Source organism: Mustela lutreola, chromosome 7, assembly GCF_030435805.1.
Source record: "Mustela lutreola isolate mMusLut2 chromosome 7, mMusLut2.pri, whole genome shotgun sequence".
NCBI classification, from domain to species: domain Eukaryota; kingdom Metazoa; phylum Chordata; class Mammalia; order Carnivora; family Mustelidae; genus Mustela; species Mustela lutreola.
The window spans coordinates 139,752,983-140,243,036 of NC_081296.1; the positions used below are offsets into that span (position 1 = coordinate 139,752,983).

At 45.6% G+C, this 490,054-nt stretch overlaps 4 protein-coding genes across 21 annotated transcripts; 2 read left to right on the plus strand and 2 right to left on the minus strand.

Moving 5' to 3' along the window:
- Positions 1–6,160: 6,160 nt before the first annotated feature.
- On the minus strand, positions 6,161–63,349 carry RBM25 (RNA binding motif protein 25). The gene is made up of 19 exons (XM_059182901.1): positions 63,160–63,349; positions 55,060–55,180; positions 50,091–50,140; positions 47,030–47,197; positions 39,880–39,937; positions 35,259–35,419; positions 29,134–29,319; positions 27,088–27,141; positions 26,781–26,864; positions 22,999–23,285; positions 21,511–21,733; positions 20,891–20,980; positions 18,269–18,342; positions 16,874–17,024; positions 14,132–14,456; positions 13,482–13,756; positions 13,052–13,150; positions 11,944–11,991; positions 6,161–7,767 (listed from the first exon to the last, which is right to left on the minus strand). Exons 2-19 carry the CDS (start codon positions 55,163–55,165, stop codon positions 7,675–7,677), a joined length of 2,532 nt encoding a protein of 843 aa, XP_059038884.1. The 5' UTR covers positions 55,166–55,180; positions 63,160–63,349; the 3' UTR covers positions 6,161–7,674.
- Positions 63,350–89,967: 26,618 nt separating this feature from the next.
- Positions 89,968–150,498, plus strand: ZFYVE1 (zinc finger FYVE-type containing 1). Of its 5 annotated transcripts, XM_059182903.1 has the most exons (13): positions 89,968–90,218; positions 90,425–90,509; positions 91,607–92,531; positions 120,714–121,218; positions 125,852–126,066; positions 141,540–141,646; positions 143,626–143,734; positions 144,266–144,363; positions 144,460–144,577; positions 146,766–146,936; positions 147,689–147,869; positions 148,402–148,515; positions 150,261–150,498. In XM_059182903.1, exons 3-13 carry the CDS (start codon positions 92,019–92,021, stop codon positions 150,491–150,493), a joined length of 2,364 nt encoding a protein of 787 aa, XP_059038886.1. In that variant the 5' UTR covers positions 89,968–90,218; positions 90,425–90,509; positions 91,607–92,018; the 3' UTR covers positions 150,494–150,498. The 5 variants fall into 5 exon arrangements, with proteins under 5 accessions (XP_059038886.1, XP_059038885.1, XP_059038888.1 ...); XM_059182902.1 differs by lacking the exon at positions 90,425–90,509; XM_059182905.1 differs by lacking the exon at positions 90,425–90,509 and having other exon boundaries at positions 91,933–92,531.
- A 6,637-nt stretch (positions 150,499–157,135) lies between these two features.
- DCAF4 (DDB1 and CUL4 associated factor 4) lies at positions 157,136–186,676 on the minus strand. 7 transcript variants are annotated; one of them, XM_059182909.1, is made up of 17 exons: positions 186,531–186,657; positions 185,979–186,210; positions 175,685–175,799; positions 174,845–175,036; positions 174,487–174,583; positions 172,265–172,368; positions 171,681–171,838; positions 170,885–170,967; positions 169,723–169,825; positions 167,294–167,437; positions 166,324–166,373; positions 162,557–162,636; positions 161,042–161,137; positions 160,836–160,933; positions 160,146–160,319; positions 159,625–159,739; positions 157,136–158,215 (listed from the first exon to the last, which is right to left on the minus strand). In XM_059182909.1, exons 5-17 carry the CDS (start codon positions 174,573–174,575, stop codon positions 158,022–158,024), a joined length of 1,488 nt encoding a protein of 495 aa, XP_059038892.1. In that variant the 5' UTR covers positions 174,576–174,583; positions 174,845–175,036; positions 175,685–175,799; positions 185,979–186,210; positions 186,531–186,657; the 3' UTR covers positions 157,136–158,021. The 7 variants fall into 7 exon arrangements, with proteins under 7 accessions (XP_059038892.1, XP_059038891.1, XP_059038893.1 ...); XM_059182908.1 differs by lacking the exon at positions 185,979–186,210 and having other exon boundaries at positions 186,531–186,675; XM_059182910.1 differs by lacking the exon at positions 185,979–186,210 and having other exon boundaries at positions 175,685–175,823; positions 186,531–186,654.
- Positions 185,909–484,002, plus strand: DPF3 (double PHD fingers 3). 8 transcript variants are annotated; one of them, XM_059182919.1, is made up of 11 exons: positions 185,909–186,024; positions 323,121–323,281; positions 347,147–347,254; positions 365,943–366,070; positions 374,124–374,219; positions 382,277–382,355; positions 401,671–401,808; positions 419,211–419,339; positions 466,345–466,457; positions 473,645–473,726; positions 474,267–484,002. In XM_059182919.1, exons 2-11 carry the CDS (start codon positions 323,257–323,259, stop codon positions 474,335–474,337), a joined length of 969 nt encoding a protein of 322 aa, XP_059038902.1. In that variant the 5' UTR covers positions 185,909–186,024; positions 323,121–323,256; the 3' UTR covers positions 474,338–484,002. The 8 variants fall into 8 exon arrangements, 6 of the variants coding, with proteins under 6 accessions (XP_059038902.1, XP_059038899.1, XP_059038904.1 ...); XM_059182916.1 differs by lacking the exon at positions 185,909–186,024 and adding an exon at positions 221,504–221,545; XM_059182918.1 differs by lacking the exon at positions 185,909–186,024 and adding an exon at positions 309,777–309,851.
- The last annotated feature ends 6,052 nt before the right edge of the window (positions 484,003–490,054 follow it).

The following is a 490,054-nucleotide window of genomic DNA, read 5'->3' on the forward strand; positions in this document are numbered from 1 at the left end:
AGACCAGGACAAAAGTAATATCCTAGACACCAAACAGCAAATGTCCATGGTGGACCCTTAAGGCTAGGGTTGAACCTCTCACAAGGTCACAGCGTCTACTTTAGGCCCTCACCAGTCATCAGTGGAATGGTCATACAAACATTTGAGACTAGAGGCATTTGGAAGGCACATGTAACTATAAGCTACTCGTTGTGGAATCTCAATAAAGTAGTGGAAAGCAGATAGGATCCAAGGCTGTTTTTGTGTTCTTTAGTCCCGACTGAAGAATGAAGATAAGAAAATACTTGAGCAAGGATCAAGAAACTGAAAGTTAGAAACCAGAGCCAGTGGAATGGGGAGGTCTTCTGGATAGGATGGATGGAGTTAGCTATCATTAACTATAGAAAGCAAAGTTTTAAGAGGCATGTCACCATAAAGTGGAAAGCTAGAACTGGAGAGTATGCCTAATGACATTATTTTTTTCTTTTTTAAAAGAATTTATCCATTTGTCAGAAAGAAAGCATGAATAGGTGGAGGAGCAGAGGGAAAAAGCAGGCCCCCCAAGCAAGGAGCCTGATGTGGGACCCGATTCCAGGACCCAAGTGGAAGGCAGACACCCAACCTACTGAGCCACCCAGGCATTTCACCTAATGACATTTTTAAAGTTAAGGTTGTTAAACTTGAGACTTACTTGCTGGGGGTAGGGAGAATCAAAGGACTTTTACTCATTCAGTGAATATTTTTTCTACAACCACTATATAGCTCTGGAGGTTCAAAGATAAAAGCTAGAATGTGTGGAAAGGAGCTGGGGTTCAGTAAAAGAATGCAAAGTACACCACTCAAGAACAGCACTCAAGGTCCAAAATACGTGTAGTGGTACATTTTTATCTTCCCAAAAGTGTTTGGGACTTGGGAGCAGGAATGGAGAAACAAAACAAAATAAATGGTGGCAGAAGCCAATACTAAGTGGTGATAAATGAAGCAGATGTGAAATCCAGAGTGCCAGACCTGTTAGAACCACTTGGTGGGGGGAGAGAGGCTGTCAGAGACTAAGGCTAGCTCAGTCACTAGTCACTAGTATGTGAAGTTGAGACCTGGTCAATCAGAGAACCAAGGCCAGTTATTTACACTTAATTCCAAATCAGTGCAACTCAACACTTCCCACGTAAAAGCAGTCTACCTTCTTTTAAACTCTGCTACCTTCGGGCTTGAACTCACAACCCTGAGACCAAGAGTCACAAGCTCTACCAACCGATACCCCTGCCTTTATTTATACATGATGTCACTGCCCTGTTTCTTACAGGAATAAAGAATTGAACGATGACAATAAATACTGTCATCAGAGTTTGGTGCTTGGCCACTATCTTATCATTTTTCACTTCATTCTTATTCTTTGCAAGGATTCTCTTAGACTTGGACTTAAGGGTTAGCTATCTTATATTTTTAGCTTTCAGTTCTGCTTGTCAGTGTTTTATTAAATTCTAATTTCCTCCTTAACCAAGAACTTGTGCCCTCCTTTCTAAAAAAAAGTGCCTCAATAAAATACTTGAAAATGAAACTTTTATAGCTTTCTATAGTAACAATTAGTAACAATGCAATCTCTACAGTAACAGTCCAATCTATTTGGTACAGTATACTTCCTAGTATGACAGTAAAGAAATGAACCTTCGGTTTTTGGATTCTACAATGTAAAGTGTTCACTGGTTTTTCTTTTTGTTATTAAAAAAAAAAAAACAGGAAAAATAGTTGTTTAGCACTATTTTTAAATTCACACCTAATAATTTTTGCTTCAATGAAGATTTACTAAAAGTGCTTCCCATGAGATTTTATAAACAAGCACTTCCTCTCCCCTTGGGTTGATATCAACATCTAGACCAGACCTGTCCAATAACAGCTTTCTGAAACCATAATAATTTTTTCTTAAGATTTTTAAGTAATCTCTATACCCAATGTGAGATTTGAACTCACGACCCTTAAGTAGATGAAGAGTCACATGCTCTACCAACTGTGCCAGCCAGGCGCCCCAAACACAATTATGTTCTATAATTTGCAATGTCCATATAGTATTGCTAGGCACTGGCTATATTTGGCTATAGAGCACCTCAACTTTATTGCAATAAAAAAAAAAAAAAAAACTGGATTTTCTTAGTCACATGACATCTAAACATTTGAAATATGCTTATGTGTGTTTGAAGAACTGAATTTCAAAATTATTTAACAAACTTAAAACCTTGAGGAGCACAGAGCTAGACCATGAATTAGAATCCAATGTATGTATAGGCCTCCAGACACCCACCTGTCAAGAACACTATAGTAGTGTTGCTTTGGGTAGATAAATGTGACCTCTAAGTTCCCTTCTAGGTATTACTGCCTCTGCTGAGAATCTTCCTACTGTCCCTTCCTGCTTGACTATCAAATTAACACAATCAAGTTTGACAGTTGGTACAGTACTTTATGTCTATTAGTATTCCTATCATGATTCCTCCACCATTATTAGACTATCAGAGCTATTAGAGAAATCTTGTCTTATGTCTATCCCTCTACCTAGCATTTAAGATGAATGCCGCATATGAAGTGCTTCAATGGCTAAAAAAAAATTACACAAAAAAACAGAGGGGCCCTGTTAACAATTCAGCTGTCACCCTGGGCATGAGAAGCTAGATCATAAATCCAACTCCTATGGGAAGGGGCACAGCAGGCATACTTGGGAGTGTCATTTAATGAAAACAACATGGCTTGCAAAGAACTTTTACTTACTTTTTTTTTTTTTTTAAAGATTTTATTTATTTATTTGACAGAGAGAAATCACAAGTAGATGGAGAGGCAGGCAGAGAGAGAGAGAGAGAGGGAAGCAGGCTCTCAGCAGAGAGCCCGATGTGGGACTCGATCCCAGGACTCTGAGATCATGACCTGAGCCGAAGGCAGCGGCTTAACCCACTGAGCCACCCAGGCGCCCCTACTTACTTTTGCTTATAGAAATTTTTCATTCCTGGGGATTTTAGATTGTTATTCCTAATTTGGCCTTCATACAAGACAAGTGGTAAAACCAAAGGCAAAAATCCTATCAAATAAAGATGAAAATGTAAGCACTCGTGCAAACAAATCATTTCAATAATTCAACATAATCAGGGGTGCCTGGGTATAGCTCAGTCATTAAGTGTCTGCCTTCGGCTCAGGTCATGATCCCAGGGTCGATCAAACCCCGCATCGGGCTCCCTGCTCAGTGGGAAGCCGTCTTCTTGCTCTCCCATTGACCTTGCTTGCATTCCCTCTCTTGCTGTCTCTGTGTCAAGTAAATAAATAAAACCTAAAAAATAAAATAATTCAACATAATCACAGTTCAAAAGAATCTACCATTTATCAAAAAATTATAAGCTTACTTTGGTCTATAGTATAAATGCTATAGTAATAGTTCCTGGGTTTGAAATATATGAATTTCCCAGTTTTCTTCCTGACACCCAGACTAAGTGTTCCTTTGCCTATTCAGGATTCTTTCTCATAGCCTTATATCCGGGACATTCAGACATCAATTTCATCATCTTTTGCTGAGCAATATAGGACTTCTTAATATTGGACTGTTAAAAGGCAGCTGAAATATGTCCTGAAAATATCTGTAACCATTTTGACATAAAACCTTTCAGCACTTTTTGCGTTAAAAGTGGAAACATTTATAGAGCTCATCAGAAAAAGGGTAAATAAGCCTCATATACATACTACTTATTAACAATATCACTTCTTTACTTCATATATAAGAAAATGTGCTTAGTTCAATTTGACTTCCAAGCAGTTTCTCCACTTGTCCACTGTATCTAGCATTTGTGCCTGATTAGTACCTGAAACAGCACTCCACAAAATCATCACTTGCCTCCACCTCATAGAGAAGTGCTATGGTAAGATCCAGAATAAGTAAAAACAGAGTTCTCTAAGGAGAAAATGGCTCTGGTACTGGCTGGGAATAAAGCCTAGAACATTAAGAGTTGTTCTTAAGCACCTTTTTTCAAAGACTGCCGTATATTCCTGAACATACATATTATGCATCTATTTGTCTCAAAAAGTGCTCTCTTTGGGACGCCTGGGTGGCTCAGTTGATTAAGCAGCTGCCTTCGGCTCAGGTCATGATCCCAGTGTCCTGGGATCAAGTCCCACATCGGGCTCCTTGCTCGGCAGGGAACCTGCTTCTCCCTCTGTCTCTGCCTGCCACTCTGTCTGCCTGTGCTCGCTCTCGCTCCTTCTCTCTCTCTGACAAATAAATAAAATCTTTAAAAAAAAAAATGCTCTCTTTATAATCTACCTAAAAAGAAAACTGAGCCGCATTTGTGTAGTATGTTAGGATAAAATACTAATATGGGATCCCCTGGCTTTTCAGAAGTCAAGTTACTTCACTTTTATGAAAAACCTACAGTAGCACCTGGTTTTGCTAACCAAAAGAAAATCTGAAGAGGAATTTCACTTTTACGAAAAGGAAAGGAAAATATAGCGAAAACGACTTGTCTTGCAGCAAGCCCTTATAAAAGCAGCACACAGCCCATGCATGCATCTAGGGGTGCCAGCAAGTCCCTTCCCGGGGACTGTATTCAGCATCAAGCAACCACAGCTTTGAACTAGGTCTGTGAGCATCTGTGCTTTATCTCGATTTATTTTGTGCATCTGTTAGCAAGATGTATTCTAAGGTACCAGGTAAACCTGGGAGAGATTATTTTTTGGTGAGGGAGAACTCAAACAAAATTCCCATATAAATTAATGGTTATTGTTGCTTTGCTTTATGCCATTTCAGCTTTCAAAACGTTTCACAGGGACACTCAACTTTTGGGATAGCAGAGGAAACCTGTACTGGGTACATACGTTCAACTGCTAATCAAAGTGTAGTCAGTGCTTGGATCAGCTAGCAACTGGCTTCGCCTGGAAGCTGGTGAGCAATGCAAAACGTCCAGCCCCACTGTATTTACCCCTCCCGCATCAGTCTACATTTAAGGAGATCCCCAGGTGATTCAGGTGTATGAGGTTTGAAAGGAACTTCAACTTATCCTTCTTCCTGTCAACAAATGTACATATTTAAAATTATAAGGTGAAATGAGGAAAAGGTGTATTCATTTTCTAACTGCCAGATCAAGGATGATTCTCAAGGGCCACCTGACTGGCTCAGTCGGTTAACTGGGCTCATGTCCTGATCTCAGCGTCCTGAGATCAAGTCCCATGCTCAGCAGGGTATCTGCTTCTCCCTCTTCAACCCCTCCCTCTGCTCCTGCGCTCAAATAAATAAAACCTTAGGGGGGGGGGGAAGGCAATGATTCTCAAGACTTGCATACAGTTTTTTAACAATTGAAATGGGCAATATAGATGAAGATTTCCAAACTGAAATTAATCTATGGGCAAACAGTAAGGACAACCCAGAAAGCTCAAGCCATTTATTGTAAATTTCTTATGTGTATTATCCCAGACGTTAGAATATGCCAGTTCATTATATGCAAATCTGAAAACAAGAAAGTTGAAAACTTTAGAACTTTAAGCTTGGTAGCAAAACGGGTCTTGAGCAGATGTGAAACTACTATAAATGGTCTTTAACCCAAGAGCTCTGAGAATTCCTGTTCTGATGCAGAAATGTTAAGGCAGGAGTTTGGGATCTAGACACAAATCTCACTGGAGGTGTGATGCCCTATATGTTATGTGCCCTCAAGACTTCCAGATAAGGGTCCCTTAAAATACATTCAGGAAAGAGCTGGAGAAGACGAAACCAAGTACCTGAGTAAATCTTCATGCTAATGTTGGTTAAAAAAACAAAAACAAAAAACCCAATATGATGCCTTAGAAGCAGTAATATAGTTAGATGGGAGTAATAAATTGCCTGAACTTGAATTGTGAAGCTCAGTGGGGGGAGGAGGTGTCAATTTGTGAAAAGGCTAGTAAATGAATTTACAGATGGCAAGGAGCATGAGGTTTCTGAAATTTTCCCAGACCAGAACTTAAAAATGATAGAATACTAAAAGAGGGTATTCTCCACAAATGTATGATCAACCCGAAGTAAGGTAAATGGCCCGTTTTGACCTTCGTTACTAATAATCATAAATATCAACTCCATCAAAAATTAAGCCCACATCTTCAAGTTATGTTTCTAGTATGCACTGCACAATTACAACATGTTGCCATTTATTTAACAAGACTCTGAAAGAATGGGTCCCCAAGATCAAATATATACAGTTTTAATATTGGATATATTTACATAATGGAACCACCTCATGGTCCAATGTTAAGAACAGTGTTTCAAATTCCTTTTAAAGATGTAAAAAAAAATCTGGTAACTCAAGCTCAATTATGTTTTTTAACAATTCCACTCCCCGTCCCCAATTTTGTCTTTCTTTTAAATAAATACTCAGACCTGGGCACAACTGCACCTAATTTATGTTAAGAACTGCTTTTTGGGTAATTTTGCTCCCTGGTGAAGTCCTGTTCTACAATAAAGAAAGCCCTATGTATGTCTCTAAGACATTTTTAAACATTGATGAGCAGAGGTAAAAGGTTGTGTGCGTGCATTTATATCACTTACACTCATGAGATATAAACCCTTTATAAACAAAAAATTACTGGTAACTGCCTTAAATGATTTACTTTATCCTTAAAAATAAGATGTAAACTTTGCAAATTGCCATTCTGAATTCCTACTGTATTTTTTCATACTTTCCTGGTCTGTACTGCCTAACTTTACCTTTTGTTTTTTAAAAATGAGTTTTTTCATTTATGCTTTTCAGATTAGGGTGGGGGTTTTTTTGTTTTTGTTTTTAAACAAAGGAGTACACCAAAATAAAGCTAAGGACCAATTAGTGCAAAAATGCATCTAATAAGGCTCTCCAGAATCTAAGGATCTGCCTCATTTCTGAACAATGAAATTAAGGGGAAAATCATTATGATTCACATTCCCTTAAAAAAGAGAGGCTGAAGCAGCCAGCTATCAACAGGAAAGCTTCGTTCCATTCACCACACTATTGCTTGCCACAAGAGAATACCATGCTCTGGGAGATTAATAACCTAATTATCCCAGACATTTGGGTTGGCACAACACCACGTTTCCTTTACGATTCTACTCTTCAATAAGGAAATGTTAAAAGGAGCCCTCCAAAGAAAACTAGGGAAAAGACATTTATACATACATTCACACGAACACATTCATACAGAGATACAGTGGGAATGGATTGTCTGCTAAGCTTAGCATTCTAATTTTAAATTCCATGCCTTCAAGGAGGGCTTGCCATTTTTGATCAAGGGATGGGAAGGGTAATATGTTATGATCGATATTCTTTCAATTAAAATTATTCATATAGGTTCCTATACAGTACAGTTCAACATTAAGTGCAATTCTGCAAAAGAATTGGGGAGTCATTTTAATATTTACAAGAAATAAATCAGCAGAACAAGATTATATCAGATAGGCTGTGTACAGTAGCTGCGGCTTATAAAACATACCAGTAATTTGTACCTGGTGAGTATAAAGAAAACCAAGGCAGGATTCAGATGTCTTTACAACCAAGGGAGTACACAGGGCATCAACAAATTAGAGGACAAAAAAATTCACATTTTCTACATTAAAAAAAAAAAAATTACAGATCTCACAAATGTCTTTGAAGACAAAGAAAAAGCCAAAGTCCTCTGAAGGGTGGGAAAGAAGAAGAAATCTGAAACGGAACTCTAAATGTAAAAAGAGTTTTACTTCACAAGACCAATTTTCTTGGCTTCTGTTTCATATATCAATAATCTCCACATTTTGACTATAAAAACTTCTGCTTCTTCATCAAGTACCTAGAAAAGAAAAAGAAAAAACTCAAAAAACCAGTAACACATGTAAGATAAGCAATCATCAGCATCTCCCAATAGTGGCTGGTATTTTATCACTTTGTCGTTGTTCAAGATTTTATTTATTTGTCAGAGACAGAGACCGAACCCAAGCAAGGGGAGTGGCAGGCAGAGGGAGAAGCAGGCTCCCCACTGAATGAGCACTGATGCAGGAGGATCATGACCTGAGCCAAAGGTCACGCTTAACCCACTGCGTCACCCCGACATCTTGTAACTGGTATTTTAAAAGGCTTTATACATTGACAATCATTTACTTTCAATAAAATGACATGAAAGAAATCGGTCTAGTGTGAAAAATGTTATTTAGTAAATAAAAATTACAAAAAAGGATTGTGGGATGGGGGAGAATGCATTCAGCCAAATTCCATGGCTTACTAAATACTGACACCAAAGTATTTTATACAACTTTCATTCTTTCAATTTTACAAATACATATATACATATATAGAAAAACTATTTCCTAAAGAAAGCATTTTTTTAAAGATTTTATTTATTTATTTATTTGACAGAATGGAGATCACAAGCAGGCAGAGAGGCAGGCAGAGAGACAGAGAGAGAAGCAGGCTCCCTGCTGAGCAGAGAGCCTGATGCGGGACTCGATCCCAGGACCCTGGGATCATGACCTGAGCCGAAAGCAGAGGCCTTAACCCACTGAGCCACCCAGGCGCCCAAGAAAGCACATGTTATAAAAAAACATACTAATTTAGGCAGAAGTAGTTATACAACTGCATAATTATTTAAGAGTACCTTATCTACCCCCAAAACAGCCTTAAAATTGTGACTTATTAAGTCCTTATTACGTACATGACACTGAATTAAATATTAAGTGAGAATATATGTAAAGCATTTAACATTGCTTCTGGGATACAGTAAAAAACAGTATGTGAATACTATCATCACCAAAAAAAACATGAGGCTACTGAATAAATATATGGTCTTCTCCCCTTGGGAAATTGCTAAATCATCTTCCTATCTATTTATGAGGTAGGGGAATTGTATTGTCCCCTACTCCTGCCCTCACACAACATGCAGATTTGGGCCTCTATACCAGAGTTACACTGAGGTAAAATGAACAGCATGTTTCTTTCTACAGGTGGCAGCTACGACTGAGCTCCAGGGTATCGCTGCTATGATGAAATGTGGCCTAGTGTTGCCAGGTCTCTGGAGCAGCAGATTAAGTTAGCAGGTAAGCAAATGGGGGGGCTGCCTGGGTGGCTCAATCAGTTGGTTAAGCATCTGCCTTGGGCTCAGGTCATGATCCCAGGGTCCTGGGATTGAGCTCTGCATCAGGTTTGCTGTTCAGCAGGGAGCCTGATTCTTCCTCTTCCTCTGCTGCACCCCCCCCCCCACTTGTGCTCCCTCTCTCTCAAATGAATAAATAAAATCTTAAAAAAAAAAAAAAAAAGTTAAGCAAACCAGATCTTGGGTTCAAATGGCACTTCTACCTCTTATTAGATATGTGTCCTTGGCTAAGTCACTTAGCCACAATGAACCTCAGTTCTCTCACCTGTAGAATTGAGCAAACATTATCTACATGATATTGTCCTACTGTGGGAGTTAAGAGTTAATAGGTACAAAGTGTTTTGGAGAGTTGTACCTAAGTGATCAGAAAGTACCTAAAAGAAGCCAGAAATATTTTTTTTTGTTTTGTTTTTTGAAAAATTTCCCCAAATTTCTAAACAATGACAAGTAATTAAAGAACTTTAACTCAGAATTCTATGAGCCAGACTTGAGCAGCAATTTGAGAGAACTACACTGCAACCTTGGAAATAATACAGACCTAGGCACAAAAAATCACCAGCTAATAAAATGAGCAAATGTACAGTTTGAAAAAATCAGACTTTTTTTTAGAAGAAAAAGTCAGATTTTTAACAAGAGCAAAGTACTACTTGAACTAAATTTATCCAAATAAAGAAATATCTAGAAGGTGAGCTTTTGTCAGAACTGGTTGACAAAACTAGCCAACTGTCTGGTTTCTTCCCACTCTGATCAACAATGAGCCAGAAAATTAAAACAATGTAAGTAATTAATCAGTAAAGAATCTAATTATACTCCAAATATCATAATATTTCCACAGATCAAAATGGATTAACAATAACAAGTGACATCTTCACTGACAGAAACTGCAACTCAGCCAAAGCCAAATACTAGAACACTGAGGGTTTCTTTCTTTTTTGTTTTAAATTCCTTAACTCAAGCCCAACTATAAAACACTCTCTTGACCCAGGGATACTTTCCTAAAAAGAGATGGGAAGGCCAGGGAAGTGCAAATTCTACCCCCAAGGACCAGGATCTATTCATGTTTCTCCTTTCATCTGAGGCTCAGCAGTATGAAGTCAACAAACTTTTCACAAATTATCAGAAATTCTAAAAAAAAAAGAGCTGCATCAGCCCGGCTGAGCAGCAGAAAACTAATGTTACCTGGCTTTAGACATCATATAGTGCCTGGACACATCATATAGTGCCTTGACCTTGGAGCTCCCTTTGGTTAGGCCCCCGCACTACACCCCTCCCTGACAGGTCTGCAGTGGAGAATGCAAGCTCTCGCAGGCACCTGTCATCTTATGACATGCTTGCTGTTTCTTCTGACTCATCTGCCCTCTGCTGCCTTCCCACTCTGCCCTCCATTACTTTTTTTTTTTTTTTTTTAAAGATTTTACTTATTTGACAGACAGAGATCACAAGTAGGCAGAGAGGCAGGCAGAGAGAGGCCAGCGCGGTGGGGGGTGGGGGGGAGAGCAGGTTCCCCGCTGAGCGGAGAACCTGACGCAGGGCTCCATCCCAGCACCCTGGGATCATGACCTGAGCCGAAAGTAGCAGCTTTATCCCACTGAGCCACCCAGGCGCCCCTCTCCATTACTCTTTCCACTAACCACCCTCAACTTCTTTAATCATTTTTTTCATCTATTTACCTGGAAACTTGCTGTGTCCCTGAAAGACCCTGAGACACTGCAGCCTACTCAGGAAGTTCCATACTTTCAAAGCCTTCATCTCACAGGAGAGGGGAAACTGCTGGATCCTTCCTATTTCTGTGAACCGTATCTTCATCAAGATTCATGAGATCTCATGACACTCCCTTTCCACTCCAACAGCAGCTATCTAGCAAATACCTAGTCTTTCACCCACAACAGATGAGCACATTGGCTGTTGGTTCCCGTATTTCTCTTCAATCCCTGTCCCAACACACAGAAGTTTCCATTTCTATGTGCATGACCCAGGCAGAAAGTTTATTATAGTCTTATTGACATCAGCTCTATCCCAGAAACTTTCTCCCATGGCCAAAGATGCATCCCACCTTCGTCAGGACGAATCCACCACTTGTTCTTAAACATTCTTCTCACTATATCCACTCTTTCCAACACACCTCCCACAGCGTCACTGGAACCACCACCCCGATTCACGTAACCGCTGGCTCTATGCTGACCTTACTGCCTTCTTTTCCTAACTTGGAGCTCATGGTACATTCAACCACTCTCACCTCTACAGTCAATTCTCTTCCTTCTTCCTTTCCTCACAAAGTCACATTAGATAAATGCAACCACTGACACAACTCTAATATACAAATTAAATGCAAGTGGGGATTTGATGTTTACTCAATGGATACCTGTCCAACTGACAAAAGTTACACAAGTCTCTTCAAGTCTCAGTTTAGATGGTAATTCCTGTGATGCTTTTCCTAACTGCCCTCCCTACCATCAGATACTCCATCTCCTCTGCCTTCTACATTTTTTTACATTTACATATGACTGCAAATATATTACAATACCAGTATTAGTGTATCTGCCTCCCTCCTACTTCTTTAAGAGCAGATGTTCCACCTTTTCATGCTTCTAGCACATTGTTCAACCCAATAAGCACTTAATTAATGTTTTCTAAATGTATGAGTAGATCCAGGATTTGTATTTATACATACAAACACGAAAGGCAGAATGAGAGTGTTAATGTAGTCTAAGGACATCCTAATGTGAGTGGTTTTAAACTCTTTTAGTGCAGATTCATATCTTAATTGGGGCTTCTAAAAAGAAAAGATTCTGGAACCAACATGGGTAAAAAAATTAACCAAATACAGATTAGTTTGTTTACAGATATTAGAATATTAGTAACAGTAAATTTCTGACTTACCATGGCAACATCATCTAAAATGCTCTGAGGTGAACTATGAGCCATAACCTAAAAGAAACAAGTTAACTGTCATTTTCAAAATTAAAAAAAAAATTAGCAATATAGCCAAGAAAGTTTAATGTACCCTCATACTAATATGGGAACTTCTTGTGGCTGAAAAAACCTTCTGTAAATTTCTTAATCTTCAGAATCCTACTCTCTTCAATGGAAGTTTAGACAACCTGGGATCTTAATCACTATACTATGTGCTCTAATTCAAATACAGAGTTACAAATTTCAATGCTACAATGATTACAAGTAGAAAGGGCAGACCAGATTTGCTATTCCTAATATTAAAAGAGCAGTAGTGGTGGAAAAATAAGCATTTCCTTAAAATGCAATTCGTTATTCCTTTACAGATATACAGTGCTTCTACTATTCTGTCTCTAAGTCTTATCTGAAAGATAAGACTTTGCCTTCAGAAGACAATGGAAGGATGTGGTATACCTCAGTGATTAAGAGCACAGACTTAGCTCTTACTTATTATAGGACTATGGTCGAGACCTAACCTCCCCCTAGGCCGCAATTACTACATGTGTAAATGGGGATAATAATAGTAATTTACACTTGCTATGGTTGTTGGGAGGTTTAAAGGACATAAGATTCTATAAAATGCTTAACACAGGACCTCCCAAGAAGAGAGTCTGGGTCACAGCAAATTAACCAATAAAAATGACTGTTATTATGCTGTGAAGGAAACTATTCTGCTCCTCTTCCAAAGGATAGATGACTGAGAAATTCATGGGACAGGCTATCAGCTGTCTCCACAAAAACCCCTTCAACTGTATTTCAGCAGCATTCTAACCATTAAGACATGGGGTGGCAATGCATTCTCTGAGGCAGGGAGAGAGCAAAATTGGCAGCAGGGAGCAAATCTGTCCTCCTTGACCCTCTGAAATGAAAGCATGTGGCGCAGGGGTCTTAAAGTGGAGGAGTTAAGTAGCCATGAAATCTCTTAAAAAGTGAGAGTAAACCATCATAGACTTGGCTTTGCAAGATCTTTTAGAGAGTGTCTAATATTTTAAAAATATAAAACAAATGTTGGAAATGAAGGGAGATCAAGACTAACCTTAGAACAAACAAAATCAACTAATGTAGCTTCTTCTTCACCTATGTATTCTATAATTTTCTTATTAATCCACGGTCTAATCCGTCGTTCCATCAATATCTGCAAAGTAATGCATGGTTATTAAATTAAGGAATTTTTATTATATTTACTACTACGTCTATAGCCTCATGATTTTTCTTAAAACTAAAATACACCATGTTCTCATTCACGAGTTCAACTAACACAGGTATGTATCAAGATACAATCACTTGCTTCTAACTGATGAAGACTTCAAAGTACCACCAAGAATTTCCTCAATCATCGACCTAAATTCCCTGGCAGGCTAAGACCCCAGCCACATTAGCATCTCTACTAACAGAATCAGCAGACTTTATATGCTATGTTCAAAACCACTTCCAATAAAAATGATGAAATACAATTTGCTACTCACAGAATCCACAATAGACCAATCCAGGGGATAAGCAAAGAGCTCAGGTTTGGCTGTAGGAATTTTCTCAATGAGACTCTTAATGTGTTTACGCTTTTCTTCAGTGTTTACAGTGCCTTTGGCAGCATTTTTATCATCTTCACCATAATCCAAGGGAACCAGTTTCCTTTTTCGGGGTACATCATCACTGTCTTCGTCCTCAAATTTGTTAAAGACACTATCTACGGGGAGTTTCTTTCTCTTCACAGAATTAGGCTGACCAGGACTATTGGAAGCACCTATAGTAAAAATATCATATTAGCATGATGACTTAATTTTCAAATGTTAATTACGTTTTACAACCCACCATCCCTCAAGAACAGTGCATAATATACTTTCACAAATCTCAGAGAAAGATCCCAACTGTAAAAAATGACTCACTACTCACAAGTGCTAGAAAATTTAACTTTTCACTTCTTCTCAGAACTTGAAGCAGCTGCAGATATAGGAGCACTAGTAGAACTACGAAAACAATCATGAGCTAGAAAGGCATTTTTGAGTATTTTTCTATCTACCTACCAAGCAGCACGTATTTATTTTTTTCCTTAAGGCAAAATTTAAGCATATGTAGGGGATTAAAATAAAAGAAAGAAGGAAGAAAAATGCTAACGTACCCAGTTTAAGACTTAGTCCTATTTTTGGCCTATGTTCCTCAGGCTGTTGTTGATCTGGTGAATTTTCGTGAGGAATAATAATACCACATGGAGACTCATCCCCAGGAGTGTTGGGGGTTGCATTGCCACTGGCAGAGGAAACGGATGGGGCAGAACTGATGGGCCTCAGAGTTGGCTTGAGACAGGGCTTTTGCTCCGGCTCTTCTTCCTCTTCCATGGGCTCCTCTCGTTTTTCTTCTTTTTCTTGCTTTTCTTCTTCTTCTTCCTCTGATTCAGGTTCTTGCTTTATTTGTGGCTGTCTGCGCCTTTCAGCCTCTTGTTCCATCTAAAATAGAAAAATAACATGACTAACAGACCACAACCATACTCCACTCAACCAGCTTTCTGTTTTCCATTATCTGTCATAAAACCTTTACTTTTCATTAGGAATAATGAAATACTTCTTGCTTCTATCATCAGAAAGCTGAGCAGGCCTATACAGTATCTTAGGTACTCTGCAAAATGTTTTCTTATACTTTTAACATTTAAATATAAAATGCATTAAGCTCTTCAGCTATAACAAAGGCAAATACATAATAACAGTAGCTAATTTAAAAGGAAAAGGTATGTTTTTATATTTTTATTGAAATTTTATCCCAAAGTTTCAATTTATCTTTAAAGATTGTATTTATTTGAGAGAGAAGGAAGGGGAAAGGGAGTGTGAGCGGTAGGGGAGTGGGGGTAAGGGCAGAGAAAAAGGGAGAAGCAGGCTCCCCATACAGCTGCAGGGCTCAATCCCAGAACTCCGTAATCATGGCCTCAGCTGAAGGCAGATGATTAACTGACTGAGCCACCCAGGAGCCCCCCGAAATTTTATTTTAGAACAGATAGACAACCACAAAAGAGGCAACTCAAATCCTCAGCTTGGTCATCAACAATAATTTGTTCTATAGTAGCTGGCTCGCTCAGCCAGGCGAGCATGCAACCCTCAATCTCAGGGCTGTGAATTTCAGCCCAATGTGAGTGCAGCAATTACTTAAAAATAAAATCTTTAAAATGAAATTATTTGGTCTTTCTAGGTCTCGCCTAAGGATGGTAGTCACTTTTGTATTCATGAACAGGAAGAAAGAACTAGGAGGGAAACAATTTTCGGAGTCAAAAGCCTATACCAAAATGAACACTCTCCCTGAAATCATGAAAGATTAAAAAACAACAACAAAATGACCAAAAAGAGCATTATAAAAACTTGAGTAAATTCATCAATAACTTTTCTGAGCATGAAACAAAGAATGGAACAAAAAAACCCCAGGGATGCCTGGTTGGCTCAGTCGGTTACACGTCTGACTTAGGCTTGGGTCCTGACCTCAGGATCCTGGGACTGAGTCCATTCTCAGTAGGGAGTCTGCTTCTCCCTCTCCCTCTGCCTCTGCCCCTCCATCCTGCTCATGCTCGCTCTCTCAAAGAAATAAAATGTTAAAAAAAAAAATCCAGAACTATGTACCAATTAAAAATTGGTGCATGACATGACTTAACCCCATCTACAAACTCACAAAGCAGTACAATCTGTGAGGCCTTCAAACCAACTAGTAGAGAATTAAAACAAAAACACACCCAACCTAAATGTTACAATGGTAAGGATTTAAAAGACCAACCATATACCATGATAGTCAAGGAATGAAAAAAGACATAAAGCTATAAACTGGCCATATTCTGAGTGAAAGATTATACCCAAGTTAAAAGCACATCAGAAAAGAGTGTGTAAATTATAATCCCACTTACAAAATTCATGTGAGGGTATACATATGCCTGTGTGATGAGATTTTAAAAATCACAAATCTCTAATGATTGTACCAGGCTGAAAAGAAAACAGATAGTTTTTAATTTCTTCACTATTGTGCTACATATTGTCTGACTCTTCTATTTTCTCATGTAAGTACTTTATCAGAAGGAAAAAGAACACAACTTCATTTTGAAAAATAAAAGGGGCATATAAGAAAACATGGCTTCTGTTGACAAATAGGATATAACAGATTTTTTCAGGTTGATATATAAGAACTTACAATATTATTAGATTCACGATATTTTTTTTTATTAAAAAAAATTTTTTTTTTAATTTATTTATCAGAGAGAGAGAGGGGGAGAGAGCGAGCACAAGCAGACAGAATGGCAGGCAGAGGCAGAGGGAGAAGCAGGCTCCCTGCTGAGCAAGTAGCCCGATGTGGGACTCGATCCCAGGACGCTGGGATCATGACCTGAGCCGAAGGCAGCTGCTTAACCAACTGAGCCACCCAGGCGTCCCAGATTCACGATATTTTAAGAACTAAAAACTTTTCTCAAATGACACACTACTCTTTTTTGATAGGCTCTTAAAAAAAGAATGGAGTATGCTATGTCCTATGCCAAAGTCCTTCCCTTTTTTAAAATGGCATGTTGCTCATGAAAACACCTTTATTTAGGAAATAAAAAAAGTTTAAGGTGGCCCCAAAAGTCCTGAAATGTCAGAACACCTTATAGGAAGAACAGGTTTCTAGGTAAGTTTTATTAGATGACATTCATTTAACATAGGTAGTATTTCACAGAAATAAAGGAATAAGACACAGAAGGATGTTTAGAATAATTAAAGCTGTAAATCAAATAACACTGACGATCTGTATAATAAAATAAAGAAAAACCACTAATATCCTCCCCCAAAACCGCAAGATCCATGGAGCATAAACTGCATTTCCCTTATGAGAGCACTGTTGTGGACTTGGGGTAACTCACCCTCTGGAGCTCTGCATCTGGATCCGGATGCCCTTCAGCCAGAAGGCGCTGCCTGATTTCCTCTAGCTCTTCCTTCTCTCTCTTCCTATCCCTTTCATCTGCTTCCATTTCCTTTTCCCTATCACGCAACCTTTTCTGAAGAGCGCTTCCTCTGAAAAAGTAAATCGTAACAGGCTTTGATACTCAAGGCAACTATTACAACAGCTAGTATCTCCAAAAGTACCTTCTTTCAAAACTGAAAGCTGCACATTGAGGGAAATAAAAATGTCTTACTGTTCTGTATCTGAGAACACCCAAGACAGTGTGCTCTCTACACACACATGTTTAATAAGGAAGCAAGGTCTTGTCATTTACCACCATGCCTCATTCTCAAGTCATTCTGTAAGTATCTAACACAAGGAGAAAACCATTTTCTGAAGAAAGCAAGCTCTCATTCCACAGGGAAAGCCCAACACACACACTGTGTTTTCTTGAATGTCAAGTTGTGAAAAACTACTACAAGAAGTAATAATACCACTAAGAACAGTTCTCTATCTTCAATTCAAAGCAATTCTTTCCCTTATGGAAAAAATCCTTGAAAGAAGTAGTGTATTATCAACAGAAAGCAGAGCTGCTCTCTAGCCAGCAGTACATCTCAGAATGCTGAAATTATATACTACTACTGATTTTATGATTCAGTAATTTTACTTTTTTTTTTCATTTTCTACAAACCCAAAGCGTTGGTATGCTTTCGAAGTGGCTAATTCCGATGTTTTGATTATGTGGGAGTACAGTGTATTAAAATTATATACTAAATTCCTTCACTACATGCCCTGGATCATGTCAGATACATAAGGTTAAAAAGAAAAATCAAAATATTGTCCATATCCTTCCAAAAATTAGTTTGGAATGGAGGAAGCAGAACAGAGCCAACAATTTTACCAGACTGCCAAGGTGCTAGAATAAGAGTAGCTTAGAAATGCCATGGGAACAAAGACATGAGGGAAGGCAGGCTTCACAACTCTTACTTTACAATAATATATCAGTAGGGCAGGAGATGAGATGGCAAGGAGTTTGCTTTGCAACATTCTTGAATGCAAAAAATTTTAGACCACCTTGAATAGTTACCAACACTAGTTATAACTTGCTATAAAAATTGGACCTCTAGAAAACACATGAAAAAAGTTAATTTGTTTTTATATTATTATATGGACCACCACCCCACCAAAGATAGAATTGTTGATCCCTTTCCAACAGTTCTCCCCCACACTCCCAAAACAACATATCAAATATGGAGGTAATTACAAGGTAGAATATTAAGATTTTCTTCCTTACTCCAAACTTGCACCCTCTGGTAGAGAAAATACACCTAGTAAAACACTCAAAGTATGAGCTCATGAAGCAAGGGTTCTTTACCTGTAATATTTGGGATCATCTCGATCGTCATCATAATCTTCTAAGAATTCTTTCAGTCTTTTAGCTTCTTTTGCCTTTCAGAAAATAAAAGACAAAGTGTGCAAAATTAACATGAAAATCATACAGACTACCCTCTCCTTCTTGGAGATAGATGTTTCTTACCCATACTACTGGAATTTTATAATTCTCATGTGCATTGAATATTAAATAGCATTAGAGATATTTTATCTTTTAGTCATAAATAACAAGCCAGATTTAGAACTTATCTCTGCAAAAAACAAAAAAATGCATATAGTATTTCCTCTCTGGATATAATCTTCAAAGTACAGTAATGAAAACAGAGCATACCAAGAAACAAAACTGAAAGTTATTTTACTGAATCTATTATTAACTCAACAAAAATATTTTACATTGGTTGATAGATAATGCTAGAGAAAGTTTTTACAAAACGCAGGACTGAAAAGTCAAGTCACAATCATTCTAACTTTGAGTACACAAAACATGAAAGTATAGGACTCTCTCTTATTTTCGGAATTTCAAATAACTCTTGTACTTAATACCACTTATAGCTAACAATTACATACAAATATGCAATACATAAAAATATTATACTCTATATCCTTATCTATTCTACCAACTATTCTAGCTATTATACCTATATATAAAAGGAGATAAGTTTCTGAATATAGTAAAAATTTAGACTACAGTAAGATTTTAATATATTGCAAAGTTCAAATATTACCTCTTTGTAGAGACTCCCCTAATCTAACCATCTATCCATCACCAATTCCCATCCCCAGAGCTTTCTCTGCACTCCCAAAATACTGTGAACAGACCTTTTCATATCTTAAAACACTCATACATAGTAACTACCTACCTCTCTGACAATACCACCCATTTGTTTCAAAGTTAGCAGCATTTAGTTACTCCTGTATACCCAGTACCTAGCACAAGCACCAAGGCTAGGATATAACTTACACTCAAAATGCGTCAAATTAACAAGCGCAGATTTGTTAAGTAGGAATGACAAGACTTACAAATATTTAAATAAAACACTGGAAGGTCCATGAGATACATACTAAAATATAAACATAAATTACCTTTACTTTTTACATCATTTACTTCTGTTACTTGAGTAGTTTTATAAAATAAGCAAGTTTAACTTCTTCGGTAATGTATTTTAAAGCTCTCAAACACAAAATAATAGGAAAATTCAGATTTGCATGTAAAAAGCAGCATCACTTCAAATCTATCCCACTATGCTGTTCACGGCAAACAACTCTTCAAATAATCATTTCTCATCATATTATTCTCTTCCTATTTTCTAACCTAGGGATAAAAAAAAGAAATTCTACAATGGGGGCGCCTGGGTGGCTCAGTGGTCTTCGGCTGGGGTCAGGATCCTGGAGTTCCAGGCCCGAGTCCCACATCGGGCTCCCTGCTCAGCTGGAAGTCTTCTTCTCCCACTGACCTCTCTCCTCTCATTCTCTCTCTCAAGTAAAGGAATAAAATCTTCAAAAAGAAGAAGAAAATGGGAGCTACAATTCAGGGGAGTTGAAATTACTGTCAATAATTCTGTGGCATTATAGATCTACTATACAGAAAACCCATACTATCTATCCAGCTGCTGCATGCACCCTCTTTTGGCTACTTAAAAAACTCCCACTACGTCTTACGTTCAAAAGCTATATGAAGATTTCCAACATCAGTGAATGTTTAGGAAGAATAACCTCCAAACTGGAGATAAAGAAACTTTCATGAAATTCTGGCAAAGAGAGAACACATAGAACATACTACTCAAGCAAACACTATGCTAAAATCTTTCTGTCATTCTTGTTAGTAACAACCTGTGCCAACGTTTCACTATTATTACAGTTTATCAAACAATGTAAACGCACAATACAAGTTTCATTTTTATGACCATCATGTAGCTAACAGGTAGCATAAGGAAAAACTATAATTCATAAATGTTATATACAAGACAAGAACTGTCATTTATGAAAACAGTTCTTTACACGGTTATGTGGATTTAAATAAAAACATGAAAAACAAGAGGTCTTCTCATGACACTATTCCCATCATCCCCATGTGCCACACTAGTACAGAACAGAATCTATTCATGCTTTCTCAAATTCAAAATGCTACAGACTCTTAATCAAAGAACGTTTTATAAATTCTCATTTTATATATGACTCTAGGGCAGACCTAATTTAACTTCAATGGTACGCCAAGAGATAATTTTGTTTATAGCCAGCAAAAATGTGAAAATTAAGCGTAAAAAAAAAGAGTCTGGTGTACTGGAATTGTCTGAAGATTACTTGAAATATATAAAAATTAAATTATGTAGGGCTGCCTGGGTGGCTTAGCCAGCCAGGCGTCCAGACGCTTGATTTCAACTCGAGTGGCAATCTCCAGATCATGAAATGCAGCCTTACTGGGTGTGGAGCCTGCATGGGATTTCTCTCTCTACCCCTGCCTTTGTCCCTCTGCCAACAAATTAAATTGTCTTGAGAACTTACACATTTTAATGACACCTCTAATCTAGTTAATGGTCAAGAATTTGACCTGATTTTTATCTTAAAAAAAAAAAAAAAATCACTGATTCATAATCTAGACTATTACCATTTCTCTTCTTCTTTCTTCTTCTCTTTCAGCCTCTTTCTCATATTCCCGAGTTTTCTTCCGTTCTCTGATTTCCCAATTCTTAAGGCGCTAAAAAAGAAATTATCAAATTTAATAATACAAATGTATGCAAAGAGCTCCGAAATTTTTGACTAACCTACTGAGTAGCAAGTTTTAATAAAAGCATTTCCTAGGGCATCTGGGTAGCTCACTTGCCCAGCTTAGTTAAGTGCACAGCTCTTGGTTTTGGCTCAAGTCATGATCTCAGAGTTGTGAGATGGAGCCTGATGTGCTCCATGACCAGTGGGAGTCTGCTGGAAATTCTCTCCCTCACCCTCTCCCTCTGCACATATGGCTGCATGCTTTCTCAAATAAATAAAATCTTAAAAAAAAAAAAAAAAAAAAATAGGGGTGCCTGGATAGCTCAGCTGGTTAGGTGATTGCCTCCAGCTCAGGTGATGATCCCGGAGTCCCAGGATCAAATCCCACATCGGGTCCCCTACCCAGCAAGAATTCTGCTTCTCTGACGCTCCCCTCTCTGATGCTCTCTCTCTTATTCTCTCAAAGAAATAAAATCTTTAAAAATAATAATAAAGAATAAAAGCATTTCCTCAATTTACCTCTTGGTAAGCAGCTTCTTTCTCTCGGAGTTTTCTTTCAAGTTTTCTTCGTTCATAAGCATCTTCCTCATCCTCTTCTCGGTCACGCTTCTTGTCTTTCTCTCTCTCTCGTTCCCGTTCTCTTTCTCGTTCTCGCTCTCGCTCTCGTTCTCTCTCTCGCTCCCGTTCTCTCTCTCTCTCTCTTTCTCGCTCCCGTTCCCTTTCACGATCTCTGCTCTTTTCTCTATATAAACCAAAGATTTTAAAAATCTGTCAGTCTTTCAGTTTTCCTTTATAAACCAAGGGAAAGGAAGGCAACATATATTACAAAATAATACAGAAACTCATAGGCCAGAATTTAGCACCTGATTTCTGCAGAACTGTAAACTTCTCTGTATTTATCAGGATGATACACTGTAACTCTAATCTCAAATTCTGAATTGCATTTTAAATTCCATGTTAATGCTTATCAGTATCTCAGAAAACAAACACAGCTGGACATAAGAAATATAAAGGGCTGACAAACATGTTAAAAGACAGCCTTCGTCATTAGTGATCAAGGAATAAAGGTGTTGGCAAAGGTGTGGAGAAAGAGCATTTTGGCATATTGCATGGATAAATTAGATCTATACTACTGGCAACGAAAAGTTTTCAAATATTTGAGAGTGGTAAAACCAAACTGCAGAATATACATAGTATGATGACATGGATCTAATTAAATTTAATACAGTGTTTATGGATTCACATCCATGGTAAAAGTATGTATACACTGATTGTATATATGTCAAATTCTTGATAATGGTTACTCAAGAGGACAACAGCTATTCCAGAAGAGGAAGAAAGGGAAGGATTTTAAAGCCCAATAAAGATTAAGGACACCGGATTTCTAGTTCCAGCAACTGATGGGACTGCCTAAAAGTGGACTTCCTTTCAGCTACAAACAGGTAAAAATCTGCAACACAGAAACATATTATCTGAAAACCAGCCTGGGAGAAAAAGGTGAGCTTTTCTTCTTTCCCCACTTTCTTCCTTTGTTCATTTCTGCTTTACTCCTTCCTGAGGAATTTGAGGTGATTCATCCAACAAAGTCAATTTAAGAAAGAAAAAAACTTAAAAGCAATGTAAAATTACAAGGAGTCCTAAACTGAGAGCTAGGGGAGTTGTGGCCATATGGGCTATAGGACCAAGGAAAGACAACTGGCTCAACGCAGGGGTGCTAGTGATCATCTCCCAGGACGCAGGACCTCAATGAAATGGTAAACAGAAAAGATGCCCCAACAACCCAGGGAGAAAAGAGGGACTCATGTCTGCGCACAACACTGGATGGACAGTGGCTGTGCTCTGGGTCTGTGTATAAACTAGCTTCAGCTAGAAATTAACCCTGAAGTTGAACACTATTACTCGCCTGGGCTGAGGAAGTCCTCCCCCGGCGAATATAAACCGTGTAGAGACTGCCCACCCACAGTTCTACTAAAGCATCAGTGAACGGTAACTTCCACCAAGCCTTACCTCGATCGACTCCGATCCTTGTTCCGATCCGAGCTCCGTTCCCGATCGCGGTCTCGGTCTCTCTCACGGTCCCGGTCCCGGTCTCTCTCTTTTGTCCGGTCACGATCCCTATCTCGTTCTCGTTCCCGCTCCCGTTCCTTCTCTTTTTCTCGTTCACGTTCTCTTTCCCTTTCTCGTTCCCGTTCTCGCCTTTCTCGTTCCCTTTCACGCTCCCTCTCTCTTTCTCTCCGTTCTTTCTCAATTTCCTGTCTTTCTTTCTCCTTTTTGCCTTTCTCTTCTTCCAGTTTCTAGAAACCAATAAAAGTACTTTTAGAGTTAACTCTGTAGCTCCAGTATTCAGATATTTCCCGGCGCAATGCCCAACATAAGGAACAAAAACAACCAAACCACTGGCACTTTAATATTAAGTACTTGTGGTTTTACTGGACAAATTAAGCTGAAGCAATCACAACACTAAATAGATTGCGTGCAAACCCATATACTCTACACAGACCAGGAATCTCCAATCTTGGATGCTGGGAGATTGTGTCAAGTGTGGTTGGCCACTCAATGATTATTTACTAACTAAATGACCATGAGGAATGTGTTGATTGGTAGTAATTTCTAGAAATATAATCCCTTAGCTAAAATGTAATTCCCCTCATTATGAAATTTTCTGTAAATCAGTGTGACTACTGATTTACTATTGATACTAAATATAACCCCAGACTTCCCATTACCTACAGGTTACTACTTAAAGATTTCCAAGGGGAGGTGGGGGAGGAAGAGTCAGGTTGCTGTAATACAACTAATCTTCTACCCACTGGTTTGCCCACCCTCCAAAAGATAAGCTGAATTCAGCCAATAGTTGCCCTATTATCTAAATGGAAACGTTTACTCCCACCATTACAAGATGGATAGCCCACCAAATACAAAAAGTCTGAAAATCACTCACTTCAAGCAAAAATGTACATAACTGTAATATTCTCATTTCATTTAATTTTAAAAGCAACATATTTATGCCCATTATGCCTATAAGACAATAAAATATATCAACAGTGATAAATCCATCCTTGGAAGGAACGATTGCATATGAACTTACAGATGCTGTGCTAGGACATGGATCGCCAACACTGGATTAACCTTGCCTACAAGCTATGTTTCTGGGAGGAAGAGCAAGTACATGGTTCACAAATAAACCAAATAACAAAGTCAGACCAAGTTTGTACCCTGACAAGATTACCAGTGTACCACACGGTTTCTACACAAACTCAGGAAAAAAAAAAAACAAAAACAAAAACAAACAAAACAAAACCAAAAAAAAACCCAAACAGGAAAAACAAAACAAAAACAAAATACATTTATCCCTTTGGTTCCATGTTTAGTGTCACCGAAATGAAATTTAAACTGCAACAATAAAATGTGCATTCTTTTGTCTTTTCTCAGTCATGTAAAGCATTTAAAACAACTTTAAAAAGTAATCTTACCTGTTATACTTTTTCTCTTGTTCATGGCTCAGAGAACTGATAGAGGATTATGAGAGAAAAACTAATGCATGAGAAATCAATATATTCAGCTGCTGTGCCAGTCTATATCAAAGGAGAATGTAGGCAAAGCCAATACTGAATACACTGAAGTTACAAAGAGAAGAGAAAAGAAATGACAGGAAGAGGACAGAAACTGAAAGCTATTTAAAGGGGCGAATTCTAATTTCTGAAACAGTTCTAAAGAACTATAAAAATTTATATTATAAAATGAGGCTAACTACGTAAAACTTACCTCAGTGTCATACACTTATAAAGAAATATTTATTTCTGAGATAATACTTACAGATTTATTTTAGCTGTTCCAATAATAATTGGCTTTATAGAATTTAATTTTTACTTTTGCTTATTCACTGTATTACTTATTTCTTAGTAGTGTATACTTCCACTTATGTAAATAATAATTTGTTTCAGAACTCATTTCTAAAGTTTTGTTCTAAGTAAATGAACAAGTGAGTGAATCTGGACCACACTGAATGCATTTCTAAAAAAGACTATGTATGCGGTTAAGTAGATGCACACATACGTACGTATATATATTTTAAGACAAAGACTAAAGAAAGAGAAAATAAAAGTGAGTCTAAAAAGATGTAAGGAAGTAATGAAATCATGAAGAGGAAAGGAGAGAAAAAAAAATCATAAATCTTACCTTATTCTCTCTTCAGACTCGTCCGTGCTGTAAATGGACGCCCCCTGCCACGCTGATACCCTGACAGTCCGTGGTTATTTAATAAACTCATACCAAAACATGCAAAGGTTCACTGAGCTCATTTTTTGTTACTGGAGTTTCAAATGTTCCCTTTAACCATACCACCCAACAAGAAGAACTGTTTTTCATTTTCATCTTTTTTTTAAAGTACATTTTGGAAAAAACATCCTCCCCGCCCCCATAGTGAAGTAAGTCTAAGGCAGTCAAATGCCTGGCAGCTTCTCAAACTCTGAAGCAATCATCTTTTGAATTATATTCTTAAAAACACAATTTTCTCATATACTGTACCAATGACATGACAGGGTTTAACAAATAACAACAAGGGGGTAAACCACACACACAACTGTATACCATTTTCAAGCTTACTCAGACCCTGAATTTGAGTACTGGAACCTAACCAAAAGTATTCCTCGAAAATTACTTCCCACGGACTACCTTTTAAACTCAAAATTAATTTGGGAAAATTTTATTTGTGCTTTTAGACATACTTAATTCCTGAAAAAGCACTGTGTATGTGAGCTAGGGCTGGGCATCGGGATAATAAGTGTTCAGCAGCACTGATTCAATGACACTGTCAACATGGGATTTTGAAAGCAGTAAGAAAAAGTTTAAGGTTAAATAAAGAAAAGATGAACACTTAACATTTCACTGAGTTAAAGATCACTCAGTCTTTAGAGTAAAAACCAGTAACATCTTATTATCTCTAACAACAAAATACATTACATGCCGTGTTTGCATTTTACCGTTCATAAGCATCACCTTCAACACCAGCGAACATTCACAGATGCACTGTCATTGAGAGAAGCTTTCAATAGGCAAAACTCGTGAGTGGGATTTACTATGCACAAATACCCATTTCCAAGCCAGTTACCCCTTTGCATATTTTTCTGAGGGGGCATCCATAAATATAATAAAAAACAGAAGCTCATACTTACATCCTATTCCTTGTTACTTTCCAAGCTGAGAGTTTCATCTTGCATTAGTCACCATATGATCTCTATCATAATGGTGGGGGTCAATGAATAGATTAGCTTTATGGGAATTTACAGTTCTTCCATGCATCTAAAATTTGGTAAGTCTGGTAACCACTGACCTACTTTTTAAAATCTCCCCCTCTCAACTTAAATCTACACAAATATATATCTTAAATTTTAATCTCAGCTCTAAAGAAAAGATTTTCCTAAGATTAAGTTAAATAACTGCCCCAGAAATAAACTACAGTGTAGGTTATCCTGCTGCCCCACTGAATCTAATGTAAATCTGACCTTGATGTTTATGTTAAAATCTAAAAATAAAATTAACTTTTATTATTATTAAAGTGAGATGACTGCAGAGTAGTCAGTAACTGAAAAAACTAAGTACAATATGTCCAGGACCACTTTAATATGGTATTGTTCTTCTGTTTCTTTGTCTCTAAATATTAATTAACCTATAAAAAGCACTTAAATTATATTCTAATGTAAGGTTGATTTTTTTTTCTTTTTGTCTGTTTGCTTTGGGTTCTGTAAAAAGTCTAGATTGGTATCAAGTAAAAAAACCAAGAATACTACCTTGTGTGTGTCTCTGAATTTGCTGATCTCTCTGGATATCAGGTCTCTTTTGTCTTCTTCCATTTCTATAGCATTTATATCCTCCTAAAAAAGACAGAAGGGATAGGAGAGAATACATTAAAGATTAATCCACATCAAAACAGATACTAAAAGATATTTTGTACCATCTTACAAAAAAGACAATAATTTATATAGTATAAAAAACTAGTGATCTAAGTCAAATAGTGAGAAATCAGATGAAAAAGAATCACAAGTCTGGCCAATAGCAATAAACATTTATTGTCAGTGTCTTGTAATGTAAACGAACCTTAGTGATGAGTGGGTAGGGGATCAGTGGGGCCACTGGAAATCTGCGGAAAATCTGCGGAAAAATCCACAAAGATTTAAAAAAAGAGCAAGAGTTTTCATTATTCTGCACAACAATTCACTGTATGTTTATAATGTAAGCAAAGTAAGATTTCTGTGACATTTCTTGATTTCAAATTACTTAATAAAGAAGATTTCACTTACTCTCTTTAACACCTCTTGTCACCTACCTCCTCACCCTCCAACCACCTCAGGCAAGGGAATAAGGAAAGTCTCACACTAGCTAGACTTTTTCCTTCATCCTCTGGAAATAATCATACCAACAAAATTTACCCATAATTCCTGCCATTGAGCAGGAGCTCTTTGAGCCTCTCCTCCAAACACCTATCAAACAAATACTCTAGCTACTTTCTCCTTTCTTGGTAATGCCGGGGAGGAAGAACGAGCTCTACAAACCTCAATTACTCTATACCTAATGGACTACCAATTCCCATTCCCAATGACTGGCATTTTACTAGACAGGTTTTTATTACCACATGAGGAAAAACAAGCCAAGTAATAAAAATATATTTGGCCACAAAGCAAACTGAAGATAACCTAATAAGGGACTCAAATTCAAAATAAAATGAACCATAACCACCCAATACTAAAAACCATACTATATGATTCATGGTACTTTTCATGGCACATAAAATCCATGCACACAACACACTCCCAATATTTTTAAAGAATACTCCCCACAATTTCTCTAAATTTACCCAAAAGAAATGAATGTTAAAAACAAAACAAAACAAACAAACAAACAAAAACATTTTTGGGGTACCTGGGTAGCACAGTCAGTTAAGGTTCAACTCATGGTTTCAGCTTAGGCAAGCCCTGCTTGGGGCTCCAAGCTAGGGACGGAATCTGCTTGAAATTCTCCCTCTGCCTGTGCCCCTCCCCCTCAAGCTCGCTCACACTCTCTCTCAAACAAATAAATCTTTTTTTTTTAAGATTTTACTTATTTATTTGACAGAGATCACAAGTAGGCAGAGAGGCAGGCAGAGAGAGAGAGGAAGAAAAGCAGGCTCCCTACCGAGCAGAGATCCCCATGTGGGGCTCCATCCCAGACCCCTGGGATCATGACCTGAGGCAGAGGCTTTAACCCACTGAGCCACCCAAGTGCCCCTCAAACAAATAAATCTTTAAAAAATTTTTTTTTCCTTTAACCTTGACTCCCTACTATTCAATTAGCTTAGGCTGGCAAAAAGTAATAAAATATAATACACTGGGGAGGAGTGTTTCATCTTACCCTACTCTTCAACTGCCCTCCAATTAGAAGTTCAACTGCAGGGGTGCCTAGGTGGCTCAGTGGGTTAAAGCCTCTGCCTTTGGCTCAGGTCATGATCCTGGGGTCCTGGGATCGAGCCCCGCATCGGGCTCTCTGCTCTGCAAGGAGCGTGTTTCCTCTTCTCTCTCTGCTTACCTCTCTGCCTACTTGTGATCTCTCTGTCAAATAAATAAAATCTTAAAAAAGAAGAAGAAGAAGAAGAAAAAGTTGTTGTTCAACCGCAGTACTGTCCATAGAGGGAATGCGATGTGGTTTAGAACAAAAGATGGCAAGATTTAAAGAATGGGTAAAAATCTTCAGTGAAGGGTATCTGGTGTGTTGCTTGAAGCAGAGATAGAACAATATCCAGGAGTAAGGCAAAACAAAGCCAGCCCCTTACAGCCAAAAAAACAAAACAAAACTGAACAAAACAAAACTTCCTTTGTCCCTTAATATCAGCATCTACTTCGTGAGTCAAGGGCTTTTTCCTTATGTAATTTGAATCCACAGATAAACATAAGCATCCATGCCAGTATATTTCAAACATATAAAACACAAACATGTTGGTGAAAAGAGTGAGTTACTTGATAAAACATGGTCAAATTAGGTTTAACAGTATATTGTGTTAAATCTTAAGTCATTTTCTCCTTGAAAGTTGCAACGCATTGAAAGCACAAGCGTGACACCACAGAAAGTAAACCACAGAAAGGACTATTGCCAGAAATCTGTAACACATACGTCCTCCTTCTTCTCCTTCTTCTTCTTCCTGGGGTGAGAGTCAGATTCCTGGGAGGGGGCATTGAGCTCACTGGAGTATTCTCGAATTAAAACTTCAATGGCCCCTTTGATCATCTGATCTCTTCTCTTTGTTTCTTCATCTAGGGCTTCTTCATCATCATTCGTGACAGTTTCTGGCCTCGCAGTCTTTAAACAAAAACAAAAAAACAAAGCAAGTTCAGGGGAGTGAAGAGGAAAAAGAAATCCAAAAAAAAAAAAATAAAAAAAGAAAGAAAAAATAAAATCATTCTAAAATAAGTCAGTACACAAAGCAAACATTTTTTCTCTAAAACATCTGTGTCGTCCTATTAAATGCAGACTTGGCTCTGTTCTTAACTTCAAAAAACTACATTTCATTTACTGATTTTTCTTAGATACTGATACTTCATCATTTTCTTTTCCTTTTTTCCTTTAATAGCTAATATTCTATCCTCTGACCAGTTACAGGGAGATCAAACCACAATACAAACACACTACACAACATACCTGCCAAGCTTTCAGTTTTTCAGATTCTTTCTCAAATACTTCCACAAACTAATGACGGTTACTAAATTAACCAAAATACAGTTGAAAATTTCATTATGTGAAAAAAGCAGAAATACAGTTCTATGTACACTGTAACAGCCACCATTTAAAATTTTTAAAATGTATGTGTAGGTTAACAAATGTAAAATACCAGGCAGCTATATACAACAAAACGCAAGCATCAAAAAAACACAAACAAAAAGGCGAGCATCTGACCTGCCAAGGGCTGAACAATGTCATCTTTTCCTGCTCTGTGGGAATGTGGGTATACCACTTACAAAAACCATATACTTATATACTTAGAAGAAACCAACTCTAAATACTGCCCAAGTATTTCTCCCATGACCTGCACATGTAATGTTATAAAAAATAACACGAAATTCATGTGGTAATGCTTCTCACAAGTAAGTGACTATTTGTAGGACTTTGTTTTTTTAAAAGACTAACGTAACTGTATTGCTGTGAAAAAAAAATTACTGACTTCCGACATACTATACGATTCTCCTTCCTTTTATCTTAGATTTAAGGCCCCTGGTTAAGGAATTAATTCAGTTCAAACTACACAACTTAGAGAATAACCTCAAAACTCTGGATAATTTCATTACTCTCAACCAGTCTTTTTTTAAAATTAGGAAAGATGGGCAAGTATTACAAGCAACAAGATAAAGACATGTACAAAACTTTTTGTAATTTTAAACTATACACATATACATCTTACGGTACTTATCAGTTTAGTTGGTAAACATATGCCATGTGCATTTTCAGATACAAATAAGACAATGCTCTTCTGCATAAATACTGGCTCTTGCATGGCACAATGTATGCAGCTATATGAGATAGTTGCATGCATTGTGGCTCCTGAATACAACTTAGCAGTGATTTCATAATTTCATAAGTCTGAAAGCTATCTCTAACAGATACTAATTCAATAGGTATTTATTTCTTGATTTGCTGAACAAAATTTTTTTATTTAAAAATATTTTCTTGGGGCGCCTGGATGGCTCAGTGGGTTAAAGCCTCTGCCTTCAGCTCAGGGTCATGATCCCAGGGTCCTAGGATTGAGCCCCACATCAGGCTCTCTGCTCAGCAGGGACCCTGCTTATTACCCCTCTCTCTGTCTGCCTCTCTGCCTACTTGTGATCTCTCTCTCTGTCAAATAAATGAATAAAATCTTTAAAAATATCTTCTTGAGTTGCCTTGGTGGCTCAATCAGTTAAGTGTCTGCCTTCAGCTCAGGTCATAATCTCAGGGTCCTGGGACTGAGCCCAGCATCTGGCTTCCTGCTCAGCGGGGAGTCTGTTCTCCCTCTCCCTCTGCTCCACTTCTACACTCTCTCTGTCAAATAAGTAAGTAAAAGTAATTGCTACACCCAGCATGGGGCTCAAACTTACAACCCTGAGATCAAGAGCTTCATGTTCTACTGAGCCAGCCATGCACCCCTGGTTCAACAAATTCTTAAGAGCCTACTGTGTGTGCAAGATACTATGCTAGAAGCCAAAAATAATTCGATATTGGAAAAAGAAATCACCTTGCCCCGAAGCATTTAGCAAATATAAGCAGTTAACTTCAAGTCAAGTCATAATGTGCAGTATTTTAAAACTACTCTGAGTTCCTTACTCTTCATCTAATCTTTCTTTTTTTAAAGTTAGCTCCACGCTGGGCATGGAGCCCACAGAGGTGAACTTATATCCCTGAAAACAAGAGTCGGACACTTAACCAACTGACCCATCCAGGCACCCCTTTATCCAATCTTCTTCTGCCAACTTACTACTTGGTATGTTGGATAAAAATGAGCAGCTTCACCCAAGGATTGTAAATATCTGTTAAAATTATTTACCAAAAACATTGTAAACTATAATTGTGGTGATAAGTTTTTATTTTAAACCAATAATATATCCCAAGAAGGTCTTTATGCAGCTTTTACAAAAATCCCCTCAATAATACTATGCTTCTCCACAGGTTTTAAATGAAAAAATTAACCCAACACTAACTTGCACTGAAACTTAGGTCCTAAGACACACATGGGCCAATTCAACCCAAACCCTCAGCTACTGATACCTAAATTCTTTATTATGGAAATATACTGTATGAGAGAGCATCAAGTCTGTCATCAGCATTTTCCCCACATGCTAAATTCCTATCCATGAACCCTCAACATCTCCATGCTTCTCAAAGCATAAAGGCAGAAACCGGGTGGGGTGCCTGGGTGGTTCAGTCAGTTAAGTGCCTGCCTTCAGCTCAAGTCATGATTCCAGGGTCCTGGGATGGAGTCCCAGCCTTGCATTCCTGCTCAGCGGGGAGTCGGCCTCTCCTTCTGCCCCTCCCCCAGCACTTGTGCATACACATGCTCTCTCAAATAAATAGAACTGTTAAAAACAAAGAAAAAGATAAAAGTGGGATTATATGAATCTGAAGGCCTAGTCATTTAAAAATACTCATAAGCCCCCAAATTCCCCACCACCACCATCTTAAATCAAATATAAGTATCAGTACAGCTAGTCTTACCTAAATTAGAAATAAAGCAGTTGGAATGAAGGAATTCACATCACCTTCTGAATAACTACTGCTCCTTGATCCATAGGGGAAATGTACATTTTTAGAAGGAGAGCTTATTAGCTGAAGTCTCTTACCCAATTGTTAATGTAAGAAAACCAAAAATAATCAGATATATCACAGAAGGAAAAGTTTGTGTTTCTTTTTTAGTCCAAGAGAACTACACAACTACTTGTGTTCTGTGTTCTGACTGACAGGAAAATGCCTGACTCAAGCACCACCACACAAGCCCCTCGAGGTCTCTGCTCACATCATCCATCTTAGGTCACTGTTTTCCAGACTTCTCCCAACAATCAACAATCAAGAAGAAAGAACAATACCCTCTCATATTTTATCTTGAAAAATCATGACAAATTTGTCATCTAGTTCCACAACAGTTATACATGCTTAAGTTATTTGAAAACAAATTTTTATCTGACACAACAGCTAAACTTTTTCTTTTTACCAATATCGTTAAGTTAAATGGACATACCAGCAGATTACATCATGTCTGCTTGTGGCTTCAAGTATCTCTGGGCACCATGCCATGCACACCCAGAAGTCATGTCTGTTAATGTTTTAAATTTCATCTGTTTTGAAATAATTGTTCTATTTTTACTGGAGGTAGCTCCAATTCCATTTTTCCCTCATGCCATTTTTGAAGATATAAACAGATTTAAATCATGGTTCCTCTCACTAATAGTGATTACAAATTAAAGTTACACAATTGTGCATTTCCTTATTTACATATACAGTGAAAGTCATTTACTTCATGTTCAGAGTACATTATTTGCAATGTTACAAATCAAACCACCTCACCAGTTGATGATTAAACAACAGAGGGGGAAAAAAAGACCCTCAGGGAATTACATAAAAACTGTGAAGACATTAATTTCATTTAATTCCACCCTTTATTTTAAATAATTCGGCTACCACTACAAGGAAAATCTGGAAAAGTCTTATTTCAGACAGTTGTTTTTTTGATGTGACAGGCTACACTGCTCATCTGCGATCTAATTGATATTATACAGAAACTGCATATTATTATTTCTTTGTAAAGCTAGATAAAGACAGAATGATCATCAGGTGAACAATGTAACTGCAACTGATACTCAATGAAGGATCATTCCATTCTTACTACGGGCAAGACACTGTCTTAGGTTCTGTGCAAGTTCAAGAGGAAGACACACAGTCTGTGAACTTACTTGCCGTTTCTATCTTATAATCAGATATGGAAATAAAGCAGGATATAAGGGGTGTGAGAGACAGAGATACCAACAAGGTATGTTATAAAGTACTGACCTAACAGCAGTAAAAACCTGGGAACAAAGTGGGAAGAGGAATTAATTCTGCCTGAGAGAAATCGAAGGTAGGACTGACGCCGGCTATCCGAATTAAATAGCATTGTAATTAGAACTATATAGACAGAATTGCAACGGGGAGCTTGAATGGGCACCAAGGACATGAGATGTCAGCAAAGAACCAAAGAAGTTTGTAGGGATACATGACGGACACATGCAGAATGACTAATAAGAAAAAGCAGAACGGAAGACTGAATAAGCCTTGAATGCCATACTAAGAATATGGACTTTATACTCTAAGAAATTCAAAATCATTAAGGATGCATGAAAAGCGGGTTGATATAATTAGTTTTAGAAATAAAGGCAGTGGGGCGCCTGGGTGGCTTAGTTGTTAAGCATCTGCCTTCAGCTCAGGTCATGATCCCAGAGTCCTGGGATCGAGCCTTGTATCAGGATTCCTGCTTGGGCTTCCAACTAGGCGGGAAGCCTGCTTCCCTGCTTCCCGCCTAGTTGGAAGCCTGCTTCCCTCTCTCCACCTCCCCTCTCTGTGTTCCCTCTCTCTGTGTCTCTGTCAAATTAATAAGTAAAACCTAAAAAAGAAATGTAAGCAATGCTTTAATAGATGAGAGAAAACAAAATGCAGAGAATCAGTTAAAATATTATTAGAAGTACAAAAAAAGATACAATTTAAAAAAGCTAATTATAGAATACTTAGAACTCAATCCTGTATTAATAAAAGAAAAACAAATTCATATATTCCAATTAAAAACTATATTCATACACAGAAAAAACTCTGGAAGAATATGCAACAAAAATGTCTGCAGTGGTTCCTAATGGTGATGGGATTACAGTGGTACCTAATTCCTTCTTTATAGCTTGCTTTATGAATTTTTTACAAAGAATATACAATGTTATTTGGAAAGGAGGGAGGGTTAATACCAAGAAAGCTGTTTCTATTTCCAATGAGAATGAAAACCTTAAAACAGCAAAAAGGATTTTTTGGTTTTTTGTAGAAACAATAAAGTAACAATAAACCTACTTTAAATCCATCACGATTGAAATTCCAAAAGGTAATAGGAAATACACCAGGTTTTTGTTATTTTTTGTTTTGTTGAAAAACAGTAATGATATATACAACACAACATGTGAAAATTTCTTTTACTTTATCTTCGTTTAATATGGCCGCCAATCTGAGGTAAGTAAAAAGACTTATTTTCATTTATTTTAGAACTTTTTTTTTCAAGGCTCCACGCCCAGCACTGAGCCCAACACAGAGCTTGAACTCATGACCCTGAGCTCAAGACCTAACCTGAGATCAAGAGTCAGATGTGTTAACTTGTGTACTTCTAAAACAGAAGGCAACTAATTAAAATTAATGTGTAGGTTGAAATATATTTTGTTGTACTTACTTACAAAGCTGCCTTAATGAATTAGCTCTGTTTGGAATAGTCTGTACCAGTGTGTTCTCTGGCAAGTTAACCTTGTCCAGCCTCCCTCACTACCTTCATACCAACCTGGAACAAGCAAACCAACAGTCATCCACCCATTATGGGTAGATAAAAAGTTGAAAGTAACTATAAGCTATAAAAATACCCTCCTGCATTTTAGCCACAAGGACATATTATGATGAGGATGATCCTGGGAAGCCCCATAGCAGATTCACTTATAAGAAGTATTTACACTGGAAGAACACAGTTGGCCTAGAAAGATAACACTGTAGAAACATACCCCATTAGAAGCTTTCTTCTTTGCTTTCCATTCATCTAGTTGTGCCTTTGTCTTTGCATCAACTTTAACAAGGAGCTTCTTTTCTCCAATCTGCAGGTCATGCAATAACCTGAGCGCGCGGAGGGTAGACTCGGGTTCCTTATACTCACAGAAGCCAAAGGCTAAAAACGGATGTAAAGAATTACTGAAATATCAATACAGTTGTGAAAACAAAATATTTATGGACAATTAAAATCATCAGAGACCAAATGTTCTACTAGCAGAATTACTCATGTTGTCACTCCTCCCTTTCCTTCAATTACCCTTGATCATTTTATCTTTAGCACCCTCAAATCATGACAAGAAAAAAAGAAAACAAAAACAGGGGAAAGAAAGAAAAATTCTAATCAAGCAAACTGCTACCTATTAGAAGTGCTAATATTTACCAGAACAACAGATTTCATAACTGAGTCTTTTATTTCCTGAATCCATTCCATCAGATCTCCTGAGCTAGTGACAACAGCCTCCTTAAACCTATCATAAGAACTTCCTTTTTTTTAAATAGGATACTTCTGTTTTTTAAGATTTATCTACTTATTTTAGAGACAGTGTGGGAGAATGGTGCACGCCTGTGAGCACAGGAGGAGGGGAAGAGGAAAAGAGGAAAGAATCTCAGGCAAACCACCCCCCACCCCCCCACCCCTGCCGTGAGGAGGCAGACACAGATGGAAGCCTTACCAACTGAGCCACCAAGGCACCCCACAAGCACTTTTCAATTCTGAGAAGTTAAACTACAAATGTACTGACCTTTCATCCTCACAGTAAGTTTAATCTTTCTCTTTTTTAATTTTAGTAACTAGTCTCACCATTATTACCATGCCTTTAAACCAGAGATATTAGAACAAACACTTTAAAGGAGTAATCTAGGGGCACCTGGATGACTCAGTGGGTTGAGCCTCTGCCTTCGGCTCAGGTCATGATCTCAGGATCCTGGGATTGAGCCCCGCATTGGGCTCTCTGCTCAGTGGGGAGCTTGCATTCCCCTTTCTCTCTGCCTGCCTCTCTGCCTACTTGTGATCTCTCACTCTCTGTTAAATAAAATTTTTAAAAAATTTTTAAATTAAAAAAAAAAAAAGAGTAACCTAAAAATTGAAAATAAAACAAACGAATCAAAATATGTAGAGTTAAGGACGCAAACACACAGAGATGAACTATTCAGAGTGATTTTAAAACAACAAATTTGACCACAGGTTTTTTTGAGTGATGTATCTTAAGACAAAAGACTTGCCAATTAAAAAGAAAATTTCTATAATCATATTGTTGATGATTAACAGTCTTAAACCTTTGTACATGAAATATGAGATGAAGCAAACCCATAATTAATTTAATAGTCTATCATCCCAATGTCCTTGAAACTAAGGATTTTCAGTATGGCGGGGGGGAGAAGATACATTACAGAAAAGGTTAAATAAAAACCTTTAAGTCCTGAATGTAAGCTAATGTGCACTGGAAAAACATAAAGGCAAAGACTAAACAAGTGTTTGTTTGTTTTTTAATATTTAAGTACTTGCTAAACCACCGTGAGGCTCGAACTCATAGCCCCAAGATCAAGAGTTTCACTGCCCAAGATCAAGAGCTACACGCTCCTTAACTGAGCCAGCGTGGCTCGCCAAGACTGAACAAGTCTTATGAGGATACCTAATTTTAGTTGGTGGTTTTTTAAAGCATTTCCCAGTAAACAGAACCAGAGTTCCTTAAAGAAATGGCTAATCCTAAGCATGGGACAGAAAAACTTCTATGGGTGCCTGAGTGGCTCAGTCCTCATGGTTCTGCCTTCAGCACAGGTCATGATTCTAGTCTTCTGGGATCAAGCCCCGAATCAGGCTCCCTGTCCTATGGGAGGCCTGCTTCTCCCTCTCCCATTACTTTTGTTCCCTCTCTAGCTGTCTCTCTTTCAAATAAATAAATAAATAAAATCTTCAATAAAAAGAAAACAGGGAAAGAAAAAACTTCTAGATGACTTTATAGAGCTAACTTAAAACAATTTAAGCTTCACTAGCGAGAATGACAATTCTTATTAAATGTAAGAAACTGAATATGCTTCAATCCTTAAGTTCAAATGCTTCTTAAAAAATGTCATTGCTGGGCACCTAGGTGGCTCAGAGGGTTAAAGCCTCTGCCTTCGGCTCGGGTCATGATCTCAGGGCTCTGGGATTGAGGCCCGCATCGGGCTCCCTGCTCAGCAAGGAGCCTGCTTCCCCCACTCTCTCTATCTGCCTCTCTGCCTACTTGTGATTTCTGTCTATCAAATAAATAAATAAATGATCTTTAAAAAGAAAAAAAAAAGTCATTGCTGGGGTGCCCGGGTGGCTCAGTGGGTTAAGCCTCTGCCTTTGGCTCAGGTCATGATTTCAGGGTCCTGGGATCTAGTTCTGCATCAGGCACTCTGCTTAGCAAGAAGCCTGCTTCCTCCTCTCTCTCCACCTGCTGCTCTGCCTACTTGTGATCTCTCTATATCCGATAAATATAATCTTTTAAAAAAAAAAAGTCACTGCTGAGGCACCTGGGTGGCACAGTCGGTGGAACATCTGACTCTTGATCTCAGCTCAGTCTTGATTTCAGAGTCATGAATTCATGCCCTGCACTGGGTTCCACACTGGGCGCGGAGCCTACTTTAAAAAAATAAGTCACTGCTTGGGGTGCCTGGGTGGCTCAGAGGGTTAAAGCCTCTGCCTTTGGCTCAGGTCATGATCCCAAGGTCCTGGGATCGAGCCTCGCATCGGGCTCTCTGCTCAGCAGGAAGCCTGCGTCCCCCTCTCTCTCTGCTTGCCTCTTTGCCTACTTGTGATCTCAGTCTGTCAAATAAATAAATAATATCTTAAAAATAAAAAAAAAAAAAAGTCACTGCTAAATGATGCTAAGGACATCAATTCATTCTTTTGAAAAATGAAAGAACCACAGCATTTACCCTGTTTTCCTTATATAAATTAATTCTGATAAGGAAGATTTGTACTTCAATGAAGGAAGTATTCTTCAAAATAGACTAGTTCATTTTGCAGCCCTCCAATGAATGAACCAATCCAGGAATAGACAACAGCTGCTACAACAAAAATTTTAAAAAATTAAAAAAACAGTGTCTCATGATGAAGAACATTGCCCTTAAAATATTCTTACAAATGAAAAACAAAAACACATGCAAACTCAAATCTGATGGAGTCTCAAGATACAAGCAGTTTACATAAAATAAAGAGGACAGAAAAGCACTGGCACATTATTCTATTAGACCTGCAATCAGCAAATCCACACTCCAGAAATGCTACTGAGCAAATGAACCACTTTCTTCCACAAAGATTTCCAAACGAAGAGAGAACTTAAAATATTAAGAGAGACTCAAAAACATGCCAACCAATTGCAATGTGCGGACTATATATGGATCCTCTATCAACTATTAAAAAAGACTTGATATTTCCAACAACTGGACATCAGAAAACGGACTCAGGATATTAAGAAAAAAAGTTAGTTTTTGAAAGTCTTATAATAGCATTTTTTAATGCTATTGTTTAATGCTATTGCTAATGTTTTTAAAAAACTCTTATGTCTTAGGCACACATGCCAAGATACTTATAGGCATAATGATGAACGCTTGGGATTTCTTAAAAAGAATATAAGGAGGAAAGGACAGAGTACAGATTAAGCACAACTGGGCATCAGTTGATAAATGTTAAAGCCAGGTGATAAGTATATAGAAATTTATTGTGTTTTAATTTTATATATGAATTTTCCCATAATAAATACTGTTTAAAGAATGCACTGTTTAAAGAATACTGAGCACCTGGGGCTCCTGGGTGGCTCAGTGGGTTAAAGCCTCTGCCTTCCGCTCAGGTCATGATCCCGGGGTACTGGGATCGAGCCCCACATCGGTCTCTCTGCTCAGCGGGGAGCCTGCTTCCCCGTTGTCTCTCTCTGCCTGCCTCTCTGCCTACACATGGTCTCTGTCAAATAAATAAATAAAATCTTAAAAAAAAAAAAAAAGAATACTGAACACCTGGGTAGCTCAGTGGGTTAAGTCTCTGCCTTCAGCTCAGATCATGATCTCAGGGTCCTGGGATCGAGCCCCGAGTCGGACTCTCTGCTCAGCAGGGAGTCTGCTTCCCCCCCACCCCGCTGCCTCTCTGCCTGCTTGTGATCTCGCTCTCTGTGTCAAATAAATAAATAAAATCTTTAAAAAAAACAAAAAAAGAAAGCACATCAAACAGGTGCTTTTATGAACAAGTATAAAAAGAACAATTTGCATCTAAGACTAACAGGTCATCTCACCACCTGTTCTGCTTTCTTCCTAAGTCGTAATTGTTGAATGTTGATCATATACTCCTGCTCTGAGAAAAAGGACTTTTCAAAATAACATTGTAAAAAAACAGTCTGAGTAATTTTTCCTCTCCTACCTCTTTCCTGTTAATACATTTCCACTTTCTAATCTCAATTCAGCTAAATCTTCCAAATGCCTTTAATCCTATTCCAGTAAGGAGGAAGACAAGAAGTGCTGACAGAATACTCCCATGGTTAAGGGCAATGAGAGCAAAACATGCAACAAGTGACTTAAGCACACAAGTTAAAATGATCTCAGTAAGAAAAAATTACCTACCTTGAAGTTTTCCAGATGCACCTTGTACTCTCTTCCAGCTCAAAACCAAGCCACATTTCTTAAAGAGAAAAATAAAACAAAAAATGATCATCACCATTTGACAAATCAACTAATCATTAATGAATGTAAGAACACAGCTGGTATTTCCACCAGGAGAAAAATACAAGCAAAAATTTGAAAAAATCGTAACACCTATTAATTTTTTAAAAATTCCCTCAATTCCGGGACGCCTGGGTGGCTCAGTTGGTTAAGCAGCTGCCTTTGGCTCAGGTCATGATCCCAGCGTCCTGGGATCGAGTCCCACATCGGGATCCTTGCTCAGCAGGGAGCCTGCTTCTCCCTCTGCCTCTGCCTGCCATTCTATCTGCCTGTGCTCGCTCTCATCCCCTCTCTCTCTCTGACAAATAAATAAAAAAAAAAATTCCCTCAATTCCCACATATCTATTATATGAAAGAAATATATAATACATCATTTAAAAGAAAAATACAAATTCTTATCTGCAGAAAATTGACTACCTTTTAGATTTTATTTATTTTGGGGGTGGGGAGAGAGTGAAAAAGAATGGGAAGAAGAGCAGAGAGGAAGGGGTAGGGAGAGAATCCCAAGCTGACTCCGAGATGGGCGAGGAGTCCGACTCCGAGATGGGCGAGGAGTCCGACTCCGAGATGGGCGAGGACTCCAACTTGGGGATCCATCTCACTGAGATTACAACTTAAGCAGAAAACAAGAGTCAGAAACTCAACCAACTTAACTATCCAGGCACCCCTTGACTACCTTTTAATAAATTAGAAATTTTACAGCATTATTTATCCTACCCAAAATGTATACATTAAAAAACCAAAATTACCAGTATTATAATATTTACTAAAAAACTACAGTCAATTCAAGTAAATACTGAGTCCCTAAAGATTATGTTTCAAAACATACATCTGTATTATAAAGAACTTTTCAAAAATATTTTTTCTTTTTTTGGGGCACCTGGGTGGCTGGCTCAGTGGGTTCAGCCTCTGCCTTTGGCTCAGGTCATGATCTCAGGGTCCTGGGATCGAGCCCTGCGGGCTCTCTGCTCAGCAGGGGGTCTGCTTCCCTTCCCTCCCCCATCTCTCTGCCTACTTGTGATCTCTCTGTCAAATAAATAAATAAAATCTTTTTTAAGAACAGATTTTAAGATCTTATTTATTTGAGAGTGAGAGAGAGAGAGACAGAGCAAGCATGAACAGGGGGAATGGCAGGAAGGGGAGAAGCAGGCTCCACACTGAGCAAGGAGCCCGATGTGAAGCTCCATCCCAGGACCCTGGCATCATAACGCAAGCCAAAGGCAGCCGCTTAACCGACTAAGCCACCCAGGTACCCCTAAAGATCTTTAAGTTTTCATTTATTTATTTGAGAGAGAAAGATTACAAGTAGGCCGGGGGGGGGGGGTAGTGTGGCTCCCTGTTGAGCACAGAGCTGGATACGGGTCCAATCCCAGGACCCTATCCCAGGACCCTGAGATCATGACCCGAGCCAGAGGCTTAACCCACTGAGCCACGTAGGTGTCCCACCCCTAAAGATTTATTTTGCCCCTAAAGATTTTTTTTTTTTTTTAAGATTTTATTCATTTGTCAGAGAGAGAGAGGGAGCGAGAGCAAGCACAGGCAGACAGAATGGCAGGCAGAGACAGAGGGAGAAGCAGGCTCCCTGCTGAGCAAGGAGCCCGATGTGGGACTCGAACCCAGGACGCCAGGATCATGACCCGAGCCGAAGGCAGCTGCTTAACCAACTGAGCCATCCAGGCGTCCCAGCCTAAAGATTTTTTTTTAAAGTAATCTCTATACCCAACGTGGGGCTCAGACTCACAACTCTGAGATCAGGAGTCGCATGTTCTACTGACTGAGCCAGCCAGGCGCCCCTTTAAACATGGAAAATTGCTTGACATGGGATGCAAAAATAACATGGGACACAGAATTCCAGACAATATAGTAAGACTTTATGTAAAGAAAAAAATTTCCATAAATCAGAAATATTAATAGGGCAGGTTGTCTGAAGAGTAAAACATTACATTTTGTTTACTTTCGAAGTTTTTAAACAATATTTCTTTGTTTTACTGAAGATATATTTATTTGAGAGAGAATGCACAAGCAGGGAGGGGGGACGAGGGAGAGGGAAAGAATCTCAAGCAGACTCCTCTGAACAGGGAGACCAACACAGGGCTTGATCCTAGAACCCGGAGATCATGACCTAGGCTGAAACCAAGAGTTGGACACTCAACCGACTACACCACCGAGGCGCCCCAAACATTATTTCTAATTATTAAAGTAAAAACTAGAAGGTTAGGGAAAAAAGTTATTTGTGGGAAATGGTAACTGAAGATTGCCTGTCAAAGCTTAGAGAATGTATGAATTTTTCACATTTCCCTTCAGAGAAACCAATAAAATGATGATTATCTAGGAATATAAAAGATAAAAATCCGTGAGGTCAAACATAAAATGGATAAACCGCAGCAGCAGTCAACAAAATTTTGAAAAGAAAAAACACAAATGCAAGGATGGGAACTCATTCAGTAGAGCAAAGAAGGCTAGAACTCCCAAGTACCTACAGATGAAGGTACTCATAAGAATTAGGCTAACTGATTCCACAACCCCAAGACATCTGGACTGGAGGTAAAATGTACACACAGCAGAGAATGGGGCTGAAGCACGAGGCTGAAAAAAAACAGGTGCTTGTGGGGTGCCTGGGAGGCTCAGTCAGTTCAGTGTCTGCCCTTGGCTCAGGTCATGGTCTCAGGGTCTGGGGATCAAGAGATCCCCAGGTTTTCTGCCCAGTGGGGAGTCTGCTTTTCCCTCTACCCCCATCCCTTGTGCTCTCTTTCCCAAATAAAATCTTAAAAACAAACAAACAAAACCAGGCGATTGCCTGACAATATGAATATAGAATAATCAAAGCCTCGAGTTCTTTTCAAGCCAACAACTTTACTCCTCACCCCTTGAGAAGACAGCCTGCAGGCTTTACAGGCAACTTAATCTCCATCCTTAGGGAAGACAGAATGAAGTTGTGTGAAGAAAGTGAAAAGAACAGGCTTCGGATCCAGAGCAGCAGATAGCTATTAAAGATCAGGATGGGACACAGAACAGGTAACGAAGAAAGTAAAAGTAGACGATACACTTCAATGCAGCCCATATAGGCAGCCAATCATATACTCACTAGGCAAGAAACTGGAAGTTTTCTAGAGAAACCAATCAGCCCTCGGGAAAAGAACTCCGTATACTAACATTCAAAACCTCTAGCTGCTGGCTAGATTACCCTACAATGATGCTCAGTATTTTAAAAACCCACCTTATACATACAAAACCTTTTCTTTTAAATTTTAATAAATCTCTACACCCAAAATGGGTCTCAAACTCAACCCCAAATCAAGAGACGTGCGCTCCACTCACTGAGCCAGCCAAGTACCCCCCAAAAACTTCAATTCCTAACTCAAATCTGAAGACAATCCTTGATCAGACATTCAAGGAATGCCTTAAATGAGAAATGAAGGGAAGCGATAAATTCAGGAATAAAGCTGAAAAACAAAACACACTGTGCTGCAGATATGTCAGGAACAGGTTTAAAAAGCGGCTCTGCAGCACCTGGCTGGCTCAGCTGGTTAAGGGTCTGGTTCTTGAGTTCAGCTCAGGTCGTTATCACAGGGTTGTGTGTTCAGGCCCAGCTGGGCATGGACCCTACTTAAAACAAACAAACAAAAAAAAAGAAAACAAAAAAAAGGGGGGGGGACAGAGAGGTTTCAACTAGGAAATATAAATGTATATATATCTCCTCCACACACCTGCACACAAATATTCGTGATACCCAAGAAGTGGAAACAACTCAATTATCCATCAACTGATGAATGGATAAATAAAACGTGGTATATCCATTAGAGAGACTATTTGGTCATAAAAAAGGAATGAGATACTGATATATGCTACAATATAGATGAAGCCTGAAAACAATATATTAAATGAAAAAAGACAAAACACGAAAAACTATATATTCTGTGATTTTGTTTATACCAGATGCCCAGAATAGGCAAATCTACACCAACAGAAAGAGTGGTTGCCATATGCAATGGGAAATGACTTATAGAATACAGGGTTTCTACTTGGGGCGATGAAAATGTTCTGGAATTTAATACAGGGTGAAGTTTGTACAAGTTTCTGAATATACTAAAACCCACTGAATTATACATTATAAAAGGATGAATCTAAAGGTCTATGAATTACATCACATAAAGATGGGTTTTTTAAAAATAATTTATTTCTTCATGAGAGACAGCGAAAGAGAGGCAAAGGGAGAAGCAGGCTCTCCGCTGAGAAGGGAGCCTGATGTAGGACTCCATCCCAGGAACCTGGGATCATGGCTGAGTTGAAAGCAGGTGCTAAACCATCTGAGCTACCCAGGTGCCCCACAATAAAGATGGTTTTTTAAAAATGTCCTCCCAGTGTTTCACCTCAGGAAATAATTGGCATAATCTTGTGAAATTGAAGAAAACATGCCCTAAGACTCAGAAATTCCACTTCGAAAAGAATACATAATAGAATTTTTTTTATGTGACTGAGGAAGACAATCACCAATAATAACACAACAAAACATAGTATCAAGATATAGAAACAGTCCATATAACCATCATTGGAAAACTGACAACCAAAGGTAAATTTCTACAATGCAACGTTATACAGCAGGAATAAATAAGTGGAGTTATATATATGTTAGGTGAAAAAAGCAATTGTGGAGTACAGAATAAAAACCTGTGAATTGTAGATTTTTATGAATACATAAATATGTAATTAAAGTAAAAAAACCGGGCCACCTGGGTGTAAGCATCCACCTTCAGCTCACGTATTGATCCCAGGGTCCTAGCATCAAGCCCCGTGTCAGGCTCCCTGCTCAGCGGAGAGCTTGTTTCTCCCTCTGCCTCTGCTGCTCCCCCTGCTGGTGCTCTCTCACTCACTCTCTCTCAAGTAAATAAAATCTTTAAAAAAATAAAAATAAAGTAAAAAATACACAAAGGAATGATAAACACCAAATTTAGGATAGTGGATGACCCTGATGATTACCTCTGTGGAAGAAAGAAGTAGGCCTGAGGGCCAACTGTAATGATTTATTTCTTTGGGAAAAACATCTGAAGCTAGTATCACAATACTGAATGCGACAAAGCTAGGTTTTGTGGTGTTTATTTTCTAAACTTTTTTTTTTTAAAGATTTTATTTACTTGAGAGAGAGAGAATGAGAGAGAGAGAATGAGAAGGGGGAAGGTTCGAGGAAGAAGGAGATTCCCTGCCAAGCAGGGGAGGGGGCCCAATGTGGAACTCAATTCTGGGACTCCAGGATCATGACCTGAGCCACCCAGGCGCGCCTAAACATGTTTTAACACAAGGTTCATACAGCTTACAAACAGAAACAGCAAGAAAATCAAGAAGGAAAAGATTTAAAAATAACTTCTCTAAAAAATAGTGGAGGGCGCCTGGGTGACTCAGCGGGTTAAGCCTCTGCCTTCGGCTCAGGTCATGATCCCGGTATACTGGGATCGGGCCCCACATCGGGTTCTCTGCTCTGCAGGGAGCCCGCTTCCCCCTCTCTCTCCACCTGCCTCTCTGCCTATGTGTGATCTCTGTCTGTCAAGTAAATAAATAAATAAAATCTTAAAAAAAAAAATAGTGGAGATTATGGAACGGAGAGGGAGTACCAGTACTCGTTTTTCATTATAAAATCATTCAGTGTTATTTCAGTTAATGCTCATTTGTCACCAAGGTAACAATTTTTCAATGAAGACAAAAAGGAAAACCACTGACTTCATGAACACAAAAGAACTTACTGTTTATCCTCAGAATAAAAACCTTAAAATTAATTAAAAGTAATTAATTCCCCACTAAATGCCAAAATCATTGTTTTAAACGCTGCCAGGGAGAGACCTGCAACAGGACACAACTCAAATGATCTCAAAACATTAACCCAGAGGTTACTTATTAATGACAAAAGGAAACAAGGTAACCTCACAACAGAGAGATGGGACCACCATGTATCTAAACTGAGCATTACCAAACGCAGGACCAAGAGACACCATATACCACTAATTATGCTGCACTGAGGACATCACCCATGAACCATTCGTACAAAAAATGCTTACTCTGAATCTATGAGCAAATAGTCAAATTCAAATCAGGACACACTGCAAAAGATCTGGACTCTTCAAAAAATGTTAATGTCATGAAAGTCATAAACAAAAAAAGCAAAAAAAAAAAAGACAGGGAGCACCTGGCTGGCTCAGTCATTAAGCCTCTGCCTTTGGCTCATGTCATGATCCTGGGGTCCTGGGCTTGAGCTCCACATCAGGCTCCCTATTCTGCTAGAAGTCTGCTTCTCCCTCTCTCACTCACCCCGCTTGTGTTCCCTCTCTTGCTATTTCTCTGTCAAATAAATAAATAAAACATTAAAAAAAAAAAAAGACAAAGGTATTCTGTATTACAGAAGTTGTCTAAAGAGGTATGACAATTCAACGCAATGTATGATTCTTGAATGAATCATAGAAAATAGGTATATTTAGTTAACAATACTATATTGGGGGAAAAAGAGCAATACTGTATCGGCCTTAAATTTAAATGTGATGATGGTTTTATGATCATATAGGAGAATGTCCTTGGTCTTAGGAGACACGAGAAGTACTTAGAGATGGAAATGTCATGTCACAACTTACTATCCAATTACTGAGGAAAAAAAGTTTGTGTGTGTGCGTGCGTGCGTGTGTGTGTGTGGGTATGTGTGTGTAGAAAGCATGTGGCAAAAATGTGTTATAAGAATGTTCATTTTAGGGGCGCCTGGGTGGCTCAGTGGATTAAATCCTCTGCCTTCGGCTTGGGTCATGATCCTAGGGTCCTGGGATCGAGCCCCACATCGGGCTCTCTGCTCAGCAGCAAGCCCGCTTCCCCCCTCTCATCTGCCTGCCTATTTGTGATCTCTCTCTCTGTCAAATAAATAAATAAATCTTAAAAAAAAAAATTCATTTTATTATTCATTCAACTTTTTTGCATAACTGAATTTTTTCAAAATAAATATCAGAATCCTCTTCCTGCTTTTCCATAAATTTGAAATCTGTAACAATAAAATTTAAAAGTGAGAAACCGTTTAACTTACAGCAAGGAGCTGTCTTATAAGCATGTCTGAGGCTTTCTCAGAAATGTTGCCAACAAAAACTGTAGTAGTGGGACCACAATTTTCATCATTTTCTTTAGCCTTTAAGCCTGGGTGATCCTTTCTTGCTCCCAAATGCTTTCCGACCATGGACACAGTGGGTACTAAAACCTAGAATGAAAAAAAGCAATAAAATTGGAACTGGCATTAAATTTCCTATCATGTTTAAAGTAACATGTTTTTAGTCTAAAAACAATTTTAAAGTACTAAATATATAGCACATTATTAAAAGTTCTACATATTTAATCTAAAGCTTCTATCATTTTTCATTAATGCAAATTTATTCATGACAAGTTTCACTATTAGATTACCTTTTTTTCTTTTTCTTTCTTTCTTTTTTTTTTTGCAACAAGATTTGAGAGCACACACACACAAGAGGGGGAGTGACAAACAGAGAGGGAGAGAGAATCTCAAACAGACTCCCTCTGGAGCCCCAATGTGGAGCTAGCGACCCGTGAGATCCAACAACACTGAGATCATGATCTGAGTCAAAATCAAGTCAAATAAATAAATAAAATATTAAAAAAAAAAAGATCAATATATCCAGGAGCTTCTTCACAACTTTACTCTGTACTAATATAAAAGCAAATTTCCAGGGTACCTGGCTGGCTCAGTCAGTTAAGTGTCTTTTTTTTTTCCTTATTTATTTATTTGACAGACAGAGATCACAAGTAGGCAGAGAGGCAGGCAGAGAGAGAGGAGGAAGCAGGCTCCCTGCTGAGCAGAGAGCCCAATGAGGGGCTCGATCCCAGGAATCTGGGGTCATGACCTGAGCCGAAGGCAGAGGCTTAACCCACTGAGCCACCCAGGCGCCCCATAAGTGTCTGACTTTGATTTCAGCTCAGGTCGTGACTTCAGGGTCCTGGGATACAGCCCGCATCAGGCTCCGCGATGAGCAGTCAGTCTACTTCTCCCCGCCCCCATCTCCTTCTGCCCCTCCCCCACTTGTGCTTGCTCTAAAATAAATAAACCTCCCCAAATTTTTTTAAGTAAGCACAAATTTTAATTATCCCCACTAATCCTCTGACAGAGCATCTGAATACTCATAGTACTCTCCAACACTTAAATTTATTTTTATCCGTTAATTATATTTTTATTTTCCCTTTATAACTTTCAACTTCCCAGAGGAAGGAATAATCCTACTCTTTTTTTTTTTTTATATTTTATTTATGTATTTGACAGACAGAGATCACAAGTAGGCAGAAAGAGAGGGAGAAGCAGGCTCCCTGCCGAGCAGAGAGCCTGATGCGGGCTCGATCTCAGGACCCTTGAGATCATGACCTGAGCAAAAGGCAGAGGCTTAACCCACTGAGCCACCCAGGCGCCCCAATCCTACTCATTTTTGTATCTGGAACTGAATTTAGCAAAACATGAACAGTAGGCACTGAATAAATAACGGTTAACTGAGGGAGCTCTTCCAAACCCCAAGTTCCACCTTTTCCTATACTGAAATGCAAGAGAGTAAGAGTACCTGCCATGTAGAGGTTTTCCAAAATGGCCAAATAGTGGGTATCCAATGCAAGAAAAATTGGACTTCCCCTTGGTCTGCAGAACCATATCTACTCAGTGGTCTGCCTCACAGCAGATTCCTGTTTGCCAGTGTTACCATCTCCTTTTTAAAAGTAACACTCCCTTTCCTCCCTTTTCAAAACCCACTGATAGAAAAACAATTAAAGTAATGAAATCCACAGGCCGCCCCCCCATGGTGGAATTCCAGAAGTTTGATACTCTACCACTTAACTCAAAGAAAAATCCTGGTTAAACAACAGTCAAGAGGGTTATTATTCATTCATGTGTTACAGCTTAAAGTATACAAAAGCTTTGATGAATGTAAAGAATTAAGACTTAAGAAGACTGAATAATAGGGACACCTGGGTGGCTCAATTAGGAAGCTGCACATCGGGCTCCTTGCTCATCACAGAGCCTACTTCTCCCTCTGCCTGCTTTCCCCCACCCCATTAAAATCTTAAAAAAAAAAAAAAAAAAAGAGAGAGACTGAATAATAAAACACTTCAGCAGAGTAAAGACTTCAAGAAAACTTTACAAAGCTTAAAGATATCATACCAGAGGACAGAAAAAAAATAGTTTGGAAGGGGCTAAAAATTTAGGTAGACGAGAGAAAAGAATGGAATACATTCAACACAAATTTCACTTCAAAATTTAAGTTTCTATAAGGATCATTTCTAGTTTTTTCTTTTTTTTATTTATGAGATTAAACGTGCCTTGATCATTCTATCTCCTAGGACCAAGACAAGAATAGGGAATGATAAAAGACCCAATGAACTAAATCTAATATAACAAGTATAAGAAGAGTCTAGAGAATCTAAGGTAAATCATAAACTGTTTAGGGACCTTATTTTATTTTTTTTAAGGACCCTATTTTAAAGGCAATTGTATAATATGCATAGCTGAGTGAAAATGATACTCAAGTAGTACGATATACATGCTCTCCCTATTATTCTTCTAAATACTAAAAATAATGTATTAGGTTTTTGTTTTGTTTTGTTTTTTGTTTTGTTTTTAAAGCTTTAAATGCACTAAACATGCGGCACATGGGTGGCTTAAGCCTTAAGCATCTGCCTTCAGCTCAGGTCATGATCCCAGGGTCCTGGGACTGGACCCCACATCAGGCTCCTTGCTTGGCGGGAAGCCCGCTCCTCCCTCTCCCACTCCCCCTGCTTCTGTTCCCTCTCTTGCTGTGTCTCTGTCAAATAAATAAATAAAGGGCGCCTGGGTGGCTCAGTGGGTTAAGCCGCTGCCTTCGGCTCAGGTCATGATCTCAGGGTCCTGGGATTGAGTCCCACATGGGCCTCTCTGCTCACCAGGGAGCCTGCTTCCCTCTCTCTCTCTCTGCCTGCCTCCCCATCTACTTGTGATTTCTCTCTGTCAAGTAAATAAATAAAATCTTTATAATAAATAAATAAATAAAATCTTTGAATAAATAAATAAATAAATAAATGTAGTAGCGCTACGGTATCTCCTTCTTCCTTATAATTATACTTACAGTTGGAGCAGGAGCCATAATGCTCATTGGTACAGGAATCATTGGGGTCCCTAAGAAAAAAGCACATTAAATCTTATGAATATAAGTAAATATGACTATATTCTATATTACATGGTACATAAATAGGTATCCTCACTCACAGTTAATTTAAGTAGAAACATATGACTAATGAAAATTAGATTATTGATGAATGCCCTATTTTCAAAAGCAATGTGGTACAGGCTGGTCTATGTAAACTTACACAACAAAAAACTATTCTAAAAGCAAGAAGACTACCACTACAGCATACTTCTGTCTCAGGAGTTTAAAAATCTGGACAGATACTGATTCCTGTTCATCTGATTCAGTACATCCTGAAAACCAGTAATTTATGCAAATACAGATTCACTAATGAGAAAACACTGTATTAATGAATCCTTTAAAAGTTAAAAAAAGGGACGCCTGGGTGGCTCGGTTGGTTAAGCAGCTGCCTTCGGCTCAGGTCATGATCCCAGCGTCCTGGGATCGAGTCCCACATCGGGCTCCTTGCTCAGCAGGGAGCCTGCTTCTCCCTCTGCCTCTGCCTGCCATTCTGTCTGCCTGTGTTTGCTCTCTCCCCCTCTCTCTCTCTCTGATAAATAAATAAAATCTTTAAAAAAAAAAAAAGTTAAAAAAAAAAGTATCCAATGAGAAATTAATCTAGAAACCTTAAAAGAATCTTGTTATTGCTGTTTCTTTAATAAAAACAAAAATCAGGGTGCCTGGGTGACTCAGCTGGTTAAGCAATTGCCTTCAGCTCAAGTTATGATCCTGGACTCCTGGGATCAAGTCCCTCATCAGGGTCCCTGCTCAGCATGGGATCTGCTTCTCCCTCTGACACTCTTCCCTCTCATGCTCTCGCTCTCAAATAAATAAAATCTTTTTTAAAAAATTTTAAAATTTGGGACGCCTGGGTGGCTCAGTTGGTTAAGCAGCTGCCTTCGGCTCGGGTCATGATCCTAGCGTCCTGGGATTGAGTCCCACGTCGGGCTCCTTGCTTGGCGGGGAGCCTGCCTCTCCCTCTGCCTCTGCCTGCCATTCTGTCTGCCTGTGCTCGCTCTCCCCCCACCATGATAAATAAATAAAATCTTTAATAAAAAAAAATTTTTAAATTCAAAAAAAATTTTTTTAAATGCAAAAAATATGACCAGTAATCTCAGTGTCAAAGAAAATCTGTAAGACAATCATCTGTTGGATGCACTGAGGGTTTTAAGAGGTGTCAATGGGGGACACCTGGGTGACTCAATCGGTAAATGGCTGCCTTCAGCTCAGGTCGTGGTCCTGGAATCCAGCCCCACATCGGGATCCTTGCTCATCGAGGAGCCTGCTTCTCTCTGCTTCTGCCTGCCACTCTACCTGCTTCTGCTCTCTCTCCGACAAAGAAATAAATATTTAAAATAAAACAAAAATAGAGGGGTCAATGGGTTAGTAATATCTACATTTTTGTTTTCAACTACACTGTTTACCAACCAGGGTCCACTGTATTGAGTGTTCTTGTGTATATAACTAACAAAATCATCTTGCCATCTGAGCACTAAGAAGAACGCAATAAGGGCAAAAATCAGTGAAAGATTTGCCTAACTTTTCTAATATAAATTTTAAAATGCTTTCTTAAAAGTATATCTCAAGAAGTTCTGAAATTTCTCTTCAGTTCAAATTTAACATCAATTTAAGAGAATTCTCCAGCTAAGACTGATAATAAATTCTTAAACATTTAACATTATCCATTTATTTTCCAATAAAACTTTAATTAACTTGGGCGCCTGGGTGGCTCAGTGGGTTAAAGCCTCTGCCTTCCACTCAGGTCATGATCTCAGGCTCAGGGTCCAGGGATCCTGCCCCGCATCGGGCTCTCTGCTTCCCTTCCTCTCTCTCTGCCTGCCTGCCTGCCTATTTGTGATCTCTGTCTGTCAAATAAAGAAAATCTTATAAAAACACAAATTCAAAAGCCTTCAAAATCTTTTCTATAAAACCAACCAATCAGGAAGGAACTTAAGGCACTGCTTTTTCACGGTCACCTTTCCTGATTCTGAATAAGTGATTAAGTTCATTCCCAATCCCTTAAATTTCTTCACAAAGAAATAAAAAGTAAACTATTCTTCCCTATGAAACCATAACATAAGGGTTCTGTTTAAAAAAAAAAAAAAAAAGTATCATGGTTACCAGCTAAGGGCCCATAGATCTTCTTACGAGACTAAAAATCTATGAACAAAATCAGGGTATATGAACCGCCCCAAAATTGTTGCCTAAATGAAAATGGCTCTGGACACTATTGTTCCTATGTTACTAATCTGTTAGATGGTTGACAGCTTTATTCAGTTTCTTGTTAACATTATTCTCTCAATCACCCTATTCACCAGAAATTCCTTTATATAGTACATTACAGTAAAGCTAAATTACGACTAAAATTCAGCAACTGGTCCATGAAATACGAAACTGGTTTTAATTTAAAATTTTATCTTTTATTTTATTTAAATTTAAATACATATTTCAACCTATACTCCTGGTAGCAGGTGGAAACAAATACACATCCATAATTACCAAAGATATACAACGAGTTGCTACAAGCATAAATGTCTTAAAAATTTGTACAAATATTGCATTCTATTCCATATATATGCGTAAGTATTTGTTCCAACTTTTAAAAGTATGATTTACCCCCGAATTCCTGAAGTGTTAAATAATACTCCAGAAACACTGCCATGTTTATCTTGTGGCTTTTCGCACCTACTCCAACACTGCCATACACTTGACCTAGGAGTAGGAGGGCCCCAAAGCTGAGCCTCTAGAATATATGTGTTATGAATTAATAATCCATCTTAAGAGTCAACTTCAAAGTACTGTTGATTTCTCAAGAATCAAGCTCTTTAGAAAAACACTGTAATTTCAAATAGATCATCCAAAGGTTAAAAATAAATCTCTGATGTACAGCTTTCCCCAAAGTATTTCTGGATGATTTACAGGAGCATTAACTGATTTCAGCCTGAATTACACAGGTTCTACATGGGGGAGGAGCTTAACATACAAATTAAGAACAGCTCTTAAATGTGGTCTTTTGGAAGGGAAATTGATTTTGTATCAAATGTTTTCAGTCCCACTAAAATATAAAAATATCTAACTACCACCCATAAACCTAAGGAAAAACCCTTGTTCTCCTAAGCCAAGCAATGTTAATTATGTACCTTAAGATAATGGTTCTCAAATGTGGGTCCTCTGAGCTATGCTTAAATAGATCTTTAGGAATCCCCTGTTAAAAACTGTTAACTTCTAAAAATAAAAATTCCTGGGATGCCTGGGTGGCTCAGTCGGTTAAGCTAATGCCTTTGGTTCAGGTCATGATCCCAGCGTCCTGGGATGGGCTCCTTGCTCAGCAGGGAGTCTGCTTCTCTCTCTACCCCTCCCCAACGCTCATGATCTCTCTCTCTCTCCCACCTAAATTAAATAAAATCTTAAAAAAAAAAAAAAATTCCTGGGCTCCAATATCTGAGGATCTGAATCTGTGAATGGGAGTGGAACCTAAATTTTTTTTTTCCTGAGAGTTCGGGAGAGAGGAATTTTTTATATGGTAATTTGGAAAACTCTCCAAGATGTATTGTCAAGCATAAAAAAGCAAGAGGCAGGGCACCTGGGTGGCTCAGTCAGTTAAGTGTCTAGCTTCAGCTCTGGTCATGATCCCAGGGTCCTGGGATTGAGCCCCACATCGAGCTCCCTGCTCAGTGGGAAGTCTGCTTCTCTCTCTACCCCTCCCCACTGCTCATGATCTCTCTCCCACATAAATTAAATAAAATCTTAAAAAAAAAAAAAAAAAAAAAAGCAAGAAGCAAATAGTGTGTGTGTGTAACGTGTGTGTATAGATAGATAAATAAATGGATAGATATATACACATAGATAGATGCTGCTATACATCTGCATTAAAAGAAAATTGGGGGTTCCTGGGTAGCACAGTCCTTAAGCATCTGCCTTCAGCTCAGGTCATGATCCCAGAGTCCCGGACTTGAGCCTCACATTGGGCTCCCTACTCTGCCGGACGTCTGCTTCTCCCTCCCCACTCCCCCTTTCTCGCTGTATCGTCAAATAAATAAACTTTTTTTTTTTTTAATATTTTCTTTATTTATTTGACAGAGATCACAAGTAGGCAGAGAGGCAAGCAGAGAGAGAGGAAGGGAAGCAGGCTCCCTGCTGAGCAGATAGGCAGATGTGGGGCTCGATCCCAGGACCCTGGGATCATGACCTGAGCCGAAGGTAGAGGTTTTAACCTACTGAGCCACCCAGGCGCCCCTAAATAAATAAAATCTTGGAAAGAAAAAAAGTAAAACAGTGGATGAAAGTGTACTTAGGGGCAGCCTGGGTGGCTCAGTAAGTTAAGCATCCAACTCTTAATTTCAGCTCAGGTTGTGATCTGAGGGTCATATAATCAAGCGCTGTGTGAGATTCTGCACTGGGTGTGGAACCTACTTAGGATTCTCTCTCCCTCTGCCCCTCCCTCCCGGCTCACCTGCTCACATTCGTGCATGCTCTCCATCTTTCTTTATGAGGGAGACAAAAAACACACACACACATACTTACAGCAGCTTGTAATGTACATTAAAAACTATCTGAAAGGTTTTGTTTCCCTCCTTTGTAAGGGAATAGTAACAATGGTTATGTGGAAATATGAGCAAAATCTTTCACTGTATGTATACCTTTTTAACTACTGAATCATACAAATTAGTATGTATTTATTGGAATACGCATTTCCTTTTTAAATAAAGGTCTTTTTGAAAAATCTTCACAGATGAATTTGATACTCAGCCAGATATGAAAAGTACTGTCACAGGAAAATAAGGTATCACATTTACAGAAGTGTGCCAACATCTTTACTCTAAAACACAGTCACGTACATACCATTTTCCTAAAGTTACCAGTATAATGACAAAAGTACAGTTAAAAATAACAGTATCCACAAACTTACCTGGAGGTACAGGTGGAGGAAAACCAGGAAACTGTGGGGGTGGGATCCCTGGTGGAAGCGCTGGGATTCCCATAGGAGGGCGATTCAAATGAGGGGGGAAAGACATTCTTACTGCAGCGGTCTAAAGAAAAAAATCATGACAAATCATTTTATTTGAAAACTTTGCAATTTGATATGCCTGGTTTGTTGGCCTTCATTTTTAGAGTATCTGCAAAATTCTAAAGTTTTCTTACCCAGAGGAGTTGGCAAAGACCCTCTTTTCTCTGTCTGTCCATTGAGAATTTTTTAAAACTTAGATCTTTTCTAAAATAAGTTCCCAAAATGTACACGATCTAAATTCAGGATAGACTCCTACAATCATATGGGAATACATATAAAGGAAGAAAAAAATTTTGAGGTTCAGTTAATATCCAAAAACTAAATACCAAACATCAATGATTTTTTTTTTTTTTAAACCAAACTCAGAATCCAGGAAAATTATCTAACAGTTTTTTGCTTTAAATGTTCTGAGGCATTCATTTTTGTTACATACATCAGCACCTTGAAAATTAAATGTACAAAGTTACACAGTATCTGTTGATTCAGTGTTGGCCAGTTCCTCAAGGACAAATGAATGTCTCAGTGAACTATAAACCTGAGAGAGAAGAAACCTCCTGAAAGAAGGTCACATACTAATCTGTACTAACCACTCAGATATAGAGAGAACATACAAATTGTGACAGTAAGAAAAATGTCCTAGTTTGTGGTAAACTTAAAAGCAAACCTCTTAACCATTCTTGAATGATATTCAATGAATGAATGGAATTCAAGAATCAGAAGCTAACTTTCTTTTTTAGAAGCTAATTTTTTTTAATACACGAATACAGTGAACTGTTTTATTTGGTTTGTGATATTACTACTCAAAATAAATTTAATTTTGTCCTTTAAACAAATATTTTAAGACTCCCTTACCACCAAATTTTATAGTTTCATCAACATACCTGAGTGTCCAAAACTATTAGAAAAAGTAAAAAAAAAACTACATTAGGATGTCCTGGGAAGATTCCATGCACCAACTTTAAAAAGGAGCCAAAATAAGTGATCTCATACCAGTGATGGCACTAAATAGCAGTGATTTGATCAACAGGAGATATATCTGTCAGACACTAGGAAAAACTCCCCCCATACTCTTTGTAACTGAAGGAGTCTAGAGTTGTTTGAAGCTTTTAAAGAACATCTGTCTCTACTATTTTTTGTGTTTCATACATTGATTTACTCACCCTTCAGAAGAGAGAAGATAAAAAGTGCATGTCTTCCACTTCCTCGCCCCCTAATCCCAACAGTTTGGTATATATCGTTGTATTCTTCTAAATACCTTTCTATACACAAACTAATATATAATTATTTGTGTTTTTCTGCAAACAATATAATCATACTATATTGTTAGGTGCATTTCTCCCTCAATTATCATTAACATCTCTTCGTATCAGTTCATTAACTTCTATTCCAATCTTTATAATGCAGTAAATTACTATAATACAGGCATACGATAATTATTTATTCAGTATGGATGGTTGATTCAACATTTTGCCTCTTATAATGCTAAACATTCTTGGACATATAAATCTATGCACTGTGCAAGAAATTCTATTGTACAGATTAGTACTACATGTATCTACACTTTACCTCCAAGTCGTCCTCCAAAGCTAGTGTACAAATCTGTATCCCCACCACCAATGTATGGGAATGCCCTTTGCTCAGATCCCCACCATTGCCAGAATCAATCAGTGTTTAAATTATAACAACCTAACAGGTTAAAAAAAAAAAAAAAATGCTCACGTCGATGAACATTTCCTTAATCACTACGGAGATTGAGTATCTTTTTACCTGTTTATTAGACATTTCTTTAAAATGGTCTTAGAAAAGCATGTCCTTCAGACTCAGAGCTGTTCTTCCTCAGTGTTCTTTTGACTTAATTAGTTAGGATAATACAATAGTCTGTAAAATCTAAACTTCAATTTCAGAAAACACAGTACACTTAAAATACAAAGAAAGCTTTACAAATAAAATAAATTCCTAGGATTTCATACACTTAGAAAATAAGCTATTGCAAATACTTTAAAATATTAAGTATCAGCATAAATTAAAAAGGAAAAATGCATAAATTAAAAAGGAAAAATGCAAATAATTAATGACTGTAGAAGTGTTGAATTTTTAAATAATCTTTTTATAAAACTTTTTGCCCAAAAACAAAAACAAATATTCTATATAAAAGGGGCAGGAGTGTATCTCCTTTTAACAGAGGGCTACTGTCCTACTTACAGAAACTCTTCTATTATCATTATAATACTCTATCTCAGCACTTTCTTAGGAGGGCAGTTGATATTAATACCTGTTGAATAAATAAATGAATGAATGAATCAGTAAACCGATTTATTAAGAAGCTCCCATGTGCCAATACTATGCTAGCAATGACCCAGTGCCTAGCCTCAAAATGTTTACAAAGATTGGAGCATGAATTCATCTCCAGAATCATTTATTGTCAAATATTAGCTGTAAGTATTATTTTTTAAGACATATACTCTTGGTGTTTAAATTCTATTTCATGACTTTTAAATGTATAATTCATTCTGTACAAATTAACCAGATTATGTCTTAGTTTATGCCAATGTATCCATTCCACTCACTTCTAATTTTTGTGTTCTATGGCCCTTTCATTTAGCACCATTCACAACTTGCTTATTCACAGGCGAGCTTCAAAAAGTGAAGGTATTCTTAGTAAGATAATGGTCCCTCCAGTAGCCAGAAAACTACAATTCTGGTGATCACTGATAAATATTAATGTTCATTTTAAGCATCCTAAAATGAGAGTATCAATACTTTTTACAAAATGAACTTCTGTTTTCACATGTGAAAATGAGAATAAACTTTTATAACCAAAAGCAAAGTTTATCAGTTTTTATCTACGGTTGATAAACGATAATACTCTCACTACAAATTATACAGAGATTCAAAGTTGGTAAGTACTTTGCAGAATAAAGTAGGGAAAAGACTAGGAACTACTACAATATGGTGGTCAGGCCTCACCAAGACAGTAGGCAAATTGAACAAAAAAGACTCCAAAGGGGCCTAGGCAGAAGCAAAGTGAACAGCAAATACAAAGAGCCTGAGGTGGGCATGGAGTGTTTATGGGAGGAAAGCAAGGCCAAGAGCTGGAACAGAGTACTTCTGAGGAACGTCAAAGATAAATGCCAACCAAGGATTACTTGGGGGAGGGGATTCAGAGACTACAGTACTTTGTAGGCCACTGTAAAGGTTTTGATTTTTACTATGAATGAGATGGAAAACATCTGAAAGACTTCTGACCTGACTCAGTTTAACAGTGTCACTGGCCACTGTGTTAAGACTGGAAAACAAGGGTAGAAGCAGGAGACCACTGCCAGTAACACAGTCCAGAGAGGGTGGCCTGAAATAGGTGGAAGTGGCTAAAGTGTTAGATCCTGGATGCAGTACTTTGAAGGTAGCCAACTGCTGCGGAGGGGTCATGTGTGAGGTTTAAGAAAAGAAATGCAAAGGTTATTCTATTAGCACTGAAATGACTTAAATAACTTTAAAAATACTTGTATTTTTTCACTTTGGAGTTGATTTCACTTTTAGAACGCTCAAAGCATTTTTACCCAGTAGGCATGAAACCTTTTGGCCCAAAGTAACAAAAACAAGCACCTATGATGCAAGTGCTCCTTATCTCTAGCGTGGCAGTGGTCATACAGGTTTATTATGCATTTGTCAAAATTAACTGAAATTACAATGGTTAAAATGGGTTCATTATATTGCATGCAAATTTTATCTCAATAAATCTAGTCTCCTCCATCTAAAAAAACTTAAAAAAAAAAACCTTGCAAATAAGATTTATCTTTATCACTCAAAATATGCATGCATTCTGCATTTCTTCTTTTTTTTTCTTCTTTACACTTTTAAAATCACTCTTTTTTTCCTACACTGCTTACTGCTTACAACCATTCCTCCATTGCAAATTTATCCCAACAGAAAACAAATTATTTCACCAGGAATAGATACAGTGGCTAACCCCATCACAACACTGTGCCAAATTTCAAATGGTAAGAGGTAAATGAACCAACAGATTCTCCTTAGTAAATGAGTATGCAACTCATTCACTCACTCAACAAATATCTATCTCCAATTTTATGTCAGGTTCTATGTATTGGTTTTATTAGCTCTGAAAGAGCAAATTTAGGATATTATATAGTTACACAGCCAGCCAGCTCAGTGGCTCTACACTGAATATAAATGATCATGACTATAGAATGCATTGTACACTTGTTTACAGCCTGCAGGGTACAATGGCCTCACATACCTGCCCCAGCCTAAGCAAAACAAACCCTTCAAAACATCATTTCTCAAACTGAATTTCTACAGAAGTCAAGTCTTCAGGAAGTATTCCTAAGAAAAAGTGTTCCATGTCTCAAGAATGGAAAATGCTTGATCAACAAAAAATTTCTTCTGCAGGAAAACTTTTCAGAGATATGAAAATGAGTCAAGTCTCCAAAAAGGGAACTGATCTTTTTCTGAGATTTGCACTTAGCTGTTTTACCAATTTCAATGATTAAAAAGCAATACTACCTACAGAGAAAAATTAGTGATAGACTGGAGCTGAGGTGGGAACAAGGAGTGGCATGCAACAAGGAAGAGAGGAATCCTTTTTGGGGTAACAGATGCACAACTCGAAACATTTACCAAAAAAAATCATCAAATTACATGTTACAAAGAGTGTATTTTGTGTGTTAACTACACCTTAATAAAGTTGCTTTAAAAAGGGGGGGGGGGGGCGCACCTGGGTGGCTCAGTGGATTAAGCCTCTGCCTTCAGCTCAGGTCATGATCTCAGGGTCCTGGCATCAGCTCCCTGCTCAGCAGGGAGCCTGCTTCCCCACCCCACCTCTCTGCCTGCCTCTCCAGCCTACGTGTGATCTCTGTCAAACAAATAAATAAAATCATTTAAAAAAAAGAAAAGAAAAGCAATACCAACTCAGGGCAATTTCAGGCTAAATCCAATTAAGACTTGTAGATCAGACAATATTGAATCAGTATTAATTTCCTAATTTTGTTCACTCTACTGTTGTTAAAAATGAAAATGTCTTTATTCTAGGAAATATACCTGAAGTGTTTAAGGACTAAGGGACACCTCATCTGCAGCTTACTGGTAAAACACTTCAGAAGAAAACTATGAAGAAAAAGGAGAGGATAAAGCAAATCTGTGAAATGTTATCATTTGGGGAATCTGGGTAAAAGGTATTTGAGAATTCTTTCTACTGTTCTTGAAACTTTTTTGAAGTCTGAAATCATACTAGGTTTTAAAAAGTAGTATCAACAATTCTGGTGGTGAAAATACTGTTCTTTTCTGGAGTTTTAAAACTCAAAAAAAGGGTCAGAAAAAAGCTATTCAAAAACGTTAAGGGGGACTCAATCGAAACTTTTAGGAATGGCAGTGGTAGTTGTCAGAAAAGACTATCAAAATTAAAATACACAGAATGTTTTTGTAAGATACTAAATGACTCAATGACTACTTTTGCTTCCAAAGCTACAAAATAGTCAATATAATTTTTCTTTAAACCATACGTAAATGAGAGAACTATATAGCTAATCTGTGATCCAAAAAGTTACTTGAAAATTCTAAACTTGTAATCGGTCTGAAATTGTTACCAATGTTAGAATGAACTCATCCTATTTTAAAAACATATTTAAGGGGCACCTGGGTGGCTCAGTGGGTTAAAGCCTCTGCCTTCCGCTCAGGTCATGATCCCAGGATCCTGGGATCACGCTCCACATCCGGCTCTCTGCTCAGCAGGGAACCTACTTCCCTTCCTCTCTTTCTGCCTGCCTCTCTGCCTACTTGTGATCTGTCTGTCAAACAAATAAATAAAATCTTTAAAATATATATATATATATACACACACATATATATTTAAAAGCCTTACCACAGTGGAATAAAAAGATACTAAACCATAAAATAAAAACACTTAACTCAAACTATTATTAATATAAAGTGCCTCTTTTTTAACATTGGAAAAATAAAAACACTTTCTTCCTAGAAGTAGTTTGGAACCATACCTAAATAAATAAATAAGGGGAAAACTACTCTGGGAATCCCAAATGGAAATCTGGTAACCCCGAGGAGATGATTTTTTTTAAAGTAGGCTCCACCAAGGGTGGAAAACAAGTTGAACTCACAACCCTGTGATCAAGACCTGAGCTGAGATCAAGAACTGGATGGCTCAGGGAACCTGAGTGGCTCAGTCGGATAAGCATCTGGCTTTTGATTTGGCTCAGGTCCTGATCTCAGGTCTTGAGACTCGGCCCGAGGCGGGTTCCCTGCTCAGCAGAAGTCTCCCCAAGGAGTCTGCTTGAGAGTTTCTCTCTCTCATAAATAAATAAATCTTTAAAAAAAATAAAAAAAGAGTTGGGACACAACTGACTGAGCCACCCAGGTGCCCCAAAAAGAGCAATTATTTAATGAAAATATTACCTAACATTTCAATTTATTTGTTTACAAAAGCCTTCGACATATGTTATCCCACGGAATCTCCCAAATTACTTGGCACAGATACATTATTCATTTACAGATGAAGATGCTACCCTGCCCAACGGAAAACAGTAAGTGGCCGGGGACTCCAAAGTCCCCACTATCCTGAAATTACCCATCCAAAGGCTGTTTTCACTGTATCACAATGCCTCTCTCCAGTAACAACATACCAAGAAGAAACTTCTCATTAAGGGTTAACTTTGATTTTATTTATAAAAACTTATTCAGAATACAGCAGAAGAAATGTTAAGAGTCCCCGCTTAGGCTCTTAAATAACAGTATCAGTTAACTTGGACTGAACACTATGTTACTTAGCCATTGCTCTAAGGATTTGGGGTATGTTTTTCTCAGTCCCCAAACACAATAACCGATGAAGCGGATGCTACGCTAATCCTCAATTTACAGATGAAGAAAACCAAGACTTTAAGAAAAGTTAAGTTAATTAGAACTGCATACTATCTGTTTGAATCATGAGGAAGCAATGACCAACTGGATGCCTTTCAAGGCCTCTGAAGGTTTTTGGATATCCTCTAAAAATCAGAGTCCCCGAAACAACAAAAAAATTGTCTACTGCCAACTACCTAATTCAGGATACTTCATACTACAGCAGTCCGCGACTAGATTAGTCCAATCTCTACCCTCCTGTCGGTCGGCTCCACTCTGCCCGGTACCAAAATGGCTCTTCCATGGCCAAACAAATCCACATTACATAACTTCCAAAATAATCTTCATATTCCGAGATCTACTTCGAAAAACGTATTTAAAAAGTACGGAAGACCACAGAAGAGTAAGAAACAAGGAACACCTTTTAATGTGGCACTTGGTCACAGCCTAGAATGAATGGGGAATATAGTTCACTATATTAAAGCTGGAGGAGGAAGGGGGCAGGACCACCATCCTCATGACAATCTCGAGAGAGCCGGGGGGCTGCTAAAAAAGGTGGGCATTAGGGGAATTCGGGTTGGGGGAGTGAGGGAATCCACTCGGTGGCGGGCTCTGGATGACGGAAGAGGAGAGGAAAGGAATCCGTTGGTGACCCGGCACCTCGCTAAAAAGGGTGGGTGCTCGAGGGCTCGTAAGCAGAGCCTGGGGCAAGAGTGTCCTAGGCCCGGAAAATCTACAGGAGGGCTCCGCAAGCTCGGGTTAGAAAGGGGCCTCAGAGAAGGGCTCCGAAGGGGCCGACGGATCATTTTGTGGCAAACGTGGAGCCCCGAATGGGCCAAGGCGATTCACTCTGGGGCGGACCGTGGAGGGGAAAAGGAAACGTGGGCGACAATGCAAGGAGGAAAGCTCTGGCAGTAGGTCCGGCCTCCACGGGCTCCAGATGGGCCCACTGGTTTTCCAGGCCTTAGAGAAGTGAAGAAACCCAAGCCTCGTGCCCGTCCCCTCCCCCACCCCAACCCCCCCTTTACCCCCCAAATCCCACCCCGGCCCTTTCGCAGCCTCCCCGGCTTCCCCTCCTCCCGCAACCGAGGTACCCGGTTTCCCGGTTCCCACACGCGTCCAGAGGCGTGAACTCACCCGCCGCTGAGGAAACGGTGCGGTCTTCGCGGTGTTCCGGGCTCCAGGTTACCAGCGGGCTCCACCGGTTCGAGGTCTCTGCGCGCCGCTCGCCGGGAGTCTGGTTCCGAAGCGCCTACTCGCACAGGCCGCAAACACAGCCGCGCTGCGCGGGGAGCTTCTGGAGGTCTTCCTCTTGCCCGGCGTGCACTGCGGCCGGGGAGAGTGAAGAGGCGGATCATAGAGAAGAACGCGTATAGATAGTCCTCTCTTTTGGCTCTGAATCACCACGCAGCGGCGCATAACCATAGAGAAGGAGCGCCTCGTGGGGACTAGAAAGGCTCGAGCTGTAAATTACGACCCACCCTGCCATTTTTGATTGGAGCTGATTAAATCTTATGACTACGAGACGCCATCTTGAGGTCAAGGTTCTGCTGCGCACGGCGCAAAGGCTGTTAGAAATGTCTTACCTTTTGTAGTGTGGGTCTCGGGGTTTACAGCCTTCCTCTGTGGCTCGTTGAGGGTCGGCGTCCTGCAGACCCGGCCTTACCCAACACCGCAGCGGAAACGGCGAGTGCTGACCTTTCCCTGGAAAACAGCTACCCTTAATACCAAGAACTAACCGGCAAAGGGCGTGGTAGTTTCCAGTGCACGCGCCCACCCCTTGTGCGCGCTGGTAGGGCCCAAGAGGTGGCTGAGGATGCTTGAAATACCTAAAACGGCCTTAAAAACGTCTCATACGGGCGCCTGGGTGGCTCAGTGGGTTAAGCCGCTGCCTTCGGCTCGGGTCATGATCTCAGGGTCCTGGGATCGAGTCCCGCATCGGGCTCTCTGCTCAGCGGGGAGCCTGCTTCCCTCTCTCTCTCTCTGCCTGCCTCTCCATCTACTTGTGATTTCTGTCAAATAAATAAATAAATAAAATCTTTAAAAAAAAAAAAAGTCTCATATAACTTTCATTCTGTAATGTAAAGGTGCCGAAAAGGTCACTTACTAGATGAACAGAAATAAAACGAGATTAATGGAAGTAAACTAATCACAAATGGTTCTTCAATTTATGGACATTTAGGGGCATTATCTTTTCCCAGGCCTTTGTTTCCCAACTCTCGCTTCTTGAAAGGCTTATCACTTTTTCAATATAAATGTGTTGTTTCCCGGTGCCTGGGTGGCTCAGTGGGTTGAAGCTTCTGCCTTCGGCTCAGGTCACCATTTCCGAGTCCTGAGATCGAGCCCCGCATCGGGCTCTCTGCTCAGCCAGGATCCTGCTTCCCTTCCCCTCTGCCTGCCTCTCTGCCTACTTGTGATCTCTGTCTGTCAAATAAATAAAATCATTTTTTAAAAAATAATAAAAATAAAATACTGTTTCCCTGAGTGCCTGGTGCTGAGCTAAGTGCTGGGAGTATGAAGGTAAATGCAAGTGAGATTTTACTGTTGTTTGGGAAGAGCTGCAAACAACGCGGAGCAGATGACAAACACACCATCGTGTATAAAATTGAAACATACACCCTTTCCTTATCTGCTTTTCCTACCGAATTTTACTCTATAGCACTTATCACTACTTACTGTACTATGTACTTTTTTTTATTTTTTAAAAGATTTTATTTATTTATTTGACAGAGATCACAAGTAGGCAGAGAAGCAGGCAGAGAGAGGAAGAGAAGCAGGCTCCCTGCTGAGCAAAAAAGCCCTATGCAGCACTTGATCTCAGGACCCTGAGATCATGACCTGAGCAGAAGGAAGAGGCTTTAACCGCTGAGCCACCCAGGCACCCCTTATGTATTTTTCTTATTCTATGGTTTGTCTTTCCCTACTCCACTAGAATGTAAATTTTTAGGGATTGTCGTTCTTGTTCACTGCCGTATGGTAGTGCCTAGGACAAGGCCTGGTACATAGCAAATGCTCAATAAATAATTGTTGAATTAAAGAAATCATTATATGTGAGTACCAACAGAACACAAAATGCTGTGGGAGAATAATGGGAAAGGCTCTAACATTACTATCATTTGTAAAATTTACATCTACCTGTATTTCTTATTAGGTTTCCTTACCATTAAGTAGGGCTAATAATAGCTATTCCCAAGAGCTATTGCAAGAATTAAATTAACTGGGTGCCTGGGTGGCTCAGTTGGTTAAGCGACTGCCTTCAGCTCAGGTCATGATCCCAGAGTCCTGGGATCGAGTCCCAGATCAAGTCCTGCATCATGTCCCACATTGAGTCCCACATCGGGCTCCATGCTGCATGGGGAGTCTGCTCCCTCTGACCCTTTCCCCTCTCATGCTCTCTCTTACTGTCTCTCTCTCAAATAAATAAATAAATATCTTTAAAAAAAAGATGTGATATATTAAAAAAATGAATTAACTAATGCATGTGAAAGTACTTTGTTCTGTAAAGTGCTAGTCAAATGCTAGTTACATTTTTCAAATCACCAATTATGAGGGCATCTGGATGGCTCAGTTGGTTATGCAGCTGCCTTCTGTTCAGGTCATGATCCCAGGGTCCTAGGGTTGAGCCCCCCCATTGGACTCCCTGCTCAGTGGGGAGCCTGGTTCTCCCTCTGCCTCTGCCACTCCCCCTGCTTGTGTTCTCTCTCTTGCTCTCTGTCAAATAAATAAAATCTTTAGGGAAAAAAAACAGATTGTGCCTATTTTTTACAACTACCAACATGAACACAGAAATCTTTTCAAATTACTCTGTATCCCTTTCCTTTTTAGAAACATTGTATAGAAATTCATGTATTACTTTTATAAAAACAACAACAACAACAAAAAGAGTTGTCTTAAGTTTGCTAGCTTTTTTTAGTAGGCATTTGTTGCTTACATTGACCCTGCATCCATTCCCCTGCCTTTAGTAATGGTACTCCAAATTTCCTGAATGATCCTTCCACTACTCTAGATCTTTGTAGTTTGGGTGTAAACTCCTAACCCTAGCCAGACCCTTTAGAACACAGGGATAAAATTAGAATCTAATCAGAGCCTGGTAATTGAGTATTTATGTTGTACCAGGTACTATTTTAAGTATCTTATAAATATCAGCAACTTTTTTTTTTTTTTTTTTTTTTTTAATCTGACAGACAGAGATCACAAGTAGGCGGAGAGGCAGAGAGAAAGGAGGAAGCAGGCTCCCTGCTGAGCAGAGAGCCCAATGTGGGGCTCCATCCCAGGACCCTGGGATCATGACCTGAGCTGAAGGCAGAGGCTTTAACCCACCGAGCCACCCAGGCGCCCCAAATATCAGTAACTTTAAACCTCACAGCAACCAAAGTAGGAACAGTTGTGGTTTAGAAACTAAGGCTTAGAAAGGTTAAATAAGGGACACCTGGGTGGCTCAGTTGGTTAAGCATCTGCTTTCCTGCATCTGGGCTTACAGCTAGCGAGGAGTTCCCTCTGCCATTCCCCCTGCTTGTGCTCTCTCCCTGTGTCCAACAAATAAATAAAAATCTTAAATTAAAAAAAGAAGAAGAAGGGGTGCCTGGGTGGCTCAGTGGGTTGAGCCTCTGCCTTCGGCTCAGGTCATGATCTCAGGGTCCTGGGATCGAGCCCCGCGTCGGGCTCTCTGCTCGTCGGGGAGCCTGCTTCCTCCTCTCTCTCTGCCTGCCTCTCTGACTGCCTCTCTGCCTGCTTGTCATCTCTGTCTGTCAAATAAATAAATAAAAATTAAAAAAAAAAAAAAGAAGAAGAAGAAGAAGAAGGTTGGATAAGTTGCCCAAAGTTATAAGAACAGTAAGTGTTGGAGCCAATCTAGTTCCTAATTCCATGGTCTCAACCATTACACTCTGCTGCTGCATCTAGCAAGAATAATGCTAAAAGAGGTTGAGGGAGGGGACTCTTATTCACTTAACTTAAAAATGGAAGGATTTAAACTTAGTAGTAGGGATAAGAATGAAACAATCACAGAAGAAACCTGAGCTAAGAGAAGGTGAGAGATTTTTGACAATATCATTTGAGAACAGATTCAGCCATTCCTACTTATTTATTTATTTATTTATTTATTTTTAAGATTTACAGGGGTGTCTGGGTGGCTCAGATGGTTAGACATCAGCTTTCAGCTCAGGTCCTGATTCCAGGACCCCGGGATGGAGCCCCTCATTGAGGGGCTCCCAGCTTGGTAGGAAGCCTACTTCTCCTTCTTGCTCTACACTGTTTCCCCTGCTTATACTCGCTCTCTGTCACATAAATAAATAACATCTTTTAAAAAGAAATAAATAAAAATAAAATGAAATAATAAAAAATAATAAAGGAAGATTTACAGAGAGAGCACAAGTGCCTGTCGGATGACCAGTGGGGGAGGGGCTGAGGGACAGAATCTCCCAGCAGATGACCCCCTGCTGAGTGCATAGCCCAAATCCACCCCCCCACCCCCCCACCCCCACCCCTGGGAACTACCTAAGCCAAAACCAAGAGTTGGAGGCTTAACCAACTGAGCCACCCAGGCACCCTAAAATTTGGCCATTCTTTTTCTTTTTTCTTAAGATTTTATTTATTTATTTGACAGACACAGCGAGAGAGGGAACACAAACAGAGGAAGTGAAGGAGCTTCCTGCCAAGCCGGGAGCCGGATGCAGGGCTCAATTCCAGGACCCTGGGACCACACCCTGAGCCAAAGGCAGACACCCAATGACTGAGCCACCCAGGCCCCCCAATTTGCCATTCTTGAAGCCATCATGTTTCTAGACTTCTCAGGATGTAAGCAAATATATTCTTTTTCCTAAATCAGTATGAATTGAGTTTTCTATCCCTTCAACAGAAAGAGTTCTGAACGATACACCTGTATGTTACTTGTAGAGATAGGTTAAGCCATTCCCCTGCAGTAACAGGCATCCCCCTTCTTAGGAGTTTTTCCTCACAGGCCCTTACTGAGGAAAGCAACTGTTGATAATGAATTTTGAAACTGGTGACCACATTATGTGGATTCTGACCCTATTCCTATGGCCAAATCTGGTCAGCAACATAGCATGTGACCTGTGTGAAAAACATTGGTCAGTTGACCCATGAAGATCCTGTCAAGAACTTAAACCAGAGATGTAGAGGATTCAGTTAATAGACAGCAAAAGAGAAACGCAGTGATGGGGGATAATGTGGGTGAGTCATCTGAAAAACAGAAGGTCGCTAGAATAGGCACCTTTGTTCCCTAGATCGGGAGGAGGAAATTGTTGGAATTCTTATCAAGCACCTGAGCTGTCATCAGAACTGCTGGATTTAAGGCAAAATCCTGATGAATATCTAGTCTACCTGAGACCCAGCCATGTAGCCTCGGTTCCTGCTTCATCATTCCAGGACATATGCCACTGTATGATAGTCTTTTTCTCACATAGTCTCCCTACTAGACATTGAGTTTTATTCCAAGGAAGGGAGCACGTGTTTACTCATCTTTATTTTTATTTCTTTAATTCACCTTTATTTATTTATTTATTTATTTATTTTGACAGAGAGAGAGAGAGAGTGAGCGCACAAGCAAGAGGAGTAGCAGAAGGAGAGGGAGAAGCAGGCTCCCCACTGGGCAGAGACCCAGATGCGGGGCTAGATCCCAAGACCTTGGGATCATGATGTGAGCCGAAGGCAGACCCTTAACCAATTGAGTCACCCAGGTGACCCCTTAATTCACCTTTAAATGCGCAAATTTGTGAACACATAGTGTTCACAGTGTTTGGTTGTGTTTTTTTTTTTAAATCACAGCATATCTTTAAAATGTAGCAAAATAATTTTAAACAGCCAGATATGAATCAGCTTTTCTCTACGTCACTGCCTAAAGCTCCAAAGTAGGCTACTTTGTTATGAAGATTCATGCTTTATGTGAATTAAAAGGGCTGCCACTTGGCATTATTAAAATATTTGTGTAGGGACGCCTGGTGGTTCATTCAGTTGAGCATCCAATTCTTGGTTTCGACTCAGGTCAATATCTTACGGTCGTGAGATGGAGCCTTGCATCAGGCTCCGTGCTCACTGGGGAGCCTGCTTGAGAGTCTCTCCCTCCGCCCCTCACTCTGCTCATGCTGTCACTCTCTCTCTAAAATAAATAAATAAAATTTTTTTTTAATTTTTATTTATTTATCAGAGAGAGAGAGGGGGAGAGAGCGAGCACAGGCAGACAGAATGGCAGGCAGAGGCAGAGGGAGAAGCAGGCTCCCTGCTGAGCTAGGAGCCCGATGTGGGACTCCATCCCAGGACGCTGGGATCATGACCTGAGCCGAAGGCAGCTGCTTAACCAACTGAGCCACCCAGGCGTCCCAATAAATAAAATATTTTTAAAAAGCATTTGTGTCGTTACAGAACACAGATACATTGTGTTAGACCTTCTAAAGTTACCAGAAAACAAGTAATAATATCAGGTCAAAAAAGAGATGGGTGTAAAGGGCAATTTTCCATGGACTCTGCTTTGGCCTGTAAAGAAGAGATCCTCATATATCCTTGAAAAATGAGGGCTTGTTAAAATGTTATGGTAGGGGCGCTGGGGTGGCTCAATCGTTTGAAGCCTCTGCCTTCAGCTCAGGTTATGATCCCTGGGATCGAGCCCTGCCATCGGGCTCTCTACTCAGCAGGGAGCCTGTTTCCCCCTTTCTCTCTGCCTGCCTCTCTGCCTCCTTGTGATCTCTGTCTGTCAAATAAATAAATAAAATATTTATACAAAAATGTTTAAAAGGGGCACCTGGGTGGCTCAGTGGGTTAAGCCGCTGCCTTCGGCTCAGGTCATGATCTCAGGGTCCTGGGATCGAGTCCCGCATCGGGCTCTCTGCTCAGCGGGGAGCCTGCTTCCTCCTCTCTCTCTCTGCCTGCCTCTCAATGTACTTGTAATTTCTCTCTGTCAAATAAATAAATAAAATCTTTAAAAAAAAATGTTTAAAAAATAAAAAAAATTATAAAAAATAAAATGTTATGATAGGAATTTGCAAAGTATCAGCAGCAGCACTTTCTGTAGCCAGCAGATCAAAAATCAGGAGAAAGTATTATTCTTAGCCATGTTTTAACCAGTCCTGTAAAGGGAGGACAAATGATGAAGAAGATATGAAAAATACTCCCCTTTATTAGTAATCACAGAAATGCTAATACCATAGTGAGATAATCACTTTAAAGTTCTTTCATTTGGGGGCACCTGGATCGCTCAGCTGGTTAGGCAACTGCCTCCGGCTGGGGTATAATCCCGGGATCCCAAGGAGTGAGTTCCATATCAGGCTCCCTGCTCAGTGGGGAGTCTGCTTCTCCCTCTGACCCTCTCCCATCTTATGCTCTCTCACTCTCTCTCTATGTCAAATAAATAAATAAAATCTTTAAAAAATAAAATAAAATTTAAGAAGTCTGGTAATACAAGGATGTAGAATAAGAGGAACATGTAGGAATTTCTGGTAGAAGTGTGTATTGGCACAACTACTTTGGCATAACCTAGAAAAATAAAGCATGTGTTTTCCCTATGACCCAGCAGCCCACTCCTACTATTGTTTGAGAACTCTTGCATGCCTTCACCAGGACTATCCTCAAGAATGTTTATAAGGGGCGCTTGGGCGCCTCAGTGGATTAAGCCTCTGCCTTGGGCTCAGGTCACGATCTCAGGATCCTGGGATCGAGCCCCCACATCGGGCTCTCTGCACAGCGGGGAGCCTGCCACCCCCGCCCCGGCCCGCTGGCTGCCTCTCTGCCTACTTGTGATCTCTTGTCTGTCAAATAAATAAATAAATTCTTAAAAAATAAAAAGAATGTTTATAACACTGTGGTTCATAAAAGAAAAAAAATATTGGAAATTACTCAAAGTCTGGCAAGATGATAAACATATTTTCAATGAGTCACATAATGAGCATTATATAAAAATACAATGAATAATTCAATTTTACAATTACACACATGAGATGCTGAACAACAGCAAAAAGAAACAGGCCAGAAGTCTATATTGTATGACATCATTGTTGTAAAGATTAAAAATTGCCATAAACTAAAAAAAATTTAAAAACTGGCATAAGTGATAATCCATTGTATAAAGAAATAAATGTGTGGTAGGCTCAGTGGCTTAAAGCCCCTGCCTTTGGCTCAGGTCATGATTCTAGGGTCAGGAGATTGAGACCCGCATCAGGCTCTCTGCTCAGCAGGGAGCCTGCTTCCTCCTCTCTCTCTCTCTGCCTCTCTGCCTACTTGTGAGCTCTGTCTGTCAAGTAAATAAAATCTTTAAAAAACAAAAAACAAAGGAATTGAGGAGCCTGGTGGCTCAGTCAGTTAAGCATCTGCCTCTTGTTTTCCACGCAGGTCATGATCTCAGGATCCTGGGATCGACCCTCTCACATCAGGTTCCCTGCTCAGCAGTGAGACCGCTTGTGGATCTCTCCTTCTCCCTCTGCTCCTCCCCCACTCCCATGCCAGCACTCTCTCTGTCTCTTCCTAAAAAATAAATTAATTAATTTAAAAAAAAGGAATTATCAATTGAAAATTCGGGGTAGCAAGTTACACCCGAGAGTTATCACACCCCTTTGGAGGGAGGAATGGTGATGAGAAACAACATACATGTAGCCTCAGTCATTTTGGTAATGTTCTGGTAAACAAACACAGTGGTGGGTTTACTAGTTTTCATGTTATTGTGTTTCACAATTTTTTTAAAGGATTTTATTTATTCATTTGAGAAAGAGAGCATAAGCAGGGGAGAGGCAGAGGGAGAGAGAGAAACAGATTCTCTGCTGATTTGGGAGCCAAGGGGCTAGATCCCAGGACCAGGAGGTCATGACCTGAGCAGAAAGCAGATGCCCAACCATCTGAGCCACCCAGGCGCCCCTATGCTTCATAATTTACATATGCATTACATATATTTTCAATGCAGTAAATATTACAAAATTTTAAATTAAAAATAAATTATGCAATGACATCTGTATATACTTACAGAACCATTTTAATTTGCTTTTTAGAACTTTATGTAAATGGAATCATAGTTATTCAATTTTCTTTTTCTTTTTTAAGATTTATTTTTTTTTAGAACATGATTCCTTTTTTTTTTTTAAGATTTTTTGAAATTTATTTATTTGTCAGAGAGAGAGAAGAGCCCAAGCGGGCCAAGCGACAGACAGACAGGGAGGGAGAAGTAGGTTCCCCACTGAGAGGGAGCCTGATGTGGGACTTGATCTCAGGACCCCAGGATCATGACCTGAGCTAAAGGCAGACTCTCAGCAGACTGAGCCACCTAGGCGTCCCATCTTTTTTTTTTTAAGATTTATTTTTTTATTTGGGGGAGAAAGGATGAAGGAGAAGGAGAGGGAGAGAGAGAATCTCCAGCAGACTCCCAGCTGAGCAAGGAGCCTGACAGGGCTTGACCCCACGATTTGGAGACTATACCTGAGCCACAATCAAGAGTTGACATTCAACTGACTGATTCACTCAGATGCCCCTAGAGTTATTCAATTTTCTTTCCTTTTTTTTTTTTTTTAAAGATTTTATTTCTTGGGCGCCTGGGTGGCTCAGTTGGTTAAGCGACTGCCTTCAGCTCAGGTCATGATCTCGGAGTCCTGGGATCAAGTCCTGCATTGGGCTCTGGGCTCCATGGGAAGTCTGCTTCTCCCTCTGACCTTCTCCCCTCTCTCTCTCTCAAATAAATAAATAAAATATATTTTAAAAAATCCTTTAAAAAGAGAAGATTTTATTTCTTTATTTGAGAGAGAGCACAAGCCGGGGGAGGGTCAGAGGGAGAGGGAGAAGCAGACTGCCCACTGAGCGGGGACCCTGATGCAACACTTGACCCCAGGATCCCGAGATCATGATCTGAACCCAAAGCAGATGCTTAACCGACTGAGCCACCCAGGCGCTCCAGAGTTATTCAATTTTCACTTATGAATAAGGCGAGGGTAGTTTTGTTTTTTTTTTTTTTTTTACATTAAAGAAGTATGTAGAAATGTACTTAATTTTAAAGACTGAGCTACCTCATTTTTTTAAAGTTTTTTTTTCAGTCATCTCTATACCCAACAGGGGGCTCAAACTCACAACCGGCGAGCCAGCCAGGTGTCCCCGAGCTACCTCATTTTTTAAATTGCTACATTGTATTTCATAATATGGTTGTGTCATAGTGTATGGGACCAGAAAGTTTTCAGAAGCAGGTAACAGAGCACCCAACTCAAACTGGCTTAAACACTCAGGGAATGTTTTGGGAGACTACATAGGATGTTCTTCAGGGCTGGGTGATCTAGAAGCTCGGTAATTTTATCAAGAACAAGGTTCCTCCTGAGGCACCTGGGTGGCTCAGTGCTTGAGTGTGGGACTTCGACTCAGTGTCCTGGGATTGGCAGGGAGCCCCATGCAGGGCCTGCACTCAGGCAAGAGTTGGTTTCTGCTTCTCCCTCTCCCTCTCCCTCTGACCCTCCCCCTGCTCATATGCACTCTCCTTCTCTCTCTCTCTCACACACACATAAATAAATAAAATCCTAAAAAAAGAAGAAGAAGAAGAAGAAGAGGCGGGGGGGGGGGGCGGGGGCGGCTAAGTGGCTCATTCAGTTAAGCATCTGCCTTTGGCTTGAGTCATGGTCCCAGGGTCCTGGGATCCAGCCCCATATCTGGCTCCCTGCGTAGCAGAAGACCTGCTTCTCCCTCTCCCTCTGACTGTCACTTTCTCTGCTTATGCTCTTGCCCTCTCTGTCAAATAAAATAAAATAAAATAAAGTAAAATAAATGAAAAGAAAAGAACAAGGTTCTTCCTTGATTTTTCCCTCTTTGCTCTACCATCTACAATATGGGCCTTCTTTTTCTTTTTTTTAAAGATTTTATTTATTTATTTGACAGAGATCACAAGTAGGCAGAGAGGCAGGCGGGGGTGGGGGTGGCCTTGGGGGAAGCGGGCTCCCTGCTGAGCAGAGAGTCTGATGTGGGGCTCCATCCCAGGACCGCGGGATCATGACCTGAGCTGAAGGCAGAGGCTTTAACCCTCTGAGCCACCAGGCGCCCCAATATGGACTTTCTTCGTTTATTTTTTCCTCTTTATTTTCTTTTAGTAATTTCTACACCCAATGTGGGGCTCAAACCCACGACCCCAAGATCAAGAGTCATACACTCTTCTAACTGATCCAGTTAGACACCCCAATGTGGGCCTCATTCTAAGGCCAGCTCCCCTCGTGGTCATAGGGTGGGTACATTGAGCCCACATGCTTTTTGATTCAGGAGAAAGACTGAGTGGATTTCAGAAGCTCTCCCAGAAGATCAAGGAAGAATTTCCCACAAGCTCCAGGAATCTGAATTAAATCACATCCTAAACTGAGTTTCCTGCTCTTGCCTGAAACAATCTTTGGTAAGATAGATGCAATTACCCTTGGAAAATCAGGCTTTTCCCTTGAGTTGAGAGTCATGTCAGCTTTCTCTGAAACCCAAGGTCTTGTGCTGGGTAAAGGTGAAACAAAATTATAATTCTGTTAGAAAAAAAGAAAAGGGAAACAGATACGGAGAAGGCAACCATCGTCCACTGTACAGTTTATTTATGAATTTCCTTATTTAAATTTTATTTATTTATTTATTTTAAGTAGGTGAGCCCAGGGTGGAGCTGTGTGGGGCTCGAACTCAGGACCCTGAGATCAGGACCTGAGCTGAGATCAAAAGTCCAATGCCTAGGGGCACCTGGGGTGGCTCAGTGGGTTAAAGCCTTTGCCTTGAGCTCAGGTCATGATCCCGGGGTCCTGGGATCGAGCCCCACATCGGGCTCTCTGCTCAGCAGGGAGCCTGCTTCCTCCTCTCTCTCCCTCTCCTCTCTGCCTACTTGTGATCTCTGTCAAATAAATAAATAAATAAAATTCTGGAATCTTCAAGCAATACCTACTCGTAGTAGCAAATCAGGAGAACAGAGTAAAGTACAAAGCAGAACACGGATGTTTAAAAAAAAAAAAAAGTCCAATGCTTAACCAACTGAGCCACCCAGGCACCACTTGATTTTATATACGTTTAAACAATTATTTTAAAAGATTTAAAAAAAAATTATTTTACAGAGAGAAACACAGCAAGAGAGTAACATAAGCAGGGGGAGTGGGAGAGGGAGAAGCAGGCTCCCCACCAAGCAGGAAGCCCCATGCAGGGCTTGATCACAGGACCCTGGGATCATGACCTGAGCTGAAGGCAGATGCTTAGCAGCTAAGCCACCCAGGAGCTTCACATTTAAACAATTTTACAGTCACCATCTTCATACATGTTTTCTTCAAAATACATGAAATATGTGTCTGTAATTCTCTAGAACTAGTATCAAGGCAAGGTAGAAGGCTATGCTAATTTCTAAAATTGAACAGGTGCTACCAAACAGTTCTTCAAAAAGGCTATACAAATTACATTTCTACAAATAACTTAAACTCAATAAATAGATGTATATGTATATAACATTCTGATGGGAGATATTCTAATATCATTCTAATGATATTTAACTTAGTTTAACTATCATTTCTCTTCCTTGTTTTAGTAAAAGCATCTTTTTCTACAACTGTTACCTGAAGCTGGTTTCCACCAATCCAATGAAACTATGTCTATCTTTTTTTTTTTTTTTTTAAGGATTTATTTATTGGGATGCCTGGGTGGCTCAGTCAGTTAGGCATCTGCCTAACTGATCCCAGTGTTGGGCTCCCTGGTCATCAAGGAGTCTGCTTCTCTGTCTGTCTGCTCCTCCCCCTGCTTGAGCTCACTCCCTTTCTCTCTCTCTGTGGCAAATAAATAAAATAAAATCTCTCTCTCCCTTTATAAAAATATTTTATTTATTTATTTGACAGACAGAGATCACAAGTAGGCAGAGAGGCAGGCAGAGAGAGAGAGGAAGGGAAGCAGGCTCCCCGATGAGCAGAGAGCCCAAGGCGGGGCTTGATCCCAGGACTCTGGGATCATGACCTGAGCTGAAGGCAGAGGCTTTAACCCACTGAGCCACCCAGGCACCCCAAAATAAAATCTTTTTAAAAAAATATTTATTTATTCATTTGAGGGAGAGAGAGAGAGCATGAGTGAGGGTGGGAGGGGGAGCAGAGGAAGAGGGAGAGAAGTGGGCTCCCCACTGAGTCCAGAGCCCTGACACGGGCCTTGATATTATGACCCTGAGATTATGACCTGAGCCAAATCCAAGAGTGGGCTGCTCAACTGACTGAGCACAAGGCGCCCCACTACATCTACTGTTTTGCTAAGTCCACTAGACATTTCTTAGCCTTTATTTTATTTTAGTCTTCTAGCATTTAATGCTTCTGAGCTCTGCACTTTGACAAATCTTTCCTTGGCTTGTGTGTCCCATAGTCTTCCTCCTACTACTCTGCTTCCTCTTGTTTAATCTCCTTAGGAGGGTCCTTTTCTTACACTTATGTTTTAAAATGTTGGTTTTCCACAGACCTTCTTCTCCTTACTCTAAGTGATTCCACAGCTGGCTCATCTACACTTAGGGCTTCAACAATCATCTATTCCCAGATCTACACCTGTAGCCTAGACCACCTTAGTTCTCTTCCATTATTGGCCAGTTTCCCACAAAGTACCTGCACTGGGATATTCCCTTGGCACTTCTTCTTCTTCTTCTTCTTCTTTTTTAAAGATTTTATTTATTTATTTGACAGAGAGACAGTGACAGAAGGAACACAAGCAGGGGGAGCGGGAAAGGGAGAAGCAGGCTTCCCCGTCAAGCCAGGCGCCCGATGCGGAACTCAATCTCAGGACCCGGGGATCATGACCTGAGTTGAAGGCAGACGCTTAACAACTGAGCCACACATGTGCCCCCTCCCTGGCCACTTCAAATCCAACATGGACAAAACTACACTTATTACTGTCAACCATTTTTTATTTGTTTAAGTAAAAGTCACATAGAAGTCACCATTTTAAATATAAAAGTGTACAGTTTGGTGGCTCTCAGTATATGAACAGTGTTGTGCAACAATCGCCACCATTCAGGACATTTTCACCATCCCAGATGGAAATTTCATACATATTGGGCGGTCACCCTTATGACCCACTGGCAACCACAAAATAGCTTTCTGTCTCGATAGATTTGCTTTTTCAGGGCACTTCTTATACATGGAATCACAGAATATGTGGTCATTGGTGTCTGGTTCTTTTGTTTAGCATATTTTCAAGATTCATCCATTTGATATCACATAACAGTACTTCATTCCTTTTTAAGCTGAATAAAATGCTGTTGTATGAATATGCTACATTTTCTTGATCCATTCATCAATGGATGGACATTTGGGTTGTGTCCACAATGATTAGTGGTACTACATACATGTGTATGTAAGATTTTCTTTTTTTTTTAAGATTTTATTTATTTATTCGACAGACAGAGATCACAAGTAGGCAGAGAGGCAGGCAGAGAGAGAGAGAGGAGGAAGCAGGCTCCCTCCCAAGCAGAGAGCCCGATGTGGGGCTCGATCCCAGGACCCCGGGATCATGACCTGAGCCAAAGGCAGAGGCTTTAACCCACTGAGCCACCCAGGTGCCCCTGTATAAGGTTTTCTTTTAGAGTTTATTTATTAATTGGGGAGAGAGAGAGAGAGAGCATGCTTGAGAGAGACCATGAGCCAGGGGAGGGGAGAGGACCAGAGGGAGGGGGAGAAGCAGGCGCCCTGGGGTCATGACCTGAGCTGAAGGCAGTCGCTTAGCCATCTGAGCCACCCAGGCGCCCCCATGTACAAGTTTTTGTTCGAACGTGTTCTCAATTCTCTTGCCTATATCACTAGAAATAGAACTGTGGGATCATATGGTAGTTCTATGTTTAACTTTTTAAGGAAATGCCAAACTGTTTTCCATAGCAGCTGCACCATTTTACATTCCCACCAGCAAAGTCTAAGGATTCTACTTGTGCATATCATTGCCAACACTTGTTATTCTTTGGGGTTTTTTGCTAATTATACCTTTCTGAGTGGGTGTGAAGTGATATCTCATTAGGGTTTTGATTAATATTTCTCTAATGACTATTGATTTTGAGCATCTTTTCATGTGTTTGCTGGCCATTTGTAAATCCCCTTTGGAGAAATATTTATTCAAATTCCTGTTTTTAATTGGATTATTTGATTTTCATTATTGTGCTTTAAGAATATTTTATATATTCTGAATATTACCTCTGATCAGATATATGTTTTATAAATTTTTTTTTCCATCCTGTGGGTTGCTTTTTCCCTCTTTTTATAGTGTCTTGATTCACAGAAGTTCTTAATTTTGATGAAGTCCAATCTACCTACTTTTTTAATTTGCTTGTGATTTTGATGTCATATTTAAGAAACTGTAAAAAGCAAACCAAAACAACTGTTGCCTAATTTAAGGTATCTTTGTCCGTTCAAACAGTATGGAGTTTCTCCCTAAAATTAAAAATAGAACTACTGGCGGGCCTGGGTGGCTCAGTCAGTTAAATGTCTGATTCTTGATTTTGGGTCAGGTCATGATCTCAGGGTCATGAGATCCAGCCCCGTGTAGGGCTCCATGCTCGGCACAGAGTCGGCTTGAAATTCCCTCTGCCTGTCCCTCTGCCTGTCCCCTGGCTCATGTTCTTTCTCTAAATAAATAAGTAAAGAAATGAATGCATGAATAAATAAATCATAGCATAGAACTCTCATACAATACAAAATTCTACTTCTGGATATTTATCTGAAGAAAATGAAAAAAACTAACTTGAAAAGATATATGTACCCCTATGTTCACTGTAACATTATTTATAATAGCCAAGATACGGAAATAACCTACATAACATTAATAGATGAATGGATAAAGAAAGGGTGGCATATACACACAATGAAGTATTATTCACCCATTAAACAGAATGAAATTTTCCCATTACCACAACGTGGATGGACCTTGAGGGCATTATGCTTAGTGATATAAAAAAATACTGTGGGGCGCCTGGGTGGCTCAGTGGATTAAGCCGCTGCCTTTGGCTCAGGTCATGATCTCAGGGTTCTGGGATCGAGTCCCGCATCGGGCTCTCTGCTCAGCAGGGAGCCTGCTTCCTCCTCTCTCTCTCTCTCTGCCTCTCTGCCTACTTGTGATCTCTCTCTGTCAAATAAATAAATAAAATCTTAAAAAAAAAAAGCATTAAAAAAAAATACTGTGTATTCTCACTTCTATGTGGAACCAAAAAAACCCCTGCAAAACTGATAGATACAGAGAAGAGACTGGTGGTTGCCTGAGATGAAAGGGGGGCCATGTAAAATGGGTGAAGGAAAGAAAAAAGTACAAATTTCTAGTTATAAATTTATATTTATTTATCTTGATACTTATCAAGAGGATGTAATGTACTATATAATGACTATAGTTAATAATACTGTATTAAACATTTGAAAGTTTCTAAGAGAGTAAATCTTAGAAGTTTTCATCGTAAGAAAGAAAGTTTTGTATCTATGTATGGTGATGAATGGATGTTAATTAGACATACTATAGCAATCATTTCATGATGTGTCTGGATACCTAACATAGATATAATGCCACATGCCAATTATGCCTCAATAAAATAAGGTAAGTTGGAAAGTGTTCCTTCCTCTTCTGTTTCTGGAAGAATTTGTGTAGAATTGTATTACTTTTTTTTTCAATAAATGTTTAGTAGAATTCACCATCAAAGTCATCTGGGCTTGGAATTGTCTTTCTAGGAAGGTTTTATTATTTTTTAAAATTTTCTTTTCTAGGAAGGATTTATTTTATTTTAATTTATTTTTAAAGACTTTATTTAAGAGAGAGAGAGAGAGAACGAGCAGGGAAAGGGGCAGAAGGAGAGGAAGAAGCACACTCCCCACTGGGCAGGGAGCCCAATGTGGGTCTCCATCCCAGGACCCCCCAGGATCATGACCTGAGCTGAAGGCAGACACTTAACCAACAGAGCCACCCAGGCACCCCAATACATGTATATTTGTGTAGTTTATTCAACATCTGAGTATTCTGCTCACATAAGCCTTTTTAGAATATCAAGTCGGGGGTGCCTGGGTGGCTCAGTGGGTTAAAGCCTCTGCCTTCAGCTCAGGTCATGATCCCAGGGTCCTGGGATCCAGCCCCACATTGGGCTCTTTGCTCAGTGGGGAGCCTGCTTCCCTCTCTTTCTCTCTCTCTGCCCGCCTAAATGCCTACTTGTGATCTCTGTCAAATAAACAAATACAATCTTAAAAAAAAAAAAAAGAATATGAAGTCAGGCATAATCTTTTTTTTTTTTTTTTTTTTTTTTTTTAAAGATTTTATTTATTTATTTGTCAGAGAGAGTGAGCGAGAGCTAGCATAGGCAGACAGAGTGGAAGGCAGAGTCAGAGGGAGAAGCAGGCTCCCTGCGGAGGGAAAGGAGCCGGATGTGGGACTCGATCCCAGGACGCTGGGATCATGACCTGAGCTGAAGGCAGCTGCTTAACCAACTGAGCCACCCAGGCATCCCGAAGTCAGGCATAATCTTAAATGGAAGTCTCATTCTGAATTCCAAACTGTTCCTTTTATTTATTTATTTTTTGCCATTGCTCTGGACTCATGGTCCTAGGTCAGTCCACTGGACAAAGGCTTCATCGACACTTACACCACAGGTCTATCTCTCAACATAGGAAAGAGATTACGTATACAGCACAGTCTTTTTTAAAATTTTATTTTATTTTATTTATTTATTTGGCAGATCACAAGTAGGCAGAGAGGCAGGCAGAGAGAGAAAGGAGGAAACAGGTTCCCCACTGAGCAGAGAGCCTGATGCGGGGCTCGATCCCAGGAAGCTGGGATCATGAGCTGAGCCAAAGACAGAGGCTTTAACCCACTGAGCCACCCAGGTGCCCCACAGCACAGTCTTAGTAACAAATGTCTGCTCTATTCATTGTTTTTGGGTGTCAGTTCCATGTTCCCCCGACAGAGCATCTGACCTGCACAGCCGGGGATCAGGCTGGTAGAACACCAGTGGGATCCGTCAGTGCCCGCCTCTGAGGATTGATGCGGCCGTTTTCAGAGAAAAAGAAAGTAATTATTCACTAAGAAGATACTTTAGAAGGTGTCTATTTTGTCTTCTCTACCTACCATAGAGCTTCAAAGAGTTAATCATTCCAAATGACATAACTGTTTTAGCCTTAGGAGTAAAAATAATGGGTATAATGGGTGCTGTTTGAATGCTGCCTGAATTCCTATTTTTTTTTAAATTTAAAACAATTTATTAAAAAGATTTTATTTATTCATTTGACAGAGAGAGAGGGAAGAGAAGTAGGGGGAGTGGGAGAGGGAGAAGCAGGCTTCCCGCTGATCAGGGAGCCCTGTGTTGGGGCTCGATCCCAGGACCTCAGGATCATGACCCGAGCCGAAGGCAGATGCCTAACGACTGAGCCACCCAGGTAACCCATGAATTCCCATATTGAATACAACTCTGGGCCCTGATTTTGGTTTCTTTTCTCAACTCTTGGTGTGGTTACCATGGGCCTTTTCACAGAGGAAAAGCTTTCATTTGATGAAGTCTCTTTCTTCCTTCCTTTTTTCCTTCCTTCATTTCTTTCTCCCTTTCTTTTTCTCCCTTTCTTCCTTTCTTTCAAGATTTTATTTATTTAATTATTTGAGAGAGAGAGAGAGCGCACCAGCAGTCAGAGAGGCAGAGGAAGAAGCAGGCTCCCTGCCAAGCAGGGAGCCTAATGTGGGCTCGATTCAGGACTCCAGGACTTCAGAATCATGACCTGAGCCAAAGCAGATGCTCAATCGACTAAATCACCCAGGCACCCTCTATGAGGTCTTTCTCTTTTAGACTGATTTTGTCTTTTATGAATTGTGTTTTTGGTATCTTATCTAAGAATTCTTCACTCAGCCTAGATCTTGGATTTTCTCATGTTTTCTTCTGAAAGCAGTTTTACTTCTTGCATTTAGATCTATAATCAGGGGCCTCTGGGTGGCTCTGTCAGTTAAGCCTCTGCCTTCAGCTCATGTCATGATCCCAGGGTCCTGAGATTGAGCCCCACATCTGGCTCTCTGCTCCCCAGGAAGCCTGCTTCTCCCTCTGCCTCTGCCTCTCTCTCCCTCAATCTCTGTCTCTCATGAATAAATAAATAAAATCTTTTAAAAAATCTATGATCAGTTTTGAATTAATTTTTTTCCTGAAGCTTTTATTTTTAAATAATTTCTGTACCCAGTGTGAAGCATGGACTTACGACCCTGAGATCAAGAGTCACATACTCTGCCCACGGAGCCAGCCAGGTGCCCCCAGTTTTTAACTAATATTTCTGTAATTATATATGAGTTTCAGGTTCAGCTTAATTTTTTGGTCTATTTTTTGTTCAATTGCTCCAGCACCATCCTTCCTCCAGGAAAGAGGGACGGGTATCCTACCTGTTTTAAATTGCTTTTGCGCCTTTGTGAAAAATTGTTTGGGTGCATGTCCAAAGCTGAGAACTAAAGAGGGAAATGGGGTCCTGAGCATGTTATCTGAGTCCTAGACTGTGCTTTGGCTGAAACTGTAATTGGCCAGATTGTTCAGTTATGTGAGCCAGTACATTTCTTTTAATGGTTAAGGCAGTTTGATTTGTGGTTTCTGCCTTAACTCATGGAAGAAAGATACAGCTCATGTATTGGCAGGACTTAAATATAACCTGATGAAATACGTTATCATATTTAAAGAAAAACCAGAAGTGGAGTTAGGTCAGCCATTTAAATATAGATAAAGATAAAGCAAGGTGCTCTTGGCAAAACCCAGGATTGCCTCTAATTTGTTATTTTGTGGTCCAACATCCAATGTCCCTTTCGATCTGTGGGTAATCCCTCACCAAGGCATGCCTCCCATTCTGGAGCTCAAGAGAAAAGATCCTCCTTCTTTCCACTTTGCCTATATCCAGGCTATTGGGTATGTGATGTGTGTGAGACATTGGATTCTCCTGCCCAGGATTTTGAATCTTGAGAGACAAATATAAAAATGCAGAAGAGTTTAGAAATTACTCATAGCAGTACTGCTGTGTTAGTTTTCTGTTGCTGCCATAACAAATCACCACACATTTAATGGGTTAAAACAACATAGATTTATTATCTTATATGTATAATTTTAAAGGTATTCTCATCAAAGCAAGGTCCTGTCCCTGGGCAGGAAGAATTGCCCTTCTAGTTTTATATGTCAGAAGTTGGATTCAAGTTCACTGGAGTAAAATCAAGGTGTTGGCAAGACTGTGTTCCTTCCTGAGTCTGCAGGGGATAATTTGTTTCCTTGAGTTTTTCCAGCTTCTAGCTGCTCCCTCCCCCTCCCCCATCCCTGGTTTCCTTGGCTCTTGGTTCCTTTTCTCCATCTCTAAAGCCAGCAATTTTGACTCTTTCTGTCATCATATCTATCTATGACTATGGCTGAGAAAGACTGTCTGCTCTGTGATTAGATCAGGCCCACTTGCATAACCCAAGAAACTCTTCCCATCTCAAGATCCTTAACTATAGTCACATGGGCAAAGTCCCTTTCACCATGTAGGTAACATATCTACAGTTTCTGAGAACTGGGGTGTGGGATGTCTTTAGGGACCATTATTCTGCTTATCACCCTTGCTGTCATTGAGAGTACAGTAGTGGCAGGACCTTAGAGGGGGCATTGTCTCATTGGAGACAATGCTAATGATGGCATCCTGCCCTCACCTCCCATGGTAAGAGTTTGATTGTGATTTCTGCGAACTTCCTCCCTTGTACCTGACAAGTTTTTGAGCCTGACGGTCCAAACTTCTCAACAAGTCTAAGATACCTAATAGTTTGTCCAATCAGTTAACTTTCTTTTTAAATACAGATTGACTCCTGAGTTCTGTCTTCATGGGTAGCCACATCATTTCAAAGAGAAACATAACTTTAGAATTTAATGATTCTGGTTCCCTGGGCAAAGACCATCTAGGTCTACGTATGTTAGTCTTTTACCCTAAATATTCAATTGCTCTGATTACCTTTTTCTTGTTCTGATTCTATACTCACCAAGTAACCTTATTCTAAAAAATTTTTTTACATATTTGACAGAGAGAGACACAGCAAGAGAGGAAATATCAGCAGGGGAGTAGAGGGAAAGCAGGCTTCCTGCCAAGCAGGTATCCTGATGTGGGGCTCAATCCCAGGACTCTGGGATTGTGACTTGGGCTGAAGGCAGTTACTTAATGACTGAGCCACCCAGGCACTCTGCACCAAGTACCTTTTCAACAGGCTTCTTCATAGGACTATGGTCATGCGAACTATTATTATGGGAACCAGTGTGTTAACTGTTAATTTTGATCATTCCCGTCTAGGTAACAGTAACATTTCATTGTGAACTATTGGATTGGCATCCCCAATCCGGTAAGATTGCTTAGAGAGAGAAAGATCCACTCTAGGTGGGTGATAAAATCAAAACTGTACGTGTAAGCCTGAAGGTTGGATTCTGGGCTCTGGCAAATTTAACAAGGAAATGAATATCATCTCCTAGCACCATTTGGGAAATGGATTTATCTTAATCCATACTGGATACCCAGATGTAGCCACTTAGAAATGTTTATTTTAAGGACACTTTATTTTAGGCTCAGTATGGGAAGTATCCAACTCTTGGTTTCGGCTCAGTTCATGATCTCAGAGCCATGAGATAGAGCCCTGCATCAGGCTCTGCACTAAGTAGAGAGTCTGCTTGAGATTTTCTCTCTCCCTCTCCCTCTGCCCCTGTCCCCCTCTCTCAAATAATAAATAAATAAATCTTAAAAAAATAAAAGAAATGTGTGTTTTAGTAGATGAAGACCAATTGTGTGTGTCTGTTTACCTTAAGGACTCCCTTTAAAGGGAAAGTTGAAGGGCACAAGCTTGCAAACCTGTCTTCTACTTGTTTTATTTTCCCGTAGTGGCTAAATATTGTTAAGCTCTTTTTCTTCTTTCTCTTCTTCTTTTTTTAATATAATGTCTACCCTCAGTGTAGGACTCAAACTCACAACCCTGAGATCAAGAGTCACATGTTCCACCAAGGGAGCCAGCCAGGGGCCCTTGTTAGTATCTTTGTAATGTTATGTTGAACAGCTTAAGGAAACGATTCTATTAAGTCCAAGGCCTTGGTTTGCTTTACCTTGTAGAATTTACTTTTTTTTTTTTTTTAAGATTTTATTTATTTTTTTGACACAGAGAGACAGAGCCAGAGAGGGAATACAAGCAGGGGGAATGGGAGAGGGAGAAACAGACTTCCCACTGAGCAGGGGGCCCAACGTGGTGGGGCTCAATTCCAGGACCCCGGGACCATGACCTGAGCAGAAGGCAGATGCTTAATGACTGAGCCACCCAGGTGCCCCTAGAATTTACTTTTATTTTAACTTTTACTTTACTAACTTTTTTCCTAATCAAAATTTAAAAATTTTATCTCTTACGGTGAAATATAGAAATGGAAGAGTAGAAAAGACATATACATTGTCTAAAGCAAAATTATCAAGTGAGTATTAGCGCAACCATCGCGGAGGTTAAGGGTTGAACACTGCCAACTGTCCAGAATCTGAACATGTGCCCTGATCATCAGTTCCTTCTCTGAGCGAACCACTAGCTTGATTGTTCCTTTTTTGTTATATGACTCAGTATATGGAAAACAGTTCATCCTGCTGAAAACAACAAAAAGGTTGGTAAGATACTGAAGAGTCAACAAGAAGATATGTAATTATCAGACTAAAATCTAGGTGAAGGCAGGATTTAGAGGGTAAGTGGAGCAATGTTGTCACTTTTATCTTGGGGCATGTTCCCTGATTGGCAACTTACGCTTGGTTTTTCTAGGCCTTATGGGACTGAAGACAAAGCCCTGGGCTTGGAGGGAGTGGAAAGTCTAAAGCTGGGACCGCAAAGGGCTACAGTTTCAGTGTAACGCTAAATTCAGTGTAATTCTGTGTAATTCAGTGTAACGCTAAATTATCAACAAATAGACCATTCAGCAGACTGGAAAGAACATTGTCTTGGAAGAAAGAGGCTGGGGAGAACGGCAGAGGGGGCACCGGACCCGTAAGACAGCCCTCCCAGGGATATGTAACCCAATACACATCTCCTGGTGATTAAAAAAAATCCAGATAGTGAATATACCCTAACGTGGCCCCTTCTGGCAGAAGGAAAAGCAAATTCTCTCTGGAGCAATCCAGAGAGATTTTAATTTATCCAAGGCCTCAAATAATTTTCCAAGTAAGATGTAGCTCATAGTAAAAAATATGCACATGAAGAATGAAAATGAATAAAAACAAGCAACAACAAAAACGGGTCTCATAATTTCAATTATCTATTAAATAAAAAGAAGTTTTTTTTATTATTATTGACATAACTGCACTTACATAGTAAAAAACTTCAAGAGTACAAATTTGTTTTGGGGCACCTGGACGGCTCAGTCTATGGAGTGTGTGACTCTTGATCTAGGGGTTGTGGGTTCCAGTCCCACATTGGGTATAGAGATTACTTAAAAATAAAATAAAAGAAAAAGTACAGGGGTGCTTGGGTGGTTCAGTTGATTGAACGACTGACTCTTGGTTTTGGCTCATGTCACAATCTCAGAGTTGTAGGGTCATGGGATCGAGCCCTGCATCAGGTTTCATGATCAGTGTAGAAGTCTGCTAGAGGAGACTCTCTCTCTCCCGCTCCCTCTGTTCCTTCTCCTTTCCCCCTGCTCTTTCTCTCTTTCTCAAAAAAATCTTTAAAAAATAAAAAAGTACAGATGGGGTGCCTGGGTGGCTCAGTTAGTTAAGCATCTGCCTTTGGCTCAGGTCATGATCCTGGGGTCCCGGGATTGAGCCTCATATCGGGCTCGCTGCTCCATGGGGAGCCTGCTTCTGCCTATCCTTCTGCCCCTCTGCCTGCTTGTGCTGTCTGTCAAATAAATAAATAAAATCTTTAAAAAAGAAGTACAAATGGATTTACTTTTTTAAAAGATTTTTTTATTTATATATTTAAGAGAGAGAGAGAATGAAGAAGGGAGAGAGAGAGAGCACCAGCCAGCAGGACTTGATCCCAGGACTCCATCCTAGGACTCTGGGATCATGACCTGAGCCAAAGGCAGATGCTTAACCAACTGAGCCACCCAGGCAGCCCTTACAAGTGGATTTAAATAAAGTCCCTTTTCTTCCTCACCTTATATTCCTTGGAGATAATAATTTCCCATGGCTTTAGGGTGCTTATTACAACTTTAAAAATTTTATTATATTTTAGAGAGATAATGTGAGCAGGGGGAGGGGCAGAGGGAGAGGGAGAAGGATCTCAAGTTGACTTTGTGCTGAGCACAGAGCCTTTCGTGGGGCTCCATCTCAAGACCCCAAGTTCATGACCTGAGCTGCTCAACTGAGAGCCACCCAGGCACCCCCTCTAGGGAATTTTTAAAAGATTTTATCTTTTTTTTTTTTTTTAAAGATTTTATTTATTTACTTGAGAGAGAGACAGTGAGAGAGAGCATGAACGAGGAGAAGGTCAGAGAGAGAAGCAGACTCCCCATGGAGCTGGGAGTCCGATGCGGGACTCGATCCCGGGACTCCAGGATCATGACCTGAGCCGAAGGCAGTCGTCCAACCAACTGAGCCACCCAGGCGTCCCAAAGATTTTATCTTTTAATTTTTTTTTTTTAAGATTTTTTAAAGATGTCGGTCTCGATCCTAGGACCCTGAGACCATCAGCTGAGCTGAATGCAGAGGCTTAACCCACTGAGCCAACCGGGTGCCTCCTCTAGGGAATTTTTAAGAGCCTAGCTCTAGATCTATTCTCTTGACTTACTAAAAATCCCTTCCCCCCTTTTAAAAAAAAGATTTTATTTTTACTTTTAAATATTTTATTTATTTATTTGACAGAGATACAGTGAGAGAGGGAACTTCACAAGCAGGGGGAGAGGGAGAGGGAAAAGCAGGCTTCCCACCTGAGCTAGGAGCTGGATGCAGGGCTCGATGCTGGGCCCGTTGCGGGGCTCCATGCAGGTCTCAATCCCAGAACCCTGGGATCATGACCTGAGCGGAAGGCAGATGCTTAACGACTGAGCCACCCAGGTGCCCCATAAAAAGGATTTTATTTTATTTATTTATTTTTAAAGGATGAATAGATTCTTTTTTTTTTTTTTTTTTAAGATTTTATTTATTTACTTGACAGAGAGAAATCACAAGTAGATGGAGAGGCAGGCAGAGAGAGAGAGAGGGAAGCAGGCTCCCTGCTGAGCAGAGAGCCCGATTCGGGCCTCGATCCCAGGACCCTGAGATCATGACCTGAGCTGAAGGCAGCAGCTTAACCCACTGAGCCACCCAGGCGCCCAAGGATTTTATTTTTAAGACGCAGCACAGGGCCCAAGCTCACAACCCTGATATCAAGATTTTTACTCTCTGCTGTCTAAGCCAGCTATGTGCCCCTAAAACTCCTCTAAAAAACCAATGGGGCACCGGGGTGGCTCAGTTGTTAAGCAGCTGCCTTCAGCTCAGGTCAGCATCCCAGGGTTCCGGGATGGAGCCCTGTGGTGGTTCCCTGCTCAATGTGGAGTCTGTTTCTCCCTCTCCCTCTCCCACTGCTTCTTTCCCCAGCTGTGTTCTCTCTCTCAAATTAATAAATAAAATCTTAAAAAGAAAAGAAAATCTCTTTTCCTTTCCTACTTTGAAACTCTGAATTTTTTTTTTTAAAAGATTTTATTTATTTGACAGACAGAGATCACAAATAGCCAGAGAGGCAGGCAGAGAGAGAGAGAGGGGGAAGCAGGCTCCCCACTGATCAGAGAGCCCAATACGGGGCTTGATCCCAGGACCCTGAGATCATGCCCCCAGCCGAAGGCAGAGGCTTAACCCACTGAGCCACCCAGGCACCCCAAACTTTGACGTTTTAAAGTGCTGTAGAGCTTAGTTTTGAATCATCTTAAAGTTTTGTGATAAGCATAGGAAAAAAGAATTCTGTCATTTGTTTAGTTAGCCCAACTGTAGGTGATCTGCTCAGTCTTGAAAACATAATTTTCAGTAATATAACCCTCACATGTGCTCACTCATTATTACATAGATTTGGTTTTACTATTGGTCTAGTTAAGTACTTTGAAACACAAAAGAGTCTGTGACTAAGTGAGGAGATGGATTCCTGTTCCAGCTTTGTCAATAATTTGCTGTGTGACTTGGCAAGTCCTTTAACCTTAGATTTCTCTACTGGTTAACAATTATCAAGGGCAAATCATAGAACGTTAGAATTGGCAGAGATTTCAGAATTGATAAAGTATAATTCCTTTATTTCATGGAGGGGTTGAGTGACTTCCCCAGGAGCTTTCTAGAATGAGCACTCAGTCTCTGGCATCTCACAGTAGTGTTTTGTTTTTCTTTTTTTTTTTAAATCACAGCAGGCTTTCTTTCAGTGTCGTTCCAAGAAACAAACAAACAAACAAAGCCCAAAACAAATATACGGCTTTTTAGAAAAGCCAGATAACAATGTTAACCATTAGCCTGTACTGTAACCGGCAAGCTTGTCTGAAAATGAACCCCGTCTAACTTAAAGACGATTTAAAATTCAAAAGTTCAAATACTATGTAAGAAAAGGTAGAAAAGTAAAAGGTAAGGAAAAAAAATTCGGCTTGAATACCCATAAAGGGAAAACAAAACTCCAACAGTAGTTCTATTCTTTTATCAGTTCTTTCTAGTCATTTCCTAACTTGGGCAAGGTGAAAGCAGGGAAGAGGAGATGGCTCGTTTTTACACATTTTTGAAGGAATGGTGTGCAATATGGGTTCGGAAAATCGAGTTATTTGCGTCAACTATACTACACATTACATCACTCGTCTAATTTAGCGCCATTCCCTTTCCGGCCACTACCCAAAACAACGCGCTGAAACCTCCGACCACCGCAGTAATGCAAAAACTCCAAGTCCCGAAATGCTCCACCGCCTGTCTTTACCGCCTCCTCACAGGAGCAGCCCTTTTCGTCCTGGGAGTTGTAGTCACTTAGAGCCTTGACTTCCGGGATGTGGGGAGGGACCCACATCCAGGGGACTACATTTCCCAGGAAGCTGTGCGCGCCCTTCTCCGCCCTCGCCGGCGTAGGACTCCACCCCTCCCTCTCCTCTCTCCCTGGACTGCACTGCTCACGCCTTCCTGGTAGTCTGAGCTGGGAGAAGTTCACTCCGATCAGCTGATCCCAACTGACAACAGGAGAGGAGGAAGCCCGGAGGCAGAGAAGGAGGAGGGGGGGCGGAGATGGAGATGAGGATGGATCCTCCGGTGCCCTGAGGAACAGCTCCCGCCCCCGCCGGCGCCCTGCGGTCCCCCGACGCCGCCTCGCCGCGGCGGAGCTGCTCGGTAGTGGGATCCCCGGGCCGCCGCGGGCGGGGAGGGAAGGGCACGGCCCAGCGCCGGGCGAGCGATAGTCCTGGAGCTCCGGCTGCCCCCGGGGGCGGGGGGGGGGGCGGGTGCGGCTGGGGTGGGGGTGGGGTGGTATAAACAATGGATTCGGCTCCGGCCTCTGCTAGCGTGGGGGTGGATTTTGGGGGTCCTTCTTTGTTTAGACTCTGCTCGTGCCCCTCGGGTTGTGGTGGTGTTGCCCGGGAGAAAGGAAGGGTGAGGAATCCCCGGCTGGAGAGACGTGTCGAGGTGGGAGCCCAAGGGGGCAGATTGTTTGCTTGGCCGGTCCGGCGGTGGGGTGTTCTTTTGGAGGTTGATTTTATATTTTTATAAATTGTGGCTAATTTCGATTTTTGTTTCTGTTGCGGGAGCTGGGTGGGCATGGCTGAGGTTAGGGGGTAAATAAGGTCTCCTAGTCACTCCCTTGCCTTCCTGTTTGTCTAAAAATAAGATTGATAGATTGATTACTAGAGGGAGGAGTGAATATTTGTAAGGAGGATTTTGCATTTCGTTAGGGTATTAGAATGGAGGTCAAGGCTAAGAGGGGTGAAGAATCCAATTGTGGAAGTGACAAAAGCCTCTTCCCTGCCCCAGTTATCTTTTTCCCCCGTTTATTTTCTTTTTTGAAGTTATTTTTAAGTTAGTTTTTGAGTGACAAAGAGAAAAATCATTTGTTTTAACTCATGCAGGCCTAGCTTTGCCGGGGGCCTTAGAGGAGGGAGGAATTCTGTCTCCTGTTGCTCCCCCCCCCCCTTTTTTTTTTGCAGTTAGAGAAGGGACAAAAGGAAGTACAGTAATTGTCTTTTATTGTTTTTAAACATGACATGGTGGCTTTTGTTTCCAGGTTTAAGGTCCTTAATAGACATTTGTCTAGAGTTGAAACAACCTAACTAGACCTGCCAAAGACTTTGGTGAAGCTCAAGTCTACATTATTATCATTTCTTCAGGTTTTTTTACAGGCCTCTTTATTCACCTCACAAGTGCGTGTTGCGGGTTAGGGGAATGCAGAGGGTTGCCCTTCCAAGGACTGTTTGCTTAATGATTTTATTCTGAATTTAATAACTGGATGAAGAGAGAATTTCGGTCTGTGAAATGAATACACAGTTTCTGAGATGCCTTGGGCCTAGAGACAGTGGCAGTGTTCAAAGGGAGGAGTCTTGCCCATGATTTTGAGAAGAAATTTCTGGGATCAGAAGTAGCCTGTGTAAGTTTTACAAGCAAGAATGAGATTTCTCTCAGGAGTTCTGGCGTCTTATTTAATCACAATCTTTTTTTTTTCTTCCTTTCTTTTTAAGGTGTACTTCCGTTTTTAGATTAGTGAAATCCTTTTCCTTCTTCTATTCTAGGTATCCCCTGAAATATTGACTTGAGGTTGGATTAAATTGCAAAGCTCCTGACCACTCTCCTTCCCTACCAAAACCTTGTGGCTGAGGCCCAGCCCACAAGGTGCCCACCGGATCTCTCTCAGATAGCCATAAGAGTCCTTTTCAAGTTAATTTTGACCACAACTTTGGTTGCACTTTATGGAGGAGAAAACCGTCAAACCAAATCAACATTGCTGCTGATCCAGGAATCTTGGAGGCAGAAAATTAAAAATTTGAACATTTGTGAGCAGGTGAAGAATTCTGATAGGACCCCGAAACTTTGTTTTTGTTTTTTTGTTTTTCTGAAGGTGTCCAGAATCCTCTGAAAGTTCTCTGCGGTCCTCAGACTCAAAGCCTCTGTCTTCACCCCTGGGGCAAGCCCAGGGACCATTATATGGTGGGTGATTTCCTTGCCAACCTGAGTATGAGTGCTCAGACTTCCCCAGCAGAGAAGGGCCTGAATCCGGGGCTGATGTGCCAGGAGAGTTACGCCTGCAGCGGGACTGACGAAGCGGTCTTTGAGTGTGATGAGTGCTGCAGTTTGCAGTGTCTCCGCTGCGAGGAGGAGCTCCACCGGCAGGAGCGCCTGAGAAACCATGAGCGGATAAGACTCAAACCTGGCCACGTCCCTTACTGCGATCCCTGCAAGGGCACCAATGGGCACTCGCCGGGTGTTAGGCAGAGGGCAGCCGTGAGGTGCCAGACCTGTAAAATCAACTTGTGCCTGGAGTGCCAGAAGCGGACTCATTCCGGGGGTAACAAAAGGAGACACCCCGTTACTGTGTACCATGTCACTAAGGTCCAGGGCTTACTGGAGGAGGACGAGCTGGATGAAGAGACCAGGAGGAAGAAGATGACTGAGAAGGTTGTGAGTTTCCTCCTAGTAGATGAAAATGAAGAAATTCAGGTGAGCGAGCCTGTGGGTGAAGTGGGAGTCCTGTGGTTGAGCCGCGGAGCTCTGGTTGGAAGGGAGCTCTTGTTGGAAGGGAGCTCTCGAAAGGAAAAGTCCAAGAAGAGCTCACATTTTGATGGTTCAGGGGTGAGACCAGGAAAGCTTAAGTTGCATGGAGTCAGATTTCGTCACTTACCAGTCACTTACAGGTCGTGTGTGACCTCCGGCTGAATTACTTTCTCTCCCTGCCTTAGTTTTGTCATCTGTAAATTGGAGGCAGTGCCTACTTCACCAGGCAGTTGTGAGGATGAAGTGGTACTGTGTTTCTAAAGCCTGTTGCATAACAGATGATCACAACACGGTCGCCGTTGTCATTATCGTTATTGGGGTTTTTGCGAGGCAGACCTGACTTAGATGAGCTTTTGGAGTGAGCGCTTGGCGAGTGGTAGGTAAATGGGACTGACACGGGCTGTGTGTGCAGGGTGGCAGACACAGTGGGTCCCCTGGGAGTGCCAGGCAGCAAGTCAAAAACCCGCTAGCTTAAATTTAGAGACGGGGGTGGTCCTCAGAAAGTGGCTTTAGAGAAGGATAGCATTCTGCCCAGATGGCCTCTTCTTTTCCTGTACAGGCTGATCAGGAAAAGCCAGGGAGGGCACCTGCCATTACAGAAGGAGAATACCTGATCCGCTTCCGAGTTGGGGGCAAGGGTAGCATGTGGTGGGAGCAAACTGGGGAGACGGCGGCATGCAACAGGGGTGACTGTGGAAGGGGTGGTGTGACGCTTATACTTTCCAGTGAAGGGAGGAGTATCATGTGCATGCTTTTGAGTGAAGACCGCTCGAATTCCACGCTCACTTCCCCCCTCCTGACTGTGTAGCCGTGGAGAGTGATGTGAGCTTCATGTGTTCATCTCACTTGTACTTCCCAGTGGTAGTTGAGAAGATTCAGAGAGAGAGAGTAAGGAAAGGCAGTGGAAGGGCCCTTATCACAGGGCCTGGCACATAGTGTCCGGTACCAGCGCCTTGTTTCTGTGGGTGTCATGAGGTGTTTGTGGTAAATGGACTTGGTACTTTTCAGCTGTGATGACTCCTCAGGTCTCCAGGTTGGGGAATAACCTTTGTAAATTGCTGTTCCACAACTCTCCAGTTGCCCACTAGGAATTTTTCAGCTCTATCTCTTTCCTCCTTGGTAAGGTTATAGAAATGCATTACATCATGATTCCATTGTCAGCTAAATATTTTGCTAACACAGACTTCTTTATTGGCTGAGAGGGACTAATGGAGTTAAGGGAAGAGTGACCCAGATCCCAGTCTGCCTCTCTTGTTAGCAGTAATGTCTTCATCATGGTTATGCTCTAATTGGGTGACAATGTGGAGTGAATATTTTCTAAATGGAACACTTGAGCTTGGGTGTTTCTTGTTGGTTTTGCCATCCGTTCATAGTCTGGAGTCATAGTTCATAGTTTGGATGGCTGTCACTTTTGTAAAGCGAGAGGGAGATTTGGGACGAACCAGTAATCTCACAGATCAGTTTTAGCACCAAAAATAATATTTTCTGATGGCAGGAGGATGTGTATTTTTTCTTTTTGTGCCACTGATACATGTTCCTTAGTAGAGAATTAGGAAAATTTATGGAAGTGTAATGAAGAAGACAAATCCACTACCCACAGATAGATAACTTGTTCATCTTTTTTCTTGCAGTGTGTAGTAATGTATGTGACTGAGTTGATTGTGAAGATTCCTCCTGCTTTGCTTTCCTTAAATACTGACCACCCTCCAGGAAGTAATTATTTCTGAAGCTTAAGCAGCACTGGTTGGGACTAATGGACTAGACATAGAATGTATTCTTTCTGGGTGGTGACTTGTTCTCCCAGAGTCACAGTGGAAAACTACTTTGCGAGAATGTCTGGTTCTGTTTTCTGATGTGAATGTCCAAGACAATTAGATGATTGTCTAATACAAACGTAGAGTATAAATTCAGCCAGCATGTGAACTCCTGGAGAGCAGGACTGGGTCTTAGGCCCTGTGTCATGTGCAGTGGTAGGCACATTGGGCATAAATACCTTTGATAGGTCGGTGATGTCACATCTCAACTTCAGCTTTTAAAAACTGGGGATCATGCACATTTCTAGTTAAAACCTAAAATAACAGCAAAGGGTATATGATAGCAAGACTTTCCCTTCTACTCTACCCCCCTAGTCTCTTTTAGAACAGTCTCCATGAACAATGAACTACCTGCCCTTCTAGAATTTTTTGACATGTGCTTATTAACATATGTATGTATCCTTTTTATTTTTAAACAGAAATGAGATCTTTTCAGGCCCTGAGCTTTTTTTCACTAAAGGATACATCTTGTTGATGTATCAGTACATCTTATCAGTACATTGAGGTCTACCTCATTATTTAAAGGCTGCCTCCTGTTTGGTTGAATGCATTTTCTATAATTTGAGCCTGTTAGTGGATATTTGAGTAGTTACAAACAGGATATGTTGAATATCCTGTGGATCTATTTAGAAATGGAATCTCTTTGTCAAATGATATATGTATGCATTTTATTTTATATATTTTATTTTTATTTTTTAAAAGATTTTATGGATTACAGAGAGCACACATGCACTTGAGCAAGGGGGTAGACAGAGGGAGAGGGAGGGGAGAAACAGACTCCCCAGTGAGCAGGGAGCCTAATGATGATACAGGGCTTGATTCCAGGACCTGGAGATGATGACGTGAGCTAAAGGCAGATGCTTAGCTGACTGAGCTACCTCTGATGTGTGCATTTTAAATTTGGATAGGCAGGACGCCTGGGTGGCTCAGTTGGTTGAACGACTGCCTTTGGCCTGGGTCATGATTCCGGGACCAGGATCAAGTCCCACATCGGGCTCCCAGCTCCACGGGGAGTCTGATTTTCTCTCTGACCTTCTCCTCGCTCATGCTGTCTCTCACTGTCTCTCTCTGAAATAAATAAATAAAAAATCTTTAAATTTGGACAGGTATTACCAGATTTCTAAACCTCATTTTCTTACCCTCTGAAGTATTTCAGTGAATCCCCTGGGTTCTGATCTTGACTCATAATAGCTAACATTTAAAGCGCTCTTACTATGGTTGTTAGGAACTGTACTTAGCACTTTGCATGTAGAAGCTCATTTAATCCTGGTGATAACTATGTATTAGTTTCTTATTGCTGCTGTTGCAAATTCCCACACATTTAGTGGCTTAAAACAACACAAATTTATTTTCTTATAGTTTGGAGATCAGAAGTCCTAAAATGGGTCTGAGTGGCTATGTTTCTTGTGGGACTCTAGGGGAGGATTTCTTGGTCTTTTCTAGCTTCAGGAGGCTGCCTACATTCTTTGGCTCGTGGCCCCATCATCCAGCTTTAAAGACAGCGATGTAACATCTTCTCATCCCTCTCTATGACTCTCTGCTTCTGTTGTCCTATCTCCTTGGCCCTCCTGCCCCCCCCCCCCTTACAACGACACTGTGATTCCATTGGACCAACTTGGATAATCCAACACTGTCTCCTCTCAAGGTGTTTAATGCAGTCACATCTGTAAAGTTCCTTTTGCTACATAAAGTGAGATATTCACAGGTCTCAGGGATAAGGAGGTGGTGGTAGGGGGTGCAGTTTCAGCCTACCACACCCTGTGAAGTAAGTTGTAGTCAGTTTGGGCTGCTCTGTGTGATAGAATGCTGCGTATGTTGTTATCTTATATACCATTCAGTAGCATATGAACAACAGAAGTTTATTTCTTGCAGTTTTCTGGAGGCTAGGAGGCCCAGGATCAAGGTGCTGGCTGATTCAGTGTCTGGAGATGCCTGACTTCCCGACTCATAGACAGCCATCTTATCTTCTCCCTGTGTCCTCAGATGGTGGAAGGGAGTTCTGGAATCTTGTTTTATAAGGGCATTAATCTTATTCACGAAGACCTCACTTCCTGACCTAATCAACCTCCCAACCCCCCCACCCCACCCCTACCATCATATTAGGGATTAGATTTGAACCTGAATTTTGGGGGGACACAAACATTTCATTTCTAACATTGTGTTTTGAAAGTGAGGACACTGAAGAACAGAGATGAAGTAATTTACCAGGGTCAAGTTACAGTAAGTGGCAGAGGATTTGAACACAAGCGTCTGGCTCTGAAATCCTTGCTGTGACCGTGACACTCCAGTTGTCTCTGACCAAGGCAGTTAAGCTTTCTGATTAAGCTTTCTATGGCCGGTAGCTTCAGCCCACCAGTTCTTCCTCAGGGCTGCTGTGCAGAGCAAATAAAGCATGGCTTTGTATAAATGCAAGACAGGGTTATTATTGTTACTAAAAATTATTTTAAATTTAAAAAATGAAAAAACATTTTTAAAATATTCAATTTATTTATTTGTCAGAGAGAGAGTGAGCGAGCGAGCGCACAAGCAGGGGAAGTGGCAGGCAGAGCAGGCAGAAGGAGAAGCAGGCTCCCTGCTGAGCAAGGAGCCTGATGTGGGGGACTTGATCCCAGGACCCTGGGATCATGACCTGAGCTGAAGGCAGACTCTTCACCAACTGAGCCACCCTGGCGTTCCGGAAGGCAGGGTTACTGAAGAACTGTTTACTACAATAGTAAAGATTCTGTGAGGTAGGCCCCATCTTTGTTTTTCCTTTTATGTTTCTAGCATTTGTGGGTTTTGACCATTTTCAGTTTTGTACATAGGAATTATTTTAGAAGCTTGTAGGCTATAACTGGTGTGTGGTTTTTTTTCAAATTCTTTGGCCTAGAATCCCCTAAGATTCATTGCTTACGGTTTGAGTATTACTCGGTTTCTTCTGGAAAACCTGAAAGTTCCTTTTAGAAACAAACAAGTTCCTTTTAGAAGTGTGAATTTTATCATTACCTTGTCATTTGCATGTGCACTATAGTGCTAAATTTAAGGAGAGACTGGCTTTTGGTTTCCGAAGCAAGAATTCATTTGTGGCTCTTAAACGGACCTTTAGTCTGTTACCCACAAAAGCATTCACTGATCGATCACAATTATTGAGCTCATATTGTGTGCCGGGCTCTTTCGAGGTTCCAGGGATACTTGGGTGGTAGGACCGGTCCATGCCATCGTAGACTTACCATCCAAGCAGGGAAAACAGAGTTCACCCATGTAAAACACATAAAAAGATGGTTCAGGTGTAGTATTATGCAGGAATGTCTTGGAAGCTACTTGTGCAGGATGTTGTTATCAGGGAAGGTTTTACTGTAGAGATGACTTTTAAGCAAAGACCTGATGGATACTACTACCTGGGGAAATAGACCTTCAGGCAGAGGGCAGTGGGAACAGATAGAAGGTCGTGGGCATGTTCGGGGTATAGGTAAAATGCCAGGGTTGCCGGAGGGAGCCGGCAAGAGTGTGGGAAGGGCAGAAGGATGGCCGTAAATGGGTTCCAGAGCAGGTGGGGCCTTGCAGGCCATAGAAAAAAGTGTGGCTTTTAGGTGTAATGGGAAGCACAGACAGCATTAGGGTAGTAAGTCACATGATCCAGTAGTTTTCAAGAAATGGCCGCAGTGTGAAGACGAGATTGTAGTGACTGGTAGGGGCAGGGCAAGAAGAAAGGCAGGGAGACCCCCTACGAGGCCATTGTAAAAGATAAGTGAGAGGTGGCTTCGATTTGGGGTTACCGCTGACATTGGGGAGATGGAAAGACACTGATGGGCGCTTCCGGGTTGGGGAGAGTGGTGTTCCTGGAGAGTGCGCGGAAGCTCCTCACCCTTTCCCCATCCCTCTCTCCCTACGCATCTCTCCATCTGGCCGTTGATGTGTATCCTTTATCATATCCTTTAAGAAACTGGCAAGTATTAAAAAGAAATAAAAGAAAGAATGACGAATTTGGGCCAATATTTGGATGTAAAAGAGGAATGCTCTTACAGAGTTGGTGGTGAGGAACGAGAGAACTCGCGGTGGTGACTCCGTGGCATTTCCTTTGTGCAGATCTCACTGGCTTAATACCCCGTATTTTATTGATTTGCTAACACTAAAAGTCTTTTTAGAACCTGATTTGTACACTAAGGAGTTAAATTAATCTCATTTGGTATTATCTAACGCAGTGGTTCTCAACCAGGAGTAATGATTTCGCTCTCCCAGAGGGCATTTGGCAATGTTGAGAGACATCTTTGGTTGTCAGAACTGGGGGATGTGCTACTGGCTAATGGGTAGAGGCCAGGGTGTTGGTAAATATGTTACAACACATAGGGCAGCCCCCCACAAAAAGAATGATCTGGTACAAAACGTCAGTTGTGCTGTGATTGAGAAATTGATCTAACGGATGAAAGTTTGATCTAATAGGAGATCTGTAATCTGGTGACATGGCAGACATACCAGGGACAAAAATTTAACTTATACACCAGTTTTGCCTCCCTCTCTTGGTTCTGTTTGCTCCTCAGAAGTAATGTAGCTGAGATCAGTATTCTCTTTTTGGCCTACTTGCAACCTCTCCAGTGAAATGCTTAGACATCTGTGTAGTTTTCATTGATTTTTCTAGGCCTCAGTGGAACTGTGCTAGGAAAATCAGAGGACTCGAGGGTCCATTGTTTAGAGTCCATAATAAGTAAGTGATCCACAGTTATAAGTCATTCATATGCTCTTGAACTTAGAGACAACACCCTTAGCAAATAAGCCAAAGGTTAGAAGAATAAAATTCCGGCAGTTGGTCTTCTCAGTGGAGGAAGAGGATAGTATTTTCCCATCTGATGTGTCTTGTGGGGGATTCAGACGTGTCTTACCTGAATGTTTACTGGTCAGAGAAAAAAGTGAACCATTAAGTCTTTTTTTTTCTTTGTATGCATATCTTATTTTTAAACAATATTTTATTTGTTTGAGAGAGAAAATGAGAATGAGAAGGGGTGGTGTCCGAGGGAGAAGCAGACTTCCTGCTGAGCAGGGAGTCTGATGTGGGACTCCATCCTGGGTTTCCAGGATCATGACCTGAGCCAAAGGCAGTCACCCAGCGGAGCCACCCAGGTGCCCTTGTATGCATATCTTTAAAACCCATGTAAGTTTTTCTCTTTTTCATAACCACCCCATTACCTTCTCTGTCCCTTTTCTACAAACTTCTGTGATTGTCTTCTTCTCCAGAAAGTAGAGCAGCAAATCGATGAGAAATTTCACCTGTTTCCCCTTCACGATCACTGACCCCTGACTCTAGGACATGAGAGCTTAGGAGCTTCTCATGCCAAGTGGAGTCCTCTCGCGCTGAGCCTGCAAGGTGATGAGAAAGCCCAGGGACCCAGGAAGAGTCCATGAGAAGTGAAGAAAGTGTCCACCGGGGCAGGCCTTCCTTGACTCAGAAATCTGCAGTCTTGACGCACTCCGGAATGGGAGGCCAGAGTGAGTCGTCTTCTTTCCCTCTGCGGCACAGTGGTGGACTTCCTCTCACGGAGACCGTTCCTTTAAGAAGACCCATCACGTTGCTTGGCTGCCTCACTTGTTTACAGTCCCAGAATAGTGTGGCTCAAAATACTGGGACTTGGCTTTTTTTTTTTTTTTTTTAATTGGCTAAAGGAGACATTATTCTTGTGAGATTCTGGAATGGAAACCAGCAGAGCATGTTTTCATACTCTATGGGAACCCTTGACCACAAACTGGCTCTGTTGGTCTGTCCCATTTTTGTGCCCCTTGTGTCATAGACTTAATCTGCCAGTGACCCCTGTGGCCTTATCCTCTGGTTTCTGGTCTAGGGTACCTTGTTGGGACTTGGTCTTACAGACAGCCTGGCAGAAACCCTTGAGGATTTAATTCTGGCCAATAGGTCATGAGGCAGGGGAATCCGTCTACATTGTGGCATTTCTCCATTTTTGCCCTGCCCATGACCGAACCATTACAGTGTAAGGACTAGTTTTGGTGGTGTGGCTGGTTAGCCTTTGGCAAGTTCTGGTCAGTACGTGGATATATTTGCTGCAGTATTCTTGGGTGCCATATAAGAAAATAGAACCAAAAAACCAGATCTGTTTAGGAGCTGTCAAAATCATAAGTAATAATGGGCTGAGTAGCAGAGGCTCCCACCCATCGCTGCTTTTTACTCCTAGAAACCCAACGACAAGCCCCTTTCGCCCCTTTCGCTTGGTAATAGTAGTCGGGGGAAGGCATTGAATGGAATTACTGGGAAATGCAGGGTTGAGGGTGACTCAGGCAAACACAAGGAGGAAAGGGCCTCTATTATGTGCCTCCAGTTTCCGCTCAGCATCTTCTGAGCTTTCTCAGCATTGGGCTCATTCAGTTCTAAGAGGCCCCTGGCTTTTAACTTGGGAGGCTATTTAGTTTAATACAGGGCTTTTTAAAACTTGACCCATATAAGCCATCAAAACCACTGTGAGTCAGCTTTTCAGGGAACTTGTCTTTAACTATTTCAGGTTATCTTCTGTGAGTGCGATTCTCTTTTTGTCTGGTCTGTGACTCCCTTGAAGTGATTGATTTCTCTGGAATTGGGCAAATATTTGGCTTTTCGAGCCAGGGTTAATACAACAGGCAGATTTCTTACTAAGTTGACCTTTTATGTTTTTCCTGTGGATGCATTTCCTCTCCCCGCAGCATCCTTGAGTTTATCCTGGAGATGGCGTAGCAGGATGGCAATCTGATGGCTGGTTAAACTTCCCTAGGGGGTGGGATGGTGCCTGCTTGGGGAGGAGCTCCCGGGAGACTGTTCCTGAGGTTAGAACTGCTCAGTGTATTGATGTAGAAGAGAAAGAAAACAAAGGTATGGGGGGGCGCCTGGGTGGCTCAGTCAGTTGAGCGCCTGACTTTGGTTCTGACCCAGGCCTGACCCAGGCTCAGGGTCCTGGGATTGAGCACCCCCATTGGGCTCCTGGCTTAGCAGTGAGTCTGCTTGCCTCTTTCCCTCTCTCTCTGCCCCTCCCCTCACTCATGTTCTCTTTATTTTGGATAAATAAATAAAGTCTTTACAAAAAAACCAAAAAACCTCACAAGGATATAGAAATTTCCAGGCAAGAAAGAATTGGAAGGACCTATGAGAAGGGATACAGAGGGACTTCTGGAGGCAGGAGAGCATGGATGTTTCCTGGGAGGTCGTTTTGTTCATTTCCCCATTTTTTCAGTGGCTTTTGTCGAGCAGTTAAGAGACTCTCTTTGACTGGTTTGTGTGGTCAGCTTGGTGGTGACTGGAGTTCTTAGGCAGAGAAGTAGGTATACCAGCCATGCAAAAGCACCTAACCTCTGGCTTGATTCTACTTTTCTGGTAGCTTCTGGAATTTTTTTTTTCGCTTCCCAGTTTCCTTCCATTTGAGACTTAATTATTGCTCTCTTTCCCAGGGAATTTGAGTCTAGATGTTAGAATGCTAGAAAAGAACTGACCGCCTGGTTCCTGCACGTAGTCACAGACATCCTAAATTCTAAAATTAAGAACAGCATAAACCTGAGCAATCCAGCAGTCATAGAGTATTCTAGAAATTCCTCTGCTCTCTAGCCCAGTCCTTTCTGCCTGGTGAGTGTCATGCAGATGGCTAAACTTGTTTTCCGTCATCTCTCATAACCTTTTCTTTCAAAGTGCTCAGTTCATTTCATCTGTATCACTTAGCCACAGTCAAACATTTATCGAACGTCAATTATGTGCCTTATTAGTTTGAGTAATCTCTATGGAAAATGTTTCAAAATGGAAATTCAGAGGTTGAGGGAGTCTGGCGGATGAGGGGAGGAGATGGCAGAGGGCTGCATTCCCACGGAAGCTTAGCTCCCTTGTGTGCTTGTCTGTGAGTAGAGGCTGTTGGAGGATCCCGTAGTTCTTTTCGTACACCCTCTCTGGTCCTGCCTGGTGACCAGGGCTTTAGTTGCAGTCGTAGGTCTAGGTGACTGCATAGGCACTGTTGCTTTTTGCCCTCATCTCTCTCTCAGTCAACTCTGGTGTTCAGTTCTGGACTAGGATCGTTGGACAGATGGACAGGCAGACAGCCTGCTGGCCTGCCTTTCTTCTTCTGTCTTCTCTCTCTCCTTTCTCTCCTCTCCTGTCTCCTCCCTAGCTCTTCCTTCCCTCCCTCTCCCTCCCCTTTTCCTCCCCTCCCCCCTTGCCTTTCCTTCCTTCTTCCGTTCCCTCCTCTTTCTCTCCCTTTCTCTTCTCCTCCTTCCCTTACTACACCCCCCTCCCCCGCCCCCTTCATGAATTAAGAAGTTAAGTCTGCCAGTGCCAGGGGAGAAAAGTTTTCTTTCTAGAACTAAATAGAAACGATTTTAGGTTTATGTTCTTTTCTTTTCTTTTTTTTTTTTTAAAGATTTGATTTATTTATTTGACAGACAGAGATCACAAGTAGACAGAGAGGCAGGCAGAGAGAGATAGGAGGAAGCAGGCTACCCGCTGAGCAGAGAGCCCGATGCGGGACTCGATCCCAGGACCCTGAGATCATGACCTGAGCCGAAGGCAGCGGCCCAACCCACTGAGCCACCCAGGCGCCCCTAGGTTTATGTTCTGTTTCGGATTGTTCTTGATATTCATGACATCACTTTCAGGACCACAGAAAATGGCATTTGTTACACTTTTTTTTTTTAAAGATTTTATTTTTTTTATTTGACAGACAGAGACACAGCGAGAAAGAGGGAACACAAGCAGGGGGAGTGGGAGAAGGAGAAGCAGGCTTCCCGCTGAGCAGGGAGCCCGATGCAGGGCTCGATCCCAGGACCCTGGGATCATGACCTGAGCCGAAGACAGATGCTTAACCACTGAGCCACCCAGGCACCCCATGCTACACTGTTTTTAAAAGAATTGACCTAAAAAGGCTTTGGCTCCATAGTGAAGCCCTCCTTGAGCACCATATTTAAAAGAGCGACCCCTTTCCTGGCCTCCTAGTTCTCATCTTCTCTCCTGATCCTCTTTTCACACCGCTTACAAGCATTGGACGTACCATGTCCTTTTATTTATTTATTTTTGAGATTTACGTATTGGGAGTGCATGGGAGTGGGAGGAGGGGCAGAGGGAGAGGGAGAGAGTGTGGAGCTGAGTGTGGAGCCCCATATGGGGCTCCCATCTCATGACCCTGAGATCCTGACCCTGGCCGAAGCCTTGAGCTGGCTGCCTAGCCGACTGAGCCACCTGGGCTCCCCTGATTGTACTTTTAAAGAGCTCTGTTGTGATACAGTTCATACATGGTATATAATACGGGCATTTTAAGTGTGAGGTTCTATAGGGTTTTTTTTTTTTTTTTTTTTAGATTTTATTTTTTTGAGAGAAAGAATGAGAGAGAGAGTATGAAAGGAGAGGAGTCAGTGGGAGAAGCAGACTCCCCGCCAAGCAGGGAGCCTGATGTGGGACTCCCATCTCGGGACTCCAGGATCATGACCTGAGCTGAAGGCAGTCGCTTAACCAGCTGAGCCCCGCAGGCACCTGGTTCTATGGGTTTTAGAAAGTGTAAATCCACATGTACAACCACCACCACAGTCAAGATAAAGAACATTGCCATCTTCCAGAAAGTTTCCTCAGCCGTGGCTGATCTGTTTTCTATCACTGTGGATTTGGTTTTCCCCATATAAATAGAATCATGGAATGCTGTCTTGGGTGTGGCCACTTTCACTCACAGTCGTGTTTTGGAGCAGGGGATCCATTCATTTGCATGTCCCAGGCCACCACTTTTTACTGCTGGGTAGTATTCTGTTACATGGATCTACCAGTTTGTTCATTTGTTGTTTGATTTTTGGTGGGTGTGCTATATAGTTTTTAATTGTTTGAATATGGTCTTTCTTCCCCATAAGAATACAGGCTCCACGAGGGCAGTTACTTATTTTTTTATTGAAGTGTAATTCACATCTCACGAAATGAACCACGGGAAAGCGAACGAGTCGGTGGCATTTAGTATATTCACAGTTTTTTGTGTGCCATCACTCTGTCTAGTTCTCAGACATTTTCATCATCCCGAGTGAAAACCTTCTGTACGTTAAGCAGTTTGTTCCAGGAAGATGACTTTTTTGGTCTTTTTTTTTTTTTTTTTAAAAAGATTTATTTATTTATTTGACAGACAGAGATTACAAGTAGACAGAGAGGCAGTCAGAGAGAGGAGGAAGCAGGCTCCCTGCTGAGCAGAGAGCCCGATGCGGGACTCGATCCCAGGACCCTGAGATCATGACCTGAGCCGAAGGCAGCGGCTTAACCCACTGAGCCACCCAGGCGCCCTTTTTTGGTCTTTTTAAAATATAACTTTTTAAATTTTCCAGTTATAAAAGTAGTAGGCTGCACAATAAAATACTGAAAATACAGAACTACAGAAAAGTATAGAATTTTACAATAAAAGAAGGTCATTGCTATCTTCTTTTTAATGTTGCATATACCTTTTTATTTTTATTTTTATTTTTATTTTTTTTAAAATTTTTATTTATTTATTTATTTATTTGACAGAGAGAGATCACAAGTAGATGGAGAGGCAGGCAGAGAGAGAGAGAGAGAGAGGAGGAAGCAGGCTCCCTGCTGAGCAGAGAGCCCGATGCGGGACTCGATCCCAGGACCCTGAGACCATGACCCGAGCCAAAGGCAGCGGCTTTTACCCACTGAGCCACCCAGGTGCCCCACATATACCTTTTTAAAAAGCAGTTCTATTAAGGGGTGCCTGGGTGGTTCATTCGGTTAGGCATCCGACTCTTGATCTCAGGGTGTCAGGGTCATGAGTTCAGATCCTGCATTGGGCTCCACGCAGGGCTTGGAACCTACTTAAAAAAACCAAAACAAAACAGTTTTTGTTTTAAGTGTATTTTTAAAAAAGAGTTTATTTAGTTATTTGACAGAGATCACAAGTAGGCAGAGAGGCAGGCAGAGAGATAGAGGGGGAAGCAGGCTCCTTGCTGAGCAGTGAGCTGGGTGCGGGGCTTGATCCCAGGACCCTGAGATCATGACCTGAGCTGAAGGCAGAGGCTTGAACCCACTGAGCCACCCAGGCGCCCCAACAAAACAGTTTCATTGATATGATTCACATATTATACGATTTACCCATTTAAAGTATATAGTTAATTGTCTTTTAGTATATTCATGGTTATGTACAACCACCACCACAGTCACTTCAGAAAATTAAAAAAAAACACACATTTTCGTCAGGCAGTGATTTTTGCCTCTTCTGTTCATCAGCATTTAGAACAGTGTTTGGCACATAGTAGGTACTTGATATTTGTGGACGAATGAAAGGAACTCATGAGAATAAATCAGTTTAATCATTAATTCAGTAAACATTTAATAAGTGCCTCCTGTGTGCTAACAACTAAGGCCAGTAGAGAGTGACACTCAGATACTGAGCTTGTCTTGGGAGAGGATAGTCCATTGGTGATAGAAGACAAATATGTGGAAATAAGATGGATGATGTCAGAGTGGTAGAGAGAGGATGTTCTAGAAATTCAGAGAAGGGGGCTACTGCTGGAGGGGTTACTATTACTGACTTTGTTTTTATTTTTAATTTTTTTACATTGTATTTTGTTTTCTAATACATTGCTTCTTTTTAAATTTTTTTATTTTATCATTTTATTTTAATTTGATAGAGACATAGTGAAAGCAGGAACACAAGCAGGGGGAGTGGGAGAGGGAGAAGCAGGCTTCCTGCTGAGCAGGGGATCCCGTTGTAGGGCTCGATTCCGGGATCATGACCTGAGCAGAAGGCAGCCACACAGGCATGCCTAATACATTGCTTCTAGTGTGAAAAATTAACAGTTATTATTTGTATTTTGACTTTGTATCTTGTGATATTGCTAAACTTACTAAGAACTTTGAGTGATTTTTACTTTTTTAATTTAAATTCAGTTAACATAATGTATTATTATTTCAGAAGTAGAGGTCAGTGATCAGTTTTTTTTTTTTTTTTTAAAGACTTTATTTATTTGAGAGAGAAGAGCACAGAGGGAGACAGAGAAGCAGACTCCCCACTGATGGGGGCTCCATCCCAGGACCTGGACATCATGACCTGCCTGAGTAGAGGGCAGACAAGACACTTAGCTGACTGAGCCACCCAGGTGCCCCCTCAGTCTTACATAACAACACCCAGTGCTGGTTCCATGACGTGCCCTCCTTAATGTCTGTCACCAAGTTACCCCATTCCCTCTGCCCCCTCCCCTCCAGCAACTCTCAGTTTGTTTCCTATAATTAAGAATTTCTTATGGTTTGTCTCCCTCTCTGATTTCATCTTGTTTTTTATTTTTTCTCTCTTCCCCTATGATCATGTTTTGTTTGTTTGGTTGTTTTTTTTGGGTGCAAAAAGTGATCTTATTAAAGCCTGGGACAGGACCCATGGGCAGAAAGAGCTGCCAGTCCCGTTTTGTTTCTTAAATTCCACATATGAGTAAAATCGTATGATGATTGTCTTTCTCTGATTGACTTATTTCACTTAGCATAATACTCTCTAGTTCCATCCACCATGTTGTAAATGGCAAGATTTCTTTTTTTTTTTTCTGTAGTGTTCTACTCTATATCTATATAGATGGGCATCTGGTCTTTTTCTATAGTTCAGCTATTGTGGACATTGATATAAACATTGGGGTGCAGGTGCCACATCAGCTCACAGACTTGTATCTTTGAGGTAAATGCCTAGTAGTGCAATTGCTGGGTCGTAGGGTGGCTCTATTTTTAATTTGAGGAACCTCCATACTGTTTTCCAGAGTGGCTGCACCAGCTTTCATTCTTACCAGTAGTGTAAGAGGGTTCTCTGTCCCTGCATTCTTGCCAACATCTGTCGTGTCCTGACTTGTTAATGTATTGCCATTTTGACTCGTGTGAAATAGTATCTCATTGTGGTTTTGATTTGTATTTCCCTGATGCTGAGTGGTGTTGAGCATTTTTTTCATGTGTCTGTGGGTTATTTGTCTGTCTTCTTCAGAGATATGTTGATTGTGTCTGTGGGTTATTTGTCTGTCTTCTTCAGAGATATGTTGGTTGTTGTCTTGTGTTTTCTTGATTGGATTATTTGTTGTTTGGTTATAGATTTTGGAAACTAGGCCTTTATCTGATAAGACATTTGCAAGTGTCTTCTCCCATTCCTTTTTTTTTTTTAAGATTTTTATTTATTTATTTGACACAGGGAGAGATCACAATTAGGCAGAGAGGCAGGCAGAGAGACAGAGAGGAGTGGGGAGAGAGCCTGATGCAGGGCTGGATCCGGGGACCCCGAGACCAGGGCCTGAGCAGAAGGCAGAGGCTTAAGACACTGAGCCACCCAGGCACCCGTAGCTTTGCCCTTCTGTCCTTTGGATTTGTCAACTGTTTCCTTTGCTGTGCAAAAGCTTTTGATCTTGATGAAGTCCCAATAGTTCATTTTTGCCCTTCCTTCCCTTGCCATGCGTCTAGCAAGAAGTTACTGTGGCTGAGGTCACAGAGGTTGCTGCCAGTGTTCTCCTTTAGGATTTCACATTGAGGTCTTTCATCCATTTTGAGTTTACTTTTGTGAATGGTGTAAGGAAATGGTCCAGTATTGTTTTTCTGCAAGTGGCTGTCCAATTTTCCCTACATCATTTGTTGAAGAGATTGTATTTTTCCCATTGGTTAGTCTTTCCTGCTTTGTTGAAGATTAGTTCTGACCATAGGGTTGAGGGTCCATTTGTGGGTCTCTATTCTGTTCCATTGATCTCTGTTCTGTTTTTGTGCTAGTACCATACTATCTTGATGATTACAGCTTTGTAATAGAGTGTGAAGTCCAGAATTGTGATGCCATCAGCTTTGGTTTTCTTTTTTAATATTTATTTGGCTCTTTGGGGTCTTTAATGTTTCCGTACAAATTTTAGGATTATTTGTTCCAGCTCTGTGAAAAATGTTGATGGTATTTTGATAGGGATTGCATTGAATGTCTAGATTACTCTAGGTGGCATAGATATTTTAACAATATTTGTTCTTCAGTTCATGAGCATGGAACATTTATCCACTTCTTTGTGTCTTCCTCAGTTTCTATAATGAGCATTCTATAGTTTTCTGAGTACAGATCTTTTTTTTTTTTTTTTTAAAGATTTTATTTATTTATTTGACAGAGAGAGAGATGACAAGCAGGCAGAGAGTTAGGCAGAGAGAGAACGGGGAAGCAGGCTCCCCGCTGAGCAGAGAGCCCGATGTGGGGCTCGATTCCAGGACACTGAGATCACGACTGGAACCGAAGGCAGTGGCCCAATCCACTGAGCCACCCAGGCGCCCCGAGATCCTTTTTTTTTTTTTTAAAGATTTTATTTATTTATTTGACAGACAGAGATCACAAGTAGGCAGAGAGTCAGGCAGAGAGAGCGGGGGAAGCAGGCTCCCTGCAGAGCAGAGAGCCCAATGCGGGGCTCGAGGGTCCCAAGACCCTCGAGGTCCCAAGACCCTAGGACCATGACCTGAGCCGAAGGCAGAGGCTCAACCCACTGAGCCACCCAGGTGCCCCCTGAATACAGATCCTTTGCTCTTTGGTTAGATTTATTCCTAGGTATCTTGCGGTTTTTGATACAATTGTATATGGTATCCACTCCTTAATTTCTTTTTCTTCTGTCTCATTGTTAGTGTATAGAAATGCAGCAAATTTCTGTGCATTGATTTTATATCTTGTCACTTTGCTGAATTCCTGTATGAGTTCTAGCAATTTTGTTTTTTTCTGAATAGAGTATTACGTCATCTGTGAAGAGTGGGAGTTTGACTTCTTTGCCGTTTCAGATGCCTCTTATTTATTTTTGTTGTCTGATTGCTGGGACTAGGACTTCTAGTACTATGTTAAACAACAGTAGTCAGAGTGGATGGACATCCCTGTTGTGTTCCTGACCTTAGGGGAAGAGCTGTCAGTTTGTCCCCGTTGAGAATGATATTTGGGGCACCTGGGTGGCTCAGCCATTAAGTGTCTGCCTTCAGCTCAGGTGATGGTCGAGCCCCTCACCAGGCTTCCTGCTCAGCGGGAAGCCTGCTTCTCCCTCTCCCACTCCCCTTGTCTGTGTTCCCTCTCTTGCTGTCTTTCTCTCTGTCAAGTAAATTAAAAAAAAAAAATGGTATTTGCTGTGGGCTTTTCATATATGGCTTTTATGGTACTGAAGTGTGTTCCCTCTATTCCTACATTGTGAAGAGGTTTATTTTTATTTTTATTTTTTTTATTGTTTTAAAGATTTTTATTTATTTATTTGACAGACAGAGAGAGATCACAAGTAGGCAGGGAGGCAGGCAGAGAGAGAGAGTTCCCCGCTGAGCAGAGAGCCCGATGTGGGGCTCGATCCCAGGACCCTGAGATCATGACCTGAGCTGAAGGCAGAGGCTTAAACCCCTGAGCCACCCAGGCGCCCCCATTGTGAAGAGTTTTAATCAAGAAAGGATGGTGTATTTTGTCAAATGGCTTTTCCTGCATCTGTTGAGAGGATCCTATGGTTCTTGTCCTTTCTGTCATTAGTATAGTGGGTCACATGGATTGATTTGTGGATTTGAACCACGCTTGCTGCCCAGGAATAAATCCCACTTGGTCGTGGTGAATAATCATTTTAATATACTGTTGGATCCTGTTGGCTGGTATCTTGGTGGGAGTTTTGGCACCCATGTTCATCATGGATATTGGTCTGTAATTCTCCTTTTTGGGGGCCTCTGCCTGGCTTTGGGATCAAGGTAATGCTGGCCTCATTGAAAGAATTTGGAAGTTTTCCCTCCGTTTCTGATTTTTGAAACTGTTTCAGAAGAATAGGTATTAATTATTCCTATTATTGACTTTAACGAGTTCTAGCTATGTTGTTAACTTACTAAGGGCTCCACTGTTGTGTTCTTTGTAGCATAGAAAACAGGCCCTGTTCAGTCTCCGCCCCAGATGCCAAAGATCTTGTAAGGCTGTGTCAACTGTTAAGATCTTTGAGATAAAGTATGAGAAAAGCATTTTTAGTGAATCTGTGGTAACATAATAATTCTTGGAATCACGTCACCTTCTTTGGAAGGCTGAATGCAATGCCTTCTTATGCATAATGCATGTTTTATGTGATCTCATACAGCTTTTTCTTTAATTGAAAAGGCAGATCCTTCTAAGGGAGGGAACAGTAAGTACTGAGTGAGGATCTTGTTCCAGTATCTTTAATTCTTTAATGAGAGTGCACTGGAAGCCTTCCCTGGGAAGGGTTTTTACTTGGGATAATGGAATGAAAGTCTGTGGTGGCAGTGATGACTCTGGCCTAGAGGCAAACAGTGTAACTACAGGGATGATGTCAGCCAGCTCTTCTAGCATTTACTGCCTGATGGCACTGTGCAGAGTGCTGGAGGTGCAGTGATCTCGTTTAAGCCTCAGAGCAATCCTCTGAAGTAGACTGTGCTATCCCCATTTTACAGGTGAGAAAACTGAGGCCCAGGGAAGTTAAATAACTTCTTTAAGGGTATTCTAAAAACAGCGAGTGGTTTCAAGGCAGCTTGGTTGAACCCTTCATGGTAAATCTCTATGTTCCCTTCCTCAGAGAGAATATAGCATTTAGATATTCATTCATTTATTTAACACATATATATTGAATTCCTGTTATGTCTCAGTCCCTGGGCTAGGAGTACAGTGGTGAACAACACAGAACAGACCTTGGCCAGCAAGGAATATGTTATAATTGGGAAGCTCAGAACCAGGAAGAACACGAAAATGGTAAAAAAAAAAAAAAAAAAAAAAAAAAAAAAAGATGGTGTGTGGGGAACGGAGACTTTGAGAAGGGTTGAGTAAATTTCCCGTGGTCTCATCCAGGTAGAGGTGGACCCGAGCCTAGCTCTCTTGTCTTCTTTCTGGTGTGGTACTTTTATTGCTGAGTCCCAGAACCTTTACCAGAGTTTATGTCTGTTTTGTAGCTGGCCAAATATAGGTATGCCATGGCACTTAAGAGGGCGCTGGGTCTCCCATCTGGAAGCTCCTCGAAAGAGTCTTTAGGATGATGTGGGTCTTGAGGATGACTCGGTATTTCCAATATGCCCTCAGATTTCAGCTTTGCTTTTGGAAAGCTTTTTGTACATATACAGAAGGAGAGCTGAACAGGTTGAGTTGGGTGAGGTCAAAGAAGCCGATCATGGAGCTAAAAATGATTCTCTTCAGAGAATTCATTTTGTGGATCATTTCTCCCTACAGACACTCTCTTTCTTGCTGGAGTATGAGGGGAGCTACAGGCCGCGTCTGGGAGGCTCTGTGTCAGAAGCATGGCTGGTGGTTTTAAGACAAGGGAGGAGAATTCCTGACCTCTCGAGTCATGGAACACTTTGGGGACAGTGGAGTGGAAGAAAGTGATCTTTGCCCTTACCAAATGTGCTCAATGTGTTTGTGAAGCTAATCTCATGACTTCAGTGGTCTTAAGGAAACATCTGATTGAGAAACAGTTGTGTTTTTGTATGAAATTCTGTGGACACATACGTGGATAAACACAAAGTTACACACTCCTTTTAGGATAGAACGAAAGTCGATTTTCTGGACTTGCTGGGTTGGAGAAACAGGTTTACTAGAACTTTCTGACATCAGGGTTTGCTCTTGGAATGGAACCTCCTTATCATTTGGGTTGTAAAAACAGACTGGGTCCTGATCTGTTTTGATATTGTTTTAGTAAAATCTTGTCTGAAAATTAGACCATGGATTTAAATCATTGCCTGGAGGGCACTGGTTGGCTCAGTTGGTTAAGCAACTGCCTTTGGCTCTGGTCATTATCCCAGAGTCCTGGGATGGAGTCCTGCACTGGGCTCCCTGCTCAGTGGGGAGACTGCTTCTCCCTCCCACCCTTCCCCATCTTATGCTCTCTCTCACTCTCTCTTTCAAATAAATAAATAAAGTCTTTAATCAAAAAAATAAATCATTGCCTGGAGTTTTTTTCAACATGATGAACGTGGCTCTGGATTTTTTTTTATATTTTTAAAATTTAAAAAATTAAAAAATTAAAAATTTAAATTAAAAATTTAAAAAACTAAATTTTTTAAAATTAAATTTAAATTAAAAATTTAAATCAATTAAAAATTTAAATTAAATTTTAATTTATTAAATTTATCTAATAAATTTAAAATTAATTAATTTTAATTAATTTTAATTACTTTAAAATTTAATTTCTAAATTAGATTTAGGAGAGTGAGCTAGAAAGCACACATGAGGAGGGCCAGAGAGATGGAGAAGCAGACTCCCTGCTGAGCAGGGAGCCTGACTATCCCAGGACCCCAGAGTCATGACCTGAGCTTAACCATCTGAGCCACACATGTTCCCCTGTTTTTGTTTTTGTTTTTTCTTTGTTTGTTTTTATCAGAGAGAGAGAGTGGGGAGGGGGCAGAGTGAGAGGGAGAAAGAAAGAATCTTAAATAGGTTCCTTTCCCAGTGCAGAGCCCTACATGAGGCTTGATCTCACTACCTTGAGATCATATAACCTGAACCGAAATCAAGACTTGGGGACTTAACGGACTGAGCCACTAAAGCGCCCCAGCTCTGATTTTTTCTAGGAAGAGTTCTCTCACCTTCCACTTCTCCTTTACCTTCCCAGGAGAAGGAAAAGTCACCTGAGTTCTTTAACTGGCCTGGTCTAACATCATCAGGTCAGTGGCAGACACTGAGTGACGCTCAGTACGTGTCTGTTGATGAGAAGCAGCAATCAAGTTCTAGCTTCCTTTTGGGATGGTGGTCCCAGTTCTGGTGAGAGAGAGAATCTGGTTTGGTATCTTTGGGTTCTGTCGCTTCCTCTGAACCCAGCTAAAAATCGAGTAAAAGTAAGATCAATCAGAGACCAACATGTTAAAGGAATTAGTAGGAAGTTCCCTTTGGCAGTAACTATTGAACTAGGCAGGTTTTAGAATCTTGGTGGGGAGGTATAAAATCATCTTTGGTTCACGGCTGGGATCTGTTACAAGAATTGGGTTGTGGTGGGTTGGTAGGAGCAACCAAGCTTTTCTTAGCTCTTTCTATGACTTGAGGGAAGGAGCTGGTTTTTGCCTTCAGCCACAGGGAACATCGTTATAAAGATTTAAAGGACTGTGTGATTTTAGTTGGCACAAATTAGATCCTTTTTGTCTCTAGAGGCCAGAACTGAAAGGATCTCAGTGCTGAGCTGTTTTTCGTCTGTAGTGTTTTCGGGAGCCGTTGGGATTTCGCTTCTGTGGTCTCTCTTGCACTTTCCTCCTTCCAAGGCTCTTTACTTCAGTTCCTTCCTCATCTCAGCCTTTTCCCTTTGCAGGGAACAAAGCTGTTTTCCCTCAGAACAGAGCTTATATGATTATTCTTTCTGGAATGATTCTCTAAGGGCTAAGAAGGAATTTCTTTCTTTCTTTCTTTTCTTTCTTTTTTAAAGATTTTATTTATTTATTTGACAGATAGAGATCACAAGTAGGCAGAGAGCAGGCAGAGTGAGAAAGGGAAACAGGCTTCCTGCCGAGCCTGATGCGGGGCTCGATCGCAGGACCCTGAGATCATGACCTGAGCTGAAGGCAGAGGCTTTAACCCACTGAGCCACCCAGGCGCCCCAAGAAGGAATTTCTTGATGGAGATTGTCATCATTCCCATTGCTTGCTTGGGTCAGAGGTTGGTTGCTGGATGGACCCATTGCACTGCCATAAACTGCTCTGAATTCTGAGTTGGAACAATGAAGATCACAGAAGACTGTCAATATTTCATTTTAGAAACTATGCTTGGAACTCTATACGAGGGGAAAAAGCTTTGTGGGTGAGATAGAAAGGTGTACTGTTTGGTTTCTTTCTTTCTTTTTTTTTTTTTTTAAAGATTTTATTTATTTATTTGACAGAGATCACAAGTAGGCATAGAGGCACAGAGGCAGGCAGAGAGAGAGAGAAGGAAGCAGGCTCCCCGCCAAGCAGAGAGCCCGATGCGGGACTCGATCCCAGGACCCTGAGATCATGACCTGAGCCGAAGGCAGCGGCTTAACCCACTGAGCCACCCAGGCGCCCCTACTGTTTGGTTTCTTAAAAGCTGTAGGTTTAGACGACCTTTACTAAGAGTCAACTGTAAAGCCAGTATTACCATGTTGTGATGAGAGGGAGAGGAAAGGAGATACCAGAGCGGCTCAGTGAGTTCTTATATTTTCAGGTGGAATCAGTCTAGATCTTAGCACATGGGTGATTTAGTCCCTGCCCGAGCAACTTTTGGGCCCCAGGGCGGGGCAAGCCAGGCCCACTGCTGTTTTGCCCCTGGAAGTGTTTGCAGTGGGCTGGTCTTCAGATAAGAAGGGGTACTATTTAGTGAGTGCTTACTGTGTGTCCTGCAGTGTGTTGTGCTCTTTCCCTGCTCTATCCTCCTTGGGATCAGTAGAGCTTGCGGACTCTTACTGTCTGTTTCCCTGACACCTAGGTAGTAGTGATGTCACTTTTTCAAGGCCAGGAGTGGTCAGCAGTGGAATTTGGGTGTTTCCGCTTGTCTCATGTCCAAGAGGTGGTCTGGTGAGCTCGGGGAGAGCAGAAGGTGGAAGGAAGCTGGGGAGGGGAGGCTTTGCTGTTGTGTAAGGGCCCAGAAGCATTTCAGACGTACGGAGCTGGGCGCAGAGTCAAGGAGCTGATTTCCCTCCAGGAATGGGGCAGAGTGGGGTCGTTGATGGCGAACGGGTAGAGCGGGAGCCTTGTTCCTTTCTGGCTCCTTCCCTCCCTTATCAAAGGGAATCTTCTTTTCTTTTACCTTCTCCTCCCCTGGCCGGAAATCAGTCTCCTTCCTGCCCAGGCTGCTCTCTCCTTTCTGGCTCAGGGAAAAGGCCCACAGATGATGATGGGTCGAGTAGTGTTAACAAGGAGCCAAATAATGTGGAAGGTGGCATTAGGAACAGTGAACGACAGTGTCCGGTTAGGAGGCCTTTTCTTTTGTTTATCTCTTTACTTGACTAGCAACCCCCACCCAGTCAGGGGTGGCAAAGGAGGGTCCGTCCTTACTTTACATGTCAACTTGACAACATAATCAGTGCACGGTAAATGATAAATGATTACCGGGGCTTGGGGCTTGTCGTAGGTAAAGCAGGCTAGGGCTTTGAGCCCCTCCACCTAAAATTCTTCGCCTGGATTCATAGGTGGATGTCCAGCACGGGAACAGGTATGTTCCACCTACCCCAGGACACTGGGTGCTGGACCGCCCCCCGCCATGCCGACAGGGAGTATTTTATTTTTATCCCGAATGAGTTGTTTGTTGATACATGTTACGTACATCGCCTGGTGGGTACTTCATATGGATCCTGACACAGTTGTGTACCGAAAGGCCTCCATGGGCCCCTGTCCTGCGTGCTCGCTTTTTTTTTTTTTTTTTTTTTAAGAGTTTATTTGTTTGACAGACACAGCGAGAGAGGGAACACAGCAGGGAGAGTGGGAGAGGGAGAAGCAGGCTTCCTGCCGAGCAGAGAGCCTGATGCGGGGCTCGATTCCAGGACCCTGGGATCATGACCTGAACCGAAGGCAGATGCTTAACAACTGAGCCTCCCAGGTGCCCCAGTGGGTGCCCACTTCTGATGTAGCCCGGAGAACAGCTGTAGCTCTGTGTGCCGACAGATTCCCGGCAGAGATTTCCAGGGAAGAAGTCTCTAGGCCTGGTCTTCCCCAGGACTGTGTGAAAAGGGGCTGACTCTCGCTGCCACTCCCACCTTATCTGACTCCTTGCCAGGAGAGCTTTAATGAGCTTTTCTTTCTCTGGTGGTTAACTTAGCTGTTGGGGACCAGTGAGTGACACCTGTCATAAATGAGCTGTTGCATATAACTTCTGGTTCCTCTCAGTGGTTTGGAACAGTGAGCCCATCACCGGTTTTCTTGAATGCTGCTGTATGTGAAGCCCTGTGGAAGATACAGGATGGAGAAAGTGATTAAGGCACCTAGCAACTTGCATGACATTGATTCATTGGTTCATTTATTTATTTGGTAACTAGATACTGAGCTTTTCCTGTGTTCGGGTTGTGTCCCAAATGCTAGGAACGAAAAGATAAGATAGGCAAGGTTCTGTCCTCAGCGATCTTGCAAAGGCACTGTTACGAAATGTTGTGGGCTTTGAGTAAATTATCAGCATTGTCATTAATATTAAGGCCATTAATAATGCAACAGCAGTGATGTTATTAATAGGATCACAAGTAGTCTACTATCTTGATGAGGTTTGGGGAAATGAGGGTTTATGTTATCATACTCATGGTCTGTCTGCATTTCCCTGATTGCTCCTCATCAAACCTGCAGACTCTTGAGAAAATCAGGAAGCTCTGTTTTCTCTTGTGGCTGGAGGATACTAGGTATAACGGTTCATCACTACTTGCTGGCGTAGTACCACTGCCTGTATATATTAGGAGCTTTGGCTCTGACGTTCTGTATTCTGAGATTAGGGGCCTTGAGCATCTTTCTGGGGGTCCAGTCTGGGATCTCACTGGTACCAGTTCTCTTCCTGCCTGGCCTGACTGTTAAAAGAATTGCAGGATTCTTTAACTGTAAATAGAGGCATTATGAATGGATGAAGTTTGACCAGTGCATTTTTTAGTTATAATCTCCATTTTATTTTTTTTCCAGAGAACAGTCTTTCTTCAGTCCTTAAGGACTTAGCTTCTTACATGGGCTTTGGTAGGAGGAAATGGGACAGCCCCCTCAATCGGGGTGGGGTGTTTTGTCCTACGATGCTTCATGAGAGCGATTCCGGACTACCTTGCTGTGGATGTGTGTTTCACATGCAGCTTGGGAAGCACAAAGGCATCAAAGATACTTGCTTTGGAAATGTCCTGATGGCAGTGGCCTCTATTGTGTTCCAAATAACGAAATTCTTTTTTTTTTTTTAATTTTTATTTTTAAAAAATATTTTATTTATTTGAGAGAGAGACGTGAGAGAGAATGATCGAGGAGAAGGTCAGAGAAGCAGACTCCCCGTGGAGCTGGGAGCCCGATGTGGGACTCGATCCCAGGACTCCAGGATCATGACCTGAGCCAAAAGCAGTCCCTTAACCAACTGAGCCACCCAGGCACCCCCAAATAACGAAAATTCTTAATGGCCCTGTTCTTGGGCACGCAACAGGCACAGTTGGTGCAGCAAGGAGGCTGCCTGTGGCCGTGGCCCTTTTTGGCATGACTGTTACTCCTTGGTCATCTTAGAAGTGAAGACCCAAGAGAGCCATTTTTTAAAAAAAGATTTTATTTATTCACAGAGGGAGTGCATGCAAGCCGGGGAAGGGGTTAGAGGCAGAGGGAGAGAGCCCAGAGCCTGATGCAGGGCTCCGTCTTAGGACCGTGAGATCATGACCTGAGCCCAGACCAAGAGTCAGACGCTTAACTGACACACGCGTTCCTCCCCCGACCCCCATTTTTTAATAACAGTTTTATTGAGATGTAATTCATACACCATATATTTTATCCTTTAAGAGTGGATAATTCAGTGTTTTTAGTATATTCATAAAGTTGAGCAAGCCATAGCACTAGTTCTAGAACATTTTTATCAACCCGGATAGAAACCATATACCCATGAGCAGTCACTCCCTGATTGGTCCTTCCCCCAGCCATTGGCAGCTCCTCATGTACTTTCTGTCGCTGTGAATCTGCCTGTCACAGATATTTCACATAAATGGAATCCTAGAATATATCGTATTTTGTGTCTGGTTTCTTTCACTTCGTGTGATGTTTTCAAGGTTCGTTCGTCTTGTAGCATCCATCCCTCAGTGCTTCATTCTTTTTTATGGTTGAATAATACTCCATTGTATGGACCCATATTTTGTTTATCTGGTCACCGGTTGAAGGACATCTGGGTGGTTTCCACCTTTGGGCTCTTAGGGATCTCGCTGCCATGAACATTTGTGTTCACTTTTGTGTGGACATTTTTTTCATTTGTCTTGGATACACACCTAGGAGGGGAATTACTGAGATACATGGTAACTCTGTGCTTAACTTTCTGAGAAACTACCATACTGTTTCCAGACTGGATGTGCCGTTGTGTATATTCTCAGGAGTGTGTGATCATGGCAGTTTCTCCATACTCTGCTAACATTTGTCATTATCATTTTAAAACAGGTTTTAGTCTTTTTATTATTTATTTCTTTTAAAAAATATTTTATTTTATTTTTTAGAGAGAGCCCCAGGGAGTGTGTGTGAGCACAAGCGTGGGGGAGGGTGAAGTGGGAGGGAGAAGCAGAGTCCCCACTGAGCAAGGATCGGCTACAGGCTCAGCCCCAGGGATGACCTGAGCCATAGGCAGATGCTTAACTGACTAAACTTACCCAGGGGCTCCTATTTATTTTTAATTTTTATTTTTTAAGATTCTATTTATTTGACAGAGAGATCACAAGTAGGCAGGGAGGCAGGCAGAGAGAGAGGAGGAAGCAGGCTCCCCACCAAGCAGAGAGCCCGATGTGGGGCTCATCCCAGGACCCCGAGACCATGACCTGAGCCAAAGGCAGAGGCTTAACCCAGTGAGCCACCTAGGTGCCCGTATTTTTTTTATTTTTTGGAAGATTTTATTTATTTATTTATTTGGCAGACAGAGATCATAGTAGACAGGCAGGCAGAGAGAGTCCGACGTGGGGTTTGATCCCAGGACCCTGGGATCATGACCTGAGCCGAAGGCAGAGGCTTTAACCCACTGAGCCACCCAGGCGCCCCATCCTATTTATTTTTTAAAAAAGCTTATTTAAGGGGCGCCTGGGTGGCTCAGTGGGTTAAGTCGCTGCCTTCAGCTCAGGTCATGATCTCTGGGTCCTGGGATCGAGTCCCACATCGGGCTCTCTGCTCAGCAGGGAGCCTGCTTCCTCCTCTCTCTCTCTGCCTGCCTCTCTGCCTACTTGTGATCTCTCTCTGTCAAATAAATAAATAAAATCTTTAAAAAAAAAAAAAAAAAGCTTATTTAAGTAATCTCTACATCCAACTCAGGGCTCCAGCCCACAACCCTGAGATCAAGAGTCGCATGCTTCATGGACTGAGCCAGCCAGGCTCCCCCTACAGCTATGTGAAGATTTTTGTTGCTGTGATCCTTTTGGCCTAGCTATTCTAGTGGGTGTGAAGTGAGACCTCATTGTGGTTTTTGTTTACATTTCCTTAATGACTGTGGTGGTGAGTGTTTTTTCTTGTGCTAATTGACCATTTGTAAATCTTTGGGAAAATGTGTATTCAAATTTTTGGCTTAATATTTAATGGTTTTTTTTTTTTCTTTTTCTTGTAGAGTTGAAAGAGTTCTTTACATACTCTGGAGTACTAGTCCCTTATCAGATAAATGATTTGCAGATATTTTCTCCCATTCTTTGGGCTTTCTTTTCACTGTTCTCATGGTATCTTTTGCAGGATACAGGTTTTTAATTTTGGTGAAGTCTATTAGTCTATTTCTTTTGTTGTATTGCTTTTGCTGTCATATCTGAGAAGCCATTGCCTAGTCCAAGGTCACATAGATTTGCTCTTTTATTGTTTTTTTCTTTGTTCTTTTTTAATTCTTTTTTTTTTTTTAAGATTTTAATTCATTTATTTGAGAGTGAGAGAGCGCACAGGATGGGGGGAAGGGCCAGAGGGAGGAAGAGAAGGAGACTCCTTGCTGAGCTGGGAGTCTTATGTGGGGCTCAATCCCAGACCCTGAGATCATGACCTGAGCTGAAGGCAGATGCTTAACTGACTGAGCCACCCAGGTGCCCCATGCCTATGTCAACTTTTTATTTATTTTTATTTTTTATTTTTTTTAAAGATTTTATTTATTTATTTGACAGAGAGAACAAGTGGGCAGAGAGGCAGAGAGAGAGAGGAGGAAGCAGGCTCCCCGCTGAGCAGAGAGAGCCCGATGCGGGACTCAATCCCAGGACCCCGAGATCATGACCCGAGCCGAAGGCAGCGGCTTAACCCACTGAGCCACCCAGGCGCCCCCTATGTCAACTTTTTAAAAAAAGATTTATTTATTTGAGATAGAGCAAGAATGCGAGAGAGAGAGAGAGAGAGAGAGAGAGAGAACGTGCGCGCACGCAGGCATGTGCACAAGTGGTGGGGGAGGGGGGGCAGCAGCAGAGGGAGAAGCAGCTTCCCTAACAAGCAGGGAGCCCAGTGTGGGGCTGGATCCCAGGGCTCTGGGATAATGACTGAGCCAAAGGCAGTTGCTTAACCAACTGAGCCACTCAGGCGCCCCTCCTATGTCATATTCTAAGAGTTTTATAGTTGTAGCTCTTTCATGAGCACTAAATTGTACTGCCTAAAGTTTTGCAAGTTCCTCTTAGCTGTTTGCTGGGGATAAGGCTGGGTGGGAGCCTACATCCTAGAGCTTCTTTCCTTTGCTGCCTTGACAGTTCCGTCAAGGATCTTGACCTTGGGAAGCTTTCTTGAAAGTTTTCTAACTGTTATGCAGTTTATATTTCTTTCTTTTCTTTTCTTTTTCTTCTTCTTCCTCTTTTTTTTTTTTTTTTGAAGGTAACGAATGAAGAGGACTTTATTAGGAAATTGGACTGTAAACCTGATCAGCATTTGAAGGTGGTTTCCATTTTTGGAAATACTGGTGATGGAAAGTCTCATACTCTCAACCACACTTTCTTTTATGGCCGTGAAGTCTTTAAAACTTCGCCTGCTCAGGAGTCCTGCACCGTGGGGGTGTGGGCGGCCTATGACCCGGTCCACAAAGTAGCGGTGATAGACACAGAAGGGCTCTTGGGGGCGACAGTGAATCTCAGTCAGAGAACACGGCTGCTGCTTAAGGTCCTGGCCATCTCAGACCTCGTCATCTATCGAACTCACGCAGACCGGCTGCATAATGACCTCTTCAAGTTCCTTGGGGACGCCTCAGAAGCTTACCTGAAGCACTTCACCAAGGAGCTCAAGGCTACCACTGCCCGCTGTGGGCTGGATGTCCCCTTGTCCACCCTGGGCCCTGCTGTTATCATTTTCCATGAGACTGTGCACACTCAGCTGCTGGGCTCTGGTGAGTAGACAGGGGACTGTCACGGATTGACCTTTCTGGGTACAAGGAGGCAGCCCTTGGGCTGCAGTAGTAGCTTGGTGGAGAGGGGGATGGCCCAGCAAAGTTTCTGCCTGGGCAAGACCTGAGGGAGTGTTTGAAGAAGGGTGGGGTGAGCAATGGTGTCAAAACCCGGTCAAGATGGGGATTGAGGATTGAGGATTAATGACTGGCTTAGGCAATATGGAGAGCCTTGGTGATCTGGAGAGGACCTGTTTCCCAGGGGTGGTGGGCATGGAAGCCTGATCAGGATAGGTTTAGGAGAGAACAGGGGAAGAATGAAGGTTGTGAGTATATCCCAGTCTTTGAAAGAGTTGTGTTATAAAGGGAAGCAGACAAACGAAATGATAGCTAGAGGCTGATGAGGGATTTCAAGCCCCCCCCTCTTTAAATGGAAGCTGTGAGGTATTGTAGATGGTTGTGTGCTGGTGCAAAGGGAAGGGAACAGTGTGGCTAGAGGAGAGCAGAACCGTTGGGGTGAGGCCCATTTGGGTGTGTTGGCCTCAGAAGCATGGACAGTCTCTCTGGAAGCACAGGGGGGAAAGCAGTGTGTGGACACGGTTGCTGGTAATTGTCTTACTGTTTCTATTCCCTGAAAGAAGTAGGAAGCAAAATCGTGACCTGAGGGAGGATGAGGGAGCAGTGCACAGTGCAGCAACAGTGATTGGACACTGGTGGGGATAGTAGTGTTAGCCCCTAACACAGTGGTCCCATTTACCTGTTCATTCAATGTAGTTTCTTCCTTTTTTTTTTTTTTTTAAGGATAATGGGGGGAGGACAGAGAGAGAGAATCTAAAGCAGGCACCACACTCAGTGTGGAGCCCCACGTGAGCCTCGATCTCACAACCCCGAAGATCATGACCTGAGCCGAAATCAAGAGTTAGATGCTTAACTGACTGAGCCACCTGGGCGTCCCATCCATTAACAAAGTTTTTTTCTTTTTTAAGATTTTACCTATTTATTTGAGAGAGTGGGCAAGAGAGAGAGCATGAGCAGAGGGAGAAGCAGAGGGAGAGAGAGAAGCCGACTTCCTGCTAAGCTGGGAAGCCTGACAGGGGCCTTGATCCCCGGGACTCTGGGATCATGACCTGAGCCAAAGGCAGTCGCTTAACAGGCCAAGGCACCCAGGTTCCCAGTCAACCAGGTTTCTTTAGTGGCACAATGCCATGTGCTGAGCTCTGGTGCACAGAGCTGAGAAAAGCAGTTCTCACCCTCGAATAGTTCCCTGTCTCTTTGGGGAGACCGTACGGGTTCTCTTCTGGAGCGGATGTGGGTCCAGGAGCTGTGGGGTTGCAGAAGAGGGACTCTCCACACCTCCTGAGGGGGTCTGGGAAAGAGGAGGTGGGGCTGGAACCTAGACATGTGGCTTGATAGGGCCAGGGAGGAAGGATGCTTTGGAAGGAGCAAACCCCTGGAGGCTTGCGGGGGGCAGGTTGTGTCCAGGAACCCGCAGGTGGTCCTGCCAGAGCCTCTGGAACTCGCTTCCGGCCCCTCCGTGCGAGCCCCACACAGCAGCCAGGTGCTCCTTTCAGAAGCTCGCTTTTTGGTTTAGATCACGCTGGACTCCTGCTTGTATGCTGTTCGTGCTTTTCCCCACAAGCTCATTACGATGTCCCCACTCTGAGTCCTGTCTGTGTCTCTGACCTCCTTCCCTTGTTACCCGCTTCCTCCCCTCCCGTTGCCCCGCGTGCCCCCACCTCGTACCGGCGCCCACCACCTCTGCGTACACTCCGTCCGGTAGCCGCACCAGCCTTTTCTGTGTTGCCACCTTGGCCTATGCTGCTCTGTCCCCCTTGGAGCCTTGGCTGATCATCCCCTGTAGAGTGGTCCTTCCTGCCCCTGAGTTTACACTCTTTCTGCATGGCTCTGTTCGTTTGCATCAGGACCGCTGTCACTGTCCGTGGTCCTCCTGTGTGTGCTCGCTGGCTTGTGTTTGTTTCTCTTCAGTTACAACCGGAACTCACGAAGGCGGGAACCTTGCCTGTCTTACTCACTGCTGTGTCTAAAGAGCCTGGATGAGTTCTTGACGCTCCGGTTGGTTGGTTTTCACTGTGTCTGAAGCACGCATTGTAAGGGAGGGAATGCTGGAGGTACTTGGGGGTCAGATTGTGGGTTGCCTTGACTCAGTTCTCACATAGGACCGAAGCCCCTGAAGCATTTTAAGCTGGGAGTTACACGAGCGGATCTGTATTTTCCAAAGATTGCACGGCAGCCTGTTGCAGGCTGAGCCACAGAGGCATGCCTGGAGGCAGGGAGACCAGGTGGGACGGACATTCACCATGGCGCTAGACGAGAAGTGATGGGAGCTGAGTTGGGCCATTGACACAGGAGGGAAGTGGACAGACCAGGGCCATATTAAAGAGTTAGAATCAGAAGGACCAGGCTCTCGTGGGAGGATGAGAAATTAAATGTTCCAGCAGAGTCTCCTTAGCAGGTGACTCTGAGGTAAGGGGAGAAGGTTGGAAGCACTGACTTGAGGATGTCTTCCGTGATCTACTTTTTTTTTTTCAAGATTTTATTTCAGAGTGAGAGAATGGGAGACAGAGAGTGCATGTGAGACCACAGACAGGAGGGGGGCAGAGGGAGAGGGAGAAGCAGATTCCCTCCTGAGCAGGGAGTCTGTTGTGGGACTCAATCCCAGAAAATCCCTCAATCCTCAATCCCTGGGATCATGACTTGAGCTAAAGGCAGATGCTTAACCAACTGAGCCACCTAGGTGCTCCCTGTGATCTGCATTTTTATGCCACTTTGGATTTTTACAACCTTGGTAAGGGGAAGGTTTAATTTCTAGTTCAGAATTTTGAAATAATGAGCCCGTCATAAATAACTTTTTTCTTTTCTTCTTCTTCTTCTTCTTTTTTTTTTGCGCTATTATACCATATACTGTGATAGGTAAATGCTAACTTACTGTATCCTTGTTATTCGGCCCAGTTAACAGCAGCCCCATTTTACAGAAGAAGCTGCACTCAGCTTGAGTTATATAACCAGAAGTTTTGCAGATAGTTGCAAAATTGGGGCTCAAAATAAGGTTTCCTAACTCCTAAATTCAGAGCTCTTTCTGGAATACTGTTGCTGCTTCTTGAAACTTGAAGATGGAACCAAGGCAGCCAATTTACGCAGGGAAGGAGAAGAGGTGCCAGAATTGTGGGCAAATTGATAATTTGAGTTTTCTGTTTCAGACTTTCTGATTTTATATTATTTAAATGAATTAATTAATTAATTAAAAAAAGATTTTATTTATTTACTTGACAGACAGAGATCACAAGTAGGCAGAGAGGCAGGCAGAGAGAGAGAGGAGGAAGCAGGCTCCCTGCTGAGCAGAGAGCCCCATGCGGGACTTGATCCCAGGACCCTGGGATCATGACCTGAGCCAAAGGCTTTAACCCACTGAGCCACCCAGGCGCTCCTGTTTAATTTTATTTTAATTTCTTTTTTGGGGGGAGAAGGAGAGTGAGTGAGCAGTGAGGAGGGGCAAAGAGAGGAAGAGAGAGAATCTTAAGCAAGCGGAGCTCCATGCGGGGCTGGATCTCATGACCCTGATGAGATCATGACCTGAGCTGAAATCAAGAGTCCGATGTTCAATGGACCTAGTCATCCAGGTGTCCCGCTTTCTGATTTTATTTGATCCTGTTCTTTTTCTGGACAGAGGATTCTAGGTGGGAGTTAGTAGGCAAATGAATTTGTTTCATAAATGAGGAGAACATAGAACCCATCATCACTGGGGAGCAGTGATTGTATGTCCAGAGACCAGCTGTGAGATGATGTTGGGGAGGGATGGAGGGTGGCCAAGCTCGTACCTGGGTGGTGTTGGGAGGAGTCACTTCTTGCTGATTGATCCTGGGATACCCTGGCACCTAAAGTCACTGCCACAGGAAAAGATCAGGAGGAGATGGATTTAGGGATGAACTACAGAATTTTGGGCACTTCTTTTTGATGACTGTACTTTTAAATTTGAGTAGGGCCATATCTCCAGTATTACTTGGAGTGATTTTGTGGTGGTTGTTACAATACTAAAGGAAATGAAAAATCCCTTCTAACATTTCTCTCCAGGATATTTATTGAATTCATCTGTACTACCACTCCACAAATTTCTGCATAAAGATTGGTGAAACTACCCTCAGATACATTGGGAGCTTGTATATAGCTTCACCATTGGAAGACCAGCATGTTTGAAGTGGTTGTTTATTCGAAATGTTCCTTAGTGTGGGGGGTGGGGTAGAGAAAATCTATTTTTTTTTTAATGCTTTGACCTGTTTGCATTTTTTTACAATGAGCAGATTAAAAAAGACTTTCCCTTGAAGTACAGTGTACATATAGAAGAGTGCACATCATATCACAAGTGTTATTAATGTGATGAATTTTATAGTCTGTGAAAGCAGTAGCAGAACATGACATGACATGCCAGCACCCAGTTCCTGGGGAAGCCCTGCTCATGCTCCCTTCTAGTTAACGGTAACCTGGATTCTAACAGCATAGATTAGTGTTGCCCGTTTATGTACTTTATTATATAGAGTCAGACTGTGTATTACTTTTATAATGCAAGACACATTTTTTTTTAAAGAAAGGTCATTGTTCCTGTACCTGTTTCCTTGTCCAGATCACCCCTCAGAGGTGCCAGAAAAGCTCATCCAGGACCGGTTTCGGAAGCTGGGCCGCTTCCCTGAAGCCTTCAGTTCCATTCACTACAAGGGAACGAGGACTTATAACCCTCCCACCGACTTCTCTGGGCTGCGGCGGGCTTTGGAGCAGCAGCTAGAGAACAACACCACCCGTTCTCCCCGGCACCCGGGGGTCATCTTCAAAGCCCTGAAGGTCAGTGGGCTCCTGCCCTGAGTGCTTTTCACTGGGGTACCAGTGGGTGGTAAGAACACTCAACTCCCCTTTTGTTGGTGCTGGAGATTGGAAACTGGGGTGGAAAGCAAGGTTGTAGGGAAAGGAAGCACCAGAGGGGAGCTCACACCTAATGAGTTAGAGCTCATCCTACTACGAACACGGGCACAAAGGGATCTTGGGCTATTGTTAAAAAGTGACAGGTCCTCCTGTTGGAGAAAAACCAGGTTTTCAGACAGTAGGAAAAGCGTTCATTTCCATGTGGTGTTGCCCAGCCCTGGTGAATTGATCTTGCATTGAGGCTCAGTTACCTGAACAGGACTCACTTTTTTTTTTTTTTTTTTTTTTAAATCTGTATTAATTAGGTTGTTCAGGAGGACAACTTCTTGTTATCACTGTAAATGGAGAATCAGTATCACAGGTAGAAATTTCCCAAGACAGAAAATACAGACACATGATAATAGTAATTGGTGTTTATTATATACCATCAGAGAACTCTATGAATTAGTTCATTTAGTCCTTACACCAGCAGTATGTCTGGCTGGCTCAGTCGGTAGAGCATTCAACTCTTGATCTTGGGGTTGTAGGTTCAAGCCCCACGTTGGGTGTAGAGATTGCTTAAAATTTTTTTTTAAAGATTATTTATTTATTTATTTGACAGAGACACAGTGAGAGAGGGAACATAAGCAGGAGGAGTGGGAGAGAGAGAAGCAGGTTTCCCACCTAGCAGGGAACCTGATGCGGGCCTCGATCCCAGGACCCAGGATCATGACGTAAGCCCAAGGCAGATGCATAACCCACTGAGCCACCCAGGCACCCCTAAAAATAAAATCTTAAAAAGAAAAAAAATCCTCTCTCACCCCCTCCATGTGTTAATTGCTGTTTCCCAGCCTCATTTTGCAGATGAGGACACTGGGGCAGGTGTCCGAGGAGGTGAAGTGATTGGTTACACACAGTTACTAAGTAGCAGCTGTGGCTGGTAAAGCATGGCTGGTTTACTCTAGAGCTCCTTCTAACCAGCAAGAATCTTCCTCCTCGCAACAAATGTAATAACATACTATTTCCTCTCTAGGGACTGTTGTTCATGGAAGGTTCTGAGACTGGAGCTTGTTTTTTCTTTATTTAGAAGGGAGATGAGCAAGTGTTCAGGAGATGATAAAGATAATGCTATTACCCAGTTGGGACTTTCTCTTTAACAGAATCTGAAATTCTGAAGTGAACTTAAACAGGAGTAATTTCTTCTGTGGAACTTGATGCTCTTCACTTGTACCACCAAAGTCACGTCCCACGCCCCTAAAATTCATGTTGTATACACTAGTGATGCTTCTTTTGGGAAGCATCTCCAAGCATCGTATCTTTGTCTTTTAAAATCAGGCGAATTGTTTTTATTGTGTATCTCAGCAGTACTGTCAATATATTGTTTTGATAATCTAGTAAAATCCTGTTAGAAAGCATCCTGCTTTTGCACAGATTTCACTTCCCCCATCCTGGTGGTTGGTGCTGGGTTCTGCGTAACAGAGGGCCTGCTATCTGGGTGGGCTGCGAGCCTTCCATCCACAGTAGATGCTGTATAACCCATCTGGGGCCCTCAAGCGGTAAGCCATTGCCCCTTCTTTGTCTGAGGCCTCACAAGGTATCTGGGTAGGTGGGATCACTGTGCTAGGGGGTATCACTTCCCTCCCATAGCAGTATGGCTTCTCTACCATTGCTGTGTCATGATAGCCATCAACAGGCAAGAAATCACTAAAACAGTAGCAGTGGGTGGGCGGCACAGAATGGATAATAGAAAAGTATAACTTTTTTTTTTTTTTTTTTTTAAAGATTTTATTTATTTATTTGACAGAGAGAGATCACAAGTAGGCAGAGAGGCAGGCAGAGAGAGAGAGGAGGAAGCAGGCTCACTGCTGAGCAGAGAGCCCGATGTGGGACTCGATCCCAGGACCCTGAGATCATGACCTGAGCCGAAGGCAGCGGCTTAACCCACTGAGCCACCCAGGCGCCCCTAGAAAAGTATAACTTAAAAAGTATTACTGATTATTGAAAATTGCCTTTTTTTTAAGAAAAAAATTTTTAAAGATTTTATTTATTTATTTGACAGAGAGAGATCACAAGTAGGCAGAGAAGCAGGCAGAGAGAGAGGAAGGGAAGCAGGCTCCCTGCTGAGCAGAGAGCCTGATGTGGGGCTCGATCCCAGGACCCTGAGATCATGACCTGAGCTGAAGGCAGAGGCTTTAACCCACTGAGCCACCCAGACGCCCCTGAAAATTGTGTTTTGAGAATTGACTGGGTATCCTCAGTGAAATCTTGATGTCTTCTCACAGTGCATTGGTCAAAGCATTCCCTGGTCCCATTAAAAGCTGGGAAGAGGGTTCCCAAAAGGAATGTCAAAGTTGTTGCTGTCGTTATGGGAACAGGAATTCTAAGTTTAGGGCAGGTTGTTCATTGATCCAGTTTGTCTGAATTCATATCCTCTGGCTTACGTTAGGAGTACAGGTTAAGCGTAGAAAACGTTGGCTACTACAGTAGAGTTATAGTAAATGAAAACAAGAACCAATACAGTCTTTCCACCCAGGAATAGCCATTGTTAACATTTTAGTATGTGCTCTTATAGTGCATGTTCTGAGTGTTAAAAAAACAAAACAAAACGTGTTGCTTGTCATCACATCAGAGATGTAAACTTGTAATCCTTTCCCCATGAAACTTCATAAACATTTTACTATATTGTTATTTTTGTTTTTAGTGAGTGAGCGAGCAGGCGAGCGGGGGAGGGGCAGAGGGAGAGGGAGAGAGGAAATCTTAATCTCCACACCCAGTGCAGCCCAGTGCAGGGCTCGAGCTCACGACCTTGAGATCATAATCTGAGCTGAAACCAAGGGTCGGATGCTTAACTGACTGAGCCACCTGGTGGCCCCAGCGTTTTACTATATTATTATACGATTTTTATAAACCGTTTCGATAGCTGCACAATATTTCATTGTCTAAATATACCCAAATAACAGTTGTCAGACAAGAAATTATAAGTAAAATTTCTCTATTAAAAATAATGCCACAAATAAATATCATGAAAGCTCTTTTCTATACCTGGAATTATTTTTCTGGTTTATATTTTCTTGAAGTAGATTGTGTCAGAGGTGTGTGTGTGTGTGTGTGCGCATGTGTGTGTACACACAGCGAGTATGTATCGCATTTCTGTCATTTCACTAGTTGGACATGGACTGTTTAAGTACTTTGCTTATTTGGTGTCTTTTTTTTTTTCTGTTTTGCCTATTTTTAGTATTTCAGGGATTTTACTTTGACACAGTCTCTGATCTTTACTATGTATGTATTTATTTTAGCTTTAAAAAAAAATTTTTTTTTTAAGATTTTATTTATTTATTTGACAGAGAGAAATCACAAGTAGATGGAGAGGCAGGCAGAGAGAGAGAGAGGGAAGCAGGCTCCCTGCTGAGCAGAGAGCCCGATGCAGGGCTTGATCCAGGACCCTGAGATCATGACCTGAGCCGAAGGCAGCGGCTTAACCCACTGAGCCACCCAGGCGCCCCTTATTTTAGCTTTAAAAAAAATTTTTTTTTAAAGACTTTATTTATCCATTTGACAGAGTGAGATCACAAGCAGGCAGAGAGAGGAGGAAGCAGGCCCGCTGCTGAGCAGAGAGCCTGACATGGGGCTCGTTTCCAGGACCCTGGGATCATGACCTGAGCTGAAGGCAGAGGCTTTAACCCACTGAGCCACCCAGGTGCCCCTATTTTAGCATTCTTTATAATGAATTCTTCAGAGGGATCCCCTCGAATTCCTTCTTGCAGTCTGCTTTGTGGACAGTGCTTTGTTAGCATGCCTGCAGGCTTAGGACAGAGGAGCAGGACGGCAGCAGGGCCTCTGGGGCAGTGCTGGGCGTCTGGGATCTGGAGAGAGGCTGGGAAATGTTGGCAAGATTGGATCTAGGGATATGAGGATGCCGTGAGGACTGGGGGATAGAGACTTGGGGCGGGGAGGGCTAGGAAGGACAGCAGAGGAGAAGGGGATTTGGAATAAGACGGGGCAGGCTCTGGTGCACGCAAGAACAGAGTTTGGGCATATGCTGATTGGCTCCATCCATTGGGTTTTTAGAAGGTTTGTAGTGGGGTACCCTGTCACAGTAAGTGAATTTGGGTAAATTGCATATGAGAGTTCCTTGTACCATTCTTGCAACTCTTCTACAAGTCTGAAATTCTGTCAAAATGAAAAGTTACCCTTTAAACAGAGCTTGTGGGTTTTGCATTGTGGTTGCTTTAGGCTGGATGTTTGTGTCCTCCCAAAATTTCCTATGTTCAAACTGTAATGCCCAGTGTGATGGTATCAGTGGGCCTTGGGAGGTGATGGGTCATGAGGATGGAGACCTTTTGAGTGAGATTAACGCCCTTGGAGAGAAGCCCCAGAGAGCTCCCTTGCCCTGTCCACACAGTGAGCACACAGTGCAGAGGCACCATCTGTAAACCAGGGAGCAGTTCTTCACCAGAACCTGACCTTGTTGGCGTCTAGATCTTGGGCTTCCAGCCTCCAGATGTGTGAGAAACACATTTCTGTTTAGAAGCGATCTGGTCTGCGCTCTTTTGTTTTAGTAGCCTCAAAGGACTGAACACGGTGGTTAAAAGCTTGAGTTCTGGAGTCATGCAGACTTGTGTTGGAATCCCAGTTCCTTGGTCTTGGCAACTTCCTTCATGTGTTCATTCGTTCAACAAATAAAAGAGCACACCCACGTGCCGGGTAGAGTTTGAGGTGCGGGGAAGTACAGTGGAGAACAAGATAGACAATAACCTTTGTCTTCCTCTTAGTCCTTTTTCAAACTTTTCTCCTCATCTGGAGAATAGGAATAATAAGAGAATATTCCTAATGAAGTTGAGCTGAGGTTCAAATAGAATGGCACACTTGAAGGAACAAATATGTGGCATATAGTAAATGTTGCATAAGCATTAAATAGGGTGGAGAATATTAAGAAAAAAATTCGTGAAAAGTGATTGTATTTGAATAATTCATGAAATGCATACTTCTGATTAGATTTGAGGTGAAGGTATACTTAGATGTTCTGGCAGATGTCCTTGAAATGGCTCAAAAAATAGTCACAGTAGAAGATCACACTCCGGTATGGCAGACATTGTCAAAAGAGCCCGAGGCCATCCGGTGGTTTACCAAGGGCTGGGAATCTAATTAGTATAAATTTTAACGAAGAGGCCAATGGCTGGGTTCTAGAGTTCCTTAGGTTTTCTCTAAGCTAATGCAGCTTAATGTTTAAATTAGATTGGCAGGAACACGGAGTGCTGTGGGCAGTAATTAGTGCTCAGGGATTTTACCCTCAGGGGACTTGGATGTCCTTCTCCTGGCTAGTTTATTAGGCAATTTTGAGAAAAATAGTTACACTATGCTAATGAGGTGGTATGAGTCATGAAGTTTTCTGTAAATACACGGAGCCTGGTCAGCTGGAGTTGTGATGATTCTTGGTAACTGGTGTCCCCAGAGTTTCCCCTGGACCCTATATTTAGTTCTGTCCTCTGGGGCGGAGACTGGGGTGCGGGACCTGCTGCTTCTGTCCATGGAGTTACTCATTTCAAAACGCACGTTTTTGGCTCTCCCCAGGGGATTTTGGGGTTCTCTAACTTACTGACATCTTTGAAAAATTTGTTTTTATCTTTTTGGTTGTCACTTGGCTTTTAATCTCTTCTTTAAATCAGAAGTTTAGGGCGCCTGGGTGGCTCAGTGGGTTAAGCCGCTGCCTTCGGCTCAGGTCATGATCTCAGGGTCCTGGGATCGAGTCCCACATTGGGCTCTCTGCCCATCAGGGAGCCTGCTTCCTCCTCTCTCTCTCTGCCTACTTGTAATCTCTATCAAATAAATAAATAAAATCTTTAAAAAAAAAAAAAAAAAAAAATAAATCAGAAGTTTAATTTCCCAGTTATTGTTTTAATAGAAAACTACTTGTAAGGTCTGCACTAGGCAGATTGACCTACTAGAGTTTTTGTAGCTGTTCAGACACACTAACTGAAGTTTTCATAGTTTACAGCAGTGTAGAATAGAATGGCTGTTTTTTTTTTTTTCAGTGATTTTCTTTTTTTTAATTTGGCTTTCCTTTGTTTTATTTATTTCTATAAGGAATCTTGAATTCTTTTTGGAACAGAAGAATTGGGATGGGCATAAACATAAATTATCAGCGACAAACTGATTTGTTTGGCTTCCTGCTTCTCCCAGTTTTTCCTTTCTCTGCTTGGTATTCTTAGCCTTTTCCAATTACTCACGAACTCACTGAGTAGAAACACTTTGTGAAGGCCAGGGCTATGTTCTAATATGATAAATGAGATTTTTTTTTTCTATATGATTGTCTTTTTTATTTTAGATAATATATACAGGAATACAGTCAGGAAAAAGTATATAAACTTTTGGGAAGACAGAGAGACAAATCACTTAAGAGGCTTGATCAAAACTGTGATGCACAAATGAAGAAATCTCAACTCTCTAGTAATCAAAGAAATGCAGATGACAGTATGAGAGCAGACGTTGATAAGTCTGGTGCTAAAATGTCAAAAAGGATGTGAAGCATTGTAAGCTCTTACAGATGGCCAGTTGAAGTTCAGATCAGTACAACCACTTTGAAATGCCATTCAGAAATATCTAGTGAAGGTGAAGATATGCATAATATGTATTCCAGCCGTATCATTTCTGGGAATTAGCCTTAGAGAAACTCGTCCACCAGAACGCAGGGGTCCTTTATGAGGATGTGATGACTTTTTTTTTTTTTTTTTTTTTAAAGATTTTTTATTTATTCATTTGATAGAGATCACAAGCAGGCAGACAGGCAGGCAGAGAGAGAGAGAGAGAGGAGGAAGCAGGCTCCCTGCTGAGCAGAGAGCCCGATGCGGGACTCGATCCCAGGACCCTGGGATCATGACCTGAGCCGAAGGCAGCGGCTTAATCCACTGAGCCACCCAGGCGCCCCCGATGTGATGACTTTTAAAGTAGGAATTATTGGGGATCCTGGGTGGCTCAGTGGGTTAAGCCTCTGCCTTTGGCCCAGGTCATGATCTCAGGGTCCTGGGATCAAGCCCCGCATCAGGCTCTCTGCTCCACAAGGGGGCCTGCTTCTCCCACCCTCTCTGCCTGCCTCTCTGCCTACTTGTGATCTCTCTCTGTCAAATAAATAAATAAAATCTTAAAAAAAAAAAAAAAAGTAGGGATTATTACAAAGCAGTTTTCTTTATAATGGTAAAATAATGCAAATTAAGTATGCAAAAATGGGTAGATAAATGGTGATGTTAAGTGATTCTTTGCTACTTACTTTATTTTTATTTTTTTTAAAAGATTTTTATATATTTATTTGACACAGCCAGCGCACAAGCAGGGGGAGTGGGAGAGGGAGAAGCAGGCTCCAGCGGGCTGATGTGGGGCTGGATCCCAGGACCCTGGGATCATGATCTGAGTCCAAGATAGATGCTTAACTGACTGAGCCACCCAGGTGCCCCTGCTGCTTATTTTGTTGTGCCCGAGTTTTCGCATTTGAGAGACCACCAAGGAGCCAAGCACGATGCAATCACACGAGGGTTTATTTGACAAGCTTAAGCTTGGGCTCAAGTATACCAGACACAGTGGAGTAGGGACTTGGACCCCGAGGTGACATGCTTAAGCTTGGGCCCAAGTATACCCAATGCAGCGGAGTAGGGACTTGGACCCCGAGCTTAGTTAAGGCAGGGGTATTTATGGGTTCCTGTTACTAAAGCAGGGTGGGGGTCTCCCGAACCAAAGCAGGGTGGAACTTCTGGAACTAAAGTAAAGTGAGGAAAGTTCAGCCCTTGGGCACAGGGGTCTGAATGGCCGTACTTCTGCTAAGGCTAACCCTGAGGTGGGATGGCCATGATTTTTCTTGGCCTCCACAATTTTAAAGAGAGAATTGGGGTCATAGTGTATGTATGTGCAGTTACGTACTTCGCTTTTCTCATGGAATATTGAAGCCTAGCATTTTTTTCTCACGCCATTAAATATTTAATGAAAATATGTCTTTAAAGTAGTTGTATGCTTTTTGTTTACAACAAATGGATGGATCGTTTTTTACATTTAGTTAATTATGCCCTCGTTTTAGTAGTGGTTTTCATTTTTTCCTGCTTATATTTTCCATGTATTTAAAGGAATGGTTCACATTCTGCCTCTTTCCTTAGGATCAGTTACAACTCCTAGTACACTTTTGGACTATGTTTATGGAGTGCTTACTGTAGGCCATGTACTATGCTCGGCTCTGCACATATGATGAATTCACGTAATCCTCGTGTCCGCTCTACGAGGTCAAGACTGGGGATGGAGAAAAAGATGTGGAGGCACAGAGGAGTTAATTAATTTGCCTACTGTAACTCACTTAGTCAGTGGTGGAGAATTTGAACCAGCTAGTCTGGCTACCAAGTCTGTGCTTTTTTTTTTTTTTTTTTTTTTTTTTTTTTTTTAATTTTTTTTTTTTTTTTTTTTTTTAAGATTTTATTTATTTATTTGACAGAGAGAAATCACAAGTAGACGGAGAGGCAGGCAGAGAGAGAGAGAGAGAGGGAAGCAGGCTCCCCGCTGAGCAGAGAGCCCGATGCGGGACTCAATCCCAGGACCCTGAGATCTGACCTGAGCCGAAGGCAGCAGCTTAACCCACTGAGCCACCCAGGCGCCCCCAAGTCTGTGCTTTTAACCCAGTGCTATATATTTCTTCTCAGTAGTTACTCTGCTTCTGAGAAGGCCCGAGGGCGTAGCCGTCTTTAAAGTTTCCTCATACATTTTGCCAGTTGCCTCTTGAAAGGATATTCCTATAAATTGTATTTGTTTGGTTATTTTAATGTTTAAAAAGTCATTCTTGGGGCGCCTGGGTGGCTCAGTGGGTTAAGCCGCTGCCTTCGGCTCAGGTCATGATCTCAGGGTCCTGGGATCGAGTCCTGCATCGGGCTCTCTGCTCAGCAGGGAGCCTGCTTCCTCCTCTCTCTCTCTCTCTGCCTGCCTCTCTGCCTGCTTGTGATCTCTCTCTGTCAAATGAATAAATAAAAAATCTTTAAAAAAAAAAAAAAGTCATTCTTTAAAATACAGAAGCAGTATGTGCTCAAGATAAACAATTCAGTAGTACAGAAATATGTAAGGTTCAAGTTAAAAGATCCTCCCCACCCCAGTCATAGCCATTGCTAATGCTTGTGTAGTAGCTACTTTGCTACATTGCTAATACTTGTGTGTGCTTCTAGGAATTTTGGGGCCTACATAAGTGCATACCTAAGTGTGTGTATGTGATGTATATATTTTTCGCCCTGAATGGGATCATATGATTCCTACAATTCTACAGCTTGCTTTTTTTCACTTAATTATGTATCTTGGTTATATGTTAATAAAAAAAAGTTTTATTCATTTTGGTCATCTTTCTATTGTACATAAAACATACCGCATTCTTGGGGCGCCTTGGTAGCTCATTCAGTTCAGTGTCTGCCTTGGGCTCGGGTCATGATCTGAGGGTCCTGGGATCGAGCCCCTTATTGGGCTCCCTGCTCAGTGGGGGTCTGCTTCTCCCTCTCCCTCTACTTCTGTCCTCTCTCTCTCTCAGATAAATAAAATCTTCAGAAAAACACTACATTCTTTTTTTTTTTTTTTTTAAAGATTTTATTTATTTATTTGACAGACAGGGATCACAAGTAGGCAGAGACACAGGCAGAGAGGAGGAAGCAGGCCCCCTGCCGAGCAGAGAGCCCGATGTGGGGCTCGATCCCAGAACCCTGAGATCATGACCTGAGCCGAAGGCAGAGGATTAACCCACTGAGCCACCCAGGCGCCCCAAAACACTACATTCTTAATGCCATTAGTATACATTAAAAAAGTTCTGAGCAGTTATCTTACTTACGAGGTTCCATCTGATTGAGAGAGCATTGTTGGATTCAGAGGGAGCCCAAGTGCTACTTTCCATGTTCATTATTGAATAGGAAATGTGATGACGAGGAGGAGGGCAGAGTTTGCAGAATGTGTGTGAGAGTTTGTTCTGCCGCCCTCTTCTCTGTGGCCTGCTCAGTTGTTTCCTGGTGGATCATGCTGACCTCCTCGTGCTTCCTGCCAGTCAGCTGTGGAATCGGCCATGTTGTGGTTCAGGCTCCAGTCTCTCTGCTAGCAGGATTATCTCCCACTTCTTGACCACTCACTGCTTTGCTCAGGTTCCAGGGGAGCAATAGCTCAGACACCTACCAGTAGAGTATACCCTCCCTGAGCAGGTAAATCTGTTTAAAGAGCTGCTCAGGTTATATATTGATATAATATATATATATATCGACAGACTTATCTGTTGTCTGTATTTACAGTTCTGAATACATGAGAGGAGCCATTTTATAGTTGAATTTGTATAGGTTTTATATAATACCTTTTTTAGGCTCTGATCTCTAAATGTAGAAACTCTGACTTTCCAATTCTGTCACATCAGGAAGTATCTATTTATAACGTTATTTTGTGGGGAGAGGTGGCATCAGTGATTACATAAGAGTCTCCATTTTGAATCAGAAAATTCCCTGCTAGCCCTTGGTGACTGGGACTAAACCTTACAGGTAGAAAGGGCCATACTGTTGCCAGGGCAACTGAAGTTCAGGATCATCTGGTCTCCCGGCAACCTTTTCTAGAGTCGCCTCAAATGTTCTCCCTAGCTTTCTCTGGTGGCGTGGAGGGTGTCCCTGCCTGCCTCTAACAGCTTGGGGACCTCAGGAGGAGGAGAGCCCAAGAAAACCTGGAATGATGTGAGGTTTGGATTTTTTTTTCCTTAAGGATTTCATTTTTAAGTGATCTCTACACCTAACATTGGCTTGAACCTCTACCCCGAGGTCAAGAGTCCATGCTCTACCTACTGAGCCAACCAGATGCCCCTGAGCTTTGGAATTTTTGAAAGACAAAGACTGTGGATTAGTTGGAAAGGAAGGAGGATAATTTCTTTTTACCCTTGTATCTAAAACACACTAACACCAGAGTCTTTTTGTGAAGAGTTGTACTGTTACATTTGCATGCTGTGACTGATGTCAGTCCTCCTGAGGCCTGTTAGGGTCGGCGTCATTACCGGCCACCAGCTCTTTATTGGCTTGTGAGGGAAGTGAGATGCTATGTTCCCCAGCAGAGGACAGGCTGGGGCGCCCGAGTCCGAGTGATGAGGCCAGTTAGCCTGGGGGTTCCTCTCTCGCTGATGTCATAAGAGGTTATGGCTGCCCTGGCCAGTGTAAGCCAGCAGCTTATGTGTCTAGGGCGGGCGACCCCGGGGGTTCTGTGGGCACGTGTGCCATGGGACTCAGCCTGCAGATTGTTCCGGGCCGAGCTTGGAAATCCTTGCTGCCGTTTTTCTGGAGAACTTTCAGAGAATTGAGTCAGGCCACTTGGAGCAGAAAGAACCTGGAGCCGTCAAGGTACCTGGGCTGCAGTCCTGTATTTGCTGGGGAGTGCCGTCGCCCCTGTCTTCAGCCCACCTGGTGACCTCCTGCCATATGGGCTGGTTTTCGATGGGAGACTAGTACTTAGGTTAGCCTTTCAGTTACCTGTTGAAAAGAAAAAACCCTGGGGCTAAAAGTACTCTTTTTTTGTTGTTGTTGTTTCCCTTATACCTTTTTAGTAGTTTCTCTGTTCCTTAGTGATCTTTTTTTCCCTTTCTCTGTTCCCCCATTAGATACATAAGCACCTTTTTCTCCTTAAGATTTATTTTTATTTTTTTTGTTTATCAGATTTTTTTTTGTTTATCAGAGAGAGTGTGTGTGCACCTGTGTGTGAAGGCGGAGTAGCAGGCAGAGGGAGGAGCAGGCTCCCTGGTGAGCAAGTAGCTCTATGTCAGGCTCGATCCCAGGACCCTGGGATCATGACCTGAGCTGAAGGCAGAGGCTTAACTGACTGTGCCACCCAGGTGTCCCAAGATTGATTTATTTTTAGAGAGTGAGCGTACTGGTGCACAGATGGGAGAGGGAGAGAGAATCTTACACAGACTCTGCCAAGTGTGGAGTCCCACATGGGGCTTGGTCTCATGATCTTGAGATTATGACCTGAGCCAAAACTGAGAGTGGGATGCTTTTTTTTTTTTTTTTTTTTTTTAAGATTTTATTTATTTATTTGACAGAAAGAGATCACAAGTAGGCAGAGAGGCAGGCAGAGAGAGAGAGAGGAGGAAACAGGCTCCCTGCAGAGCAGAGAGCCCGATGTAGGGCTTGATCCCAGGACCCTGGGATCATGACCTGAGCCGAAGGCAGAGACTTTAACCCACTGAGCCACCCAGGTGCCCCGAGAGTGGAACGCTTAACCGACTGTGCCACCCAGCTGTCCCGATAGGGGAGCATCTTTTTGCAGCTAAATATTTGCCCACTGAGTTCAAGCCCCAAGGTAGAACTTACTAAAAAAAAAAAAAAAGGTTCACCAGCAAATGCAGGAAGCTATGAAGACCAGTGAGCTATTGTGGAAAGGATGGAAAGGAGAGAGGCTCCTGATATCTTATTCCCTGTATTACATTGATTAGGTAGGAGGGTATCTAAGGAAGAAAATAAAATTACCAGGATAAAAGTCCAATGAAAATGATGTTAATAATGGCAGTGAATGTTTTCTGAGCTCTTAGTTTATGCCACGTGGTCTTCATATGTAAGTTCCATTGATTTTGGCCGTGTAATCCATGAAGATGCCTACTGAGGAAGGCGCTACTAGCAGCCTCTTGCCACAGATGAGATAGAGGCACAGAGGGTGCGGACTCACCAGCGACAAGCTGAAATGACTTGGGTGGGGGTCTTACGTTTTATTTATGCAAATTGTCCATTCAGTTTTGTACTGGATCCATGTCTCCTCTATCTGTATCTGTCAAACCTAGTCCCGTCTTTCAGTAAATTGATGCATTAGGAAGATAGTTCTCTCTTTGCCCACCAGCCCATGCCAGACAGCTGTGCACCCACCTGTTTGAGAACTACAGCCTTAAGAGTTCTCAGTAATTTGGTCAGTCAGGGAGCAGCTAGCCCGATATTGGAGAGGGTCTGTGGGCATGGGGTGAAGCTTGGCACAGAGGCGAGAGCCCAGGTGAGGAGGGGAGGGCGGGGTTGGTGTGCACATGGGGGCTGGTGCTAGACCACTTATTCCAGGGGTCCTAGTTGAGAACCTTTTAGGACCTTTGCTAGGAGCAGTGGAGGATACAGAGGTAGGAAAGTACTTTCACAGCGTGTGTGATCCTGTCTGGGAGGTAATACCCGTACAGCTGGGCCGTGACTTCGCATCATTACCCAGTTACTCGATATGTACTTCAGGTACTGAATACAGTCGGTGTTCAGAGAAGGCCGAGTGTGGTATGTCTAGAGTGGTTGGGAAGGCTTCATGGAAGAGGTGAGGCCTAAAAACATCCTGGAAGGATAGGTCATTTAGAAGTAGGACAGGGACACCTGGGTGGCACAGTCCGTTGAAGGTTCCTACTCTTGGTTTTCGCTCAGGTCTGCTGTCAGGGTCATGCAGTCGAGCTCTGTGCCAAGTCTGTTTGAGTCTGTCTCCCCTTCCCTCTGTGCCTCCACACCCATCCTCGCAGGTGTGCCCTGGCTTTCAAATAAATCAATAAATCTTAAAAAAAAAAAAAGGACAGAGGAGGGCAGTGTAGGCTAGTGAGTGATTCTGCTTTTCGTTTTTTTTTTTTTTTTTTTTTAAAGATTTTATTTCTTTACTTGACACAGAGATCACAAGTAGGCAGAGAGGCAGGGAGAGAGAGGGGAAAAGCAGGCTCCCTGCTGAGCAGAGAGCCCTATGCGGGGCTCCATCCCAGGACCCAGAGATCATGACCTGAGCCGAAGGCAGAGGTTTATCCCACTGAGCCACCCAGGCTCCCCTTGCTTTTCCTTCTTATTTATTATTAATATTCCTGTGTATATTCATGTATGTCCTCAGTGTTTTCCCTAAGCTAGTCCTCACAAAATATTCCCAAGAGGACAGGACTTAACATGTATTATTTGTCAGACCTTTTTTGTTGGTCTGAGTCAAGGATTGCGACCTGCCCGGCCACGGCTGGCAGATCCCGTCCGTGATCCACGCAGAAGCTGAGTTGGAATGTGCCTGGGTGTCACGCACCCTCACTTTGACACACTCCTTGCCATTCCTTCTGTCTTACGCCTGAGCTCACTCATCATTGAAACCACGTGCCTTTGTCAACACTTGAGTTTGCACCTCGGGGTATTAAGATTTCATTGAGAAAAGGAAAAGGAACTTTAACAGGTTCTCGTTAAGTGAAATTCCCTTCAGAGCCTGAGAGCCTAGGTTTAAAACCTAACCTGGGGGCACCTGGGTGGCTCAATCAGTTAAGCGTCTGCCTTCAGCTCAGGTCATGATCCCAGAGTCCTGGGATCGAGCCCCAATTCAGGCTCCCTGCTTCTCCCTCTCACACTCCCCTTGCTCGTATTCCCGCTCTCACTGTCTCTCTCTTTCTGTCAAATAAATAAAATCTTGAAGAAAAAAAAAACCCAAAACACAAAAACCCCTAGTCTGCTCTTTTCCCAATCTCCTCTTAAATTTTCTTTTGCCTTTTTACTAAAGGAAGTAACATCTTGTCTTTCTGGTGTAGGCCACTTTACTTTCTCTTACCCCTGAATAGCCCGTGGCTGCTTCAGAATGGGAGACTGAAACTTGCATGCATATGTTGATATTTAAAGCCTGAAAAGGCCATTTCCCTTTAATTTATGTAACTTTCCCCCCACTGCATATGAGTAAGGGCCTGCTGGGAAGAAATCAGCTTGAAGGACACTTTCAGTGTATAAACTAGTGAATGAAAACAGGGGTCTAGAAGTGGAAGCTTTCTTTCAACACAACAAAATTTTCAGTTTGCTTTTGCAAGTACTTTATCTTCCTTCTTGGCATTTATTTTGGCTGTTTGCTGTCTTTTAGGTTACTGTTGTTGATAAAAGACTGCCAAACACTACAATAATTCTTCCTTGTTTTATGGCTGATGACTTTTTTCTACATCAAGTCAGTTCTGTGGCCCTAGTAAACCCCCAAAGAGCGCCTGTGGTTAGAACTGGGATAGAAGTCCAGGGAACTCCCAGCTCACCATTCAGCTCTGCCTCCCTTGGACTTAACGACGAGGCTTCTTCTCCAGTCTCCGATTCTTGGTTGCAGCTTCAAAGGACGAAATGGGCATGAGTCATTATCTGTGGGTGGTTTTGCATGAAAGACTGAGTGTGTGAGGTGTTTATAACCTCCGAGGTAATTAAGAGAGCACAATAATGTTGCTGGCTTCCCTCTGACCTCCGGGGGAATGGCTTGGTTCTTCCTGAGGTTTCTGGATGGGTGCGGGTTGGGCCAAGAAAGTCATGGGTAAGGAGCAGAAGCGTTGGGGTGTCCCTCCCAGTGGTGGAGCCTGTAGGAAAGAAGCCAGCGACGAGGGGACCTTAGGCAATTAGCGGGAGGGGCAGAGCCCCCGGGGCTCTCTGCCAAGCACCTTCATGTGTCGCCTTCCCTCTTGGCAGGCCCTGAGTGACCGCTTCAGCGGTGAGATCCCCGATGACCAGATGGCGCACAGCTCCTTTTTCCCAGATGAATACTTCACCTGCTCCTCCTTGTGCCTCAGCTGTGGGTAAGTGAGGCCTGGCCACCTCGGGCAGAGATGGAGAATTCAGACTTCAGTGTGTGTGCAGATCCCCTAGGATCTGGCTGAGTTACAGATTCTGAATTATGGATGGGCTGGGGTCTGAGAAGGTGCATTTCCAGCAAGTTCCCAGGTGATGCCGGTGGTCGGGGGACCACACTTCGAGGTTGCAAAGGATTCTGGGATACATGGCTATGAAGTGTTTTCTGAAGATCCCGACCTGGTTTAGATATGAAATCGGCTAGCTTCTGGCTTGGGCGGTGTATACTACAGAAAACCTTAGGTTGCTTTGTTTTTCTGCGCTTCTCCTACAAAGACTTTGAATTGTAGTCATTCTGCTTGCTTAACTCAACATTTTCCAGCCTGGAGTGTACAAAGCTCTGTGGTAGGTGACAGTCCTAGGTGATTCCTTTCACTGTGAGGGTCAGCCTCTTAGAACACCTTTAGAATTCTCTCCAGGAGCTTTCAAAACTCTCAAGGCCGGGACCTCAGTTCCAGGGATGTTCACTTAACAGAGCTGGGGTTGGGCCCTTGTGTTGGTGCCCTTGAAAGGGTCCTCAGATGATTCTCTTGTGTTGAGGACATTGAGTTAGGGCTGAGCTCCTCAAGCCCTAATCTGTGTGTGCATGACCTTGGGGTTTTGGTGAAATGCAGGTTCTGCATCAGCGGGCCTGGCTGTGATTGTGTATTTTTGACAAACCTCCTGGTGACGCTGGTGCTCCATTCGATTCTCACCGTTGAGCACGTGTCAGAAAACCCTGATGAATATGTTAAAACATGTCATTGGGCCTTGCCCCCCCAGTTTCCGATTCAGTGGGTCTGATGTAGGGCCTGCGAGTTTGCGTTTCTGGTATGTTCCCGGGTAATGCTGATGTTGCTGACTGGGGCCACACTTTGAGGATCGCTGGATTCATTCGAGCTGTGGGCAGTATTTAATCACAATCTGGTGGCTTGTCTAATGGAACTCAGGGGACTTAAATGCAGCGTGTCGGTGAGATCGCAGTCTCCGGGTCCTCTAGACACTTCCCCACCCTGCAACCCTCTTCCCCATTGAATTGTCTTTACTCCAATCAGGACCACTGCCCCACATTGTCCACATGTATCCTTCTAGAGCCTTTATTGTGAATGGTCTTTCTGCATGGAACCCTATATGCAGGCTACCTACTGGGCACTGAACCGCCACCACCTTGGCTCTGGATTTCTAAAAAGGATTTGGCTTTTAGATTCCACGGTCTGGGCTGGGGAGAGCTAAGGATTATGTTGGAGAGGAAAGTGGGATATTACTTGCCAGTTTGACTTGTTACCTTCCTTTTTTGTTTACCCCACAGGCCAGCATGAGGCCCTTAGGCTTTGTTGGATCATTACTTTCCCATTCTGACAGCCTCAGCAGCGTTTCCAGAACTTTCCTTCCTATCATAGCGAAATTCTAAAGTCCTGCTCTCTGTTTTTGCATTGTCAGGATGGCAGAGCGCACTGTTTATTTGGAAGGTTTTCTTGTTCAGCTTAAGCCTCCTCTTAATACACTGCCAAATTTTGGAGGCTGGTTTTGTTTTATATCTTGGCAGCCTGTTCTGGTTAAACTTCCCATTTTGTGCTTTTTTGGATTGGGGGGGTTTCCTGAGCGCCATTCAGGTTTTCTCTTCTGTCAGGGTGGTGCCTTCTGGCTCCTGCATTTCTGCCGTGGGACCACGTGGTTTTTCCCAGGAAGACAGTCCTCGCTGTCTTCTCCTTTCTCCCCACACAAGGGTTAACAGTGGCCACGTCTCTGTAGTGCTGCCAGGTCTCGTAGAGGAGAGGCACGTGGATTTCTGAGCCCCACATGGCACCTGCTGTGCTCAGGATTTGGGGCCCAGTACTATAACCAAGGTCTGATGTTGGCCCCGTGTCTGGCTCAGGGTCCCGGTCCCCTGTGTCAGTGTCAGGGATTCCTTTAGCCACCTCACTGTCAGCTTTTGGGCTTCACTCAGGGCTGGATGTAAGAACAGCATGAATCATGGGAAAGAAGGAGTCCCTCACGAAGCCAAGAGCCGCTGCCGGTACTCCCACCAGTATGACAACCGCGTTTATACCTGCAAGGTGAGTGCTCTGCTCCGGCAGCTGGCTTGCTGCCCTGCTCTGCTTTTGGGAAAGACTAGGGGCCACCCACTCCCGCTTCCCGAAGTATTTGAAGTTTAGATGGAGTGTGTCTGGGACTTCTCTCCAGCTCTAACCAGAGGAACTCCCATGCCTCCGTTGCTGGGACCCCTTGGTTCATTTGTTAATTTCCCAGCCTATTTTCCCTGTATTCTGTGGAGCCTGTATGCCAGGGGCATGTACACTGACTGTTCGTTCTTCTCCAGAGCAAGAGTGCTCTGCGGGAACCCTGTCTAATGGATTTTTGGTGGCAGGCGTAAATTACAGTTCTGTTTTGGGTCTCAGGATGGGTCCACATTCAATTCATGATCTTTTAGGGCACTGGCTTTTTTAGGGAAATGACCCTTCCTCTAATGTGAACTCAGGGTCTGCAAACCTTGGTATGGTTTGTGGGGAGGGGGCTGGCCAGGGTAATAAAGGGGTCAGGGGGTCTGGTGCACAGAGAAGAAGCTGGCAGAGTGCTCCATGTTTCAGGCCTGCTATGAGAGAGGCAAGGAGGTCAGCGTAGTGCCCAAGACATCCGCTTCCACTGACTCCCCCTGGATGGGTCTCGCAAAATATGCCTGGTCTGGGTGAGTTTCAACAGCGTCGATGTAGCTGAGGGTTGTTGGTGTGTTGGTCTGCCAGGCACCTGGCCGGGTAACATGATCTGTTTACTTTCCTTGTAGGTATGTGATCGAGTGTCCCAACTGTGGCGTGGTCTACCGTAGCCGGCAGTACTGGTTTGGGAACCAGGATCCTGTGGATACAGTGGTCCGGACGGAGATTGTGCACGTGTGGCCTGGAGTAAGAGCTGCTCCATTTTCTTCTTGTATCATTCAGTTATTTGTGTGTGTAGAGGAGTGGAGCTTGTGTAGAATTCAGGTTAACCTTGAATTTTAAAATATCTTGGTGATTTAGGGAGGCAGGATCTAGAGAGCCTTTTCTTGTTCTAGACCCTTAATTAATTCTTCTTGCCTAAATACTAGAAGCACAACTTTATTTATTTTTAATTTAAAAAATTTTTTATTTTTTAAAGATTGTTTATTTATTTATTTAACAGAGAAATCACAAGTAGGCAGAGAGGCAGGCAGAGGGGGAGGGGAAGCAGGCCCCCTGCTGAGCAGAGAGCCCTATGCAGGGCTGGATCCCAGGACCCCTGAGATCACAACCTGAGATGAAGGCAGACGCTTAATCCACTGAGCCACCCAGGCGCCCCATAGAAGCACAACTTTAAATAAAACTAAAAGTTGACCAATTGTTATACTGCCTTAGCAAATAGGATTTTTTCATATTCTCATTTCCACATGCAGATTTTTCCAGTTTCCACATTGCTTCAGTTTTTTATTATCAAAATGCTTTAGTGACATTCTTTATGTGAGAAATCCTCTGTTCCAGAAAATTCTCTTGCCGTATATTTAAGAAGTAGGATTTTGTCAACCCTTACAATTTTTTAATTTGACTTTTGAATTCAAGATACTGGAAAAACAAATCTGTTTGGAGGCACAGTGTGGTGCTCTCATTCTTACTGGTAAATCCCAACACACCCCAAACCTTTTTCTCTTTGTAGAAAAAAGAGGAGTGATTTTCTCGAAGGGACTTATCATATTTGGTGCTGTTCCCCTTGCTGGGTGACTCCTAAAGGTAGCAGTCAGCCCGACTTTTCTGGGGCCACTAATTCCCATAAAACTGAAGAGTTTTGGGCACCTGGGTGGCTCAGTTGGTTGAGCAACTACCTTCTGCTCAGGTCATGATCCCTGAGTCCCAGGATCGAGTACTGCATTGGGCTCCCAACGCCACGGGGAGTCTGTTTTTCCCTTTTCATGCTTTGTTTTTCTCTCAGCTAAAAATTAAAAAAAAAAAAAATCCCAAACTGAAGATTTCCTTATTGTTTTGTTCTTCTCTCCAGTTTCCAGTCCCACCAAAATGTGTTTCTGTGCTATAGTCTTATTCTGGAGCCCACCCTGTTGGCACAGTGGGCCAGGCCATCCTGTCCCCAGGACTTAATGTGGCCTTGACTAGTATAATTTTCTCTCTACACTTTTTCTGACTATGTCATTTGATTTTGGGTCTGTGTTCTTTCTTGTGAATGCTGTTATCTCTGTGGTTAGATACGTGTAGTCTAAGAACGCTGTGATATCCTAGACCCCTTTTAGTCCACATTCCTTGTGGTCCTTGGGATTAGGGGAGGCAGGCCCCTCCCCTTCTGTTCGTTCACTCAAGTCATTATGTCAACCCAAGTATTGGTTGATCACTATGTGCCCAGAATTGAACCTGATGCTTTAAAAATACAGGGTCGAGGGGCGCCTGGGTGGCTCAGTGGTTAAGCCGCTGCCTTCGGCTCAGGTCATGATCTCAGGGTCCTGGGATCGAGTCCCGCATCGGGCTCTCTGCTCAGCGGGGAACCTGCTTCCTCCTCTCTCTCTCTCTGCCTGCCTCTCTGCCTACTTGTGATTTCTCTCTGTCAAATAAATAAATAAAATCTTAAAAAAAAAAAAAAAAAAAAAATACAGGGTCGAAAAAGGTAGGTTATTATATTTAGAGAGCTTGGTCTAAGAGCAAGTCAAATACATAAATAGGAACTGTCTTTACACATGGAAACAGGATTCCTGACAACGTATAGGTATTAGAGGAACCCACGAGGGAGGGCTCCTAACCCAGCCTGGGGTGGAGGGTGTCTTCCAGAAGGCGCTGCCATTTCACTTGAGTATCTCTTAGATTGTACATCTCATTTATGGGCAGGTAAGGCCTGAATTGAACAGTTGTGCACCCGGTCTTATGGTTGCCTCAAAAGGAATGAGTCAGTAATGTGTGGTTGGGTGTGATTCTGTCTAGAAGCCAGAGGGATTCTTGGTCTGTACCCCTTCTTCTCTGCCAGGGAGTTTGTCGTTCTGAGTTGGCCATTGGCGAGCGTACAACTCACTTGAGACCACCTCCCCCCACCCCTTTACTCCCTTCGCTCAGAGCATGATGGGAGCCTGCATTCTCCTTTCAGACTGATGGATTTCTGAAGGACAACAACAATGCTGCCCAGCGCCTGTTGGATGGGATGAACTTCATGGCCCAGTCGGTGTCTGAGCTTAGCCTTGGGCCCACCAAGGCCGTGACTTCCTGGCTGACAGACCAGATTGCCCCTGCGTACTGGAGGCCCAACTCCCAGATCCTGGTACGGTGCGGCAGGTTGCTGCTGCCTCCCTGGCATGGCCTATTCTGCTGGTGCCATTTTGCTGTGTCTTCAGCTTGGTCTGTGAGGGAGGCCGGGAGTTCTCTTTCAGTCAGGTTAGCTCCCAGCACGTTAGAAAGGGTGGGGCACGAGAGGCAGCCAGTGTTCTCTTGCCCATTGATGTCTCTGTGTTATTTTGTGGTTAATCTCTTTTTGGTGGGTTATAGTTCCTTTGCCTCCGAGGCTAGTTCTTTATTGGTCAGATGTCTGAGGTTGTAGATTCACAGAATCTGGAGGAAAAGGAGCATTTAGAGGGCATGTGTCTTGGTACGTGAATCTCTGCAGTACCTACAGCAAGGGAGCCCCCAGCTTGGGCCCACACGCTTTGTGACAGGAAGCTTGCACCTCACCAACTTCCCAAAGGCTCTTTCGAGAAGCCGTGGAAAAAAGTGAATTCTCATTGGTCTTCTGGCTAGACTTAGCGTAGTCTTTTTTGAGAATGCTGTGACTCAGCCAGATAGACTTGAGGGGGCTTTCCAGAGACTTCTCGGAAGAAATGGATCACAGCTGGGCTTCAGCGGGTGCACTCTTCATGAGGGCAGGCCTCAGGTTCTCTCCGTGACTGCTGTTGGGGTCCTGCCGTTCTCAGTAGCATTGGCCGGGGTTGGGGGTCCTCCCCCTGGGTCTTGCTGGCTTTCTCAGTCCATAGAAATGAATTAACGTCTGCCTTTCTGTTTGTTTTGGGCTTGGAACAGAGCTGCAACAAATGCGCTACATCCTTTAAAGATAACGACACCAAGCATCACTGCCGGGCCTGTGGGGAGGGCTTCTGTGACAGCTGCTCGTCCAAGACCCGGCCAGTGCCCGAGCGGGGCTGGGGCCCTGCGCCGGTGCGGGTGTGTGACAACTGCTACGAAGCCAGGAATGTTCAGTTAGGTAACGTGGGGCCCAGGAGCCTGCAGGGGTGGAGGGCGCCCTCTCTCCTTGGCCCGGGGTCCTGGGAAGTGCGACTCCCACATGCCTCACCCTGTTCCTCACCCAGTCACTCTAATGAGGGCAGCTGCTACCCTGGTCCTTGGCGTCCTCTAAGCTCTTTGTTAACAGAGTCCTAGGCTGTGCGAGTCGTGGGCAGGGGTTTACCCTGTCCTGTCTTAGCAGACATGGCTTAGACTGGGTCTTTTTTCTGGAGAAGGTTCTTGGTCACGCTCCTAGAACCTTTCTGGCTTACCCCGAAAGGAACGTTTTTATTTATAAAACAGCTCCAGAGGGTTGAGGTCAAGGACTGACAGAGCTTACTTGGTGTCAGGGTCTGACCTGACTCCAGCCCAGACCCTTGCCGTCATTGCAGGGCAGCAGGCACCGGGTTATCCTGGGAGAAGAATCCAGAAGCACTCTGCTGTCGGCGCCTCAGTTTTCCATTTGGGAAATGACTAAGAGGTGACGGCTTTTCCTTTCGCACTGTCTACAGATGTGACAGAGGCACAGGCTGATGATGAAGGCGGGACGCTGATCGCCCGGAAGGTGGGCGAGGCCGTGCAGAGCACTCTGGGAGCCGTGGTGACAGCCATTGACATACCGCTAGGTGGGTGTAGCGTATGTGGGATGAGGGGTTTCGGAGTACCCTGGGCTGTCCTTGTGTCAGAGCCTTGCTGACCGGAAATTGATATTTGCTTGCTTTTGCTGGAAACCTTAGCGGTTTCATGTTTAATCCTGGAGGCCATCTGTTACACTATCCATTGCTGCATAAGGAGCTTCCTAAAAATGGAAAGGCTTGACACAGCGCCATTTTATCATATCTCACAACTTCGAGTCAGGAAGGGCAATTATTCCGGCCTAGGGGGCCTTGCTGGAGTTACTGCCTGATACTCCAGTATGGCAGCCTGACCTGTCTCGAGGAGCCAAGCCAACCTCGCTTACATGCTGGGCACCCTTCCGTGTGTTCTCCAGGCCTCTCTACATGGGTTCTCCAGGGGTCGTTGGACCTGTTACATGGGGCTCAGGGCTCTTAAAAGCTAATATCCCAGGAGACAGGAAGTAGAAGCCACCAGTGTCTTGAAGATCTGGGCCTGGAAATGGCACTAATGCTATAGCCTCCTGGAGACACAAAGCCTGCATTTGGAGTAGGGGCCGAGAGTGTCAGAATCTGTGGCTGTCTTTGATCTGCCGCACCAGCCGCGCTGCTACTCACTGACCCTTACTCACCTCTAGATGTGAAGGGTGCTTGTAACTAGGAGGGCCCGAGGGAGGGGAGGGGAGACCCACCAGTGTGTGGAAGGCTTGGGCACTGTTGGCTGGGCCTGGGGTGTTTCTGCCCGTTACAAGGGAGCAACCAGAGGCTCCCGGGTGGCTGGTGGTGAACATCACTTGGATCCGATTTACCATCCTGTGGCTTAAGAGTGAACAGATGATGAACTTTGGACTCAAGGGCACAGGAATAGATTTGCCCAGGCTTGAAGCACAGGTTGCTCTCGGGGGTGCCTAATTCCTGGGCTCACCAAGGGTTCACCTGCTGCACGCTCACTTCTGTTGGGTCCCAGGTCAGTGCGTTAGACTTGTCACGCTATTTCTTGTAATCCCCGTAACTGCTCTTGAACGTGAGCTGTTGAAGAGGAAGCCAAGACCCAGAGAAGTTAGGTAGCCTCTCTCGATCCTGTAGCCACTAATCAGCATGTACTCAGTGGAACTGTGATTTGCGTGAAGAGATGTCCTGACTCCCAGAGTCTGGGCTGCTTTATCATTATTCTAGTGTTTATTTATTTTTTTTTTTTAAGATTTTGTTTATTTGAGAGAGAGAGTGTGAGCACAAGCAGGGGGAGTGGCAGAGGGAGAGGGAGAAGCATATCCTCCGTGGAGCTGGGAGCCCAGGCCCCTGGGATCTCGACCTGAGCCGCAGGCAGCTAGCTGCTTCACCGACTGAGCCAGCCAGGTGGCCCGACTCCAGTGGTATTTATGCAGCTGTGCTGCGGGATCACCTGTGAACTTGATAGACACGTAGACCTCAGCGCGTAGTCCCCGGCTCCAGATCTCCTGACCTGCATGGCGTGGGGTGCAGGCCAGGTGTATGCATGTTTTAAAAGCTCTGTAGGTGAGGGTTGCCTGGGTGCTGCCCCGTCTCCTTAAGACTTTCTCCCCCTCCCTTTGCCTCCCTCCCCCGCATGTGCTCTCGAATCTTCACAAACCAACCAGCCCTTTAGGCAGTTGTGTGTGCAGTAGGACCACGAGCCCGTGAAGAGTCTGAGGGCGTCTTCTTGGCCCGAGGAGTGGGGGTCGGGGGCTCAGGGTGCACGGCTCCCCGCAGCGTGCCCATCGGTGTTGTCTCCACCACAGGGCTGGTGAAGGACGCAGCCAGGCCAGCGTACTGGGTGCCCGACCATGAGATCCTGCACTGCCACAGCTGCCGGAAGGAGTTCAGCATCAAGCTTTCCAAGCACCACTGCCGGGCCTGCGGACAGGGCTTCTGTGACGAGTGCTCCCATGACCGCCGGGCTGTCCCTTCTCGAGGCTGGGACCATCCTGTCCGAGTCTGCTTTAACTGCAATAAAAAGCCCGGTGACCTTTAACCCCAGCTCCCTCTCCGCGTCCTTCACAATTCCTTAGGTTCTCAGGGTTAGAAACAGAAGTCTCGTTGAGGTTGGCCCTCCTCTCGGGCACCTGTCGCGTGTGTCCTCTGCTCTTCCTGGTGTGAGGGGTGGGGCAGGTGGTGAGCGGGGGTGGGGGGTGGGGTGGGGTGTGAGCCTGGCAGCCGGAGGTGTGAACCCCTCAGGGCAGGGGGACCGAGCAGCTTATAGCAAAGGGGAATGAAGCTGAATCCGTTGCGTTTACTTCAGTTAGAAATAATAAAGATCTAAATATATGTGTAGATACATCTGAAGGGAACTTGGAGCATATTCAGGCTGCTGCTGGCTCCGACGACTTAGCACAGTCTGTCCCCAGCACAGGGACAAGGTGGCCGTGGCCGCAGGTCTTCCCCACAGAACAGAGCCAGGCACAGAGCCACGCGTTGCTAGTCACCTTTTGCTTCTTCTCTGTGAGCCTTTGAAGCCTCTCTCTTCCTTGCCTTTTCCCAGGTACCTCTTGCTTGGACGGGCCGGAAAGGAACCTTCGGGGGCCCCCTGGGGCAGGGTCCCTATCCTAGGCCTAGGCCGATGTCAGAGACTACCCAACTTAGCGTGCAGGTCACCAGAGTGGGTGGAGGGGGAGAGGGAGGGTCCTTGGCCCCGAGTCCTGGGGAGCGCGCGGGAGGAAACCGGCCTTCCCCAGCTGGGTTTCCTATTTCTTGATGCTTCTGTGTCCGCTTGGCTTTCCCGGAGGCCGCCCCCTGCCCCCAAGTAGAGCACCTGCTTCCTTCCCCTCCGCCCTTGCGAGCCCACCATCTGCTTCTGAGTGTTGCACTAGGATTTTTATTGCTTATTTTGAAGTGTCTTAATTCTTTGTTCCCTGATACACGCCCCCTCTGGCCGTCGGAGGGGCAATATGAGAATCTTCCAGGGAAACAGCGCACCGAACGGACTGTTAGTTGTTTCAGATGCATATAAATATTTCAACGGATCATTAAGAAAAAATTCTCTCTGGTTCTTGCAAGAGAAGTCAAGTGAACTTTGGTTTCTCACCAAGAGCCGGGACATCCATCTCTCGTGACTGGAAAGAGACTGTTGTGCTGAACCTGTCATCGGGGCGGATTTTATCTTCAGTGGCCAAACACGAAGAATTCAATGTGACCTAGGTCTTGGCAGAACTGGGGGGTGGGCTGAGCTTCAGGGAGGGGCGGGGCAGTCAGTCCCGGCATGAGAGTCCGTGCGTCGGGAGCCCTGGCTGGCCTTGGTCCCTCGCAGACCGGCGTCCGTATTGCCTCCTGTGGCCCAGGGACTCAGGCCCTACTCCAGTACTGTGTATTCTCAAATTCGCCATTATAAAGGAATCTTCCTGCTGAATACGGACTGTGCTCTTTCCTTTAACTTCCCCAGTAGACCTTGCCTCTTTCTAGTCAATAGGAAAGTAGCTGATGGCTTTCAGAGCAGAAGCCAAGCGAGAGGGATGTTTCTGGGGTGGTAATATTTGACCTTTAATACCCCAGTCTGTTAGCCTAACAAGAGCTTGGAAAAAAGCAGCTGTGATGGGGTTTTCATCTCACGATGTTGGGCTGTTTCCCCCCAGCTCTTAGATTGCCTATTCCAGCTGTTTGCTAACTGGGAACTTGGAGGCTGCTCCTTTAGAGGGTACTAACAGATGCTCACAGAACTTTCTGGTGGTGAGGGCTCCATGCGTGAGCGGGACCTGGCCGTGCTGTGGTCCTGCCCCTGGGCTCGTCATCAGAGCTTTCCCCAGCAGGTGTGGTCACTGGCTGTGGGGCCGGGGAGCCGTGTCAGCCTGGCCCTGAGTAGGGCTGCCTGTGTCAGATGGCCGCTGCCTGGTGACTTGGTGCTCGGGTGTCACTGGGGTAGCTGTGGTGCCTCAGTCCACGGGAAGTCCTCACAGAAGGGTTAAGTGTTGCTACTGACCTAGAGGAACCATTGGAAAAACTGTTCTCTACCTTTTTATCTGTTGGTTCCCTCTTCATTCCCTTGTTCTGCCCTCTCTGTTTGACCCCCATGATCTCTTCATCCCCTTGCTCTGCCTTCTGTTTGACCCCCTTCTCTGTTTGACCGTCCTCCATGGTCTCCTCCTCCTCGTGGGCACAGACACTCGTCTTCGTCCTTTCCCTACCTCTTGGCTCTGTTCTCCCTCTGGCTTTCCTGTCCCGCTCCCATCCCTTTCATCTTGATCAGCTGCTCTTCGGGTGAGTGAAGCAGGGGGGTGCATGCGTGGTGGTGGCCTATGTCAGACCTGGCCGTCTGTCCCATTGTCGTGTGGCGGCACCCCCGAGCATGAGTCGGCCGGGCCACGTAGCAATGATGCGGAACAGTCTTCTGCACGCCCTTCCTTGCCCCTACACAGACCGAGAGAGTAAAGGAAGAGAAGCGACCCAGGGTGGAAGTAACAAAGTTCGCTTTTCTTGCCCTACACATCCAATCCCAGCCTCAACTCAAGGGCTAAAAACCAGCTCAACTCAGGATGAGAACAATGGCTTAAGCTATTGAACAGTGATAATACACATTTCCATTTGATGGATCTTCTGAAATTGAACATATAATCAACCAGTGCCCAGATGAAGAAACAGAATATGATTGCAGCCCCAGAAACTGCGCGCCCCGCAGGCCCCCACCTGGAGAGCCCTCTCTCCTGACATCTAATAGTGCAGATTAATTGCCTTCCTGATTAAGGGGGTGGCTGCGTCAAGGCTTTAATAAGTCGCCGGGCTGGCTCAGAAGAGCGTGCAACTCTTGATCTCGTGGCCATGAGTTTGAGCCCCATGTTGGGCACAGAGATTACTTAAAAAAAAAAAAAAAAAATTGCAGTTTGAAAGACTTGCATGGAGGTGGAGGAGGTCACTGGTGAAGTGCTCAGGGAGCTAGGACGGAAGGCTTCAGCTGGCTGAGAACCAAGCGGTCTCCTGAGTGATGGGACCCAGGGGGACCCTCCCGTATCTGTTGGATTTCGCTCTGCTGGATTGACTTCCAACACATGGGTGCCAGGTACAGTGCTGGGACTGAATATGTTTGGTATTCTCACAGCCACGCTGGGAGAGAGGGAGTGGTGTCCATGTTTTACAGCTGAAGACCCTGGCTCAGAGAAGTTCTGGAAGCCCAGGGCTGCCTGGCCAGTGAGACTCAAAACTGGGGTTTGACTCCAGGTGAGCCTGAAAGCCGCACTGTCCCTGGCCCAGACAGTGCAAGGTGGCACTTCTCGTAAATTTCTGTGGGTTGTGAATTCTGCATTTCCGGATACGGCACTGACCTTACCCTAAGAGAAAAAGGTACCTGCTCTGTTACTCAGGAGGGCTTAGCTTTTATATCTGCTCTTCCTTGTAGAGTTCTACTTCCCTTTCACTAAAATGTCACAGACAGACCTGCTTGCAGATGAAGCAAGCTGATCTCCCTTGTACCACTGGAGCTCAGCTTCTGGTTGTTAAAAAACAGTGATGTTTTCCACCATGTTTGCATTTTCAGTTTCAGAACTGCCATCTCGGCGGGGGAGAAGACTGAACCCATATAGCCGACTGTTAAATTACACCTAGTGCAACTTTTTCCTTTTTTTATACCTGGGAAACTCAGACTTAGGAGCACTGAAGCACAGATGGTGTGGGGGTACATGGGGTTCGAGAAGCTGCAGTTTAGGGATCTGCTCATATGACCAAAGCCATCTTTGAAGCTGCCATTTATAGACCACGAGCATATCTTTTTGGGTCTGGTGGACTTTGATGGAGCCCACCAGTCTGTAGTACCAGTCCTGGGGGACTTCATGCACTGCTGTGGGTTCAGCCACCCGACCTTACCCTTACCTCCAGCCTGAATCTATCTCAAGGCTCTGGCTCCTCTGTCCCTGGACATCTTGTTTCCATTTCCAAGACGCCCTGCCACCTGGGTTCAGGCAGCCCTGGGCTCTTGGCAGTGTTTATATCTGGGTGCCTTTGCTCTGCAGAGAAAGTCCTTTTTGCTATAGCTGCTTTTAATTCAAGTGAAGCCAAGAGTGCAAGTGCGTGGGTGGCAGGAACAAGCCGGAGGTGGAGCAAAGGCAGGCCAACCAGTCCAGAGGTCGCTTGCAGAACACAGAGTTGGCTAGTTTTAAGAGGACAGAAGGGAGATTTAACGTCGAACTGAACCCAAGACCTTAGAGTTCAGGGTGAAGTAAGTCCCATTCCGTCAAGCACAAAAGGCCCAACAGATCTCAGAGTTGAACAGGAGAGTCTGCTGGCTTTTCCACTTACTAGCCGACCTGGGCCGGTCCCTTTCCTTTTTTCTTCTTCAGTATATTGGAGTGACCATCACATACTTCACAAGGTAGTAAGAATGAAAAGGCAATGATGCTGGCAAAGCTAAGCTTTTGGGAATGTTCTGAGACTTAATAGTGGCACTTCAAGAGATGGAAAGGAGGGGAGTCTGGCTTGCTTTGAGGCCCAGGTGAGGAAGGCTCTCGAAACATTTGTGTCCTGAGACCAGGCAGGAGGAGGAAATGGTCCAAAAGGGGCACGGCACAGATGACCCAGGCACAATCCACTGAACACAGGGACCCAGGGAGATCGCTCTCATGGCAGTGGCCATGCGATGGGTAGCCTTGAGAGGCAGATAAGAATGGGCCCAGACGCATTGGCAGATACAGAAGGAAGGAGAGATGGAATTTGGCCTGCAGGTGTTTTCAGAGATGGTTGTGGGAAATTTTGACCAGGACAGATCTAGAGCTCACAGATAAGTGGGGGCTAACTTGGTCGGAGGACACTTCTGGAGGCCTTTGTAGGTCAGGCTGGCTGATTTCTAAGGTGACACAGCGAGATGGTGGGAAGCGGGTGTTTATCTTGTGGGCATCTGTGATAGCCAGTGATAACCAGTGCAGCTGTCCTCTCAGCCATTTACAAGGCTACAAGCCAGCCAACAACCAGGCCACTTAGGGAGGACTTCGTCATAGTTCAGCGCTGCTTCCCATCGCCTGCTCATTCACATTTGTGGTCACCTATGAACAGGGCGAAATGCCCTAACAGATGTGCAGGTGAAAAAGGCTTCACCCAGACTGTGTAACATACTCATCTTTGGGACACTGTGTTAAAAAGCAAACTTAGCTTCTTAGCTAAGTTTGACTTTTCTTACAACTTAGACCAGATGTTATTAGTGACTGCTAAGCAGAGATCAAAAATTTTGCTGTTTAGAGGTTTTAAAGAACCACTCTCTCCTTTTTAAAAAGCCTAGGGGAAATAAAAAATGATGGACAACTGTATCTGCTTAACAAGGAGCTTGGGTGAGGACAAAGGTGTTGAGGTTAGAGGGTGTGTGGGGACAGGGCCATCACAGCAGAACTCAACACTATTCTCCTGAGTAGTCCTTTTGCCTCTGCTCATTGGGGAGGGATCAGAATCGCACGAGGAAGCCACTTTTGGGCGCTTAGCTCCATAGAAACAATACAGAATCATGAGGGAAACTGCATTAGGTGGTCAAGACTGGCAGTTTAAAATTGCACATCCTATAATGAACTTGTACATCGTGATCACCTAGAATGTGTGGAGACAAAAGTGGGTGGATATTAGGTTCATGGATCAGCAGTTCTGCTTGTGTCTTGAGCAGGGGCATGCCACCAGAATTGATCCAAAAGACCATGCAGTGACAGTGGCCTCCTTGCCCCTTTGAGATATGGGCATTTCCTGAGACTTCTGCACAGGCCAGGATGCCGGGGCTGCAGAGAGAACAGGAGCCCAATCCGAAGGACTAAACGCCTACGGATCCTGGCTAATTAGCAAGCTTCTTAGCATCACTGAGGACCAGAAAGTGCACTTACCTGGTGATTCACCACCAGGGGCCGTTAGCACTGCGCACTTAATGGCACCACCAAGCCACTTCCTGACTTCTCTATGGCACTTGATGGGCTAGTGGGCACTTGCTCGGATAGTGACCAGAGGAGCAGGAGCCCCTGGGAACGTGGTCTCAGGTCTCTATGCTGAACAGGTTTGTGATCTGACACAAGTCGATGTGCCCAGCCTTCCCTGTAAGGCGATGCTACTAATTTTTACATTACCCCTGCTGGGCCACCTTTGTGGGTTTTTACAAAGATCCAGTAAGATGGGGGAGGGGGGGGAGTTCTTTATAAAATGTGAGGCATTAAAAATATTTGCTAGAATGTGTAGCTCATCTATCAGATGACCAGTCTGATGGTCTCATCATTTTTTTAAATTTGGTTCTCTGTACATCAAGTCACTAGGGTTCTAGCAGGAAAACTTAACTGCCACCCAAGGGAGTAACTCAAGTAGTTTAACTGACAAAGTTCCTGGGCTAGCAACAGTGAGATGCAGTTACTAGGAGATCTGAAGAGACTAAAGAAGCTGCTGGAACCTAGAGAATGCGCGCTGGTCCAGTGGGGGCTGTGGCCTCGGGTGGAGGAGCCAGCAGGAGGGGGGCCGGGGAGTTCACAGGTCAGCTGCTTGGGGCATGCATAGAGCAGGCAGGAAAGGGCACACTGGATCTGGAGGGCAAGTGAAGCTCTCTAGTAGAGCCATTAAAACTGGTCTGTCTCTGTTACCCCGCACCCAGGATCTGAGTAGACGTCACTGTAGCTGGTTTTGTTGCTGTAGCAGGCAAGGATCAAATCGTGATCTGAATCATTAACAGAAGCAATGCAACACGCATGGTTCTTTCTAGTTTATTGTGTGGTAGAAAGACAGGCTCTTGGACGCTGTATAAACATCTCGCAAAGTGCTTCTGGTCGATTACAGAAAGTCAAAGCCAATTTTCTTTGAGATGGGGCCCTTAAATCTGACATTCAGGTCACCGTAATAGCAACAGGAGCTGTTGTACATAACATTCTGGAAGGCATCTCAACAAAGGCATTCTAGAACCTGTTTAAAACCTACAGCATCTAGGAAGATCCACCTTTCCTCCCAGTGCCTTTGAATGGTGATAAAAGGAGAAAGGAAGTCTGCTACAGATGTTGACTGAGTCTGAGAAGGCTTTTTAATGACTTCAAAAACCAGTCTTCAGTCATTTATCTCTGGAGACTCAGAGAAATGACCCCAAACCCCTTCCCCGTCTCCCCAGCTGGGTTTCTCCAGTCCATGTGCATGGCTTTCTGGGACCTAGGCACTGACTGCATTAACAGCCTCGCCCAGGCTCCTCATTAGGCTTCTTTAAAAGGCTTTTCGTGGAAGCAGCAGCTTTAATTTAGTTACTGCCAATCTTCAGCCCTTAGAATAAGTATTTCTTGTTTAAAGAAAAAAAAAAAAAAGGAGGGGGACCACAGACCAGTCTGAGGAGTTCAATAAGGAAATAAGTACCTTTTATGAAAAGGACTTTTGAGCTCTCTGAGCTCACAACTTAAACTGAAATAACTTTACTGAAGTGTCTCCACATAAAACAGCACCTGCTTCCTGGCAGCTGGTTGGATGGGGTCTGTGTACACAGAGCATCTGATTAAAATGCCCTCAGTGCAAATAGCAGTCGTGGCAGAAGTATGGCTGCTGCTTACTCCCTGTGTCAAATCCACATCCCTCCCGGCTGCACCCTGTGGAATTAATTAGGAGTAGGAGAAACAGTAAAGGTCCTGCTGGACAGCCATGAGCAGCCCTGGGGCTCCCCGGAAACCCCCAAGCCGAGAAGAGAAGGCCACACTGGGGATGTCAGCCTTGGAGGTAGGGTGTGGGGAGGGTATGGTTCTGAGCAGGCAGGCATCGTGGAAACTCCAGATTCTCGTGTAGCAGTCCTGGCCCACTAAGAAAGAGGGAAAACACGTGCCAGGTTAGGACACGCAGTAGCCCTTGTGCACACGTGCGCGTGGCTTCTTATGATTCCGAAGGGAACCCACTGGAGCCAGAACACAAACTCAATGGAAATTATTTCTGCTGATAACATGTACTTCTGGAAAATCAAAGTCACAGGTCTCCCTGGTGTTCTAGAATCACAACCAGTCGCAGGTGTTCCAAGTGACAAGATGCACTGGCTGGCTGTGACACAGTGGCTGGTCACCAGGCATCCTGGCTAATGGGTGGCCACTCTGCTTCCCTTGTGTCAAGGGCTGCTCAGGGGGCAGCCCAGCACCCCCGGTCTAGAGGACATGCAGCTGATTTCTGTGAAAAGAGTAACCAGGAAGATGTCTTCCCTTCAGTACATCCTGGGACACACTAGTGACAACTCTCACCAGAGCTGGTTCTGGTTTAATGGCTTAGTTCCCAAGACCAGGTGAGTCTTCGGGACTCATAGCTGTGAGGGACGTGGCACTGGCTGCAGTAGCCTAGATGCGCTCCTGGAGCTCATTAGAGGAAAAGGAAGGGCAGACCTCAGGGTCTCACAGCCCGGCTTGCCGAGGACTGCACGAGGCCAACACCCACGTCTGCCGTGCAGTGGGCTCCTCGCTTTCCTGTTCCCCAGAGCACAGCGGTTCTCCTGAGATGGAAACTAGGCTTAACCAGGAAGCTAACTGCTGCTGGGGGTGGAGAGTAGTAAACAGCCTGAGGAAGTTCTCAGAGATGCTTCTGTGGCACAAAAAAAGATTTCACAGAGAACAAGTACATTCTGTAGGCACATCTGCAAATCTGAGGACATGTCAAGACCAAGAACATATTCCTGAATGTCAAGGGCTTACTATTTCATGTGTCAAACTACTGAACTTTCATGCTATCAGAATAGTCTGTTGCCCTAGAAACAGCAAAATCTGTGAGGCTACAGTTTTGTAGCCCTTCTCAAGGGAGTTTAGTGGCTCAACACCCCTGCTCCTGTTCTGCAGATATGGATTCCCAAGAACCAGTTCCTTTACAGTGACCTTAAACTCTTTTTGCAGCATCCTTGGCTGGAAAGTGAGCACAAAGAAAAGGGAGGCCAAGGTTTTAAACAGGATTGGGTGAAGGTCACCCTGAATGCTGACCACGTGAACACCCAGGTCTCTGTTTTATTGCACGTAACTTGCCTGTTACTGAGGTGATGTTCTCCCACTAACGTGAGGGCACAGGGCTGTCCCAGCTGGCGGCAGCTTTAACTGCGGCTTACCAGTAGGACTGTCCTACTCTATGTCCCACCTCGTGTCTCCTACCAACAAGTCCCACGTACGAGGTTCTGATCTGGAGTAATTTCTCCCTCTGCCATTTTATTTGATGGGACAGAAAGATCTTCCCTTCCCCAGGTACCTGCTACCACAATTCCTTCTTCCTCGTGCACATGCAGGGGCAGGTAGGCGTACTCGTTCACATGACCTTCATACTGCCTTATACACTTAGTGGTCCTCAGGTCCCACAGCTTGATCTGTGGAAAGCACAAGGGGCCGTTAGAGAGGGTCCGGCAGGTACGCTAGTGAACCCAGGCAGGACAAGGTGGTCGCCAAACACCTTTTAGGGTTAGGAAAATCTAAATTTCAAAAGCAACAAAACCAGTTTCATGTCAGTCTAGACCAGGCTGGGCTCCCAGGTGGAGAAAATGACTTGCCTGGTCTCCTTCTGCCATTGTCTGGCACAAGGGTCTCTCTCCGAAGAATTTAATCTCTACACCTAACATGGGGCCCAAACATATGATCCGAAGATCAAGAGTCACACATTCATCTGAATAAGCTAGCCAGGCGCCCCAACACGAGGGTCTTTTCTGAAGAGCCCATCACCTGCCAGAGTGCTAGGCCAGTGGCACCAGTGGCCTGAGTCATCAGTGCTACCCCTACCGTTCCCGCCATGTCAGATGCCATTAGGTTTTGCTCTTCTTGGAGGATCTGCACAGAGGTCACTGCTGAGTCATGGAAAAGGCGGGTGGCCTTCCAGCCCTTGCCCTGGTTTCGACAACGCAGATCTATGGCAAAGATCTCCCCAGAACGACAGCCGTTAAATAGCAAAGGAGCCTATGGAAAGAGAGAGAGAATGGTTGTTGGCACCACCTCCTCTAAGGCTGGGAAGGGTGTTCCCTCCAGAACACAACTCTTGCCTCGCCTCCCCTTTCCCAGTCTCTGGGTTAGTGGTGGGGGTGATGGCGTGGTCAGGACTTGAGCCTCAGTGTAGCTGGAAGGGTTCCTTAGGAAAGGATAAAAGAACGGGACCCCAGGGGTCTTCCAGTGTCCCCGCAACTGGCTGCATAATTATTTGTCCTGCTGGCTAATCCAAGTACTCCAGAACTGCTAACAGCTCATTTAAATAGGAAGTTGTTGAAAGTCAGGTTAGCCAGGCCTTTGTCAATCGGCCAGCTTTCATCCAGTGCAGATAGAATCACCAAGTAACCCACTCAACCTTGCTGATGCTCTCCTTTTCTCCCCCGAAAAAGAGAGACGACCAGATGCCACACACAGGAATCAGTTTTCAGTCCAGCAAAATATCCACCCTTGGGACACTTTACATGGCTCCCCTCCCCCAGTCCAACCAACCATGAGAGCAAACTGTTGGGCCAAGACATCACTGCTGGTCCCAAAGGACTGCCGGTGTCCCGTCACCACGTTGGTCACGAGGACCCGCCGAGACAAGCCTGAGAGACAGAAGGGGCAGAGGGACAAGCATCACTCACAGTCTGGACAGGGGGTTTGGAGCCTGTCAAAGTTTCCTCTGGGGACGTGCGGGGGCAGCTGCGGCTCACCTGTGCTGAAGCAGTTATTTGCCTGAATGTTGAGGGACCACGCACAGGACCAGGCCCCGGGGATCCGGAAACTGCAGAGCATGCCGGGCCGGTCTCCTGCGGATGGCAACAGTGAAAGGTGAAAGGTGGCTGCTGGGGGCGGGGGGGGGGGGAGGCCCTTCCCTCCATGCTGCCTGGTCAGTGACCACCTGATCTGGGGAACCTCCAGGAATGACTGCTCAGAGATCTGTCTATACCTTGGCCCCATTTTGGCCTTTATGGTGACAAAAAAGAGACACTCAGCTGGGGTACCTGGCTCAAAAGGGGTTATTCTGGGAACAAGCACATGACTCCTGCCTTCCCAGGAGGAGTGCCAGAACTACTGACTGCCGGTCAGAGAGACGGTGTGGTTCTTTATAAGAGGGTTTCAATCCCACATCACACTATCTGATGTGGGATCCCAAGCAAAATTGAAAGATTCTGTGAGAGAGAGAGAGAGAATGCACGTGTACACACAAGCAGGCAGAGTGGCAGGCAGAGGCCAAGAGAGCAGCAGGCTTCTCAGTGAGCAGGGAGCCCAATGTGGGACTTGATCCCCAAACCCTGGGATCATGACCTGAGCCAAAGGCAGCAGCCTAACCGGACTGGGCCACCCAGGTGTCCCCAAAACATTTTTAAAATAAGCCTTTTAATTCACAATACATAAAGGGCACACACCCCAAATAGAGGGCCATGAGTGATCACAAAGGGGATGTAGCCACGTGCCCACCACTCAGGTTAAGAAGCAAAACACTGCAGCAGCCCGATACCCTCCCCATTACCTCCCTGCTCTTCCCGAGAGGGAACCACGACCCGGGTCAGTTTGTAAGGCAGGTTCTAAACCTCTCTTTGTCTCAGCTTCCTCATCTGTGGCAACGGTGGTAACACACACTCCCGCCACATGGGCCTGCTGCATGAGGACAAGTCAGGCACCGGCTGAGTGGGCGCCCCCCTCACCAACCCTGTAACCAGAAGGGGCGGGGGTTCTCTTCACAGAAGGTAAGCAACCTGTTCACGCTGGTAAGGGGCAGAGCCGGGGTTCATGCCAGAGGTTTGACCCTTGTCTGATGGATCCTAAGTCTCTGACAGACTGAAAACTTAATGCCCAGAATATGCTGCCAGGAAGAAGCCCGACTGCTTCAGGCGCACAGACTGGAAGCATGGCCACAGCGGGCGCCAGGCTGCGGGATCTGTATGGGTGGCCCAAAGAAATATTTTGATCTTTTGTACTCCTCTAACTGCTCTGGCTGCTGAAATGACCCCAGAGGAGGAGTATGTAAGGCCATACATCACTTCTAGTACCAATCCTGGGTCAGGTTTCGGGAACTCTCCCGCAAGTGCTTCTGCAGGCCGACATGGGCTTGTGCAGCCTGTGGCTCCCACCCCTCCTGTCCAAGCCCTTGCCACAGAGTTGACACCATTGTGGGCTGCAGCTCCTGGAGGCCCGGACTGAGACCTTCGGAGCACCTCCTCCTCTGAAGGGAAAGGACCTGGTACCTGGGTGACTACTGACGAACAGGGACGCTGGGAGCAGGGTGGCGCAGCCCGGAGTCTCTGCGATGCCCATGAGGCAGAGCCTGGAGGAGCTGTTAAGGACAGTCAAGTACAAGGGTCTCCTCTGGGAAGAGAATGGGCGGTAGTACCCTTCCAGAAAATACCACCACGAGCCACATTTAACACGTTTACATATTCCATATTTAGTTACAGATTTTCTAAAAGGAAAAAAATGTCACAAACACAGCTGAAGGCCTCTCTGACCTTTCTCCAGTCCAAGTCTTCCCTCTCCCCCACCCAAAATCACACTCTAAAACTGGTCAGGCTTCTGGGCCGTGCTCTGTTCTTTCCATAGAGCATCTCCTACCACTGTTCCACCTCCACTCTTCTAGATTGATCTGGCTTGATTTTGTAGCTCCCATCTCTTGACATTCACAGTGGAGCATACCTTTGGATGAATGTACAACTCCTCTGTCTCGTCTCTTGCTGATGGGCACTTATGTTGTTTCAGGGGTTTTTTGCTCTGCTGCTGGAAGGAGCATCCCCTTCCGTTCTCCTGTCTTATACGCCACGCGTGGGAGGCTGCTTTAAGGTAGTTTTTTTTTTTTTTTTTTTTTTTTAAAGATGTTGTTTCTTTGACATGGGGCCAGCAAGAGAAGGAACACAAGCAGGGGGATGGGAGAGGGAGAAGCAGGCTTCCTGGAGAACAAGGAGTCTGACTTGGGGCTCGATCCCAGGACCCTGGGATCATGACCTAAGCTGAAGGCAGACATTTAACGGCTGAGCCACCCAGGCGCCCCTAAGGCAGTGTTTTCTTAGACCCACGGTACGAGTTTAAGTTTGCTACCACGCACTACATACACACAAAGAACTGCAACAGAAGTTTCATAAAACACTTGCTCTTACTAAATAGGATACTCGTTATTTTCTAGTCTACTTCATTAAAAAAAATGCCGCTCACAAATGTACGTAACGGCCCATGGATGGCGGTCATGCTATGCAGTCCAGAAACAGCCTGATCTGCGCTCATCTGAACGCGTATAAACCGACATGTCCACATTTTAGCTTTAGTCTCCCGACTGCAGCTGGATGTGCTGCCGCATCAGACCACAGTCACTTGCGTTTCCTTCCTCTGAACCACCTGTCTGTGCCTTCCTTCCCACCGATCCACTTCCGCCCCCTTCACAGCCGGACTTCTCTCAGAGGAGTCTGTTTCTCCCACTCCCTTGCCGCCTTCTCACTCCTCAGCCCACTGCAACCCAGTCATCTCCCAGGCAAGTCTCCCCAAGGTCTCCAGTGGACTCCCGTTTTTCACACCAAGCGACACTTTCCAGTCTTGCCTGTGGCCACGCGGCACTGTTTCCAACGACATGCTCGGTGGTGACCTCCAGCCCACCCTCTGGGAGGCCCCCCTCAGACCTTCTGTCACCTCCATGGCCTGGCCTAGATCCTGAGCCTCTTCCACTTGTGCTTCTCCTCCACCCCTGCTTACCCACCACACCCGCTCCCCTGCGCGCAGTCTTGCAGCAACCCCCAACCCTCCCAATCTGAGGTCTCACCCTTGCCAGCCTCTCCTAAGATATGCCTCCAGGGCCACAGTCCTCCAGAATATCCTAGCACCAGGGGCCCCACCTCGCCAGACCTTACAGACACTAGACCCCTTACCACTGCCCCAGGAGCCAGGATCTCTCCTGCTTCTTCCTTCCACTGGGAGCTCCGTCCCCTCCTTCCCATGTGGGAGTCACCTCCAGGAAGGCCACCCGATCCCTCCATCCTGCTCGCATCCCACTGCCCCACCGACGTCACTGCAGAGACTGAGCGCCTGCGGCCCACTACTGCCCTTTCCAGCACTGCACAGGGATGAATCCGCTCAATGGACTTTGTGGAACGAACACACGCACCCTTCACTGAGAACTGTCAGCATCTGCAAAGCAATCAGGCAACGAGTCCGGTTGTCTGAACTGTGACGTGTGCATATCACGCTGCCTTAGGCGGCAGGCCCCGTGTTACGCATTTCTGGTCAGAGAGATGCCGAAGCTGAAAATGATAACCCCGCGGCTGGGCAGCCCAAGGCCTTCCTGAAGAAACCTCTTTTGCTTCTGGCTTTAGAGGGCGAGCATGTGGGGAGGGAGTCCCTACCTAGATGCACTTTTAGTTCCTAGGATGAAGTTTACTCTTAAACTTCATGTGGTACTCATGGGGCCAGTATCAGATCCGGTCCTTTCAGAGGCCGCAGGTATCCAAGAGCCCAGGGAGGGCAGTCTCAGTCTAACTGCTCCCCATGGGGGGGAAATGCAGAGGACCAGGCTCAACAACGTGCCGTTTTGGTAAAGGGAGAAAGTTCCATGGCCTTCAGCAGAGGCAGCAGGTACAAAGAAAAGATTACCTGAAGTGACCACCAGAGGGCAAGCGGCTAACGAAGCTACCACAGACCATGCTCTTTAAACTCAATTATACGGGCTTTTAATCTCTCCTTAGTGTAAGGAGAGAAACCTGGGAAAACGTCTTCCTGTTTTAAGATCAGAAATGAGAGCGAGGTTGTTTTCTCTCCTTTAAGATCTGGTCTCTTCCGTCATCTGGTAAGAGCATCAGTGACAGGTGGTCCTATCCCCCACAGAATCCTACCAAATGAAAGCCACATAAAGTTTTCAATTTACAGAACACACAGTTTTGTGTTTATCTTACGTAAAATTTATAACCCGATCTTTTAAAAATAGTATGTCGTGGAACAAATTAAAATAACCCCAACAGGTTCCGATTCAGCCATTATGTAAGGAGGACCAAGATATGCCAAGCACTGTGCTAAGTGCATTCACCGATGTTAACTGATGTTAGCCCCGTGATGACTCTTGAAGTATGTGTTAGGTACAGTGAGTGGTCAGGGTTTTAAGAACTCACTGGTTATAAAACTGAACCAAGGACAAGACTCATGGCTCAAACCGAATTACTCCCAGAAGCACGGGACAGACAGCTGTTCTGTCCATCATCAACAGCCCCCAGGGACACCAGAGGATGGGTCTAGCCAGCCTGACACTGTGCTCCTGTGCTCTTAGTAAAAGAGCCCTGACTGTTCCCTGAGAGGGCAGACTAGAGTGAAGAGTGCTCTAAAGGCGGCTGTCTCTGGAGGCACCAGGGGGGCCCAGTCAGTTAAGTGTCTCCCTTCAGCTCAGGTTGTGATCCTGGGGTCCTGGGATCAAGCCCTGCATTGGGCTCCCTGCTCAGCTAGGAGTTGCTTCTCCTTCTGCCTTTGTCTCTCCATCTCCTGCTCACGGGCCCCCCCCACACCCCAAAAATAAATACATAAAATAAAAAAAAATGAAAGAAGGTGGTCTCTGGTAGGAACCCTAGGCACTGAGCCCACACACTTCCGTCCAATGCTGCAGAATTCCCCTTTCCCCTTTACTGATGCCCGCCCTCCCCTTCTCCCAAGAAGAGGCCCGGCCCACGCTCAAACTGCTATAGCTCTGAGCTCGTCCTGCTTCACCTCAGGAGCATGTGGGGTTCCTGTCCAAGGCTTTACTGTTCCTAACAGTGTCTGGCACACAGTGACATTAGTGTCACCCTGGGAACTCTGCTACTTGTCTGCGCTCCACACACGGCAAGCCTTGTTCTCTACCGAGCTGCACTATTCTTTCCTAACGGGTGAGATGTGCATACAAAACAGAGTAGACCTCTGGCCACGATGATGCCACCTCACACACCCCACAGATGCCCGGCTCTACATAGCGGCATGGGTTGTCCACCAAACCTCTTCGTCTGCCAAAAGATACAGAATGTGGGAATCCAGGTGATTCAGCGAGGCCCAGCACACAGAGTTCACCTGGGGAGGAAGCACACAGCCAACTCACGGAGACAGACAGATGCTTTCCTACTGAGTAACTACTGGGGATACCGACACGGGACTGCTTTCTTCAGGTCTCACTTCTTTTAAGGGGGCTGGAACAGTCACCAGGACAGGCAAGTCCCCTGCTCCACCATGTAGGGCCTTGAGGGCAACAGGGAGGAAGTTACCCTCAGACTTTGGTCCTTGGTCATCAGCATGGACCTCACAGTGAGACCTGTGGCATACCCTGTGGTCTGGGGACGGAGTCCCTGCAATAGGAGGGAACCAACCTAACCGAGAGGCGAACTGCATCTTCCCTTCCCCCAGAGACCAGGTTCGACCTGTGTCCATGCTGTGGCTCAGGTCCCAAATGGACAGAATGTCACCGCTTCTTACACATTCACTCATCGCCCCAGTGGAATTTAAAGGTTGCTCCCTCAATGGCAAGCTGTGCTGTATTGTATTTATGTAATCTCTTTTTATTTCCATAACCTCTGTGTAGGCCACAGACTGGCTGAGTGACGGATGCACCCAAGACTGTCCACTCAGGCCCCCTCCGCCCGCAGCCCAGGAACTCCGTGCTGGGCAAGGGCTCCTTCGGGCTACTGCGATCCTCCCAGAGGGAAGGTCTGCACCACCAGTTAAAGAAACCTTTCCAAGCCTAAAGAATTTTCACACCTTCTCCCAAGTACTGACAGTTACTTCTCTTCCAAGAAAAGAAACTCCTGAGGCCCCTTTCTTCCCCTATGGGTTCTCAAGATCTCGGACTCCCTTTTCCCTTGGGAAAATAGGTACTCAAGCCCCACCTTCTTCATAAAGTTCTCTCCTCTCCTCTGAATTGGGCCAACTAAAGCAGGGCCCTTTGATCCAAAGTGCAAAGGGAGCTGCAAGGCTAATTGATGGGAAAGGCCACGTACCTTCCGGTTGGTGAAGTACAGGTTTTCGTGCATATGCACCTTGAGCGAGGGGGTCTTCAGACCTCGCAGGCTGATGATGCCATACTTGGAGCCTCCGACTTTGACATCATTCACTGTGAAGAGCCGGTCACTGTTGGTATCCGCCTGGAGGGAAAAGAGACTACAGGTCACCTCCCTGGCTGAGCCCAGGCGAGCTGCCCAAGGCGATCTATCTGCCCCTCTTTCTAGGATCCCATGCTCTGTGCATTTTCACCTGGTGAGCGCTCCCACCCACGAGGGGGTATGGAGCATGGGGGTAACCCACCTTGTCCCTACTCAGCCCAGCCGTGCCCGGGCAAGGCGGACAGCGATGCGGTCTCACAGTCAGGAACACGGATAAGGGCAGTGAGGGGGCGGAGTCAGGGAGTCTGAGGTCCGTACAGCGGCTCCTCTCAGAACTGCGTTTCGAAGAGTCCCAGTGTCCACCCAGGTAAGCTGTTTAGATGGGCCACATGGTGACATGCAGCCATCGCAAAGGCCACACACAATGTGGAAAATGCTAGTTATACCCCTGTGAAGGGGGTGAAAGGAGAATACAAAATTGGATTCCTATTACACAGGCACTTTTCTCCCCACTGAGTAAAAGAAAAAACAACAACAACAAAAAAGGAAGCAAGCCTACTGCACTGAAAAAAAATTACAATAAAAAACACTACATTGGGATTTAAGTTTTTTTCTCATATAAAAAATGTGGCTGGATGGGGCACCTGGGTGGCTTAGTAGTTAAAGCCTCTGCCTTTGGCTCAGGTCATGATCTCAGGGTCCTGGGATCGAGCCCCATGTTGGGCTCTCTGCTCAGCAGGGAGCCTGCTCCCCCTCCACCTCTGCCTACTTGTGATCTTTGTCAAATAAATAAAAAAAAAATCTTAAAAAAAAAAAATGTGGTTGGGGCGTCTGGTGGCTCAGTTGTTAAGCATCTGCCTTCACCTCAGGTAATGATCCCAGAGTCCTGGGTTCGAGCCCGGCATCAGGATCCCTGCTCAGCAGGAAGCCTGCTTCTCCCTCTCCCACTCCCACTGCTTGTGCTCCCTCCCTCACTGTGTCCTCTCTCTGTCAAATAAACAAATACAATTTTAAAAAATGTGGTTAATAATTACTTCAAAACAAAAACATTCTATAATTATGTGTTTTATATATATATTTAAATATAATATACACACATAACATGGGTTTGGATGCTGGTGAAAATGTATTCACTTTGCAAGTTTACTCAGAAACCACATTTCCTGAAGAATCATTACAGTGACTAGAATCAGAATGGAAGAACTGATCTCTGGGTGGCAAAGCACCCTTCCCAAAATTCTAGTCCACACAGCTAGCCAACCACCTCTAACTCCGGATGACTGGGGAGATCTCCACGTCCGTGGGAGTCATTGTGAGACGGAGCATGAGGACTGGGGACGGGGGCCATACTAAGCAGCACGTGCATACACACCCAGTTTTACCGAAGAGACCCAGGGAAGCGGCTCCCGAGTATGTACCGCAAGCAAGTACTCTACTGATTCAGGTCAAATCGTACCCCTAGATCCTTGGGGGAGTAAAGCCACAGGAGAGAATGGGAGTCCTAGAATACCCCGGATGTATTCTCCTGTTGATGTCTTCTGGGGCAAGACCTCAAGGGTCAGCTCCATGATTTCAGATTCCAGTCCTGTCCAGCAGGCTGAGGCTCTCCATTTTTCCATCCTTCTTTCATTCTCCTGAGTCTTCCCCCGGCCTCCAGGAAGGACAGGGCTTGCTAGGAAGCCATGATCTCCTGTAGCCTCAAGCTTCTAGTCTAACTCCAGGGATCCCGGGGTCTTCTGCTGACATTTTTCTGAACGCTGGGTTCAAGCAGTTGGCTCTGGCTTTATTTAGCTTTGGCTAGATTAGCCCCAGTCTAACCTAATGCAGAGAAGACTCTGCTCCGTGTAAATGATGTGATAAAGGTGTGTTGGACGCACAGGCCCAGCGGTGCCACCCGGGTAGGAGTCAACGAGCAAGGGAGCGGCGCACGGCTGCTACCGAAGGATGCTGGAGCTTCAGGGTGGCGGGATGACGCCCCAGTACAGGAAGAATTAGAAGCCCCTGGCCCACTGCATACCTTTCTGTCTGTACCCAACACACCCAAGGGAAAACTACTCTGTGATAGTTTTAGATGTGTGCTGGGCCCCGGCTGTCAGACTGAATAACAGAGCTGGAGTCAGGGCGAGCCTGGTCAGCACGGCCGGTCCTGCCGGCTCAGCACCTGCCAGCGGGCACACGTCAGAACAGTGACGCCAATGGGACGCCCCCTGCTCTCGTGGCACTGGCCGTCTCACAACTAGGCCTCATGAAAGCCAAGGTTAGGCCACTCAGGGTCAGGGGATAAAAGCTATACCCCTGGCACCCACAGGGAGCTCCCTCCCACTCACCAGTATGAGGTTAAATCGGTCGCTTGCCAAAGCGGAGGGATCCGAGCTCTGAATCTGGACCTTTTTCCTCTGCATGCAGCTCACTCGCAGCTCATGAGCTAAACTGCAGAGGGAAAGAGGGGCGGGGAGGGCACGGCCACTGGACCCAGACACCCGTGAAGCCGACTCAGAGGCTCCGCCCTGGCGCCCATCCTGGAGACCTCCCCGCACCCCGCCCCCGTCAGCCTCTCCTCCCAAGTAAGTGTCAGCCGCGGAGCTGAGCAGGATCCCAAATCATCTCAGTCACAGAACTCGGAGGAAAACTAAGGCCAAGAAATGGGTGGCTCCTCTACAGGGTCAAAGAAAGAACTAGACTAGGGCGCCCAGCTCCCTCTCCACATCAAGGCCGTACCCCACTTGAGAACAAAGCAGGTTTTAAGGTGAAGAGAGATCTAACTAGACCTTAACTCTTTTCCTTCTCAGGAAGGAGATACGGGAGAGGTCTGCCCCATCTACCCTGGTGGGGCTGGCCTTCCCTGAAGGGGGCCCTGCTCCAACAGAAGTGCTGTGCCCCCCTCCGATGTTCTGTTACTGGCCCGTGCACAGGAGGCCGCAGAACGCAGGGCCGAGGAGCTCAGGCACCGGATCAGACGGATCCCGTCCTTTCTAGCCTTACCTTGAGCCAGTCGTTCCGCTCTGAGCCTCAGTCTCTTCTGAAAATGGGCAAGTACCAACCCAGCTCACAGAGTTTTAGTCAGAATATCAAACATCACAAGTATATGAGGTTTAGTACGCATACATCCCTTTCATTGCTGTATTTTAGATGACAACTCATGGGAAGGGGAGGAGGCAGAAATCTCATGGGAATGAAGTTCTAGGAGCTTCACTGCACTGAAAAGGATTTCAAGTAACACAGAAGAAACGTCTTGAGAAATTTCTGCTGAGTTTCTCTGCCTAGATCCCTTCTCTCTCCTTGGCCTCCTGCAGGAGCTTCTCCCCTTGTTCTATAGGAAAATGATTTTCTCAGGGCTGGTTTTGGCAGAAGGCAGGCTGTGCTCCTCCCCACCTCCACTTTGCCCCCAACTGTGAGGACTCCTCAGAGTGGTTCTATCCCCATTGGCTTCTTGGACCATGGATATAAGAAACAGGAAGAGGTAAAAAGCTTAATGAGGCTTTGTCTTACCGGCAGTAACTGGTGACATTGAGAAAACCCAGCTTGCTTTTCTGTAGCAATGATGATGCATTAAAACCCATCCTGGCTATTTTCTAAAAAACAAAACAGAACAAAACAAAACAAAACCAGATTCAATGAAGTTTTAGGTTATAGGATAATGGAGAATGCTTTTAGTTTCATAGGATCTAATAAAGAAGCTGGTGTACTAAGTTGGCAGAAATTATATGTATAGAGATCTGACAGACTCCTCTCCTGGGCAAGAGGAAAAGTCCGTCACAAGAAAGCACACGTTGAGCTGGAAAGCTGGCCTGGTGTCCACATCTAAGCTCTCCATCAATTTACCTGCGGAGCCAGGTGAGGACACAAGGCCCCCCCGCTAGGGAGCACAAGAATGGTCCTGCTCGCTCAGGTCTTCACCAAGCTTTCCGTTCGACCTGGTGACCCCGGGGCTCCCATAAACCACAGGAAGTTCTTGGCATCTAATCCCCAGAAGGGATGCAGGAAATCCTCATATCCAAACCACACACCTGGGTTTTCTATTAAAGATACACAGTTACTGGAACTGTGTCATGCCACTTCCCGATTCCTCTGGGGAAGGATAGGATGGGAGGCTCACGGATGGAACTTTGCAGGTAAGAAAAGGAGTAGCGGGAGATTTCCTGCCTGTTCTCACTCTCTTCATCGGATTCCTATGGGGGGAGCTTAATGCCACAAAGAGCCCCATGCTGTGTTATAGGGGCGTCTCACTGGCACCTCCCGTCAGCAGTGGAGGGGACAGGGCGGCCAGCAGGAGTGCGGAGCCCACCTTTTTCTGCTTGTCTTCTTCCTCCAGCAGCTGCAGCCTTTTGCTTTCCATCTCCTTTTGCCGGATGCCCTCCTTTGTGAGGGGGTTGCAGTTGTTATGGCCAGGGAGCAAGCGGAAATAGCGTTTCTTTTCAGGGTCAAAGTAATACCCTGGCAGATCTTAAGTCAAAAGAGAGGAAATCCACTTCAACTTAGAACACGACATGGACCCACCTACAAAAGAACCCAGAGGCCTGTCCACACCACCCCTCACAGATGTCCATCTGTTCTGAGGGGCAGCAGGTAGGCTAATGCAGCCAGTCACCCTCCTGTGCCCATGCAGGGAGCCATCGGCCTCAGCTCCCTTTCTGCCCCGTTCCTAACGCAGCCAGGATGTTTAGTTAGCGTTTCAATGTGCTCCAGAATTTCCCCCGAGCCAGGAAAGGGCTGGTGACACCCATGGAGTGTCCCCACACGCAAGCAAAGACACACAGGGCTAAGAAGGGCAGCCCAAGCAGACGTGACCAGATGATGGGGCAGGACAAGATTTCATCTTTCCCCACAGGCAGGTCCACAGCAGGTCCACTGTCCAACAGACGGCCTCACCTGGCACGGAAGAACTCCCTGCTGCGCCAGATGAGGTCGATGGGGCCTCGTCATCGCCGACGTGGCCAGAATCCTGTGAGCTTTGCTGTGCCACTAAGCTGCCCCTGTCAACACACAGTCATAGTAACTCGCAGTGAAGGGCTTGAGTCTGTCATTCTCTGACTGGGGGGTCCTGCAGGGGTCAGTTCGGGCTGTTCCATGGCCCTCACTCCAGCCCTCTGACCCTTCTGATTACCTGGAGAGCCCTCACCTCTCCCTTCTCCTTAAAGGAGTTTACCTACTACAAATACACTAAAGTTAGGACAAGCAAAGTTTTGGTTCCTCACCCTTAAGAGGATGTGTGTCACGTTAAAGTCCCTTTCTCCTCACTTGAGCATTTTCTGAAGTCTTTCAGAAATTTCCAGATGAAAAGAGGAATAATCTTTGCCAATAAGAATATTATCAGCTGGGCTCATTTGTCAATTCAACAGCAGCTAAAAGGCCAGGTGCAGTTTATTCTTTACTGGATTTAGTAGTACAAAGGGTTCAAATTTTACTTGGCCATATCACCTTATAGATGGAGAAACTGGGGTTCAGGGCACGGAGGTGATTTGCTCAGGTAATACTCGGATACAGCCATGTTTAAGCACTTGATTTGCAAAGCTACAAGCAGTTTCTGTGGCAATTACAGGTTGAAGGATATAATGACAGAGAAAAACATCTAATTTTAGAATCCTGACAAAATCTGTTTAAAAATCAAGAACTTCCTCCCCATCCCCCAAAGGAGTACAAATTGAGTATCGAGGCTGAAGGACTGAAAGAACTTTCTCTTTTGTCTGTAAATACTAACTATGCAGTTTCAGAGAAAATTATTTGTTCTCCCTTTTTTTTAATGGCTCGGAGCTTTCTGAGGCAGCTCATGTGTGACCAGGCAGCAAGAGGAGGAAGGACTAAGCTTCCTCACGACAAATGTCTACATTTCTAGTCCAAGGACGACTCCTCCATTCTTTCCACACAGAGTCTGGAAGGCGGCTGCCCAGCGTGTTTCCACATGACTCTGCCAAGGCTGAGTTGAGACTCTCTTCTTGCCCAGGTCACATTTTGCTACACATTGTACTCTTGTGGGAAGGCCCCAAAAATATCCATGGTTCTCTTTACAAAACATACAAACACTGGGCACTGTCCTGATTGTTCTACAATATGGGTCAATATTGTGACTCTGGCTTAGAGTAATAGATTTATCCTGCACCTAATGAGGCCCACCATGTACGAAGGGGCTACTCAGAGCCAAGCAGCCCATCAGAGGTTTTCCATTCAGTATTGCAAACCTCGTGTTACATCTCTTTTGTACAAAAGTGACTCAAAGTGACTAAGTAATTTGCCCAAATTCACACAGGAGAAGGCAGAATGTGAAATCTGGACCTCCCGATTCCTTGGCCCTGATTCTTTCCATGACATTTGGATGGTTTTTGTTACTGTTCAGGTTCATCTGTTCTAGAGAAGCATCTTGGTCTTTGTCACCATCTGACCCTGTTGCTAGAAATCTGTCGATTTTCGGAGCAGGTCTGAAGTGTGGAAAAGTTTTAAAATTGGCATGCAGGCCTCTTCTGGTGCAGAGACTTCTGCACTAAGGAAATACAATCTAGTCCCAGCACAGGACAACCCGCCCACACCAGGCGAGGACACCTCTCCATAGTTCAGGGCCAGCAGGACTTCTGGCCATAGTAACAGTAAATTGAGAATGGAAAATGTTTGCACTGGGGACTTCAACTCAGCATAGACTAGGTTTTACTTTCTAAGCTGGTACTAGGTACGTGACGTTCACTGTACTATTCTGTATATCTTTTTGTGTTTATTAAGCTCAATATTATATATATTTAACCTTTCTAAGGATTAGGCTGAATTAATGAAATTAGGTCTCCAGAAAGGTATTTTCATTGGCTGGGAAAAAAGGAAGAGAGAGAGAAAGTATTTCTACTCTGCAAAGTAGAAAAACAGCTCTCCAGTCCTATCTGATACTGTCTGCTTCTAAGCCTCTAGCTAACGCTCTGGCCAGAGGTCGTTGCTCTGAGAAGAAGGAAAAGTGAGGCCCTATCTCCTCACTCCTCCAAGAGCGACAGGCAGGTTGACTTGCAACAGAGCCCCCCCCACCCTCAGACCCTGCATTGCGGTGACAACCCTGGTGACTCCCAAGCATCTGAGGCCACCACAGAGCTCAAGTGGCCCCAAGCAGCAGCACTTGCCTCTCATCAGAACCCTGTTGTCTGAACCAAGGGTTCTGCTGATGACTCCTTCTCCTACGTCTTCTATTCTGCCAGCTGTTTTTATGCATTTCTACTCCTGAAAGAGAAAAACAAGCAAGTCCACATACAAACATGTCAAGTCTGCATACAAACGTGTGGGCATGCACACGCGCGTGCACATGATTTCCTGTTTGCTTCTCGACAGCTCCTTCATGCTGGGAGCTAGGCAAGGCAATGGCCCAACCTGGCTTCTCACCAGAGCTGCCACACCAAGCCTCGCCTGTAAGGGCTGCCTCCAGGCACAGACAGCGATGAAGAACCAAGCTTCGGGAGCCACTTCTCCAGCTGCGGTTCTTACCTCACAGCTGACACCTGGCCTGCCAATCTGCCGACCTCTGGTTCTTTTGGTCACTGTGTGAGGTGATGACAGGGTCTTGCAATTACTTTAGGTGGCGGTTGAGGCTGGCACGAGCACGCAGGTTATTCTTCTTTCTTTTCTTTACCAGATGACACCAGAGCATATAATTTTTCTTTCAATCCACACACATCCCTATTCACAGAGAACAGTTGACAGTGAACACTTTCTCCTACACAATTCCAGCACTGAGCAAGGAAACTGTGAACACGGTTAAACAAGGGCCAGTGTGTAGGACTTCTCGACATGCTTTATAAAGGTTTTAGCTTCCTGTATGCAAGCTGTCAAAGGGACGGATGTGAACATGCATATATATATATATATTTTTTTTTTTTTGAAGAAGGAATGAGGTAAAAACACTTCTTACTGATATTGCCATAAATTTCAGGAGGCTTTTTCAAGTCTTAACTAGTGGAGCCTGAATCTGTCACTTAACTGCCAAGTTTCAACATTGGGGATCACATGAAGAGTTCTGTGGTACCTGGCCCAGCTGCTGTGAGCTCCATGCCTTCCCAACACCTGATTCTCCCCTCCCCCCCAACTCACAGGAGAGAGTTGAGGCCATTTTACTGAATGTGCTTCTATTTATTTTTTACTGAATATACTTTAAAACCACATTCAAATCCCGTAACAAAATCAGAAAAAAAAAAGTCTTTAAGGCTGAATGAAACCAAAGAACAGATTAGAAAACTATTTGCTTTTATTTCCCAGCTTCTCCATCTGAGTGTGGAATGCCTGCTCTCAGCAGAGCACGACAGGTCCGGACTGCTGGTCGGTGCTTACCCAAACATTCTGCGAATTCTGTAACGGAGTCCTCAGTGTGCTTGCTTCGGTCAGTCGGCCTCCCCCATGGGGCCGCTCCACAGCCCGGACTGCTGGCCCCTGATGCTCTCCAGTCCTGCGCCAGAAGGAGCAAGCGCTGCTGAAGCAGAGCGTGTAGCCGCGCTCAGGGGGGAGCCATGATAAAGGTCTTATTTTCATCCTCTGAGGTCTTAAACTACTTTAATTATTCCTAGTCTGAGTCACTCCCGACAGCTCAGGCTGTTATCTCTGCCCTAACAACCCTTCCACTTTCTTCCAGTTCTCCTTCCTTGCTAGCCTAGCTCCCGACCTCACAGAGAACAGAGAGGCTGCCAGGTACAAACACTCCCAGCTTCTCTCCCCTCCCTTCCACAAACATCTGCCTTTAATATTTCCAAGGGGGGCTGCCCTCTTGTCTTGGAGAAACACGTGTCCTTGCCTTTTCCTGGCAAACCCAGCCCACCTCTCATTCCTTCTCAGACCCTGCAGACACTTGTTCAAGTGCGAACACTTGTTCAGACAATCGTTTAACCAATTTCCCCAGCCTTATTATTTGTATGTGTTCCAACTCTGACCCAAAAGGAGGCTATCCTGCGCACGTGGTCTGTGTGCACACATCCCACAGCTGGTCTCCCAGTCACTCCTCAACCCACTGCATCACGCCTCCTTCCTTGCCTATCTGCTAAAAGCCTTGTGACATATTTAACCAATGATCCCCCTGCCTGCCAAAGTCAGTGGTCTCTCTTTAGCCCTTATTCCTAAATCACGTGATAGCACCAAGCTTCATTCTTCCTTTGGCTTCTGGAATATTTTTCTCTTGGTTTTCCTCTTACTTGTCAAACTCATCCTTTTCTGGCTTCTCTTGGGTCACCTGCCCTTTGTCTGTTTTCTACTGTTCTATCCTAGATCCTCTTCTTTTCATACTTATTCCGTCTCATCTGCCAACACAAGTTTATCTCCAACCCCTAGAATCTCTCCTGGGTATCGACTTCCACTGCCACCTCTTACTTCCACAGTGACAAGAGACTTAGCACGTTCAGAGCCCATTTCTCCCTAGTTCCCTGTCTGCTCTTTTACCTATCCATAATTCCCTCCTCTATAAACACCACTGCCGCCCTCACCCCTGTCCAATCGTATAGTAGCTTTATTCATTTTCCTAAGCAACCCATGTTCATAGCTCTTGGACACCACATGCATGGGTCTCCCTAAGGATCAATTACCTTAACCTTTATTTTAAAGAATAAAACTGTATTTATTAACTAGTTAAGTTACAAGCTAAGAGGCACTATGCAGAGGAAGGGAAATAGGCCCAGTGTTAAGAAAACTGATAAGAAGAAGAAGACATACTGACCTAAAGATTACCATTAGCAACTCTATCAAAAGATAAAAATTCCTCTAGATTGCACATTCTGTACATACGACTGCATTTTGCTTTAACTATGAAATAATGCAGGACTACAGTGAAGAACACATGTAACGGGAAGTCAAAGGCTTCAGGAGAGGAGGCAGGAGCATGGCACGTCTGCACCATTATCCTCCAGAGAGGCGCGCAAAATCAAGGACATAATAAACAATGAAATAAGTGGTGAGCACTGATTGTGGAACATTTCTTTTTTTTTTTTTCAAAGATTTTATTTATTTATTTGTCATAGAGAGAGAAGCGAGAGCAAGCACAGGCAGACAGAGTGGCAGGCAGAGGCAGAGGGAGAAGGAGAAGCAGGCTCCCTGCCAAGCAAGGAGCCTGATGTAGGACTCGATCCCAGGACGCCGGGATCATGACCTGAGCCGAAGGCAGCCGCTTAACCAACTGAGCCACCCAGGCGTCCCAATTGTGGAACATTTCTAAACCACTAACTCACACAAGCACTGGGTCAGGTACTGTAGCACAAGGAGAGGCTGACAACATTAACTGATTTAATGAGCATGATCAAGCCAAAGTCATTTAAAAAAGTCATGATAAAGAGAAGTTGGCTGAACACAGAAAGGGTTACAGTGGGATGAAATGATATCTTTTCATACTTTCAAGAAGCCTATTTCAGGGGTGCGGAGAGTATCTTCCTCGAACGCAGCATAGTTCACTCTCAGTATCCACTGTATGCATTATGCTTGCCCTTATCACTCTGTACTAAACTGTGTACTCCCACCTCATATTAGATGTAATGTGAATTTTCTAAGCTAAGATCTTGCCTTGTTCTTTCTGTTCCTAGCACCCGTGACCTAGTTGGTTCTCAGTCAATGTTCCCTGAACTAAACAAAAAACAAACCAAAACAACCCTGCAGCTGCTTTAAAATCCCAGGCAGGGGCACCTGGGTGGCTCAGTTGTTAAGCGTCTACCTTTGGCTCAGGTCATGATCCCGGGGTCCTGGGTTCAATCCCTGCATCAGGCTCCCTGCTCCGAGGGAAGCCTGCTTCTCCCTCTCCCACTCCCCTGCTTGTGTTCCCTCTCTCTGTCAAATAAATAAATAAAACCTTTAATAAAATAAAATAAAATAAAATCCCAAATAACCCCTTTCTGCTCTAGGCATTTTCATTTGCTATTCAACACAGATTTACAGAGGGCCCACTGGGCCCTAGGGAGCAGGCAGAGATAAATTGTTGTCCCCATTCTCAAGACACTTGCTGATCACCAGGAACACAGACGTGAATGAACCAATTCCTGCAGTGGCTCGTGAGTGAAGACCCAGGTCTCTCCAGGTGTAGCAAAAGAGGAGAGTCATTCTTTGAGTGGAGGGGCTGGAGGAGAGACAGAGTTTGAACAGCAGCTGAAAGAGTGAGGGGCCTGGCAAGCAGTTCTGTGTGGCCAGAGCCTTAAGTACAAGGCGTTGGGGGATGAAGCTGGAAAGGCCAGCCCATGAGGGCTCTGACAGGATCAGACATGCATGTTGGAAAGGGCACTTTACAGGCAGCAGAGAAATTAAGCTAGAAGTTAAGGATCTCCGAAGTTAAGGAGATGAGCCTGCCCACTGTGGAAGTGAGGATCTTGAATTTAGAAAGAGTCAGGAGGTGAATTTCATGGGAGAGGTGGAGACAACAGAAGTGAAGAACCAGTACATGACTGACTGGTAGGGTCCTGACCTGAAAGACCAAGATTAAGGACGAAGAGCAATTGGGGGAGAGAAGAGAATCAGTCTCGTTTTGAACAAACCAATCTCAAGATGCCTGTAGAACACCAAGGCAGGCAACTGTAAACAAGCTCTGGGAATCCGGAGAGGAAACAGGATATAGATTTGAAAGTCATACACACACACACACACACACACACACACACGAAAGTCATCAACACATGGTGACAAAGACTCAGACAAATGTAGATCCAAAGCCAAATATATAATGAGGCTTTGAATCCAGAATTGGAGGTGATTTTCCTGGATAGTAATAGGAAATCCAGTATATGTCAGTTTTTAGATGAGTGTTTCTTATTTTTTTAAAGTTTTTTTTTTTAAATAAAAGATTTTATTTATTTATTTGACAGACAGAGATCACAAGTAGGCAGAGAGGCAGGCAGACAGAGGGGGGGGGGAGGAAGCAGGCTCCCTGCTGAGCAGAGAGCCCAACACGGGGCTCCATCCCAGGACCCTGGGATCATGGCTAGATCAGTGTTTCTTAATGGGGACAGTTTGGCAATGTCTGGAGACATTTTTGTTTGTCATAACATGGCGGGGGGGTGAAGCTGGTGGTGGCTGCTATTGCCATTGAGTAAGAAGCCACTGATGTTAACCATCGTACAATACACAGGATAGTCCTGTAAAACAAATTAATCCAGCCCCAAATAGTGGTGAGGTGGATAAACTCTATTCTTTTAATTTTTATTTATTTTTTAACTTTTAAAAAAGATTATTTATTTATTTGACATACTCAGAGCATAAGCAGGGGGAGTAGCAGGCAGAGGAGAGGGAGAAGCAGGCGCCCCAAAGAGCGGGGGGAGCTTAATCCCAGGAACCCGAAATCATGACCTGAGCTGAAGGCAGTTGCTTAACCCATGGAACTACCCAGGCGCCTGAGAAACTCTATTCTTAATAGAAGTGCTAACAATTTGCTGGATGATATGCTGAATCCCAGCTCCTTTGGAGCTGCTCTGCCAGGCAGGTATTAAGGGAGGTATTAAGTAAGATGTGCTGTGAAAGGCTGAGCTTGGCTTTGCCTTTCAGAGAACCTTTTAAGTACTTGAAGGACAAAGAAAAATAAGAGACCATTATTCTGAAAAGACAATGTTAATCTCAAACAAATAAACATGATTTAACTTTTTGGAAAATGAATGGGTAGGGCTCCTGGGTGGCTCAGTGGGTTAAGCCGCTGCCTTCGGCTCAGGTCATGATCTCAGGGTCCTGGGATCGAGTCCCGCATCGGGCTCTCTGCTCAGCAGGGAGCCTGCTTCCTCCTATCTCTCTCTGCCTGCCTCTCTGCCTACTTGTAATCTCTGTCAAATAAATAAATAAAATCTTAAAAAAAAATGAATGGGTAATACTACTTATCAAGTAACTTAAAAATGTACAAGCCTTCTTTTGGGAATTGATGTTAAAAAAAATAATCCAAAAGATTATAAAAATCACTACAACTTTCCAATCACTTTACGAGGCTAGTATCACCCTGTTACCAAAAGCAAAGACATCACAAGAAAACTATTTTTCAATATACCTATGACACAAACACACAAAGTGCTAGCAAACCAAATCCAGAAGCATATAAAAGGATTATACATGAGGAGCAGGCAGGATTTATCCCAGGAATATAAGGCTGATTCAACATAGGAAGATCAATGTAATACGGCACATGAACAGAATAAATGTAGGTGAAAACCCCATGTGATTATCTCAATAGATACAGAAAAAGCACTGGGTAAAATCCAATGGCCTCTCATGATTAAAAATTAGGAATAGAAGGTAACTTTCTCAACTTGATAAAGGGCATCTACAAGAAACCCAAAGCTAACATCATACTTAATGGTGAAAAAGTATAAGTATGTCCCTCCCTCGCCTCCCCTGCACAAGGCCAGGAACAAGCCAAGGATATCTATTCTCACCATTTCTGTTCAACATTGTACAAGCCAGAGGTGATTAGTCAAGAAAAAGAAATAAGAGACAAACAGAAAAAGAAAAAGTAAAACTATTTCTTTTTTTTTAAAACTACTTCTGTTTGTAGATGGCATGATCTTATATACGGAAAATCCTAAAGAATCCACAGTAAAACTATTAGAGTGATATGTGCGTTAAACAAGGTTGCAGGATATAATCTGAAAATGAAATTAAAGAAAAAAATTCTATTTACAGTAACATCAAAAATAATAAATTGCTCAGGAATACATATAATAAGGTAAGTGGGTAACTTATAGATTGAAACTATAAAAGAAATTATAAAACATATGAAAGAAATTAAAGAGGACCTAAATAAAAGAAAAACATGTTAGAAGACTTAAGATGGCCTCTAAATTGATCTACAGATTTAATGCAATCCTTACCAAAATTCTAATTCTCCTCCCCCATTCCAATTCTAACTGCTATTTTTGGAGAAATGGGCAAGGTGATCCTAAAATTCATATGGAAATGGCAAGGAGCCCAGGGGCCCAGAATAGTTTAAAAAAAAAAAAAAAAGTACTGGGAAAGAGCAAAGTTGGAGGACTCACACTTCCCAATTTCAAAACGTATTACAAAGCTACAGTAATCAAGACAACATGGTAGTGGCACAAGGACAGAAATACAGCGCACTGGAGTCGAGCTGAGAGCCCTGAAATAAACCAACAGTATCACTGGCCAACTGTTTTAAAAAATTTTACTTTAAGTGGGCTCTATACTAAATATGGGCTTGAACTCGAATCCCTGAGATTAAGAGTTACATGCTCTACTGACTAAGCCAGCCAGGTGCCCCCCAACTGATTTTTAAAAAAGGTGCCAAAACTGTTCAGTGGGGGAAAGAAGAATATTTTCAACTGCCGGAACAACTGGCTATCCACCTGCAAAAGAACGAATTTGGATCCCTACTTTACATCATACATAAAAATGAACTCTAATGGATCTAGTATCTAAAACTATAATCTTAAAAAAAAGATTTATTGCAGAGAGAAAGATCAAGAGTGAGCACAAGCAGGAGGGATAGAGGGAGAGGAAGAGAGTATCTTAGAGACTCCACACTGAGTGCAGAGCTCCACATGGGGCTCGATCCCACAACCCTGAGATCACAACCCGAGCTGAAACCAAGAGCTGGACGCTTAACTGACTGTGCCACCCAGGAGCCCCTAAAACTATAAAACTCTTAGAAGAAAATAAAGATATAAATCATGATCACAGATTAAGTAATGGTTCCTTAGATAGGACACCTGAAGCACAAGAAAAAAATAAATTGGACTTCATCAAAATTAAAAACTTGTGTGCATCAAAGGGCTCTAATAAAAAGGAAAAACAAAAAAAGAAAGACAACTCACAAAATCAAAGAAAATTATTTATATATGTTTTAAAGATTTATTTGAGAGAGAGACAGCATGTGTACAAGTGGGGGGAGAGGTGATGGAGAAAAAGAATCTCCAGAAGACTCATTACTGAGTGCAGAGCCCAAAAGGGTTTGATCTTATGATACCAAGATTATGACCTGAGCCGAAATTAAGAGTCAGGCTCTTAACTGACTGAGCCACCCTGGCACCCCAAGAAAATTATTTTTAAACCATGTATTTGATAAGGATTAAGTATCCAGACTACAGAAAATATTTTAACCCAGTAATAATAATAAAACTTAAAGACATTTTTCAAAGGCCTACAAGTAGCCACTTAGAATGTACAAAGATGCTCAATGTCATTAGTCACTGAGCAGCTGCAAATCAAAACCACAATAAGATACTTCATACCTACTAGGGTGGCTACAATAAAAAAAAAAAGGCAGGTAACAACAATATTAGAAAGGATGTGGGGAAACTTCAACTTCTTGCTGGTGAAGGGAAAATGCTAAAGCCACTTTGGAAAACAGGATTATACAAAAAGATCACATATCACAAGAGGTTAAAATGACTGAGTATGTAATATTTTTTAAAGCCTTCATTTTAGGTCAGCACAAACTTCATATTTTCCCCCTATTTTTAGTAGCATTTCATTTTGAGGTTTAACATAGCAAGCCAGTATAAAGTTTTACAGTTCAGTCCAGCAGATCCCTTGACCCACAGTTTCACTTTCCCTGGGTTCAGTTATCCTCCTCCAGGTGTATCCTCAGGAGATCAGTAACAGTCTAACGCTGTGTCACTTCTACAGGTCGTCTCATCACACAGGCATTTTATCATCTCACATTGTTGCAAAAAGGGTGAGTACAGTACAATGATTTTGAGACAGACACATTCACATAACTTTTATCACAGTATATTGTTGTAATTGCCCTATTTTATTACCAGTTACTGTTGTTCATCTCTTACTGTGCCTAACTGATAAATAAAATTTTATCACAGGTATGTCTGTATAGGAAAAAACCCAGAAAATACACGTTTCGGTACTATCCGTGATTTCAGGCATCCAGTGGGGGGGTTCTGGAATGTGTCCCCCTGAAAAAGGGGTACCACTGTAATCCTGGATTCTGAGTCATTTTTAAAGTCATTTTAAGATGAAAAAGGAAAAAAGTATAAGAAAATTAATTTTCTTTGTAACATCTCAGTCATCTGCTCGCTGACTCTTTTTTAGTGGACAGGTGGCTGGCTACCTGTCCTGTTGCAGATACACACTTAGCTGACAGTGATCTCTGGAAAGGAAAACTCTGAATTTGAATTTGTCCTTGTCAGTGAGCCCTCTTGCTTAACTACAGACCCCAACAGTTAAAACCAGAAATAGGAGGACTGCCTAACTCAAGCTCTAACTGAAACCTATTGTTCTTATTTCTTATCATACTTTTTTGAGGCACTGATGAAGAGGCTTTGCAATGACCAGAACATTGTAACTGCCAGGCCAGAAAAACCCCAAAAGCAACAGAATGCCTAGAAAGACCACATCCCACACATCCCCTTCCTGCCCATGATCATGTGATGCGCACATATCACCCGCCCCCCAGCCTGTGATCGCACACTGTCTGTTCTTTGGCACGCACCCCTCTGAACCTCTCCCTATGAAACTCCAGGTGTCCAACTTGCGGGCTGAGAGATCAGTTAAGGCTTGAGTCTGCCACCTGAAATAAATTTCTCTCTTTTCCAAAGCCTGGGTCTTTTGAGACTGGCTTCTCTTGGGACAAGTTTATCCAAGTTTGTTCAGCAACAGTGTTGGCAAACCTAACCAGGAGTTGTGTTTTGCTTCGTCCAGCTCCCTTGGTATTCCTGAGGATGGAACACTTGGCCTTACGGTGCACGAAAGCTTTCCTGTCAGTTTCCGGAGTTACTGGCTGAGATCGATCATTGGGTATCATTTTTACATTATCTAAATGAGGTGGATAATCTGGTGGATACCTAGAGCTTGTGAAAAACCTATAAATCGTCCTCATCAATCTTTGGTGCATTTTGGTAGGCAAGTGTATACCTCTAATGCTGTGCTGTGAAACAGAATTTCAATAGTGATAAAACTGAAATACAGTATTGGTATCTTTTACTTTTTGCATTTCAGAACCGTCAACAGCTTTCTCCAGATAAAAGCTGTTTGGACAGCATCCACTGTAGCTGCCTGTAATTGGGTTCTGTCAGTGAAATAACATGCCCATCAGATGGGTTTGCAGACTTGCCTTTCCTAATTCAGTTTAGCTTCTCCATTCCTTGCTGTTATGGTGGCTGTGAAGTCATTCCGTTTCATTTTTACCTTGGTTGCAAGAGCTTTCAAAGGTTCACTTCCTTTGGCTCTAAGTCTGAACCTCCGCTTATGCATAATCCTGAAGTTTGGCAAATTCCTGTGTTTTTCAGGCCCTGCTTCAAATCTACAGTCTCTGTGAAGGCCCAGTTGTGGGATGTCACCTGGAAGTCGGCATGGCCTTGAAGTTGGGTAGTTGTCCCCATGGGAACAGCCATAATTTGGCACAGTTCTCCCAAAGGCTTGTGGTTAGAACATCCCACAGTTTTTTGAATAACTGGCCCTCCCTCTCCCCCAAGACGCCTCCCCTGGTATCCTAGGTCAGGGGGCTGTGGGGCAGCCTCCACCTGGGCCTCTGCTCAGCAGGTGCGCTGGGAGCCTACAGGCCCTGGGCTCTCCTCCCTTCAGCCCAGGGCTGAAATTCCAGGTGGGAGGAGGCTCCGTCTCTCCCACCCAACACCTCAGGTTGGGAGGCCCTGTCAGCTGGGCCTCAACATCTGGCTTGAGCCCAACAAAGCTCCTGAGTGGCCTGGACCATAAGGTTTCTTTTTGGGGTAATGAAATGTTTTGGAATAAGATCGTGGTGACTGTCACATAGCCTTGTGAATATATTACAAACTCTACCAAACTGTACCCTTTAAAATGGTGGATATTACGGTATGTGAATTATATCTCAAAAACAAAAAAAGATCTATAACGGCAGAACTATAATATTTAAAAGTGAGAACATGGGGCGCCTGGGTGGCCCAATGGGTTAAAGCCTCTGCCTTCAGCTCAGGTCATGGTCTCAGGGGTCCTGGAATCTAGCTGAGCCCCACACCAGACTCTCTGCTCCACGGGGAGCCTGCTCCCCACCCCCCACTTGTGATCTTGCTCTCTGTCAAATAAATAAACAAAATCTTAAAAAAAAAAAAAAAAGTGAGAACATCCTAAAAAGCCAACAGGGTAATTCCGATTACAGAGACCAGTGGATTGTATTATGGAAAATGCCAACGCTGAATGATCTGTAAAGCCAAATACAAAATGCCTCTACACGGAGCTTCCCATACCCACCTTGAGTTGGTTTTTCTATTTTAACAAATGAGGAAACTGAGGCTTCCAGGACTAAGTATCCTACCCAGCAGGCCACACAGAGTGGTGGAAAAGGAATTTCACCCCTGCTGGTCAGGCCCCATGGGGGGTGGGGGGTTGGTTACCCACAGACCACCACCTCCACTGTAATATCCATTGTTATTTAAAACCAGACTTTGGGGTTTGGGAATTTTCATTTGTTTCCTCCAGGAAGTTATCACAGTTTTCTTTCCTCCTTGCTGTTCCAGCCACAAGGCAAGGCCAGCAGACTACCCCATGCCCACTGCGGGAGGGTGGGGGTGGTATCAGGGTTTCCGAGGTCAGCGGGGGGCGGGGCGCGACGAGGCTTCCAGGACTCTCAGCGCGCGAGGACGGAAAGGGGTTTTCTCGCTAAGGCACACCTCGGTGTGGAGGTCAACCCGAACGCCTGGGTTCAACCCGGGGCTCTGCCACGGCCCAGTTCAGCAGTTACCTGGGCAAGCGAAACCTCACCCGGCCTCCTCCGGCGTCTGACAGAGGTACTCCTCCCACCTCCCTCACGGGGCTGCTGGCGGGGGGGAACCGAGTTAAGGCTCGTAAAGCAGTGAGCACGGCGCAGGGCACTCAGCACGCGCCCAGGGTGCGTTAGCAGTTCCGGGAAACGGCCACCAAGGGTCCGCCGTCCAGCCAGAGGCAGGTGTCGGGTGCCACCTTCTGCAACAGGGCTTAAAAAAAAACACACTCTTTCGGGTCCGACACAGAGCGGCGACACTCGGGGTCCCCCCACGTTCCACCGTTTACGGCCGCACAACCGACCCGACAGGACGAGCCCGGCTGCCCACGCCCACGCAGCCGGCGCGCCCGCAGCTCGCCGGCCCAGCCCCCCACCCACGCCGCGGTCAGGCCGGCGTTCCACGTGCTCCGCCGCTCCCCGCCCCTTTTTCGGGCCTTCCCCCCACGGCCCATCCCACGCCGAGCTCTGAGCGGGGAGCGGCAGCAGTCCCCGGACCGATGCCAACGGCCACCGCCGTCACCAGACACTTACTTAGGAGAGGGTCCTCTCCGGCTCCCCTCAGGGCGGGGACCCGCAGGAGTACGAGCTGAGAGTGGAAGGACCCGGAAAGAGCACGGTGTAACATCTGCCAGTTAGTTGCGTCCGTTTTTTGTGTAGTCGCCGCGGATAGGACCAGGCGTCCGCCCGTTCCTTCTCATTGGATGTGGCGTCTGACTGTCTACGCCAATAGGATGGATCTTAGGAGGAGGGCGGAGATTGAAGCGCGGCTCCGCCCAGGCCAGGCGAGGAGGCCGCGAGTCGGCTAGGGAGTCTGGGGCGGGGCCGAGCACGTTTGGGGTGGGGCTAAGAGCGTTGGGGGCGGGGCCCGGCGCATTGGAGGCGGGGTCGGGCTGGATCGGAGGCAGAGTTCCGATCCCGGAAGCTCGAGGACGTGTGCGGGCTCTTTTGAAGAAGTGGGCACCTCACCCAGCAACGGGTCCCTTTTCAGTCGGCAGCCAACTGATCCACCCCGGTGTCGTCCTCTCGCCGCCCTGGGCTACTATCCTTTTAAACCTGAGACTTAGGAGGAGGAAAGATTGTACTGTGGGAAGGACAAAGGAGTCTCTGAGATAAGAGAGAGAAAACAGGTGGTGACGTCTTGGGCGGTGACCTCAGGTGGCCGGTCTGCTGACCGTAGGTCTGTATAGCTCCAAGGTGCAGAGGAGCGTGGCCTGAAGGGCTGTCACGGAGGGTCTTCTAGGTTTAGTTCTGTTTTCCTGCCTTGCAGTGTGACCTAGGCCGAGTCTCTTCTCTCTTTTGTGCTTTCATTTCTTCTGTTGAACAATGAAGTTTAATCTGATGTTCTCTCCAGTGCGAAGATTGTTTGTACGACTGATATTTCCAGAATGTTCTCTTTGTGCTGTGGCTGTTCCAGATTTCAGCAGACAGCTATCAGAACTTCGAGAAGCCTGTGATGGGCACTTGGCCAGAAGTGACAGTTTGCGAGAAGATCTGGGTTCAAATAGACCAGGCTTGGCCGGGGTGGGGGTGGGGTGGAGGGGAGAGGGAAGAAAGAAAGAAAAGAAAATTAAACAAATATGCCAAGCTTGGTTGTTGCCACTAGCAGACCTGGCACACCATGTGCCTTTTGACCCGGGTCCTTGTGAGTGACTGGACCAGTTAGAAAGTAGGTCATATAGTTTATCAGTTGTATCTCAGTGGGAAAGCATTTCAATCAATAATAAGGTAGAATTTCCGCTCTCAAAGAGTTTACACACAAATGCAGGGTGTGCAGCACGGAGAGGTGGTAAGGGGAATGAGAAGTGAGTAGAATCAGAATAAAGGACAACTTTGTGAAGCTTGATGGCCCAGAAGAGAAGGCAGAGACAGGCATTCTAAGCTGAACAAACACTGGAAGCCTGGTGGAGGAATAGTGAGGCGTTCATTTTGGCTGCATGGGAGGGGAGTGTTGGAAGCAAAACTGGCAGGGTAGGTTGGGTCAGATGTCAGGGAAAGGAGCAGGCAGAGGGGACCTGGAAAGTTCGAGAGTTGGGGAATGCAGGACTAGAGCTCTTGAAGAGAGATCACCCAGGCGGCACAGTAGGAGAGACTGGAGAGGACAGACTGTGGAAATCTGCAATTTTTTCTTTCTTCCCTCTCCCCTCCACCCCACCCCCACCCCGGCCAAGCCTGGTCTATTTGAACCCAGATCTTCTCGAAAACTGTCACTTCTGGCCAAGTGCCTATCACAGGCTCCTCCTCAGGAGCTTATTGAAGCCACAGCCCCTGTGAAAGGTAGTGAGGGCTGAAGCGGAGTGGTGGTCGCTGGGATGAAAGAGAGGGCAGATGGGGGACACGCTTGAGAGGATGGAGGATCTGCAAGGTTTGGTGAAGCCTGTGGGAGGAGTGAAGGAGATTGCCAAGCTGGAGAGCTTGGGCCGCTGGAGGAAGTCAGGAAGGATGGCCGCCAGCCAGGCAGAGGGCTCAGAGGCAGGTTTAGTGGTCTGCAGTAGGCACACCAGAGAAAAAAGATGAAAGAACATTTGCAAATCAAGGCACAAAGGCAGCTTGGTCTCAGGCGAGAGTCATTTGCTGTCTGTGAGCCTGTTTCCTCACAGATAAGATGAGGATGATGAGATGTACTGAAGAGGGTTATTGTGAGGAGTTGATGTGGCGGCTCTAGAGCCCCTCACTGCTGGGTCTGCGTGCCTGTGGATTGAGCACCTGCCGTTATGGGGAAGACTGGCTATCTGGACAGTGTAGTTACCAACAAAAGTAAAAATAGGGTGATGCCTGGGTGGCTCAGTTGGTTAAGCAGCTGCCTTCAGCTCAGGTCATGATCCTAGGGTCCTGGGATCAAGTCCCACATTGGGCTCCCTGCTCAGAGGGGAGCCTACTTCTCCCTCTGCCTGTCACCCCCTCCCCCACTTGTGCTCTTTTTCCTTTCCCTCTGACAAATAAATAAATGAAATCTTAAAAAAAAAAAAAAAAAGAAAAACTAGGTGGTTCAGTTGGTGGAAGTTCTCTTGATTTCAGCTCAGGTCATGATCTCAAGGTTGTGAGATCAAGTCCCCCCTGGGCTCCACACTTAGCGTGGAGTCTGCTTCAGATTCTCTCTCTTCCTTTCCCTCTGCTCCTCTCCTCACTCATGCTCTCTCTTTAACATAAATAATTCTTTAACAAAAAAGTAATTTCCTTTAAAAAAAAAATCTTCAGAATTTGAAGCCAAGGCAAATAAAAGTTTTTCTCTGAAATGGCATCTAAAATGAATAACATTAAATTTGGCTACATTAAAAAGAAAAAGATATATGGTTCTTACCATGTGCCACATATTTTCTAACCTCTTTCCATATGTTCATTCTTTCAATTACAACAACTGTGTGAAGTAGGTGCTACTCCTATCACTACTTCACGGGTCAGTTGAGTCATAGGTTAAGTAACTTGCGCAGGGTCACACAGCTGGTGATTGGCAGAGCCAGGATTTAAACTCAGGCAGTCTGGTTCCAGAGTTTGTACTCTCAAGGCAAGAACAATTGAAAGTTAAAAGACACTCAGTTTGGTATAAAATACCTTTAACTCCTATCACAGAAAAGTAATTTTCTTAATATATAAAGTACTGCAAGTAAACACAGTAGAAAAATGAAGTGTCTCAGGGCACCTGGGTGGCTCAGTGGGTTAAGCCTCTGCCTTTGGCTCAGGTCATGATCTCAGGGTCCTGGGATCGAGCCCCTGCATCGGGCTCTCTGCTCAGCAGGGAGCCTGCTTTCCACCCCACCCCCACCCCGTCCCGCCTGCCTCTCTGCCCACTTGTGATCTGTCTGTCAAATACATAAATAAAAATCTTAAAAAAAAAAAAGAAGTGTCTCTACCAACTAGACAGAAAAAGAAATAAACATGAAAGGATCCTCACTGTCCCTCAATATAAGGAAAATGTAGTTTAAAACTCCTCTGAGGAGTTGCCTGAGTTGCTCAGTCTTGATTCTGGCTCAGATCAGGGTCTCAGCCTAGAGAGCGAGCCCTACACTGGGCTTCATGCTCAGTGCAGAGTCTGTTTGTCCCTCTCCCTCTGCTTCTCCCCTGTTCTGTTCCTCCGCTGTTATTTATTTAATAATAAGTAATAAACAATAATAAAATACGTAAGAAATAAATATATAATATGTATAACATATATACGTTATACATAAAATAATAAACAAGATTTTATTTATTGGTGGGGAGAGCACAAGATGGGGGAGGGTCAGAGGGAGAAGCAGACTCCCCACAGAGCAGGGAACCCAATGTGGGACTCAATCCTGGGATTCCAGGATCATGACCTGAGCAGAAAGTTGCATTACTGACTGAGCCACCCAGGTGCCCCCTCTCTCAAATAAATAAACAAATAAATAATAAATAGATAAAATTTAAAAAACAAAACAAAACAACTCCTCTGATGTATGCTTTTTCTTTTTTTTAAGATTTATTTATTTATTTATTTGACAGAGAGAGAGAGAGAGAGAGATCACAAGTAGGCAGAGAGGCAGGCAGAGAGAGATGGGGAAGCAGGCTCCCTGCAGAGCAGAGAGCCCGATGAGGGGCTTGATCCCAGGACCCTGAGGTCATGACCTGAGCCAAAGGCAGAGGTTTAACCCATTGAGCCACTCAGGTGACCCTGATGTATGCTTTTTCATAACCAGATCGGCAGACTCCAGAAATTTGTTAATGCTCAGTGAGGCTCTCATACAACCTCTACGGGAGACAGTTTGGCGGCAGAATGGTATTACCAAATAAAAAATGCCTATACTTTTGACCCAGCAATTGCACTGCTATGAATTAATCAAAGAAATATGTTTGCAAAATGACTTGGGTAAATAGAACATTGTGTAATAGTGAAGGTTTTGAAGCCATCTTAATGTCCATTAGTAGGAGACTATTAAAAAAAATGATGGTACCTTCATTCAGTGGAATACTGTGCACTAAAAAAGAAGGAAAAAGAGGGAGAACGAGGAGGCTCTTTGTATACTGATACAAAGTTAGATTCTTGCTGAAAAAAGGTGAAGAACAGTATGGAAAGTATTACATAGGGTGAAAAGTGTGTGTGTATGTATGTGTGTGTGTATGCATGTACATGTCCCTGGAATTACACAGGAAACTGATAATATCAGTTACTTCTAGGGAGAGGATCTGGATGACTAGGAGGCAGGGATGATTTTATGTCTTATTGTGCCTTTTGAATTTTGGCCATGTGAATATATTGCTTATAAAATAGAAAGTTTAAGAGTTAATTAAAGCAAATGAACACCATGTACAGCAAGCAACAACCGAAGTTACTCATTTTAAGAGGTGACATATAAATGTGTTGCTAAAGGAACTAGAATGCCTGTCAAATCCCATCATGGAGACACTAATGCAAAATATAATCGATACAAAAGAGAAACAGAAATTAACATGTCTATTAAGTGATAACAGTCTGCTCCAAACCCAGAAAAAGTATCCTTTTAATCAGAATTTATCAGTGTTTATTCAGTAGTGTCTAGTGTCTTGGTCACTGGAACTCTGCATCCAGAATAATTCTTCAATCCTTTTTCATATCATACAAGACTCTCTGACCCTCTTTGTATGATTACATGTTCACCAAACTCTACTACCCAGGAAACATGAATCTAGAAAGAAGGGAGCTTTGGGTGATGGGCAAGAATATTCTAGATACTAGGAATTTATATATTCTAGTAATAAATAATTAGTATTCTATGTACTTAGATGGACTGAAGCAGTTTCTTCCTTCCTCCCTCCCTCTCTCCCTCTCTCTTTTTTCCTTTCAAGTAGGCTCCATGCCTAGCATGGACTCCAGTCCAACACGGGTCTTGAAGTGACAACCCTGAGATCAAGACCTCAGCTGAGGTCAAGAGTCTGACACTTAACCAACTGAGCCACCCAAGTGCCCCTGGACTGGAGCACTTTCTAAGGATCTAGTCCAAGTAAATGATAACATTAAATGTTGGAACCCCCAAACTCAAGGACAAGACTTGGGGTACTTCTGAACCTTAGCTAGGGAGCAGCTCGACCAATTCAACAATTAATAATACATGCTTGATGCAAAAATGTATGAAACAGAAAAGCACAAAGTAAAAAAAAAAAAAAATCCAAATTACCTATGATAAATCCATGCCTTGAAAAAAACCACTGTTCATGTTTGGATGTCTTTATTTCTAAGCACATGTTTGTTGTACTTGTTTATATAGTTCATTAATTTGTTCAGTTATTTATTGAGCAATTGGATTGCCATGCCTGTTCTAGGTGCTGGAGATTAGTTGTATATATTTTTTTAGTAATTAAAAAATTCTTTTTGAAATAATCACAAACTAATAGAAACTTTCAACTGTAATACAGAGGAATTTCCCACTGAAATACTCTGTATATTCTACAGTATAACTGTCTGTCTATCTATCTATCTATCTATCTCCACGACATAACCATCAGAATCAGGAAATCAGCATTTTTCTACAATCCAGTTCTTGGCCCATCTCAAGAATCACCCATTGTCCCAATAATTTTCTTTTACGGCAAAAGAATCAGAGTCACATGCTGTGTTTAGTTATGTCTCAAATCTCCCTCACTATAAAACAATTCCTCAATCTTTTTTAAATTTTCATGACCTTAACACTTCTGAAGATTACAAGTCAGTTAATCTGTAGAATGTCCCTCAGTTGGGGCCCTCATTTTAGATTTGTCTGCTGTTTTCCAGGATTAGATTCAGACTATCTTCAACAAGGAAGTCACAGAGAAGACATTGCCTTCTTCTCATCACATCCTATTAGGCAGCACAGAATTTGGATTTGTCCCATTACAGATGATGTTAACTTTCATTTTTAAAAAAAAAATTTAATATTTTATTTATTTATTTATTCATTAAAAGGTTTTATTTATTAATTTGACAGAGAGAAATCACAAGTAGACAGAGAGGCAGCCAGAGAGAAAGAGAGGGAAGCAGGCTCCCTGCTGAGCAGAGAGCCCGATGCGGGACTCGATCCCAGGACCCTGAGATCATGACCTGAACCGAAGGCAGCGGCTTAACCCACTGAGCCACTCAGGCGCCCCAAGATTTTATTTATTTATTTGACAGAGAGAGACACAGCGAGAGAGGGAACACAAGCAGGGGGAGTGGGAGAGGGAGAAACAGGCTTCCTGCCTAGCAGGGAGCCCAATGTGGGGCTTGATCCCAGGACCCTGGGATTATGACCTGAGTTGGAGACAGACACTTAATGACTGAGCCACCCAAGCATCCCAACTTTCATTTCTTGATTAAGGTAATGGTCAGACAGCCTTCTCTAATGTAAAGTTACTCTTTTTAAAAAATTAAAATTTATTTTAAATTTTGAAATAATTGTAGACTCACAGGAAGTTGTAAAAATAATATAAAGAAGTCCCTGTACCCTTCATATTATTTCCCCCATGGTAACATCTTACATAACCATAGTACAACATTACTTTTTTTGGTAATTGGTATTTGTGAGTCTATGTAAATATCCTATTCTTTACAAGCTTTCATTTAATCAATTGATTAATATGCTCAGAGTGTCCTACCTTCTTTGGTAGGTTAAATCCAGTCTCATCATTCTTTCTTTTTATGCTAAAATGGTTCCATTTTGGCTAGTAGAAGCTTTTCAAACTGACTTCTGTGTCCTTTTGACATGTCCTCATTATTCTCTGGTCATTCTTTTCTAGCAAAAGATGTTGTAGGCTCATCTTATACTTCCCCAGCCCCAGGTGTGAATGAATTATTTCTCTAAGGAGTCCTAGTATCATTTAGTGGACAGTGGTATTTTGAAACCAAGATCTGAGTGCTAAGCATACTCATTGCTATTAGGGTGTCCCTCTTGCAAGGCCCACTCAGGGTCACAGTTGCGAATATACAACCATACAATTCCACACACAATGTACACACACATACACACATTTACATCTATATTTACTTGTACATCTAAATCTATCTTCACTTGATCTTACCCAAAAGTCCAAGAAGCGATTTTCTATTATCTTGAAAACTATAACTTTGTACCAATACCTCTAATTCCAGTCCATCACCATAGGGCTCATTCAAGTTTTCTCTCTTTCCATATTTGTATCTTCTCTAACAGTGAATTATACTTAAAAAAAAAATTTTATTTATTTATTTGAGAGAGAGAGAGAGACAAAGAGAGCATAGGGAGGGGGAGGAGCAGAGGGAGAGAGAGAGGCAGACTCCCCACTAAGTAGGGAGCCCAACATGGGGCTCAATCCCAGGACCCCGAGTTCACGACTTGAGCCCCAGCCAGCCGCCTAATTGACTGAGTCACCCGGCGCCCCAACAGTCAATTATCTTTAATGTATTTACTTATTTGATCACTCCTTCTGGATGTAGCCATACCTATAAGAGTTTCTGCCACCATTGTTTTGTTTAAACAATCTTTGTGAACCATTTTTTTTTTTTTTCAGGTCAATATATATTCTTACACAATATGAATTTCAAAAACCCAGTCTGATCAGTTAAAAAAGGAAAACATTAGCCAGGTTTGTCTTTCTGGAATTGAGTGCGTAATGGATTGCCTTCTTGTCCTGGCCCTGACCTGAGGGCTGAGTGGTTTACACTGTGCTTTATTGGGGGAGTAATGCATGCTGTCTTGATTCTAGGCATCCAGTTTCTCCAGATAATTCCATTTTGGGCTTCTTTATGCTACAGACTGTAATTCCTTCACGAGGCTTCATCCTCAGCTATGCATTTCTCTACTCTCTGCCCCCTAGAGAGGGGTCTCTGTCATTAGGAGTCAATGGAGGCCTCCTTGGAAACACAGGTCATCGCAGGAGCTTACTTTTCTCACCTTTTTTTTATGTTACCCTGTCTACTTGGTGCCAGGAATTGTGCTTCCATTTGGGGAATTCTTCAAATAATTTCTAAAACTTTTCTTCCCCTCTGCTAAGCATTTGCAAGACTGGGGTTTTCCCAGGGTGGCCTGGATTTGAGAATGAGAAGGAAGAGTACTTTTTCATAGCTTCAGGGAGCATCATTCACTTTCTCGGCAAGCTAGAAGAATTTAAAAGGATGTGCTTTGTTCCTGGTGACTGGCTTTATCAGTGACAACAGCCTTATAGACATAAGAAGGTATAGATTGAGATAAGGGGGAAAAATCCTGCAAATTAAGAGCAGGGGAAAGAAAAAATTGAGGCATATAATTGTTCCAAATCTTACTGCCTCCCTGATTTCTTCTGTACTTGGTTTTGTATTTAACACTGATGGGGGAGGGGATGGTCCTTAGGGAACATGCAGAAGAGAGCAGGGAAGCACTGGCTTCAGCTTAGCCTTAAGAGACAGTGAAAGACTTCAAGCAGAACCTGCTTTATCCAGATAGCAGTGGAAGCACGTGTCTGGGGAGGCTTTTAAAAAATTAGATGGGCGTGTTGTTCCTGACCTCAGGAGAGGACATAAGAGACTGGATTAATACGCTTTTCTGTTGTTTTCTGGGACCACATATGTAGAAAATCAGATAACTCAAGAAGGCTAATGTAAGGGACCTCTTTAGCGCTCATTTCTCAGATGAATCCATACTGAAAGCCAGATACTTTCACAAAATTAATTTCTTCCTTGTTCTGTCCCAAATTTCATTACCTAGACCCCACCTTTCCAGATCAGGAAAGTATTTCATTATGGACAACTGTGACGACATATTTGAAGGTGTTTTGTGTATTGGAAGGAAGACACCTAGTATTGCCTATTATTGTTGATTATCACTTGAAATACAGGCTAGAGTTAAGACTGTGTGCTCTGGAACCCATCAGACTCTGTTCCTATACAGTTTAGCTGTGGGCCCCTGGCCATGTTAATTGGCCTCTCTGAGCCTCAGTTTCCCCAATGGAAAAAAATGGGGCTACCAAGGATATCTACTTCGACATAAGGGTTAAATGTGCTTGGATTCTACAAAGCACTTAGAACAGGGCCTGACCCCCTGTGAGCACTCGAGAACTCAGGGAAACTGAATGCAAACCTCTACCCCCCACCCCCTGCCATTCCCGAACCAAAAAACAAACCCTTCTGAATAGTGGGAGCCCCAACTGCTTTGCTGGACCTCCTTGAGGAAGAGCTGGGAAGGCACGGGAGAATTGCAGAGGGAGATTTTCCAGGCCTCTTTCTTCTCAATCTGAGGCATGGGTGTGATTTCCTACCTCCCCCTGGAGAGATCGCTCCTTCCTGTAAGGCTCAGTGTTGGCCACAGTGGGCTTTTGCTGCAAGGGCTTTATCTAACAGTGGAGGTTTCCGCAAAATAAGTTTCTGTGTCTATAAATGGCTTCTTCCCACCTCACCTCCATGGGCATTGTCTAATGGTGGGGTCAGCTCATTTTCTGGAGCCAAATAAACATTTGTTCCTTCTAGCCCCACGGTGATAGTGCCACTATTAATGAGTGGCAGTGTTGCCCATTTCTTCCAGAGCCATTAGGGAAGCCCTAATAGAGTTCTGTTTATTGCCAGGGGAAGTGTGCGAGGCAGTCAGAAAGCACAGCTGGGGCTCCCAGTCTCCAGCAGGTCCTGCGGCGCGGGCAGCCAGAGCGATCATTCTTAGACTTGTGAAGTCAGGACATAAATTCCAAGAGGAGTAAAAATGAGTGAGATAAGGGAACTGGGGTCTATGATTTAGAGTCATCTTTCAGGTTTCTGAAATTTTGAGTCAGTTAAGGTAATATGGTAGTACAAGGGAAAGGACAGTGCCTAAGGGGGTAGCAGTCTGAGCTGTGCCCTATTAAGTACAAGCTCCGAGTTGGTTTCCTTGTCAGAGGCTGCACTTGCCCGTGCTCTGTAAATATGCGTGGTGGGTGATTGGCTGAGCCATCATCAGGGAGGTCTTTGGAATGAATAGGGTCCATCGCACTGCGATATGCACAGAAAATATGTTGTGACAAAATCCACTGGCTCCTTCACTAAACCAGCTTCTACAAACATTGAGACTGTGCACGGCTCGTTGGTTGGCAGAGAATACGGAACTTACATGAATGAGAGATCGCGACGGAAATAGGTGCTGCTCAGAATTCGCTGAAAGCAGGCCAGACCATTCAGCACAAAGCATTTGTAGGCACTGGTTTTAGATGACGAAGCATTTGTAGGCGCTGGTTTTAGATGACGAGGTTTTTGGCTGGATGGACTGAGATTTGCACAAGAATGAATGTCCAAGACACACCTCTCCGTGCAAAGCCTCGGAATCCCAATCAGGCTAGCACAAGCCGAAGAAGAGTTTCGTGGAAGGATTCTGGGGGTATGTTGTATCTATGAGGAGGAGGCACTGGAATTAGAAACTAGAATGTCAGGAACCCAGGTGATTTTTTTTCTCCACCCCCCTGAGAGCTATGGCATCTCTTAGCTCTGCTGCTCTCTGCAATCTGATTGTTCTTGTTCTTTTTTCATCTCCTAAGATTGATTTATTTATCTTATTGAGAGAGAGAGAGAGGGTGTGCAGGGGGAGTAAGCGGGGAGAGCCAGGTGGAGAGAGAGAGAATCTCAAGCAGACTCCCTGCTGAGAGTGGGGCCCCATGCGGGGCTTGATCCCATGACCCCGAGATGATTCCAGCCGAAACGAAAGTTGATCACCCAAAGCACTGAGCCACCCACACGCCCCTACAATCTCTTTGTTCTTGACACAGATCTCTGCAGCCTCATGCCCACTCTGATGAGCTGTAAGATAAAATAGAAAAGGTGAAATAACGTTTTAGAAATGAATAGATGTCATTTAAAAAAAATCCAAGGAAAAGAGCCCTTTGCCCCCAAATAGTAAATCCCAGAGTTTAAGGAAAATGAAAAAAGGTTCAGATGTCTTCAACACCAGTTGGCATCACCAGCACCTGATAGAGAGGAAACATCCGGCACCACAATGGAGGGGACCAGGACTGTCAGGACCCCGAGTGAGGTACCAGGTAGGAACCTGGGTTGAGTCAGGAGACAGAAAAGGAGAGAGGCTTTTATATAATAAAAGTATCAAACCAGATCTGTGTGCTCGAGAACTTGATTTCTACAGGTCAGTCCTGCTGACTCAGGTCTAAGCAACATGTGTAATAAATGGGACACATCCATGCACCCTCATTGGTTCTTTTAGTTGGCATCGATGCCCAGAGAAAGCTGGTCTGGAAAAGGTGAAAATATGTTAGAAGAATGAAGGTGAGAGTTAGTCCAAAACTCAGTGAGTAAGGCTAAGCAAGGCAAGCATCCATGCGATGACGTCTGTGGCCTGGCACCAGATGTCAAGGCCTGAGTCGAGCAAGGGGGGCGGTGGCACAGGGGAGGGAGTACATCAAGGGCTGTGGGGGTCTGTTATGGGGAGCAGGGGTTGGGTGAGGTGGGCAAGTACACAGGGGAGTGATGTTAGTGATGTTAGTAGCGGCAGGGTTGGAGCCTAGTGGGGTAAGGAGGGTACCCACTCAGCTAAGGGGTGGGCTGGGAGGATGTGAGGAGCCATGATGGGAGACTGGTTCCATATTGGGTGATGGACGGAGGGAGGGAGGGAGGGAGGGAGATTGATTTGTATTAGTTTACTACCACTGCTGAAACAAAATGCTATAGACAGAGTGACTTTATTTTTTTCTTTTTCCTTACTTTTATAAAGATTTCGTTTATCTATTTGACAGAGAGAGATCACAAGTAGGCAGAGAGGCAGGCAGAGAGAAGGAGGAAGCAGGCTCCCAGCTGAGCAGAGAGCCCGATGCAGGGCTTGATCCCAGGATGCTGAGATCATGACCCGAGCTGAAGGCAGAGGCTTAACCCACTGAGCCACCCAGGCACCCCATATATTATGGCTTTAAACAACAGAAATTTATTTCTCACAGTTCCAGAGTCTGGAAGTCCAAGGTCAAGTGTTGGCTAGGTTAATTTCTCCTGAGGCCTCTCTCCTTAGCTTGCAGATTGCTGCCAGCTCACTGGTGTGCTCCCAGGTCTTTCCTCTGTGTGCGTGTTCCTGGAGTTTCTCCATGTGTCCAAATCTCCTCTTCTTATGGGGACTCCAGTCAGACTGGATTGGGGCCCAATCTAATGGCCTCATTTTAAATTAATCACCTCTTTAAAGACTCTCTGTCTCCAAATACAGCCACATTCTGAGCTATGGTGGTAGTGGTGGGGATGGAGGTGCTTCGGGCTTTAACATATGGATTCTGGGGAGACAGTTCAATCCATAACATGATTCAGTAAATAAATATATTGAGACTGTCAAAGAAGGGAGCTAGCAATACAGGAAGAGAGAAAGCTAGATTGGAGGGGCGTCTGGGTGGCTCAGTGGGTTAAGCCTCTGCCTTCGGCTCAGGTCATGGTCTCAGGGTCCTAGGATTGAGACCTACATTGGGATCTCTGTTCTGTGGGGAGCCTGCTTCCTCCTCTCTCTCTGCCTGCCTCTCTGCCCACTTGTGATCTCTCTCTCTCTCTGTGTCAAATAAATAAATAAATAAATAAATAAATCTTAAAAAAAAAAAAAAGCCAGATTGGAATTGAGGTACTAAAATGAACCATGATTGGGGCGCCTGGATGGCTCAGTGGGTTAAGCCACTGTCTTCGGCTCGGGTCATGATCCCAGGGTCCTGGGATTGAGTCCCGCATCGGACTCTCTGCTCAGCGGGGAGCCTGCTTCCCTCTCTCTCTCTGCCTGCCTCTCCATCTACTTGTGACCTTTCTCTCAATCTCTCTCTCTGTTAAATAAATAAATAAATCTTAAAAAAAAAAAAGAACCATAATTTTCAATAGCAAGAAAACAAATACAGAAATAAGTGTGTATATGTCCACCTAATTCTCTCCCTTGGGCCCCTGAGAGGGCCCGGGAGCAGCAACACTGTAATGACAATAAGCTTACCTAATGTTCAAATCTTGGATGCTAAATACTATTTTCTAGTAAAAGGAACCAAAATTTTTTTAATTTAAATTTTTAATTTTATTTTATTTTTAATTTTTTTTTTGAGAAATGGCTGACTCTAGGGTAGGACAGAGAAAGTTGGCCCAATCTGGGACTATCTAAGCACCTAAATGAATGACAATATTAATGGATTCTAGCCTGCCGAATAAGTAGGAGTTGTTATGTCCATACTGATGCAACAAACTAAATGAATGAGCAAATGAAGAGAGAAGAAAAGTTTTTCTTCTAGAAGAATGCCAATGAATAGAGATGATGGAGTTAGAAAGTCATGATTTGGCAACCATCACCATCATAGTTAACTCAGTAAAGAAATGCCAATGGATGATGAAACTAGGGGGCAAGTATTTGATGAGGTAAGGACATAGATGCAATTTCAAAAAACTCCTAAAAATGCTTATTAATGACAAGGAGGGAAGGAGTAATTACACAGTGGAGAGGTCTGGAAGACACCAGATTGATCAAGGGACTAAAATTAATATCACTAGTAATGATACGGATCTTGATTGGACACCATCTGATAGATGCAACAAGAAGAACCCACCATCACTTTTGTCGTATTCTTGGCAAAAACACAGAACGTGACTCTAACCATGAGGGAAATCAGGCAAACCCGTATCTCCAAAATAACTGTCCTGTAATCTTCAAAAATTTCAGGGTCATGAAAGACAAGGAAGGTCTGAGGAGCTCTTCCAGATTGAAGAAGTTTAAAGAGACATGACAATTTAATGCAACATGTTATCCGATTGGGATCTTCTAGTTTTCCAGAGGGTATTATTGGAACAATTGGCAAAACTTGAGTGGGTTTCTAGATTTGATAGTGGTAGTGTATAATGTTAATTTTCTGATTTTGATGTTTGTATTTTGGTTATGTAAGAGAATGTCCTTGTTGGTAGGGATTACACATTAAAGTGTTTACATGTGATGGGGCATCACATTGGCTACTTATTTCCAAATGATTCAGGCAAAAAAGAGGTTATGTTTATAAATCTTTCTTTCTTTTTTTAAAAGATTTTATTTATTTATTTGAGAGAGAGCCAGAGAGAGACAGAATATGAGAGGGGGAGAGGCAGTGGGACAAGCAGATTCCTTGCTGAGTGTAGAGCCAGCTGTGGGACTTGACCCCAGGACCCTGAGATCATGACCTGAGCCAAAGTCAGAGCTCAACTAACTGAGCCACCCACCCAGGGGCCCCTAAAATTATTTCTAAGTTACAGAATTATCTAGACAAAAAATGGGGATAAAATTAAAACATATATATATATATATATATATATATATATATATATATATATAATATTTGACAGTCAAAAATGGAGAGAGTTTACTATCAGTAGACTCACTAAAGGAAATTTTAAAGCGCATTTTTTTTCCAGGCAAAATGAAAATGATCTCATATGAAAGATTAGATATAAAGGAAGGAATAAAGAAAGGGGCAAATAAATTGGTCATCTAGAAGAATAGAAACTCTAGAGTCTTACAATAAAATACATGTCTATAATGACATGTAAGTTGGGAGGGGGATATATATAATTTTCTGGGAAGACTGTAGATGTACTGATTGAATTAGATGTACTGATTAAAAAGATGCATGTTGTAATTTTTAATGTGCAACATGCTAAAAGAATAAGATAATATCACTCTAAAGAATGTAAGAAAATAAAATGATAAAAAATGCTCAGTCAATCCAGAAGAAGGCAAAAAGGAGAGAAAAAGGAGCATAAAACACATGGAACAAGAGTAAAGCATGTAACCGTTGGGGAAAGTGCAAACTGGTACAGTCATTGTGGAAAACAATATAGAGGTTCCTCAACAAATTAAAAATAAAATTTATCCTACAATCCAGGAATTGTACTACTGGGGATTTACTAAAAATATACAAAAACACTAATTGAAAGGGATACATGCACCGCTATGTTTATTTACTTATTATTTTTTAAAAGATTTTGTTTGTTTATTGGAGAGCTAGAGTGAGTGAGAGTGAGAGAGTACACGAGTGGGGGAGGGGCAAAAGGAGAGGGAGTCTCCATCCCGGGAATCCAGACGATGACCTGAACTGAAGGCAGACGCTTAACCAACTGAGCCCCCCAGGTGCCCCCACCCCTATGTTTACTGCAGTATTATTTACAATAGCCAAATTATAGAAGGCACCCAAGTGTCCATGGATAGATGAATGGATACAGAAGATGTGGTGTACAGAAATAATGGAATATTATTCAGCCATGATAAAGAATGACCTCTTGTCATTTGCAACAACATGGATGGATCTAGGGACTATAATGCTAAGTGAAATAAGTTAGAGAAGGATACCATATGATTTCACTCATACGTGGAATGTAAGAAACAAAACAAACAAGCAAAGAAAAAAAAGAAAACCCCCAAAACAGACTTTTAATTATAGAGAACCGGTGTTAATAGAGGGGAGGTGGGTAGGGAAATGGGTGAACAGGTGTGGGAGTTAGGAGTACACATATTATGATGAGCACTGACTAAAGTATAGAATTGTTAAATCACTATATTTGACACCTAAAATTAATATAACCCTGTATGTTAATTAGACTGGAGTTAAAATAAAAAAGAACAAAGCCCATAATATTAATACAATTGATTTTAATCCAAATATATCAGAATTTACATTAACTGTATCTGGATTAAATGCTTCAGTTAAAGACAATGATTATTAGACTGGATAAAAAAACAAAACAAAACCCAACTATCAGTTACTTATAAGAGACACATCTAAAAACATAAGGATATAAAAATTTTGAGGGTCAAAGGAGAGTAAAACCTCATGTGAGCTAGGAGAGACAGTTGTGTGGCTGTGTTTGTATTAAACAGCATGGATTTTAAGGCAAAACCATAACTAGAAATAAAATAGTCACTTCCTAATGATTACGTGTTCAGTTTCCTGGAGTCATGCGAAGAATCTACCTTTGCTCTTTTTGTTTAAAAGGTTTTATTTATTTATTTGAGACAGAGAGTGTGGATGTGAGCAAGGAGAAGGGCAGAGGGAGAGGGAAAGCATCTCAAGCAGATTCCTTGCTGAGCATGGAGCCCGACACAGGACTTGATCCCACAACCCTGAGATCATGACCTGAGCCGGAATCAGGAGCTGAGCACTTAACCAACTGAGCCACCCAGGCACCTCAAGGATCTACCTTTGAATCATCTGATAATGAAGGCTTACAATGTATAGAACAAAAATTGATGGAACTACAAAGAGAAATGGACAAAATCTTAATAACAAGCTAGTTTAGCCTATGGCTCTCGATGAGTGATAGGATAAGAGGACATACACTGGTAAGCACATGGAAGCTTTGAACAATGTGATGAGCAAACTTGATTTAATGGACATATTAGTAGATAAAAATATATCCAAAGACTGCAGAATACGTATTCTTTTTAGGGCCAGATAATATTTGTTAAAACCTGGAGATATATTTGGCTATAAAGGAATTCTTGACAAACTTCAAATGATTTGGAATAATAGGGTGTGTGCTTTGTGACCACCATGCAATTATACCAGAAATCAATAACAAAGAGATAATAGAAAACAAATCCCTTTGCATCTCCAAATTGTGTTAGTCAGCGTTAGTTAGGTTATCGTGCAAACAAACAACCTCCATCCCTCCTCGACTCACAGCACATTTATTTCTCTTTCATGTTCCTGTTGTCTCTTTTGCTGCTCTGCTCCAAGCAGTAGGCTAGTTTCAGGTCTCTTTTCTGTATCTTTTTATTCTGGGGTTCAGGAGGGAGGGAGCAGCCTCCATGTGGGACATGGCTTTCTCATGCCGTAGTCACTGGAGTGCAAACAGCCTAGCCAAACGACACAAGTGAATTTAAAACTGTGCTGTAATATAGCATACAGATCTCCCTACGCTTATGGTGGGGTTATGTCCTGACAAACCCACCATAAGTTGAAAATATTGTTAAGTTGAAAACACATTTAAGGGATACCTGGGTGGCTCTAGTGGTTAGGCGTCTGCCTTCGGCTGAGGTCATGGTCCCAGGGTCCTGGGTTCAAGTTCTGCATTGGACTTCCTGCTCCTTGGAGAGCCTGCTTCTCACTCTCCCTCTGCCTGCCACTCCCCCTGCTTCTGGGCTCTCTCTCTCTCTCTCTGTATCAAATAAATAAAATCTTTGGGGGGAAAAAAAAGAAGATACATTTAACATGCTTAACTTACAGAACATCAGAGCTCAGCCTGGCTTGCCTTAAATGGGCTCAGAACACTTCCGTTAGCTTACTGTTGGGCAAAATCATCCAACACAAAACCAACTTCACAATTAAGTGTTGGATATCTCATGTAACTTATTGGATGCTGTACTGAAAGTGAGGAAGCATGCTTCCTCTTCTCTCTCTGCCTACTTGCAATCGCTTTCTCTATCAAATAAATAAATAAAATCTTTAAAAAATTAAGATAATCTGGTAATGGGGTTGGAATTTATTTATTTATAAATTTTTATTTATTTATTTGACAGAGATCACAAGTAGGCAGAGAGGCAGGCAGAGAGAGAGAGAGGGAAAGCAGGCTCGCTGAGCAGAGAGCCTGACGTGGGGTTCGATTCCAGGACTCTGGGATCATAACCTGAGCCGAAGGCAGACGGTTAACCCACTGAGCCACTCAGGTGCCCCAGGGTCGGAATTTAAATACTTGTAAAGAGCTGGGCACCTGGCTGGCCCAGTAGATAGAGTGTGTGACTCTGGATCTCAGGGTCATGAGTTCAAGCCCCACCTTGGGTGTAGAGTTACTTAAAAAGAAAATCTTAAAAAAAAAAAAAAAAGTGAAAATGGAAAAAAGTATTACATTTACAACAACAAAAACAATGACATACTTAGATACAAATCTAACAAGACACCAGACTTATAAAGAAAGCTACAGAATACGGTGATAAAAACACAAACGAAGATCTGAATGAATGCAAAGGCCTATCATGTTCTTGGATATGAAGACAATATTTAAAATGTCATTTCTCCCCAAGATAACATAGACACTTAATGCAATTCCATTTAGGACACTCATAGGTTTTTTTCTGAACCAGATAAAATAGTCTCTAACTTTATAAAATAATCTCCAAGCGATACAAAGAATCACTGATTTGTCATGGGAAAAAAGCATATCAGCTATCAGAACTGACTGGTGTAGGCATGGGTGTTGGTTTAGGAATCTTTAGAGCAGTGGAACGGTGAGAATCCAGCCCTGGCACATTAGAGATTAGTATCCACAAAGGAGGTATTTGAATTCAGCAGCTAGGGGATGAATTAGTTTTTAAAAAAAGATTTATTTATCTATTTTAGAGATAGATAGAAAAAGAGAGAGCCCGCCATGAGTGTGAGCCTGGGAGAGGAGGCTGGGGAGAGGGAGAAGGAGAGGGAGAGAATCCACAAGCCAACTTATCAACGAGCATGGAGGTGATGCGGGTCTTGATCTCACGACCCTGAGATCATAACTGGAGCCTGAGATTATGACCTGAACCAAAATCAAGAGCTTAACCAACTGAGCCACTCAGGTAGCCCAGGGATTAAACCCTTTTTAAAACAATGTGGGTTCAGGGCTCCTGGCTGACTCTGTTGGTGGAACACGTGACTCTTGGTTCTGAGTTCAAACCCCACCCACACTGGGTGTAGAGCTTATTTTAAAAACCACTTAAGTAAATAAATAAATAGATGAAATCCTGTGAGTTCAGCTGGTATCGTGCTGGAAGAAGAAAGTAAACTTGGACCTCCATCTTACTTCATACGCACAAATAAATTCCAGATGGAAAAAAACGATGAATGTAAAAAATGGAATAAATATTTTACAAGATAATTGAAGACACGACATGTGTTTTCTAAGGATCAAAAATGTCTTTTTTAACTAAGCCAAGAAGTTATAAAAGAAAAAATAAACATATTTGATTAGAAGATTAGGGGTTTAAAAAAAGGGGGAAGAGGTTTAAAAAATAGATTTTAAAAATTCATATCATAAATGGTACCATAAGCAAAGGAGCAAGTGATAGCTAACATCTATATATTAGAGACGGTAGTCAAAGAATTACTTTCTATGAGCTTAATCTTACAAATTGCAGTTCTTATAAATGGGCAAGAAAAATACTAAATAATTCCATAGGAAAATGGGCAACTGACTATAAAGAGATAATTCACAGAAGAGCAAGTTCAGATATTCTGCCATATACGAAGATGGTCCAGTTTCTTGAGGTCAGGACAGGGCCATTGGCAGCACAAGGAAAAGGTCCTTCCTCTGCACTGAACACAGCCAGGATGCTTGGTTTTGCAAGCCTTTTGTGGGCTGGATTTCAGCCCCTACAAACTATGCACATTGCACAATGCATGCAGTAGTCCAGATTCAGAGAAATGTAAGTTCATAACGAAACACCACGTTATACCCGTCAAACCGGCAAAAACTAAAAAAAAAAACAAAACCCAAAACTGTAAAACTGTAATACCTGTTGCCAACAGGGATGTGGGGAGAAAGTGTGTTTTCTTATGTTGGAAGTTGTAAAACGTTCCAGCCTTTTTGGAAGGCAATCTGGCACTATCTATTAAAATTAAAAATACATCTTCCCCTTGACCCTAGAATCCTACTCCTAGGAATCTATTCCATAAAAATAAAAGTGCTAATTTGTAAGGACATGTGTGCAAGAATGTTTATTGCAGGATTGTTTGTAGCTGCCAAGAACTGGAAACATGGTGAATGGCTGTTAATCAGAGAATGGCTGAAAAATTAAAATATATTACTCCATAGAATATTACATGGCCATTAAATGAAATGAATTATAACCTTACCAGATGTCTGAGAGAGATTTCCATGAGATACCGGTGATTCAGAAAAGCAAGATGCGAAATGAGTGTAATATGATTCCATTATGGCAAAAAGCAAAACAAAAAAAACCCTCCCTCTATTTGTGGGCGTGTATGAATGGGAATGTGTGTGTGTGTGTGTGTGTGTGTGTATGTGTGTGTATGTGTGTGATAACAAAGGGAAATATGCATGGACACAGTCTAGTTAATGTTAGAGGGAGGGAGGAAGAGTTGCCCACAATAAAAGCAGCAGGTGTGATATAATCCCATTTGTGTAATATTGTGCGAGCATCTGCGCACAGGTGTGTGTGTGTGTGTGTGACTATGTGGGTCTCTCCTTGACTCACAACACATTTATTTGCACCCCTCCGTGTTACTGGCTGGGAGGGTGACATTTCACCCTGTGAAAATAGTCATTTTCACGACTGTTTCTGGTGTATTGTTCTGATTCTTTATAGGGGACATGTATTACTTTTATATCCAGGAAGAAGACGAACTTATTTTCATTTTGAAAACGAAACAACCACAAAAACCAAATAAACCCCGAATTCCAACTACTAATATGACTCCGTGACACACATATTCTTATTTATAGTTGGCTCGAGGGGACTCAAGTTGGAAAAGCGATGCAAAAGAATGAACAAAGCAAATGTCTGTTGCTCTGAAGTATTACCTTCATCACAAATTATGGGGCAGTTGGGAAAATGTTTTAAAGGTGCACGTATATTTTGTTACGGAACATCTTCTGGATGGTTTCGCTGTGTCAGCAGAATTATTCGCTGCCTTTTGTAAACTTTTAAAAACTTTTAGTAGATGTCTGATAGTTCGGTGTTTGGTTTTTCTTTATGGGAGGGCTTGGAGGGGGTAAGGGGGAATGCGCGGTGTAAGGCTGGCCTGTCCAGCTGTGGGGGGCGCCAGCGCAGTGTTAAAACCATCAAGGTGTATGGTTTTAACCATTAGGAAGGAGGTTTCCGACTTACTTTTCAGAAAGGGCTAATGAAAATGGCACTATGTGGTATTACAAACCCAGCATTGCAACTTTTTAGATTTGGGAGAGAAATTCATTTTTTGGCGTTTTGGACCTGAGAGGGTTATTTGCACTGGGGTTTAGAGAGTGGGAAACGTGTTGACCTAGTTTTAAGGCAAGGCCGCTAGTTAGTATGTATTCGCTTTTACCCAGTTACCCCTTTACAAACCGAGAAAACAAGGGAAATCTTTCCCACCTGGTGAACGAGGATCCTGAGAGTACATACATTTAAACAGGCTAAAATGAAGACGGCGCTTTAGAACGGTGCCTGCACTTGGGAAGCGCTATGTGAGTGTTGCTCTGATTATTATTACTGTTCCTAATCGTGTCTCATTGGTTAGGTTCGACTGCTTGCATAGGAAGCACTTATTTTGTTTTGGGAATGACTTAACAATATAAAGAGCTGATGTAGTTTAAGATTCTGCTGTGCTGCCCAAATTACTCTGTGTGTGGTATTTTACCCAACGCTGTGAACTTGAGGGCTCTCTCTTCTATTTGACGGCAGAATCAAATCAATAGTTACTTATAGTCATCTCCTAATGACATTTAGCGATTTAATGGGACATTAAAAATACTTTTGATTTTTTAAAAAAGATTTTATTATATTTATTTAACAGAGAGAGAGAGATCACAGATAGGCAGAGAGGCAGGCAGAGAGAGAGGAAGGGAAGCAGGCTGCCTGCCCAGCGGAGAGCCCGATGCGGGGCTCGATCCCAGGACCCCGGGACCATGGCCCGAGCCAAAGGCAGAGGCTTTAACCCACTGAGCCATCCAGGCGCCCCATACTTTTGATTTTTTAAAAAAAAATATTTATTTATTTGAGCGAGAGAGAGAGAGAGCACACGAACAGGCGCAGAGGGAGAGGAAGGAGAAGCAGACTTTCCTGCTGAGTGGGGGGCCCGATGCAGGGAGCCCGATGTAGGGCTCGACCCTGGGACTCTGGGATCACGACCTGAGCCAAAGGCAGGCACTTAACCGACTGAGCCACCCAGGTGCCCCAATCTTTTGATTTTTAAAGATAATTGTGTTTTTCAATAAAATCAGCTGTTGTCCATGCTCGGTTTGGGATGGGACACAGAAAGTATAGCCTTATTGGGATATCCAGCAGAGTTCACCAAGGATATCTTTTTCCGATAATTAAAAGAAGAATCTTTGAAAACATCCTGCGATGAGGATGATGAGGATGAGTTAAGTTTCGCTTTTGGGTTTGGTGTTTTGTTTCATTCCGTTACAATGTCCCACCACCTCCGTGACCTCTATAGTTCTGAGTGGAGCGTCTTCGGATGCTGTACTCTTTCTACCTCCTTCACCCTCCCCGAGTTCTAGATAAGCTGTTTTGACCCACCCACTGGGAGAGCAGTCCTGGTGTGGGAAGGTCAGGAGCCCAGACAAGAAGCCTGGAGATGAGAAGGCCTCATTTCTCTGTTAGCTGTGAGCCAGAAAAAGCAACCCCCTGCAGTTTGAAAAGTACCCCGGTGCCTAATGACGATCGTGGGAGTGTAGAAGAAATGCAGGAGGACTCTGCCCCTCTCCGACCTCATTCCTTGTAGTCCTTACTTAAAATAGTAACCAGTTACATGTGGTGACCAGTGGTAGCCTGAATTTTTACTCCCAATGCTCACCTACCTGCCTTACTTTTGGGAAATGATGAGTATAAGTGCCAGCCTGTTGGGTATCCTCTCCTAAGGGATTTTACCTGGGGAACAGAGTTATACCCCCTTTCCCAGTGACACCCTGTGCTCTTGATGCATTTAAGGCATCTGCTTTCCCTTTGTCCTCTTGGTCCTGAAAAGAAGATTGGGAATGATCATTGGAGTTTTCATAGTCTGCTCTCTGGGCACCTCTCATCAGAGTGTCTGAGGCACGGATCTGTCTGTGACTTCTAGGCCATGTAGTTACCGGAAGCATCACCAGTCAGTAAGTATGGCTTTTGGGGATTTTTCCAAAAGGCAGGGCAGACCTGGTCTGTAAGATAACATCTCAGGCGGTTCTGCTTGGATGTTCAATTTCAAGTAATCGACCGTTTTGGGGGACATAGATACAGGCTAGAGATACAATACGATATACAATAGGTATACTAGGCTGCCATTCACATAGGAAGGAATGGGAGGTGTTCCAGATTTTATAAGCTAAGAAAGTAGCATGGTGCTTATCATCTTTCGCACTGCAATTGCATGGGGCATGTCTTTCGAAGTTCTCTCCAAGCAGGGATAATGCAGGTCCCAATATACTGCTGGCTTTTCCAGAAATCCAGGCACTCTGATCAAAGTAGATCATTGCATGTCAGGGCTTCTGTCCCCTTCCCTCAACCCCCCCAAGACTTGCGATCCTTCTTGACAAAATTGGAATAGCCAGGAAACAGTTGTTTCATATTATGTCAAATCTACTGAATCTAAATTTCGGATAACAAAAGAAACTGGAATGGCGAGCAATTTGAGGTGATGCTGTGTGGTTGATTTTTTATTCCCCCTCTCCGTGTAGTAACAGATCTGATGCCAAACAGCTTTGGCTATAGAACTGAGCATGTTTTTCCCACCTGACTCAGCATGGGTGATAAATAAATCAAGTATGTTTTACAGCTCTTAACAATATGTAGGATCATGGGTAAACTTTTCTCAGAGGCAAACCATGTTCTCCACTCCCCCCAACTTTGCAGATGGACTCGCCAGAGCTCAGAGAGGAAGAGACGGCTTGCTTTTTATGACATGCACATTTTGGTTGACCTAGTGGGGCCTTTTCCTTAATTTCAACCAGGTGACCCAGCTGTAGTTCTTACTCAAGTGTATCACTCAAAAAGTATCCTAAGGTCCAAACAGTCGAGTGTTCCATTGCTGCATCAGTTTGACAGGTGGTGTATTCCCTGCACGTCAGTGCCCTGATGTGGCATTAATTTAGGACTGTTTGCCACGGACCTAATGCCCTTCACTCATTCGCAAGTATCTTGTGAATCCTATGTTCCAGAACATGAAGAAAAAAAGGACCCAGTTGTGTCATACTGATGCCTTTTCAGTTTTTTTTTTTTTTTTTTTTTTTTTTTTTTTGCCTTTGAGGTCTCCCTGTGAACATTGCTGTGTTTGGCAGTTTCTTCCAGAGTTGGAACCCTGCGGGGTTTCCCCATTTTAGGACTTTCGAAGGGTGCCTTCCCCACTAACTGACACTAGAGGGCGCCCAATCGCCAGTAACAAATTTGGACACTTGGATTTTGCTGACTATTTCAAGACTTTGGTTTTACTCTTTTCAGTAAAGAACAGTTGCACAACGCCGGTCTAAGAGGGGACTACACGTTCGTTTCCATGAAGGCTTTCCCCCTTAAAATCCAGGCTTTGTAATATCCCTGTCAACAGTGGGTAACTTGCTAGGAATTGCGCATCCTGCGCATAACATTCAATGGCATCCTACTGCCATCCACCACATCCACGTGGGGTTCCATGATATGCCAAAAGGAAATTCTTGACAGGACAGACTCCTTTACGAACTCAAAGAATTTACCGAGAGGCCAATTCGGCTCTCATTTTGCTATTTCCTCCAACGCCCTTTCCCCTTGAGCACAGGGAGTCTGGCCTCCCATTCTGGCCCGGGATTTTTCTGGCTTCAGCTGATTTAAGGGATCACATTCTGTTAACCCTGGACTCCACCTAACTCCCCCATCCCGTAGCTTCTTTTCTTTCCTTCTTTGTACCTTTCAAGCACCAGCCAGTCCTCAGTCCTCTAAGGAGAACATATTTATCGAACGCTCACTATGGGTCAGTCGCTTTTCCTTTATGTCCCTTACACTGTCACATGTGTGCCTCCCAACAGCCCTCAGAAGCGGGTTCAAAGCTCCCCATTTTACAGATGAATAAACTGAGGGCCAGGATTAAGTCACCTGCCAGAATCTGTGTACTTTGTAAGTAAGGAGTCAAGCCAGGTTCCAGTTCTATGATTTTCCGATTCGCTTTGTTCTGCACCGCCCCCCTTCCTCAGACTTTCACGCTGCTTGGCATTGTCATCAGTGGCTTCCCCTTGTATCGTTCCTTGTCATGTGCCTTGGTTTTTACCAGGTGAAAGTTGAACCAAAATTCACAACGCATGATGAAAACTAGCGAAAGACAATGTGAAAATGAAAACAGACCTCAATTTGGATGAAATTGCTGCTCCCACCCCCATGATAGTTCAGAATTAAAAAGAAGCCAGACTTGACATTGGAGTTGCTTTGGTCCTTAGGTAAAACGGGTTCTTGGTTCGGCCCTTCTGTGATGAAGATTTCACCTTAGGAGTCACGTTGGAGTGACTAATATGCAAGTTTAAAACATTTGTATTTGATTGTCTAGGAAGACTTCCTAGAAACCCGAAAGCTGTCAATGAGCTCATACGTTGGTCATAGTGATAGCTTTAATATGTTGAGTTTTTCAGGGCAAGAAGTTTCTGTGTTACTTAGTATGAAATGAGAGGCTAACATGAATATAGAATCACCAGGTTGAAAACTGAATTCCCTCCAATAGCGTATGTTTTCTACACATCTAATGTGGTTCTAAAGGAAAAATGACTGTGGAAATATCTGGGTTAGTGAGTGTTTGGCATTTATTATGAATAGAGATTTTTAAAAGATGGTTTTATTGGGATATCATTTACATACCAAACAGTTCACCCATTTAAAGTGTATGATTGAATGGGTCTTAGGATACTCACAGCTACATACAGCTATTGCCACATTTGGTTTTGGAATATTTTCATCACCTGTAGGAGAAATCCTATATCCTGTATTGTCACCCTCCTTTTCCCTATACCAACCCCACGTGTAGCCCTAAGTAACCATTAATTTACTTTCTGTCTATGGATTTCCCTACTCTGGACTTTTACAGGCATAGAATCTTATAGCATGTAGCCTTTCTTATCTGGCTTCTTTCACTTAGTATACTGTTTTCAAGGTTCACTCACACTGTGGCATGGGTCAGGGCTTCATCCCTTTTTTGTGGCTGACTAATATTCTGTTGGATGACATGTCACCATTCATGTATCCATTCATCTGTTGACGGGCATTGAGGTGTTTCCACCTTTTGGTGATTAGGAACTTTCGTGTGCACATTTTGGAGTAGACATATGTTTTCCCTTCTTTCGGATATCCACGTGGGAGTGGAATGGCTGGATCATGGGCAATTTAGGCTTAATTGTTTGCAGACCTACCGGATTATTTTCCAAAGCAGCTGGACAATTTTACAATCCCGCTGGTAGTGGGTGAGGGTTCTGACTTCTCTCTGTCCTTTTCAACACTTGCTGTCATTTGACTTTTTGATTCTAGCCATCCTAGTGGGTGTGAAGTAGAGTTTTTTTAAAAATAATTTTTAAAATAATCCCTTTAAAATTATATTTATAAAATTGTATTATATTTTATATATATAGTATATATACTATATATTATATTTATAAAAATTAATAATTATTTTTTAAAATAATCCCTTTAAATAGGGATTTATGTCCCTACATAGTTATCTGTGTTTTTATTTATTCTTTCCACTACCCTTTATGAAGTGTTTGCTAGCCTTGGACCAGGCTCAGGAAATTTAAAGGTGCTACAGCTGCCTTCCACATCTCCAGGGACAGGGAGACAGAAAATGGGACACATGGCAATATAAGTGTTTCTCCTTCTTTTATCTGTTTTACTCATCTCCCCAGCCCCCTCCCCTCTTGCAGCCACCAGTGTGTTCTCTGGAGTTACCAGCCTATTTCTGATTGTTCATTTGTTTTGTTTTTTAGATTCTACATATGCGTGAAATCCTATGGTATTTGTCTTTCTCTCTCTGACTTATTTCATTTAGCATAATACCCTCCAGGTCCATTTATGTGTCACAGACAGCAAGATCTCATTCTTTTTTATGGCTTAGTAATATTCCATTGTGCATGTGTATACACCATGTCTTTCTTATCTGCTCATCTCTTGATGGACACTTGGGTTACTTCCATATCTTGGCTATTGTAAATGATGCCACAATAAACAGGGATGCATATATCTTTTCAAACTAGTGTTTTCATTTTCTTCGGGTAAATATCCAGTAATGGAATTACTAGATCATATGGCATTACTATTTTTAATTTTTTGAGGAACCAAGTATTTTAAATAGCTATGGATAAAACTCTGTGAAAGCCAAAAGTAGCAAGTGACTAATTTGAGATCCATTTAATCTGCATAGGTTTATAGTCAAGCTATGAAATAGAGAAAAGCATTTAATACCAGCTTTATGAAAAGCCATTCTAGAAACATGTTGGCTTTCAGAGTCATTGTCATTGAACCCACTCATGTCTAGAAAATAGCCCTGGTTTTCAGAATTGTCACTGAGTGCCAACTATTACAATATGGCAACGATACCAATTTTTGCCTGTTGAACGGGGATAAAATAAGTTGATTGGTGAGAACAGAGGACAAGGACATATGGTGATTTTGGGAATCCAGGTACCATAATAAAATTCATTTCTTGCCTAGACCTTGATAATCCCATTCCATTGGATTTGTGCTTTTCTTCTTCACCAGAACCGGTTGCTTCCTTTCTGTCTTCTCTTCCAGAAGTCCCCCTCACTCCTTTCCCTGCCCGGTTCCTCTGCCATTAGTTTCTTGGGGGGTTTCAGGCCGCCAAGCCTCTGTCTGGAAGTCCAAAGCCTCATCACAGAAGCAGTCATCAGGGTGTCTGGCGGTTGGCTTAGAGGCATTTAAAACACACTGGGCCCGCTGGGCTTCAGGGATGTTTTCTGACCACCTCCCTCTCCCCTCTTGAATCGAATAAACATGGAGTTGTCCCTTTGTGGCCCTGTAGACAAGAGTCCACCGCCTAGAGCTGTCAGAGAACAGAAAGCACCAGCTGCAATTCAGGAGGGCGGGTCCCCCTCTTGGCCGGAAAGTGGGACATTTTAGGTCCCTTGGCTTATCCCTGCTTGCAGACACCTGTTTTAATAGGGTGGCAGAACAAATAGACTTCACATGTTCTCCTGTGCTTGGCTTTCAGACCTCTCCTGGATGAGCCCTCGCGGCAGAGGAGAAGCCCGAGGTCCCAGCAATGGTGTGAGTGCGGGAAACGGGTGCCTCAGAAGTGTCTCCATTCTTAACGCAATACCCCTCAGAAAGACCATTTTGCAGATGAAAGGAAGTTTCTTTCCCTAGGAAATGGCTAAGAGAGTAAGTTTATTTCTTTATATGTGGACTCAGGCTTAAGAGAAATTGGTTCACACGTGTCTTGGTCCAAACAGGGTTCTTGTCTCTCGTCATGGTGGTAATGGTGGAGTTCTTTTTCCTTTTTCTTTTTTTCCTTTGCTCCATCCTGCCTCTCTCTGGCAGGAGGACCTTGCCAGGTGCTTTGATTTTGGATTGGGGGGCTGCCAGGCGACGAGGCAGCTACAAAGGCAGTCCTGACCTTCCTGTCTGGTCGGTGCCAGCACTTCAGATGTGCTGTCCATGGAGACAGGCCAAGAGGGGACTTGGAAAACGTGGATGGGCAGGTGGTCGGGGGGGGATAAGAGAGAGGAATTAGCTCTCTTAGATAAATAGACACAGCAGAAGGTCTATAACCAGTGGCTCTACTGGGAGGAAGAAGTAAGGCCCGCTGTGGTTGTCTAGCATGAGTGCGGGACAGCAGGGCCTGGGCCAGTCCTCAGAGCAGACTGGGATTACTCTGTGTGCTGTGAGTGGAGAAAGCTCCAGTATAAAAATAACCCATTCGCTGGCTTTCCTGGTGCCCGAGATTCTAACCAAGGCGTTGCTTCTACGGGCGTGCGTGCGTGCCGTGTGTCTCATGAAGTCTTGACCCCTTCCTTGTGAAGGAAGGTTTTGGGGCGTCCTAGAATCCCCTGATAAGATGCAACTATCCAGGAGGGAGAGTCTATTAAGCCGATTCAGAGCACGCCCTGAAAGCAAGGGTGGGGATTAGCAGGAAGGATTTGGAAGAGGCCCTTGACTCAAGGTGGAATCCATACAGCAAGGAAGAGCCGGAGGACAGGGGCGGAAGAGGATCCCAGCCCGGGTCACTGGCCTGCCAGGGGAAGAGACTGACACTGCTTTCAGGGAGTGATGAGGGGTGGGGGCTCTGGCGTTCCTGTGAGGCAAGCCCCTCTGCCACCGCAGAGGGTCGCAGTGCTTCTATTGGCCTCCAGCCTTTAGGCCTTGGCTCTGACGTCTTGTTTCTCCAGGCAAGTGGAGCTGACTGATGTCCATTCCCAGAAGCGAGAAACCTGGCAGCATCCGGGACCTTCCCGCGTCCCGCAGGCCCATGGCCTGCCTGCCGCCATGGCCTGCAGGTTCCTTAGAAATCCCCCATTCTGCCCCTCCTCTTCTCCCTGATACCAGAGCCTTCCGGCAGGTTCCCAGGCCTTCAGCTTACCCTCTCTCCAATTCCTGGTCACACTGCTGATGGGAAGGGCTTTCTGAAAAGGCAACCTCTTCATCGTCACCCCCAGCTTAAAAATCTTCCCGTGTCGACCAGTTGCCTTCCAGGTAAAACTCTTCCTCTCAGCGTTGACACCCACTCCTAGTCTCTCCAGCTTCTTGGGTCTTGCTCAGACCTCTGCCACTCCCTGCCTACCAGAGGGATTCCAGAAATCCCATCACTCTCTCTCTCTCTCACTTCCTGGGGGGGGTTTTTACACGCTGCCAACTTCCGTGGGGGACATTTTTCCTTCTACCATATTCTGGGTCTATGAAGACTGACCCTATGAACCCTGACCTTCCGTTCTGGCTGTAGTGCCTCATCCAGCCCCACAGTGCCCCCTTTCTTCTGCTGCATGGCTCTGTGTTTGTCACTGCCTGCTTTTCCCTCCCTCCACTTTAAAAGTGGGAACTGTCTTAGGTCTCTCCACATCCCAAGACCCAGCATGAATGAGGCATGGTGGCACAGAGTAGGGAACCTACAAATATTTGTTGGATGAATGAGTTGTTCTTAGATTATAGTTTGGGTCTGGAAGGTCTGTCCTTCTTTGGCTCATTTCTGAAGTCTACCCAACCAAGGCCCAAATTAAATGTGACCATCTCCATGGGGCCTTTCCCTTCTGCCAACGTTGGAGGTACTTGCTCCCTTCACAAAGGTTCCTGGACATATATCCCTTCAACCCTGTTGTAGACCAACTTGTGAAAATCTCAATACCATGAAACTTTGAAAACCCAAAGGAGAGAAGGCACTCCATAAACACCCAAGCGTGCATCCATTGGGATTATGGGCACCGTGCCAGGAAAAGGAGAGCCTGGCTGGGCAGGCTGCTTTTCCCTTTTAAGTCGCATCAAGTAATTACTCTGCTTGCTTGTAGGGTTGGGCCTACTATCTTTATTCTCTCTCCAGATGGACGGGAATTGCTTTTTGCGGGTTTTTTTTTTCCCTGTCTGGTTTATTTTTGTATCGCCACCTGTGCCTAGCACAATGCCTCCCTCAAAGAGAGCCTCCAGTGGATGAGTGAATGAATGAACTGAGTTAGTGGGAAGCAGCAGGCATTGGTTTCTGTTCGGCTTTCCCTTGAAATAAGAGGTTTCAGAGATCCGGCCCTAGGAGCGTCTTGCGTGCCCAAAACTTGACTTTTTTTTTTTTTTTCTCCTTTTGTGCTCTGAGATATTATGAAAGGAGTAAGACCCTCTCCATCCACATCCCCAAGAGGAGAGAAAATCAGATTATAGTTTTGGTGCCCCCTTTTTGGCTTAGTGTCTAGAACATACCTGAGCTGGTTCTGGATCTCAGGGAACCAGCCTGGCCAATCAGCTGCCAAAGCCACGACTTACTGTTTTGCGGATGAATAGAGGGATTGAGGGTGAGGTTTTTCTTATTTTTTGAACACCTATAGGACTTAAAATTCCTTCAGCTCCCAGAGACTGTTGCATTTATTTTGGATGGCTTTTGTGGCACACTTCCTCTTTCAAATGAACTCTTTGGTTGTTGGTGATTTCTGCATCTCCTTCCGCCCTTTCTCTTATTTTGATGTGCCTCAAAAAAAGTCAGCCACAGAGGCCAACATTTGCTACAGAAATGCCATTCTTCCCTGCTTCTGCAGGGGCATCTCCTTACGGCTTTGACTCATGGTCTGCTGAAACGGCTCTCAAGCTTTTTAAAGGAAAACAGATTTGGAAGTCCCTAGTGGTTTGGGTACTTGGGTCTGTCTGTGGTCACACCCCAAATGTTCCTTTGGTTGGTGGCATTGGTCACATACTTGAGCTGGGCTGGGGAGTTTTGCTAACTGATGTTAAGGCTGAATTTGTGAAGGGTCCACAAGATGGGTTAACATGACTGAGAAAGGCCTCACCCTCCACACACCGTCTGAAGCAATCCTGTGTAATACAAATACAATACCAGCTGCATGAGTAATTCAAAATTTCCTAGTTACCTTTCAAAAGAAACAGGTGAAATGAGCTTTAATAACATTTTTTACTTAACTTAGTAAGTCCAAAATATTGTCATGTTAACATGTAATCAATATAAAAATCATGAATGAGCTACTTTAACATTCTTTTTTTGGTACTAAGTCTATGAAATCTTGTGTGTACTTAGTAGTTACAGCTCACCTCCATTTGGACTAGTCACATTTCAAGTGCTTAGCAGCTACATATGACTCCTGGCTCCCATGTTGGATAGCATAGCTCTAGACTTTCCGGGTGGGATGGAGAGTGGTTATTCTGGGCCCCTTCTGACCTCCAAATTAAGCTACCCAACCAGCTAAATCATGATGAGAGAGATGGGCAACTAAACTCAACAACAACAACAACAACAACAAAGGAAATTGAAAGAGATGGGGAAGAGATGGAGTATATTTAAATCTCTATCTATATATAGCTATGGAGTATCCAGCGCTTCAGAGATGGGTTTTAAAAGTCTTGATATCACAATCAGCAAGAAGACATTTTTTGGGCTTAAGTAGTTATATGGTTCCTAACTAAAGTAGTCTGATTTATTATTTTGCCCACATGAAAGTTGTTCTTTGTTCATTCTTCTTGATTTCATGAGTTTAAAAAACTAAACTTGATAGACAATTTTAATTTTTGTTGTGCCTTTTTGTTCAGATCCCCTACATTCCCTATGCCATAAGGAAAGAATTAAATATCTCAATAAAAATGAAAACCAACATGTATTGAGAGGTTGCTATGTGCCAGACACTTGATGCAAGTCCTGAAAAAGAGTCCTATGAAATAGGCTCCATCATTACTGCCATTTTTCAGATGAGGAAACTGAAACATTCAAGTTGCTAAGTAAACTTGCCCAAGATACCCCAGCTGGTAATGGTGAACTCAGGCAAGTAGATTTTGAGGTCTACACTTCTAACCATATATACCACTTCTTTGCAAAATTAATGTGAAACTTTGCAGTCTCTGAAACTGTTCAAGATTCAGTCTCCTTTAAACATGTCCACTCTAAACACCCTTGCTTTTGAGTGTCCTGGCAAAAAAAACATATGTCTTTCTGTGTGCCGGGGTCAGTACATCTTAAGCCCTATTTGGAAAATCTGGCCTCACTGTTGAGGGGTCAGACCATTTGCAAACTGACAGAATCTGCCTCACCATTGGAAAAAACAAAACAAAACACAAAACTTTGATCAACGGTATAAAAACCAAAGTTAAAGTAATACCTCTTATATGTCTTAGAATTGTGAAAGGTGGATTCACAACAATTCCTGTTTACTCAAAAGTCATACCACTGATAGACTTAAAATGACATTCACTAGATTATAAAATGCAAGAGTAGCCTACTTTAAAGATTATCTTTAATTCATTATTTTTTCCAGTTCAGTCATTATAAAATGCAACTTAAGTGTTTAAGTTCTGGATAAAATTTCTCAAAGTGAAGACAGATCTGATCTGCCATTTTCAAGTGTGCCAGGTAGTGAGGAATTATGCTGGTTTCTGCATCTGGGCCTCAACACATAAATGATTATACATGTTCAGAGTCTATATATCTTTTCAGTTTGTAATATAAATTTGTCTTCCTTCTCCTATTAAACTGTAAGCCTCTTTCAGGGTAGGCTCCACATTTCTTGCTTCCTTTATCAAGCTGTGTATATTAAAATATGCTGTTGTTTTCCAGTCTGAACTGCTGTGGTTTTGATATCTCAAAGAGGTTGGTGGGAGTTCTGGCTGATATTTAAAACTCATCATAGTTCTTGGGTCTGAATACAGTGCTTGCTTTTTAATGTTCTCAAACCCCATCCCAGGCTAAGAACTAGCTTCTGAACCATTCCTTTGACAAATTAATAAGAAAGGGATTTTTTTCAAACTTTCATTTTAGAAAAATGGATATTTTTTTCAAATGGCAAGATGCTGTGCAAGGGGGTGACAAAAAGTACTGGCCTATGCTATTAATTAGGCAGAAAGAAGGAGTTTAGATTTCAAGCCTTACAAACATACCCATTCAGCCTTGTTCTGTTTTTCTGTAACTCTAACAGTGTATGAACTCTAACGCTGAAAGTTCTGGAACTTTGTTGTTGTTGTTGTTATTATTATTTTAATTCATTGACATGAGAGGAGCCCTGAGAAAGGAAGTGAGAGGGCACAGCTCCGAAGAACTGGCAATTTGGCATCTCCAATCTTCTTAAACCCCTCCCCCGCTATTTTAGCTATTTGACCTGATTAAACAACTTTGGGATGTTAGCCAGATTTCTGTATGCTAACGAGGCCCCTATTCATGATTTAGTGCGATTTCATCTACTGGGGAGCTTCCCCGGCTGCCCAGTGGAAGCCTGGCTTCACAGAAGTCTCCCCAGTTTTGTCAGGGGTTCGCCAGTGAGGAGTTCAAGCTGACTTGGAGCCAACACAGACAACGAAAGCCTCGGGTCATAGCGGATTATTCAGTAGCAAGTTTTCCACCTTGTATCTCAATAGTGAAAAGTGACGCCAGAATCCCGTGTGCTACTCCCCGAAAGAGACTCTGGCAATACCTTCGGTCTAGTTACTCTCTTTCCTAGTAGCAGAAAGCGTTTCCAAAAGTTTTCTTAAACCTTCTCTGTCCCTAAGCCTAAAGGTCAGAGCGCCAGGTCCTACTTGGCTCCCCAGTCGGCCAGAATCTGATCGTTTCAGAAGTTTCGGCGGCGGGGGGGCGGGTGTAGATGAGAAGAGGTAGTAGTGGGGAACCGCGCAGAGTGACCACCGCGCATTACGTAACCAAAGCCCTGGCTGCAGGAGGGAGCGAGCCTGACATTGAGACATTCCAGGGGGAGGGGAGTTGCTGTCCTGGAGTCGCCAGGGACGGCGGCTGCAGTTCCAAGAAACAGAGAGAGAGAGAGAGAGAGAAAAAGAGAGAGAGAGAGAGAGAGAGAGAGAGAGAGAGATGGCCGAGATAAAGAAAACACTACGGGAATGAGAATGTTAAAAAGCCTTAGGACCCAGAGCATTAGCAAACGGCTGGGCACGTGTAGTAATTTGTTAGACGAAACGGCAGCCTTCCAACTTCTACAAGGGAACAAGGGGATTTGCCCTTTGGGGGATTAGAAACGTTAACAGCAAAGCCAAAAGCTAATGAATGGGGTTCAGTGGTTTGTTGGCAATACTTAAATATTTCTATCCAGGAGCGCAAACTCTCTGCAATTACTCAGAAAGTAGGATCTCAAATCAAACTAGAATACTCTCCCGTGCGTCTCCACTTTCCCCAATCCGAAAAGGAGCTGCTCGCGCGGTACTGCCCCTTTAAGACCTGCTTGCTCTCGGGCTCTACAAAAGGGAGTGACCTCTGGGCTTTGACAGCTCCCCTAATAACTACCACCGTGCAGGCCCCGCCCATCTGGCGACCAGCAGCGCCAATTGGCCAGCAGGCCGGTATCCCGTGCTCTGATTGGCTCGCCGCTTCCCCTGAGCGAACCTTTAGAACTCTGAGACAGACAATATTCTGTTACATTGTAGCAAAATGGCGACTGTCATTCACAACCCCCTGAAAGCGTAAGTAAGACTAAAAAATGTACATATTCCGCCTGGTTTCAATATGAAAAAAAAAAAAAGGCGCCTTCCGCGTGCCGAGCGCTGCCAAAGCACTGCGCTTGCAGGCGCCTGCAGCCGCGGCGGGGCTTCTCTTTTCTTTCAGCTCTTACTTCTTCATCTTCTTTTTTTTCCCCCCAACGCGCAGAAATGTCAAGAGATGCAATTAACAAGAAGAAAATTGTTACATTTGTGTTCTGCTTAATTGGAGGACGCACCGAGAGGGGTTTTCGGCAGGGGAGCCAGGCACTCGAGCGCTCTACAGGGGGGTCGTGGGCAGCTCGGGGACAGCACGGTCCCCCGAGTGCCCGGCCTCGCGGGGCGGCGAGCGCGGCGCGGGGGGCGGCCGTGCTGGGGGCGAGGGCCGGGCAGGGGCCGCCTGGGTGCACTTGGCTGAGCCCCGCGCCTCCTGAGTCCGCAGCCCCTGCCGGGCTGCTGGGTCCGCCGGGGCGAGCGGATCGTGGTACCTCCGGAGTTTGCCGGGCGCTTTACGCCTTCCGATCGCTTGCGAGGAGTTTGTGCAAACCTTCCGGAGTTGGGAGGACCGCAGGGGGAGCAGTGGGTCCCGGGAGCCCTGCGGCCCAGGTGGTTGCCCGGGGCTTTCCTGCCGGGGCAGCCCCCCGAGCGTGACGGCGCTCCGGGCGGTCACCGGTGTGTGTGTGTGTGTGTGTGTGTGTGTGTGTGTGTGTGTGTGTTTATGTGTGTGTGTGTGTGTGTTTATGCGTGTGTGTTTGTGGGTGAGCTGGCTGTAGTATATTAACGACTCGGGTTAACTTGGGGTTGATTTGGAGGCAGGGAACCTGCAGGTCTTATGAATGGTGTTCTCGCCTCCTCTGGGTGAAAAGCCGAAGCGGGTGGAGAGGCAGCTTGGGGCTCCCCGCCTGAGCCGGCAGCTTCTGCTCCCGGCCAGAGCGAGGGGCAGGTGCCTCTGGCCGCCGCCGGGAGACTTTGAGCGGACGCCCAGATCCCGGACGCAGTGGGGCGGGCTGGGCGAGGACATGCGGGGACCAGTTCCCGAGTCCGACAGCCAATTCCTGCCTGCCTTCCTTCCTCCTCCTTTTCATCCTGGCCTCCTTCCTTCCTTCCAGTCGGTGGAACTGTTAAGCCGCCAAGTCCGAACGCGATCGCGGAGCTTCGGAAAACTAGCGTCGCTCTACAAGGGGTGCTATTGGCAATGATGCTGGCAGAGGAGAGCTCCCCTCCGGATCGCCGCGCGATGTGGCTCCGGGGTCCGCTCCTCTGGGACCAGGACTTCCCAGCTGGGCTGGAAGCCGAGGGCGAAGGGAGGGGGAGGTGCCGGTGGGGGGCGTTTCATGCAGAATTCTCCCGGGTGTGTGACCGATGCCCGTGCAGGTTCTTTCAACTCAGCGCACCGCGTTGGCACCCCAGGCTCCTCCTGGAGTTGAAAACCAGGTTCGCACCGGGGGAGGGGGGGCGCGGTGGTGGGGGGGCTGTTCCCAGCGCGAAGGAACGCGCGACAATAATAGCACGTGTTTGCACCAGCTTATCTCGCATCAGTAATAGGGAAAAAGGTAGTAATGCCCCCCGTATCGGAGTTTTAAATACACATATATATTAAAGCTGCCGTTAAGAGGATACTGGAAGATGCTGTTGATCATAGAGCGGCTCCCGGCTTTAGTTCTCGCTCGCAGGTTCCGATACACTGCACTTGAACGCCACAGCGTTTCACCCAAGAAAGAAAATGTTTTATGGCAGAATAAATGGGCGAACTTCGCCGCATCCTCGCTCCGGGTCGCTCGCCCAGCCACACCGCTGATGCTGTGAGTTTCTACCGAACCTACAGCTGGTTTGCAGTTTCCCCATTTCCAGCCGAAATCACATAGGCGGGCCGATGCCACCTGGTAAACTCAAGTTAGAGAAATCAATTTCACATGTGCGCCAGGTTTGTTTCCTACTGGGAAAGCGGTACCATCGTTACCCTGGAGCCTGCTCACGCGCGGGCAGGCGCAGTATCTCTACGCTCCAGGGTTTCCCAGCTCGCTCCAGTTTTTTGTTTGTTTGTGTTTTGAACTGCAGAAGGGTGCGTGTTTGGCGAGGGAGTCTGAGTAGGGTGGCATTAGAGGTGGAGGAAGGGACGGAGAAGCGGGCTGGTTTAGTGGAATTAGTTTTGAATTATTATACTCGTACTCTGTATAATTAGAGACAGTTGCAATGAGATGTTTTGTAATTCTGTGTCGCCACACACACGCACACGCACGCGCTAGCATATACACAACACCCCTGCCTGCTTTTTCTAGATGGGAGTTGAGTGGTCATTTTTAGTTAGCCTCTCCTTTTTGCATCCCAAACCCTTTCCCCGGAGGTAAGGGGGTGTAAACAATACTCACCTCCCTCTCCCCGTGAGCCAAGCCTCCTGCGCTCCGGACGGTTTTTAACTCCTAATGCAGGAGCACACACGTTGTTATTGGGAAACCTACACCATAAGCCTTAATTTTAGAAAACAACTTGTTTAATAAAACATCTTATACATTTCATTTGTTTTTAAAAGTTGCTGATGGGGAAACAATACACACGTAAATAAATTATGCATAGGATAAATTAGAACAAAGCGCAGAGACACATCCAGCTAAAGGGATGGATGGTGGTGTTGGCAGGAGGGGAGCAGGGAGAATGGTTTGGAGAGCTAGGTTTTTATCCTCTTGTGTCCCTCCTGACAATGAAACGGAGCTGAACGACATTAGCATTTTCTCTGTGTGCGTCGGAGTCTCTCTCTTCCTTTCCTAAAAAAAAAAAAAAAAAAAAAAAAAGCTAACAACACGGACGCCCCCTACAGAAACCATCACACAAAGGTTTCCTCTAGGATTGGGGAATAAAGTGGTGGTAGGTTAATATGCTGGGGAAAAAGTAAGCTCTGGTTTCATGCAACACCTCTGTAGGGCTCTGCCTACCCAGAGTATGGACCATTTTTCATTATAGCTTTTCCATGTGGGACATTTAATAATTTAATAGCTCGGGTGACTGGATGGTACAATTTGAATCTCATTGCTTTGGGGTCTTCCTTAGGGTCCCAAGCTCCTTGGAACCGCATCTCCTCTCTTAGCAGTGTGGCTTTCTTCCTGCCTGTCTTTGATCCCCCTCAACTCCCTTTCTTATTCCTCCTCCTTGTACCCTTCACCCCCTTCCTCTCTGAAGCTGACAGTCTGGTTTCTCTCTGTTGGCGCCTTTAACATCTTATTACTGCCCAACAGGGTGTTAGAGGCAGAAACAGGAGCCGCCTGGACTGATCAGATCACAAAGAGGACACGGCGGGTGGCCCCACAACCAAGCAGTCACATCTGGACAAATAGAATTTAACAGCATTGATAGACTTGTATGATGTGTAAATGGGTATTACACATTATTTAATTTAGCAGCTACATGGTCTGAGCTTAGACTGTGAGTAACCCTCACTTCTTACATGGACAAGCAAGCGAAGGGCCATGTAATGAGGTAAAACCCATGCAGGTAACATAGATATGGGTTTGGTAAAGGTCTATGTAGAAGTAAGTCACATAACGTATTCTGGTTGATTTCTGTATACCTAGGAAACATGATGCTTTTAATATAGATTCTAATCTTACTCGATATTCTAGTTCAAGTAAACCACCCTCCCCCAAATCTGCTATCAACACTTTAAACAACTTACTCTTTTATTAAGTCATCAAAACCCTGGTTTGTATGCACTTAACTGGGAATGTCTGCCACCTTCTGCCAGACTTGATTATGCACATACGTATCTATTATTATAACTGCCTGCTTAGAAAAGAATAACTGTTGTTATTATTTAATTATTCTATATAAACCAACAGGGCTTTTCCTCAAGTAACTATTTGTTTAAAAAGAATGAGACCAGCGAACTATTTCGTCATGCTTCTAACTGTGAACCTACAGATACATAATTGTACTGAAACTCTTTTGTAAGTAGTTTCCCTTGCTTGGAGGTATGTGTCTCTATCTGTTTTGTTATTAAGGACACAATTCTGGGAGAAGTAAATACACTTACTTAGCCAAGTTCAAACAACAGGTCATGTGAGTAGATGGACTTCAAATCTTCATCTCTTTATACATCCTAGGATATGGATATACTGTATTGTAATCTAAAGTGGTTTCAGTGCCTGTGAATGTTGTGCAATTGTGGCCATTTGGGAGCCAGACCTCACTCTTGCTGTGGCACTCAGTTTAGATATGAGGGAAGAGAGGGTGGGGGGAGCTGCATTCCTGGTTCTAATCTCCTCTTAGCTCTTTCTGTCTGAGTAGGGGGGACCGTGGGTAGGTACTAAGTGGGGGATATGGCAGTTGGGACTTTGTGAACTTGTTGCCTTTTATGGGCATCATTTTAGCCCCTTATGAAAAAGGACCCTCAGGTATTTTAAGCCAACAGATGCCTAAGAGACACATTCTCCATCTACTTCTGGTTGCCACTCAAAAAAAAAAAAAAAAAAAAAATCCCTGAATTCCCCAAACTTCATTAGCACACATTATTTTTCAGCAGGAAGAGTGTCTGGTTTTGATGAGATACCCATAAAGGATATTAATTTCTGCCAGAACCCAAGCAGAGGCATTGTCCCAGGGTAAATCTCTGAAAATAGCCTGCCTTGCAGACCACCTGGGAGACCTCTAGAGATGGCTAAGAGAATGGACAATGCCGAGATCCCCAAGGGCTGGCATTCAGAGGACACTTAATTGGACATCTCATCTTTCTCTGTCTTTATGCAATCATGCAGGGAGCTGGAATTTGGATACATCTGAGAAAGACCATAATGTCTAAAGCTGCTTCAGAGCCCTCTGCTCAGATCAAGGCAAAAAATAAAATGCCACGGTCAGCAGGCTTTGTTTTGCACCAGAAACAGAAAGGAAACTGAGGCTGACTTCTCTGTTTTCAAAGCAGAGCCTCCACCGATGGTAGTGGTGGTGGTGGTGGTGGGGGGGGCGTGGGTCATAAAAGACACCAGAATCCAGGTCTGTTTATTATCCCAACCTCGACAAAATAAATTTTGTGGTTTTTGAATGTTCTGAAAGTCAGTAGAAGACAGAAGCGTAGCCAAATGTGGCAAGCCCAGGGTCAAAGAAAGACCACAACCTGCTGAAGAGTTTTTGGGCAGCCTCGGTTTATCCAGCAGGAGCCACTCTAAGTGTGATTCCCAGCTCGAGATAGTCTTTGACTATGTAGCTCTTTAACAAGGAAAGATAAAGTGTGGCCTGGGGCTGGGATGGGTGGCAAGTAGGTGAGTGGGTAAAACCTCTGTGTGGTCCAGAACTCTGAAAAGATGACCGTTTCATGGGCAGAGAGCCTGATATTATGATCTATAGCAAGTTCCAAAGTTTTCTTTAGTTGTGTCAGTGACTGGGGCGAGATGAGGTGTTGTGGTGTTTTTCTCATTTGTTTTTCTTATTGGTCCGGTTACTAGTGTTTCACAGTCTGTGAGGCCATATGGATGAATGGGGCTTAGCATCGTAAAACTGTCACCCAAGGAAGGTTTTTGAAGCCTGTGATTTGCATCAGAGTTTTAAAAGCAGTGGTTAGAAGGTGTTGGGTGGGGGTGGGTGGGAAAAGGGGACAGGGCTGTGTCGGGAATTTCTAGGCTGTGTTTGTGAAGGGTAGTGGTGTGGGGGGTGGGAAAGGGGAGAGAGAAGCCTTGAGAAGGCTAAGAATTAGGGGCTATGTTTGGAAGCAGGGAGGGGCGAGGGGATTAGACTCAAAGTGCCTAATAATGGGGTTCAAATAGCCCACAGTGAGTCCTTCTCCACCCGGGTCTTGGATAGGAGTCTGGGAAACAATGATGACACATGCCTAATCCCCCTTTTCCCCCCTCCCCTCCCCCCACTGAATCCAGAGGCTGTGGTCATCTCAGGTTGCTGTGACTTGAGCGCATTTGTGTCGTTATTCACTTTGAAAACCTGCTGTGTGTATTAATTGCCATTGGAAGCTCCAGCAGAAAAGGTTTTGCATCTCCAGCTTCCCACCTGGCATCAGTGTGGCCCCTATCTCGAACTGTGTCACTCTCCCATGTTCATTTCTCACCACTTGCCTGTCTCTGTAGCTGTGATGACTTCAGAGTCACGGAGGAGAAAAAGCTCTGAGAGAGAAATCCAGAGCCTTGAGCACCTGCTCCCAGTGGTGCCACGAACCTGCCATTGAATCTTGGACACAGAGCTTCTCTGAGCTGCAGACCCCTTGTCTTTAAGATGAGGGGGATGCACCCAAATTCCCAATTGGATGCCCAGATTCGTTTCAGGTCAAAAGCTTGGTGGTAGCTCTTACTATGGTTGATTAGGAGAGGGGGGATGGTTAGGGGCCAAAGTTCAAATTCTTTCTCATTTTTAAAGTGTGTTTCTGAGGGGGATTTGTTAAGACTGGGGAGTTTTTTGTTAGTTTCATCTTCTTGGGTCCAGTCCTGCCACATCATGCTACCGGTTGGGGTTCTAACCCGGATGGCACCCCTTTCCCTTCTCAGCACCTAAGGCTGAGGACCAGGTGGTGGGCCCTTTAGAACATGGGTTTTTTTTTCTGATTCTCCTCCGCGAACACTTTTCTTCTCATTAGCACCCCAACCAGAGGAGGGAGAGAGGAGAGAGAAGTGGGAAGACTTATCTGGCCTCTTTTGCTGTTTATTGGCACTCAGATAAAGTTTTTGGTGATAGAAAAGACTGGAATTATTGACAACACCTGTCTCCCCTCCCCCCACCTTCTTTTCTTTAAATGTGTGGAGGGAGAGAGGGAAGCAAGCAGAAGATTGTTCTCTTTTGGATTTCATTTATTCACAGTCTCCCTGGACATGGTCTCTCCTCCCCTATGGCACCCATTCTATTGACATGGAAATAAAAGTGCTTACTTCACTTCCATATGGGTAGCTGCAGAGCCCTGTCTGTTTAGTGAGCTGAAGTAAGTGGACCTGTACTGATGTCTCACTGTGCTTCCTTTAGTGGACCCTGTGTTGCTGCTGAGGGAATGGAGGTGGCTAGCAGACTTGCAGGGGCTAGCTGTATCCTGGTGGGTATTAGCAATTATCTAAATTGGAATCCACTGCCTCTCCTCTTCCTCCTCTTGTGATATGCCTCCAGAATATTCCAGATTCCTCTGGGGGGGGGGCGGTTATTATCAGGCTTTCCTTTGGTTGAAAACTCCTTTGGTAATTTTCTACAAGCCTAAAGAGGAAGAGAGGGTTGCAAAACCCATCAGAGAATTCACAGAAGCCCAAATTGTGATTCTCAGGCAAAATAAGAGAGAAACCAAAATGGTTACCCTGACCTCCAGCAGACAGACGCAGCCCCTTAATTTTTTTCTCATTGTGGTAAAATATACATAACATGTATATTTAGCATTGGTGACATATAAATGGGCCACTGGAGCCATTCTAAAGTGTACAATTCATTGGCATTAAGTACATTCATAATGTTGTACAACCATTGATAGAATCCATCTCCAGAATATTTCTATCATCCCAAGCAGAAACTCTGTACCTATTAAACAGTAACTCCCCATCTCTGGTAACAGCCATTCTGCTTTCTGTCTTTATGAATTTGCCTTTTCTAAGCACCTAATCACACAATATTTGTCCTTTTGTGATGGTTTATTTTACTTAACATCATGTCCTCAAGGTTCACCTACGTTGTAAAATGTGCCACAATTTCCTTCCTTTTAAAAAAAAGATGTATTTATTTATTTTAGAGAGAAAGAGTGAGAGAGAGAGAGCAAGCCTGTGAGAGTGTGACAGGAAGGAGGGGCAGAGGGAGCGGGAGAGAGAAACTTAAGCAGATTCTCCACTTAGTAGGGAGCCTGACTTGGGGTTCCATCTCACAACCCTGAGATCAGGACTGGAGCTGAAACCAGGAGTCAGATGCTTAACCGATTGTATCACCAGGGACTCCAAGAATTTCCTTCCTTTTAATGACTAAATAGTGCTCCATGGTAGGTACATACCACATTTTGTTGATCTACTCCCCTGAAGAGGGACACTTGGCTTCCTTCTGTCTCTTAGCTATTGTGAGTATCGTGGTTATGAAGATGGGTGTGTGCATAGCTGAGTTCCTGCTTTCAATTCTCTTGGGTATATGCCCTTCATTTTTAGACTCTTTAAAATTTAGGGACTACATTTCTAAATAGTAGAGGCAATGCCCACTTTGTAAACTTAGGGAAAAATACTAATACTGTTGTAAAATGCAACCTCCTTATCCCCTTTCCCCTGTAGGAATACCATTATTTTTTTGGCCAGGTGACTCCTTGGAGAACCCAAAGACTCCCTACTTTTCTCCCCAGCCATGCAGATCGCATTCTGCTTGTCTCTACTGCCTCTGGAGGGCACGGGGTGTGTCAGGGTTGGGCGTGGGGAGGCTCCAGGACCTGGTGAACCTTGGAGTGAAGGTATGGTTTGTTTCCTGGGCAGGGTGGAAGTTTCGTTTGGCAACAGGGGGCAAGGGAGCATCAGGGAGCCTGGGACAGCTTTAAAGGCCAGAGTTAGTAAATCAGACCTATCGCCTTCCTCAGCAAGAAGGGTTTGGGAGGTCTCCTTTCTCCTCCCTTCCCCCTGCACCCGGCCCTGCTTGGCCCCCAAGGTGTCCGAAATAATGGGTGCGAAGACATTTCCACAGGTGTAAAGTGCACATGGGACGTGTAACTAGAACGGCGGTTTCAGGGAGCTGACTGAGGCCTTCTCAGAGTCAACCATTCCTCATATATTAAACATTATTTTTATATATTAAAACTCAAATAAATGAAATGAGTACGGCCTTACACAGCAAGCCTAATCATTGTTTCTCAGGAAATGCAAAGCCTTACTCATCCAGCTGCGTGTAAATAGCCCCAGATCTCACTGGGACTTTCCCCATTGTCTGGGTTTGAAATAGGTGAGAATATGAGCTTAGGGGAAGCCCTCATTTCTTTTCCCATTGTCAGCTCCGAACTGAGTGGGCCCCACAACATCAGAGGAAACACAAGCTCGGAGAACAGAGGGGAGAGCTTTCCGGGAGCTTGGGCTTCCGTCATCTGGCAATATCTGACTCCTTCTATCAAGTCAACTTTAAGGAAGAGAGGAGGAGAGAAGTGGCGGCGGTGGGGCTCGAGCTTCGGTCTGCTGGTCAACGAGGAAGGTGCGCTTTTAACACAGGAGATCAGGTGTCCGAGTTGATTCTTTATGTCAAAGTAGACCATGGGGCGCATGGTGGCAGAGGTCAAAATTCTAGAGAGTTCCATTTTCATCACCAGCCTTCAGAGTCAAGCTTGCTGCAACACTCCAACATTCCTTTACCTTATAAAAGCAAATTAAGTAAAAGATGTCATCTGGGCTCCCATTATCCTCAACTAACAATTCTTTACATATCTTTGTTTGCTGCCCGGTGAACTCAGGAGAACTCTTCGAGGAGCCTCTTCGGGGCTTTCTTCATCCTGTCCTGGCCAACACCGATGGCCAGCTTGCCCCTCAGAACTCGGTCAGCAGGGTAGCCTCCCTCCCTGCATCCAGAAGCTTCCCCTCCAAGGAAGGCCTCCAGTCTGTCCGTGTCTCCTTCCAGACTCTGGTTCTTTGGCAGGGCAAAGTAAGTCCTTGTAAGCCAGAAGGCGGGACTCCCCCCACTAGGCTTTTCCTAGGGAAACCACTTGGATTGGGGGGTGGGGAGGGGAGGCAATGTGGTGCTGGGGATGGGGGAGGGCAGGGTGGATGGGGTAGTGGGAGTGGAGAGAATATATTCTCTCCTGCTAATTATTTTCCCTGAGGACTTAGCCAATGCAGAACCATCTATTATCGTGGGAGCGCTCTATGGTGGTTCTGCCTGTGATGAATGCTAAGTGGAAACAAGCAAGAAAAATTAACAGGCGGCTGCTTCTGTCCACCTAATTAAAATGCATATCCAAATGCATAATTCCTTATGTTTCCCCATGCACACACTCCCCTTCCAATCCCAGTTCTATGGAGGAGAAAAAAACACTTTCCCCCAATCATTTCTCTTGATTATATTTCCATCAAGGAAGAGCTGGAGGGTTCCCTTAGAAGAGAGAAGGGCTGTTCTTGTGACACTTTGAAAATCGCTGTTTTGTAACTTAGATTGATTCTGAAAATTCTGAGCTGTTTTTTGTTTAAAACGAAAAACAAAAACTTTATCGGACTGCAGAAAAAAGGGGGAAGGAAAGATGTAGAGAAAGAAAGGGGGGAAAAAGGAGAGAAAGCAAGCAAGCAAGAAAAAAAGTTCCCATCATTTTTGCTGACGTTTTTGTTTTGTGCTAAAAGTCTGTGTTTTCTGTTTTTTTTTTTTTTTTGAGTTTTTTTTTTTTTTTTTTTTTGTTTGGTTTTTTTTTTGGTTTTTGTGTTTTGGTGCTAAAAGTCAGCAATGAGAATTTTTAAGGTCTTTCTTATCTGCCCTCCCTCTGTTCCCTTCCCTGACTTGGCCCTACCTCCCTCAACCACCCCCCCCCCCTCCGCCCCCCGGACAAACATCACCCAGGGTTTTGTAGAGAGATCGGAGAAGGTGCAGCTATCTGTGATCAGATAGAGAGAGAGAAGAAAAAAAAAGGCGAATGCTTCTGCATTTGGGGCAAGATCAGAGATACTGACATCACAGTTCCAAGTATGTTTTGAATCCAACAACAATACCTCTTCATCCATATCTTCTCCCCTCTTTGTTTGCTGATCATTTTCTCCCCATCGAAGAACAACTTTATTCAGTGGCCATAAAATATTTAACAGACGCGAAACTTAAGTCACGGGGTTCAATTTGACGTCACGGCTGTTTCTGCAGCAACCCCCCTCCCTGGACGGTAACCCCCCCTACCCCGAAGCCCCTTGACTGCCCTCCACAGCAGCCCCAGCTGTTGATTTATCAGGGCTGGCTGGCTCAGCAGTGCATGGAGATTGCTTTTAATTAACTCTCTTCATTTTTCCCAATCTTCAGGGAGCAGCAGCCCTTTAATGATTTTAATATTTTATCTGGATTTATATCCGCCTTATTTGTTGTTGTTTGACTTCCGCATTTGTTCTTCCTGAATCTCTTTCAGACTGATGTATTTATTGGCCCTTTCCCCCAGCCCCCAAGACCTTTCTGGAGAAGGGATGATGTGTTCTAAGAAGGCCCCGTCTACCCAACTTTTCTAGCACCTGCCCAGGGAGAGGGGCCGGTGTTGGCCTGTGTGATGGTTTGGGTGAGAGCCTTTGTGTTGTTGGGATTCCCAGGCTCACCTGACTCAGCTGCAGGAATTTCTGAGCTTTCCATTAAAAAAAAAAAAAAATCGGAATTTTAGAAAGTAAGATCTCTTTGCCTCTTTCGGACTTGCTGCTTCTGAAAGGGAGGAAGCTGCCTGCAGAGTTGGATAGAGGCTGCTTCCTGGGTCCTCAGTTAGCTGTAGGTGGAGGTCTGGATGGAGGTGCAAGTCAGATCTTTGCCACTTGATGTGGCTTCCGAAATGGCTGGGAAGAGCCTGTGCGGAGGCGCCAGATGCCTTCTCTACTCTGGCTGCCTTCTCCCTCAACCCTCAGTTCTGTGTTCCTGTGCCTGCTTCCCAATGTGGGGGCAGGTGGGTGGGGGGAAACACACCATCACTTGCACACCTTCCCAGCTCTGCCTTCCAGCTGCAAAGTCAACCCCTTCCCCCCACCCCACCCCCGCATCCCAGAGAGACCTGGCAGGCAGACTTGCGTGGGGGGCTCTTTTTCGGCACCAGCTTGTCCACAAAACGCCTTTTTGGCATCTCGGTTTGGTGATGTGTCTTCGGGGTGACCTGTTGCTAGGCAACTGCCAGCTAAAGTTTGAGCCTGATCTGGGGATTGCAGAGAATTGCCCTGGGTGACTCGTATTCACATTTCGGGACCTGGCTTTGCAATTCTAGCTCTGGGAGTAGGAGACCGAAAAGACATATTTCCCCGGGTTTATGGAAAGAGGTATTGGTTTTTAAAACCGTGCCCAGCACCTGGCACACAGTCAGTATACCTAGATGTTGGTTTTGGTAATGAGAACGGTGATTTCTTCCCCTCATCCTTTTCGCTCTGCTACTTCTGAAAACCTAGGACAGTTCAGAGACCAAACTCTATGTGGGAGGCAGAGACAGAAAACCATGGTTTCCACCCCACACTGTGGGGTTCAGGCTACTTAATGTCCTGTGGAATGTCTCTTTCTCATCTCTCCTTGGCAACTGTAGACCCTTTAGAGAATCCTATAATTGTGGTGGGTTGTCTTCTCAGAAAAAAAAAATGCATATACATGTGAACATCTACATGTGGGGTTCCTGGACCTTGAGGAGCCCATTTGTGGATGCCGTGGGGGTCCAGAGGCTCCAGGTTAAGAACCCCAGAATGCAGGGCGTGGGTGAGCTTGTGATCTTAAAACGATACTTCTGTATCCCTGCTCAGAGGGACCGTGACCCCATCCTCTCCTATAGTCTTACCAAAGTGCTGTGGCTCCTCCAGCCCCTCCCTGCCCCAGGCACATTCCGTGGGCATCTACCTGCTCAACTTCCAGGCACTTCGGAGGCCCCCCTTTTTCCAGTGAAGTCCGTGCAGACCACCAGGTAGAATCGGCCACGCCTGCCTCGGCGCCATCGTCCCAAGATCTTGGCCGCTGAACTACTCAACTCTGGTTAGTCGGAACAAGGCCCTGGAAGGCTGGGATGGTGGTTGCCTGTGCCTGTCACTCCAGGCTCTAGCACAGCAGGCCTGGAAGAACTACGTGTAGAATAGCTGAGCAAATGAAATCTCAAGCAGACATAGTGGTCTTCCTACTTACTTCGCTTCCAGCCCTGTAGGGCAGACACGTTTCTCACTGTCTCCCTTGACTGTAGGAGTCTGGAAAAGGCAGCAGAATTCCTCTCTCTAAATTCTTCAGTTTCAGGAGTTGGGAAACAGGCACCAGCCTGACCTTGCTTGCACGTGGCATGTTTGGCTCTGATGAACGTCGGTGTCAGTTATACCAGCCCTCAGTTTCTTCACCGTTTCATTTTTGTGGAGTTAAGACCCACTTTGGTCTTGGGAAGCCAAGACAAGTCTTCTCACTTTGCTCCTTTCAGGGACGAAGTAAGTAACCTGAGGCTTGTGAACAGCCACTGATAAACTGACCATGTTTTTCTTGAGCATCTACTATGTGCTCAGCTATGTATGTATAGGATTTCCTGTAGCGTTATTTATTTATTTATTTTAAAAAAGATTTTATTTATTTATTTGACAGACAGAGATCATAAGTAGGCAGAGAGAGAAGCGGGGGTGGGGGAAGCAGGCTCCCGGCTGAGCAGAAAGCCCCATGTGGGGCTCATCCCAGGACCCTGGGATCATGACCTGAGCCGAAGGCAGAGGCTTTAACCCACTGAGCCACCCAGGTACTCCCTGTAGCATTCTTTATATCTGAGAACTTTTATGAGTTTTTAAGATGGTGGAGGCCAGAAGGTGAGAGTACCATAATGGTTTAGCCCAGTGTTGGGACCTGTCCCATTGAGTTTTGGAGGTAAAGATGGCCCAGTCACTGTTTTCAGATGTATATTCTTGGAGACGATGCATTTTGCGTACTTTCATGGAACCAATGCCTCCATGGATAAAGCTTTCCGAATGACTCGTTGTCCCGACTATGGTCAATGCAGATAAATTTGCTTGACAGTGAAGCAAAAAATGATGTCTTGGAGATCATGTGGGGGCCTCCGTTTTTCATATCAAGAGAGAGAAGAATATCACTGTCACTTTTGTATGTACCCTTACTGCTTTTCCATGCTCCACATCATTTCACGGTGGGGCTCTTTGGGAGAAGGGACCACCCAGCAGAGAGGCCTGGTTCTGGGTCAGGAGTAAGGTGAAGACCAAAGGTGGTGATGGGCTCCTCGAGTCAAGTTTTATTTCAGGTGGCAGGAAGCCAGAGAAAATGCTGATGGCGCACCAAACTTAGGTTGTAGAAGCAGAACTGTACAAAAGTGTTTGTCAACTCAGAAAGGTCACATCGCACCAGCACTTTCTCTCCAAGTGACTGTGTCTTAGTCCCAGCGTGTAGCCCTCGGTGCAGAGGGCTCGCACAGGGCCGGCCGGTTCCTGGTGCTCATTTCCTTTCTGGGCAGTCATCCCAGTATAACACATACTTATACATATTCTGTCCTCATTTTATCTAATTACACATATCTCTGGGGGATGGGAAACAGGTTTGGATCATTCGGTTTTAGGTCAGTGATGCACAAGGTGGCTGAGATGAACGCTCCTCCATAGAGTTCTGTGAAATTCGGAAAGTTCCCTTGGTTCCCCGGTCCAGAGCACACCAGGGGGCATTGTTTGCCATTCCAGGGGCTGGAGTTTTGGGTCAGCATGAGAGGAGGGATGGAGCCTGATTGGTTCGTGAGGCTGAGCCATCTGAGACCAAGCTAGCCCTTGCTGTCCTTTGAGAGGTAGGATTCTTGTGTTAATATTTGATGAGCTGCCAAAGTGAGAGGACCCCATAGTATATAGGTCCCTCTTCTGGCAATCATTCATTCCCATCCATGACCTGCCCGGAATGAGACTGGTTTCCTGAGAAGTACAGAACAAAAGATGCTCTGATTGATGGAACGATCTTGGTTATTGCCCCGTGGAGTTCCTGTCTCCTTTTCGACCCAAATGAACTACTTTGGACAATATGAAAGATCTGAAACGTGCCCACCCTTCTCCAAGACCCACGTTGGGCAGCCTTGGGCCACTTTCTGGCCTCTCTCCTTCAGGCTGTATTGTAGCTTTTTGAAATCCCCAGGAAAGAAAAGTCCGCTGGTTACCCTTTTATTTTTCTTTTGCTTTCTGCTTCTTATTTCATTCCTTGACTCAGGCCTAAGCCTCCCCAGCGTTCTCTGAGCCCTAGATAGAGGAATAATCCACTTAATGCCTAATATCAAGGTTTGTGTCTCCAGCCTTGGTTTCTTTCTGACCCCTTGGCCCCTTTGTCCTTGCCCTGTTGACACCTTTCTCCTTTTCCTCGTGCATCGTACCTTGATCAAAAAGCCCTGAAGGGGCACAAAAAGAAGGGAAGAGTATTTGCTTTGTCCCCAGGAGGGCACACTCAATCTCGTGCCTGTGGGCGTGGGGAGACGGAAGGAGGAAAAGGTCAGAGCTTGCACACAGCAAACCAGGTGAGAAGAAACACAGTGTGTGAGGTTACTCTGCACTAAATGAGCGGACCAGCCCCTTAGGGGTCTGTGAAATCAGAAAAGAAAAAGCACGTCCTGTGGTTGGGGTGTCAGAGAAGGTTTCAGGGGGGAGGTGGCTTTGAGCTGAGTCTGGAAGGACAATGGGGTCTGGTCAGGCTTAGAGGAGCAGTGGAGGGCTGAGGGTGGGGAAGGGCAGGCATGACAGGGAAGTGAACAGAGATCTGGGAATCATTTGAGTAATTCCTTCTAGAATCCCCTTCCTTTCTGGGGGAGAAAAGGCCAGATGGGAAGGAATGTGTGGAGGGGAGCGAGTGGATCTGTTTGGCTGGATGGGAGTGGAAAGGTGGTCCATGAACAGAAGGTAAAAATGGGAAATAGCCTGGCACCTGGTTGCTCTGAGTGGAGTCCCAGTGTGGCAGCCAGTTCCTGGGAAGTACTTGAACACCTCGGAGGCCAAGAGAGGCTTCAGGGGGAGGCTGAGCGGCCAGCCTCTGTCCTCCAGCAGGAGGAGGATTGCCTGCCTCCGAAGACTTCCTCACTAAGGTTCAATGGAATCCTCATTCTTGGTTTCCTTCATAATATGTTCTGGGCCCTTTACAGGGTTCCTCCCAGAGGTGTAGGGTGCAGGGGGCACACGGGGGGCCTATGCTGGTGTGAGCCCCCGTCCCATCCACTATAGGACAGTCCTGGCTCACACATGGGTAGATTTGCTTAATTGGGCAGGACTGTGGGGTGCCTGGATGGCTCAGTGGGTTAAAGGCTCTGCCTTCAACTCAGGTCATGATCCTAAGGTCCTGGGATCGAGTTCTTTGCTCAGCAGGGGTCCCCTGCTTCCTCCTCTCTCTCTGCCTGCCTCTCTGCCTACTTGTGGTCTCTGTCTGTCAAATAAATAAATAAAATCCTAATAAATAAATAAATAAATAAATAATAGGGAAGGACTGTGGCATAAAGCCTGTTGAAGCAGTCAAACTAAAAATCTTTCCCCCTCTCTATCATTCAGTCACCACATCTTTTCTTTCAAAATAACAGCAATAACCCATAAAGGGTATAAATAAAATATACAAATGTGGTCAAGGGAGGAAAACATAAACGCTGATCCTTGTGGCTCAATCAAAGCCTGGTTCAAATCGGGGGAGCGGGGCTGCGAGTCTCTAGGACTCTAGGATGGTGTTTCCTTCTGGGACGACTCAGCTGGTTTATCCTGCAGGTCTTACTCCCTCAAAGCTACCCAGGCACACGGGCCCCCATGGCCCATTCAGCCTGTGCACCTGTGTGTTGCCCTGTCCCTCCTGCAGGAAGGCCTGGGGCACAGGGAGTTTTGGGGGGGGGGGGAGGGGGGGAGGCGGGGCATCACACCGGTGCTCAGCGTTCCTTAGAGCCCTGCGCGGGACGCCCCAGCACAGTCCCAGGGAACAGCAGTGTGGCGGGCAGGGTCTCTCTGGCTGGGGCCTGGAGCTCGGATGCAGGCTCTAGGGCTAGAGAGAATGGGTTCAAATGCAAGGTCCCTGACAGTGGGCAGGATTCCTAACCCCTCTGTGCCTCTGTTGCTTCATCTGTAAAATAGGAACGATAGTTTCTGCCTTCTGAGGGTTGTTGGGAGAATTAAATAAGTTAATACATGTTAAGTGCTTGGAAGAGTTGGCTCTTATGACCTTCTTACTAGATGTTCACAGGGACCCTGCTTTTCTGTCTGTAAGATGGAGAGATGAACTAGCTGATTTCCCCCCACATGGTCGTCTTAAGGAAAATGGGATCTTAAGTAAGAGAGCCTCTGATTTCGTCAGAAGAAAGAAGCTCTAGAACTCTGGCATTATTATTATTAATTTATTTTTTACTCTTTGAAGAATGTGTGAGGGAACTTTGGGAAAGATTTCGCTGTGGGATGTTTTGTCCGGGAGTTTCGATTATTGCATGCGACTTAATTGGTGCCCACGGTGGGTCCTTCTGGGAAAGATCGAGAATGTCACCGAAGCAGAAACACAGCACTCGGAGGGGAACAGACTTGGCTGTGATTGAACTTCAGGCTCATGCTTCCATCTACTGCAGCCTCCTCCAAGGGGGAGACAAGCCCTTCCTTCCTGGAGGAGCCCTGCCCCATCCACAGCTAGAAGAGGGCTTGGAAGTCCTTCCGAGCGAAGAGGGGGGCCGTGGAGAGTTGGTCTGCGCTCTCGTGCCGGGGCGGGCACCGTGCTGGTCTGTGGCCCTCCTTTCCCGGCGGGCGTGTGTAAGCATGTTCCTAGCACACGCTTGTGGTCGGCAGTGCTCTGGATTTGACAAGCTGGCATTCCACACTCCAGATCTTCCAAACACCAGACCCCTATGTTATTTTTAACCGTCCAAAGTTTTTTCCACGTGGTGTAATTGATGGGACTCGGTAGCCTAGTCAGAGGACCTAAACTTCAGCTCGCCTGGTCTCCCTTGAATGGGCATGTGTCTGATGGCCCAGCAGAAAAACCACCCTGTTTTCTGAATTGACTGGTCTAAATTTCCCCACCCGCCCTACCCCCCCCCCCCCCCCCCCCCCCAGTTCATCGCTGGGGGAGAAGAGCATGCAGATAACCTGAGCTCGCCTGTTTCTGTGGCTCCAGATAGGAGGGAGGAAGATCGGTGCTGTTTGTGACTTTCTCCTCTTTGTTCTCTCTGAGTCCCATTACTGAGGGACAAAGTTCCGGGTCCAGAGAGGTGACAGGAAGGGCACTGAAGAGGTTGGTCCTCAATCTGCTCTGGCCTCTTTTCCAGCCCCTACTTTCCCTGAGGGCTAAGTCACATTCTCATCGCCCTCTGGGGACAGTCCTGGACAGATTTAAAAAAAAATTTTTTTTTTTTTAAAGAGCCTGAGATCTTGTGGTGTCTGGTGACCACTGTTCTTGTGATAATGGAGAAGGTTCTCAGTTACCCACGTTCAGGAGAAAGTGCACTGTTTCACTGGCCTGTCATGTACATCATGAATTTCTCCAGCTTGTGTCTTGTTTCTCTTTTTCATTCACAATCTCTCCAGACAAGGGTGCACTTGGCATTTATTTTATAGTAGTAGAGCAAATATAATGTACCAGTTATTATGGCAATGGAAGCAAAACCGATTTGGACCTTATCTTTATAGAGCTTACAGTCTAGTTGGGGAGACAGACACTAATCATATAAATATATAAATAAAAGTTGGATCTGTGTTATACTGGAAAAGCGAAGAGGATGTAAGAGAGTATAGCAGGGAACACTGTTCTGGTCTTGTGTGTTGAGGGAAAGTCTCCTTAAAGAGGCAACATTTTATCCCAGGCAGAGGAATGGCACAGGCAAAGGTCCTGTGGCATATTGGAGGAACCAGGGAAGGCTGTTGGGGCTGGAGTGCCATAAAAGAAGGGAAAATGGGGCTCACGGTATGGTGAGAGGTGAGGAGGGACGAGAACACACGGGCCTTGATGGGAATTTTAGAGATGTGTACTTTTCCCAAAGAGCTGGGACCAGTTGTAGAGTTTTCAAGTTAGGAATTGGCTTGATCCAATCCACATTCTAAAAATATCCCCCTGGATATATAGGGAGATTTAGCAGTAGGCCATGGGAAGGGAAGAACAAGTGAGTTCTGATGAGACTTTTCTGTAAAATGTAGAAAACAGAAATACGATAGGAGCATGTAAATGATGGACAGGGTATTAACTGGAAAAGGCCATGACAGTAGAGTTCTCCCTGTACCTGCTTTCCTCCTTCCTGTCGTTCTCAGGCCCATCTGGTAGTGGAAAGAAACTGACGCCCTGTCCCCAGCCTGGGGAGCTTTTGATTTTGTGGCTAGATGGATTTTCTTCCCAAGTAGAGTTTGGAGCAGTTTGCCTCCCTCTGCTGTGCCTGCGTCTTGTTCCAAACCGTTCCTTTGGGCTTCTCAAGGTTGGACTAGCTACAGGAGGTGCACCTGTGTGACTGATGGACCGGTAGGCAGCTGGGCCTTCCCTTAGATCTATCGAACCAGAATCTTGGGGGTGAGGCTGTGCAGTCTAATTCTTCTGTCTTCTAAAGCTTGAGAACCACCGTCCCCCAGCCCTGTACCTGCAGCAACAAATGTAATGAAGCTTTAACTGTGGAGTTGGGTACATGTGGACCAAGGGCTTTGGAGGCACAGATGGTCTTCTTTGGGCCAGGCAACAGTACACCGGAGCAGACAAGGATCTGGGGACCGTAGTATCCTAGCTGACACCATTACAAAGTGACGGAGCCCATGGGAGGAGGGGGCTCAATGCTTTATGGCTATCCCCAGACACCCCACTGTGCCTTTCTTCACCCCTCTATTCTCTAGTGTGCAAGGTGAAAAAATAGTGAATCCTTACAATTTCCAGATGTAGTTCTTTAAAAAAAAAAATTCAGTACCTTTTTTTGGGGGGGGGGGGCGGGTTTCAGGAGATCCATCCAGAAAGTAAGTATCTAGCACAGAAAAGGGTGGAATAAGGTGGGTTTTTCATTATTTTAACTTTTTTTAGTATGGATGATAGCAAACCCGTATGAAAGTAGACAGACTAGCATAAAGAACCTCCATAAAGCCATCACCCAGGTTCAACAGTGATAACGGGGCCAGGGGCGGGCGTCTTTTCAATGGTTCAGACTTTGCCCTGGGATGCCCTCATTTTTATGTCTGTTGAATGAAACACCTGATAGAATGAGCAGAAGGATCAGACGAGCTTTTAAAGGACCCCATACGAGCTAATGACCAGAGAGGGAGAGAGTTCTTTTGACTCAGTCTGTCCCTTAACAGGACAGCTCATAGGCATAACCAGTGACTGGAACTGCAGATCTAGGGAATATCTTCGAGACCACCGGTGGTCTCTCTTACTGTCTGGACACGGCTGCAGAGGCCTGGTGAGGTCTAGGCCGGTGCCCAGGCCTCACGCGCCTCATAAAGGCACAACACACCACGGAGGGTTTCGGCACTGTTTTTTTCTCATTTGCTTTTTTACTTTTTGAAGTTTAGATTTCTGTAGCATCGGACATTATATAAATTTCAGGTGCACAACATAACGATTCGGTATTTATGTATATTACAAAGTGATCACCACCATCAGTCTAATTAACATCACCAGACATATAATTTTTTTCTTGTGATGAGAACTATTTTAATTTTTAAAAAAATTTTTAGAAGATTATTTATTTGAGAGAGAGTGAGTGAGAAAGAGAGAGAAGGAGTTGGGGGACAGAAAGGGATAAACAGACTCACCGCTGAGCAGGAAGTGGGACGCAGGGCTTGATCCCACAACCCTGGGATCATGACCTGAGCCAAAGGCAGACGCTTAACCACCTGAGACACCCCGGCACCTTGACAACTTTTTAAAAAATATATTTTTAGAAGTTTTTTATTTATGTAGGTAATCTTTACACCTCATGTGGGCCTGGAGTCATGACCCCGAGATCACTAGTCCCTTGCTCTTCCGACTGAGCCAACCAGGGGTCCCTAAAATCTACTCTCTACGTGATTTTCAAATATACCATTATTTTTAAAAAAGATTTTATTTATTTATTTGACAGAGATGACAAGCAGGCAGAGAGGCAGGCAGAGAGAGAGGAGGAAGCAGGCTCTTCGCTGAGCAGAGAGCCCGATGCGGGGCTTGATCCGAGGACCCTGGGAACATGACCTGAGCTGAAGGCAGAGGCTTTAACCCACTGAGCCACCCAGGCACCCTTCAAATATACCATTGTTAACTATAGTCACTATGTTGTACCTTATATCCCCAGGACTTACTTATTTTGTAACTGGAAGTTTGTGTCTTTTAAACACCTTCCGCCATTTCACTCCCCCAACCCTCCCTCTGTTCTCTCATTCCACATATAAGTGAGATCATATAGTATTTGTCTCTCTCTGTCTGACTTACTTCGCATAATGCCCTTGAGGTCTATCCATGTTGCAAATGGCAGGATTTCCTTCTTTTTTATGGACAAATAATACTCCATTGTATATATACATATGCCACATTTCTGTTTTTCATTCATCCACTGATAAACACTTAGGTGGTTCCCATGTCTGGGCTATTGTAAATAACGCTGCAATGAACATGGGAGTGCAGATATCTTTCTGAGTTAGTGTTTTCATTTGCTTTGGATAAATACCCAGAAGTGGGATTGCTGGACCATAGGGTAGTTCTATTTTTAATTTTCTGAGGCTTCCTCCATGCTGTTTTCCACAGTGGCTGCACCAGTTTACATTCCCACCAGAGGTATCCAGGGGTTCCCTTTTCGCCACACCCTGGCCAACACTTGTTCACTCTTGTCTTTTTGGTAATAGCCATTCTAATAGGTGTGAGGTGGTAGCCCATTGTGCTCTAGTGTTTGTTTTCGTTCTGGGCTCTGATGGTTGGACTTTGTTGGCACGAAGCCACGGGAGACAGAAGCCCTATGAAAAAGCTGTCCAGGGTCCCAGTGGTTGACATCACCTCAACCTTTGCTTCCTCCTCATGAAAAAGACGTGTGGTACAGCCTGGTGGTCCCCTGATCTGGTTAGAAAAGCATATAAAACGAGTACTGGTGAAAGCAAGGTGGACTGCATGTGTATTCCCCCTTAGTTCTGCCTGTCCTAAAAGTCTAGAAGTTCTAACGCAATACATGACAAGGTATTGGGAGCCATAGACTTTCAGGGAAGGAAGCAATTTTCACCGGCCAGCTTCATGGAGGAGGAAGGGCTGAAGGGGGCCCTGATGGATGGGCAGAAGTTAGGAAGCAGAGGAGAGAGAAGCCTTCCCTTTAAGAGGGGGGAGCCATCTCTTGGCCAGGCACATGAATCAGGAATTATTTAGCACTTCCTGAAGTGGAGGGCTCTGTGCTTCACACTGGCCGGGGGAGAGGGATACCAAGGAGCAGAGGATACAATTTCTGTTCTCCACGAAATTTCTGTCTGGCTGAGGGACAAGACGTATGTTGAATATTAATGTAAGTTGAAGACTTTAAGACTCTAAGCTGCAAGTTGACTTTTAAGATCAGCCCAAAGAAGAAGAGTGCACTGGAAACCAAGAGGCGCATCCCAGAGCAGAACACAGTAGCAATGTTAATGGCCGTGGACCCAGTGTCTTCTGTGTGTGTGTGTGTGTGTGTGTGTGGCCCACGTGCTGGTCGTTCCACAGCAGCCTCTTAAAGTAACGCTTGTTATCGTTCCAGTGACCATCTCTTAAACACCTACACTCTGCTCAGCGGTCCCGCGCCGTGTGCTTCACACATATTAACTCATGCCGTCCTGCTGGGAAGCAGATAACAGTAACTATTTTGTAGAGGAGAGAACTCTCCAGAGTTGAAGCAACTTGCCCAAGATGCTGAGGCACAGACCAGGGTCTGTTCACGCAAACAGGGTTGGGTTCAAAAAGGAATGGCAGCCAGACTGGGTAGTTGGGAGAGGGGAGGCTGGACCAGCAATGAAGCCCCCGGTTATAAGCATCGGTGTGAAAACCTTGGTGCTGATCCTGTAGGTGCTGGGGAGATCTTTAAGATGTGGCGGGGTGGACATTGAGGGCAATTAATTTGTGGGATGGCTTGAGTGGGGAGGTTGTAGCAGAAACACAGACAGAAGGGACTGGACTCTGTGGGGGAGGGGTGGCGGTGGTGGGAATGTGCCTGATCAAACCAAGTAATGAAAACCCTCACAGTCCATCAAACTTGATTAAAATCAAATAAACACTCCAGCACACCCATCTCGCACCAAGTTGGGATAGAGATTCCAGATCACTCTTAGGGCATTAATGCTGGTTTCAATAAAGCTGCAGGGACATAAAGCTTCACTGATACATAATTTTTGTAAAATCTGTGTATGGTCCTCATCGATAGGCTCCCTTACATATTATGGTTTCAGCCCTCAGCTAGGTCCTCAGTGCCCAACCATAACCTCTTTCCAGAGCCTTTTTCATTTCTCCCCTGCAGCACTTGTTCCAGGATTTTCCATTGACCTGAAAACCCACTCCATCCTCCCGCTCTGAGCAGATGATTTCACCAGACTTGTACAGGAAAATCAAAGGCACGAAGCGAGGAACTTCCTTGTCATTCCTGCCCTCCACCTCACTATGGCAAAAGCCACTTCTTCAGAGGGGCCTCCCCTGACCTTCACATTTGAGGCAACAGTTGCCCTGGTATATTACGTTGGTATATATTTTTTCATAGTGCAGACAACCATTCGAAATGATGTATCTGCTCTTCACCAGTTTTTAGTCTGCCGTTCCCCTTGGAATGTAAGTTCTGTGAGAGCACAGGCCTTGCCTGTCTTGGGCACCGCAATATCCATAGCTCCTAGTACATACTAAGTGCTCGGGACATGGAAAGTGCTGAAAATAGAAATGAATAGGTAAATTCCTATGGCTTTGGCCAGTGCTCACAATTTGATCTTCTCTCCTCCTGACTATCCTATTGCCCACTCCATTTCTCCTTGGTGTTCCCCTCCAAACTTATATCCTAAATGAATTTTTCTTCTTTCCTTAAAGCTGCTAATTCCCCTTGGGGCTCACTATTATTTAAGCAAAAATCTCAGGGTCATCTTTGGCTCCTGTCTCTCTTCACCCCCGCATACACCTGGTCTCTGGGTTCTGTTGACTTAACCTTGGCAATGTCTCTGGACTCTGTCTCCTCCTCCGTTTACACAGGCAACACTAGTGCTCATAGGGACACTGGCAGGAGCTTCCAAACTGACTTCTCAGCTGCAGTTTCTCCCATGTCAGGCTATCCCTAGTCATAGGGAGTTTTGCATCGTTCAGTTTCTTTATACTGTCAGTGGCTCCTAATGATTATAGAATCTATCCATCTACCTATCCACCCATCTGTGCATACATCCATCCACCCACTCACCTAGCCACCCCCCATCCACGCATCCATCCACCAACCCACCCAGCCACACCCATCCATCTATTCATCCACCCATCCACCCATCCATCCATCCATCCATCCATCATCCATCATCCATCATCCATCCATCCACCCATCCATCCACCCATCCATCCATCCACCCATCCACCCATCCATCCATCCGTCCACCCATCCATCCATCCATCCACCCACATAGCCACCCCCATCCATCCGTTTATCCATCCATCCACCCACCCACCCACCCATCCATCCACCCACCCACCCATCCATCCATCCACCCACCCACCCATCCATCCATCCACCCATCCTTCCCTCCATCATCCGTCCACCCATCCACCCATCTATCCACCCACCCATCTATCCACCCACCCATCCATCCCTCCATCATCCGTCCACCCATCCACCCATCTATCCATCCACCCATCCATCCATCCATCACCCATCCATCCATCCATCCCTCCATCATCCATCCATCCACCCACCTAGCCACCCCCATCCATCCATCCATCCATCCATCCGCTATTTACTGAGTACCAACCTGTGCAGCTCTGTGTGGGTGCTGGGATGGAGAACCGAGAGCACAATCTTTGCTTTCATATCAACTTTCAATCTTGTAGGTGGGGACAGATATAAATAGCCAAAATCATTCAAGTGTTACAGGGGCTTCAATTCATTCACCAGATATTTATTGAGCTCCCACTATGTGCCACACACTGTGGGTGTTGGGGACACAGCAGTCAATAAAACAAAGTCCTTACCTTTATGGAATTCACATTCTACCGGACAAATGCTGTGGAGAGAATGGCGAAGCAAGGGGTATACATGTGTGGATTTGCCCCCTTGCAGGCTTGTTCAGAGACGGCTTCCTGGAGAAGGTGACAGTTGAGCAGAGACCTGCAGAACTGGGGGGACTGGCACTCGCAGATGTCTGGGGTTAAGGAAAGGCATTCTAAGCAGAGGGAGCAGTCCACGCCCTGTGCTGATGCCCTGGGCTGGAAGTGGGCTTTGAGGAGGAGAGCATAGGGGGTGAGGTGGGATACAGAGGAGGGGAGGAATCTATTCTATGTAGAGGGACTGGGGACACCCCTCACAGGAGGCTGCCACCATCCTAGCCTCACATTCACAATTCAGCCCCTTCCCATGAGTCCGTGGACTCAGCTCAGATCATGCCGGACTATGGACTTCCCGCCTCCTGGCCTTCACTTCTCTGTCATTCTCTGCTAGGACTTCCCCTCTGACCCCCACGCCCCCGCCTGGTGATTCTCTCCAGGTTCCACTCACCCTTCAGGGTCAGAGCCTCCTTCGGCAGAGCCACTGTGCTTTGTTCCTGCCAGCAGAGCACGCAGTGTGGGCCTCTGGTGGGTTTGTCTGCGCCAGTCCCGTCTGCCTTCCCGAGCTCCTCACAAGGTGGAACCACCTCCAGGGGCACCTGGCTCAGTGGGTTAAGCCTCTGCCTTCGGCTCAGGTCACGATCCCAGGGTCCTGGGATCGAGCCCTATATCGGGCTCTCTTCTCAGCAGGGAGTCTGCTTCCCCCTCTTTCTTTCTGCCTGCTTCTCTGCCTACTTGTGATCTCTGTCTGTCAAATTAAAAAAAAAAAAAAGAAGGAACTACCTCCAGCCCTTTGCCCTGTGTGAGGCACACAGTAGGTGGTTTAATGTACATCCCTTGCAAACTTCGTTGGAAAACAACCCATTTTATTACTAGACCATTCTGTATAGACATGTAGGCAGACATACATGCCCTTCTTCTACATATTATTTGCCTTTTTTTTTTTTTTTTTTTTTTTTTTTTGAGTCCTGTAGTTCCTAATGAGAGCAACAGGGTCATGAAATTAATTTGTCATTCTGGTGTCAGCTTCACTCAGCTGACTCATGGCCTGGGCTGGGATTTTTAAACATGTGTTTCTCATCTATGTGCTAATTTCTCTTTTCCTTCTTGGTTGTTTCTCTTCCCCTCAGATTTGTGGGTGGTAACTGCCTTTGCGTCTCGTGGCACCTACACCTTCTCCTGCATCTTCCAAACAGATGCTTTCCAGCTTTGGGCTGAGAAGGGGGAGGGGGACCCTGACTTGGGAAGGGTCGGGAGGAGTAAAGACGAAATGAGATTCCCTCCCCTCTTGAAATGCATTAGATCATATTTGTTGGAGAAATGCCTGATTATTTATTTATTTATTTATTTATTTATTTATTTATTTGCTATGAACTGAATCATATGTCTTTCAGAGGATTCTGTGATCTTCCCTCCATGATGGAGAAATGAGAATATTTCCAGGTGTCCTGACATTAATTTGTTAATTTAAGTATTTATGGAGCACCCGCCACTATTTTAGGTGTTGGACATAAAGCAGTGAAAAAAATGGGTGAAATCCTTGCCTTCCTGGAGCTTATGTTCTAGTGGGGCAGACAGAGGATGACCCAAGTAAATAAATAAATGAGATGGTAATAACATATGAGGGTAACGAAAGCAGGGAGTTGAGACAGGGAGTGTTGGGGGAGGACAGTTTAAAATAAGGTGGCCATGGATGACCTCCCTGAAAACTGTATTTGAGAGTCACCTGGGAGAAGCAGATTCAAGGCAGAGACAACAGCAAGTGCTAAGGTCCTGAGGTAGAATCATGGCTGCTGTTTTGAAGAGCAGCAAGAACGCCCATGTGGCTGGAGCAGGGTGGAAGAGAGGGAGAATAGGAGAACTTTAGGTTATCTTTGTCACTGGGAACCCACTAGAAGATTTTTTACAGGGTCTCCCCGGCTGCTGAGTTGAGAGTTTATGGAGGAAAGCTGGGGCCAACTGGGGAGACCAGGAAGGAGGCAGTGGTGGAGCAAGGTGGAAATTGTAAAGGTTGTGAGAAGTGGCTGGATTTTGAATACATTTCATACATAGGGATGGCAGCATCTGCAAAGGAATCGAAAGTGGGCTCTAACAAGAGAGGTTTCATGGGTCTCCCCAAGGTTTTTGGCTCAAACAAGCAGACGAATTGGATTGTTCAGATGATAGGACCATGGAGGCAGTGGTTGGTTGTGTGTGGGCTCAGCTTCGCCCTTAGTAGGCTTGAGATGGTGACTTGACATCTAGGTGGAAATGTCCAGTAGGCTGGGGCATTACTGGGCCTGCCTTTGTTGGAGCTCCACCCAGGGAAGAGATTAGGAAACATTCCAGTGGGTCTTACTGGGACTTGGATGGCAAACTGGTTGATCCAAAGGCACAGGGAATTATCGCTAGGCATGTGTCACTGAACTTAAAATTTAAAAAAAAAATCAGTTAAAAAAGCATAGTGGGATTCAATTCAAGAAGTATTTACTAGCATCAACTATAGGCCAGACATTGTGGAAGGTGTTGAGGATATAACACAGGAGTTCATAACACAAGGACTGAAATGAGTTTTGCCTCTTAGAGCCTATAGGCAATGGAGAAAGTTGTGCAAAGCCTGCATTTTTATTAGGACAGTGGCAAATCCACAACTAATATGAGAATAGACCCTATATCTTGATGAGTAAATTAAAACCTTTACTCATGACACTCTTATTTCCATTATTGTGATAAAGCCAGAAAATTTGAAAATGTTTGTGGTTTTCCAAATGGAACTTTTTTTGCTGAGAAATTTGATTTGGGAGTCCTTGTGACTGTGTGCAGGTAGAAGTGAGCGCTGAACAAGCCTAAACGCTTTTCCATGACCCAGCATTTACATAGGAGGCCCGTGGTGATAGAGATTAGAGAAGTCATCCCCGGGTGGGAAGTTTTGTTTTTAAAAACTGCTATAATCATGCATGCCATTAAAGTTTTATTTAGTTGAGCCTCAAAAATGGATGAGAAATTTTTGTCAAAGTGACAGCAAAGGTGATAAAAATTCTGTTAGGAATATGACACCCGTGGGTCTGGAACATTCTGGCCCAGTTGCCCTATTGTCTGCCACCGTTTACTTACCCAGGGGTGGTGGTCTTCATCATTTTGGTCTTTGTGTCCCATGAACTGGGAATTGGACTAGGGTAAGGAGTTGGGTGGTATTCTCTCTCTTGGCATCAGTTCATGTCTTTCTTTATTTTGGACCCGATCCCAGGTTGGGGATGTCTTGGGGAAGAGATCCCTGACCCTAAACTAAGTCTTGGAGGGTTGGGGAGATGACATCGGGAGTAGCTCCTTGTCTAGCATGAACTATGTGAAGGTGACAATTTTGTCTTGTTCACTACGGATCCCCAGCAGGTGACTAAGTGCCTGGTGCAAAATAGGTGATTGACAAGTATTTGTTGAATGAATAAATGAGACGTGCCTCCCACCCCCCACCGGTCAAGCTGTTCTGTCTCTAGAGCAAACAGAGTCTGAGACCAGCTGACTTTGAGCAGAAGTGCGTGGGAGTATTGCTCAGGCCCATACCCTCTGGCCCCTGGGCAAGGGTAAGTTCAGATAGAGTGGCCTGGGCACCAGAATATACCAACAGACATGATGGATGATTCCAGAAGGTTTGGGGGAATGGTGTGGGGTGGAAGGAAGCCACGGAGGACAAATGAAGTTAAACTGTATAGTCGAAGACAGAGTTAGCCAAAGATGGTAAAACGCTCAGGCGAAAGAGGTTGCCAGCTGGGGGACTTAGTTTAGCTTTTGGGATATACCCTCACCCTCCCATACCAGGGATTATTTTGAAATAAAGCCCAGATAGCATTTATTTTATCTGTAAAAACTTTAGTATGTATCTGTAAAAATCAGGATTCTTTTCTGTTCTTTTTTTTTTTTTAATATTTTTAAAAAAGATTATTTATTTATTTATTTGACAGACAGAGATCACAAGTAGGCAGAGAGGCAGGCAGAGAGAAAGGAGGAAGCAGGCTCCTACTGAGCAGAGACCCTGACGTGGGACTCGATCCCAGGACCCTGGGATCATAACCTGAGCTGAAGGCAGAGGCTTTAACTCACTGAGCCACCCAGGTGCTCCCAGGATTCTTTTCTTTTTAAAAAGATTTTATTTATTTGTCAGAGAGAGAGTGAGCACAAGCAGGGGGAATGGCAGGCTGAGGGAAAAGCAAGCTCCCCAGTGAGTAAGGAGCCCCATGTAGGATTCGATTCCAGAATCCCGGGATCATGACCTGAGCTGAAGGCAGATGCTTAACCGACTGAGCCACCCAGGTGTCCCAAAAGAAGGCTTCTTTTAACAAACATTGTCATCCAAGTTAATAATAATTTCTTAATATTATAAAATACCCAGTTAGTGATGAAATACTTGTCTGTGTACACACTCACTTACATATACACAAACACACAGATATATTATAGTTCTAGCAGTATTTGAAAAATGACTTCATTGCTTTTATGGAAATGTGTACTTGTTACTAAAAATTGAAGTAACACAAAAAAGTAAAAAGTTGAGAGCAAAAGTGGGAGCGAACCCGTTAGACGGACTTCATTTCAGCTATCCCTCCATGGGTATGTTCACTTAGGAGAATAAACAGAAGATGGCTATAGACACTGTCCGAAATACTTTAATATTTATTTTAAAAATGCTAAGTATTATTTTAAAGATTTTATTTATTTGGGGGAGAAAGAGAACATGTGAGCGGGGGAGGAGCAGAGCCAGAGGGAGAAGGGGGTGGAGAATCTCAAGCAAACTCTGCATTAAGCACAGACCCCAATGCGGGGCTCGATCTCAGGACCCTGTGTTCACGACCTGAGCTGAAACCAAGAGCCGGTTGCTCAACCCCGCTGAGCCCCTCAGGTGATCTGCTAAGAGTTATTTTAGAGCTGAAAGGGCTCCTAAGGCTTTTGCATAAGGCAGGGCTGGACTGCAGAGCCCTGCAGGGCCGGGCTGTGCCTCACCTGTATTTAGACACCCGCCTCCCCCATCATCGAGCTTGGCACCCAGTGGTCCATTCCAGTGGTTTGAATGGAAGAGGCGCTTGAGAAATCACTAGCCGTCTTGTGGAATTGGAGGGCCCACGGGGTGAAATCACCTGCTGAGATCCAACAGCTGGGGAGGCCACAGGTGGGGCGGGGAGCCCTGGGTCCTCACTCTTCCTTTGGTGTGGGATGGAGCCTTGTGGCCCTGTGGTGGTTACACACCCCTGGGCTTGATTCTCCTCTGAATCTTGCCCCATGACTTAGCAGCAGTCTCTCTCTCTCTCTCTTTTTTTCCCCCCCTAAAGATTTAATTTATTTGAGAGAGAGAGAGAGAGAGAGAGAGAGAGAGAATGAGAGGGGAGAAGGTCAGAAGGAGAAGCAGATCCTGGGACTCCAGGTTCATGACCTGAGCCCAAGGCATCCGCTTAACCAACTGAGCCACCCAGGTGCCCCTGGTGTGACATCTCTTACCGGCACCTCGCTCCTACCTCAGAGGGCTGGTGCGAAGAGTCAATGAGATAATGCTTGGGAAGCTTCGGGCACGGTTCCTCGCCTGTAGCAGGGGCCCCGTCAACGCTGGCCATGATCGTTACCGTTCTGTGTAGGAACAGCAGCAGCGGTAGTAATAGCCCCATTCTTTTTTTAAAAGATTTTATTTATTTATCTGAGAGAGGGAACACAAGCAGGGGGAGTGGGACAGGGAGAAGCAGGCTTCCTGTGTAGCAAGGCTGGGATCATGATGTGAGCCCAAGGCAGATGCTTAACAACTGAGCCCCCCAGGCACCCCTCATCATACTGTTCTTATCCCACTGGAAATGTCAGCTGGAACTCAAAGGAAGTGCAACCCTCCCCCCTTCTCCTCCACCTCCACTCAGGTTCAGAGGGAACCCAGTTTATAACTTTGACTTTTGCTTTATTCCTGCCATTGGGAAGAAAAGATTGCTGCGTGTGGGAATCCTTTTCCTGGATTGCGTCAGCTTCTGGCTGGCCGTTTCCGTTTAGGGGTCAAGGTTCATGTGTCTTCTGTCTATACGTAGTTCAGCCGTGCTGCCTTAACGAGAGCTTTGCAAATAATTATTCTAAGCTCTCCAAATAGAAATCCTGGGCAAAGGGCTGGGTGCAAGACGTCTGGCCTCCGGTCTGCTGAGTTAGCAGCTCTTCCAGGGCCCTCCTCCAGGCCCTGGGTCTGTCAGGTCACTAATGGAATCTGCTGGAAGCAAATGAACTCCTGAAAAAAAAGGGCCAACAAATCACTCCGACGGCTGGTGTCTGCCCCAGGATGGCTGGCACTTCCCCGTCCACTCATAAGTCTTCACCCCACATTTCGTACCTCTCTTGGGGAGCCCCCACTTTCTCTTGCGTGGTTCCTGGGAGGCATGGAGGCTGCTCTGAAATTTCAGCCCCTGACAGCAGGGCTGTGGCCTGTGCATGTGCGAGGGCCATCTGTGTAGCCCGGCGTGCCCCCCCATGTGGGAGGCCTGCAAGTGGGTTGCATATGTTATTCACACTTCTGGGTTGGGGTTGGCTTAACCATGTGCTCTAAGTCACTGCTGGAAAAAGCGGGGCAGGCAGGTAGGGGAGAAAACAGCTATGCTTTTAAGCCTAGGCCTGGTCTCTTCTTTCCTGGCCAGATGTGTGCTCTTTTAAGAATATGATCCCCCGGGGCGTAGGATCCAGGCTTCACGTGGGTCTGTCCCAGCCCTCTGCATATCTCAAATGCAGCTTTCCTCCCTAGCCACCTACAGAGCTTGGGGGGGCCTTCAGAAAACAGGCTGGAAGTGCCAGGCCACCATTGTGACCTCCTTCCTCCTCTTTCTTCAACCCTCTTGGCTCTCCTGAGGTTGCCTCATGGGTTCCTGGGTAAATTGCAGGTGTTCTGGGATGTGCGTGTGCGTGTCTGTGTGTGCGTGTGTTCTGATGGCTATAACAGGAGTGATAAGAGAAGAGGGAAAGATGCTCTCCTTCGGCCTCAGAGAGGGGGAGTCCAGTGGGGAAGGGTTTTGTGGGGCCAGAGAGCTTGGAAGAGAATCTGAGTAGTGGAATGGGGGTGTGGCGGTCACTGGTGATGTGTCGGGGTTGGAGGAAGCGTAGACATCCTCTCCCTACGCCGTAGGTGGAGAATGTTAGGAGAAGTCTTGCCATGCCTGAAGCTATCACGTCGAGACGAGCTATGTGAAGACCCAAACAGGTCAGGCCATAGAAGACACTCATGACACACTTGTTTCTGTCTTTCATTTCAACTCACCCAGCTCTTGGAGAGCAGTGAGTGATCTAGATTCTAGAACATTCCCTGCTAAGAACAGAAATTACACCTGAGTACAGGTATCATGGTTTTCCTGCTGATCACTCATGTCTTAACAACCATAATAGCCTCCTGAGATATGAAGTCCCTGCCAACAGCACCCAGGGGCTCAGTCCTTGGTACTCAGTTCTTGGTGCTGTCTTCTCTCTTTGGCCAGGGACTTGGGGTGGCGCATGTGTGCTCTGGACCACGTGGACATTTGGGACACTTGCCTTCCCTACCTATGCCTTGGCCAGCATAGATCCAAGCCTTAGATCCAAGGCTCCCTGTGAGCTAAGCTGTGTAGAAGCAGGATGAGCCCGAGGAGAAGGCTCTAGGCTGATCTGGAGGAGGCCTGAGTTTTGTGTCTCCCAGCTGGCCAAGTCCTGCAGGCACCACCTAGAATCGTCCTCCTACAGGTCAGTATCCCTGAAATGCATTTCAACATGTTGGACTGACCTATGCTTTTTCTACAGACCACGCTGCCTTCGTCAACTCCCCAGACTGTGCCTCAGTTGCTTTTTCTGTAAAACAGAGCTAATAATAAGGATCTGTTGTTTCACCAGGGGTGATGAGAAGATGATGTGTGGGAAATCTCTTTAGAAAGAAGGCAAGGGATGGGCTCATTTCCTACTTCCGGCATTCGTGCTGTTATTATTATTTTTGGTCATGGCAGATAAACCATTGGAAGTTCACTTCATTCATCTCACAGATAAAAAGGTGGAGAAGTAAGTATACATCGTCTTTGCTTCGTAAGTCAGAGCGACCGTCACTGGCGAGTCGGCACTGGAGCTAGCAGAAGCTGGGCCCGGGGTCTCCCAGTTTGGTGTCCCCGCCCCTCCTGCCTGTTACTTTTTCATATTCCATATCAAAGTCCCAGTTGTCCTTTCAAGTCCTCTGTAGCTTGGGCTCTGATCATCTGGAGACTGCACAACTCTTATTAATATTAAAGGGGAGGGTTTTCTTAGCCTGCTTCCCTCTTTTCTAAGCGAGTCTCGGAAAGGAGAAGGAAAAGTGGAATTGCAAGGACATCCACACCCCAGAAGGAACGCGTCCTGGTTTGTTGCAAATTCGGGTTCCCGCTGGTGAGTTTAAGGTTTGTGAGGAGTGGAGTGTGAATGGTATCTGATTAGCGGCAGGACTTCTGTGACCATCAGCGAGCTTTGATTTCAGGGTTGGGCTGGAATTGCCAGTTTGATCGTGCAGTCCGAGAGACCCAGAACGTGCATTTTCCTTCATTTCAAATCCCCAGTCACTGATTGGCTGATAACAGCTCTATCTAGCTTTATTCAGGCAAAAAGCAGCTGTAAGTGAACATCCTGTAAATGAACTGGATTTTCCTATTGACGTCATCACACCAACACTGTTTTTGTTTTTTGGGGTTTTTTTTTTTTGACTTCTTTTTAAATTACTTTGCAACTGGTAAGGGTCCTTTGAGATTAGCTCTCCATTTCTCAAGCTTTCAAAGGAAATATTCTCTCAATAAACATGAAATCATGGAAGAGGTTGGTGTCACTTGAAAAGTCTGTTCTTTAAGAGAAGAAGATGGTCTTCAGATTTGGAGGGATTCTAGCCTATTGGCTGATTTTGTGAGTGTGTGTGTTCTGACCATTGGTGGTGATAGGGGAGCTAGAGCAGGAGGTGTGTCCCATGAACGCAGAAGGACAGAGCTATTCAGCCCGGTTTCTCAGGTTATCCTTAAGCCAGTCAGGTCAAGAAGCCTGAGTCATGGGGCACCTGGGTGGCTCAGTGGGTTAAAGTCTCTGCCTTCGGCTCAGGTCATGATTCCAGGGTCCTGGGATTGAGCCCTGCGTCGGGCTCTCTGCTCAGTGGAGCCTGCTTCCCTTCCTCTCTCTCTGCCTACTTGTGGTCTCTGTCTCTGTCAAATAAATAAATAAAATCTTAAAAACAACAACAACAACAACAAAACAAAACAAAAAAGGAAGCCTGAGTCATTCCCCTGGTCTTGGAACTGTGTTTCTGACTTAATGTCCACTTGAGGCAGCTTCAGACTCCTCTGTGAGGTCGGTTTCAAGTTCTTGTCCTTAGTTTGGTGCATTCTGAATGAAATGAAAGTTTATAACTTTTTTGGGTAAAAGATAGTGAGATATTTCCAAAACCTACTGACTTATTTTGTACAGGCATCAGATCAAAATGCCACTCGGGGGAGAGCTACAGGATCTTAGAGTGACTTTTTCATTTTATAATTTTAAACATTTAGAAAGTAACATGCTGACTGTAAAAAATGCATAGAAGAAAAGGATGTAAAACAAGACAAAAAGAGAACAGAAAGAAAAAAAAAAAGAAAGAGAAGGGAAGAAAAAGAAAAAGAAAAAGAAAAAGAAAACCAAAAAGAAAGACTTCTTCCCTGACTCCCCATTTTGTTCCCCACTGTTAAGGACAACTTTTTGGTGTATCTTTCCAGATATTTTCCTATGATTCTGAAAACACACACACACACACGGCTATGTTAGGATAGTTGTTGGGTATTTGAATTAAACAAAGAAAAAGTCAGTTGTAGGGTAATTTCCTTTATTTCTTTGACTTATGGTAAATTGAGAGAAAACTCATTCAGACCCTTGAAGAAAATCCTTTCGACAAATACTTAAAATCTCTAATCAGCCTATAATTTACACATTGCCTGGGCTCTCTTTAGGCAAACAGCGTGTCGTGTGTGGCCATGAAAGTTAATCTAAGTTTTTTAACGAAGTGCAGGCTGACCGTAGAGATCAGTATATGAGGTAGTAACCCCGCCTGTGTGTGGGGAAGAGATCTTGGGGTGTTTTTTATAACATTTGATCAGTGGCATACAATTTCTCCAGGAATCTCAGAGGAAGATATTCAAGGTCGAATAAATGCGTAATGTGAGAATGTGTGACATTTGTTGCCAACCACAGTGACAGGGGTGCCCCATAGAGCGTGAGCTGTAGGACGCCGTGGATGGATTCGCTTAAGATGGAAAGACCGGCCAGGCAGGGCGTCCCGTGGTTTACACATACCAGCCCCTTCGCCCCTTCTCAAGAATGGGGGGCTGGTGGGATTACCAAAACAGGCTCTGTAGGACAAATTGGATCCAGATTTCAGCTTTTCCTTTTCCCAGGGACTTAATGGTCATTAGGCTGAAAGGTTCCCATCCTGTGAACTGTGGTTCGCTTCCCGGGCTGGTGCACACATAGGTCTCCCGCTGTGTTTTCACCTGGAGCCTGTTCTCGGATGGAGCAGTGGGAGCCTCGAGTAGAACCTTCCCTCCAAAGCAGCAGCATCTCTGTTGCCTCCTTTGCCCCAGTTCTGTGGGTCCATTCTTCTGCTGCAACTTGACTCTCTCCGGAGAACCGGATCTGGGGCTCGGAGCCCAGGGCTGTTTTCTCCTCTGCCCTCCCTTCCACTACCTGGCGCACCTCTTAGCTTCCCCATGCTCAAAAGGGATAATGTTCTCCTTGAAAGCGTCTTTTGAGGATTAATTGATGTTTGCTCTGTGCTTTGAAGAGAGAATCCTATCAAGTCTCTCTACTGTCCTCAAAGCTGGCGGCGGTTCCAGCTGGTGCCAGGCCCGGCCAATCGGGACGCAGCGCGAGCCTGCCTCTCATTGGCCGCCTTTCTAGGGCATATCTGTCGCCTGCTTGTGGCCCACAGTAGAAGGGCGACTCTCGGAATAGGAGGCACAGATCCTCCCGTGGACGTTGTACATCGCATGGTTTTCACTTGGAGTATTTGCCTCACTCTGATCGTCCGTGGGGAAGTTAGTTTGTGGCTTTCTGTGACACTTCGCCATTTAGAAATTGTTCTTTCTTTCTCTTTGTAAAAGCTGTGTAAGTGTAGTTGGACTCTGCCGTGTCTCAAAGAAGTGCCTTCGCCAGGCCATTTATATGGTAATTGCGTGTGGTTTGGGGAGGAAAAGGATGTTACCTGTTTGATGATAAGCACTTTCATATCAGTGACTTCTTTGTTAGAGTTGTTTAATCAAAGAAATGGAAGCTGCAACCTACTTATTGGGAAGATCTAGATAATAGAGTGTGAGTTAAGGACCTGAGGGTTCCAGGGAGAAGATGGTTGAGAAAAAGAAAAAAATAAACATAAGGTTTGTTTTAAGGACAGACCAAGCAGGGAATTAAAACAATGGAAGTCAAAGACATCTTTGTAGTTTTGTCATCAAGGAGGACAAGGCTGGGGGGCAAAGCCAGCCAAGCACACTAGGGTCCCTTTCTGTGTCCTCAGATGGGCGTCAGGACATGGCAGGGGATGGAGGACCTGCTGCTGACTGCTCCAGTGGGGAATTTCAAGGGGAGCCTTCAGATCCTGCCATTCCTATCAGCCCCCCAGCGTCGGAGCCTCAGGAAGTGTCTCAAGCACCTGGGGGCTTGTTTTTAGCACTGGGCTTATAAATAGACATCAGTGTTTCACTTTTCTAAATGATATTCCTGGTTTCTTGCAAAATTCAGGATCTGGCAACTCTGAGGCTTCATCTCATCAAGGTGAATGTCAGCAGCAGCAGCCCTTTTTGATAGGGGCAGTGAGAAAGACACTGTCTGGTTCACTGACCAGGGCACATGCTGACTTCTCACCTGTCCGCGAGGTTAGTGAAGGGATAGGGAGCACAGACATGTACTCACACATGCACACACCTGTTGCCAGGATTCAGGCCCAGAAGGGATTACCTTATAGAAAGCTCAACTCTTTGCAGGTTTAGGGTGTGTAATCTGGACAACAGATTTGAGAAAATTGAGTCTTAGGGTGAGAGGAGGATAATCAGATGATCAAGGCACACAGGGAAAGAGATGCTGGTGTCGTGTGCATTGCAAAAAGCTAGTGTCTTTCTCTGGTACACCCAGGTGTTTGGAGCAGCGGTGTGCTTCAGTATAGGGACTGGGCAGAAGCAGGGGCAGTGGGCTGTATTTAAACCTCTGTGATGCTCTGGGTAGGGCATGGGGCACCCAGGGGGTTGATCAGTATTGGCTAATGAGAACCAGCCGTGGATTTGTGGATGAATGCAATTTGGAGAGCTGGCGGAATAATTCCTCTTCTCCTGTTTGCAGTGTGCTCACCACCATAGCAGGCACTGTGAACTCCGGTGCGTGCTGTGGCCAGGCTTGGCGTGTGAGTGAGTGAAGGGATGTCTGGATGGGAAAAACAGAATAAGGAGTGGAGAAGATGGTGGTCAGCTGGAAGTTCATGCCCATCCAGTGAGATGTCCAAGTTCAACTCCAGCTTATCACACGGGAAGGCGAGCCCAGCATTGCTCACGCCTGACTTTTCAAGAGAGGCTTGAAATCTGAATTTGTCTGCAAACTCTAACAACTTCTGATGTGATGAATTTACTTTTTGAAAAACATAGTGCAGCCAAACAAAACATACTCGGGGGCCATGTTTGATCTGTAAGTCCTAGATTTGCAAGCTCTGGGGTAAAGTTTGCTTGGTGTCTCCTTACCAGCTCTACTGGGGACCAACTCTACTTTGCTGTGCTTATGGGATGAGGAGGAAGGAACTGTTGGAGATGGAGAATGGTTATGAGGACAAAATTGGGGTGGAGGTGGGAAGGGAAACTTGGACCACACCATTACCAGGCTAGACAGGCAGATCTGGATCCGGGTGTATTGGCCTCAGCACAGTTGCAAGGCCAGGCAAGAACTGTGCAGGGAGGCAGTTGGGAGGGCAAATCCAGGGGAGGCGGGCTGAGGGAAAGGGCAGAGGCCGTGAGTGGCAGTAGTATGGGCAGCAGTGGGGCCCAGGAGAGAGCAAGAGCAAGAAGGAGCTGGGTGGACCGTGAGGCTGAGATAGTTTGCCCTCTCCCCTGCTCTAGCCTGGTGGGTGTGTGCAGCTCCCCGCCAACCATGCCCAGCAGAAAAGTGTCCTGGCTACACGGGAAGCTCTGTTCATTGTACATCTCTTCAGAAAGACACAAAACTCGGTCCAGCCTCCCAAACTTGTAACCATAGTTGGGAATATAAGTCTGTCTTACATGAAGAAGCAGTGTAGCCTTTTTCATTTAGTAGCCATGCAGCTGGGGCAAGTTAGCTTCTTTTTGAGCCCACTTCGCTCATGTGGGGATAATAGCAGTTCCTACCTTGTAGGGTTGTTATGAGGATTGAGTGAACACAAATGCCTTAATATTTGTGAAGTGCTTAGTACAGGACCTGGCACAAAGTAAGTGCTCCAACTGTGCTCATTGTCATTGTGAGACAAGCAATAACCTCAGCTACCTTGTGGTTAAGCACAAAATCCTTCGTCTCAGCAGAGAGTCGACAATAGATGCAGTAAAATTTGACTCCTCCCCTACTGCAAATGCTTCCCTAGACATAAACTCTTTGGCCTGAGCTCCTGTTTGCCAGAAAAGCAGGAGACATTGTACTCACCTGGATAAGGGTCACCTCAGAGCTTAGGTAAGTCTGTTTGACCCCAGTACCACCTGGTTTATATAATAGTGTTTTCATTCATCTAACAAATATTTGCTAATATTCCAAGCATTAAGAAAGGGTTTTGATGATGCTGACTAGAGGAAGAGAGCGTTGGGCCTGAAGGTACTGAGTCTAACATGTAGGATAAGCTGGTATAACACAGATATCCAAATAGAACAGCTAAATAAGACAGAAGTTTATTTCTGTCTTGTGTAAGCCCCAGGGAAGGCACACCAAGGTGGCAAAGTAGGTCCATGAACTCATTCATGGACCCAGGTTTCTTACTATTTTGCATCTCTAAGTCTGTGTTTCAGGGCGTGGGAAGTAGGTGATGAAATCCAAGACAAGGAGCTAATAATTAAGAAGCATCCACTCCCATCCCAATGGTTGGAACTTGGTCATATGGCCACAGCTAGCTGCAAGGGATGTTGGGAAATGCAGTCTAGAGCAGATGGCCAGGTGCCTATGCAAAACTTGGGAGTGGAGGTTATTATAAGAAGAAAGAAGGGAGAATGAATACTGGAGGGAAGCTGGCAGTTTATGATTCAGGAAGATAGGGAAGTAAAGGAATACTCTAACAGACAAATGCTCAATAGCCCCAGCTGTAATCCTTGAGTCCAGAAATATGTTGTGGCCCTCATGGGAGCTTGGGATTTAGAGTCAGACTTTTGGGTTCAAATCCCAGTTCTATCACTTACCACAGGGTTGGTATAAGAATTAAGTAAGTCAATCCATATGGTGCTTTTAGGATATGTATGGTCTTGTCCAGAGCCAATGCTCAGCAAGTGTGAGCTATTACTGTTAGAGGGGGATGTGTCAAGAAAGTCAATGACTCAGGATCTGGGGAATTGCTCATGGACTGGCCACCTCCTTTGGTTTTATAGCTTCCCATACTCCTTGTCTCTCTGGATGCAAGCACTGGGCCTTGAACCCTCGGCCCATCTCATTGCAGAGAAATGTTAATGAAAACAAGCAAGGCCATCTGATGGGGTCAGTGTTTTGAAAAAATAGAGTCAATTTATGTTTGCCTGGACTGGACCTAGGGGATGAATTTAGAGAGGATATTTCAAGGTCAGCTTTCTATTGCTTGAGTAGGAGCCAGTGAATTTAATACATGGTCTATAAGCCTCTGTGGGAAAAGTAAGAGCCCTTCTTTATTGGGTGTGTCTCTAGGTAAAGAGCTTGAGAAATTACTTTAAAATTTTCCTATGTAGCTAAGTAAAAGGGATAGTGAGGCCTCACAGGAGCTGGGGAAATCTTTGCCCTTGGGGAAGCCCCTGGTGGCCTGTCTAGGCCCCCCCCAGCAAGAGGGGAAAAGTGGAAAAGCTGCCCCTGCTGGATGCTGTACTGGCGAGAGTTGGGGTGTCCTCTTACTGGGAGCTGGTGTTCTATGATATGCAGAAGGTGTCATGTTTTCCATCTCCTGCAGATGTCATATGGAAAGAGAATCTTCCTAGCTTCAGAACAAGAGACTTAACTTTCCTTGGCAACTCACACAGTGGGTAGATCTTAGCAGAAAAATAAACAGACACTGAAAGATGATTTTCTACCAGTTTTCTGCACTGTCTTATTTTCAGAGGCTTGAGGAGGTTTTATACCCTTTTTAACCCCAGATCTGGGAATCAGGCCACACACTACGCTGGAAAAAAGTAGCATTGGATGCTGACTCACAATGGGTACCATTTTTGACACCCTAAAAACATCTAATGGCCTCCCAGGCAATGGGGTGGACATACAGGAGGGAGCACATGTTGGAAGACTCACATGTGTTTAGGACCGCACCTGTGCCTGTTGGAGAGCCAGCAGAGGTGGGCCAGGGCTGGGAATGGGGCATCTGAAGGATTGGGTAGGAGCTAGCTCACAGGCAAGTAGGCAGGTGGTTGTATCCCTCCTGCCTGCCTCTCGTAACCTTGGCTGACCTCCTGGTCTTGACTTCTTGGTGTCATGAAGATCCTATACCTGGCTAGCCTGGTTCTGTAGGTGGTCATGGGCTTGGGTTTTCACCCACATTTTCTCCAGCTCTGTGAACCTCATATCTTCTCTCTCATCAGTTCCCAACTGGGCCTTCACTCTTCCTTACCACTGGGGTCAATTTTTTATTCTCTTTCCCTTAAGGAAATCTTATCAAGGGAGTGGGGACAATAGTGAGACCTGATTCAACTAGGGTCTCCAGTTGAAACTGGGATTCTGTCTCTGTGTGAGATGACACTTGTAGTTTCAGGAATGTCCCTCCCAGGGCATCAGATGTATACTCTGACCACACCATCCAGAGGTGCTATGATTTAATATTAAGTAGAGTAGATCCTGTAATTCTCTTGAGAACAAAATAATTTTTTAAAGAGATTTATTTATTAATTTTAGAGAGAGAGTGTGAGAGAGTGGGGTGAGGGTCAGAGGCAGACGGGGAGAGATAGAAAGAGAGAGAGAATCTCAAGCAGACTCCCCACTGAATGTGGAGCCCGAAGTGGGGCTTGACCTCACGACCCTGAGATCATGACCTGAGCCGAAAGCAACAGTCACAGGCTTAACCGACTGAGCCACCCCGGTTCCTCTTGAGAGTGTAAGAATTTTACATTGTTATTTGGGTTTGTGTGCGTGCATGTGAAAAGTGTGCATTTATTAAGCGTGAGCCTTCCAAACAGGCCATACATGCTATAATCCTGCTTTGAATTTCTTCATTTTTTAATCACCTGGGCACCTGGTTGGGGGGTGCCTCTGCTGCTCTGAGGGACTCTGTATGCAGGCCTGCTCGAGCAGGGGTAAACAACCCTTGTTACACAAGAGGACAATCCAGGAAAAATCAACAAACATATTTACAGGTCATCTTTGCCCCTTCATCAACCCAAAGAGAGCCTCATGGAGTCTCATGGTGGGTGGGGCGTTAAGGAATGTGGATTCTTACAATTTACTCTACTGATAATAGTATCAGTGAGAAAAGGGGCACTGCTTTTTGAGTCATTGAAAACGTAATATCCGGATGTTTGGAGACAGTTTTCCATTCTGAAATTAGACGTGGGGATGCTCACGTGATCCTTGTCGCTGCAAGGATGCACCCCGGAATCCTCGGACTCGTGCTCTCAGTCCATTTCTCGCCCAGCATAGAGCCCAGTGCAGAGTAGGTGTTTAATAAATGACTACTGGGCAGCAATATGGTAGAATGGCTAAGAACACAGACTTCACCAGACCGCCTCCTTCTGTCACTTAGTAGCTGTGTGACTTCGGCAAGCTTCTTAACCTCTCTGGGCCTCTGTAGTAGTCTGTAAAGTGGGGAGGATATCAATCCCTACCTCATAGGTGGGGACTGAATGAGTTAATACATGTGGGTAATGCCTCGCGTATACAAACCTGTGTAAGGGTTACCTGTTCTTATAGATAATGCTGTTGAGCTGAGTGGAAACCCCATGTCTAGATAGTGCTAGAACCTTACAGAGAATTCTTTCCAACCCTGGCTTCTGCTTAGTTACGGTTGATCAGATTTTCCCTCTAGTCTCTTGTCTGTGAAAATATGTTTGATTTCCACATGAAATAACTATATTCCTCACTCCAAACTTCAAAAAAATTGTATTTATGTATTAACACAGAGAGAGAGTGAGAGAGAGAGCAAGAACACAAGCAGGGAGACGGGTAGAAGGAGCGGGAGAAACAGGCTCCCCACTGAGGAGGGAGCCTGATATGGGGCTCGAACCCAGGACCCTGAGATTATGACTTGAACTGAAGGCAGCCACTTAACTAACTAAGCCACCCAGGCACCTCTCCAAACTTTTTATTTAAGGCTAAAAAACCCCCAAAACAACCCCAAGTATTTTTGAAGCAGACATGGGTCCATGTGTAATAGATAGCGCCTTGGATTAATAACCTGGGTGAAGGCTGCCCAACCAGATTTGGGGAAGCTGCTCTTTTCCAAAGAAAGTGCTGGGCTCTCCCCTTCCATCTCTCCTCACAGAATGCCCTGCCTGTTCCCTCAGCCACTGGATCTGGTCTTTGCATTAACAGGAGAGCTCCTGGGTGTGAAGCATGCCAGATACAGTCTGGCTCCCGGAGCCTTGTCTACCTAATGATTTTATTCGTAACCACTTTATTTTCATTCACTGACTTTTTCTTTAAAGTTTTAAATATTAAAATACAGCATACACACAGAAAGGAGCTCACGTGTCCGGCTCAGTACATTTTGACAAGCTGAACTTATCTGTGTCCTCAATACCCAGATTAAGAAACAACAGGACAGAAACCCAGCTGTGGCTCTTCCAGTTACTACCTCACTCCTTACCGAACTCTGCCAAGGGAGATCATCCTGGCTCTAACCCCATCGGATGGAATCTTCTAGAATTTTCACTCAGTGTCTGGATTTCCTCCTTCAACACTATGAGAGTCATTTATAGGGTCGACTGTACTCGTAGGTTGTTCATACTTAGTGCTGTATAGTATGCCGTTGTGTGAGTAGACCATGATTTCTTTGCCATTCTACTCTTGATGAGCTTGTGGCAATTTCTGGTTGGAGAGTTCTAGGAATCTCACTACCGGGAACATGGTGGCACGTCTTCTGGGGCTGACATGCACCTACCCAATGATGGGCTAGCTGGGTCTCAGGGTGGGTGTCAATTCTGTAAGTGCTTGCCAAACGCTCTTCCAGAGTAGGGGTGCCAGTCATCTGCCTGATTTTGATGAAGAAAATTATTCCATATTCAGATTTGATTTGAGTTTTAAAGCAGAATATCACTGAACTGATTCTGTTGATTTCGTCATTCCCATTTCTCCTCTCTCATGTGCGTGAACCGTATGGTAACCAGGCAAAGTCACTCAAGTTGCTGTAACTGCCTTTTTTGGGGAGGAGGCTCTTGACTTTTAGACCTGCTACCTAAAATGGAAGGTTTAAGATTCGTCTCCCCCACTAAAATGTCTGCTTTATTTTCAAGAACAGAAAATACTGATCACATCCCCTGGGGGGCGGGGAAATTCTCTCCCACCCTCCCCACCCTCCTTAGACCTTTTACTGAATGAAATTTAGAGCTTGGGGAAGTTTTGAGGGAAAATCAAACACCAGTGAGATTATGGATTTTCCGGATCCGCTTGCTGGATCAGTCCACTCATAACTTCAGTTACAGGTGCCCTTCTCTGGTATTTGACAAAGCCGGGCAAATGGAGAGTCAAAAGTCCCCTGGTCTAGTCCTGATTTTCAGTTATAGACAACCGTGGTGCAAGGTGCTTTGTGGTGCAGAGAGACAGAAAGGCTTCCTGTCCAGCCCCAGACACCTTATAAATAAGGACCTCTGAGTCCTAGAGTCCTAGAGGGACTTTAATTGAATCTGTTCATTTTGGCTTCCCTCCCTTCCTTGACCCCCAGACGACAAGCTAGAAACCACATCCCAGAGAATAACAGCAAAAATATTATTTCACACACTGCTTCCTCATAAAAATCACTCACAAAGCACTCAAATCCTGCAGCACCAGAAAGTTATTCTTTTATTTTATAGATGAGAAAATTAAGACCCACAGAGTTGACTTGACACTACAGGATCCTGGAAGAATGGGTGGTTGGAAGCCAGGCACGTGCCTGGGATTTGCCCTTCTAGGAACAGCGGAGTCTTTTCTTAAGAGGAGTTTTAAGGATGCGTGGCTATGTCAGGAGCTCATCCTGAGGTCCTTTTGATGGGTGACCTTCACCTCCCAGAGCTTGGCATTTTATCTGGTTAGAAGTGGTCTTTGGTGAGGACGTAAACAAGGAACTGATTGCTGGTTTGTTTGTAGTGGCTAAGAGTGGAAACTCAGCGAGTACCTACGTCAGTAGGGAAATGGCCCCATAGCTACGCTACCTTCATACCTTGGATTGTTACAGAGCTGTTAGAAGGATTTTGGCAATGTGTGGCAGAATAAATAAGAGGGAGAAGAGCGTATATGTGATTCTATTTTTTTAAATGAACAATAACCACCCTCCTCAAAACCACAATTAGTGTGCGTGTGTGTGTGTGTCTGAAATTACATGAGTCTGGGGAAAAGTGTGGATGGACACAAACTAACATGTTAACATGGGTTTACCTGGGGAAAGAAGGGATGAGTCTGGGAGCGCTGCTGTGGGAGAACAAGGTATAGCAAAATAGCATGCGATAAAATGTCATCTGAATAAATTATATATATGCATATATATGTATCCATATGCATAAGGAAATGCATAAAAAGTACATGCATACATTTGAAAGGCAAACGAGTTGTTCCAGAAAGAACAAGGCTGTGAACCCTATATGGGTCAGTTCGCTTGGCAAGGGCGCGAGCTCAGTTCTGTGGCTGATGGCTTTACCCCCAGGTCGTTATGTTGTAAGCGAAGGACATTGGCCGGAAGTGGAATGGGTGGGTGTCTGAGTACGGGCACACAGCTGCATTCGGCACACCAGTAACTGTAACTACCACCCTGCTGTGTCTACCATGTGCTGGCATTTTCGTACTTTCTAGAAGTTAGACATTTTGGTCTCTGTTTCACGATGAGGAAAGCTGAGGAGTGAGCACCTCAAGGCCACGTAGTGAGTGAGTGGTGCTGAGGTTCAAGCCCAGGTCCGGAACTTCTGCATTTTAGATCTCTTCACAGCTTGGGGTTTAGTGGGGGTACTCGGGGCTGGCCTGTTTTGCTCTACACAGAGATTTCTGTGAGGTCCTCTCTCACAGGATCCTAATGTGTAGGTTTTGCTGTTAAACTGACCACGCCACCATCTAGGGAACGTTTTCTGCGTGTTCTCGTTGGCCTGGTTTTGGATGGCAGAGCTTACCCGGGTGAGGGAGAGCAGCCTGTTCGGGCCTCTGTCCTCGAGGGAGCAGGGCTTCATAGAAAAGTAGGGCACGTGGACACCCACCTCAGGACAGGTGAGAGACAGACTGGCTTGTTAAAAAAGGAGGACAGTTTGATCACATCTGACTTTTTTGGTCCCTGGCCCATCTCAACAGCCACTTTGGGAGTAAGTGCTTGGGTTTTACGGGGCTCTCTCTCTCACCTCTCCTTGCCACCTCACCCCTCCCCCCTTCCCAGCCCTGCTAAACACAAAAGAACAAACAGTCATGGCTTCTTTGGTGGCCTGGGAGTGTGACTCCAATCCAAAGTGCTGAGTACTTGCGCTGTCACCAAGGTTGCCCCAAAGTGAGTATTTAAGATACAAATCTCAGGGACGCCTGGGTGGCTCAGTTGGTTAAGCAGCTGCCTTCGGCTCAGGTCATGATCCCAGCGTCCTGGGATCGAGTCCCACATCGGGCTCCTTGCTCCGCAGGGAGCCTGCTTCTCCCTCTGCCTCTGCCTTCCACTCTGTCTGTCTGTGCTCGCTCTCACTCTCTCTCTCTCTGACAAATAAATAAATAAAATATTAAAAAAAAAAAAAAAAAAAAAAAAAAAAAGATACAAATCTCAGATCTGCAAGTCCATGTCACCTGTGACCCCCTTCTCTCTCCTTGGCTTTGCTTTCCTCATTCACCAAATGGGGGTCGGATTTTTCTCTTGCTAATGATTAAAAGAATAGGCCATCTAGAATCCATTTTGTCAAATGATAAGAAGCGAGCCATCTGTTTAGAAAGGCAAGGCTGGTTCTGCGAGTTAGGTTGTGGCTACAGACAACAGTGCTGCCGACACCAATGGTCAGTGCCATTTTTACCGAACAAGTCTGGGTGTTTCCAGTGCGGCAGGACCACTGTTTTCTACAGGGAGCTGGGTCTCGTCCACAGCGGCACTGGTGACTTCCAGGAGCCGGGCTGTAGTGAACATGGCTGCAGAGGGTGAGGTGGCCACCAGGGTGCCCTTCCCTGGGCCCTCCTGACCTCTCTCTGAGGCTGCTGATCCCCTGGTGTGGCTGCTGGAGCCTCTGCCTACTGCCTTCCTTCACTATCAGAGGATGCACCGTGGGTCCTGGTGGTGGGGGTGGGGGGGGGTGCATGCAAGACAGAATGAGGAGAGAGCATGTGGCAGGCTGTGGTCCACACTTTCACTCCTGCCCACAGACTGCAGACTGAGCTCATTCAAAGGATTTTGCGCCACTGAAAAGAAAGAGGCCTTGAACGACCAGACAATTTGTCCTCAGCCGTGAGGCTCGGTCTGCATTCCTCTATGCATGATAAAGTGTGGGACTTGGACACCTTTTCCTCTATCCTTAATCCTCTTTGCATTTATTTTACTTAAAAAGTGATTTCCGGGATGCTGGGTGGCTCAGTGGGTTGCGTGTCCGACTCTTGATTTTGGCTCAGGTCACGATCTCAGGGTCGTGGGGTTGTGCATTGGTCTCTGTGGTGGGGAGTCTGTTTGGAATTGGGATTCTCTCTCCCTCTTCCCCTCCCCACCTTGTAGTTGCTTGCTCTCTCTCTCAAATAAATAAATAAATCTTAAAAAAAGAAAGATCTCTTTCTGACCAATTGAATAAAACGGATAGGACCTAATTATACATCCCTCTTCTGTTTGCAATTTTGAATGGAGAAGGTTAAATCTGTGCCCTGCTTGATTCTGCTTAAACATAGGGATAGACGGAGCAGTTCGGGAGAGCTTTCCTGTATCCTACAAACTGCTCCTAACTCTTCCCTTTTCCCATTGGGACTACAGAGTCTCCTGAGGTCCCCAGACAGAGTGGTTTACCTGGGTCTAGATAGGACGAGGGCTGGAGTTCCCAGTGGGCTTCTAGGCACTAGATCGTAGGGTATCCTTTAGAGAAAAGGGAAAAAAAAATCCACCCAAAAGGGATGATAAAGGAATGACATCACAGTACGCATAGCAACTGCAGGGTAATCATGGTCTCTGCACGAGGTGGTCAGAGCCCCAAGGGAAGGCCTAGTTTCATTGTGTTCCTTTTCCCATTGGAGTAGGCAAGAGCAAGGAGGCTTGGAGGAGGGGCTGCTTATCCCACTGCTAGACGAGGACGGAGGTTTCTTCGCTTTCTCAACCCGCCTCCCTGCTCGGACAGTCTCTCTGGGGGTGGTGGTGTACCTCCTTGAAGTGTTTGATTCTGTTACTTTATTATTATAAATTCCGAGAGTTGCCTCCAGAATTTGGCTAGAGAGGGGGAACAAAAACAGAGGGAAGCCCATCAACGGAGAGGAAGGTCAAGGAGTGAAATTGTCATCAGGAAGTTTCGTGGAAGCCTGGAGCCCAGTCCTCAAGTTCTCTTGCCCAGAGGCAAGGAGCTCCCCTGACACACGCACACACGGTCTGCCTCCCGTCCCTTACTTGCTTCTTTGGGCTTTGGCTTCTGTAGCAGATGGTGCTGAGCTGGGTGTAAACCACTGAAGCTGTGCTAATTTCAAAATCACTTGTGCCTAGAGCCCAGAGTGATTCGGAGCACCTTCATGGGGCACCTTGTAGATAAGGCAGCTGTCTGTATATGGTGAGGGCTGACACTCCGGGACAGCTTCGAATGTGGTCTCAGGAGGTCATCTCAAACACACTGCAAGGCTTGTAGGTATCGAAGAGCTGATTAAAGGACATGAACTGGGGGACTGCTATGCTGGGGCTTTGGTGATATTCCACACCCAGAAATCATTTCTCCTTTCCTGTCATTGTGGGATGACTACAACAGGTCCTGCCTGGTTGCTGGTTCTTGGAGGTCAAATCATGGTTGTCTCTTTGTCTCCCTGGCATCCTTAGATTTTTGAAATCTTAAAAGTGGGTGCAGAGCCTGACCAACGCAGGTGTAGCTATCATGAGGCTGAACGCACCATCTCTACTCTCCAGCAGGGCTGCTCACCCCCAGCCTATGGACTGGTAGTTAAAACCTTTTGGGAAGTATGCTCTTTGACTTCTTTGGTTAGAGTATCTGGAATTTTGTCTTCTTTACGCAGAACATCTGGACAAGCTGGAGAAATCCCTTACCCAGCAGCTCTCGGCTTTGTAGAGTGAGCTAATTATTTGAAATTTTTTATTGAGATAAGATACACACAACAAAAAATTTACCATCTTAACTGTGCATGATTCCTTGGTTTTTAGGTTAAAAATGTATGATTCAATGGTTTTAGTAAATCTAAATATTGAACAACCATCACTACTACGTAATTCTGGACCTTTTTGTCACCCCAAAAGGAAATCTTGTACCCATTAAGTAGTCACTCCTTATTTCCCCCTGTCCCCAGCCCCTGGAACCCACCAGTCTGCTTTCAGTCTCTCTGGACTGCCCTACTTTGAATTTGTCATATAAATGGAATCAGACAATATTTGTGGCCTTCTGTGTCTGGATTCTTCACCTTAGTATGTTTTCAGTGTCTAACATTATTGTAGCATATATATCGATACTGTCTCTTCAAAAATGGCAGAATAATATTCCATGATGTGGTATATACCACATTTTATTTATCCATTTATCAGCTGATGGACATTTGAGTTCTTTCCCACTTTTTGGCTATTACGAGGAAGCACTGAAATACAAGTCTTTGGGTGGACATACGCTTTTAGTTTTTTTGACTGTATACCTAGGATTGAAGCTGCTGGGTCAGATGATAACTGTACGTTCAATTTTTGGAGACACCGCCATCGGTTTCCACAGTGGCTGCGCTGATTTACATTCTCACCAGCAAAGTGTGAGGGTCCCATCTCCCCACTTCCTTGCTGACACTTGTGACTATCTGCCTTTCTGATTCTAGCCATCCTAGTGGGTGTGAAGTGGTGTCTCGCGGCTTTGATTTGCATTTCTCTAATGGTTAATGATGCTGAGCATCTTTTCATGTGATTTTCAACCATTTTCATACTTTCTTTGGAGAAATGTCTATTCAGATCCTTTGCCTGTGTTTTCACTGGGTCATTTGTTTTTTTGCTGTTAAGAAGTGAGTTTGTTTTAATGCATCATTGTTCCTTCCTCTACTCTGACATGGTCTGACCAGTCTGTGGAGATGGAGGGGTATAGTGGGTCACTTAAAAGCAGCCGGAGGTCTCTGCCTCTTAGGCCACTCCCTGGTGTTCTTGGGGGGAATCTCTTTGTTGCCCACACTTAACAGTTTGCTCCCCCAGAGCTTCAGTTCTTGAGCCCATTCTTATTTTGCTCTTGGTTCCTGCCCTGTTGAGCTCCTTTGCACCCATGGTGTCTACTATCATATAAATGTTGATTACTTCCAAATGCATATACCAGCTTGGAGTTCTCTCTGGAGCTCCATATTTACTCATCCACATGGAATGTCAACATGTCCCAAACCTACTACATTCCTCTGCCAAACCTTCTGGGTTCCCCGTCTGGATGACTGGCAGCATCATCTACCAGGTCAGAAAAGCTGGAAGTCATCTTTGACTCCTTTCTCTCTCTCTAGGGCACATCTACGCTCTTCCTGTCATGTAATACGCATTGGCTCTCTTTAGTAGCTCTCTTTCACTTGTCTTCAGTTCTTCACTCCATGCCGACTACCTTAGTTCAGGTCTTTGTCATTCCAACTAGATCTCCTAGTTTTGAGTTACTTCCATCTAACCATCCTCTGCCAGAATGATCTGGTTATATTCCTCCCATCTTAAAGTGGTGCCATGTTACCTAAGATAAACTTCTTACTCCTTTGTGGAGTGTACAGGCCCTCTTGGATCTGACCTCTACCTATCTCTCCAACTCTATATTCCCCTGCTCACTCTTTCCTCAGCCCTAATTTCAGCCATAAGGAGTGCTTTCAGGTTTCTTGGATGGCTTGTGTTCCTTCAAATCTCCAGTGAGTTTTTCCTCTGTGGTCAAGGATAGATTTTTCAGGGCTGGATTACAGATCCAATATGGCCCCAGTTAAATATGACTGTGGAGAGCCAACATGGTGACTGTAGCTTGGATGTAGATTTTGATTTAGTAATTTATTTACTGAATAGAAATTAAACTGAATAGAAATTAAACTTTATTTATGAGCCACCTGTACTGCAAAGGGGATGGACTTTTGGGGAAAAATTCTGACATCTGCCCCATCTATCCGTAGCCTGTTGTTACTTTAGTTAACTTTCTGAATCAAAAACACCAAGATACATGATGTGACAAGTATATGCGTATTTTGGGAGCTAAGGGCACAAAATATTTGAAATCAGATTTGGATTCCAAGGTTGCCATAGCTACTGACTAGTATGAACACGAGCGTCACGTGTTTGTTTGCAGCGCTATACCTCTAACCTCTGTGGCATCTTCTTGCTTTGAAGATGTTAGTCCTTAGATAAAGAAACTCAGTGAAACTGAAAGAATGATTCCTGGTCCTTTCCAAATATTTTTATTTAAAAAATTATTTATTAGATTTATTTATTTTAATTAATTAATTTATTTTTTAAAAAATTTGTTTTTAGATTTATTTATTTTTAGAGAGAGGGAGTGAGCAGGGGGAGAGGCAGAGGGAGAGAGAGAATCCCAAACAGATTCCCCCCCTGAGCACGAGCCTAACTCGAAGCCCAGGCCCAGGACCCTGAGATCATGACCTGAGCTGAAACCAAGAGTCAGATGTCCAACTGACTGAGCCAGTGTGGCAACCCTCTCCAAATATTTTTAAAAACAACTAAATTTAGTTTGGATTACTCTTTAATGCTTTCTTATTCTCCCTCAAATTTTTTACTTAGAAAAATTTCAAGTTTCTGGAAAGCTGCAGGAAGACTACAGTGAGCATCACTGTCCTCTTTGCTCAGATTTGCCATTTCCTAGTAGTTTTCCACCTCACTGTCCCCTTTTTCCTCCCCTGTGTGCACCCCCCTGCTCCACTTCGCCTAAATGGTCTTATCGCCCTCTTTGTATTTTGGTCGCAGTATCACATAGTCTGAAGTGGACGGACAATGCTTGATGGGGCAGAGAAGTTAGTTGCCGGATTCCCCTGCGGATAGAACTTGATTCTCTCACAGTTTCCAAACTGAAAGAGAAGCTGTGGGACTAGATCAATGACTCCTTCTGAGAATTTATTAATCCTCCCTTCATCTGAAGCTGCAGATGTGATCATCTATTTTTTCAGGAAGAGTGAGATTTAGTTCACAAAACACCATCTCTTCTGGGGATGGGTCTAAGCTCCTGGCAAAGCTGAGTGCTAGAGCTGAAGCTCTGAGCTCTTGGCTCAGCTCTGCCACTGACCGGAACACCCTTGGCCTGTTCCAAGCACGTTCCTTTCTCGTGGTGAGCCTCAGTTTCCCCATCTGTAGAATGAGAGTTTGGATTCCCTGCTCTTTAAGTCCCCTTCCTGTGCTCAAGCCCTATGACACTGTGACAGCCAGAAAAATTCTGTCCTTCGGGGGAAATTGCCACAGATACTCCTTGCGCTTGTGAGGCCAACTCCAGAATTGATCGCTGGCTGGGCTTCGGCCGGGACCATTTCTACTTTTTGACAATCTCCCCTTGTAAGAACCACCAGGACCCGTTCTGCCTGCGGAGGCAGGAGGGGGGCTTGGCGGGGACGGAGGAAGCTGCGGGAACTCTGACCCCTTGGTTGGAGCCTCCCCAGCTCCTTTCCTTTGAGGTTGTCTGCTTATTTAGTTTGTCCTTTGCCTTGTTTCCCACGCCCTTTTATAGCTACTTTTGTTCAAGGCTATTGCCATCTCCTTTTCCTGTCCCTGGCCTACCTCCAGGTTAAATATCTAGGGAGGACAGCAGCCACCTGAAGATGCGGTGAAGTGGGTGACGGTGGTCGTGGGTGGTGGTGGGTGGTGCTGCACACTCATGGGTGGGGTCGGTGTCATTTGAAGTCCAGAGAGTGGGTGGCGCATTGATACTGTGGGCGTGACTGGCCTGCAAGGTTCCCACCCACAGGGCCCCCCTGCAGAGGTCCTGGACTGGCCAGTCTTCTTTTATCATTTAATCCCCATGGATTGGGTTTGAGAAGGTTCTCATAAAAGAGAAAAGGACTTAGATGTGGCAGAGTTGAAGAAAGGAGCTGGTGGGAGCTGGGTGATAGGGTTCATGTGTTCATTCGATAAATGTTTATTGCAGACCTACTATGTTATGTGCAAGGTCCGTTACTCAAAGTCTTCAATCTGGGTAGCCGCTGTTCATGTGCTATGTGTTTAGAAGCATTGGAAATAGTACCAATAATGGTCACACTTTCTCTCCCAAGAATCATGTGCCAGGCATGTGGTTAAGTGGGTTACATCTATTCCATCGAATCCTGTCAACCCCTCTGACAAGGTAGACACTGTTCTCTTTCTCTAGGGGAGGAGAGGGAGGTTTAGAGAAGTCACTTGCTCAGGGTCAGGCAAAGGGAAGGAGGAAGAAGTGGGGTTTGAGTTCAAGTCTGATTTTCTTTCCTCCTTTTTTTTTTTTTTTTTTTTGTTTTGTTTAAAGATTTTATTTACTTATTTGACAGAGAAAGAGAGATCACAAATAGGCAGAGAGGCAGGCAGAAGGAGAGGGGGAAGCAGGCTCCCTGCTGAGCAGAGAGCCCGAGCGGGGCTCGATCCCAGGACCCTGAGATCATGACCTGAGCTGAAGGCGGAGGCTTAACCCACTGAGCTGCCCAGCCGCCCCAAGTCTGATTTTCAATCCTACCTTCTTAGCCTCTGTGCCTTTGGTTTATGGATGGATACTAAAGTTTTCACTGGTCTACAAGCTAAGGACAACAGAGCTAGGTTTTTAATAAGGCTTTATTTAATTCAGTGGCTCTCAACTGAGATGATTTTGCCCCATGTTTGGCTATGCCTGGAGACATTTTTTGGTGGTCACAACTTAGGAGGCGCTACTGATGTGTAACGAGTAGTGGCCAGAGCTGCTGCTAGGTCCCCCTCTGTGCACAGGACAGCACCCTTGTCCCCCTTCGTTCCCATAGCAAAGACTTAGCGGCCTCAATTGTCAGTAGTGCTAAGGTTGAGGAACTCTGGTTTAATTTGAAGGATTGTTCTTAATCTTATATTATTCTGACTTTCAGGATATGTACTAAATTTTTTTTTTTCTTTTAAGAAAGAAAGTAGTAGCTAGATTATCCTTATTTGGCAAAATAAAAAAATTGGCACGATTTTATTGATCCATCTAATTTTTATTGTTGTTACAAATTTCCTGGATGATGAAATCCAGACCTCTAGGAATTGATGTTTTACAAACATGAGTTTGCAATGTACAATTGTAAATTGTAAATTTATAAACAATTCCTTGATATAGGAATCATGTTTTACAAATACTGTTTGTTGAGGATTGACAAAAGAAAGTGGCTTGAGTTGCCCATAAGGACAATGCCTAGGGTGCCCTTGGGCTCTTGGGGTTTAATAACAAACGTTTGGGGGCACCTGGGTGGCTCAGTGGGTTAAGCCGCTGCCTTCGGCTCAGGTCATGATCTCAGGGTCCTGGGATCGAGCCCCGCATCGGGCTCTCTGCTCAGCGGAGAGCCTGCTTCCCTCTCTCTCTCTCTCTCTGCCTGCCTCTCTGCCTATTTGTGATCCCTCTCTGTCAAATAAATAAATAAAATATTAAAAAAAAATATCTAACGTTTGTTGACCACTTAGCGCCTCCTATGTGCCAGGCCCAATGAGAGGTCCAAAGAAATTCTGCCTTGATGAGTTTATAATCTTCTAGGACAAAAAGCGTAGGTGCATTAAACAAGTAGGGAATGAGGAAAGAGTGTGGCAATCGAGGGCTCAGTTTAGTCACAAGTTGATGGCAAAACCAACGGGTTTCTACTGAAAAGAATTTTAGGTTTCTGACTTCAGCCTGCCATCCATTAATTTATGGGACCTTAGACAAGACACTTAATTTCTGCACCTCTTGCTTTCTTACTGGTTTCCTGGCTTGGATGAGGGCCCCCCAAGCCCGAGCACCGACACCTCCTTTCCTTCCTATCTCTAGTGGGGCACCCAGTCCTGTGGATTCTATTTTGGAAATGTCTCTGGAGTCTGCCCATTCTCTTCCGATTCTAGTGCATTCTCCACCCAGCAGCCGGAAGAATCTTGCTAAAACATAAATCTGATCATGTCACCTGTCTCTGCTTAAAACCCTTAGTGGTTTCCTCATTGCCCATGGGATAAAGTCCAAACTCCTTGGCAAGGCATTCTTGGCTCTGTGGTCTGGGCCCAGCCAACCTCTTCTGTCTCCTTTCTCTCCTTTGCCCTTCACCGCCACTCACCCCACGGTCTGGACGCGCCAGCCAGCTCATTCTTCTCTGAGCCCAAATCGCTGACCCATCTCCCTGGAATCTCTCTCCCCTCTTTTCTGCCTGGCAAAATCACAGTTACCTTTAAAGGTTCGTCTCCATCCTTTCCTCTGGAAGACGCTCCGGGTCCTGGAGGCGGACCACGTTTCCTCGGCTGTCTCTCACACTGGACTGCAGCCCCCATTGAAGACAGGGCTTGCCTTTGTCTTGCGTCTAGAATACTTCATACCCAGCATGGTCATGGCAAATGGCTGCTGTCCAACCATGCTTGAGTAGAGAAAAAAGGACAAAGGAGGGAAATTGGAAGTGGAGATGAAAATGTTTTTCCTTTGTTCACCACCCAAGGTGGCTGGTGGCATGAACATAAAGTAGTGATTATTGAGGAACTGAAAAGTGAGAGGCTACACGCTTGCAGCACGTGGTCTTGTCATCGTTTCCAAAGGGAGACGGTGCTAACTTTTGAACCACAGATGGAAAAAACCTTCGAATTTCCTCCATTATATCACTGTTAACATGCACGCTTATGCATATGGATGCGGTATTGCTAAGAGTAAAGGCACGTGGTTGTCAGGTACTGGGAATTGGTATATCAGATAGAAAACTCCAGATGGCCAGAATTTTTGTGCAATTCAGCAAAAATGTGCCTTGTTGGTACAGGACCACACATGCCTCAAATCATGACTCAGTGGCCTAGACCTGCCTGGAGATCGCTAGTGACAGTCTGTCCTTTGTGCTCCTGGAACCAGGGCTAAACTCAGAGCAGGGGCAGGAAGGAGGAGCTTGGGTTCCTTTTTCTTTTTGGTCCCATTTTTCTTTCTTCTTTTTCTGATTCCCCTGTTTTTTGTTTTGTTTTAAATATTATCTGCCCCAGTCACCCAGATTGGCCACGGTACATCAAAGAAAGAAGAAGCAAAGAAATGAAAAGAAAGTTCTGAACTTGCGTAGTTGTTTGCAAATGACACTGTATTAACTTTTATTATCTATATCTGTGGGTATGCCTTATTTCCAACACCAGCTCTCAGACTGTATACAATTCCGATGAAGGGAGGTATTTTCATCGTATACTTTTACACCCTGTTCAGGTGTCTTGCCCTGCGGTAAGAGTACATGAATGTTTGCCAAATGAATGAGTGAATGGGCTCACCAAGTAGGAAGAAATTTCCCTCTTGTGCCAGTTCCTTAGGGCAGCATGTCTCTTGTTTTTCCTATTTTCTGGAAGGCGTCTTCTTCCTTTTACCCAGATCAGGTTAGAGGCAGTTTTCTTGGACACTCCTTCTGGAAGCTGTCTGTGTCTCCCACAGGTTTGACTCTCCTCGGCAAACAACCTGAGCTCTCAGAGACTTCGAGTCTCTGGGTTGGATCCGTCCACTTCCGGACCCCTGGAGGTGGCCCGATCTCAGAGCAGGGGCAGCGGGGAGTCAGCAGGCTGCGGGGAGGAAGCCCAAAGGATTAATTGGTTCAACTTTATTACAAAGGCTGGTTCTATTGTTTACAGGCCAGTAAAAACCGTGATCATCTTCCCAGGCTGGGCAGACAGCAGCTAGCTGCTTTGATGCATGTCTTAGAGAGATAAGGAAAATTTATCCCTTGTTTTGACTTCAGGATTTCTCTTTGGTTTGTTATTTAACTCACTGTTCAACTTTGTCTCCAAATGTCCCTGGTCTCAGACAACTTTTTCAAGTTGTTGGCAGGGGAGGTTCAGATTAGAATTCTATAATTTAGGACTCGAAAGAGACCTGGGTTCAGTGACTGTCCCTAACCTACCCCTGTCTCTTCCTACACTCCTGGTCTCCCCCTAGAGCAGAGCAGTTCCAGGGCACACCAGCTTCTCGAGTAATCTGCACTTATCGATCCTGGCTAAAGGACAGGCTTTTCTCACAGCCTTCAGCAGATGCTCCCCCATCCAGGACTACATCTGCTCTGCTGAGACGACTTTCTAGAGCTCTCCCCCGACCCCAAGTTCCCAGCTCCTCTTCCTAGCATTCCCCAGAGTCCATAAAGGACAGTGGCTTAACTCTGAACGGGGGTAGGGGGGTGGGGGGTGGGTTCAGGGGAACTCTGGGGAGGGAGAAGGTTTTGGAGGATTTCGATGGACAGGGAAGAGAGAAGAAGGATGAAAGGCAGATCACGTTGGTGAACACCTGGGGCAAAAGTTGTGAGACGTGCCACAGACCAGTCCTGGCAGCCCCAATCCAAAGCCACATCTCTCATCAGCCAGGGTGGCTCCAAATCCATTTTAGACAACACCGAATAATCCCAGGAATTTTTTCCAGGCATCTGACCCTGGGGCAAGGCTTGGGGCAGACATTCCTTTCCTCCAGACTTCGGGAGGGCCCTGTGTTGCTGGATTTTGCTCTTCAGAAGGTGCAGAGGACACACTCAGAGAGGGCCTGGAGTTGGCGAGGGGCAGATCCCTCAGTTTCCTTGAGACTTTTCTTTGCCCCTCCCCCCACGTCATCCTCACTGCCAAGACAAGAGCTACCCCCCTCCCGAGGCTTTACTCATGTTCTTCCCTGTCCTCCCATATCTGTTGTCCAAGTGTGTCCATCCTTCTCCAGAGATCCAGCCTCCTCCTGGAAGGAAGCCCACCTTTTCTGAGCCCCCAGAGCCTAGCCCCAACCCTTGGCTGAGGGCGGGGCTGGAGATGGGCCCCTCCCAGAGAGCAGAAAGGAGCTTCCTACTCTCCTCATTTTATTGCAAATCAGTATCCAGGGTCAACGTGATTTTAACACATTAAAAACTCATACCCAAGCCCCCGACTTTTCATGTTCTCAAGCTGTTTCGTTCCATTCCAGGGAGAGAGAGGCAGCCAAGAAGGAGAATTCTTAATCTTGGGGAGAGGACGGAGTGCAGAAATGTCTTGGAAATGGAAGAGTCCCTTGGCTCCTTGCTACGGCAGCACTACAGCCCATCTATAACCGTGGCTGAGCTCCCCCTCTCCGCGTCGCTTATCTCTGCCTCACATTCACAGACTCACCAGCCTGGAGTCTCTCTGGATGTTGGCCAAGCCAGTTGGGAATGCATAATAGCTGAGATATGGGATGGGGTGAGCCCGCCATGTCCTTGCGCGCCGCCGTGAAGGTCTTCCTTCTCCCCTTCTTTCCCCTCTTCTGGCCTCTTCTCTGGCACTGGGAGCTAATCTTTGTGGTCCTACTTCCCTTGTATTTGAAAGAAGGGAGAGCCATATTCCATGTCTGCAGGTGGCTGTGCTAGTAATTATGGACACTCCTTAGCGAGCAGGGTGGGGAGTTTGGGTGAGCAGATTTCGACCAAATGGAGTTTAGCTAGCTGCCATTTTGAAACCTCAGCTAAAGGGGCTTAGGAGCTTAAAACCTTCCCTATAACTCCTCTCCCTCCACCTCTACCCCCTGAGCTGACTTGGATTTTATGACCAAGATTTTGTCCTTCTGTTTTGCTTTTTGGCAGAAATAGGGATGAAGACAAGAAAGGCCTCTGGAGAGGAGTGTAGCCTGATGGGAGCAAGGGCTGCTGGGAACTCCGGTGAGGCCTTGGTGGGAATCCAGAGCCTGCCCTGGAGGTGCGGGGCTCTGCACCCAGGTGGCACAGAGTCCTGCTGTAAGTGCTTCTGCTCTGGGAAAGCCTCACAACAGTCGAGTGCCCCTTGAATCCCTGAGTGCCGATAGAAGGACGGTACAGTTGGGAAGACTAGAGCTTCCTTTTTGAAGAGGTCTTGGGCGCTGACAGAATGGATCATTTCCATTCCATAGACAAACTAGAGGTACCAGGGGGTCTTCTGGTATATTCTTTTCTTCCAGGGTCTTTAATTCAACACTATTCTCTGGGCCATGGTCTCTTTCCCCTAAGTGGGTGGTGCACTATTGATACACAGGACTATAATAAGGTCAGATGCCTCTGTTGTTTTACTTTTTAAAATTGTGTGTGTGTGTGAGAGAGAGAGAGAGAGAAAGAGAGAGAGAGAGAGAGTATGCACAAGAGAGGGAGAAAAACATTTACTCCAGAGCTGTGGGGTGGAAGTGGGGTTATTTGATGGATTAGTTACGGGAGAAGATGCTAGTGATCTTTGTTTCTAGGATGGTTGGTTTGATCTTTGTGAACCTTATCATTTTTTTTTTTGTTTGTTTGTTTGATTTCATGTTGTTTTGTTTGATTTCATATTCATCCCTCTATTAATCTGCTCGGGTCGCTGTGGTACAGTACCACACACTGAGTGTCTTAAGCAACAAAAATTTATTGCCTCACAGTTCTGAAGGCCAGAAGTCCAAGATCAAGGTGTTGACCGCTTCTGGCCGTTTGCTGGCAGGCTTTGGGGCCCCTTGGCTATTAGAGACATCACCTCCATTTCTGCCTTCATCTTCACATGGTGTTCTCTCTGTGTGCGTGCCTGTGTCCGAATTTCCTCTTTTTATAAGAACACCAGACATATTGGACTAGAGCCCATCCTAATTACCTCATCCTAACTAATTACATCTGCAGTGACCCTATTTCCAACTAAGATCACATTGTAAGACACGAGATGCTGGGGGTTGGGAAGTCATCAATGTATGCATTTTGGGGGAAACAATTCAATCCATAACACTCCCCTTCCTTTTAAAAAAACTGTGAGTGTGTTTTTTTCTTTTTTGAATAAGACCTCTATATAATAAAAAATTCAAAAATTATAGCAGAGTAAACCAGAAGAGAAAAATAAATCTAAGCCTCCCTCCCATCAGAGCCAACTATTGTTATTGTTGTGTTTTTTCCCATCTTTTTAGAAATGTTTGTGAACATAAATTTTTTATCTATCCTTCTTCCCCTGCCTCCAAATAGGTGTGTTCCAAACACCCTGTTCTGCCACTTGCTTTTTAAATTTAATGATACATCTTGAGATTATTCCCGATCAACAGCCCTTTGTCTCTCTTATTTTTAACAGATGCATAGTATTTCATTGGGTGGATTTACCTTGATTTATTTTATTTTAAGATTTGTTTATTTGAGAGAAAGAGAGAGTGAGGGTGTACGGGGGGGGAGGGGCAGAAGGAAATTATCTTCAAGCGGACTCCCCCACTGAGTGCGGAGCCCTACTTGGGGGCTACGCATGCTGCTTGATCCCATGACCTTTGAGATCATGACCTGAGCCGAAACCAGGAGTAGGACATTCAACCTGACTGAGCCACCCAGGTGCCCCACCATGATTTATTGAACTTCACCTCTTTTGACGGACAGTTAGGTGACTTCCAATCTTTGCCGAATGAAAAAAAATTTATATGTATTTCTCTGCCCATCAGTGTAGGTCATTTGTACATCCAACTCTTTAAAGTTCTCATATAGTATATTAATTGAATACATTTGAGAAATGTTTGTTAAGGGGTGCCTGGGTGGCTCAGTGGGTTGGGCCTCTGCCTTTGGCTCAGGCCATGATCCCAGGGTCATGGGATCGGGCCTCCATATAGGGCTGTCTGCTCAGCGGGGAACCTGCTTCCCCCTTTCTCTCTCTGCCTGGCTCTCTGCCTACTTGTGATCTCTGTCAAATAAATAAATAAAATCTTAAAAAAAAAAAAAAAGAACTATCTGTTAAGTTCCCATCACCAACAAATATTTGGTATTTCATTATTTTGCTGTATGCATATTTACTTAGCCCAATGGCTTGTTCTAAGTCAGCAATGAAAATTTTTACATGTAGACCTCTAATTTTGATAACTCGTCTTTGATTATTCTTTAGCGTTGGTTTCTAAAAGTGAGTCAAATAATCTGGAAATTGCTAAGGCTCTGAATCCGTATTGCCAAATTGTGTTCCAGAAATGTATCAATTTATATTTTTGCCAGCAGAGTGCCCATCTTGCCCTACTAGCTTTATTACTAAAACAAAAAATTTTGCTAATTTGGTATGTGGAGTATGGTGTTTCATTGATTTAATTTTTTATTTGCTTGTAAGCTCTTTTGTGGCTTATTTGTGTCCTTTGGCCTCTAATCTATTAGCGTCTTAATGCTTTTTATATTTGTTTGTGTGTTCGCTTTATATATTAAGGATATTGATTTGTTATAACTTATATTGTGGCAGAAGTTTTCACCAGATTGTGGTCTTATTTTTAAAAAGCTCTTTTTTAAACCAACTTTATTGTGGCATAATTTACATATATTCATGTGCACTCATTTTTAAGTATATAGTTCTATGAGTTTTAACAGATGTATACACTCATGTAACCACAACCACAGTAGACGATTTCTCTTGTCCTCTTAAATTTCCCAGTGTCACTCTGTAGCTCATTCTACTTCTGGTCCCAGGCAACCATTGATCTGCCTTTTGTCACTAGAGATTGGTTTTGCTGCTTCTAAAATTTCATGTAAATAGAATCATATCATATGTACTTAAAAAAAACCCCATTTATCCATGTTACCGAATACGGTAGTATTTTTTTCCTTTTTATTGCTGAGCATATGCCATCGTATGAATATACCACAATTTTTATCCATTCACCAGCTGATGGACATTTGGGTTGCTTCCAGTTTTTGGCTATTATGAATGAAGCTGCCATGAGCATTTGTGTATACGTTCTTTTGTGGACATATTTTTCCCCTCATTTCTCTTGGGTAGTTGCTTAGAAATGAAACTGCTCAGTCATATGGCAAGCACATTTTGTTTTGTTTTGTTTTTTTATAAGCAACTGCCATACTCTTTCCCGAAGTGGTTGGCCACTTTACATTTCCATTGACAATGTATGAACATTTTGGTTGCTACATATTTTTACCGGCATTTGATATTATTAATCTTTTCAATTTTAGCTATTTTAGTGGGTGTGAGTGGTAGATCATTGTAGGTTTTTGTGTTTTTGTTTGTTTGTTTTTCAAGATTTTATTTATTTATTTGACAGAGAGAGATCACAAGTAGGCAGGTGGAGAGAGAGGGGGAAGCAGGCTCTCTGCTGAGCGGAGAGCCTGATGCGGGGCTCGATCCCAGGACCCTGGGATCATGACCCGAGTCGAAGGCAGAGGCTTTAACCCACTGAGCCACCCAGGCGCCCCTCATTGTAGTTTTAATGTGCAATGTCCTGATGACTAATGATATTGAGCACATTTTCATGTGCTTCTTGACTACTTCTGTGTTTGTGAAAAGTCTGTTCAAATCTTTGCCCAGTTGAAAAGGGGATTGTCTTCTTATTACTGAGTTGCTAGGGTTTTTTTTTTTTTTTTTAATAGATTCTGGATATAGGTCTTTTGTTATATATATGTACTACTAATATTTTTGGTTGTGGCTTGCCTATTTCTGTTCTTAACAGTGGTTTTTTTTTTTTTTTTTAAGATTTTATTTCTTTATTTGACAGACAGAGATCACAAGTAGGCAGAGAAGCAGGGAGAGAGAGAGGGGGGGGAAGCAAGCAAGCTCTCTGCTGAACAGAGAGCCTGATGCGGGGCTCGATCCCAGAACCCCGGGTCCATGACCTGAGCTGAAGGCGGAGGCTTTAACCCATTGAGCCACCCAGGCGCCCCTGTTTTGTTTTTAAATGAGAATAAAATAGGGGCGCCTGGGTCACTCAGTTGGTTAGGCCTCTGCCTTCGGCTCAGGTCATGATCCTAGGGTCTTGGGATTGAGCCCTGAGAGGGCTCCCTGTTCAGTGGGGAGGCTGCTTCTCCTTCTCCTGCTGCTGCTCCCCCTTGCTTGTGCTCTCTCTGTCTGTCAAATAAATAAAAAAATAAATTGTGATAAAATATATATAAAAGTTGTCATTTTAATCACGTTACGCATACAAGTCAGTGGCATTAATTACATTCACACTGTTGCACAACTGTTAATCCTGTCTTTAGCAGTGTCTTTTGAAGAGTAGAAATTTTTAATTTTGATAAAGTCTAAATTATTTTTTTCTTTTTGTGATTCTTGCTCTTTGTATCTTCAGAGTCTTTGCCTACCCCAATCTCATGAAGACTTTCCCTTATGTTTTCTTTTGGGAGTTTTATAGTTTTAGCTTTTGCTTTAATTCTGTGATCCATTTGGAGTTTTTGCACTTGTGTGTGTGTAATAGATGAGGTCAAGTCTGAGGTTTATTGATTTATTCCTAATACTGCTGTTCAGTTAAAATAGATACAAGTAAACATAAGTAGATATTAACTATTACAGTTGACCTTTGAACAACATTGGGTTTGAACTACGTGGGTCCACTTACAAGTGGATTTTTTATAAATTTATTTTTTTATAAATATACGTATAGTATTACACATGTATTTTGTCTTTTTCTGTGAATTTTTAAAAAAGATTTATTTATTTGACAGACAGATCCCAAGTAGGCAGAGAGGCAGGCAGAGAGAGAGGAAGGGAAGCAGGCTCCTCACGGAGCTGATGCGGGGCTTGATCCCAGGATCCTGGGATCATGACCTGAGCCGAAGGCAGAGGCTTTAACCCACTGAGCCACCCAGGCACCCCTTTTTTTGTGAATTTCTTAATAACATTTTCACTAGCTTACTTTTTGTGAGAATATAGTATGTAATGCATATGACATACCAAATATGTGTTAATTAACTTTTTATGTTATTAGTAAGGCTTCCTTCAGGTCAACAGCAGGCTGATAGTCAGCAGAGCCCTGCATTGCTCAAGGATCAACTGTATTCCTTTTTGTTACCCTCTGATTTATCCCATTGTTATTTAGCTTAGAAATTTCATTCTCCTAATTCAGCTATCCTGTGGATATTCATCTGTGTAATCTGCTGGATTCTTTTTTTTTTTTTTTCTCTATTTTTCTCCTCAGTGTTTTGATTCACTTAGAATAGGTTTGGGTTTAAGAGTTGAAGGCCCAATTTAATTTTCTTCTCTCTCCCTTCTCCCAGCTAAGTGAATAGTGGGAAAGGGAGTTCTTAGTGGGGACGTAAGGGGAAGAGACGGTAGAACTTTTGGGAAAAGGGGGCCACTTGAACTTGGAGGGAGCCTTGGAGGAGCATTTGTGGGTGACCAGCCAGAGAGGCTGGCTGGGCCAGCCCATGGGGGACTCGGGAGTCCTGAGTCATGTTAGCATTGTATAGTTTGTTTCTGATAGGGAAGAATCAGGGCATGAGGACTGACAGTAGGTGCTGGCAATTTCTTGTTTGGGGAGGGACTAATGGTGCCAGAGAGGATGGGATAGGCTGGGGGTGTGGGGGAACGGCCAGTTCTTGACTTTACAAAGAGTGAAGCCAGAAGGAGGAATTAAAGATTAAGCTTGAGGTTGATGTTGAGAGGCTGGCTAGAACTTCTGTACTTTGCCAGGACATAAAGAAAGCAGGAGAAGAATCTGGCTTTCAGAAGGATTAAAAGAAACTTTTAGAGAAAAATTGTGACTTTCCTTGAGAGGATAATTAGAATAGTTCCTTATATTTTGTACATGGCAAAGTTTCCAAGGTGCTTTTACATACTATTTCTTCCCCCCTCCCCCACTTATTCCTGGTGTACTAGGTAGGGCAGCTATTACCCCATTTTCCATCTTATAGATGAGGGAGGTGAGGGTCAGCTCACTTAGGAGTCTTGTCTCAGTTCTATTATCTGCATTAACAGGCCCTTGTGGTATGAGGAGGGGGAAGCCTGGAGAGGATTTTGATCTTGGTTTTGCCTCACTTGCTGTGTGAATATGCTGCGCCCACCTTCAGCACCTCAGCTTTCTTATCTGCTAAATGGGCTTGGTAATATCTATGCCCTTAGCCTCACACAACGGGGAAGGCCAAAGAAAATAATCCAAGCGAAAGAGTGCTGACAAATAGAAAGCAGGATGTAATATCGATCTTCTTAAGGTTGGAATTTCATCAAACTGGGGTGGAATTGGCTGGTTGCAGGGTGGGCAGATGGGGAGGAGACCCGGGGTCATGCCACCTGCAGAGGCTGAGCTGCTGAGGAGGAGTATAAAGTAGAGGAGTATAGAGTATAGAGTATAGACTGTCTCCGGCTGGGTGGGGGAGGGGGCGCAGGGCCTCTGAGTCGTGGGAAAGATGCCCATCCAGCCTCTAGGGCTGGAGGTCTTTAAGGTCAAGTTGGCAAAGTCTGAGGGCTCATATATAGTGGGAAGAAGTCTGTATTTAGATTCAGAATGTAGCTTTTACCATGTGCAAAACCTGGGGCGAGACCATCTCTTCGAATCTCAGTTTCCTTATCTTCGCAATGTCACATGATACACCCTGGAAATATGGAACTGCTTAGAAGTTCAAACTCACCATGCCTCTGTGCCTTTGGTCAAACGACTCCTTCAAGCAGACTTGGCTTTGAGGAAGGGACAGGAGCCAAGGAAGGCACGTGGTCTCTAGAAACTGAAAAAGATGGGAAACAGGTTTTCTCCTCGAAGCCTCCAAAAGGAACCCGTCCCGCTGACACCTTGACATGAGCCTGGTGAAACTGATCTTCAACTTCTGGGTCTCCAGAACGATAAGCTAAATTTTGTGGCGCCTTAAGCCATTAAGTTTGTGGTAATTTGTTAGAGCAACGATGGGACATGAAAACAACACACTGAAGATTCACTCCTGTTGTTGCTGTATGGGCGCGTTCCGCTGAATGGATCAATCTCAGCTTGCTTATTCTTTTACCATTTGATGGGCACTTGGGTTGTTTCCAGGTTTTGGCTGTTAAGAATAAAGCTACTCTGAACATTCATGTATACAGATCTTTGTGCGGACCTATGTTTTCATTTCTCTTGGGCAAGTGCCTAGGAGTAGGACTGCTAGGTCGTAAGTGTATGTTTAACTTTGTAAGAAACTGCCAAACGGTTTTCCAAAGTGGGTGTACCATTTTGCATTTCCAACAGCAGTGCGTGAGTTTCAGTTGTTCTATAATCTTGCCAGTGCTTGGCATTGTCAGTCTTTTTAATTTTGCCATCATAATAGATGTTTAGTGGTATCTCATTGTGATTTTAATTGCATTTTCCTGATGACTAATGATGTTGAACCTTTTTTCACAGGCATGTTGGCCCATCCATATTACTTCTTTTGTGAAATGTCTGTTCAGTGCTTTTAGCCATTAAAAAAATTGGGTCATTTGTCTTATTATTGAATTTTAAGAGTTCTTTATATATTTTGACTACATGTCCTTTATCAGATGTATGTTTTGCAAATATTTTCTTCCAGTCTGTGGCTTGTGTTTTCATTTTCATATTAGTGCCTTTCCAAGAGCAGACAGTTTAAATTTTGATCAAGTCCAGTATATCCATTTTTGGTTTTATGGTTTGAGCTCTCTGTGTCCTATCTAGAAAAACTTGGCCTGACCTAAGTTCATAACGATTTTCTTTCAATTGCTCTTATAGAAGTTTTGTAGTTTCAGCTCTTCCATTTAGCTATATGATCTATTGGGAGTAAATTTTTTATAGGGTGTGAGGTAAGGGTTAAGGTTTTTAAAATTAAAAAAAAATTTCTTTTGGTGGGGGTGATGTCTTTGACTGGTTTTGGTATCAGGGTAACGCTGGCCTCACAGAATGAGCTAGCATTGTGTTAGATGCTCTGGGAATAGAAAAGGGAAGATTCAGCCACAGTTGGAATCACACACATACACACCACCCCCCTCCCAGGAGGATAAAGGCAGAGTTTGATGAGCTCCAGAACAGAAGTACAGATGAACTGCCATTGGCATTCAAAGAAAGAAGAGAAAAGGCTTCCTGAAAGTGAGGACACCAAAGAAGGGCTTTAGTAGGGCTGCGGCCTCGCCGGACTCTGGAGGCACCCTTCACATGCTGGTCTGTTGAAGAGGGCTCCCTTCAGGGCACAGGGAATAGAACACAGATGGTGCCCACTTGAGTTGTACAACATAGAGATCCTGTTAAAAGAAGTCTAGCAGCTAAGAGACTATCAGCTGGTGGGGGTGGGGGACGGTGGTGGCGGAGGTGGGGGGCAGGGACCCGTGTTCTGGAGTGGAGGGGCTTCTATTAAACGCATGACTCGTTTTATATAAACATGCCTTTGTCCCCCCATCTTTTAATTTGAGCTCCCACTGATCTACCTCCTCCTTGCAGTGAAGGTGGGGCTGGAGGGCCCAGAGAGGAAGGTGGGAAGGAAGGGGACCAGCCCTCAGGGAGCTGCCCTTCCCCCCTCCCTGTGCTTGGCACCCTGGATGCAGGATCTCCTTAATCTTCCCCCCAGCTCTCCACCCAAAGCTTCCTTCTTGCCACTTCTGCAGATGGAAAAAGGAGACTCATAAAGGTGAAATGCCTTGCCCAGGGTCAGCCCTGGGTGGGCTGTGGGGCTGAGGGTGCCGGTGGGCCTTCTGGGGCCCCGGCCCCATTCTCCCCTCTGCTCTGGGAAAACCATAATTTCTGAGGAAAGCAGCACCTAGAAAGGAACGGGAACCAGGCAGAGGTCAGGACTAGATATTTCGGAGTGGGTCTGTTCTGATTTAGCAAAAACACTCTCAGCACCGCGGGCTGGACTGTGGCTGGCGGGCTGCGTGGTCAGGGTTTGCAAAGCTTCCAAAGATCCTTTTGCTAGAAGGGCTTTAAAAGCTGCACGCTCTCAGCAGTTTCCATCAGCCGGGATTCTTTCCCCTCCAGAGTGAATCCTGTCAGGGTTTTGCTGGCTTATATGTTCCCACAACAACCACACCTCTCCCTCACCTGAGCAACATCCGCTTTGTCATTCACACTATTTTCTGTCACCAGATGGCTCTAGAAAGAATTCTTCCCCAGCGCTAAGTTTTGGCTCCTAACCTTCCCCTCTTCACTCTCTCAACACCCCTGGTTTCTCCATCGCGGATGAAGAAACACCAGGACCTCATTTTGATTCCAGATTTGGGGGTTTGTTCCCCTTCCTGGTTTCTCATTTTGAACCATTTTCAAAAGAGCCTCTGCAGAACAGGGGTACCATGGAGAAGCTCGTGCTGTGAGTGTGTCCGGGAAATCAGGGGTACGCTGTAGGAACGTTCTCATTGTCTCTACCTCCAACCCCAGCCTATTGATTCCAGTCCTCTGGAACATTCCGAATGCCCTTGTCCTCAGACCCCTCTCAGGCACCCTTGCCTGCTTGCCTTTAGGTATTTGGCGTCTTGTCCTTTGTTTGGTCACCATGGGCCTGCCTCTGCCAACTCAGAGGCAAACAGAGATAGGGCCAGGCCCTGGCTGCCCAGCCTTGTGAACAGCATTATACACTGCTCTCGTCAGCAGAAAAAGTAGTCACCATAACTTGCATTCTAGAGGGCCGTGTCCCCCACTGCCCAGGAGTTCCTTTCCTCGGCCTTCAAGGCCTCTGCACCCGGCCAGCCCTGCCCCCCTGGCCAGCAGCGCTCCAGGAATCCCAAAGTGCAGCTTGGGCTGGCTCTGGGTGACTTCGTGGGAAGGATTCTGGGTTGGTTCTCCTTGCCTCCACCTCCTTCGGGGACTGACTTGCCCAGGAGGATGACGCCCGCAAGCCCCTCCCTGCTACCACACCACCAGCCCTGCTTCCTGGCCCTGCCAGAAAATGCTTAGCACATTAGCAAGTTGAGCTGCCACAGTTGTAGTCATTTAGAAGGCTGCGGAGAGGCACAGACATTTCATTCTGGAAGTCTTTCCAGCTGCTGGCTATTTTGACAACACAGGGTGGCACCGTTACCAGGAACCTGGCCTGCCTGTGAGATAGCAGTGCTGAGGGGCCTGGGGGTGGGTTGGGGAGGAGGAGGCCAGGAGGCTGGTGGGCACAGCAGCAGCAGCCGTGAGAGAGGGTGGAGGGCGCCAGTCTTTGTTCGCCCTGGCCGGCCTCCCTTCTTGCCTTCCCGAGCTTGGCTGGAGCAGATCTTGGATACTCGCAACTTCTTTCCAGTTGCCTCAGTGCAGGGGCTTCTGCTTGCGAGAGAGGCGAGAGGCGAGAGGCTCCAAGATGGCCAGAGAGGCAGCAAGACAGAGAAAAGCAAGCAAGCCCGCCAAACATTTTCCCAGACTCGGAAGACCTCGCCGCACATGCTTCCCTGCCGCTTAGTGGCCGAGCGCTCCAAGGCAAGTCGCTGCCTCTCCAGAACTCACCATCCTCATGCGCAGAAGGGGGATCCCAGGACTGACCCCCTCTCTCACCGCGAGGTTAGGGGCAGACGAGAGACGAGACACGTGGACGTGTTTTGTAAACTGTTAAGGGACAAGCATCAGCATACCTGTGCGCTAGACTAGACTATGTCTAGTAGATCTTTGAGTTCCTCCCGTGAGGTCTGCTTTGTTGGATAGAAAAGTAAATATAGTGACTTTCTCAAAGTTTCGGATTCTCCTCATTGATGATCCGTGTGGTGAAGACAAGTAGGGCTGTGAGCGTTTTGGGTTGTTAGGTTTGCCGTAACAAAGTACAGACTGTGGGGTGTTTCTTTTCTTTTTTTTTTTTTTTTTAAAAGATTTTATTTATTCATTTGACAGACAGAGATCACAAGTAGGCAGAGAGGCAGGCAGAGAGAGAGGGAGGGAAGCAGGCTCCCTGCTGAGCAGAGAACCGGATTCCGGACTCCATCCCAGGACCCTGGGATCATGACCTGAGCTGAAGGCAGAGGCTTTAACCCACCGAGCCACCCAGGTGCCCCTGTGGGGTGTTTCAATAGAGGAAATGTATTGTCTCCGTTCTGGAGGCTGGAGGTCAGGGTCAATTTTGTTTTTTCCCTTCTGAGTCCCTCCTGTTAAATAGAGTCACTCTGTGTGTGTTTTAGACCCCAATGCAGTGCCCATTCTCACTCTTCAAACCCCCTTCCTTCTTATGGGCCTCTCTCTCCCTTCAAGCACTAACCCCCCACACGTGTGACCCCCCTCCTTTATAACTCTGAAGCCTGGGGACACAGCTGCCAATACAGGACACCCCTGGGACGAAGATGGCTCACCCTCTTCGTCTTCCTCCTCTGTTGCCATCCTTTTGGTCCTCTGCCACTGTCTCCTCCCAGAGCAGATCCCTGACGGGAGGACCCCCTGCCCCTCCTGCCACATGCGTCCCCCTTCACCCTGGTTGCTCGCACATCAGCAAGCGTGTTCTGAGTTGGCGGGATCCACACCGAGCGTGTTCTTGAGCCACAGCTTTGGCGCTGGTTGTGCACGGCACAGGTCGACCTTGCGGGCCCTGCCTTCTGTAGTGGCACCGCTCATATCCTCCCTGGGATGCACTGCAGTTCAGGAAGGGGCTGATGTGGAAGGAGGCATTTACAAAGCCATCTCCGGAATAACAAGAAGGAACCTACTCAATTCTTATTGCTCGGCAGGCTTGAGGCCGGGCGCCTCCGCTCCCCTGGCTGTTCCTCCCGCCAGTCCGAAGAAGCAGCTACTCATTGGCATCATCCTCATTTTCTAGATGGCCAGGGGAGGTTTTGAAAGGAATAAAAGGAAAGGGCAGTGCTCGAAGTCGCTCAGCTGGCGAGGGACTTCGCACCCCTCTCTGGAACCTCAAATTCTTTGCGCTCCTCGCAGCGTGGCTCTGAGTGTGGGTGGGAGCCGCTTGCTTCAGCCTCCTTGGATGGCAGAGTGTGAAGTCAGGCTCCTGCTCTCCACCCTGATGTACGGAACCCGAAGAGGGCGGGATGGGGCTGGAAATCTACACTCCAAAGGAGCCCCTCACCCCAGGACTCTTGCACACGCCCCACTGCCCCGGTGCCTTCTCCCTGGTTCCCAAGCAGGCTCAGAACCTGCCTGTCCCCCACACGGGGTTCTGAAATGTGGGGCAGCCCAACTTCCCCTTTCCTCCCTGGCATAGTGTGGCCCCAAAGCTCTGGGAGAAGTAATGCGGCTGGGCTGCACGTGGGTTGGGAGAGAGGGCTTGGGAGGACCATGTTGAGCCGTGGCCTCTTACCTTTTCTGTGGCTCCCGTGTCGTTCCCCTGCTGCGCTCTGCCCAAGGTCCTGGTGGGAGGAACCAGGACTGTGTCCTTAGGCAGCAGCCAGGCCAGTGCTGGGCGGGCCCGAGCGCCGTCTGGTGATGGTGTTCAGTTTCCCTGTGATGGAAAGAGTCAGTATTTCTGAGTGAAATCTTAGCGTGAGCCCAGTGGGATATGGGGCCTCTGTGTAGAACCATACTTCCTTTCCCTGCTTTGCCTTCCTCTGCACTCATTCTGCCTACCTCACGTTCTTCAGTTTCCTGCACATTCCAGCAACTGAACATAAAAAGTCTGAAGAAAGAAGTTCTGTTGTCCTGTTTACTGATGGGCAGCAATGACTTGCTCACCCACAAGCTTTAATTCAGATCCTGTGGACCACCTGCTGGATCTCCGAGGTGTGGTCTTCACAGACTCTTAGGAGTCATACAGTAATGGGGCTAGAGTGTCAGCCCCACGAAGGCAGGAACCTGCCATAAGCCCACCGTCTAGAAGGGTGTCCAGCATGTAGTAGGTGTTCAGTGAACATTGCTCGACTGAGTAATGTTAGAGCTGAAAGGCTGTGCTAAGTTAAGCTTGTCCAGAAGGACCGGGGGAGCGAACAGAAGCTCAGAGAGGTGAAATCACTTGCTTGAGTTGTCGCAGCATGTAGGTGGTATGGCTGGGGGCTAGAACCCAGATCAACAGGATTATTCCTGCATTGCCGAGAGTATTAAAATCTCAGTCATGGCGTTTGAAATGTACGTCCTATAAACCCAGAAATCTCTGGCTGTTTTTTTTTTTTTTTTTTTTTTTGGTAGGAGAAGCTGTTCAGACCCCACTCTTTTTCTGGGTCCCAGACCTCAGGGATCTGGACAGAATCAACAAGCTGTTTTTTTTGCCCCCTCTCAGAATAGACAGCATCCCTGAAAATGCTAGTTTGGATTTTCAGGCTGACATTCTAAACACTACCTCATCCTAAAAGTAAATGGTGAACTATTTTCATACACTCTTAAAATTTTAATTTGGAAAACGCCTGTCCTTGGAATGCAAAATTCACCAGACATTTTATATGCTGCAGGCTGAACTAGTTACTAGAACCTTCTTGCCAGTCCTGCTTGTGAGTCCCACTTGTGGAAAAGGACCAGAGGATTTGATCAGAATAGTGACTTACTCTCTGAGTCAAAATGTCTTGTTGGCTTAAAAATGTTCACTCAGTTCAGATTTCTTCTTTCTTTCCCTCCGTCTCTCCCCCTTTCACAAAGTGGGGCATTTTGATGCTGTGGTGGGGAGTGGGGGTGAAAAATTAAAATGATGAATGTGAGCATCAATCAGACAGTCCTAAATTTCGCCTCACTTGAGCACCCTCCAACACCGACTCCATTTCCGACCTCCTCGCTCCGAGACCCTTCATCCAACTTTGGTGTTCCCCCTTCCTGGTCTTCTCTGAGCTTATCTTTGCTCACCCCCTCCAAGGTTAGGGTTGGGTGGCCTCAGGGAGGGAGGGAGAAAGATCTGTTTCTCACACTACCTCAGATTATTTATTTATTTATAAATAAATATGTATATTTATTTATTTATTTATATATATATTATATATATATTTATATTTATTTATATATATTTTAAAAAAGATTTAAAAAAATCTTTTAAAAAAGATTTTATTTATTTATTTGACACAGAAAGAGAGATCACGAGTAGGCAGAGAGGCAGGCGGGGTGGGGGGGGGAGCAGGCTCCCTGCTGAGCAGAGAGCCCTATGTGGGGCTCGATCCCAGGATCCTGAGACCATGACCTGAGCCGAAGGCAAAGGCTTTAACCCACTGAGCCACCCAGGCACCCCTCGGATTTTTTAAAAGCTGAAAGTCTAGTGGTTTGTTTTGTTTTAAAGATTTTATTTATTTATTTGAGAGAGCGAGCATGAGAGGGGGAAGGTCAGAGGGAGAAGCAGACTCCCCACCCAGCAGGGAGCCTGATGCGGGACTTGATCCCAGGACTCCAGGCTCATGACCCGAGTGAAGACAGTCGCCCAGTCAGCTGAGCCACCCAGGTGCCTTTGGTGGTTTGTTTCTGAGGCATTGTCAAAAGGCCGTTGTGTCAGAACTAGCCAGTTCAGAAGGGCAGCATCCAAGTTAAGTAGGAGTCCATGTCGTGCACCCTTTCTAACCTGTCTAGAACAATAATAATGATAAAGTTAATGACGTGTTTATCAAGACTCTGCTACGTAGTAAGCACAGCCTAGGCACTTCCCCTAGTGTGTGTTTGTCAAATCCTCCTAACAATCCCAGGAGACCTGTACTTCGATCTTTATTCTATTGATGGGAAAGCAGGGACAAATGTCTGAAGGAGCTTGCCCGAGGGCACGCAGTGACTGAGGAAGGCAATCACAGAATTACTAAGTGACACAAACTCATTAAGTTTGCACCCTGAGTAGGTGAAATGCTGGCTTCAGGGTCCTGCTTGGACGTCTTAGTGTGGTGTGATGGCGGCCTTTGGAATGCCCACGGTCAGAGAAAACTCACCCCCTCAACTGTGTCGGTAGGCAAGACTTCCCACAGGCCAAGCCAGAAATGAACCCAAGGATAGCTTCCCAAAGGTGCAGACCAGCCTGGGGGAATGGTGTAGAGGTGAGATTTGATGCTGAGTTTCTTCCTGCTCCTGCTGCATCTCAACAAATATTTAAGCACTGAGCAGTTATGCGGACGAAAGAGAGACCAGTCTATCCCACGCCCTCCCGGCCCTCACAGCTTAGAGACGGGCGCCGTTCCCTCTGTGGTAAGGGACACACAGCAAAGCACTCAGGGAGAGGGGCCAGATTGCTGAGCCCTCGGGGAAGGACTGACACACAAAATCATGTCACGTTTCCAGAGTCACTTAAAGGTACTTCCATCACAGGTTCCCCACACTGCCAGAGTCGGGTCAGTTGCAAGAACAGGCTCCTTTTTTTTCCCCCCCAGGAGAAAAATTATTACAGTGTGAAATGTTTTTCCAAAGTGTGCAGGACTAGACTCTGTCATCACAACAGGTGGTGAGTTGGGCGCGCTCTGAGTCCCTTAAAGCCCTTTGGCTGATGTCAGTAGTAGATGCGGAGAGATGAGCAGAAGGTGAGACCTGGCTCTTGTCGTTGCCTTATCCCAGCGCCCAGCACAGGATGGTGAATCAAGGTTCTGAGAGTTCCCAAGAACCCATGGCTAATACCGTTGATGTTGGTCAAGCAACACGATGACCGAGAAGTGGCTTTTGGGTTTGGCAAGAAAAGGAGGAAATTAGTTAGTATGAAATAATGGCTTCTGAGGAAGGATGGTTAATGGGTTTCCTTTTTTGTTTGTTTGTTTTTTTAAAGATTTATTTATTTTAGAGAGAGAGAGTGTGAGAGAGCACATGAGTGGGAGAAGGGGCAGAGGGAGAGGGAGAGAGAGAGAATCCTAAGCAGCCTCCATGCTCAGCATGGAGCCCAATGCAGTCCAGGGCGGGGCTTGATCTCACAACCCAGAGATCACGCCCCAAGCTGAGATCAAGAGTCAGATGCTTAACCGGTGAGCCACGCAGGTGCCCCTGGTTAATGGCTTCTACAGGGAATGGACAGATGAGAATATTATGCATTTGAGGACAGCTTGTCCACACATGGAAGGAGTGAGGTGGGATCCTTGCTAGGAGGGCCCTCGGACAGTTCATGGCATCTCCTGCAGTCCCTAGTTAGCGTGTGAGGTGGAAGAAAGGGAGGCCTTTGAGGGAAGGAGCACTGGCCAGGTCCAGAAGAGGCAGAGTGCACGGGGCTGTGGCTCAGGAGGAGGGCTCGCCTTGAGAGAGAAGACAGACCTTTGCTTAGAAACTAGGGTTGTGTTTGAAAAAGAAAACATTGATTTTCCACACCCTAGCTTTTTACCGGGACACGCAAAGATGACCCCGTGTGCCCCTGGCAGGTGGCTTCTGCTCCTCCGCTCTGAGAGTTCTGGCTTCACCTCTGTTTTATTTTATTTTTTATTTTTTTTATTTTTAAAGATTTTATTTATTTATTTGACAGAGAGAGATCACAAGTAGGCAGAGAGGCAGGCAGAGAGAGAGAGAGGAGGAAGCAGGCTCCCCGGTGAGCAGAGAGCCCGATACGGGACTCGATCCTAGGACCCTGAGATCATGACCTGAGCCGAAGGCAGCGGCTTAACCCACTGAGCCACCCAGGTGCCCCTTCACCTCTGTTTTAGAAGCGGCAGGCTCTCTCCTTCCTCGGTGACAGCCTGTGGAGATGGCCTTGGTCAGTGTGGCCCACACCGGGCAGCGTGGGGCCACCCCTCGAGTTTGGAAGTGTGCGTGTGAGCGTGCGTGAGTGTGAGTGTGTGCCCGAGTGCGCCTCCATGCATGTGTGTCTCCAGGGCCGGTAGGTCTCTTGGTCTGCATCTAAGGAAACTGAGGCTCGGCGGGGAACGTCACTGTCTTTGTTACTTTCCTCAGTGGCTGGCTCCGTGCCTCACGTGTGGCATGGATGGAACACACAGTTACTGACTGAACAAGGCGGAAGTGGCAGGGGGTTGGGAACTCACAGAAACGGATTATTTGGTCACCGTCTTTCCTGTGTATTCTACACCAACGTCCCCGGACACCGGTTCCACTGGTGTGGCGGGAAGGAATCTCAATGAATGGGATGGACTCACCGAGTGGACTCAAACCTTTGAGGGCGGCCTGCAGGTCACAGCCTGGCCTTGGCACTGTCTCGTGTCTTCCACTTCCTTTACTCTCTGCCCCCTTATTGAAAAAAAAAAAAAAGATACAACTGCTCAACCCCTGCCCCCAGTACTCTCCCATTTCCAGTGAAAGAAGGCCTTGTGCTTAAATAATCATGTGAAAAGAAAAAAAAAAAATCCCACCCTCATAGAAATGTGAAAGGGTACTGGCTCCGGGCAGCTTTCAGTCTTCATTTAAATTAGGGATTTTGTGGATTGTTGTTGTTTTGTTGTTGTTGTTGTTGTTGTGGGATGGTATCCAGTATCCCAATGTTCATGTAATGCCTTGACTTCACTATCGCTTCTCCTAGGATAATTATAGGTTGGCATAATGTGCCCATTGTTCTCCTCCACAAAGAAGCACTGTTGCAGAACGGTGGAGGGTTGGGAGGGGTGCAGTGTGGATCTGGAAGGAGGACCTTTGTGTTTGTGTGAGTGTGTGTGTCCTGGATGGCCACGCTGCATCTTAAATTATTTCTCGGGTTCCTTCTTTGGGTCCCTACCCACCTAGGCGCCATTCCCTTCGCTGTGTGTCCCTCTTGTTCCTCCTCACGTTCCTGGTTTGGGTTTCTCTGCACACTTGCCTCCGGCGGCGTCACCCGGGGCTGGGCACAGTCTGAGGACCTCAGTGATGGCTGCTGAGCTGAGGTGTTGAAGAAAGCATTTTACATTCTTTCAGTGAAATCCTTTTCTTGCCCGAAGAGGACAGGCCCAAGGGCTCGTGGTATGGCAGATGACCTCGGAGGTCATTCGGGCCGGCCCTTATCAACTGGACATGTTTGTGTTTCTCATTTGAGTTGTTCAGGGCCCTTTGGTCTACAAAGCTCATGATACTTTTTGGGACATAGTGGATAACGTAGACATTCATTCACGCATTCGACAGAAGCTCATGGAGGGCCCGCTGGAAGGCCGGGCCGTGGACAAGATGGTGGCTGTTTGGTGATGACAGCCGTGTCAGCAGCTCTGGCCTCATGACGCTTCCGCTCCAGCTGCCCATTTCTGCGGCTCTTGTCAGACCCGCTTGACCGTTACAGAATCCAGAGCTGGGGGACGTGCTGGGCTTATCTCTTATAGCCAGAAACTAGAAGTTCATGGCCCATGTGGCAGCCATTGCCAGGTGACACTTTTTTTTTTTTTTTTAAATTAAAAGATTTTGCTCATATAAGCTTATTTGCTTATATGAGAGACAGAGAGACACAGAGGCACAAGGAGAAGCAGGCTCCCCGCTGAGCAAAGAGCCCAATGTGGGACTCGATCCCAGGACCCTGAGATCATGACCTGAGCTGAAGGCAGATGCTTAACCAACTGAGCCACCCATGCATCCCTCTTTTGTTTTTAAAGATTTTATTTATTTGAGAGAGAGAGGGAGAAGCAGCCTTCGCTGAATAGGGCGCCAGCTGTAGGACTCCATCCCAGGACCCTGAGATCATGACCTGAGCCACAGGCAGAAGCTCAACCAACTGAGCCATGCAGGTGCCCAGTTTTTTTAAAAGTGCGATCTCTCAGACGGAGGTGTCCCCAACAGACCTTTATGGCAGGACGGATCTCACATGTCCTTCCCCATTTCCCCTCTCGCCAGCCCCTTTTGTACTGGGCCTGGAAGCTCTGGGTAGAAATGTTTTATACTTTGGCCATTAGCAGTTTTTTGACCAAGCACCACTGACATGGAAACTACCTGTGTTACCGTGAGCCTTGGAAGCCGAGGCCTCCACTCACCCAGAAAGAGGCAAAGGCAGACTTCAGCGAGGCCAGGGGACACAAAGGCCCCTGGGCTGAGGTTCTGTGACCACAGGCCTAGAGGGAGAGAATTTTTCTATCCTTGGAAGGAAACTGCCTCAGTTTTGCTGCCTGGAAAGGCAAATATTACACAAAAATATATGTCTGTAAACTAACGCTCAAAATGAACTGGGATTCCTCAATTTTATCTGGTGATCTTACTGTGTGGGGTGGATGGGAAGGTGGGCGGTGGGCAGGACCCTGCACCTCCATGGGGGTGATGACGGCAGGATGTGGTCATTGGAGCCCCGAGGTCCTGAAAGATAATGTGACAGTAGCCTCTGACCAGGTATCAAACTGAGACAGGTCAGGAAATGAGAGATTTAAGATCCTGGGCATTTGTGGTATTTGGAGAAACGACCATGGAGGCATAGTCCTCACACGAGCCAAGAGAAAGGTCTGTAGCCTTGCTCCTCACCAGTCGTACCTGAAAATACATCCCGCAAAATGAACAGGTGCATTCCCTTTGTATATATTTTACAGGAATCCAAATTCATTCCTCCTGGAAAGTTAAAACAAACACCCAGGGCTAAAAATACATGTATTCAGGGACATTTGAAAGGGTGTCTCAGCCTTGGGGGGCTTGGGGCCACGTCCCTCGAGGTGCGTGCTGTCCTGAGAGGCTGAGGGCTCAGCATCTTTGCTCTCATTCCCAGGAGCGGATTCTGAACGTTCAGACTCTCCCAAGGCATTGCATCTGAACCCTGGGTGGCCCCTGGAAGATCAGCTACTCTGACAACCAGGAACTCACCCAACTTTTGAGCCATGAGGGGTCTCACTTTAACAGACGGGGAATCTGGAAGCCAGAAAACTCCATGGTGGGCTTCAAGTCCAAGGTCATGGAGCAGGATGAGAACCGGGTCTATTGACTCCAGGTTATCCACGGTTTTCCTCTGCTCTACGCTCCTGGGTCTTGTTGCCTCTGTCAGATAGAAGCATGTTGAGGGTAGAGACAATGTGTCAGTCTTCTGTAGTGTTCAGGAGGCTGGTGACTGTCCCACATACCCAGCTGTTCCTGTTAGCAACAGGCAAGGGAACACTTGCTTGCTGGTGGTACTCACATTTGTTGGTCCTTTGGTCCTTGGCGGGAGTCCCTATCCCATGACTCATCCCACACTTGTGTTTCCTCTGCTCTGGGACTGGGTCATCTGGCTAGTGGGTGCCTGGCAGGGATGCTGTCCACCATGAAGGCTGGTTTCCTGAGGAAGCTGGTACTTCTTACCTCTCAGTATCTACCTTTTTTCTATGCCCGTGGGAGTCCGTGTGTGCAGCTCTGTTTTCTCCCACTGTTCTGTGTACTCATTTCCTGGCTGTAAAGACAGACGAGGGGCAGAGCCCTCACATTTTGTGTTTCGTTCCTCACGTTTGGGGTGACATGGCCAGCACGAACAGGCCTCATCCTGGAGCCGCTGAGTCTAAGTGTTGCTAAGAGGGATTCTTTGACGCTGAGCTGTGTGAGGACTTCACAGACAGTGGTGGGGGAACACGCTCCACAGTGGAGTGGACGCTATGTAGCGTCTGAGGCGAGCAGTGGCCTGAGCTGTGGGCGTACACAACCACAATGAACAGCTCACAGTGCAGCTCTTTGTGAATCACCAGCTACTTCCCTGACGTCGTGCGGATGCCTCCAACCAGGTGTCCAAGGCATGGGCCTTGTCTTGGCTCTGAGCTCCATTGTCACTTTTGGTTTTTTCCTCAGTTCTCTGAGCCCCCTGGTGCCCCTCCTTGGTCACCCTGGACCCCTTAGATCCTTGTCTCAAGGCAAGAGCCTCATGGATCCATTCGTGGACACGGCCAATGATTACCCCAAGTCCAGGCACCAAAACAGTGCCTGCATTCTCTGTAGTTCCTTCTGTTTCTGTGGCTGGTGTCCGGGTCCGCGTGGGTGCTGGGACGGGTGGGAGGCTACCTCCCCAGGCCAGGGTTTCTTCTGAGGGAGCTGCCTGTGAGTGCAGGAGTGGTTTCCCCTCGTGTCAACCACCTGGGGTTGGGAGGGAGGAGAACACCTGTGGCGCGTGCGCACTGCCCAGAGAGAGAGCCGAGCTGCGCAGAAGTCAGTCTGTGGCTACTTCCCCCCGTATTATCAAATGGTCTCCTGATGGCAGCAGCCCGAGGTTTAATTGTTTCTGTTGTGCCTGTTTGTAGGCAGGATCAATGTACCAATCCATACCCCCCTGCCCGTCTGCCCATCTACTCCTCCGTCCACGGCTTACCCACTGATAGATCAACGGATCCATCTACCTACCCACCCTTTCCTCCATCCATGTGTAAGGGACGACACATTGACATATACTTCAAGGAACCGGATGAATAAAGTAAATGAGGAGAATGCAGCCGATGAAGACAAGAAGGAGTGGTAGGGACTCGGGACAGTTTACTGAGCTGCCGTCTACAACCTTCCCCAACTGACCGCCTCTTGATAGCTGGCCCCTGATGACCACAGTGACCCATCTTTATATGAAAGGCATTTGGGTAGCATTTGAGTAGCCCAGAGGTGTTGGGGTGGGTCTGGGCCTGGCTTCTTCAGCCTTGTGTGGGAATTTGTTGGTAAAATTAGACTCTGGAATGTGCATCAATTTGGGCTTCTTAAGGTTGCGAATGGCAGGAAACCCAACTCAGACTGCTGGGGCACAAATGTGTGTATGGGCTCAGATAACTGAAAGTTCAGGAGTGCGTCCCCTTCCCTTGGGCCTGGGTCTGGGTGTTCAACAAGGTCATCCAAGCTCTCTCCACCTCCCCTTCCTGTTGGTTCTGCTTTCCTTGACATCAGCGTCTTTGCAGACGGGGCTGCTTCTTGGATGTCTCCCAACAGCTTCAGGTAAACACTGTTAATCAGCTTTTCCACAGGAAGAGAAAGAAAGCCCCTCTTTCCCACAGAAGCTCGAGGGTTGACCTGAGTTTGCCTGTCTTCTACCATGTGTTCACCCTTGAACCCAATCAGTCAGGCCAGGAGAGGTGGTTTTCTCCTGGGTCATAAGCCTGTCTCTAAAGCTGCAGGTTTCAGTCACCTGGTGGTGGGGGAGAGAGGTTCCCTGGAGGAAAATGGGGGTATTGTGATGGCAGCTCCGTAGGCAGACATACCTGTGACGCCCACAGGGGGACGGGTTGGTGGAAGGACTGGACTCTTGCATTTGCCCTGTAAAGCAAGACCCAGGACGCTGAGCATGACTGGGGCTGCCCCGCTCCCCTTCCTGTCCTAGCTCCCAGCTGGACGTCTGTCCAGCTCCCGTGGTGCACAGGAGGAGGAAAGCACGGGACCAGGTGGGCCAGGCGTGGGCTTGCACTGCCTCTTACGCACATCCCCGAGATGCTTGCCTCTGTGGAAACCAATGTTTACTCCAGAGCGGAGACTTTCAAAGTGTCTGTTATTTGGGGAAAGGACAGTAACCCGAGGGGGTGCCGAAGGGCTCAGAATGCTCCGTGAACTCCCACCCAGCTTCTGCCATTGCGGGAGGAGTTGCCAGGATCCAGGGCCCCCTCTGAGTGGGGTTGACTCGGGCTGGGATTTGGCCGCACAGATTCCAGGACTTGGCCCAAGGCAAGAACTGAGGCCGTGGAAGAGCCATGCTTGCAATTTGGACCCTCTGACTTCCACCCTGGGCAGAAGCCGCTTGGAGGAGAGGGGGGCCCAGCTTCATTCTCTGCAGCTGGCAGCCCCCGGTGTGGCCCGAGTGGGGACCCAGAGTCCTCCTTTGGAACTTTGGTCCCAGAGAGTAAATCAGGCAGATCAGGTCTGACCACAGTCACGTGTAGTGGTCTTAGTGCCAGAAATACCAGCTCTCTCAGGGTTGAGCAATAGTTTTCTCCTCACCATGAAGGATGATCTTAACTGTTTCCTACCTTGGATATTTGTTACTGTTGAAAATAGTTCCCAGAGAGCAGAAAGTTAATAGGAAGATGGAGAAATGGTACATGGAGATCATAAAAGGATGTGTTTCTAAAAACACTAGAAGCTATCAATACATAAAACTCTGCTTCTAGGGGGAGTAGAATCACTCACCGTGGAAAGCGTCCAAGAACCTTCATACCCTATCTTACTTGCTGCGACAGCCCAGTGAGGTTGGTAGGGAAGGGCCATTTTCTTTTGGTATGTCTGTATCTCGCAGATGTGGACATGGTAATTAAGAGCATTTTTAAAAAGTTTTTTTTCTTTAATTAATTTATTTATTTGAGTATGAGAGAGAGTAGAGTGAGAGAGATCATGAGTGGGGGAGGCAGAGGGAGAGGCAGAAGCAGACTCCCCGCCGAACAGAGAGCCCAACGCAGGGCTCTGTCCCAGGATGACCTGAGCTGAAGGCAAATGCTCAACAGACGGAGCCACCCAGGCGACCACGAAGGGGATTATTTTTAAGAGGCTTAAGTTTTGCTGTCTCCTATCTATGCACCATGTGTAGACCTATCTCCTATGTGCCTTACTTCTCTTGTCACTTTAATAGCTCACTTCACCCCGGTGGGGAAGATCTGCCCTCTCTCTGTTGTCCTTTTCTCCAATTCTCCTTACCTTCCAGATTCCACCTTTATAGAACCTTCTGGAATGATTCCAGACTCAACGAATCTCTCCATTCTTTTTCTCAGCAACAGTGCTTGTGGATTGCATTTATTTCACAGTCTATTTGAGTTAGCAGCTGAAGACGTAAGAAAAAATCCCTGCCCTTCAGAGGCCTACATTCTAGGAAAATGGCAATAATAAGACCTAAAGGAATTAATATACATAGAGTGCTTAGCATAGTGCCTGAGACCTAGTCAGTGCTCCATAGATCAACATGCCAAGGTTTTATGTGATATTTAATTCATGCAACTGATTTTCCTGTCTCCTTTCACAGATAAAGAAAGTGATGCTCAGATAAGTTATGCGGTTTTCCGGTAGTCACACAGCTAATTAGCAGGAGAGATGGGCTTCAAATTCTAAAACTCTCCCTTTCAGTGATGAAGGCAAATGGTGCACAGTGTTGTTATAAGATAAAATCCTTGTTCCTTTGGTGCCTGCCTCAGTTTGCCCCTCTGCGAAATGGGAGGGTGGAAAGATTCCTGTTGGGAACTGTTGACTGCAGCACGTAGCCCCACGTGATCACAATACAATTTAAAATAGCACCATTGTTTGCAGGAGAAAGGCACATAGGGGAATGGAGCATGGGCTTGTGGAAGATTGCTGGGGTCTCCCACTTGTCTTCTTTCTGCAGAAAGTAAACTCAGATCCAGACCATGTCTGATCTAGGAAATTCTGATCACAAATCCAGAACTTTGGGTGCCTCTGGGGGTAGGGGGCTCTGCATTGGGCTGAATAGCCCCTCTGATTCCCAGAACCTGACAGGGCTTTGGTGGTATTTGCTGACTGACAACTAGCTCATGTCAAGCTGGTTTATTTAATCACTGGGCCTGATAGAACCAAAACAATGGGCTAATAGAACTAGTGGGCAGCTCGTTAGTTGCTTTTCCTGAGCACCAACTGTGTCCCTGGCATGGAGTGAAGGCTTCCGGGTGCATTTTTTCCCTTTTATTCCTCATGATACAAGGACTCTTCAAAATAAGTACTTCAGTTGGGGGAAACAGACAGTCACACAGACATGTCTCTTAGGTACCACACACTTTATACTTAGGTGGATTTTTTGCTGCAAAGTAGGATGTTTTCAGTATTCTTGAGCTCAGGGCACAACCTTATTTCCTACTACAGTCCCTCACTGTCGCTGTAACAGTTCTCAAGTGCATTTTGTAGCAGAACATACCTTTCTAGACAGAATAGAGGCCCCACAAGGAGGTCTGTGTCCTAATCCCTGGAATCTGTAAAAAGGTTCCCTTATAAGGTACAGGGGACTTTGCAGATGTGATTAAATTAAAGCTTTTGAGAGGGGGAGATTCTCCTGGATTACGTGGGTGGGTCCAATGTCATCACAGGGGTCCCTATATGAGGGAGGCAGGTGGGGTCTGGGCCAGCGATGTGACAGTGGGAGGAAGGGAGCCACAAAGTGATGACCGCAGGCATCCTCCTGAACCTGGAAAAGGCAAGGAGACACACTCTCCTCAAGAGCTTCCAGAAGCAAAGCAGCCTGCCTTGACCTTGATTTCAGCCCTTTGCAACTCATTTCTGACTTCTGACCCATAGAATTGTAAGATAATGATTTTGGGTTGTTTAAAGCCATTATGTTTGTGGGGATTTGTTACAGCAGCAATAGGACACCAACATGCCGCCTTTCCACCGGTCCTGCTGGATATTCTAAAGTTGCAGCCAACTAAGCTCCTCTTCCTTTGGGTCCCAGTGCCCTTTAATCAAAGGGGATAGGTGCTCTCCACCCACCACCGGGAGGGTATATACTAGAGTTGGGTTTTTGCGGGTGGGGGTGTTTTTGTACTGAACCATTCATGCACTGTGGTTGTGCTTCTGACCACTGAACCTCCTGTCTAGACAGCTGACTGGTGGTGGGGGGCAAGACGAGCCAATGGCATGGAGCTGTTTTATTTTTTAATACATTCTGCTAATGCTCATCTGTGTGGACAGAGAAGCCAGTGGAACAGATGATACTGTCTGGGAGTTAACTCACGAGCTTTTCCTACTACTGATGATGGCGGCGAGTCGCAGGTGGGACCCCACGTCAGAGTAACAGCAGCTAATATTTACCAATCACTCCTGGTGAGTTTCTATCATTGGTTCTCAGTGATCCGAGGAGGAGGATGCTACAGTCTTCCCCCTTTACAGATGAGGAAAGGGAAGATCAGGAGGTCAGGGGGTCAGACAGCCAGTAAACGAGGAGCCAGACTCAAACCCGGCACCCTTGCCGCTCACTTGAATGGTGGGCCCCCTCTCACACGTGTGCTAGAGCACGGCCTAGGTGCTGCTTAAGCGCTTACTGGTTGAATGAATGAATGATGGCCACTTAGGCCAGGATCATTTTTTTTGAACCCCATCCAGAGGCAGCAGGTAGACTGAGGGGCTGCTGGAAAACCCAGCTGGACAGCAAGGAATTTATTCCTGCAGGTGCAAAGATAGCGCGGGCCTGGCTATCTTACTTAGCATCTCCCATCAAGACTCATGGGGAGGCCCAGCTAAATTCTTGTTGAATTTGTCGGCGTCTTCTATCCAGCGGAGCCCCAGGCGCCGAGCAGGAGGCAGGGATGGTGATCTCTGGAGATCTCCCTTCCCCCTGGGTCTTCCCACACTCTCCATCTTGGGATGCTCCAAATGGCCCAGCTGGTGATCAAGGGGGATGTCGGGTGTAGGCTTGTTAACTTCCTTTCTTCCTCACTGAATATGGATGAGAGAGATGGGGAGGGGGCAGTGGTGATGGACATAAACTTGGTATGAAGCTGCAGGGGACTCCTACGGCCTTTGCCCATCTAGAAATGACCAATGTCCCTAATATATGACAGCCTGTGTGGCTGCTTCTTCCCTTTTGCTTTCTTTTTTGTCTTGCTTTTGTGAGCGAGAGGAGAATTTACCACTGATGAGCCTTGTGTTATATAATGAATAGAAGACAAGTGACCCCAGCTGTCTCCCACTCCTGTCATCCCCAGGAATGTCTTGTCAGCCTTAGTGGTCTTCGCCGGGCTAGTTCAGACGGGCTGCTGCTGCTTCGTTAAATGGCCTTGTGGCTGCCGTCTGAGGCTTTTGGTTTCCTTCTTCAAATCTCTCTCAAGTTACTAGTTCATCTGCAGCAGTGGTCAGAGCAAGGAAATCCTATCGATTTTCCTTCTTTGCTCTCAGTTTCTCCATATATTAATTGGGTCTACCTGCGTTCACCGTCCTCCTACTTTAGGGAGATTCAGATTTTGGTGTCTAATGGGAGGGACAGAGAGCAGTTTTGACTGGACCCAGGCTACTCCAAGTCCGCGAGGGCACAGATTTTCAGACGGAGCTCAGTTTTGCATTTCAGTATTGTTTTGTTTTTGTCTTTGTTTTATTTAGAAGAACACTCTCTGTTTTGGATGTTTTCCAGTCTCTCCAGTGCTGTGGGAGCCATTCACCTAGAGACGTCACATCCGTGATGGGAGATTCGGGGGGGCTGGGGGAGAGGACGTTCAGGACAGCTCTGGAGATTTGGGCCCCCTCTCATGCTGGGTCACTGGAAACGGCCTCGGCTAATTGGACCTTGTCCTGTCAGGACGCATCAGACAGGGCCACGGCCCTCCACCTACTGCCCCCTCCCCCCACCCCGCCGAGCTTGTTGGGGGTGGGACCGTCTGCAGAAGCAGGTGTCACTGCTGCTGGGTCCTGGCAGGCTTTGTTCCTCTGGGGCGCGGGAGCCGGCCAGCAGTCCCGTGGCCTGAGGTTGGGAGGTTCTGCAGAGCTGGCTTCTCTGGGAGCCTGGGAGAGCCAGTGCTGAGGTCAGGGCTATGGGCGGGTCTGTGGGGCCAGAACTGGTATGTGTGTGTCCTCACGAGTGAGGATGTTTGCCTTCGAGAACAATCCTAACACTAGAAATGTGGGCAGGTATTTTTTTTTTTTTTTCCTTTGGCCATTGCCTTCTAAAAAAGACAAAACAAAACCCTTTAGTCCTTGAATTATGTTAAGGTGAACATAAATTTTGGCTGCAGGGAGGACTGGAGGAAGCACAGTTGCGCCCCAGGTCCCGGAGCAGGAAGCCTTCCTCCCTTTTTGTTGCCGCCTGGTCCCTCTGGCCTGCCCTTCAGAGTTTCCTTGTGACTGTCCCCAGTGAGGGCGGGAGGGCCCAGGGCTGCGGGCTTGTCTTGTTGACATGCTGGTGTGTGCCCAAGGACAAGCACACGGCTCCCTGCTGGCTCTGGAGGAAGGAGCTGTGGGGGCAGGTCCCAGTGCCCCTGGCTGGGCCGTGCCTGCTGTGGCCGAGTGGTGCCACGGCCCGTGGACAGAGGGACTCCACGCGGCATGGAGCATGCCACACTCTTCCCCCGAGCCCATTTCCCCCGCCACCTGCCCCTCTCGCTGTCACAGGTGGCCAGTGTCTCTGAACCGCCTGCGTGGGTGGGAGCGTGTGGCCCTCCTGCGGAAGGACAGGGCTGGCTGTCAGGCAGCGTGGCTGTGGGAAAATACGTCTGCGGGTTTGGGCTGAGCTGTACTCTAATCCCAGCTGCTCTGTGGCTTTGGTTGAATTCCATGTCTTCTGTGAGCTTCAGTTTCCTTATCTATTAATATAATGATGAAGGAACGCCCATGGCGCTTGAGTAGAGGCCTGCCACTGAGCTGTGGCTTGACAGACTGTGCTAAGATGGTCGAAGCTGTGACGTTGGCTTTGCTTGAGCTGATGGTCCATCATCTATAAAGTCCTCCAACACCCTGCAGAGGACAAGCCTGATCCGAGCAAAGCAGACCCCACATTGGGCCTGATTACCTCTGGGTTCATGCTGGTCACAGGCAGACAGCTTGTTGGGTCCTCACGGGGCTGCCAGGCGCACCCCTCTCTCCCTGATGTTTAGTGGTTAGCAAAGAGGCTGGTGGGCCTTGGCAAAGAGCGGAGGCTGCCAGGGCAAACCTTCAAGTCAACATTTATTTATAGGTCTTGGAGGGATTCAACACCCCAGGCAGTGGAGGAGAGCCTGGCAGAGGCAGCTGCAGGGGCCGGGGACAGGGCAGGGGGCCAGGGGCCGTGATGATGGGGACATGGCTGGAGGAGACAGAGAGGCCAGGTGGCATTTGGAGAGCCAGGGTTCCAGCAGAAAGCAGCACATTCCAACACAATAAACTGAGGTGTGTTTAATAAGATGGCTATTTATAAAAGTGTGGGCAGGGAAACGTCTGACTGAGATAGTGCAGTACCCGGGGGGCTAGGTCAAGGGGAGAGGGTAGTTATATGGAGAGGGCTGGCTGGCAGGAGCCGTGACCTTCAGCTGACCCAGCAAGGAGGTGGCGGGGGGAGGGGCGGTAAATGCGCCATCTTGCTCTCTTTCCCTCCATCTCACCGGCTGCCAGCATCCGCCCTTGGCCCCGCTGCCAGAGGCAGAGGGAAGACGGCAGATGGCTGACCACGTAGGACATGCTCCCGGAGGTCCGGAGCAGGGAGAGGAACGGGGGAGAGAGAACCTGGAAGGGCCAGTGGAAGAGAGTTGGCACAGAGAAGCAAGGGCTTGGGCAAAAGGAAGGCCGGGGACATTTAGGGATACAAGGGTAAAGAGAGTTGAGCTCCCCAGGGGACTCGGCCAGAGGCCCTGGTGCACAACGATTAGTATCACTGACTCAGAGACGCAGACAGAATGGGGACTGGTTTCACCCTACTTCTGTGTGGAACCGCTCAAAGCCCGTCTCCTCATCCATGAAGTGAGAATAATAAAGATGGTATTTCCTCCTTCCTAGCGGGGTGTAGTGCAATACTAGAGTACCCTGCAGGAAGCCGGAGACGCTGGAACCCGGTGAAGACAGGGTTCCATGAAACCGCTTTCCACGACACAGAGCGCCCCTCCGAGCAGGCCGCAAGGATTGTGTGAGGCCCAGTGGGGATATCATTTATCCAACGCCTGCACACCACGTACCTAGTTTGAATGCTGAGGTGAACAAACTAGGCCAGGCTTTCTCCCGGCAAGCTTACGTGTCTAGTGTGGAAAGACAGATAGTAAGTAAATATGAATAAAATAATTTTTGAGAATTTTTGATAGCTGGCAAAGTGCTCAAAAGACCAGAAACCAGGGTTTACCCAACCAGGTTGGGTAGAGAAAGAGTGAGTGCTGTAGAGAAGGAGTTTGGGGAAGGAGGGGAGCATGAGCACAGGGCCCAGGGCCCAGCGGCCGCTGCCCTGTGACGATGAGGGGAGTGAGTGTCCCCTTGACCTGGAGGGGACCTAGCAGGTGCCAAGGCCTGGAAGAGGGGAAGGCTGGTGTTTCCGGGACAGAGAGGTGGCTGGGGGGATGCAGCTCCCCGCTGGTCATAGCAGCGGCCCCTGGGGGGGGGGACGTCAGGACTAAGTGGAGAGCACCCATACGTGCTCGAGGACCTTAGCTGTTCGCTGATATTGAGATTACTTTAACGGAAATTACTGTTTTAGAGCAGGAGGGCAAAAGAAGTGCATAGATACGGTATAAAATGCCCCAGTGGCTCAACAGACATTGACTGCCAGGCAGTGCTGAGTGTCAAAGAGTCCAGACTTAGAGATGGGAACGCCTGGTTCAACTCCTGGCTTGGCTGCTCCTTAGGTGGCCCTTGGGCCCACGACCGCAGCTGTCATAGTGTTCTCACCTGTGTCATGGGGAAGAGGAATGGAGGCTCTCGCATGGGGTTGCTGCAAAGATGAAAGCCCTTATTCTTTGTCATGCACTTAGAACATTCTGGAACCTGGCCTGCAGTAAGGGTGACCTGGTGGTATCGTCCCTGCTGAGGCTCAGGAGTGGAGCTGGTGCCAGAGTGGCGGGCCAAGGGTGCCATCGGCAAGGAGCTCATAGCGGGTTCTGAGACATGTGTTCGTGGGGATACTGGCCATGCAAGGCAGTGTACGCTGATCATTGAATGAGCAGCCCCACTGGTGGGGGGAGGGGGGGCATCATCAAAAGGCTGGAGGAGGGAAGGGAAGGCTTTCAGGGGGTTGTGGAGACAAGAAGATGAAATTACGGACCAGATATGACGGCATCAGGCAAAGCAAATATAATCAAATCAGGGGTTCTGCCCTTCTCAAAGAGCCTTTTGTAGCCAAGTGCCCTTCCCCAGGCTGGGGCTCAACTTACCTCTCCTATGGGTCAGCAAGGCAGATTCCCCACCCCCTGCCTCACCCTCAGGGGCCCCTAAATCTGATGGAAGGTGCTGAGACTCTTCTACCCTCAACTTCCCCCAGGCCAGAGAGAGCAGAGGTGAGAGGTTAGAGCATGGGAGCTGGGGAGCTGGTGGGACAAGGTGGAGGTGGGCGGCGGTGTGGATGGAATTAACCAGAACCCTGTGTGTCTGGCAACCGGCAGATTCTTGTGGTAAGATAAGTGGAACCCTCTGCAAGGTAATTATTAGAGAGCATAAATTCCCCAGATAAGCTGTCCTCAGAAGAGATATTGATGGCTGTGGGCATGTGCAGGAGGCTGCCTCCCTCCGCAAATATTGACTCCCGTCTCCCACGTCCTCTGTCCCCCTCCTCTGCCTTCTTGGTTGCCTTTCCTCTCATCAGCGGCCTGTCCAGCCCTTCTCCCCTACAGACTTCAGCCTACAGCTCAAGGAGGCTCTTCTGGGCCCTCCTTTCTGCTTGCGTCTAGGCTTTCTTCATGATGGAGGTCCCAGAACACAGCATGCCCACCCGCACCCCTGCAGTTCAGCAGGATTGGTGGACAAGGAGCAGCCCCCTGCGGAGAAGAGTTTCAAAGAGCAGAAGGAAGCCCTGAGCTTCCCCTGGGTCCAGGTCCTCCGAAATGTACTTACCGGGGGCTGTTGGGTCAAAGTCAGGATCTGATTAGGGCCAGGGCCCTACCTGGTCTCGGGGCTGAAGAGAAGGCCGAGCAGGTGCTTAGCACAGCAGCAGGCAGTGGGCTCCTGTTGGTACCTGTCCTGCTCCTAGCACTTTCGGAAGCCCCTCTTCTCTCCAAGCCGTAGGCCTCTCGGGGAACTCACACTTTGGCTCACATTCTCTAGGTATTTGTTTCACAACTATAAAAACAAGCAGAAGGCCTGATGAGGGTCAGCTGGAGTAATAGGACCGCTGGAGGAAGTCTTGCCTGTCTCATCCTGAGTTCTGTTCTGGTCCGAGACCTGTACCCCAAGTCTTGACCAAACCGGACGTGACCTCCTTAGAAGCCCATTTATAGCCACCACCGACCACGTTCAGGGCAGAGGGGCCCTTACCTCTCTCTGACCCCGAACAGCTTATCAATGGAATGACCTTATCATGAGAACTGGGACCGTACTGTGCAATATGGGTCCTATCTGTCAAAGCTCTCTGCCTGAGATAATGCTGTTAAGTAGAAGCCTTTCCAACTTCCACGGTTCTCTGATGTTCTAATCCCGGTCAGACTGGACTCACCGCCTGGCTGGCTCGCTTCCCCTCGCCCCTGTGTTCTGACTCTGTGCGTGTTCCATTGTTTGGAGTAGGCGAGGATGATTCTCTCCACTTGACACTTGGGAGCCTGGGGCTCAGCGGCGTTGAGAGACTTGCCGAAGATCCACAAAAATCCACCAAATTCCAGCTTCGACCTGGACCCAAAGTCCAACCTTGATTCCCCCTTGGGCCTCTCAGGGGCCAAGTCCCATCCCTCCACTCCGGGGCATGACAGAATGTCCTCGCTGCAACAGTCAAGGGCTGGGATGCCTCTGGGAGCCGAGTGCAGCCTCTGATCACATTCTGGAGAGCAGAAAGGGGATGGGGGAGGCAGGGAGGCCCCACAGGCAGGAGAAGCCTGAACATGAGCCTCTCCTGTGCCTGGTGGTTCCTAACAATGAGACTGGGAAAGGGGAGGCCAAGGAGGGTTTCGGCACCTTCCTGTTGGCCAGGGAGCACCCCAGGGAGGGGACAATGATCTCAATGCCCCATTTTCACTCCACAGGAGGAGATGAGGCCTCTGCAAGTCATAGGGAGCATGCTTTGCCCATCGGCCAACAGCGCTTTCTAATGAAAAAGAGCTTTGGAGAGAGGCTAGAGAAAAAGGAATTTCCAGCGATGAGTTTTGCATCCTGTAGTTAACTATAATTAATAAATAGGTAGGGTGAGCTAGTGCTTGTTTTCCTTATTATTAGCGGTATTTATGGGTTTTTATTAAGTTGTGCCAAGCTGGGATAATTGTAAAACACTCTGCTTGAACTGTGTGACTCTCAGGCCTCCTGTGCTATTTTCTTTCATTCCAAGGGCAGAGTCTTTTCATCATTCAAGACTTAGGTTATAAACCAGGAGCTGGCAAACTTTTTCTCTAAAGGTCCAGAAGGTTTTGCAGGCCACGCAGTCCCTGTTGGAACCCCTCAGCTGCCGTCGTGGTGGACGACAGTGACTGGACCATATGTCAATGAATGTTCATGGCTGTTTTCCAATAAAACTTTATTTATAGGAAATTGTGGGGGCTCCCTTTGGCCCAGACCCCTGCTGTAAACAGTGGAGAAATCCCAGGAGGAGGAGCGTGGGCACGGAGTATCTGATCTCAGCCCTGCCCTGGTGTGACTAGAGGAAATTACTTCCCCTCTCTAGTGATCGGTTTTCCTTGCAGGACAACAAGCGCTTTGCATTAGACAATCTCTAACACCTGGGATTCTTATGGTAATCTGGCATTTTTCCTTTTTGTCCCCTCAGTCAACGTTCAGGGAGCCCCAGGGCCTCTGAAAGCCCATTACCTCTTGCTCACCTTTGGGATGGATTTAGTTTCTAAACCACATAAAATGTTTTGTATTTCTCTGATGGTATCTTTTCAGGCAGCTCCATAACCAACCTACTTCTCGAGTTGCTAAGAGGTGGCTCTGTGATATGCTCTGTGACTCACAGTATCTCTGGAACTGTTTGGCAGTTTGGGAAACTGAGGCACAAAAAGAGAAATGGCTTAGATTGCCCAGCCAATTGATGATGCCCTTAGAGAAACCTGGCGCCTGCACACCCCCAAAAAAGAAGCGCTGTTCAGCTTATGCCAGTTCCAGAGGCTCAGCTCTCGGTGAGGGGCAATCGTGTGTCTGTGAGGGGCTGGTACTGGCCAAGAACAAGGTTCTGGACTGACACTGCCTGGGCTGCTCGCTTCACAGCGCCACTTGACAATCGAGGCAAATCACTGAGCACTCTGTGTGCCTCAGTTTCCTAATCTGTGGAATCAGGGGAAATAATGAGATGGGGCGATGTGAGGAGGAAATGAGATAATCCAGTCGAGCACTTAGAACAGTGCCTGGTACACACAGTAAGTGCTCAGAAAATGGCGGCCAGGCCACAGTTTTTGTGAGCGCCATCTTGTCACCTTTCCGTAAGTAGGCTGAGGATGTCTCTTCCTCATTTTTATATCTGACTCATCTTCAACTTTGGGATTGGAGATGTGGGCTGACCTGTCTGTCAAGTGATTCTTGATGAGGTGAAAAGACCGGAGGGAGGAAACTTGGGAAATAGGTCTACGAGGAAAGGAGGGTCAGATTTTAAATACAGTCAAGCCCCCTTATGTTATTGGGCTGTCAAGAAAAATAGACCTCCTTTCAGTGGTTTGGAGGTTCTGGTATCTTTTATTCTTAGACCACGATGTAGAGGTTCTGAAGGAAGACTTAGGTATTTCTAGGGTGCACTTAACTTTTGGTTTTGGTCTTCTTAGTTTCCCGGAGTATTTCTATCTTTTCTACCAGAGAGCTTAAGTTTGGTGATATGACCAGCCTCTTGGTCAACCTGGCTTTGTTCTGTCCTTATTAAAAGGTTTACAAGCATGTGCCTCCAAAAAACAGCAGGCCTGAGGCAGTTTTCTCAGAGGGCTGCCAAGAGAAATTGGGGTGACTCTCAACCTTGTGGCAGGTTAAATGAGACTCAGTGCTTCTTTGTTTGGCTTGATGTCCCTTGGAAGGGCAGCCTGGAGATCATTTGGTCTGCAGGGCGTTTGCTTCTTCTGGCTGATTTTAACCAACTCTGACAGGAGGGCAGAGGCCCCCAAGCGAGGTCAGGACCACAAATCCCATCCCAGCAGGTGCATGATGGGGAGACAGCGCCCTCCGGATGACCTTCAAGTTCCCATTGATTTCCCGTCAAGCCGTGCTTCCCCACCCCCATCCTGCTCCTGCCCCTGCCTCTACCCATAGTCTCAGTGCTCCGGAAGAGGACATGGATCAGCTCTCTGGGAAAGAACATGCAGAGGAGGTTAATTCAGAGACAGGTCCTTTCAGGAAACCGGAGTAGGCCCACTGGGGACCATCTTTCGACACTGCTAGTTTACAGTGCCAGTAGCAGGCCTGGAATGTTCTTTTTGGGCATAGAAAAGAAGAGCTGATGTCATGAAGGGCATCATTTATCCTCTTGGCCCCACTTCTTTATAGGTTTTGCAGTATGTGGGTGGCATTGTTGGGCCATGGGCCAGATTCATGTATGGACAGTGGAATGGGCTCCTAACCCACTGATGACCGTGTGGGCAAGGATGATCAGAAGGGAGAAGGCGGTGGTGTCATTCTCATTCCCTGTGCTGAGGGCCTCCCCCCAGCGATGACTTCCTTGCCCTCTGGGAAGCCAGGCTCCCATACCTTTCAAGCTGTCTCTTGCAGGTAGCCTGGGTCTTTCTCTTCTTTGTTCAGTGTTATCTGTTGAGAAATTTCTTCTGTGCCAAATCGTGTGATGGGTTCAGAGAGTGGTAGACAAGAGAACTAAAGACCTGGCTCTCATGGAGTTCATAATTTTATTATATAGAAACAATCAGCAGGCAAAGAAAAAAAACAGAAAAAGTTTGGTAGTGGTAAGTATACTGAAAAAGCTAGAGTAGAATGGAACACAGCAGGACTAGGGCAGGAGTGGAGTAGGGTGGGCTGCCTTAGGCTCTTCCAAGAAGAGCCCAGCCATGAGAAGGAAGACCTGGGGGATCTGTGTACCAAGAAGAGGGAATATAGCGCATGCAAGGGTCCTGAGGTGGGATGATTTTGGTATATTCGCAGGCCAGAGAGAAGCGCGGTAAGGATGGAGTTGAGCAGGCAAGGGCGGGTGCAGGGACAAGCAGAAGTAGAAAAGGGGCGCGGCTGGACAGTGTGGGAGCCCATAGCGACGGGAAGGAGTTTCAATTTTATTTTGATTGCAGCGAAAGCTTTTGGAGGGATTTAAGGAGGAGAATGTCATGATCTGATTTCCATTTTAAAAAGATCACTTGGACTGCTGCGTTGAGAATTGACTACAGAGGGTGTGTTCTTTGTGGCTGTGTTTTAAATGCCAGGCCAATATTCTCTGTATCGGGGAGGGTAGCCTTGAGGCCCTCGTATTCTAGCCGCAAAGATGGGGGTCTGAGGATATGTTTGTCCAAGAATTGTCTCTAATCAATCGTCCGCTTCTCCTGGAGAAGCACACCCAGGGGACAACATACTGGTGCCTGGCTCTTCTCTGGGGGTATGAGAGAGGACTCAATCTAGGAACGGGGGAAAGTAAAAAGCCTCCCTCAATCAATGAAGTTTCTGTGATGGGTTTGTGTTTTCTTTCTTTCTAGGTATGTGTTACCCTAAGATAAAGCAGTCTTTTTTTTTTTTCCCCCACTTTTGAAAGTTGGTTGCATTCTACACATTCTTCAGGCTCCAGAAGAGAGATTTATTTTGTCACGTCTGGATGTCATTTAAAAGGCAAACCTTGGCTACCAGAAAAGCTACAGTCTTCTTCCTCCCTAGAGCATCCCCCTTTCCTGACCCCCCCCCCCCCCCCCATTATTTACTGGAAGGAATCATCCTTTTTCCCTCCTGCCTCCAGTCTCTTGTCCTTGGCAGCCCCTTGACTTCAACCCGGAGTTGCGTATGTCATCAGAACGCCCAGTGGCAGCTCAGAAATCACGGCCAGGTTCAACATAAATTCCGTCTTGCTTAGGCAGCTTTGCATAATAAGTCCCTGAAAAGTCTTCACCAGGGTAGATGCTGGAAAAGGGATTTATTGGGTCTAGCAGGCCTGAACATCAGACTGCATGGCATTTAAGTCATAATGGGAGTTTTAGGTTCAGATTCTTCATCGGACTTGGCTTTTGCAAGGCGATACCCTTCTCCCCAAGGTGCCTTTCCTGTGACGTTATGAAGGTCAGAGTTACTGCCAGAGTGACTCAAAGAAAGTCACCATCTCCTCCATAAATTTGCATTCAGCCGGCCTCTTGGATGTTTTGTGAGGGGTGAGGATTTCTGTGGGACTAGTCTGCTATAGGTTAGTGTTGCTTTGTCCATGCCAGCTGCCAGGAAAAAAAAAATTTCAGGAACAAACCCAGCTGAGTTAAAGTCAGTTAACTGGGCTGTCCTGCTCTGCCATGAGAACGTGGCCAAAAGAGCATCACAAGGCCCTCTTGTTCTTCCCCTTGCCTTGGAGGTTGGGGAGCCATCCTTAGGTCAGTGAGTCTCCTATGTCTCAGAATCACTGGGGGGTCTGTCAGAAACCCAGATGTCTGGATTACACGCCAGACCAGCGGAAGCAGAATGTCATAGCCTCCCCCGCCCTCACCGATCCTGACACAAACCAAAGTTGGAGAGCTACTCCCTAGACCATTCTCCTGGAGAGTGGGGGTTGGTGTTCTGGATAAGCACCGAAGGCGCATTTCCTGCATCAGCAGAGGAAGAGCTAGTTCCCCTTGCCCCAAAGTGGTCTGATGACAGCACGGTATTCAGGGAGCTTCTCAAAAAGTTCAGAGAAGGGGGAATATGCATTCTGTGTCTTGCAGAGTGCCATGAATTTTGTAGATGGAGAAATGAAAATCTTGAGAGCTGAAGGGATTTCTTTAAGATGCTAGAGAGCATTCAGGGAGATGGGAGCTTGCAGGACATCCGTTTTCAATCAGCCAAGCTTGCACTCTGGAAAAGCTGGTTGACTTCAGGGTTACCTCATCTGCATGTGGGGAGACATCATCCCAAGCATCTCGGCTGGGAAGCTTCCATTAGGATGGCCTGACGTTGCAATCACGTAATCAGTATTTATCACGTGCTTCTATATCCCAGCACTGGGGTTGGTAGGGTAACATGAAAATATAGAGCTCTTAGTTCCTGTCTTCAGGATCCCTCAGTTCTAGTTGGGTGGGGAGAGAGAAGGAGGATGGTAGAGACTGGCCAAACACAACTGAGACAATCAGGGAGCTCTGAGAGGGCAGAGAGAAAACACTTATGGGCAGGGGTAGCTGCAGAGGTGTCCGGGAAGAGGCAGGCTTTCAGCCAGCCCTTAAACAGGTTAAGATTAGCCAGGCCGGGGGCAAGAGGCAAGAGTTTCAGGTGGGAAGAAGAACCTGGATAACATATATGGTTGGGGTCCAGGGGTAGGACTGTCTGATTCATCTATGCAGGAAGGTCAGATGAAGATTCATTCATTCATTCATTCATTCATTGTTCAACCCAACATGGCAAGCTCTGTGTTGGGCGTGGGGATAGAGCCTCAGACAAGCCAGGGGCTGGTTCTGTATTCAGGCAGGCTTTGAACTCCTGATCATGCAACAGCTCTTCAGCTCTCCTTGATGTCTTACGCTTGACCTCAGCCACCCTGCCGCCTCAGGTCTTAGGACAGATGTTTGGGTTGACGTCCCCCGGCCTCAAAGACACTGCGTCAGTGAGTGTGGGGTGTGGGGTGTGGGGTGTGTGTTGTGCGGAGGGGGTCAACTAGCTGAAGCAGATGGCGTGCCACAGATGGCCAGAAATGCTCCTCTCTGAGGGGAGGAGAAAGGAGCCACTGTTGATGAAAGGGATTTCCTCTGTGAGCCAGAGGTTCCTTGTCATTTAATTCTCTCACAGACCTGAAGTAGGGGTCCCGGGAAGCAGAGCTGAGGCTTGGGGAGGGTAAGTATCTGGCCCTGGGGGGTTGTGTAACTAGTCAGCCTTGTTGCTGGGCTCAGATCTGCCTGATCCCACGTCTCTGTTCTTTCTGTTCCACCCCGATCCCTTGGCTCTCCAAGGGCGCTGTCAGCCTCCAGAGGAAATTGGGCACCAGTGGGAGCCATTTGGCTTCCATCCTGAGGCGTGAAAGACTAAAAACTGGGCTCCAGGGAGATTTCTTTTTGTCAGGATGGGTAGAAGAGCTGTCGTGATTACAGTCAGGGGACTGCTGCAGTAACCCAGGAGCCGGGTGTTGAGGACTGAACGGGAGTGGTTGCAGGCATTTTCTCGAATTTTTTTTTTTTTTTTTTGACAAGTTGTGACTAGGCCTCCATGCAGTCTAAATCACCAATCTATAACCTATACGTGCAACAAACTGAAGACTGTCCATGTGGAAGCACCTACTGTATGTGTAGGAGTTGTCGTTGAATGCAGTTCATCGGTGTGCTGGGCTCTGTGCTGACAGCGGGGGATAAGTCAGGAAAAAGGCCAGGCTTACAGGGTCACTGGAGCACCTGTGTGGTTTTAGTGCAAAGTCTGGTGGCTGTGTGCGGTGGCCCTGCAGATGTGGTCTCTGCCCTCAGGGTTTATAGTCTTGGAAAGAAGACCGACATTAAGCATGGCATGGAATTGAAATTGACCTCATGAAGACTGTTGCCATCTTTGTTGGAAGAAGACAGAATGAGGGAAGAAGGGGACTAGCATCGTGCTCCACCATCCTCTAGAGGCCTTTCCTCTTTTAAATATCAGAAACACCGCTTTAGCTTGGGCTGCTGTGACAGAATACCAGAGATCAAATGGCTTAAACACCAGAGATTCCTTTACTTCCCCAGATATTTATGTCTGGAGGCTGGGCAGCCCGTGATTAGGGTGCCAGCATGGTCTTGTTCTGGTGAGAAACTTCTTGGCTTGTAGATGGCTGCCTTCTTGCTGTGTGCTCACATGGGAGAGAGAGGAAGAGAGAGAGAGACAGAGATGGGGAGAGAGAGAGAGAGAGAGAGAGAGAATGAGTGAGAGAGGCTGGTCATTTTCTCATCTCTCTCTCTCTTTTTTTTTTTTTTTAAGATTTTATGTATTTATTCAACAGAGAGACAGCACAAGTAAGCAGAGCAGCAGGCAGAAGGAGAAGGAGAAGCAGGCTCTCTGATGAGCAGGGAGCCTGATGCAGGACTGCATCCCAAGACTCCGGAATCATGACCCGAGCTGAAGGCAGATGCTTAACCAACTGAGCCACCCAGGCGCCCCTTTCTTGTCTCTTCTTATAGGGGCACCAATCCCATCATAAGGACTCTATCCTCATGAACTAATTACCTCCCAAAGGCCCATCTCCAAATACAAGAACTTTAGAGGGGGGCGTTAGGGCTTCAATGCATGAATTTCAGGCGAAACAATTCAGTCCACAGCAAATTCCCCAACTGGCTTTCTTTGAAGGGCAGCTCTAGGAACAATGTCATTGTGAGGAAAACGGAAAGCTTCTTCTACCTGGCCAAATATTGCCCCCCACTAGCTAGGTTATCATAAAGTGCTGCATCAATGGGAGACGGCTTTCCACAGTGCAGTTAGAGTTAAATGTATTTTAAATGTATACAGGAGGAAGTTAGCATATTGGGTTCGATGAGACTTAATGTGCGTTTGTGGGCGGTGGTGGAAGGGTGGGCAGCTGGGTGAGACAGCAGGAAATCCAGGTGCCCACAGCGAAGAGGAGGGGCCCATGGTGGGGAAGGAGGGGCCAGAGAGCCTGCCACAGGCTAGGGCTTCTTGTTATCTCTGCTTATCTCTGTTTATGTGCGCAAATAGCAATGATGGGCCAAGGTCCTGTTTTTACAGTCAAAGGGGACTGACTGGTGGCTATGCAGTAGGGATGGAGAGAAATCAAAGACTAAGAAATCAAAGACTCCAATGCCAGATGGGATGAAGGAAAGAGAAGGGTCAAGGACCTCTTGCTGGGGAGATACGGGAGCAGTGTTCTCGGGAGCAGTGTTCTCGTGGGTCTCCCCCGCCCCCACCCCAGCAGAAGAATGGAGACTTTGGGGGAGGGAGCAGGCTTCTGGCAGGACGTGAGGAATTTGCTTCTGGACACATGTTTGGGCTATGACAGGACACCTGTTTTGGGGTCAGAACACAGGACCAGAGGGAAGGGGAAGAGGGAGGAGCCCCAGATGTCTGGGCGGGAGGGTGGGACCAGAGAACCAGCTCAGGGCCGTGGATATGGAATTGAAGAGAACAGATGAGGTGTTAAGAGAGAGAGGTAGAAGCATGAGGAAGAGAAAGGAGCAGAGGGTCTTGCAGAGCCCGGGATGGGCTCCGAAAAGCACATGGGGTCCGTGGAAAACTCTAAGAACTATGGCTTTCTTACTCCAGATTTGATCGCTGAGGGATCTCACCCCTCACGGTGCCCCCAGCACAGGACAGCCAGTGCTGCGCCAGGCCACAGGACGTGGGGTGGGGTGGGCTCCTGCTCTGGCAGAGAGCCCCGCGATTTCTTCCCCTGTGCCTTTTCTGCTTCTGATCGCGGCCGTGGGTAGCCTGAGCTAGGCTGTTGATGAGAACATCATTGTACTCTGCCTTGTGCCAGCTTCTTCCAGCCCAAGACATCTATCATCCCGTGGTAATCCAGCCCCGTTGGTTTGATGCAGACAGGTGATGGCTGAGGCTGGGCTGTGCCTGACCCAGCCTGGGGCATGCTGGTCTCTGCTCCACAAAACGAGTCACTCACTGCCAGCCTTTCCCCACTCCCTCTGCCCCTTGCAACTTGAATGCAAATGTCACCTGTGGGACCCTATCATTGTGGGATATTTTTTTTTTTTCTTTTTAAAGATATCCCATACGGAAAAGGACATTTGTCCTCTCTCTTGTTTAAATTGCTTTCCACAGGTTAGGAAGACCTGGCCATCGATTTTCTTCTACAGAACAGAACAAGCCCTGTGAAGATTTTGGCTAATTAACTTTTGGAGAGGTGCTGCTTGAATTTATCAAAAAGGCTGAAGTCTCTTTTCTCCTCTTGTATCTTGAAAAAGGCTTTAAACTTTTGTTTCCGAGTCGCTGCCAACGCCTGGTCTGTTTAAAAGTGACTTCCCTGGAGACAGGCGCAGGGAGGGTGTTGGGTGTCACATTTTTGCAGGTTCAATCTTTAATACAGTGGTTCCAGTCTGGAGAAGGGTTTCTCTGTTTATGTAAGAGAGGTATCGTTCACACAAAGATTACGTTTAAAAATACACATTTGCCCCCCAGCACGCCTGTTACTCATAACATTGCATGTTATGGAAAGTGGAAAGTATTTAAGATGAAATTAATTTTCGCCCAGTGTACCACTTTGTTTGACTTTCTCATTCCATTTGGTGTGGGGCACCAACTTGGTCAAACTCACTTTTCATTTTCAGCAGCTTCCCTTTCTTGTTCCTCTCTTTGGGACCATTGGAAGTTAGGAGGGTCTCAGGAAAAGTCCAATTTGAGATCTCGCTGTTGTTTTCCTTGATCCCGGCTTCCAGAGTTTGTTTTGAAGATGGAAACCTTCTTTCCAGTCCCTGAGTTCTAGGATGCCATTTGCTTGGCTTATAGATTCTCCTTCAGCATAATTTCTGGGATTAGAAGAGTTAAATCTATTTTGGCCATCTGCCAAAACATCGTGGGAAACCCGATGACTGTTTCTCACATTGGACACCTCTCTGTTATGTGTTCTTGTCAGTTCTCATCAACGTGGCGCGGCTGGTCGCTGTTTCGTGAAGGCGCTGGAGCACCCCGGATGGGGCTGTGTGTCATCTTGGCTGGGCTGAAACTGTCTGGGAAAGTTCTGTCGCGCTGAGCTATGTCGCGTTATCAGTGGAGGCATTGAAGCTGGTGGGACCCAGATGTGAATGCTTTGTAGGAAATGGTTCTTTATTTTTGATCAATCTCATGATCCTTGTTACCATCTTTGATTACATCAGCTCATGTTCCGTTTTATAGCATTTTAATGGGCTTCCATCCCCCCAATTCATTTCCAGCTGTGTGGCTATTATAATTTGATTACGGTTTGGTTTTGCAACTGCTAGGACACTTTCTGAGCACGTTATGCCTTCCTCGTGAGGCTGAAGATGTTCAGAGAGGGAAAAGGAGCAAGGGGCACTTTTTTTCTTTTTTTAAAGAGGTATGTCAATAAGTAATTTCCAAAAGATGCCTCAGTAGCTTTCATGGTTGTATCCTCCCAGAATAAGAAATTTGTTTAAACTCTTAGGTAGACTCTGACCTGATTTTTTTTTTTTTTAAGAGTATAGAAAAATTCCTCTCAAATTTTGCTTTCTTTAGTTCTCTAAATATTTTGTTTAAGAAATACATTTTTTATAAAGATTTTATTTATTTATTTGACAGTGAGAGAGATCACTAGTAGGCAGAGAGGCGGGCAGAGAGAGGGAGGGAAGCAAGCTCCCCGCTGAGCAGAGAGCCCGATGCAGAGCTGGATCCCAGGACCCTAAGATCATGACCGGAACCAAAGGCAGAGGCTTAACCCATTGAACCACCCAGGTGCCCCTAGAAATACATTATTTTTAACTTAGAGACTTTCTCACCCTGATTTTGGCTTCTTCAAATCTACATAGAACCAAAACAAAAGGACATTCATAATATCACTTCAAAATGAGCTACTTGATTCTCCTCTCTGGCCCAGCAATCCCTGTGGCTCCTCCCCTTCCTGCCTCCCCCTCCCCCCGCCCCAGCTCCCCACAAAGAAGTGCAAGTCTACTGGCAGAGGTTATGGTATTACATTTGTATTTCTTGGAGACATTTATTAACCTCCAGCATGTGCCTTTCTTTTATTTGTTAGGTATTTGATCTCCCTGATTTTTTTTTCTTTACATTCAATCAGTTTTATCAATGTTATATTTTTGGTCTTTGAAAAGGAGCCTATCTTAAAATTAGTAGCATCACCACATGTCCAAGGATACCCAAGTTTAGAGAACCTAAGATTTACTGTGTTTAATCTCATCACCACTCCAACAAACCAGAAAGGTCTTTCTTTTCATGTTTTAGACCCCAGGGATTAAATTATCTTGAATTCAAAATTCAACTATTATTACAAATGCTCCCTTTGCTTTCAATTAGAAAGTTTTTTTTTTGTTTGTTTTTTTTTTAAGCGTGTGGTTTAGTCACCTCCTTTCACCATAACAGCTCTGTTTTTATGGGATGTTTCCTCAGTCTTTCTTGTCTGTGTTTATATGGTTGTTTCTCTTCTATTGTATTGGAAAGCCATGCGTCTATGCTGGTGTTTTGGGTTCATTTTAGAGTGCCTTTGCTGGCAATTACTGAGAACAAAGTGTGGCTAAGGGAGGATGTCAATGAGGGGACTCTAGAAGCCTGAGCTCCCAGTAAACCCAGGTGGAAGACTGTTCCAGAACCTTCTATTCTGGAGCGGCACTTCATACTTCCTGGAACAGGGACTTGTCCCTTGTCCGGGTGGTTTATCTAGGGGCCCTAGGCTCTTTGTTAAAGGGGATTCGAAATTCCCTGGTGGATCTGGTATGGGAAATAGAACCTGGTTGAGACCTGACACCAGCCTGGATTCTGCCCCTTGGCAAGGCTCTCGGTCTGAGTCGCGTGGGTCTTCATAACTCTCTAATGTCTCCAGGGAGGTAGGTGGGTAACATCGGTTTCCCTCTGGGTGTGTTTCCATTTTTTCCCTGGCCTCAGTCCTCCTCTCTCCCTTTCCTGGGCAGGCTCGGGGACCAGTTCTACAAGGAAGCCATCGAGCACTGCCGCAGCTACAACTCGCGGCTCTGCGCAGAGCGCAGCGTGCGCCTCCCCTTCCTGGACTCGCAGACCGGGGTGGCCCAGAACAACTGCTACATCTGGATGGAGAAGAGGCACCGCGGCCCAGGTGAGCCACGCCAGCCTGGCACGGGAGCATGTTCTGGCTTCCAGTCTGGATGGAGGAAGACCCGACGTCCCCCGGGAATCGCCGCCGTGTGGCTGGGGATGGGCAGGCTGTTCCGCGGGCCCGGGGTACTCTCTGGAAACTCAGGCACTTTTCTAGCTCTTGGCACGAGGTTCAGGGATGGTGTGGGGCAGCGAAGCCACTTGGTGGAGGAGGCAGCGGCAGAGTGAAAGAACTCAGGATTTAGCCCCCAGAAGGGAAGACCGAGGACGCGACAGCCGTCTTTGTCTTTTGCCTTTGCTTCGCTGAATGGTTATAAACCGGAAATCCGCGGTCAGATCTGGGTTTGACGATTGGCTCCTTCATCCAACCTCTCTCCTTCAGGTTCCTCACCTGGAAAATGGGAATAATAATAGTATTTATTTCAGGACTTTATCAGAATTTTTTTTTTCTTTATCAGGATTAAATGGAGATATTCCTAAAAGACATAAGAGTTTGTGCACAGTATGTGTTCCAAAAATGCTGGCTGGAATTGTAGATATTACTATTATTATTATGACACTAGTCTTCTAGGTGCCAGAGAACAGAATAAAGACCAGTGGGTGGAGATTAGGGAGGCAGCTAAAGGGATGCAATTTTCTGGCTGTTTATGGGTGTTTTTTTTTTTATTTTTATTTTATTTTATTTTATTTATTTTTTTTTTTAAAGATTTTATTTATTTATTTGACAGACAGAGATCACAAGTAGGCAGAGAGGCAGGCAGAGAGAGAGAGAGGGAAGCAGGCTCCCTGCTGAGCAGAGAGCCCGATGTGGGACTCGATCCCAGGACCCTGAGATCATGACCTGAGCCGAAGGCAGCGGCTTAACCCACTGAGCCACCCAGGCGCCCCTGTTTATGGGTGTATTTAAAATTTTTTTTTTTATTATGAAAAATTCCAAACCCATACAAAAGTGGAGAGAATAGTAAAATGAGTGTCCATGTACTAATCTCCTGGTATCAACAATGATCCACTCATGGCCAGTCTTCTTATACTCACCTTCCATGTCCCTCCTTGACCCTTGGTTATTTTGAAGTAATCCAAAGCAACAAATTATTTCATCTGTAAGTTTTTCAGTATGCATCCACAATAGCTACCAAAGCTCCAAGTTAATAATAAGACATTAATTGAATCAAATATTTGTTCAACATTTATTTCCCCCAGTAGCTGAAATCAGAATCCAAGTAGGATCCCTACATTGTTAAATGGCTGATGTATTTCTGAAGCCATTTTAAGTCTGTAGGTCTATGTGTGTGTGTGTATCTGTCTCTCACCCCCTTGCCTGTTATTTGTGGAAGAAACTGGGTTGTTTGCACTGTAGGGTTTCCCAGAGTCTGGGTTTTCTGATTGCATCCCTATGGTGTTATTCCTGTGAGCTGTTATTTAGGACTAGAGACCCAAGCAGATTCAAGCGCAATTTTTTGGGGGGGGGCAGGAACAACTCCTAAGTGGTGGTGTTTACTTGCATCATGAGGCTCATGTTGCCTGGTTATCTCTCTGTTACTGATGTTAGCGGCCTTCGTTGATAGTTGCCTAGATCCTTTATTCAATTAAGGGCTGCAAAAAGGTAACATTCAATTCAAGGGCTGTCACTATTTTTTCATTTATTAGCTCTGTAACCTATAAAGAGAAGCATCTCCTCATTAAAATTTTGGTTATTGTGAGGTATAGTTCCCCTATGAAAGGTGGGATAAATAATTTTGCCTCTTTATTTATCAGTCTATTTTATTTTAGTGTTCATCCTGATAAGTGTACTCTTTAACCCCTATTCCCTATTTCACACCCCACCTTACCTCCCCTCTGTTAACCATCAGTTTGTTCTCTGTAGTTAAGAGTCTGTTTCTTGGTTTGTTTCTCTCTCTTTTTTTCTTTGCTTATTTGTTTCAATTATTAAATTCCACATGTTAATGAGGTCATTATTTGTCTTTCTCTGACTGCCTTATTTTAACTTAGTATTGTACTCTCTAGCTCCATCCATGTTGTTACAAATGCTCAGATATCATTCTTTTTATGGCTGAATAATATTCCATTGTGTATATATACTACTTCCTCTGTACCCATTCATCTATCCATGGACATTTGGGCTGCTTCCATAATATGACTTTGTAAATACTGTATTTACCAGTTTTCAAAATAATGAGTTGGTTCCCTAGTATTCACCAAAAGTGATCAATAAAGTTATTATTTTGTTGAATACCTGCATGGATTTACAGATTAAAACACACCGGATACATTTTAATCCATTGTAGCTATTACTCATATTGATGCTTCTGTTGTCCCATTTTTGGCCAGTAGTGTTTGGGCCAGGGTTGGTGTTTTGAAAGAATACCAGTCGTTTCAGATAACTACCTTGCTATCCTAATATTAAGATGGAGGTTTTAGGCTCATCTCATACACTTCCTGCCCAGACCTGGAACCCGCTATTTCTCTAAAAAATCCTCTGGCCTTTTTGTAGGAAATGTTATTTAAAGACAATAATCTGGTGGTGCTTACTGTTCCTGGGTTGGTTGCTAATTTCTAGGACTTTTTAGGGAGCAGATCTAAGGAATATGATTTCTTTTCTGAAAAGAGAAAATACACCTCTATTTCCCATTCATTTCAGTTTTACACAGTTTTTACTTAAGTCTCTTAATTGTCTGTCTCCTTTCTCCCACACTGAAAAAATCCTGGCTCTTAATGATGCTAACATAATTACTTATTTGTTTTATCCCACAACATACACACCAGAGTATCAGAAGAAAATGAGACTTCCCACGATAAAATTACTGAAAATGGTTTCTCCCCCTCCTCCTCCTTTTTGTAATTCCTTTTGTCCTTAATATATTGCCCATTAAGGATGTAGAGTCCAATTATGTGTTTTAAGGTCACTTGAAAGAGTTCCTCTGAGTGGTTGTGCCACTAACTGAATGCACAGTTGGATTTGTTTCATTTTGCTTTTACTTATTAGGTATTCCTTTTTAAAAAAATTTCTTTGTCTTTTTAAAATTAGTTTTTATTTTGAATAATTGTAGATCCACAGGATGTTGCAAACATAGTACATATGTTCTGTGTACTATGGATACATGGCAGATGGATTTTCCCATATCCTCCACCCAGTTTCCCTCAGTGGATACATCTTATGTAATCATAACACAATCTGGAAACCAGAAAATTTGATATTGGTAAACGTGTGTGCATTGTTCAATGCCATTTCGTTACACGCAGAGATTTGTGGAGCCACCTTTATAATCAATATAAAAACTATTCCATCACCGCAAAGATCTCCCTCATACTACCCCTTTATAATCATACTCACCTGCCCCTCTCATCATTTCAATAATTTTACAGTGTCTTAAACATTTCCTCTACACACACTGAAAACCTTGGCAGACAGAATTTTTGCTTTAATTATCAAACTGTTAACTTAGAATACTTAAGAAAATGTCAATTGTATTTACTCACATTTTTACTCTTTAATCATTCGTTCTTCCTTCCTGGTGTTCCAAGGTGCCTTCTCTCATAATTCCTTTCTGATTAAGTACTTTCTTTAGCCATTCTTTCAAAGTAGATCTATTGGTAACAAGTTATCTTAAATTTTCTCTCTTCTGAGAATGACTTGATTATTTCCCTTTGTTCCAGAAGGATATTTTTGCTGGATATAAAATTCTGGGTTACTAGTCCTTTTATTTTTAGCATTTGAAAAATGTTTTGCATTTCCTTTTGGCATGCGATGAGGTTTGTGTTAGACATTTGCTGTTATTCAAATTCTTTTGCTTTATAAGTGGGTTGTCATTTCTTTATCACTGCTTTCAAGACTTTGTCTTTAGTTCTCAAAAATTTAATTTTGATGTGTTTTGGTGTGGATTTGTTTGGGTTTACCCTTTTGGGGATTTACTCAGCCTCTGAAATCTGTAGGTTTATATCTTTTGCCAAATTTAGGAACATTTCAGCTATTATTTTTTTGAATATGTGTTTAACCCCACTCTCTTTCCCTTATTCTTCTGGGACTCTACTAGCAAATTTTTAAAAATTAATATATAATGTATTATTTCCTTCAGGGGTACAGGTCTGTGAATCATCAGTCTTACACAATTCACAGCACCCACCATACATAGCACATACCCTCCCCAATGTGCATACCCCAGCCACCCTCTCCCTCTCCTCCCACCCCTCAGCAACCCTCCGTTTGTTTCCAGAGATTAAGAGTCTCTTATGGTTTGTCTCCCTCCCAATCTCATTGTTTCATTCTCCCTCCACCCCCCATGACCCCCTGCTCTGCCTCTCAAATTCCTCTTAACAGAGATTATATGATAATTGTTTTCTCTGACTGACTTATTTTGTTTAGCATAATACCCTCTAGTCCCATCCATGTCATTGCAAATGACAAGATTTTGTTTCTTTTGATGGCTGCATTATATTCCATTGTATATATATACCACATCTTCTTTATTCATTCATCTATTGATGGACATCTAGGTTCTTTCCATAGTTTGGCTATTGTGGACATTGCTACTATAAACATTGGAGTGCATGTGCTCCTTTGGATAACTACATTTGTATCTTTATGGTAAATACCCAGTAGTGCGATCGCTGGGTCATAGAATAGCTCTATTGTCAACTCTTGGAGAAACCTCCATACTGTTTTCCATAGTGGCTATACCAGCTTGCATTCCCACCAACAGTGTAGGAGGGTTCCTCTTTTTCTGCATCCTAGCCAACATCTGTCATTTCCTGACTTGTTAGTTTTAGCCATTCTGACTGGTGTGAGGTGGTATCTCACTGTGGTGTTGATTTGTATTTCCCTGATGCCGAGTGATGTTGAACAGGTTTTCATGTGTCTGTTGGCTATTTGGATGTCTTCTTTGCAGAAATGCCTGTTCATGTCTTCTACCCATTTCTTGATTGGATTATTTGTTCTTTGGGTGTTGAGTTTGAGAAGTTCTTTATAGATTTTGGATACTAGCCCTTTATCTTATATGTCATTTACAAATATATTCTCCTGTTCTGCCAGTTGCTTTTGGTTTTGTTGACTGTTTCCTTTGCTGTGCAAAAGGTTTTGATCTTGATGAAGTCTTAATAGTTCATTTTTGCCCTATTCCCTTGCCTTTGGTGATGTTTCTAGGAAGAAGTTGCTGCAGCTGAGGTCAAAGAGGTTGCTGTTTGTTCTCCTCAAGGTTTTTGATAAATTCCTGTCTCACAATGAGGTCTTTCATCCATTTTGAGTCTATTTTTGTGTGTGGTCTAAGGAAATGGTCCAGTTTCATTCTTCTGCATGTGGCTGTCCAATTTTCCCAACACCACTTGGTGAAGAGACTTTTTACCATTGGACATTTTTTCCTGCTTTGTCCAAGATTAGTTGAACATACAGTTGAGGGTCCATTTCTGGGCTCTCTATTCTGTTCCATTGATCTATGTGTCTGTTTTTGTGTCAGTACCATACTGTCTTGATGATGACAGTTTTGTAATAGAGCTTGAAGTCTGGACTTGTGATGCTACCAACTTTGTCTTCCTTTTTCAACATTCCTCTGACTATTTGGGGTCTTTTCTGGTTCCATATAAATTTTAGGATTATTTGTTCCATTTGTTTGAAAAAAAAAAAAGATGGCATTTTGATAGGGGTTGCATTAAGTGTGTAGATTGCTTTAGGTAGCATATACATTTTCACAATATTTGTTCTTCCAATCCATGAGCATTGAATGTTTTCCATTTCTTTGTGTCTTCCTCAATTTCTTCCATGAGTACTTTATAGTTTTCTGAGTACAAATTCTTTGTCTCTGGTTAGGTTTATTCCTAGGTATCTTATGGTTTTGGGTGCAGTTGTAAATGGGATCGACTCCTTCATTTCTCTTTCTTCTGTCTTTCTGTTGGTGTATAGAAATGCAACTGATTTCTGTGCATTGATTTTATATCCTGACACTTTACTGAATTCCTGTATGAGTTCTAGCAGTTTAGGAGTGGAGTCTTTTGGGTTTTCCACATAAAGTATCATATCATTTGCAAAGCATGAACGTTTGACTTCTTCTTTGCTGATTGGGATGCCTTTTATTTGTGTTTATTGTCTGATTGCTGAGGCTAGGACATCTAATACTATGTTGAATAACAGTGGTGATTGTGGACAGCCCTGCTGCGGTCCCGACCTTAGCAGAAAAGCTTTCAGTTTTTCCCTATGGAGAATGATACATGCTGTGGGTTTTTCATAGATGTCTTTGATGATATTGACATATGTACCCTCTATCCCTACACTGTGAAGAGTTTTGATCAAGAAAAATGCTGTACTTTGTCAAATGCTTTTTCAGCATCTATTGAGAGTATCATATGGTTTTTGTTCTTTCTTTTATTAATGTGTTGTATCACATTGATTGATTTGCAGATATTGAACCAACTGTGTAGTCCAGGAATAAATCCTACTTGGTCATGGTGAATAATCCTTTTAATGTACTGTTGGATCCTATTGGCTAGTATTTTGGTAAGAATTTTTGCATCTGTGTTCATCAGGAATATTGGTCTGTAATTATCCTTTCTGATGGGGTCTTTGTCTGATTTTGGGATCAAGGTCATGCTGGCCTCATAAAATGAATTTGGAAGTTTTCCTTCCATTTCTATTTTTTGGAACAGCTTCAGGATAATAGGTATTAATTCTTCTTTAAATGTTTGTTATTTAAAGCCATCTGACCCTAGACTCTTTTTGGGAGTTTTAAAAAAAAATTTTAAAGACTTTATTTATTTATTTGATAGGCAGAGATCACAAGTAGGCAGAGAAGCAGGCAGAGAGAGAGGAGGAAGCAGGCTCCCCACTGAGCAGAGAGCCCGATGCAGGGCTCAATCCCAAGACCCTGGGATCATGACCTGAGCTGAAGGCAGAGGCTTTAACCTACTGAGCCACCCAGGCGCCGCTTGTTGGGAGATTTTTGATGACTGCTTCAATCTCCTTACTGGTTATGGGTCTGTTCAGGTTTTCTGTTTCTTCCTGTTTCAGTTTTGGTAGTTTATATGTCTCTAGGAATTCATCCATTTCTTCCAGATTGTCAAATTTGCTAGTATATAGTTGCTCATAATATGTTCTTATAATTGTTTGTATTTCTTTGGTGTTGGTTGTGAGCTCTCTCTTTCATTCATGATTTTATTAATTTGGGTCCTTTCTCTTCTTTTTGATAAATCTGGCCAGGGGTTTATCAATCTTATTAATTCTTTCAAAGAACCAGCTCCTAGTTTCATTGATTTGTTCTACTATTCTTTCAGTTTCTATTTCATTGATTTCTGCTCTGATCTTGATTATTTCTCTTCTCCTGCTGGGTTTAGGCTTTCTTTGCTGTTCTTTCTCCAGCTCCTTTAGGTGTAAGGTTAGGTTGTGTACTTGAGACTTTTCTTGTTTCTTGAGAAAGGCTTGTATTGCTATATACTTTCCTCTCGGGACTGCCTTTTCTGTGTCCCAAGGATTTTTGAACAGTTGTGTTTTCATTTTCATTTGTTTCATGAATTTTTAAACATTCTTCTTTAATTTCTTGGTTGACCCATTCATTCTTTAGTAGGATGCTTTTTAGCCTCCATGTATTTGAGTTCTTTCCAACTTTCCTCTTGTGGTTGAGTTCTTGTTTCAAAGCATTGTGGTCTGTAAATATGTAAAGGATGATCCTAATCTTTTGGTACCAGTTGAGACCTGATTTGTGACCCAGGATGTGATCTATTCTGGAGAATGTTCCATGTGCATTAGAGAAGAATAGAGAAGAATGTGTATTTTCTGTTGCTTTGGGATGGAACGTTCTGAATATATCTCTGATGTCCTTCTGGTCCAGTTGTCATTTAAAGCCTTTATTTTCTTGTTGATCTTTTGCTTAGATGATCTGTCTATTTCAGTGATGGGGGTGTTAAAGTCCCCTACTATTACTGTATTATAGTTGATGTGTTTCTTTGATTTGTTATTAATTGGTTTGTATAATTGGCTGCTCCCATGTTAGAGCATAGATACTTAAAACTGTTAGATCTTCTTGTTGGACAGACCCTTTAAGTATGCTATAGTGTCCTTCTTCATCTCTTATTATAGTCTTTGGCTTCAAATCTAATTTATCTGATATGAGGATTGCCACACCAGCTTTCTTTTGATGTCCATTAGCATGGCACATTGTTTTCCACCCCCTCACTTTAAATCTGGAGGTGACTTTGGGTCTAAAATGAGTTTCTTGCAGACAGCATATTGATGGGTCTTTTTTTAAAAAAATCCATTCTGATAACCTGTGTCTTTTGATTGGGGGCACTTAGCCCATTTACATTCAGGGTAATTATTGAAAGATATGAATTTCAGGGGCGCCTGGGTGGCTCAGTGGGTTAAAGCCTCTGTCTTCAGCTCAGGTCATGATCCCAGCGTCCTGGGATCGAGCCCCACATTGGGCTGTCTGCTCAGCAGGAAGCCTGCTTCCTCCTCTCTCTCTGCCTGCTTCTCTGCCTACTTGTGATCTCCATCTGTCAAATAAATAAATAAAATCTTAAAAAAAAAAAAGAAAGATATGAATTTCATGCCATTGTGTTGCCTATAAAGTGACTGTTACTATATAATGTCTCTATTCATTTCTGGTCTGTTATTTTTAAGATCTCTCTTTGGTTAGAGGACCCCTTTCAATATTTCCTGTAGGGCTGGTTTGGTGTTTGCAAATTCTTTTAGTTTTTGTTTGTCCTGGAAGATTTTTATCTCTCCTTCTGTTTTCAATGACAGTCTAGCTGGACATAGTATTTTTGGCTGCATATTTTTCTTGTTTAGTGTGCTAAATATATCATACCCAGTCCTTTCTGGCCTGCCAGGTCTCTGTGAATAGGTCTGCTGCCAATCTAATATTTCTACCATTGTATGTTATAGACCTCTTGTCCTGAGCTGCTTTCAGGATTTTCTCTTTGTCACTGAGACTTGTAAGTTTTGCTATTAGATGACAGGGTGTGGACCTATTTTTATTGATTTTGAAGGGGTTTCTCTGTGCCTCCTGGATTTTGATTCTTGTTCCCTTTGCCAAATTAGGGAAATTCTCTGCTATAATTTGCTCCAGTAAACCTTCTGTCCCCCACCACCTTCTTCTTCTGGAATCCCAGTTATTCTAAAATTATTTTGTCCCTTGGTATCACTTATCTCTTGAATTCTCCCCTTGTGGTCCAGTAGTTGTCTGTCTTTTTCTCAGCTTCTTTATTCTCCCTCATTTGGTCTTCTATATCACTAATTTTCTCTTCCGCCTCATTTATCCTAGCAGTAAGAGCCTGCATTTTTGATGGCACCTCATTAATAGCTTTTTTTATTTCAGCTTGGTTAGATTTTAGCTCTTTTATTTATCCAGAAAGGGATTATCTAGCATCTTCCATGAATGAGAGAACAAAATACTAAAAGGGTAGCAACACTCCCAGAAAGGTATACCCTAACCATATCTGAAGACACCCAAAAATGGAGGGAGAAGAAAGGAGAAAAATGGAGAAGAAAGGAGAAAAAAAAAATATATATATATAATGTATTATATATATATATCTATATTAGACTGATGAATAGAACAGAGCCACACACTAGATTTTGGGTTTATTCTGGTTTGTTAGAAGAAACTACTTCCCTCCCCAGATTTTAAAGAAAAAAAATAGATATATAGATATATATCTATATCTATATATATATATATATAAAAGGTAAACACAATGAATGGATGGACTGTGGCTGTGAAGATGAAAATTAAGATTCTAAGAAAGGAATTGATAAGAAGTTGGTTGAAAAAAGAAAAAAAGAGGAAAGAATGTGTTCAGGCTGGAGACCAGAACGAAGCCATGCCCTAGATTTAGGGTGTATTTTGATACTTAATCCAAGGTCAAGCAATATTTGTTTGTTTTCCCTAGAAGTTTTATGATTGTGGGTTTTATACTTAGGTCTATGATCCATTTTGAATTAATTTAAAAATATGATTTGAGGTACAGATTAAAGTTTATCTTTTTGCAGATAGCTACCTAATTGTTCCATCATAATTCGTTGAAAAGACTAACCTTTCTCAACTGAATTGCCTTTGTACCTTTGTCAAAAATTAAATATTCATAGGTATGTGGGTCTGTTTCTGGACATATAGTTTCATCTCATTGATCTATTTGTCTATCATCACACTAATATCCTACTGATTTTGTCATGCTTTTTGAAATCAGGTAATGTTAGCCCTCTAAATTTGTTTTTCTTTTACTAAGTTATTTTGACTATTCTAGTCCTTTGCATTGCTGCATGAATTTTAGTAAGTTTGTCCATTTTTACAAAAACTCTGCTGGGATTTTTATTGGGATTATGTGGAATCCCTAGATTAGTTTTGGGGAAAATGAACAATTCTCAATCCTGAGTCTTCTAATCCCTGAATATAATATATCTCTCCATTTATTGTCTTCTTTAATTTTTCCCATTGATGATTTCTAGTTTTTCCTGTACAGATATTCCACATTTTTGTCAGTTTTATCTCTAAGTACTTAATATTTTTGACACTATTGTAAATGGATTTTAAAAAATTTCAATTTCTGATTATTCCTTGTTAGTTTACAGAAATATAGTAAATTTTGTATGTTCATTCTGTATCCTACAGCCTTCCTGTACTATTTATTTTTCACATCTTTCTGTGGACTCCATAGTATTTTCTACATAATTGATTATTAGTGAAAAAGGAAACTTTTCAATATGGATGACTTTTATTTATTTTACTTGTCTGTTGCACTGGCTAGAATGTCTAGTATAATATTAAGAAAAAAGTATTTATAGAGGACATTTTTATGTTGTTCTTGATCTTAAGGGAAAAATGTTCATTTTTCCATTATTAAATATGATGCTAGCTGTGGGCATTTTATGGTTGCCTTTTATTAGACTGAGGATGTACTTATTTCTAGTTTGAGAATTTTAAATCAGGAACTGATGTTGGATTTTATGAACTGATTTTTCTGAGTCTGTTGAGATGATCATGTGATTTTTCTTTTGTGGTTTGTTAACATGATGGGTTACATTGATTGATATTTGAATGTTTAATGTTGTACTCCTAGGATAAAGCCCACTTTGTCATGATGTATTATCTTTTTTATATATCATCAGATTTACTTTGTTAAATTTTTATTAGAGGTTTTGCATTTATGTTTATAAGAGGTATTTATCTATAGTTTACTTGTTGTAACACAACACTTGTTGTGTCTGGTTTGAGTGTCAAGATGATGTTGGCCTTATATAATGAGTTGGGAATTTTTGTATTTTCAGTTTTCTGGAAGAGTTTATGTAGAGTTGGTATTTTTTCCTTAAAGTGTTTTGTAGCATTTACCAGTGAATTCATCTGGGCCTGGCAATTTCTTTGTAGGAATGTCTTTAAAACTACAAATTTAATTTCTTTAACAGGTATTTAGGTTATTCATTTTATACTGAGTGAGTTTTGGCAGTTTGTGACTTCAAGGAATTTGGCCATTTCATCCAAGTTGCCAAAATTAGTTGTACAATGCTGTTCATACCTTTGGTGTATTATTCTTTTAATATCTGTAGAACCTTGTGATATATTCTCTCTTATTCCTTATGTTGATAATTTGAATTCTCTTTTTGACCCAATCAGTCTAACTGGAGGTTTATCAATTTTATTGATCTTCTCAAAGAAATAGCTTTTGATGTAATAGATTTTCCCCATTTTTTTCTGTGTTCTCCTTTATGATTTCTGCTCTGATACTTATTTTTCTTTTATTCTACTTACTTTGGATTTAATTTACTCTTCGATTTCTTCCATTTTTTTCTTTAGATGGAAATTGAGGTTATTGATTTGAGACTGTTCTTCTTTTCTACTATAGGTGTTTTCTAGCATAGTTTATCCCCAAATATAAATATTGCTTTAGTCTCATTTTACAAATGTCAGTATTGTATTTGCATTGTCATTTAATTAAAAATGTTTTCTAATTTGTCTTTCAAGTTCTTTTTACCTATGTATTATTTATAAGTGTGTTGCTTAGTTTCCAAACATTTGAGGGATTTTCCAAATATATGCCTGTTACTTATTCCTCATTCCTATATGGTCAGAGAATACTTTGTATGAATTGAATCCTTTAAAATTTAATCAGACTTGTTTTATGGTTCAGAATATGGCACATATTGGATAAATTTTCTCTTTGGTCTGGAAAAAAATGTGTATTTTCTTGTTGGTGGTTGGAATGGTCTATAAATATCAATTAAATCAAGTTGGTTGATAGTATGGCTCAACTCTACATCTTTATTGATTTTTCTGTTGATTTGTTCTATGAATTATCAAGAGAGAGTATTGAAATTTCTATATATATTTGTGACTTGGTCTATTTATCCTTACAATTTTATTAGTTTTTGCTTCATATGTTTTGAAGCTCTGTTATTAAGGGCATACACATTTAGGGTTGTTACATCCTCTTTATAAATATGTCCATTATCATTATGTAAGAACCTTCTTTATCTCTACTAATATTCTTTATTATTCAGTCTGCTTCCTGTGATACTAATATAGCCACTCCAGCTTTCGTTTGATTAATGTTAGCATGGCATATCATTTTCCATTCATTTACTGTTAATATATTTGGCTCTTTATGTTAAAAGTAGATTTTATTTTATTTTATTTTTATTTTTTATTTTTTTGGTAGGCACATTTAGTTGTGTCTTGCTTTTTAAATGCAATCTGACAGGGGCACCTTGGTGACCTAGTCAGTTAAGTGTCTGACTCTTGATTTTGGCTCAGGTCAGGATCTCAGGGTTATGGGGTTGAGTCCCATTTTGGGCTCTATGCTGGGCATGGAGCCTGCTGAAGATTCTCTTCCTCTCCCTTTCCCCTCCTCCCCCACTCATGTGCGCACTCACATGCACTCTCTGTCTAGGAAAAAAAAATGCAAGCCGATAATCTGTGTTTTTTAAATAGGGATATTTAGATTCTTTACATTTAATGTGATTATGACTATAGTTAGGTTTAGAGCCATCATTTTTCTATTTGTTTCCTATTTATCAGTCTACTTGTTCCTTTTACCCTCATTTTTTTCCTTTTTGGGAATTAATTAAGTTTTTGTGATTCCATTTTATTTCCTTTCTTGGTTTGATAACTCTTTGTTTTGTTATTTTAATGATTGCTTAATGTTTGTAATCTCCATCTTTAATTACAGTTTGCGTTCAAGTGATACTTTACTATTTCATGAATAGCATAAAAACTCTACATTACTATTTCAGTAAACAGAATAATGCTATCCACAAAAATATCCACACCCGGAACTCATGGAAATGTTACCTGACATGGCAAAAGAAACTTTGCTGATATAATTAAGTTAAGGACCTCATATAGGGAGATAATTATTATTAACCAGATGTTGTCAATATAATCATAAGGGTCTTTTATGGGAGAGGCAGCAGGTCAGAGTCAGAGCAGAAAATGTGACAACAGATGCAGAGGTTGAAGGATGCCATTAAGGAAGAGGCCACAAGCCAAAGATATGGGTGACCTGTTGAGGCCAAGGAATGAAACCCTGCTGAAATCTTGGTTTTAGCTCAGTGATACTGATTTTAGACTTTTAACCTCCAGAATTGTGAGACAACAAATTCATGTGTTAAGGCTCTGAGTTTGTGGCACTTCATTATGGCAGAAACAGGAAATTAATACAAATGTACTTTTCTTTCTTTAAAGATTTTATTTATTTATTTATGAGAGAGCGCGCACGTGTGCGAGCGAGCATGAAAGGGGGAGGATCAGAGGGAGAAGCCAACTTCCTGCTGAGCAGGGAACCTGATGTGGGACTCAATCCTGGGACTTCAGGATCATGACCTGAGCTGAAGGCAGTCACTTAACCAACTGAGCCACTTAGGCACCCTACAAGTGTACTTTTATCTTTCCCTTACTGACCTTTGTGCAGTTGCTGCCATATATTTTAGTTTTACATATAGTATAAACCTTTTTACTACACTATCATTATCTCTGTTTAGTTACTCATCTTTTAAAGAGTTTTAAAAAAATAAGAAAAGAAACCTTACATAATTACTCTTGTATTAAACCATTAAACCATTCCTGATGCTTTTCATTTCATTGTGTACATCTATATTTAGATCTGGTATCACTTTCCTTCTGCCTAAAGGACTTCCTTTAGTATTTCTTGTAGTGTGGGTCTGCTGATGGTTAATTTTTTCAACTTCTGTGTGTCTTGAAATATCTTTAGTTTGCTTTAGTTTTTTGAGAGATATTTTTATGGAGTATAGAATTTAGGTTGACAAGTTTTTCCCCCCCTTTCAATACTATGATGATGTTGAACCACTGTTATCTTGCTTGCATTGTTTCTGATGAAAAATTACCCTTGTCTTTGAGCCTCTCCATATAATATGGCTCCTTTCTCTGGCTGCTTTTAATATTTTTTTCTTATCCCTTTTTTTTTTTTTTGGTTTGGTTGCCTTTTTTTTTTTTTTTTTTTTTTTTTTTTGGCTGAGTGGCTGCAAATACATTATCAAATTATTTATAATGTTAACATTTAAGTATTTATGTCTATACATTAAATAGCTACATAGACTACCATTATTTTGAACAATTTTGTTTATGATATGCTTTGTTATTGTTTTCTTCTTCTTTTTTTAAAAGATTTTATTCACTTATTTGACAAACAGAGATCACAGGTAGGCAGAGAGACCGGGAGAGAGAGAGGAAGGGAAGCAGGCTCCCTGCTGAGCAGCAGAGAGCCCGATGTGGGGCTTGATCCCAGGACCTTGGGATCACAACCCGAACCAAAGGCAGAGGCCTCAACCCACTGAGCCACCCAGGTGCCCCTGTTTTCTTCATGTTTCTTGCACTTAATTTTATTGAATTTCTTGGATCTGCATGCTTGTAGTTTGCATAAAATTTTGAAAATTTCTAGCCATTATTTCTACAAATGTTTTTTTCTTCCCTTTCTCCTCCTTGGGGACTCCAATTACACAAATATTAGGCTGTTTGAAGTTGTCCCACAGCTCACTATGCTGTTCTTTTAAAACAATTCTTTTTTTCCCACGGTTTTCATTTTGGATGGTTTCTATTGCTTTGTTTTCAAGTGCACCAATTTTTTTTTCTTCTGCAGTGTCTAATCTGACATTAATCCCATTCAGTATTTTTTATCTCACACATTGTGATTTTCATTTCTAGAAGCTAAATTTGAATCCTTTGCTCCAGCTCTTTGAAAAACGTTTGTGGACTTTAGATTGGAATAGCATTGAAAGTATAGATTGCTCTAGGCAATATAGACATTTTAATAATGTTTATTCTTCTGATCCATGACCATGGAATGGTCTTCCAAATTTTTGTGTCTTCTTCAATTTCTTTCATGAGTGTTCTGTAGTTCCTTGAGTACAGATCCTTTACCTCTTAAAAAAAAAATAAAAGAATGAGGCAACTATAAAAAATTTTGAATCCTTAAAAAAATCAATTTTTTACCTAACTTTTGGACATATGGAATATAAATGATAACTTTTTTAATGTTCTTGCTGCTAATTTTACTGTCACTATCAGTTCTTGGTTGATTTTAATAAATTCTTTCCGCCCTTATTATAGGTCATATTTTTCTGTTTCTTTATATATGCCCTGTAATTTTTGATTGGATTCCAAACATCATGAATTTTACCTTGTAGGTGCTGTCTATATCATTTATTCTTGTAAATATCCTGGAGCTTTGTTTTGGGACAATTTACTTGGAAACAGTTTGATATGTAGGTGATACTAGAGCAGTGCTTATTCTAGGGCTAAATATTCCCTTTCAGAGAGATAAGCCCCTTCTCTGCCTATATCTAGTACCTTACGAATTATGAGGCCTAACAGCTGGTGGGAACAGAATGTTTCCTGTCCCTTTGCATACCAGGCACTCTTATTTCTATTCTTACTGGGTGGTTCCTTTTTCAACATTGAGTAGATTCCTCATAAGCATGCACTAACTAGTACTGAATTGAATACTCAAAGGGGACTTTCTGTGACCTCCAAAGTTCCTTCTCTGTGCACCTTGCCTCTGTTTAGTATTCTGTTTCTTGAATTATAGTCACCTTGGTTTCCCCAGACTCTCAGCTCTTTCTTTTCACTCAGTCACAGAGAGTCTCTTGGTTTCTACCTAAGTTCCTCTTCCATGTGCTGCAATCTGGAAGTTCACTTGAGGTAGTGAGGTGGGGCAATCATAGGGCTTGTCTTGTTGATTTCCAGTGTTTCAGGCATCACTGTCCTTCATTTCCTGATGTCCAGGGTCTTGAGAACTTTTCTTTTGTATTTTTGCTCTCTTTGGTTTCATGTAGGAGGGTAAATATGATCCTGATACTCCCATCTAGCCAGAAGCAGATGTTTACCTTTTAAATTTAACTGTATAAAATATTCACCTGGTTCTAAAGTCATATCAATAAAGCATGGTGTAGTCAGAGAAAGTCTTGTTCTATTTCTGTCATTTTACTCTCTTTCCTGTTTCTATGGACAACTTCCTCTTCACCTTGTTACTATTAATTTGCTTTTGTTCTTTCTTTAAGTAACTTTTCCCTAAGCTTTTGGTTTGAAAAAATTATGAGAACACATGACATATATATTTATGTACATATATATATATATATATATGTATATTCCCATTTGTTAGACAAATGATAGTATGTTATACACACTATTCTCCACCTTGCTTTTTTCCCTCCATTGCAGTATATACTTCCCTCCCTCTATGTCTCAACAGCTTCATAATAGTTCATTATGTGTATATCCTATTGTTTATTCAAGCAGTTCCCTATAGATAGGTTATTTCTAGTCTCTTTCTAGTATTAAACATGATATAATAGATACATATTTTTGTATTTTTGCATCTGAATCTGTGATATAGATTCCTGGAAATGGAATTGCAGGGTCAAAGGGAAAATACATATGAAGTTTTGCTAGATATGATAAATTTTCCTCCATAGGGTTGTACCACTTTGCATCTTTACCATTCTTACCATCTGATCTTTGGATCAGATTGGTAGGTATATTTCTAACAATATTTCAATAGCACAGTAGACTGCTTCATGAATGGGTGAAATGAAATGAATGAAAGGGTGAGGACTAGAATTATTGAAACAAAGGCCAGGGTGGAGACCCTTGTCAGGGATGTTCGAGAGGTGATTCTTGTATCAGGTAAGAGTCAGACCCAATAACATTTAGGCTCCCTCCTCATGTTATAATGTTATTATTCTTAAAGTTTCTTTTTCTGATGAATTTAGAAGGTATGTAGTGGTTGTTTTTCTGATTCCCCATACATTTTCTCTGCCTCTCAGCAATGCTTTTATATTATCAGGATGCATTTCTCCATGAGTTACTTTAGTTGGTGATGTGGAGGGAAAGGAAAAATAAATTCCATAAGAAGTGGCTTGATGGAGGTGGGTTGGAGGGCTGGGGGATATTTTCCTGATAGTTTTAGTGTGAGGAGCTGCTTTCCCAAGGAAAGGACTCTGGGGTTCAAGCATGCTGTGTGTGGAGTAGGAATGGGATGGCTTGGCGGGGAGTTAGGTTAGTGGAGAAGTTTTGAGCGTTGGCTGTGACCTCTGTTACCCTTTGAGTTGTATGGCCCTGTACCAGTTACTTAATCACAGTTAGCCTTACTGTCCTTGTCCTTTAAATATCTCACAGGACATAGGAAGGATGGTTGAGATACAGGTGAGTATTAACAGTGAGTGTGAGGTACTAGCCTAGGACTGTGTATGAGCTCAGAAAATGTTAGCTATTGTTACTGTGTCAGTTTTTGAGTGTGATGGGACCAGTGAGGGGCTTAGGAAGCTCTGGGTCAGAAGGAGCAGGCAGCAGACTGGATTTGAGGCCTAGCTTGCCAGTGTAGTCTTGGTACATGGGATATTAGAATTGAACGTTAGAAAGAGAAGCTTATGGAGAAGAATGGGAAGGGTGGTTGGAGGGGTTGGTTGGTGAGCCAGATAGAGAGCTGTGCTGAGGACTGAGGTGGGGTGTCTAGTGCCCAGACTTCACGCTTTTAGAGAAAAGAAAAGGCACTGTGGCCAGGGATGGTTGAGGGGGACTTCACTGAACAGGTGGTCCACATAGTCAGGACAGCTTTTAAATAAGCCGAGAGAAGAGAGGAGGGCAGAGAACCAGGAAATATTATGGGTGTAAGTGCTTGTGGAATATATCTTGCCCACACCTCAAGACCTGCCTCTGGAGTTATGGCTCATCTCTCCAGCTCTGTAGAGTTGGTCCAAGTTGGTGTTTCAGCCACAAGCATTAATGGAACACCTGTTATGTCCTGGGCCTTGAGAATATAAATATGAGTAAGAGTTGATCTAGTTGCATCCTCATGTGGGAGTTTTCCAAACAACAATGGCCTTGGTTATCTCTGATGTTCTGATTTAGTAGGATTGAGCTGGAGTCCAGGCATCTGTCCTTTCTAATAACTACTTGTGCCATTCTGATGCCCAGCCTTGGGGAAGAACCCCTGGCTTGTGTCATTATCTGTTTATAAATATGGAGGCTGTTGGTGACCCAGTGTAGAGACATTCGGTAGGAGCAACATGCAGAGGAGCTTTTTAATGACAGTGATGTCTGAAGAGAAGCCTGCTGTTCCATCCCTTTCCTGTCCAATGTGGGGTGGGCAAAGGGAAGATGATGAAAGGGAAGCAGTGTTTGGATTCTTAATTTGGAACCTTGAATCCTGTTACCCCAGCTCTGAGCAGGTATGGTCACTGCCTCTCTCCTGTAACTCCCATGCCCTCTAGTTCCTCAGCCTCTCAGTAGGCTGTCCTTCAAACCCAAGTGAGTGGACGGGAAGGATGGTTGAGATACAGGTCATCCCTGTCCACCTGCGGACAGAGAGTGGACAAATTGGCGTAAGCTACAGGAAGGTAGATTTTGATTCAAAACGAGGGTGAAGCGAAACTGTTTCTCACAATGAGAGTTGACCAGCCACAGGAAGTCTGTCCGGTGAAGCAGTGAGGTTTCCATTACCGGGAGTGTTCGGTGGCGGCCTGCTGGTCCACCTCTCTGAGATGTGGTAGGGCAGGCTTGAACTGCCACTGTGCAACCCTGGCTGGGGGAAGAGGAATTACTCCAGTTCTTCTCTTCTTTTTCAAACCCTGTTCCTGGCTCCTGTCATCCTGCCTTCTCTTTTCTATCCCACTTTTTCTTCTGATTTTTTAATAGCTTATGCTGTGTCTGTCAGAGATAGCCATGACACTGAGGATCCCCCTTGGTGATTTGGTCAATGCTGGTAGCAAGCGACTTGTCTGGAGTCTGCTGACCATCCAGGCATCAAAGCCCACCCTGCTGTTTTTTTCTTTGGAGACAGTTCTCCCTCCAGCAAGTGTGTGAGTTCCTGTGTGGGTATGTGTGTGTGTCTACGTGTGAGAGATGTCTGTGCTGGCACATGAGGATGGGTGGTGTAGCTGGACTTGCAGCTCAAAGTGACAGAAAAGCAGTTTGCTTAGTGAAGGTGGCTGTGGCCTTGGTTACCAGGAAAGACTGGTCCCCCTCTTGTGTCCGGCCGCCTTTTCTCCCTCCCCCATTCTCCCCCTAGCCCCAGGCTCACTCCTTCAGGTTAATTTCCCTGGCTGCAGCTGTGACTCCCTCCTCCTCCTCCCCCTTCCCTCCCTCCTCCATCTACCACACACACACAGGCTGTGAGTTATGTGCCTCCTGTTCTAATGAGATAAACAACATAACTCTCACGGGGCTCTGCTCGTCCCTCTGTAAGTGGAACTCCAGGGCTGAATGTATTGGCCCTATAAAGGCACCCTGGTGCTTGTCAGCCTAGGGAGGAGGGCAAAGAAGAGGGGCTGGAGCCCCGAGAGAGTTCTTGGGGCCATTTGCTTGTTGAGATGAGGTGGAGTCAAGACAGACATCAAAGAGAAGCACGCGGGGCGGAGGCCTTGTCATGCCACACGGCCATGGCGTCCATACTCATCTAAGTCAGCTAACTCATGATAATTAGTAACTGACATTTGCACGAGGCTTCATGGTTTCAAAGAGCTTCTTCTTGAATTTAAGCTAATCCCCACAACAGCCCCTGTGAGGTAGGTATTATGAACGTTCTTATCTTACCGGTAAGGAGACAGGCTCAGAAATGCGTGGTGATATTTCCAAGGTTACAGGAGTGGTGGTATGAGGACTCATGTGCTCTTCCTCTGCCCCGTGGGCCTTCTGTAATCCATCAGAGAAAGTTAAAGAGTGGTATAAAAATAGTCCCTCTTCTGGCCATTTAGACTACCTACTACTAAGAGAGTGAGTGAGTCTGCAGCTAGAAAGTGAGTGGCCCGAGGCTGCCTTGAGGCCGCTGGCCCACAAGTGCAGTGACCAGGGTTTCAGGGAGGGCAGAGGCCGTTGGGCAAGTGTTGACAATTCTGACCTCTTGTCATTTAGATCTTTTGAAAGTGCTGTCTGAACTAGTCCCTTCTTTCTCACCTGCCCTTGGTCAGGTTGGAAATGCTATGAAGCAGAGTGTGGGGCAAGAAGGAACTTAAGGCACAGAGACTGCCGTCTTGGGTTGAGTTCTGTACTCACTCCTGAGGCTACCTCTGTGGTTCCTCTTAGATGGTTTAGATGTGGGTGCATGAGTCTCCTGGAACCAGGAATAACAGGTCATTCACTTCCTGCATTTCTGAATCTGATTCAGTTCTGGTTGAATTCATTTGATAAGTACTTCTTGATATGTCTACCAGGGATTGTGCCAAGTGTTAGGGATACTAGAGATGGATATAGTTCCTGTCATCCTGGGTCTTATAAAACTGGTAGGGGAGATAGTCCAGTAAGCTGGAAATTAATGACAGCATGTTGGGGGGAAACACTGGAACCTTGAGATGATTTTGGGAAGGCCATGAAACCAGTCTTGGTACCTCAGAGAGAATATCCAGGCAAGTGACGAGATGATGCTTAGACCTCCAGGGGTTCTTGGCCAGACATTGGAAAAATCTATAAGGTTCTTTAAAAAATAGTTGGCCTACTTACTCCATCCACTTACACTCAGAGTGGGTAGTTCTGGCATGATTTTTTGGCCTTACTATTATTAAGAAGTTCTCCAGGTTCAGTCTAGATTTTTAGGTTCAGTCTGGATGAAGAATCACTAACCCAAAATGAGTGGGGGTATGTGAGGCTGGTTCTGGGTTGTAGAGTACTGGATCAGCCCTTGTACTTGACCTCTGTTGGGATCCTGGGGCATACCAGCCCCAGAGGTGGCTCAAGGGACCAGAATCAATGCAGCCATTCAGGAATTCTAGGGTCAGAGATGACATGGCAATCACATCAGAAACATCAAACTGAGTGATCCAAAGGGGCATGTGCACCTAAATGTTTATAGCAGCAATGTCTACAATAGCCAAACTATGGAAAGAATGTAGATGTCCATCAACAGATGAATGGATAAAGAAGATGTGGTATATATACACAATGGAATACTATGCATCCATCAAAAGAAATGAAATCTTGCCATTTGCGAAGACCTGGATGGAACTAGAGGGTATCATGCTTAGCGAAATAAGTCAATTGGAGAATGACAACTATCATATGCTCTCCCTGATATGAGGAAGTGGAGATGCAACATGGGGGGTTAAGTGGGTAGGAGAAGAATAAATGAAACAAGATGGGATTGGGAGGGAGACAAATCATAAGTGACTCTTTTTTTTTTTTTTTTTTTTAAGATTTTATTTATTTATTTGTCAGAGAGAGAGAGGGAGAGCGAGCGAGCACAGGCAGACAGAATGGCAGGTAGAGGCAGAGGGAGAAGCAGGCTCCCTGCCGAGCAAGGAGCCCGATGTGGGACTCGATCCCAGGACGCTGGGATCATGACCTGAGCCGAAGGCAGCCGCTTAACCAACTGAGCCACCCAGGCGTCCCACCATGAGTGACTCTTAATCTCACAAAACAAACTGAGGGTTGCTGGGGGGAGGGGGATTGGGAGAAGGGGAGTGGGGTTATGGACATTGGGGAGGGTATGTGCTATGGTGAGTGCTGTGAAGTGTGTAAACCTAGCGATTCACAGACCTGTACCCCTGGGGATAAAAATATATGTTTATAAACAAAACAAAACAAAACATCAAACTGTTCCTGGTGATGCCTTCCTTCAAAAATAGGTCAAAACTGGGCCTTCCGTGGAAGGGAGAGCAATCTTACTTTGATTCATTTATTCTTCTCCAATCAAACACAAGCCTGCTCCTCAGAGCACAGGGAGCTCAGAACTTTGAGATCTTCCTACTATGCAGAAGCTATGAAGTTAGCAACAAAGTTAAGTATTAGGATGACTCTTGGACATGAAAAGCCTTTAGCGCATGACATCAGAGATTTTTCTGGAGCCTCTAGGCTCCATGACCCTAATGGTTTCTGAGAGCCCAAACGGGGAGGGGGTAGGGGACCTCCAGCTTTTTCATTGCCTTGCAACCTGTGGGAACAGCTATATGGTTAAAAATGAAACTTAGCTCAGAAAGAGTATTTGAAAAATCTGCTTCCTATAGTGCTGGAATAGTTGTTTCTGCTTTGGATCCAAACCAATAAGTGGGTAGAGAAGACTAGTAAGAATGAAAAATGAATAAAAGGGTATATAGCAGTGAAGCTTTTGTAGATCGTCTCGGCAGAAGGTCCCCAAATGGCAGACAGCAGATGGAAACAGAGTCGTGATATTTTCTATCTCTGTGGCCCTAGGTCTAGGAAGTGGCCTTCCCACGTGGGTCTGATGGTGGTCGTCACATGCCCCATTTACCTACAGAAGACTGAGTTGTGACTGATCACAGTGAAGCGGGAATGTATTAGTTTACTCATTCATTCAGCAAATGTTTAGTTTGATTCTTCTAGGTATCACACAGAGGGTTCTGGGGATTCTGATGAGGATGAGACTAAGTCTCGGTCTTTACTAGGATTTTTACTCTAACAGGAGTGGATTGCTTAGCTTCCGCTTGTTTCTTTTGGGGTGCACCAGGCAAGTCTTTTCAGTCTGCACACCACCTACCCAGTCTTAAGCCCCTCTCTTTCTCCCCTTAGCCTCCGCCCTCTGCCCCTTTTTTTTGGAATAGCCGTGGTCTGGAGTGAAAAGTCCACCCACATTCCTCCAAGTCCTCTCGCTTCCACACTCAGTGCCCCAGGAGCCGTAAGAATGTTGTCTGATAGGCAAGAAGGCTCCTCCCAGGGTGGTGGTTATGAAGATGACGCTGTTGTGGAACTTTGTTGCCGAAGGCCAAATCGAAATGGGGACTCTGGAGAGACAGTTTGGTTGGTGCATCAGCCCAGCCACTGGACTCTTGCCCATTTCTTTCTGTAAGGCCCAGGCAAGGGGACAGGGATGTAGAAGGATGCTGGCTCTGCAGGCCAAGGATCCTGGTCCCCAGAGTAGGCTTCTATTCCTCTGGAGGTTCTTGGGGCTCCCGCTGACTTCAGTGAGCTGCCAGCAGCTAACAGCGGGTGGAGGAAGTCAGTAGGTAGGAGATTTGGTTCCTTGATCTGGTTTCCTTAAGATGCTTCCCAATCCCTGCCATCTGTAGGTAGGCAGACTGACTTCTGCTGCTTTGCCTTGAAGAGAACCTTCTTAACCTACACCTGTAGAGAGGGGCAGTTGGTGGGTAGAAGCTGGAGATCCACTGCCTTGGAAACACCGTAGTGAGGTTGAATCTGGAAAGGTCCCTCTGATCTCCCCAAACCAGGAGGGGAGAGCTGTTTTGGTCATGGTGATGATGGTCACAGGCTTACAGAGACAGCATGGTGGAGCAGACAGGGCAAAGGTCCTAGGGTCAGATGAACTCGATACTGCCTTGCTTTACTGTTGACCAGCTGCATGACCTTGACAAGTCACATTACCTTTCTGGACTTCAGTTTCCTCTCACTGTGAGTGAGAAGCTTGGACAGAAAGGTTTCCAGGGCCCCTGCTAGCCTGAAGCCTTTAACCTTTATGCTGTCTCTGTCCATAGGCCTCGCCCCGGGCCAGCTATACACATACCCTGCCCGCTGCTGGCGTAAGAAGAGACGATTGCACCCGCCTGAGGATCCAAAGCTTCGACTGCTGGAAATAAAACCTGGTCAGTGCCCTCTGGAGCTGGTGGGAGAGGTGGGGAGGTCTGGGCTGGCCCAGGCAAGGTTGATCTGCTCTTTTGACTATAGAGCTAAGTTCCGTGGGAGAGTGAACCTGGCCCATGGTGCCCAAAGGTGTGCCTCTGTGCCTGTTCTCTTGTGTAAACATGTCCACGTATTTTCCCAAGCATCTCTTCCCTCTGGTGTCTTGTGCCTCCCCTTTTCTCTCATCTCCCTCTTGCCACCCTGTGGAGTAAAGCAAGCAGGCAAGGGTGGGAACAGGCCCAGGAGGAATGGCTTTCCGGACAGGGCCCCAGGAGCTATAAAAAACAGAACCCATCTGGGCATGGAAATGGAAGAGTCTGAGCTCAAAATTTGCCTCTAGGTGATGCTGAGTGCTTTGTGGCCATGCGGAAGGAACCGGTTACTTTTCCAGACCACTGACCTGTTAGAACACTTCTGACTCGATGGCTACCTTCAGACCTGTGTCTGGGTTGTAGTAAGGCCAAGTGATCACCCTGCGTCTTCATCTTTCAGGGAGCCTCTGGTTTTGGGGGTGCTACTAGGGCTGGGAGGTGACTCAGGGTGGTGGGAACAGTGTTTTTAAGTGGAACAAAGGTAGAGCTGACATGTCCCCTCCCACTGTCACCAAAAAACACAGACCTGACTAAGGAAGGCTGCCTGGCAAGGTTCCCTCACACCTAGCTTTCCATATTGACTTCTTAGGCTGTATCTTCTCTGCAAAATCTCTGTTCACAATTGTTTGGGATGCTTTCACTCATGGTTCTATAGTTAACATGTTTCAATTGTTTATTTTAACCCAGATTTCACTCGTCATAGAAGTTTTATTTGGGGCGCCTGGGTGGCTCAGTTGGTTGGGCAACTGCCTTTGGCTCAGGTCATGATCCTGGAGTCCTGGGATCGAGTCCCACATTGGGCTCCCTCCTTGACAAGGAGTCTGCTTCTCCCACTAACATTTCTGCACTTAAGCTCTCTCTCTCAAATAAATAAATAAATAAATAAATAAAATTCTTAAAAAAAATGTTTTATTTGTTGGAGATGGGTGGGAACTAGGTTTTTCAATGAGCTCCATCCAAGTTCTCAATGGCCCTGTAGAATTTTCAGACCGTTGCAAATACTTCTGGGTGGTGACTGAGATTGTTCCAAACTTTCTTCTTAGGATGGGGTTTGGGGGCGCCTGGGTGGCTCAGTGGGTTAAAGCCTCTGCCTTTGACTCGGATCATGGTCTCAGGGTCCTGGGATTGAGCCCTGCATCGGGCTCTCTGCTCAGCGGGGAGCCTACTTCTTCCTCTCTCTCTGCCTGCCTCTCTGCCTACTTGTGATCTCTGTCAAATAAATAAATAAAATCTTAAAAAAAAAAAAAAAGATGGAGTTTGATGGAGGGCCAAGTCTCCCTGAGCAGCATAATCCGGTAGAGATATAATGCCAGCCACAAGTATCATTTTATACTTTCTGGTAGTCACATTAAACAAGGGGAAAAAATCCAGGTGAAATTAATTTTAATTATAGATTCCATTTAACCCAACACAGCAGTAATATTATCATTTTAGCATGTAATCAATATTGAAATGATGAGTGAGATAGTATACATTCTTTTTTTGTATTGTTTTTTAAATTCCAGTGTGAATTTACACTTTTAGCCCATCTCCTTACAGACTGGCCACATCGCAAACCCAAACGTGGCTAGGGGTGCCCATATTGGTGGGTGTGGTCTTGACTGCACAGGCAGCCCCAGGGAGCTTGGTGGAGATGCAGAATCTTGAACCTCACCCCAGACCTGCTAAGTCAGAGTCTGCATTTTACCATATCCCCAAGGACTGCATTCCCCACGATGCACACTGAAGTTTGGGGAAACACTAGTTTTAAAGACTCCCACGTGGCCAGATCAGAAGTCCGTGTGGCGTGTCACCCCTGTTTCTTTATTAAACATGAGCAATTATCAATAAGAGCAGTTTATCTTAGAGGTGGGGACTTCCTCCTTCTTTGTTCCAGAATCATTGATCCTGTTTTTTTGGAAGAGCCATGGATGAGTGTGGAGGTAACCACTGGCTCAATCCTTACTGGGACCAGTTTCATTCTACCCCTCTGGGGCTCTGCAGGAGGGGCTGTAGTGGGAGGCTGACTCCATGCTGGGTCTTCTGTGCGGATTTTGAAGGGAGGGTATTGCTGACGTGTCTACCACTAGCTCGGTATGTCTTCGTGGCGTCGTGTGCGAACCCTCTGGGTATATTTTCCCATCTATACACAGGCGAAGTGGTACTTGGGGTTTCCTAGTTGGGTTTCCACTTAACCATGAGGATCACCTAAATCATATGTAATAGTATTTGACCCCCACTTTTTTTACTGCCCTTCCCCCCTTCTTACTCTTTTAATTAAAAATTTGAAAAATTTGAATAACCAACACAGTCACATGTTTTGACATTCCAAGGATAAAAAGCATATATTGTATGCGGAGTGAAAAATGAGATCTAGTCCTCAAAGAGGCAATCAGGCCCATCAGTGGCGCAGTTTTTTCAGATCCTTCAAGAGATTGTCAATGTGCACACCAAGAATTACATCCATCCATATGACCTTTTCCTTGTCTTTTGATATAGCAGGCCACCTTGTGTTTTGCCCGTTCCATTGAAAAATGTGCCTCAGGCATTGGCCCTATCAATATATAAAGAATTTCCTCATTCTTTTTTATAGTTACACAATATTCCATTGTATGAATGTACCACAACTATTTTAACCAGGTTGTTCCCAATTTTTGTCTCCAGTCTTTCCAATTTGCAGTGAATATTTTCATATTCATATATGAATTCATATTAACTTTCATATGGGAGGACATCTCAATTGCAGCTTGTCAGTTTAAAAGATTGTAAGTACTTGATGCTGATTTAAATTGTTAATCTTTGTTCTTAACATTTATACAGAAAGTCTTTTTTTAAAAAGATTTATTTATTTATTTTAGAGAGAGAGAACAGGAGCAGAGGGACAGAGAGAGAGGGAGAGAGAATCACAAGCAAAACCTACACTGATCTCAGATGGAGCTTGCTTTCATGATCACAGGACCCTGAGATCATAATCTGAGCAGAAAGCAAGCATCAGACACTTAACTGACCATGCCATCTGGGTGCCCCTAGAAAGTCTATTTCTTCTTCTTCTTCTTCTTCTTTTTTTTTTTTTAAAGATTGTATTTGTTTATTTGACAGAGAGAGAGGAATCACAAGTAGGCAGAGAGGCAGGCAGAGAGAGAGAGGGAAACAGGCTCCTTGCTGAGCAGAGAGCCCGATGTGGGGCTCGATCCCAGGACCCTGAGATTATGACTCGAGCCGAAGGCAGAGGCTTAACCCACTGAGCCACCCAGGCACCCCTAGAAAGTCTTTCTTAAGAACACTTTGTATTAGACTAATTGGATTGTCTTTTATGGAATTGAAGACATTTCATGCTGTTAAATACCTTAAACATCATTAACTCCAATTCCTTATTTTATGAGGTTCAGGCAGGTTAGGACACTTACTCAAAGTCACACAGTAATTCCTGTGGGAACAAGCAGAGAATACATGTTTTTTTCTCTGTTCAGTGCTTTTTCTGCTTCTTTGCATTGTTCATAGTTATACTAACTTAAAAAAAAAACTTTAACAAAGCTTTTCCCTTAAAAACTTTATTTTTATGATTAGAAAACTAATATTTAAATGATTCAAATGCACCCAAGAGATACTTGGAATTCCTTTAGTTATAAATGTCAAACACACAATCTAACCAGCCTAAGGTAGAAAGAAGGAAAGTTGGTTCATGTAATGGTAGATCTCAGAGTTGCCCTGGTTTCAGGCATAGCTGCATCCAGGGGTTCAAACATTGTAGTGAGGGCTCTGAGCCTCTTTCCACCTCTAATTCTCTCCTCTTTGTGGGGCAGACAAGGTGGCCATCCGGAGCCCCAATCTCAGCACTCCTTGGACTCAGCAGAAAGCAGCAGTCCTCTTCGATAGCTGTGGCAGAAAATTCCTGGGAAGGACTGATTAGCTGGCTTGGGTTTGCATCTGCCCTACCAATCACTGCCACCCAGGGGATGGGGAACTCTGATTGAATCATCATCGTCATCATCATAACCAGTGTCTGAACAGCACACTATAATTTACAAAGCCCTTTACAAAGCATTTTCATTTATAGCATTTCCTTTGGTCCTTACCATAGCCCTGGGAGGTAGAGCAGAAAGGAGGGATCAAAGTGGAATAAGCCCACTTTATATGTTAGGGAAATCAGGCTGCGGACAGCGCCAAGCCAAGCAAGGTTTACTGTGCTGCTCACATTTCTGGGAACTGACAGTCTCACTGTTAGTGAGACTGAGGAAGAAGTTACTTTATGAGCGTCTCGCCTTCTTGTCTACAGACACGTACTTTGAGCACACTGGCCTCCCCGTGGCTGAACGTGGAGCAGCTGTCATCACAGCTGGCTTTGGATTTGCCCCATCCTTTGGACCTGTCATGGCCCGTGGGTGGTAGAAACTCCCCAGGGTTGGGAGTTTGCTGGAGCCAAGTGCCCACCAGCCCATCGTGCCTCTATCTGTGATCCTTTGAAAGGTGTCCTTGGTCTCTGCCCTTGAACGTGGGGCAGAGGCTGAGGTAGATGGTCCAAGTCTCAGGCTAATAAAGACCTCGCCCCTGAGATGTCTAGAATTCTGGGGGCGGGCCTTTCTGGGAAAAGTGAGTGCCAGCTTGTTAAGGATGGGCTCTCAGAGGCATATCCGTGTCCCAACGTGGCAAAAGATCTTAAGTTTGAGGGTGTGTGGTTGGCTCAGTCAGCTAAGCAGCTGTCTTCGTCTTAGGTCATGAGCCCCGTGGCGGGTTCCCTGCTCAATGGGGACCCTGCTTCTCCCTCTCCCTCTGCCTGTCTCTCTGTCTACTTGTGCTCTCTCTCTGTCAAATAAATAAAAACTTAAAAACAAAACAAAACAAAACAAAAGATCCTAAGTTTGTTGGGCTCACCCAAGGCAGGCTTGTTCCTTCATGCCACCATCCAGGCACTGAGAAACAGGAAAAAGCCAGGCCTGAAATAAATAGCTCTTTCTCAGGTGAACTTATTTCTCCTCTTTGGGGAATCAGATCTACGGCTAAGCCTTCGGAAAACAAAAACCCCAAGCCATGAGGCAAATGCGAGTCATTTCCATGTGCCGTTCTGAGTCTGTACTGGGGACCGTGTGCTCAGGCTGCCCCTCCCCCCGGCGGCCTCCGCGGAGCGTCAGGGAACGCGAAGGAGCTCCGTCACTCTCTTCCTGGAGGTGCCTCACGTTTGACGTTGACTTTTTCACACAAGACAAAATGTCAGAAAAGGTCCTTCCTCCAGGGCCTCAGCTAGCCCGAGGGGTGCCTTTGTGTGAGAGTGGGAGGCGCCCCCTCTGGCTGCATGTTTGCAGAATGTTATCCCTACTGCTGGCTGAGCAGAGCCCAAGCCCGGCTCTCAGCCACTCTCTGTCCCCTTGGGCACGTCCCCACCTTTCAGCGGCTCTGCCCACTTTTGAGTGTGGCTCAGGGTAGAGTCATGGCAAGGGTCCCTGGAGCATTTGCTATAAACTCCTACGAGGTGGCGACAGGCAGTTGATTGAAGGAAAGCCTGCCTTCCCAGGGATAGAGGAGCAGCTGAAGGAAACGGACGGGGGGAGACACACTGCCGTGGGATTGGGTCTAACCTTTTGGAAGGTCGGCGCTTAGTACCTATCAGTGTTTAAAAGACACATCACCTTTGGCCTAGAAATTCTGCTGCTAGGAATTGATCCTACGGATAAATATATACTCCAGATGTGTGCGGTCATCCATTGTGACATTGTTTGTAACAACAACAACAAGAAGAAAGAATGGGAACACCAGAATGTCCGTTGATGGGGGACTACTTAAATATATAGTACATTCATCGAATAGAATACTATTTTGGCTTTTAAAGAAATGAGTAGGAAAAAAATGGAAAGATATCGAAGATATATTGTTAGGTAGAAAAAGAAAAGCAAATTGCACAACATTATGTATAATCCTTTTTGGGCAAACCTTGCTGAAAATCGATAATCAATTTGTCTAACCTGAGCTGAATCTCTTTAAATTTATGGAAACTAGAAGACTAAGTTTATGTTGAAAGAAAACCAATGAATGAACCAATCAATCCTTGGCACGCCTCCACTACCCAGCGCCGAGGATGCCAGGCTGTCTTCTCTCTTCCCTCCCAGGCTCCCGCCGTGAGTCTCCTGAGGTCCCTTTGACAAGCTCCAGGAGTGTAGTTATGTCTGTGATGCTCGGAGCCTCCCCTGGGCTTCACCCTCAGCACCCTCATTTCCTCGGGGGAGAGGGAGAGGAGTTCCCCTGATCCGTGAGAGACGGGGGCACTGACCCAGAGCAGAATTGTCTCAAGGCATGGGTTTCCTTCCATGTCAGGCCCCTCAACGGATAATACGGAGACGCCACAAGCAATTTATCACGCCAACACCCAGTTTGTACCTTCTGTCTTTCTTTGAGTCCCTGCCTGGGTCCTGCCAAAGTGGTAGGCAGCTTTTGGCAACAGCAGCCATCAAGTAAGAATTGTCCTTGACCTCAGGTCTGCAGAGCTGAGGGCTCTGTCAGGAAACCAGGTCAAGGCAAGAGGAAGGGGTGTAGATTAAGGAATCTCGAGGGACCTTAGGGAAGGTCTGAGGACAGGGCTGCAGAACCGTCTACCTCTGGTTCAGCCCCCGAAAGGCACAGAGCTGGTCTGGGTTAAGGACGCGTCTCGGGGCGGGGAGAGGGGAGGCGGGATCACGGCTGCTGCTCAGGCATTGTTCAGGGCTAGATCACACACCGATGGATTACCCGCCCCCCCGCCCCCCCCCCCCCCCCGCCCCGCTTTCCTCATCCCTTCTCCCTCATTGTGACTAGGACATCCTGCCTGTCTTTCTGTACTACTTGCTGAACATAAAAATATGTCTGTGTGCAGGTGGGAGCTGGGGAGAGCTCTCTGGGTCCTGAAAACATTCAGTGTCCCCGGACCTATGTGTTTCTCACGCCTAACATCACCCCTCCAATCTGTCTTGAATAAATATCTTGCAACCTCCTACTTGCCTGGGCGTCTGAAGGACAACACATACAACATTATTTCTCTCCACTGACTGACAATGGACTTCAGTGTTCCCTGTAACTTGCACTTGGCCGCAGAGGGGAACGCAAGGTGTTTCAAGACGCAGCCATCACAATTCAGGCAACATGAAGACTGAGGCAGAGGCCTGGTGCCAGAGAGGGGGGCCTCCCCTGGACCATTTCCCCAAGAATGGAGCTCTGTCCTCGCGAAGGGGGAGCCGAGCTGGCAGGAGAGAAAGGTGGATAGTAAATATCCACCAGAAGGCCCTGGAGCAGGGCAGATGTTGGGCAAAAGCCAGCTGATTAAAAAAGAGGCCTTTAACTTCACTTTGTGTTTGTGTGTGTGCGTGTGTGTGTGTGTGTGTGTGTGTCCGTGCGCACGCGCGCCCGTGTGTTTGAATGAAGAAAAGAAAAAGGCTGGGAACAAACTTTTCCTTGTGTTTCTTTGGATTAAATGCTTGGATGGTCTGCCTAGATCAGTTTAGCATCTTCCAACCCCAGACCTTTTGGTACCCCTGGTCTAGGGGAGACTTTATCTTTGTTTTAGATAAGGTTGGGGAACTGTGGCACTGAATTAGGAGGTTAATTTCCCCGGGGAGATCAGTGGTGAGGCCAAGGAGAGAACCCTCAGGGAGAGCCTGTTGGAACGGGCGCCATGTTGCTCCAGGACCCAACACACACATTCACGGTGGTGTTCCCACACCAACAGAACCTTTATAACAGATGTTCTTTCTGCTCCTGGAATGTACCTGAGGCCTTGTAAATCCCTTCTGCTCCAGGATACATGGGGAACAACCCGGCTCTTTGCCACCCTTGCCGAATTCCAAGGGTGGTGGGAGGGAAGGCAGCCAGGAATAATAGGGTTCTGGTTCTTTCTCTAGGTTTTTTTTTTTTTTTTCTTTTTTTTTTCCTTTTTCTCCCCTTTGGCAGTCACTCAATGACTGGGGATGAATGACCCGGATGGTCACCACCCACCTCACGTCGTTGGGGGAACATAAGCAGAAGGGCCGGACCCCTGAGGAGACGGTAGGCCAGGGTGCCTCAAAGCAGAAGGTGCCCCAGCAGACCAGCAAGCGAGTCATGGGGACCCTCCGAAGGGTGCCCATCCCCCAAGGGGCGGTCCAGGCAGAGAGGCTTGAGTTCTCCCTGCTTGGGCAGGGGTAGAGAGGCCCGTTTCGCTGGCCTAGGGTGCTGTCCCCGCCGCACTGAACTGCCAGCACTCCACAGATGGGAGCAGGCTGTGGCCAACTTCCCCAGCTTTTGCAAATCCTGCATCTTAATTAGTTCCCTACTGCTTTTGTACATGGCCCACATTTTAATAGTCTCTAGGCTTCTTCCACCATTTGCTCTCTGATGTTCGGCGTGATTTCTCTTCTCCTCCAGACAGTCCCCTTGACTCCTCCAGCACCCTCCCAGTCCAGGAACAACTTAAGGGACGCCGATGTGCCAAGCGTGTAGCCTGAGATTGATGAGCCTGTCAGCGGGCTCCCTCTGCCCCTCGCCCTCCGCTTCCCCCCCGGGGTGCTCCTCCCGGGTTGAGCCTGCAGGGGGGTGGGGGTGTGTGTGAGTGGGCGAGGTGGGAGGCCAAGGGAGGGACCCATGGAGCCCCCAGCCAGGTGCGAGCCAGTGGACACCGTGACCTTCTCCTGGCCTGCGGAGGAGTCTGGCTGTGTCCTTCTGAGGGGGAAGGACACTCCAGCTCCCACCCGCATCTGTCAGGGCTTATCTGGCTCGGCGTGGGGGGCTGCCTGAGCTTGGTACAGCTGGGAGAATGGATGCCGTCAAGTACATCAGGGGGAAATGACCAGTCATTTATCTCCTGCCCGCAGTGTCACAGCCCGCAGCCATCCATCCTGGAAGCTTGCAACAGCGGCTTCTTCAGCTCTCGTTGGCCTCAGGAGCAGGAGAGCTGGGGAGAGGTGGGCAGCCCCCCGCTTCACGCTGCGACTGTTCGTGCTCCCTTTGCTCTCCTGGCAGTCTGGGGGACCGAGCTGGGGCTGTCTCAGGCCTGCTTGCAGCCTGCGGGGCTCCGGGAGCTGGGGCTGGCGGAGGACACGGGTGGCAGCCGGGAGTGAGCGGGGCAGCGTGCCCAGCTGCTGCCGAATCTCCATGGTCACGTGGGCCGTCCCCCTACCCCCCGGTGACACCACGTTTAGGACACGGGTCATCAGCCCGTGGAGCCGCCCTGTGACTCCCTGCCTGTTCGCTGGTATCTTTTCCCCACTGGGAGGTACAGTCCACACTTTAAGGGCAGGGACCCACCTGTTTCTTCATTTGTCTCCCCAGCACCCGGCAACAGGCTTGGCACATAGCAAGGGGACAGTAAAGATTTATGAAAGGGATGGAGGAAAGGTGCCCGTGTTTGGTCTCAGCCTCGGAGAACGCAGTGTATCAGACCGCATGCCCGTTTCACAGGTGAGGGAGACTGAGTAGAGAGAAGCCCGTGGCAGCTGACCCCTTGGGCTTCCTGTCCAGTTCCAAGTCTGGGCTGTGGGGCCTGTCCCAGCTTTGCCATCTTGCCTCTCTTCGACTTTAGGTCATAGGGGCCTTTCCTGTGCCTGACTGCTGTGCTCTGCAGGAGAAAGGGCACCAGAAGATCCCAAGGCCTGGGTTCAAGTGCAGACCCCTCCACCCAGGGGCTGTGTGATTTGGGGCAGTTACATAACAACTCTGGCCTTGGTTCTTTGTCGGTGAAAGGCGGACCCTGGCAGCTGCTTTACTCACATTGTAGGGCTGTTCTGAGAGTCCCCAGGGAGGGTGGATCTGGAGGGTTTCCACAGTGATGGTGTCCCCATACTACTGTGCTACTGGGTGGGCTGCAGGGGTCTCTGCTAACGCCGTGTCTGTCCCCTGCACAGGGACGTGCCCGTTGCTTGAAGAATGGAATGGCACTGCATTCTGCCTTTGAGTCTTTTAAAAACCCCAAGTCTGGAACCTTCTACACTGAGGAAAAAAGACCTGGCACCTGGCTATGGGATCCGTCTCTACCAGGCCCACAGCTTAAAAAAGTCACCCCTTGTGTTCCCAGAACTCTAGCATCCATTGCTCTGGGCACAGAGGTCAACTTGGAAGGCTTCCTTCCCACTCTTACTGACACCTGTCACCCCATGGTGTGGTAGGCCAGGCCTGTCTGATTGGCATGGCAAGGCGGTGTTTGCCCATGGCCTTGGCTGGTCTCCCTTCTTCTGGAAAGCCCTTCCTCTGGGGACTTGCTCTACTGTCCCTACCTGTACCCCTCGGTGCTGGGCACCTGACCTCCGCACCTGCCCTCTGTCCTGGTTCACTGTGTGGGCATGCCTGTGCTCAGGGGCCAGGGGCCTGCTCCAGACCCCTACTGCCCTCTGGATGTTTCTGGAAGCCAGGGTGTGCGTGCCATGAAGACAGGGCTCCGGTGGGTCGTGCCCAGCCCAGTCCTAAGCACCGGGCCCATCGGGGGTTCCCACCCACATTGCAGTAACTCCTGATCGCTCTCCCTACTCTGCCTTTCCTCCTTCAGCTGTTTTCTTAGTGACCCTCTTAAAATACACTCTTTGCTCGAAACTTCCAGTGGCTTCTGATCACACTCACAGTGGCAGTCAACCTCCTCTCAGTGGCCTGCATGGCCTTTCCAAGGCCCGTGTAATAACTCTGGACTGGTCTCCAGGCAGATGGGCCCTGGCTTCAGGCCATTGCATCAATGTCTCCTTGGCCCAGCATGTCCTTTCTAAGATATCAGCATGCCCCCTTCCCCTCTCCTCAGGTTTGTGTTTTCCTGGCTGCATTTCAAAATGTAACCCCCCCTCCCACTTCCCCCAATACTCCAGCATCCCCTCCTCTGCTCTGTTTTCCCCCAAAGCACTGATTATCATCTGTTGTGCTCTAGGTCTCACTCATTTGATTTTAGGTATTGTTCCCCCGCCCCCAATAACTTCCCTACTAGAATACAGTTTCTATGAGGGCAGGACTTTTCCTCTCTTGTTCAAAGCTGTGTCTTCAGCATCTAGAATAGAACCTGGTGCATAGTAGGTGTTCAGTAATGGTTTGTCCAATGAAGGAATAAGGCAAGGAAGGCATTTTCCATGCAGTTCTGCTGTGATTTCCAAATCTGCAGGACGGTGCCCACCCCGGACCTGAAGCAGGACTGGCCTCTGGCCTTCTAGCTCGGTCTCGCCTGTGGCCCCCTCTGTCCCCAGTACAGCTCTGAACTCAGCCTGTTCACGGCTGCTCTCCCTGGGCCCATGCCCCAGCTGGGGGAAGCTGGGCCCCACTGGTTCCGATGGCTGAGAAGATCTGAGGGTTAAGACCTTGCTGGGAAGTGCCACAACTTTGTGGAGGCAGAAGGGAGGGCGCTCACGTGGCTTGAACTTCATATCCCTTGTGCAGACACTCTGTGTCCCTTGGCTCCGTTGGCCCCACAGCAACACTGGGAAGTGGGGTGTGATCCCTTAGTTTTACATACAGAGAGATTAAGGCCCAGTGTGTGGTGTTGGGAACTAGAGCCGAGCTTCCACTCCAGAACTCTTGCACTTTCTGGTTATCTCTACCCCTTGGACACAAGGGAGATATCACTCCTGCATGAGTGGCTACCATTCCTCCTTTCCCCGACCATCCTGCTAAGCTGCTTTGACCTGGTCTGCCAGCCAGCCCAGGGGTGAGCTTCCTTTGGCCCTGTGGGTGTTTTTCTGGGTCTCCAGGGTGGGGAGATGCTTATCTGAGGTGTTCACCTGTAGGTGAGGGGGTGCATGAGGGCCCATCCTTGCATGCTGGCTGCGCTGTGAGTGGATAGGCGCACCAGGAAATGGGGGGCAGAGGCCATATGGGGAGACAGGCAGCCCTCCTGCTGTGTGGCTATGCTGGGATTCTAAAACAGGTGGTAACACGGGCCTGCAGGGTGCAGCCTGGGTGATGGGTCCTCAACGGGAGCCTCATCTATTTTGAGTCTTATGAATCACAAAATAGGGAATCAAGAAACAAGGTGCCAGGAAAACAGGGTGCCAAGAAAATGGCACCCCCTGAGGAAGGAGCAGATGGATTCCCGGGCCTACCACCATCTCAGGGAACCAGGGCTTCGGTCTGTCCCTCACCCGATCTCTTCTCCCCATTCTTTCTCCCCATGAGTCTGAGAGTCTGAAGGAGATAAATGAATTAATGACTCTTAAGCTCCTGGCTTCTTGGTGTAAGTTGATGTATAAATCCAAGGAAATAGGATGAGCTTAACTCCTTACACTAATAAGCGCTCGGAAGCGAAAACTGCACATTTGTATTTTTAAAGAAAAACTAGAGGCAGGTAAAACAACAACAACAAGGACAAAACCCAAAAAAACAAAACAAAAAACAACCAAAAATCTGAGCACTCCTGATGTAGCAGGAGGATCGTCTGCCATTGTCTGTGGGGTCTCTCCCTCCCTTTTGCTCTGCTGCTCTGTCTCCAGGCCCCTGCGTCACGGAGAACCCGTGATGGATGGACGGATGGATGGGTCTTGTCGGGGTGTTTCACCACTATTTCCCTTGGGGCAGACTGTCTGTTGGCGGAGCACAGCCTCCCGAAAGATGGTATCTCTTGCAAACTCGACAGCTAACAGACAGCTCCTCTCTTTGTATATTTCCCCAAAGAAGAACTGTCTTAATCTGTTTTTTATATGGCATATTTTATTATAATCCATATATGACTTGCAGGTTCCCAGTCCTCCACCCTGAGCCAAAAAACGCATGAGGAGTCAGAGGCTCTGGGAGCCTGTGACATCTAGGCGTTTGCATTTTTAAATGGCCTGGGATTTAATTACTCACTATGCTCCCATGGTGCACTTTCAGGCTCATCTCGCCTGCATCCTGTTAATGAGCTCCAACAACCCAGCAGAAGCTCTGCTTTCAGTGTGTTGGGTGGCAGGCTTGGGGCACCTGTGTCAAAAGCCTGTGGCTTTGATTTCCACCCGAGAGGATGGCTGCCCTGTCCACGGCCCGAGATAGAAGCCACGGCTCTCCTCTGACATTTTTTCTTCTTTTTGCTTCGATTTGTGCATTTCTTTCTTTCCTTCTTTCTCTTCTTCTTTCTTTTTTAAAAGGCCTTCTGTGCTTCAATCCTTGTTTGTCTAAGAGGTTTTTTCTTATTTGGAAACCGATTTGCTTCGGTTTGCACAGAAGCTGTCTCTGGTGTGATGGATCGTGCTGGAAGTCACCCAAGGAGTATCTCTGTTCCCAATTAGAAGTGGAGGTAGAGCTGCTTACAGGGGCCCAGGGAGGCGGCTGGCTTGGGTGACAGCTGCTGCCGCTCTGGAGAGAGTAACGATCCGTGGGTTTATATCCCTGTGTATAAAATCAGGCTAATTTAAAGATGAATTATGTGTGGGTTTTGGACCATTTTCTTTTAATGTTAAATGTCTGATGGCTCTTGTCAGGTGATGTGGTCCCCAAATTGGTGCGAGGGTCAAAATGAGTACACGTATAAAGAATGACTAAATCCTATGTCTAGATGGAATGTATTAGAATAAAACAATCAATGAAATCCCTAGGGGCTCGCTAGGGAGCGTGCCTAGGATGCACGTTGTGCAAGAGCTTGGACCTGTTACCTTGTTTTTCCCTTCACTCTGGGACCTCCTGTGGTCAGGGGCCAGGGAATGTACCCTCTGCTGGTTTGCTGGGAGGGCACTGGTTAGCCTGTCATTCTGACCTTGCAAGCCTTACCCAGAATGCTTTGAAACTAGGGTTTGCCAGTGGTCAGCTAGAACACTGTCCTGGAAGAGTGCTCCTCCGGGGATGAAGAAGGCGAAGTTAAGAACCATATCCTTCCATTTTGGGGGAAACAAAATCATAGTACCTCTTACTTTTAAGGGTAGAAACCTGCACCGATATGGTAGCCACTGGCCACATGTGGCTGTGGAACTCCGGAAGTCTAGCTAAATCCGAATTGAGAGGCGCTGTCATTATAAAAATAAACACCAGATTTTGAAGAGTCCGTGCAAATCAAAGAACGCAAAATATTGAATTAATTTTTTTTATACTCACTACATGTTGAAATGATGATGTTTTGGATAGGCTGGGTTAGAAAAAATATATTAAAATTAATTGCACCTGTTGCTCTTTTCAAACTGTGGCTGCTGGAAAGCTTAAAATTATGTAAGTGGCTTGCATGATGTTTCTATTGGACAATGCTGCTGTACCATTAAAATTAGAATTATTCTAACTTCACACTAATAAGCGGTAGCATTTATAGGGCACTCGGACCATGCCAGGCTCTTTACGTATTCAATCTAATTTCGAATTATGAGTTTTGAAGAGAAGAACCAAAACCCAAACAGAAATTGATATACTTCATTTTCCGCTGTGTTTCCATGCTTCTGTGCTGGTTTTTTTGTGGGTCATCCAGTTTCTTTATGCAGTGTATTTATTACCTTGTTTCATTTTCCCATTAATATTATGAAATATTGTGGCCATCCTCAGTTAATATGTAAGGAAACAGAGACTCGGGGGTCTGAAGAACTAGCCTTTTGGCTAATGGCCAGACTAGAGCTTGACTCCAGGGCCATCTGGAAACAGCACTTCTATGAGCCCATCAGATATTTTGGTAATGAGGCAAGGATAATGCCACGGAGTTCCTCTGTGACCCTGGGAAGGGCTCCTTATCATTCTGTGCTACACTCTCCTCCCAGAGGGGTTGGGCTCTAGATGCTCCTGGAAGTCCCTGGAAGTCCCTTCTGGCCCTTTACCTGTATTAGAATGTATTAGAATAAAACAATCTGTAGAGAGCCCATCTCGCTGTTCCTAATTTGGTTCTTTTCTCTCTCTTGGTGCTTCGACTGGTGCCCATCTGGTAAATGACCAGAGGACCCAGGGAGTGGAATGCATTGTGGGAAAACAGGATGGAGGAGTATGGAGCAGAGGAGGAAGACGGAGTTGGAGGAGAAGGAGGAAGTTCACAGTGGCTGGAGAGTTCCATGGGGGGGGGGGTCAGTATTGTTGCAGAAGGGGTGAACCCCACATGGGATGTTCGTATATAACAGAGCCCAGAACCACGACACAGACCTGCCTCAGCCTCAGTAAAGGACTGTCTTTTACCTTGAAATATGAAGTCTATGGAGAGAGTTTGGGGTGCAGTGGAAAATGCACAAACATTTGGGAAAGGACTTTTTGAGGAAGAACCAAAGAGAGACAAAGCAATGTCTGTACAAGCTAGAGAGTATGTGAACGGGTTGGTGGGGCAGATTGGGGTCAAGGCTGGGCTTTGCCCCCAAACAGCTGTGTGATATTAAACAAATTTTATACCTCCCTAAGCTGCAGTGTCCTCATCTGTGAAACGGGATAGTAACTGTGCTCGCCTCTTGGCACACAGCCAGGGACAGCTACCGCATATTGAACGGTTCGAGTGTGCGGAGCCGTCCTCGTGGACACAAGCATATCAGTGCCCTCTGGGGCTCAGCCTGGGCCTGCAAACTGCTGATAAGGATGCATCAAGTGGGGCTCCCATCGTCCTTAACGGCATCTAGGAAAGACCACTGGGCTGCGTTCTTGTTCTGCTGTGTGGCTTTCTGTGAATTACGCAACTTCTCTGAGCCTCGGATCCCTCTTTTATAAAATGAGGTGATTAAAGCAGATGATCTGTGAGGCTTTTTTTCAGCTCTCAAATGCTGGGTGATTCTGGAAATGGGATTTATTTAGTGTTGAGAGGCAACGGGGAATACTAAGATGCGAACTTCAAATATATGTATATGTGATTACCATAAGTTAAGAGGACGGTGACCAGCTGTTCTCTTCTGACTGAGGGCAGAAGATTTTTAAGATTTTATTTATTTATTTGACAGAGAGAGATCACAAGTAGGCAGAGAGGCAGACAGAGAGAGAGAGAGGAGGAAGCAGGCTCCCTGCTGAGCAGAGAGCCCGATGCGGGACTCGATCCCAGGACCCTGAGATCATGACCTGAGCCGAAGGCAGCAGCTTAACCCACTGAGCCACCCAGGCGCCCAGCTTTAATTGTTTTATGAGAGATGTTTGGAAGCCTTTTTTTTTTTTTTTTTGACTTGGGAGAAAGAGTGATGTCATCAGAGCAGGCTCTGGGGTCACACGCTCTGAACTCGTTAAGGCAGACAGTGCACTATTTTCCCAACACTCAACTTCAGTGTAACTGACTTCAGTTACTGACTTCAGACCTATCACTTGGGTCTTCCCTGACCCCCTGATCTAGAGCAAGCCCCCCACTGTATTCTCCCTTCACATCGCACTCTGTTGTTCTCCTCCGCTGCCTGTAGGACAATTTGTCATTCCGTATTAATTTTGTACGCAGTGTTTAGTATCTGTCTCTTTGGACTGTAAACCCCCTAAAGGCCAGGACTGTCTTTATCTGGCACACCTCCTGGGTGCCCAGGGGAAGCACCGCGGTTCTTTGTGGAATGAATATGTGTGTGGATGAGTTCCAGGGCTGGTTGATTTGGTGGTAGTTTTTCTTTTCTTTTCTTTTTTTTAAAATATTTTATTTATTTATCTGACAGACAGAGATCACAAGTAGGCAGACAGGCCGGCAGAGAGAGAGGAAGGGAAGTAGGCTCCCCGCTGAGCAGAGAGCCTGATGTGGGGCTCGATGCCAGGATCCTGAGACCATGACCTGAGCCAAAGGCAGAGGCTTAACCCATTGAGCCACCCAGGCACCCCTGGTGGTAGTATTTCTTGATGGAGATGGATGGAGGGGGATCCTGGGTTTGCCGAAGACCTTGTCTCTCGAGGGACTTTAGATACTGTTTCTCCTTCCCACTGGCTTTATCTGGGGGCTAGTCACCTGTAGGTATGGATTTCTTCAGTTTTAATGAGATGTCCTAGTGTCCCTTTCGTGTGGACTGGCCAGCCTGCCTCTGGTTCTGGAGAGATGGAAGGGGTAGGCAGAGTTGCATTTGAGTCGCAGTGAAGCCCAGCAGAGCAGGGTCTGATTTTGCTGGTTATTTCCATTTCTGCCCTGTCCCCCTGCCCCCCACCCCACCCACTCTTCATCCTGGGGCCCTAAGCTGGGCCCCAGGAAGCTGACCTTGGTGTGCTGTGTCAATGAGGCTGCCTTGCCCCCTGGTGTCTAGTTGAGGTTGGCCAATCAGAAGGCAGAGCAGGAAGACAAGGGTGGAAAGAAAGAGCTTGGGCCATGCGCCTCTTTACCTTGGTTCTCTCTTTCATGAGCTCACTGAGGCTGCAAGCCACAGATCCCTCCAGGTTCTTGCAAATGCTCTCCCTCTGTCCCCTCTGTCTCCCTCTGTCTAGGAAGAGCGGTGGTAATGGCTCCCCATTGCCAACTCCCGGGGGTGCTTCAGCTTTCCGTGTAGTTCCCTCACTCTTGTGCACAACACTGTGAATAGTCCTACACCCCACTTTCAACTCCGCCATGCACATGGACCATTCCCTTCCCTGGGCTGCTTTCTAGGGCACCAATCCCTCATATTCTTGTCTTTATCTTACCTGATAACAGGACAGGGGCCACACATCTAATTGCCAAGGGGGTATGAGGTACAGGATCAGAGAAGAGATCAGAGGAATGTTTCTTAGCAAATCAAAACAGGATCCCCTGTACCTGAGGCTTCTGCTTTTAGTTTAAAAAAGCAAAAATAATATCCCTGGGGCGCCTGGGTGGCTCAGTCCTTAAGCATCTGCCTTCGGTTCAGGTCATGATCCCTGGGTCTTGGGATCGAGCCCCACATCTGGCTCTCTGCTCTGCGGGAAGCCTGCTTCTCCCTCTCTCACTCCTCCTGCTTGTGCTCCCTCTCTTGCTGTGTCTCTCTCTGTCAAATAAATAAATGAAAGCTAAAAAAAAAAAAAAAAAATCTCCTTTTGGGTTAAGAGCTTGGGGGGTATCTTGAGAAAGGAGTTCAGCTTCTTCCTCTGGTTTCTTTCAGACAGGGCTGACTCTGGCTACCAGAACTTAGCTGGCCCCATGACCTCAAGCCCCAGGTAGCCGACCAGACTCTGACCTTTCCAGAAAAGGGGCCCTGCTGTGCAGGCGCTGCAGCTCCCAGCCACGGAGCTGGGGGTCTGCTAGACATCTGTGCTCCTTATTCTCTTCCCTTGGCTTTGGTGGTCTTTGTATCCCTCGAGGGAAACAGCCTCTCTGAGGTCGAAATAGTTGTTCATGGAGCCACCTGGAGCCGGGCACCCCGCATGGCTGAGGGGAGGTCATGGAGTTGCCAGGCGAGACCCGGGGTAGAGGGAGAGAACACTAAGATTTGAGGCTAATGTTGGTGTATTGCTGTAGCATTTTTAAAATACTTTCACGTAAGGGGCATGTTTATGCCCCACAAAATGGCCCAGTGGGGGTACTGGCCATCGTTGTCCTCACTTTGTGGATGCAGAAACGGGCTCCGGGGTTGTTGAGTGGCCTGCTCACCGTCACTGTCCGTCCGGTGCCCTTCGCTCTCCTCTGCTCTGAGGCTACGGACGGGGTTGCCGTTTGTCTCCGGGGCTGGAAACAGGAGACGGGGAAGGCAGCCCCAGCTCTGGGGCTCCTGTTCCACCCAGAGGTGAGGGCACAGGCTGCCTCTAGCCCTACCCAGAGCGCCAGTTCCTGCGTGCTCTCCGGGGCCACCCCCTGTCCCTCCTGGTCCTCCTGACCCCCTTGCTTCTAACCGCCTGACCCTGCTTCTCTGTCCTTACTTTGCAGAAGTGGAGCTGCCCCTGAAGAAGGATGGCTTCACTTCGGAAAGCACCACCCTGGAAGCCTTGCTGCGGGGTGAGGGTGTGGAGAAGAAGGTGGATGCCAGGGAGGAGGAAAGCATGCAGGAAATACAGGTATTTCTGCGCCCGCCGTTGGGGGGGGGGGGGGGGTGTCTAGAGCGCGGGCGCCGGGCTTCCCGGAGGCCCGGGCCGGTGGCGGCTTCTGCTCCCAGACCGCCCCGTGCACGGCTGCGGGCAGACTCACCCTGCCTTCCTCCCGTAACCCGGCCTCCCGAACAAGCCCTCACCCTTCTCTTGGTGTCTCCATGTGGCCGTTCGGAATATATCTTTCCAGCCTGCTGTATGCCAGGGGCTGGGCTAGGTCCCGGGGACACGATGGTGAGCAAAACAGACAGGAGTCCTCACCCCGTGGAGCGGGCAGTCCAGAATTCAGGCTTGAAACCTCAGGGTCGTCCACAGCAGCTTGTCCCCAGGAGTCCCCGCCTTCCTGAGACCCCGTCCTCACACCCTGTCCTCAGCTCTAGTTCTCAGCACGGCCCTCTCCTCCTTCAAGGCCAGTGTAGGCGTCGCGCTCCAGGCGGGGCTGCTGGATCCTGTCCCTGCTGGTTTCCCGCCCACTCCTCCCAGTCCTGTGGAGGCTCTCACTCCCCACGATCGCTGTGGTGCACTCTGACCAGTTCTCATTCCTTCGTCTTCAGTCTCTGTTGTCGAATTCGATGGTTGGCATGGAGTATTATAGTAATATTAGTTAATATAAGTATTAAACAACAGTATTAATATAAATACAATTCAATTCTTAAAATAAAATTACATTGATATTAAAGGTATATTTTATGATACTTTATATTTTGTGTGATACTTACCGCATATTACGTATTTATTAATTGCATATCCAACGTAATGTTTAATATTTGCATATTCACTTACTGACGTTACAATTAAAGTAATAGCAGTTACACGTCTGGTTTGCCTCTTGAGTGCCACCGGTCAGTGAGTTCCAAGGACTCGGGGACCATGCGGTCGCGCTCACCGTCGTCCCCCTGGGGCCTTGCCCGCTCTCGCAGAGCCGAGTCTCAACAAAGATGCAAGGTGCAGCCGAGAACTGGCCTCCTCCTCTGCCATCGCTGGGTGCAGATGGGCCGTCCGGTCCTGTCCGTGTCACAACACGGCCTCTGTGGGTTGCCTCTGCTCCTCAGAGCTACGGCCCTCCTGAAGGTCCTTAACTGCTATGACCTCCACGTGCCTAATCACCTCGGAGTCATCTGCCGCCCCCGTCGTTCTGTCGCACCCAGCGTCTGGTGCATCGGGATCCAGCCCGCTGTGCCCGCAACCAGAGCACAGGCTCCTCTCACCGTGTGCCCCCATGACTGCCCCGGTCCCTGGTCGCTGTCATCGCCTGTCTGAACGGCTGCAACAACTTTCTAAGCGGTGCCCCTGCTGATAGCTGAGAGGGAGCCCTTTAAACCGAAGTGGGATCCTGATTTTCCTGTGCTCCAAATCAGACACAGGCTCCTGTTCTCCCCGAATAGAAGTCAAGGCCCTCTTACCTCCCTGACTCGGTTTCTGGACTTTCCCTTGCTCATTTCTGTTGCTGGCACACTGACCTCATGTTGCTCCTTCTAGAACACACCAGGCACTCGGTTGCCTCAGGGTTCTGCTCGGCCTCTCTCCTCTGCCTGCAGGTTCCTCAGCCCAGGCATCAGCTGGGGCCTCACCCTCACCTTCTTCAATCTGTGTCTCTTCCTCTCTGTGACGCTGACCCTGACCCCGTGGGTACTACCGCATCCTGTGCCCTCCCCGCCCTCCAGGTCTCCCGATCCCCTAACTCAGCTTTCCTTTGCTTTTTCTTTTTCCCCATAGCTTTGATCACTATCTACCATACTTTGTAATTTGCTGATTTATAATGTTATTGGGTATTTTCTGTTTTCTTCCAATGGCACGTAAACTCAATGGTGGGATGATTGTTTTGTTCACTAATATACCTGAAGTAGACAAACAGTGCCTAGTGCTTAGTAGGTGCACAGTAAGTATCTGTTGGGGGGATGTACAGGTGAGCAGATTCCTGAGAGTCGCCCCAGGGGGCAATCTGTCCCTTTGCCGACATGTCCTACGTTGCTAGCTGATCTTTCATCCTGAAAGAAAGCTCTGCTTGTGCCCATCCCTTGTATAAAAAACTTAGCTGAAATGCCTGTATCTTACTGGGTAAATCCAAAATGTGAGTGTGATCTTCTTGGGCATCCTCTCTCTGCTCCTAAGCTAGTTTTCAGGCTTATGTTCTTCCACTTCTGTGCTCCCCTGTTCTGCATTCTTCCTTCTCTCCTCTGTTCCTGTGGTCATGTCGTGTCCTTTACTTGGGGAATCTTTTCTTCTACTCTACATGTATAAATATACCCAACGGTCAGGCTCAGCCCCAATGCCACCTTTCTTGATGGTCCCACAGCCAGAGGGATTCTTCTTGTCACTGGCATTTAGGATGACTCATTTTCTTCTTTGTTTTCCCTATTCACATTTCTCCCACCTTTCCCCAGTTTTTGGACTTTTCAGGTCTTTGAAGTTAAGGCATATCACATCTGTGTGTTGTGTAGTTAGTATAATTTCACTGAATCAGTGGATGGGACAGAACCATTGCCCAGAAACCCTGACACTCTAGTGACAGATGGCCTCTTATGCTTTCAAGCTGGTGGGTTCAAGGTCCTCCCAGGAAGTGTTGGGCTAATCTATGGGACATAGCTATGGAATCATCACCATTGCCATCCTCCCTGATGTGATAAGATGAGGAGAGCATGGGCAGAGCATAGGTCTACCATCTACCATGCTAGAAGTGGAAATCAGGACCATAAGCCAAATGAGTTTATGTGTTCTTATCAACTTTGGTTATAAAAATAAAGTACGTATGTAGTAAATGGATTATATTTGTTCATTTGTTCATATTTTTCATTCATTCATTCAACCAAAGTTTATTGAGTGTCTCCTCTGAGAAGGTACTGTGCTAGGTTCTGTGGGGACAGAGAAACCAAGAGAGAGGAGTCCCTACTGTTCATATTTCTATTCTAGTGATGACAGACAGACAGAAGACAAGTATACAAATGAAATAATTGCATTTCACGATAAATGACCATGAAAAGAACAGATTGTGAAGATTCAGTATAAGAGGAGGAACAAATTCTAGGTAGTATCCTAAGTGAGATAAGGGATTTAACCTCATCCTAAGGGATGAGGAGGAGCGGGCAAAGCAAGAATATGGGGAGGAGATTTCTGGGCAGAGGAACAGTATGCTTGAAGGCCTTGAGATAGGTCTGAGTTTATAGTTTTGAAAGAACAGACAGAAGATGCAGAACTCATACAACTCAATAACAAAAACCCAAACAATTCATTCACAAAATGGGCAGAGGACCTGAACAGATATTTTTTTCCAAAGAAGACATGCAGATGGCCAACAGGCACATGAAAAGATGCTCAACATCACTCATCATCAAGGAGAAGCAAATCAAACCATAGTGAAATCAGCCCACACCTGTCAGGATGGCTATTATCAAAAGACAAAAGACAACAAGTGTTGGTGAGCATGTGGAGGAAAGGAAACCCTGATGCACTGGTTGTAGGAATGTAAATTGGTGTAGCAACTATGGAAAAATATGGAAAAGTACGATGGTATAGAACCACCATATGACCCACAATTCCACTTCCAGGTATGTATCTGAAGAAAATGGAAACACTAGTTCAAAAAGATGCATGCACCCTTATGTTTGCTGTAGCATTATTTACAGTAGCTAAGACATGGAAACGATCTAAACGTCTGCTGATGGATGGATAAAGAAGATACGGTATGTAGACGCAACAGAATACTACTTAGCCATAAAAAAGAATGAAGTCTTACCATTTGTGACAACCTGGGTGGCCCTAAGGACATGATATTAAGTGAAATAGATCAGAGAAAGACTACCACATGACTTCACTTATTTATAGAATCTAAAAAACAAAACCAAACCCAGACTTACAGATCTAGAGAACAGATTGGTCATTGTCAGAGAGGAGGGGGATTGGGAGGGTGTGAAGTGGGTGAAGGGGATTATGCAGAATGTAGTCAGTAACATTATACTAATTTTGTAGGGTGACAGATGGCAACTAGCCTCACTGTAGTGACCATTTCGCAGTGCCTACAAATGTCAAATCCCTGTATTGTTCACCTGAAACTGATGCAATATTGCATGTCTATTACACCTTGATAGATAAAAAGAAAAAGAAAAAAAGGAAAAAAAAAAAAAAAAAAGAAGGTTCATGTGGCCAGAGCAGAGTGCTGGGGTGCCAGGGAGAGAAGGGCCTAGGATGGAGTGGGAGGGTTGGGCTGTGTCCGATGACTCTGGCCTCTCAGGACATGGAGGAGGCTCTTGATTTCATGGAAATGAAGAAGGAAGCCATTTTATTTATTTATTTATTTATTTATTTATTTATTTATTATTTTAAAAATATTTTATTTTATTATTTATTTGACAGAGAGAGAGATCACAAATAGGCAGAGAGGCAGGCAGAGAGAGAGGGGGAAGCAGGGTACCCGCTGAGTAAAGAGCCCGATGTGGGGCTTGATCCCAGGACCCTGAGATCATGATCTGAGTCAAAGGCAGAGGCGTTTAACCCAGTGAGCCATCCAGACACCCCTGAAGGAAGCCATTTTGACGCGGGCAGGGAAAAGAGACTGGATGCAGGGCTGTGGAAGAAGGAGGGAAATCAGTTAGGAGGCTTTTGCAGCATTCCAGGCTAGAGATAATGGAGTCTTTTAACGGCATTCCTTCATCTTTTTTAACACAACCACAAACAATTGTTATCATCACTGTAAAGACTGTTTAGAGTAACAGGGAGAAAAGTTATTTTAAAATGTGTTTATTTTCCAGATAATGTCCTTGGACAGGGAATGCAAATGTGTTAATGGGGGTTCAGCGGCATCTTAGTTGGACCTCTGCCCTTGACTCCTCTGCAGGATGCCCCCTCTGCTTCCTGAGCCCTGAAGGCATGCTTTGTTTGTTAGGAACTCCTGGCTCCTCCCTGGTTATGTAGAGAGGCTTTTGGGTGTCAGGGCCACAGCATCGCAGGAAATGCAAACACACTGGAATGGCCTCTGTCACATCAGAGGTCTGGGGCACAGACTAGGGGTTCTCAAGATGCAGGGAGACCAACAGGAAAGGGAGGGAGAAGTCCATTTACTTCTGGACATTGAGGCCTTGTGGTGGGCAGTGCTGGAGACTAGCTAAGTCACCTTCACCAGGTTTCACTTCCAACCTGGGGTTCAGGTTGCAGGTCAAAAATATCTGCAGGACAAAAAATGAGGGTGGAGTCAGATTGTACGGCATGCCAGAGGCCATGACCTTTAAATTCGAGGTCCTTGGGGGCGCCTGGGTGGCTCAGTGGGTTAAGCCGCTGCCTTCGGCTTGGGTCATGATCTCAGGGTCCTGGGATCGAGTCCCGCATCGGGCTCTCTGCTCAGCAGGGAGCCTGCTTCCTCCTCTCTCTCTGCCTGCCTCTCTGCCTACTTGTGTTCTGTCAAATAAATTAAAAAAAAAAATCTTAAAAAAAAAAAAAAAATTCGAGGTCCTTGGAACTCACCATGATTAAATGACTTCAAGACCCAGAAGCTGGCAAGACAGCTGTTTGAACAGCCACAACAGTCCTAACAACAACACCTCATATTTATACCACATCTTTTCACCAAAGTCTGCCGAGTGTTCGACTTGTCATCCTCTTGCCTTCCACTTGTGTTCCCACCTATGGTTCAGAAAGCCAAGATGCAGACAGCCTAGGAGGCCTGATGGGAACTCGGACCAACCTTTCCTCGCTGTGGGCCAGAGGCCGTGTCTCATAGACAGCACTACTGTTAGATGGCTGCGGTGGGCCCAGAGACCCCGCGTGCTGTCAGCTGATAGCTTCCCAAGTAAGCCTAGTAGAGAAGCCAGAGGAATATTTACAAGACCTGTTTTGAGCTCTGTGTGAGTATTTGTAATCAGCAGTGCCCTGACACCTGTGACTGGGAGAGAACTCTGATGAGAAGGCCGTGGAAGAAGGTCTCTGGAAACTCACCCTTGGGCTTCCTACTTGGAGGACAGCCTGGAGGCATTGTCTGGGAGGAACAGTGCTGGAACAGTGATGATGATTCCATGTGTCAGTAAAGTGTGTGCTGCCTCTAAGCGTTTTCATAGTTTGTGTCATTGTCATGCCATCACAGGGGTGGATGCTGATGCTGTTATCCTGTATAGTATGGTACCTGCTCTCCTTTCTAGATTCTTCTTATGCCAATCTCTCCTGAATCACTGAGCTCTGGTCACCCTCGCCTCTTTCTGCAACATGGACAAGCCATGTTCCTTTTCCTGCCTCAAGGAGCTTGCTCATGCTGTTCCTTCTGCCTGGAACACTTTTCTTTTCTCCCTGCCCTTGGTCTCCATTCCCAAGGCTAGTCTCTGCTCATCCTATATATCTTAACTCACTTAGGTCACTTCCTCAGGTAAGCCTTTCCTGACCCTCAGATTAGGTAAAATTCCCTCTAATAGCCTCGCGTAGCAGCTTGTACTGGCCTGTCATTGTGTTTATGGCAGTTGTAACTATATGTTGTGGATGTTGTTTAAATCTGTCCTCACTTCACTATACTGTAGAATCCTTTTAGGCCACCGACTATAGTTATTCTGTGGCTTGTCTAGCACAGTGCCCGCCATATAGTCAGCACTAAACAAGGGTTTGTTGATCAAATGCATAAATGAATTCCTATTTTATAATTGGGGAAACTGAGGCATGAAGAGGCGATAACTCACCCAAGGTTGCACAGTGAGTCCATAAAGAGGTTTCTACGGCTCATGACATGGAGTCCAGTGAGCTCCCTGCCCCTTCTCCTTATCCCACTTTCAGTCTGGGGAGCTGGGTCCTCTGCCATTATTTTTCATTCTGCCCTTAAACCTAAAGACACACAGCTTACCTGCTCTCCCATCCCTACAAAGGGAATGAAGTGTTCGGGTTCCTACAGGAAGGGTCTACATAATATACCTTCAATCTTTAGGCACATGGCTGAGAAACGACCAGGAGACTCTGAGCTGATGAACCTGACTTTGCTTTGGCCATGGCTTCGCTGTATGACCTTGGGCAATTAAAACTGTTTTTAGCCTCAGTTTATTCACCTGTAAAATGGAAATTGGATTCTCTGCTGCTGTGTGAATCACAGATCTGTTGGAGAGAGATAATTAAATTCATGAACTTTAAGCTTCATTACAAGTAATGTACTGTAATGAAAATCCATTTTTCATAAAAAAAAAAAAACAACGATGAATGAATAAGAACAACACATTAATGTCAAATTCTGGTTAGATGAACAGGAAGTTGCTTGTTTTCATCAAATAGGGCAGGGTCCCAGAATGGCAGAGAAAGGAGGAATGTATTTTCATATTTAGGAACAAAAGGAATGTTACATTAAAAAAGTAAGTAAGCCTGGGTGGCTCAGTGGGTTAAAGCCTCTGCCTTCGGCTCAGGTCGTGATCCCAGGGTCCTGGGATCAAGCCCCGCATCGGGCTCTCTGCTCAAAATAGAGATTTTTTAAAATCTTAAAAAAAAAAAAAAAAAAAAAAAAGTAAGTTTTGAAAAACATCTTGGGTTCACGTAGAAAAGTGCCCCTACCAGAGTATACTCTTTTTAGAAAATGCTTTTTGGGTAAAAAGAGTTGAAAAAAGTCAGTGTTCTGGGAGGACCAGGCTGGAAGGGGCCCAGGGGTTTGAGACACTTGTTATGGCCAAGAGCTCGGACTCTGGGCGGCCTTTTGGAGGCCCTGCTTCCCCAGCAATGGGAGCATCTTCACCTTGTTGGAGCACAGCAACAAAACAGACCTCCGGGGCGCCTGGGTGGCTCAGTGGGTTAAGCCGCTGCCTTCGGCTCAGGTCATGATCTCAGGGTCCTGGGATTGAGTCCCACATCGGGCTCTCTGCTCAGCGGGGGGCCTGCTTCCCTCTCTCTCTGTGATCTCTTCCCTTCCTCTCTCCTACTGTGATCTCTCTCTGTCAAATAAATAAATAAAATCTTAAAACAAACAAACAAACAAACAAAAAAACAGACCTCCTGCCCCTGCCTCAAATTACCCTCTGATGGCTTCCTCCTTTGCATTTATTTCTCAACCCCTCTGTTCATTTTCTTGTCATTTCAGAGGGTGTTGGAAAATGACGAAAATGTAGAAGAAGGAAATGAAGAAGAAGATTTAGAAGAGGATATCCCCAAGCGCAAGAACAGGACCAGAGGACGGGTAAGCTGGGGACACCATGAGGGAGGGAAGAGTTCAGGGAGGCGGAGGCCCGGAGAACAATTTGTCCCCAGACCCAAAGTCCCAGTGCATATCCTCTCATATCCATGGTCTCCCTTGAAGAAGACACAGAGAGAAGGAACTCCAGAAGAGCTCTGACCCCAGGTGATAGCCTGTAAGAGTTTAGAGCTGGCCAGAGGGAGAAAAGGAGAGAGAGGGTGTCCTGAGGGGACAGTGAGGGTCCTGGGAGGGTTGGGGTGGGGGTCCGGGGAGGGTGGAGGAAGGGGAGCATATGACTGCTGTACCCATGACTTGGTCTTAAAAGAAGGCTGCATTTTCCTGTCCCTGGGCCTGCCCCAGAATCACCTGCTTTGGGGTGTTCTTCACTAGGTGGAGAATAGGATCACTCTGGGAGAGCGTGGCGGCCACAGCTCATGGTTTCCAAGTGGGAGGGGGATGGGCTTTGGGTGTGGGGCCCCAGATGTGGCAAGAGGAGGCCAGAAGCCTGGGGTGTGGCCCAGGGGAAATCCGTGGTGGAAGGTATACAACTTATGGGAGTGGTGCTTGAGGGGAGGGACCCAAGGCTGAGTGGTGGAACTCTCAGGCTTGCAGCGAGTTGCTCCTCATGTTCAAGCCCAAGGGGCTTTTGGTGGTCACCCTCAGGGGTCTGCAAGGGCATTTGACAATGAATAATAATGAGGTGGAGACAGACCTCCAGGGGTAAACTTGCTTGCTGTCTAGAGAATTAGGATTAGGCCTTCTGGCCCCTTTAGGCTGTAGGCAGGACCTCTTATCCATGGGTGTCCTGTGGGTTGGGGTCTAAGGCTGATCACGGTCTGCCTCCCAATTCTTCTGCTTCTTGGGCTTCAGTATCCATCAGAGTCACCAGGAGAGCCTATCAAAATGCAGATTCCCAAGACCCACTCCCAGAAGTACTGATTTAGGAGGTTGAGGTTAGGGTTCAGAAAGCTGTATTATAAGCAGATTCTCAGGTGGCTGGTATAAGCAGCGGTCCAGGGCTGCCCACATTGAGCTTGGCTGCTCTGGCTTATTGGCAGGGGCTGGCATTTCTCAGGCCGGGCAGGGCAGCCCTCTGATGTTGGATGCCTTCTCTAGTGGCCAAGCAGCTTCAGCCATGGTCTTGTTTTATTTGTTCTTTACTCCCACTTTTTATTGGTATGTATTCGATTTTTGGGAGAATATCTGAAAGGAAGTCCTAGACATTTTATCATTTAACCTGCACATACCTTAATGTATTTCTCTAACAAATAGTGCTATTATATCCAATAGAAACAACAACACTTCTAATATCTATGCTCTAGTCCCTGATGATTTCCCTGGGTTTTCTCAAAAATGCCTTTTTACAGTTGGCTTATTTGAAACTTAAGCGTTTTTATTTGAGACATACCTCTTCCTTGCTCTACCCCGCCCCCATGCACACACACATTTTTTTCTCCATGCTATTTATTTGTTGAAGAAGTTGGGTGGTTTTTCTTGCAGAATTCCCCACATTTTAGATTTGGTGGATGGGTGGAATTTAATGTATCCTCTTCACTTTCTGGAAACTTGATTAGGCTCAGACTGTTTGAATATGGGTGTAAATTCTTTTGGGGGGGGGGCAGGGACCCTTCCTGTGCCTCTTACTGTATCATGTATCACATCATGAGGTATGCATTGTCCAGCATGTCCAGCTGTTCTGCTCTCAGGGCTGGGGTGGGGGTGGGGAATGGATCAGTAGATTCAGGTGTTGTCAGCCAGATCTCGCCCTAGAAGGTTCCCCATCAAGTTCTCATCTAGCTGTTTCAGCAACCAATGATAATACCTAGACTCATGACTTCATTGCGTTGCATTGCAAAGTAGTGAATATCTAATTCCATCATTAGAGGAGGTTTTAGAATCTCTGGACCTTGTGTGAACTGCAAGAGCTGTGTGCCACCAGGCCTGCTTCCATCCCGTCCCTCACCCCAAACCACAGTTACTAGGGTAGATTGTGGACAGTGGTCCTCTTCACATCTTCTCCACTCCCATCCTAGATCTAGATGATTGATCTCGGCAAAGCATGGATGTGAACTGGGTGTCTCACCTGTAAGAACACAGCAGTAGTACTCGCGCAGTGTGCTTCCTGGCCACCAGGCCATGTGCTGGGGCTCTTTACAACAAGAGCTATATATACATCGAGAGTGATGACTATGTACTTTGTCCCGCACTCTCGATTTCTCCCCTGTTCCTCATAGGGACATGTGGCAACTGAGCACTTAAAATATTGCCAGTTCAAGTTACAATGTGCTGTAAAGGTAAAATACACACCAGATTTCAAACACTTAGTATGAGAAGAATGCAAAGCAGCTCATTAATATTTCTTATATTGATTATATATTGAAATGATAATAGTTTGAATACATTGGGTTGAATGGATGATATTATTAACATCCATTGTACCTGTTTCTCTTTTTACTCTTTTAAAAAAAATATGGCTACTAGAAAATTTAAAATGATGTGTGTGGTTTACATTATGTCTCTATTGGACAGCACTTCTTGTTTCGTTCCCAGATTCTGGGATTATTACTCCCAGACAGATTATGGAACTTGCTCAAGGTCATCTAACCTAGTAAAGAAGAAGTTAGGATTTGAACACAGGTCTGTGCTTTTGTTATGGAGTCATGCCTGGCCCAGTGCCCATCATGGGACTAAAGACCAGCCTGTTGAATGAATGACTGAGTGTTAGGAAAGAAAGAAGAGTTCTGTTTCAACTTTCTGGGAGCGGAGAGAAGACCTGAGGACAGTGAGGGAGCTGGATGGGCTTCGCCTAGCTCAGGGCCCATCTGATGTTGGCCAAGAGCCAGCTAAATGGCTCGATGTTGGGTAGGGACACCGTGGACATGTCACCCATGGTGGGAGCCATGGGATGACCTAGAAGGGCATGAGCAGGGCTGCCTGGGCTGGAATACAGGTATGAGGCTGCTTCACCCATAGCCTCAGTTAAGCTATGCTTTTAAGTGGTATATTCAGGCAGCGGCAGGTTCCCAGAGAGCGTTTCTGTTGTCAGGACTGATAGGTGGAACCTCAATGTGTGGTCCCTGGACTTCGACCTCAGGACCACTTGGGGGTTATCAGACACACCCAAGATGGACCAAATTAGAGCCTGCACTTTGACAAGACCCCTAGGTGCTTTGTGCACTCATTGAGGAAGTTAGGGGTGAGGTAGTGATTCCAAGAACAGCCTCTGCCCTGTTTGAACCATGAGTTCAAATCCCAGCTCCACTATTTACTAGACTTTGGGTGAATTATGTAACCTCATCATCTTGATTAAATTATAGTAATACTCTGGGCCTCAATTTTTCATCAGGAAAATGGGAGTACTAATACCCAGACAATTCTGAGTGCTTAATAAAGTCTAGACATTGCTCAGAGGGTGCAAAGGGAACAACACTTGGAGTTCTGACAATCAGATCCAACAATTAATAATTGCACCTTTGCTAACTTTAGCCCAAGGAATCCAAGCTCTTTAAAATTCATGAAATCCCTGGAAGCCATCCATGTGAGCATTATCAATCAATCAATCAGTCAATCAGGAACTGTTCATTGATGTGCTGTGGTGCAGTCCCATGCTTCTCAAACTAATGTGCATGAGAAGCTCGTGGTGATGTTGTTAAAGTGCAAATTCAGACGCAGTGGGTCTGGGGGTGTGGGGGGCACTGAGAGTTTGTCTGGTTAACAAGCTCCCAGGTGATGCCCGTACTGCTGGTCTGAGGGCCACATTTTAAATAGCAAGGATGGGGGGGCACCTGGGTGGCTCAGTCTGTTGAGTGTCTGCCTTCGGCTCAGGTCATGATCCCGGGGTCCTGGGATGGAGCCCTCCATCCAGCTCCCTGCTCGGCAGGGAATCTGTTCTCCCTCTCCTCCTCATTCATGCTTTCTCTCTCAAATAAATAAATAAAATATTAAAAAAAAAACCCCACAAATAAATAAATAGCAAGAATAGGGAGCTATGGTTCTCTTTCTCTCTCTCTTTTTTTTTTTTTTTTTTTTGTCTCAGGAATTCTTTACTTAAAAATTACTGAGAGCCCCCCTGAAAGCTATTGTTCTGGTGGGTTATAACTAGTGATACTTACTGTATTAGAAATTCAAGCAGAAAAAATGTTAATCTTCAGAATACACCAGCACCCAGAGCGAGGACATCATCATGTCAGGGAGCCTCTGGAAAATGCAACACGGTGCACTTGTGAGAGAACGAGAGTGTAAAGTTTCAAGGAATATTCTCGGAATATTCAGTGCTGTGATGCAGACCCCCATGTGAGCCATTACTTGAGAACAGCTCCCGTAGAGGAACTAGCTCCCTGAGCCCGAGTCAAGGGTCTTTTAATTGCAAGAAACTCCACACTTCAGCAAAAACAGGGAGTATTTGAAAAGCGACTGGGTTATTGCCCCAAATATGTACAATTTTTGAAGCTTCAACTCTCAGGAAGGGCAAGAAAACGGCAGGGACTTAGGACAGGGAAAGAACCTAGGCCGTTTGTGGCCCCTGCTGCTTCTTTATTTTTTGGTCAGAAGACTGTGTTTCCTGCTTCTCTGTGTCCTTAACTCCATATCTCCCGCATTAACGGGCTCCCAGTTCCTGTGCCTGTGTTCACTGCAGTCATTGCCCCAACGCCAGGTGCTTTGGAGGTGGAATCTGATTGGCCCAGCTTAGGTCATGTGATCACCTTTGAGCCAGCCAATCAACTGAGGCCAGTGGGGCCGGGCCACGTGGTACAATCAAGGCTGTCTTAATCAAGGTTTACCAGTGTCTGAATGGGAGGTGGGGTGGGGAGGAGTGGAGTGGGATGGACAATTCTCAGAGAGGGAGGACTGGTTTCTTTTGGACAGTCAGCTTCCCAAAGTTTTACAGAATAGAGTCTAGAACCTAGGCTGTGCTCCTTCTACTGATTCTGTGACTGTGGATGAGTCACAAACCTTAGGAGCTGGTCTCATCATGTGCCGATGGGAATAGTATTACTTTCTGTAACTCATGGTGTACGGTAGGAATGAACTGACCTGATACATGTAAGAGAGCTTGGGATGCTCTGTGCCCAACATTGATCTAAGTGTTGGGTGTTCGTACCAAAGTGTGAAATGCCGTCTTTGCTCCTAAGGACCTTGGGATTAAATTGAGGAGAAAATGTGAATGGCCATGATACAATTAGAAAACAGCAGGCTTCTGCCTGTGCGCTAACCAAATGCAATAAAAGTTCAGAGGAGAGAGAAGAAATCAGCTTGGACAAGAAGGGGACGTAATTTATCAAGCACTTCCTGTGGATGTGGCTCTGTCCCCTGCGGTTTCACACACTCTTAGCGCAAACCCTCTCAGCAACTCTGCACTAAAGGTGTTGCTGTGCCCATTTTACAGCTGAGAAAATGAAAACCTAGAGAAGTAACTTGTTTACAGACACATGCCTGGTGATTAAACCCATGCCTGTCTGACTTTAAAGCTGATGTTCTTTTTACTCCTTGGTCTGGCGGGAGGCAAGTTCTTGGAGGAGTGGGATGTTAGTGGGGCAAAACCGCGGAGCACTGTGGGCGGCAGAGGAGAGGCTGGTCAGTGGCAGGGATCATATATGAGCACGTGAGGAACCTGAGAAGATTGGCACTAGGTTGCTGTTGGGTGTGTCAGTGGGTGTTAGATGGCAATGAATGAATGAATGAGTGACCGGAACTGATCTGGGAGTCCCAGGGTGGACTGGGAAGGGCAGTGCAGAGGTAGAACCCCAGCTGGTGGGTTCTTTGAGCAGCTCAGGGTCAGTGGATGGGCTCCTGGATTAAAATGTGGAACAGAAGGGAAATGCAAAGTCTAAGATGGCCTTTGAAGGAAGAAACAACAGCATTTTGATATAAAGAATGAAGGAGAACCAAAGATGGCCGACTCGGAGACTGACTGATGGACCAACTGATTCAGCCCAGGCTTATTAAATGCGTCTTAAGTGGCAGGCCCCGTATCAGGTTCTGAATATAGTGCGGCCCAAGTAGACGTTTTCCAGCTCTTATTCGGGAGACAGATCAACAGGTACAGCAAAAACATGTATAATATAATGTCAGACCACGCTAAGTGTCGGGACCAAACATATAGCTGGGCAGGGGAAAGAGAATGATGGAGAGGCTATGAATGGATCTAGGTTGGTCAGGGAGGGCTTCTCGGGGGAGGTGACATCTGAGCAAACTAGCGGGATTCTGAGTTTCCAAGTTTGAGCGATTCCCTTGCGTGTACCCATTTTGCAGTTGAGGAAACCAAGGCTCAGGGAGAGTGTGGAAGCCACGGTGCTGATCTGTCCTGCGGGGTGAGATCCAGCCCTGGCTCTCAGCGGGGGCCCTCCCCCTTCCGCTGGCAGCTCCCCCACGAGTGCGCGCTTCCCCTCCTCTTGGCCCAGGCGGTATTTTTAGTCTCAGAGCCCCTTCCCCGCGTCGGCTGTTGGCTCGTCATTCTGCTTGACTTGCTTTCACCTGCTGCAGGCGGCTGTGACAGGGCTGCGGGCTGCGCACGTCAAGCTGTCCCTGGCTTCACCATGGGGGCGTGGAGGGGGGCAGCTGAGTGTGACCTCCCTCCCTGTCGTCGTGGTCGTTGTCGCCGAGGCCTGTCTGTGCCCCCTGGTGACCGCAGCACCTCACAGCTCCCCCTGCCGGTCAACTCTGAGTAATGAGGGCCGGGGTTGGGGGGGGCGGCGGGCGGCTACTGGGGGCCGCTGGCTTGGGTGGGGGCTGGGGAGGCAGCGAGGCAAAGCGGTGGGAGGGAGGGAAGCAGGGAGGAGGAATTTCGTAATTTGTTTTGGAGAGAGATGCGCTGAGGAGGCAGCGGAGGTGGTAGCTTGGCAGGTGGTGTTGACTGTGAAGAGTGCGTGTTTTGTGAGAGCGTGTGAACATCGCAGGCCTGGGGTACAGGCCTTTCCGCTGTGAAATCCCCCGCAAGTGAGTGAGAGTGTGTGTGTGTGTGTGTGTGTGTGTGTGTGTGTGAGCATCACAGTCCTTTTGGCCCTGAAGTCCCCAGGGCCGCTTGTCCAGGCCCAGCCCCAGGGACTGCCCCGTTTCCCCTGCACCCCAGGTGGCTGCCATGTTTTATTTCTCATCTGCTGCGGCCCCTTCTCTGTCCCCAAAGCCCTCAGCAGGCCCTTTCCCTGGCTGGGAGTTTACTGCTACTCATTACCAGAGAATGACCTGGAGGCGGCCGGGGTGCTACCCACATGACCGTGTGGGACTTACAAAGGTTTAAAAATAAACCTTGCCACGTTCTTGCAGCCGCTGTCCCGGGGCTGCCACGCTGCCAGCACCCTCTCTGGCTGCTCTCCTCCACCCCTGGAAGTGGAATGCTTCCCACCCCCGCCCCAGGCTGGGCCGGCTCTTTCTGGAGATGCCCGCAGGGTGACGATCACCCCCAGGAGGAGCAGGGGAGAGGGCTGAGGAGAGCTCACCGCCATGCCCGGACTGGATTCCAGGCCTGGCTGGCCCCTGAGAGACTTGAAGAGGACTGTGTGAGCCTGGGGCGAGAGCCCGGGGTGATGACTGCAGTCACACTCCCTGCTCCAGGCCTCCATCATCCGGTCGGCTGAAGGGAGCAGGGTGGGCATCTCCATGTGGGGCCGATGATGCTAGAAGGATAGGCAGCAGGAGGAGGAGGTCCCTGTGGCAACCATAGAGAACAAGGATGGGGAAGATGAAGGCTTTTGCAGTCAGACTGTTGTGAGTTTACGTCCTGGCTCCGCACTTCATAGTGGAGGGACCCTGGGCGAGCTACTTAACCTGGGGTTGCCTCAGTCTCCCGATCTGTAAAATGGGGAGAAAAGTAGTACCTCTCTTGGAGTTGTGAGCATTTCATGAGATGACGTGGGTGAGTAGCTGAGTGCTCCGGAGCAAGTTCCCTGACCTCTCTGGGCCTCCGTTTCCAGGCTATAAAATGGGGTTGGTATTGGTTCAAAGGCTGTGAGGAAGACCAGAGGAAGAGATGTAGGTGAAGCGCTCGGGGCCTCACAGAGGAAGAGCTCAGGAGCCGTAGCGAGCATCTCCATAACGGGCATCCCGGTTCCTTGTCTCCCCAGGCCCGTGGCTCGGCAGGTGGCCGGAGGAGGCACGATGCCGCCTCTCAGGAAGACCATGACAAACCTTACGTCTGTGACAGTAAGTACGGCCAGGGCTGCCTTCCTGACCCTGCCCCCCCGACCCCGCACCCCTTTCCCTGTGCTTCCCTGGCTGTCGCACCCCCAGCCTCAGCCTCGCTGGCTCCCCCTCTTGGGCCTGCCCCCCAGCTCGCATGCCTGCTGCCAAGGCACCATTTCTTGTTGCCTCTGGTCAAGGCTTCGCCCACTCAGGTGTTTGTGCGTGAGGGAGAAGCCAGCCAGGGGTGCCGGCCTCCTGTCTCTGGCAGCTCTTCCACCGTGGCTTTCTTCTGGTGAGCTCTCTCTCTCTCAGATTCATCCTCTGTTTCTTTCTCTGTTTCAGAGAGTTACAAACAAAAGCATAACTCAAACTCCTCCGACAAAGGTGCTTGGCTCCTTTGGCTTTTCATGTTTCTCTTTCATTTCCTTCTCTCTCTCCTGTCCCAGGTAGGGCAAGTTACGAATCTTCCTCGGACGACGACTTAGCTTAATAAATGGCCCCCTGGAGGTCCATCTCCGGCCTTTCTTGCTTGCTTCAGAGGCACCGCTTGGGCAAGGACTGGCTGGTCCTGGTTTAGGGGGTGCAGACGGGGCTGGGGCAGGGAGCAGGGATTGACCCTTCAGCTCCGAGGGATTGCTCTTGGCTGGAACACTGTTGTCTCTCTCACCTACCGGAGCGTTGGGTGGTGGGTTTAAAATCCTTGCCCTAGATATCTCTCACTGCTTGGGGCGCCATCTGCTCGTTTCACAGCAGGGACTGCCCTAGAAACCACACTCCCTGACCATCTTCCCTTCATGTCTTTTCTGCTCCAAGGACGCAGAGCTGGGCCACGGGGGAAGGGCAGCGAGGTGGCTCGGGCAGGGCTGTGGCTCGGTGGTTCCTTCCGCCGGCATCTGGCGGTGTCCGCATTCGCTGTGGAAGCAGAGGGCAAATGGGGGAGACGGGGCTCAGGGAGCACATCGGGGCTGGTGCTCCTTTCCTCCCTCTTCACTGGCCTCTTTTGATTTCAAAAAGTTGTTCTGTGCCTGGTGGGGTGACAGCTGGTTGGAGAACATTTTGCTAGAAGAACTCAAACTCCATGACCCCCATTTGGCTGCTTAATACACCGTACCGATGGCACTCACGAGACAACTCTTGCAGGTAACATCTCCGTCCCACAGCGGTTTTGTTCCAGAGCCAAGAGGAGGCAGGGCACGGGGGCTGGTGACTCTGGGCGAAGTCAAGAGGTCCCTGCTTTGGCTTGGGTCTTGCCTCCCGGAAGGGCCTCTGTTTTGTTCGGCTGCACCGAAGCCCTAGCACGTGAGCCCTCTGGGGACTGGTTGCGGGCTGAGAAGGGTCCTTCTGACCCCCGCAGAGCGGACTTTCCAGCTGTGTCTGGCTGGAGCCGCCCAGCCCCCAAGAATGCCAACAGCTGCTTTGGGACTGGGGCACTGCCATTCAATTTCTCTCTTAAATAGCTTCATTTTTGTGATCTGATTTTCTGCTCCCATAGCTAGTGGGATTACTTTTTTGCTCCATCTCTTCAGTTTTCATGAGACTTGCTGCCCATAATCCCATAACTTCCCAGACACCCCTGGCACGCCCTTCCTCACCCACCTCTCCCTTCCTCTCTTCACTCCTTTTTCTACCGTCCTCTACCTCGCCTGTTACCTCCATGGAGCACCCTCTGTGGGTGTCCCTCTCTTGCCTGGCCCCCTCTTTCTGCACCGAGTGCTTATGTCCTGTCCTTCCCCCAACCCTTGTCACTGTGATTAGGAGCTCCCAGGGCCATTCGCTCTTTTTCTGTCCCCTTCCCCGCAGTCTCTTCCTCCTTCTGTTTAGCCCGTGATGCTCCGGAGGACTATCCAAAGGCCTGATGTTGGCTTTCTGGAAGTCTCAGTGGCTGATTCCTTGGCTCTGCCCATGCAGCCCCGGCCTCCCTTCTCCTCCCTCGGGGGCCACGGTCTACCGTAGATTGCCCTTCTCTCTCCTGGCTCTCGTAGGGAATTGTGTGGCAGCTTGGTGATTAATAGACTTTATTTTTATCTGGTGCCCTTCAGACACATGATCCTTTGGGATAGGGATGACCTTTGGAGAGGTCATGAGGCCCACCCTTCACCCCCGAATGGAGCAAGGAATGCTTTTAATAATCTCTAATGGATCCTAAGTAGAGAGGTGTCTGGTCACCTCCTTGAGTGTCCCCAGGGATGGTGTTACTATAAACAACCCTTTCTTTCATGATTCCAACTGTGCTCTGAATGATTGTTTTCCCTTAATAGGAGCTAAATTTTCCATTTTAGCAGATTTTGTCTTTTGCCCCCTTATCTTTTACGCATCTTTGTCCCCGAAATAGGCCCATTGAGTATTTTGTCTATTCTGGGGGTGCTTTTCACGTCCCCTTGCATTCTTGGTTTATTATCTAGGGCCACATCCCATAACCTCTGTGATGGCCTGCTCTAAATTCCCTTCCTGGTTTACATTTAAGTTCAGCACTCCCACTGGAAGTAACACCAAGGCCAAGTAGCCTGAGAGTAGCAGACACACTTCCCTGTGTATTTTACACATCGGCTCTTAATAACAGCCGGTATGGGTAGAGAACTGAAGTACTTGCCCCCCCATTGCCCTGTGCGCTATGCCCACGACCTTCCATGCCGGGCCTGTCCTGACCCCATGCCTCGCCAGGTGCGTGCCCCTTTCTACTTCATGCATTTGATTATTCTTTCTTCCATAAATCACTCTGCATTTAGCCCTATTGAGTCTCAATAAAGAAATACAATAATATGTGACTTCAATATACAAGATTCAATAAAGGCAAATTTAAAGACATTGCCCCGTAGTTGAATTTCATTCTCTGCAGATTTGCAATCCCTGCCATTGTTGTGTTGTCTATAGTTTGATTTGCATAATCCCCACTCCATCTCCAGAGTTATTTATGAAAATATTAGGCCACCTTATACCCCGCCACCTCCTCCTGGGTTTATATGTGGAGTGGTAATAGCTATCTTTCAGGTGTGATTATGTTTAACCCTTCTTGGTTGTATTCCTAAATGTAGTTGTCCTAGAATGTTCTTGGTCCAAGCATCCCTCTCAGGATGGGTGGTTGAAATATTATCTTAGCTGCTAACTTCAGTTGATAGATAGTTTGCCTGTTGCCTTTCACTCAGCCATCGAATTTATTCCATCTCAGAGAAGTACTAAATCATCTGAACATAATTTATTTTTTTACCCAGTCTGTGTGGTGTGTGTGTACGTGAATGCTTCATTTTCCAGCAAGTAACCAATCCCTGTAATTATCCTTAATGTTTACCAAGCTTTAGGAGTAAAATTCTGGTTCTTCTGTTTCAATCTCTTGTCAAAGAAAAGTGTTTCTTATCCACAGAGCAACTGATTATGACTTTGTGGGGAAGGCTGTCGATGTTTGTCGAAATGTGGATCTGGGCCATCTGCACGGAGGGAACCAAGATGCTTATTAAAATGTGATTCCTGGGCCTCATACTGGACTTTCTGCATCAGAACCATGGGGAGCAGGCTCAGGAACCTATATTTTTTGCGAGCTCCTCAGGGGAATTCCTTCTGAATTTTCAGAGTGACTGGTCTACTTCATTCAAATTCGAAGGCTTCTAGCCTTTTTATTGTTCCCTGCTTTTGGCATCCGGAAGTTCTAGAGTCTTCAGGAATTCTCCAAGCCAATGGCCATAGGCTTGCCGCACTGTTTTAGTTGGTCTCTTTAGAAATTTTCCTTTCCCGTTTTTTTCCCAGCATTGATCTAAACTCAGCAGTCCCATATAAAGCTCAGCAATCCAGCACTTGGCCTTAATTTACTTAATAGCTTTAAATCCTAACAGTATCATTAGCCCCCTTTTAGAGGTGGGATGATAACTGGAGACAGACATACGAAAGCAATCCTTGGGTTGGGCTACTGGGATGTTTTAAAAATCATTCTAAATGTTTATCTCTTCTCTCTCCAGCGGCTCCCAGCATCACTGGGACTGACTCTGGATGAGACCTACTTTGACATTGTCTTTGTTCAAGTAGCATCATAGGAGAGAGGATGGTGGTGGTGGGGGGGTGATTTTCAGAGGGCAGAAAGGGAGAACACTGTGTCTCTAAGCAGCAGCCATGTAGAGTGGAGCAAAGCTCCCATTTACCCCTTTCCCTGGGCACAATGAACGTGAGTCATGGAGGTTTTTTTTTTTTTTTTCTTTCCCAGTTTTTTTCTTTTCTATTCCTTTTTTTCTTTTTTTAAAAAGATTTTAAAAATTTGATTGAGAGAGTGAGAGAGTGCAAGCAGCGGGGAGGGGCAGAGGGAGAGGGTGAAGCAAGCTCTCCGCGGAGCAGGGCTCCATCCCGGGTCCCCAGGATCATGACCTGAGCCAAAGGCAGATACTTAACTGGCGGAGCCATCCAGCTGCCCATTCCCAGTTTTTTCTTTAAAAATTAAAAAAAAAATTAACTTTAAGTTTATTTTACTGTAGAAAGAATACTTAACACCTACCTTCTTAATACATTTTTAGTGTATGATAGATATTGCTGAATACAGGCACGGTGCTGGGCAGAAGATGTGTACGGCTTATTCATCTTCCTCGACTGAAACCTTCCGCCCATTGCTTAGTGATTTCCTAACCCCCTTCTCCACCAGCCTCCAGCTACCACCACTGCCCCCTCGGATGCTATGAGGTTGGCTACTTGTGTAAGTGGAGTCACGCAGTATTGGCTTTGCTGGGACTGGCTTCTTTCACCCAGCACAACGTCCTCGAGATCCATTCATGCTGTTGCATATTGAAGGATTCCTTCTTTTTTAAAAGATGGGGAATATTCTGTTGTATGGATCTACCAAATTTTCGTCATCAGTGCATCTGTTAATGGACAATTAGGTTGTTTCCACATCTTGGCTACTGCGAATAGTGCTGCCATGAACCTGGGAGTGCTAATTCTTTGAGATCCTGATTTCCGTTCTTTTGGACAAATACCCAGAAGTGGGATTGCTGGAGCCTGTGGCAATTCTATTTTTAGTTTTTTGAGGCACCTTCGTACTATTTTCCAGAGCAGCTGCACCATTTTGCATTCTCACCAGCAGCGTCCAAGTGTTCCAGTTTCTCCACAGCCTTGCCAGCGCTTGTCTTTTGTTCCCAGTTTTTTCGGATCGCGGTGATAACGCCTGCTCACAGCGCTTACAGCGCTTACAGCGTGCGGAGCGCGGTGCCGAGCCCGTTCCGTGCGTGGTCTCTGTAAGTCCTCACCGTAACCTTGAGAGGCAGGGGCAGTTGACCTCGCTTTAGTATGAAGAAACCAGGGTGCAGAGAGGTGAAGGGACGTGTCCACACATACTGCTGGGAAAATATGCCCTCCTACCCTGGAGTTTGGCTCTCCTGAGAGTTGAGGAAAAAACATGTTTTAAAAGTGAATTAGGGGTGCCTGGGTGGCACAGCCAGTTAAGCGTCTGACTCTTCGTTTTGGCTTCGGTTGTGATCTCAGGATTATGAGATCAAGCCCCGCATTGGGCTCTGCGCTCAGCTCGAGGTCTGCTTAAGATTCTCTCTCTATCTCGCCCCCTCTGCCCCTCCCCTGCCTCAAATAAATAAATAAATAAATAAACCTTTGAAAGTGAATTAATGGAGCGCCTCAGTGGCTCAGTTGGTTGAGTGTCTGACTCTTGATTTTGGCGCAGGTCATGATCTCAGGGTCATGAGACTGGGCCCCGAGTCGGCTCCTCACTGGCCGTGGAGACTGCTTAGGATTCTCTCTCCCCTCTCCCTCCGCCCCTCCGCCCACCCTGTCTCCCCATCTCTAAAGAACAACCAGAAGTGAATTAATGATCCCATACATCTCACTTATGAGATGAAGCCATGTCCACTGGTAACAGATGGCTTCTAGGCGTCAGGCTGGCAGGAACGGAATAGATTATACACTTTTAAGCCTTTTACATTTAAATCTATTAAAATCACCCTCTCCCCCAAACTGGGGCATTAGAGTGGATTAGTAACAAAAGGCAAATAGGCATGGTCAGAGCCCTCCCGGGAGCATGACTCAGCTGAGTGCTGTCTGGTACTCACACTCCAGGAGTGGGGTCACCCAACTCAGTCTCCAGATCAGTAAAAACCTTGGTCTCCACCACCTCTCCCCCTACAGGCATGTGTTTTTGATTGTGTGGCCCGTGACTGAAATCATGGCCACTTTGCGGTGTTGCCTCCCTTCTAGAAATTCAGTGGGGGTTAACTATGTCTAAATGGGGCAGTTTCAGAATAGGGTTTGGGGTTCCTTCCTGCCATTCTTGGTGGTGGAATCCTGGAGGGAGAAGGGTTTGGGAGGAAAAGCAAAAAGTCTGGGGGTATGGTCCTGGTTCTACCCTTCAGGGGTGAGGACGTCACTTTCCTGATTCGTCAATGAGGGGTCTCCTTTCTTGAGTATCTCGACCTCCCCCATCAGCACCCCTTCCCCACGCCATGGGCTCCTTTCTTTCCAGGCAGTGGCTTAACGATGAGTCTCTTCTCCCTGGAGACAAGATGTCGGACCATCACATTAGCAGGCTGAGGGGGGCTGTGGGCTGGGTGGACTGGCAAATGGGCCAGACGCAGCTTGCACCCGACGTAGTCTCAGAAAATCTGCTTGACCTCAACTTCCTAAAATTACTCTGGATTCCCCCTTACCTGAATGTACCGGGAGAATCAGATGACTATTGCAGTCTTATTAAAAAAAATTTTTTTTTTTTTTTTTCCTTTTGAGGGCATTAAGGCCCCACATTCTCTAAGGCTCATGTGCTTTTAGCTTCGAGCTGCAGTGGAAAAGCCAATAACGCGGCCTTCAGGCTGGCTGCCCCTGTCACCGAAGGGAAGCCGGGCTCATCACTCAGTTGTCCGCGCTATTATCTTGCGGGTCCTTGCATGGGGTGCGGCAGGGGAGGGTGAGGAAGGCTCCGTGCCCCAGAAACTTGATTTGTGGAGCAGGGCCAGTGGCATGGGATTGATCCCTGGAGATTGAGTGCATTTGTTATGGCAAAGCTGGATCTTTTTAAATATTTAAATGCCATCCTGTCACGGACACAGGTTGCACGGTGTCCCAGCAGGGCGGTCCCGTAGGCAGGGCTGAAGAGAAGCTGCCCGCTTTTCTCTCCGTTCCCCTCACACCTGCCTGTCTCTCCTTCCTTGCTCCTGTGGCCTGCCCTGCCCTCCCCCCCCTTGGCCCGCACCTCTGGGCTCTCAAGGACTTGGTTTGCCTTTTCTGAGCTGTAGCCCACGCCCTCTTGAATTATTTTGTCCTCCAGCCAGAGCCGATGCTCAGCTAGCCGTTCCTGAATGCAAACTTGGTGGCAAATAATTCCTACCAAGATGCAGAGGACCAGTAACAGGATAGATATGAAAATGGGCAGCAGTTTTTTTTTTTAATGATCTTTTCTATGGAAATAATACCTACTCATTGCAGAAAAATCAGAAATCATAGATATGCATAAAGGAGAAATAAAAATCACCCATAAGCTTTCTCCTGAGAGATAGCTTCCGTTTTGGTTTTGTATACCATTTGAGGATTCTATCTCCGTCTCTCTGTACACACACACACACACACACACACAGGCACACAGACATACACATGCACACACGTGCGCGCGCATGTGTGCAAACCATGGTACAAACCGTTTTCACCCATCCCCCCACTCAACAGTACATGGGAAGCATCGCTTTAGGTCAGTAAAGGCATGTTAATGACATTGGAGGGCTATATGGTGTCCCATCAAGTGGGCACGCCCCAGTTTGCTCCAGCCGTGTTCCGCTTGTTGGACATTTAGACAGTTTAAAGTTTGTTCACTATTGCCAACAATATTGAGGCTGTATCTTTGCATAATGCTTTCATGATTTCCTAGGAGTGGAATTGTGAGGTCAAAGGGCCTGGGGCACAGCCTTTGATGTGTCTCACTTCCAGTCGCAGTCGGGGGTAAGGGAAGTGGGCAGCAAGGTCAGGGCCGCCCAGGTGAGAGAGAGAGAGAGAGCTCTGTGAAGAGGGACGTGACCTGACTTTGGAGTGAGAAAAAGCCGAGGTCAAATGGCGGTTCTGCTGGTTGTTCGCTTGTTACCTGGGACCTTTTGAAATAATCGTTTTGCTGCTGGGAGGCTCCAGGTCCAGGTGTGGAGTGGGGATGGTGCATGGTTGGGAAAGGCACGTGCGATGATGGATATAAAAATGTTTGCACCTGGGATATGCTTAATGAATGTTTCTTCCTCCTTCGCTGGTTCCTTCTGTCCTCCATCTCCAGTAGAGTTGGAAAGATAAGGCCGCTATCACAGAGATAACACCCGGCCAGGTATAGTTCACTGAGTAGGTAGAGAGCGCTGTCGGGATTCAGGGGAGGGAGTGGTGGGCGGGGGGCAGGAGCTGCTGTGTCAGAAGCTGCTTCCCTAGGAGGTCAAGCAGGGCTTGCGTGAATGTGTGTTGAATTGAATTTATTCTCCCCGGAGGGAGGAGTATGTGTGGGAGTTGGTGGTGGCAGACCAGCGGGGTAATAGCAATAATAGCAGAAGTTCGTGGACTTATATTATGGGCCTGGAACGTTCTGTGGGTTTTTATCTATATTAATTCTTGAACCCTCACAGAAGTGCCATGAGACAGATGGTCTGGTCACCTCCATCCTACAGATAAGGGGACTGGGGAGAAGAGGGGTTAATTAGCTTTCCTGAGGTCACCCACCAAAAAAAATTGGTGGAGCCAGGATTGGATCCCAGTCAGCAATGCCTCCCTCCCCCACTCTACAGTGTCTCCCCCCTCTCCTGTCACTCACCTTTTCCTGGGATCTGTCTTACCTTGTGTAGGCCACCACCTGTCACACTGGATGATGGCAGTCTGTCAGTTCTTTGGGCTGGACTGTGAGCCTCTGGAGGGCAGGAGGTATGCTACATTCACCCTGCATCCCAGCCCTAGTACAGTGGTTGCTCCCAAAATGTGCAGGAGTGTGGGATGCACAGAGCAGGATGGGGAGAGACCAGCTTGGCCAGAACAGAGCACTGGGGTAGGAAGACTGGGGGGTTCAGCATGGGACAAGGGTACTGGGAATGGCAGGCTGATTTGCTTAGAGGTGGGCCTGCATCATCACTTGTGAACATGATGATCCCAGAAAGGTGTGTTCTGGAAAGGTGTATTCAGGGCAGAGAGCCTATAGCCTGAGGGCTGAGAAGGAGATAGGAGAAGATGTGAAGTCTGGATGGTGGTGACAGCAAGGACAAAGTAGATGGGGCCAACTGGAGAGACTTTATGAGTGAAAATCCTGCAGAATGGGATGTGGGGTCCAAGCGAGAGGGAGGAGCTATCGAAGTCTTGAGCTTGGGTCATGAAGACATGAGGAGGCTTAACTGGAATATTCTAGAGGAGAAGTTAATTTTGGGGAATGAGGAAACGGACACAGGAGTATGTGGAACTAGTAGGACATCCAGGCAGCAATATTCACCACATGCTAATGGGCATTTGGTTCCCCAAAGGAAGCAAGGCACTTATGTGGATGCTGTAAGTGGATGGGGGTCTACCTCAGGGAAAGGCCAGTGGGACACACCGGGTAGGTCGGGACTCCCAAATAAAGCCCCATCTGCATCTGAGGCAGAGTTGATGGCAGATGTTCCTGTGGAGAGCCTGAGGGAGAGCACCCTAGCCACATTTCCAGATCTGGGGGCTGCCATACTTTATGGTAACATGTCTAATTTTTATTTTTTTTAACATTTCTTTGTTTATTTTCCCCGAAAATGTTGACATTTACATTTATTATTTAGGTAATTTTAAATGCATGATTAAAAACAGAATTATATTTTGTCCTTTAAGTAGATTAAGGACGTGCCAGGGTAGGACACACCAGAATAAGGGCTGAAGATACGGTCTCTGCAAGGGGACCCCAGGAGGCGGTTCTTGAGTCAGAACTCCAGGATTTGAATCTTTGCTACATCCCTTCCTGGCTGTGACCTTGGGCAAATCCCCAAACCTCTCTGAGCTTTGCTTTCTTTTTGTGTCAAGTGAGCACAATAAGATTAACCTTAGAGGGTTTCCCAGAGGGTTAAATGAGACTGTGTGCAAAAACAGCTCACTGTCTGGTTCATAGTTGTGCTCAATAAATATTTATTTTTTTTTTTAAATGCCAAGTTAGGAAAGTAGAGCTTGGGTCCCCAGTTCTGTTCTGTGCCCTGCCTGCTGGAGGCGTCAGGGACCAGAGAAGCTAGCAAGCACGCCTTACGTTGAGTGGGCGTAAGGCCGTCACTGTGTTGAGTACTTCCCAAGGATGAGCTCTTTCAGTTCTCATAACACCCAGGTGAGATGTGAACTGTCATCAGCCCCATTTTCCAGACCAGGAAACCAAGGTTTGGAGAGATTAAGTAACTTGCCCAAGGTCGCCCAGCCAGGCAGATCCCAGAGTTCACTAGAGTTCTGCTACCCTGCTTCTCAGCGAGGCAGGGAAGAGTCCCACTAACACACTTAATGCTTTGGTTTTGGGAGTTTCTGCATTCTCTGCTGGGGATCTGAAATCGGGTTATATAGTATTTAGAAATGGAAGGCTTGTTGCTTGTCTCCATTCTTCCTGTTTTTTAAAAACCAGAGTCACATTCAGTATACAGCAAATTCCTGAAATAAGCAGAATGCCCTCCCTCATTGAAGACACAGGACTTGCGGATCACTGGCATTTGATAGATCCTGTCTCTGGGCTCATTCCTAATACATGGGTCCGTGCCAGACCCCAAGGAATGTGGCTTTGAAAAATCAGGATGTTACATCCCACCCGTATTCCATCCCCGCTGTGCTTCTATCCGGAAGAACTCCGTTTCAAAGAAGCACCAAGTGTGGCCTGGAAGAAGAAACGAAGCCACAGGAAGGCAGCTGCCGACCTGGGTTGGTTGGGGGATGGGGATAGGGATGTAGGCTGCCCTGGGTGGGTCCTAAGGCCGAGAGCTGACACTGATTTCCTCTCGGGGTCCAGGGACTAGTTGCTGAGGCATACAGGCCTCAGCCCAGAGAAAACAGAGAATCACCAAGTGCTAGAATCAAAGGACTTTGAGATCATTTGATTCAGCTGTCCTGTTTTACAGTTGGGGAAACCAAGGCCCAGAGAAGTATGGGGTTTGTCCACAGGTGCATAGCTAGTGAGTAGGAGAGCCAGGGCCAGATCCCCGGCCTCCCAAAGGCCACCCAACGTGTCTGGGTCTTGGACATCTGGACCAGGAGGAAGAGCCCCCTGGGACTTGTCCAAGGGGGGCCTCTTGATGCTCAGACACTGCAGGACCCGGGCTCCCCTCCTCATTTGGGTCCGTGGAGCCATCGTTGGCTCTTTAAGGCCTCGGCATTAAAAATAGTCGTAGGGATTAATACCCCACCACGAGCAAGTCTGCCCTGGTGGCTTTTTGAAGTAGCCTCCGAGTTTTATCCCACGCTGAGTCCCGCAGGGCTTTCCTCACTGGGGCTTCTCCCTACCCGGGGGACTGGTCGCGGGCATTCCTCCATCCCCCACATGGTTCTGCGGAGAGAAGTCAGGAAGGCATGGGGAGCCCCCAATGTCTATGACCCGGTCTGGCAGCGTATGATTCCCTTGTCAGATGGGCCTCCTTGCGTATCCGTCCTGGGCCCAGTGGGACATAGGATTCTACTCAGAAGAGCTGAAGGGGCGGGCAGCGACTGACAGGACGATGAAGGAGATGTGGGCCCGATAGCAAGTGCCGGCAGGGAGAGGGGGAAGGTGCCAAGGGGCAGGGGGAGGAACACGGCGCCCAGGACGAGGGAGGGTAGATGGTGCCCGTGCCAGCACGCTGCCCCAGCAGGGAGGGCAGGGCACAAATCCCCATCTTCCTCCTCTCACCTGCCGTTCTTCTGTCTGCGCCTCCCGCCGGCCAAACCAGAGACAGAGGGCGAGGGGCCGTGGAGGTCAGCCCCAGGCAGTGGCAGGGGCGTCCCGGTGGAGGATAGCACATTGTTCAGTCACGTGCTTCAAAGCCAGGCAGACCTGAGTTCAAATCCTGCCCTGCCCTTGAGGGAGTTGCTTCAACGCCCTCAGACTCAGTTTCCCCATCTGTAAAGTGGGGCCGACAATCCTTATCTCGTGGGCCGCTCGGAACTCCCGCGCGGGACCGTGTGCCTGCCTCGCAGTCTGTAAGTGTGACGGTCTGGAGGCCTCGGCGGCGGACAGGCACTGCTGGGTCGATTTTACAGACCGAGGAAGTGGAGCTGCAGAGAGAGGGAAGTAGCATCCTCGGGTCGTGTGAAAAGTGCCACGGGGCAGAACTGGGAATGAGATGCAGCCCGGTGACTCCCAAGGCCCAGGCTTTGTCGTTGGACGCTCATCCTGTAATTGCTTTCAGTCTCTCGGAAACCACTGGCTCAGATACCCACTGCGTGCTCCAAGTTGGGCTGATGAAAATGTGCCAGAGTCATTAAGTTATCAGTGGGGAAGGCGGCTGCTTCTCCCCTGCAGGAAGGATTCTGCTGTCTGCGGCAGCCGGCTTTGTTCGCACAAACTGCCCCTGATTCCCCGCCCTCCTCCTCCGCCACCGCCTCCTCTCTGCACCCTGCTCCCCCAGACAGGGTGCCAGCGGGGTGGGCTTGGAGCGGGGAGGGGGGCGCTGTAGGTATTCTGGGGCAACACTGAAGGTATTCATAACTCCAGGCGGGAGGTGCTACCTGGAGAATCCGGCCCCTGGATGGGGTAGTGGGCAAGCACTATTTCTGCAACTTGACAGATGGATGCGCCCCAGGGGAAGGAGAGAGAGGAAGGCAAGCTGGACCTTCCTTACTGTCACAGCCGGTCCCCTCCGAGCGCCGTGCCAGGAACACAAATCCAGGTGCACGCTTGCCAAGGTGAAAAGAAGGGCCTCGGGCTGTGCCTGGACCGGGCTTGACCCGGTCCCTGGGGTGATGGCTTCAGAGGGCCAGGACACAAAGGAGCGGGCTCCGGGGAGGGGACAGAGACTGCGGTAGGAAGATGGGGCGCAGCCGTCTCTGAACGCTTCAGCAGTCCTGGGGCTCGGTGGGATTCTGCACGGCGGAGAATTCCAGAGTGAGGCTGCTGACGTGATAAAGGGAGAGCAGATGGTTCTAAGACTTTATTTTCAGTGTACTTTCCCCACCCTCTTTTTCTGGCGACTCCCTCACCCCCATCTGCAGAGGAGAGATGGCTAGCTACCCCCTCCCCTTTTGGGTTTATTCCCTTTGCTTTGATGGCCGTGAAGCTGATAATAGCGGACAATGGCTGCCCCTCCCGACCAGCCAGGCACTGTTTCATTTTTTTAAAATTTATTTTTAAAAAAGATTTATATATTTATTTGACAGAGAGATAGAGAGAGAGCACAAGTAAGCAGAGCAGTGGAGGGAGAGAAGCGGGCACCCTGCTGAGCAGGGAACCTGATGCGGGGCTCGATCCCAGAATCCTGGGATCATGACCTGAGCTGAAGGCAGCCACTTAACCAACTGAACCACCCAGACGCCCCTAGGCATTGTTTTAAATGTGTTTCACAGAGAGGCGCCTCAGACGAAGTGAGGCAGATGTGCTGTGGTGATCATCCCTGTTGTCTCCAGAGGATGCGGAGGCACAGAGAGGTTTAGCAACTCAGCCCAGATCACACAGGTGGTCGGTAGCAGACGTGACAGGGCTTTGAGTCCCAGCAGCTCAGACCCAGCCTACCCCGTTACTCACCAGCCAGAAGCTGCCTCTCTGAAGGGTGGCACAGGCATGCCTGGGCCAGATTTTCAAGGTTACTGCAGGGAGCGTTTTACTCCCAGCTCAGGGCTGCTTGGGGTCTGTGTTCCATGAGGCAGCACCTGCCTGTCGGTGCTGTCAGGTTCTTTGTTTTGAGTAACTTATTCCCCGATCTCTGACCCCAGCCCCAGCAGGTTTCCAAGACCAGATACACAATTTATGGGGCCCAGTGCAAAATGACGATGAGGGACCTTTTATTCAATATGTGTTCAGAATTTCAAGATGGTGACAGCAAAGCCTTAGGCCAAGCATGGGGCCCTTCTGAGCATGGACCCGGTCTGAAGGCACGGGTCTCATGCCCGTGAAGCTGGTCAGTCTGTGTTCGGTGTGGCAGGGAGGTATCATTAAATAGCACTGGGTTTTCCTTTGCTTCCAATCCAGTCAAAGTAGGATTTCTAAGGCATTTCTTTCCATCAAAACGTAGCAGTCTGATCCAGGTACAATTCCACCAAGATAAATCTTAGAAATCTTTTGTCCCTGAGAGGAAGTCATTCAAAGGCCTGGTACTTGGGTTAGAAGCTTTATTTTGGGGTCAGACATCTTGCTGTATTATCTCCAATTCCTCCTAACCCTGTCTTTTAAACTCCCTCCCGCCTCCTTCCTGTTAGCCTGTGAGCCTGCTCCAGGGTGTGCCCTTTTAAAGAACGAGGCCCACTCAGCCTCCCCGACCGCCATTCCCATCCGCCACCCAGCCTCACTGGTGGCAGGAGTGGTCTGTCAGCCCTGTCACCACTTCCTCGTTTCCGGGAGCACCCTAGGCCTCTGAAGTCTTATCTTGTCCTCCTGGAGGTCGTGGATTCCCTTCTCATGAAGGTGGCCTCCTGTCACCTCCACGGATCTCTTTCTAGTCTCTGTTTATCTTGACCCTTCTCAGGCATCTGGCATTCTCCTGACTCTACCGGCTTCTCTCCTGTAAAATGGGGACTTGGGTTGCCGTGAGCAAATTGACTGGACACAAGAGAACAGGTCTCACACTTGGTACACAGTCAATAGCTGTTCGCCATGGCCGTGACGGTTTGTGTCCTTGGTCCTGTCATCTGGAAATCCTACCTCTTTAAAAAAATTTTTTTTTTTGAAAAATTCCAGTATAATTTACATCCCAGTATAATTTACTACCTTTAATACTAGTTTCAGGTGTACAATGTGGTGATTCAACGATTCTATATATTTTATGCGGTGCTTATCGTGTTAAGTATACTCTTGATCTCCATTCGTAAGATACTGGTGTTTTCTGAGTTCTGTCCTCTGTCCACATTTTTCCTCTCTCTCCATCATCTCCTAACCCCCCCTGCCGCCCTTTCAACCTCCCACATCCGCGTCTCTTTCCTAAGCTCAGAGTGTGCAGGGCAACCCCAGACTGAACTCATTCTCTTTCTTCTTTGAATCTGGTTTTCCTCCTCATCCTTAGGCCTCTTGCTCTGTAGTGTTTTTGTTGTTTCCCTTAACTGACCTTGCGTGCTGGCTGTGCGCTTCCCCGTGCTGGTCACTGGGGATGCAGCAGTGTGCAAAGACGCAGGGGCTGCCATGCTTGCTGCTGGTGGGGGGCACACATAGTGATCCATGATTTGTCCTAGGAAGGTAACAAACTGGAGTCCTAATTTTGATTGGAGAGACTTCCCTGGAGAAGGACATTTGAATTGACACCTGAAGAATGATGAAGTGTTAATTAGGCATACTAGGGCTGGGGACCATTGTGGGCCATGGGAAGAGCTTGTGCAAAGGCTCTGTGGTAGAAAAAAAGATGTTTATAGAGTAGAAAGACAATGGGGCAGAAGGGCAGAGAAGGTGGTAGAATGTGGTGTCAGGCGAGGCTAGAGAGCTAAGCTGGGGCTGGATGGGGCATGGCCAGGAAAACCAAGTTACTGTCATTCTCGGTTCTTCCTCGCTGCTTGTACCCACCCCTTGCCACCAGACTCCTTCTCTTTAACCCCTCTCCCATCCTGAAATCCTCATTGTTCACACATAGAAAACTAAAATAGCCTCTTGCCACCTTCAAATCCGTCTGCTGCGCTATAATCTTAAATAGGATTTCTAAAATGTAAATCTGAATAAGTCGGTCCTCAGGCTACAATTCTTCCCTGGCTCCTCATTTTCCGGACAAAGTCTTGCCCGGCTTCCTTGCTCCTTTGCTCCGTCACGTCACGGGGCTGGGCACATATGAGGTGTTAAATACATGTTTTCTTGAAGACCTGATGATGAAGGAATAAGATGGGACAAACAGGTGGTAAAAAAAGGCAGCTCCATCAGGAGAGCTCTGTAGTTCTGTGTAGGGGGGTGATGGGTAAGAGGTCTGGTTTCCATGACCTCCCTGTACTGTCTGCTTCTGTTTCCTCTAATGACCGAGCATGAGTCTCACTGTCCCCACCGGCCACTTCCACCATCCCAAAGTGCAGGTGCACCAAGGTGAGCAGAGTCAAGCCCAAATCTATTCATTCTTCTAGCAGAGCGGTTCTTAGACTGTAGTGTGCAGGGGAATCACCTGGAGGGCTTGTTAAAACAGAGATTTCTGACCCCATCCCCGGAGCTTCCGATTCGATAGATGTGAGCAGGAGCCCAAGAACATGTATCTCTAAGCTCTTCGCAGGTGACGCTGATGGTGCTGGTCTGGGGACCACTCTTCAGGAATCTCTTTTCTAGCAAAAGGATTTGCTTTAAAAAATAATTACTCTCTATGGTGTTGGGGAAGGAGATGTGGGAAGCTTTTTGCTTGGGTTTGGTTTTGTAGGTTTAAAGACCTATTACTATGAGATTAATGTGGATAGATGGATCAGATTCTACATGCTTCCCTCTCCCCACCCCCGCCATCTCCTGGCTTTCCCACAAAGTATTTCTGTGTTCATTCATCAGTTGGTCAATGGATGTGTTCTGAGGCCATTATATGTGCATGGCAACAGAAGATATGGAGTTGTTATTAAGCCGAAACTGGCACGAAACTGTCCTTAAGAGAAGTCCTCTGGTACAGATGTAACTAGGATTTAAGGACATCAAAGAAGAAACGCCTGTTTGGGTGGATCGGGATTCCCTGATCCGTGGAATTGTCCCAGGCATCGAGCATTAGTGGGAATAAAACAATGTGATGAGTGAGACCACATGACTTTTAAGACCCTGGAATTCTGTGATTAAGGAAGATGGTGGCAATTGACATGACAAAATGGCGCAAATGGAATGCTGTGGAGTTGGTAGTAGGGAGGTCTGCAGACTGGTTTCCGGAGTCAGCGGAGGCGTCCTTATGGAAATACTGAGATGACTGTCCTGATTCTTTTTTTAAAAGCAATTCTCAGCCATTTCTTTTTTTTTTTTTTTTAAGATTTTATTTATTTATTTGACAGAGAGATCACAAGTAGTCAGAGAGGCAGGCAGACAGAGAGGGGGAGAACCAGGCTCCCCGTAGAGCAGAGAGCCAGATGCGGGACTCAATCCCAGGACCCTGAGATCATGACCTGAGCTGAAGGCAGAGGCTCAATCCACTGAGTCACCCAGGCACCCTGATGATGGTCCTGATTCTTTTCTTCTTTTTTTTTTTTTTTAAGATTTTATTTATTTAACAGACAGAGATCACAAGTAGGCAGAGAAGCAGGCAGAGAGAGAGGAGAAAGAAGCAGAGAGCCTGATGTGGGGCTTGATCCTAGGACCCTGAGATCATGACCTGAGCCAAAGGCAGAGGCTTTAACCCACTGAGCCACCCAGGCGCCCCGACGGTCCTGATTCTTAATCAACATTTACGCTTTGTTACTAAGTGGATTTATAGCCGATGACCCCACGATTTGCTGTTTACTGACCTCAGATCGTTGCAGAGGTTAAATAGAAGAAGCCACAAACAGGCCCAGAGTGTGCCTTGGGGGCCTCTTTAGGTCCCATTTCCCCAGTCAAATGGAATTGAGATGTGGAGTGCCGTTTTATTTTTTTGATATATTTACTAGAGAGAGAGAGAGAGGGAAAGAGGAAGAGAATGTAAGTAACCAATTGTAGGACTTGAACTTAGAGCCACTGGGTCACCAACTTGAATTTCAGACTCTGACCTTATTAAGAAAGTCCAACCAATTGTTAAATTCCACTGTTTGAGGCCAGGGTCAAAGTCCCTCTTTCAGGAGGGCCCAAAACTTAGCACTTGGCACTTCAGGCTAAGCTGAAGCCCCTCACCCTGGCCCCTCGCCCCTCTTCAACATTAATCAGCATCTGTTATGTGCAGGGTACTGAGTGAGATACAAATATTATCTACAACCCTTCAAGGTAAGTAGTACTATCATCATTTCCAGATACGAAAAAAGGCACAGAGAGGCTACATATCTTGTCCAGTTTCACACAGCAATTTGCCTCAATTCATTTTTGGAAGTCGATATAACCATAAAATCGAAATGTGGTAGAAGATAGGTCAAAAATTCTAGCTCCATCTCAGATCTGAGTATAGATCCAGAACACAAGATTGGAAAACAGAATGCAGCAGTTTATGAAGTGGATAATGTACTTTCGCCCAACAGAGAGCATTCTAGGAATATAGGAATGGCCCAAGAAGAAGAAACATTAGGAAATCAACATAATTCACCATACCAACAAACGGAAGGAGAGTCATACACTAGTAGATACTGAAAGGCTGATCAGATTTTCCTGTAATAAAACTCAACACAGGGATAAGAGGAAATACTTAAATTTGGTAAAGAATAATAATTAGCCACACGTATCGTTCTAAATTGTGAAGCACTAAATCCAACTTCATTGACAGTGGGGGTGGTCTGGTCTTCAGCCATGTAGCTGGGCTTCTGCTTCTGAGGTACTGGGCAGCCAACCAATGGAACTGCCCCTTTCTTCTTCTGTGCCCCAACCAAGCCGTATTTATGCGGCTGGGTGTCCTTGTTTCATACTGTCCACGCAAGAGGTCGTGTTCGTGAGGACACATTCCTAGATTTTTCGGTACCAGAGGCTTCCTGGGGCACCAAGGGCACAAGCTTTTGGTTGCCACATCTACCAGTGATGGCTTGGCTTCATGGTTTTCATGGCAGAAGAGGGATGTGTTTTTCTAGCACGGATCACCATGTGATACATCAAAAATATTCTCTGTATCAGCTTTTGTACTTTATACAGAGTTAACCACCATGTGGTGGGGAAGGAGCACTTCATAGGGATCCGGGAGACCTGAGTTCTAGTGACTCTGCCTCAAGTAGCTGTGTGTTCCCAGGCAAATCACTTAGGCTTGCTGGGCCTCACTTGGCTCACCTCTGCCATCGGATGTTGGACTGGATGGACTGCCAGTGCCCTTTGCCCTCAAAGTTGTAATCATCATCACCCTTACCATGTGCCACACACTGTTACAAGTGTTCTGCACAGAGATGAACTCAACCCAGCAACGCTATGAGTTAAATACTGTCATTATTCCCATTTTCCCTCTGCAGAAACTGAGGCCCAGAGAGGGTAAGTGACTTGCCCAGGGACAGGAAAGGAGCTCTTACAGAGTTCAACTTCCATCCTTTACTTTTCTGGTTTTTCTAATCCAGGGCCCGTGCTGGGGTGTTGGCTCTGCCCAAGAGTGGGAGACACTTCCCCGCAAGGGAAGCGCAGCTCTGGGGCAGACGGATGAGAGTCACTTCCTGGGAGATGCGGCTGTGACTGCAGAGGTTGCTCATCTTTGCTTTTTCCCTCTTCTCTTTCCCTGTCTAGTCTGTGGCAAGCGCTACAAGAACCGGCCAGGACTTAGCTACCACTACGCTCACACTCACCTGGCCAGTGAGGAGGGGGATGAAGCTCAGGACCAGGAGACCCGGTCCCCGCCTAACCACAGAAATGAGAACCACAGACGTGAGTTTCCAGTCGTTGGGTTGGGGCAGTGATGAAGTGGGTGGGCAGCGCGAGAGAGTGTTCTTTTCACCTCTGGCATCTTTGGTGGCCCCCGTGGGTTGGTTTCAATGTCCTGTGGTGACTTGGCTCTTTTAATGTAACCCCAGCTTCCCCGTGGGTCCTCTGAGCCCCAGGCTTAGAGTGAGCTGGGCCAGATGGTGACCCCAGTTCTGTTCCCAGAGGAAGGGAGGTGAGTGTTAAGCAGAGGGGAAGCCAGTTATCTGGCTGTTGTCCAATGCCAGACCTGTTTCTCTCCTTCCCTCAGCTCTAGAAGTTCCATTCACAGGGGCTGACCTGACTTGGGCATAGCCTTTTGGCATGTCAATTCAGATGGACATTTCAAATGTTGCGTTGGCCACCAAGAGCTGTAGAATATTCTGGATCTGTCGCCTTGGCTGTTACAGGGGGTCACAGTTTTGGTTCAGGGCTCTCCTGCCCTAGAAATACGGCCCTTGAGCCTCCATGCTTTTCACTCGAACATTCCCTCAGCAAGTGTGATGAGTGCACTTGTCAAAAACTCAAAATGGGGTGGCATGATGGAGTCTAAAGAGCTTGTTTCGAGGTGTGGGTCATTTTAAGATCATTAGGTGAAGAATAACTGTGGACATGCCCTCTATTTTTTTTATTTTGTTCACAAGATTTTGTGGTAGGTATTCTTCAGGCGAACGAAGCGGTGTAATGAAAGCGATCAGACTCTAGGGTCTGGGGGGAGCTTCTGCGCATTTTAGTCTATCAGCTGAGTCAACGGATGTCCATCGGCTACTCATTGGATCTTTGAAATAATTACCATACTCTGGCCAAGACCTTTCTTGGGATTAGTGTCAGTGTTGCCTAACCCCACTCTCCTTTCTCCTTGTGACGTCGCCTTCTGAATTAGCGTGCTCAGGCTGCCATAACAAAATACCACAGACTGGGCGGCTTAAAGACCAGAGATTTCTTTTCTTGTTCTTCTGGAGGCTGCAAGACCCAGACCAGTGTGTCATTGGGGGCGGTCCCCTCAGAGGCCTCTGTCGCGGAGTGGTAGGCGTCCGCCCTCTCTCTGCCTCTTCGCACGGTGGTCCGTCTGTGATCATGCACCCCTGCTGTCTCTCTGTGTGCCCAGGTCTCCTCTTGGAAGGATACCAGTGACTTAGAAGGATACCCACCATAACCCAATCACCTCTTTAAAGGCCCTCTTCCAGAAGAGTCACGTCCTGAGGCCTGGGGTTGGGGCTTCAACATACACATTTTTGGGGGGACCCAGTTCAGCCCACATACCTTCTTTAATTCCTACTCACTCACAGGGTTCAAGCCTTTCATGTGACAGACCCTGATTTCCTTGCCTGCTCTTATCAACTGGACAGAAGCTGGGAAGCAGGACAGGGGCGTCTGGCCCACCTCCCCGTGCCAGCTTCTGAGTCGTGCTGAGCTCTCTCTCTCTCAATCTCTCTCTCTCTCTCTCTCTCTCGATCTCTCTCTCTCCTCCCTGGGGAGAGGTTCCCGTGGTTGAGCCTTTCAGAAAGGAAGATGTACGGGGCAGCTGGCATTTGCGTCCCTCTGTTTCTCCTCTTATCCCTTCTCTTATCTAAGTGGCCTAGGCGTACCTATTGTCTCTTCTGGCAAAGGAGGCCGAGAATGATCTCTTTTGCTTTGGGTTGCTATCTGGAAAGTATTTATTAGCCACGGTTGCTCTCTCTGAAGTATCTGTTAACCCGGTATTATTTCCCAGTCCCCCCAGTGCTGGCTTATCTTCTTTACATCTCTTCTCAAATGTCAAGCCATTTGGTCCCTGTGTTGTGCTTTACTCATGCAGTAGGATCTGGAATGTTTCTCTTTTGTCTGTGTCTCTTTTGTGTGTGTGTGCACCGCGATGGCCACAGCAGAGGAAGGTTCCTCGTGGTCCCGCAGGTACGCTGCGAGCCTGAAGCGGATCAAGGAAATCTCTTCCTCAGACATCCCCGCTGGCTCCCCCACACCTGCACCCACACCCGCTGGCTTTTGACTTCTGGGGTGTGCGCTGGCCTATTTCCCTCCGTCTACCAGGATCTCCTTGGGGACGCTCGTGACTCAGCATCTTCTGTCTCCTCATGTCTTTACCGTGAGGCCAGATGGCCTTGCTTAGTCAGGAAATGGTGTGTCTTCCTCCTGGATGGAGATGCGTCCTGAGTCAGGCAGCGAGTCCTCTCCCTCTCCCCTCTCACCTGCTGGTGACAAACTGAATTCTTCAAAAAGCCGCATCGGACTACCCCAGGGGTTTGAGCTGCATAAAAAGCAATAGCTGTCCCTGGGTTCATCTGGGGCCTCCTTACACGAGGAAAGTTCCAGAACCTTCACAAACATCTTTTTAACAACATCTGCTCACAAGGCCTCTGAGAACTCTGTGATTAACTCCAATTTTGCTAGCAAGGAGGGTGTGGCAGGAAGGCCCCCGGGGCCACAGAAGCCATTCCTTCCCTCTGGCCCAATTTCTCTGAACAAATCTAAGAGACAGAAGCTCTTCCCAGGTTCTCTGCACCGTGCACGCCACCCATCTGTCTGCTGCTCCGAATGTCTGCTCTGTTCCCTCCCACATTCCCCTGGTGAGCGGCCCTCCAACCATTTTATCGTGAGCGCTAATTGCTGGCATCATTAATACCCAGTCATTAGCTGCTCCCACTGTTTGGGGTGGGGGTGGGCTTCCATCCATCCTGCCCCTAAATGCCACTGGAGCCGTGTGGTGAATTGAACGTGACAGCTCTGCAGCCTCGAAGGTCCCAGCTTTGTGATCCTTCCTTGGCAAGGCTTCTGGGCTGGGGGAGGGAGGCAGGAGAGCTTCATCCAAGAGGCTGATCTGCAGTTTCCCCCAGGAAAAGTTCTGGACGCCGACAATGTGGGAATGCTGACTTTTCCCTCTTTAGCAGAGCCGTAGGGTAGCCCAGCTGCTGGTGAGCCCACGCAGGCCGCCGGGAGAAGCAGCCCTACCGACTCAGGAGTTTTCCGCGGCTCGGGCATCTGTGCTCGCACCACCTGCAGCAGGAGAGACCTTCTGACTTTGGTCTGCCTGCCGTCCCTGGCCGCACCCCCCGACTGTGCCTCCAGCCAAGCCGAAGCTCATGCCTGTGCCTGCTGCTGCTTTCAGGCAGAGCGGACTGCAGGAGCCAGCTCTGACCTCCCTCCCCGCCCAGCGCCAGGCCGCCCCAGGCCGCCCCAGGCGGCCCCAGGCCTCGGGCTCAGCAAGCCATGGCCCCTCCCACCCATGTTCTCTCCTCGCTGCGCATTGTCTCCTGAGGACACCCTTCTTGTCCCTTCTGTAGGTTTGTCCCCTTACCTTCATGCCCTTGACTCTCTGCCTCCACTCTAGGCAGCGCTGGGATGCTTGGAGCTCCGACCTTCACTTTGGCGGGGACAGTACTTTTCTGATGGGGTCTTCCCTACCTAAGCCGTCACCCTTCCCCTCTCTCCCTGTGTGAGGTCAGATTCTTCTTCCTTCTTGCAGTTCTCTGAGCACCTGTGTTTGCGTTGTACAAATGAAATCACTCTGCGTGTGTGTCTGTGTGTGTGTGTGTGTGTACCAGTACACGTACATAGACTACGTAGTCTACGTGTGTATGGAGGGGGGACTGGGGCAAGTTAGGACTCTGTGTGATGCCACTCAGAAGCATTCTCTCTCTCTCGCTAATGATTTATTTATTTGTAAAAGATTTTATTTATTTGAGAGAGAGAGAGCAAGCAAGCACGAATGGGGGAGGGGCAGAGGGAAGGAGAAGCAGACTCCCGGCTGATCAGGGAGCCCATGGGGCTTGATCCCGGGACCCTGGGATCCTGACTTGAGCCTAAGGCAGACACTTAACCAACTGAGCCATGCAGATGCTCCTATTTATTTATTTTAGAGAGAGAGAGAAAGAGAGAGTCCGTGAATGAGCAGGGGGAGGGACAGCAGGTGAGGGACAAGAAGAGGGAGAGAATCTCCAGCAGACTTCCCCCTGAGCACAGAGCCCAGCGTGGGGCTCAATTGCGTGATCTTGAGATTAGGACCTGAGCCGAAATCAAGAGTCAGACGCTGATTAACCGACTGAGCTACCTAGGCGGCCCACTCAGAACCATCCTCTTGTGACTTCTGAAATGCCACTTTGGTATACAGTCCTGGGGGACCAGTGTAGCAGAGAGAACTGGATCAGAATTCTGAACTCTTTGACGCATGCTTACCGTGCCACAACTCTTCTTGAACTTCCTTTTATCTTCCACACACAATGGGAATCTACCAAAGTGATGATTTCAAGGTAGTTTTCTGGGGGTGGGGTGGGTGTGAGCACTGATGAGGTCCTGTACCAATGGAAAAGCTGTGTAAATAAATTCAGTCTAATACATGCATCCGTCTGTCCATCCATCTATCCATCCATCCATCCACTGGCTTCATATCTCTGTACTAGATACTCTCTTAATCTCTGTCTTGAGAAGGAGTGCATAATGGAGTGTGTCTAGAATAGTGAAGGGCCAAGGGCTCAAGGGCACGGTACACTTTGTACCCCTTAGGGCAGCCATGCTCCCAGTGTGACGTCAGAATCCCCAGGGAACTTGTTGGAAATGCAGATTCTTGATTCCACTAGACCTGAAACAGAGACTCTGAGGGTGGGGGTGCCCAGTATTTTACTGGGCACTCTGGGGCACACAGAAGCTTGAGAACCACTGCATTGGGGATTTGCGAAGACTTCACTCAGGAGGGGACATTCAGGTTAGCTCTGGAAGATTCAAGAGGAACTTCCCAGGAGGGAGAGGGCTTCCCAGGTAGGGGCAAAGGCAGGGAGGTATGAAATAGCACAATGCCCCAGACAAGGGATTGTAGTTGGGTCTGATGGTAGCATTGGAAGAATGGTGGGAAAGTGAGCAGGAGCCGCCATTGGAAGCATCTTCTATGCCAGGCTGTGTAGCTGGCATCCTGTGTGCAAAGGAGAGCCACAGTAGCAATTACTAGAAGGCAAGGACAAATGATTTATAAAGAAAGTTGTTTGATATAGTATTAATTGTCCCATGGCGTATCTCTTTTACCTGATAGTGTAAACGAGTAGAAAATGTCCTGTATAACATACTTGGAGCTCCTAAGAGGGAAGTGATTTTAAAAACATGGATCTATAAAATTTATGTCAAGCCTGTGTCTCAGGTCCCTGGAATGGAAGTTGGGTTGTCCTGGGTCCTGAGAGGTGTCTTGTCTTCTGCCCAGTGATGGTGTGCCTGGCACATAGGTAGACTTTCGGTATCTACCAAGAGAAGAGAAGGCCCCACACTAGCACGCCTTTGGAGGGCATATTGTACTCCGCAGGACTGGAAGAGGAGAGCTGAGTTGATTAAGGGTAATGTCGGCTGATTAGATAATCTGAAAATTAGTCTGATAATGTGCAAATTACCTAAAAGAAGCATATGATGTCATTGCTACACTGATGGGAAAGATCTAACAGACATTAGTCTCCTGACATCTCTGTCCTCTAGCATATGGCCCGGGGGCAACCAAGAGAGCTTTAGGAGGGAGAGTGAAAATTGCCTTTGACAACAAGCTTAAGGATTTTGGATCACTCTGAAGGTGCCTGAGAAACCATAAAGCACACACAATCCACCACTTACCAACCTTGACTCAGGAAATTCAGGCTTTGTTCCAGGGGAGAGAGAAGAAAATTCAGACACAGGGCTCTGTCTGGAGAAGCGAGCTGCTTCTCACTTCCTGGAGAATGAATTTGGAATCTAACCACAGGTGTTCTTCAGGTGAATTATTATTTAACTAAAGAGTTATAGATTATGAAGCAAGCAAAGAGCAACCTGAAGGCTCCCTCTGGCCTTGAGGATAGAGTTGGAGTTATTTTTTCAGGGCTTTTGGCTGGGAGAATGGCCATGGAATTGGCCAGGCCAGAGTCTGAATTCCGTCCTTGCCACGCTACCATCTTGTGCCTGTGTGATGGTGGGTCGGTCAGTCACTCGCACTTCTTTGCTCCTTTGTTGCGTCATCTATAAGATGGAGAGAGTAACCATACTGACCTCCTGAGGTTGTGCTGGTCTTCAGTGAGACGATGTGGGCGTTTGGCACCTTGCCTGCCCACTGCGAATGCTGATATCCCGTCTCTGTGCCGTTCGGACCAACAGAGCATGTCTATGACCACAGATGGCTAATCTGAATCAGGGCTCGGCTGTGGCTGTGTGATGCCTATGGGGGGGTCTCGCTGGCATCAGGCGTAACTACCAGAGCCCGGCCCAGCTGTGGCGCATCTTTTGTGAAACCATAGATGGAGGATGGCAGTCCCACACAGGCGAAACATGGGTATTTACTGAGCACTTACTGTACCTGTGGCCACGTGTGGGAGGGACTAGGTATAATTGGGCCTTTAAAAAAACATAGCAGGGCACCTGGGTGGCTCAGTGGGTTAAGCCGCTGCCTTCGGCTCAGGTCATGATCTCGGGGTCCCGGGATCGAGTTCCGCATCGGGCTCTCTGCTCGGCAGGGAGCCTGCTTCCTCCTCTCTCTCTCTCTGCCTGCCTCTCTGCCTACTTGTGATTTCTCTCTGTCAAATAAATAAATAAAATCTTTAAAAAAACAAAAAAAAACATAGCACATGGTCTTAACCCTAGGACAATTTCTGGTTTAATTGGGGAAGTAAGATGGATGCAGGAAACCCAGCAGGAGAAAGTGTGGGGCTGAGGCGAACCATTGAAGCATCCCCATATTTATTATCCCATTTCCCCATTCCCCTTACCTTCCCAGGATCCTCTTTGATTTCTCTCACATTTTGGCCCAATTACCTAGAAGATTCTGGACTGAAGCGTTTCACGTTCTGAGTAACGACCATGACAGTAATACTTCCTGACATTCCTTGAATGTGTCAGACAGACACTGCGCTAGGCAGGCCACATTCCTCTCATTCCCTCTTCGCAGCAGCCCCATAAGGAAGGTGGGTGCTGTGTCCCCTAGAGGACACCAAGGCACACGTGCGATGTGTGTATAGACGTGAAGTATAGACGTGAAGCATGAATGTGAATTCTCCCATCATGTGTCACTTCTTGGGAAGTGTCTTTAGGCCTTTGATTCCCCCCACCCCCTGCCTTTATCAGAAATAAAATTATTTCACATAAGAGAAGAAAGAGGAGAAGAAAGGGCAGAAGCTTTACTAGGTGCTGGGCACTCTGCACATATTGTCTCGTATAAAGTTCACAGCCCATGAAGCATGTGCTGGGACTGAGGCTTGGAAAGGTGGCATTGCTTGCCCCAAGTTACATGGTTAGCAGGATGGGAAGCTGAGATGTGAATGTACTTGAGTTGGACACCATTCAGTTAAGTCAGGACATTGGAGCCTTAAGTGATGACTCCTAATCTTAAAGATGGAATCTTTGTCCTAGTGGTATCTCTTAATTTTCACCTGTAGGCCAACTGTGGAGTGCATCATAGCGCACAGTGGCTTTTCAAGAGAAACAAATGTATTAATGGACACTTCTCTTGGATTGCCTAGCAGAATACCAGAGACTAAATGCCTTAAACAATAGTAATTTATTTCTTACAATCTTGAAGACTGGAAGTCCAATATGAAAGTGCTGCTGTGTCTGTGTTCAGTGAGGGCTCTCCTCTTGGGTTGAAGATGGCCACCTTCTTGCCGTGTCTTCGCATGGCTTTTCCTTGATACGGGATGATAGAGAGAAGTGAGCTCTCTGGTGTCTTTTCATATAAGGGCACTATTCCTTCCGTCCTCATGACCTCATCTAAACCTAATCACCTCCTAATACCATCACCCGGAGGGGTAGGGTTTGGGGAAGATGCAATCTAGTCCATGGTAAGCATGTTTAATCTTCAAAACTAACTTTAGCTGTTTGTGGTTTATGTGAAACGCCCCCCATTACAAATTCTGCCCAAGATTTTAATTTGTAAATGAATCTCACTCCAGAAAAAAAAAAAAAACGTACATCGCGTAGTTCAGTAATTTTTCTGCGTCTTCCATTTGTGTCTCTCATAGTCTTTCCTGTCTTTGCTCTCGTATATTTCTCTTTCTGACCTTGTTCTTTACAAACAATAATGCTGTGCCCAAAGTGAAACCTAGGATTCATCCTTGGCTTTATTTTCCTTCACTACCTGTATCAGCTTCCTCTCCAAAATAGACTCCAAGGCCGTCTTCCTATCTTCATCTCCTGGCTTCCACCAGATCCTGCCTGGAATCCCTGCAACTTCTTTATTGGTCTTTTAGCCTGTTTTTACTCCATGGATTGGCCAAAGCGGTCTTTTTATTTATTTTTATTTAAAGGTATATTTATTTAAAGGTATATTTTTTAAGTAGTCTCCACACCCAGCCCAGAGCCCAATGTAGGGCTTGAACTCACAACCGTGAGATCGTGAGCAAGAGTCAGAAGCTCAACTGACCAAGCCCCCGCGCCCCAGGTGCCACAGGTCTTTTTTAAAACATAAAATAGATTATGCTATACTCCACTTTCAGAACTTATAATGCATTTAAATACGATCCAAACTTTTCACCTTGCGGGTCTGTGTTATTTCTTCTCAAAGTGAGATCAGCAGCTTCAACATCCGCTCGGACCCAGATGGCCAACTCCTCCAGGTTTGCCCAGGACATTCCCAGTTACAGACTGAAAGTCCTGTGCCCTGGGAACCCCCCAGTGCCAGGCAAACCTTCACGGTTGGCTACCCAGTGGGGGAGCTTATACGAAATGTGGAGTCTTCGGCTCTAAGCCAGACCAATGAATCCTAATCTGAATTTTAGTGAGAAGCCTACCTGGTTTGTTTGCACAGCACTCACATTTGAGAAGCCCTGAGGCCTGCCATCCACCCTGACTTGACTTTCCTCAGGTGTGTGGCTTCTGAGGCCAGGGCAGGGTAGTAGCTGGTGGGCCTGGGAGCCAGCGTAGCTACTTGCTGACACGTGACCCAAGACTGCCTTGCTTCTTTGTGCCATGAGAGTCATCTATGTAAAATCAGAACATTGATGCGTCTATCTCACGGGGCTACGTGAAGATTCAATAAGTCAATTCATATTAAAGCACAGCATGAACAGAACACGTATGGGACATGCGTGTGGTCATAGAGCAGTGATTCTTAAGCTTGAGCCCATCAGAATCACCTGTCCCTTAGCACAGAGACTGCTCGGTCCTCCTACAGGAGTTTGGACTTGGTAGGTCTGCGGAGGGACCTAGAATTTGCATTTTTAACAAGTTCCCAGGTGAACCACTGCCTTAGAGAAATCCAGTTTTTGGAGACTGATGTTCAATTTTTTTTCTTTTTTCTTGTGGATTCACCGAATTAAGATGACTCACCAGGAACAAGGTTGCACTGTGAGAACTAGGGGATAGACTTGGTTTTCACTCTTTTCCTAAAGTTCTGTCCTAGGATGGCAAATGACGTGTCTGTGGCTCTCAGCAGCGGCTTCCTGGCTTGCTTTCTGGGTGTGTCCCCCATCTGGGCCCTCATTCCTGGGCTGGGCTGCCCTTCTGCTCTGTGGTCTCTTGACTCTGTCCTAATCCTCAGACCTGACACTAGTCATATCCTTTTCATTTTCTCGAGGACTGCTTTTTCAGTCCGAAGGACCTAGAAAATGCTCACCATTGTGGGGCTGCTGGGGTTGACATGGCCGAGTCCCCTGGAGGTGGTGGTGAGGAGGGGTGGAGAGAGGCGAGGCTTGCTGAATTCTAATATCACAGTATTAATATCCTGACAACTTATACGGATGAGGCTTATCGTGCTCTAAAACGCGGAGATGTCCTGCAATTCTCTAAGGGGAATGACTCCACTTCATTCAGAGCCCCGTTGACATAGTTACTCTCAGATTAAACGCTGCTCCTTTCCCCTAACTCATTTGGTGGCAATAACAAGTTGCTACGCCAGGGCATGAACTGACCCACATGACCTTCCACTGGAAAATTGAAATATCTTCTCGTGCTTTCCCTAATCAGCCCTGCAAAAAGTCATCAGCTCTGCTTGTTTTTTTTCCTCTCTTCTCTGAAGCCTCGGTGACAATCCCAAAGTTGCCAGCGGGGGGGCTGGAGCACAAAGGACATGGCTGATGGGTCATGTGCCCACCTCGGCCCAGAATCGGGGATGTGCTGTCCAAACTCCCGGCAACTCGCAGCTCTAACCGAGTAGAGACATCGATGTGAGCAGACGTGTCTTCTGTTGTCACGGCACAGCGTTTAGGAGTCAGTGTTCTCAAGGTGTGTGTCTAATGGTGTGAGGTTTGGACTCCACAAAAATGGAAAAAAAGAAGTAGATACAAGGGTGAGTGGGGTGGCTGGCACCACCTTTAAACTTGTCTGAAGATTCTGCAGCCCCTCAGACATATAGTAAGACAGGCTGTTCTCTCTCCAGCTCTGTGGGGTTCCTGGTGAGAGGCCCTCGAGCATGGGGTTCAAGGGGCTCCGAAGCCAACCCTGTCTGGGAATTCTTAACTCCCTCCATCCTGGTTTTCCAAGAAATGTCTCAGGGAGAGGATTCCTGAGGCAGGGAAGGCGCACTGGCTTTCTCCACCACAGCTTTCTTCTCTCCGATGGTGCTTCTGCTGCTCCCTCTTTCTGTCCCTGTGATGAACAGGACTGATGCCATCAGTGCCTTAGAATGGTCACTTGGTCCTCGGGGGACACTGGACACCCACTCGACTCCTAGTCTTTGACTTCCCTTTGCCTCAATGTTTGCTTTGTCCAAAGCGCCTCTGTGAAGATTGTCCAGCCTTTCCTGAAGTGTTTGCTGGCCAGCATGGCGTCGGCCCCGGTGCCGGGTGCTGGGGATTCTGCCATTAAGGACACTGCTCCTGCCCTCAGGGAGCTGGCGGCAGACAGGGAGAGAGACACAGCCACGCATGTGACACAGTGATGAGAGGCTGAGGTCCCTCTGGGTTTGGAAGACGTCACTTTTCTGATTCTTCCTTCGCCCCATTAGAATCATCGAATCAAAGGCCAGAAAGGGACCTTACAGTGTCCCCTAGCATATTCTTCTGCCTCCAGCCAGGCAGGCACGCCACCCTGGGGCCCGAGGCCTCTTCAGAGAAGCCCGCTCCTCCTCCTGTGTCTTTGTCCGACTGGCTCGGCTCCCAGCTTTTCTGCAGGACTCTCTGCCACTTCAGCCCTTTCTTTCTCATGTCGTCCTGAACACCACGGACTGTGGCGAATTTAGGCCCATCCGTAAACTTGAAGCCACTGAATCAGCCCTTGGCCTTCCTTTCCACCGGGGCGATGGACCTCAGGGCCTGGCATCACTCTGCCTTGGCAGCCCCTCTCAACCTCACCTACGTTCGCTTTGTCCCCAGCGCTAGGTGGCACAGCGGCCGGTGAGGGAGAGCGAGTTCTCTGCCGGGGAGGACTCTGGCAGCCCAGCGGGCGGGTGGGGAGTGGCCTCTGGTGTCCGTTTCCCTGCCGGGCTCCGCGGTCCCCTTGCCTTCCCGCATGGGGGGAGGTCAGCTTCGTTTGTCTTCCTTCTGGAGCCCTGGGGTGGGGCCTGAATTAGTGGCCGGGAAAGAACGGGCCTGAACAGAATCCCAACGTTTTTATTCCTTGGATCTGTAGGATTTATTTTTTCATCAGTTCTGGGGAAGCAGTGAAGAAAGGTGTCAGGCCTTGGGGATAATTTATATGAGTAAACACGTAAGGAGTAGGGTGAGCAAGAGCATGAGAATTAAGGCCATTTATCCAGGCTTTGAGGCTCTGTTTGCCCTCTGGTCCAGCCTTCCCCACAGTCTTTATCTTGCTCCTTTAACCCTCTCCTTGCCCTGCTCGGTGTGGGCCCACGCAGAGCTGTGTGCAGCTGCCCCGGCGCCCGCCCGCCGCCCGCCCCTCCCACAGCCCTCATTAAAGGCTGGGTACAAGGTAGCGGGATGTGGTGGTGGCCTCCAGCTGAGGCCTGCTCGCTGATTCTGCAGGGAAGGCACGTTGGCATCCACCCTCCCTCCTCGCCTCCCCTTCCTCTTCTGGCCGGGCCCGGCCCGTGTGCGTGTCCTGGGTGGCCAGCCTGGGGCTGCCTCTCTGCGTTCCCTCTTTCCTCGGCCCTTTTCTTTCCTCCGTCCTCTGAAGACGCGCTCTGCACAGCCAAGTGGCCCTGGCTAGGATGCTTTACACTTGAGAGATGAAGTAATAACAGGTGGCAAGACCAGAGGCTGCCGAGCCCAGGATTCCGGTTGCCATGGAAACAGGTCAGCCCTGTGGAGGGATGGGAACTGTCAGCCAGGGAGGGTGGGGGGGGGGGCAGCCAGTGAGGAGGGCGTGGAGAAGCAAGGCTCCTCCTGGAGGGCTCTTCTCACTGCCCCCCTGGTCCCCCAAGGGCTACACACCCCAACTCGCAGGCCCGGAAGGGAGAGCTGATGGGCGGCAGGGCTGGGTGGCAGGGCTGGGCGGTAGGCATGGAGCACGGCAGCGTGCTTGTGCGCACCAGGCCCTGGCAGGCGGTCTGAGCGTCTGCTCAGAATGTGAAGTCATGCTTTTGTGGATGGGCTGTGGGGTTGGGAGGGCGGCGCGAAACTTCTGGCTTGCTTCCGATTTCCCTAGGACCCTTGGGGGATGCAGCTTCTGTCTTGGCAGGACTGGATGGGGGGCTGTTGCTGGTGGCCAGGCTGTCCCGGCCACGCCTCCCATTTCTGGAGTGGCAGGCAGGCCGCCGCAGAGATGGGACCCAGAGATGGGAAAGACAACCTTGTCTGGGTGGTAGTTTTAAGGAAGATTTGGGGCCTCATTAGCCAGAGACATGTGGCCCTATCAAAGTGGACTATAAATACCTTTCCAGAAGGACTGCTCACCCTTAACTGAGTGTGGTGGTGGGACTCTTTGGGGCTTGGCTTTTCCTTTCTCTTGGTTTGATTGGAAGGCTCCCTCCCACCTCCTACTGATTTATATATGTGTGCGTGCGTGTGAGTGTTTCTTCATGAACTTTGTTCTTGATTTCCATCCCTCCCCTCTTGAGCTTTGTAGAGTTAGTTCCCCCAGGTAAATTCCTAAAGCCTCAAGGCTCACTTTATTTTCTTGGCAGCTTCCTTGTATCTCTTACATGATCTCAGCCCATGAACATTAATCAACAGAACGCCAAATCCATCATTATGGACGCTGCCATCGAGAAACCACTCAGGTCTTTGCCCTCCCGTTGTCTTATTCCATGAAGTGGGACTCAATTTCCCATAAGCAGAAGCAGAATCTCTATTTAAATCCCTCTTGCAAGGTCTGTGTGAGCTTCCTATTTATAGTAAAATCCTTTTTATAATGATCTCATACCCAGTACCAGGAAATTGCTCATGGCTGGGTCAGGCTATAGGCCAGTAGAGCTGTGGTGTAAGCCTTACTTAAAAAAAAATTCCTTCCAGAGCCTCTGGAATTCTCTGGAGAAGTGTTTTCACAGAGAATGGGACAATAAACAGGATCGCCCTGTATGGATTACTGTGGTAGGGACATGGAATTTAAGTTCAAAGGGAATTTCTGCTTTTATGAGGCCAATCTCAATCATTTTTATCCCTTTGGGCTTCCAAAATGACGTATTGGGTGAATCAAGTTGAATCTAAAGAGATTTATGAAATGTTTTATATGCAAGGTGTGGCCAGGGAGTGTTTGCCTCTGGACTTTCCAGGAGACAGAGTCTCTGGGGACATAGACGACCCAGGGGTGAAGTCAAGACCATAATCTCTTTGGGTTTTGGTTACGTCATCTTCAAATAATACCCGCTTTACCATGTTTTTGTGAGAATCAGTGAAACAACGTACGTAAAACCTCCAGTGGAAGATCCGTCATGGTTTTATAGTGTAATAAATGTCTGCTTCTTTTTCTTCTCAAGAAACTGTTAACAGGAGGGAGGCTACATGGGTAGGAGCAAGCTGGCGTCCCCTTCTCAAGGACAGTGAATTGTAGTCTTATGCTTTCTTACATGTTTGCGTACAAGATGGTGTTTCCCCTCCCATAGTAGGGGTGTGTGGGGTTATTATTCCAGCAACCCAGGGCCCTCAGCCACCCACTCTTGTTTGCTGTGGGAGGGAGCTAGACCTGACACTAGGCCAGAGGACTGACCAATCCATCCGGACGTGGACCAGCACTTCTCTCTGAGGACTTGGGAAATAAGCCGTGTCATGAATGATATTCGGAGTGACAGATAACTCTACCACAGGGAAAACAAACACAGTGCTTTGTCCCCACTAGGAGGATGTCCCAGGGGTGTCACTGGGCTGTCTGCTCACATCTCTGCCATCCTTTTCTAAGCCATTTGTCGTCTGCATTGTGGTTAACCATTTCCTGGGTGCAGGGCCTATAGGTGTTTCAGTGATGAGTTAGATATGGTATCTGACCTGAAAGTGGAGATCATTCAGTACAGCGAGTAGAGGCAGGTGTACCCATGTAGAAAGAAGAGAAGGGTCAGAAAGTGATGTCAAGAGAATGGCCTCCCCAAGGCCTGACTGGACCTTCTGGCTGGGGACCTGGGAGAGCTCTATGGGAAAACCCTCACCCTGAAACCAATCCTAAATACCCAAAAGTATGAGAACCAGAACCAGAAGATTTTGCTTTGTCAATCCTATGCCATTTGACCAAGATGAAACAAGGCTCTGAGCTCACTGTTACAAGAAGAGTGTAGGATTTTGCCAAAAATGAAGAATAGGTATTCACTGTCACTTTCTCTACTGGGTCACTGCTAGACTAAAATGGTACCCCTGACATGTCACAGCTCCACACAGCAGAGCCTTCAACTGGGGTCTTAGCACCTTCTGTACGCCCTTGGCCAGGGACTTTGTATGGCCAGCAACCAACACAGATATATGTGGGGATCCTGCTCTGATTCAGCCCTCTTAGAAATTTCTCTTCATTAGATGAATTAAATTCTGTTCCTTTGTTCTTTTTTACACAGGACCAATTTCTCTATCACCATCTGCTTTGCCCTATTAGATCATTTCTGAATTTTTTATTTCTTGCAGTATTGGAGCCCCTGATTCAATGAGGGTATTCTGCCCATGGTCTGTTGGTGGGAAAGACTGTGAAGAATCACCCAGGTGTTCCTACTCTATTCTACTTCATCCTCATAAATCACAAGGCATACGCTGTGTTGGAGAAAACCAGATTCTTTGGTTGCTTAAAGATTTTGTGAAAGGAGAGAAAATCTGACATAATAGGAAGTCCCTAAAAGAACAGGAGAGGTAGATGGTGAGGTTGGGGCTCCTGAGATTTTTAGTGGGATGATACATGTGGATGTCTTTGATCTTTGATCGCTTTTCATAGAGGAAGCTACCTGAGTTGTGACTGGCATCTCCATATTTTCTTTCTTTCTTTTTTTTTTTTTTTTTAAGATTTTATTTATTTATTTGACAGAGAGAGAGATCACAAGTAGACAGAGAGGCAGGCAGAGAGAGAGAGGGAAGCAGGCTCCCCGCTAAGCAGAGAGCCGGATGCGGGGCTCCATCCCAGGACCCTGAGATCATGACCCGAGCGGAAGGCAGCGGCTCAACCCACTGAGCCACCCAGGCGCCCCTCCATATTTTCTTTCTAGATCCTATCACTCATGAAAGTTAGCTCTGGCTTATACTCAGCCCTGGAATTTCATACACCCCACTTCTTCCTGTTCCCCTTTTGATTGATTTCTAGGATAGACTCCTAATGAGAAAATCCCGAGTTTATTTGCTTCATAGACATGCTTGGATTTTCTTGAGAGTTCTAGAAATGTTGAAGATGGCAAATGAGAGAGAGGGATGAAAGGAGCTTTCTTTTGGATTTGGGCAATGAAAATTTTAGAGGACAATTTTTGCAGGGGTACTGATTTGGGAGATTATTTGCAAAACCGGTTTTTAATGACCTATAGTGTCTTTGAGATGCAGTGAGTGATAAAGAAAAAATCCACACCCAAGAGGCCATAGGGTGTGGCCAGCTCCTCTGTCTGCCCCCAACAACCAACACCTTTTTTTGCAGAGAATTGTCTGCCTCCCTGAAGATGAAAATCAATGACTTAGAAACTGATTAAACAATCCAAATAGCAACTGATAAATGGATTAACTCTCTATAATGTAATTCTGCGAGCTTTTGTCTTCTGCCTTCCCCAGGTAAGTTTTTCTATTCCTGGAGGCAAAGCAGAGGCATGGAGGAAGCGAAGGCCAGAGGGAATCATATTAAAGTGGGTGAATCCGTTTATCACTTACTGTCTGGATGGTATTTCTGCTCACATATCTGCTTCCTTTTACAGATTCGTACCCTACGGGACCCTGATTAATGTTAGCCAGTAAATAATGAAAGATAGCAGCAGACATTGGGTATAGTGAGGAGGAAGATACCCCCGTGGTTTAGGCTGATCCCATAAACAGGCAGACTTTTCTTCTTAGTTGCAAACAGGGAGTGTTCATGTGACAAATGAATCTCCACAATAGGGATCAAAAAACAGGAGAATGGAGGCATTTCTCCCCATGCAAAGAAACCTGTCCAAGCTATTTCAGCCAGCCCCTAGAACTGAGAATGATCTCAGTGCTTGAGAATGTGCCATTCTCACAAGCTTTGTTTTTAAAGATCACTTCCCACCATTCTTCTTTGCCTTTGGGTAAGGACCTTGGGCAGGGTGGCTTAGGAAGGTCTTGAGCCTCAAGGCGCGCTCACCAACTCACCATTCAACTTATCTTTGGCAAGAGGCTGAGCTGAGTGCCCAGGTCTGGTTCTAGTCTCTTGAAGTTTGCTGGTTAACTCTGGGTTCTCTCCACACACGTGAGTCTGGACTTCAGGGAGATGAGGCTGAACAAGAGTGGACCTTTGTGTACCTGGCAAGATGTTCATCAGAGTCCCCAGAAGCATCTTCAGTGTCCTTCCTGGAAATGACTACCATCAGTTCTTCTTTGTTTTCATTTTCAGGGACGGAAGGAATACCTCCCAAACAAGAGCATCTTTCCCAAGGGCAAAACCTAGACATTGCCCATTCTCTCTACCACTCATCCCACCACTGTTTATGGTTGCTACCTGCTGTTTGAGGCCTGAGCCCTGAGGGCTGGTTGTTCAAAGATGAGAGAAGTTGACTTGACTAGTAGGCCTTCTGGATGCTTTGTTCATCCAGAAAATGCGATCAGAGGAGCAAGGTAGTTTCTATAAAAAAATATTGCAAATATTGCAGAAGTTAAACTAAACTCTGGATAGCTTGCAAGGGATTAAAACTATTGAGTTGAATGTGTGCCCGGGTGGCTCAGTTGGTTGAGCGACTGCCTTCAATGCAAGTCATGATCCTGGAGTCCCAGGATCAAGTCCCACATCAGGAATCCCTGCTCAGTGGGGGTTCTGCTTCTCCTTCTGACCTTCCCCCTCTCATTACCTCTTTCTCGCAAATAAATAAATAAAATCTTTAAAGAAAAGGAACTATCGAGCTGAAGAGGATCAAAAAGAAAACATAGCGCAAGGGCCAGTAGAAACGCACGTCAGCCTAAAATCAGATTTTTTTCCTTTTAATGTTTCTATAGCCCAGAAAGGACCAGATGGGACAGTCATTCCCAACAACTACTGTGACTTCTGCTTGGGGGGCTCTAACATGAACAAGAAGAGTGGACGGCCTGAAGAGCTGGTGTCCTGTGCAGACTGTGGACGCTCTGGTGAGTGTGGCCCCTTCTTGCATCTGTGCCTATAGAGCGGGAGCTGTTTCACTTGTATCCCTCCGCCATCTTGTGTTGGGGCTGGAGGGTGGAGTGGAGAAGAGGTGGTGGTGATTCTGAGTGCAGAGGAGTTTTCAGGTCATTTTGATATTTTTCTTCTTTGAGTCTTAAGAACCAAAAGTTGTGCCCTGGGATGTAGGAAGAGGGGAAAGGAGATTTTGACTCGTCTGGCCTCTCCACGAGGTGGATATTTCTTTGTGTGTATTGTCGTGGACAACAGTGAGGGAATGTCTGAGAAACACCTAGAGACACAGGCAATATGCTTCCTTGAATCAGATGGTGTGTACCTAACACAGAGATGTGTGTGTCCTATGGACGTGCCTGGGGCAGACTGGAAGAGTGTGGAAACAGGAATGTAGGGAAAGCAGCTATGTCTTGAACTGTGGGAGTCTGAAACCCTGGGGCTCAAGGGAAGCTGGGTGAAGACCACCTCCATTGGCCGCGAATCCCATTTTCTCATATAAAACAGACAAAAGAGACCCTGATAGATCAAGGGGGCCAAAGGTCAGGTGTTCTCCGGGCTGATTTGGAGTCGACTTGTTATGTTTTGAAATTTTCATCTTTGAGTTCTCCAAAGACTAAAGTGACAAAAACAGATTTGGGTCTTATTCTCTCATTCTTAAACTGAGTTCAGGCCTTCAAGTTTTGTTTAAGATGTTTCATTTTGCAATTCTAACCAAACCATTATCTTTGGCTGGTTGTGGCTGGTTGGTGTGACCTACTTTTCTTATTGTTTGATGTACTAGTGAAGCCAAAAGCACAAGGTAGGGAGGAGAAATGATCTCAGGTTCATCTTTAGTCTGACCCAGCTCTGACCAGTGGGTGAGATGCTGTTCGGCTGGGTGGCTGGTGTAAGCAGTGAGAAGCCACTTCTCCTTCCCTTATTTCTCCCTAAGGTCTTTTCTGCTCCAAGGCCTGGGAGATGGACTGAGGTGACCACACCTGGGTTTACTATAACAACTCAGTTCTTCCCTTGCAAACCTGAACTTCCGTCCTTTTATATTTGATGTTGAAGTTGTTTAGGGTTCCAGATTGACTTGAGTAGCAAATCTGTAATTGGAAAAGGGCTGTGATCTCTATTGCACATACCCTCAACACTGAGCTCTTAAGGACCTGACCGGGTGCCCATCATGTTCATTTGTTTTCCAAACATGATACCTCACGTTGAACTCTTTACTCTGCCAGGGCTAGCTTAGAGGAGAGGGCTCACGTGACAGTGCACTCTGGGTTTTAAATACTTAAAGTGAATAGTTTTAGAAATAATTAAAGAAAACGAAACAAGTGAAATTCAATTCAGTGTTTTTTAAAAGCAAACGATCAGACAAAGTCTCTATCGCCAGAAGCAAAGTCACCTGGCAGAGCGATATTCTAGGCAGAACGTGATGGACTGTTCTGGTTTGGGGTGCATTAGAAAGGGCAGCTTCAGAATGCTCACTGCAAGCTGCTTGAATCTTCTTTTTTTCTTCCCTACGAACAATGGGGTACTTGGATCTGATCCATGGGGGACCAGAAGTGGGGAGTTGGTATTGTCTATCCAAAGCCCCTCTCCTCGCAGCCTTTATTCAGCGTTCCTCCACCCAACCCTCCACCCCCCGCCACCCCTCTCAACCCAAGATCATCTGCTGTGTGACTCAGGGGCTATTTGATACCAGCCTAGGTATTCTCATTGCATTTGCCGATTTTGGTGGATGATTTAGTCAAGGTCTAACTCCGATGCTCCTGAAATAGTCAGCACCTTGGGAATAAACAGGTGGCATTAGCCCATGAGACATGCTTGTGAAGGCAGGTGGGCGAATACTTCTCTAGGGCCTCCTTGGAGTCCTTCCAAGGAAGAGTGTGAAGTTCAGAAAAACTGTCTTTCCCTTCCCATCTTCCCCGCTACTGCTGTTTCCTGGGGAGAAAATGAGATTCTTGAAATTGACACCATAAGTGAAAGAAACACTGTGACCTCATTCTGGGCCGGTCCTGGGTCCCATTTACAGTGTGAATAAGTTTAAACCTGAGTTCTCTAGATTTCAGGACACTATATTTTATTAGGCTTTTGAAACCCCTAATTCCTGCTTTTTTGGTGCTCTGAGTTAGACTGGACAACTCTGGACTTTGTGGAGTCACAAAGACCTGGGTGTGTTTAGTGGCTGGAGGGTGTGTGTGTGTGTTTGTGTGTGAGTGTGCACGTGTGCACGCGTGTGCACACAGGTGTGTATGTGCACCCGGGTGCACATACGTGAGTGCAGATCCCTGAAGTTTCCTCCAGTCGTTAAAGAAAACGAGAGACTCTTCTATTGCCTACCGCTTGTCAGACTTTGCAACTTCTCGCTTTCAGTGCAAACGAACTACATGCTCTAAGTGCAGAACTGAAAGGGTGCCATAAGAATGGGATTAGAAACGGGTACAAATAAAAATAAAACGGATGGAGGCTTGACCATCTCGAATGGGTTATCCGACAGTAATACCTTTGTAAAGCTACTGTCAAAGCGAAGGACAAACAGTGTTCCAGGAAACACCAACTGAAAACACCAAAGAAATACCAACCAGGCTTAAAAACCACTAAGGCAACTCCTTATCTGGGGCGGGGCTGAGCGGGCATGCATGCGTATGTGTGCGGACAGAAGAGGAGGACAGACTGCGGTTGAATCTGTCACCGGCAGAGCTGTGGACACATGCATTATCGTAGAGATGGTGCCTTTCTGGGGCGGGAGGAATCCTTTTCCCCCGAAATGTTGGCTTTGTCCCGTGACCCTTGAATCCCAGTCGTCGGGTGATGCCCCCAGCTAATCCCTTTTGGTGTGAAAGGGCTTTTGGTCTTGCTATTAAGAGTAACTAACGTAAGAATGTAATAAGAATATTAATAATGCTGTCTGTTGCTTAACCCATGTGCTGATATATTCATCATACATGTCAGCTCATTTGGGAGGAGAAGGCAGGAAGGAGGAGGCCACGGCCGCAGCACGCACCACGGAGGACTTATTCGGTTCCACGTCAGAAAGTGACACGTCAACTTTCCACGGCTTTGATGAGGACGATTTGGAAGAGCCTCGCTCCTGCCGAGGACGCCGCAGTGGTCGGGGTTCGCCCCCAGCAGATAAAAAGGGCAGTTGCTAAACCCACGGGACAGACTCTCTGGGCAACTAGCCGTCGCCCTCTGACTTTGGTCACTATTTTGGGTCTGATATACATTTTTTTTTTTTTTTTAAATGAAAGTCAACTTTAGGTTCTCCCTTCATCCTTGCTTTTTCCCTCTCTCTTTCCACACGCATCCTTCCCGCCCCCTGGCCCCCGTGTCTTGGGTAGGTACAACAGGAGCACAAACTACTGAAACAAAACAGAACAAAAGAGCAGGGTAACAGTCCTTCCGAGAGATGCCATCATGACGTGCTGTTCATTTTCCGTAGAAATGGGAAGTGAGGTGGATCGTCTCTCTTTGGGGGAGGTGGGCGTGGGGTGGGGAATCTTTTTGACACGAGCCGAGTCAATTTCCTCACGTTTCCTATTTATTGGCAAAGCGAAGAGAGGAGGAACATTGGGTTTGGAAACAAAGAATGAATAACATTAAAATGATTATTTATGTGTTCTAGCTATTATTAGAAATGGACCTTTTTTTTCTTGAGAGAGAGAGAGAGAGAGAGAGAGAGAAGGGAAATCAAAGCAATGGAAGCGATATCCTGCTTGGGAGAGAGCCGCTGGGGGAGGGATTGATTCAAGGACACCTAGTCGGGAGGATTTCCTCGCTGGGAGATGGTGACACTTCCGCACCCCACGGAGCGTGCGGCTCCCTGCAGCAGACCCCCTCCCCATTTCTGCTCCCTGACCTTTCCATCTTCCTCCCTGCTTGCGAGAGAATGTCAGCAGCTCCTGGGAAGTCTGGGCCTCCGCGTGTGGCCTCCCTCCAGTGCCTGGGCCCCGCCTGCCAGCGCCTCCTGGGCTCCTCCCGGCACCAGCATAGCCGTGGTGTCGTCCCTGGGCTTCTCCTCACTTTCCTTCTGGTGAAGAGCAATTTCCAAACACAAGAACGGAATACAAACAGAAAGTCACGGACTTGGCAGTGACAAAGCAACCCGAGGCCGCGCTCACGGACGGAAGGATGATACCTCACAGTATACGTCCCTCTCCCCTGGCCCCTGTTGACAGACATAAATTCCCGTTGGATGATCAAGTCTCCCGTGTTTCTTCTTCTATTTTTTTTTTTTTTTATAGTGCCCTCCAGGCACTTTGTTTTATGTTTCCAATAGCACCTCCTGAAATAAACCAAAGCAACACTTGTTCAAGGTCCCTGGGGTGATGGAGAGGACCGTTCACCTTGTTGGCAGTCCCAAGAAGGAACAGCTGTGCAGTCCTAGTTCAAAGGTACGTGTCAGCTGGCCTGTCTTACAGGGAGGGCAAAACCATCATAGTTGTTTTCTGTTGTTGTTGTTTTTTGTTAGCTAGTTTGTTTTTTTCTTTCCTTCTTTCCTTTTCCTCCCCTGGCTTGTCTTTTGTTTTCCTGGGCTCACACCCCCAGTATCGGGTGTGGCTACGGGTGTAGAGTGTCTTCCCTCCGGCCCTCTGCTTCCTGTGTGTGCATGCTTCCCTATGTGAGCCTGGGCCTAGTGTGGCAACGGAGGCTTGCTTGGACTGTGGGAGGGGCCCCGTGCGGAGAATGGTGGGCTTCTGGCTTCTGGCTTCAACCATAAGAGAAAAGTGGCTGGGGAAGTGCTTGGCTCCCTCTGCCTTCCTTGGCTGCAGCTGGTGGGTGGAGCCCAGGGATCTGAGGCTGGGGCTGGCTGCTATACTTGGGTGGAATGAAAGAGTGTGGCCACCGGGGTCTGCATGTCTAGGGCGGTGTTCCTTCCTCCATGGACCGACTTAGCTGCCAAAGGGATGAGTCCACATTAAAGAGGACCTCTGATTAGGAAAACACTCAACTGCGCTGATCTGAAGATCCTAAACTTCCACTAAGTGTGGTCAGGGTCTCCGGCTTCCATGAGAGCACAGGTCCAGAGACACGGGTACTGCCATGGGGCGTGGGTTGGGAGAGCCAAGTAGCCGCCACCCAGGCAACAGGCTGCTTCTAAGTGTCTGGGAAGATCTACTTTGACAATCCAGGCTTTGGGAATCTTCATGAATGAGACCTCTCATGAAAATAAACAAACCCACTGAACAAAAGCCAAGACTAAGCAAAGAAACCCGCGAATGGACCCTTTGTGCTTCCCTGGTAGCCTGAGACAGAAAGAACTTCTACTTTTCTCCTGCTTGAAGTGTGTAAGTGCTGGCCTGGGCATTTGCTCTCATTTGTGAGAGAATGACAGGAATACCCTCATCCATTTGTGGGATGTCCTGCCTGGTCTCTGTGTGGCCTTGCTCCTAGAGAATAGGGGATAAACCCTCCATGGTGTAATATTCCTGTCCTGCATGCTCACCTGTGTGAAGAAGCCCACATAGTTGGTTCCCGTTGACTTCTGCTAAGGGGGTACAACCCGTTCTTGCTGTCCTTCTCCTTGTCATCTGTTCTGTCGCTTTGACTTAGATGTCGGATTCATAGCGTTGCAACTTGCTCTCATTGGTGAAGTGTGAGCTTCTATGTTAATAAAAATATGTCCAACCAATCTATACGATCATTTGAAATCTGTGTAGTTGTTTGTAGTCGTAACATTTTCAATGGCAGCTTGCCTTTGAACTTGAAACTAAACAAAAACCCCAAAACTTAATTTAAATTCTAAAAAGCCACCTAATTTCAGAGTCTAGCTTGGAGTTCTAAAGGAGAACCAAAAGGAAGACCTGTCTAACAAGGCAACGTCCCATTGGAAAGATTTATCCGAGGGTGGCTCTTGCTTCTCTATTTTAATTTTACGAGCAGAGCCTGATCTTCAGTTTATCCTTTTGGGGGTAGTAGACGTTCTCTTCTTTCTCAGTTGGTGCAACCAACCAAGCATGGTAAACATATCCTAGCATGGCCTGAGCCCCTTGGTCTCACCTTGCGTATGGTATCTTCCAACAGACTCAGAATTTACATGCTTTCAAAAAAAAAAAAAAAAAAGAAGAAGAAGAAACCAGAGGGGACTTTGAAGATGATCAAGTTCAAATTTTCCACTTTTCAGCTGAGAAAGATCAATCCAGAGAGGTTGAGTGAGGTTTGAGGGAGTAGAGTGAACGTGGCTTTGAAAACAAATGTCTTAAGGTGAAGGAAGGAAACTCAGAGGAGGCACAGGAGGAGGAAGCTGACTGTTGTGGGTTTCCGAACGCCTGCACGGTTGATGTTATGCCTTTGCCCCCCTTTCTCTCTATAACAACCACCGACGTTCATGTACCCACCAGGCATTGTTCTGAGTGCTTTCCCTAGGACAGTTCCTTGAGCCTCATGATTACCCCAGGAGGTAGGTGCTTATATTAGTTTACAGATATGGAATCTGAGGCTTAACGCTAAGGTTCAGGGATGTCCTAAGGCCTCCCAGTTAACAAGGCATCTGATTTTGATCCCTGGCAGTGTGACTCCAGGACCTGTATTCCTTTATTATTGTTCTGTGGTACCACTTTCATGGTCCTATATATGGAATATAGAAATATATGAAATAGACCCATATCTATTTTTTAATTTTTTATTTATAATTTTTAAAAGTTTGGATATCATTAGTTTATTATAAAAGAGAGACGGAAATTCTTTACATGGTGAGAGAGTTCAGAATTCAGTGGAATGGCAGCTTCCTGTGATGCCTTTTCAATAGTGACTTTTTTTTCCAATCTACGTATTTCCCAACAATGTCACGCATCGCCTCTAAATAAAAACTAATCCTTGTCATCTAGAACTATTTTCGTGCCTCTGTATCTTGGGGGAAGAACTTTATTTCCAACTTTCATGCTGACTGGCTGAATCTTTCCACCCCTTCCTTTAGAGCCTGAGCCAACAAGCTAGTACAGTTGTTGACAATACTTTTCCTTGATTTTTTCTGGAATCAGAATGCCTCCTTTGGTTATGGTTTTGGCTGCACTTCTTTCAACTAATGCTCCTTTTCCAACTACTACCTGGTCAAAAAGGGGAAGATATAGAAAGGTAGGTAAGTAGTTAGATAGGCCTTGCTTTTTCTCAGGTCCAATCAAAGAAAGGGGTGTTGTAATGAATATAGCTTTGAAAGATAACCTTATTAAAGACAATTTTAAAATGGAAAAGTAAACAATTAGATCCCCCAAAAGACAATTCCAGTTGAAATTCTGTGCAGAATATTGCAGAGAACTCATCTTCTTTCTAAACTATCAATTCTAGACATTCCCTCCTGACTGAGGTCTATTAGGAACAAAGCCTTTTTTTTTTTTTTTTTTTCTTTTTTTGGTGACCTCAGGAGTTGTAAGAGATGTGCCAGCAGTCAACACATCTATCATTTTGTTGTTGCTCTTGTTAAATAAGTGTCACTACTCAAATTCAATATAAAAGAAATTACGATCATCAAGATGAAAAAGATCTGACTAGCATCCTTTGTCCTCAGCTCAGGAAAACACCACCGAAAGTGCTTCAGACGTGTCACCAAAGTTTCCAAGTCTTAGCCCAAAGATAGGAAAACCAAAGATACAGAACTTTCTAAATTTGTTACAACCTTCCAATCCCCTGGGGAGAACTGTTGATGTAAAAGCGATGACTGTTGTTGTCTGTCTGATGTTTTTTTCCCACCTAGAACAATCTAATCCTTTATTTCTGTTACTGAGACTGTGTTGAGAACAGGTCCTGTAACCCTGGGAGTGAGAAATACACTTTTAATTTTTTAAAGGTACTTTAAAGTCAGTAAAGCAATTTGCTACTGGTATTTTAGAGAGAAGGATTTAATAAAAATATGATGTTCGCATCCATTGTACCCCTTTAAACCTTCCTGCTTACTTTGCATCTCTCTGCCCACCTAATGGGCTGCGGCCCGATATTGCCTTTAGATAGTACTTGAGGGAACACAAGATCATTATTCGGGGAGAGAACTAAAAGCTGTTTGGAGGTAGTCACTTCATGGTGGAATAAAACTAATTAATATTATCCCAATATGCCTCCTGTTACATCTGATGAATATGATCTTAAACTTGTACTTAAAGTTTGAGCAGCTTCATGTAGTAGGAATTTTTCTGCAGGAGATTTTGTTTAGCGTTTGGAAGTGAAGTTAATTGTGTTATAAATTCTTGGAGTGAGGCATTTTTGATCCCAACGGGTAGAAAACTAGAGTAGAAATAAAAAGTTCTGGGTTCTGGACCCAGTCCCTGTGTGAATTTGTTGCCATGAACCTCTGCCTCAGTTTCTCTATCCTTAGTATGTGGATGTTTCTTACCCTATCATAATATATAACCAAGATTTTCTCATGATGATTCTTAAAACCCCATGTGGGATAGGATAGATGTCATTCGTTGTCATGTTACTGATGAGGAGACAGACTGACCACATTAGGTAACTGAAGTTCCAGCCTCGGTAAGCAGTGTTCGGATCTTCTGATAATCTTTTCTCATTCTGGACTGACTTCTCCTGTAGATTGCAGTTTTGAGATTTATTGAGTAAAATCAGTGAAGCTTTTGCAGTCTTTCATTCAAGACTTCCTCGGATTGAGAGGAGGTATTTGATGCTGTAAAAATAAAACAAGACAGAGCAGAATCACATTAGAGTCCTGCTGAGACAGAGCAACGTTGAAGTTCTTGTGAACTTCCCCAAGGAACTGAGGTTGAGCTTTTTTTTTTTTTTTTTTTTTTTTTTTTTAAAGATTTTATTTATTATTTATTTGACAGAGAGAGAGAAATCACAAGTAGGCAGAGAGTCAGGCAGAGAGAGAGAGAGAGAAGCAGGCTCCCGCTGAGCAAAGAGCCCGATGCGGGGCTCGATCCCAGGACACTGAGATCATGACCTGAGCCGAAGGCAGTGGCTTAATCCACTGAGCCACCCAGGCGCCCGAGGTTGAGCTTCTTAAACGGGCAGTGTTTTGGTGGTGACATCAGGGCAGGGGTGAGGGTGGGTGGGGTGAATGGCAGGGAGTGAACACTTCACAAGCCCAAGTGCTTCTAACACTGAAGAATTGAATTATATGATACTGTTTTGGACAATAAAAGTGATTTCTGGCCATTTTCTCAAAAAAACAGTACAGGAAAAACCATTCTGCTTGATTGATTTACAGAATACCGAGAATGATGGAAGAACACTGTCAGAACTGAATTATTAGCTAAAAAGCATTGTCAGTTAGGTTTTCAAAGTATCTTCATACTGGCCTTCAACCAATGAGGAAGGCCTAAAAATTGTTAATTTTGAAATAATTTCAGATTTACAAGAAACTCATGCAAAAAAACACAAAGAATTCTTATGTACTCTTGGATTCTTCAAATAATCTCAATAAATGGATCATGATCAGGAAATTAATATTGATGCAATACTTCCCCATCTATAGACCTTATTCAAATTGTGTCAAGAGTCTCACTAATAATGTCCTTTTTCTGGTCCAGGATTGATGTAGGATCACATGTTGTATTTAGTTGTCATGTCGTCATAAAGTCCTTTAATCTGGAGTAGTTAGTTCCAGAGTCTGTCTGTGTCTTTCATACTGTGAAGCTAGTCAATTCCTAGGAAGCCCTTCTCTTTGGGATTGTGTACTATTTCCTAAGGGCTACAGTCGGGTTATGAATTTGGGTAAGAGTACCATAGAAATGGTGTTGCATCCTTCTCAGGCCTCGTATGAGGGGGCAGTGTTTTGGTGGTGACATCAGGGCAGGGGTGAGGGTGGGTGGGGTGAATGGCAGGGAGTGAACACTTCACAAGCCCAAGTGCTTCTAACACTGAAGATTTATCCCATGATTGGTGACTCCGACATATGTCCTTTCAGCTCAGGTTCAGGCTGGTATATTTATATACTTTGCACAATAATATTTTCATTTATATATGCCTTTGTTTATTTGGCGACTAGCGTCTGAATAACAGTGGACTGTGTATGACTGTTCAGCTCTGTGAAGGATAGGCTGAAGTTAAACATGGGACCAATGGATTTGGTGTCCTCCGGAGTTTTGGCAATCCAGGTGGGCAGAGCAGATAGTCACAAGTAGTTGAAAAATGTGTGAGAGCATCATGGCCTGATATGTGATTTTTTTTTTTTTTTTTGCTGGGGATCACAGTAGCCACGGAGATTTTCTTAGAGTGCTTATTACAACATGACTGTAGTCTTTCCCATCAAACAGATGGTGTGTTCCTTGAGGGCAAAGATGATGTCACTCGTGTCCTTTGGACAGTGCCTGACGCCATTGTGCCATAATTATTTGTTGAAATAAACTGAGAACTGAGCAATGTTTCTGAGCTAATTAGTAGAAAGGTTTAGTGTCTCATTCCATACATGGTGGATGTTCAATAAATACCGTGGACAGACAGGTTAGAGAGGACATATCTGGACACAGTATCTATTGGTCAAGTCAGAGGAGGACTGGTTCTCCAGGAGCCAGTGAGGTAGTGATGGGGGTGGGAGGGCAGGAGGGAGAATGAAGGTGTGAGGAGAGGGGTAAGGGGAATGTTGAAGATGTGTGTAGAGATGGAAAGGTAGCTTCCTTGAAGGGGATTGAAAGCAGAAGACTGAGAGGCAGTGAGACATTTTCGATGGCCTGCGTTTTGCCCAGCCAGAGGAAATGAAGGAGGAAATGGATGTTAGGAGGACAAGGTTGAGAACCAACCAGCTGTTTTCTAGGTTGCTTCAGTGGGGGCAAATCAGAATGTGTGTGTGTGTGTGTGTGTGTGTGTGTGTGCGCGCGCGCGTGTGTGTGTGTGTGTGTTGAGGGGTCAAGGATGGAAATTTGAGGAAATTGAAAGGGCATGAGGGTATGGTATGCGATGGACTCACTAAAAGAGTGGTAGATGGTTTCTGACTGGAGGGGTTGCAGGCACTGAGAGAGGCACAGAAAGACTCCTGCAAGGGAGTGAAAATTTGGGTGCCCAGTAAGGGACCACTTGGCAGGCACCTGTGGGAGGTTTGAACGCCAACTAGTTTTATCAGTGGAGTGAAGGGGCTAGAGGCAGGAGAGATAGCGAAAGGATGAGCACTAGGGCAGGGGACTACAGTCTGGGAGAGGGCACTGGGCAAGCAGACTTGAGAGGCGAGACCGTGGGAGGGCATGGGTTGGGACTCAGGGGAACGAAAGAGGAGCAGATGGAGGGGGAGGTCTTGGTGGTGGGTAGAGGTGAGGTTCTTCTCAGCCTCCATCTGAAACCATTAAGTAGACAGATAGAGTCTCCGTCTTGGAGGCATCTGTAACAGTCCTGTACCCCTGAGCCCTGAGCAATGACTTGGGTATTAGAAAGAAAGATGGATGGCGGCAGAGGGCGGGTGGTGTTCAACTGAGCAGCTCATTTGGTTTTGAACTTTGGTCCTTGGTTGCCTTGGCCATTTTCAAGTTGGGCCCCTCCTTCCTCCCCCTCCCCCAGCCTAACATGTAACATGACCTATTTAGGGGTGCCCACCTCTGCTCTCTGCTTCTGGTGTGAAATGTGATAGTACTCGGTTGTATTCCTTTGTGTGGAATACTCCATTCCAAAGACTGAAATAACTTAGCAGATTTCATTTCAGCTAGAAGTAAAATCCACTCCTGGTGGGTACTCATCCAGGCTGATAGACCCATCAGGTCTGAACTGCCACTAGGTTCCAAGGCTGACATTTGGGATCACTGGGCTAGTTGAGAACGCGAATGAATCTTTGGGCTTGGGTCCCTTCCTGAGTGATTCTGATAGCCTGGAATCATTTGGGGTGGGGTTGAGGGTATGTGCATGAAGGCTGAGGGCCCAATGGGGGTATCTGTTGGGGCTTTTGTCACTGCCACTGGTCCTACACCCTAGAACTACACATTTCCACTTAGGTGACAGGCAGACCGATTGCACTGGAATGGTCCTTCTGGGGTCTTTTAATAGCAGAAAGATTCAGCAAACCAAGCAGAGGAGAAAGAACAATAGATTTTGCCAGCTCCCAGTTTTACCTACTCCACCACCTAGGGACTGAAAATCCCGCTGTGTTCCTCGCTGTTTCTCGTGTCCTCTGGTTGCCCCAGGCGCAGATGGCCTGCCCCATCGCTGGCTGATCTCGTGCTGCCGGTGCTTGCGGCACAGGAGACGCCAGCCTGGCTCTCCTTGCACAGAGCTGTGGGCTCATGCGCATGGCCATAGGTAGTAACGTTCTCAACCTTCCTTCTTTTGTTTTTTCTTTTCAACTCATTTCATTGCCATCACCCCCTTAATTTGAATCTTTCCTTTTTTTAGATAGTTGTCCTGTACTGTTGTTTTGTTTTATCTTTCATTGCCTTTCCCTCTGCAGTCAACTCTCTGACCTGGGGACTCCCGCATCCTCCAAGCAAGCCATTTCCGAAGAAGGTGACAAGAAGCCACGTTGATTTACGCCTCCTCCTCCTCCTCTTCCTCTTCCCTTGCCTGGCCCCCTCCTGAGCGTGTGTTTCAGCCAACACAGGAGCCTGGATTGTGGAAAAGCCTCTACTGCGACTCAGCTCAGCTCAGAGAAGTCTTGGGAATGGCCTAAGTTTGTGCAATAAGAAGATTTTTTTCCCTTTTTTAAAATTCTTCATTACATTTTCTTTGAGTGTCTGTGAGAAAGTACCCAGGTCAGACTGGAATTGCTCTACAATAGAAATAACTGAACACGAACAAACTGATGAAAAAAAAAAAAAAAGAGTTAACTATTTTATTTATTTCAATATTTAAAAGAAAAAGTGCTGACGTGGCACCGTATTTTTGTTTAAAGTACCTTCTACTTCGAAAGTTAAAAGCAATTTTGTGAAGACACGAAATCAAAAGAGTACTTAATGTAAAATAAAGACTGCCTATTAACTCTAAGGAAAAATACCCCACATTTTTAATAAGAAAATAAAGATCAACTCTGCTCTCTCAGGCTTTTAAAAAAGCCATTCATGTATGTGCTTTAGGTATTTTTATTTCTGCGAGTTGGTAAGTGAGGAGTGATTGTTTTTTTTTTTTTTTTTTCCCCTTCTTCAAAATTCTGTTGAAAGTGTTGGTGATGTTATATGGTTATGTGTTAAGACGTGACAGAAATAAATTAGCCACAAAGGCTATCAGGAGTCTCTCCACTCCTGCCCCTCCCCCCAAAAACCCCCTCTCCCCGCCCCCTCCCCGTTAGCGATCCCCATTTATCTGGATGTCAAGAAGCAGCTCTCCTTCTGGTCGTCCTGTCTGATGAGGCCTAGTTCAGAAAGGAATTCCATCTAGTGATTAACCGTATCTCTGCGAATGCCACATTTTCAAACACAGAGAGCTTTGTTTTAAAATAATGCAGTGAAGAGAGAGAGAGAGAGAGAGAGAGAAGGACGACAAAATATACATCAGCTGAGGTGATACTCACTTGGTCGCCCAACAGCTTCCAGAGGAGACTGGCAGAGGGAGCCTTCTGCTGATCTGGCTTTGGGGGGCCTAATGTTCTAGAGTGTCCCCAGGGGCAAGGAAGGCCAACCTGAGTGACAGAAGCCTCAAGCTCAGTTGCTCTTGGGGGTGAAGGAGAAAGGTGCTAACGTGTTCCCTTGTGGCCATGTGGGTGACAGTGAACGTGATGGCTATGAAATGTCATTCATCTCTGTGTCTGTGGCCTAGCAGAGGAGCCGGGCTGACTGGCTGGGCCGCTCCGTTCTACTGCAGGTCTTCTGTGTGCCCACGTTCTTGACCTTGTCTCACTTGCGAACAGTCATCATCATGAACGCACAGTCTAATGCCGGATACACCCTCATCAGCAAGTCCTTGAGTTTCAGTGTTACTGAAATGGGTCTGAGCTTGCGAATCTCTCTTGCCTTTGAGAGGGGAGATTGGATGGCACAGACGTCCTGCTAGCCCCTTCAGCTTTCTCATTGAAGGCCAGTCCCGAGGGGAGCTCACGGAGAGCGTCTTTGTATACTTCTGAAGCCCTTTTCGGTGACATTTTCTGATAGAAAAGGTCCCTTTTCAAAATGCTAATAATTATAATAATAACCCACTCTCCAACCAACTCCCGCAAGTTATAATGTGTAGAATTGTGATAAAGCTTTGCATAATGTAGGGTTTGTATCAAATTTGTGTAAGTTCCTGTTAAATAAAAGCCTGTTTCCAATGCTCCTATAGCATCTCTGTAAATTTTGCTTTACTGACCTCATCCTACTTGAGTTTGACTTTCATACCGTCTTGAAAGGCTTCTGCCCATTTTCACGCCCAAGGTGTGTTGAACCTTATTGTTTTATTCAGAAGTGGAGTGCAGAATGGTGGTTGCCGCTGGCTCGGCTGACAGGTGGTTGGTTTGGGAAGTGAATGGTGCCAGTACCTGGTGTCTGTGTCCAGAGTTACTGTCATCGACCCATCGTCACCACGGCCATTGTCACTCTCTCCATGGAGAAGCTCTTTACGTGTCCAGACTTGATATACCTGTCGAATGATGCTGATATATCTGGGCCAAGAATAGTTTGGCATAAGAACGCAAGATTTAGTGTGTGCTTGGAAAAATCTGGGAAGTGCTTGAGAAGTGCTCTCGGTATAGTGTCCCCATGCTGCCAATCGGTACCGCTGTCAACCAGACCCTATGACAGGTCTCTTCTTGTGTGTGGAAGTGAATACTTTTCTTGGTTGGGTGCTCTAGGTCAGGTGGAACCAGACCAGCCTTTCAGGCCATGTCTTGTCCTCTGAGCATTGTCACATTGTGACATTTATTATGGGCATATAAGTTTCCCTAGCAGTTAAAAGCTGCCCCCACCCATGTACTCTCCTTAGAGTTTTGTTCTCTTTTCATTGTCATATAATACGCATTATATAATATGTACCATTTTAATGTTCAGTAGCATTAAGTGCATTCACACTGTTGGACAACCATCACCTCTGTCCATCTCCAGAACTTTTTCATCTTCTCCAATGGGAACTCTGTGCCTGTTAAATAGAACTAAATCCTCATTCTCTCCTCTCTTGAGCCCCTGGCTACCCCTATTCTACTTTCTGTCTCTGTGAACAAGGCTGCTCTAGGTATCTCATATAAGTGAAGACATACGGTATTTGTCTTTTAGTGACGACCTTATTTCTCTTAGCATGATGTCTTCAGGGTTATCTCTGTTGTGGCAGGTGGCAGGATGTCCTTCCTTAAGGCTGAGTGACATTCCATGGTATGCATACACCACATTTTATTTATCCACTCATCTGTTGATAGATACTCAGTGTAAATCGCTTTTTCACATTTATTATGTTATCACCCAGTTCCTATAGTGACTTAAATTTGAGACACTAGATACAATTCAGAGGTCACCAATGGGATTAAATATCTTCTTAGGACGGAAATTGCACCTGAAGCCTTCCTTCTAATTTGTGACCTAGAAAAGGGGACCTTGATTCTGGTGAGCAAACATTTTCTCTGTGTAAAGTAGATCTTACCCCGTGACATAGGCTCTCTTTGTAGGTATTGTCTTTGGGCTGCTTTTAGGGATAAGATGTCTAGCGTGCAGCTGTAGTACCAGTGCAAATAACAAGGATTAGAGGGGACCCAGTAGAGTCATTTGTCTTTAATGGTGGACCATGAGGTTAGGGAGTGCCTTTTTCAAATGATAGTGAGTTGTTGGCAAAGGGTGCATGCAGTTTATTTCTGTAGAGGGTCACTGATCAAGAGAGAGGTGGAAAGTATACACGTGAGCCAAAGAATGAGAAAGAGAAAAATCACTTTCCTCATCCATTTGGAAATATATTAGCTCCTGTCAAAGGTTAGTTCTGGGGTCAAATTCAGATGCCTACAGAGCAGGTATCTTCAGTGAGTGAAGCAGGCCAGGCATGAGAAAATTAGCAGAGCCAGGGAAAGGAGGCAGCCCTTGACACTCAACCTTAGGACATGTGGAGACCCTAGGCAGAGGGAGGGAGTATATGGAGCCAGAGAGCACCTACACTTTGAATGGGACAGCTTCTACCAGCTCAAGGGATACTACCAGCAGGTATGGGGCTTAGAGTTCTCGGGCCCCAGGTTTTTCGAGAGGGACCAAAAATTCAGAAATTTTGGTGAGATCTCCCCAAAATGTTGGTAGTAAATTGAAAACACTGAAAATCAGTTTTGTGTGGACAAGACTATGAGTGTGTATCAGACACCCTTTGATGACTTTGGGACAGCCTTCCCCAAGGGCTCCAGTCTAGGTAAGGTTGAAGTTGAGGATGGAATGCCTTGACCAAACTCCTTCGCTTCACCAATGGATGTGTCTAATGGTAACCTGACTTAGAATTGTTATGTGCTGGGCATGGGCCTCTGGGTTGGTCTCTGGATGGAGCCAGGTCATTATTGAGCACATTAGGAATTCAGAATGAAATTCTAGTAGAAGATATTACCCTATCCAGTCCCCCTCCCTCTGCATGTAAATGAAAGGGTTTCTCTTTAAAACCCTGGGTGGGACTATACAGTTTAAAGATATATATATATATATATATATATATATATATATATACACAGATATATATCTGTATACAGATATATATATATATATCTAGATATATATATATATATCTGTATACAGATATATATCTGTGTATATATATATACAGATATCTATATATATATACAGATATATATATCTGTATAGTTTATATAAATATATATATGATATATATCATATAATATATATTATATATACATATATATATATACTTTTCATATCCATTTAAAGATTATATGTATATTTTTAAAGATTTTATTTATTTCAGAGAGAGAGAAATCTTGCACATGAAAGAACATGCAAACTTGGGGTGGGGGAAGGGGCAGAGGAAGAAGCAGAATCCTGCTGAGCAAGGAGCTCAATGCAGGGTTTGATCCCAGTACCCTGGGATCATGACCTGAGCCGAAGGTAGATGCTTAACTGACTGAGCCACCTAGGCACTTCAAAGATACGGTTTTTATTCCTTGTCTTTATTTTACTTTATTCTTACAGCTGACCAGTCCTCTGTTAAATCTAACAGTCATCTGTTAGTTCACATTGCTTATACCCTTCTCTTCTTTTCTGAGATTTCCAAATTACTCCATGTGACTAGAACTCAGTTATAGTTTTATTGTATCCCCAAAAGAGCAAATTTAGAACTAACTTTGATTATAAGAAATATATATTTGAAAAGTATATTAGAAAAGTATATATATATATATATAAAAGTATATAAAGTATATATATTTATATACATATCAAAAAGTATATATATATAAATATAAATGTGTGTGTATATATATATATATATTTTTTTTTTAAATTAGAGAGAGAGAGGGAGCTGGGGAGAGGCAAAGGGAGAGGGAAAGAGAGAATCATAAGCAGGCTCAGTGGCCAGTGCCCAGCCTGACATGGGACTTGATCTTATGACCCTGAGATCATGACCTTAAGCCAAAATCAAGAGTCAGAAATTTACCTGAATGAGCCCCTCAGGTTCCCCTAAGTAAATATATATTTTACAAAGCGTTCTCTGAAATGAGATGCATAGAAGATATAAAATACTGAAAAGAAATAAAAATTCTGGAGAAATATACATATTTATATTATATATATTATTTATACATAAATATATACATTAAAGATTTTATTTATTTGAGAGAGAGAGAGAAAGAGCATGGGGCAAGCCGAAGGGGAGGGAGAGGGACAAGCAGACCCCACATCGAGCGCAGAGCCCAACGCGGGCGCTTGACCACAGGACCCTGAGATCATGAGCTGAGCAGAAACTAAAAATTGGATGCCCAACCAATGGAGCCACCCAGGTGCCCTGGGGTTAATGTATATTTTGTATAAAAATATATATGTCACCCCAGTATATATATATACTTAAATTTTTCTTAAGTATTTCACATCTTATATGCATCTTATTTCAGAAGACACTACAACGGAGAAGATATTTCATGTGAAGTAGCATATACAAAAACCAGTCACTTGGGTCAGGGTTGTTTTCTTGCTTTCTTTCCTTTGGTCCAGATGAGGAGAAGGCTATTCCGAATAAGTAGTTTGTTTTCCCTTTGCTTTATAACAGGGACTCTGTAAACTTTTCCTGTAAAGGGCCAGATAGTAAATATTTCGGCTTTGCAGTCCCGATGTCTGTTGCCCCGATTCAGGTCTGGGGTTGTAGCATGAAAGCAGCCACGGACAATATATAAAAGAATGGGCACGGCCGTCTTCCTATAAAACTTGATTTATAGAAATAAGCAGCTCACTGGTCCGATTTGGCCCGTGGGCCATAGTTTGCTGATCCTGACTCAGAGAGTATTATACTGTTAAATTGGGGGGTAGCAGTGGTGACATTTAAGGCCTTTTCTAAACATCAGGGCTCAGAGAAGAATTTCACATCACCAGGGGAAGGGCAAAAGGTGCATTTCATGATCAGTAGCGTAAGCTGTATTGAGGCCCATATCCAAAAATGTTTTTGAGCCAAAATATTCGATCACAAGATGTTAGAAAGCCATTAAGTTTTCTAGTTTTGGTGCCGAGTCCAGACGACAATAGTATGGTGCTTACCACAACTACCTGTGAATAATCCAGCCAGTTGACGTCCTCGCTATACATAATGGTGACTTTTGGAGGTGAAATGACTAACATCATTCATCTCTACCGACTTAAGTATGAAAAAGGGCCAAATTTAAAATAGCTGAATTCAGGCAAATGGCTCCTAGGAGCTAAGGTCATGATTTGGGTACAAGGTAAATGATAAAGGACATATTTAGTAGAGCCCAGCTTGGGCGGCGTGGGGTTGCTGCAGTTAAATAAATGGCCTCTTTCCGCTCCCCCAATGGCTGTGGCTCCCTGAAGTCGTTAGTGATTAGGGGTGTTGAGGTTGTCGCTGAGGTGCATGTCTACCTAAGAGCTCCGACGCTTGTGGTCACATTCAGAATCAGAACACTCCTTCCACTCAGCACCTCCCAGCCCAAAAAACTGATGAGTGATCGTCTTTCCTAAATGGTAATGAAGATTCCTGATGCCACACCTACTACAGAATCCAAACCTTCTTGCAAGTGAGTGTGGGATGGTCCTGACGGGCCGGTCATGCTAGGAAGCAGCGACCTTCCAAAATTTAACTAAGAGATGCTCTTCAGCCAGTGTGAGAGGACACTCCCTTGTTCTGAGAGAATGAGTCGCTTTTCAGAAGTCAGGGTGTGTGTTAGGGGTGCTTATTGCTAAGTTCCCTAAATTACTTCCAAGTTTTCTTAATAGGGTTCAGGTTTGCAATCAGTGTGTTGTATGTCTGCTCCATTTCCTCCAAGTTCCACCCTGTGATCATACCCAAGGTCACCCAGATGTTCGCTTTTAGGCATTGACTAGAATGAGAAAGATTCTAGTGAGAAAACAGTATGTTTTATATTTTGAATAAATATGGCTCAAGGAGCACAACCCCTTGGTTACCTGATCTTTCCTTCCACCAGAATAGGAACTATTTTGGTGAGAGGTGGTAACAGTGGCCAGCAATGGTTTAGTACACGCTTGACTGATGTGATTACGGTGACTATGCTGTTAGGGATCACCTGGCAAGACACCGTCGTCACAGATGGACCTGGAAGTTCTAGCGGAACTGGCTGAAGGAGCAGCATGCTGTTTAGTTTTAAATTAGCGAGATGCCAGGCTGTGTTATACTGGGTACAATGTGCAAGGGCTGGCAAGTGCTTCTCCACATCTCCTTAATATTTGACACCACTGTGTTTGAATGCACTGAAAATAACTGGGAAAACCAAAAAGTACAGAAAAGAATCTTAGCATTAATTAAAGGGATGAATAATAGAGCCCTTTAAGAAAAGGCGAAAGGATTTGGGGTTAACTTGGGGAAGAGGATTGGGGCCACTTAATAACTATCATTATGTGCATCACTGAGACAAAAGACGATGATCTTTTGGGTCTCTAGAGAGGACAAGAGAAGTTGGGGCTGACAAACAGTTCCTTTGACATCAAGAATTTGTGACTATTGAGGCTGATCTGACCTCACTGATAGCCAAACACTTGTGCGTAGGAGTTAGGGGTGTGGGCTAGATGGTCTCTCAGGTCTCGCCAAGTTTGGCAGTGCTCTGAATTGTAGTTGGGGAACCTGCAAGGTTGGTGTCTGACTCACCACCCAGGACTGGGGAGGCATGGGGAGAACTGGTCTTATGAATGCATATTGTGATCATGAACCAAAATTACATTTCCAGGCTTGTTCCTATTCATACGGAAGCAATGTCACAGGGCTGTGTGGGGACTTCCATTGTTTGGGTAATGCGAGACACCAGCTGGAAAGTGAATGCTGTGGCAAGAGACGTTTTCCTCCAGAGAAATGTTAAATATTAAAAACCGAACAGCGAGAAGCAACTGGAAAGGACAGTAAGGCCGAAAGGCCCCAGGAGAAAATAGTTTTGCTGACAACTCCATCTGAGTTCTGAGTTCCAAGCCAGTTCTTATCTCACTGGGCTCCCCCATGCCCAGCATCATCATCGGGGCACAGAGTTCGTCCTTGCTCGTAGGACCCAGATATGATTCTCAACTTGATTTTGGTTGAATAACTTCACCAATATTCATGGTTGTCTGCTCCCCTCTCCCCAACTTTGTAGGTAGGGGAAGAAAGGTCTTATTAAAAGATAATTTTATATTTATATGTATGAAACAAAAACTCTGTTGGGAAAGGCTGTGGTCAGGCTTCTTTCTATATTAACTTAGAAAAGAACTTTTATTGTTTTGCTCTATGTTTGATTTGAAGATGTAGGAGGGATTGTACTGTAATTGTTGGTGTATGAAGTCAACTTTCTGAGGACCTGAAATGTAAAACAGGCTGGGAATGGGGAGAGCTTGTGTAAGAATGGGTGAAGGAAGGATGTGACGAGTTTTTGGCTTTAACGCTTAGGCTGAAATTTCTCCTTGGCTGAGTGATGGGTTCAAAGAGACTGGCAGTTTCCAATCCTGAGATGTTCTTTAGTTAAAATAGATTGTTTTCCCTCTGTAGACATCAACCTTTTTGTCCGTAATTGAGAAACAGATCAATATATTTTGGCCACATACTGTTACTTTGTATAATGACCCTCCAGTTATTGGTTTGCTTTATTCTCCTGATCAATTAATCAAACACTTATTGAATGTCTTCTATGTTTCAATCCCATGCTTAGTTTTGCAGGGTATGAAAGAGAAGCAAAGGGGAGTTGAAACAAACTTCTCGGGGGTACTTTCTGTGTACTATCCCCAATAGGCTTCTTATAGATGTTAGCTTGTTAAAGCCATCTATCAGTCTTTTCAGGTTCAGATTCCTATTCTTATTTCACAGATATGGAAGTTGAGGCTCAGGGAGATTGAGTTGACAATGGCAGTTGTCATAGCAGGTAATGTCTGATCTTTCCAATCGAGGATTTTCTGCCTCTGGCCCTCTCCACTGTTTAAGTCATCTTTTCTGTTCATGGAGAGAGGAGACAGGTGGCTACCATATTATTCAAGATGAGACCATTTATAATTAAGTGCCAAGTTGGTACAAAATGTGAGTGCCATACGGGTTGAGCGAAGGGGGTGGAAGTAGCGGGACCATGAGTACAGTTGGGGTGAGCAAAGAGAAGACAGGCCATTGAACGTGGGATGTACCTGAGCTAAAGCTCAGAGGTGTAAACTGCACGGTGGCGTTGCAGGCAGAGTGAAGTGAGCCTGAGTGGAGTTGGGGAAGGTCCTGGGCTGTGGAGAGAAGTCAGAGGAATGCACAGAGCAGCCATTTCTTGGTGAGGCTGGATCCACAATGCTGGAAACAGGAACAATGAATGGGATGTTTGGGATGGCTATGTGAGGACAGCCAAGCTCCACATCTAGAAATTTGGGTTCATATACTCTTCCCTACCAGACTGTCTTTGACCCTGTTGTGACTGTGGGATCGTACCCCTTGGTGGTGGGGGGGAGAAGAAGTCAGGATTCCTTCTAAATGACCTGCGATGGAACCCCAGGGTAGCCTTTCTTCTGTGTGATGCTTGGCCAATGGAAGAAACATTCATCTTGCTGAGTATCAAATGATTCCGTGGGCTCTTTCTACCAAGTATTATTCTGAAACCATCTTCTAGTATCTCCGGGTTTGTAACACATTTGAGGAGGAGTGTGGGCTATCCTGAGAGGTTGGTTGGCCCTAGACAGTTTTGTATCTAAGAGACTAAAATTTGGGATCAAATCGATGCATGTCCTTTTTATCACTTTGAAGTGAGTTGACTTGAAAAAGTGTCCTTTATACCTACCAGTCATTGAATGGAGTTGAGGAAAATCAAGGAGAGGGGGCTCAGATTCTGACCATTGCCCTGGTTTGGGGGAGGGGAGTGCAAGCTCGTTCTGGCCCCACTGCCTGCTTATGCTTAGCCATTTTCCATGTGGAGGAATCAAGAAGTCCCGAGATTACAGTTCCTGAGTCCTCACACCAATTTCGACCTCCTGTGCTCATGTCTCCCTGCTTCTTCTCATTGGTGGATTCTTCACTGGCTCCCAGGGCTGAAAGAGGTGTAGCCCTGCGTGGAGAAGATGCACTGTGAGTCCAAAGAGTAGGGCCATCTTCTCTGGGTGGCCAAGAACGGTTGGCATTTCCACCAGGCTCTCCAGGTTAGTTTCCTAGCAGCCTGGCTGGGTTACTGTCCCACTTAGCAGGTGCATGGGCCCAAACTCAGCAGGGTTAGGTGAGGCAGTCAGCATCGCAGGGGAGGGGAGAGCAGGGGCGGGGCCCGTGCTAGACACTAGATCTCTCGTGCATTTGCCTTTGCTTATCATTTGCCTGAAATGTTCAGTGGCACTTGTGTTGTTGCGGGTATGTCCCAAAGTGGCAGAGCCCTGGATGGAGAGGGTCACCTGCTGGCACCGAATTGAAACCCCCGATAGAGGAATATCCATCTTCTGAGAAAAGCAATACGATGCCAGCTTCTGGATCCACCCCTGCCTCCCCCACACCCCCCCGCTCCGCCCACGCAGACATTTATGCAGCACCCGGGCCTCATGTGGCACGGTCTCACCGAACCCTGTCGAATTCTGTTTCCTTCCTCTACCTTTCAACTGTACCATTGCCGCAGATCCGGTAGGGCCGGTGCTGTGCGGCGCAGTGCTAACTGCGGCGGGTGCAATGTTCTGTGTCTGTTTCATGCTGCCACCTACCTCACCTACGTACTGGCTTGCAATTTCACCGTGTGCCCTGCAGAAAACACCCCAGGCCTGCCTCTAATGGCACATTAGGTCCATCACAGGCAGCTCTCAGAGTTGATTTTGCCCTACAGAGGTTGAGAAGGTTGGCTTTAAAAAAGAAGTCCCTGCCTGGTGATTGGCGCAGAGAGAGATCTTCTGAGACAGCAAGTTGCCCTTCCTGCTCCCTCTCCATTAATTCCAGGAAACTCTGCAGCTCGGTCTCCCCTGCCCCCATCCTCTGGGCTCTGAGCTGTGCTAATCACAGCTCATTTCTGCTGCATGCCTCATTTGGGGGAAGAGCACTCCAGGGCTCCCAAAGTATGAACGGGGAAATTAAGGATGTTTGGCCAAATGAGTCACCCTACCGTCACAGGGACAGCCCTCCTCCTCCCCCAGAAGGTCCCGGTGCCTTGTTCCAGGATTTACTGGGAGAGGGTTTCTCCTGGGGCTTTTCCTCTGGACCAGATGGGGTTTTGTATTGTAAAGGAGAGAAGGGACACCAGGCTCCCTGACCAGTCACACGCCATCATGTGTTCTTCAGTCTTGTCACCTCCTCTAACAACCCTGGCATGTTGGGCCCATTTTATAGCTGAGGGAAAGAGGAGGAGGAATGACAAGCAGTGACGTGCCTGAAACTTGGTAGATGCATATGTCTCTTTGACTTCAAAAGCCGGTGCTCTTTTGTTCCTTTCTAACCATTGACCCAGGAGGGGGCCCTTCTGCATCACCCCCCGTCCACTTCTTAAACCAAGAGCTCTGGGCTTCTGTACACTCTTGTTTCCTCTCCCCCAGCCTCCAATGTGAAAGTATACTTTTTTTTTTTTTTTTTGTAGGAACGAGAGTCTTGCTGGCTCCTGGGAGAATCCATCCTGGCCGGGAGTCCTGTTACCCCCTGGCCGGTGGGCACTGTGGGTTTAGCCAATATGCTAATGAGCCTGCATTTCCCAGCAAGGGCTGACTGGGGCATTGCAAAGCGCCAGCTGCCCTGGCCAGGCTCCCCTCTGCCAGGCAGCTCTGTGGGACCGCACTAGGTGTCTGTGCATCTGTCCGGAGGGGAGAAAGAGCTTCCTCTCAATCCCAGACAGGATACTTGTCTTCTCCTGGGGCTTCTATGCCTCTCATTACCTCATTTGAAGGCTCCAGGCATCATCTGGTTGATCTGCTTCCAAAGAAACTCCTTCTCTGTCTTGGTAAATAACAAAATCCAACCTAGTTTATTAGTCCGATGAACTCCAAGTTCCACGATACCATTTAGGTGAGAATGTGCCATTAACCAAATGAACAAACCTACCTTTTTCTTCCATCCCCCTGTTTGCTTGCCTTTTGTCCAGAGGAACGTTTCTTAGGAGGGTCCTTTTTCTGGGAAAGCCTTTAGAGTTATCCCCGTTGGGACACTTCTCTTACCCAGGAGGCCGTGGAAAGGGTGCTGGGTGCAGAATGGACAGCATCCAGGAATATTTGGGCCCCAGGGTTTTGATGTGCATTCATCCTTCTGGAAGGCAGGGTCAGGGAGGAGTCAGCTGGCGAGGCCCCAGGGCCTGTTTTTTGCTGTAGTGGCTGAACAGGAGCAGGGGCGGCCCCAGGAGCAGGACGCCACGATTCCAGACCACCTGACTTACACTCCCAGGAGCCAGTCCATGCCATAGAAAGACCTAGGAGACCCGGGTCAACCTTCCAAGGGGCCTTGCTGCTTCCTTGCCCCATGGCCCTGGGCTGGTCACCTTTGGGGGCTCTGTGTCTTCAGGTATTTGGAGAAGGGTTTGGCCCTGGGTGGTCCCAGGCTCACTGTGGTGCTGACGGTCAGAGGCTCTGAGGAGACAGAGTCAGGAACCCGTGAGGGAGTTAGCTGGTCTGACAGACTAGCTTTGCATTTTAACTGTGGCTTTTTGGAAGTCAAGTTTTTAAGCCACGGGGTGGTGGTTCAGTGGTGGAAGTTCCAGGCCCTGTTCCAAGGGTTTGGGAAAGAGAGATGGCAGTTTGTACCTTACCCTGCCCACCCCCCCCCCCCCCCATTACTGGTTATGCTGTGGGAGCCGAGGCCTCCCCTGTCCTCTCTGTCCCCACACCCCTGTGAAACCCCGCCTGCCCAGATCCATCCGTCTCTCCCTGCTTGGAGAGGCAGATGGAGAACTGACTGGGCTTGGTTAGACCAGGCATCTGCCATGTGGCGCCCGGGACCCCTGTGGGGGGTGCACCTGCGGAGAAGCCTTGATATGTCACCCAGCTCTGGACCTGCAGAGATCAGGCTCTGTCATCTCACAGGCTGGGCCCATTCACAGGAGGCTGCATTGGCCCCGACTGCCACTCTGTCCGAGGCTGCTGGGTGCAGAGACCAGGCCTCAGAGGAGGAAACAGACAGTCGCTGCCACGATTTCAGAGCTTGAGGAGCATGGAGGCCTGAGGCTCTGTACTCCAACTTGAGTGCTCTCCTCTTTGGACCTCCTCCTCGAGCTATCCTCTCTATGCAGGCTCTGTACCTCCCCTTTTGGTTTTAAGGAGCTAATTAGCTTCTTTGCCTTAAAGCTCTTCCAGCTCCTCACCTTTAACTCTGTGAGGGTCAGGTTTGGAGGTGGCCTTGACCTGATTTTGCCCTGGGGTAATTCAGGAGTGCCTTTAATCCAGGACCCTGGATTAGCTGTGGGGGCTGGGATGACACGGTCTCCCAGATCCTCACCCCACTGCTGACTGCTCCGATTCCCCTCGCACTCCCCAGCCTGGAGTGTGAACAGGGGATGGGGTCGTGGAGAGGAAAGCAGGACCTTAGCACAGGAGGGCAGCCCTCTGACTGGAGAAGCCCCCGGATGCTCAGAAGGTCCAGTGCTCCCTCGAGAGTCGCCCATTGGCCCTTCAGCCTCCTCGTATGAGGTGAAGGGTCTCTCCATGGTCTGTCTCCTGTGACTCAGTGGTGTGGTAGCTGTTGGCACGGATGTTGGGTTATGAGGCAGCCGTGCATTGTGCTTCCACCCACTGTTCGCTAGGACATCTTGAGTATATTCTCCCCTACTCTGAGCTTCAGCTTCTGTAAAATGGGGACAGTGACACCTGGGTCACAAGTTATTTCAAGCATTAGAGGAGGACGTGTGTTCAAAGTGTCTAGCGAGCGCTCAGGAAGCAGATTGATAAATGGGAACTGTTCGCAGTCATAGTGCTGAATACTCTTCTGGGGAAGACTCAGAGAGAGTTGAGTTTCTACATCTTTTTAAGAATTCAGCCAGAATTCTTGTTGTGTCTCCTGAAAATGTAAGAGCCCAGATCTCTTTTCTGGGTTCTTATTTTCATTCTCTTACCCGTTCCTTCCTGCTCCCTTCTTTGTCTCCCGTCTCCCTCCCCACCCCATGTCCTTCACCCTGGATCTACTCGTTCTTCCTCTTACTTCATCTCTCCTCTCTGTTCTCACGATTTCTAGAACCTGTGATCACCTCTTTACTTATTCATGGTCCCACATGCATCCTGGGAGTTCTGAAAGCTGGTGTCATCAGCTTCCCTGCTTGCTATGAGTTCTACCTCCCAGCTCCATGAAGATACTCTAGCTCCCCCGCAACTGCAGGTTCCACTCCTGGCTTTCGGGTCCCCACCCCTCTTGAGATGGAGATTTTCCCACAGTGATCCTCCGCCATCTTGGATCTTTCTTACTTTTAGTCTTGGAGTTCCCAGCCACCATGGCAGGTGGATACGTGAGTGTGGAACCCAGGGCACAGGTCCTGAGAATTTGAGAATGACACGTGTGTAGATGATATTTGGAGGCAAGTGAGTTTGAGAATGACACGTGTGTAGATGATATTTGGGGGCAAGTGAGTTTAACTTGATAAAGATAAGGGTCTAGAGTTAGAAAGAAGAGGAGATTCCAACAAAGGAGATTGATCAGGGATAGCTGGGATCGTGGAAGGGGGACAGGAGAGTGCAGAAAGGGGGTGGAGGGTGCTGGCCCTTTCGAGGAGTCAGGTTGAAAAGAGGAACAGAAATTGGGTCCTTGGTCAAGGGGATGCTCAGTCAGGAAAGATCTCTTTGAAAGACGGGAGCTCTTCCCACGTGTTTGCATGCCAGCAGAACTGTTGACTAGAGAGAGAAATGGATGCCAGAGGAAAGAGCAGCAGGAACAGAGTTCTCAAGGAGGCATGAGAGTTTGGGATCCAGGCACCACTGGAGGATCAGCCTTGGGTAAAAACTGGGAGAGTTGGTTTCTGATAATAGGAGGGGCGCAGGTGCAAGGGGCTGCTGGGGGGAGGTGCGTGGAGAAGACAAGACTGTTCTATTTTGATGACAAGTGTATTTTTTCAATGAAATAAGGAGAGTGTGAGGAAGTGATACAAGCTCTGGGAGACTGGAGAAAATGGAAAGGTGTGGGAGAGTGGTTTGCCCAGGGAGATATGGGAGTATTGCCAAGATTTGTGGTGGCCATTTCAAAGGAGGCTGGTCAGCACCATGACTGGGATATAGGCACAGAGCGGGCAAGGCTTGGGCTTAAAGAGAGAGGGGGTCTGAAGATATGTGCACAGTTGTGACTTCAGGGACAGACGTGGAGTCTCTGGATACAGGTGTGCAAGAAGCAGCACAGGTAGGGTGGTGCGTGGTAAGGAGTTGCAGTCGGAGCTTCCAAGGAGGGAAGGAAGTTGCCAGGGCACTCAGTAATGGTGACCCAGCCTCTGATGAGCTGTGCCCTTCTGGTGTGGGCTCCCCTGTTCTCCTCTTAAGATGGTTAAATAGACGGTAAAATAGAAAATGGTGGAAAGCAATGCTTGTTCTGGGGCTAATTCATTCATTGTTGCAAGAGTGCGGTTTAGTTAGCCTGCAAGGATGCTCAATGGTTCGTAACAACACAATGGAAATGCCACCTTAACTCTCCTCCTAACACTGGGGTGGGCACTTGGGTTTTCTCTTAATTGACACAAAAGAAATTTTCTGAGCGCTTCGTTGTCTAAGGGGCCTTATCTTGGGGAGACAGTGTATGTTGCCCGTCTGCAGCCCCTGAGAGGAAGCGAGGGCCTCCTGTTTATGCACGGGACCCATGGGTCTCTGGCACACAGAACTGCTATCTGGAAGATGTAGCTTATGCCTGGACACCGGCCAGTATGAATTGATGTCTTTTGCATCCAACAATCACAGGACTGTCTGAAACACTTAAGAGTATGTCAACAGTAGGCTATGAGGTTGAGAGAAATGCAGAATTTCTGGGAATGAGAATAGAGGCTGTTGGTTGGTGCCAAAACAAAGCAGAAGAGTGGTAAAACCTTGCTTTTTCTTTTTTGTTTTTTTAAAAGTGTTTTCTGGTTTAGCAAAGCAGTAGCACATACCCTGTTGCCGTGATCCTCACAATTGAAGGATGAGGGCAGGAAAGGTTCTGGAGCCTCATTCGACCAAGGCGGACTCAGGATCAGAGTAGCTGGTGGACTTGCCTGTGGTCCCATATTCCAGCATCGTGGCATGGTTTGCTGATGTGCGGGAGCCTTGAGGAGAGTCTAGGAGGCAGGGGGTCTCCAAGTGTGGCCCCAGGACTCCCACCCCTGTCAGGATTTGCATCTTCCCTGGTGGTTCTTATGGGCTCTGAGGTGGGAAAGCTGCAGGATCACCACAGTGGCTTTGCTTTGGCGTGGGGACACGGGGAGACCAGTGACTCTTGCCTCTCTGAAGTCCTTGTGCCCCAAAGGAAAAGAAGAACTTCCACCTCAAGGCAAGGAGCGTGAGAGAGGTGGAGCTGCTTGGGAAGGGGGGGGGGTTGGGAGAATAGGCAGTGTACACGGCAGTAGATAGGAACCAGAACAAGGGTACCAGATATGATCAGCCGGCATGGGGCCTTGGCCACAAAGCAACATTAGACTCACCATTCCTCTTCCAGCCTTGGAACTCTGCCTCTGACTGTGGCTGCAAGGGCCTTCTATGGGAGATCATGGGCATCCTTCCTAACGTCACTCAAAGTGGCCTAGTGTGGGTGCCGAGAGTATGCGCTGGCTGTGGTCCGGCAGTGCCCCCAGCCTCTCGGCACTTGGGTTTCCTTGTCTGCTTTGGTCTTTACAGAAGTGGGGCTGGGCTTGAAGGATGAATACAAATTCCAAAGGCAGGCAAAAGGTGAAGGTGGTTTTTCATTGATTCTTTTTTCTTATACGAATTACCAGTTTCCCTCATTCAGTGAGAGTTGTTTGGGTGGAGGGCCAGGGAGAGAAGTCAGATTAGAGAGAGTGAAGACTGAGTGGGGATCCCAGAAAGAGAAGGGGTGGATTTAGGGCAGGGCATCTCAAAATTCACCGTGCACATGACTCACCTGGGGATCTTGTTAAAATGCAGATTTAGGTTCGTAGGTCAGGAGTGGGTGTTTCTAACAAGCTCCCGGTGATGCTCAGGCTGCTGGTTCATGGACCCCACTTTATGTAGCTGGAGTGTAGACCATCTGCTTGACAGGTTTGGCTGTGAGTGGGAGCTGAGGGATAGGACAGAGAGACCTTTGTGTGCAGAAGTGTGAAGTGTAAGAAGAACAGGTTTTGGGGGTGGGGTGGGGAGAGGGAGGAACTCAGCAAGTGTTTTTCTGTGTGGCTGTTGCATGCACTGCAGTGGTAGTTGGGTCAGTGGTCATGAAAGAAGATGAATCTAAAAAAGGCAGTTGTGACCAGACAGCAAAGAGGCTTGTAATGCTAAGGAGCTTAGTTCTCGCCACAGGCAATGAGACACAGAGGAATTACTTAAGGAGGGGTGGGTTGATACCGCAGGGGTGCTGGAGGAGTTTTAAAAACTATTAACCACTATTTTTTAAAAATCTCTTTAAAAAGGATCTTTCAGATCATTTTCTGTGAAAACAGAAGTATGTGGCTGTGGGAATACAGCCTCTTCATCCAACCACCAAACATGGCCACGGTCGGGTTAGTGGTCCTAGTTGTTTGGATGGGGCTCTGACTCTGAGAAAGGGAAACAGGAGTTAAATATTTGACCGGTGAACTGCTTAAGGCTTGAATCCTTAATTCTCACAGGAGGCTTTTAACCTATTAAGCTTATCAGCTTCTGGCTCAGGGGAAGCCACTCTTTTCCTTTTATATGAAAACTCAGCTTGGTAAAGGTTGCTTGGAGGGCGGGGGTAAGAAGGATCCAAAGGTCTCAGCTGTGAGGCTTGGAAGAGAATGTTGAATTGATTAGTGATGTCTGCTGTGAGTATGGGATGGAAAAGTGGCATCTGTGCCACATATTTATCTCTCTCTGAAGGGAAGTTAGGTTTATGGTGACTCTCGTTCCCATCCTTCAGGTGAACCAGAGCCATATCAGAGATGCTCATTTCATTTTCCTGGTTATGGAATGGGAGTTGACCGCCCCTTATTCAGAAGGGACTTGTGAGTCTTCCAACAGTTACGAGGCTCTGGTCCACATTTACAAACTACCAGCAAATGCTCTCCTGCTGCGGTACTCTAACATCGATGGGTGTTATTATCCTGAATAAACTACTTGTCTTAAAGCATCATTTCTATTAAATCTGAAGACAGATGCTGATACCTGGAAATAGCCATTGATTTGCTTTCTCTTGTACTATCTCAACTCCCTAATTTATCCGGAGGAAAAAATAAAGCCCATGTAAAATCAACTCTTCTAGCTTTCTAAGTAAACAGCGAGATCAATCTTATTCATGAATTTGTTGGATAAATGTTTGTTTGATTATAAGGAAAGGCAGATTAATCTTGAATGAGAATTGGGCTGGTGGAAAATGATCTATGAGCTGGACCGAGTGACCAAAGACGCAGGAGGAGTGCAGAGCTGGTAGTGCCTTTGCGCTGGAGGTCGGAAGCAAATGCAGAGACCAGACTGTGCTGGGTTTTAATGGAATCCCATGGAGCCCAGGGATGTTTCTCCTTTGAGCAGTGTTGGTTCAGTGTGATTCTTGTTTCCTTCTTGCTGAGGGTGTTGAAGGGCATCGGGGACCTTGGGGGCTCAAGGGGCTTTGGTAGGAGGCATCAGGGGAGGCTAGCTGTCACCACCACCATCTTCACTTTCCATTCTCCTGACATCTCGATTTGGAGAGGGAGCTAGTGACCCAGGACAATTGGGAGGTGAAGAGGGAAGAGGGTTGGGAGCAGTTGGTGAGTCTCTTTTGGGACTTTAGGGTGGAGGATAAGGGTGATGGGTGTTGTGACTGCAACACAGTCTGGTGAATGTGAGGAGGGGAACTCTGTCTGTCTGCGATTTTGTTCTTCTCCTAAATAAAGTGAAAAAGGAACACTCCTGTCCTTTCTTGACTTGACAGTGTAACGAAGGTGTCTGGGCCTGTTATGAAATTGGCTCTGGTGGCCAGACATCTTTTTGTGCTTCTCTCAGAGGCTTTGCCAGGAGAGCCGATGAAGGGCAGTCCACTCAGGGTAGCTCTAGGGAGGACTTGGACAGCCGGCTCCATGCAGGAATAACTGGCCAGTAGGACTAAGTGGGATGGTGAGGAGGGAAGAGGGGAATGATTTCTTTCCTCTGTAGCCCCTGGCAGAGGAGCTGTAGCTAGTGAGGTCGAGGACCTCTGTTGAGATTCTTAGGAGCCAAAGCCCAGTAATCCCACCAGAGGCTGCTGGCTCACTTCTGGCAACCTCCAGGGTCCCTTTGTATGGGATGGACTGGCTTACTCCTGGGCCATTCTTCCCCAGGGATTTCCAGGATTCGTCCCTGAGAGATGGTGAGGACTTGACACCTTGTGTCATGTGAGGAAGCCCGGCTTTCTGAGAGATTTTGCTTGAGGTATGGAACACCGAAGCCCAAAAGGCCTTAGGGGAGAGCTAGTTCAACTTTGGGTGGTACAAATTGAGCAGGCAGAGGTACAGAGAAATTCAGTGACCAACATCATTGTGCCTTAGCCAACTTCTTGTGAATAAAAGGGGGAAATGCTGTTATATTTAACATCTCAAAGTAAGAAGCTGAAATGATGCCGGGCAGCAGCATTTGGGTCACTTTGGATGTCATCTTGGAACATCTTGGAACACCACCATGTAGTGAGAGACCGCAGGGTGAAATAAAGGGTCCAGAGGACTAGCGGGTGAAGACATGGATGCTAACCGATCCTGTCTCCACTGCTTGCTGGCTGCCTTAACCACTCTGAGCGGCAGTTCCCTCGCCTATGAATCAGAAATATTTTTACCTGTCCTGTCTACCTTACAGGGTTGCTGTCCCTGCAACAATGAAATCAATAGTTTCATCAAATGAAACCATGACTAGAAAGCTGCTTACTTGAAAATGCTAGGAGTAACGATCATTTAGCTATGCGAGCACTGCTCCCTTTGGGCCAAAATACTGGCTATAGGTTGTTGCTCTGCTCATATAGTCTAGTGAACTTCCCGGAAGTCCCTGACTTTCTAAAATGGGGGACTTGTTCCAGGGAACCTGATCAGAAAGGTTGTTGGAGGTGAGAAGTGGGCTCAGGAAGGTGGAAGGAGGGTGGAACAGGGTGAGGGTGAGGCAAAGGAGTAGAGGACAAGATGAGAGGCCAAAGGCAGCAGCTTGTACGGTGGAGAAGGGCTCTTTGGTCCACACGTCCAGCAGGAAGCTGTGGATGTGCTCCCATTGTGTTGTGAGTTTTCACACCTACTCATTTCTTTTTGTAGTCATCCCTACATCATCCCTTAAGTTATCTTTGTTCCCGCTCTTAGCTCTTTTAAAGAAGATTTATTTAAAAAAACAAGACTCTCCTTGGAGAAGAGGAAATGAGATAAAATCCCAAACCCTACTTCTGCCTTTATTATTCAGCCCTGGGCCTCACTGTGGCTGGGATCCTGCCTAGGCAGTAGTCCTATCAAATGTATGGCTTTTCTAGAGCCTTCCCCCCTGACCCCTTACTTTTCCTCCGTTGCCAGTTTATTAGTTATCTCTTGCTGTGTAACAAATTGCTCCCAAACTTAGCAGCTTAGAGCAACAAACATTAGCTCATAGTTTCTGAGGGTCAGGAATCTGGGAGTGGCTTAGCTGCATGGTTTTGGCTCATGCTCTTCCTCTTTTTTTTTTTTTTTAATTATTTTTTATTTACATATAATGTATTATTAGCCCCAGGGGTACAGGTCTGTGAATCACCAGGTTTATAGACTTCACAGCACTCACCATAGCACATACCTTCCCCAGTGTCCATAACCACACCACCCTGTCTCTCTTCCCCCTCCCCCCAACAACCCTCAGTTTGTTTTGTGAGATTAAGAGTCTTTTATGGTTCGTCTCCCTCCCGATCCCATCTTGTTTCATTTATTCTTTTCCTAACCCCCAAGCCCCCCACATTGCCTCTCAACTTCCTCATATCAGGGAGATTATATGATAATTGTCTTTCTCTGATTGACTTATTTCACTAGCATAATACCCTCTAGTTCCATCCACGTCGCAAATGGCAAGATTTCATTTCTTTTGATGGCTGCATAGTATTCCATTGTATATATATACCACTTCTTTGTCCATTCATCCATTGATGGACATCTAGGTTTTTTCCATAGTTTGGCTATTGTGGATATTGTTGCTATAAACATTTGGGTGCACATGCCCCTTCAGATCACTACATTTGTATCTTTAGGGTAAATACCCAGTAGTGCAATTGCTGGGTCATAAGGTAGCTCTATTTTCAACTTTTTGAGGAACCTCCACACTGTTTTCCAGAGTGGCTGCACCAGCTTGCATTCCCACCAACAGTGTAGGAGGGTTCCCTTTTCCCCGCATCCTCGCCAGCATCTGTCATTCCCTGACTTGCTAATTTTAGCCATTCTGACTGGTGTGAGGTCCTATCTCATTGTGGTTTTGATTTGTATTTCCCTGATGCCGAGTGATATGGAGCACTTTTTCATGTGTCTGTTGGCCATCTGGATGTCTTCTTTGCAGAAATGTCTGTTCATGTCCTCTGCCCATTTCTTGATTGGATTATTTGTTCTTTGGGTGTTGAGTTTGAAAAGTTCTTTATAGATTTTGGATACTAGCTCTTTATCTGATATGTCATTTGCAAATATCTTCTCCCATTCTGTCAGTTGTCTTTTGGTTTTGTTAACTGTTTCCTTTGCTGTGCAAAAGCTTTTGATCTTGATGAAGTCCCATAGTTCATTTTTGCCTTGTTTCCCTTGCCTTTGGTGATGTTCCTAGGAAGAAGATGTTGTGGCTGAGGTCAAAGAGGTTGTTGCCTGTGTTCTCCTCAAGGATTTTGATGGATTCCTGTTTCACATTGAGGTCCTTCATCCATTTCAAGTCTATTTTTGTGTGTGGTATAAGGAAATGGTCCCATTTCATTTTTCTGCATGTGACTGTCCAATTTTTCAAACACCATTTGTTGAAGAGACTGTCTTTTTTCCATTGGACATTCTTTCCTGCTTTGTTGAAGGTTAGTTGACCACAGAGTTGAGGGTCTATTTCTGGGCTCTCTATTCTGTTCCATTGATCTATGAGTCTTTTTTTGGTGCCCGTACCATACTGTCTTGATGATGACAGCTTTGTAATAGAGCTTGAAGTCTGGAATTGTGATGCCAACACAATTTCAATATTTCTTTTTCAACATTCCTCTGGCTATTCGAGGTCTTTCCTGGTTCCCTGTAAATTTTGGGATTATTTTTTCTATTTATTTGAAAAAAATTGATGGGATTTTGATAGACCATAGAGTTGAGGGTCTATTTCTGGGCTCTCTATTCTGTTCCATTGATCTATGTGTCTTTTTTTTTGTGCCAGTAGCATACTGTCTTGATGATGACAGCTTTGTAATAGAGCTTGAAGTCTGGAATTGTGATGCCACCACAATTTCAAAATTTCTTTTTCAATATTCTTCTGGCTATTCAAGGTCTTTCCTGGTTCCATGTAAATTTTGGGATTATTTTTTCTATTTATTTGAAAAAAATTGATGGGATTTTGATAGGGGTTGTATTAAATGTGTAGATTGCTTTGGGTAGCATAGACATTTTCATTGGCACATGCTCTTTCCTGAGATGGTGGCTGGATGTTGGATGTTTGAGGCTTGGCTGAGGCTGAAGGAGTCACTTCTAGGCTTGCTCACATGTTGTGGATAGGCCTTCATTCATCTGCATTCATCTCAGGCTGTTAGACTGAGGGCCTCAGTTCTCTGCTGGTTGTTGGCCAGAGGCTGCTCTCAGTTCTTTGCCATGTGGACCTTTCCATTGGACACCTTGTAATGCAGCTTCTGACTTTATCCAGAGTAAGGTGGGGGGAGGGAAGCAGGGAGAGTTGGGCAGAGGGAGGGAGAGACCAAACAGAAACTTGAGTTGTCTTTTTATAACTCCAAAGTTGCATATTGTTACTTCCTCTTTTATGGTTATTTGTTAAAATAAATGAAGTCCAGACCACATTCAGTGCTTGGGGAATGGCCTCTACCTCTTGAAAAGAGGAGGATCAAAGAATTTGCAGGCATTAAAAAAAAAAATACCACAGCCACCAACATTGCTGCCTGCTGATCATTTCCATCCTCTCCTCTCCTCACCATTCTGTCTGACTCACAGGGCTGTTCTCCTGCCTGTGCCACCAACTTCCCTCCTGGATCTGGGCATTTCTAGAGAATATGAAGGTGCACTTGACCAGACTCTGGGCTGTGAGAGAAGCCTCCACCAAGACCTGCCCCAGCCTTGCAGGCAGGGCTCTGAGACCAGGGACTGAAGAGCTTCAATCCAACACCAGAGAGAAAGGATTGGTTTCCAGAGACTTGATGCATCTCCTGGGACAAAGACGGAAACTGATCCTGGTAGGGCCTAGCTTTGGCCCTGGGACCTCCATCAAAAAGTGATCCATGCTATCAGTGAATGGAATCAGATATTCCTAAGACTATTTCATATGGTACTTCCAAGCTTGAGAGTGAGGGACAAAGCCTGTGGAAGGAGAAGCATGTTGTGAGAGAATCTCCTTGTAAATTCTTCCCTCTATAATGCTGAAACCATCCAGTCATCCAGAGAGGTGCCTGGGTCCACCATTCCCAGAGATCACTTTATCTAGCTTCAAAGACCGGTAGCTTGCTCGGGGTAACATACTCACTTTGGTTCTTATGTTACTTTATCTCTCACTTGATGCCGTGGCCCACCCTTCCATTTTCTCTCTCTCTCTCTCTCTCTCTCTCTTTCTTTCTTTATTATTCTCCTTCCTTCCTTCCTTCATTCATTCCTTCCTTCCTTCCTTCCTTCCTTTTGACATTTTCTTTCTTTTAAGATTTTATTTATTTGTCAGAGAGAGGGAGAAAGAGAGAGAGAGAGAGAGAAAGAAAGAGTGAGTGCACAAGCAGGGGGAGAAGCAGGAAGAGGGAGAAGCAGGCTCCTGCTGAGCAAGAAGCCTGATGCAGGGAGCCTGATGCAGGGCTCGATCTCAGGATCCTGGGATCACGACTTGAGCCGAAGGCAGATGCTTAAGAGCCTGAGCCACCAGGCATCTTTTTTTTTTTTTTTTTTTTTTAAATGTGTTCTCCTCCCTTCCCTTTTCTTGGATGCCATTAAGGGCTCTCTCCAGGCTCTCCTGGCCCTTTTGTGACCACATTATCTATGTCTTTTTCACTGAGTTCTCTTCTTGCTGCCCTGTGATGCCTTCAGTTCCATTGGTTACCCTCCCCCTCCTCCTAAGGAGATCCTTTCGACCTTTCTCTCTGTGATCTTTCCCCAAGTATTTCACCAAGTACCAAGGCTCCACCTACCACCCACACTTGATGATTTCTAAATTGACATCTCCAGCGTGTCCTCTCTCCTGAACATAGACTCATATTTTCTCCCTGACACCTGAACATGTTCCCAAAATGTCTCATCTGCACAACAGATGTCATGTGCTGAAAGTAACTCTGTATCACTCTCTGCAAGCCCGCCATCCCTGTCTCAGCTAATGTGTGGCCCACCCACTCTGTGGCCCAATTTGGGAAACTTGGTGTCATCCTTGACTCCTCCCTTGTGCTCACACCCTTTGTCTAGCAGGCATCATGTCTTGTTGACCAGGTCTACCTCTCAAATATTTCCCACACTTATCCCCACAGTTATAAGACTGGTTCTCTACTAGTGTCCCAACTCTGAAGCCTAAGCTCCACATTAGTAGGAGCTTTTGTCTGTGTAATTCATTGTTTAGCACTTCCCACAATGCCTGGGACATCATAAGTGCTCAATAAAAATTTGTAGAATAATTTTTACTGGATATTATAACTTGTCTTCCTTCCTGGGATTGATCCTTGCATCGGTCTCCCTGCTTGGTGGGAAGCCTGCTTCTCCCTCTCTCACTCCCCCGCTTGTATTCTTTCTCTTGCTGTCTCTCTCTCTGCCAAATAAATAAATAAAATCTTAAAAAAAGAATCTCTGAGGATTCCTCAGTGCCTACAGAAGCAAATTCAGATCTTCCTGCCTGTATAAGGGAAAGACTTTGACAGTCTTTCTCCTTACAGTTTTAGCATCATCTTTTGCCACTTGCCTTTTCTTCTGGTTCCTTGAGCCACACTGTTTTGCTTAAGTGGATCATGTACTTTAAATTTCCTGATAGTTCTTCTCCCTGTAGTGCTCTTTTCTCTCTCTCTCTCTCTTTTTTTTCCCACTTAGAAAACTCCTCTTGGGGGCACCTGGGTGGCTCAGTGGGTTAAAGCCTCTGCCTTCGGCTCAGGTCATGATCCCAAGGTCCTGGGATCGAGCCCCGAATCGGGCTCTCTGCTCAGCGGGGAGCCTGCTTCCTCCTCCTCTCTCTCTCTGCCTGCTTCTCTGCCTACTTGTGATATCTGTCTGTCAAATAAATAAATAAAATCTTTTAAAAAAAGAAAAGAAAAGAAAACTCCTCTCCATCCTCCAAGGCCCAGATCAAATATTATCTGCTCTCTGTGTCTTTCCCCAAGTCCCCCATTATTTATTCCTTTTCCATCTGTAAGCATTTTATTTGTTCTCCTGTTACAGTGCTTAGTATATTGTATTATAGTCATTTAAAAAAATATGACCTTAATAGTTATTTGTTGCTGTATAACAAATTACAGCTTACAACCTAACAGCTTAAAACAACAAACATTTATTATCTCATAGTTTCTGTGGGCAGGAATCCATATGGTTTAGTTGAGTGCCTCTGGATCAAGGCCTCCCATGAAGTGGTGGTCAGCTTGTCATTTAGGGCCATGGTCTCATCTGAAGGCTTGATGGGAGAGGATCCAATTCCAAGCTCACTCACATGGTTGTGACAGGATTCATTTCCCCCCAGGCTATTGGACTGAGGCCTCCCCTTATTTGTCACCATATGGACTTCTCCATAGAGTATCTCACAACATAGTAGCTGGTTTCCCTTAGAGTAGTTTTTGAGAAAACATAAGAGAGGGTTCCAATGATGCAAGCCACACTCTTTTTCATTACTCAGTGTTGGGGGGAAATCCCATCACTTCTCATATTCTGCTTGACAGAGGTGAGTCAGTAAGTCTAGCCCACACTTAAGAGAATTACACAAGCTTATAAATACCAGGAGAGGGGAAATTTTGGTGGCCATCTTACAGGCCACCTATCATACTTCCTAAACTTGATCTCCTCAAGGCAGAATCCATGTCTCATTTTTCTTTGAAACTTCATCATTTAGCACAGTTCCTAGCAGTTAATAGGTGCTTAATGAATTTAGTCAAATTAAATAGAATTATCTCTCAATAAGAACCTGATCACATCAGGTAAACTGCAGCCAGAAGAACCCTCAAAAATAGAATAAAAATGATTTAAAAAATAAAATGTAAAACAAAGTGTCACAAAGGGTCACAGGCATACTCTCAGTCTTCTGCTTCTAGATACTTCTATGATTGCCTCCCTGTTTCACATAGAAAAAGACAAAAAAGCAAGAAAGTATCTTTTTCCTTTTGGCTTAGTACAACTTTGAAATATTTTTGAAAGAAATAAATAATACCATCTCAAGGTCCTCAGAGAATTCAAGAACTTAGACTACTCATGAATCCATCTTCCAATTTATGGAAGATTGGCAGCTGGAGGATACAGGTAATCACGTGTTGATGAATCACTGTTCTTTTCCACCAACTATCCATCAGTTACATCACAAAACCCTCTGGAAGGAAGCACAGGGGTTACACAGGGATTAAACACAATCTGAGCAACAGTTTCTTCATCAGGCTCTCTTTAGCCAAGGCCCATGGCTAGATTCTCCTAATGTCCAGAGAGGCCTGAGATGCACAACCAATGTCAGGGATTCTTATCTGATATTGATGTTGGGCCCTGGAAAGTGATTCAGTCTAGCCTCCACACACTTGTGGAGCAAACCTCACCAGCAGATGGTTGCCTACAATCTCAATTCCAGCTAAAGGTTTGAAAGACGAGTCAACCTGAGTTGCTTCATTCCAATGATTACATTTCTCCCTCTGCCCAAAGAGATCCTTTCTATTTTTTACTCTGGGTCTTTCCTGAGTATCTCATCAAATGCCACGGCTTCATCTACCACCCACACCTGATGATTTCTGAATCTACATCTCCAGTCTGTCCTGTCTCCTGAATATATGTTGGTGACCCTCTTCTTCCACTGCTTGCCAGGCAGTACCTGTGCCCTGTCCCATGACCTGCTCAACCCAGATCTAATATTCTTCATGGATGAAAACTCTCCCAAGGCCTCTGCCTGCAGATTCATTGACAGCACATCTGATTAGTGCAACTTCTTGCATGGATGTAGGTGGTGAGGTTGATGAGAAGTGCTTTAGGTTTCTAGACTTCTTTTGCTTTCTTTCATAGTATTGAACAAGTACTGGGCTCATCCAGTGAAAAAATAGAAGTGAATTCTAGCAGTACTAACTACTTATTTTAATTTCCTTCCTAGTTTTTTTTTTTTTTCTCACTTTTGAGTTTTAGCTGGTGAACTTTAGAAGACTTGTTTATCCCACCAACCAGATGGGCTATTTGGGATTAATGGTATCTCTGAAAATACTGTTCATGAGTGGCATAGGAAGGGCCACAGCTTTGTGGATAGCAGATTTTTATCCTTTCATTTAGTATATTGGAAAACTAACACTCACAGAGGCAAAATGACTTGTCCAACAGACTCAGAGGCTGCAGTAGATCTCAAATTATGGTATTTATCCCATGAGGATAGGATTTGGTTTTTCTCATTGCTGTATTCCCAATGCCCAGAAAAGTGCCTACCACATTTATCTATTCAACAGATACTATTAAGAGAATGAGCAAATGGATAAATCATCACTGGTCCTCAGGTGTGGTGATGAATTAGGGATGCTGGTATCATTACTGTGGCTCTTGACATTCTAATAGCCCCATCCTAATGGCCCCAATCTGGGCCAGCCAAGTAACTTCTATAAATCCAGGTCAAGTCTGCCTCATCCTATTATTTAACTTTGAGGGGATCAACCACATACCCTCAGGTTTATAGCTGAGACTCTATCTTGGACCATTCTTGACCCTGAAACTTGGGGGGGTACTTCTAGGGCCCTTTGAGAATAGTGCCATGAGCCCTTAGCTGTTTAGCCCCATTAAATGTGTCCTTAATGCTTTTGTACAAATATGCTTTCTATTGTTATTGATAATAATGACCACTGCACCAATCTCTGTGGCTTGCCTCCCACCTGGTACTTGGGTGCCCTAGAGTTTGGCAGCTTTGTGGGAGGATAAGCAGACCTCTACGATGAGTTGAATTTGCTGCTGCACAGTGAAGTGTTTGTTTGAACAAAATGCAGCTAGGGCTCACACCATCATTTATTTTTAATGCATTTTTGTTTGTTTGGTCTTTACCCTTTCTACTCTCTTTCTCCTCTTTTCCCTTTGAAGTACACTAAAAATGGTAAGGAAGAAAGGGAGCCACGCAGGTGCCTCTGGAATGCTATTGTGATCATCGATTTGCAGATGTCTTAGCATTAGAAGTAACGTTGGGGAAGGTGAGGGTTGAATCTGCAGACCATTGCTGAAGGTTTACAAAGCAGGGCTTGGGAAAGCATCCATGTGAAGAAGCAGTGCCTGGTTAACATACTTGCCATAGCACATGTGTGCAGAGGTTGAATTCTTGATTGTTCAGAATTGGTTCGCCCCTTTACAGATGAAATATAATGACTCAGAGCCTCATTCCCTCCACCTGACAAGCTGGGTCTCAAAGTGAAGGGTGAGGGGGAGAAATAGAGGGAGGGAGAGGCTGAGACAGAGACAGAGAGGAGTGAGGGAGAGAGAATAAATGAGAACGAATGGATCTGATTGAATGAGAGGCTTCCCAAAGTGAGCTACTAATACTTTTTTCTCCTCAAATTACTCTTTAGCATGAATGATTCCAATTTGATGGCATTTTGCATAATTCTTCAGTTAAAGCTTCTTATATAATTTTGCAGTATGTAAATATTAGAAATTTTATGTGTGTATGAATATAGAGAAGTGTTAGAAATTTGAACCAAATTATTTTTTAATGAATGCCCATGGAGACTTGTTTTTGGTGCCATTTCAGCCTGGAATCGATCCTATGTATTTTATATAATGTAATTTCTGTAAACTAAGCATCAGACCAAGGAGCACAGTTTGAGGTTTGTACCTACTTGCCCAGGAATCATGGATACTTAGGTTTTTCTTTCCCGAGAAATTAATTTTTAAGAGATCAACATTGATAAATAAGGTAATAAAACATAATTAGATGTTTATAATTTCATAATGAATAAATAATAGACTATGCTAGTTCCACAGCACATTATTATTTGTATCTGTTTTATTTATATTTTCAGCACATACCTAGCAAGATAATGTTGTGTTTTGTTTTTTTTTTTTCCTGGAGCTATAATTTGATCAGCAATGTGGCCTAGCCTAGTCCAAATTAAATATTGGTGATGATGAAATAAAAGACTCTTTTAATAAGGACCATAATATAAGAGATGCATGTCACAGCCCCGTGTCCAGTTTTGCCCAGGGTTTGTTGACAATTAACTGTGTTTTTCTTGCGGTGCTGAGTATCTGTAGAGAGACATTGACTGGTTAATGACTTCTTTTAGCTTCTAAGTCACAATTGTAATGTGAGCTTAATCAACAAGGCCTGTTTAGATATTTTTGTCCCTGAAAGGTTGGAAATATCCACGTGTGTGGGCAGTAGTACGTGAGCAAATGTAGGCATAGGCAAGCTCTGAGAGTGAAATTGGTTCTCGACTGGTTATCTCTCCATGCGCCTTCTCAAATACCACGAAATCCCATTTGCTGTTCCTGGCAATTCTCCATCCAGGGGTTCTGAAAAGACAAGAAATGGGTTCTTTAGGTGGTGAGGGAGCAGTCCCTGCTTTCAGATGCTGGCCCTTCTCTCTTTCACTGAGCTCAGCAGACTCTAGTCAGCCACCGTAGCCTTGGGGATGGGTTTCTTTCTGAGAAGCTTCTTATACCCGGCTGGTTCCCTCTTTCTTCCCATCTTCTGAAATAGCACCCTGAAGACAAATTGCTATTGTCTGAAAACCTTGTTCGGAAGTTCCGTTTCCTGCCATGGTGGCCATGTGTTAAATTCCCCCCCCCCACCCCAACATTTATGGAGGTCAGTTTTGGAAGGGGTTAGCGTTGCATTAGGAAGGCCTCTTTGCACCAAGTCACTATCGGACCAATTAAGCAAGCAGGCAGATTTACTGAACCCTCCTGATAGAACGAATCTGGCGGAATGCTCAGGAAGGACTTGGTTTCTAATGATCTGGCTGGGCTGAATCATGCACACTGCACCACTTTCTAAATTCATTTTGGTAATTGGAATCTTATAAATGTCCTGTTGAATCATCTGGACCAGGGGGACCTGGGATGGGTTGTTTCCCCTTCACTCCACTGGGCTAGTCGAATAGCAGTACAGGTATTCCTTGTTTTAAGAAAACTGGAGATGAGAGGAAAAAAAAAAATCTACATTTCCAAGCAAATGCATTAGAGACTGATAGTTAACTTTACAAAAGAGTTAAGAATCTTTAAGTAGTGAGTGACTGTACATAAATTGTTCTACAGCAGCATGTCTCTTTTTTTCTACCCTTGAATTGGGAAGACTGTATCTACCGTCTTACTTTGAAGAGTTTTATGAAGTAGTTGTGGGCAAAAATAGGGAGTTCTAGCAGTCAAACTTAGAAGTGGGCTACTAGCATTTTCCTTAGAAACTTCTCCCTTTGTCCAACAGTGTGCATTATTTCAGTCATTTCCACGGTAGATAAGAATTTGTATTCTTACAGTTTTATCTGGTGAATGACTTTTCCAGTTAGTGGAGTTAGGCAGGAGGCAGCCCATCTGTTATGGCAACACTGAGGACTTAGCTCTGGACATAATTTTTGCACCTGCTAATGGCTGCTGGGGGGACTTTAGTTCTCGTGCCTCGTCCTCCCCAGCTAAGAAGTTGCATCCCCCACTTTCTTCTTGAACCTCAGTGACACCTGGGTTCTGAGCTGAAGGACCTCTCCAGCCAGCAGTGAGGCTGATCTGACTTCTGCATTTTTCTGGGGGTACTGGGGGAGCTGGGAGAAGGCAGTGTGAACTTTGTCCCCTTCCTTTGGGTTTGAAGGTCCTTACGGGAGGCTGATGACTTTCTCAAGACAGGAACACAGAAAACCCCCCAGGGATTTTTTTCAGAGACTTCCAACAGGAGTTTCCAAAACCCATTTGCTACTGTTCACTGGTCTAAAGCTATTCCAAAAAATGTCTTCAGAGCTTGGCATCATGGTCTAGGAGAACGTGAACATAGCATTAGCTCTTAATAAATATTTATGGAATGTTGTTGGCACAAAACACACATACCACCCTCCACCCCTACCCACAGAGGCACTCCACATGCACATTTGACTACTGAATTCCGTGTCGTGCTCTGGAATGTGCTGACCTTCCTTCCGAGGGAAGATGACACTGTGCAAGTGTTATTATTAGTAGGGCAGCTTTTGCTCTGATCTGTCAACACTCCCTCACTCCGGCTCTTTATTAAGCAATGACAAACTCAAGAACCTGGGGCAGTCGACACAACTAAACCCCCCCACCCGCCCTCTTCTTGAAATCTCTTCTTTTGGCTGCTCTGACCCCATTCTTGCACAGGTTGTGTCTACCTCTCTGGCCGTCCTTCCCAGTTTCCTCGCTTGTTTCTTTCTTTTCATTGTTCAGTAGTTGAATCTAGGGCTCCTCTACAAGCAGTCCTAACCCTTTTTCTCTCTTTTCTTCTCTCCTCATCCTTTCTCTTCTCTTTTCCCTTTTCTTGGATAACTTCATTTGTTCTCATGGTTTTGATGACTGCCAATTTAGCAACGGCTCCTAAATTGATATGTCCAGTCTACATTTCTCTTTTGAGTTAGAAATCCATATCTTTGAGTATCCCCGTGACATTTCCACCAGCGGTCTCCCAAACTTTGCAAGTTCAATATGCCCCACACAGAGCCCCCGCCCCCCCAACATCCCCCACCACATCTGCTTCCTCGCTGCTTGCTATACTCTTTCTTATCTGGGTAAGTTTCTCTGTAACCCACCCAGTTTCTTAGGTCAGAAACTTGAGACTCTGTCTCATTATCCCCACATGCTCAACCTTCAAAGAATGGTCGGGTCCTATCCATTATTTCTTTACCATTCTGAAATTTCCACCTTGGCTTAACGATCCTCGTCTCTCTCCCAGTAGCTGCGTCAGCCTTCTAACTGGCTTCCTGGCAGCAATTCCTACACCTCTCCTTTCCCCTGCCCCCCACAAATTCTTTTCTTAGACAGAAGCTTCTTCCTTCCTTCCTACCTTCCTTTTTGATGACTTAAATCTTTATTTGTGCTTTCCTTATTTAAAAATACCCTTCCAACTTTCTATCCTGAAAGGATGATAGCTTCGTAGAAAGTCACAAAAATATATTATAGGGAGGTCCCATGTGTCAGTTTTCCCCAATGGTCACAGCTTTCGTCACTACGGTACACTCTCAGAACCAGGCAATTGACGTCGATGAATTAGTCCTATTTTACCAGTTTTACATGCAACACAGACGTATGGTGTTTATGTGTCTGTGTGTGTATGGCTCTGTGCAGTCTGACCACATATGTAACCACCACCACCATCAAGGTACAGACTGCTTCCTTACCCCCATCGGTATCGCATGCTAAAGAATGCTCCTTTAAAGCCCAACGGGATCCAGTCACCACCTTGCTTAAAACCCTTTAATGAGGGGCGCCTGGGCGGCTCAGTCGGTTAAGCGTCTGCCTTTGGCTCATGTCACGATCTCAGGGTCCTGGGATCGAGCCCCGTGTTGGACTCCCTGCTCAGTGGGAAGCCTGCTTCTCCCTCTTCGTCTCCTGCTCCTCCTGCTTGTGCTCTCGCTCTCTCTCTTTCTCAAATAAAGGAAATATTCTTTAAAAAATGCATTAATGGTTTTCAAGCCCCAAATCCTTAAGAAAGTGCTATGGGTGCCTGTGTCTTCTGGCTCCAGCTGCCTCTCCTGCTGCCCCTCCCCTGCCCCCAACCCTCACCAGCCCTGCCAAAGTCCTCTTCATCTGCCAGGTATCAGCTTTAAAGATCTTTCTTGGAAGGTTTCCTTGACACCTCTGACTAGGTGAGGATCTCATGTGGTTTGTTTTCATTATGATTTGCCTTTATGGAACCCCTCACATGTGTGTACGTAAATAGATAACGCATGTGGCTTATGAATTTGAGTTCTCTCTGGTTGCACTGGAAGGGCCCCGGTGTCTTGCTCACCACCTTGTCTTTTCTGCCCACTGCGATGGCTGGCCTAGCGGGTGCTCAGTGAGTGCCTGTTAAGGTCACGAACAATTATTGCAAGTCTGCTGGCTGTGGCTAAGATGTGGCCTGAGGCCATAGAACTGGACAAAATCGACTTGTGTGTATGGGTATCTGTTCCATGGACTCATCTTCAACCTTCCCAGGGGTGCCCTATCTGAGAAACCAGACATCATGGCCCAAACCACTCGAAACCTCAAGCTGGTGTTTTCTCTCTTGCTCCCACCGCAGTATTGTCTCTGGGAGATTGGAATAGAGGGCAACCCTGGCCAGTGTTCTTCTGAGACAGATCTTTGAGATGTTTCCAAGAAGATTAGCTGGGTGGTGGCGTTGGGGGGGCACCTGGATGGCTCAGTCTGTTAAATATTTGCCTTCGGCTCAGGTTATGATCCCAGGGTCCTGGGATCGAGTCCTGCATTGGGCTCCCTGCTCATCAGAGAGCCTGCTTCTCCTTCTCCCTCTGCCTCCTTCTCTGCCCACTTGTACTGTCTCTCTCTGTCAAATAAATGAATAAAATCTTTTTAAAAAAAGAATATGAGCTGGATTTTTATCTAGGCTTCTTTCTTTCTGGGTCAGTGTCACAGTGTCACTTTGAGAGGGTTATTCGTCTAGAGCTGTGGGAGCTCCTAAGTTGGATGGCACCTGGTGAGTCCTTGAAAGGCTTTTAGATCTTTCCTCTCCCGGTGCTTCCCTGGGTTCCTTGCGAAGCGTCCCCCATGCTCCCCACTGATGAGTCATTTCCATCCCCAGTCTTACTCCCTCAGAGACAAGTCTGTGGGGTTTGCATCTGTGGAGCCTCATAGTTGAAGGGTCCTTATGTTCACTGCATAGATAGTGTGTTCCCAAGTGACCGCAATATAACCAGCAGCCTCAATACTTGGAAGGGAGGAAATGGGGGACCTCTTGCTGGGATGTGGCTTTGCTGAGTGATGGTGGTGTCATTTGGGGTCCTGACCATCTTTGGAGGGTACTAGGTTGGTGGGACTAACGCTAGCTGATGTCCCCTCTCTGTGCTATCCTTCTTCGGAAGCACATTTCCGTGCAAGGAGCAGCACAATGCGCTACATGGCTGGTTTGGCAGAGCTGGGAGCTCCGGAGCACGGCGAGCCCCCAACAGTAGGCAAAGCCCTCAGTTCTTCTGTGACAGAGTCAGTTATGGGCTTCGCCCTGGGTGGTCTGAGCAGATTCCTGTAAAATCTGGGAACATCACCCAAGTTCCTCTTCCCTGCCAAATAGAAGGTCAAGTGTCTTCACGTTCTGTGGCTCCTAGCTGTCCTCTCAGTGCTGGCACTGACCCTAATGCTGACATTTCTGCTTCTTGCAGGTCACCCAACATGCCTGCAGTTCACCCTGAACATGACCGAGGCTGTCAAGACCTACAAGTGGCAGTGCATAGAGTGCAAATCTTGCATCCTCTGCGGAACCTCGGAGAATGACGTGAGTTTGGGACTTCGCTTGCAGGAGGGAGCACTCCAAGGGGTGGAGAGGAGGGCTCTTGTCACTGGTCTCCTGGGGAAAATGTCAGTTGGAGCCTCCCCACCCCCCTTGCCTCTAGGACCTTTGGGATCCTTGCACAACAGGGACCCTGGGTACTCTTTGTGCCTGTGGGGAGAGGTGTGGGAGGTGATGGCCCGAGGGTGCCTCACTGACCACTTGCCCTCCAGGGCTCAATGAGAGACAGCGTTGCCTGCTGCTTCTGCTTGGGATATGCTCAACCGTTTGTTTACACCACATTCAAGAGTATGTGATTTCACTGGGTATAAATGTTAGATATAATAAATGCAGAATTAGAAAAAAAAAACCCACTTTCATTATAGACAATTTCAGACTTATGCAAAGGAGCAGAAATAATGAAACTGATGTAGCCTTTTACCAGCTTCAGCTCTGATCAATACATGTCCAACCTTGTTTTATAAATACTCCCACCTCCTCCCACATAATTCCAGTCATGATATCACTTTACTTGTCAATATTCCATAGGTTTACAAAAAAGAGAAGGACTTACTTTTTAACAAAAATGATAAATATGTTAATGCAGCTAAAAAAATCAATAATTTCTTGATATAATCAAACATGCAGTTAACATCCTAATTGCTGCAATTGTTTTAAATGCTGTCTGGTCTTAAATATTTTTTTATTATAGCTTTTTTATTTGAATTGGGATCCACATAAGGCCCATACATTGTGACTAGTTGATATTTTCTTTTGGGAGGGGGGAAGGAGGGGCAGAGAGAGAATCTTGAGCAGGCTCCATGCCCAGCACGGAGCCTGAAGCAGAGCTCCATCTCACAACTCTGAGCTCATGACCTGAGCCCAAATCGAGAGTCAGATGCCTAACTGACTGAGCTACCCAGGCGCCCCTATTTTTATTTTCATTTTTTTTTTAGGTTTTATTTATTTATTTGAGAGAGAGAGAGAGAGAGCACGAGGTAGGGGGAGGGTCAGAGGGAGAAACTATAAAAAAATGAGGCAGATTCCATACATTGAGATGGAATAATTTCCAAATTTGCTGTTGTTAAATGAAGAAAGCTAAGTAAAGACAACATCTATATAGTCTGCTGTCATTCTTGTAAGAAAAGTGTAAGAAAATATACACGTATCTGTTACTTGTGTTAAAGAAATACAGGAAGGATAACGTAAAGGAACTAAAGAGACTGATTACCTACCAGTGGGTGGGAATGGGGTAGAAAGAATGGGGAAACAGGTGTGGGATAGTAGGGAAAAGGGGAGATGGCACTTCTCGGGGGATGCCTTTTGGTACAGCTCTGACGCTTAGGACCAACGTATTGTTGCACATATCCTGTTACAGGTAAATACCAAAACCAGCTAGGATGTAGGGGGGTGGGGACTAAACTGGGATATGAATAGTAGCAAATGAACCTAACTATAATGTAAATAGAGCAACCATATTGAGGGGTGGGGAAGGAAAGAACTAACTTTTGTAAATTTAGAAAGCTGTATATGACTGTATTTTAAGACTAAAGGCAGAAATGACTATGTAAATATTATACTTTAGTTGGTAAATGTGGTTCTTTTTTTTTTAATATTTTATTTTTTTAAATTTATTTGACAGACAGAGGGAGATCACAAGTAGACAGAGAGGTAGGCAGAGAGAGAGGGGGAAGCAGGCTCCCTGCTGAGCAGAGAGCCCAATGCAGGACTTGATTCCAGGACCCTGAGATCATGACCTGAGCTGAGGCAGAGAATTAACCCACTGAGCCACTCAGGCTCCCCTAGTAAATGTATTTCTTACAGGCATGTAAGTTAGTCACTCTGCAACTACTTTATGTGTGTCCAGGTGTGAACTAATAATGATACATTTTACTAATGAGAGCCAGGTTTCTCAATGTCAGAGAAAGAATAATCAAACAGAGGGAAGGCTACACTGAATCCTGTCGTGTTGGGTGGAATAGGGGGTATCAGGGAATGTTTTGATACAACATGTTGTGTGTATATATGTGTGTGTGTATATACACACACACACACACATATATATGTATATACATGTATGCATACATATAGATAGATACAGAAATAAATATAGATGTGGGCATGTGTCCTACGTATACATTTACTTTCTAATTCTATTGGCTGGGAGGTCCTAGAAGCAATGACAACCCAGAGGCAGTGAGAATCCATGGTACCCAGATATTGGTTTCTAAATACCATTCTCCAATAAAAGGAACTAGGAACCCTTGGATAAATGGCTGATGCTAGGGTTGGAAAATATAAGGGGAGCTTGGAATATCCTGTGGTGCTGGACAGTAGGGAAATGCTCAAAAATTGATAAGGCACATCTAAAGGACACAGGAACTAATTTTTGAAGGAACTCCTAATGGTAAGTGTAGGACAAGTTGAACAACAAAATAAATAATGATAGTGTTGAATTGTAATTCAAAGAACAAAATTCATGCTGATATTACAAAACTTGAATAAATAAATAGGGAAGAGTTAAACTCTTCCTCAGAACAGAATTACAATTAATAAATGTAGAGGGAAGAAGGAAATGACTGGTAGGTAAGCATCGCCGTTCTGGTTGTTGTGAGCAAGATCTGGCTCACTAATGCCAAAATTAGTGAGAAAAGTATGGTCAGAAACAGAATATTTGCATAATCTCAAAGTATCTCTCTCACCAGATTACTTTTAATACATTACAAAGGGAAAAATTACAACATTATAGTGGAAAAACTGACAGACACTACTTTACACAAATCAGAGTAACATTATTAGTAACAAGACAGATTGGTATCAATGTGCCCCCATACGATACACTGAGAAGGGTACATCATCTCTTTTGTAGTATTCTTGCCAAAAGTGTATAACCTCAATCTCCTCATGAAAAAAGATCAGACAAACTCAAAGTGAGTGACATTCTACAAAATCACTGGCCTACTTTCTTCAAAAGCATCAAGGTTGTGGAAGATAAAGAAACTGAGAAACTGTCATAGATTCAAGGACACTAAGAAAACATGACAACTAAATACAATGTAAGATCCTGGATTGGATACTGGAAAAGAGGGCAGAAGTGCGAAAACTGGTGAATTTCAAATGAGGTCTGCAGCATAGTCAATAGTATAATGTTAATATTATATCTGGCTTTTCATAATTGTACTATCATAACATAAGATGGTAACATTAAGGGAAGCTGAGTAAAGTGTGTACAGAAACTCTCTGTACCATTTTGCAACGTTCTCTGAGACTAAAATTATATCAAGATAATAAATTTAAAAAAATAGGATGTTTCCCTAGCATCTTCCAAAGGTGACAACCTTTTTTTTTTTTTCAGTAGTATCTTTATGAACTCAAGGATTTAAACATATTTGATTGATTTCAATCCATTACAGTAAAAATTGTCTTGTATTTGGGCAGTGAGAATGCAATCAGTTTTGATCTTTAGTCCTTTTGACATGACCCCAATAGTATTTGCTTTCTAATATGTGAAAATATTTTCACATTTCATGCCCTGGACCTGGAACCAGCCATTTCTTCAAGACTCCTGGTTCCTTTTAGTGGCCAGTGATCTTTAGAGAACATAATAGGAGTGCTAGGGGTGCTGATTTTTACTGCTTTTGTCATTGTTTTGGGGCATTTTAAATGGACAAAACTAGACAATATGTTTTATTTGTTTTAAAGATAAAATGCTGAATTTGTATGGATATTTGAATTTATACTGATACTTCCAATTCATACGCAGAACTAACGGTAGGGTTTTTACTTAACTCAATCAATCTTACATCTGTATTTTCTTTCAAGTATGTCAAAATTCTTCTTAGTTACAACAAAATCACTCATTTGATACATACAGGTCTCAGAATATTAATTCCGCTATTACCACTAACAATGTGGTTTCTGGAAATACACACACACACACACATTTTTGTTCTTAAGGTATATTTGACTCAGGATGTATAGTCAAGCTACGTAGTTTTAAAGTCACTTGGAATAGTTACTTTCTATGTGGTTATGCCATCAACTAATACATAATTAGATACACTTGTTTCATTTTTCTTTTTTTAAGGGACAATAACAGTGTGAATTTTGTTTTATGAAAATGAAAAATATTTACTCATTCCAGAATCAAGTCTCTTAAATAAACAGGATATTCAAAGAAATCTAGCTTCTGTTCCTACTCTTTCATACTATTCCCTCACTCTGCTCATAGGTGACCATTAAAAAAAATTATGGCTTATCTTTTCCTTCTATTTAAATATAACATATTACATGTATATGTGTATGAATCCATAAGAATTCATGTGTATGAATCAAAAAAAAAAACACATTTTCTTACACAATAGTAGCAGACACCCCTGTTTTCCACACCTTGCTTTTTCAGTGGATGTCCTAGATTACTCACTCCACCACAATGTATGGACATAATTTTTTTTCCTACAGCTGCATAGTTCTTCATTAGTTTATTCAACCAGTCTCTTACTGATAGACATTTGGGTTGGTTCTGGTCTTTAGCTTTACAAATAGTATCAATATGGAGAGTTTTCATTGACTTGGCAGAGCTGTAGGGGAGGATTCAAGGGGTGAGGCTGCCAGGGAAGTAGGGTTCTTTGCACATAGTCAGAGATTTACCCTGCACAGACCAGAATGGGGTTACTGTTCTACTGGAACTGTAGCCATTCTACTGGAACTAGTTCTTGGGGACTTGAGTGTTAGGAGGCATTTAAATTATGTTTTTCATTGGGGTTAGCATGAACTGGCTGATATGGGTGGTTTTGATAGGCAGTTCTCTTAAAAAGCACATGAGAAAGAAGAGAATGTGGTGCTAGACAACAATCAGCCCATGAAAAATGTATTTAAATCCACAGACGCCTGGTTTTCCCTTTGGGAAAATCTGATCCAGGGTATTCTACCTTCTCATATTTCTTGTATCAGCACTATATCAGGAATTATGTGTCTTTAAGACTTTGGTAGTACTCTCTCTGACAAATCTCTCCCTATTTTCTGTTCCCATCCTAACTTATTCATCCTTGAATTATTCCTAAATTATACTGTAATATAGCTCACTTCAGCACCAAGACAATGGTGTAAATTTTTTTGGAGTAAACCACACTGTCCTGGTTTTCATCCTACCTCTTGGAGCCTGTGTCTTAGTCTCTTTTTTTCTCTGCCTATCCCTCAAGATTGGTGTTCTCAGGGTCTGATTTTGGCCTTTATCTCAATAATGTTTTTTGAGTCCTTGATTTTTCAGAAGTTTCAATGAAAGCTATGGACTTACTCTTTTCTCAGAAAAATGTACTTTTGTACCTATACATTAAGTTGTGCATATGATTTCAAGAAGGTCATGGACATCCCTCCATGACCTCAAGTTCAAGGACATCTGTGACATACTCTGGGCTTCCTCTCTCAGGACCTCCATTATCATCTAATCACCAATGATTCCCATCCGTATCTCATGGTCAAGCATCTTTCCTGATGTCCAGCTGCCTCCAGGGCATCTCCATTGCGTGATCTGTGAATGTGCAGAACATGTCTCTAGCTTAGGCTGCATTCTGGCTCCCATGGATCTACTCTTCTGCTCACGTCTCAATGGGTAGCTGTATCATCTGGCTTGCTGACCAAGCACAACCTAGGAGACATTCTTGATTTCTTTGCCATCATCTAATCAATAACTTTCAAATGGGAACAAGACCCTTGCTTTTCCCCCATGCCACAATCCTAATTCAGGCCACCATCACCTCCTACCTGGATGGTGGTAGCAGCATTCTAAGTGGTTTTCCAGGCTCTAGAACCAACCTTCCTCCACCCAGGCATCTATTCTTACACAGCAGCTGGGGAGATCTTTCTAAATTCCATGTGTGACCAGTCACTCCTCTGTTGCTAACTCTTCAAAGGCTTCCCATTGCCCTGTTGAAAAGTGTTAGTGTGATTAAAAAAAAAAAAAAAAGTCTTCATGATATCTCCTGCCTTATTGCTTGCATGCCAGGGTTTCCAACTTCAATACCTACTTTTTCCAGGATCATTGTGCTGAGGGGAGCCAAGGTGAGATTTGATGCAAAACTTAGTTTTGCAAATGTCTTATAAGCCATTCAAGCAGGTCCAAAGAATAGAACGGAACTGAACCTGAATAATGGGGAGCAGATCACAAACACGTAGCTACTGTGTACCAGTTCTGAAGGAGATGTGGAGATGAGTTAAGACAAGGTTCTGCCCCAAAGGCCTTACAATCCATAAAGGAGTAGGCGAAGGAGGCATATTCCAAAAGAACTATTCAAGAAAACCTTCGTGCGTAGATGTCTACCACATGCCAGGCTTTGTGCCATGAAGGAAAACGCAATTAAATGTCATAAGAAAGAGGGAAGACTATGGGGATGCCAGAGGGGTGAGAGAACTTTCATTTGAGCTAGATTAGGGACATCTCTGTAGGATGGAGGAGCTGGAAGACTTGAAGGGTGGGTAGGGAATGGTCTAGAAGAGCAGGGGTCAGGGCCCGGGAGAGCGTCTAGGCCCAGGGAACTTGGGGAGTGAAGGTGCAGACTGCATCCTTTGAAGTTAAACACCATGCTAGGGTCCTGTTCTCACCTGGGCTCCAGCCTCCAGCCCCTGAGGAGGCTCTGGGGATCTGAAGGGTGGCATCGCATTGTGTGCATTCCTCTATATTCTCGTAATGAAACCCTGAATAGGTTCTGAGGTGTTATGGATGTTACCATCAAGGATGGCCATTGCCCTTTTCACAGACGGAAAGGGTGAGCTTAAGAAGAATTCAGCTAAAATTTGCAAACATTTGAAGTATTTTCTGTGTACTAGACAATCCTTATGGGGAAGGTAGAAGCAAAGAGATGTGGTTTTCCTCCTTTATGGAAACAGAGTTATTGGCTACAGGAGTTCTGAAGAATAAGGAATCTCTTTAAACTCGAATGTAAGGTGGTAGTCAAGGCAGGCTTCTTGGAGGAGGCCTGATTTGAGCAGAACCCTAAAGTGGGAGTATGGTTGGCATAGTTGGGGAGGCAGGGGGATTTCCAGGCCTGGGCAAAGCACCGAGCACATTCAGGGGGCAGTGAAGACCTCAGCTGGTGCCTGGAAAGGGGCACTCAGGGAGATGGGTCTGCACGGACCAGTCTGGAGGAATATTCACTCTCTCTCTCCTCCCCTCTACCTACTCTGTCTTCCACCAGGACCAGCTCCTCTTCTGCGATGACTGTGACCGTGGCTATCACATGTACTGTTTAAATCCCCCTGTGGCTGAGCCCCCAGAAGGTAACGATGATGAGGTGGACAGTAGCAGCAACAGCTACTCCTACCACTTGGGGAGCCCTCACTATGGTGCGGGCCTTGTGCTAAGGCCTTTCCGTGTCTTGTCTCATTCAATCATCACAGTTCTGTGAGGCATGTAGGACCGCTACCAGTTGACAGATGAGGAAACAGAGGCACAGTTCCACCCCCTGGAACTCCAGCATGGGGCTGAGGAAATGTTCGTGGATGTGTGGCTGAAGTGGTGGTGGTGGAGGGCGGCTGTGAGCTTCTAGGGGAACAGGCTCAGGTCTGGTGCTGTTGCTGGAGACCACGTCCTGGAAGGAGGTTCAGGTTCAGCTGATGGCCTCTAAGCACCCAAGTGTTCTCTGAGCAGCCCTTACCCTCTGCCGAGTTACAATCTCCAGCCCAGGTTGAGGACCAGGCCTCGGTCTCTGAACTGGGAAAGTGGAAAGAGCAATGGGGCTTGCAGGAGTCAGGGCCAAGGGGCGGGGCCTCAGGGCTGGAGAGGGGCCGCTGGTGACCAGGGCCTCTCGTCTCTTGTAGGAAGCTGGAGCTGCCACCTGTGTTGGGAACTGCTCAAAGAGAAAGCCTCAGCCTTCGGCTGCCAAGCCTAGGGCGCCAGGTTGCAGACCGTGACCTGCTGCTGGAGAGGCGTACGCGGAGCCCACTTCAAACCGGATCAAGCCCCCACTCCCAAATATCCAGAGAGACCAACTGTAAGGAAGACCCGTGGTCACAGAGGGCTTGGACGTGCGGCACCGAGAGGGTGAGGTGTCTGCTTACCTCCTACACACAGGTTCCAGCATTTCGGCCAGCCCCTCCTCGTTTCCACCGGAAGGATGTCGCACTTTTGAAGAACACCCCTAGCCCCGGCCCTGTGGGACCCCCTCACGTTGCCCCCGGCCCTGCAGCCCTCTCACTGGTTCCCATTTTAAGGGAAGCTGTTTTGTGACCACCGATCGGTCACTCATGTGTAGTCTGGTGTTTTCTATCTATTGTGTTCCAAGAAATCTTCACACAGCCTCCCGCCTCCTGCTTCGGCTCTTTATCCTGAACTCAGCAAAGGAACAAAAGGCTGTGGAGAAGTTGTTATTTATTACAAGCCTCCCTGGAAACTTCCAGACTCGGAGTCAGAGGCCATCTTGATGATGAAACTCCCTCTTTGTTCCTTGGTCTCTGTGAAGAAGAAAAGAGGTTTTCTGCCCTCCCCCCCACCCCCCTAACCCCCACCCAGATACCTTGTGATGTCTACACCCAGGGTGGTCTCTTGATGGGGCTGGAGAGGGAAGAAGTGCTGAGGGGTGGGTGGAAATGTTGGGAAGAAAATTCAGAGGTCCTGCCGCAGCCAGTCAGTCTTTGTTATCCATCCGGGGGGGCTTTGTGGTTCCTCGACCTTCGGAGCTGGGGTGTCCTTGAGGTGAGATAAGGCACAGCCTGTGGCCGGGGAAGATGCTAGGGCTCTGCCTCCCCACCAGCCTGGGTCTGGAACTTTCCCCGGCGGGACTCAAGAACCAGGAAAGTGGGTGAAGGCTGCCCAGTCCAGAATCTGAATGTTGGCACAAAGGACGCAGCTTTGCGAAACCCGTCAGTATTGATGTGGCACCACAAAGTCCTTTTCCCAAGTAATTTCTTCCTTCTACACGGTGTGTGTTGGCCACTGTCTGCTGACTGTCACCCGACTGCCACTGTCGCCCGACTCTGGGGATTTGAGGATGGGGTCGAGATGATTGTCACCTCAACAAATAACTGGGGTGGGGGGGATTCTTTATGATCACGGCGGCAGTGACGCACACTCCTCAGCCGGAGGGCTGCTCTTGCCCTCTAAGCTCCCCAGTACGTGCTGGACTCTTGTTTTCCAAAAAAAAGAAAAAAAAAAATGTTTTGAGAAGAAAGAGGTGGGAAGCTGAGCTTCTGAGACGCCTGTGTTGGAAGTCAGCCCCGAGGGCCGGAGTGGCTCGGGCTGTCTTTGAATCTCGGAGGCGATGGCCACGGCAGCAGCACACAGTAACTGACTCGTTTCTGGAAAAATCATTTGCCCAAAGGGCGGGTCTCGGTGAGCGGGACCCTCGCGCATGCTCAGCTTCCTTGAAATCAGCTCCATCTCCGTGGCCCGGCTGCTCCCAACAAAGGCCAACGTTATTTTTAGTCATCCAGCTCCTGAGGAAGCCCCTGGAAACTCGGAGGCTCGTTGGGCCACTTCTGCCCGGCTGTGGGGTTCGCTCCATGACTTGGCAAGAGCCTCCCTCCTGGGCTCACTGCTCTCGGCCAGTGGCCTCAGGGCAGCCTGGCGTGGAGCCGAGCGGGGCTGGACTCACCCAGGCCCTTGCAGAGTGACCTGTGGGGTCAGTCTCCTGGAGGGGCCCGTGGCCTGCGAGTGAGCTGCATGCATACATAACAGGCTGGTTTGAAGGGCCCTGTCCAGATGGGATTTTCATCCTGCTCCTATGATACGTCCTTCCCCTGCTGGCTGGGAGGCTGTTTTGGGTTCTGGAGGGGCAGGGAGGGTTTGGGGAGCTGCCGTGCCGTCTTGTCATCTGCTCCCCAGAAGTGTCACATCAGAGGAGCGGATGTCCTCTCCCGACTGCTCCGGCTCTTTGTCTTCCCACAAAACCCAAAGTGGGGTGTCCTCAAAGGCTGATTGCTGGTTTTGAAAATCACTTTGACTTAATTTTAGAGAAAAAGTGACCAGAATGTTCCCAAATGCCACAATAGCTTAAAGGTTAAAAAAGGAAGTCTGAAACCCCAAACTGGGGCCCTCCTACTTGACAAAACCTCTTTGGAGGGTGTACACATGCGTTCCACGAGGGGGAATTGAGTCTTGCAAGGGAGGGTGCTGTAACCCACAGTGGGGTCAGGGACGGGAGCTCCAGGCCCTAGAATGGGTGTGAAGAGGGTCCAGAGTTCCCTTCCCGGTTGCATCCCCTGTGGGATCAGTGCAGCCTCTTCCTCTTTGGGGTCTCAGTTTCCCCATCTGGAAAGTGGGGATAGCAAGGCCAGCTTATGGGACGACACTTTTGGGGTACAGCAAGCAGACAAAATCTCTAGAGTCACATTTATCACTTTCTGTATTGAGACCAAGAAAAGGACGGTAAACTTCAGATTGGTCTTTCTCTGACCCCCAGAGAACGAGCTAGAATCATGGGGTGCACGTGGCTGATCAGGGTTTTGGTTTTGCCTTTGCTATTCAGTAACAAAGTGACCTCGGGCACGTCACCTAGCGTCTCGGAACCTCAGTTCTCCCCACCTATAAAACAGAGATAATAACCCTTGCCCTGTCTGTTCCACAGTGACACTGGGAGACAAAAAAAGCTTAATGTTATATAAACAACCACTGGAAAGCAGGGCTTTCCAGGGAGGGATCCCTAATGATTTCTATGTCCCCTTCTTGTGTGAATTAGCCAAGGTCATCTAACCTTGAAAAGATAACCTTGAACCTATAACCAGAATCTCCCTTTTGACCCAAATGGGTTTATGTTTTAGGGGCTGGGCTGCCTGTGGTCAGAGGCAGTAAGCCAAAGCTGTGACAAGGACCCGTGCTTGGGTTTGCTGTTGGTGGGAGGTGAGGGATTTACCCTGGGGTTGGGGATTTCAGAATGAAGATACTTGGGGGTACTCCTTTCTACAAGATCATCATCACCTAGTCTGGGGAGCCAGCTTCTGGAGAGGACTATGATTCAGTTCAATGTAACATTCACTTAGAAACTTTGGTGTAAAGTCCAGCTCTGCTACATTTCTAGCTGGCTGACCTTGGGCAAATTCTGGGACTCCTTTTCCATGTCTGGGAGGCAGGGAGATGTGGCCTGTCCAGCAGGGTTGTTGCCGGGATGAGCATTAGGGCTGGTGAAGGTCTGGCCCTGGGGCCTGTCCTGATGGAGGCCCCCACACTTGGGTGTCTCTTGTCACTGGGTAGAGAGGCCACCAATGGGAGATAATGACACTCTTGCCTGCCAGCTAGAATCCCTGGAACAGCCAAGGAGACTTTGCACCCCTATATTGTGGCTCCACCTAGCCAGAGAGGGGGCGAGGCCATGGGATCTGTGCCGGAAGTGGAAACCCTTTTTTTCCCGAGACACTTCTTTTTTGCTCCTGCAGCAAATCCAGTGCTGGCAACGTTGTGAGGCTCTCCAGGCAAGGCCTCTGCTAGGAGATTGACATTCTGTTTTCCTTCTCAACCCTGCACGGACGCCTAGCACCTAGAGCAGGAGCCCCAGGGTCCCACGGCGCCCCTGCTGCTGTCAGCGCCCCAGGGCCTGGTGGGAAGTCGAGGCAGGCCGCGAGGAGCAGCAGCTTCCTGGGGCTATGCTCAGATGTGAGACTTGGAACTAGGATGGTGAGCCATGGGTGGGTGCAAGGGAGGCCGGAGTCCTCCAGAACTGAAAAAGGTAACGGGTTGAAAGTTTCGGGTTTAGATTTCACTGTGATGGTTTCATGATACCCCAGAGAGTTCCGCTCGTGATGCATTTTAGGCTTTCTTCGTTGAACACAGAACGATTCCTTTTGGCCCTCCCCTTGAAGAGCTCAGATCATTAAGGAAGAAAAATGAGATGATTATTATTACTTTTCCTATTGGGGCACGTTTAGGAGACAGAGCCGTGTTCTTGAAGAAAGATTACTGGCAACTTCAGGCTTTAGATTCAGAGAAGAGGGGCCCCTGGGTCTGTGGTTGAGGGGAGGTCCGGGAGCCCCACGGACCACATTCCCCGTCCCTAGACTGGTTTTCAAGCTAGGCTACAAGTGGGGGGAATAGAAGCCTCCCTTCCTCTCTCACTCCCTGACCATCCCCCAGGGCAGGTCCCTCCTCAGGACATGCGTGTGTCACACCCCAAGGAGATGTTGACTCCTTGGGCCAGAGCTCAGACTCCCAGCGAAGACACCCAGCCTGCCACAGCTGGCTCCTTTTTGGAGCTGTGCGTTGGTGTCACCTGTAGCGGGTTCATTATTTTGCAGGAGGGAGGGAGGAAGGGGGGCCCAGAGGAAGGAGAGGGGGAACATCAAAGGTCTTTCGTCTTTCCTGTCAGGCAAAGCAAAATGAAGAGAAGGTGGGGAGGCCACTTGAGGAGGGCCCGGAAGCCTGATTTGCACTTAGAAGTCCCAGAGTTAAATAACTAGAGGGTGTGTGGGGGGAGGCAGAGCGCTGCTGACTGCTCGGTGCCTTGAATGTGGGAGGATGAGCAGAGCCCCCAGACAGACGCACTGAGGGCTTTCTTTGAGCATCTCCGCAGCTGCTCCTAGGAAGGCCTGGCTGCATGGCCCCCCTCTCCATGCTTCCAGCCCAGGCTGCTGAGAAGAGAGGCCCAAAGGAAGCACCTCCAGGAAATGGTGATGGGGAGGGGTCTGGGCCTTGCCCCGTCTTCCTCCAACTGGCTTCGTAGAATGAACAGGGGGCTCCCTGTGTGAGGGGAAGGATCTGGAAGTGGGTGGATTCCCAGGGAATGTTCTGTCTGGGCTCTGAGTGAGGCCCGGCAGTGTCTCTGCTGATGGCTGAGACCTGGCGTGACTCCCCAGGATCTTATGCGGCTGTGGGGGTTGGGCGTGGATAACAGGGGTCAGAGGGTATAGGAATGCCCCTTAGTCAGTCTCTTTGTTCCCAACTCCCTTCCTTTCTTTGCTCCAGTGCCTTGAAAGAGGGTCATTCCAGGGTTTCCCCCTCTTTGGCCCCACCAAGAGAAGGAAGCATTTGTGCTGATGGTGACATTTCGCAGGGCAGGCCAGAGGAAGGCAGGAACCGGGACTGGCGGGCAGCCAGAACCCTCCTCAACAGAGATATAAATACCAATAATGACCTCTAGCCCAGGCAGCGAGCAAAGTGGCCGTTGAGGGCAGCACCGACCCAATCTGGCACATACGTGCCCCGTGGGGGGAAGAGGGGAAGGGGAAGTGGTCCCTGCAGGACTTGGGGGAGGCCCCCAAGCCCCTGTGTTTCCCCTCCGCCTCCTCTCCAGGTTATATTCACGCCCACTGCATCCTGTTTGCCTGCCTCTTTGCATCTCTATTATTTCAATGTTACCAATATTGATGATGAAAATGGGGACACACACACAGACACACACACACACACACACACACACACACACACACAGCTTGACAAGCTAAAGTGAACCCTCCGGGTTGCTCCAGGATGAGAGGGGGAATGCTTGTCCCAGGGGGGTCTTTCCCTGAGGTCCAGCCGGGCCCACCTCAGGCTCCAGCCCCTGCACACCTCCGGGACTTGTACTGGGAGCTGATGCTCGGAAGAGCCCTGACGCACCCTCTCTCCTTCCCCTCTCCCTTCACTTCGGCCTTTTTGGGGGGAAGGTGTTTGGCAATTCCCGCAAACTCGGAGGCACACGTCTCAATTCTGCTGTCAAAGGGACACGCAGATTTTGTGGCTGGAATTGGGATTGTGGTTCTTATGGACTTTGCCCTGTCGTGTTTACCCCCCCACCTGAGACCCTGGTTCTCCTCTTGCTTGGCCCGCCCCCTCCTTTCTTGCAGCCGCTGGTCCCTTCCCTCCTGCCACACTAGATGCTGAAGGGCGGGGCGCGGGCGGGCACGAGAGAAAAAGGAAATATACTCCCTGCACATTTTCAACATGTAGTTGAAGAGGTCTAAATTGGGTACTTGGGAAAAAAGAAGGAAACATTGCTAGATAATATGTGAGTGAGAGAACGAAACTGTAGAAGGGTTAGCTCAGAGCAGAGGAGGTGGGAGCAGGTGGCCGGAGAGGAGGCTAGGGAGGCAGAGAGCCCTCGCTTCCAGATGCATCTGGTCCCTGGGACATTTGGGAAAGCAGGGGAGTCACGCTGTGGTGGGAAACGGTCAGAGGCTTCGGGAGCGTTTGTGCCTTTGTTTGGGAAAATGAGAGAAATGTCCACCTGAGTTCCTCACTGTTTATCTGCCATGTTTGCCCACAGGGCATTTTTGTTCTGAAGGAAAATGAGCACATTTCTTGCCCGCCATGAGCGGTTGCTGGGCAGGCTGATACTCACTGAAACACTTGGCAGGGCACCCACTATGTGCAGAGCAACACCCTAGGTCCCCTGGGGGCTGGTAAAAGAAACCACATCCTGGCCCAGGCTTCAGCCTGCTTTTCCATTCCCAAATCACAGTCTCCCAGTGTTCTGATCTCCTGTCAGGTAAGACACCATCCGGGAAGGCCTCCGTGTATCTAGGTCTCTCCTTTCGTGTTCATGTGTGCACATGGATAGAAGAGCGGGCTCAAGTATCTGGTTTGTTTCCACCCTCTGGAGCTTGGGCGGGAAGAACACAGTTGACCCCAGCCCAGTTGCTTGTATCCATCGGCCCAAGCACTGGCTGCCTTTGGAAGGCGACCGTCTTTGCTACGTGTTTCAGCAATGATGAAGGAGGCACCTGGGTTGGAGAGCGCCGAGTGGCCCAAGGAAACAGAGGCTGTGCCTCCAAATGCTGGTTTAGACTCCCGGGGTGGTGGGCAGGGCGGTGCGATTGGCAGGGCCCGACCAGAGCTGGAAAGTGACTCACCTGACAGTCTTGTCCCATCGCCACTCGGAAGAGCAGAGCGGGGAATGACGGAACGGGGGCGTCATGCTCAGTCCGGGTGGACTCCCACGGAGACCCCGCCAGCCTGCCTCGGTGGCCTCCTGTGCAGGTCTGGCAAGGGCAGCAGGAGGTGGGCGTGGGGGGAGAGGCTTAGCGTGAGGAGGGGATTCCAGGAACCTTCCCATGCCCACCTTGGGCCAGGTGCTCATGGGATCACGCCTCAGTAGACTCCCTGTTGTCCAAATTGACCGCATCAGGAATAAGCCATTTGTTCCATCTTTTCTCCGCACATGTGACGGCCAGACTGCAGCTTCTCCCTGCTCCCTGAAGCAGTCACACCGAGCTTGCTTTCAAGCGGGGTGCCCGGGCTGGGGTGGGGCAGGTATCTGCCCCGAGGTGGGTGTTAGTGCCCAGTGGGCCTAAAGCAGCCTTCAGTTTCTCTGCTCGGGAGGCTGCAGGAAAGCTCTTTAGGGTCCCTGGACAGGATGTGGCTCTAAGCAAGGCAGAATTTTGCTGATTTCTGTGAGAGACTCGGGGACATAAGGCTTTCGTGATGCTTGGCCGCAGGACTGGTTTTAAAGTGTGTGAGAACCTGAAATGCATTCTGGGCTTTGACCCCTGCCCATGTGAAAGCCTTTGGTTCTTTTGAACTGAGCCTCCTTTGAATGACCCTGATTGACCGGGTTTCTCCTGCTGGGGACAGAGGGGAGAGTCATCTGACCTGGGTCCCATCCAGGCCAGACTGGCAGCACCACTTCCCGGCAGCCGGCTTCAGACTCTGAGCCCACTGGTCCCCTCAGCTCCACGGGAAAGGGACTGGGAGCAGGACAGCTCTGAGCCCCGAGACAGTCTCCCTCCCACCTCCACCCAAGTAGATTCTGGGGCTGAGAACACAGCCTGCTCAGCCCCTCCTGGCCTGATGCTGACCCACTGGACTGATGAGGAAATTGACACCAGAAGGACAGACTGGCCTGTTCACATGACACGATGCACTGGGGCACAAGCCAGACCTCAGGTAGGTCGGCTCCCCCTACCCCATGTGTTTAGGCTGAGGGCAATTTTAAAGCCCAGTTTTGAGAACATTCCCTTTTGAGAGCCAAGAAATGGAGCATCTCTGCCCAGAAGCCAAAAGAAATTCCTTTTCTCCTTCTAGTTCCCTGATGCCCCACCGTGTTTCTCCTCAGGAGGAGGCTGGTTCTGGGGGCTCTGGTGAGGGTGGCCAGCGCATATGAGGCCTGGGGTTGTGGGCTGGCTAGGGTAGAAAGGATGAAGGGGTCCTTTAGAAGAAGCTGCCTGTCCGGGGGCCTCGTGAGGGAGCCCATGCCCGTGTAGGTTCCCAGAAGGGTGCGGCAGCCCTTGGGCTGGGCTCAGAGTTGGAGAAGTCTGGGAAGGACTTAGTCTTCCCTGCTCTGTCTCAGCGGGAGAATAGATCCTGGGGGCCGTGCAGCCTTGAGAATTTACTGCCCCCAGATGGCTTTGGCTGTCTTCAGAAAGGGCAGCCCTGGAAACGTTCCAGCCATCTCCCATTGCCCAGTCTCCATGATATCTCTAGACCCGCAGACGCGATGCCAAGTCAGGGTCACTTGCTTCCAGGTGTGGGCACAAGAGAGGGAAACCCTTCCAACAGTACAGCCCCATCTTTCCAGAGTGCTTTCTCGTCTCTCTCAGCCCCCCGCCCCACCCCACCCCAGCTCTCTCTGAAACTCTCAGTTGTAACAGAATGGCTGAGAGAGCTGGCCTTGGCGATAGACATGCTTGTGACAGGGGGTCTTGCTTTTACGCCCCCTTGGACTCCCTCCCCATCGGACCTTGGGTACCAACACCACGTTACCTCCTGCTAACTGGACAACTTAGGGTTTTTGCCTTGAGCGGCTCGGGCACATTGGACGGTGTCCAGGACGGAGGCCGGCACAGCTTTCATGAGACTAGAGAGAAGGGCTCCAGGCTTAGGAGTCTGTACAGAATGGTCTGAAGATGACCCCATTGCTTCCTCTCAAAAGCAACCAGCACAACAGGCAAACAAAGAGTCCCCCCCAGCCCTGCCTCCAACTCCGCCTCGCCCTCCCCCCTTCCCCGACTCTTCCAGATGTGATGTGATGCACTCTCAGTGTGTAGGTATGTGCCCCGCACTGCCCCCGTCTTCTGGGGTGCTCCTTTCTCCTGTGTCAAGTCTCCCTTCTCCCGTGGCTCCCGAAGTGGAAGGTGCTGTGATGTTTCTGCCCTCTCTGTGGGATGTATCACGAGCTCTCGTATTTCAGTATGGGAGGTGAGGCCGTGCCCCATCTCCCACTGTCTGAAGGGGCCACCCGGGTTCTGTGACTTTCCCGAGAGCTGGTGTGCTGTGCAAGTCTCCAGGAGGATCTCCAGGTTGGAAACAGCCCACATCCCAATTTTTAGGCCCACCTGGAAGCCAAGGCAATTGCTTTGTTCGGGAAGACTGCCTGGAGGGGCTGCCCAGGACCGAGGACCCCTTCCTCTCTGCCTGCCTTTGCCCCTGTCCTGACTGGGTTCTGGCAGGAGGGCCTTGGAGACGTCAAGACCAGGAGCCAACACAATGTGGGCATCAAGCAGTCTTTGTCTTGGGGAGCCCTGGAATCCCAGCCCATCTGCGGAGCCCTTGCACGCTCACAAGGACTGAGTCACAGGCCCCGTCCCTTCTTTGCTGTGGTTAGTATCTTGTTCTGTGGTTGGTTAGCCGTGTTGATGACCTATGTAGCAAATCTCTTTTGTCTGCAATTTAGAGAATGTGTAAACAAATAAAAGGCTTTAAAATGCTTGGGAACTTTGGGTTATTTTCCCCCTCTTACCCATTCCCTACCCCAGTCTTCAAAAAATGAACTGGAAACACACAGATCCTGTGACAGTAGGGCTCTTTCACGCTGGGGTATACAGTGGGACTACATGTGTGCACGCAGTGTGCGTGTGCTTGCGTGTCAGGCTCCAGAGAAACCCTGGTGCTTCCATGTATGTGAGGAGACACCCAGTTCAGGGGTCAGTTGTTGCTGGTGAGGGACTTCTACCACCCCTCCCCAAGCTCCTGGGAAGCCTCAGTCCCTGCAGCTTTTGTGGGTACAGCAGGCACCTAGAGCTTCCCGGAGGAGGAGACCCCCATGAGAGGCCAGGGCATTCTGGGGAGAACCCCCTGGAATTCTGGGGGAGGGGAGGTGCATGACTGAGATGACTCATGGCCCGCCGAGATGGGGGACCTTGGTGGGGGAAAGAGACCTCAGGCTCAGGACCCATCTAGAAGCCCGCTGAGTCATTGCTCCTCCCCTCTCAGGTCAGAAACCACCTTCCATAAAAGGCAGTGAGATGGCTGCCTTGAGCAAGGAGCAGGAGGCTTTGCAGAAGACACATCTGCGCTTAGAGTCTCCCCAGCCTGCTTAGCAACCGCCTTAAAGGAACAGTGGGACTTCGGGACCACGCAGCCAGGGGGGTCCTAAGGCCGAGGGCTCGGAGTCAGTCTTCCAAAAGCACACTGAAGATAAGTCAGCAAATAAAGCCTCTCCCATGTATCGGGCACTGCGGGTCCAGCAGGGAAGACAAGGCCCTCCCCGTCACTTGGCTAAGGAGCCAGACAGGAAATAACACAACATATGATGACCAGGGTCAAGGGGGATGTGTGGGGGAGGGGCTAGAGCCCCAGCAGGGACTTCGGTCTCAGTCCACCAGTGGGCTTGTAGTTGGAATCTGCTTGGGCTTTCCAGGAAGAGCCGGGTGGACAAGGCAGTGAGGAAGAGCAGGTGTCCCTCAGTGCCTCCGCTGGGGGCGTGCTTAGCTGTTCTGAAGTTGGTGTGCCTTCAGCCTTTTCTTTCCAAGCCGAGTCTGGGCTCGTTTTCTCTAGCCCATGAGCCACTGCTGCTGCTGCAGACACCTGCCATCCAGCAGGTTGCCGGGGACAACTTGTGTGGGGACATCTCTACAAGGGTCGGAACGGAAAGGCAGGCCCTCCACCCAGAGTGATCTCAGGAGCCACAGATGTCGGCTGTGGGGGCGCATTAGCTCAGGACAAAGTCTGGGTACCAAGAGATGGCCCAGGTACTCACGCACAGGTCTTCTGTCTGTAAGGACGGGGGGGAGGTTCCCCCTCAGAACCCAGGGAACCCAGCTTTGCCTCCCAGGCTCATTCCACCGGTTGCTGAGAGAGGCAAGCAGTCAGCTGGGCCTGGGAAAGTTCTCCACCACAGCCCAGACGCTGATGTTGCTCTCCGGAGTCTCGGGGACAGTGGAGGGAGGAGGGACCTGGAGGGACCCACCTTATGTTCAAGCAAAGCCCGAGCAGGTGGGTGGGGTAGGGGACTAAGAAGAAGGGATCAAGGGGATAGCACCCTGTGTTAGAGAGAGCCCAAGGCTGTGGACTTGGGACACAGACACAGTGGGGTTTCCCCATCTTGGAGCAGAGGGGACACTGGGACAGGAATCAGAAGCTGCAGTCCTGTTGTCTAGCCGGCTGACGTGTGACTTTTCAGACATGGGCATGAGCTTCTATCAGCTCAGCAGGTTTAGAGAAGGAGCTAAGAGGCCAGGTGGACGTAAGCACAAGCACCATATCCATCCTGCAGCCCCGACGCCCAGGCTCCCAGCCCTCCGCGGTGGCTGACGCAGTCTGCCCCATGCAGCCCCGCGTGGTGGACGGGCAGGGGGAAGGCCAGACACAACGAAGCCAGAGGTTGAGCTGGCTCTACATCACTGCTCTTCAAGTGAATTCTGCAGAAGCCTGGGCTTCTGGAAGGGACTTTGGGGGTGCCCAGTGTCCTCGGATGGCAGGGGTGGGAAAAACGTTCCTGGGCCCCAACCTTTCACTCAAGCCACTGACCAGCACCAATGGGATGTCATCTAGTTCCTAAGCTGCTGGTTCGCTGCTTTAAAAATCCCACAGTTTGAAATCCCACATCTTTGGGGCTACATGGTAGGGGCCCTAAGGGGTGTCCCCCGAGGCTGCAGGAGGCAGTGGGATGACGGGAGGCCATTTGTCAAGTACAAACAAATTCGGTCTCTGCTCCCAGCTTTCTCCAAAAGGGGCCTGACTTCCACCAGGGGCTTCTCCCTTGGGTTCCTCTTAAGCAGAGCAGAGGAACGTGGGTGTCATGACTGGGAGGCTTCACTTCCTCCTGTCCTGGGGGTCCCTGCGGCCTGCAGGACCCGCTGCGCTCCCTCCCCCACTCCACTTCCCATGCTGCTCTGTCCTACCTGGGGTCTGCTGTCCCCTCCTTGTCCCCAGCTCCAGCCGCAGTCCCCCAGGGCTCTCCAAGGGCCAGAACAACAGCGAGCTCCCAAGGTGGGTGGGTTGAGAAGGTTCGGGCTAAACTTGAGGTAATTAGCATTGTTAATGCTCGTTTGGTGATACCACAGCTGTGAGCCTCATTAAAGTGCTCTCCAGGGGGAGGAAGCGGGGATTCAGGTGTCAGCTCTGCTCGTCTGCACAGCGCCCGCCTGCCATCTCCAAGCCATCTCCAAGCCTCTGTTCAGAGGCCCGATTCGCTCCCAGCCCTCCTGGCGCCCGCTCCCTGTCTGCTGGCATCTGGGCCCCCGCCTCCCTCAGCTGGGCCTGGCTCCTCCTGCTTCCCTCCACCAGAAAGTTCTCAGGGAGCCAGAGGGCGGCTGCTGTCCACCCAGCCCCAACTCAGCTTCTAGAGAAAGGGTTCTTGCCTCCCCAGGATACCAGGTCCATCCTGGGAGCACCGGGGCTTTTTATCCAGGGCGGTTCCCTCTTTCTCTTCCTGCCCTGCCTCTGCAGAGAAACCCCAGGGCCTGGTGCCCCCACCCCGCCTCCTGGCTGGATCTCCGCACTCCGCTCGCTCGCATCTGCTGCAGAGCCCCCTTCCTCAGAAAGAAACCAGAGTCCCTCTGGTTTTAATTTCTGGGATTCCTGATGCCTGGGAAGGGAGGGAGGGGGACAGACTGTTTGCCAAACAGAGAAATATGAAACGCCCTTCAACCCCCTTGAAACCTTGAGGAAAATAATGCCGGCCCCACCAGGGATTACACACAGGCTCAACCCCAAACAGAGGCAAAACACAATTCCAGAGAGGCTCCCTGGGGCCTGGGGGTGCTGAGGAGGGCCTGGTGGTCTCCTTACAGCCCTGGGTCCTCCGTGTCCACAGAGGCGCATGGAAGGGTCATCTTAGACATTGTTCATGACATAACTTGACCATCTTCTATGAGCTACAGACTCGGAGGACACAGAGCTGAGTATCAACCTGAGAGCCTCTCAGGGGGAACATGGGCTCCACCAGGGGGACGGACAGGTACACAAGTGACTTGAATTCAGGATGAGATGACAGAGGTATGGTCCTGAAGGGAAACGGGGGGCAGAGGAGAACGTACTCCAAAGGGCTAGGCACCTTGGAGCCGTGGGACTTCCACAGCCGTGGAATTTGGGAGTGGGCTTTCCAAGTGAAGACAGAAATGAGGGCTTTGCTCTCATTTATCTGAGGGCAATGGGCTAGCCTGGCACCTGTGCCTTAGGCCCCAGGACCCAGGCTGCCTCCCAGATCCGGGGGAAACTCTTCCACCGGCCCTAGTTGCCAACAGCGCTGCACAGAGAGCCTCTTCTGAAGCTAAGAGCTGGTGTTGGAGGCTCTCCGAGCCCTGAACCTGTGCGAGGTAAGCAACTCTACTGCCATTTTGTTTGACGTGTGGGCTTGGATCCTTGCAACCCTTACTCCTTCTCCCCGCCCTCCGAACATCCTCCCCAAGGGTAGGTCCTTAAGCTCATCTTAGTTCTTGAACCTTCATCTGGATCCTTTTTAGGTAGATCTTTCACAATCCTCCTTTCCCACAACTACTCAGAACTTCTCCAACATTCCATTTGGTCTTTTGTCAATGTGTCCGAGTTGTGAACAAGTCAGAAGAAATGGGGTGGGGCCTGGAGATACAGGTCTTTTCCCCTCTGGGGCAAGGTCCTGGCAGAACCAGCAACAGGTCCTACACCATGGGCTCTGGCTCCTGTGGGGAACGTGGATCTGCTGAGTGGGAAGACCGGGGTGGCCGGGCCTTTACCCAACACTCTCTGTTGGGTTACTACGGCCCACTTAGAACATGAACCCTTCAAGTCCCGCTGCATTATTTACAAGATTTACATTAAGTGGACCAGCCTGTGTTGTTCTTAAAGGAAATCCACTCTGCACTTAAAAAAATAATAAATTATGAAAATAATTTCTATGCCTCTCTGAGGCAAAAAGACCAGTGTTTTCCTTAAAGAGCTCAGAAAGGACCCTGAAAAAAGACATTATTAGATTAATTCCAAATAGCCAACTAGAGGCTAAAGCCATTTGTGAAGAGCACCTAAAAGCACGGGGCTTAAAACCGGTGGTTTATAACTATCTTTTGGTTTTAAAGGGCTATGTAAGATTATGACCCATCTTCCTCCAACCAGGCTCAAACAAGGGAGGCGGTGAAATGCAGCTCTTGTAGTGGTGCTTTTGTTGTGCCATAAAGTCATTAGCCTTCCTCTGGTTACACCATTCCAAGGATATGCACTGCACCCCTGTATGCTTTTAATTATGTCTTGAGCCCGAAATAATTGCCCCCAGGTATACAGTTCCAATCAGGAAAGGTAGAAAAAAAATCTTTTTTTTCAATTACTAAAGTCACTGGGCTCTCATACTTGGGGACGAATTTGCAGACTGGAAGGAGGCAGCCAGAGAGCTCATCCCTGCCTCAAGGCACACTGGGAAGCTGCTGGTCTGGGGGTGCTTGGGGGCCTGAGAAGTCTGGGAGGGAAGGCCAGCGCTGCTCCTCGAGGTCACTGCCGGTGAGCATTTTACCCGCCCTCCAGGAGCCTCAGCTGCCTCATCTGTAACACGGGGGTAAGGATACCCATTTGTACCCATTTCGTAGAGCAGCAGTGAAGGCGGAAGACAGTCACACATGTGTAGTGCCTGGTGCGTATCGTTTTCCCCTCGCTCTTCTCCACGCATCCTCCCTCCCCCCATTTTTTTAAAAGATTTTATTTATTTATTCGACAGACAGAGATCACAAGTGGGCAGAGAGGCAGGCAGAGAGAGAGAGAGGGAAGCAGGCTTCCTGCTGAGCAGAGAGCCCAACATGGGACTCGATCCCAGGACCCTGGGATCATGACCTGAGCCGAAGGCAGAGGCTGAACCCACTGAGCCACCCCGGTGCCCCCCTCCCACCATTTAATCTCAGGTGTGGCAATAGCTTCGATCTAGAAGAAAAGTGGGTAAGATCCTATCCTCAAGATAGGAGGAGTCCCCTCAAGAAATTCAGGCACAAAAGGCAGAGGAAAGTCCATGAGTTGGGAACCAGAGAGAGGTGGCTTTGGCCCTCTGTCTCTGACCAGAGATAATCTCGTCAGCCTTACGTCTTGCATTTGTACGAAGAGGAAATGGGACAACTCAGGTAAAGCTCTTGACCCCACACCTGGCACACTAGACGTGTCCACTAAGTAATTGTACGGTCTTAGACTGTGGAGTTTATCCTCAGAAATGAGGGGAACATGTCCAAGGTCTCAGTAGCTGTCAGATAATGAGAGTCTCGTCAGGAGAGGACTTCTAACTAGAGAGAAAGCTAGGAAGGCTTCAGAGAGGAGGTGCCATTTTAGGTAATTTGGACATTAGGTGATGGAAGGAGCAGCGAGAGGGAGACAGAGAACTTGCGGCGTGTGTGTGGACATAGTTCAGACAGGTCAGTGTGGACAGAGTGTCAGGAGCTGAGGCAGGAATGCCTAGGGCTGGGGTGTGACCTGGAAAGCCTTCAGTGGGGGAATGGAGTTGGGAGCTTCCGATGGGGACGTGTGGAGGACTGCGCTCAGCCTGCTGGATGGGAGGAGCAGGGCCTTGTCCCGTAGAGCCTGCTGCTCACCGCAGGAG

Excerpts from the sequence above, each read along its gene's own strand:
- RBM25 (XM_059182901.1), bottom strand. The coding sequence starts at position 55,165 with ATGTCTTTCCCCCCTCATTTGAATCGCCCTCCTATGGGAATCCCAGCG. Across the intron at positions 39,938-47,029 it reads TTATAAGACAGCTCCTTGCT|AAATGTGGCTTGGTTTTGAG; the intron begins GTAAGTTAAACG and ends TTTCTCTTTAAG. Across the intron at positions 18,343-20,890 it reads AAGAAAGAAGAAGAGAAATG|GCAAAAGAAGCTAAAAGACT; the intron begins GTAATAGTCTAG and ends ATTTTCTGAAAG.
- DCAF4 (XM_059182908.1), bottom strand. The coding sequence starts at position 174,575 with ATGCATAAAAACAGCTGGCAGAATAGAAGACGTAGGAGAAGGAGTCAT. Across the intron at positions 171,839-172,264 it reads AGGGAGTTCTTCCGTGCCAG|ATCTGCCAGGGTATTACTTT; the intron begins GTGAGGCCGTCT and ends TTTTGACTTAAG. Across the intron at positions 159,740-160,145 it reads CATCTGACATGGCGGGAACG|ATCAAGCTGTGGGACCTGAG; the intron begins GTAGGGGTAGCA and ends TGCTTTCCACAG.
- DPF3 (XM_059182916.1), top strand. The coding sequence starts at position 221,514 with ATGGCGACTGTCATTCACAACCCCCTGAAAGC. Across the intron at positions 419,340-466,344 it reads TGCAGACTGTGGACGCTCTG|GTCACCCAACATGCCTGCAG; the intron begins GTGAGTGTGGCC and ends TGCTTCTTGCAG. Across the intron at positions 473,727-474,266 it reads TGTGGCTGAGCCCCCAGAAG|GAAGCTGGAGCTGCCACCTG; the intron begins GTAACGATGATG and ends CGTCTCTTGTAG.
- ZFYVE1 (XM_059182903.1), top strand. The coding sequence starts at position 92,019 with ATGGTGGGTGATTTCCTTGCCAACCTGAGTATGAGTGCTCAGACTTCC. Across the intron at positions 121,219-125,851 it reads CACTCAGCTGCTGGGCTCTG|ATCACCCCTCAGAGGTGCCA; the intron begins GTGAGTAGACAG and ends TTCCTTGTCCAG. Across the intron at positions 146,937-147,688 it reads GGCCCAACTCCCAGATCCTG|AGCTGCAACAAATGCGCTAC; the intron begins GTACGGTGCGGC and ends GGCTTGGAACAG.